General features: G+C 44.3%; 2 protein-coding genes across 2 annotated transcripts; one reads left to right on the plus strand and one right to left on the minus strand.

The window, feature by feature from the left end:
- Positions 1–20,132: 20,132 nt before the first annotated feature.
- Positions 20,133–410,826, minus strand: LOC145349481 (cilium assembly protein DZIP1-like). Its single transcript, XM_080198019.1, has 17 exons — positions 410,400–410,826; positions 367,435–367,648; positions 366,716–367,256; positions 324,310–324,394; positions 322,183–322,304; positions 298,688–298,849; positions 284,460–284,603; positions 222,550–222,612; positions 174,275–174,415; positions 160,765–160,813; positions 156,126–156,167; positions 108,080–108,222; positions 83,556–83,724; positions 45,701–45,827; positions 32,821–32,990; positions 26,526–26,626; positions 20,133–20,306 (listed from the first exon to the last, which is right to left on the minus strand). Coding segments are annotated over exons 2-17 (2,235 nt in total). The 5' UTR covers positions 367,437–367,648; positions 410,400–410,826.
- A 16,261-nt stretch (positions 410,827–427,087) lies between these two features.
- dnajc3a (DnaJ (Hsp40) homolog, subfamily C, member 3a) lies at positions 427,088–508,319 on the plus strand. The gene is made up of 12 exons (XM_080198155.1): positions 427,088–427,364; positions 450,444–450,554; positions 453,997–454,121; positions 454,258–454,332; positions 476,941–477,093; positions 488,703–488,884; positions 490,110–490,229; positions 490,615–490,720; positions 497,584–497,704; positions 499,400–499,532; positions 499,939–500,087; positions 507,165–508,319. The coding sequence occupies exons 1-12, from the start codon at positions 427,283–427,285 to the stop codon at positions 507,320–507,322; spliced, it is 1,515 nt and encodes a 504-aa protein (XP_080054281.1). The 5' UTR covers positions 427,088–427,282; the 3' UTR covers positions 507,323–508,319.
- The last annotated feature ends 21,700 nt before the right edge of the window (positions 508,320–530,019 follow it).

Here is a 530,019-nt window from a genome sequence, read left to right on the forward strand (position 1 = left end):
GGAAACAAATGGAAAAAAGTTATCAGGTCTGAGGAAGACGGTGCAAGAATGTGTTTATTTGAGGAGTATAGTCACAGGATACCTATCACAGTGAGGCTACAACAAATTCAGGTAATAATCCAGCTCTTCTACATGCCATATCACGCCTCAAACACAAGCCTGAATATTGCAATTTTGTTGGCTGTCATTACACTAGACACTTTGGTAACAATGGCCTCTGTATTCAGTGGTGGTGGTAGGAATGTCATTTAATTCTCTGTTCCCCAACTAGCTACCAAACAGATAGACTGGCTGGCCAGTAATAGCAGATATTTTTAAGTTGATTCTTAATTACTTTTAAATTTAATGTCACCAGCAGGGATTTCCTAGGGTTTGAGAAGCTGGCAGCTAAAGTGCATTAAGAAGATTAGCAACAAGCAGGTAAATGCCATTCAGGCATTACTTGTGTGATAGGAGAAACAGGAGTGCTTCCCTTTACACTATCAAGTAAATCTTCTTCTTTTCCTGCAATTGGCTTCCCTCCTCCCTGCATTCTGATTTGCCCCCAAACTCCTTGATCTTCCCTTGACCTTCCATCTGTGATATCACATGGCTTCCATTCCAGACTAGGGAATACCGCTGGAATAAATTGTGTTTTGGGACTCCTACAGGATTTCCTGCACCTAATGCTGATCCCACTCATGAAAATGGGTGGGATTTTCTAGTCCCCCTCATCAGAATGTTTTGTGGTGGTGAAAGCCCGTCACTGGGTTTTGTATTGTCCACTCCCTCAGCTGTTGGGGAGCCTGCAGCCGGGGATTGCTGTCAGCAGAGTCAGAACATTCCAGTGGAAACAGCCAGAAAATGTTGGTCGGTCTTTGAGCATAAATTAGTGGATTGGTGTGTGAATGAGGTCAATGGGTGAGTGGGTAGATAATGATCATATGGTAGTCAGATCAAGTTTGGGAGTATTCTAACTGAGATGGGGAGGGTAGTTGTGTAAATGCCAGATAGTCTGGGTAGGGACAAGTCAGATTATGGGTTAGTTGGGTATGGTTGGGTAGGTAGAGAGGGCTAATACGGGTCTTTTGGTGGGAGGATGAATTCAGCCAGCTGCTCGGGGGGAGAAGTGATTTTGGTGGCTGTTAGTTCTAAAGTTATCCAAGTGTTAGACCAGGCTTTAAACTGTATAACATTTCATGGGTAACTATCCAGTAAACCATGTGGAATCTACCCAAAGTTTTGAATTTAGTTCTGAATCAGAAACATTTGTGGAGAATCCTGGGGAGCAGAGGAATTGCCCATCCAACGTTTAAACTTCCTAGAAAATTCCAATGTAATTCCATGTGACAGGATTTCTGTAGAGTCCTGAAAACATCTTCAACCATGCACTCAGTCTCCGATGATCGGAAGACTGGAAGATCAGATACTTATTAACATTTGGGTGGCAGAGTGGCACAGTGGTTAGCACTGCTGCTTCACAGCTCCAGGGTCCTGGATTCATTTCTCGGCTCAGGTCATTGTCTGTGTGGAGTTTGCACATTCTTCTCGTGTCTGCGTGGGTTTCCTTCAGGCACTCCGGTTTCCTCCCACAGTGCAAAGATGTGTGGGTTAGGTTGATTAGTCATACTAAGAAATTGCCCCTTAGTGTCCAAAGTAGTGGAGGTTAGAGGGATTAGTGGGTATAATATGTAGGAATATGGGGGTAGGGCCTGGGTGGGATTGTGTTCGGTGCAGACTCAATGGGCTGAAGGGCCTCTTTCTGTGCTGTAGGGTTCTATGATCTCAAAATGACAACTTTTTACAGCAAGTGCTCACCCACATACACTAATTAAGATTGCAGCAAATGAAGGGGAGCGGGGGGAGAGCGGTGGGGTGGGGGGGAGAGCGGGGGAGGGGGAGTGATTCTCCCAAAAGTGCTGAATTGGCAAGAAAATTGGTGTAAATCATGACTGTGTTTTCAGTTCAACATCAGACCCGAATCTCTCACATTCTGTGCAATGCAGAAGTCACAATCATGATTCTCATTAAGAGCTCAGGGTGTGGGGCCTATTCACGTCAGAGACTGACATGTATGGGAATGTGCATGCACAATGGTCCCAAGCTGTCAGTCTCACCATTTGCTGGCCAGCTCAATCACTGGCCAGCCTGGGATCCTCGCAATGTTGCCCCCCTCAACATCCCCACGGCCCGATCATGGACACCACAAGCAATCCTGGGTCAGCTCCGACCATGCCCCATCCCCAACAGTGGCAATCCCCCGCCTCCCCTATCCCAGCAGACACCCCCTGCCCTCCACCACGCCCCCCCGCCCCCCCGCCCGGGAGGCAGACCACCTCCCAGCAGACCACTATCCAGGTGGCAGGCTCTTCCTGGCAGACCACACCCCCCAGCCCACCCCAATCGCTGGCCTCCCTCTAGCCCTGACTGATCCCAATGTGGCAGGAACCCCCACCCCCACAAATTGCCCCTTAGGACCTGCCCACAGTAGGTCTCATCCCTTGGTCCCATTCCTCCTCCAGGCTCTTCCCCTAGGATCTGCCCCAGCCCCATCCCTTAGCTCTGCCCTGGGCATGGGCTCTTCACCCTTCGGGCAGTACTGGGGGCACAGGCTGGCACTGCCAGAAAGCTCCTGTCCAACTGAGGGGCCCAGGGTTGGCACCTCCTCCACTCTGGCAGGGTCTCCCGCTAGTTCCCCGCAGTGGGGAGTTGCTCTAAACCCCACCAGAGTGAAATAGTCCTGGCAGGGTGAGAGATGCTATCGGGCCTGAAGAATTCTATGCTGGGCCTGATAATCACATTTAAAATGCACTTTTTAAATATTTAAATTATTTACATTGCTTCCCGCCAGTTTCTAGTGCAATCCCAGCCGTGTCTGTTCTCTGGCTGTGGGAATGCATGTGCAAATCCTGCAAAATGGCCGACATGCAATTCTCCCATCCCGACCTGCCAAAAACATGCGTGTCAGGATGGGAGAATCAGGTCCTAGGTTTTTCGGGCTCCAAATGTGCCTGTATTAAAAATGCAAATGTTGGAGCCAAGTTTTGGTCATAAACTAAAATTAACTTTGGTTACCCACACACGTTCAATTTACCCATTTTTGGGGGTTAAAATTGCTCCCAATTTTACTGCTTTTCCAGATTCCAATATCTGCATGTGTTAACTGGATTTCAGAAAAAGATCATTCATGATAGATAGGCATATCAAGAATTGCCACCAAAATTACCAAGTCCAAAATTGATTCAAGGAAACTTCCCTCCAAATGTAGAACTGGTAGCTTCACAAGAAAAAGAAAATGACAGGTTTGAAAGCTTTTCTTATTGAGTCTCCTCTGACCATTGACTCAAAAGAGTCATGTATGACACAATAGCAACATGGCATAAAATATCAACATAGAAATTGTTTCAGAGATGGCAGTTCAGGCAGTAAACTGCACCTCCTGTGGTATGTATGTGGTGAGGGACACCAGAGTGTTTCTGCTGATTTTACTTGTAGGAAGTGTGTATAATTGCAGCTTCTGGAGGAGTGTGTTAAGGAGCTGGAGTTGGAATTGGAGGAACTCCAGATAATTTGGGAGGCAGAGGCGGACATCGATAGGAGTTACAAGGAGATAGTCACTCCTAGAAATGAGTCTTGGGTAACTGCCAGGAAGAGGGGAAGAAACAATTGGAGGGACAATCCCCTGGGGCTGTTCCCCTCCAAAATAGGTTTTCTGTCCTGGAGGCTACAGTTGAGGAGGAATCAACTGGAGATAGCCAAAGGGAGCAGGTCTCTGGAGGTGAGCCTGTTGTGAAGGCTCAGGTGGTTAGGGGATGTAAAAGATTGGGCCTAGTGATTGGGGACTCCACAGTTAGGGGGACAGATAGGAGAGTCAGAGGTAATGGTAGGGACTCAGGGCTGGTGTGTTGCCTCCCAGGGGCTGGGGTCCGGGATGTTTCAGAGAGGGTGTTCAGGACTCTTAAGGGAGAGGGAGATCAACCCCAAGTCATAGTTCATGTGGGGACGCATGACATAGGGAGGTTAAGGGAAGGGGATATTAAGCAGAACTTTATGGAGTTGGGGTGGAAACTTAAGGCCAAGTCGGACAGAGTGGTTATCTTGGGACTATTGCCTGTGCCACGGGATAGTTTAGAGCGGAACAGAGAGAGGGAAAGTTTGAACTCGTGGATGAGGGGATGGTGCAGGAGGGAGGGGTTCAGGTTCTTGAGCAATTGGGGCTCATTCTGGGGAAGGTGGGATCTCTACAGGAGTGATGGTCTACACCTGAATCAGAGGGGAACCAATATCTTGGGGGGAAAATTTGCAAAGGCTATGCAGGGGGGTTTAAACTGATTCAGAGGGGGGGTGGGATCCTGAGTAGCGGGGGTGAAAGTGAGGGGGGCATAGATGGGGACTGCAATGCATGGCATCGTGGGGGTGGGGCAGAGCAGGGTTTGAAATGCGTATACTTTAATGCGAGGAGTATTCGCAATAAAGTGGATGAACTTGCAGCGTGGATCAGTACCTGGGACTTTGATGTTGTGGCCATTTCAGAGACATGGATAGAGCAGGGTCAGGAATGGTTGTTGCAGGTTACGGGGTTCAACTGCTTCAGTCGGAGTAGAGAAGGAGGTAGAAGGGGGGGAGGGGTAGCATTATTAGTCAAGGATTGTATCACGGTGTCAGAGAGGAAGTTTGATGAGGACTTGTCTGTTGAGGTAGTTTGGGCTGAGATTAGAAATAGGAGAGGGGAGGTCACCCTGTTGGGAGTCTTTTATAGACCTCCTAAAAGTTCTAGAGAGGTTGAGGAAAGGATTGCGGAGACAACCCTGGATAGGAGTGAGAGTAATAGGGTAATTGTTATGGGGGACTTTAACTTTACTAATTTTGATTGGAATTGCTATAGCTTTAGCTCATTGGAGGGGTCAGTTTTTGTACAAAGCATGCAGGAAGGTTTTTTGACTCAGTATGTTGATAGGCTAACTAGAGGTGAGGCTATATTGGATTTGGTGCTAGGAAATGAGCCAGACCAGATGCTAGACTTGGAAGTTGGTGTGCATTTTGGTGATAGTGACCACAATTCGGTTACGTTCACCTTAGTGATGGAAAGGGATAGGCATGAACCTCGGGTCAGTAGTTTTAGCTGGGGGAAGGGTAATTATGAGGCTATTAGGAGAGAATTAGGAAGCATAGGTTGGACTAGGAGACTACAGGGTCTCGGAACGTCCGAAATGTGGAGTTTTTTCAAGGAGCAGCTACTGCGAGTCCGTGATAGGTATGTCCCTGTCAGGCAAGGAGGAATTGGTCGAGCTAGGGAACCGTGGTGCACTAAGAAAGTTGGTTCGCTGGTTAAAGAGAAAAAGGAGGCTTATGTCCGGATGACACTTGAGGGCTCAGGTAGTGCACTAGAAAGCTTTAGATTGGCTAGGAGGGAGTTAAAGAGTGAGTTAAGAAGGGCTAAAAGAGGACATGAGAAGACTTTGGCTGATAGGATTAAGGAGAATCCTAAGGCGTTCTATAGATATGTTAAGAACAGAAGGTTGGTTATGGCAAGATTGGGGCCAGTTAGAGACAGCAGTGGGAATTTGTGTGTGGAGCCGGAAGAGATTGGAGAGGCATTGAACCAATATTTCTCTTCGGTATTCACGCAGGGGGACATAAATGTAGCTGTGGAGAACACTGGGTTACAGGGTTGTAAACTGGACAGTATTGCAGTTGATAAGGAGGATGTGCTAGATATTCTTGAGGGTTTGAAAATAGATAAGTCCCCTGGGCCGGACGGGATTTACCCTAGGATTCTCTGGGAGGCAAGAGAGGCGATTGCAGAGCCTCTGGCTCTGATCTTCAGGTCGTCATTGGTCACACGTGTAGTGCCAGAAGATTGGAGGATAGCGAATGTTGTCCCATTGTTTAAGGGGAACAGAGACTTCCCCGGGAATTATAGACCGGTGAGTCTTACTTCTGTGTGGGTAAGGTTTTAGAAAAAGTTATTAGGGATAGGATTTATAGTTATTTGGAGAGTAATGAATTGATTGGAGATAGTCAGCATGGTTTTGTGGGGGGTAGGTCGTGCCTTACTAACCTTATTGATTTTTTCGAGAAAGTGACCAAAGAGGTGGATGGGGGTAAGGCAGTTGACGTGGTATATATGGACTTTAGTAAGGCGTTTGATGAGGTTCACCATGGAAGGCTTCTGCAGAAAATGCAGATGTATGGGATTGAGGGTGATTTAGGAAATTGGATCAGGAATTGGCTGGCAGATAGGAGACAGAGGGTGGTGGTTGATGGTAAGTATTCGTCATGGAGTTCAGTTACAAGTGGCGTGCCTCAGGGATCTGTTTTGGGGCCACTGCTGTTTGTAATTTCTATAAATGATCTGGATGAGGGTATAGCTGGGTGGATTAGTAAATTTGCTGATGACACCAAAGTCGGAGGTGTGGTAGATAGTGAGGAAGGGTGTCTTAGTTTACAGGGAGACTTGGACAAGTTGCAGAGCTGGGCCAAGAAGTGGCGGATGGAGTTTAATGCGGATAAGTGTGAGGTAATTCACTTTGGCAGGAATAATGGATGTGTAGAGTATAGGGCTAACGGTAGGACTCTGAATAGTGTGGATGAACAGAGGGATCTAGGTGTATGTGTACGTAGATCCCTGAAAGTTGGGAATCAAGTAGATAGGGTTGTTAGGAAGGCATATGGTGTCTTGGCGTTTATTGGTAGGGGGATTGAATTTAGGAGCCGCAGCGTCATGTTGCAACTGTACAAAACTCTGGTGCAGCCGCACTTGGAGTATTGTGTGCAGTTCTGGTCCCCACATTATAGGAAGGATGTGGAGGCTTTGGAGAGGGTGCAGAGGAGGTTTACCAGCATGTTGCCTGGTATGGAGGGGAGGTCCTATGAGGAGAGACTGAGGGATTTGAGGTTGTTTTCGTTAGAAAGAAGGCAGCTAAGAGGGGACCTTATTGAAACATATAAGATGATTAGAGGTTTAGATAGGGTGGACAGTGATAGCCTTTTTCCTCGGATGGAGAAAGCTAGCACGAGGGGGCATGGCTTTAAATTAAGGGGGGGTAGTTATAGGACGGATGTCAGGGGTAGGTTCTTTACCCAGAGGGTGGTGAGGGATTGGAATGCCCTGCCTGCTGCAGTTGTAAATGCGCCTAGTTTGGGGGCGTTTAAGAGATCCGTGGATAGGTTTATGGATGGAAAGGGTTTGGTTTCGGTTAGAGGGTCATTGCTTTTTAACTGGTCGGCGCAACATCGTGGGCCGAAGGGCCTGTTCTATGTTCTATAGCAGCTCTAGTTAAAGGAATTTATTACTGTCACTAATATGTTACATGTCCCTCTTCTACTTCTATCGAGATTTTCAAAAGTCATGATACTATCATCCTGATCAGAACTTTTCCTACTCCTATTGGTTGGAAATGGAAGTAGGATGGCAAACAAAATGGCCACCAAGGTGCATGGCCGGAAATCCCACCTCCATTTCTGTCCTTAACCATATCACCTGCCTACTCCTATTAATTAGGCAATTTAGATTGTTGTGGGTTCATAAGAGCCTGTTGCCAATGAGTTTTCCAATTTTCAATGAAGTGACTGGAGGTTAACAGCTGCCTGGTATTAGACCAGTTGCATGGAGACAAGCTCCATTTAATGGAATTGGGAAGAAATTTCCCATATATGTTAGCTTTGTAAAATACAGCTTTAAAATATACAATTTCAACTGTTGGGTGATATCATATGATGAAAAAAACTATGCAGAGCAGTGGGCTGGGAGACTCAAATGGAGGTTGCGTAGGGGGCTTACCGCTGTGCTCCATAGCTTCCACGTGTCTCCGGGCCGCTGGAAATTTGGCATCCTCAGCTCCACACCAGAAATCGGCGCAGAGCTGAATAAATTATTCTAATATTGATTTCCATTTAATTAATGGGCCCAGGACTGAAGTTTCCTGGTCCGTTAGCATATGTCCACCACCGGCCAGCAGTGCTTCACTCCAGTGGGATTTACAACAGCTCCCCGCCAACAGGGAGCTAACGGTCAGACCCTGCCGGAGTGAAGGCCCCACCAGGAGGTCAGGGTAAGGGGTATCGCCAGATTGTAGGTGCCAGCCTGATCCCCCAGCACTGCCCAAGAGGCAAAGCGGCAATGCTCAGGAGGCACCTTGTCACTGCCCACCAGGCTTCAGGTGGGGGTTGCCAAGGGGGTGGAACCAGAGGGGGCAGGACCTTGGGGGATGGGTGGTTCCCGGTGTCACTCTGCACTTGGACATGTTGACAGAAGGAGGCCAGTAATCGGGGCTGTAGGGGGTGGGGCGGGAGGGTTCAGCATGGGGAGGGGGTCAGCACTATAGGGGAGTGGGGGAGTTCAGAATGATGGGGAGAGCTGGGGGACTCTGCTACCAGTGGGGGTGGGGGGTGCTGGTGGGGGTGGGGAAATCGGGTGGTCTGGGGATGGGGGCAGGGGTCGATGCCAGCCCAGACATGTCTGGGAGGCCAGCAATTGGGCTGTGGCGGGGGGGGGTGAAATCGGTGAGGCAGCAATGTGGGTTGCAGGACTGACCACCAATTGAGCTAGTCAACGATCAGGAAGCTGGCAGTGCGGGGCTACTACACATGTGTTGATCTCAGCACTGACAGATCGGCGGCACACGCACGATGGCCCACTCAGCATGATGCTGCTGGCCTCTCCAGTAGGAATAGGCCCTGCTCCCAGCTTTTTAATGAGATTCACGCTAGGGCACTCTATAGTGCATAGAGTGTAGGAGATTCATTTTGAAAATCTTCCTGAAAAAGAAATTGGAGTTTACTCCAGTTTTTACGCAAATTTGGCACTTAGAATTTTTTTGGGAGAATCCCACCCTATTCCTTTCCGTGGAGACATTATTGGATAATGATATTCTATAAATTTATATTGCCAACAATGAGAAGAGAATCTTTAAGATTAAACACACTCTAACCACTGCCCCTTGACATTCAATGGTGTTACCGCCACTGAATTCTCCACTGTCAACATCCTTGGGGTTACCATTGACCAGAAATTCAACTGGACTCACCACAGAAACACAGCAGATACAACAGCAGGTAAGAGACTAGGAATAGTGTGGTGAATAGCTCACCTCTTGACTCCTCAGAGCCTAGCCACCATTTCCCAGACACAAATCTGTGATGGAATACTCCCCATTTGCCTGGATGGGTGCAGCTCCAACAATACTCAAAAAGCTTGACACCATCCAGGATGAAGCAATCCACTTAATTGGCACCACATCCATAAACATTCACTCCCTCCATCACCAATGCTCAGTCGCAGCAGTAAATACTATCTACAAGATGCACTGCAGCAATTCACCGAAGAACCTTAAACAGCACTTTGTCCATGTAGAAGAACAAGGGCAGCAGATACATGGGAGTACCACCACCTGCAAGTTCCTTTCCAAGCCACTCATCATCCTAACTTGGAAGTATATTCAGTATGTAATCTCAACACTAGGTTAAAGTCCAACAGGTTCACTTGGAAGCACAAGCTTTGAGTGTATTTGCTTCTTTGGGTGAGTGAGGAGTTGTATTCACAAAAAGAGCATATAATTTACAAGATAAAGGTTAGAATGCTAGATCTTACAGGAAATCAAGTCTTTATAGATGCAGACAATGTGAGTGAACAGGGTTAAAGACAGGTTAAAGAGGTGTGTATGGTATCTAGCCAGGACAGTTTGAGGTTTTGCAACTCCAGGCAAGTCATAGGGGTTATAGATAGTGTGACATAAACCCAAGATCCCGATTGAGGCCACCCTCATATATACGGAACTTGGCTATCAGTTTCTGCTCAGCAATTCTGTGCTGTCATGTGTTGTGAAGGCCACCTTGGAGAACGCTTACCCGAAGATCAGAGGCTGAATGCCTGTGACTGCTGGAGTGTTCCCCGATCAACCGGGACCTTGGGTTCATGTCACACTATCTGTAACCCCAGTCTAACACTGGCATCTCCACATCATGTTCATTCACTTGAATTAGGTGAATTAGGAAATATAATTTCAGGTGCCACATAGAGGCATAAATTGATCACAGGAAAACTTGAATATTTCTTTAGCTGTTAGGAGCAGGCGTCTGGTTCTCACAGATCCAGTAAAAAGTCTGACTGTGTTTACGCCAGTCCAACGCCGGCATACACCCATCTCACAGATCCTACATACAGAGGATAGCTGCTAACAGAACATCAACACCTCATCTGAGAATACGTTTTTCAGGTCTTGGTGATTGTAAAGAAATTCACTACCTTCATCTGTGGTGTATGATTGATTGTTAGAATCATATAGTCATAGAATCCGTACAGTGCAGAAGGAGGTCATTTGGCCCAACAAATCTGCATCTACTCTCTGACAAAGCATCTTTCCCAGACCCACCCACCTGCCCTATTCCTGTAACCAATGCATTTACCCTACTAATCCTCCTGACCTACACATTTAAGGGGGAAATAGCATGATGTGGAGATGCTGGCATTGGACTGGGGTAAACACAGTAAGAAGTCTCAGAACACCAGGTTAAAGTCCACCAGGTTTATTTGGTAGCTGCTGGCTTTCAGGGCTTTGCCTCTTCGTCAGGTGAGTAGGGAATTCTGATCACAAACAGGATATATAAAAGCACACACTCAGTTTACAGAATACTGATTGGAATGCGAGTTGTTACAGCTAATCGAGTCATAAAGGTGCAGACAATGTGAATGGAGATAGAATTAAGCATAGGTTAAAGAGATATGTATTGTCTCCAGACAAGGCAGTAAGTGAGATGTTACAAGCCCAGGCAAGTCATGGGGATGACAAATAGTGTGACATGAACCCAAGATCCTGGTTGAGGCCTTCTTCATGTGTGCGGAACTTGGCTATCAGTTTCTGCTCAGCGGCCCTGCGCTGTTGTATGTCATGAAGGCCGCCTTGGAGAACGTTTATCCGAAGATCAAAGGCTGAATGCCCGTGAACACTAAGTGTTTGCCAATAGCAACATCTCACTTACTGTCCTGTCTGCAGACAATACACATCTCTTTAACCAATGCTTAATGCCATCTCCACTCACATTGTCTGCACCTTTAAGACTTGATTAGCTGTAAAGACTCGCATTCTAATCAGTATTCTGTAAACTGAGTGTGTGCCTTTATATGCCCTGTTTGTGATCAGAATTCCCCAGTCACCTGATGAACGGGCAAAGCCAAATAAACCTGTTGGACTTTAACCTGGTGTTGTGAGACTTCTTATGGGAAATAGCATGGCCACCCACATAATCTGCACATCTTTGGAGTGTGGCTGGAAACCCACACAGACACAAGGAAAACATGCAACCTCCACATTGACAGTCACCCAAGGCTGGAATCGAACCCAGGTCTCTGGTGCTGTGAAGTAGCAGTGCTAACCACTGTGCCATCGCGGTTGGTTATATTGTACATGGCAACCCTGGTCACAGGGTTGCCATATACATGCTGGTACGCTCTTAAATGTTGGGACTAACTAAATCCACTGAGAGCTTGAAATCAGCTGCACAGGATTTTTTTACCACTAGGTTAAACAGCTTGGAATCTGAATTGTGGAGTCCCACTTTGCATGTCTTAATGTTAACCAGCAGATTCCTGGCTCTGTTGAAGAATTAGCAACAACAGATTCAAAGCAGGAATAAGTTTTTCACAGTAACTTCATTGCAGTGTTAATGTAAGCCTACGCCTACTTGCGATACTAATAAAGAGAAATGTATCCAAACAGGCTTCCAGATCTTGGAGTGCTGTTTCATCCAGATCACCTAGCTGGTTCCCTCAAATACCAGGATGGAACTAAACAGTTACTTTAATACCACAGTTAGATCCAGAAGTTGCAGGCTACTTCATGAATCAGCACAAAAAAGAAGAGCACTACCTCTATTTCAGCAGATGACAGATGATAAGAGTTTCTTTTTGCCACTCTCAGTGCAATGCTGCTTTGATATCAAGAACAATTCATAGAATCATAGAATCCCTACAGTGCAGAAGGGGGGGGTCATGTGGCCCATTGACCACAACCCCATCCAGGCCCTTACTCTATAATTCCACGTATTTACCCTGCAACCCACTTTACACAGAGGGGTAATTTAGCATGGCTAATCAACCCAATCCTCACATTTTTGGACTGTGGGAGGAAACCAGAGCACCTGAGGAAATCCACACAATCACTAGAAGAACATGCAAACTCCACACAGTCATTGAACTTGGGTCTCTGGCACTGTGAGGCAGCAGTGCTAACCATTTGCCACCATGCTACCCTTAAATTACTTGCATTTCATTCTGATATTCATCTCCTTTATCGACCTTTGGACAGCTATGGGGATAAATAGTCCTGGCAGAATCAAAATTAGGATTGGTGAGCAGGTTTTGGATTAGTAAGTGATATTTAATGCTACTTCAGATGACATCTTTCATCAATTTGTTGAAAATTGAGAGTGGATTGCTGGCGTGGTAATTGACTGGATTGAAATTATCCCATTCTGAGCTATTTTCCACATTGTCAAGTCGATGTCAATGTTGTAGCTATCCTGGAGTAACTTGATTTAGGACACGGTTAATTCTGGAGCAAAAATCTTTAGCACTACTCAAAGGGTGGTGGTGAGTGAGTGGAATCGGCTGCCTTCGGTAGTGGTGGAGCGAATTCGTTAGGGTCTTTTAAGAGACTTCTGGATGAGTACATGGGATTTAATAGGATTGAGGGTTATAGGTAGGCCTAGTAGGTAGGGATATGATCAGCGCAACTTGTGGGCCGAAGGGCCTGTTTGTGCTGTAGTTTTTCTATGTTCTATGTTCACTACAACTGGGATGTTTCCTTGACTCATTGTCTTTGCTTCATCTAACACGGTTAGACTGGCATCTAAACAATGGATGAGACAGAGGTAGATCATCATTTGACACTTCTGGCTGTTTGATATTTGCACTCATGCTGGATTTCACCATCATTATAGTTGGGTATCTTTTGAGAGCTTGCTCCTCTGCTGAGTTGTTTAATTGTCGACCACCATTCACAGTTGGATGTGGAAGAAAATCAGTGCTGCAATTCTCCCATTGCAGCCAGCCACTTTTCTGGTGGGTCCAGCCAGGAGATACATGTGTCGGCATTTCGTGGGTCCCCCGACAGTTTTATCAACCCATGCACATCTCCCAGCTGGAGAAAATAGTGCCATCAGGAACCTGTTGAAAATCAGCAGGCCGCTGTTTAGCATGAGTTTACATACCTTTGCATGCCATTATCAGAATCCATACGGCAATCTCCACCTATGTCTGCCTCTCCCACCTCTTTGGCATGATGTAATTTTGGCACAAATGGGAACAGGTATTTAGAAGTTGCAACCTGTCTTGGGCAGCCTGGAACTGGTGTGAGGAGGTAAGTGCTACTGGTGGAGCGTGGGGGATATTGCAGGCAGGCCTTGGAGATGCCTGGTGGCCTTCCTTCTGCTGCCTTCAGGTTTTGGCCCATTGATGAGTGAAATCTGTGGGTGGGTGGGTGGGTTCAGGGGGGCTTCCACTTCTTCAAAGCTCCTTAAGTAAGGTTTCGTCAGGGAATCTCGCTACCCAACACCCCCTCCACCCTCCACCCCCCATCTCCACCTCCCCCTCTCCACACCCCCACCCCACTCTCCACCACACCCCCCAAACCCACCCCCCAAACCCCCCCCATACCCCACCCCAGCCAACCCCCCCAACCAATCCCCCCACCCCACCCACCCCAACCAAGCCCCCCACCCCACCCCCCACCCCACCCCAACCAAGCCCCCCACCCCACCTCCCCCCCCCCACCACCCCCCCAAGCAGCACTGAAGCTGACTGTTGGAAGCAGCTTCAAGGGCTCCTGGTGCCCCCCCATGCCCCCTCCAAGCAGCACTGAAGCTGATTATGGGGAGCAGCCTCGAGGACACCCTCTCCCCCCAACCCCTCTCCAAGTAGCGCTAAAGCTGACTGTTGGAAGCTGCTTTGAGGGTGCCCCCTCCTCCTCCCCCTTCCACAGCAGTTTGTAGTGTCATTGTCGTGCTGTGGAGTGTGGTCAGGGACTCTAAGTGCTGGTGTTCTAGGGTTGGGGAGGAGTGTACATGTGTTGACTGAGGCCTAACCAGATGAAGCAGCTGCTGCTCCAAGCAGGGTTGCAGAGAGTTTCAGACATGGCCCGTATGGAATCTGCTGTCACTGGGCACACATCTGGTGCTGCTTTGCAGCCTGTCCCTACCCTGTGACACGGACCAGCAACACAAATGCTGCAGTTGCACACATAGCAATGGCTCAAGGGTGTGCATTGCCCATGTCTGCACACTGATCTGCATGACCTGTGCCAGCATTTGTCATGATGGGAATTTCACACAACCCTAATCGGGACAAGCATGGAACCATGGATTGTGTGGAGTTATATGGAAATGCTGGCATTGGACTGGGGTAAGCACAGTAAGAAGTCTCACAACACTAGGTTAAAATCCGACAGGTTACTTGGTAGCAGAAACTTTGAGTCTTGCTCCTTTTTCAGGTGAGTGAGGAGTTGTGTTCACAAACAGGACATATATAGACACAAACTCAATTTACAAGATAATGGTTGAAATGCGAGTCTTTACAGGTAACCAAGCCTTAAAGGTACAGACAATGTGAGTGCAATGAGGGTTAAGCACAGGTTAAAGAGGTGGGCATTGTCTCCAGCCAGGACAGTTAGTGAGATTTTGCAAACCCAGGCAAGTTGTGGGGGTTACAGATAGTGTGACATGAACCCAAGATCCCGGCTGAAGCCGTCCTCACATATGCAGAACTTGGCTACCAGTTTCTACTCAGCGATTCTGCATTGTTGTGTGTCCTGAAGACCATCCTGAATGCCCGTGACTGCTGAAGCGTTCTCCAAGATGGTCTTCACGACGCACAACAATGCAGAAACTGAGAGCTAAGTTCTGCACACATGAGGATGGCCTCAACCAGGATCTCGGGTCCATGTCACACTATCTGTAACCTCCACAACTTACCTGGGCTTGCAAAATCTCACTAACTGTCCTGGCTAGAGACAGTGCACAATTCTTCAACCTCTGTTTAATCCTCTCTCCATTCACATTGTCTGCATCTGTGAAGACTTGATGAGATTACCTGTAAAAATTTGCACTCCAGCCAGCGGGTAACGGTTAGGAAGGGGAAAGCTCACGTGATGGAGAGCACACCGATGGATGTCCCCCTTCAAAATAAGTACTCCTGTCTGAGTACTGCTGGGGGGGACAGCTCACCTGGGGGAGGAAGCGGTGGCCAGGTCTCTGGAGCTGAGCCTGACCCAGTACTTCAAAAAAGTAAGAAAAAGAGCAGCAAGGCAGTGTTAATAGGGGAGTCCACAGTGAGGAGATCAGACAGGCGTTTTTGCAGATGCAGATGGGAGTTGCGGATGGTGGTTTGCCTCCCTGGAGCTGGGATCCGGGATGTCTCTGGACGCGTCCCAGACATCCTGAAAGGGGAAGGTGAGGAGCCGGAGGTTGTGGTTCACATAGGTACCACTGACATAGGCAGGAAGAGGGAAGGGGTCATGAAAAGGGATTATAGGGAATTGGGTAGACAGCTGAGAAAGAGGAATGCAAAGGTAGTAATCTCAGGATTGCTTTCTGCGCCACAGGAGAGAGAGCAGGAATGGAATGAGGTGGAGGGTGAATGCGTGACTGAGGGACTGGAGCAGGGGGCAGGGATTCCGGTTCCTGGATCATTGGGACCTCTTTAGGGGCAGGTGTGACCTGTTCTGTAAAGACGAGTGGCACTTGAATCCCAGGGGGACCAATATCTTGGCGGGAAGATTGGTGAGGGCTACTGGGGGGGCTTTAAACTAGAAAGGTTTGGGGGAGGGAATAGAGATGAGGAGACTCACAGTGAGGAGGTTAGCTCCCAGGTAGAGAAGGACTGTAGACAGTATGAGGGAGGTTAGACGGGTAATGGAGAAGGGAAGTATGCCAGGAGTGTCGTGAACAAAGTAGATGAGCTTAGGGTGTGGATTGCTGCTTGGGAATGTGATGTGGTGGCCATTACAGAGACTTGGATGTCGCAGGGGCAGGACTGGGTACTTCAGGTGCCGGGATTCAGATGCTTCAGGAAGGGGGACAAAAGAGGTGGCTGAGTGGCACTGTTGATCAGGGACAGTGTCATGGCTGCAGAGAAGGTGGATGCTGTGGAGGGACTGTCTACGGAGTCTCTGTGGGTGGAAGTTAGGAACAGCAAAGGCTCGATAATTTTGCTGGGTGTTTTCTATAGGCCGCCCAATAGTGACAGGGAAGTTGAGGTGCAGATAGGGAAACAGATCCTAGAGAGATGTAGTAATAACAGAGTTGTCGTAATGGGAGACTTTAATTTCCCAAACATTGACTGGAATATCCCTAGGGTAAGGGGTTTGGATGGGGAGGAGTTTGTTAGGTGTGTTCAGGAGGGTTTCCTGACACAGCACGTGGATAAGCCTATGAGAGGAGAGGCTGTACTTGACCTGGTGCTGGCTAATGAACCAGGACAGGTGTCGGATCTCTCGGTGGAAGAGCATCTTGGGGATGGAGATCATAATTCTATCTCCTTCACGATAGCATTGGAAAGAGATAGGATCAGGCAGGCTAGGAAGGTATTTGTCTGGAGTAAGGCGAAATATGATGACATCAGGCAGACAATTGGACGAATAAGCTGGAAGGAGGTGTTCTTGGGGAAATTTGCTGATGACACCAAGATTGGTGGAACGGCAAATTGTGCGGAGGGTGTGGAGAGTCTGCAGAAGGATCTAGATAGGCTGGGCGAATGGGCCAGGAACTGGCAAATGGAATTTAATGTTGGCAAATGTGAGGTTGTCCACTTTGATAGGAATAATGGTAGGAAGGACTATTACTTACGTGGCGAAAAACTGCAGCAGGCGACGGTGCAGAGGGACCTCGGGGTCCTTGTGCATGAGTCGCAAAAACCCAGCCTGCAGGTGCAGCAGGCGGTCAGGAAGGCGAATGGGATGCTGGCCTTCATAGCGAGGGGGATTGAATATAAAAGTAGGGAGGTCTTGCTGCAGCTGTATAGGGCACTGGTGAGGCCGCAGCTGGAGTACTGTGTGCAGTTTTGGTCGCCGCACTTACGCAAGGATATTTTGGCCTTGGAGGGAGTGAAGAGGAGGTTTACTAGGCTGATACCGGAGTTGAGGGGGGTGAACTATGAGGATAGGCTGAATAAACTAGGCTTGTACTCGTTGGAGTTTAGAAGAATGAGAGGAGATCTCATTGAGACGTATAAGATGTTGAATGGGATGGATAGGATAGAGGTGGAGAGGCTCTTCCCGCTCAGAAAGGACAGTAGGACTAGGGGGCACAGCCTCAAGATAAAGTGGGGGGCGGTTTAGAACGGAGTTGAGGAGGAACTTCTTCACTCAAAGGGTGGTGAATCTCTGGAATTCTCTGCCCGTTGAATTGGTGGAGGCTGCCTCGCTAAATATTTTTAAGATGTGGGTTGATAGGTTTTTGATAAGCAAGGGGATTAAGGGTTATGGGGAGAGGGCGGGAAAGTGGAACTGAGACACGACAGATCAGCCATGATCTTATTGAATGGTGGGGCAGGCTCGAGGGGCTAGATGGCCTACTCCTGCTCCTATTTCTTATGTTCTTATATTCTTATTTCATGCAGCATACACTTACTTAGAGGAGGACCAAGGTTGAGGGTGTGCTTCTGCTGACTTGCATGCTGTATGCTGACCTGGCTGTTGGTGACCAGTCGAATGGCCCATCACCCACTGCCAGGTCCATGGCATGCTCCTCAATGCTACTCAGCTGCTGCAGGTCAGGCACACCACCACCAGTCTGTATTGTTTCCCGTGCATTGTGGATGTTCTTTTCTTGTGGGATCATAATGTGGATAGTCGGTATTAATTTATTACAGCGCATGGTGTGCTATGCATGCCTCTGTCTCTGGCATTGTGCTGACAGTTTTGGGGAAAACGGTCACCACTGAAGGGTGCTCATTGAGGGATGAGGGGAAAGAATTAGATTCTGTTCCTCGGGGAAGGATCATTTGTTGCATGCCCTTCAGGTATCTAAACAGAGTTGGAGATGCGGGACAAGCATGTGCACAGTTCCAAGAGGGATGCTCACTCACCTTTGCTGCTCGCAGAAGGTCGTTCATTTTTTTGCAGCGTTGCCTGCATGAGTGCAGTGTCAGGCTCCTGGCATTCACTACTTCTACCACCTCCTCCCACAATGCCATGGCAGATGCACTCCTTGGGTTGAGGCCCTGGCCAGGGAATATACGATGCGCCTCTCCTCTATGGCATCTAGCAGGTGCTCCTGGTCTGCCTCCGAAATCCGGGAGTCGGTTTACGAGCAGCCACCTTTGTGGCATGACTGGCTGTGTGTCTATTCCTGCAGCTTATATACAGCTCTGGCTTATTAGGGGAGTACAGGTGCATTGAGTGTGGCCAGTCAAGGGCCCGTTGGCACAAAATACTTGTGAAAGATTTTGAAAGCTGCATTCAGTTAAGTGTCACTCATCCCACAAGATGCTGATTGGTTGTCATTCAATAGGCTGTGGTGCCCGGGGGGGGGGGGGGTATAATATTTAAGGTTCCCATTTAAGAGAGGGAATGATCACAAGGTGGGGATGTGCATGTCAACACTAGTTCTCTGCAGAACAGTAGTGAGGACAGTGTGTTCAAGGGATGGATCGATCCATGGCAACATGGATTGAGCAGGCAGCCATGTCTGTATTGGGGGGAGATGAAAGGGGTCAGCGATGAGGCCAGGGATGTCTCTGTGGGGTGGTTGTGGGGGTCAGCGTTGAAGCCAGCAATATATTGCGGGGTGGGGTGGGGTGGGGGGGGGGGGCGCGGGTTGTGGGAGCCAGTGATGAGGCCAATGATGTGTGGGGAAGGGGTGTGGGAGCCACGATGAAGCCAGTGATGTATGGGGGAGCGGTGGGGGTGTGGGGGTCAGCGAAGAGGACAGAGGTGTGTGAGGGGATGGTTGTAGGGGCCAGCAATCTAGATGCTGGGAGGTCTTTCCTCCAAGCAATGTGCGCTTGCGCAGGTTCCTGCTCATCCCACTGATTTCAGGCTCTTTGGCCCCACCCCCCCGAGCTACTGATGATACTCATGACTGGGACCTCTGCGTTGCACTGAATGCGGAGATTCGGTTGAGAAGTTGAACTGTCAGAGCAGTCATGATCTAGAACAGTTTTCCTGCCAATTCAGCATTTTTGGGAGAATCGCCCCCAAGATATTTGATCTGATCTATCACTTGTGGGATTGGTTAACACAGCCATAGCAGCACCCTAAGCACAGTTTAACAGCCATGTAGTCCTGTGTTCATCAAATTAACACCTGATTTTAACTGTGACTGTTCTTATCCTCTTCATTAAACTAGGGTTGTTCCCTGCTTTGATGGTAATGATACAGTAAGGCATATGCCAGGCCATAAATTTACAAATCTGCTACTTGAAGGTGTCCAGCAGTTTCTGGATACCCTTTCTGAGCTCTTGAATTTCCTATAAAATGGCAGTAGGAAGCCATTTTGGCCCACTGAGTTCTACACTGACTTGCCAGCAGAACTTCTTACCCATGCCCTACCCCATGTAACCCCACATATTTACTCCCTAATTCCCTTAATTTATATATCTTGAAATACTAAGGGATAATTTAGCCCTTAGCGTTATCCCTAGTATTCCAAAATATATAAATTAGGCTAATCCATCTAATCTGCACATTTTTGGACTGTGGGAGGAAACCAGAGCACCTGGAGGAAACACAAGCAGACAAGGGGAGAATGTGCAAAATCCACACAGACAGTTATCCAAAGCTAGAATTGAACCAGGGTACCTGGGTCCCTGGAGTTGTGAGGCAGCAGTGGGCAGGATGTTCTGCCCTCCCGCAGGTGACAGGAGGGGACTCGCCATTGGTTGAGTGCAGCATCTCTAGTCCTGCTGCTGTCAGTGGGATTCCCACTGGTGGTTAGGTGTGCATCAGCTGGACCAGAAGAAGATGCTGCCAATGGGAAGGGCAGGAAAATCCCACCCATTGTCTTAACCAGCTCAATCAGGGACGAAAAGCATTAACAGTGGTTTTATTTGAATTTATAAGGCATTTAATAGGAGAGCTTACTTGCCATTGCTATGTCATTAAAATGCTGCATTACTTGTCCAAAGGGATTGAATAGGTCCGTTTGATATTGCACCAACCTCAGTTTGTGACTTTTTCTGAAGATATACTCAAGGCGTTGATACCAGGTACTGAATTTGATTCACCAGTCTTAGCCACAGTGGAACTACCTCTTCCTTTTTCAGTCTTCCCCAATATACATTGATCGTCCTCTGCTGAAGAAACCTCCCAGATATCGTCTTTCTCTTCAATGAACTATAAACAGATTTCAATTCAACACAGAAGATAGTTGAAAAACTCAAATAATCACTATTCAAATTGGATTTTAATTGTCAGGTAGCTGTCTGGTAGATTGTGATCGCTGACATCGCTGATGGAAGTTGAGCCCCATTAAGCAGATGTGTGCCAGGAACCAAATCTTTAAATTGTATGAACCAAGTTAAAATGTATCCCTAAGTTTATGAGCTACTAATCATTCCATTTTCTTCAGCTGGTTTTGTGAAGTAGTTGGTATAAGATCATTTGCACACTTGCATTTTCCTCTCAGATTTAAAAAAAAATTAAAGTTGATCTCTGATATAAATTTGATAAAATTTACTGTAATATAATTCTACAAAGCAATCTATCATATTGGTATAAATATTATGAGAATCATTTAAATTTTATAGGGGAAATTGTAGTTGACAATTACAGTACAATAAAATAAAAGGTAAATAAGGCAACAGAATCTGTAATGTTATATCTGTGATAACAATAGATATTTAGAGCATTTATTAAGTTCTGATGCATCAAAAAATAATATATTTAAGTTTTGGAATGATAGTACTTTCCCAGAAAATGTAATGAATTTTATTTTGGATTCTTTAGCTTGAGCTTTAATATTAAAGTGGGGAATGAGGGTCAGGATGGGAGATAAATTTGTAACACTACAGTAGAACAAAATACTGCAGATGCTGGAAATCTGAAATAACCACAAAATATTCTGGTTAAACTCAGCAGGTTGGTAGAATTTGTGGAGAGAAAAAAGACAAAATTTCTCCTCTTCAACTCTGAAGTATCATATAGACTTAAAACGTAAACTCCATTTTCACTCTCAACAGATGCTGCCAGGCCTATAGAATCCCTACAGTGCCAACCAACCAACTCAACCTTAGAATCCCTACAGAAGGAGGCCACTCAGCTCTCTGAATCTGCATCAACTTGGCAAAAGAGCATCCTAGGCAGACCCTCCCCTCCGCATTATCCCCGTAATACTGCATATTTACCATGGCTAGACCACTTAACCTACACATCTTTGGGCTGTGTGAGGAAACAAGAACACCCAGAGGAAACCCAAGCAGACATGGGAAAACGTGCAAACTCCGCACAGGCAGTCAACCAAGGTCAGAATTGAACCTGACTCCCTAGCGTTGAAGCCACAGTGCTAACCACTGTGCCACCAGGGTTGCCCACCTGCTGGGTTTTACCAACATTTTCTGCTTATATTGTAACATGAGGGATGGGTAAGCCAGTCCGATTTTAACGGCCAGCCAAATTTTCATATTACTTCAGAATTTTATCAGTGGTAATGGTGAGGACCAGAAAGTGCAATTCGTTGTTACCACGTGATCCATTTCAGATATAAAATAGTGGAGGATGTTTGGGGGTAGGGCCTGGTTGGGATTGTTGTCGGTGCAGATTCGATGGGCCAAATGGCCTCTTTCTGCACTGTAGGGTTTCTATGATTTTATGATTCTATAAGAGTTTCCGTAGTTAAAACAGAAGATAGAGATGGCTGCAAAAGATAGAAGGTTTTCATTAGAACTAAGATCAAAGAACAGTACAGCACAGGAACAAGCCCCACGCCCCTCCAAGCCTGCGCCGATCATGATACCTGCTTAAACTAAAACCATATGCACTTACAAAGTCCGTATCCTTACATTCCCATCCCATTCATGTATTCATCTAGTTGCCCCTTAAATGCTGCATCATACCTGTTCACACCACCTCTCCAGGCAGCACATTCCAGATATTTATCACCTTCTGTGTAAAAAACTTGTCCCGCACATCTCCCCTAAACTTTTCCCCACATGCCTTAAACCTATGTCTCTTAATACTTGACTTTTCTACCCGAGGAAAGAGCATCTGACTATCCACACCCTCAATCTCCATCATTCCAGTGAGAACAAACCAACTTTATCTATTATCTCCTCATAGCTAATACCCTCCAGACCAGGCAACATCCTGGTAAACCTCTCCCATTCCCCCACCAAAGCATCCACATCCTTCTGGTAGTGTGGCAACCAGAATTGCACACCATATTCTAAATGAGATCTAACTAAGATTCTATACAGCTGCAGCATGACCTGCTAATTTTTAAACTCAATGCCCTGGCCGATGAAGGCAAGCATGCCATATGCCTTCTTGACTACCTTTTCCACCTGCATTACTACTTTCAGTGATCGGTGGATATGCACACACAGATTTCTCTGCCTGTCAATACTCCTAGTAAAAAGTCTGACAACACCTGGTTTTAGTCCAACCGATTTATTTGATAGTAAACGCACAAGCTTTCGGGTTAGTCCCTTCGTCAGGTGAATCGTCAGGGACTAACTCGAAAGCTTGTGCGTTTACTATCAAATAAATCGGTTGGACTAAAACCAGGTGTTGTCAGACTTTTTACTGTGTTTACCCCAGTCCAACGCCGGCTCATCCACATCATGTCAATACTCCTAACAGTTCTACCATTTACTGTATAACTCCTACACGTATTGGATCTTCCAAAATGCATTACCTTGCCCTTGGGTAAACTCCATCTGCCATTTCCCTGCCCAAGTCTCCAACCGGTCTATATCTTGCTGTATGCTCTGACAATCCTCTTCACTATCTGCAACTCCACCAATTTTTGTGTTGTCTGCAAATTTACTAATCAGACCAGCTACATTTACCTCCAAATCATTGATATATACTATGAACAACAAAGGCCCCAGAACTGATCCCCATGGAACAGTGGTAGTCACAGCCTCCCATTCAGAAAAGTACCCCCTACTGCTATCTTCTGTCTTCTGTGGCCAAGCCAGTTCTGTATCCATCTTGCCAGCTCTCCTCTGATCCCATTACTTCACCTTTTGTACCAGTCTACCATGAGGTATCTTGCAAAAGGCTTTATTGAAGTCCATGTATACAACATCCACTGCACTTCTCTCATCTATCTTCTTCATCACTTCCTCGAAAATCTCAATCAAGTTAGTGAGGCACAACCTCCCCTTCACAAAATCATGCTGTCTATCACTAATGTCCATTTGTTTCCAAATGTGAGTAAATCCTGATCCTAAGAATCTTTTCCAAAAATTTCCCTAGCACTGATGTAAATCTCACTGGCCTATAATTTCCTGGATTATTCCTGCTGTTCTTTTTAAACAATGGAACAACATTGGCTATCCTCCAGTTCTCTGGAACTTCACCTGTAGCTAATGAGAATACAAAGATTTTTGTCAAGGTCCCAGCAAGTTCCTCCCTTGCCTCCTTCAATATTCTGAGTTCATGACAGGTTCATGAATACTTTCTGCTGAACACAAGAGATGTGCTATTTTCCAGTAATAGAAGAAAAACATCAGCTGTCTTCACAAGGCAAGTATTGGCAAAAAGTTCTGGATAAACTGTAACAAATACTTCACTGACCAGGCCAGGCACTTACGCCTGCAGTAGTTATTCTAATCTTGCCAATTGTTAAAATGGCGGCGCGGGCTTGTTGGGCCGAAGGGCCTGTTTCCCATGCTGGGTTGTTCTTTGTTCTTTATTCTTTGTTATTAAATTAACACACTCTACACATATACCTAAATTTTATCAGTACCTAGTGCTACTTATAACTACTTTCTCTCATCATCACTCATTTCCTCTCACCGCCATTGCCAGTCATCTTATTTATCATGTAGTTTGACACCAACTCATTCAGCTTTTTCAGTTTTCAACACAATATACATTTCAATTCATTCCTTAAGTGCATGACATCCCATATAAGATGTATCTGCCGGATTATCATTTTTATTGCAAGTATACATCTGTCTCAGAGTTACTCTTAGGTGTTGTATGCCACCCCTACAGGAGATGAAACTGCAGAATGCCCAGAGGGGTCAAGGCCACAAAGATAGAAAGACACATTTCTGGCTCAATGTGCTGAAGGGCCTCCTTCTGCACTGCAGGGATTCTATGATTCTCAAGCTTCCCCACCCTATGACAATTTCTTCCCGTGCATCTATGAATTTTCAAATGTAAAACTTTTTAATTAAAGTGAGACATCATAAGGCAATATTTGGTCAAATGACCTAAACTTAGTCGAAAAGGTGGAATGGGTTTTAAAAATTCAGGAAAAATCATGGACTGTCTCCAGTCTCGAGAAGTTCTCTTCCCTCCACCCCAAATGCTTCTCTCTTTCTCTCCCTTCCTCCCTCCACCCCCTTATTTCCCTTCCCCAACAATCCCTTATCCCTTCACTTCCTTTTCCCCTCCCCTCTTTCTCATTGCCCTGTTTTACTCTTTCCTCTCAACCTCTTTTTCCCTGCCTTCTCTTATCCTTGCCCCTATCAATGAGAAAACAGTGTTTACTGGGCTAGTTGGAAACTGGAATTGATGATTTCCAGGGGCAGGTCTGTGCAGGTTTGAGATTGGAGTGGGAGCAGAGCAATCCGTGGCAATCTGTGAGGTAAGCAATGGGCAAGTCAGAGGGAGGAGGCATTGGAGAGAAGCTAGGAAGAAGGGGTTCAGAGAAGATCAGAAGACCCCAAAGCCTGGAAGCTCAAGGATGCTCTGATAATCATTGAGACCCCAAGTTCTGGAGGCTGGAAGAAGGGAGAGAAAGGTTGGAAGGAGAGAGGCAGAGATTGCAAGAAGCAGGTAACATGCTGAGAGGAGGAGAACATTTGGAGTTTGAGAAGCTGGAGAACAGTTGAGATGCTGGATGGAAGGAGGAGAGTTTGGAGGGTGGGGCAGAGTTTGGAGCTGGAGGCAAGGTGGAAAGCTGGGAGGGGGCAGTGTTTGGAAACGGGGAGAGTTTTGAGAGAGGTGAATAGTTGAATGGAGAGTTTTAGAAATTCACGGGGGGAAGAGTTTACACGTTTGAGGGAGAAAAGAGGAAGTGTTTGGAATCTGTAGAGGGAGGAAGGGGAGGAGGGAACTTGGAGACCAGAAGGGGAAGGCCAAGACAGTTTAAAACCTGAGGTTGAAAGCCTGGATGATTGGGGCGGGGGGTGTGAGTTTAGACCCAAATTCTTGGGGTGGGGGGGCAGAGTTTAGACTCTGAGATGCACAGGGTGAGAGCTTATATCCTGGGACTTAGGTGTGGGTGGGTTGAACTTATAGACCCTAAGACTAAAATGAGTTAAGAACCATTGTGGATCGGGTGATGATCCCAGCTGATGTACTATATGTATAGGAAAACAATTCTTTCAGGCTAAATGAAAATTTGAATAATTTTAGGTATTAATTTCCTTATATTTTCTGAGTATATTTTAAAGATTTGAGCACATTGGATAGCTATGATTACACTAAAAATTTTGATGTCAAATTAATTTGTAAGAGAACTTTTCGATGTCAAATTGTAATCAAGAGCATTGAGCACGTTTGAAAGCAAAAATTAGGTTAGAACATTTGATTAGTGATTTCTGCCACATCATCATAAAGCTCAAGTCCCTAATGACCATCAATAATTTCTTCAAGTAACTTTCAAATTCTGTCCTTGATTCTTGTTTAAATAACCATACCCACCACTGGTGTGGAGGGATATGGTCCAAGTGCAGGTCAGTGGGACTAGGCAAAAAATGGTTCAGCACAGACAAAAAGGGCCAAAAGGCCTGTTTCTGAGCTGTAATTTTCTATGGTTCTATGGTGTTAAACTGATTAGTCTGTAGTTATTATAGGAATGTTCTTATACCCTTTCTTGAGTAGGATGGAAAATAAATTGTCATTTTCTAATCTTTTGTCATCTCCCCCATACCTAGTGAAGCCTGGAAGATTTTGAATAACCTTCAGCTACCTCCTATCTCACTTCCCTTTGCAGTCTGGGATGCAGGCCACCTGGACCAAGCAACAAATCCACTCGAAGCACTGCCAATCTCTTCAGTACATACCCAATTTTCATCTGATCTATTACCTCTATCAAATTTTGCCAGCATCCTTTTCCTTAGTAAACTCTCTTACAAAGTACTCATTAAGAATTATAACCTTGCCCTGCACCTCCATACAAGACCTTCTTTATCCCTAATTGAACACACCCTGACTTCTATTACGCGCTTTAAAACCCAAGTAGAAGATTTTAGGGCTTCCATTTATGTTAATTGCCATTCCACTTTCATATTCTATGAGCCTTATTTGTTAGAATAAGCTTCAGCAAGGTGGCTAAAAAATCTCAAGTTGTGCAGAGGCAGATGTATTTACTAACCACTTTCGTCTAATATGTCAAAACAAATTGTGATCTTCTTGTATTTTTCAATGCAATACCTTCAGTCCTCTGGCTTTCTTTATCCTTAACAGTTGAGACTTAGCAGCTCTAGCCATTACACGTCGGCTAAGTTCCTCTTCTATGCTTTCAGTCAAGCCTTCTATAATTAATTCAGAAAATATATAAGACTTATAAATCAAGTTGTTATTGAATTAAAATACAACATACATTTGTAGTATAATTTCATAAATGTTAACATCAACCCATAGAATATTATTTTATTAATAACACAGTCAAGTTCACTGCTTTATTCTGGATTGTGTTGAACTTCTTGAGTATTGTAGCTGTAATCAATACAGCATATGGAGGGTTTCCATCACAGTCCTGTCTTGTAGTTATAGAGAAGCTTTGAGGAACCAGGAAGAGAGCCAAATGCTGGAGTTGGTCTAGTACCCATTGCATTTTGACACTTCTGGTCAAAGATGACACCCAGGCTGTTGGTGGTGATTAGAGGTTTAGATAGGGTGGACAGTGATAGCCTTTTTCCTCGGATGGAGAAAGCTAGCACGAGGGGACATAGCTTTAAATTAAGGGGTGGTAGTTATAGGACGGATGTCAGAGGTAGGTTCTTTACCCAGAGGGTGGTGGGGGAATGGAATGCCCTGCCTGCTGCAGTTGTAGATGCACCTAGTTTGGGGGCATTTAAGAGGTCCGTGGATAGGTTTATGGATGGAAAGGGATTGGCTTAGGTTAGAGGGTCATTGCTTTTTTCTTAATTGGTCGGCGCAACATCTTGGGCCGAAGGGCCTGTTCTGCGTTGTAATGTTCTATGTTCTATGTTCTATGTTCTATGGTGAGGAACATGCCACTGAATATTATAGGGAAATGATTATGCTCTCCCTTCTTGGAGATGGTCAATTTCTGTCAGTCATGTGGCATAAATGCAAGTTGCTAATTAACAATTTCAAGTTCAGATGTTGCCCCTTTATTCCTCTTTTCTTCAACTGCCAAGCTAACTGAGTCTTAAATGTTGACATATATTGAGGCTCATAGGATCAGGAAATCCCTGCAGTGCAGAAGGAGGCCATTTGGCCCATCGAGCCTACACCTACAATCCCACCCAGGCCCTACCCCGTACCCTCATATATTTATCCTGCTAATTCTCCTAACACTAAGGGGCAATTTGCCATGTACAATTAACCTAAGCTACACATCTTTGGAGTGTGGGAGGAAACCGGAGAACCTGGAAGAAACCCATGCAGACATGGGGAAAACGTGCAAACTCCGCACAGTGACCTGAGGCTGGAAGTGAACCCCGATTCCTGGCATTGTGAGGCAACAATGCTCACCACTATGCCACCGTGCCGCCCTAAAAGAATGTCTTTGCAGTTCTTTCTAATCTGCTGCTACTTTACTGGAAGTGTGGCAGAACCGATTTACTGTTGCTGCAGTTCCATAAAGTTACAGTGACAGAGCAAGGTTTGCTCAGAAGAAGATCCCAGTCATAGTTACTAATTTCGAGCAGTACATTGCCTCATAATGTTGTTACAAGGTTTCTTTTGTTCTAGATCTTAAATATCTTACACTCTCGTTTCACTGTGGACCTTCAATAACAGGACAAGGTCTGGTTCCATTTTGTGTTCACAATTTTCAAAACCTGTATCGAATCGGAGGACCTGAAGGAAATCCACACAGGTACAGGTACGAATGTGCATCCTCCACATAATTACCCAAGGCTAGAATTGAACCCAGGTCTCTGGCGCTGTAAGGCAGCAATGATAACTACTGTGCCACTGTGCAACCTTTTGTTACACTATTGGCAGGCTTTCTTGAATCCTTAGATTCAAAGTTGTCAATATCAACTACAGAACAAAAACAGGACATCCAGACTTGAAACATTGGGCCTGATTTTACCATTTTCATTCTCAGCGCCGAATCTGGGCGTAATCCGACTTAGAAATCTGCTTTCAGGCACCCCCATATGCATTCAGCCATCTCCAGTCCCATTCGCGCTGTGGGTAGGACTTGGCGCAGCTGAAACGATTGGAGCTCTGAGCAGCACACGCACAGTTGGAAAGAAATTTGAAAAACACGCCTGTGTCAGATCGCTCCCGGGCCGCAGAAAGTGGCGCGGGAACGAGAAACACACATATCACTGGCCCATTATCCACACCCCATTACCCACACACATCACTGTCCCCCTTATCCACACCCCCACTACCCACACACATCACTGTCTCCCTTATCCACACCCCCACTACCCACACACATCACTGTCTCCCTTATCCACCCCCCACTACCCACACACATCACTGTCCCCCTTGTCCACCCCCACTAATCAACCCACACACATCACTGTCCCCCTTATCCACCCCCCAACTATCCACACACATCACTGTCCCCCTTATCCACCCCCCACTACCCACACACATCACTGTCCCTCTTATCCACCCCCCACTACGCACACACATCGCTGTCTCCCTTGTCTACCCCCCATTACCCACAGACATCACTGTTCCCCTTATCCATCCCCCACTACCCACACACACATCATTGTTCCCTTTATCCACCCCTCACTTCCCACACATATCTGTCGCACTTATCCACCCCCCCACTACCCAAGCATATCACTGTCCCCCTTATCCACCCCTCCACTACCCACACACATCACTGTCCCCCTTATCCACCCCCCACTACCCACACACATCACTGTCCCCCTTATCCACCCCCCACTACCCACACACATCACTGTCCCCCTTATCCACCCCCCACTACCCACACACATCACTGTCCCCCTTATCCACCCCCCACTACCCACACACATCACTGTCCCCCTTGTCCACCCCGACTAATCAACCCACACACATCACTGTCCCCATTATCCACCCCCAACTACCCACACACATCACTGTCCCCCTTATCCACCCCCACTTCCCAAACATATCACTGTCCCCCTTATCCACCTCTGCACTACCGAAACATATCACTGTCCCCCTTATCCACCTCTGCACTACCGAAACATATCACTGTCCCCCTTATCTACCCCTCCACTACCCACACACTTCACTGTCCCCCTTATCCACACCCCTCCCACTATCGCTGTCCCCCACATCCACCCCCCCACTACCCAAACATATCACTGTCCCCCTTATCCACCCCCCCACTACCCACACACATCACTGTCCCCCTTATCCACACCTCCTCCACTACCCACACATATCACTGTCCCCGTTATCCAACCCCCCCGCTACCCAGACTGATCGCCACCCCTGCCCCCTCCCCTCCCACTGATCGTCCGCAGAATGGCAGTGGACACCCCTTGTCCCCCCACCAGAGATCCCTCTGCACCCCCCCATCAGAGATCCATTCCCCCCCCCCTCCACCAATGAGCAATCAGGCCTCCCATTCCCCCTCCCCCTGCCATCCCTAGCCCGAGATACATCTTACCTACCTCCTTCCACCCCCCACCAGACACAATCTGGCCTCACCTTTCCCCCCTCCCCAGAGAATGGTCTGGCCTCACTCCCCCTCCCCTCCAGTGGAACATCTGACCCGCCTCCTCCTCCCCCATCATCAGATAACGATCAGCCCTCCCCCCACCACCAGACAATAGTCTGCCCTCTCGTTCCCCCACCGCCAGAGATACATCTGACCCGCCTCCTCCTCCTCCCCCCAACCAGACAACGATATGACCTCACTTCCCCCCCGCCAACCGGAGAATGATCTGACCTGCCTCCCTCCTCCCCCCTCATCACTGATCTGAGTCAGAGAGCAGTTGGAAACTCTGAATGCGCTCTTCAGCAGCTGGAGTGCCCGATTCAGACTTTTATTCAGCAGGCCCATTGCGACGCGGTTCTGGATTGGCAAATGCGGTGGTAAAGGGGGAAATGCTGATAAAATTGGGCGGGCAGTTCATTAATTCAATTTAAATGCATTCAAATGCATTTAAATCACCATTGTGACTGTTTTGGGTGCAAAGCAGATCGCCGCCATTCCCGGGTTTTGGTAAAGTGGCAATCTGCGCAGACGTGCGTGCAGATCGTGATAATGGCCTCTCACCGGCTTTACTATGTTTTTGCACCCGAAAATGAGCGCAAGGCAATGGTAGAATAGAACCCATTAGCTCTATTCTGTCTCCGCAGATGCTATAAGAAGTCTCACAACATCAGGTTAAAGTCCAACCAGTTTATTTGATAGTAAACCCACAAGCTTTCGGGGTTTGCCCCTTCTTCAGGTGAAAGCTTGTGGGTTTACTATCAAATAAACTGATTGGACTTTAACCTGGTGTTATGAGACTTCTTACTGTGTTTACCCCAGTCCAATGCTGGCATCTCCACATCATGACTTCCACAGATGCTGTCAGACCTGCTGAGATTTTCCAGCATCTTTTGATTTTGGTTTCATAGTATCATAGAATCCCTACAGTGCAGAAGAAGGCCACTCACCCCAGAAAGTCTGCACTGACCACAATGCCACCCAGGCCGCACTCCCATAACTCCACATATTTACCTTGCTAATCCCTGACACTTGGGTCAGTTTAGCACAGCCAATCAACCTAACCTGTACTGTACATCTTTGGACCTTGGGACATGGGGAGAAAGTGCAAACTCCACACAGACTGTGACCCGAGGCCGGAATTGAACCCAGGTCCCTGGCACTATGAGGCAGCAGTGCTAACCGCCATGCCACCCCACAGCACCCAGCATCCACAGTATTTTGCTTTTAACGACAGTCCTGGAACTGTGCTTGATAAACCTGCACAGAAAGATGGATTGTCGTTATTGGCTATTTAAGTTTGTGGGATCACAACATGGCAAAACCGTTAGCTTATAATTTCTGCCAATTATAGAAAGGCTGGTGGCTGCTTGCTTTGGAAGCATTGAAATTGATTGATATGTGGGCACAAAGCAGGTTCAAAGCTCATAGTGTACAGTATGGAAGTTGGACACAGTGGTAGAACATTTTGTGTGGCAAAAATATACCCACGCAAGTGATTGAGAGGAATGTGGCAATTGATCACCTCAGAACTTTGTTGATCTTAATCAGGTTGGATCTCAATATCTAATATTATCATTGCACTGTTTGCATTTTGACATATTTACTTCTTGTATTATACTTTCTTTTATATTTGATAGAACACTTACTATTTGGATTAAAGTTTTAAGTATCAAAGGCTGAATCTAAAAAAAGTGATTTATGCTTTCTCAATGGTACAAGGGAGCTTCAAGGCACATCAAAGTGAAATTTATTTGGATAGTCTCAAATTTTTTATGACAAAGTTCAAGGTATAACTCTCTACATAAGTATAAACTGGGCACCAAATGGGAAGTTGCACTTGAAGCACAGCTTGTCAAAATACAGGGCAGAATTTTATTTTCATCTGCTGGGAGGCTGTAAGTTCTTTGGATGGCCTTCCCACTGGGCGCTTGCCCATTGGGCCTTGCTATAATTTTATGGTGGAACAGATGAGAGAGACCTAGGCTGGTCACTCCCTCAATTGAGCCAGTTAATTTAATGAATACTTATAGGGGCATTTCCCCTAATCACAATTTTTGGGAGGGGGGGACGGTGGTGGTGGTGGTGGGGGGGGGTTGGTGGTGTGTGGAAGGTGGGCTGTAGGTATGTGCCTTTGTCAACAGCCTCTTTTAAAAATCGTACAAAAGGTTTGGCCTATGCAGGTACTTCCTCCTTTTGGTCTCTCCAAACTTCCTCAATCCCCTCTTCTTAACCTCCAGCTCTCACCTCCCCTCCTGTTCTCCATCCCTCATTCTTGCCTGGTCCTAGATTTCTGGGATACTTCCCTGCTTCTCTCTACTGCAGCTTCTAGTACTGCTGGGACTAGGGACTTGCCAGCCAATCAGACTGGCCAGCCAATGCCAGACAATTAATCCTTGATGGAGCATTAAATGCAGGGCAGCCAGTATTGACATCAATGTATTTGCCACCGACTCCTTAGATGGCAGCAAGAAGACCTCCACCATTCAAAAAATCCTGGCCATAGTACTGATGCAACAGGGATGATCTCCTAAAATTGGGGTTACTGTCAAAGCTTTCGCAGTGGTCAGCAATTTTGGAGCTGAATTTCTTACATCCATTACAGTTATTTTTGCCCCTCCCTGACATAGGTTGAAAAACTGCAAAGGACAAAAGATCTCGCCAAGTCTATAACATAATTGTGGGATTTTACACCCTCCTTTCAGCAAGACTGGAAATTCCCACCTGAGGTCAACAGATATTTCCGTTGTCTGCCCCCGGGCAGGGTGGTAGAATTCTGGCAATTTATGTTTCAATTAGTCTACATTCATCCAAATATTTTGTGATTTAAAGCTTATACATTTAAAATGACTGCCATACGCTCAATATTCTTTGGTCCAGCGCTGCTATTTTCAGTTGATTTCTGTTCCTCAAAGGTGCAGACTTCCTCCAGTTCACAGGTTTCAGGCATTTCAGTTTGGCTGCTTTCAGTTGATGTAGTGTCTGAACTTAAACTGCCTATAATTTCATCTGAACCAGACGATGTGCTGCTATATTAAAAGGAAAGTAACATATTTTAACACATAATAAATAAGTTATCATGTGTTTTCTCAATATGACTTTCTTAAGTAGTACATGTTGGACACAAAATTGGTTGCTTTGGCATTGTTTGCTGCTCATAGTGCTACTGAAGCTTTGTGTCAATTACAGAGGGCGAGCTGCACTAGTGGCTCCTCCCACAACATTCGTACAAAATAAGCACAAAATAATTCGTACAAAAATAATTCGTACGTAATTCGTACAAAATAAGCTCCATCTGTTACACTGAAATACCATGAATGAGTAGAATTCCGAAAAACAATGCTGTTTTTTGGAAACAAAAACTGGCTGATGCATTGCCAAGATTGCAAACTTGCACCACATTGGTTCTGTCTACATTATGGGCCAAATCTTCTGAAGAGTTTTAATCGTGGTCTGAATGTCACTCCACTCCTATTTATTGACCTTGCACTGGAGCTCCATATTTCTCACCAGGAATTCTGATCTGAGGCCTTCTCCCTGTTCTGGGGCTCCTTTCTTTGGATGGCAGGAGCATCAGGTGAAGAAACACTATGCCCCATTTTTACAGTACCAGCTATGGTATTTTGGTAAATTTTAAGTTTTTCAAAGCCACTTTGAGAAACTACAAAGAGAAAGTTTGTAAGGTAAGTGGGTGAGGAGGTAAGATGGTTGCATGTGGGTGGGAGGTTAGGGTACCACTTGTGCAGCTAAAGTGGAAAGCAACTATGACAGGAGGTATGGTGGGTTAGGCGGTCTGGAGGATTAACTGAGAGATCAAGGGTAGTTGGGCCATGTGGGTTATCAAGGGTGAGATTGGGAGGGTGGTCAGGTAGTCTTGGGGTAATAGGGTCAAGGGGTGGTTTCTGCAGAGGAGAAGGGGTCGTTGAGCGTGTTAGAAGTACAGTCACCCAAGAGTTAACAAGCTAACAAGAGCAGAAAGGAAAAATGGGTGCTGAACAAGGACTACTTAAAGGCTACTCAATGAGTTGCAAATGAAATGTTTTTCATATACAAAGAACAAAGAACAACAATACAGCACAGGAGACAGGTCCTTCGGCCCTCAAAGCCTGAGCCGCTCATGCTTCCAACTAGACTGTTCGTTTGTATCCCTCCATTCCCAGTCTGTTCATGTGGCTATCCAGATAAGTCTTAAACGATCCCACCGTGTCCGCCTCTACCATCTTGCTTGGCAGTGCATTCCAGGCCCCCACCACCCACTGTGTAAAATACGTCCCTCTGACATCTGTGTTGAACCTTGCCCCCCTCACCGTGAGCCTGTGACCCCTTGTGTTTGTCACCTCCGACCTGGGAAAAAATTTCCCACTGTTCGCCCTAGCTATGTCCTTCATAATTTTATATACCTCTATTAGGTCGCCCCTCATCCTCCATCTTTCCAGGGAGAACAACCCCAGTTTACCCAATCTCTCCTCATAGCTAAGACCCTCCATACCAGGCAACATCCTGGTAAACCTCCTCTGCATTCTCTCCAAAGCCTCCACGTCCTTCTGGTAGTGTGGCGACCAGAACTGGACACAGTATTCCAAATGTGGCCTAACCAATGTTCTATATAGCTGCAACATCACACGCCAACTTTTATAGTCTATGCCCCGTCCTATAAAGGCAAACATGCCATATGCCTTCTTCACCACCTTCTCCACCTGTGTTGCCACCTTTAAGGATGTGAGCCTGCACACCCAGGTCCCTCTGTGTGTCTATACATTGGGCATGTTGGGGGAAACACGAAGGATTGTGGTTAGAAGTGCTTACAGTTTATAAGGACAAAGTAGTTCTGGACCCTGTAATGGGGACAGTTTTTCCAGTACCTCCTGGACTATCAAATGACGCTAGTGGTGTTTACTACCAAATAAACCTGTTGGACTTTAACCTGGTGTTGTGAGACTTCTTACTATCAAATGGCATACCAAGACGTACCAAGATTCTCATCCATACTGACGATTAACTGTATCTGAAAGATATGAACAGATGAATATACAAACGAGAATCAGGAATAGGCCAGTCAGCCCCAAAAGCCTGCTCTGCCATTAAATAAGGTCATGGCTGATCTGATTATAATCTCAAATCTATCCACCTCTGTCTTAAAAATATCCAAAGACTCTGCATCCACCATCTTTTCTCACAAGTCTAGTGTGTGGCAAAGTATCAAATGCCTGAAGATCATGTACAACACATCAACAGCATTACCCTCATTGGCCCTTTTTGTTACCACCTCAAAAAATTTCAGCAAGTTAAATATGATTTCTCCTTTAGAGTTCTATGCTAGCTCTTCTCAGTCAACACACTTTTTTCCGTGTGACTCCTAATTCTATCCAGAATAATTGTTCATCGGAGAAAGCTGAGAGGAGGATCGATTTGTGGCTGGAGTGTGAAGGTAAACAATTGACTTTTTTTAGTTTTTTGTGGTTTTTCTTTTCACAAGTTACTTTAACTGAAAAGCGGAAGTGGGCTGCAGGGTGACCTGGGAAGGTTTTTTTTAGTGCGGGAGGTTTAAATGGCAGGCCGCACTAACCAGCGGGCAGTGTCGGTAGCGGCAGCGGAGTGAGCGGGTAGCAGAGTGAGAGCTGAAGGGCTTTGGCTCAACGGGCTAAGGCAGAAACGGACGATGCAAGGTAGGTTTAATTCTTAATTACCTTTTCTGTGTTCTTTGAAGAAAACAGGAATTATGAGTGTGAGATCAGTTTGTTGTTCTCAGTGTCGGATGTGGGAGGTCCTGGAGGCTTCTGGCCTCCCGGACGTCATATCTGTGCTGGGTGCTTCGAGCTGCAGCTCCTAACGAACTGTGTAAAGGAACTGGAGCTTCAGCTCAAGGACCTTCATCTGGTCAGGGAGAATGAGGAGGTGATAGATAGGAGTTACAGGCAAGTGGTCAGACCAGGGAATGGGAGGCAGGCAAGTGGGTCACAGTCAGGAAGGGGAAAGTTAGGGTGATAGAGAGCACCCTGGTGGATGTGCCCCTTCACAATAAGTACTCCTGTTTGAGTACTGTTGGGGAGGGACAGCCCACCTGGTGGAAGCAGCAGTGGCCGTGTCTCTAGTGCAGAGTCCGACCCTGTAGCTCTGAAGAGCAAGGAAAGGAGGAGGAAGGCAGTATTGATAGGGGACTCTACAGTGAGGGGGTCGGACAGGCGATTTTGTGGAGGCAGATGGGAAATTCGGATAGTAGTTTGCCTCTCTGGTGCCAGGATCCGGGATGTTTTGTCCCAGAAATGATTCGGGATCTGGGATGATTGCGTCCCAGAAATCCTGAAGTGGGACAGTGAGGAGCCAGAGTTCGTGGTACATATTGGTACCACTGACATAGGTAGGAAAAGGTAGGGGGTCATGAAAAGAGAATATAGGGAGTTAGGTAGACTGTTGAGAAGGAGGAACGCAAAGGTAGTAATCTCGGGATTGCTGCCTGTGCCACGAGAAAGTGAGAGCAGGAATAGAATGAGGTGGAGGATAAATGCGTGGCTGAGGGATTGGAGCAGGGGGCAGGGATTCAGGTTCCTGAATCATTGGGACCTCTTTAGGGGCAGCTGTGACCTGTACAAAAAGGACGGGTGGCACTTAAATCCCAGGGGGACCAATATCCTGGCAGGAAGGTTTGCTAAAGCTACTGGGGAGACTTTAGACTAGAATGGTTGGGGGGAAGGAATTGAATTGAAGGGACTGGGAGAGAGGAGGTTAGTTCGCAAATAAAGAGAGATTGTCAACAATATAAGAGGGAGGACAGGCAGGCGATGAAGAAGGGGAGTGCTCAGGCTGAAGGTTTGAGATGTGTCTATTTTAACACCAGGAGTGTTGTGAACAAAGTGGATGAGCTTACAGCGTGGATCACTGCTTGGAAATGTGATGTGGTGGCCATTGCAGAGACTTGGATGACTCAGGGACAGGACTGGATACTTCAAGTGCCGGGTTTCAGATGTTTCAGGAGGGACAGGGAGGGAGGCAAAAGAGGTGGCTGAGTGGCACTGTTGATCAGGGCTAGTGTCACGGCTGTAGAAAAGGTGGACACCATGGTGGGATTGTCTACGGAGTCTCTGTGGGTGGAAGTTCGGAACAGGAAGGAGTCAATAACTTTACTGGGTGTTTTCTATAGGCCGCCCAGTAGTAATAGGGATGTTGAGGAGCAGATGGTGAAACAGATCCTGGAGAGATGTAATAATAACAGAGTTGTCGTGATGGGAGACTTTAATTTCCCAAGTATCAATTGGAATCTCCCTAGGGTAAGGAGTTTGGATGAGTGTCCAAAAATGCAGAGACAATACTATTCCCTGTAGAACAAACAGTGACGGTTTGGTGAAAACACCAAAAATAATCCATAGATGCTGGTGCTGAACAATTCTTCTCTCTCATCTCAGATCCTGCTGCACCCTTATTATTCCTAGCTAGAATGTTTTCCACCATTACTGGTTAACGTCACTCTTCATGCCTTTCAGCTCACAAACCCTTTGGTTAGAACCCTCAATTGTTTGGGCCATCTCTACTGCTTTTTCCAATGAATTTTTGGTTTCAGCAAGCAGCATTTTTGGGTGTTGGGGTTGTTGACCCCACAAATCAAATGGTCCCTCAACATGTCTCCCAACGATGGCCCGAACTGGCACTGAACTCAGTCAGCTGTTGAAGTCTGGCCACAAAGCTGAAGATCATTTCTCCTGGATCCCTAAGAGCAAAGTGGAATTTATACATCTGCATTATGGAAAGTCGGGGATTATAGTGATCCTTGACTAAATTGACTAATTGGTCAAAGGATTCTGGATTCTGGTCAAAGGTGTCTGGATCTTTGGGTGATATCAACCAGGGCTGGATAGACTGGGACTTTTTTCCTTGGAGTGTAGGAGGCTGACAGGCGATCTTATAGAGTTTTATAAAATAATGAGGGGCACAGATAAGATAGATCGTCAACATCTCCCAAAGGTAAGGGCATCTAAAACTAGAGGGCATAGGTTTAAGGTGAGAGGGGAGAAATACGAAAGGGTCCAAAGGGGCAATTTTTTCACACACAGAGTGATGAGTGTCTAGAATGAACAGCCACAGGAGCATTAGAGGGAGGTACAGTTTTGTCTTTTAAAAAGCATTTAGACAGTTACATGAATAAGATTGGTATAGAGAGATAAGGGCCAAATGTGGGAAATTGGGACATAGAGGGATATAGGCCAAACACGAGCAATTGAGACTCACCTAGTTAAAAACTGGGCAGCAGCATGGACAAGCCAGGTTGAAGAACCTGTTTCTATGCTGTAAACCTGTATGACTCTATTACTCAAAGTTCTTCATCCCTGTAGCCACTCCCATAAATCTTTCTGGCACATCCTTCGTTAACTCTAGTGCCAGAATTAGACTCAACTAAACTAGTGCTATGTAATTTCCTATCTTCTATACTTCATGCCTCTATTTATAAAGCCCAGGATCCTTTATGTCTTTTCAAACATGTTTTCACACTGAAATAAAAGCAAGATACTGTGGATGCTGGAAATCTGAAATAAAAACAGAAAATCCTAGATAAACTCAGTAGGTCTGCAATGCATCTGTGGAGGTAGAAACAAAGCTTACATTTTGAGTCCCTATGACTTGTTCAGAACTGAAGAGGGATAGAAATGTAATGGATTATATAATTGGAGAAGGGATGGGGGAGATGGGGTAGAATGGAAGATTAGGGATAAGTTGGAGCTAAGGAGAGATTGACAAAGATATCATGGACACAAGATAAAGGGAGTGTTAATGGTGGCATTAAAGACTACAGAAGGTGCAGATAGTGGCTAAAAGTTAAGATAGCAGAATATGTTAATGGGAGAACAAAAGTCAATGCTCAATGAAAACAAATCTGAAAAGCAAGTGACAGATGGTCCTGTGAGGGAGTGGAAAGTTTGCAGTGGGACAAACCAAGGAAATAGGAAAAGGGGTCAAGATGAAGGGGAAAGCTCACAGTCTAAAGTTATTGAATGCAATGTTGCGTTCAGAAGGCTGCAACATGCCTAATAACTGCCCTGCTACCTTCAATATTTTGCTGTTTGGTTATGAATAGAAATTGGGCCCTGCCAAATATTACTGTGTACTGTACTGAGTACTGTGTGCAGTTCTGATCACCTCAATACAAGAAAGATGTGGAAGCTATTGAAAGGGTGCAGAGAAGATTTACAAAGACGTTGCCTGGATTAGGTGGCATGCCATATGAGGATATGTTGAGGGAGCTCGGTCTTTTCTCCCTGGAGAGACGAAAGATGAGAGGTGACCCGAAAGAGGTTTATAAAATGTTGGGAGGTATAGATCGGGTGGATTCTCAGAGGCTATTTCCCAGGGCTGAAATTATAGACCAGTGAAATTATAGACCAGTGAGTCTTACTTCTGTAGTGGGCAAGGTTTTAGAAAGAATTATTAGGGATAGGATTTATAGTTATTTGGAGAGTAATGAATTGATTAGAGATAGTCAGCATGGTTTTGTAGCGGGAAGGTCGTGCCTTACTAACCTTATTGAGTTCTTTGAGAAGGTGACCAAAGAGGTGGATAGGGGTAAGGCAGTAGATGTGGTATATATGGATTTTAGTAAGGCGTTTGATAAGGTTCACCATGGTATGCTTCTGCAGAAAATGCAGATGTATGGGATTGGTGGTAATTTAGGTACTTGGATCAGGAATTGGTTAGCAGATAGGAGACAGAGGGTGGTGGTTGATGGTAATTATTCATCATGGAGTTCGGTTACGAGTGGTGTGCCTCAGGGATCTGTTTTGGGGCCACTGCTGTTCGTAATCTTTATTAATGATCTGGATGAGGGTATAGTTGGGTGGATTAGTAAGTTTGCTGATGACACCAAAGTCGGAGGTGTGGTAGATTGTGAGGAAGGGTGTCGAAGTTTGCAGGGTGACTTGGACAGGTTGCAGAGCTGGGCCGCGAGGTGGCGGATGGAGTTTAATGCGGAGAAGTGTGAGGTAATCCATTTCGGTAGGAATAACAGATGTGTTGAGTATAGGGCTAACGGGAGGACTTTGAATAGAGTGGAGGAGCAGAGGGATCTAGGTGTATGTGTACATAGATCCCTGAAAGTTGGGAATCAAGTAGATAAGGTTGTTAAGAAGGCATACGGTGTCTTGGCGTTTATTGGTAGGGGGATTGAATTTAGGAGTCGCAGCGTTATGTTGCAACTGTACACAACTCTGGTGCGGCCGCACTTGGAGTACTGTGTGCAGTTCTGGTCCCCACATTACAGGAAGGATGTGGAGGCTTTGGAGAGGGTGCAGAGGAGGTTTACCAGGATGTTGCCTGGTATGCAGGGGAGGTCCTATGAGGAGAGACTGAGGGATTTGGGGTTGTTTTCACTGGAAAGAAGGCGGCTAAGAGGGGATCTTATAGAAACATATAAGATGATTAGAGGTTTAGATAGGGTGGATGGTGATAGCCTGTTTCCTCGGATGGAGAAATCTAGCACGAGGGGGCATGGCTTTAAATTAAGGGGGGGTAGTTATAGGACGGATGTCAGGGGCAGGTTCTTTACCCAGAGGGTGGTGAGGGACTGGAATGCCCTGCCTGCTGCAGTTGTAAATGCGCCTAGTTTGGGGGCGTTTAAGAGATTGGTGGATAGGTTTATGGACGAAAAAGGAGTGGTTTAGATTAGTGGGTCAATGTTTTTTTTTAAAAATAAGACTGGTCGGCGCAACATTGTGGGCCGAAGGGCCTGTTCCGCGCTGTAATGTTCTATGTTCTATGTTCTAGGAAATGGTCACTATGAGAGGATACAGGTTTAAGGTGCTGGGGAGTAGGTACAGGGGGGATTTAGAGTTTAGAATTTAGGAATTTAGATTTAGATTTAGAGTTTAGGATTTAGAGTACAGGGGGGATAGAGTTTAGAAGAATGAGGGGAGATCTCATTGAGACATATAAGATGATGAATGGGATGGATAGGATAGAGGTGGAGAGGCTCTTCCCGCTTAGAAAGGACAGTAGGACTAGAGGGCACAGCCTCAAGATAAAGGGGGGGCGGTTTAGAACGGAGTTGAGGAGGAACTTCTTCACTCAAAGGGTGGTGAATCTCTGGAATTCTCTGCCCGTTGAAGTGGTGGAGGCTGCCTCGCTAAATATATTTAAGACGCGGGTTGATAGGTTTTTGATAGGCAAGGGGATTAAGGGTTATGGGGAGAGGGCGGGAATGTGGAACTGAGCCACGACAGATCGGCCATGATCTTATTGAATGGCGGGGCAGGCTCGAGGGGCTAGATGGCCTACTCCTGCTCCTATTTCTTATGGATGTCAGGGGTAAGTTTTTCACTCAGAGGGTGGTAAGTGAGTGGAATCGGCTGCCGTTGGTGGTGGTGGAGGCAAACTCATTGGGGTCTTTTAAGAGACTTCTGGATGAGTACATGGGATTTAATGGGATTGAGGGTTATAGGTAGGCCTGGTAGGTAGGGATATGATTGGCGCAACTTGTGGCCCAAAGGATGTGTTTGTGCTGTAGTTTTCTATGTTCTACGTTCTAAAACTGAGGGTTGAGAAATACCACCCACTTAAAAAGGGATCATTACAATCAAAACTCCTTTCTGTTTATTGTTGAGTGATGAGATGAGAAATCAGGGCTGTTTTAAATCAATCTCCCTCCTATCTGTAATAATTCCTCTTAATTGCCATCCTTTTCCCAGTTTTTCCTGTAAACTTTATGTCCAGGAATATTTAATATTCAATACTGCATTTTTTCAGCCAGATTTCTATTATCAGGCAACATCATATTTCCAATGGGGCTATTTGCATATGCAACTCAAAAACGTATTTATCAAGCTTTGTGTGTTTACATATATGTAGTACTGTGAATCTAAATTAGACCTTCTTGGATCTGATATCACTGCAATGGAATTTTAGGATACTGATAGATGTTGAGCTAAAGAACATGCAGACTAGATTGGAAAGATGTGTTGAAGGATGGGTCTTAGATACGCACGATGCAATTTTGCTCGCTTGCTGCTACTGAAATACTGGCGGGAGGTGGTCTGAAATGGAAATTACAACTGGCATCCAGCCAGTTGCGACTTTCCCGGGCCATAATCAGGTTCATGTTAGGAAACGGTGAGAGGCTGATTACAATATTGTGATGAATATTTGCATCGATTTAGTGAATCGGGATTCAATCATCTGAGCTCGCTCTATAGCTATAAGCGGGGGAGGCGGGGGTGGCAGCAGGGCTGGCCATGGGAGGTGTCAGGGCCGATGACGGGGGAGCTGTCGGGCCAGTGATCGGACTGCGGGGGGGGGGTAGTGGTTGGGACCAGCGGTTGGGGGAGGTGGAAGGGGCTAGAGGTCGGGGTTTGGGGGGAATTTGGGGAAGCTATTAGGAGGCCGGCGATCAGAAGGCGGGCAATGAAGTGGCCAGTGTACATGCACTGATCTCCCTTAGCACTGTGCAGTAAACCTCTCAGGTAGGGTTAAGATCCGCACCCTCCCCCCCCCCCGGCGTCAGTACTCTAGTGAACTCTGTCTTGCGCAGAGTGCGAGAAATTCAATCAATTAAATTCGCCCAAAAAGCGGGTGGAAAATCTCCCAAAATCCCGCCTGTTGGACACTTAATTTGTTTTTGGGAAAACCGCCCCCTAGTGACATATTACCAGCAATACATGAAATGGTGTCCAGAAGAGTGAGAAAATCTTTTAATCTTTTTGATATATGAGAGTACTTGAATAACAATGATTCTAATATTTGTTTACCTTTCAGTGTGTTAGGATGTTAAATTATATGTGGAACCAATTGAAGAAAAAATGTATGACAGAACAGATTCTGATAAGTACTTGAGGCTGATGAAATTATTTTTAATGATGCCCATTTGGATAATTAAGGGTTGAGGGTTGTACTGTAAAGAAACAGTTAAGTTCCATACCTTAACCTCAGCTTTAAATAAGTTTCTGTTAGAAAACTGAAAGTTATTTTTCTCCAAGACCATGATGAGAGTATGGCGAGTATTTTCCACATTTTCTGTAGTTAATATAGTGAAGGCTTTGAAACATTTGGGTTCTCAAGCAGTCCAAATAAGAACATAAGAAGTAGGAGCAGGAGTAGGCCATCTAGCCCTTTGAGCCTGCCCCGCCATTCAATAAGATCATGGCTGATCTGAAGTGGATCAGTTCCACTTTCCCGCTTTCTCCCCATAACCCTTAATTCCCTTGCCTACCAAAAACCTATCTACCCGTGTCTTAAATATATTTAGCGAGGTAACCTCCACCACTTCAACGGGCAGAGAATTCCAGAGATTCACCACCCTTTGAGTGAAGAAGTTCCTCCTCAACTCCGTTCTAAACTGCCCCCCCCTTATCTTGAGGCTGTGCCCTCTAGATCTGCTATCCTTTCCGAGCGGGAAGAATCTCTACCTCTACCCTATCCATCCCCTTCATTATCTTATATGTCTCTATAAGATCCCCCCTCATCCTTCTAAACTCCAACGAGTACAGACCCAGTCTATTCAGCCTTTCTTCATAGTCCAACCCCCTCATCTCTGGTATCAGCCTAGTGAACCTCCTCTGCACTCCCTCCAAGGCCAAAATATCCTTGCGCAAGTGCGGAGACCAAAACTGCACACAGTACTCCAGCTGCGGCCTCACCAGTGCCCTGTACATTCGCAGCAAGACCTCCCTGCTTTTATATTCTATCCCCCTTGCTATAAAGGCCAGCATGCCATTCGCCTTCTTGATCACCTGCTGCACCTGCAGACTGGGTTTTTGCGACTCATGCACAAGGACCCCCAGGTCCCTCTGCACCGTAGCAGGCTGCGGCTTTTCGCCCTTTAAATAGTAATCCCTCCTACTATTATTCCTGCCAAAGTGGATAACCTCACACTTGCTAACATTGTACTCCATCTGCCAGGTCCTCGCCCACCTGCTCAGCCTATCTAGATCCCTCTGCAGACTTGCCACACCCTCCGTGCAATTTGCTTTTCCGCTTATCTTTGTGTCATCAGCAAATTTCGACACCCTACACTCAGCCCCCTCTTCCAGATCATCTATATAAATGGTAAATAGTTGAGGCCCCAGCACCGATCCCTGCAGCACTCCACTAGTCACCAACTGCCAATCAGAATTGATACCAACTCTCTGCCTCCTATTAGACAACCAATCCTCTATCCACACTAACATCTTACCCCCAACTCCATGCCCCCTAACCTTCTGAAGCAACCTTTTGTGCGGCACCTTATCAAACACCTTCTGAAAATCGAGAAAATGAAAGAAAGAGAAATGATAGAACAGATAGAGGACATTAGCTATGAGGAGAGGCTGGAGAAACTTGGTTTGTCCTCACTGGAACACCGAAGGTTGAGGGGGGACCTGATAGAAGTCTTCAAGATTATGAGGGGCATGGACAAAATGGATAGTCAGAAGCTGTGTGCAGTTTTGGTCTCCGCACTTGCACAAGGATATTTTGGCCTTGGAGGGAGTGCAGAGGAGGTTCACTAGGCTGATACCGGAGATGAGGGGGTTGGACTATGAAGAAAGGCTGAATAGACTGGGTCTGTACTCGTTGGAGTTTAGAAGGATGAGGGGGGATCTTATAGAGACATATAAGATAATGAAGGGGATGGATAGGGTAGAGGTAGAGAGATTCTTCCCGCTCGGAAAGGATAGCAGATCTAGAGGGCACAGCCTCAAGATAAGGGGGGGGCAGTTTAGAACGGAGTTGAGGAGGAACTTCTTCACTCGAAGGGTGGTGAATCTGTGGAATTCTCTGCCCATTGATGTGGTGGAGGCTACCTCGCTAAATATATTTAAGACACGGGTAGATAGGTTTTTGGTAGGCAAGGGAATTAAGGGTTATGGGGAGAAAGCGGGAAAGTGGAACTGAGCCACTTCAGATCAGCCACGATCTTATTGAATGGCGGGGCAGGCTCGAAGGGCTAGATGGCCTACTCCTGCTCCTATTTCTTATGTTCTTATGTTCTCAGGGTGGAAGAGTCAATTACTCGGCGGCATAGATTTAAGATTTAAAGAAGATGTACAAGGCAAGCATTTTACACGGAGGGCGGTGGGTGCCTGGAACTTGCTGCTAGGGGAGGTTGTGGAAGCAGATACGATAGTGACTTTTAAGGGACGCCTTGACAAATACATGAATAGAATAAGAATAGAGGGATACAGTCCCTAGAAGGGTAGGGATTTTAGTTCGGTCAGGCAGCATTTTCAGTACAGGCTTGGAGGGCTGAAGGGCCTGTTCCTGTGCTGTAATTTTCTTTGTTCTTTGGCCTTTGACAAGGTCCTTCATAGCAGACTGATAAAATGTGTAATATATAAATTCTCAGGTAAGGGGAGAAGTTGTGGGGTGACACTGGCTGAATTGTTCCTTTGGCGATTTAGCAGGTGTCATGATCTGAATTACCTCCTCCTATGCTGCAACCATTCTGCAATTTTGTGAGTTAACATCATTCAGAGTAGCATGACTACCTGATGGGATAGGCGCATTTCAAGCATCATCCAGCCAGAATTGCCAGTCCACATAATGAGCAGCATTTTGCAGCTTTGCAAAGACGGGGCAGGGCCGATAAATACACAGTTATTCAAAACTCAGTTGACTTTAATGAGAATAGAACATCCCTCAAAGGGACGGGCTGTAAAATTCCATCCATGTTCGTAACTAATTTTCTTCCCTTGCAATGGAAGTAATTCCTAATTCTTTGTGTAAGTTGATTGAAACTTATGTTTTGATACTGTAATAACATTTCATATAAAAGAACTTCAAAGAATACCTCAATGTTGTTGATGATAGCTTTGGAGAGGGGGCCTTATTTATTTTACAGATCTTGGAACAGGAAGGCTGTGAAATTTTACTCAAGTTCTTGATTGATTTTTCACTTGCAATTCTTATGAATTTATCTGTGAATATAGCAACATAAAAATACACTAGTCTGAATGAGGCAATGTTACTCAAGTCCCTGGAGTGAACCCACCACCTCCAGCTTAGAGGTGAGAGTTATAACACTGATCCACAATTGATATACATATGGTACATTTTGCAAATGGGATCCTGACTTACCTGTAATTCCAAGGAAGACAGAACAAAGAAAAGTACAGCAGAGGAACAGGTCCTTTGGCCTTCCAAGCCTGTGCCAATCATGATGCGTACCTAAACTAAAACTGTATGCACTTACAGAGTCCGAATCCTTCCATTCCCATCCTATTCGTGTATTCGTCTTAAATGCTGCTGTAGTCCCGTCATCTCTGTGGGCAGCGGTTTCCAGACATGAGTTATCAGGAGAGGCTGGGATTTTTTTCTCTGAAGCATAGGAGGCTGAGGGGTGACCTTATAGAGGTCTATAAAATAATGAGGGGCATAGACAAGGTAGATAGTCAATATCTTTTCCCAAAGGTATAAGGGTCTAAAACTAGGTATAAGGTGAGAGGGGAGAGAAACAAACGTGTCCAGAGGGGCAGTTTTTTCACACAGAGGGTGGTGAGTATCTGGAACAAGCTGACAAAGGTAGTAGTAGAGGAGGGTACAACTTTATCTTTTAAAAAGCATTTAGATTGTTACATAGGTATGATGGGTATAGAGGGATATGGGCCAAATGCGGGCAATCGGGATTAGCTTAGGGGTTTTTAAAAAAGAGCAGCATGGACAAGTTGGGCGGAAGGGCCTGTTTCCATGCTGTAAACTTTTATGACTCTATAACATTCACCACCCTCTGTGTAAAAAACTTGCCTTGCATACCTCCTCTAAACTTTTCCCCATGCACATTAAACCTATGTACCTTAGTATTTGACTTTTCTATCCTAGGAAAGAGCATCTGACTATCTACTCTGTCTATGCCATTCATAATATTGTAAACCTCTATCAGGTCACACTTCAACTTCCGCTGTTCCAGCAAGAACAAACCAAATGAAGGGGTAATTTTTACTTGGATCACTGGTGATCTGGGATTGTCCCAGTTAGATTGAGAGTATTGTAAATTACAGATAGTAATTTTTATTATTGCAGTATTTGCAGTTACAAATGTGAAAATACGTAAAGTTAGCTCCTAGTGAACTAAGTTTGGTTATGTGTTTAAAAATAATTCCAGTTCAATATATGTTGGCCAAGGTAAAGTCATATGTATATCTAACCTCTTATTGAATGATCTCCTGAAATTTTCCAACAAGTAATATGATATTGGAAAATACATGGCAATAGCAAGGAGTAAAAGAGTAAAATCACTCAAATTCAAGTAAAGACTCAGGAGAAAGTGGTTTGAGCTTACTTTGAAAATCTTTCAAATTAGTTTGATTCAAAATAATTGGAAGTATGATTGTTTTTTTGTATAGTTAGTGTAATTATTTCAGTGGTAATTGCAAATGTACAGTAATTATAATTGCTGGAAGACAGAATAATGTATGTTACAGGAGGCCAATCTGTCCATGAAGTCTATGCCAGTGCTCTGTGTAGCAATGTCCCGCTCTATCCTTGCAGTCCTGAGGTTGATTTCTTTTGAGTGCCCATCCAATTTCCTTTTGAAAATATTCATTGCTTCAGATTCTGCCAAACTCAAGAATAGTGAGATTCAGATTGTTACTACTTGCTGGAATTTTTGAAAATGTGATCAAGTGTGTGGATGAGGGAAGAACAATTGGTGTAGTTTATATAGATTTTAGCAAAGCCTTTGACAAGGTCTCACTGGGGAGACTGGTGGAGAAGGTTAAAGCACATGGAATTTAGGGACACATGGACAGATGGATCCAGGACTGGCTTAGTAATAGGACACAACAAAGTGGTAGAAGACTATTTGAGTGACTGGAGGCTGGTGTTCAGCCATCTGTGCTCCTATACTCGCATCCTCTTACTATGAAAGGCCAATGTGCCAACATACCACTTGTCTTTTTTACTGCCTGCTGCAACTACATGCTTACTTTCAGTGACTGGTATGCAAGGACACCCAAGTCTCATTGCACATATCCCTCTCCTAATTTATGATCCTTCAGATAGTCATCTGCCTTCCCGTTACCAAAGTGTAACGTCACATTTATCCAAATTATACTACAACCACCAATTATTTCCCCGCTCACTCAACTTGTCCAAGTCACATTGAAGGATTTCTGCATCCTTATAAAATCATAGAATCTCTACATTGCAGAAGGAAATCATTCAGCCCATCAAGTCTGCACTGATCTGTCTGGGGACAGGAATTTAGGCAAACTAAATGAAGGGCACCTGGGAGCTACCAATGGGTTTTTCTAATGGATCTTTTGAAGCAGTTGGTGGAATTTCTTTTCCCTAAAAGTTGTTTATTTTCTTGTCAGGTCTTCTGAACGCATTTTGTTTCAAGTTGACAGTCTCAAATGTTTTTCACTTTAAGAGGGTGGATGACATCTTAGTTTGAGGTTGGGTAGATAGCGAGCCTGCACACAATCCTTTCTTTAAAAAAAATTGCCTTGACCACATCCATTCGTAACGACTTGAAACCCAACAACACTGGAAAGATACAGCAGGTGTGTAGTGTGTGAAATATGGTAATATAACATTTCAAACATTTGGAGAAGAATCTATACCCACAGCACTGACCTTTTTCTCTCCTGTGAATGCTGACATGCCTACAGCATTGTCATTACAGATGTTCAGTATTTAGGAGTTTTCTTTCTTTTTAATCCCATTGGTTATGTAATGCAGCGGCCAGTAAAATCCACAGAACCAAAGATGAAGTTCCAAGTAACTTTTTTAAAAATTAATGTCTTCAGAATGGGGGTGGGCATGGTAGCAAGTGGTTAGCATTGCTGCTTCACAGCTCCAGGGACCTGGGTTCGATTCCCAGGTTGGGTCACTGTCTGTGTGGAGTTTGTACATTCTCCTTGTGTCTGCATGGGTTTCCTCTGGGTGCTCCGGTTTCCTCTCATTGTCCACAGATGAACGGGTTAGGTTGATTGGCCATATTAAATTGCCCCTTAGTGTCCTGAGATGCTTAGGTTAGAGGGATTAGTGGGTAAAATATGTATGGATATGGGTGTAGGGCCTGGGTGGGATTGTGGTCAGTGCAGACTCGATGGGCTGAAGGGCCGCTTTCTGTACTGTAGGGCTCTATGACTCTATGATCCTCTGACAGAGCATTCCACCAGGTCCTATTCCCATAATACCACATATTTACCCTGCTAATCCCCCTCCTCAGAGCTTAACCTCCCACCCAACTTTGTGTCATCTGCTAAATTTGAGATATTACATTCACTTCCCTCATCCAAATCATTAATATATATAGTGAATACTGGGGTCCCAGCACTGATCCCTGTGGTATCCCACTAGTCACTGCCTGCCATTTGAAACATAGAAACATAGAACATTACAGCACAGGTACAGGCCCTTCGGCCCTCAATGTTGTGCCGAGCTATGTCCGAACCCAAGATTAAGCTATCCTACTCCCTATCATTCTGGTGTGCTCCATGTGCCTATCCAATAACACTTGAAAGTTCCTAAAGTGTCCAACTCCATTATCACAGCAGACAGTGTATTCCATATCCCAACCACTCTCTGAGTGAAGAATCTACTTCGGACATCCCTCCTATATCTCCCACCAAGAATCTTATAGTTATGCCCTCTAGTAACAGCTACATCCACCCGAGGAAATAGTCTCTGAAAATCTACTCTATCTATCCCCCTCATCATCTTATAAACCTCTATTAAGTCCCCTCTCATCTCCTCTGCTCTAAAGAGAAAAGCCCCACCTCCCTCAACCTTTCCCCATAAGACCTACCCTCCAAACCAGGCAGCATCCTGGTAAATCTCCTCTGCACTCTCTCCAATGCTTCCACATCCTTTTGATAGGTGACCAGAACTGAACACAATATTCCAAATGTGGTCTCACCAACTTCCGGTATAATTGCAGAATAACCCCATGGCTCTTCAACTCAAACCCCCTGTTAATAAACGCTAGCACACTATAAACCTTCTTCACGGCTCTATCCACTTGAGTGGCAAACTTCAGAGATCTGTGGATATAAACCCAAGATCTCTCTGATCCTCCACATTCCTCAGAGTCCTGTGATGTACCACAGGGAACAGCGCTGGGTCCTGTGCTATTTGTGATTTTTATCAGTGACTTGGAACCCTGCCATTGACCCTGTAATCCACATTCAAGTTTGTCATACCAAAATGAATCACCTCGTACTTATCAGGGTTAAACTCCATCTGCCTCTTTTCGGCTCAGCCCTGCATCCTATCAATGTCTCTTTGCAGCCTGCAAGAGCCCTCCACCTCATCCACTACTCCACCAATCTTGGTGTCATCAGCAAATTTACTAACCCATCCTTCAGCCCCCTCTTCCAAGTCATTGATAAAAATCACAAATAGCCGAGGACCCAGCATTGATCCCTGTGGTACACCACTGGTAACTGGCCTCCAGTCTGAAAATTTTCCTTCCATCACCAACCTCTGTCTTCTATGAGACAGCTGGTTACTTACTTGTTAAAAAGGCCTGTTTATTTCTACTCTGTTTCCAGTCAGCCAAGCATTCTTTCCGTCTCAACATACTACCCACAATGCTGTGCTTTAATTTTACATGCTAATCTCCTGTATGGGACTTTGTCGAAAGCCAAATAAACCATATCAACTGGCCCCTCCTCATCAACTCTACTAGTTACATCCATGAAGCATGATTTTTCTTTCATAAATTCACATTGATTCTGTCCAATCCTACCACTGTTTTTCAAGTGTTTTGCTATAAAATCTTTGAAAATGGATTCTAGAATTTATCCTACTACTGACATTGGGTTTACTGGTCTATAATTCCCTGTTTTTTCTCCACCTACCCTTTTAAATAGTGGGATTACATTAGCTACTCTCCAATCTGTAGGAACTGTTACAGAGTCTACAGAACCTTGGAAGATGACCTCCAGGACATCCGTTATTTGTCAGGCCACTTCCTTAACAAAGAACGAAGAAAATTACAGCATAGGAACAGGCCCTTCGGCCCTCCAAGCCTGCATTGATCACTATTTAAAAAGGGAGGTGGAGAGAAAACAGGGAATTATAGACCAGTAAACCTGATGTCAGTAGTGGGATAAATTCTAGAATCCATTTTCGAAAATTTATAGCAAAACACTTAAAAAACAATGGTAGGATTGGACAGAATCAATGTGAATTTATGAAAGGAAAATCATGCTTGACATATCTACTAGAATTGTTCGTGGATTTAATTAGTAGAGTGATGAGGAGGAGCGAGTTGATATGGTTTAGTTGGCTTTCAACAAAGTCCCATATAGGAGATTAGCATGTAAAATTAAAGCACAGCATTGTGGATAGCATATTGATATGGATAGAATGCTTGGCTGACAGGAAACAGAGTAGGAATAAACAGGCCTTTTTACAAATGGCAGGCAGTGACTAGTGGGGTACCACAAGGATCCATGCTGCAATCTCAGTATTCACTATATATATTAATGATTTGGATGAGGGAATTAAATGTAATATCTCAAATTTAGCCCAACTTAACTAAAACCCCCTGCGCTAGTGGGGACCATATCCCTCTACTCTCTTCCTATTCATGTACTTGTCAAGGCACCCATTAAAAGTCAACTCCGTATCCACTTCCACTACCTCCCCTGGCAACGAGTTCCAGGCACCCATACTCTGTGTAAAAAATCTGCCTCGTACATCTCCTTTAAACCTTGCTTGCCCCTTGCACCTTAAACCTATGCCTCCTAATAATTGACTCTTCCACTCTGGGAAAAAGCTTCTGACTATCCACTCTGTCCATATCTCTCATAATCTAGTAGACTTCTGTTTCCCTCAACCTCCGTCACTCCAGTGAGAACAAACCACGTTTCTCCAACCTCTTCTCATAGCTAATGCTCTTCGGTCCAGTAGCGCAGTGGTTAGCACTGCTGCTTCACAGCTCTAGGGTCCTGGGTTCGATTCCCGGCTCGGGTCACTGTCTGTGTGGAGTTTACACATTCTCCTCATGTCTGCGTGGGTTTCCTCCGGGTACTCTGGTTTCCTCCCACAGTCCAAAGATGTGCTGGTTAGGTTGATTGGCCATGCTAAGAAATTGCCCCTTAGTATCCAGGGATGCATAGGTTAGAGGGATTATTGGGCATAATATGTAGGGATATGGGGGTAGGGCCTGGGTGGGATTGTGTTCGGTGCAGACTCAATGGGCCGAAGGGCTTCTTTCTGCACTGTAGGGCTTTAGGATTCTATAATTCATACCAGGCAATATCCTGGTAAATCTTCTCTATACCCTCTCCTAAGTCTCCACATCCTCCTGGTAGTGTGGTGACCAAAATTGAACACAATATTCCAAGTTCAGCCTAACTAAGGTTCTATAAAGCGTCAAAATTACTTGCCAATATTTAAATTCAGTACCCCCACTGATGAAGGCAAGCATGCTGTATGCCTTCTTGACTAACTTCTCCACCTGTATTGCATTAACTCGTGTACCTGTACACACAGATCTCTTTGCCTATCAATACTCTTAAGGGTTCTGTCGTTTAATGTATATTTCCTATCTATATTAGACCTTCCAAAATGCATTACACCACATTTGTATAGATTAAACTCTATCTGCCATCTCTCTGCCCAAGTCTCCAATTGATCTATATCCTGCTGTATCTTCTGATGATCCTCATCGCGATCTGCAAATCCACCAACCTTTGTGTCATCCGCAAACTTACTAATCAATCCAGTTACATTTTCCTCCAAATCATATATATCTATTACAAACAACAAAGGTCCCAGCACTGATCTTTGAGGAACATCACTTGTCATAGCCCTCCATTCAGAAACACATCTTTGTGCTGCTACCATCTGTCTTCTTTGACCAAGCTAGTTTTCTATCCATCTTGCCAGCTCACCAATAAGTACTCTGGGATGTAAATTACCAGGTCCTGAGGATTAATTGGCTTTCAATCCCATCAGTTTGCCCAACACTATTTATCTACTAATACTGATCTCCTTCAGTTCCTCTTACAAATCCTGTGTTCACCAACATTTCTAGTATCTTATTTATATCCTCCATGTAAAGATGGAACCAAACTATGTATTTATTTAGTTGGTTAGCCTTTTCTTTGGTCCCCATTATAAATTCCCCTGTTTCTGACTGTAAAGGACCTGCATCAATCCTCATCAATCCTTTTCTCCTCACATACCTATATAAACATTGATAGTCAGTTTTTATGTTTTTATATTTTCCCCTTCTTAATCAGACCCTTGGTCCTCCTTTGCTCAATTCAAAACTGCTCCCATTTCTTTGGCCTCTTGTTTCCCTAGGCCAATTTGTATGCTTCCCCTTGGATCAAATACTATCTCTAATTTCCCTTATAAGCCATGGCTTGCCATATTTCCAGTTTTACTTCTGCACCAAACAGGAATAAACAATTGTTGCAGTTCATCCATGCACCCCTTCAATGTTTGCCATTGCCTATCCGCCGTCATCCCTTTAAAGAATGCTTCCCAATCTGTCATTCCTAATTCAAACTTTACATCATTGTAGTTTCCTTTATTAAGATTCAGGACCCTGGTCTCAAAATCAACTATGTCACTCGCCATCTTGATGAAAAATTCTATCATGCTATGGTCGCTCATCCCCAAGGGATCTCACACAACTAAATTGCCAATTTTTCTTTCTCATTGCACAATACCCAGTCTAGAATGGCCTGCTCTCTAGTTGGCTCCTCAATGACTTGGTCCAGAAACCCATCCTGTGCACACTTCAGGAATTTCTTCTCTACGGTCTTGTGACTAATTTGATTTGCCCGATCTATATGCAGATTAAAATCATCTATAATTATAGATGTTTCTTTATCACACACATCTCCTATTAAGTTTCCTATTTAATGTCATTCTCAACATCACCACGACAGTTTAGTGGTCTATATACAACCCTTCCTACTGTTTTTTGCCCCTTGGTATGTTAAATCTGAGACTACCGGGAAGATAGCTCCAAAAAAGTCACACAGAAAGACAAGACATAAGAACAGTAGGATTTATTGATGAACTGTAGTTCTTGCACTCCAACCCTCAGATGACTGCAGGGCAGTTTCCTGGGAAGGTCACCCCACTACCCGGATCACCAAACCCATCCTGTTAAAGGAGCTATGCCCTACATACATAACATGGTTTTTTTAGCTCTACCCGTATAGATTCATATTGTTGAAGCTAATATCCTCCTCCAGTATGTTGTTAATTTCCACTTTAACCAGCAATGCAAGTCCATTGCCTTTACTTTTTTGTCTAACTTTCTGAAATACTGAATACCCCTGGATGTTCAGTTCCCATCCTGCAGCCATGTCTCCATATTCCTGACTGTATAGAAACTAAAAGCTGGAGTTGAGCCTGCTTTGCCATTCATTTTTATCATGGCTGATCATTGAATTCAATATCCTGATCCCTCCTCCCACCCGCCTCCCCTCCCCACCAATATATCCTGGTCCTTTTAGCCCCTAGTTCTATATCTTAATTTCTTCTTGAAATTAGACAATGTTTTGGCCTCAACTACATTCTATAATCATAAATTCCACACATTCACTACTCTCTGGGTGAAGAAATTTCCTCTCACCTCACTTCTAAAATCCTCAAATTATGACCCCTAGTTCTGGACTTCCCCACCTATGGAAACATTCTTTCTGAGTCTACTCTGTCTAACCCTGTTGGAATTTTTTAAGTTTTCATGAGATCCCCTCTCACTTTTCTAAACCCCAGTGAAGATAATCCTATATAATTAGTCTCTACTCATATGACAGACCTGCCATCCCAAACATCAGCCCAGTAAACCTTTGCTGTACTCCTTCTATAGCAACGACATCCTTCCTCAGAAAAGGCCATCAAAACTACATTCTAGGTGTGGCCTCACCAACACCCTATACAATTGCAGCAAAACATCCCTATTCCTATATTCAGAACCTCTTGCTGTGAAGGTCAACCTACCATTTGCCTTCTTTACTCTCTGCTGTACCTGTGCACTTACTTTCAGCGACTGATGCACAAGGACACCAAGGTCTCAATGAGCATCTACCTCTCTCAATTTGCATCCATTCAAGTAATGATCTGTCTTTCTATGATTGCTGCCAAAGTGGATAACTTCACATTTATCCACATTATATTGCATCTGCCATGCATATGCTCACATATTTTGGCTTTGATCTTTATGTCATCATTGGCTATGGGTATAGTGCTGGAAGACTGGAGGAGAGCAAATGTTGTCCCCTTGTTCAAGAAGGGGAGTAGAAACCATCCTGGAAATTATAGACCGATGAGCCTTACTTCTGTTGTGGGCAAAGTTTTGGAAAGGATTATACGAGATAGGATTTATAATCATCTAGAGAGAAATAATTTGATTAGGGATAGTCAACACGGTTTTGTGAAGGATAGGTTGTGCCTCACAAACCTTATTGAGTTCTTTGAGAAGGTGATCAAAGAGGTGGATAAGGGTAAAGCAGTTGATGTGGTGTATGTGGATTTCAGCAAAGCGCTTGATAAGGTTCCCCATGGTAAGCTACTGCAGAAAATACGGATGCATGGGATTGAAGGTGATTTAACAGTTTGGATCAGGAATTGGCTAGCTGATAGAAGACAGAAGGTGGTGGTTGATGGGAAAGATTCAACCCGGAGTTCAGTTACAAGTGGTGTACCGCAGGGATCTGTTTTGGGGCCACTGCTGTTTGTCATTTTTATAAATGACCTAGATGAGGGTGTAGAAGGATGGGTTAGTAAATTTGTGGATGACACTAAAGTTGGAGGAGTTGCAGACAGTGAGGATGGATGTTGCAGTTTGCAGAGGGACATAGATAAGCTGCAGAGCTGGGCTGAGAGGTGGCAAATGGAGTTTAATGTGGAAAAGTGTGAGGTGATTCACTTTGGAAGAAGTAACAGGATTACAGAGTATTGGGATAATGGAAAGACTCTTGGTAGTGTCGACGAGCAAAGAGATCTCGGTGTACATGTGCATAGACCCCTGAAAGTTGGCACCCAGTTTGATAACGTTGTTAAGAAGGCGTACGGTGTGTTAGCTTTTATTGGTAGAGGGATTGAATTTCGGAGCTGTGAGATCATGTTACAGCTGTACAAAACTCTGGTGCGACCATACTTGGAGTATTGCGTACAGTTCTAGTCACTGCATTGTAAGAAAAATGTGGAAGCGTTAGAAAAGGTGCAGAGGAGATTTACCAGGATGTTGCCTGGTATGGTGGGAATGTCTTATAAGGAAAGACTGAGGGACTTGAGATTGTTTTTGTTAGAGAGAAGAAGGTTAAGAGGTGACTTAATTGAGGCATACAAGATGATCAGAGGATTAGATAGGGTGGACAGTGAGAGCCTTTTTCCTCGGATGGTGATGGCTAACACAAGGGGACATAGCTTTAAATTAAGGGGTGGTAAATATAGGACGGATGTCAGAGGTAGGTTCTTTACTCAGAGGGTAGTAAGGGCGTGGAATGCCCTGCCTGCAGCAGTAGTGGACTCATCAACTTTAAGGGCATTCAAATGGTCATTAGATAGGCATATGGATAATATTGGAATAGTTTAGGTTAGAGGGTCACTAGATTGGTTCCACTGGTCGGCGCAACATCAAGGGCCGAAGGGCCTGTACTGCGCTGTAATGTTCTATATTCGATGTTCTATTATCCAAATCACACTGAAGCATTGCTGCATCTGCCTCACAGCTCACCATCCCACCCAATTTTGTATCATCTGCAAATCTGGAGATAATATTTGTAAAGTTTAAAGTTTATTTATTAGTGTCACTACAATGAAATTACTGTGAAAATCCCCCAGTCGCCACGCTGTGGCATCTGTTCGGGTACACCGAGGGAGAATTTAGCATGGCCAATGAACCTAACTAGCATGTCTTTTCAGACTGTAGGAGGAAACCCAAACATTCAGAGGAAACCCACACAGACATGGGAGAATATGCAGACTCGGCACAGACAGTGACCATAGCCAGGAATTGAACCTGAGTTCCTGGCGCTGTGAGGCAGCATTGCTAACCACTGTGCCACCTTGCATTTACCACTATTTGCTTCCCTCTTCCAAATCATTAATATATAATGTGAACAGTTGGAGTCCCAGCACAGATCCCTGTGGATCCCCACTAATCACTGACTGCCAATCAGAAAAAGACCCATTTATGCCAACTCTTTGCTCCCTATCTGCTAACCAGCTTTCTATCCATCTCAAGACATCACCTGCAATCCCAGTGCTTTAACTTTACTTCATAGTCTGTTATGTGAGACCTTGTTGAAAGCCTTCTGAAGGTCTAAATAAACCACATCCATTGGTTCTCCTTGCTCAAGACAACATCCTCAAAGAATTGCAATAGATTTGTGAAGCATGATTTCCCTTTTGTAATTCCATGCCGACTTTGATTATACCACTGCTTTCCAAATACTGAGTTATGAAACCCTTGATAATGGACTCTAGAAACTTCCCCAGTACCAATCTTAGGCTCACTGGTCTATAGTTCCCTGCTTTCTCCCTGCTTCCCTTTTTGAATAGCTGGCTTACGTTAGCTACCTTCCAATCTGTAGGAACCATTTCAGAGTCCAAAGAATTTTAGAAAATAAACACTATTTCCAGGGCCATTTCCATAAGCACTCTGGGATGAAAATTAGCAGGACCTGGAGATTTATCCACCTTCCATCAATTTGCCCAAAATAATTTCTCTACTAATGCTGATTTCCTTCAGCTCCTCACTAAAACTCCTAGTGTATTATTCATGTCTTCCTTTGTGAAGACTAAAGCAAAGAGCAAATTTAATTCCTGGCCATTTCTTTACTGCCCGTTATGAATTCTGTTTCTGATTGTAAGGAGGCAACATTTGTTTTTGTCGATCTTTTTCTGTTTACATACCTGTAGAAGTTTTTACAGTTTTTACATTCTCCGCTAGCTTAAGAACAAGGAAGGACAAAGAAAATTACAGCACAAGAACAGGCTCTTCAGCGCTTCAAACCTGCACCAACCATGCTGCCCAACTGAACTAAAACCCCCTACCCTTCCGGGAACCATATCCCTCTATTCCCATCGTATTCATGTATTTGTCAAGATGCCTTTCAAAAGTCACTATCGTATCTGCTTTCACTACCATCCCCAGCAGCGAATTCCAGCCACCCACTAAGCTCTGTGTAGAAAAAACTTGTTTCGTACATCTTCTTTAAACCTTGCCCCTCTCACCTTAAACCTATGACCCCTAGTAATTGACTCTTCCACCCTGGGAAAAAGCTTCTGACAATCCATACACCTCACAATCTTGTAGATTTCTATCAGAACGCCTCTCAACCTCCATCGTTCCAATGAAAACAAACCAAGTTTCTCCAACCTCTCCTCATAGCTAATGCCCTCCACACCAGGCAACATCCTGGTAAATCTTTTCTGTACCCTCTCCAAAGCCTCCATATCCGTCTGGTAGTGTGGCAACCAGAATTGAATACTCTATTCCAAGTGCGGCTTAATTAAGATTATTTTAAGCTGCAACATGACTTGCCAATTTTTAAACTCAGTGCCCCGGCCAATGAAGGCAAACTTGCCTTCTTGACCACCTCCTCCGCCTGTGTTGCCACTTTCAGTGACCTGTCTACCTGTACACCAAGATCCCTCTGCCTATCAATAATCTTAACTGTTCTGCCATTTACTGTATATTTCCCATCTTTAATAGACCTTCCAAAATACATTACCTCACATTTGTCCAGATTAAACTCCATCTGTCATCTCTCTGCCGAAATCTCCAACCGATCTATATCCTCTGACGGTCTTCATCGTTAGCCATAATTCCATCAACTTTTGCGTCATCCGCAAACTTATTCATCAAACCAGTTACGTTTTCCTCCAAATCATTTATATATATTACAAACAGCAAAGGTACCAGCACTGATCCCTGAGGAATACCACTTGTCACAGCCTTCCATTCAGAAACGCACCCTTCCATTGCTACCCTCTGTCTTCTTTGACCGAGCCAGTTCTGTATCCATCTTGCCAGCTCAAATCTGGTTCCGTGTGACTCCACTTTCTGTACCAGTTTGCCATGAGGGACCTTCTCAAAAGCCTTACTGACGTCCATGTAGACAACTTACACTGCCCTACCCCCATCAATCATCTTCGTCATTTCCTCAAAAAACTCGATCAAGTTAGTGAGACACGACCTCCCGTTCAGAAAATCATGTTAATACATCACTCATTTCCAAGTGGGAGTAAATCCTGTCTCAAAGAATCCTCTCCAATAATTTCCTTACCACTGAGATAAGGCTCACAAGTCTGTAATTACCTGTATCATCCTTGCTATCTTTCTTAAACAAAGGAACAACACTAGCTATTCTCCAGTCTTCTAGGACCTCCCCTGTAGTCATGATATGGAGATGCCAGCGTTGGACTGGGATAAACACAGTAAGTAGTCTCACAGCACCAGATTAAAGTCCAACGGGTTTATTTGGTAGCAAAGTCCACTAGCTTTCAGAGCGCTGCTCCTTCGTCAGATAAGTGGGGGTTCTGTTCACAAACAGGGCATATAAAGACACAAATTCAATGTACAAAATAATGGTTGAAATGCGAGTCTTTACAGGTAATCCAGTCTTAAAGGTACAGACAATGTGAGGGGAGAGAGCATTAAGCACAGACTAAAGAGATGTGTATTGTCTCCAGACAGGACAGTCAGTGAGATTTTGCAAGCCCAGGCAAGTCGTCGGGGTTACAGATAATGTTACATGAATCCAAGGACCCAGTTGAGGCCATCTTCATGTATGCAGAACTGGGCTATCAGTCTCTGCTCAGCGATTCTGCATTGTCATGTGTCGTGAAGTCTGCCTTGGAGAATGCCTACACAAAGATCGGAGGCCGAATGCCCGTGATCATGGCAAGAGTGCTGTCTTCCTGTTGGGGAATACTTCAGCAGTCACGGGCATTCAGCCTCTGATCTTTGGGTAAGCGTTCTCCAAGGCGGCCTTCACAACACACGACAATGCAGAGTTATTGAGCGGAGACTGATAGCCAAGTTCTTCACACGTGAGGATGGCCTCAACCAGGATCTTGGGTTCAATTCACATTATCTGTAACTCCCACAACTTGCCTGGGCTTGCAAAATCTCACTAACTGCCCTGTCTGGAGACAACACACATCTCTTTAACCTGTGCTTAACGCTCTCTCCACTCACATTGTCTGTACCTTTAAGACTTGATTACCTGTAAAGACTCGCATTCCAACCATTATTTTGTAAATTGAGTTTGTTTCTCTATATGCCCTGTTTGTGAACACAACTCCCACTTACCTGACAAAGGAGCAGCGCTCCGAAAGCTAGTGGATTTTGCTAGCGAATAAACCTGTCGGACTTTAACCTGGTGTTGTGAGACTTCTTACTGTGACCTCCCCTGTAGCCAGTGAGGATACAAAGATTTCTTTCAAGACCCATCAATTTCCTCCCTTACCTCTGTCACTAGTCTGGGGTATATTCCATCAGGCCCTGGGGACTTGTCGACCTTAACGTTTCTTAAAAACCCAATACCTCCTTTTTGATCTCAACATGACCCAAGCTATCTACATTCCGTTCTCCAGACTCATCATCCACCACGTCCTTTGGTGAATACTATCACAAAGTACTCATTTGATACCTCGCCCATTTTTGCTGGCTCTACAAATAGATTCCCTCCCCTGAGCTTGAGTGGGCCAACGCTCTCCTTGGCTACCCTATTGCTCTGTCGTAGAATCATAAACCCTACAGTGCAGAAAGAGGCCCTTCGGCCCATCGAGTCTGCACCGAACACAATCCCACCCAGGCTCTACCCCCATATCCCTACATATTATACCCACTAATCCCTCTAACCTACACATTCCTGGACACTAAGGGGCAATTTCTTAGCGTGGCCAAACAACCTAACCCGCACATCTTTGGACTGTGGGAGGAAACTGGAGTACCCGGAGGAAACCCACGTAGACATGAGGAGAATGTGCAAGCTCCACACAAACAGTGACCTGAGCCGGGGATCGAACCCAGAACCCTGGAGCTGTGAAAGCAGCAGTGCTAACCACTGTGCTACTGTGCCGCCCATACCATGCCGCCCTTTATATATGTATAAAAAGCTTGGGATTTTCCTTAATCCTCCTGATTTTTTGTGAACCTTTTAGCTCTCCTTGCTTCTTGCAGGTTTCCAAGAAAGTTTCTTACTTTCATACTGAGGTTTCCATTCTTAATCAATCCATTGGTCCTCCTTTGTTGAATTTTAAACTGTTTCCAATCCTCAGGCCTATTACTTTTTCTTGCAAATTTGTATGCCATGGTTTGGCCACAATTCCCTTATCATTCTTGCACCAAACTGGAGTAAACGACTTTATATTTATATCTATTTGCATAATTAATTCATCCACTTCATTGTGAATGCTCCACTTATGAAGACATAAAGCCTTCAGGCTTGCCTTTTTAACATTACTCTCCCCATCCCACTGAAGCTCTGTTTGAATCTGGCTCTTTATTTCTTATTCCCCTTCCTGCCTTTAGTTTTTGTCCTTGATTCGCCGCCTTCTAACTCTTTGATAGGTTCTCATCCTCCTGCCATTTTAGTTTAAACCCTCCCCAACCATTCAAACAAATACTCTAGCATGTATTCTCCCTAAGACATCAGTCCTGGTCCTGCCCAGATGTAACCCATCCAGTTTGTACTGGCCCACCTCCCCCAGAACTGGTCCCAATGCACAATAAATCTGAAACCCTCCCTCTCAAACCATCACCTCAGCCACATATTCATCTGATCTATCCTGTTATTTCTAGTCTTACTAACACTTGGCACTGGTAGCAATCCTGAGATCATTACCTTTGAGTTCTGACTTCTCACCTTTTTTCCTAATTCCCTATATTCTGCCTTTAGGACATTATTCCCTTTTTTATCTATGTCATTCAATTCCTGTACTGGCTGAGGTTATTCATGAAGGCCCGCCTTCTCAACCTTGCCCCTCATCCGAGGTGTGGTGGTCCTTAGGTTAAATCAATCAGCTAGTCTGCTGTGCCCCTTCAAAGGGAAAGAAATCTGTGGCCTTCTGGGATTAGGGCAACTTTATCCTGGTTAGATCCTTTTTTCTCCCTTTGAAATTAGCCCTTTCCAAATTAGGCAATCTACTTTAGATTGTTCCTTGCTCACCTTCTTTTCAAATCTGAACATTATGATATATGATTACTCTTACCCAAGTGTTTCCCCACAAACACTGGCCAACCTCATTCCCCAGCACCAGATCCAGCAATAGTTTCTTTCCAGTTTGTCAAAAAATATATTGACCAAGCAAATTCAGCCCACTTGACTCCCCTTCATGCTGACATGATACCAATTGGTATTTGGGTAATTCAAGTCCCCTAATATTACCACCTTTTCCATTTCTCTGTGACTTCCCAACAGACTTGCTCCACTATATCTCTCTCACTATTTGGATGCTTATAGAATACCCCTGGCAGTACGACCATACCCTTTTCAGTTTTCAGTGCAGTTACTCCAATCAAGGACATTCCTTCTTTCTAACACTGTGATGTCTTGTTTAATCAATACTTCCAACCCCACCTCCCTTTTCCACTTCCCTACCTTTTCTGAATAACTAATATACTTGAATACCAAGCATTTATTCATCACAATTTTTAAATGATATTGCCGTTATTTCCACTACATCATATTCCCACACAGTTATTTGTGCTTGTAGCTAACCAAGCTTGTTCACCAGACATTGTATATTTATATTTATGAATTGTAATTCTGTCTTTGTATTTCTCACAGTACTACTTAGTCACCTTCTATCAAATATAGAATGGGAAGCTGGGAAGATTTCCAGTAAGAAGTCTCACAACACCAGATTAAAGCCCAACAGGTTTATTTGGTAGTAAATGCCACTAGCTTTCGGAACACTGTTCCTTTGTCAGGTGAGTGGTCTACCAAACAGACCTGTTGGACTTTAACCTGGTATTGTGAGACTTCTTACTTTGTTTACCCCAGTCCAACGCCAGCATCTCCACAAGATTTCCAGTACCAGGGATCAGCTTGTGAGCAGGAAGTGTCTCCAGCTGCAGCTCCTGGAAGGCTGGGTTTCAGAGCTAGCACTGGAAACATTGTGTAGCATCTGCAAGGCTGAGCGTATCATGGATAGTACATACAGAGAGGTCATCGTGCCACAGGCTGAGACTCTACAGGCAGAAAGGAAATGGATGACCACCAGACAGAGTGAGAGGACTAGACAGACAGTGCAGGAACCCTTGTGGCCATTCCCTTGCAAAACAAATATACCACTTTGCAGACTGGTGGGGGGAATGGCCTCTGAGGGGAAACCAGCAATAGGCAAAACCATTGCACCATAGTTGGCACTGCTGCACAGTAGAGAAATTATGGGAGTGTAATAGCTATAGGGGATTCAACTGTAAGGACAATAGATTGGTGTTTCTGTGGCCACAAATGAGACTCCAGGATGGTATGTTGCCATCCTAATGCTAGGGTCAAGGATATTTAAGAGTGGCCACAGGACATTTTGGAGGGAGAGATGAACATTGGTATCATGACATAGGTTAAAAAAAGTAACAAGGCCCTAAACACCGAATATAGAAAATTGGGATGTAAGTTGAAAAGTAGTGGCTCAAAGGGAGTGATTTCAGGATTATTACCTGTGCCATATGCTATCCAGAGTAGAAACAACAGGATATATTAAATGAATATGCGGCTGATGGTGCAAGGGAGAGGGTTTCAGATTCCTGGGATATTGGGACTGGGGAGATGGGACCAGCACAACCGGACAGGTTACATCCGGACAGGACCAGGACTTATGTTCCTGAACTAAAATGGCAGGGTGGTGGGAACCTAAGCAGGAAAACAAGGGAATGAGAAACAAGGACGGTAATAAAAGAAAGAACAGTAAAATGTAAAAACAGTAGACAGGTAACCATAGAATCCCTACAGTACAGAAGGAGGCTATTTGGCTCATTGAGTCTGCACTAACCACAGTCCCAACCAGGTCCTATTCCTGTAACCCCACACATTTACCTTCCTAACCCCCTTGACACTAGGGACAATTTAGCATGGCCAATCAACCTAATACGCACATCTTTGGAATGTGTAGGAGGAAACCAGAGCACCCAGAGAAATCCCACACAGACACGGGGAGAATGGGCACACTCCACACAGACAGTGACCCGAGCCGGGAATTGAACCTGAGTCCTGGCAGTAAGCGGCAGCAGTGCTAATCACTGTGCCACCATACCACTCAAGCGCAAGAGACAATTAGGGCCACAAAGAAAGGTTAGGATGATTAAAAATGACAAAAAGAAAAGCCTAACGGCTTTGTGTTTTAATGCACGAAACATTTGGAATAAGGTAATCAAACTGACATGGAAACTGAGGTAAATGAATATGAACTCATATAGCCATTGCCGAGACATGTTTAAAGGGTCAAAACTGGGAACTTACTATCCAAGGATATTTGACCTTTTAGAAAGACAGGAGAGAAGGAAAAGGTGGTGAGATAGCTCTGTTAATAAGAAATGAAATGCGGAACAATGTGAGAGACAATCTAGGTTTGGATGATGTAGATTCCATTTGGATGGAGGTCCAAAACAGCAAGAGAAAGGAGACATTGGTAGGAGTAGTGTATAGACTCCAAACACTGTAGAAAAGGATATAAATCAACAATAATAGGAGCATGTAAAAACAATAGAGCAATAATTATGGGTAATTTTAATCTTCATTTTGACTGGGTTAATCAAGTTGGAAGGGTTGCTATGACGACAAATTCATAGAGTGCATTAGGGATAGTTTCTGAGAGCAATATGTCATGGGGCCAACAAGGAACAAGCAATCTTAGTAATCAGGCAGGTTTGTAAATGACCTCAGAGTAAAAGGTCTCTGGGTTCGGATGGTGAGGAATTTGTTATGTATGTCCAGGAAGGTTTTTTGGAACTATATGTGGATTTTGGAAGATCTAATTCAAGTGGGGACTGTAGAATAAATGGTAGAACAATCCGGAGCATAGACACACAGAGAGATTTGGGATTTCACAGATCCTTAAAGTGGCAGCACAAGTGGAAAAGGTGGTGAAGAAAACAGATAGCAAGCTTGCCTTCATCTGACAGGGCATCGAGTTTAAAAGTTGGCAAATTATGTTAGCAATGCTGACTCACAGCACCAGGGATCCAGGTTTGATTCCTGTGACTTGGGTCACAGGCGGTGTGGAGTTTGCACATTCTCCCCGTGTCTGCATGGGTTTCCTCCAGGTGCTCCAGTTTCTTCCCACAGTCTGAAAGACGTTCTGGTTAAATGCATTGACCTGAACAGGTGCCGGAGTGTGAATTTCAAGTAGCCGTTGCAGCGTTAACGTAAGCCTTACTTGTGACAAATAAATAAACTTTACTTTTTACTTTAACATTGGTTAGGCCACATTTGGAATACCATGTCCTGTTCTGATCACCACTCTAGCAGAAGGATGTGGAGGCTTTGGAGAGAGTGCAAAAAAGGTTTACCAGGATATCGCTTGTTATGTTGGGTATTAGCTATGAGGAGAGATTGAACAAACTGGGATTGTTCTCCTTGGTGGCTGAGGGGGCGACCTGATAGAAGTTTACAAAATTATGAGGTGGAACCTTCTACCTAGGGCAGAAATGACAATTACAAGGGGGCACAAGTTCAAGATAAGGGGGAGGTGTTCAGTGGAGATGCGTGGGGGTAGTTTTTTACATAGAGGATGGTGGGGGCCTGGAATGCACTCCAAGTGAAGTGATTGAAACAGCTTCGTTAGCCGAATTTAAGACTTATCTTGATTGGCATATGAACAAATGGGGAATAGCGGGGATATGAAGCAGTTCATCAAGATAGGACAACCTGATCGGCGCAGGCTTGGGGGTCCGAAGGGCCTCTTCCTGTATTGTACTGTTCTTTGTTCTATCCCCTTGGAAGTAGTGATCATAATATGATAAAATTTAATATTCACTTTGAGAGTAAGAAATGTGGGTCGGAAATAATTGTGTTTAACTTAAATAAAGAGAATTACAACAAAATGAGGATAGATTTAGTTAAAGTGGACAGATCAGATAGACTGGCAGGAAGGACAGTAAGCAAGCAAGCAGTGGCAGGCATTTCATCGAATCTCTACAGTGCAGAAAAAGACCACTCAGCCCATCAGGTCTACACAGATTTTCCAAGACATCTTACCCAGGCCCTAGACCTGGAACTCCACGTATCTACCCCACAAATTCCCCTAACCTGTACATCTTTGGACACAAAAGGGCAATTTAGCATGGTCAATCCATGTAACCGACACATCTTTGGGTTGTGGGAGGAAACCCATGCAGACATGGGGAGAATGTGCAAACTGCATACAGACAGTTAACCAAGGCCAAAATTAAAGTCAAGTCCCTGGCACTGTGAGGCAGCCATTGTGCCACCATGCTGCCCCAAGGAGGTAATTCATGACTTAGCAAAAATATATCCCAGTAAGGAGGAAAAATTCTAAGAGAGGGAGAAACCAACAATGGTGAACCAAGGAAGTTAAGGAGAATATTAAGTTGAAAGAAAAAGCAAATAAGGAAGTACAAGTCAGTGATAGCCCCAAAGATGAGAATAAATACAGGATCCAGCAAAGGAAGATTAAAAAGATAATAGAGAGAGAAAATAAATTATGCAGGCAAGCTAGAGAGGAATATAAAACCTGACAGGGATGGAGATCATAATTCTATCTCCATCACGATAGCATTGGAAAGAGATAGGATCAGGCAGGCTAGGCAGGTGTTTATCTGGAGTAAGGGGGAATATGAAGACATCAGGCAGAAAATTGGACGAGTAAACTGGAAGGAGGTGTTCTTGGGGAAAAGTACTAAAGGAAGGTGGCGGATTTTCAAGGAATGTTTGTCTGGAGCTCTGCACGACAACGTTCCGATGAGACAAGGAGGTTTTGGTAGGTCGCGGGAGCTGTAGTGCACGAAGGTTGTGATGAACCTAATCAGGAAGAAAAGAAAGGCGTACAAAAGGTTCAGAGAGCTAGGAGATGTTAAGGATCTAGAGGAGTATACGGCTTGTAGAAAGCAGCTTAAAAAGGAAATTAGGAGAGCCAGAAGGGGTCATGAGAAGGCCTTGGCGGGTAAGATTAAGGAGAATCCCAAGGCATTCTACAAATATGTGAAGAGTAAAAGGATGAGAAGAGAAAGGATAGGAACTATAAAAGGTGAAGGGGGAAAAGTCTGTGTGGAACCGGAAGAAATGGCAGAGGTGCTTAATAAGTACTTTGCCTTGGTATTCATGGTGGAAAGTGATCTGGGAGGTTGTACTACAGGTTTGCGGCAGACTGAAAAGATTGAGGTATGTGGATGTTAAGAAAGAGGATGTGTTGGAACTTTTAAATTCTATCAAGATAGATAGTCGCCAGGACCGGATAGGATGTACCCAGGTTATTGTGGGAGGTGAGGGAAGTGATTGCTGAGCCCCTGGGAATGATCTTTGCATTGTCAATGGAGACGGGAGAGGTTCCGGAGGATTGGAGGATTGTGGATGTGGTTCCTATTTTCAAGAAAGGGAACAGAGATAGCCCGGGAAATTACCGACCGGTGAGTCTGACCTCAGTGGTTGGTAAGCTGATGGAGAGGATTCTGAGGGACAGGATTTATGAGCATTTAGAGAAGTTTAGAATGATCAGAAATAGTCACCATGGCTTTGTCAAGGGCGGGTCGTGCCTTATGAGCCTAGTTGAGTTCTTTGAAAATGTGACTGAACACATTGACGAAGGAAGAGCGGTGGATGTGGTTTACATGGACTTCAGCAAGGCGTTTGATAAGGTCCCCCATGCAAGACTCCTTGAGAAGGTGAGAGGGCATGGGATCCAAGGGGCTTTGGCCTTGTGGATCCAGAACTGGCATGCCTGCAGAAGGCAGAGAGTGGTTGTGGATGGGTCTTTTTCTGCATGGAGGTCGGTCACCAGTGGAGTGCCCCAGGGATCTGTTCTAGGACCCTTGCTGTTTGTCATTTTCATAAGTGACCTGGATGAGGAAGTGGAGGGATGGGTTAGGAAGTTTGCTGACGATAAGAAGGTTGGTGGTGTTGTGGATAGTCTGGAGAGATGTCAGAAGTTGAAGCGTGACATAGATAGGATGCAAGACTGGGCGGAGAAGTGGCAGATGGACTTCAATGCGGATAAATGTGTAGTGGTCCATTTTGGCAGGGCCAGTGGGATGAAGGAGTACAATATCAAGGGTAGGAGTCTTCGCAGTGTTGAGGAGCAGAAGGATCTTGGGGTCCGGGTCCATAGGACTCTTAAATCAGCCTCGGAGGTGGAGGATGTGGTCAAGAAGGCGTATGGTATACTGGCCTTCATTAATCGAGGGATTGAGTTTAGGAGTCGGGAGGTAATGCTGCAACTTTATAAGACCCTCGTCAGACCCCACTTGGAGTACTGTGCACAGTTCTGGTTGCCTCACTACAAGAAGGATGTGGAAGCTATTGAGAGGGTGCAGAGGAGATTTACAAGGATGTTGCCTGGATAGGCATGCCTTATGAAGATCGGTTGAGGGAGCTAGGTCTCTTCTCCCTGGAGAGATGAAGGTTGAGAGGCGACCTGATAGAGGTTTATAAAATGTTGAGAGGTATAGATAGGGTGGATTCTCGGAGGCTATTTCCCAGGGCTGAAATTGTCACTACGAGAGGACACAGGTTTAAGGTGCTGGGAAATAAGTACAGAGGAGATGTTAGGGGTAAGTTTTTCACTCAGAAGGTGGTGAGTGAGTGGAATCGGCTGCCGTCGGTGGTGGTAGAGGCGAACTCGCTGGGGTCTTTCAAGAGACTTCTGGATGAGTACATGGGATTTAATGGGATTGGGAGTTCCTGATAGTTCTATGGCCTGGTAGGTGTGGATATGATCGGCGCAACTTGTGGGCCAAAGGGCCTGTTCGAGCTGTAGTTTTCTATGTTCTATGTTCTGACAATAATAGCTTCTCTAAATATATAAAAAGGGAGATGTCAAAGTGAACATAGGCCCCTTAAAAAATGGATCTGGTAAGATAGTTATAGGAAACAAGAAAATGGCAGAGGAGTTAAACAGATATTTTTCATCAGTCTTTATGATAGAAGATACTTCGAACATCCCATTAAGAACAAGAACAAAGAACAGTATAGCACAGAAACAGGCCCTTTGGAACTCCAAGCCTGCATCGATCATGATGCCTGCCTAAACTTAAACTATATGCACTTACGGAGTTCATATTCATCCATTCCTACCCTATTATGTATTCGTCTAGTTGCCCCTTAAATGTTGCTATTGAAGCTTTTTCCTAGGGTGGAAGAGTCAATTACTAGGGAGCATAGGTTTAAGGTGTGAGGGGCAAGGTCTAAAGGAGATGTAGAAGGCAAGTTTTTTACACAGAGGGTAGTGGATACCTGGAACTCGCTGCCAGGGGTGGTATTGGAAGCAGATACGATAGTGACGTTTAAGAGGCGTCTGGACAAATACATGAATAGGATAGGAATAAAGGGGTACGGTTCCCAGAAGGGTAGGGGGTTTTAGTTCAGTTGGGCAGCATGGTTGGTGCAGGCTTGGAAAGCTGAAGGGCCTGTTCCTGTGCTGTAATTTTCTTTGCTCTTTGTACCTGCTCCCACCACTTTCCCATACAGCGTGTTCCAGAAATTCATCACCCACTGTGTAAAAAACATGTCTTGCATATCTCCTATAAACTTTTCCTCATGCACCTTAAACCTATGTCTCCTAATACTTGACTTTTCTACTCTCGGAAAGAGCACCTGATTATCCCATCTGTCCGTGCCATTCATAATCTTGTAAACCTGTATCAGGTCACCCCTTAGTACTAATGCTAAAGAATATGCAGGAGGAATTAAGTATCATATCAAGAGAACATAGAACATAGAACAGTACAGCATAGTACAGGGCCTTCAGCCCTTGATGTTGTGCCAAGCTATATCCGAACCCAAGATCAAGCTATCCCACTCCCTATCATTCTGGTGTACTCCATGTGCCTATCCAATAACCGCTTGAAAGTTCCTAAAGTGTCCGACTCCACTATCACAGCAGGCAGTGCATTTCACACCCAAACCACTCTCTGTGTAAAGAATCTACCTCGGACATCCCTCCTATATCTCCCACTATGAATCTTCTAATTATGCCCCCTATTAACAGCTACATCCACCCGAGGAAATAGTTTCTGAACGTCCACTCTATCTATCCCCCTCATCATCTTATAAACTTCCATTAAGTCACCTCTCATCCTCCTCCACTCTAAAGAGAAAAGCCCCAGCTCCCTTAACCTTTCCTCATAAGACCTACCGTCCAAACCAGGCAGCATCCTGGTAAATCTCCTCTGCACTCGCTCCAATGCTTCCACATCCTTCTTATAGTGAGGTGACCAGAACTGCACACAATATTCCAAATGAGGTCTCACCAAGGTCCCGTATAGTTGCAGCATAACCCTACGACTCTTAAATTCAAATCCCCATTCATAAATGCTGACACACTATAAGCCTTCTTCACAGCTCTATCCACTTGAGTGGCAACCTTCAGAGATCTGTGGATATGAACCCCAAGATCTCTGTTCCTCCATATTCCTCAGAACCCTGCCATTGACCCTGTAATCCATATTCAAATTTGCCCTACCAAAATGAATCACCTCACACTTATCAGGGTTAAACTCCATCTGCCACCTTTCAGCCAAGCTCTGCATCCTATCAATGCCTCTTTGCAGCCTATAAGAGCCCTCCACCTCATCCACTACTCCACCAATCTTGGTGTCATTAACAAATTTACTAACCCACCCTTCAGCCCCAGTCATTGATAAAAATCACAAGTAGCAGAGGACCCAGCACTGATCTCTGTGGTACACCGCTGGTAACTGGCCTCCAGTCTGAAAATTTTCCTTTCACCACCACCCTCTGTCTTCCATGAGATAGCCAGTTACTTATCCAATTAGCCAAATTTCCTTTATCCCACACCTCCTTACTTTCTTCATGAGCTTACCATGGGGAACCTTATCCAACGCCTTACTAAAATCCATGTATACGACATCAATTGCTCTACCTTCATCTATATACTTAGTTACCTCCTCAAAGAATTCAATCAAATTTGTGAGGCAAGACTTACTCCTCACAAAACTGTGCTGACTATCCGAGATTAACTTGCATCTTTCCAAATGGTCATAAATCCTGTCCCTCAGGACTCTTTCCATTAACTTCCCAACCACCGAAGTAAGACTAACTGGCCTATAATTACCAGGGTCATTCCTATTTCCTTTCTTGAAGTGAGGAACAACATTCACTCCTCTCCAGTCCTGTGGCACAATCTCTGTAGACAGTGAGGACCCAAGATCAAAGCTAAAGGCTCCACAATCTCATCCCTTGCCTCTGAAAGCATCCTAGGATGTATCCCATCTGGCCCAGGGGACTTATCATCCATCAGGTTTTTCAAAATTGCTAATACATCTTCCCTCAGAATATCTACCTCCTCCATCCTATCAGCCTGTATCACACTCTCACCCTCAAAAACATGGCCCCTCTCCTTAGTGAACGCTGAAGAAAAGTATTCATTCAATGCCTCTCCTATCTCTTCTGACTCCATGCACAAATTCCCACTACTATCTTGACCAGCCCTAATCTCACCCTGATCATTCTTTTATTTCTCACATGTTCTATGTTCTATGTTCTGACCCACCAAGAACTTCTCATGCCCCTTCCTAGCTCTGCCAAGCCCTTTTTTTAACTCATTCCTTGCTACCTTGTAACCCTCAAGCGACCCAACTGAACCTTGTTTTCTCATCCTTACCTACGCTTCGTTTTTCCTCTTGACAGGACATTCAACCTCCTTTGTGAACTATGGTTCCCTCACTCGGCCATTTCTTCCCTGCCTGACAAGGACATATCTATCAAGGACGTGCAATATTTGTTCCTTGAACAATCTGCACTTTTCATTTGTGCCCATACCTGACAGTTTCTGTTCCCATCTTATGTTCCCTAATCCTTGCCTAATTGCATTATAATTACACCCCTGCTCCAAATATAAACCTTGCCCTGCTGTGTGACCTTATCCCTCTCCATTGCAATAATGAAAGACACTGAATTGTGGTCACTATCTCCAAAGTGCTCTCCCACAAACAAATTTAACACTTGGCCTGGTTCATTGCCCAGTACCAAGTCCAATGTGGCCCCACCTCTTGTCAGTTTATTCACATATTGTGTCGGGAAACCCTCCTGCACACACTGTACAAAAAGTTTCCCAACCAAACTATTCGACCTATAAAGGTTCCAATCAATATTTGGAAAGTCAAAGTCACCCATGATAACTACCCTGTGACCTCCACACCTATCCATAATCTGCTTTGCCATTTCCTCTCCACATCTCTATTACTATTTGGGGGCCTGGAGAAAACTCCTAACAATGTGACCATTCCTTTCCTATTTCTAACTTCAGCCCATATTACCTCAGTAGGCAGATCCCCCTCGAAATGCCTTTCAACAGCCGTTAGACTATCCTTGATTAACAATGCTACTCCTCCACCTCTTTTACCACCTTCCCTACTCTTACTGAAACATCTACACCCTGGAACTGCCAACAACCATTCCTGTCCCTGTTCTAATCAGGGCTCCGTAATGGCCACAACATTGTAGTCCCAAGTACCAATTCACGCTCAAAGTTCACCTACCTTATTCCGGATGCTCCTTGCATTGAAGTAGATACACTTCAACTCACTATCCCGTCTGCCTGTACGCTCCTGCGACCTTGATACCTTCCTCAGTTCCTGACTACCCTCAACCCTGGTTTCTGGACTATAGTTCATTTTCCCATCCCCCTGACAAATTAGTTTAAACCCCACCCCGAAGAGCCGTAGCAAATTTCCCTCCCAGGATATTGGTGCCCCTCTGGTTCAGGTGCAAACCGTCCCATTTGTACAGGTCCCACCTTCCCCAGAATAACATAGAACATAGAACATTACAGCGCAGAACAGGCCCTTCGGCCCACGATGTTGCGCCGACCAGTTTTTTTTTAAAAAACACTGACCCACTAATCTAAACCAATCCCTTTTCGTCCATAAACCTATCCACAGATCTCTTAAACACCCCCAAACTAGGCGCATTTACAACCGCGGCAGGCAGGGCATTCCAATCCCTCACCACCCTCTGGGTAAAGAACCTACCCCTGACATCCGTCCTATAACTACCACCCCTTAATTTAAAGCCATGCCCCCTCGTGCTAGCATTCTCCATCCGAGGAAAAAGGCTATCACTATCCACCCTATCTAAACCTCTAATCATCTTATATGTTTCAATAAGATCCCCTCTTATGTACTCCAATTATCCATGTAAATGAAACCCTCTCTCCTACACCATCCCTGCAGCCACATGTTTATCTGCACTCTCTCCCTGTTCCTCAACTCACTAGCACATGGCACCGGCAACAAACCAGAGATGACAACATGCTTTGTCCTGGCTCTCAACTTCCATCCCAGCTCCCTAAATTCCTGTTTTAAGTCCCCATCCCTTCTCCTACCTATGTCATTTGTACTGATGTGTACCACGACCTGCGCCTGATTCCCCTCCCACTTAAGGATCCTGAAAACACAGTCCGAGACATCACTGACCCTGGCACCCGGGAGACAACACACCATTCGTGAATCTCTTTTACTGCTGCAGAACCTCCTATCTGTCCCTGTAACCTTCGTGTCCCCAATAACTGTTGCTCTCCTGCTGTTCCCACTTCCCTTCTGAGGCACAGGGGTGGAGTCAGTGCTGGAGATCTGGTCACTTTGGCTTACCACGAGTAGGTCGTCTCCCTCAACAGTATCCAATGCAATATACTTGTGACTTATGGGAATGACCACGGGGATTCCCGCACTGGCTGCTTCCTCCCAGCCCGTCTCACCATCACCCATCTATCTTCATCCTTCAGAGTATCTAAATCACTGAAGCTTTTATCTATGATCGCCTCTGCCTCCCGACTGATCCAAAGTTCATCCAGCTCCCTAATGCCGTTTTTGCAGAGCTGGAGATGGGCGCACTTCCCACAGGTGAAATCAGCAGGGACACTAACAGCATCCCTCACCTCAAACATCCTGCAGGAGGAACATTGCACTGCCTTTCCTGCCATTCCCTCTAGATAAAAAGAAGGAAAGATCTTGCGTGATATTCCCTCATCCCCCTTAGGTTAGAGGAAGAAGTGTAAAAAAGAAAGTAAGCTTACCTGGTCTCACTCCATGTCTTTTTTTTAGGTTAGAGGAGGGGGAGGGTGGGAGACTCTACACGAGTAGAGTCTCAGGTTTCCTCCCCGTTCAAATTTATTGGGCAAAAAAAACTTCCCAGGTCTCACTGGGGGCTACTTCCGGTTTTACACTCCCGGCTGCCTTAGAAGAAAAAAAACACCAAAAGAAGAAAAGTAAGTTTAAAATCCCTCTTGCCTACTAGCTCTCCTCACTTGAATCACCACTCTAACTGCTCCTCTGGAACAATGAGCAGAACAGTACTTGCAGGGAAGTAGAATTAGGCAACGAATTGAGCCAAAGGCAAATAAGTCCCTGATGGTTTGCATCCCAGCAACCTAACAGTAACTACAGAGACAGTGATGCATTGGTTGTAGTTTTCCAATAATCCTTGGATTCTAGAGAAGTACTGGGGTATTGGAAAGCTGCCAAGATGACACCCCTTTCAAAAAGTGAGGGAGGCATAAAGCAGGTAACAATAGCCTAATAGCTATTGTTGGAAAAATATTGGAATCAGGAATATTAAGGAAGTGATAGCAGCACATTTGGAAAATCATTATCTAATCAGGCAGAGTCAGTATGGCTTCATGAAAGGGAAATCTGACTAATTTATTAGCATTTTTCAAGGAAGTCTCAATCAGTGTGGATTGAAGGGAACTAGTAGATATGTTACATTCGGAATTCCAGAAGACATTCAACAAAATACCTCACAAAATGAGGATAGATTTCGATAAGAGACCATATTGTTAGAAGTACAATGTTGGCATGGATAGAGAACTGGCTAATAAGCAAGAAACAGCAAGTGGGTATAAGGATTCTTTTTCATGTTGACAATGTGTAGACCTGTGGGTTCCACAGGGATCAGGCCTCATCAAAGTTTTATACAACTCCAACATGACCTCCCTGCTTTTGAAATCTGTGCCATGGACACACATACCAACAAGGTCCCTTTGCTCCACAGAATTTCCTAGTGTCATGCTGTTCATTAAATACTTCTTTGTCAAATTACTCCTTCCAAAGTATATTACCACACACTTTTCAGGGTTAAATTCCATCTCCCACTTATCTGCCCATTTGACCATCCCATCTAAATTCCTGTAGCCCAAGACACTCGACTCACTGTTAACCAGCCAGCCAATTTTTGTGTAATTTGCAAATTTACTAATCCTACACCTCCCCCATCCCTCCACCTCCCCACCACATATGATGAATAATAGGGGTTCCAGCACAAATCCCTGTGGTACACCACTGGAAGTTGGCTTCGTCTCATTAAGCAGCCTTCTTTCATCACCTTATGTCCTACAACTAAGCGAATTTTGAATCCACTTTATCAAGTTACCCTATATCCCATGTGCACTTGCTTCCTTTATAAGTCTTTCATGTGGGACACAGAAAATGCTCTCAAATTTATTTGGCATGACTTCTCTCTGGCAAAGCCATGCTGACTATTCCTGATCAAGCCTTGCTTCTCCAAGTGGAGGTAGATTCTGTCCTTCAGAATTTTCTCCAATAGTTTTTCTATCACTAATCTGAGACCCACTGGTCTATTTCATAGAATCATAGAATCTATGGCACATTGATAGGCCCTTCTGTCCAAACTGGTCCAGGCAACTAAAGAAGTCCATCTAAACTAACCCCACTTGCTTGCATTTGGCCCATATCTCTCAAAACCTTTCCTGTAGTTGTCTGGATTATCCCCAGAAGCCTTCCTAAATGCACAAAACATTGGCTGTTCTCCAATCCTGTGGTCGGAAAGGAATTAAAAATTTGGGTAAGAACCCCTGCAATCTCTGCTCTTGTCCCCCACAGAAACCTGGAACACCATTCATCCGGATCTGGAGATTTTTTTCAAAGTGCTTATCAAGGTTAAATACCATGTGCCATTGCTCTGTTCCGTCTGACCAACCCATCTATATCTTTCCATAACCTACAACTTTTTCTTCTCTATTAACCACTGCACTGATTTTGGTGTCATCTGCAAACTTACTTATCATTACCCCCACGTTATCATCGCTATCATTTATGTTTCTAACAAACAGTAAGCGTCCCAGCACTGTACCTTGTGGTACACCACTGGACAGCAACCTCCAGTCACTCAAACAGCTTTTACCAATGCCTTTTGTGTCCTATCACTAAGTTAGTTTCGGATCAGTTTTGCCAAGCTTCCCTGAATTCCATGTGCTTCACCCTTCTAACATGTCTCCCATGTGGGAACTTGTCCATGTGGGAACTTCGCCAAAATCCACGTAAGTTACAGCAACTACACTTCCCCCATCCATCACATTTTCAAAAAATTCCATTTGACAAAGCCATGCTGACTATCCCTAATTAACCCATGCCTTTCCAAATGGATATTACTTCGTTCCTTCAGAATTTTTTCCAGTAGTTTCCCAACCACTGATGTGAGGTGCACCTGGTTCATCTCTACCATCCTTCTTGAAAAGAAGCCAACCTCCAGTCCTCTGGCATTTCTCCTGTGGCCAGTGAGGAATTAAATATTTGTGTCAGAGCTACTGCAGTTTCCTGCCTTGCCTCCCACAGCAGCCTGGTATGCAATTCATCTGGGCCTGGGGATTGGTCCATTTCTAAACCCATCAAACCTCCTCATTTCCTATGTCAAACTGTGCAAGGTCCTCACAGTCCCTTTTCCTGAATTCCGTACCTACGTTCTCCTTTTCCTGAGTGAAGACCACAAAGATTGCACCCTTTTTCTTTAATGGGCCCTACTCTTTCCCAGTTAACCTGTTTCCTTTAATGTATTTATAAAATGTCTTAGGATTCTCCCTAATCTTGTTTGCAAGTCCTTTCTCATTCTCCCTTTTTGCTCTTCTGAATGTTTTCTACGTTCTCTCTTCCACTTCCTATATCCCTCCTGGGCCTCAGCTGAATTAATCCATTTTGGACTAGCTAAAAGTCTTTCTCTTCTTCTTTATCCAGTCCTGAATTGTCCTAGACATCCAGGGTTCCCTGAATTTATTACTCCTACATTTCCCCTTATACAAAACATGATTGCCCTGTATTCTCCCTCAATCCTTTCTGAATGCCCCAACTGCTCTGATATAGACTTTTCTGCAAGAAGCTTTTCCAGTCAACTTTGGCCAAGTCCTGCCTTACTTAAATAAACTCCGCCTTTCCCCAATCCAAAGCCATCTTTTGCAAGTCATCTTTCTTCTTGTTCATAACAAAATTTGAACTTTTCTGTGTTGACATCATTATTGCTGAAATGTTCCCCCAGTGGCACATTAAATACTTGTCTGGCTTTGTTCCCCAAAACCAGATCCAGCACTGCTCCATCCCTTGTTGGGCTTTCTATAAGAACATAAGAACATAAGAAATAGGAGCAGGAGTAGGCCATCCAGCCCTTCGAGCCTGCCCCGCCATTCAATAAGATCGTGGCTGATCTGTCGCTGCTCAGTTCCACTTTCCCGCCCTCTCCCCATAACCCTTAATCCCCTCTCCTATCAAAAACCCATCAACCCGCGTCTTAAAAATATTTAGCGAGGCAGCCTCCACCACTTCAACGGGCAGAGAATTCCAGAGATTCACCACCCTTTGAGTGAAGAAGTTCCTCCTCAACTCCGTTCTAAACCGCCCCCCTTTTATCTTGAGGCTGTGCCCCCTAGTCCTATTGTCTTTTTTGAGCGGGAAGAGTCTTTCCACCTCTATCCTATCCATCCCATTCATCATCTTATACGTCTCAATGAGATCTCCTCTCATTCTTCTAAACTCTAACGAGTACAAGCCCAGTTTATTCAGCCTCTCCTCATAGCTCAACTATATATCAATACAAAATCTCCCTGAATACATTTCAAGAAATCTGCCCCTCTAAATCCTCTCCCAATTTATGTTAGGGAAGTTGAAGTCCCCTAGTATAATTATCTGGTTTATTATTCTTATGAACCACAATGAATTGTCTCCATATCTGCTCCTTTATTTGGTGCTGACTCTTTGGGGGCGTATAATACATTCCCAGTAATGTGGTTGTCCCTTTTATATTCCTGAGTTTGGACTACAAAGCCGTCTTTGAAGACCCTTCCAAGATATCATTTCTCCTTATTGCAGTAATTAACTGCTTAATTAATAATGCGACGCCACTTACATCCTTCTGTGTCTCATCTAAAGATCCTATACCCCAGCCTTGAGTTGCCAGTTCTGCTCTTGCCTGTCCTGTATGCAAGGAGAAGTCTCACAACACCAGGTTAAAGTCCAACAAGTTTATTAGATAGTAAACCCACAAGGTTTCGGAACGCTGTTCCTTCATCAGGTGAGTGGAAAGTTCTGATCAGAAACAGGGCATATAAAGGCACACACAGTTTACAGAATACTGATTCGAATGCGAGTTTTTACAGCTAATCTGCTATTCAAGTCTTAAAAGTGCAGACAATGTGAGTGGAGGTAGCATTAAGCATAGGTTAAAAAGATGTGTATTGTCTCCAGACAGGACAGCAAGTGAGATGTTGCAAGTTCAGGCAAATCATTGGGTTACAGATAGTGTGACATGAACGGAAGATCCCGGTTGAGGCCGTCCTCGTGTGTGTGGAACTTGGCTATCAGTTTCTGCTCAGCAACTGTGCGCTGTCATATTGTCATGAAGGCCACCTTGGAGAACGTTTACCTGAAGATCAGAGGCCGAATGCGCGTGACCGTGAAGTGTTCGCCAACAGGAAGAGAACAGTCTTGCCTGGTGATTGTCGAGCGGTGTTCATTCATCCGTTGTCGTATCTACCTGATACACTGCAGGAAAGTATGTCCCAAGGCATGGTACATTGGGGAGACCATGCAGATGCTGCGACAACGGATGAATGAATACTGCTCGACAATCACCAGGCAAGACTGTTCCTTTCCTGTTGGCGAACACTTCAGCGGTCACGGGCATTCGGCTCTGATCTTCGAGTAAGCATTCTCCAAGACAGCCTTCACGATACACAACAGTGCAGAGTCGCTGAGCAGAGACTGATAGCCAAGTTCCGCACACATGAGGACGGCCTCAACTGGGCTCTTCGGTTCATGTCACACTATCTGTAACCCAATGACTTGCCTGAACTTGCAACATCTCACTTACTATCCTGTCTGGAGACAATATACATCTCTTTAACCTATGCTTAATGCTACCTCGACTCACATTGTCAGCACCTTTAAGACTTGAATAGCAGATTAGCTGTAAAGACTCACATTCTAATCAGTATTCTGTAAACTGTGTGTGCCTTTATATGCCCTGTTTCTGATCAGAACGTTCCACTCACCTGACGAAGGAACAGCGTTCCAAAAGCTTGTGGGTTTACTATCTAATAAACTTGTTGGACTTTAACCTGGTGTTGTGAGACTTCTTACTGTGTTTACCCCAGTCCAGCGCCAGAATCTCCACATCATGACCTGTACACAAAAAACAGGATAAATCCAACCCATTCAAATAACTGCCATTGATTTATTCCCAATCATGAGTAAAATGATGGAAGGGGGTCATCAATAGTATTTACTCAGCAATAACTTACTCACTAATGCTCACTTTGCACTTTGTCAGGGTCACTGAGGTTCTGCCCACATTGTAGCCTTGAGGTTCAAAAGTCAACAAAGGGGCTGAAGTTTACAGATGGGCTGAGAGCAACTATCCTCATTTTCAAACCTGCATTTGAATTAGTGTGTAATTAAGGAGCCCTAACAAAACTGGACTCAATGGGAATCAGGGGAAAAGCCATCCACTGTTTGGAGTCAAACCTCACTCAAAGGAAGATGGCTGTGGTTGTTGGAGGTCAATCATTTCAGCTCCAGGACGTCACTGCAGGAGTTCCTGAGAGGTGGGGATATTTCCCTCAAGGTCCTCAGTGTAGTGACCTAGGCCCAACAATCTTCATTATTAACCTTCCTTTCATCATAAGGTCAGAAGTGGAGATGTTCGCTGATGATTGCACAATGTTTAGCACCATTTGTGACTCTTCGGATACTGAAGCAATCTATGATCAAATGCAGCAATATCTCAACAATATCCAGGCTTGGGCTGACAAGTGGCAAGTAACATTTGTACCATACAAGTGCTAGACAATGGTCATCTCCAACAAGAGAGAATCTAACCATCACTCTTTGACATTCAATTGTGAAGCCCCACAATTAACCTTCTGGGGGTCACCTTTGATTGAAAACACAGCTGGACGAGCCATATAAATATTGTGACTAAAAGAGCAGGTGAGAGACAATGGCAAGTCACTTACCTCTTAAGAGGCTCCCAGAGCCTGTCCACAATATACAAGGGACAAGGCAGCAACCTTCCATCACACTGCCTGGATGAATACAGTTCCAACAACACTCAAGAAGTTTGTCAGGGGTTTCTCAAGAAGTTTGCGAGGGGGATAGAATATAAAAGCAAGGAGGTCTTGCTGCAACTGTACAGGGCACTGGTGAGGCCGCAACTGGAGTACTGTGTGCAGTTTTGGTCGCTGCATTTGCAAAAGGATATATTGGCCTTGGAGGGAGTGCAGAGAAGGTTCACTAGGCTGATACCGGAGATGAGGGGGCTAGCTTATGAGGAGAGATTGAATAGACTGGGTCTGTACTCGTTGGAGTTTAGAAGGCTGAGGGGGGATCTTATAGAGACATATAAGATAATGAAGGGGCTAGATAGGGCAGAGATAGATTCTTCCCACTTAGAAAAGATAGCAGAACTAGAGGGCACAGCCTCAAGATAAGGGTGGGGCAGTTTAGATCGGAGTTGAGGAGGAACTTCTTCACTCAAAGGGTGGTGAGTCTCTGAAATTCTCTGCCCATTGAAGTGGTGGAGGCTACCTCGCTGAATATATTTAAGTCATGGGTAGATAGGTTTCTGATAGACAAGGGAATTAAGGGTTCTGGAGAGAAAGCTGGAAAGTGGAACTGATCCACTTCAGATCAGCCATGATCTTGTTGAATGGCGGGGCAGGCTCGAAGGGCTAGATGGCCTACTCCTGCTCCTATTTCTTATGTTCTTATGACACCATCCAGGACAAAGTAGCCTTTTTGATTGGCATTCTCTATTTACATATTCACTCCCTTCATGACTGGTGCAGAATAGTAGCATTGTGTACCATCTACAAAATGCACTGCAGGAGCCAAGGCTCCTTAAACAGCATCTTCCAAATCCAGAATCATTACTATTTAGAAGAATAAGGCAATGGATAGATAGGAGCATCACCATCTGCAAGTTCGCCACTTGCCACCCTGACTCAAAAATATGTAATTGTTCCCTTACTGTCACTGGTCAAGATCCTAGATCTCCCTCCCAAACAGCACTGTGGATAAACCTACACCTCATGGACTGCAGCGGTTCAAGAAGAAGGTTCACTACCTTCTCAAGGGCAATTAAGGATGAGCAATGGATTCTGGCCTAACCAATGAAGCCCACATTCTTTGAATGAATAAAAAAAATCTGCTGAATATTACAAGTAGGTGGAAGATTTTTTAGGTTTCTTTTTATATTAACTGCCATTTGTAGGGTGGCATGATGGCACAGTGCTTAGCACTGCTGCCTCACAATGCCAAGGACCTGGGTTCTATTCTGGCCTTGGGTGACCATGTGGAGTTTGTATGTTTTCTCTATTTCTTTGTGAATTTCCTCCAGGTGCTTTGGTTTTCCCCCACAGTCCAGAGATAAGTAGGTTAGGCTGATTGGCCTTGCTAAATTGCCCCTCTATGTAGCAAGATGTGTAGGTTAGGTAGATGTGGGGGTTGGAGGGGTGGGTGCGGTGGTTAAGGGGATATGGAGAGGTGTGAGCTTAGGTGGGGTGCTGTTTCAGAGAGTTGGTGCAGACTCAAATGCCCAACTGGCCTTCTTCATCTATGGGGGCTGAGCCTGAATGGGGCCATGATAAGGGAGCAGTGCGGGGCAGAAGCAGATCTGATGGGGACTATGCAGGGGGTGTCTGATGGGAGGGCTATGTGACAGCAGGGTTGTGCAGGGGGTTTCATGCAGGGGTGGATCATGATGGGGGTCCATGTCGCGGGTCATCATCGAGGGCATGTTGGATGATGTGATGGGGGCATGTCAGGGGACATGATGGGGGCATCAGACGACATGATGGGGGCATGTCGGGGAACATGATGGGGGCATATCGGGGACATGATGGGAGCAGGTCAGGGGACGTAATGGGGGCATGTCAGGGGACATGTTGGGGGCATGTCAGAGGACATGATGGGACCATGTTGGGGGACATAATGGGGTCATAAAGGGAGCATGTCGGGGGTATAATAGGAGCATATCGGGGGACATGATAGGTGTTTGTCGAGAGATATGATGGGGGCATGTCGGGGGACATGATGGGGAACTCATTGTGAGGGCCCTATTTCGGCGACCCATGTCAGGGAGGGGATAGGGGAACATGCTGCTAAGAGTTGGGGAGAGGGATCCTGATGTCCATGGCAGAGGAAGGGGTCTCCCAGTGTACTGAGAGATCTGGGCACACTTGCAAAACAATGCTCAAGCACTCTGAAGCCAGGCTCGGTGGTGTGTTCACCCAGCTTCCCCCCTCAGTACTAACACAAAACTCCACTCTCTAAAAGAGTGACTGACTGTGGGACAATTGTAGTGTGGAGCATACCTGAGAGACCATTTTCTGAGAGACTGTTTTCTCACTGTAATGACACTAATGGGGCAGCAATGTGGTACAATGGTTAGCACTGCTGCCTCACAATGCCAGGGACCTGGGTTCGATTCCTGGCTTGGGTCAATGTGTGAAGTTTGCACGTTCTCCCCGTGTCTGTGGGGATTTCCTCTAGGTTCACTGGTTTCCGCCAACAGTCTGAAAGGCATATTGGTTGGGTGCATTAACCATGCTAAATTCTCCTTCAGTGTACCTGAACAGGTGCCAGAGTGTGGCGAGTTGGGGATTTTCATAGTAACTTCATTGCAGTGTCAATGTAAGCCTACTTGTTATTAATAAATAAACTTTACTTTTACTTCTTACACTCACTTTTGTTCTGGGAAAAGTCCGAACCTGGTGTCCGTTCTGGTTACATGTTACATGTGCTTTCTGGGGGAGGGTAAAATCAGAACAGAGGTGAGGCCTAATCGCTTTCTCATATTCTCACTTTGTTAGTCATATTTTCCTCTTCACTTCCCCACTCAAGTATTTGACTTCTCCCATCTGACATGCATCATACATCTCCTTTCCTTAGAATCTATTTGAATAAACTAACAATTAAAAATTTCAAAAGAATTAAGTGTTTTTGAAGTCGTTGAATCAAAATAGTAATTAAACATTCAGATTCACTGTAACATAATAGAACAGAATCACTACAGTGCAGAAGAAGACCAATCGTTCCATCACGTTTGCACCAATTCTCTGAGATAGCATCTTACCAAGGCCCATCCTCTGCCCTAACTTCATATATTTATCCCACTAATCCTCATAACCTATGCACATAACTTGCATATTCTTTGTACTGCAAAAAATCCAACATTTTTTCATATTCACTGTAGGAAAAAAGTTAAGGTACAGGATACAACAAGTCTTACTTTTTAAATGACAAAGATTGTCTTTTCCTTTAATCGTATCCTCAACCTTGCGTGACAAGCTTTCACGGAAGAGGAAAAAGTCTGGAAATGCTTTTGATTTTTCTTCCCTGTCAGAATCGACGATATCCAGAATTCTTGTAAGCTGGCCTTCAGAGATGCCTTGAACATTCTAGGAATTAAGTGTTCCATAATATTAATGAAAAAAAAAGAACTCTGAATACTTTCTGACTAAAATTATTCACTACTCCACTCATAAATTAAATATTGTACAAGCTGGTAATCTTGTGGCAAATACATTGTCGAGGTGAAATTATTCTTACTGTAAAGGTTGAGTTAAATATATTCAGCTGAAATAGAAGCTAAAGTATTTGTCTTGTTTTGAAATTAAAGGCACAAATGTTGAACTTTAATTTGCCTGCTGGCTGGAAGTGTTAGTGCATGAGGATTGCTTAAAAACAATGCAGATTGAATGCTCAAGCAATATTACCAGAAGTATGCTGTTAATTGGTTACATTTTACTAGATCAAGCAACGAAGTGAACAAATTCTCTCGGAAATGAAAAGACAGCACAAAAGATCTTCTGATCATGATAGAACACAAGAGAGAATATTTTACTGAATCCATGGGCATGCCACCAATGTGGTACTAAAATTCAACCAGTTGTGGAAAACCATCATACTAAAGGGTAATCGGGATTATATTAGAAATGCTGGAAAGATATTCCAAACTTGGTGGAATCAAAGTCTTCTGGATTGAAAAGATTGAGTATGTGGACCTTAAGAAAGAGGATGTGTTGGAACTTTTAAATTCTATCAAGATAGATAAGTCGCCGGGACCGGATGGGATGTACCCCAGGTTACTGTGGGAGGTGAGGGAAGAGATTGCAGAGCCCCTGGCGATGATCTTTGCGTCATCGATGGAGACAGGAGAGGTTCTGGAGGATTGGAGGATTACGGATGTGGTTCCTATTTTCAAGAAAGGGAACAGAGATAGCCCAGGAAATTACCAACCGGTGAGTCTGACCTCAGTGGTTGGTAAGTTGATGGACAGGACACTGAGGAATAGGATTTATGAACATTTAGAGAAGTTTAGTATGATCAGAAATAGTCAGTACGGCTTTGTCAAGGGCAGGATGTGCCTTACGAGCCTAGTTGAGTTCTTTGAAAATGTGTATGAACACATTGACGAAGGAAGAGCGGTGGATGTGGTTTACATGGACTTCAGCAAGGCGTTTGATAAGGTCCCCCGTGCAAGACTTTTTGAAAAGATGAGAGGGCATGGGATCCAAGGGGCTGTTGCCTTGTGGATCCAGAACTGGCTTGCCTGCAGAAGACAGAGAGCGGTTGTGGATGGGTCTTTTTCTGCATGGAGGTTGGTCACCAGTGGAGTGCCCCAGGGATCTGTTCTAGGACCCTTGCTGTTTGTCATTTTCATAAGTGACCTGGATGAGGAGGTGGAGGGATGGGTTAGGAAGTTTGCCGACGACACGCAGGTTGGTGGTGTTGTGGATAGTCTGGAGGGATGTCAGAAGTTGCAGCGAGACATAGATAGGATGCAAGACTGGGTGGAGAAGTGGCAGATGGACTTCAAAGCGGATAAATGTGTAGTGGTCCATTTTGGCAGGTCCAGTGGGATGAAGGAGTACAATATCAAGGGTAGGAGTCTTAGCAGTGTTGAGGAGGAGAAGGACCTTGGGGTCCGGGTCCATTGGACTCTTAAATCGGCCTCGCAGGTGGAAGATGTGGTCAAAAAGGCATATGGTGTGCTAGCCTTAATTAACCGAGGGATTGAGTTTAGGAGTTGGGAGGTAATGCTGAAACTTTATAAGACCCTTGTCAGGCCCCACTTGGAGTACTGTGCGCAGTTCTGGTCGCCTCACTACAAGAAGGATGTGGAAGCTATTGAGAGGGTGCAGAGGAGATTTACAAGGATGTTGCCTGGATTGGGAGGTATGCCTTATGAAGATAGTTTGAGGGAGCTAGGACTGTTCTCCCTGGAGAGATGAAGATTGAGAGGCGACCTGATAGAGGTTTATAAAATGTTGAGAAGTATAGATAGGGTGGATTCTCAGAGGCTATTTCCCAGGGCTGAAATGGTCGCTCTGAGAGGACGCAGGCTTATGGTACTGGGGAGCAGGTACAGAGGAGATGTCAGGGGTAAGTTTTTCATTCAGAGGATGATGAGTGAGTGGAATCGGCTGCCATCAGTGGTGGTAGAGGTGAACTCGCTGGGGTCTTTTAAGAGACTTCTGGATGAGTACATGGGATTTAATGGGATTGAGAGTTATACATAGGCCTGGTAGGTATGGATATGATTGGCGCAACTTGTGGACCGAAGGGCCTGTTTGTGCTGTAGTGTTCTATGTAAAGTGCTAAAGTGAGAAACAAGCATCAATAAGTCGATCCTGCCTTACAGTGAGGCTTGTTTTTATGCCTGACCTAATACGTAGCACCCAAGACTGTACAATACCTCAACTGCAATACAACTGAAGTCAAGTAATAAGTTTACCATTGCTTCCTTGTGTCTTTATTTCAAGTCAGAGAAGCACAAAAGAATGTAGTGGCAGTAGAGCACAGTATAGTGATTGACACTGCTCTCGGTAGCAAGGACTGAGAGTCCAAACAGCTATGTTACCTGCTTGGTACCAAAGTTCAGGACATCTTCTCAGGGTTGGAGAGGAACTAATGGTTTGAGGGGGAGGATCCAGTGGTCACAGCCCAACAACATAGGCAAGGTGAGGAAGGAGGTTCTGCATAATCACCCAATTAAAGCCAAAATGTTCTGGCCCTTCCCAACAGCAGAGCCTTCCAATCCTGCTACTGGCAAACCACATCATGGGTTTTCCAGATCTGGAGGGTGCAAGCCACAGAAAAAGCTATTGACATTCACAGAGCCAGAAGATACAGTCACTCGTCAATGGTGGGCCACTGTTACAAAACTTGCAGCAGGGAGGGGAAAGTTCCATCCAAAGAAGCAGAACCTCAAAGGTAAACATTTATGGATGATTATTACCTGAACCATGTGCAAACTGACATAGTACAAATAATGTTAGAAAATTTGACAATGTGGCTCAAAGGCTGGTTGATCCAAGGTATGGAGGAGTTTTTCTAGAGGTTGAGTAAAATGGCAAAGCAGGCTCAATGGGCTGAATGGCCTACTTCTGCTCTTGTATCTTATGGTCTTAGTGGGGATAAGGGATCAAATTTTGGAAGATGTAATAAAACGAAGAGTGGAGACAAAGCACGGGAGAAAGGTACTAATATGGAAAATGATAAAGAGATAATGACAGGAAGTGACAGAGAGTAGAAAGTTAAGAATAAATCAACAGATAATACAAGAATAATAAAGGACAAAATTAAGAGGTCTGTATCTAAAAGCACAGAGCATTCAAAACAAAAAAGATCAACTGATGGTGCATTTAGAAATTAATAAGTGCGATATGAATTTGATTTGATTTATTATCGTCACATGTATTAACATACAGTGAAAAGCATTGTTTCTTGCGCACTATACAGACAAAACATACCATTCGGGAAGGAAACAAGAAAGTGCAGAATGTAGTGTTACAGTCTAGCTAGGGTGTAGAGAAAGATCAACTTAATGCAAGGTAAGTCATTCAAATGTCTGACAGTAGCAGGGAAGAAGCTATTCTTGAGTCGGTTGGTACATGATCTCAGATTTTTGTATCATTTTCCCAAAGAAAGAAGGTGGAGTTGAGGGGGTTGAACTATGAGGAGAGGCTGAATAAACTAGGCTTGTACTTGTTAGAGTTTAGAAGAATGAGGGGAGATCTCATTGAGACATATGATGAATGGGATGGATAGGATAGAGGTGGAGAGGCTCTTCCCGCTCAGAAAGGACAGTAGGACTAGAGGGCACAGCCTCAAGATAAAGGTGGGGGCAGTTTAGAATGGAGTTGAGGAGAAACTTCTTCACTCAAAGGGTAGTGAATCTCTGGAATTCTCTGCCCGTTGAAGTGGTGGAGGCTGCCTCGCTAAATATATTTAAGACGCGGGTTGATAGGTTTTTGATAGGCAAGGGGATTAAGGGTTATGGGGAGAGGGCGGGAAAGTGGAACTGAGCCACGACAGATCAGCCATGATCTTATTGAATGGCGGGGCAGGCTAGAAGGGCTAGATGGCCTACTCCTGCTCCTATTTCTTATGTTCTTATGTTCTTATGGAAGAGAGAATGTCCGGAGTGTGTGAGCTGCTTTGCTGAGGCAGTGGGAAGTGCAGGCAGAGTCAATAGATGGGAGGCTGATTTGCGTGAAGAATTGGGCTACATTCACAACCTTTCGTTGTTCCTTGCCGTCTTGCACAGAGCAGGAGCTATACCAAGCTGTGACATAATCAGAAAGAATGCATTCTACGTTGCATTTCTAAAAGTTGGTGAGAGTCATAGCTAACATGCTAAATTTCCTTAGTCTTCTGAGAAAGTAGAGGCATTGGTGGGCTTTCTTAACAATAGTGTCAGCATGGGGGGACCAGGACAGGTTGTTGGTGACCTGGACACTAAAAACTTGAAGCTCTCACCCCTTTCTACTTCATTCCTGTTGATGTAGACAGGGACATGCTCTCCTTTATGCTTTTTGAAATCTATGACAATCTCCTTTGTTTTGTTGACATTGAGGGAGAGATTGTTGTTGCCGCACCAGTTCACCAGATTCTCTTTCTCATTCCTGTACTCTGTCTTGTCATTGTTTGAGACCCGACCCACTACGGTGGTATCGTCAGCAAACTTGAAAATTGAATTGGACAAGACTTTGGCCACGCAGTCATAGATGTGTAAGGAGTATAAGAGGGGATTGAAAACACAACCTTGTGGGGCACCCTTGTTAAGGATGATCGTGGAGGGGGTATTGTTTCCTATCCTTACTGATTGTGGTCTGTGAGTTAGGAAATTCAGGACTTGTCGCATAGGAAGACCCAGGTCATAGAGTTTGGAGATGAGTTTCTTGGGAATAATAGTGTTGAAAGCTGAGCTATTGTCAATAAATAGGACTCTGACATAGGTGTTCTTGTTATCGAGGTGTTCCAGGTTGAGTGCAGGGCCAGGGAAATGGCATCTGCTGTGGACCTGTTGCAGCAGTAGGCAAACTGGAGTGGATCCAGTAGTCAAGGAGGCTGGAATTGATTCGTGCCATGACCAGCCTTTCGAAGCACTTCATAATGATAGATGTCATAGCCACCGGCCGATAATCATTAAGGCACGCTGCTCGGTTTATCTTAGATACCGGGATGACGGTCATCTTCTTGAAGCAGATAGGGACCTCAGATTGTTGGAAAGAGAGGTTGAAGATGTCTGTGAATACCCGCGCCAGCTGATCTGCACAGGGTCTGTATGCTCAGCCGGGTACCCTATCCGGGCCAGTCACTTTCTGTGGGTTGACTTTCAAGAAGGTTGCTTTGACATCTGCAATGGTGACTCCCAGGTACCGGTTCAGCCAGGGCTTCCAGGGTGGAGGACATGCTCTCACTAACCTCTTGCTCAAAACGGGCATAGAATGCACTGAGCTCATCGGGGAAGAGTGCATTAGAGCCAGTGATTTTACATGCCTTCATCTTGTAGCCTACTATGTCTTACAGACTTTGCCATCATTGGTGTGGCTAGCCTGGGATTCTAGCTTGGTCCGGTACTGTCTTTTGGCACCTTTGATGGATCTCCTTAGATCGTATCTCGCTTTCTTGTGTTGTCTGACTTGAATGCCTCAGACCTGGACTTCAGCAAGCAGTGAATATCCCTGTTCATCCATGAGTTCCAGTTGGGGGACACACAGATTTGCTTCTTTGGCACACAGTCTTCTACACACTTACTAATGAAGTCAGTTACTGTAGTGGCGTATTCATTCAGGCTGGTCGCAGAGTTTTTAGCTTTGAGTCAAGATGTCACTAGCCAGAGTTGATAGCCACTATAGAGACATGGCTACAGGATGACATAGATTGGGATCTGAACATTGAAGGGCATGTGACATTTAGGAAGATTAGGAAGTTACAGACAAGTGGAGGGTTGGCTGTGTTAATTAATTATGGTATTAGCACATGAGAGAAGTTTAGGAAACCAGGATACAGAAGCAGTTCGGGTTGTGATGAGAAATTACTTGTGGGAGTGATGTACAGGCCTCCTAATAGTAACTAATGTCGGACAGAGTATAAAAAAAGAGAGAATGGGGGTTATCAGAAAAGTATGCAAGAATCATTGGAGATTTTAATCAATCCGTATACATTGGAAAAATCAGAGGGTAAAGGTAATGTAGATGAAGAATTCACAGACAATATTGAGGATGATTTCTTGGAAAAGCATGTTCTGATGAAAACCAGAAAGAACAAATAATAAAGAAAATTACAGCATAGGAACAGGCCTTTGGCCCTCCAAGCTTGCACCGACCATGCTGCATAACTGAACGAAAACTCCCTATTCTTCCGGGGATCACATCCCTCTATTCCCATCCTATTCACGTATTTGTCAAGATGTCACAATCGTATTTGCTTCCACTACCTCCCTCGGCAATGAGTTCCAGGCACCCACCACCCTCTGTGTAAAAAACCTGCTAAAAGTAGGTCACACTTGATAAGGAATTGTGCAATGAGATGAAGACACCCTTAGGTAGCAGCGAACATATGATTGAATTTTACATTCAATTTTACAGAGAGAAAAGTGCATCCAAAACTAGTATTTTAAACATAAATAAGGGTAATTATGAGGGCACTAAAGCAGAGCTAGCTAAAGTGAAATAGTAAATAGAAATATGGAAAGATAGAGTATGGAGTAAGAAAAGGCTATTTGGCCGTTTGAGCCTGCTCTGCCATTCATTATGATCATGGCTTATCAACTCAATAGCCTGATCCTGCCTTACCCCCCATATCCTTTAATCCCCTTTTCCCCAAGAGCTATACCTAACTCCTTGAAAGCATTAAACATTTTGGCCTCAACTGCTTCCTGTGGTAGTGAATTCCATGGGCTTACCACTCTCTAGGTGAAGAAATTTCCCTTCATCTCTGTCCTAAAAGGTTTACCCTGTATCCTTGGACTATGACCTGAGATAATAAACCTGGCCAGGTCATCAAAGTTGAATTGGGGGAACATGTAGCGAACAGTGACCATGGCCGCAATTCTCCCAAAAGTGCTGAATTGGCAGGAAAACTGTTTTGTCAGTTCAACTTCTCACTCAAATCTCCCCACTCTGTGCACTGCAGAGATCACAATTGTCAATATCATTAAAAACCCGGGGGGGGGGGGGGGTGGGGAGGTGGGGTCTATTCACACTGGAGTCTGACCAATGACCCTGATCTGTCAAACTCTCTGTTTGCTGGCCAGATCGCTGGCCAGCCCAGGACCCCTGCAGTGCTGCCCCTCCAGTCCCTTCCCACCCCCCACCCCACATGTCCCAGTCGTGGCTCCCATAACAATTCCCGGGTCAGTCCTGACCTCCCGCCCCACAACACCAGGTTAAAGTCCAACAGGTTTATTTGGTAGCAAACACCACTAGCTTTCGGGGCTCTGCCCTTTCATCAGGTGAGTGGAGAGTTCTGATCACAAACAAGGCATAGAAAGGCACACACTCAGTTTACAGAATACTGATTAGAATGCGAGTCTTTACAGCTAATCAAGTCTTAAAGGTGCAGACAATGTGAGTGGGGACAGCATTAAGCATTAAACATAAAGGCATGTATATTGTCTCCAGACAGGACAGTAAGTGAGATGTTGCAAGCCCAGACAAGTCATGGGGGTTACAAATAATATGACATGAAACCAAGATCCCAGTTGAGGCTGTCCTCACTGTAAAAACTCGCATTCTAATCAATATTCTGTAAACTGAGTGTGTGCCTTTAAATGCCCTGTTTGTGATCAGAACTCCCCACTCACCTGACGAAGGGGCAGAGCCCCGAAAGCTAGTGGTGTCTGCTACCAAATACACCTGTTGGACTTTATCCTGGTGTTGCAAGACTTCTTAGTGTGTTTACCCCAGTCCAACACCAGCATCTCCACATCATGCCCCTGCCCCAGAGCAGCCCACTGTCCAGCCCACCCCCTCCTAGCAATGGTGATTCCGTAAACTTTTGGATACTGATGGAAAAGGGCAAGTGTTGTCCTAGCGTTAAGGTGCTAAATGGGGGAAGACTAAGTACAATCAGATTTGGCAGGATTTAAAGGCTGTTGTTTGGGAGAGGCTGTTTGAGGGCAAATCCACACTTGGTACGTGGGAGTCTTTTAAGGAGCAGTTGATCAGAATGCAGGACAGACATGTGCCTATGAAAAGGAAAGGCAGGATTCAGGAACCATGGATGACCAGGGAAATTGTTAGTCTAGTCAAAAAGAACAAGGATGCATACATGAGGTCTAGGCAACTGAAAACATTTGAAGCATTTGAAGATTACAGGGAAAGTAGAAAAGAGCTCAAACAGGAGCTAAGAGGGCAAGAAGAGGTTACAAAATGTCCTTGGCAGACAAGACTAAGGAGAATTCCAAGGCATTTTATACATATATTAGGAACAAGTGAGTAGCTAGAGAAAGAGTTGGACCCCTTAAGGACAAAGAAGAGAAACTATGTGTAGAATCAAAGGAAGTGGGTGAGATCCTTAATGAGTACTTTGCATCGGTATTCACAAAGGACAGGGATATGTCAATTGATGGTATCTTGGAGGGGTGTGTAAACTCTTTAGAACAAGTCATCATTACAAGGGAAGAAGGTGAATTAAAAAACATTAAAGTAGACGAATCCCCAGGGTCAGATGGCATCTATCCCAGATTATTGAGGAAGACAAGAAATTAAGTTGCTGGGCTTCTAACAGAAATCTTTGTTTCTTCGTTGGCCACTGGTGAGATACCAGAGGATTGGAGGATGGCCAATGTTGTCCCGTCATTTAAGAAGGGTAGCAAGGAATACCAGGGTAATTATAGGCCAATGAGCTTGACGTCAGTGAGAGTGAAAATGTTGGAGAAGATTCTTTAGAATAAGATCTATACATATTTGGAACTGAATGGTCTTGTTAGCAACAGACAGAATGGTTTTGTATATGGGAGGTCATGTCTCACTAAGTTAATTGAGTTTTTTTGAGGAGGTGACAAATATTACTGATGAGGGAAGGCTGTTTACATGGACTTTAGTAAGGCATCTAACAAGGTCCCTCATGGCAGGCTGGTGCAAAAGATTAAATCTCATGGGATCAGGGGTGAACTAGCCAGATGGATTCAGAACTGGCTTGGCCATGGAAGACAGGGGATAGCCATGGAAGTGTGTTTTCTGAATGGATGTCTATAACTAATGGTGTTCTGCACATATCAGTGCTGGGACCTCTGCTGTTTGTAATATATATAAATGACTTGGAAGAAAATGTAGCTGGTCTGATTAGCAAGTTTGTGGATGATACTATGATTGGCAGAGCTGTGGATAGTGATGAAGATTGTCAGAGAATACAGCACGATACAGATAGACTGGAAAATTGGGTGGAGAAATAGTAGATGGAATTTAATCCAGAGAAATGCAGGGTGATGCATTCTGGTAGATCCAATTCAGACAGGAGCTATCAAATAAATGGCTGAATAATCAGGAACATAGACACACAGAGAGATCTGGGAAAACAGGTCCACAGGTCCTTAAAAGTGGCAGCACAGGTGGAAAAAGTGGTGAAGAAAGCATATGGCATGTTTGCCTTCATTGGACAGACACTAAGTATGAAAATTGGCAAATTATGTCATAATTGTATAAATTGTTGGTTAGGCCACATTTGGAATCCTGTGTCCAATTTTTGTCACCACTCTATCAGAAGGACATGGAGGCTTTGGAGAGAGTGCAGAAAAGGTTTACCAGGGTGTTGCTTGTTATGGAGGTATTAACTTTGGGGAGAGATTAAATAAAATGGGATTATTCTCCCAAGAAAGATGGAGGCTGAGGAGTGACATGATAGAACAACATAGAACATAGAACATTACAGCGCAGAACAGGCCCTTCGGCCCACGATGTTGCGCCAACCAGTTAAAAAACAATGACCCACTAACCTAAACCAATCCCTTTTCGTCCATAAACCTATCCACGGATCTCTTAAACGCCCCCAAACTAGGCGCATTTACAACCGCAGCAGGCAGGACATTCCAATCCCTCACCACCCTCTGGGTAAAGAACCTACCCCTGACATCTGTCCTATAACTACCCCCCCTTAATTTAAAGCCATGCCCCCTCGTGCTAGCTTTCTCCATCCGAGGAAAAAGGCTATCACTGTCCACCCTATCTAAACCTCTAATCATCTTATATGTTTCAATAAGATCCCCTCTTAGCCGCCTTCTTTCCAGCGAAAACAACCCCAAATCTCTCAGTCTCTCCTCATAGGACCTCCCCTCCATACCAGGCAACATCCTGGTAAACCTCCTCTGCACCCTCTCCAAAGCCTCCACATCCTTCCTGTAATGTGGGGACCAGAACTGCACTCAGTACTCCAAGTGCGGCCGCACCAGAGTTGTGTACAGTTGCAACATGACGCTGCGACTCCTAAATTCAATCCCCCTACCAATAAACGCCAAGACACCATATGCCTTCTTAACAACCTTATCTACTTGATTCCCAACTTTCAGGGATCTATGTACACATACACCTAGATCCCTCTGTTCATCCACACTATTCAAAGTCCTCCCGTTAGCCCTATACTCAACACATCTGTTATTCCTACCAAAGTGAATTACCTCACACTTCTCCGCATTAAACTCCATCCGCCACCTCTCGGCCCAGCTCTGCAACCTGTCCAAGTCTTCCTGCAAACTATGACACCCTCACAATCTACCACACCTTCGACTTTGGTGTCATCAGCAAATTTACTAATCCACCCAACTATACCCTCATCCAGATCATTAATAAAAATTACAAACAGCAGTGGCCCCAAAACAGATCCCTGAGGCACACCACTCGTAACCGAACTCCATGACGAATATTTACCATCAACCACCACTCTCTGTCTCCTATCTGCTAGCCAATTCCTGATCCAATTTCCTAGATTACCCTCAATCCCATACATCTGCATTTTCTGCAGAAGCCTGCAGAAGTTATGAGAGGTATAGATTGGGTGAACAGTTAGAAGCCTTTTCCCAGGGCAGAAATAACAATGACAAGGGGGCACAAGTTCAAGACAAGGGGAAAACGATTATGTGGAAATGTGCGGAGAAGATGTGGTGGGGCCCAGAATGCACTATCAAGTGAGGTGATTGAGGCAGTTACCTTGGCCATATTTAAGGCTTATCTTGATAGGCATATGAACAAATGGGGAATAGAGGGATATAAGCAGTTGGTTTAGATAGGACAACGTGATTGGCGCAGGCTTGGAGGGCCAAAGGGCCTATTCCTGTGCTGTGCTGTACTGTTCTTTGGTGATCCCTGGTTCTGGACATTCCCACCATTGGGAATATCCTTCCTGCGTCCACCCTGTCTAGTCCTCATTCTTATAAACTGAGTGAATATAATCCAAATCGATTCAATTTCTTCTCGTACGTCTGTCCCTTTATTCCAGGAATCAGTCTGGTAAACCTTTGCTGCACTCCCTCCATAGCAATAACATCCTTCTTCAGATAAAAAACCAAAACTGCACACAATATTTCAGGTGTGGTCTCACCAAAACCTTGCATGACTATAGCAAGACATCCATGCTCCTGTACTCAAATCCTCTCACGATAAATGCCAATGTACCATTTGCTTGCATCACTGTGCCGAGGTTCAGTGGGTGACCTCAGACTATGTCTGCAATCTTTGTCCAGATTTGCCTGGTGAGTGAGGCTGGAGGAGAACCTTCAGTGAAGTATTACTAAACTGTGAGGCCACCTGAGGTCTTCCTATTGCCATTTCTGCTGCAAGCTTCAGTCTAGTTCCTTGGCAGAAGGCAACAGTCAGGCAGAGACTGTTTCAGAGCAGGTTGCAGTGAATGCAGGACTGGCAACACTTTAGGATGCCATGACCAACTATGGCATCATTACATCACTTGACACCATCTTAGAAGCCTCACTTTTCACCTCTGCTGTTCATTTAGCTGGCCCAGGTGCTTTCCTTAAGTTAATTTTTGAAACTTTATTCGTTGAATGTGGGCATCACTGGGTGGGCCAGGATTTGTTGTCCATCCGCTAATTACCCTTGAACTGAATTTCAGAACCACATGTAGGATAGGCCAGGTAACGACACCAGACTTCCTTTCTTAACGGGCATGAGTGAACTAGATGTGATTTTAAAACAATTGGCAATAGTTTCATGGTCATTATTAGACTTTTAGGTTCCAAAGCATTGCACCAGGTCTCTGGATTAATATTTCAGTGACAATACCTCTATGCCACTGCCTCCCTGGCTAGATGTCGTAAGATTGCATGTAATTGGCTGTTGAACAGCGACTGCCAAGACGTGCAGCCTTGCTTGCAAAATCTAACCAATATTTTTGGACTTCTGGGTCAGGCACAAAGCAAATAAAAATTCTGGAATGCAAACACTTGCATTTGTAACCGTAGCTGTAGATTTGAACAACAGGTGAAACTTGGCATCTCATGCTGCTACAATGCAATTGTAACACATTTGGTACATTCCGCTAACTAGAGGATGCTGTAAAACCAAAAAATGTTTTACCTACCATACAAAATAGTAATGTGGCTTATTTGCTAGCGCGCTGCCAAGAACATAGGCCACAGATCCCAATGAATGACAGATTTTTTCAAACAACATGTCCCTTTGGTTGTTTGCAATAGGTAAAGTACTCATTGTGCTCAACAAGCCCATGCTTGCCAAATTCAGAAAATAATATCAAACATCAGGGGTGGGATTTTATGGCCTTGCTTGTCCCGCAACCCCAACAAACGTAAAATCCCACCAAAGGTCAACGGACATTTCCATTGTCCACCCTTTACCCACTCTGATTCTGTGGTGAGTAGAGCAGTAAAATTCCATCCTATATGTGATTCAATGATTGGATAGCTTGCTGAATAATCTCAAATGTGCTAAGAATTATACTAACGACTAATTTATTATACAGTGAAAACAGAAAATGCTGTAAAATCGCAGCATGTCTGACAGCATCTGTGGAAAGAAAACAGAGTTAATGGGGGCGATTCTCCCATCACGAGCCGCAACTTTTCTGGTGGGTTGCCCTTTTCTGGGATTTGCGCATGCGCCAAGAACACATTCACATCTCCCAGAGTTGGAGAACAGTTGGAGTCCAGACCGTGCTAGAAACTGGCAGGAAGACAGATAAGTGATTTGAATCTTTTTTTAATGTAGTTTAAATATGTTTAGCATTTCATTATTGAGAACTTACTGGTCCTGATTGAATCGCCCACCCCGCCAGGAGTACTTCATTCCGGCGGAGTTTAAGAGTAGCTCCCCACGTTCGAGGAACCAACAAGAGACTATGCCAGAATGAAGCGGGAGGGGCAACTGGGGACCCCCAAGGGGGCCAGGAGGCAGGGGTGGTGCCCCTGGGCATGGCTACCCTGGCAGTGCCAGCCTGTGCCCCCTGGCAAAATGCCCATGCCCAGGGGGTACCTTGGCACTGCCCATCCGGCATCAGGCAGTGCCAAGGGGATAGAGCCTATTGTGGGTGGGGTTGTGGGGTTCCTGTTGCCACTCTGCATGGGGATCGGTCTGGGCAGAAAGAAGGCTAGTGAACGGGGTGGGTTGGGGAGGAGTGGTGATTTGTCAGTGAGTGGGGGGGGGGGCGGGGGGGGCCTGCCTCCCGGAGGGGGGGGTCTGACTCTGGGGAATGGCGGGGGGGGGGTGTCAGTGGGTGGGGGAGCTGGGCGGGTCCTCCCGAGGTGAGAGGGCTGGAGGGATCGCCACTGCTGGGTGCAGAGGGCTGGACATCAGGGTGCTCCAGGGTGGGGGGATAGGGCTGGCCCAGGAATTGTTGGGGGGCCGTGATCAGGCTGTAGGGGCTGTAGACAGTGAGGATGGATGTTACAGTTTGCAGAGGGACATAGATAAGCTGCAGGGCTGGGCTGAGAGGTGGCAAATGGAGTTTAATGCGGAAAAGTGTGAGGTGATTCACTTTGGTAAGAGTAACAGGAGTACAGAATATAGGGCTAATGGAAGGACTCTTGGTAGTGTCGACGAGCAGAGAGATCTCAGTGTACATGTGCATAGATCCCTGAAAGTTGGCACCCAGGTTGATAAGGTTGTTAAGAAGGTGTACGGTGTGTTAGCTTTTATTGGTAGAGGGATTGAATTTCGGGGCTGTGAGGTCATGTTGCAACTGTACAAAACTCTGGTGCGGCCGCACTTGGAGTATTGCATACAGTTCTGGTTGCCGCATTATAAGAAGGATGTGGAGGCATTGGAAAGAGTGCAGAGGTTGTTTACCAGGATGTTGCCTGTTATGGTGGGAAGGTCTTATGAGGAAAGGCTGAGGTACTTGAGGTTGTTTTTGTTAGAAAGAAGAAAGTTGAGAGGTGACCTAATTGAGGCATACAAGATAATCAGAGGGTTAGATAGGGTGGATAGTGAGAGACTTTTTCTTCGGATGGTGATGGCTAACACGAGGGGACATAGCTTTAAATTGAGGGGTGGTAATTATAGGACGGATGTCAGAGGTAGGTTCTTTACTCAGAGGGTAGTAAGGGCATGGAATGCCTTCCTGCAGCAGTTGTGGACTTGCCAACTTTAAGGGCATTCAAATGGTCAGTGGATAGGCATATGGTTAACATTGGAATAGTTTAGGTTAGAGGGCCATTAGATTGGTTCCACTGGTCGGTGCGACATCGAGGGCTGAAGGGCTTGTACTGCGCTGTAATGTTCTATGTTCTATGGAGGGGCAGCACTGAGGGGGTCCTGGGCTGGCCAGTGACTGAGCTGGCCAGCAAATGGGGAGCCTGACAGATCGGGACCACTGCGCAAGCACAGAGTTCCAGAACTGTCAGACTCTGGCGTGAATAGGCCCCAACCCCCTGGGGTTTTAACGAGATTCACAATTGTGATCTGCCCACAGAATGGGGGGATTCAAGTGCGAAGTTGAACTGAGAAAACAGTCATGATCTAGGGTGTATAGATAGTTTGAGTCATGTTGAGATCAAAAAGGCGGAAGTTTAGGGGGGTCTTGAGAAACATTAAGGCAGACATGCCCCCAAGGCCTGATGGGATATATCCCAAAATACTGAGAAAGGCAAGGGAAGAAATTGCAGATAGTATAACATGAACATGGGTTCATGTCACAAGGAAGTGATGAAGATGATTAATGAGGATAGGGCAGTGGATGTTGTCTACTTGGACTTCAGTAAGGCCTTTGACAAGGTCCCTGACGGCAGATGGGTGCAGAAGGTGAAGTTGCATGGGATCAGAGTTGAGCTGGCAAGGTGGATACAGAATTGGCTCGGTCACAGAAGACAGAGGGTAGCAGTGGAATGGAGGGCTGTGACAAGTGGCGTTCCTCAGGAATCAGTGCTGAGATCTTTGCTCTTTGTAATATATATAAATGATTTGGAGGAAAATGTAACTGGTTTGATTAGTAAGTTTGTAGACCACACAAAGATTGGTGGATTTGCGAATAGCGATGAGGACCATCAGAGGATACAGCAGGATATAGATTGGATGGAGAATTGGTCGGAAAGATGGAAGATGGAGATAATCTGGACAAATGTGAGGTAATGCAATTTAAAAGGTCTAATACAGAGAGGAAATATACAGTAAATGGCAGAACCCTTAAGAGTATTGATAGGCAGAGGGATCTGGGTGTACAGATACACAAGTCATTGAAAGTGGCAACACAGATGGAGAAGGTAGTCAAGAAAGCTTGCAGCATGTTTGCCGTCATCGGCTGAGGCATTGAGTTTAAGAATTGGCAAATCATGTTGCAGCTTTATAGAATCTTAGTTAGGCTGCACTTGGAAAATAGTGTTCAATTCTGGTCACCACACTACCAGAAGAATGCAGAGGCTTTGGAGAGGGTACAGAAAACATTTACCTGGATATTGCCTGGCATGGAGGGCATTAGCTATGGAGGTTGGAGAAATTTGATTTGTTCTCACTGGAACGACAGAAGCTGAGGGTCGATCTGATAGAAGTCTACAAGAATATGAGGGGCATGGACAGAATGGATATTCAGAAGCTTTTTCCCAGAGTGGAAGAGTCAATGACCAGGAGGCATAGGTTCAAGGTGTGAGGGGCAAGGTTTAAAGGCGATATTTGAGGCAAGTCTTTTGCACAGAGGGTGGTAGGTGCCTGGAACTCACTGCCGGGGAAGGCCGTGGAAGCAGATACGATGGTGACTTTTAATAGATGTGGACAAATACATGATTAGGATGGGAATAGAGAGATATGGTCTCCAGAAGTCAGGCAGCATGGTCAGTGCAGGCTTGGAGGACCGAAAGGCCTGTTCCTGAGGTGTAATTTTCTTTGTTCTTTGTTCTTTAGAACAGTTTTCCCATCAATTCAGCACTTCTTGGAGAATCGCCCCTAACGTTTCAGGTCTGGATGATCCTTTATCAGATCACCAATTTAATATGATCAGTCAGGTTGTCTGGTTAAATTTCAATCAATGCTTGGAAATTAACATTATCAATCATCATGAAATGGTGCATTCTTCGGGGCAACGCCTCCAGCAATAAGAATCCAATTGCACTCCCTTTTCATATGGTAAAAAATGTTGGGGGTGATAGTCCCAAAAAAATTCTAAGTGTCAAATTGGCTTAAAAACAGGAGTAAATCTCACTGGTTTTTTTCAGCAGGTGTTTCAAAGTGAATCTCCTACGTTTTGTGTACTACAGATTGCACTAGTGTAAATCTCATGGAAGGTCAGTGGTTAGGGCCTATTCCCGTTAAAGAGACCAGCAGCATAGCGCTGAGCAGGCCACTACGCATGCGCCAATCTGTTAGCAGCGGGATGGGTACATTTGCACTGGCTCCCCACCGCTGGCCTCCCAATCACTGGTGAGCTCCGCAACTCCCACATTGTTGCACCTCCAACATCCCCATGACCTGGCCCCCCCCTGATGTGACCAGGCCAGCCTTGCACCCCGTAGCTCACCTTGATCTCCCCCCATATACTGTGCAGCCCCGATCCACCTAGCCCCCACCACCCCCCAAACCGGCAATGCCAACACCCACACCCCCAGAGTCCCGACCTTTCCAGCATCCCCACCACACCAAACTGATGCCCAGCCCTGAGCACCAGCCTCCCTCCCTGTCACTCAGCATGAGTGCAGAGTGGCAGCGGACCCACTACCCCAGCAATCACCCTTCAGAGACCCTGCCCCAGTTACGGCCTGCTCCCCTCATTAGGCCCTGTCTTCTTGACACTCCCAATGCCTAGTGGGCTGTGCCATGATGCCACCTGGGCAGTGCGGCTTTGCCCTTTGGGCAGTGCCAAGAGTCCAGGCTGGCAATGTCCAGGGGCAGCCCCTGGCACCCAACGTTCTTGGGGACCTCGATTGCCCTCCGATCCAGTAGAGGCAGATGTGGGACTTCACTGAAGCAATCTGGGAGAAGTTGGCCCAGCAACATCTATGAAGAAGTGGGAAGCAAAAGAACCCCTCCAGTGATAAACAGAAAGAAGAGCATCTGATAGAGGTAACTGAGGAACTTCACTGGAGCAACAGCAACCATAGACACATCTGAGGTACTTCTCTGGAGCATTCTGAAGATCTGGTGTCAAGGAGTGGTAAGCCCGAAATACTACATCAGAGTTTCCCTCCTTCCTCTTCTAACCAAAAAAAAGGGCACCGTGAGGAGGTAGAAGGTAAGAATCATAGAACCCTACAGTGCAGAAAGAGACCCTTCGTCCCATCAAGTCTGCACCGACCACAATCCCACTCAGGCGCTACCCCCATATCCCTACATATTTTACCCGCTAATCCCTCTAATTTAAGCATCCTAGTACACTAAGGGGCAATTTTTATCATGGCCAGTCAACCTAACCCGCACATCTTTGGACTGTGGGAGGAAACCGGAGAACCCAAAGGAAACCCACGCAGACACGAGGAGAATGTGCAAACTCCACACAGACAGTGACCCGAGCCAGGAATCAAACCCAGGTTCCTGGAGCTGTGAAGCAACAGTGCTACCATGCTGCCCTAACAATAGAGCCAGCCATGGTGCCATTGCTCTGACTGCTGCTGCTGTTATCCTCTAATAAACCATCCCCCGCAGCAGTATCCGAAATGGTATACTTGTTAGAGACAAGGAACGACCACAGAGGATTCCTGCACTGACTGCTTTAGAGAATTTAATAAATCTTCTTAAATAATTGAATTGATGATAGAGATGTCGGTGAGTAGAGTTAAGTGCTGCACGTAGATGTGGGAGGTCCATGACGCTTCCAGCGTCTCGGACGACTACATCTGCAGGAAGTACACCTAATTGCAGCTCCTTACAGACCATATAGACAGGTTGGAGCAGCAGTTGGATGCACTTAGGAACATGAAGATGGCAAAAAGCATCATAGATAGGAGGTTTAGAGACTTGGATCACATCCAAGGTGCAGGCAGATACCTGGGTGACTGCTCAAAAGGGGAGGCAGTCAGTGCAGGAATCCCCTATGGTCGTTCCCTTCTCTGACAAGTATACCATTTCAGATACTGCTGGGGGGGGATGGTCAACTAGTGGATAACAGCAGCAGCAGTCAGAGCAGTGGCACCAAGGCTGGCTCTATTGTTAAGCAACGAGGACAAACAGCAGTAGAGCAATAGTTATAGGGGGCTCTGTAGTTAGGGGTGCAGATAGGCACTTCTGTGGAAGTGAAAGAGACTCCAGGTTGCCTCCCTGGTGTCAGAGTCCAGGATGCCTCTGAACAGGCAGAAAGAATTCTGAAGGGGGCGAGTGAACAGTCAGAGATTGTGGTACATAATGGTACTAATGACATAGGTAGGAAGAGTGATGAGATTCTGCAGCTGCAGTTTAGGGAGTTAGGTAGAAAGTTAAAAAGCAGAAACTCCAGGGTTGTAATCTCAGGATTACTCCCTGTGCCATGTGCCAGTGAGGCTACAAATAGGAAGATAATACAGCTCAACACATGGCTAAATAGCTGGTGTAGGAGGGAGAGTTTCAGATATCTGGACCGTTTGGATCTCTTCCGGGGCAGGTGGACTTATACAAAAAAGACAGGTTGCAACTAAACTGAAGAGGCATAAATAATCCACAAAGGCATGGGGAGAACGTGCAAATTCCACACAGATAGTGACCCAAGTGAGGAATCGAATCCGCGTCTCTGGCATTGTGAGGCAGCAGTGATGACCACTGCAGCACCGTGCTGCCTGTGATTTGATTAGTGGGCATGGGACTGAAATCTCCTGGCACACTATTGTCGCTGGGAAGCTCGTGGCCTGATCCCGGTGGAATGAACAAAGAGCAAAGAAAATTACAACACTGGAACAGGCCCTTGAGCCCTCCAAGCCTGCAGCAACCATGCTGCCTGACTGAACTAACGCTACACTGCCAGGGACCATACCCCTTTATTTCCAGCCTATTCACGTATTTGTCAAGACGTCCTTTAAAAGTCATTATCGTATCTGCTTCCACTACCTCCTCCGGCAGCGAGTTGCAGGCACCCACCGCCCTCTTGTTAAAATACCTGCCTCATACATCTCCCTTAAACCTTGTCCCTTACACCTTAAACCTATGCCCTCTGGTAGTTGACTCTTTCACCCTGGGAAAAAGCTTCTGACAATCCACTGTGTCCATGCCCCTCCTAATCTTCTATCAAATCGCCCCTGAACCTCCATTGTTCCAGCGAAAACAAATCAAGTTTCTCCAACCTCTTCTCAAATCTAATGTCCTCTGTACCAGGCAATATCCTGGTAAATCTTTTCTGTACCTCTCCAAAGCATCCACATCCTTCTGGTAGTGTGATGACTAGAATTGAACACTATATTCTAAGTGCAGTCTAACTAAGGTTCTATAAAGCTGCAACATGACTTGCCAATTCTTAAACTCAGTGCCTTGGCTAATGAAGGCAAACGTGTTGTATGCCTTTTTGACTACCTTCTCCACCTGCATTGCCACTTTCAGTGACTGTGTACACCCAGATCCCTCTGCCTATCAGTATTCTTAAGAGTTCTGCCATTTACTGTATACTTCCTCTCTGTATTAGACCTTTCAAAATACATTGCCACACATTTGTCTAGATTATCTCCATCTTCCATCTCTCTGCTCAAGTTTCCAGCTGATCTATATTCTGCTGTATACTTTGATGGTCATTGCTATCTGCAAATCCACTAACCTTTGTGTCATCCACAAACTTACTAATCAAACCAGTTACATTTTCTTCCAAATCATTTATATGTATTACAAACAGCAAAGATCCCTGAGGAATGCCACTTGTCATAGCCCTCCATTCAGAAACGCACCCTTCCACTGCTACCCTCTGTCTTCTATGACTGAGCCAGTTCTGTATCTATCTTGCCTGCTCACGTCTGATCCCATGCAACTTCACCTTCTGTACCAGTCTGCCATGGGGGACCTTGTCAAAGGCCTTACTGAAGTCCATGTAGACAAAATCCACTGCCCTACTTTGGTAGGAAGAATGGTAGGAAGGACTATTACTTACGGGGCGAAAAACTGCAGCAGGCGACGGTGCAGAGGGACCTCGGGGTCCTTGTGCATGAGTCGCAAAAACCCAGCTTGCAGGTGCAGCAGGTGGTCAGGAAGGCGAATGGGATGCTGGCCTTCATAGCGAGGGGGATTGAATATAAAAGTAGGGAGGTCTTGCTGCAGCTGTATAGGGCATTGGTGAGGCCGTAGCTGGAGTACTGTGTGCAGTTTTGGGTGCCGCACCTGCGCAAAGATATTTTGGCCTTGGAGGGAGTGCAGAGGAGGTTTACCAGGCTGATACCGGAGTTGAAGGGGTTGAGCTATGAGGAGAGGCTGAATAAACTGGGCTTGTACTCGTTAGAGTTTAGAAGAATGAGGGGAGATCTCATTGAGACGTATAAGATGATGAATGGGATGGATAGGATAGAGGTGGAAAGACTCTTCCCGCTCAAAAAAGACAGTAGGACTAGGGGGCACAGCCTCAAGATAAAAGGGGGGCGGTTTAGAACGGAGTTGAGGAGGAACTTCTTCACTCAAAGGGTGGTGAATCTCTGGAATTCTCTGCCCGTTGAAGCGGTGGAGGCTGCCTCGCTAAATATTTTTAAGACGCGGGTTGATGGGTTTTTGATAGGAGAGGGGATTAAGGGTTATGGGGAGAGGGCGGGAAAGTGGAACTGAGCAGCGACAGATCAGCCATGATCTTATTGAATGGCGGGGCAGGCTCGAAGGGCTGGATGGCCTACTCCTGCCCCTATTTCTTATGTTCTTATGTTCTACGCTCTTCGTTACTTTCTCAAAAAACTCGATCAAGTTAGTGAATCATGATCTCCCCTTCACAAAACCATGTTGCCCCTCATTAATACATCCACTTATTTCCAAGTGGGAGTAAATCCTATCTCGAAAAGTCTTCTCCAATGATTTCCCTATCACTGGCTCATCGGCCTGTAATTAGCTGGATTATCCTTGTTACCTTTTCAAATAAAGAAACAACATTAGCTATTCTCCAATCTTCTGGGACCTTCCCTGTAGCCAGTAAGGATATAAAGATTTCTCTCAAGGCCCCACCAATTTCTTCCCTTGCCTCTCACAGTATTCTGTAGTATATTCCATCAAGCCCTGGGGACTTGTGTACCTTAATGTTTCTCAAGACCCCCAATACCTCCTTTTTGTTCTCAACATGAATCAAATATCTACACATCCTTTCCCAGGCTCATCATCCATCAAGTCCTTCTCTTTGGTGAATACTGATGCAAAGTACTTATTTAATACCTCATCCATTTCCTCTGGCTCTACGCATTGATTCCCTCCCTTGTCCTTGAGCAGGCCAACCTTCTTCCTGGCTACCCTCTTGCTCTTTCTGTGTATATAAAAAGCCTTGGGATTTTCTTTAATCCTGCTGGCCAATGCTTTATCATGACCCCCTTTAACCCTCCTTACTGCTTGCTTAAGTTTCTTCCTACTTTCCTTGTATTCCCTGGAGCATAGAAGAATGAGGGGAGATTTGATAGAGGTGTATAAAATTATGATGGGTATAGATAGAGTGAATGCAAGCAGGCTTTTTCCATTGAGGCTAGGGGAGAAAAAAAACTAGAGGACATGGGTTAAGGGTGAAGGGGGAAAAGTTTAAAGGGAATATTGGGGGGGGTGGGTTCTTCATACAGAGAGTGGTGGGAGTGTGGAATGAGCTGCCAGATGAAGTGGTAAATGCAGGCTCACTTTTATCATTTAAGAAAAACTTGGACAGGTACCTGGATGAGAGGGGTGTGGAGAGATATGGTCCAGGTGCAGGTCAGTGGGACAAGGCAGAAAAATGGTTCGGCATGGCCAAAAAGGGCCAAAAGGCCTTTTTCTGTGCTGCAATGTTCTATGATTCTATGGTTCTATTCCACACTTGCTTCGTATGTAAAAAAAAACATGCCTTTCAAATCTCCTTTAAATTTCCCGCTTTTACCTTAAACCTATGTTCCCTAGGAATTGAAATTTCTACCATGAGACAAAGACACCATGCCTCTCATTATTTTGTAAACTTCCATCAGGTTGTCCCTCTACTCTGGCATTCCAGTGAGAACAAACACATTGTCCATTCTCTCCTCAAAGCTAATACCCTCCAAATCAAGCAATTAACCTGGTAAACCTGGTACCCTCTCCAGTATCCACATCGTTCTGGTAGTGTGGCGACCAGAACAATACCCAATATTCCAACTAAACCTCTATACAGCTATACAACATGACTTGCCAATTTTAATACTCTATGCCCTGATTGATGAAGGTAAGCATGCATTAACTTCCTTGACCACCTTATCCACTTGTGTTGCCACTTTCAGGCAACTGTGGACCTGTGCATCAAGTCCCTCAGTATGTTAGTGCTTCTAAGGGTTCTGCCATTTACTGTACACTTTCCTCCTTCACTAGACCTTCCAAAATGCATTACCTTGCATTTTTCCAGATTAAATTCCATCTGCCATTTCTTAACCCAAGTCTCCAGCCTATATTTGTCTTGCTGTACCCTTTGGCAATTCTCCTCGCTATCCGCAGCTCCTCCAATCTTTGTGCCACCTGTAGACTTACTAATGAGACCACTGACATTCTCCTCCATATCATTTATATACGTGACAAACAACAGAGATCCCAGCACTGATCCTTGCAGAACACCATTGGTCGCAGATCCCCAGTCAGAAAAGCACCCTTCCACCGCTACTCTCTGTCTTCTGTGACAAAGCCAGTTCAGGATCCATCTTACTAGCTCACCATGGATGCAATGTGACTTCATCTTCTGTATCAGCCTGACATGAGAAACCTAGTCAAAGACCTTGCAGAAGTCCATGTAGACCGCCCTGCCATCATCAACCATCTTTGTTACTTGCTCAAAAACCTCAATCAACTTTGTGGGACATGACCTCCCACGTACAAAACCATGCTCCCAATCACCAATAAGTCCATATTTTTCCAAATCCTGTCCCTAAGAATCTTTTCCAACAATTTCCCTATCACTGATGCAAGGCTCACTAGCCTGTAATTTTCTGGATTATCCCTGTGCTCTTCTAAAACAAAGGAACAACACTGGTTTTTCTCCAGTCCTCTGGACCTTTCTGTGACTAAAGAGGATAGAAAGGTTATGTACAAGACCCCAGCAATTTCCTCCCTTGCCTTCCTCAGTATTCTGGAATAGATCCCATCAGGTCCCAGGGACTTGTTTGCCTTAATACTTTTGAAAACACCCAATATCTCTTCCTCTTTGATATCGCCATTTCCTAGAATATCAACATACTTCTCTAGATTCACTATCCACCACATCCTTCTCTTTTGTAAATGCTAAGGACCTCAACCATATTCTTGATTTTGATTTGATTTGATTTATTATTGTCACATGTTTTAAAATACAATGAAAAGTATTGTTTCTTGCGCACTATACAGACAAAGCATACTATTCACAGAGAAGGAAACAAGAGCATACAGAATGTAGTGTTACAGTCATCACTAGGGTGTAGAGAAAGATCAACTTAATGCAAGGCAAGTCCATTCAAAAGTCTGACAGCAGCAGAGAAGAAATTGTTCTTGAGTCAGTTGGCACGTGACCTCAGACTTTTGTATCTTTTTCCTGAAAGAAGAAGATTGAAGAGAGAATGTCTGGGGTGCATGGGTCCTCAATTATGCTGGCTGCTTTGCCAAGACAGCGGGAGTCAGTGGATGTGAGGCTGGTTTGCAAGATGGATTGGGCTACATTAACGACCTTTTGTAGCTCCTTACTGTCTTGAGCAGAGCAGGAGCCATACCAAGCTGTGGTACAACCAGAAAGAATGCTTTCTATGGTGCATCTGTAAATGTTGGCGAAAGTCGTAGCTGACTTGCCAAATTTCCTTAGTCTTCTGAGAAAGTAGAGGCATTGGTGAGCTTTCTCCGGCTCCACGCATCAATTCCCTCCTTTGCCAATGAGTGGGGGCAAAATACAATATTCAGGCTGAATTTTTAACATGCTGTACTAATAATTCTGCAAAACATTCCAGTTAAGATAGCATTTTCTAATTTAATATATGCACATAAAAATACTTACTGGTTTTATCCCTAGCGTTTCTAATTTTTCTGCCAAATTGTGTTCCACTATTTTGTGTAATTCCTTCACCAGATTTGGATTTTTGTTTAAAACTTTTCTAACGTCTTTATTGCATGTCGATACTTCTGGTAGATTTTTCATATCTGGAAAAAAATTATAATTGTTACTCAAATTGTTCACAGTTTGCCAGACAAACACATTGGGGAGTGCAATTTTAATTGGTAGATTGTGAGGTTTTGGATGCGGTCAAAACCAGCAAAAATAAGAACCTGGCTCCAACCCATTGACTTTGGCATTTAGTGAGCAAGCTAGATTACTCGTGCCACCTTGGGAGTGGTGGGTTTCCTAGTAACGTGTAGGAATTGCTCAATTATGGTAAGATATTTCGGTTGGGTGGTTTACAGCATGGTTTACAGCATACAAAAATATGAATTAGGAGAAAGAACAGGCCATTTAGCTTCTTAAGCCTGCTCCGCCATTCACTCATGGCTGATCTGATTGTAACCTGAATCCTATATTCAGACAATTATGGAATCATAGAATCTATGGCATGGAGAGAGGCCCTTCGGTTCAACCTGGTCCATGCCAACCAAAAAGCTCACCGAAGCTAACTCCATTTGCCTGCATTTGGCCTATGTCCCTCTAAACCTTGCCTATTCATGGTATTATGTATCAGTCCACTTCCCCAGGTGATGAAGATCCTGCTGCAATTTTTGATAACCTTCCTCACTGTCTACAATATCATCTATTTTAGTGTCAGTTTAACGGTTAGTTTAGCGTCTGTGGTAGGTAAAATGTTAGAATCCGTCATTAAGGAGGAAATTGCGAGGCATCTTGAAGGGAATTGCTTGATAGGGCAGACGCAACATGGTTTCATTAAAGGGAAGTCGTGTCTGACAAATTTACTGGAGTTCTATGAGGATGTGTCTAGGGCGGTGGATAGAGGAGAGCCGGTGGATGTGGTCTTTCTGGATTTTCAGAAGGCGTTTGATAAGGTACCTCACAAGAGGTTACTGCAGAAGGTCAGAGGACATGGAGTTGGGGGTAGGGTGTTGGCGTGGATAGAGGATTGGTTGTCAAATAGGAGGCAGAGAGTGGGGGTCAATGGGTGCTATTCGGATTGGCGGTTGGTGACTAGTGGGGTGCCCCAGGGGTCGGTGCTGGGGCCTCAGCTATTTACCATTTATATAGATGATCTGGAGGAGGGAACCGAGTGTAGGGTGTCGAAATTTGCTGATGACACCAAGATTGGGGGAAAGGCAAATTGTGCGGAGGGTGTGGAGAGTCTGCAGAAGGATCTAGATAGGCTGGGTGAATGGGCCAGGAAATGGCAAACGGAATTTAATGTTGGCAAGTGTGAGGTGGTCCACTTTGGTAGGAAGAATGGTAGGAAGGACTATTACTTACGTGGCGAAAAACTGCAGCAGGCGACGGTGCAGAGGGACCTCGGGGTCCTTGTGCATGAGTCGCAAAAACCCAGCCTGCAGGTGCAGCAGGTGGTCAGGAAGGCGAATGGGATGCTGGCCTTCATAGCGAGGGGGATTGAATATAAAAGTAGGGAGGTCTTGCTGCAGCTGTATAGGGCATTGGTGAGGCCGCAGCTGGAGTACTGTGTGCAGTTTTGGGCGCCGCACCTGCGCAAGGATATTTTGGCCTTGGAGGGAGTGCAGAGGAGGTTTACTAGGCTGATACCGGAGTTGAGGGGGTTGAGCTATGAGGAGAGGCTGAATAAACTAGGCTTGTACTCGTTAGAGTTTAGAAGAATGAGGGGAGATCTCATTGAGACGTATAAGATGATGAATGGGATGGATAGGATAGAGGTGGAGAGACTCTTCCCGCTCAAAAAAGACAGTAGGACTAGGGGGCACAGCCTCAAGATAAAGGGGGGGCGGTTTAGAACGGAGTTGAGGAGGAACTTCTTCACTCAAAGGGTGGTGAATATCTGGAATTCTCTGCCCGTTGAAGTGGTGGAGGCTGCCTCGCTAAATATTTTTAAGAAGCGGGTTGATGGGTTTTTGATAAGAGAGGGGATTAAGGGTTATGGGGAGAGGGCGGGAAAGTGGAACTGAGCCACGACAGATCAGCCATGATCTTATTGAATGGCGGGGCAGGCTCGAAGGGCCAGATGGCCTACTCCTGCTCCTATTTCTTATGTTCTTATGTCATCTGCAAACTTACTGATCAAGCCTTGCACATTCTCATCCAAATCGTTGATACAGATAACAAACAGCAAACCTTGGAGGCACACCATTAGTCACACGCCTCCAGTCTGACAAGCATCTTTCCACCATAACTCTCTGCTTTCTACCATCAAGCCAATTGCATATCCAATTCCCAGCTTTTTCTGGATTCCATGTAACTTAACCTTCCAGACCAGCCTACCATGTGGAACTTTATTGAAGGCTTTACTGAGGTTTTACATTGGTTGTACAAGACATTGGTAAGGCCACATTTGGAATACTGTGTGCAGTTCTGGTCACCCTAGTATAGAAAAGATATTATTAAACTAGAAAGAGTGCAGAAAAGATTTACTAGCATGATACCTGGACTTGATGGTTTGAGTTATAAGGAGAGGCTGGAAAGGCTGGGACTTTTTTCTCTGGAGCATAGAGGCTGAGGGGTGATCTTATAGAGGTCTATAAATAATGAGGGGCACAGATCAGCTTGATAGTCAATATCTTTTCCCAGAGATAGGGGAGTCTAAAACTAGAGGGCATAGGTTTAAGGTGAGAGGGGAGAGATACAAAAGGGTCCAGAGGGGCAATTTTTTCACACCAAGTGTGGTGAGTGTCTGGAACAAGCTGCCAGACGTAGTAGTAGAGTTGGGTACAATTTTGTCTTTTAAAAAGCATTTAGACAGTTACATGGGTAAGATAGATATAGAGGGATATGGGCCAAATGCGGGAATTGGGACTAGCTTCGGGGTTTTAAAAAAAGGACGGCATGGACATGTTGGGCCAAATGACCTGTTTCCATACTATAAACCTCTATGACTCTAAGTCCACATAGACTAAGTCTACTGCCCTGCCCTCATCAACTTTCCTAGTCACTTCATTAAAAAGCTTTAACAAATTTGTAAGGCATGATCTCCCATGTACACAGCTATGGCTAACTACTCCTAATCAAATCCTGTCTTTCCAAATGCCTGTATATCTTATCCCTCAAAATCCTCTCTAGTAACTTACCCACCTAGATGTTAGCCTTACTGGTCTATAATTCCCAGGTTTTTCCTTGCAGTCTTTCTTAAATAAAGGCACAATATTTGCTGCCCTCCAGTCTTCTGGTACCACACGTGTGGCTAATGATGATGCAAATATCTCACCCACAACTCCCGCAAATTCTTCTGCAGCCTTATAAAGTGTTCTTGGATATATCTGGTCAGAGCCAGGAGATTTATCCACTTTCATACATTTTAATCATCTCCTCAACTGTAATGCGAAATGTCCCCAAAATATCACCACTAACTTTCCCAGGTTCCCAAACCTTCTTGTCTTCCTCCACAGTAAACACAGAGGAGAAATATTTAGTGAGAACCTCAACCATCTCCTGCTGTTCCACACGTGTCCACTTCGGTCCTTGAGGAGTCGTATTCTACTCTAGTTATTCTTTTTCCTTTAATATTTTTAAAGAATCTCTTTGTATTCACCTTAATCCACTCAGCCAAAACTACCATATGCTCCCTTTTTGCCCTCCTGATTTCCTTCTTGAGTGTACACCTGTATCCCTGTACACCTCCAGGGAATCCTTGATTCTAGCTACTTGTACCTGAGCCATGCCTCCCTTTTCCTTGCCAAAACCTCAATATGTTTTGTCATCTACGATTCCCTGCTTCTGCCAGCCTTGCCCTTCACCCTAACAGGAATATTTTGATCCTGAACTCTAGCTATTTCACTTTTAAAGGCCTCCTACTTGCCAGAGGTTCCTTTGCTCTCAAACAAGCTACTTTAATCAACCCTTGCAAGCTCCTGTCTAATTCCATTAAAGTTCATCTTTCACATCATTGTTAATCAACTATCTATCTAGCTCTGCCTTAAAAATATTCAAAGATTCTGCTTCCACTGCCTTTTGAGGAAGATATTTCAAGAAACTCATGACCCTCTGAGACTAAAATATTCTCCTCATCTCTGTCTTAAATGTGTGACACCTTATTTTTAAACAGTGACCCCTAATTTTAGATTCTCTGATAAGGAGAAACATCCTTTCCACATCCACCCTGTCAATACTCCTCAGAATCTTAAAGGTTTAAATCAAATTGCCTCTTATTCTATTTTTTAAAATTCATTTGTAGGACATAGGTATCACTGGCTGGCAGCATTTATTGCCCATTCCTAGTTGCTCTTGAGAAGGTGGTGATGAGCTGCCTTCTTGAATCACTACAGTCCATGCGCTGTGGGTTGACCCACAATGCATTAGGAAAAGAATTCCAGGATTTTGGCCCAGCAACTGCGAAGGAACAGTGATATATTTCCAAATCAGAATGGTGAGTGGTTTGGAGGGGAACTTGGAGGTCATGATGTTCCCATGTATGTGCTGCCCTTAACCTTCTAGATGAAGGTGGTCGTGGGTTTGGAAGGTGCTGTCTAAGGATCTTTGGTGAATTGCTGCAGTGCATCCTGTATATAGTTCACATTGCAGCTACTGAGTGTCGGTGCTGGAAGGAGTGGAAGTTTGTAGATGTGGTGGCAATCAAGTGGGCTGCTTTGTCCTGAATGGTGTCAAGCTTCTTGAGTGTTGTTGGATCTGCACCCATCCAGGCACATGGGGAGTATTCCATCACACTGGTACCTCGTACATGGTGGTTAGGCTTTGGGGAGTCAGAAGACGAGTTACTTGCTGCAGCATTCCTAACCTCTGATCTGCTCTTGTAGCCATTGTGTTTATGTGGTGAGTCCAGTTGAATTTTTATACGGCAGGTCCAGTTGAATTTTTGGTCAATAGTAACCCCAAAGAAGTTGACAGTGGGGGTTTCTGAGAAGTCACGAGCAGGTTATTTCTAAGCTAGTGCTGTCTGATGACTCTGTTGATGACCTCTTCCATTACTTTACTGATGACCAACAGTCGACTGATGGTGGGGGGGTTTATTGGCCAGGTTGGATTTGTCCTGCTTTTTTGTGTACAGGAGGTACCTGGGCAATTTTCCACTTTGTCGGGTCAATACTAGTGTTGTAACTGCACTGAAAGAGCTTGACGCATGGAGTGGCAAGTCCTGGAGCACAAGTCTTCAGTACTATTGCTGGAATTTTAGCAGGGCCCATTACCTTTGCAGTATCCAGTGCCTTCAACTGTTTCTTGATATCATGTGGAGTGAACCGAATTGGCTGGAGACTGGTATCTGAGATGTTGGAACCACAGAAGGAGGCCATGAGGCAGGGTATCTCCAATCAATAATACCCCCACACTGCCCTTGCAGCTTGGCTTGTCCCCAATCAGGACCCCAAGACCTCACAGTCGCATCCAGAACTGCCCCTTTGTTGTGGCTGCCTCCCACCCAGTTTGCAGCTCCCAACGATGAAGGGCATCTACTCAAGCTACTGTTTGAACGCAACCCAGCAAGAAGGAACCAGGAAGGAATGCCTTCTTAGCACGAGCAGATGCCTTCAGAGTAATGAGCACTCCCACACAGACAAGATAAGGATGTACAAACTCCATACAATCACCCAAGGCTGAAATTGAACCCACGTTCCTGGCGCCTTGAGGCAGCAGTGCTAACCATGCCATTCACTAAAATTAACAAAAGTGATATCATTCAGAACAGTTCCTGAAGATGGCAGTGTTAGCAGGCAAATAACTCACTGCATTGCGTACTATGTATAAGACTTTCTGATTTAGGAAGAAATCATTTAAATAAATCTTCCAGGATCCTCAATACAATAATTCTGGGAACTAGGCAGCAGATTAAAAAGTAGGACCTCAAAGGTTGCAATTTCGAGATTGATTTGAAACAGGCAGACAGTCACTCAACACCGGAATTGAACCCGGGGCTACGGCGCTGTGAAGCACAGTGTTAACCACTGTGCCACCATGATGAGTTAAGAGTGTGGATTGACACATAGAAGTGTGATATTGTTGCTATTATAGAAACATGGTTGAGGGAAAGGTCAGGATTGGCAACTCAAAATTCCGGGTGTAGGATCTTCAGGCAAGACAGGAAAGCAAAACAGGAGGTGATGTCCCCCAACCCCCTCCTTATCCAATGGTGACAGTGACCTTCGCACCCCCCCCACCCCTCCACCACCAACCCCACCCCAGCCCTGAGCTGCACTTGGCATTCTCCCTTTTGCTCCTTCTATCTTGGACTGCCTGGGAAGTATTGGTCACCTGAGCACTGACATCTGATATCCCCTTTGGAGGTGATGTTGCCAGGTTCGTGCTGGTGGAATGCTGTTGTAAACGACATCAGCGCGACATCATGCCAGCGCAAGCTGAATATTTGGTGCAGGTTCAATATCCAGACTGAATTCAAATTAGATTCCTGTCCTTCCCTGGCATGTTCCACATCACTCCGCTGGAAAGCTCAAAATCAAAAAACACGACCTTACTTTTCTGAACTGTCCGCATTTTGAGCCTGCACTGCCTTCCCCATGGATGGCGGCTGCAGGCTCAGGATCCCACCCCTACCTTTTCCTTTTCCATTACAAACTTAAATCATATTGTGTTGTGATTGCTATCACTAAAATGCTCCCCCTCTGCTACATCGAACACCTGTCTGACTTTGTTCTTCAGAAATAGATCCAACAATAGATCCTTATTGGACCTTCTATTTATTAGCATAAATGCTCTGCTGAATACATTTCAAGAAATCCACCCCCTCTAAACACTTTACATTATGACTATACCATTTAATGTTGGGGAATTTAAGATGCTCTATTATTATTATTAGAGGATCTTAATCCTCTATTATTATTGTTACAAAGCTCAGTGAATTGTCCATATATCTGCTCCTCTATTGCCCGCTGATTGTTTAGGTGCCTATGATACATTCTGAACAATGTGACTGCCCCCTTTTTATTCCTCAGCTGTACCCACAAAGCCTCATTTGAAGACCCTTCCAAGATATCGTCCCTCATTACTGCAGCAATTTACTCCTTAATGATGGAACATCACCTCCTGTTTTGCTTCCTGTCTTGCCTGAAGATCCTATACCCGGAATTTTGAGTTGCCAATCCTGACCTTTCCCTCAACCATGTTTCTATAATAGCAACAATATCACACTTCTATGTGTCAATCCACACTCTTAACTCATCATGGTGGCACAGTGGTTAACACTGTGCTTCACAGCGCCGTAGCCCCGGGTTCAATTCCGGTGTTGAGTGACTGTCTGCCTGTTTCAAATCAATCTCGAAATTGCAACCTCTGAGGTCCTACTTTTTAATCTGCTGCCTAGTTCCCAGAATTATTGTATTGAGGATCCTGGAAGATTTATTTAAATGATTTCTTCCTAAATCAGAAAGTCTTATACATAGTACGCAATGCAGTGAGTTATTTGCCTGCTAACACTGCCATCTTCAGGAACTGTTCTGAATGATATCACTTTTGTTAATTTTAGTGAATGGCATGGTTAGCACTGCTGTCTCAAGGCGCCAGGAACGTGGGTTCAATTTCAGCCTTGGGAGATTGTATGGAGTTTGTACATCCTTATCGTGTCTGTGTGGGTTTCCTCTGGGTGCTGTGGTTTCATCCCACAGTACAGGTAAGGTGGATTGGCTATAGTAAATTGCCCCTTAGTATCCAAAAGATGTGTAAGATGTTAGTAAGGTTACGGGGATATATCAGGGAATGGACTTGGGAGAGGCTCTGTCTGACAGTCGATGCAGACCTGAAGAGCGAAATAGTCTCCTTCTGCACTGTAGGGATTCTACGATTCTATGCATAATGTTAAAATAAAGTTACCTCTAAACAAGTAGGAGCTGCAACTGTCCACCCTAAGCCACAGCAGGGAGAACATGTTTCAGGTAGGGTGGTACCCCTACAGCCATTTAATGCCTATAGAATTGACTGAAGGCAAAACTTCTGCCCCTCACTTTGGAGAAAGTCCTGCCTCAGACAGCAGCTGAGCAATCTGATAGGATCTGGAGCATAAATGTATTCCCAGCAGTGGCAACTGGGAACCGTGACACTGCTGGGACTACAGAGCTGTTGGTCAAAGTGCTCATAGCCAAAGACCAGTTAAGCGCGGGAGTTTCATCATGGGGTCTAGAGGTGAAGCCCTGTGGTGTGTGGGGGAGGAGTTGGAAAGGTAGGGAGCATCTGGAAAGACCAGATTTTGGTTGACTGATTGGGAAAGGAGGACTGTGAGTGTGGCACCCCCTTTTTAAGCATACAAAAATGATTAACTCATGGACTATTTCCTGCCACTAACAATTATTCCCAGATCAGAATTTTATATAAATTTGACAGAAACTCCATTTTCTACGAACTGACTCTATGCTACTCAATGTCAATGTCTAAACCAGAGAGTTTTCAATCTTTGTGTCCTATTTAACCCTGAGAGAAGCTTCCAACATCTTATCCTCAGCCATGCATCTCCATCTCCATAAGACCGCCTCACCCCACCACTGGCTTAGTTATCTGATGCTGGAACCGTCGTCAATGTCTTTTTAACTTCTACACTTGACTATTCCAATGCTTCCTTGGCCAGCCTTTATGTTCTTCATAACCTTGAGTTTGTCTAAACTCTACTGATTCTATCTCAATCCCAATCTTGTTCTGCCAGAATTTCTGGGCTATATTGGCTCCCCTCCAGCAGTGCTGAATTTAAAATTATCTTAACCATATTCAAATCTCTCCGAAGTCCTGTCTCTTCCTTTCTCTGTAATCTCCATCAGTCATATAACCCTCTGATATCTCTGAATTCCTTCACCTGTTTCTAGCCTCTTGGGCTAACACAATTTTCATCGCTCCCCTATTGATGATTATGCTTTCAGCTGCCTTGAGCCTAATCTCTAGAATTTCTCCCCAGTACTTCTCTTGGTACCTTTCTCTTTTCCTTTAAGAAATTGCGACACATCTACTTCTTTAACCAAGCTTTTGGTTGCCTGGCCTAATACGTTCTAATCTGGCTCAGTGTCAGATTTTGTTTGGGGATACTCTAGTAGCATGTTTTACAACATTAAAGATGCTATATAAATACAAGTTGTTGTTATATCAAGTAAATAATGAACAGCACATAGTTAGATCATTTAGACATAATCTACTGCATCATAAATATTCTTCTCAGTTGAATGACAATAATATCAATTAAGGTAAGCTTTAGAAGCATGCATATGTATTTTTGTACGGATGTGTTGAGAAGTAACAAATTATGCAGTCACCCTTGTCATGTAACCACAGTGGAGACAAGCAGAAATGAATGCTAATCTGGGAATGCTTTTTATACCAACTATCAGAGGCTGAAGAAGGTGAGTGTTAGGTGAGCAAGCAGGGGTAATAGTTTAAATGGGTACGAGGGACACTTAGGTTTTGCCTTAAATTTAAAGCTTAACTAATTAAACTACTTATAAATAACATGGAACCAAATATGTTAAATAAAGCACAACAATAAGATGGCAGAGCAGATGATGCTTTGCAACCATAACATATGGGTTCTGGCGGACACTTTAAGGTTCATGATAACCACATTTGTAGTAAGTTAGGGCAGCTCGAGGCACATTGTGTCAAAGCTAATGAGGTACTGAGGTTCAGATTGCAATGCATCAGGGAGAAAGTTACCTGAACACTTGGTTCCAAGCAGCTAGATGCTTCTGATTTGGTCCATAGAACGGTGTGACTTTAGGTAAGATAGATATGGGCATCCAGTTCTTGCCCCCTTTGTGAATGAGAGCAGGGAGTATAGAGTGGGTGAGAAAACTGACCACAGCATTGTGGTGTAGGGAACCATTCAAGTGGGGAGAGTAAGAAGGAATGTAGTTGTAGTAGGGGACAGAATAAATAGGGATAACAAAAGTATATATTCCAAAAGCTGAGTTGCCTGTCTGATGCTAGAGTTAAGTACATTTAAGTTTAAGTTTTAAACTTAAGGTTTATTTATTAGTGTCACAAGTAGGCTTACATTAACACTGTAATAAAATAAAGTTTATTTATTTGTCACAAGTAGGCTTACATTCACACTAATTAAGTTACTGTGAAAATCCTCTAGTCATCACACTTCATCGCCTGTTCGGGGTACATTGAGGGAGAATTTAGTATCTTTGGACTGAGGGAGAAAACTGGAACACCCGGAGGAAACCCACGCAGACATGGGAAGAATATGTAAACTATACACAGACAATGACTTTCTTTTCTTCTGTGTTTACCAAGGAGAGGGGCCATGTTTTGAAAATTAGAGTATGATACAGGCTGAAAAGCTGGAGGAGGTAGATGTTGGGGGGAAGATGTATTAGCAATTTTGAAAAACTTGATGGTCGATAAGTCCCCTAGGCCAGATGGGATACATCCTAGGATTCTTTGGAAGGCAGGGGATGAGATTGAAGAGCCTTTAGCTTTGATCTTTGGGTCTTCACTGTCCATGGGGATAGTGCCAGAGGTTTGGAGAGTAGCGAATGTTGTTCCTCTGTTCAAGAAAGGTAATAGGAATGACTCTGGTAATTATAGGCCAGTTAGTCTTATTTCGGTGGTCGGTAAGTTAATAGAAAAGGTCCTGAGGGATAGGATTTATGACCGTTTGGAAAGATGCAGCTTAATCCGGGATACTCAGCACGGATTGGTGAAGGGTAAGTCTTGCCTTACAAATTTGATTGAATTCTTTGAGGAGGTAACTAAGTGTGTAGATGAAGGTAGAGCAGTTGATGTTGTATACATGGATTTTAGTAAGGCGTTTGATAAGGTTCCCCATGGTAGGCTCATGAAGAAAGTAAGGAGGTGTGGGATAGAGGGAAATTTGGCCGATTGGATAAGTAACTGGCTATCTCATAGAAGACAGAGGGTGGCGGTGGATGGAAAATTTTCAGACTGGAGACCAGTTACCAGCGGTGTACCACAGGGATTGGTGCTGGATCCTTTGCTATTTGTGATTTTTTATCAATGACTTGGAGGAGGGGGCTGAAGAGTGGATCAGTAAATTTGCTGATGACATCAAGATTGGTGGAGTAGTGAAAGAGGTGGAGGACTCTTGTAGGCTGCAAAGAGGCATTGATAGGATGCAGACATGGGCCGAAAAGTGGCAGATGGCATTTAAGTGCGAGGTGATTCATTTTGGTAGGACAAATTTGAATGCAGATTACAGGGTCAATGGCAGGGTCCTGAGGTGTGTGGAAGAATAGCTAGATCTTGGGGTTCATATCCACAGATCTCACAAGGTTGCCACTCAAGGGGACAGAGCCATGAAGAAGGCCTGTAGTGTGTTAATGTTTATTAACAGGGGTTTGAGTTTAAGAGCCATGGGGTTATGCTGCAACTGTGCAGGACCTTGGTGAGGCCATATTTGGAATATTGTGTGCAGTTCTGGTCACCTCATATAAGAAGGATGTGGAAGCATTGAAGAGAGTGTAGAGGAGATTTACCAAGATGCTGCCTGGTTTGGAGGGTAGGTCTTATGAGGAAAGGTTGAGGGACCTAGGACTTATATCTTTAGAGAGGAGGAGGATAAGAAGCGACTTAATAGAGGTTTATAAGATGATGACGGGGAGAGATAGAGTGGACGTTCAGAGACTATTTCCTGGAGTGGATGTAGCTGTTATTAGGAGGCATAACTATAAGGTTCATGGTGGGAAATATAGGAGGGATGTCCGAGGTAAGTTCTTTACTCAGAGAGTGGTTGGGGTGTGGAATGGATTGCCTGTTGTGATAGTGGAGTCAGACACATTAGAAACTTTCAAGCGGTTATTGGATAGACACATGGACCACACCAGAATGAGAGGGAGTGGGATAGCTTGATCTTGGTTTCGGACAAAGCTCGGCACAACACCGAGGGCTGAAGAACCTGTACTGTACTGTACTGTTCTATGTTCTTTGACCCAAGCCAGGAATCAAACCTGGGTCCCTAGTGCTGTAAAGCAGCAGTGCTAACCACTGTGCCACCGTGCCACTCTCGTTACTGTGAAAATCCCCTGGTTGCCACATTCCGGTGCCTGTTCTGGTACAATGAGGGAGAATTTAATTTGGCTAATGCACCTAATGAGCACATCTTTCAGATTGTAGGAGGAAACTGGAGCACCCAGAGGAAGCCCAGTCAGACACAGGGAGAACATATACATTGACTCAAGCCGGGAATTGAACCCAGGTCTCTGGCACTGTCAGGTAACAGTGCTAATCACTGTGTCACCATGCCGCCCTGTTGCCGGCGTCACCTGTTGCTGGAGAGGAACTTGGAATGAGTGAGGAAAGATTCAGTTGTTGGGGCGCATATGGATACCAATGACATAGATGATATAGGTAAGAATGGAAAAGAGATTCTGCTGAATAAGTATGAACAGCTAGGGACTAAATTAAAAAGCAGAACTGCAAAGGTAACAATCTCTGGTTTACTACATGGACCACAAACAAATTGGTAGAGAGTAAGTTGGGCAGAATCTTATGAGAATTTGTTCTGATATGAGAATTGAGGTGGAATTCTCCAGCTCCTTGGGCCAGTTTTCTCTCTAGATGCAAAAAAAAAGTTGGCACCGTCATTCTCGCAGGGTAGGGACTCTTAGAGCCCTAAGCTATCAAAATCGCTTTATAGGTTCTGTATATCCCCTTCAGCTTACTTTGCTAACTACCTTTGTGGCATCAGCAATTTTAGTTACCATACATCCCTTCATCCAAGTCATTAATATAGATTTTAAATAATTGAGACCCTTGTACAGATCCCTGTAACACTCCACTCGTCACATCTTGCCAGCCTGAAAATGACCCATTTACTCCTACTCTTATATTCCTATTAGCTAACCAATCCTACATTATGAGCTCTTATCTTGTTTAGTATTCTTCAATGTGACACTTTATGAAATGTCTTTTGGAAATCCAAGTATATCAAATACCGTGTGCAATTTAGGTTTTCATTTTAAGGAAGGATATGTTTGCATTGGAGGTATACAGTTCACTAGATTGATCCCTGGATGAACAAGTTGTCTATGAGAGGCTGAGTAAATCGGGTCAATTTTCTCCAGAGTTTAGAATGAAAGATGATATCATTAGATTTAAGATTATGAAGTGATTTGACAGGAAATATATTAAAACATTGTTTTTTTCAGGCTGGGGGATCTGGAATGAATGGGCACAGTTTCAGAATAATGGGCTGATTATTTACAAATGTGATGAGGAGAAATTTCCTCATGCTAAGGATTGAGAATCTCTGAAATTCTCTACCCCAGAGAATTGTGGATGCGCTATTATTTGAGGCTGAGGGAGACAGATTTTTGGTCTCCGAGACAACCAAGGAATATAGCAGAGGGTGGGAAAATGGATTTGAAGACCAGGTTCAAAAATGATCATACTGAATGATAGACATGCTGACACAAGATTCCTGCAACAAGTGCTCTACTCCAAGCACTGCAATGGCAAGTGATCACGAGAAGGGCAGCAGAAATGCTACAAGTACACTCTGAAAGCCCTCCTAATTAAATGCAACATCCCTATCAACATGTGGGAATCTCTTGCATTGGAACGTACAAACTGAAGAAGAAGCATCCTGAAGGCATCAATCACCTTGAGTGTCAATGGGTGGAGCATACAGAGGCCAAACATAAATAACAGAAACAGAGTGTAGAATCCAGAGCTTCCCATCCACCCATCTCATCAAACACCACCTGCCAAATCTGTGGCAGAGTCTGTGGCTCCATGATTGAACTATTCAGCCAGTCCAGAACCCACTTCCCCAGAGTGGAAGCAAGTAATCTTCAACCCGGAGGGTTACAATCTGCATGATGCATAACAGCAGCGCAGCAAGCTCTTTCAATACCACTTCCCTCCTATGAAACTTTAGCCACTAAAAAGGACAAAAGTAACAATGTTATGGGAATACTATCATTGCCAAGCTCTGCAAATCACATATCATTCTGACTTGAACAAATATCTTTGTTCCTACATCATTCTAGGCCATTGTAGAAGCATCATTGTTGAATTAACCAATGTCTCCTGTAAGCAACAATGGAATATTCAGTCACATTGCATGAATCACTCAATTATTCTCATTCTTCATCCTGAAAATTCTCCTCAGGAAGAAAAACGCTAAAAGCATGTGCATGGTTCAGAAGAAAAATGTTGACCAATCAATTTTTAAAGTTTTGACAGCATGTTTTTTTACCTGCAAATCAAACTGAAGTAAAGTCAATTAGTTTTTAAAAAAGAGGAAAATTTCAAAGTATATCATATTAGTGGAAAGTGCACACACAGAGGAGCTTTTGACTTAACAGCATGTGTGCAGAAGACAGGCATAGCACAGAGCAACAGAGCAGGAACAGAACAAGGTAACTGGGAATGTAGAGAGTCCCTACAGGTGCATCATTAATAGTAACACTGTAGAGCTTGATTATACATGATTATACTTTGCATCCCAGTGTAAATTACAGGGGCAAGCTTCCCTCTGCTTAATTTTCTCCAGGGCAATTCCAGCTGCATGGATCTGCCTGCCAGTTGCAGAACTATCCTGCCATCTGTTAAATTTGTAGATCAATGAATTCCTTAATTGGACATTAATTGCTCACACACAGGTCTCAATTGTGACATGGAATCTTGAACTACCTGCACACCCCCACTACCTGTTCAGATGTGGCAGGGGAGAGCGGAACACTAATGCTTGCGCTGCTGATGGCTTGTACTGAAGGAGCAGCACAAGGATGATAATAATAGAGGCTATCATCTCCATAACAATATACAGGAAATGTCAAACTGCACACACTGACTTTATACTGACGATCAATCATTTCTGGTCTGAAATTATTGCCCATAATTATTGCTCATTGCCCGTTGATGGCATGGTGACACAGTTGTTAGCACTGCTGCCTTACTGTTCCAAGGACTTGGGTTCGATTCCTGGCTTGGGTCACTGACTGTGTGGAGGTTGCACATTCTCCCCGTGTCTGCATGGGTTTCCACCGGGTGCTCCAGTTTCCTCCCACAGTCCAAAGATGTGTGGGTTAGGTTGATTGGCCATGCTAAATTAGTAGCCTGGGATATGTATGTTAAAGGGATTAGCAGGGTAAATATGTGGGGATCCAGGGATAGGGCCTGCATGGGATTGTTGTCAGTACAGACCCAATGGGCCAAATGGCTGCCTTCTGCACTGCAGAGTTTCTATGATAATCTCTCATCTCCAGAGGTTGGTACCCAGGGGATGTACAGTGTGCTGGGGATATGTGTATCTCTGTACCAGAAGGCCCCTCACAAGGCCTACATAGGGATTTCCCAGAAAGATTTCCAAAGATGTGCAGATTAGCTTGATTGGCAATGCTAAATTACCCCTTAATGCCCCAATATAATTATGAGGATTAGCGGGGGCAAATATATGGGGTTATGGGGTAAACCTGGGTGAGAATTGGTGCAGACTTGATGGGCCGAATGGCCTCCTTCTGCACTGTAGCAATTCTATAAACTTTAAATTTCTGATCAGTAATTATCCTTGACTAGAATCATGCAAAATTCTGATTTAATTCAGAGACTTTGGATGACTTTGGACATGTTAATGTCCTTATTCACTCTTCTTCCATTTTGATATTAGGGCAGGCGACCCAGCTGCCTCAAGATCTCACACAGTGACTGGAAGATTATGATGCAAAGATGCGTTACTGGTTATAAACGAGGCTTTTGAAACCAAAACTGCTCTCCTGAAGATTGAGGACATTTACTGCCATGAAGAAACAGAATTTTACCTGGACAAGAGATGAGCTTATTCCTACAAAGTAGAGAACAACAGTGTCACTCTTGACAGCAAACCAATCAAGACTCATGTCATCTGGGGTAAAGTGACCCATGCTCATGGAAACAATGGCATGCTGTTCAGCAGTAACCTGCCCCACTAAGGCTATTGGATATAGGATTTGTGTGATACTGTACATAAATTGACAATAAATAGTAAAATGGGAAAAAAAATACATAAGGAAGTAACTGCACTGGAGAGGGCTTAAAGGAGGTTTACTCAATTGTTACCTGGAATAAGGGGGCTGTTTTATGAGGATTAGACAGACTGGATTTGTTCCATTGGAATTTCAAAGGATGAGAGCCAACAGGATTGAAGTATATAAGGTCCTCAATGGTTTTCACATGGACATGAAAAGGATGTTTCTCTTGTGGTAAGTCCAGAACTAAGCGCACTGGTTTAAAATCAGGGTTCACATTTTTAGGACAGCAAATGAGAAATGTCTTTCTCTTCGAGGGTTGTGCAACTTTGGAACTCTGCCTCGGAAGGCAGTGGAGGCCAGGTCATTGAAAATTTTAAGGAGGAGGTAGATGGATTATTTTTAGGCAATGGGAATCAATGGGAATGTAAAACTTGAATCACAACAGATCAATCATGTTCTTATCAAATGATGGAGCACAGGGGCCAAATTAGTTACTTCTGCTCCTATTTCATACATACGTTTGATAGTTCCAACTGTGTTGCCTGAATAGTTACCGTCAGAATACTACCCAACCTGACTATTTTCCCTATTCTGACTAACACCCCATGTCTGACTACCCTCACTGGCTTCTCAAAGCAACTGGAACATTTACACTTACCTGCTTTATGCCAACTAGTGCTCTGAAAAAAGCACTAGTCTGTTGTCTGAATCATCCACTTTAGGCCTCAGGCACCTGCTGTACTGCACATTTTTCAGCCAGCCTGTGTCAGAAGGTCAGACAGGAAAAATGCAGCTTAAAGTAAAAAGGAGCAGAGTGGCAAACTGTCCATGGCAGCATGGTTCAGGGAGCCATTCAAGTGGGGGAGGGGGGATTGAAAAATAATTACAGTATTAGTTGGGGATAGCATAGCCAGGGGAATAGACACTGTTATCTGTTGCCAGGACTGAGAGTCTCAAAAGCTATGTTGCTTGCTTGATACCAGTCTTAGGGACATCTGCTCTGGGCTGGAGAGGAACTTGCAGTGGGAGGACGAGGATCCCATGATTGAGGTCTATGTACTCACCAACAACATAGGTAGAGTGAGAAAGGAGGTTCTATGTAATCAGTTTCAGGAGTTAAAGAACAGAACATCTAAAGCTATAATCTCTGGACTGTTACCTGAACCACATGCAAATTTGGCAAAGGGTACATAAAATTATAGATGTCTGGAACACGTTGCCGGGGTGGTGGTGGCGACAGATATGACAGCAGTGTTAAAGGGACTTTTAGATAAGAATATGAATATGCAAGGAATAGAGGGATATGGACCAAGGGCAGGCTGAAGGGATTAGTTTAATTTATAGAGGAGAGCCGGTGGATGTGGTCTTTCTTGATTTTCAGAAGGCGTTTGACAAGGTACCTCCCAAGAGGTTATTGCAGAAGGTCAGGGGACATGGAGTTGGGGGTAGGGTGTTAGCGTGGATAGAGGACTGGTTGTCAAATAGGAGGCAGAGAGTGGGGGTCAATGGGTGCTATTCGGATTGGAGGTTGGTGACTAGTGGAGTGCCCCAGAGGTCGGTGCTGGGGCCTCAGCTATTTACCATTTATATAGATGATCTGGAGGAGGGAACCAAGTGTATGGTGTTGAAATTTGCTGATGACGCCAAGATTGGTGGAACAGCAAATTGCACGGAGGGTGTGGAGAGTCTGCAGAAGGATCTAGATAGGCTGAGTGAATGGGCCAGGAACTGGCAAATGGAATTTAATGTTGGCAAGTGCGAGATGGTCCACTTTGGTAGGAATAATGGTAGGAAGGATTATTACTTACGTGGAGAAAAACTGCAGCAGGCAACGGTGCAGAGGGACCTCGGGGTCCTTGTGCATGAGTCGCAAAAACCCAGCTTGCAGGTGCAGCAGGTGGTCAGGAAGGCAAATGGGATGCTGGCCTTCATAGCGAGGGGGATTGAATATAAAAGTAGGGAGGTCTTGCTGCGGCTGTATAGGGCATTGGTGAGACCGCAGCTGGAGTACTGTGTGCAGTTTTGGGCGCCGTACTTACGCAAGGATATTTTGGCCTTGGAGGGAGTGCAGAGGAGGTTTACTAGGCTGATACCGGAGTTGAGGGGGTTGAGCTATGAGGAGAGGCTGAATAAACTAGGCTTGTACTCGTTAGAGTTTAGAAGAATGAGGGGAGATCTCATTGAGACGTATAAGATGATGAATGGGATGGATAGGATAGAGGTGGAGAGGCTCTTCCCGCTCAGAAAGGACAGTAGGACTAGGGGGCACAGCCTCAAGATAAAGGGGGGGCGGTTTAGAACGGAGTTGAGGAGGAACTTCTTCACTCAAAGGGTGGTGAATCTCTGGAATTCTCTGCCCGTTGAGGTGGTGGAGGCTGCCTCGCTAAATATTTTTAAGACGCAGGTTGATGGGTTTTTGATAAGAGAGGGGATTAAGGGTTATGGGGAGAGGGCGGGAATGTGGAACTGAGCCACGACAGATCAGCCATGATCTTATTGAATGGCGGGGCAGGCTCGAAGGGCCAGATGGCCTACTCCTGCTCCTATTTCTTAATTTGATGTCATGTTTGGCACAACATCGTAGGCCAAAGGGCCTATTCCTATGCTGTACTGTTATGTGTTTTATGTTCTATGTTTGCACGTGCTTTTCAGTCATAGAAATATTGTACAAGCCCCAGAAAATTGCCATGATGGGCCTGATTTTACCAAACGGGCGCAAAATCGCAGTAAGTTCAGGTGTCGGGCTTTTAACATGATCTGCATCCAAATCCGAGCAGATCACGCCTTTACCAACACCCGATTTGGGTGCGGATCTGGTCCGCGCCCCAGTCAGGTGGTCCGATGATTTAAATATATTAGCATGCACTTAAATCAATTTAATGAACCGCGCGCCCAACTCCCACTTTACCGTCTTCAGATCTGTTCCGGATCCATGTTGTTATCAACCTGCACAATAAAAATCTGAAGCCAATTCCTATTCTGCAGGGGAAACTCCGAAGCCCATCCTCCTTGAACACCCTTTGCAGACTCACCGCTAACCACCCTGGCAGGCACCCCCCCCCACCCTCCGCCTTCCAGGTCAGACCCTCCCCCCGCCCAACCCCGCAATTAGACCCCCCCCCCGGGGGGTCTGCTTGCGGGAGGGAGGGGCTGCCAGCGGGGGGTGGTCTGACTGGGGTGGAGGGGGGCTGCCTCCCAGCACGGGTCTGATGGGTTGCCTCCCAGGGGGTCTGATCGGGGGGGGGGGGGGGGGTGTTGCCTCCCGGGGAGGGTCGCGGCTCATTCCCCCCCCCCACTCAGCCCGGCTCAAGGAAGAAATAGCGAGACACCTGGATATAAATTGTCCCATTGGTAAGACAGCATGGGTTCATGAAGTGAAGATCATGTTTGACTAATTTGGTGGAATTCTTTGAGAACATTACGTAGTGGATAATGGGGAACCTGTGGATGTGGTGTATCTGGACTTCCAGACGGCATTTGACAAGGTGCCACACCAAAGGCTGCTACGTAAGTTAAAGGTGCATGGTATTACAGGTAATGTATTAGTATGGATAGAGGATTTGTTAACTAACAGAAAGCAAAGAGTGGGGGTAAATGGATGTTTTTCTGGTTGGCAATCAATGACTAGTGGTGTGCCTCAGGGCACAATTGTTTACGATTTAAATAGATGGCTTGGACTTGGAGACCAAATGTAGGGTGTCAAAATTCGCAGATGACACTAAGATGGGTGGCAGAGGAAGTTGAAAGTCTGCAAACGGATATAGATAATCTAAGTGAGTGGGCAAGGGTCTGGCAGATGGAGTACAATGTTGGTAAATGTGAGGTCATTCATTTTGGTAAGAATAACAGCAAAATGGACTATTATTTAAATGGTAAAAAATTGCAACATGCTGCTGTGCAGAGGGACCTGGGTGTCCTTGTGCAGGAATCTCAAGGAGTGGTTTGCAGGTGCAGCAGATAATTAAGAAGGCAAATGGAATTTTGTCCTTTATTGCTAGAGGGATGGAGGTTATGTTGCAGCTGTATTAGGTGCTGGTGTACAGTTTTGGTCTCCTTACTTGAGAAAGGATATACTGGCACTGAAGGGGGTGCAGAGGAGATTTGCTAGGTTGATTCCGGAGTTGAGAGGGTTGGGTTATGAGGAGAGACTGAGTAGACTGGGGCTATACTCATTGGAATTCAGAGGAACGAGGGGAGATATTATAGAAGCATATAAGATTATGAAGGGAATAGATAAGATAGAAGTGGGGAAGTTGTTTCCATTGGCAGGTGAAACTAGAACTAGGGGGCATAGCCTCAAAATAAGGAGAAGCAGATTTAGGACCGAGTTGAGGAGGAACTTCTTCACACAAAGGGCCCAATTTTACTCTTTTGATTCTACATGCCAATTCTGGGTGTAGTCCAGATCCGACAGAGAAATCCGCTTTCAGGTGCCCCCATATGCTCTCAGCCATTTCCAGTCTGATTCGTGCTGTGGGCGGGGCTTAGCGTTGCCAGAATGATTGGAGTTTTGAACCGCGCATGCACAGTTGGGAAAAACATTGCAAAAGTGCACCCATCACATCACTGCCAGGCCAGATAATCCCGCACAAGGCCCCATCCCACTTACACTCCAAAGGCTGTGTGACAATTCCCCCTCTCTCCCCTGTCACTAATCATTGAGGCACTCATCCACCACCACTGATCCCACCGCCCCCATCCCCCGCACCAGCAGCAACCCTGCAAGTGCTCATTTGCCTTCCCCTCAATGCTAACAAGCGAACTGCATAGAACTTGCTAGAATGCTCTGTCAAACTGCCTGAAGCTAATCTCCCCAAACGAAGGGCAGCTCCATAAGAAACTCCAGAATGGACAGGCAGGCAGTTCAGGACAATCTGCGCAAGACCAGCCCCCCAATTTTCTGATGATGACTTGGGAAGACTGCTGGTTACAGCAGAGGCGGGCCACCCTTTTCCTCCCAGGAGGATGCATACCCAATGGGGCTGATGGCCATGTGGCCTGGGAGGCAGTTGCCGCCTCGGTCAGTGCCAGGGCACTGGCCCCCAAAACCACAAGGCAGTGCCGGAAAAAACTCAATAACCTCATTCACGCTGCAAGGGTGAGTACTGAACCCCATTCAGCATGCTCCTCCATATCTCCCCCAGATCCTCCTACTCCCAGCATGCTTCCAGTTCCTGACCCCCAAGCACCTCCGTCCTTTTCCCCCAAAGAGCCTCACTGTGTTTGCCCTCCAAGGGTCACCACTTGATTCTCTGCATGAGTCACCCCACCATTTATTTCATGGTTCCGTCTATCTCCACAGAGGAAGACTGAGCACAAAACTCGTGAGAGGTCGAAGACAGGGGGTAGTGAGCCAGACCTCCAGGTCCTTACCCCGTTTGAGGAGTGGGCGCTGGAGCTCACCAGAGAAGGGGAGATGCGAGCTGTCAGTGACAGCATGGTTGGTCTGCCATCCAGATGTGAGCACCTCAACTCAAGTTGAGGCAACTTCTTGGGGGCACGAGTTTCAGGTGCAAGGGGCAAGGTGTAAAGGAGATGTATGAGGCATTTTATTGGCATTGAGAGGATAGTGGGTGCCTGGAACTCACTGCCAGGGAGGTTGTGGAAGCAGAAACTATAGGGACATTTAAGGGGCATGTCTACAGGTATCTGAATGGGATGGGAACAGAGGCATATGGGGGCAAACAAATCAGATGGGCAGCCTGGTCGCTACAGGGTTGGATGTCTGAAGGGTCTGTCCCTGTGATGTAATTGTCTGGGTTCAGTGTTCTGTGTTCGAGGGAGCCATGTGAATCATGTGTTTGGCATCCCGGATTCCTCTCCCTTCCTTGCACTTAACCTGGTGTCCTGTGTTTCAGGGACAGATCCTGATGCCCCAGGGCCTTCTGGACTGCAGGCCCCGGCTGCAGCTCCCATCCATCATGAGAACAATAGCTCGGACGAGTCCCTGGAGGATATGGATGAAGGGACCTCCAAGGATGGCACTGTTTATCCGTCAGTTGTCACCTCACAACTCACCATCGCAGAAACACACATGTCGGTGGGTCCAGTTAGTGTTGAGGGTTCTGGATCACTCTCTGGTGAGCATGACACATCTGCTGATGTACATCGGATGGAGGAGGAAACATCCCAGCCCTCTGGCATGCGGGGCCTTGTTGGAGACGAGGACTCAGCTGGCCCCAGGCTACATGCTGGGCCTCTGAGATCACTTCTCCCTCAGCTGCTGGAGATAGCAACAGAGCCAGGGAATGCAGGAGGGGCTGACGGACACACTGGACCAACTGTGAGGCTCCTGGGAGGAGTCCCAAAGCTTTCAGGCAGAGCAGCTCTTGCCTGTCACGCGAGCTTCCAATGGCAACACTGCAGGGATGGCATCTGAAGCGAAAAGCCTGGGGCAGGGGATCCTTACCATGGATGGCAAGCTCCAAGCAATGGCCGAATCACAGAAGGCCACAGTGGAGGGACTGAACAAGCTTCTTGAGATTCTGCGGACCGTGGCTGAGAGGCTTGAGAGCTTGCAGGAGACCCAGAGGGACAGCATTGAGACACAGTGGGCAATGGCAGCAACCCTTAAGAAGGTGGCCCAGTCTCAGAGGGCCACGGCCGAAGGCTTGCAGAGCATGGCCCAGTCTCAGAGAGCCACGGCTGAGGGCTTACAGAGCATGGCCTGATCTCAGAGGGCACTTGCTGCAACCATTGAGAGATGGCCCACGACTCAAGTGGCCATTGCAGCGGGGTCGACCACCATGGGTAGGATGCAGGTGGTCCTCCAGGACTGGCAGTGCCAGGTGATGCTGGAGCTTCTGGAGCTCATTGCAGAAGAACCAGTGTCCCATGGAGTGACCCAGGGGCCAAAAAGGACCCCAAGGAAGGAGGGAGGGCGCAAGTCCACGATCAGGCCTTCCAGCCAGGAGACTGTGGCTGTGGCAACACCTTCTGACTCCCCCCTTCATGACACTGGGGCATCTCAGGGGCAGCGGGATGAAGAGGATGTCATGGAAACATCCCAGACACTTGGAAGCCAGCCAGGGCCCTCAAAGTCCAGGGCCCCCAGAGGATGCCCACCATGCACATCACAGGCCACAGGGCGAGGCCAGCAGCTGGCCCCCTCCACCTCTGATATACATTCTGGGGAGTCACTAGTGCAAGGCAGCATAAGGTTAGGAAGTTGTAGTTGCACCGAGATGGCATGGGCGAAGGGCTGCACTAGTTAGAAAGAACTGTAAGCATCTTAATGTTCTCTTGTCACAAGTATTTGAGTTTCACCAGCTTATCTGAACAACTTTATTGTAAATAAATGTGTTTTCTCCACATTCACCTGTGATTGTCTCAAATAGGATCCCTGCCCCATTGACGATCACCCGATGGATGCCTCATGGTGATATCAGTTGGGGTGGCCCCTCAATACTGTGTCACTGAGAAAACAAAGCCATTGGTCTCTCATATCCCACGAGCAATGACCTCCCGTCCCCAACCCACCCGCCGCAGGGCCATGTATGGGGGTTTCGGATCCCTTACCCACTAGACAGGCGTGGGCCCAGGTGCTAGCATGCATGTGGATCTCAGGCAGCAGTCAGGCTGGTTTGCACCAAGGCATCATCAGAATGGTCATCACCCTCCTGCCTGGAAAAAATATCGCGAGCACAGAGTATCCAGGCCCACCACTGTGGTGTGACAATGTGCAGGATAAATGGAAGGCATTTTCTGGATGTGGGGGGCGGCGGGTGGGGGTGGGGGGGGCAGCATGGTGGGGGAGGGAATGGAACCCACAATCACTATCCTCTAGTGACTGAGCCGCCTGGTTATCAGAGCCCCCCTAGCCACCCTTGCATGCCTCAGCCAAGATGCCAGCCCTGCACCACCTGGCAGGGTGCTCTCATCCTCCTTTGCCTCCTCCTCTCTTTCCTCCTCCTGATGCTGATCATCCTCTTCAGTGATGGCCGGCTAGTCATTCTCCACGTCCTCTTCCTCCAAGAGGTCACCTTGCTGCAGAGCCAAATTGTGCAAAGCACAGCACACCACCACTATGTGGGAGGAGATCAGGGAGATGTACTGGAGACCCCTTCTGGATTGGTCCAGGCATCGGGATCACATCTCGAGGAGCCCAAAGCACGTCTCTACTGTCGCACGGGTGGCTACATGGATCTCGTTATAGTGGGTCTCCGCCTCAGTCACAGGCCTCTGCACAGCCATGTCCGAAGCGGGTAACCCATATCATCCAGGAGCCACTCCCGTAGCCTGGGCTCCTCCTCAAATACTTGCAGAATGTGTGACCTCCTTATAATGAAGCTGTCATGCACGCTGCCTGGATGTCTGGCATAGACGGGCATGATGGTCATATTGTGGTCACACATGATTTGTACATTCAGGGAGTGGAATCCCTTCCTATTAACAAATTGTTATGGATTCTGTAGGGGGGCCCTGAGGGCGACGTGGGTGCAGCTGACCGCCCCCTGCACATTCGGCATCCCCGCAATTGCAACAAACCCCACAGCCTGGGCTTCCTGATAGGCTTGGTCCAGGTTGAATTTGATGTACTGCCCAGCCCGGGCATACAGGGTTTCAGTGACCTGCTTGACACACGTGTGGACTACAGACTGGGAGATGCCACAGACATCTCCGGTCGGGCTTTGGAAGGTGCCAGTCACATAGAAGTTCAGAGCAGCCGTCAATCTGACAGCCATTGAGAGTGGGTGCCACCCCCACCCCTGCACGCCAGGTTCTGCAACAGGTTGCACAGGTGTCGCAGGGCAGCTTTTTGGAGTCGGAGATGTTGGTGGTATAGTGTCCGACATCTCAAAGGACACTCGTGCACAGAACTGCCAAGGTCTCTGCTCCCTCCTTCTCTGAAGGCCCCGCTCTGGGTGAGTGGCGGCCATCTCCTGCCTCTGATAGTCACGTCCCTCTGGTACAGCCCGGGTCCCTGGGCCTGCAGTGCTTCCTCCATGTCCTCCTCCTCAGTTCCATTAGCAACCAGAAGAACAGCAAGGTTGATTGGTTGCATTGCAAAAGCCATCTCGTCATTCTGAAAGTGGGGGGTGGTTTGGGATTTGGAGGAGGTGGAGATGAACAAATGTTGGAGTCATGCAATGCTGCTTGCCCCTAGCACACCGATAATCACAGCCCCCCATGCCCCCCAATACCCCCAGCCACATGCTCCACACAGTCACATCCCATGGTAATGTTGAGAGGCTGCAGCAGTGCGATCTGCAAGGGCTTTATGCACATCCTTCAGTCTGAAATGAGCTGCGGTGCTTGGACCCAGCAGCACTGCAGAATCTGAGGTCAGTGCTGTGACCCGGGTCCGTGCTGACGAACAAACATCGGAGATTGTGCACAGCAACAGCCCCCCCTCCCTGCCACATACTCGCAGAGCCGCCACCGACCCGAGCCTGCAAAATGGCCGCAACGACAGGACACCGGAGCGGATAGCTTTCGGATGCCATGCACCTACCTCCTCGCCAACCCTCGCTGAGGAAGTGCCTGATTCAGACTTTTATCCAGCCGGTCCCTAAAAGCCCAGTTCTGGATTGGCGAATGTGGTGGTAAAGGGGGAAATGCTGATTGAGTTGGGCGGGCAGTTCATTAATTCAATTTAAATGCCATTGAATGCACACTCGGGTGCAGATCGCAAAAAGACCTCACACCCGACTTTACGGTTTCGCACCTGAAAACAGGCACAAATTGTTGGTAAAATCAGGCCTAAAGAGTTGTGAATCTGCAGAATTCCCTGCCCAGTGAATCAGTTGAGGCTACCTTATTGAATGTTTTTAAGGCAAGGATAGATAAATTTTTGAACAGTAAAGGAATTAAGGGTTATGGTGAGCAGGTGGGTAAGTGGAGCTGAGTCCATGAAAAGATCAGCCATGGTCTTATTGAATGGCAGAGCAGGTTCAAGGGGTCAGATGGCCTGGTCCTGCTCCTAGTTCTTATGTTCTTATTATGTTAAGTATATAATAAATACATAGAAGTGTACTGGTGGCTGGTTTTAAGTCGGTCCGCCTTGTGTCCAACGAGGGGCATACACGCGATGGGTTGGGCTGCTCTTGGTTGTTCGAGATTGGCCTAGTGCTTCATGTCGTTAGTGTGTGCTTAAACTGGACCAGATACTGGGCAAGACGACAGCTCAGTGACTATCGCTGATTGCTGTGCAGACACATGGATTTGGGCCGGTGTCTGTGGGAGTTTGCGCATTCTCCCCGTGCTTGCGTGGATTTTCTCTGGGTGCTCCGGTTTCCTCCCACACCCCAAAGATGTGCTATTAGGCTGATTGTCAGTAATAAATTGTCCCTAAATTAGTTTCCCTCAATATGGATGGCCATTAAAGGGTCATGGGTGGAGGGGGGGACTGGTGGTGTTAAGATGGCGGCACGGGCTCGTTGGGCCGAAGGGCCTGTTTCCTGGGCTGTTTTTGTTCTTTGTTCTTTGTTCTAAGTGTCCAGGGAGGCAATTTTTTCACACAGTGTGGTGAGTGTCAGGAACAAGCTCCCAGAGGTAGTAGTAGAGGTGGGTACAATTTTGTCTTTCAAAAAGCATTTAGATAGTTACATGGATAAGATGGGTATAGAGGGATATGGATGAAATGCGGGCAATTGAGATAAGCTTAGCGGTTTAAAAGAAAAGGGCAGCTTGGACAAGTTGGGCCAAAGGGCCTGCTTCCATGCTTTAAACCTCTATGACTCTATGACTCTACTTTGCGATCTCTTTAATAGTGGACTCTAAACTTTTGCCAATGACCGAAATCAGGCTAACCAGCCTATAATTTCCCGCCTGCTGCCTTCCTCCCTTCTTAAATAGTGGTGTTACATTAGCAACTTTTCAGTCCTCTGGGATCCTCCCTACCTCCAGTGATTCCTGAAAGATCACCACCAATGCCTCCACAATTTCCTCGATTATCACTTTTAGAATCACTGGTCCAGATGATATCTCCACCTTCAGACCATTCAGTTTCCCCGGAACCTTCTCCTTGTGATGCCACTACACTCACCTGTGCCCCCGATTCTCCTGAAGCTCTGGCATCCCACTGGTGTCTTCCATCATGAAGACTGATTATTATTCAGTAATTATTCAGTTCCTCTGCCATTGCTTTGTTTCCTATTATCACTTCTCCAGTTTCATTTTCCAGTAGTCCAATGTCTATTTTTGCATCTCTCTTACCTTTTATATATTGAAAAAACTCTTCCTATCTTATTTGATATTACTAACTAGCTTGCACTCATATTTCATCTTCACTCCCGTTATTGCTTTTTTAGTTGTCCTCTGCTCGCTTTAAAGGCTTCCTAATCCTTTGGCTTTCTACTAATCCTTGCCACTTTGTATGCTTTTTCTTTTGCTTTTATGCCGTCTTTGACTTTCCTCATCAGCCATGGATACCTTATCCTCCCCTTAGCATGTTTCCTCTCCTTGGGATGAATTTCTGTTGTGCCTCCTCATAACTCTCAAAAACTCCTGCCATTGCTGTTCCACTGTCTTCCCTCCTAGGCTCCCTATCCAATCAAGTCTGGCCAGCCTCTCCTCATGTCTTTGTAGTTACCTTTATTTAATTGTAATACCGTTACATCTGATTCCAGCTTCTCCCTCTCAAACTGCAGGTAAATTTATAATATTGTGGTGACTGCTCCCTAAGGGTTCCTTCATCTTAAGTTATAAGATGATAAGGGGGATAGATAGAGTGGACGTTCAGAGACTATTTCCTCGGGTGGATGTAGCTGTTACTAGGGGGCATAACTACAAGGTTCATGGTGGGACATATAGGAGGGATGTGCGTGGTAGATTCTTTACTCTGAGAGTGGTTGGAATGTGGAATGCACTGCCTGCTGTGATACTGGAGTTGAACACTTTAGGAACTTTCAAGCGGTTATTGGATAGGCACATGGAATACACCAGAATGATAGGGAGTGGGATATCTTGATCTTGGGTTTGGACATAGCTCGGCACAACATCGAGAGCCAAAGGGCCTGTACTGTGCTATACTGTTCTATGTTCTATGTACATTAAGTTCCTTAATCAAGTCTGCCTCATTACACATCACCAAATCCAGAATTGCCTGTTCCCTAGTAGGCTCTGTCACAAGCTGCTCCAAAAAAAATCTTAGACATTCCACAAATTCCTTTACTTGGGATCCACTACCTACCTGATTTTCCCAGTCCTCCTACATATTGAAGTCCCCCATGATTATCGTATTATTGTCTTTTTTATATGCCTTTTCTATCTCCTGATTTATTTTCTGCCCCACATCCTGACTACTGCTAGGGCCGGTACATAACTCCCATCAGGGTCTTTTTACCTTTGCGATTTCTCAACTCTACCCACACAGATTCTAATCCTATATCACTTCTTGCTATCGATTTAACTTTATTCCTTACTAACAATGCAACCCTGCCCCCTTTGCCCATCTGATCTCAGCTCTGATCCCCTTGCAGCCACGTCTCTGTGATGCTTACAACATCGTATCAGCCAACTTCAGTGTGCGCAACAAGCTCATTTACCTTGTTCTGTATACTGCACGCATTTAGATACAACACCCTTAGTCCTGCATTGATCACCTCCCTTCTCATACTTGTCATCTTTTTTGCTCTGCCTGAGGTTAGATTCCTGCAACTTTCTATACTCTCTGTTCTATTACATGATCTGGAAACTTTACTAACCCTCTTCTGAGCCCTCAGCTCCATTAACCTGCACTTCTACTCTCTCCTTTAACTTTAATTGTCTAATTCTTCATACAAGTGAACCCTCTACCCCATTATTTAGTTTGAAGTCCTATCTACAGCTCTAGTTGTATGATTCACTAGGACTCTGGTCACAGCACAATTCAGATGAAGACTGTCCCATCAGAACAGGTCCCCTCTTCCCCAGCACTGGTGCCAATGTCCCATGAATTCAAACCCATTGCTCCCATACCAATCTTTGAGCCATGCATCTACCTCCTCAATCTTATTGACCCTGTGCCAATTAGCTCATGGCTCAGGTAGTAATCCAGAATTATTACCTTTTTGGTTCTGCTTTTTAATTTTGCTCCTGGCTGTTCATATTCCCTTTCAGAACCATTATTCCTGTTCTATCTATGTCATTGATACCTACATGGACCACAACAACTGGATCTTTACACTCCCACTCCAAGTTCCTCTGCAGCCCAAATAAGATATCCCGAACCAAAGCACCAGGCTGTCAATACAACCTTTGGGATTCTCGATCCTGGTCACAGAGAACACTATCAATGCCCCTAACTATACTATCCCCAATTATGACTACATTTCCTTTTTCTCCCCCAACTTGAATGACTTACTGTACTATGGCGTCGTGATCAGTTTGCTCATCCTCCCTGCAGTATCCATTCCTGTCCATACAGGGAGCAAGAATCTCAAATCTGTTGGACAAGTTCAGGGACTGAGGCTCCTACAACCCTACCTCCTGGATCCCTCTACCTGCCTCACTTGAAACTGCATTCTCCTGTCCCTGACTGCTGGCCAAATTCAAGGTATTTAATCTAAGGGGTTTGACTCTTCCCGCTCAAAAAAGACAGTAGGACTAGGGGGCACAGCCTCAAGATAAAAGGGGGGCGGTTTAGAACGGAGTTGAGGAGGAACTTCTTCACTCAAAGGGTGGTGAATCTCTGGAATTCTCTGCCCGTTGAAGTGGTGGAGGCTGCCTCGCTAAATATTTTTAAGACGCGGGTTGATGGGTTTTTGATAGGAGAGGGGATTAAGGGTTATGGGGAGAGGGCGGGAAAGTGGAACTGAGCAGCGACAGATCAGCCATGATCTTATTGAATGGCGGGGCAGGCTCGAAGGGCTGGATGGCCTACTCCTGCTCCTATTTCTTATGTTCTTATGACTGCCTCCTGGAACATAGTGTCTAGGTATCTCTCCCCCTCTCTGATGTGTTGCAGCGTCCGAAGCTCAGAATCCAGTTCATCCACTCTGAGCCGCTGTTCCTCAAGCAACCAACACTTACTACAGACATGCTCACTGAGGACCACAATGAGGACCACAGCCTCCACATCATGTGTAAACAACACATCACCTGACCCACCATCTCTATATTATTTAATTAGTTTCTATTTTAGCTTTTAGTTTTGTTTATTTAAATTTTCTTTTTAATTATATAATTCATTACCTCAGTCTCAATGCAATGTCAGGAACTTAAATATATTTTTCTAATTTAGTACAGCTCCCTGTTAGCTAATCAAATCACAGCCCTCTTGTGATGTTATTTTTAAGCTTTTTTTAAAGCAAACTCACTGTCAGTTTCAGGGAATCAAGAGTAACACTTACCTACCACTAAGCAGTTTCCCTTCTAGCCTCTGCTGTTTGTTTCACTAACTCCAAAAGCACTCCTCACAGTCAGGCAGCAGTCACCATGCACTGTGAGGCTTTTGTTTTTATAGGCACAACTTACAAAGCCCTGGAACTGGTTTTAACTAGTTGTAAAACAACCAGCCAAGTTCAGTTGAGAGCTGATTCATGTTACAGGAAAGCACTAAAGTGCAGCTTTTAACTTCCCAAATAAGAATTAGTTTAGCTCACCCTGAAAGCAAATTTATTGACTACTTACCTCCTTAAAACTTACCAGTTGAACTCCCTATTTTTACTCACCTCCAAAAGCACTCCTCAGAGGCAGGCAGCACTCACCGTGGAGCACCATGGGAGGAAACCGAAGCACCAGAAGGAAACCCATGCAGACATGGGAAGAATGTACAGCTCCGCACAGACAGTCACCAAGGGCTGGAATTGAACCCTGGTCCCTTGCACTTTAAGATAGCGCTGCTAACCACTGTGCCACTGTTCTGTCCCAAATAATAGAATGAAATGCCATATGATCACCAAATGTGTGACTGAACAAGTCATTAGCATGCCAAAGATGTGCTTCATGAATTGCCATGGATTTAGCTATGCCTGCACTAGTGAGCAAGATTATGATTCCCAGCAGAATTTATAATTGAGTACCAGTTGGTTAGTGGCTGTCTGATCCCCATTGTCCTCACTGCTTATCTAGTCCTCATTGTCCTTCTGGTCCATTCCCTTTCTGCTGTAAAGTGACCATCCCATAAAACATACTTTCCACTAAACTTTTAACCCACAGATACACCCTAAGAATACAATCATCATTTATGCTCAAAAAAGAGTTTGAGCTGCTCTAGCTAGCACATGTCATTGTACAAGCCATAAGAGGCTTCAGAAATTCTCATAGGATACAGGATGCACATTAATAATAGAACTGAGGTACCTGTCAGGCATTTACTTTCTAGGCTGATAACTAGAAACAACTACAGCTATTCAGCAATCAGCTTGTTGGCCTATCTACACACTGTGTCAGGAAACCTTCCTGCACACATTGGACAAAAACTGACCCCTCTAACGCACTTGAACTATAGCTTTTCCAATCAATATTTGTAAAGTTAAAGTCCCCCAAAGCAACACTCGAACACTTGATCAGGGACATCACGGACCCTGGCACCTGGGAGGCAACGTACCAACCGCGAGTCTCGCTCGTTCCCACAGACTCTCCTATCTGTCCCCTTAACGATGGAATCCCCAATCACTAATCTTGTATTCTTCTTCCCCCTTCCCACCTGAGCATCAAGGACAGGCTTTACTCCCGAGACCTGTACCCCATGGCTTACCCCCATTGAGACGTCCTCCTCAACAGCATCCAAAACAGAGTACTTGTTTTGCAGAGGAACAGCCACAGGGGATCGCTGCTCTGACTGCTTCTTACCCCTTCTAGCAGTCACCCACGTATCACTTTTAGGAGTAACTATCTCCCTGTAGCTTTTATCAATAGCTGTCTCTGCTTACCGAATGATCCTTAGTTCCTCCAGTTCCAGCTCCAGGTCCCTAACGCGGTCCTCAAGGAGCTGGAATTGGATGCACTTAGTGAAAGGGAATACAAAATAAATGGAGATATACTAGCAGGGGCAGATGAAGTGAGAAATCTTGGCATACAAATACACAGATCCATAAAAGCAGCCATTCAGGAAGACAAACTTGTAAAGAAGGCATATGAGGAATGCTTTACTTCATTGTCAGAGGTATAGAATATAAAAATAAGAGCATAATGTTGGAATTGCATAAAATACTGAAGCAACAACTAGAGTATTGTGTGCATTTCTGGTTACCACATTACAGGAAGAATAGAATTTCTCTGGAGAAAGTGCAGAGGAGATTTACAAGAATGTTGCCAGGGCTAGAAAAGTGTAGCTATGAGAAGAGAACAATAAGGGTTGAGGGGTCGCTTGGTTGAGCTGCACAAAATTATGAGAAGAGATAGAATGGACAGGATAAAATTGTTTCCCTTGGCAGAGAATTCTAGAACTATGGGATATAGAATCATAGAATCCTAAAGTGCTGAAGGAAGCCATTCAGCCTATCGCATCTGCACCAACCACAATCCCACCCAACCCTTGTCCCCATAACCCCATGCATTTACCCTAGCTAGTCCCCCAGACACTAAGGTGCAATTAAGCATGGTCAATCCACCTAATCCACACTGTGGAAGGAAACCGGTGCACCCAGAGGAAACCCACAGATACATGAGGAGACTGTGCAGACTCCACATAGACAGCAACCCAAGTTGGAAATTGAACCTGGGTCTTTGGTGCTGAGGCAGCTGTGCTAACCACTGTACCACCATGCCACCCCTTTAATTCAAGAGTTAAGATAAGTAGCAGAATATGTAAAGGTGACATAAGGAAGAATTGCTCTACCCAAAGAGTAGTGGATGTCTGGAATTTGTTGCCCAAGTTGATGGTAGAGGCAGCAACCCTAAAGAGAGAGGAAATATTCAAAGGGGTGGAATCCTTGAAATTTGAAAAGACACCAGGGTCACATGAATTGTTTCCAAGACTGTTGAAGGAAGCCAGGGGGGAGATAGCAGATGCTCTGAGGATGATTTTGTAATTCTCACTGGATTCAGGGAAGATACCAGAGAATTGGAGAAATGCAAATATTGTTCCATTGTTTAAAAAGGGACTGAAGGAAATACAAAACAATTATAGGCCAGTTAGCATTACATTGGTGATGGGAAAATTAGTAGAATCAATCTAAGTAGAAAGGCATGGACTAGTTAAGGATGGTCAGCATTATTTATTTATTATTTTATTTACAGGGCAATGGGCCAGGAGCAGGAAGGTGAGATTAGAAAAGGCACCTGAATATACCCGAGCAAGATGGGCTGAATGGCCTCCTTCTCTGCTGTAACTTTTTTATGGTTCCATCATTGGTTTGTTGTTGCTAATTTTGCTGGAACCTCTCTCCCTTCTGCTCAGTTTCCATCTACTGCTGCCATTGTTGCTGTCATTGAGTCTTGGCCTCTTTTAAGGTCGTCATTGAGTCTTGGAGCCACCTCTTTCTTCCATTCCAGTATAAGAACTAACTTCCTGAAAAGTGACATCACAGGAAAGCTGTGAACTGATTGGTTGGCACGAAATCTGTGCTTAATTTGAAAAAGAACACTGCAAAATTAATTAATTAATTAATTAGCTAAGTAGAGGTGGCTGGGCAGATGATGTGCTGTAGCTGCATGATGTGGGAGCTGGCAGATCCCACTACGAGCTGCAGTGACTGAATCTGCAGCAAGTGTTGGTTGCTCAAAGAACTTCAGCTCAAAATTGATGAACTGAAGTCAAAGGGGGGCGGGGGGGAGCAGGGGGTGGTGGTCAGGAGTTACCTGGACTATTTGTTTCAGGAGGCAGTCACACCCAGTAAATTAGGTACTTCTAATTCAGCCACTGGTCAGGGACAGCAGGGTTGACTGCAAGTGAGACAGGTAAGGGGATCCTAAGTTCAGGAACAGAGGAGCCTCAGCTCTTGACCTTGTCCAACAGGCATGAGATACTTGCTCCTAGTGTGGATGAGGAAAAGAGCTGTAGGGAGGATGAGCTAGCTGACCATTGCATCATGGTACAAGAGGTCATTCAAGAAGGGGGAGCAAAAGACAAGTGGTCGTTGTTGGGGGCTCTGTAATTATTAGCAAGATTATTAGCAAGTTGGATTGTGACTCCCACATGGTAAGCTGCCTGCCCGGTGCCAGGGTGAGGGATGTCTCTGACCAGCTTGAAAAGATATTGGAGTGAGAGGAGGAGGATCCAGTTGTTGTGGTCCATGTTGGGGCAAACAACATAGGCAAGACTTGGAAAGAGGACCTGTTTGGAGATTATCAGGCATTAGGAGCTAAATTAAAGAACAGGTCCTCTAGGATTATAATCTTTAAGTTGTACAAGACATTGGTAAGGCCACACTTGGAATACTGTGTAATATTATAGAAAGAATACTATTGAACTAGAAAGAGTGGAGAAAAGATGTACTAGGATGCTACCGGGACTTGGTGGATTGAGTTCTAAGGAAAGGCTGGATAAATTGGGACTTTTTTCTCTGGAGCGTAGGAGGCTGAGGAGTTATCTTATAGAGGTGTATAAAATAATGAGGGGCATAATAGTCAATATCTTTTCCCAAATGTAGGGGAATTTAAAACTAAAGTTTAAGGTGAAAAGGGAGAGACATAAAAGTGTCCAGAGGGGCAATTTTTTCAAACAGAGGGTGGTGAGTGTTTGGAACAAGCTGTCAGAGGCAGTAGTAGTGGCGGGTAAAATTTTGCCTTTAAAAAAGCATTTGGACAGTTACATGGATACGACGGATATAGAGGGCCAAATGTGGGCAATTGGGTAGGCTTCAGGATTTAAAACAAAGGGTGGCATGAACAAGTTGGGCTGAAGGGCTTGTTTTCATGCTGTAAACCTCTGTGACTCTATGACTCTATCTCTGGATTACTACCCGAGCCACATGCGAATTGGTACAGGGATGAGAAAATTCTGGAAGTGAACACATGGCTAAAGGAGTAGTGCAGGAAAGAGGGGATCCATTTCATGGGGCATTGGCATCAGTATTGGAACAGGAGGGATCTGTACCATTGGGATGGTCTTCACCTGAACCAATCTGGGATCAGTGTTCTAGTCGAAAGAATAAATAGGGTAGTCACAGGGACTTTGGGAGGAAGGGAAGATAAAGCAACAGGAAGTATAATGGTTAATAGGAGGCAAGGCAGCAGGTTAGCAAATGGGAGAAGGTTTCGACTACATGGAAAATTACTGAAAAAGTTAAAAGGAGAAGGATTCAGGTGATGTTATTAATGGAGGTATTCGAATCCAAAAAGAAGATATAAAAACTAGCAAAAGGGCACTTTACCTAAATGCTTGTAGCATTCGAAACAAGGTAAATGAGTTGAATGAGCACAAATCATCACAAATGAGTATGATTTAGTGGCCATTACAGAGACATTGTCACAACTGCGAGTTAAATATCCATGGCTATCACACTATTCGGAAGAACAGACAGGAAATTAAGGGAGGTGGTGTAGCTTTGATATTTAAGGATGATTTCAGGGCAGTAGTGAGAGATTATATAGGTTCTATGAAGAAATGTGTTGAATCTATTTTGGTGGAAATTAGAAATAGTAAGGAAAAAGTCACTGATAGGCGTAGTCTATAGGCTGCCAAATAATAACATCATGGTTGGTGAGCAATAAACAAGGAAATAACTGATACATGTAAAAATGATATAGTAATTATGATGGGGGACTTAATCTACATGTCGATTGGTCAAGCCAGGTTGGTCAAGGCAACCTTGAGGAGTTTATCCATGATAGTTTCCTCAAACAGTATGTAATGGAACCTACAAGGGAGCAAGCTATCCTAGATTTGGTCTTGTGTAATGAGACAGGAATAATTAATGCTCTCACACTTAGGGATCCTCTCTGAAGGAGTGATCACAGTATGATTGAACCCTAACCCTAACCATGAGAAGGTAAAATCCAATACCCCAGGAGTGCCCCAGGGATCTGTTCTAGGACCCTTGCTGTTTGTCATTTTCATAAATGACCTGGATGAGGAAGTGGAGGGATGGGTAAGTAAGTTCGCTGATGACACGAAGGTCGGTGGTGTTGTGGATGGTCTGGAAGGATGTCAAAAGTTGCAGCAGGACATAAATAGGATGCAGGACTGGGCGGAGAAGTGGCAGATGGACTTCAACGCGGATAAATGTGTAGTCGTCCATTTTGGCAGAACCAACGGGATGAACGAGTACACTATCAAGGGCAGGAGTCTTAGTAGTGTTGAAGTGCAGAAGGATCTTGGGGTCCGGGTCCACAGGACTCTTAAATCGGCCTCGCAGGTGGAGGAGGTGGTCAAGAAGGCGTATGGTGTACTGGCCTTCATTAATCGAGGGATTGAGTTTAGGAGTCGGGAGGTAATGCTGCAACTTTGTAAGACCCTTGTCAGGCCTCATTTGGAGTACTGTGCGCAGTTCTGGTCGCCTCACTATAGGAAAGACGTAGAAGCTATTGAAAGGGTACAGAGGAGATTTACAAGGATGTTGCCTGGACTGGGAGGCATGCCTTATGAAGTTAGGTTGAGGGAGCTGGGTCTCTTTTCCCTGGAGAGATGACGGTTGAGGGGCGACCTGATAGAGGTTTATAAAATGTTGAGAGGAATGGATAGGGTGGATTCTCAGAGGCTATTTCCCCGGGTTGAAATGGTCGCTACGAGAGGACACAGATTTAAGGTGCGGGGAGGAAAGTACAGAAGTGATGTTAGGGGTAAGTTTTTCACTCAGAGGGTGGTGAGTGAATGGAATCGGCTGCCGTCAGTGGTGGTGGAGGCGAACTCGCTGGGGTCTTTTAAAAGACTTCTGGATGAGTATATGGGGTTTAATGGGATTGGGGGTTATAGATAGGTCTATAGATTGGTAGGTGATGATGTGATCGGCGCAACTCGTGGGCCGAAGGGCCTGTTTGTGCTGTAGTGTTCTATGTTCTATGTTCTATGTTCTAGTGTCATGTGCTGAAACGAAGAAAACTATGATGGGATGAGGGAGAGTTGGCTGAGGTAGACTGGGAGCAAAATCTTTATGGTGGGACATTGAGGAACAGTGGAGGACTTTCATAGTGATTTTTCACAGTGCTCAGTAAAAGTATATACGAATGCTAAGGAAGGACGGTGGAAAAAGGAATAATTAGCCATTGATATCTAAGGAAATAAAGGGAGTTATCAAATTGAAAGAAAGTGCATACGAAGTGGCAAAGAAAACTAGAGGATTGGGAAATCTTTAAAAGTCAACAGAAAGCCACAAAAAAGCTATAAAAAAAAAGATTATGAGAGTAAACTAGCTCAGAATATAAAACCAGAGCAAAAGTTTCTACAAATATATGAAAAGAAAAAGAGTGGCTAAAGATTGGTCCTTTTGATAATGAAAAAGGGGATTTAATAATGGGAAATGAGAAAATGGCTGAGACATTGGACAGGTGTTCTGTGTATGTCTTCATATTGGAAGACACAAATAACATGCCAAAAATTGATGACAGTATGGCAGATGAGGACCTAGAAACTATCATTATCACTAAAGAAGCAGTGTTAGGTATGCTAATGAGGCTAAAGGTAGACAAGTCTCCTGGCCCTGATGGAATGCATTCCAGGGTTCTAAAAGAAAGAGATGGGGAAATAAAAAATGCACTCGTAGTAATTTAACAAAATTCGCTGGACTCTGGGGTGTTTCCAGCAGATTGGAAAACTGCAAATGTGATGCAAATGTTTAAAAAAGGAAGTAGATAAAAGGCAGGTAACTATAGGCCAGTTAGCTTAACCTCTGTGTTGGGGAACATGCTTGAATATATCATCCAGGAAGAAATAATGAGACATCTGGATAGAAATTGTCCCATTGGGAAGATAGAACATGGATTCATGAAAGGCAGATCATATTTAACTATCTTAGTGGAATCCTTTGAGGACATTACAAGCACAGTAGACAACAGGGTACTGGTGGATGTGGTATATTTCCAGAAGGCTTTCGACAAAGTGCCACACAAAAGACTGCTGCATAAGATAAAGGTACACAGCATTATGAGTAATGTATTAGCATGGATTGAGGACTAATTAGCTAACAGAAAGCAAAAAGTGGGGGTAATGGGTGTTTTTCTGATTGGCGATCAGTGACTAGTGGTGTGCCTCAGATATCAGTGTTGGGCCCACAATTGTTTACAATTTACTTAGATGATTGGGAGTTGAAGACCAAGTGTAGTGTGTCAAAGTTCGCAGATGACGCTATGATAAGTGGTAGACCAAAGTGTGCAGAGGACACTGAATGCCTGCAAAGAGATATAAGTAGTTTGTGAGTGGGCAAGGGTCTGGCAGGTGGAGTGCAATGTTGGTAAATGTGAGGTTATCCATTTTGGTAGGAATAACAGCAAAATGGGCTATTATTTAAATGGTAAAAAAATTGCAGCATACTGCTGTGCAGAGTCCTGGTACCCTTGTGCAAGAATCACAACAATTTAGTTTGCAGGTACAGCAGGTAATTAAGCAGGCAAATGGAATTTTGTCCTTCATTGCTAGAGGGATGGAGTTTAAAACAGCGAGGTTATGTTGCAGCTGTATAAGGTGCTGGTGAGGCCACACCTGGAGTACTGTGTACAGTTTTGGTCTCTACTTGAAAAAGGATGTACTTGCACTGGAGGGAATGCAGAGGAGATTCACTAGGTTGATTCCAGAGCTGAGAGGATTGGTTTATGAGGAGAAACTGAATAGACTTGGGCTATATTCATTGGAATTCAGAAGAATGAAAGAGGATCTTATAGAAACATATAAAATTATGAAAGGAATAGATAAAATAGAAGCAGGAAGGATGTTTCCACTGGTGGATGAAACTAGACCGAGGGGATATGGCCTTAAAATAAGGGGGAGCAGATTTAGGACTGAGTTGAGGAGGAACTTCTTCACCCAAAGGATTGTGAATCTGTGGAATTCCCTGCCCAGTGATGCAGTTGAGGCCACCTTGTTGAATGTTTTTAAGGTAAAAATAGATAGATAGATTTTTGATCAATAAAGGAATTAAGGTTTATGGTGAGCGGGCAGATAAGTGGAGCTGAGTCCATGAAAAGATCTGTCATGATCTTATTGAAGGGTGGAGCAGGCTCAAGAGGCCAAATGGGCTACTCCTGCTCCTACTTCTTATGCTCCTTTTCCTTAACTCCTCATTTGCTGTGCTCAGCCCCCTCTGAGATCCACTAATGTTGCTGCTTCTAATATGAAGGTTTCAAGTCCAATATTACTTTTCCTTGATCCAAAGAAGAGTGAGGTTCAAAACATTAGCCAGAATTTTCCAGCTGTTCACACTGGCAGGATCTTCAGGTCCTAATAATTGTGTACTCCCGTCACAGGTTTCCTGGCGGTGGGGGTGGAGTCAATGTGAAATCCCAAGATCCTGCTGCCAGAGAATGGTGCCCCACATCCCGCAAAAAGACCAGAAAATGTCCCATTAGCTTTGTTTTTCTCTTCATTGATGCACCAGATCTGCTGGGTTTTTCCAGCACTTTCTGTTTTTAATTCAGATCACCAGCATTCACAGTATTTTGTTTGTATTATATTGCTGTGTTTGGTGTTCTCTGCCCCACACATTAACCCTTTGGTCATTGTGCTTAGCCTCAAACTGGATCCACTGCCACTGCTGCTGGCAGCAAGCCTCTAGACTGACTCTCCCTACTTTCAGACAGGTTCAGACATTGTTCATGAGATAACATTTCAAAAATATAACTAACCTCCAATCAATTTGTCCGGCTCTTAAAATAGCATAATTATGCAATCCCTTTTGCTGTTCTTTTTCAGGGTCATGCACCTCAGTTGGCTAGATAGTTAAGGTCTGGTGCAGAATGATATCAACAGCATGGGTTTAATTCCTGGACTCAGTTCATGAAAGGCTGCTTCCTCATCTTGCCCCGTGCTTGAGAGGATGATGCCCTTCAAGCTATGTAACAATTTTTCACTCTTTGTGGCCCCTCTTGATTTTGACTAATTTTCTGCCAGATAACACAGGCTCAGCTGTGGCATTCCAAATTTGGAATCATATCAGCCAGCAGAGCTACATTACCTCAGGGTAGCACCAACTCGTCATATTTGGTTACACACTATAGAAAGTCGGCAAAGCCTGCCTCAAGACACTCCTATGACTGAATTTAACATTCTATGACTATTCTAAAGGACTGGAATAGTTATTTATTTCCTTATTAATCCCAACTGCTGATTTACTATAGCTTTCTTACTTCTGCTCTGAAAGTTCCACTGAAGCTTTCTGCGAGTATAAACTCAATTCAAAGATTACACTGATACATTGATTTTGACACATCTTGTGGCACAAGCTGCTATGCATTTTCCATATTTATTTCAAGGGCATGATTTAAACATGGAGACCTGGGTTGAAGCGGCAGATGTAAAAATGTGCAGAATGTGTAGGACATAAGTGGATGGACAAATGTGATTACGTGGCAGCTGGCCAATTAAAAAGGGGTTACATGCAATCACGTGAAGGAGTAGGGGTCAGGGTGGAAATCCTAGTAACATTTAAGAAAATAAGAACATAAGAAATAGGAGCAGGAGTAGGCCAACTAGCCCTTCGAGCCTGCCCCGCCATTCAATAAGATCATGGCTGATCTGTCGTGGCTCAGTTCCACATTCCTGCCCTCTCCCCATAACCCTTAATCCCCTCTCTCATCAAAAAATTTAATGGTTGCAGACATGATGGTATAATTATTAAACAGCAGCTAGCCCTACCTGCAGTTTTTTTTTCATGAGATGCGGATATTGGTGGCTCAGTCAGCATTTATTACCCTCGAGAAGTTGGTGGTGAGTTGCCACCTTGAAACACTGCAGTCCATGTGAAGCCAGTTCACCCACAATGTGTTACTGCACATGGGACAGTTTCAGGCCCAATTTGAGAAGGCCTACCAGCAGAAGCAGTAGGTAATTAGGGATCCTGTTGTTGCCAAAAGAAACATGGCTGAGCTTGCAGAACAGTGCAAAGATCTGCAAGTGGAGGTCAAAGTCCTGCATCAAGCAGGTAAAGAAAATTCAGGATGCTGTGCTGATCACTCAAAATACCAGTGTGAGATCAACAGACTTAAATCGTTACTGTTGGTATAGAAGGGCATGATGTGCGACTTTGGCACTGTGGGAACCCTGGGGGTTAGCGCCCACATCATAGACTGGGAGGATATAGAGGAGGAAGCACACAGGTATGCCACCCTGAATAGTGAAGCGCTCTCACCCTCCCTTTTCAGAATAACCGGAACAGGAACCCTATCCACTGCACCTCCATTACCCATTCCTATCCCATTACAGCCTTCCCATCCCAATACAATCTACGGTCCCGATAGAACCTCCCTTTCCAAAGCAACCTGAACCCCCAGTCCATGCAGTACAGCAGCCTCGACTTGCTGCTCTTTGACGGAGATGAAGGAGGCAATCCTGACCACAGTAGGTTTCAGTAGAATTATGGAAGGATTGAATAAATGCAGGCAAAGGAGAATATGAAACTGCCAAGTGCCTGTGGATGCAGTTAATCTGGTTAATCTTTGGCGATATGGACAGAACCACGCAACAGCACTGCAAAGGGTCAACTGGACCCAAACTCTTTCACACATGACCGAGGCGACAAAGACATTTGTAAGAACAGGACATTTGTTTCGCGAGTTTCTGTGATTAGCTTAAGTTTTAGCAGCTTGCAGTTTCACAGAAAAACCCCTACAGGGCACAAATGTAAAATCCACCCTTTGGGTTTGCATCATCTCACACCTCGGTATATTGTTCATTCTATTTGCTCTAATGTTTATACCCGTCCTAGCAGTTAAAGTTTTAAGTGGAGATGGAAATTCACTGAGTTCCTGAATGTAGGAACAATGCTGAGCAGGCGCGAGCAGAGAAACCTGCTCAGCCAATATCATGTAGGTAATTTATCGTATATAAGATCCCAGGCAACTTCAAAATAATTTTATCAACACTACTAAACAAACTCTACCTTAACAGATATGAAGTTATTTGTACAACATTTAAAAATCGACCAATGAGTTTTTTTTTTCATTTTTCTTTCTTATCTATTCTTATTAACAGTATTATCATAAGATAGTGCAGGTTTTGTGATAGGTATTTGGGCCCTTTGCCTGGGAACCTGGTAGTTGTTATTTGTGCAATGGCTTGGATAGTGCTGTGATTCAACTTACTTGACACTCACTGGACAAACAAGAGGGCATGTGGTCAAGTGACCCTTGACTTCCAGGATTGTTACAGAATTTTGATTATATATCATGAGCATGGATAAAAACTTGAAATGTTAAAGCCACGTTTAAACCTGAATATGGCTTTACCTGCAGTTTGCAAACTATCAAGCTGGTACACACTGTTTTCATTCAGCTGGGCCTTGGACAATCAAACTTGGAACTGCTTTGCTAGGTGCTAATGGTCACGTTGTTTCAAAACAAATGCTGTTTACATCTCCAGTGACCTACTTCATTAGAAGAATATTCCACAGATTTGGTGGCAGCTAGCTCAGTGGAAGGCCAGATGCATAATGTGACAAGAATAGTACTTGACAGATAAAGGTTCAAAATCATGTACTGCAACTTCCAGATGTGGAAAGTAGTCATCTCATTGGATCTTCTTGCCCTCGCCTGATGCTAGAGTTGGACACAGGCCACAGTATGTTTGAGAAGGATGAGAGGAGGGAGATAAAAAGGGGCAACCTGGAGTCCCAGCTCTCTTTGATTTTGAATCTTCTTCAACAGTATCTCCAGAGAGCACCTTTGAATGGCAGCTGAACAGCACAGCATCTCCAGCTCTTTGTACCTTGTGTCGAGCATCATCAGACTAACCAGACCCAGACTACTATCCCGGTGAGACAACCCATAGAATCAAGCCATAGAATCATACGGTACAGAAGGAGGCTATTTGGCCCATCAAGTCTGCACTGACGACAATCCCACCCAAGCCCTAACCCCATAATCCCATGCATTTATCCTAGCTACTCCCCCTGACACTAAGGGGTAATTTATCATGGCCAATCCAACTAACCCGCATATCTTTGGACTGGGAGGAAACTGGAGTACCTGGAGAAAACCCATGCAGACATGGGGAGAATGTGCAAACTCCATCCAGACAGTGACCCAAACTGGGAATCGAACCCAGGTTCCTGATGCTGTAAGGCAGCAGTGCTAACCACTGTTCCACCATTCTGCCCCAAAGACAATCAATGACTGCGGATCCTAAAACCATAGCCAACCGTCAAAAACTGAGGAACAGCCTGTCCCAGCCTTATTGAATGGGGGTTACCAGCCCTTTCAGACATACTGTTCAAAGATAGTGATAGGAAACCATCACCATATAGGGTGTAGAATCATAGAAACATGCAGTGCATGGGCTCCTTGGCCCATCGAGCCTGCACCAACACACAAGAAATACCTGATCTCCTACCTAATCCCATTTACCAGCACTTGACCCATACTCTTGAATGTTATGTGGTGCCAAGTGCTTGTCTGTTTTTAAAGGTTGTGAGGCAACCAGCCTCTCCCATCCTCCCAGGCAGCGCATTCCAGACTATAATGCCATTGAACATTAAGTGGAGATGGTTAGATTTTCTTTTGTGGAAATGGTCATTGCCCTGGCACTTGTGTGCACAAATCTTGTCACTTCTCTCATCCCAAGCCTATATGTTGTCCAGATCTTACTGCACACCGGTTCAGGTCACCTGACTTCCAGTTTCATGCTGTTTCACTTTTTTATGTTCTGTGCATGTGCACAGTCAGTTCCCCACCTAAAGACAAACCATGCATCTGCATTCACTTCCTATATGCACATAATAAAAGTCCTCAGGCCCGCTAGAAACTGTGGTACTTGAGCTATGTCCAACAACTAAGTTATTGGAAGGTTTTTTTGAGAGACAGGATCCAGAGGCATTTAGAGATGCAAGGACTGATTAGGGACAGTCAGCATGGCTTTGTGAGTGGAAAATCATGTCTGACAATTTGACTAAGCTTTTTGAAGAGTAACCAAGAAGGTAGATGAGGGCAGTACAGTTGATGTTGATGGATTTTAGCAAGGACTTTGAAAAGGTACCACATGGTAGGTTGTTGCATACGGTTAAATCTCATGGGATCCAGGGTGAGGCAACTATATGGATATAAAATTGCCTTCTTGACAGAAGCCAGAGGATGGTTGTAGAGGATTGTTTGTCAAACTGGAGGCCTGTGATCAGCGGTGTGCCTCAGGTATCAGTGCTGGGTTCACTGTTATTAGTCATTTACATTAATGATTTGGGTGAGAATGTAGGAGGGATGGTTAGTAAGTTTGCAGATGACACCAAGATTGGTGGCATCATGGACAGTGAAGAAAGTTATCTCCAATTGCAACAGGATCTTGATCAATTGGGCTAGCGGGCTAACGAATGGCGGATGGAGTTTAATTTGGACGAATGCAAGGTGATACATTTTGGTATATTGAACCAGGGCAGGACTTAATCAGTTAATGGTAAGGCATTGGGGAGAGTTACAGAACAAAGAGATCTAGGGATACATGTTCATAGCTCCTTGAAAGTGGAGTCACAGTGGACAGAGTGGTGAAGAAGGCATTCGGCATGCTTGGTCAGAATAAAGAACAAAGAACAGGCCCTTCCGCCCTCCAAACCTGCACCGATCATGTGTTCCTAACTAGACCATCCGTTTGCATCCCTCTATTCCCAGTCTGTTCATGTGGCTATCTAGATAAGTCTTAATTGATCCTAGTGCGTCTGCCTCAACCTCCTTGCTTGGTAGTGCATTCCAGGCCCCCACCACCCTCAGTGTAAAATACATCCCTCTCATATCTGTATCGAACCTTGCCCCCTTACCTTGAACTTGTGACTGCTTGTGTTTGTCATTTCCGACCTGGGAAAAAGTTTCCAACTGTTCACCCTATCTATGCCCTTCATAATTTTATAAACTTCTATTAGGTCGCCCCTCACCCTCTGAATTTCCAGGGAGAACAATTCTAGTTTACTCAATCTCACCTCCTGGCTAAGTGTACCAGGCAACATCCTGGTAAACCTTTTCTGCACTCTTTCCAAAGCCTCCATGTCCTTCTGGTAGTGTGGCAAGCAGAACATTGAATATAGGAATTGGGACATCTTGTTGAAGTTGTACAAGACATTGGGAAGGCCACACTTGGAATGCTGTGTACAATTCTAACCACCCTATTATGGAAAGGATATTATTAAACCAGAAAGAGTGCAGAAAAGATTTATAAGGATGCTACCGAGACTTGATGGTTTGAGTTATAAGGAGAGGCTGCATAGACTGGGACTTTTTTCTCTGGAGTGGAGGAGGCTGAGGAGTGATATCATAGAGGTCTATAAAATAATGAGGGGCATAGATCAGCTAGATAGTCAATATCTTTTCCCAAAGGTAGAGGAGTCTAAAACTAGAGGGCATAGGTTTAAGATGAGAGGGGAGACTTACAAAAATGTCCAAAGGGGCAATTTCTTCACACAACGGTGGTGAGTGTCTGGAACAAGCTGCCAGACATAGTGGTAGAGGTGGGTACAATTTTGTCTTTTAAAAAGCATTTAGATAGTCACATGGGTTAGATGGGTATAGAGGGATATGGGCCAAATGTGGGCAATTGGGATTAGCTTAGGGGTTTAAAAGGGCATGGACAAGTTGGGCCGAAGGGCCTGTTTCCATACTGTAAACCTCTATGACTCTATGACTATGATGTTGACTGATTTAGGTGACTATTTTGAGGTTTGTAACAGCAGGTAAGAATCAAAGGGTAAGTAGAAAGCTAATTACAGTGGGGTTTAGTCAGCCAGTATTTCGAGTTTGACGGTTTGACATACACCTGGAATTGTGTAAAAAAATAAACATGCAAGGTTTCCCTATTCATTTAACAGGATGAGAGTGGTGCTGACTGAGCTAACATTTATTGCCCATCCCAAAATGAGAGTCAAGCACATTGCTGTGGATTTGAAGTCACATGGAGGCCAAACCAGGTGAGAGAAGCAGATTTCATTCCCTAAAGGACATTAGTGAACTAGATAGTTTTCATGGTCATCATTACATTTTTAATTCTAGATTTTTATTGATTTTCAAATTACACCATCTGTCATGGTGGGTTTTGAACTTGAGTCCCCAGATATTGCTCTGGATCTTGGGATTGGTATGAGAGAGTCACTGAAGGATCCTACATGGAGAAAGCGGAGTTGGAACAACTGTGACATTGCATATGGTCCTTCCTACATTTGTGCGATGTTAATGCTTAGAACTGTGTGAGGTATACTTTTGTTGTATCAGCTATTTAATGTGAAATTTACTTTATCTATTTGAAACATCCTTCACCTGTTAATTATTTTTTGAATTATGTTGATTTCAATTGTTTGTTTCAGTAAGAGTTTTAAGAAGCAAAATCTTGTTCATCAATTTTTTTTATTGGCTTTCTTTTTATTAAAACATTATTGCTCTCTTTGTAGATCCTAATAAAACACATTAGGATAGCACAAACTTTTAAATAATTGATGGCAGGTATTGTTTCTCAATTGTGGTTATTGATTAAATAGGGTTATGATTATCTCATGTCGTGTTCCCCTGTCCAACTCCAGCTTGCCATGAAGCATTGTATTTTGGTCCTTGGGACATTAATTCAGTAAAAAGTCTGACAATGTCAGGTGAACCTGACAAAGGGACAAACCCCGAAAGCTTGTGAGCTTACTATCAAATAAATTGGTTGGACTTAAACCTGGTGTTATCAGACTTTTTACTGTGTTTACCCCAATCCAACGCCGGCATATCCACATCATGACATTAATTCACCCAGAGCATGCTCTGCTGCCTATTTTGGCAGATCCAATTCGGAAATGGAGTTAGGCCAATTCCAGAGTAAAACCGATGAAAGGCCTGCTTTGGTCCACATCTTGTCAGAAAATTACACTATCGGTCACAATTGGTTATCCTGACTATCGATTTTCTCCTCCGATGGGAAAATCCTGCCTTCTGTGCTTTTCTTTTATACAAACTGTATTGCTATAATTGATCCATTATATGATCTATTTTATGATCCATTGTGATTATTGGAAAATTAAATATTCTTCCTCATTCTTGTTGCTTTCACTTATCATAGGAGTAAACACATGATGTCAAAGGGAACACCAATATGGATGACTATAAGTAATGAGGTAGTCGAGTTACTTGAAAGACATGCTATCACTTAGCATAATCAATATCAAGAATTAGTGGTAGGGGAAGGTGGCAGAGGAAGTTGAGATTGTTGAAAAATATTGGCTGCAGTTCAGAGTGTGAGTACTTGGTGTCCGATATGTGAATGCTCTTCTGAACAATGGAGAGGGCATGGAACAATATTACTGATATCATCAATGCCACAGGGAACAAGCCCACATTTAGCAAATAATTCAATTACTTTTTATAGTGTTGAAAAGGGAGTCCAATCTCGAAGTCACCAGACAGGCTGCAACATGCCAAGCCGCTGAGGGAACATAGTTTGCACACTGCTGCTCATCCTTGGAGGAACATGTGTCCAGGATACTCCCCTAACCTGCGGTGAAATCTGGCAGCATAGTGCTTATAGGGACAAGTGACAACTCCAGATTACCAGAATCTTGTAGCAGGAACAAGTTGATGATGGTGAGACCATCATGTTGCTTGCACAAGAGACTCATGAGCATGTGGTGTGACAATGTGTGGAGTGTGGTGCAAATACACAAAGCCTCATTTAAAAACATGCCAAGCATGGTGTGGAAATTCTCACCACCATGGAGTCCTTAGGGTCTCCAAGGTTAACACTTAACAATTTCTCTTGTTTCTCACACATATGTCAATGCAACACATGACATGTTGAGCAGTGCGAATGGGACCCCAGTGGTGGTCCATATTCTTGCATTACATTCATCAAGCAAACGGGAAACCAAAGGCAGAGGATGTTCTGGAGGAAGATGAGGGTGCTACACAGGTTGTGGCATCCTCTTTTTCGTACACTCTCAAATCCTTTAACAGAGGGTGCAACTGTGTGCCAAATTCCAGTGATGATGGTTATCCCTGCTGTGATGCAAGCAGAGCAGTCCCAGGAAAAGGTCCAACTGCATAATAGTTCTGCGTTGACGTTTGTTTTTGACTATTGTTCATGGAAGATAAATATTACCAAAATGAGCTTAGACTAAACTTATTCATTATAAAACAATCAAAATGTTAATTTAAATAAAGTTGAAAGCAGAATTTACCGAAACGTAATGATCTTTGTCGTGAAGGAGTTGCAGAAACTACTGTAAAGAAGGAATAGAATTAGTGCTTTATTTTTTTACCAGTCATTTTCGGAAGTTCAATAATAATTTGACAATAACAAAAAGTATCATACATTTCAAAAAACTAATTTTTAAGTGACATTTTATTTGTAACTTTACTACTAGAAAATTAATTGAATTCCAAATAAATGCAGATGTTTTTCTTAAGTCCATTGTAATTATTCATATGCCGCAATCTCTAAATATTGACTATAGCCTTCACAGCAGCAACTCAATAGAACAGGTTCAAATCTCAAGTTAAGATCAATAACTCCATAATTGGACCTCAATTTTACACTATTTAATTTTCAGAAAGAGTATTTTTGATGAAATCTTAGGAGGTGTTAATTCTTTCAATATCTGTACTATTAATTGTGTTCTGAGCTGTGGTGTGTTTTCTGGCTGCAGAGGTGCTTCACCATTGGCTGGCAGCAGAATTTTCCAGTTCTGCTGTTGTCAATGATATTTCGTATTGGTCGTAATCGATGAGACCGGAAGATCCCAACAGCAGGAAGGGCCAGAAATTTCAGCTCTAAAACTTCCTGTTACTGACATTATCTATGCTGGATATTAACTAGGAAGGAAAATATTGAATTTTCCCAAGGTCGGTAATCCAAAATTATGGGTTCATTTGCAGTTTAGGGGATTTGATACTTTTCATCTGGGCTTTGTAATTCCTTTGATGCCAGTGGAAAAGATAAAAAAGTACAAGGTATTTCAATATCAGAAGGTGTCACAATGTGTACTAATGTATGGGATCCCTTTTACTGGAGTACAAGCATTTGTCCTTGAAGATCAAAGGAATGTTCATCTTCTAACAATAATGAAGACTTCATAAGGATCCAGTTATGAAATTAAACATATAGCACTCAGAAGATCTGCCACCACCTTTCCATTGAAACTAAGAAAATGGAAAATTTATGTCACCAGATATTTCTCATATAGCATCCTACTTCAAACATATAAAATTTTGGATTTGTCTGTCTCTTTTTTATCAAAATGGCATTTGTGTTAGTTTGTTAAAGGTTTGTTTTTCTGCCAGGTATTCTTGATCTGAAATTCAGAGTGTTGACATTCTGTCCATTGATGTGTGTTCCAACCTGTTTTCAGCCAGTCATATTTAATGTTCAAGCCAATGAGAGAGGCAATTTTACAAGTTCACACCCAGCAGCCTGGCTCACAGCATGAGAAATGATTCATACACAGCTTATCTCTGAGGATCATTTGTGATCCCACAGTTTTGATTTGATTTATTATAGTCACATGTTTGGTGAAAAGTATTATTTCTGGTGCACCATACAAAGCATACCATTCATAGAGAAGGCAACGAAGGAGTGCAGAATGTAGTGTTACAGTCATAGCTAGGGTGTAGAGAAAGATCAACTTAATGTGAGGTAAGTCCATTCAAAAGTCTGACAACAGCAAGGAAGAAGCTGTTCTTGAGTTGGTTGGTACATGATCTCAAACTTTTGTATCCTTTCCCGATGAAAGAAGGTGGAAGAGAGGATGTCTGGGGTGTGTGATCCTTAATTATGCTGGCTGCTTTGCTGAGTAGCAGGAAGTATAGACAGAGTCAATGAATAGGAGGCTGGTTTGCATGATGGATTGGGCTACATTCATAACCTTTTGTAGTTCCTTGTAGTCTTGGGCAGAGCAGGAGCCATACCAAGCTGTAATACAACCAAAAGATGCTTTCTATGGTGCATTTGTAAACGTTGGTGAGTGTTGTGCCAAATTTCTTTAGTATTCTGAGAAATTAGAGATGTTGGTGGACTTTCTTTACTTTAGTGTCAGCGTTTTGGGGGGCGGGGGGGGGGGGGGGGGTGGGGGGGGTACCAGAACAGGTTGTTGGTGATTTGGATACCTAAAAACTTGAAGCTTTCGACACTTTCTACTTCGTCCTCGCTGATGTAGACGGGGACATGTTTTCCTCTATACTTCCTGAAGTCAATGACAATCTCCTTCATTTTGTTGATATTGAGAGAGAGCTTATTGTCACCGCACCAGTTTACCAGATTACCTCATTCTTATACTCTATCTCATTATTGTTTGAGATCCAATCCACTACAATGGTGTCATCAACAAACTTGAAAATCGAGTTGGAGGGGAATTTGGCCACACAGTCATAGGGGGCTGAGAACACAACCTTGCGGGGCACAAGTGTTGAGGATGATCGTGGAGGTGTTGTTGCCTATCCTTACTGATTGCGGTTTGGGTTAAAAGTTCAGGATCCAGTCAAAAAGGGAGGAGTTCAGGCCCAGGCCTGAATTTGGAGATGAGATTTGTAGAAATGATGGTGTTAAAGACTGAGCTATAGTCAATAAATAGGAGTTCTGACATAGATGTCTTTATTATCTAGGTATTCCAGGGTTGAGTGCTGGGCCAGTGAGATGGCGTCTGCTGTGGACCTGTTGTGGTGACAGGCAAACTATAGTGGACCCAGGCATTCTAGGAGGCTGGATTGATTCGTGTCATGTCTAGCATTTCGAAGCACTTCGTCATGATGGATGTCAGAGCCACGGACAATAGTCATTAAGATACCCTGCTTGGTTTTTCTTTGGTACTGGGATGATGATTGTCTTCTTAAAGCAGATAGGGACCTCAGATTGTTGTAAAGAGAGGTTAAAGATGTCTGTGAATGCCCCATCCAGCTGATCTGTGCAGGATCTGAGTGTTTGTCCAGGTACCCATTCGGGCCAGTCGCTTTCCATGGGTTGACTTTTGAGAAAGCTGCTCTGACATCTGCAATGGTGACCTCTGATACAGGTTTATCCAAGGCTTCCAGGGTGGAGGGCACACTCTCACTGACCTCTTGCTCAAAATAGGAGTGGAAAGCATCTAGTTATTCAAAAAGGGGAGCGTTGAAAATGGCGATTTTACATACCTTCATCTTGTAGCCTGTTACGTCTTGCAGACCTTGCCATAGTCAGCAGGGGTCTGTGTGGTAGCCTGGGACTTTAGCTTGGTCCGGCACAGTCTTTTGGCATCTTTGATGGGTCTCCTTAGATTGCATCTCGCTTTCTTGTATAGGTCATGGTTGCCTGACTTGAACGCCTCAGACTCAGGGTGGCACAATGGCACAAGGGTGGCACAGTGGCACAATGGTTAGCACTGCTGCCTCACAACACCAGGGTCCCAGGTTCAATTCCAGCCTGGGTCACTGTCTGTGTGGAGCTTGCACTTTCTCCCTGTGTCTGTTGATGTTTCCTCCAGATTCTCCAGTTTCCCCCCACAGTTCAAAGATGTGCATGTTGGGTTGACTGGCCTTGCTAAATTGACGCTAGTATCAGCGGGATTAGCAGGACAAATGTGTGGGATTGCGGGAAACCCAGGCGGGATTGTGGTTGGTACAGATTTGATGGGTGGAATGGCATCCTTCATACTGTGGGGATTCTATGATTCTATTCTATGATCTATATCCTAGACTTCAGCAAGCAGTGGATATCCTTGTTTATTCATGGTTTCCGGTTGGAAAACATGCAGATTTGCCTATTCTACCTTGAATGAGTGATTCTTCAATTTCTCCATATTCACATTACTTAGCTCATTTTCTGAGCTCAGTTACATATTGATTAATGTCACTGCCTTGCATGTATATAAATAAATTGTATCTTTCATATATGATGTTTTCCTTAAGATTGCAGTAAGGTTTGATTTTTTTCCATTATTTCTTTCAAATCATTTTGTAACTCATCACTTTCAAACATGAATGCATGATAAACATCTAGGGCTTCTTTCCCTGCTACGTAAAAAAACTGTACCTATGAGTCTTTCTCATCACTGACTGTCACTGTGAGGTACAAGCCAAAGCACTGCTGGAATCTACTCTGGGTTTCTGAGAGATTGCCCTCCAAACTGTGGTTTCAGAATCTCCATTGTTACATTTTGTTCACTTTCACCGTCATGTCTTGTTTTTATGTTGCAGGATGATCGATATCATTATTGCAAACTAACTTTATTAAGCTCGGAATATATACACAAAATATATATACCTTGGTCAAGTGACCCCATGGAGTACTGGATGTACCATATTATATCTAATATGGAGTTTACTACTACAGTCACTTGAATATCATGACGATCTGTGCAGCTTTAATGAAAACTGCAAAGTAAATGGTTCAGAGAGGTAATGCACAGTCTGTGTTGAATGTTAGCAGCTTGCTTGTTGTACAGGCAACAATTGCCTTCTCAGAAAGCCTACCAAACTCTTGTTTTTTTCATTCAATTTAAATTTATCTCCAATGGAATTAATTAGGTCATTTATTTCTGGTCATGCTGAAAAAATTTCATGTATTTTACCTGTTGCAAATTTTAACTGGATGGTACATTGCAGGAATATTAGTAAGGGTTAGATTTGTGTGCAACCTGTAAGGTTAACAATCAGTCAAAAAGTGAATCAATTTGACAACCTGTTAGGTATAAAGTTTAAAAAATCTAAAGATGAGGAAAGCTAAGATTTATGGGTCTCTTCATTTCACTTCAGATGCATCATGAAGATATATCATGATGGCACTTCACCCAGGATACAAATTTTGGTACAAAGATTAGTCATTTTAATGTCATGAAAATATAATCTTACATGGAGGCTCCAATATCTTCTTTGGTGCTTTGATAGGACATGCTTTCAGCTGGAAAACAAAAGCACAGTTCTATTTAGCAATTGGACTTATTTGGACTTATTCTGGTACAGACACAATTGTTCAAAAGAACGAAGAAGAACAAAGAAAAGTACAGCACAGGAACAGGTCATTCAGCCCTCTAAGCCAGTGCTGTTCATGATGCCCAAACGAAAAAGACATCTGCCCTTACTCAGTCCATATCCCTACCTATTTATATACCCATCTAGATACCTTTTAAATGTTGCTAATGTGCTTCCACCACCCACTCAGACAGCGCGTTCCAGCCATCCACCACTCTCTACATGAAAAACTTCCCCCTCACATCTCCCTTAAACTTTCTCCCTCTCATCTTGAACCCTGTGCCCCCTTGTAATTGACACTTCCAACCTGGGAAAAAGCCAATGAATATCCACCCTCTCTATGCCTCTCATAATTTTGTAGACCTCTATCAGCGTCTGTCTTTCCAGTAGAAAAAGTTTGACTCGCCACCTTCCATGTTATGACAAACTCAATAGGTGGGATTTTCCAACTCTTCCTTCTGGCAGGATCTTCTGGTCCTGCTGATGGTGCTCCCCCCTCCTCCACCCTCCCAGCTCAGGTTCCTCACCAGTAGAGTGTGCAAACAACAAGAAAGCCTGTTGACAATGGAGAACACAGTAAGAAGTCTCACAACACCAGGTGAAAATCCAACAGGTTTATTTGGTAGCAAAAGCCATTACCTTTCGGAGCGCTGCTCCTTTGTCAGATAGTGGGAGACAGAACTCCCCACTCACCTGATGAAGGAGCAGCACTCCGAAAGGTGATCTTTTCCACCTTCTTCCATCCAGAAAAAGAAACAAAAGATGAAGTCATGTACCAACCGACTCAAGAACAGCTTCTTCCCTGCTGCTATCACACTTTTGAATGAACCTACCTTGCATTAAGACAATCTTTCTCTACATTCCAGCTATGACTGTAACACTACATTCTGTACTCTCTCCTTTGGTTCTCTATGAACAATATGCTTTGTCTGTATAATGCACAAGAAATAATACTTTTCATTGTGCACCAATACATGTGACAATAATAAATCAAATCAAAATCAAAAGCTTCAGTGATATCATTGTTGCTGAACTGACTATAATGAGTCATTTTATTGCTACTTAAGTAGTTTAAATGGAATTTTTGCTTTGGGATTAATTTTATGATCCTGCATTGTTAGGAGGACGGTCATGTATTTTTGGACAGTTTTTTTTCTTTTATTTTCAGATCTAAGCGGCAGTTAGGATTTAGAAGGGGCAGCAAGTTAAAATGAAGTATTTTCCCTATCTACATATTGTTTTGAAAATTCTGTTGGTTAGCTGAAAACAAGATTTTGTTTTCCTGAAGGGTGAAAATCTCCTGTTAGTCGGGGCTTCACGGAGACCAGAGTCTCTCTGGTGTGTTGGGAAGCTGTCTTGTCAATTAAGGGAAAGCTGCCCCTTTCAACCCTGTCCATGCCCCTCATAATCTTGTACACCTCAATCAGTTCGACCCTCAGTCTTCTCTGTTCCAATGAAAACAACACAGGTCTATCCAATCTCTCTTCATAACTTAAATGTTCCATCCTGACAGCATCCTGGTGAAGCTCTTCTGCATCCCCTCCTGTGCAATTACATCCTTCCTATAATATGGTGACCAGAGCTGCACACAGTACTCCACCTGTGGCCTCAGCACATGGGAGTGCAGCGCCATTTGCAACTCCCCAAATACTGAAGCAGTTCATGTCCAATGGATCTTCCAGAGGTCCCCACCTTTACAGATGTCAGTCTTCAGCAAAGACCTGTACATTACCCAGACTTTGGCTGACAAGTGGCAAGTGACATTCATGCCATACAAGTTCCAGGTAACGGCTATTACTAACAAGACAGAATGTAACTATCTTTCCTTGATACTCAAAGGAATTGCCATCACTGAATTCCCCCACTGTCAACATCCTGGGTGTTATATTTGACCAGAAATTTGGAGTGTTGTGACAAGTGGTGTTCCTCAGGGATAGTGCTGGAACCTTTGCTGCTATGTCAAACGATTTGGAGGAAAATGTAATTGGTTTGATTAGTAAGCTTGGTGGAATTGTGGGTAGCGATAAGCACAGTCAGAGGATACAGCAAGATATGGATTGGTGGACTTGGGTGGAGAGATGGCAGATGGAGTTTAATCTGGACAAATATGAGGTAATGCATTTTTGGAGGTCTAATTCAGATGGGAAATATACAGTAAATAGCAGAATTCTTAAAAGTATTGATGGGCAGAGGAATCTGTACGGGTCACTGAAACTAACAACGCAGGTGGAAGAGGTAGTCAAGAACGCTTACAGCATGCTTGTCTTCATCGGCTGGGGCATTGAATTTAAAAATTGGCAAGTCATGTTGCAGCTTTATAGAACCTTGGTTAGGCTGCAATTGGAATATAGTGTTCAATTCTGGTCACTGCACAACCAGAAAGATGTGGAGGCTTTGGAGAGGATACAGAAGAGGTTTACCAGGATGCTGCCTGGTCCAGAGGGTATTAACTATGAGGAAAGATTTAATAAACTTGGCTTGTTCTCACTGGAATGATGGAGATTGAGGGCAACCTGATAGAAGTCTACAAGATTATGAGGGGCATGGCCAGAGTATAGAGTCAGAAGCTTTTTCCTAGGTTGGAAGAGTCAATTACTAGGGGCATAAGTTCAAGTTGCAAATGGAAAGGTTAAAGGAGACGTATGAGGCAAGTTTTTACACAGATGGCGATGGATGCCTGGAACTCCCTGCTGGGGGAAGATGTGGAAGCAGATGCAACAGTGACTTTTAATGGATGTCTGGATGAATATATGAATAGGATAGGAATAGATGGATATGGTCCCCAGAAGGGGGTTTTAGTTCAGATCGGTAGCATGTTTGGTGCAGGTTTGGAGGGCCAAAAGACCTGTTCCTGTGCTGTAATTTTCTTTGTTCACTGCTGGATAAATAGAGGATGAATCCAGAATTCAAGCCATATCGAACAAAAAAACTTGAGTTCAAGGTTAAAAACAGAGCAAGAGCACTCTTATGGGGAATTAGAGTGATCATTCCTCCATGCTTGAAGTCACATACTGGATCAATTCCATGAAGGACATTCAGGAGTCATATGTATTAAAGAACTTGCAAGTAGATATTTCAGGACTAAACTCACAGATTGCAGAAAGAGTAGGCCATTGTCAGCCTTGTCCTAGGATACAAAATATTCTACTTCTTCAACCACTTCACCCATGGAATTAACTGAGACAACCTTGGCAAAGAATTTATGTTGACTTTGTGAGACCAACTGCAGGGTATATGTTCCATGTCCAAGGCTGATGCACATTCCTAATGGCCCAGAATCATGGTGCTGAAATCAATGACTAATGAAAAGACAATCGAACAACTAGATATAGTATTTGCATGGTTTGACAAACTAAAGCAATTAGTTAGTAATAACGGGACTCAGTCCAAAGAGTCATGGAGGTTTACAGCATGGAAACAGGCCCTTCTGCCCAACTTGTCCATGCCACCCCTTTTTTTGACCACTAAGCTAGTCCCAGTTGCCCACATTTGGCCCATATCCCTCTATACCCATCTTATCCATCTTACTGTCTAAATGCTTTTTAAACAACTAAATTGTACCTACCTCTACTACTACGTCTGGCAGTTTGTTCCAGACACTCACCACCCACTGTGTGAAAAAATTGCCCCTCTGGATTCTTTGGTATCCCCTTCCACCTTAAACCTATGCCCTCTAGTTTTAGACTCTCCTACTTTTGGCAAAATATACTGACTATCTTGATGACATACACCCCTCATTATTTTATAGACCTCAATAAGATCACGCGCCAGAAAAAAATGTCCCAGTCTATCCACCCTCTACTTGTAACTCAAACCATCAAGTCCCAGTAAATCTAGTAAATCTTTTCTTCATTCTTTCTAGTTTAATAATATCCTTTCTATAATAGATTATGAGGGGCATGGACAGAGTGGATAGTCAGAAGCTTTTTCCTTGAGTGGAAGATTCAATTATATTCCCAAAAGGAAGGGGGCTGGCAATGAGATAGTGGTGGGGGATGGGAGGGTCAAAGGAATTGATAGGCGGTTCTGTGAGCAAAAGCGTGACTCCAGGATGGTAGTCTGCCTCCCTGGAGCAGGGGTACAGGACGTATCAGAGAGAATAGAGGGAATTTTGAAGGGTGAGGGGACCCAGTCTGAAGTAATTATACACATAGGAGAAAAGGACGTAGGAAGGCAGAGTAGGGGGGATGTATGTAGGCAATTTAGGGAGTTGGGGGCCAAGCTGAAGAGCAGGGCCTCCAGGGTGGCATTCTCTGGACTACTGCCTAGTAACAGCAGGGCTAGGAATAATGAGATCATGCAGCTGAATGCATGGCTGAGGGATTGGTGCAAGGTAGAGGGCTTTATTTTTGTCGATCACTGGGAAGTATTTGTGAGAGAAGGGCACCTGTACAGGAGGGATGGGGAACATTTGAATGGGGAGGGACAAATATCTTAGCTGGGAGGTTAGCTAGAGTGTTTCGGCAGGGTTTAAACTAATATCGGGGGGAGTGGGGATGAGACTGATAGCTCATTAGGCACTGGGATCGGGAGCGAGTTGGGTGACAGAGTAGGTTTGGTTGAAAGGAAAATTATCCGGGGAAATGAGGATCCGAGTGGGCCTGGAGGGGTGGATTGCGTCTGTTTCAATGCGAGGAGTGTAACGGGTAAAACAGATGAGCTTAGGGCCTTGATGTTCGTGAGGAATTTAGATGTGGTGGCAGTGACAGAGACGTGGTTAAAGGAAGGGCAGGAGTGGCAGCTAAATATTCCTGGATATAAGTGTTTTAGGTGTGACGGGAGGATTGAAGAGAGGTGGCGGGGTGGCGTTGTTAGTTAAGGAGCACATCACAGCGGTGCAGAGGGAGGATAATATAGAGGAGTTAGGGATTGAGTCGCTGTGGGTGGAATTGAGGAATAGGAAGGGAGAGATTACTATGCTAGGGGTGTACTATAGGCCACCCAACAGCCCACGGGCAGTGGAGGAAGGCATTTGTAGAGACATTTTAGATAGGTGCAGAAAAAATAGTGTGGTTGTAGTGGGTGACTTTACTCTCCCTGGAGTGGATTGGAAGGTGCCTAGAGCTGGGGGTACGGATGGGGAGGAATTTGTAAAATGTGTACTTTTATACTTTGCGTCAGTATTCACGAAAGAGAGGGGCTTGGGGTCTTGTAATGTCTTGGAGGGAGCTGTAGATCAGTTGAAGGAGATATCCATTACGAGGGAGGAAGCGTTAGGGTTGTTAGGTAGCATAAAAACTGATAAAGCTCCGGGGCCTGATGGCATTTATCCCAGGCTGCTTAGGGAGGTGAAAGATGAAATTGCTGGGCCTCTGACGCAAATCTTTGTCTCTTCTTTGGACACAGCTGAGGTCCCAGGGGACTGGAGGATAGCTAATGTGGTACCGCTGTTTAAAAAGGGCAGTAGGGATAACCCTGATAATTATAGGCCGGTGAGTTTGACATCGGTGGTAGGAAAATTGTTGGAGAAAATTGTTAGGGATAGGATGTATAAGTATTTGGAGCGTTGCGATCTGATCAGGGATACGCAACATGGCTTTGTTCAGGGGAGCTCTTGCCTTACGAATCTGGTAGAATTTTTTGAGGAGGTGACAAAAACGGTTGACAATGGGCAAGCCGTTGATGTCATCGATTTCAGTAAGGCGTTTGACAAAGTCCCTCACAGTAGACTGGTAGAAAAGATTAAGGCTCATGGGATACAGGGACAGGCATCTAGATGGATTGCAAACTAGCTATAGCAATAGGAGACAGAGAGTAGTAGTGGAAGGGTCCTTTTCAAGCTGGAGGTCTGTCACCAGTGGTGTGCCGCAGGGCTCAGCACTAGGACCTCTTCTCTTCGTAATATATATAAACGACTTGGAAGAGGGTGTACGTGGTGTGATCAGCAAATTTGCAGATGACACCAAGATGGCAGGATTGGCGGATAGTGAGGAAGATTGTCAGGTGACACAGCAGGATATAGATAGGCTAGTATGCTGGGCAGATAGATGGCAGATGGCATTTAATCCTGACAAATGCGAGGTGATGCATTTTGGAAGGAATAATGCAGGGAGGAGTTACATGATAAAAGGTAGACCAATTAAGAGTATAGAAGTGCAGAGGGACTTGGGAGTGCAAGTGCACAAGTCTCTGAAGGTGGCAACCCAGGTGGAGAAGGTTGCGAAGAAAGCTTACGGAATGCTAGCCTTTATAGGAAGGGGTATAGAGTATAAGAGCTGTTGTCTAATGCTTCAGTTGTACAGAACATTGGTTAGGCCGCATTTGGAGTACTGCGTCCAGTTCTGGTCACCTTACTACCGGAAGGACGTGGAGACCCTGGAGAGAGTGCAGAGGAGGTTTACCAGGATGCTGCCTGGTATGGAAGGACTGGGATATGAGGAAAGATTGGGTAAACTGGGGCTTTTCTCCTTAGAAAGACGGAGATTAAGGAGGGATCTGACAGAGGTGTACAAAATAATGAAAGGTATAGATAAAGTGGCAGGCTTTTTCCTAGATTGGAGACAAAGATCACAAGGGGTCACGAGCTAAGGGTGAGGGGGGAGAAGTATAATATGGATACTAGAGGGAGGTTTTCACACAGAGGGTCGTTGGGGGTATGGAATGCGCTCCCTAGTAAGGTGGTTGAGGCAGGCACACTGGACTTGTTTAAGGTTTACTTAGATAGGCACATGAGTGACACAGGGATGGAGGGTTATAGGCGACAGTTTTAAAAAGGGTCAGAGCCTTGGGACGATACTGGAAATGTAATACTACATGTTAATGTTTTGTCTCTTTTAATCCGCAGGTGTGTCGGTCCACCTCGTTGTCAAACGAGGGGCATGCACACGGTGGGTCGTGCGTGGGCTGCTCTTGGATGTTTCGAGAGTGGCCTAGTACTTCGTGTCGGTGTGTGTGCTTAAACCTGGACCAGCAGATGGGCACCACAACAGCTCAGTGACTATCACTGCTAGCTGTGCAGATACATGGATTTCGGCCGGTGTCTGTGGGAGTTTGCGCATTCTCCCTGTGGTTGCGTGGGTTTCCTCCGGGTGCTCCGGTTTCCTCCCACACCCCAAAGATGTGCTTTTAGGCTAATTGGTGTACCAAATTGACCCTACACTATTCTCTCCTGAATCTGGCTACAATAGGGGTTCCGATGAGACAAGGGGGTTTTGGTAGGTCGCGGGAACCGTGGTGCACGAAGGCTGTGTTGAACCTAGTCAGGAGGAAAGGGAAGGTGTTCAAAAGGTTCAGAGAACTAGGAGAGGTTAAGGATCTTGAGGAGTATAAGGACTGTAGAAAGGAGCTTAAAAGGGAAATTAGGAGAGCCAGAAGGGGTCATGAGAAGACCTTGGCGGGTAAGATTAAGGAGAATCCCAAGGCCTTCTATAAATATGTGAAAGGTAAAAGGATGAGAAGAGAAGGGATAGGACCTATAAAAGGTGAAGGTGGAAAGGTCTGTGTGGAACCAGAAGAAATGGCAGAGGTGCTTAATGAGTACTTTGCCTCAGTATTCACGGTGGAAGCTGATCTGGGAGATTTTGCTACGGATTTGCAGCAGATGGAAAAGATTGAGTTTGTGGATATTAAGGTGGAGGATGTGTTAGAACTTTTGAATTCTATCAAGATAGATAAGTCGCCGGGACCAGATGGGATATACCCCAGGATACTGTGGGAGGCGAGGGAAGTGATTGCAGAGCCCCTGGCGATGATCTTTGTGTCGTCAATGGAGACGGGAGAGGTTCCGGAAGATTGGAGGATTGCGGATGTAGTCCCTATTTTCAAGAAAGGGAACAGAGATAGCCCGGGAAATTACCGACCGGTGAGTCTGACCTCAGTGGTTGGTAAGCTGATGGAGAGGCTTCTGAGGGACAAGATTTACGAGCATTTGGAGAGGTTTGACATGATCAGGAATAGTCAGCATGGATTTGTCAAGGGCAGGTCATGCCTTACAAGCCTAGTTGAGTTCTTCGATAATGTGACTGAACACATTGACGAAGGAAGTGCCGTGGACGTGGTGTACATGGACTTCAGCAAGGCGTTTGATAAGGTCCCCCATGCAAGACTTCATGAGAAGGTGAGAGGGCATGGGATCCAAGGCCTTTGGCCTTGTGGATCCAGAACTGGCTTGCCTGTAGAAGGCAGAGAGTGGTTGTGGATGGGTCCTTTTCTGAATGGAGGTCAGTCACCAGTGGAGTGCCCCAGGGATCTGTTCTAGGACCCTTGCTGTTTGTCATTTTCATAAGTGACCTGGATGAGGAAGTGGAGGGATGGGTAAGTAAGTTCGCTGATGACACGAAGGTCGGTGGTGTTGTGGATGGTCTGGAAGGATGTCAAAAGTTGCAGCAGGACATAAATAGGATGCAGGACTGGGCGGAGAAGTGGCAGATGGACTTCAACGCGGATAAATGCGTAGTCGTCCATTTTGGCAGAACCAACGGGATGAACGAGTACACTATCAAGGGCAGGAGTCTTAGTAGTGTTGAAGAGCAGAAGGATCTTGGGGTCCGGGTCCACAGGACTCTTAAATCGGCCTCGCAGGTGGAGGAGGTGGTCAAGAAGGCGTATGGTGTACTGGCCTTCATTAATCGAGGGATTGAGTTTAGGAGTCGGGAGGTAATGCTGCAACTTTATAAGACCCTTGTCAGGCCTCATTCAGAGTACTGTGCGCAGTTCTGGTCGCCTCACTATAGGAAAGACGTAGAAGCTATTGAAAGGGTACAGAGGAGATTTACAAGGATGTTGCCTGGACTGGGAGGCATGCCTTATGAAGTTAGGTTGAGGGAGCTGGGTCTCTTTTCCCTGGAGAGACGACGGTTGAGGGGCGACCTGATAGAGGTTTATAAAATGTTGAGAGGAATGGATAGGGTGGATTCTCAGAGGCTATTTCCCCGGGTTGAAATGGTCACTACGAGAGGACACAGATTTAAGATGCGGGGAGGAAAGTACAGAAGTGATGTTAGGGGTAAGTTTTTCACTCAGAGGGTGGTGAATGAGTGGAATCAGCTGCCGTCAGTGGTGGTGGAGGCGAACTCGCTGGGGTCTTTTAAAAGACTTCTGGATGAGTATATGGGGTTTTATGGGATTGGGGGTTATAGATAGGTGTTGATGTGATCGGCGCAACTCGTGGGCCGAAGGGCCTGTTTGTGCTGTAGTGTTCTATGTTCTATGTTCTATTAGCAAACACACGGAGCAAGGTAGGTGTAGGAAAATGCTTTGTTAAGATGGCGGCACGGGCTCGTTGGGCCGAAGGGCCTGTTTCCCGTGCTGGGTTGTTCTTTGTTCTTTGTTCTTTTGTATATAACAATCATGTCAAGAGAACTTGTCGACTATCTCAGAAACCATGGCATACAGCATATCAAATCTGTGCCTTATCAGCTTTCCACCAATCTATTAGTGGAAAGGTTGGTGCAGTTAATGATGAATGCCATTAAAGCATCAACGTATGAAGGACTGTTTGCTAAAAGAGTAAATAATTGTCTCATATTGTACAGAAACACAGTCCATGCAACAACCCCAAAATTGCCAGCAATACTGTTTTTACACAGGAAGTTGAGAACCAAATTTGATTTGCTCTTACCGCCCAGCACTTCTACTAGAGTAGCGCAACAATAACAAAGCTAAGTTACTCGCCATGAACAAACATTAGTGTTGATCCCCTGATCAACACTAATCAGAAAGAGTTATAGTGACAAACTATTCCTCAAGTGAGAAGTCACAAAGACAGGGCCTATTGCTTACACAATGCAAACTGATGACAAGAGAGTTTGGAGGAGATATACAGATCAAATCCTCACTTCAAAAAGAGAATTTGCAGAGTCGATATCTGAAAAGCCAACATCTGATCCTCAAGGTTGGAAATACCTGAACTATCAGAACAATTTCATCAAATTCAGATTCTATACCAGTTGAGCTAATAGCATCTGTAGAAGCTGAAGAAGAACCAACCTTATCAGATGATGTTCCTGAGCAAAGTGTTGAATAGAGAGCATGAAAGCAATGCTCCTGAATGTCAGATTCTGCCTATGTGAACCAACATCTACCTAAAAGACTTTCATCCTGATTGAATATACATAAAACTGTACATAATGATACATGGTAAATTAATTATTATTCATACTGAGTAAGAGTTAAAATTAATCTTAGTTGTCATACTACTCGACTAAAGAGGAGGGATGTTATGTGTTGTGAACCAACTTATCTCTCTGCAGTGTGTTACATGATTACATGGTGACACCATCAAAGGCACTAAGATCCACTAAGAAACCCACCATGTGGCAAGCTTTTCATTCTTTTGTCATTGCAGTATAAGTAAGCTGATCACTTTAAAATCTTATGGAGGTCTTATAGAGATCTATATAATGAGAGACAGATCAGCTAGAAAGTTAATATCATTTCCCAAAGGTAGGGAAATCTAAAACTAGAGGGCATAGATTTATGGTGAGAGGGGAGAGATACAGAAATTTCCAAAGGGGCAATTTTTTCACACAGAGAATGGTGAGTGTTTAGAACAAGCTGCCAGAGATAGTAGTAGAGACAGGTACAATTTTGTCTTTTAAAAAGCATTTAGACGGTTACATGGGTAAGATGGGTATAGAAGGATATGGGCCAAATGCAGGCGGCATGGACAAGTTGGGCCAAAGGGCCTGTTTCGATGCTGTAAACCTCTATGACTCTATGGGCCCGATTTTACCAGTGGGAGCCTCAGGGCCGGATCCAGGCATAATATGGATCCAAGCCCGAAATTCTTGTTCCAGCACGCCGCTATACTTCTTGCCGGCTCTGATCCAATCCGCGCTGTGGGCAGGGCTTAGCGCTGCCGGACCGTTTGGATCTCTGAACTGTGCATGCGCAGTTCAAAAAAAATCAGAGGCAGCACACCTGGGTGCTGGGCTGGAGTGCGCGGCTGTGGCGGTTTGTGCCTTCTGTAAGATTGCTTCCTGCTTTCTGTGTCAGCGTACCCAGGCAGAACAATTCCAATAGAACACCAGTAGCTCGCTTTGGAAGGCAGATCAATGCCAGGCTGTATCCTGTTTTTGTTGGTTCGGCCTGATGGGTCCACTATCAATACCTGATACAAGGAGCCTAAAAAAATTAATATGATGCCAGTCGATGTTTCCCTTCTACCAGAAGCTGAAAGGAAAGCAAGATTGTGCAAACATGTTCCCAAAAGAGCTAGAACGAAAGAGGACCAATTTGAAGATGAATTTAAATTTGACAATTAGAGCAAATTCTGGACGAAGAAGTAGTCTTCAAAATTTTAGATTTTAGAAACAACCATCACTGGAGTGCCTGACATCAGTGGAACTTTGACAAATACACATATTATTGGGATGTCATTAATAAGTTGTATTTTTTATTTATGATTGACTCCATTTAGTTTATTAAAATGTGTTTCTACAGGAAGGATAAAGGGAATGAAAAACAGATTCCTGTTTTTATTTCTAATATTGCATGGCTTAAATGCAAGGAGAAAATGCTTTGAATATTAATTAGACAAACCCAGTCACATTAATTCTGTGCCTTCTGTTCCTGACAACATTTGTGTGGATTTGACTTACGTATATTTAGTTGTTTGTATGATGTATCATTAAAACCAGTTGCAGGAAAAAAAGCAGAAAGCGGAGAGAGCAGCTCTCTGACAAAGATCATCCTCTGGGGGGAGGAGGGGGGGCTCAGATGGATCTCTGGTTAGGGGGCACGAGCAAGCAAGGGTGTCTACTGCCACTCTGCGGGCAATCCCTTCTCCCCACCAGAGGAATGAATCCCTTCTCCAGGAGTGGACATGCGGCCATACCATCCCACCAAACCCTCAGGGATCAAGCGATTCCTCGCTAAGAAGATGAAGCATCACTGGTCGATTCCACAGTGGATCCGCATGAAAACTGGCAACAAGATCAGGGACAACTCCAAGAGGAGACACTGGCGAAGGACTAAGCTGGGCCTGTAAAGGGATACACTATCACTGGTACACTACCAGCCACAACCATCTCTCCCGCTCTCTTGCCCCAGCAGGGAAGAGTAATCTGTGGCTGGTAGTGTACCAGTGATGCTGTATCCCTTTGCAGGCTCAGCTTGGTCCTTCTTCAGTGTCTCCTCTTGGAGTTGTCCCTGATCTTGTTGCCGGTTTTCATGCGGATCCACTGTGGAATCGGCCAGTTCTGCTTCATCTTCTTAGTGAGGAATCACTTAATCTTGAAGGTTTGGTGGGATGGCATGGTTGCACATCCACTCCGGGAGGAGGGATTCATTCCTCCAGTAGGAAGGAGGGATCGCCCACAGAGTGACAGTGGACACTCCTGCCCCCCCACAACCAGAGATCCATGTGAGCCCCCTCCTCCTCCGGTAGACGTCAGCGGAATGGTGTGAAACCCAGTCACTCCAGCCGTGGCTCCGAGTCTGTGGCCAGGAGGATGCTGCAGGCTCTCGAAGGACTGAAGATGATCAAGAAGAATGGTGGAGGGAGTCCAGTGATCGAGGTAGGTTGGGTGTATGCTCCGCTGGGGGGTCCTGCCTCCCGGAGGGGGGTCTGGTCCAGGAGGGGGTCTGCCAGGGGAGGCCTGCCTCCCGGGGTGTTCGATCCAGGGTGGGGGCGGAGAGGGGGGTTCTGCCAGGGTGGTTAGCGGGGGGGTCTGCAAAGGATGGTTGAGGAGGATGGTCAAGGAGGTTCCACTGCAGAATAAAAATCGGCTTCGGATTTTTGTTCTGCAGGGTGCTTACAGCACGGATCCGGAACGGACCCTAAGATGGTAAAGTGGGATTTGGCGGTAGAGTTGGGCATGCGGTTCATTAAATCGATTTAAATGCATACTAATGCAACCAAAAACGGCGCGAATTTTTGGTAAAATCGGGCCCTATGACTTTAAAGTACAATCGTTACTGTGCTAAGTATTATTTGCAATACATGATCTTTTGAAGTCATCAAGTCCAGTTTCCTCAGCCAAAAAAAATCAGCGCACAATATTAGATCACTCAATCCAGGTAACCAACCTCTATATACAGCTAAGATTGTTTGCACCTAACTCAGAAATATGAAGTGCAGGATGGCATAGTGGTTAACACTGTTGCCTCACAGCGCCAGGAACCCGGATTCAATTCCAGTCTCAGATCACTGTCCCCGTGTCTGCACATTTCCTCCAGGTGCTCTAGCTTCAAGATGTGCAGATTAGGTTGACTGGCCATGCTAAATTGCCCCTTTGTGTCAGGGGAAATAGCAGGGTAAATACTTGGGGTTATGGGGACAGGACCTGGGTGGAATTGTTGTCGGTGCAGGCTCGATGGACAAACGGCCTCTTTCTGAACTGAAGGGATTCTATATCTTGGGACCCACTTGAGAGAAATTGGGCAAAATTGCCAGCTAATTATTAAATGATGTAACATTACATATAAGATTTATTTGATTGAATCTAACCTCATCCTTCTGTTGAGTTATCAGTTGTCGCTGATCATGTAGTTTTCTTCTTAGTTCTTTAATTTTTTTCTTATAGTAACAGGAACTTCCCTCCTGATTTTTTGTAATCGATGACATCAGACTTTCTATTTCAAGTTGTAGCTATAAGGCACAAAAGTTGATGATGACTTAATTTAAGAAGTAATTTAACTTACACAAATAATGCTATATACTATAATACCATTATACCATAATATTTATCCATCTGCTTTTGCAACCTCTAGATCATGGGTAACAAAATATTTTCAGGTATTACAAAGGAAATAGGATATAAGGAGTAGAAACAGGCCCCTCAGTCTTAGTACTACAACCATTAATCTTGTTCTTAACACTAAAGGGCTGAATTTAACTATCTCACCCCTGGATGAGAGTTAGAGTCCCTCTGACATAATTTTGAACTCCTTTTTTGATTCAGCAAGATTCACCCACAAGAATTTTACGTGGAACAAAGAACAAAAAAACAAAGAAAATTACAACACAAGAACAGGCCCTTCCGACCCTCCAAGCCTGCACCGACCATGCTGCCCGACTTAACTAAAACCCCCTACCCTTTTGGGGGCCATATCCCTCATTTCCATCCCATTCATGTATTTATCAAGATGCCCATTAAAAGTTGCTACCGTATCCACTTCCACTATCTCTCCCAGCAACAAGTTCCAGGCACCCACTAATCTCTGTGTAAAAAATCTGCCTCACATATCTCCTATAAACTTTGCCCTTTGCACCTTAAACCTGTGCCCCCTAGTAATTGACTCTTCCACCCTGGGAAAAAGCTTCTGACTATCCACTCTGTTCATGCCTCTCATAATCTTGTAGACTTCTATCAGGTCACTCCTCAACCTCTGTCGTTCCAGTTTCTCCAACCTCTCCTCATAGCTAATGCCCTCCATACCAGGCAACATCCTGGTAAATCTTTTCCGTACCCTCTCCAAAGCCTCCACATCCTTCTGGTAGTGTGGCGACCAGAATTGAACACTATATTCCAAGTGCAGTCTAACTAAGATTCTATAAAGCTTCAACATGACTTGCCAATTTTTAAACTCAAGCCCCGGCCAATGAAGGCAAGCATGACATATGCTTTTTTGACTACCTTCTCCACCTGCATTGTCACTTTCAGTGACCTGTGTACCTGTACAGCCAGATCCTTCTGCCTATCAATACTCTTAAGGGTTCTGCCATTTACTGTATATTTCCCATCTGTATTAGACCTTCCAAAATGCATCACCTCACATTTGTCCAGATTGTGGGCCGAAGGGCCTGTTTGTGCTGTAGTGTTCTATGTTCTTTAAACTCCATCTGCCATCTCGCCGCCCAAGTCTCCAACTGATCTATATCTTGCTGTATCCTCTGATAATCCTCATCGCGATCTGCAAATCCACCAACGTTTGTGTCGTCCTCAAACTTACTAATTGACCAGTTACATTTTCCTCCAAATCATTTATATATATTACAAATAGCAAAGGTCCCAGCACTGACCCCTGAGGAATGCCACTTATCACAGCGCTCCATTCAGAAACGCACCCTTCCACTACTACCCTCTGTCTTCTTTGACCGAGCCTGTTTTGTATACACCTTGCCAGCTCACTTCTGATCTCATGCGACTTCATCTTCTGCACCAGTCTGCCATGGGGGACCTTGTCAAAGGCCTTATTGAAGTCCATGTAGACAACATCCACTGCGCTACTCTCATAAATCATCTTCGTCACTTACTCGAAAAACTCGATCAAGCGCAGAGTCGCTGAGCAGAGACTGATAGCTGAGTTCCACACATATGAGGACAGCCTCAAATGGGATCTTGGGTACATGCCACACTATCTGTAACCCCTACAACTTGCCTGGGCTTGCAAAATCTCACTAACTGTCCTGTCTGGAGACAATACACATCTCTTTAACCTGTGCTTAATGCTTTCTCCACTCACATTTAGTGTACCTTTAAGACTTGATTACCTGTGAAGACTCGCATTATTTTGTAAATTGACTTTGTGTCTTTATATGCCCTGTTTGTGAATAGAACTCCCACTCACCTGACGAAAGCGCTCCAAAAGCTTTTGAACACGTTGGAGCAAGCGCTCCAAAAGCTTTTGAACACGTTGGAGCAAGCGCTCCAAAAGCTATTGCTACCAAATAAACCTGTTGGACTTTAACCTGGTGTTGTAATACTTCTTATGGTGGCCTCACTTGTAGCCAGTGAGGATACAAAGATTTCTGACAAGGCCCCAGCAATTTTCTCCCTTGCCTCTTTCAATATTCTGGGGTATATCCCATCAGGGATATTTCTCAAGAACCCCAATACTCCTTTTTGATCTCAACATGACTCAAATATCTACACATCCTTTCCCAGACTCATCATCCACCAAGTCCTTATTTAATACCTTGCCCATTTCCTCTGGCTCCACACATAGATACCCTCCCTTGAGTGGGCCAACCCTCTTCCTGGCTACCCTCTTGCTCTTTATATATGTATAAAAAGCTTTAGGATTTTCTTTAATCCTGCTGACAAATGCTTTTTCATGATCTCTTTTAGCCCTCCTTACTCCTTGCTAAAGTTTCTTCCTACTTTCCTTGTATTCCACACTTGCTTTGTGTGTTCCCAGCCTCCTTTCTTTGAGAAATGCTTCCTTTTCTCTTTGACTAGGCTCACAGTATTTCTCATTATTCAAGGTTCCCAAAACTTGTCATACTTATCCTTTATCCTTATAGGAATGTGCCAGTCCTGAATCCCTATCAACTTACATTTGAAAGCCTCCCACATGCCAGATGTCGATTTGCCCTCAAACATCTGCTCCCAATCAACATTCTTCAGTTCCTGCCTAATATTGCTGTAATTAGCCTTCCCACAATTTAGCACCTTCACTTGAGGACTACACTTATCTTAATCCATCAGTACCTTATAGCTTACTGAATTGTGGTCACTATTCCCGAACTGCTCCCCTACTGAAACATTGACCACCTGACCGGGCTCATTTCCCAATACCAGGTCCAGTATGGCCTCTTCCCTAGTTGGACTATCGACATACTGTTTCAAGAAGCCCTCCTGAATGCTCCTTACAAACTCTTCCCCATCCATTCCCCTAGCACTAAGTGAGTCCCAGTCAATATAGGGGAAGTTAAAATCTCCCACCACAACAACCCTGTTACTTATACACCTTGCCAAAATCTGCCTACATATCTGTTCCTCGATCCACCGCTGGCAGTTGGGTGGCCTATAGTAAACTCCCAACATTGTAAAAGTAGTGGGCGAATAGAAGATTGGGAGAGGTTTAAAAATCAACAAAGAATGACTAAGAAGTTGATAAAGAAAGGAAGGATAGACTATGAAGCTAAACTAGCACTAAATATAGAAAAAGACAGTAAGAGTTTTTACAAATATATAAATCGGAGGAGGCTGGCTAGAGTGAATGTTGGACCTTTAGAGGATGAGAAGGGGGATTTAGTGGTGGGAGATGAGGAAGTGGCTGAGGCCTTTAATAAGTTTTTTGCCTCGGTCTTCACGGAGGAGGACGCGAATAGTTTGCCGGATATTAAAGATAGAAGGATGGTAGGAGTTGAGGGCCTGAATGCGATTACTGTCACTAGAGAGGTAGTGCTTGATCGACTAGCGGGACTGATGGTGGACAAGTCCCCAGGACTGGATGGAATGCATCCCAGGGTTCTGAAGGAAATGGCAGAGGTGATAGTAGATGCCTTAGTGATTATTTACCAAACTTCGCTGGATTCCGGGGAAGTGCCGGAAGATTGGAAAACGGCTAATGTTACACCGCTGTTTAAAAAAGGTAGCAGGCAAAAGGCAGGGAATTATAGGCCGGTTAGTTTAATGTCCGTTGTTGGAAAAATGCTTGAAAGGCACCTGGAAAGGAATGGTTTGACAGAGCAGACACAGCATGGATTCGTTAAGGGGAAGTCATGTTTGACGAATTTATTGGATTTCTATGAGGATGTGACTAGTGCGGTAGACAGAGGGGAACCGGTGGATGTGGTGTTTCTCAATTTTCAAAAGGCGTTTGATAAGGTGCCGCACAAAAGGTTGCTTCAGAAGGTTAGGGGGCATGGAGTTGGGGGTAAGGTGTTAGCGTGGATAGAGGATTGGTTGTCTAATAGGAGACAGAGAGTTGGTATCAATGGGTGCTATTCTGATTGGCAGTTGGTGACTAGTGGAGTGCCACAGGGGTAGGTGCTGGAGCCTCAGCTATTTACCATTTATATAGATGATCTGGAGGAGGGGGCTGAGTGTAGGGTGTCGAAATTTGCTGATGACACAAAGATGAGTGGAAAAGCAAATTGTGCGGAGGGTGTGGAAAGTCTGCAGAGGGATCTGGATAGGCTGAGCAAGTGGACGAGGACCTGGCAGATGGAGTACAATGTTAGCAAGTGTGATGTTATCCACTTTGGCAGGAATAATAGTGGGAGGGATTACTATTTAAAGGGCAAAAAGCTGCAGCATGCTACGGTGCAGAGGGACCTGGGGGTCCTTGGGCATGAGTCGCAAAAACCCAGTCTGCAGGTGCAGCAGGTGATCAAGAAGGCGAATGGCATGCTGGCCTTTATAGCGAGGGGGATAGAATATAAAAGCAGGGAGGTCTTGCTGCAACTGTACAGGGCACTGGTGAGGCTGCAGCTGGGGTACTGTGTGCAGTTTTGGTCGCCGCACTTGCGCAAGGATATTTTGGCCTTGGAGGGAGTGCAGAGGAGGTTCACTAGGCTGATACTGGAGATGAGGGGGTTAGACTTTGAAGAGAGACTAAATAGACTGGGTCTGTACTTGTTGGAGTTTAGAAGGATGAGGGGGGATCTTATAGAGACGTATAAGATAATGAAAGGGATGGATAGGGTAGAGGTAGAGAGATTCTTCCCGCTCAGAAAGGACAGCAGGACTAGAGGGCACAGCCTCAAGATAAAGGGGGACAGTTTAGAACGGAGTTGAGGAGGAACTTCTTCACTCAAAGGGTGGTGAATCTCTGGAATTCTCTGCCCGTTGAAGTGGTGGAGGCTACCTCGCTAAATATATTTAAGACACGGGTAGATAGGTTTTTGACAGAGAAGGGAATTAAGGGTTATGGGGAAAAAGCGGGAAAGTGAAACTGAACCACTTCAGATCAGCCATGATCTTACTGAATGGCGGGGCAGGCTCGAAGGGCTAGATGGCCTACTCCTGCTCCTATTTCTTATGTTCTTATTGTGACTATATCTTCCTTATTCCTGAGTTCTACCCATATTGCCTCGCTGTATGAGCCCTCCAATCTGTCCTCCCAGAGTACAGCTATGATATTCTCCTTAACCAGTCGTGCAACTCCCCCACCCCATTTGTATCCCGCTCTATCCTGCTTGAAACATCTGTATCCTGAAGCTGCCAATCCTGTCCTTCCTTTAACCAAGTCTCTGTAACTGTAACAACATCGTAGTTCCTTGTACTAATCCAAGCTCTAAGTTGATCTGCTAACTTGTTACACTTGCATTGAAACAAATGCACTTCAGTCCACCAGACCTTCTTTGGTTAGCATCTCCACCCTGTCTGCTGTTTCTCTGACTGGTCCTATTCTCTGGTTCCCCTTCAGCTAATTCACCTTTGCTTTGGTTCTCAACCCCCTGCCAAGCTAGTTTAAATTCTCCCCGTGACACTAGCAAACCTTCCGGCCAGAATATTTATGCCCTTCCAATTTATATGCAACCCATCCTTCTTGTACAGATCCCATCTTCTCCGGAAGAGACTCCAATGGTCCAGCTGTCTGAAACCCTCTCTCCTACACCAGCTGTTTAGCTATGTGTTGAGTTGCACTATCTTCCTATTCCTAGCCTCACTAGCACATGGCACAGGGAGTAATCCTGAGATTAAAACCCTAGGAATCCTGCTTTTTAACTTTCTATCTAACTCACTAAACTGCTGCTGCAGGACCTCATCACTTTTCCTACCTATGTCATTAGTACCAATATGTACCACAATCTCTGGCTGTTCACCCTCTCCCTTCAGAATGCTTTCTGATCATTCAGAGACATCCTGGACCCTGGCACAAGGGAGGCAACATACCATCCTGAGTCTCTTTCACATCCACAGAATCATCTACCTGCACCGCTAACTGTAGAGTCCCCTATAACTATTGCTCTAGTCCTCTTTGTCCCTCCCTGCTTAACAACAGAGCCAGCAGTGGTGCCACTGCTTTGGCTGCTGCTGCTGTTATCCCCTGATATCTCATCTCTCCCAACATTATCCAAAATGGTATATTTGTTTGTGCACACCAGACTCCAGTGATGCCATTGAGCCATGACTGCAATTTTAGTCTGAAGGTCACTCAATGAGACTGCTCTGGTCTCCATGACAAGCCAGTGCGGTGACAGAAGTGGAGGTCAGAATGTTTTTACAGTCATTGAGTTTCAAAGCACATAGGCCCATCTGTCTGCACTGGCTATCAAGCACCTATCTATTCTAATCCCATTTTCCAGCTCTTGATCTGTAGCCTTATATGCTATGGTGTTTCAAGGGCTCATCTAAATGCTTCTTAAATGTTGTGATGGTTCCCATCTCAACCACCCTTTTAGGCACTTGGTTCCAGATTCCCACTACCCTCTGGGGGAAAAAGTCTTTTCCTCAAATTCCCTCTTAATTTCCTGCTCCATGTTTGGCCACGTCCCCATTCCCCAGGAGCTATACTCACCATTGTACTCCCAAAGGGACACTCACAACAGGTTCATGTCTGGGTGAAGCTTTTGTAAACCTCACCAATGTCACATCGGCAAGGTATGAATGGAAAGATCTTGAAAGAAGGGATTGGTTAATGCCATTCAGATTTATTTAAAGGAATGTAAATCAGGTTCTCACCCATTATGGGCATGAACCTGATTATGTTGCTGGTGAGGGTTGGCGAAAGTCGGAAATCATGATCTTGCCAGTGAGATTCGCAACTTCTGGGTTTCACCGGATCTTGAGCCCTTGCTGCCGATTCTGCTGACAGACAGCATGGGTTTAAGATCATCCCAATGAAAAGGTTCAGCTGATCAGAGAGATCCAAACTGGTTGAATTTTTTGAAGAGTTAATGGGAGTAGTGAACAAGGGGATGTCTATGGGTCTTATTAATATGGACTGTTAGAAGATAATTGATATAGTCCCTAACAAAGACTATAAGCTAAAGGGATAGTGCATGGTACTGAAGTTGGTTAAGAAGTTGAGTGGCACGAGGTAGCCAGATAGGTATTCTAATGGACAAGGGTCTTGTAGTCCAGTAGTAGTTATCCCTACTTCTGGGCCAGAAGCTCTAGGTTCAAGTACCTCTTCAGGACTAATGAATGCAACCAGCCAGGTTGACTATCAGAAGGATGTGAATCCTTCCAATATGCCAGATGTCAGGCAGTAAGAGCAGGAAAGTTTCCTGATCAGAAATACTACAGAGTACAATGGCAAATCAGTCAAATGGAAGTCCATTGTCATCAATGCTCTCTTAGGGTGTGATACATGAAGGAGGAGATTCCTATTAATGGGCAGGCTATTATTTGTGGTGTCCCAGAAGGATCTGTGTCAGGACCTCAAAAATTCATCACAATTATTACATAGTGGCCATACCCATCGAGAAGGACAAGTGCAGCAAATACATGGAAACATCACCACCTGCAAGTTCCCCTCCAAGCCACTCATCATCCTAACACAGAAACATATTGTTGTTCCTTTGCAGTTGCTGGGTCAAAATCATGGAATCCTCTCCCTAACAGCATTGTGAGTCAACCTATAGCATGTGGACTGCAGCAATTCAAGAAAGCAGCTCCCCACTATCTTCTACGTATCAACTAGGATGTGCAGTAAATGCTGGCCAGCCAGCAATGCCCATGTCCCATGTATGAATAAAACAAAACTTTAGCAGTAGGGAGGTAAGTGATCCCATAATCAATGAATCACATTAAAGCTCTGCAGTGTTGCCACATCCAGTCATGATGGTGATGGACAATTAAACAACTAATCAAAGGAGGAAGTTCCACACACATTCACATATCTAAGTTTAGGGGAGATGTGAGGACAAACATTTTTACCAGAAGGTGGTGACGGTCTGGAATGCACCCCGGAGAAGGTAGTAGAGGTGAGTCGACTCACATCCTTTAAAAATTACCAGGATGAGCAGTTGTATGTCAGAACATTCCAAGGCTATGGACCAAGTATGGTAAATCGGATTAGGTAGAAAGTCAGGTGTTTCTTGCGTATTAGTGCTGGCTCAATGGGTCAAAGGGCCTCTTCTGCGCTGTATGACTCTATGGCTCCTCAATAATGGTGGAAACGAGCATGTCAGTGTAAAAGACAGGAATGAAGGATTTGTAACCATCTTCAGTCAAAAATGCCAAGTCAATTATCCTCTTCAACTTCCTCCTCAGGTCCCTAACACCACAGGTGCCAGTCTTCAAAAAATTTGATTTACCCCAGGTGACACTTGGCATTAGACAAAAAAATTAGATGAAGGCATTAGACACAGCAAATGTTATGGGCCAACATCCTGGCTGCAGTACTAAATGCTCCAGAACTAGCAGTGCCCTAATGAAGGTGTTCCATTACAACTAAAACATTAGCATCTACCGACAAGTCTATCCTGTCCACAAATGGCAGGGCAATTCTAATCTCCCATCAGTCTCCACTCAATCATCAGCAATATGATGGCAGTTATTGTTGAAAGAGCTATCAAATGGACCCTAATCACGTATAACTTGTTTACCAGGTTTCTGCCAGAGCCATTCGGAATCATAGAATCCTAACAATACAGAAAGAGGCCATTCTGCCCATCGGGTCTGCACTGACAATAAACCCACCCATGTCCTATTCCTGTAACCCCAAGGATTTACCCTGTGAGTCCCTCTGAAACTAAGAGGCAATTTACCATGGCCAATCAATCTAAACCACACATCTTTGGAGTATGGGAGGAAACCGGAGCACCCAGAGAAAACCCACGCAGGCACAGGGAGAACATGCAAACTCCACACAGTCACCCCAGGCCGGAATTGAACCTGGTACTGTGAAGTAGCAGTGCTTACCACGATTACTGTGCCACCCAGAAGTCAGAAGTCAATTGTAGGCCTCATTACAGCCTCGGACAAAATATGCACAAAAGAACTGAATGCCAGAGGTGAGGCCACAGTGACTGTCCCGAAAATCTAGTAAGAAGTCTCACAACACCAGGTTAAAGTCCAACAGGTTTATTTGGTATCACAAGCTTTCAGAGCACTGCTCCTTCATCAGGTGAGTCAAAATCAAGGCAGCGTATGTGCCATCAAGAATTCCTAGCAAACTTGAAGTCAGTGGGGATCAGGGGGATAACTCTCCACAGGTTATCATGCTCAGCACAACATTTTCTGGGGCCAACCATGTTTAGCTGCTTCATCAATGACCTGCTCTACTCACATCTAACCCCCTCCCCCCCACCAAAGGTCTGAAGCAGGGATTTTGGTGAGTCGCATGCATAGTGCTCAGTACCATTTGCAACTCTTCAGATACGAATTATTCATGTCCATAAGCAGCAAAACATGGATAATTCTTGCTCTTTTCTCAAGACCGGGATAATTTTCAGGTTTCAGTTGACAGGTGGCAAGTGTTATGACACAGAGGTTAATCCTCTTTTTATACATAACGCCAAGTCCCCCAAAGAGGAATATTTCACCTCGTAGTCTGTTAAAAGTGTGTGGGAAGGTGAACTGTCCTTCAGTAACATTTAGTGGTTAACTAACAGAAATACCTGACACTCACTTTAAAATGAACAGTTAACAATTTCTTTATTTAATTAATAGAGAACCTTAACCAAACAAGTAACATACTGAAAAAAAATTCTAGTGGAATCCTGTTCAAATAAATACAATGCCCATTCATTAACAAAACAAAAACCAGAATGTTGTCACTGTCAAAAAATATACAACCAGATCTTGTGTCTTTTGGAACTTTCTGGAGTTTTTTGGTTGATTTCTCTGTCTGTGAGTTATTTTTGATTTGGTACCTTTTCAATGGTCAGATGATGAGTTTTCTTAAGGGACCTATAAAGCTGGCAGAGTGGAGAGCTGCTCTCTTCCTCTTGAGATTTGGGAGGTGGCATTTGCTAACTACTGTTTTCCCCCTTTCACTCTCTTTTATATCTGTGATGACTACCAATTTTCCTACAATAGGATTGGTCTGCTGTTGTCAACAGCATCAAATTCAAATCCTGTAGGTTCTTGGTAGCCGAGTGCATGCTTTAAATTGGTTGGACAAAATTCAAACAACAACAGGTTGCCTTTGTCAAGACCACTGCTTGATTTTTTGATACAAATGTTTCAGCTTGGATTTTGGATGCACTTTGCATTTTAAACCTCTAAGCACAGAAACAAAACCAGCTTTTAAAGAGACCACACAAAGTTTTTTTCCCATCTAGCATTTTTACAATTTTTTACATTGTTACCAACATCACATTCCAACGTCACAAACTCAAATTCGCAACATATGTAACAACACCAATCAAGTGCTAGTACCTTCTCCAACAAGAGCAAATTTATCGATTACCCCTTGACATTCAATACTATTGATATCATTAAATCCCACATGTGGATGGAGAAAGAACTGTTACAATGAGGCAGGAAGAATTAAGGATCTTCTTGTGACAGATCCTCCTGGGACGAGCGATCATAGTATGGTTGAATTTCTGATGCAGATGGAGGATGAGAAAGTAGGGTCCCGAACCTGTGTGGTCTGTTTGAACAGAGGGGAGTATGATAGGATGAGAGCAGAATTGGCAAATGTAGATTGGGGGTGCAGATTGGTTGGTAGGACGGCTGAGGAACAGTGGAGGATTATTAAAGGGGTCTTTTTCGGTACTCAGCAGATATATATTCCGATGGTAAAGAAGGACTGTAGGAGAAGGGATAACCAGCCGTGGTTATCGAAGGAAATAAAGGAGACTATTAAATTAAAAGCTGATGCGTTTAGAGCGGCTAAAAATAGTGGGCGATTAGAAGATTGGGAAAGATTTAAAAAACAACAAAGAATGACTAAGAAGGTGATAAAGAAAGGAGAGATAGAGTATGAAGCTAAATTAGCTATAAATATAAAAAAGATAGTAAAAGTTTTTACAAATATATAAAGAAAAAGACTCTGGCTAGAGTGAATGTTGGAGCCTTGGAGGACGAGAGGGGGGATTTAGCTGTGGGCGATAAGGAAATGGCTGAGGTTTTAAATAAGTTTTTTGTATCGGTCTTCACGGAGGAGGAAACAAATAGCTTGCCGGTTATTAAAGATAGAAGGATGGTAGGAGATGAGGTCCTTAATGCGAATACTGTCACTAGAGAGGTAGTGCTTGATAGAATAATGGGACTGAAGGTAGACAAGTCCCCAGGACCAGATGGAATGCATCCCAGGATTCTGAAAGAAATGGCAGAGGTGATAGCAGATGCCTTAGTAATTATTTACCAAAATTCACTGGACTCCGGGGAAGTGCAGGAATCAGCCATGATCTTATTGAATGGCGGGGCAGGCTCGAAGGGCTAGATGGCCTACTCCTGCTCCTATTTCTTATGTTCTTATGTTCTTAAAACAGCTAATGTTACGCCACTGTTTAAAAAAGGTAGCAGTCAAAAGGCAGGGAATGTTAGGCCGGTTAGTTTAACGTCTGTAGTTGGAAAAATGCTAGAATCTGTCATCAAAGAAAAAATAGCGAGGCACCTAGAAAAGAACGGTTTGATCAAGCAGACGCAGCACAGATTCATTAAAGAGAAGTCGTGTTTAACGAATTTATTGGATTTCTATGAGGATGTGACTAGTGCGGTGGACAGAGGGGAACCAGTGGATGTGGTGTTTTTAGATTTCCAGAAGGCGTTTGATAAGGTGCTTCACAAAAGGTTGCTGCAAAAGGTTAGGGTGCTCAGAGTTGGGGGTAAGGTATTAGCGTGGATAGAGGATTGGTTGTCTAATGGGAAGCAGAGAGTTGAAATCAATGGGTGCTATTCTGGTTGGCAGTTGGTGACTAGTGGAGTGCCGCAGGGATTGGTGCTGGGGCCTCAACTGTTTACCATTTACATAGGTGATCTGGAGGAGGGGGCTGAGTGTAGGGTAACAAAATTTGCTGATGACACAAAGATGAGTGGAAAAGCAAATTGCGTGGAAGGTGCGGAAAGTCTGCAGAGAGATCTGGATAGGCTGAGTGAGTGGGCGAGGACCTGGCAGAAGGAGTATAATGTGAGCAAATGTGAGGTTATCCACTTTGGTAGAAATAATAGTAGGAGGAATTATTATTTAAAAGGCGAAAAGCTGCAGCATGCTACGGTGCAGAGGGACCTGGGGGTCCTTGTGCATGAATCGCAAAAACCCAGTCTGCAGGTGCAGCAGGTGATCAAGAAGGTGAATGGAACGTTGACCTTTATAGCGAGGGGGATAGAATATAAAAGTAGGGAGGTCTTGCTGCAACTGTACAGGGCACTGGTAAGGCCGCAGCTAGGGTACTGTGTGCAGTTTTGGTCGCCGCACTTGCGCAAGGATATTTTGGCCTTGGAGGGAGTGTAGAGAGGGTTCACTAGGCTGATACCGGAGATGAGGGGTTAGCCTATGAGGAGAGATTGAATAGACTGGGTCTGTACTCGTTGGAGTTTAGGAGGCTGAGGGGGCATCTTATAGAGACATATAAGATAATGAAGGGGATAGATAGGGTAGAGGTAAAGAGATTCTTCCCGCTTAGAAAGGATAGCAGAACTAGAGGGCACAGCCTCAAAATAAGAGGGGGCAGTTTAGATCGGAGTTGAGGAGGAACTTCTTCACTCAAAGGGTGGTGAGTCTCTGGAATTCTCTGCCCGTTGAAGTGGTGGAGGCTACCTCGCTGAATATATTTAAGTCACAGGTAGATAAGCTTCTGATAGACAAGGGAATTAAGGGTTATGGGGAGAAAGCGGGAAAGTGGAACTGATCCATTTCAGATCAGCCATGATCTTGTTGAATGGTGGGGCAGGCTCGAAGGGCTAGATGGCCTACTCCTGCTCCTATTTCTTATGTTCTTATGTAACAATGATTTAACAACAGTAATGGCAATAGTGGCTTTACAATTGCTTTTCTGACTGAGAGTTAAGTATAGAACATGGAACACTACAGCACAAACAGGCCCTTTGGCCCACTAGTTGCGCCGATCACTTCTATACCTACTAATCCATAGACCTATCTATAACCCCCAATCCCATTATATCCCATATACTCATCCAGAAGTCTTTTAAAAGACCCCGGCAAGTCTGCCTCCACCACCACCGACGGCAGCCAATTCCATTCACTCACCACCCTCTGAGTGAAAAACTTACCCCTAACATCTCCTCTGGACTTGCTTCCCTGCACCTTAAATCTGTGTCCTCTCATAGCGACCATTTCAGCCCTGGGAAATAGCCTCTGAGAATCCACCCTATCTATTCCTCTCAACATCTTATAAACTTCTATCAGGTCGCCTCTCAACCTTCGTCTCTCCAGGGAGAAGAGTCCCAGCTCCCTCAACCTATCTTCATAAGGCATGCCTCCCAATCCAGGCAACATCCTTGTAAATCTCCTCTGCACCCTTTCAATAGCGTCCACGTCCTTCCTATAGTGAGGTGACCAGAACTGCGCACAGTACTCCAAGTGGGGTCTGACAAGGGTCTTATAAAATATGCTGAGATTTTTGGTCAATTTATAATTAAAACCAGATGCAGGTCGTAAAACTGCTCTTGAATCAGGTATCTGATCTGGGAGCTTTGATCTGAAGCTTCTTGTGTTGACCAAATAAGTTGTTTACATTGACTCAGACATTGTGGCTTTGATTTATTGCCATTATGTGTTGTACATGTCATGTGAAGTAAGCATAAAGGCATCGTTTGCAAGTAATTTCACTAGATATTCGAACATAAGAACATAAGAAATAGGAGCAGGAGTAGGCCATCTAGCCCTTCGAGCCTGCCCCGCCATTCAATAAGATCATGGCTGATCTGTCGTGGCTCAGTTCCACTTTCCCGCCCTCTCCCCATAACCCTTAATCTCCTCTCTTATCAAGAACCCATCAACCCGCTTCTTAAAAATATTTAGCGAGGCAGCCTCCACCACTTCAACGGACAGAGAATTCCAGAGATTCACCACCCTTTGAGTGAAGAAGTTCCTCCTCAACTCCGTTCTAAACCGCCTCCCCCTTATCTTGAGACTGTGCCCCCTAGTCCTACTGTCTTTTTTGAGCGGGAAGAGTCTCTCCACCTCTATCCTATCCATCCCATTCATCATCTTATACGTCTCAATGAGATCTCCCCTCATTCTTCTAAACTCTAACGAGTACAAGCCTAGTTTATTCAGCCTCTCCTCATAGCTCAATCCCCTCAACTCCGGTATCAGCCTAGTAAACCTCCTCTGCACTCCCTCCAGGGCCAAAATATCCTTGCGCAGGTGCGGCGCCCAAAACTGCACACAGTACTCCAGCTGCGGCCTCACCAATGCCCTATACAGCTGCAGCAAGACCTCCCTACTTTTATATTCAATCCCCCTCGCTATGAAGGCCAGCATCCCATTCGCCTTCCTGACCACCTGCTGCACCTGCAAGCTGGGTTTTTGCGACTCATGCACAAGGACCCCGAGGTCCCTCTGCACCGTCGCCTGCTGCAGTTTTTCGCCACGTAAGTAATAGTCCTTCCTACCATTCTTCCTACCAAAGTGGACCACCTCACACTTGCCAACATTAAATTCCATTTGCCATTTCCTGGCCCATTCGCCCAGCCTATCTAGATCCTTCTGCAGACTCTCCACACCCTCCGCACAATTTGCCTTTCCCCCAATCTTGGTGTCATCAGCAAATTTCGACACCCTGCACTCGGTTCCCTCCTCCAGATCATCTATATAAATGGTAAATAGCTGAGGCCCCAGCACCGACCCCTGGGGCACCCCACTAGTCACCAACCGCCAATCCGAATAGCACCCATTGACCCCCACTCTCTGCCTCCTATTTGACAACCAATCCTCTATCCACGCTAACACCCTACCCCCAACTCCATGTCCCCTGACCTTCTGCAATAACCTCTTGTGAGGTACCTTGTCAAACGCCTTCTGAAAATCCAGAAAGACCACATCCACCGGCTCTCCTCTATCCACTGCCCTAGACACATCCTCATAGAACTCCAGTAAATTTGTCAGACACGACTTCCCTTTAATGAAACCGTGTTGCGTCTGCCCTATCAAGCAATTCCCTTCAAGATGCCTCGCAATTTCCTCCTTAATGACGGATTCTAACATTTTACCTACCACAGACGTTAAACTAACCGGCCTATAATTCCCCGCCTTTTGCCTGGCACCCTTCTTAAACAACGACGTAACATTAGCCGTTTTCCAATCTTCCGGCACTTCCCCGGAATCCAGCGACGTCTGGAAAATAACCACCAAGGCATCCACTATAACCTCCGCCATTTCTTTCAGAACCCTCGGATGCATTCCATCCGGTCCTGGCGACTTGTCCACAATCAGCCCCTCCAGTCTGTTGAGCACCACCTCTCTAGTAACAGTAATGTCATTAAGACCCTCCAGTCCTACCACCTTTCCATCGCTAACACCCGGCAAATTATTCACGTCCTCCTCCGTGAAGACAGAAACAAAAAAGTTATTCAAGACCTTAGCCATTTCCCCATCCCCTACCACTAGGTCCCCTTTCTCATCCTCTAAAGGACCAACGTTCACCCTAGCCAGCCTCTTCCTTTTTATATATTTATAAAAACTCTTGCTATCCTTTTTTATATTAAGTGCTAGCCCAGCTTCATAGCTTCTCCTACCCTCCTTTATCAACTTCTTTGTCAATCTTTGTTGACATTTAAACCTTTCCCAATCCTCTTCTCGCCCACTACTCTTAGCTACTCTAAATTCCTCCGCTTTTAATTTAACACTTTCCTTCACCTCCTTCGTTATCCACGGCTTATTACCTCTCCTCCTACTGTCCTTTTTGACCATCGGAATAAATTTCTGCTGAGCACCAAGAAAGATCTCCTTAAAGATCCTCCACTGCTCCTCAGCAGACCTACCTTCCAACGCGCTCCCCCAGTCCACATTCGCCAATTCTTCTCTCATCCTACCATACTCCCCTCTATTCAAACAAAGGACGCGTGTCCGGGAACCCACTTTCTCCTCCTCCATCTGCAACAGAAACTCCACCATGCAATGATCACTCTCTCCAAGAGGATCCTTCACCGCAAGGTCCCTAATTCTACCCGCCTCATTACATAGCACCAGATCCAAGATAGCTCGCTCCCTTGTCGGCTCCAACACACACTGTTCAAGGAAATTATCCCGGCAGCATTCCAAGAACTCCTCCTCGAGCCCACCTCGTCCAACATGGGTCGACCAACCAATATGCAGATTGAAATCTCCCATAACTACTGCTGTCCCATTCCTGCACGCCGCACTTATTTGCGCGTTAACAGCCCGCCCCACCTCCAGATCATTATTTGGTAGCCTATAGACGACACCCACCAGCGTCTTCCTCCCTTTGCTGTTCCTAATCTCCACCCACAACGATTCCACTTTCTGCTCTTTGGCTCCGATATCATCCCTTGCTACCACCTTGATGCTATCCTTAATCAGCAGAGCTACGCCACCCCCTCTTTCCTCCTGCCTATCCTTCCTAAACACTTGATAGCCCTGTACATTCATCTCCCAGTCCCTGTCACCTTGCAGCCACGTCTCTGTAATGGCCACCAGATCGTATCCATTTGTGTCGATCTGCGCCACCAGCTCATCCACTTTATTCCGAATGCTTCGTGCATTCAGATAAAGCGCTTTCATCCCAGCCTTCACCTGGACCCTATTTGCCGTAACGCCACCAATTGGGACATCCTCGGCCTCTTCCCTTACCTGTACCCTATCCTTAACTTTAGACCTCGTAGCGTCACCTACCCTCGCACCCTCCCCCCCCCAATTAGTTTAAAGCCCTGTCTACAGTCCTCTTTACTCGATTCGCCAACACTCTGGTCCCAGCACGGTTCAGACCAACCCCATCCCGCCCGAACAAGTCCCACCTACCCCAATACTGGTGCCAATGCCCCATAAATTCGAACCCATTCCTCCCACACCAATCCCTGAGCCACCCATTCACTTCCTTTATCCTGTCAACCCTACGCCCGTCTGCACTCAGTTCAGGCAGTAGCCCAGAGACGACCACCTTGTCGGTTCTACTTTTTAATTCCATTCCCAGCTTTTCATACTCCCTCCCCAGATCCTCAGTCCGCACTTTGCCTACGTCGCCGGCACCCACATGTACCACAACGACCGGATTCTCACCCTCCCACTCCAGGTTCCTCTGCAGCCCAGCTGCGACATCCTGTACCCGAGCACCAGGCAGACAACACACCCTTCTGTGCACTTTGTCATTGTGACAAAGGACAGTGTCAATACCCTTCACCCCACTATCCCCAATCACTACTACGTTCCTTTTCCCCTTCTCTTTGCCTATGTCCTGCTGCATCACTGTACCGTGTGCAGTTTGCTCACCAACCTCACCTGCCTCGTCCTCTTCCAGACTGGAAGCAAGAACCTCAAACCTGTTACCACGAGATCAGTTTTTGGTTACACAGTTGGCTGAATGACAATAAAATAACTGAATGACTGAATGAAAGAATCTTCTGGAAGCAAGTGGAGGATTTATGGATAAAAAACATGCGCCAACGACAACTCTATAGGACTAACCATCGTAAAAAGAGTGTAGCCTGAGGAATTTCCGCAGAGAAGATAGATCAGGATACTTTTTGGCCAAAGTTTTTTCTAAACTCGGTAGTATCTATTTTCAGTTAAATTAAAGCTGATGTTCAGTTAAAGTTAATGTGCAGTTAAGACTTAAAGTTCAGTAAAGTTGTTGTTCAGTTAAGAGTTAAAGGGCTCGATTTTACTATTGAGGCATTAACCAAAACTTAGTAAAGTCAGGCGTAAGGTGAGTAACACGATCAGCGACCACCTCCACGCTGGTTTCTTCTTTGTCAAAGCTTGAAAATGGCCACGTTTGGGACTGTGCCCAAAACGGTCACAACAGCCATTTAAATTCATTTGCATGCATTTCAATTGACTTAACTTTGGTAATGTGTTTGCCTATTCAGAATCAGCATGAAACAGACATGCTGCATAAAAGTACAATTTGGGTAATTCGTCAGTGAGGGTTAGTGAGGACATAAGTGTCTAGTGTCCGATAGCTTTCTGCTACTTACGGGGGTCCTTTTGTTGTGGCCATTGTGCTTCTTGGGTCAGTGGGGGTTCTGCGAGTGTGAGTGCAGGTGGGGGATGTTGCTCAGCAGGGTGTCCAATTTGCAACATGCACCTGGGTTTCAGCACTGACCGCAGGTCTTGTGGATGCTGCTGGGTCCCAGTGCACTCAGCACTCTGCCAGCTGAAGGATGAGCACAAAGCCCTTGCAAATTATACGGCTGCAGCCTCTGAACCTTTCAAGGGGCTGTGATTCTGGGGAGCAGCTGGGTGGGGAATGGGGGTCTGTGATTCTGGGGAGCATGTGGGTGGGGAAATGGGCAGTATGGGCAGTGTATGTTGCTGGACTAGGGGCAAGCAGCATTCTTCAACCTCTACATGTGTTTCTCTCCAACCCCACTCCCCACTTCAGAGTGACGAGATGGCTTTTGTGATGAAACAGATTGACCTTGCTGTACTTTTGGTTGCTGCTGTTACTGAGGAGGAGAAGCAGGAGAAAGAATTGCAGGCACAGGAGGCCTTGGCCTTACCACTTGCAGGTGTAGAGGGAGATGACCACGAGAAGCAAGAGATAGCTGCCATTCACCCAGAGGGGGACACAGGAGAAGGAGGGAGTGGAGATCCCTACAGTTCTGTGCACGAGTGTCATTTGAACAGATGTCGGACACCATGTGCTGCCGATAACTCCGCCTCCAAAAGGACACAGTGCAACACCTGTGCCACCTGTTGCAGGGTCTGGCACCTCAGGGTGAGGGTGGGGGGCACCCACTCTTGGTAGCTGTCAAATTGATGGCCGCTCTGAACTTCTGTGCAACTAGCTGCTTCCAAAGCCCTAGCAGGGATGTATGTGGCATTTCTCAGTCAGCTGTGCACACCTTTATCAAGCAGATCATGGAAGCCCTAGTTGCCCCGGCTGGGCAGTATATCAAATTTAACCTGAACCAGGCCCAGCAGGAAGCCTGGGCAAGAAGGTTTCGTGGCCACTGGGGAGTGCCTAATGTACAGGGGGCTATCAATGCACCTGCATCGCCCTCAAGGTTCCGTGTCAACAGAAAGGGGTTCTGTTGGTCCAACAGGTGTGTGACCACAATATGAACATTATGCATGGCTGCACGAAACATCTTGGCATATGCATGACAGCTTCATTCTCAATATATCTAACATACAGGAGGCATTTGAGGAGAAGCCCAGGCTGCGGGGGTGGCTCTTGGATGGTATGGGTTACCCATTTTGGACATGGCTGATGATTCCTTTGCAGAGGCCTGTGAATAAGGCAGAGATGATGTGGAGATGCCAGCGTTGGACCGGGGTAAACACAGTAAGAAGTCTGACAACACCAGGTTTAAGTCCAACCAATTTATTTGATAGTAAACTCACAAGCTTTCGGGGTTTGCCCCTTCGTCAGGTGAATGGAGAATTCTGACCTCAGACAGAGCATATAATAGCTCTCCATTCACCTGATGAAGGGCGAACCCCGAAAACTTGGGAGTTTACTATCAAATAAATTGGTTGGACTTAAACCTGGTGTTGTCAGACTTCTTACTAAGGCAGAGATCCACTACATCGAAGCCCATCTCATAAAATCCCTACACCACAGAAGGAGGCCATTTAGTTTATCAAATCTGCACCGACCACAATCCCACCCAGGTCCTGTTCCCGTAACCCCACATATTTACCCTGTTAATCCCCTGACACTAGGGGCAATTTACCGTGGCCAATCAACCTAAGCTGCACATCTTTGGAGTATGGGAGGAAACCGGGGCATCTGGAGGGAAACCACTCAGCCATGGGGAGAACGTGCAAACTCCACACAGACAGTGAGCCAAGGCCATCCACAAAATATGGAGAGATACATAGGGCTCCTCAAAATGCGATTCCAAAAGCTGGACCACTCTGGTGGGGCCCTACAATACAACCCAATGATCCCTTCTCGCATTGTGGTGGTGTGCTCTGCCCTGCACAACCTGGCACAGTAGAGAGTGACCTGTTGGAGGAGGAGGAGCTGGATGTGGAGGCCGACCAGCCATGTGTCGCTAGGGAGGAGGCCACTCAGCAGGAGTGGAGGAGGAACATGCCGAGCAATACCACCCAAGTGCTGAAAGGCTGGCAGCTCAAATGAGGCATGTGAGGGCGGCTAAGGAGGTCCTGATCACTAGGCGGTTCAGTCACTGGGGGACTGAGTCTGTGGGTTCTGTTCCCCCCACAAAGTCCTTCTATTTCCTGCAACATTGTCACACCAGACTGGTGGGCCTGGGTCCGCTGTGTTACTGAGTTTTTTAGCAGGCAGGAGGTGATGACGACTCACTAAGCACCATTATGATGATACCCTGGTGCAAACTAGTCTGACTCCTACCTGAGCTCAGCATGTACGATGGCACCTGGGCCCACATTTGTGCAGAAACCCCAAACAAGGCCCTGGGGTGGGTGGAGTGGGGGAGGGAAGGGAATTGCACGTGGGTTCTGGGGAACCAATGCCCTCGTTTTCTCAGTGACATAGCATTGGGTGGCCTCCCTAACTTACATTAATATGAAGCATCCCTCCAGCAATCGTCAATGGAAAAGGATTCCTGTTTGAAACAAATCACTAATTGGTGGGTGGTGGGTGGTGAAAAAATATATAATGATGACAATAAATGCATTTAAATAAGTTCTAACACAAAAAAGTATGAAGAAAAAGGTGCTTTAAGAATGTACTCAAGAGGCAGCTGGATATAGCACTTGGGGCGAATGGGATCAAAGGTTATGGGGGAAAAGCAGGCTATTGAGGTGGATGATCAGACATGATCATAATGAATGGTGCAGCAGGCTCAAAGGGCCAAATGGCTCCTTCAGCTCCTATGTTTCTATGTTCTATGTCTAAGATCTAACAAGTGCAACACTTCACAAGCCATCTTTGTGCAACTACAACTTCCTGACCTTATGTGGCCTACCACTACAATGTACATCAGAGGTGGAGGGGCCAACTGCCTACCTTGCCCCATTGCCTGTGATGCGCATGGCAGATGCCTTCTGGTGGCTCTGGACCTTGAGTGCCCTGGCCGGCTTCCAGGTGTCTGGGACGTTTCCATGACACCCTCTTCATCCCTCTGTCCCTAGATGCCTCAGTGTCAGGAAGTGTGGAGTCAGAAGGTGTATCCACAGCTACAGTTTCCTGGCTGGAAGCTCCAGCATGGGCTCAAGAAGGTGATCAAGAAGGCAAATGGGATGCTGGCCTTTATAGCGAGGGGGATAGAATATAAAAGCAGGGAGGTCTTGCTGCAACTGTACAAGGCACTAGTGAGGCCACAGCTGGAGTACTGTGTGCAGTTTTGGTCTCCGCACTTGCGCAAGGATATTTTGGCCTTGGAGGGAGTGCAGAGGAGGTTTACTAGGCTGATACCAGAGATGAGCAGGTTGGACTATGAAGAGAGGCTGAGTAAACTGGGTCTGTACACGTTGGAGTTTCGAAGGATGAGGGGGGATCTTATAGAGACATATAAGATGATGAAGGGGATGGATAGGATAGAGGAAGAGAGATTCTTCCCGCTCAGAAAGGACAGCAGGACTAGAGGGCACAGCCTCAAGATAAGGGGGGAGCAGTTTAGAATGGAGTTGAGGAGGAACTTCTTCACTCAAAGGGTGGTGAATCTCTAGAATTCTCTGCCCGTTGAAGTGGTGGAGGCTACCTCACTAAATATATTTAAGACAGGGGTAGATAGGTTTTTGGTAGGCAAGGGAATTAAGGGTTATGGGGAGAAAGTGGGAAAGTGGAACTGAGCCACTTCAGATCAGCCATGATCTTATTGAATGGCGGGGCAGGCTCGAAGGGCTAGATGGCCTACTCCTGCTCCTATTTCTTATGTTCTTATGTTCTCAAGCCCTTCCTCCTGTCTTGGGATTCCTGTGAGCTCCTGGGTCACTCCATGGGACAGCAGTGCTTCTGCAATGAGCTCCAGAAGCTCAGGCATTACCTGGCCCTGCCAATCCTGGAGGACCCACTGCATCTTACCCATGGTGGTCAAGCCCTCTGCAATGGCCACCTGAGTCAGGGCCACCTGTCAATGGCTGCACAAGTGCCTTCTGAGACTGGGCCACGCTCTGCAGCCCCTCACCATGACCCTGTGCAACTGGGTCACGTTCTGAAGGGCTGCTGTCATATCCTGCTGTGTCTCAGCGCTGTCCTGCTGGATCTCCGCTGTGGCCTGCTGTGACTCAGCCTTCGCTTGGAGCCTGCCATTCATGGTGAGGAGACCCTGATCCAGGTTTTCCACTGCAGATGCCACTCCTGCAGTATTGCCCTGGGAACCCCACAAGACAGGCAAAAGTTGGTCCATCTGAAAGCTTTGGGTCTCCTCCCAACAATCTCACAGTTGGTCCAGCTTCTCCTGCATTCCCTGGCTCTTTTGCTGCATTTCCAGCAGCTGAAAGAAAAGTGATCTCTGAGGCCCAGCATGTCATCTGGGGCCACCTGAGTCATTGCCTCCGGCAGGTCCATGATGTTCCCTCCTCCACCCAATGTATCAGATGTGTCATGCTCACCAGAGAGTGACCCAGAAGCGTCACCACTAACTGCACCCACTGACGTGTCAATATCTGGAATGGTGAGTTGTGAAGTGGAAGCTGATGTCAAAAAGGTGTCACCCTCAGAGGTCCCTTCACCTGCTTCCTCCAAGGACTAATCCGAGCTGTGTAGAGCAGGTTGTGTGGGAGCCACAGTGGGGCCTTGATGACAGATGGCCCCAGGGTTTCTGGATTTGTCCCTGCAACACAGGACACAAGGTTAAGTGCAAGGGAGGGAGAGGAATCCTGGATGCAAAAAAAGTGATTCACATTTCTCTTGAACATAGGACAAAGCACAAAGAAGATTACATCACAGGAACTGGCCATTCGGCCTTTCAAGCCTGCAGCGACCAGGCTGTCCACCTGAATGGTAACCCTCTGCCCTTCCAGGGACCATATGTTTCTATTCCCATTCCATTCATGTAGCTGTAAAAACACCCCTTAAAGATCACTGTCATATCTGCCTACACAACCTCTCCTGGCAGTGAGTTCCAGGCACCCACTGGCCTCTCTGTGCAAATAAACATGCCTCATACATCTTCTTTAAACTTTGTTCCTTGCACCCAAAACCCATGCCCCCAAGAAGCTGCCTCAAATTGAGTGGACAATTGACAGGTAGAATCATAGAATCATAGAATCCCTACAGTGCAGAAGGAGGCCATTCAGCCCACCGAGTCTGCACCGAACACAATCCCACCCAGACCCTATTCCTGTAATCCCTCATATTTATCTTGCTAATCCCCCTGATACTAGGGTTAATTTAGCATGGCCAGTCAACTTAACCCACACGTCTTTGGAGGAAACCAGAGCACCCGAAGGAAGCCCATACAGACATGGGGAGAAAGTGCAAATTCCACACAGTGACCCAAGGCCGGAATTGAACCCAGGTCCCTGGTGCTGTGAGGCAGTAGCGCTAACCACTGTGCTAACGTGCTGCCCCGTGCTCACTTCTTCACTCCTGTCCGACCATGCCATTGCTGATAGTTCACATCTCCCCTTTCCCTGGACAGCTCCAGCGCCCACTCTTCAAAGAGGGCGAGGGTGCGAAAGTTGGGCTCACCACCTCCTGTCTTCACCCTTTCTTGGTATTATGGTCAGTCTTCTCCTGTGAAGACACAAGGACAGTAAAAAGTCTGACAACACCAGGTTTTAGTCCAACCGATTTATTTGATAATACTCACAAGCTTTCGAGGGGACTGCCTCTTTGTCAGGTGAATGGAGAGTTCTGGCCTCATATGCTCTGTCTGAGGCCAGAACTCTCCATTCACCTGACGAAGAGGCAGTCCCCTCGAAAGCTTGTGAGTATTATCAAATAAATCGGTTGGACTAAAACCTGGTGTTGTCAGACTTTTTACTGTGTTTACGCCAGTCCAACGCCGGCATTCCCACATCAAGACACAGGAGCCATGAAAGAAATGATGGGCTAACTCCTTCAGAGGATCAGGTCATGGCCTTTCGAGTTCAAGTGCAGTGCTACTCTTGGGGGGTGGTAGGAAGGAGGGTCAGGGGCTGGAAGCATGCAAGGTGTTGGGCATGAGAGGATCTGGAGTGATTTGGAGAAGATGCTAGATGAGATTAATCATTCACCATTGCTGCCCAAATTAGGTCATTGACCTTCTGGCGGCATTGCTTCCCTGTTCGAGCGGACAGTGCCATGGCACTAATCGAGATGACAACTGCCTCCCAAACCGCAATGCCATCAGCTCCCCCCCTCCTCCTGGGGGGAACAGGACATCATGCCTCATCTCTGCCGCATCCAGCAGTCTCCTGAGCCCACCCTCAGTAAATTGGGGTGCTGGTCATGTGGTCATTGTTTCCTACATTGCCCGTCTGCCTGTCCATCATTGGGGATTTTTATGGAGCTGCTCCTTGTTAAGGTAGATCAGCGGCAGACAGTTTGGAAGGGCATTCCAGCAAGTTACATGCAGTTTGCTTGTTAGCACTGAGAAGAAGACAAGTGAGCACTTGCAGGTATGCTGATGGCAGAGGGGGGGTGAGGGGGGAGGGGCAGGTGTGTGGGGTGGATGATCAGAGCCTCTATGATTGGGGACACGGGAGACAGAGAGGGAGGTGTCATACAGCCATCTGAGTCAGGAGGAGATGGGGGCCTTCTGCAGGAGGATCTGGGGTGAGGGGGAGGGGATCTCTCTGCCTGAGATCAGTGGGGGGAGGGAAGGGGGGATCTACTGCCACTCTGCTTGAGATCAGTGGGGAGGTAGGGGGGCCACTGCCACTTTGTCTGAGATCAGTGGGGTGGAAGGGAAATCTGCTGTCACTCTGCCTGAGACTAGTGGAGGGGAAGGGGATCTGTTGCCATTCTGCCTGAGATCAGTGGGGGGGGTAGGGGGGCTGCTGCCATTCTGCCTGAGATCAGTGGGGGTGAAAGGGGGTCTGCTGTCACTCTGCCTGAGATCAGTGGAGGGGAGCTTGCTGTTTCTACAACCTCATTGGAACAAGTTATCTGGAAGTTCTGACCTTCCCCCTAATATGTTGGAACATCTCTAAATTGCACTCTGATGAACTGAAATATCTCAAGAAATATCTCCAGACCTACTATTCCAAAAACTCCTATTTCTGCAATCCACCAGGGTTAGACTATCTATATCCCTTTGCAGACTTTCAGCATCCTCTGCACACTTTGCTTTGCCATCCATCTTAGTGTCATCTGCAAATTTTGACACCCTATACTTGGTCCCCAACTCCAAATCATCTAAGTAAATCATAAACAATTGTGGTCCCAACACTGATCCCTGAGGCTCAACACTAGTTACTGATCGCCAACCAGAAAAACACCCATTTACCCCCACTCTTTGCTTCCTGTTAGTTAACCAATCCTCTGTCCGTGCTAACACATTACCCATAACACTGTGCACCTTTATCTTATGTAGCAGTCTTTGGTGTGGCACCTTGTCAAATGCCTTCTGAAAATCCAAATACACCACATCCACAGGTTCCCCATTGTCCACTGTGCATGTAATGTTCTCAAAGAATTCCATCAAATTAGTCAAACATGATCTTCCCTTCATGAAGCCATGCAACGTCTTACCAGTTGGATAATTTATATTCAGATGTCTCACTATTTCTTCCTTGATGATAGATTCAAGCATTTTCCCTACTGCAGAAGTTAAGCTAACCGGCCTATAGTTATCCACTTTTTGTCTACCTCCTTTCTAAGTCCTTACCCGGTCTGGTCTACATGTAACTCCAGAGCCACAGCAATCTGGTTGACTCTCAGCTACCCTCTGAAATAGTCTAGCCAAGGGCAACTAGAGATGGACAATAAATGCTGACTGACCAGCAATACTCATGGCCTATGAATGAATGGAAAAAAACCTCTCAGTTCACATGACTGAATGCCTTGGTGAGACTGACAAAGACAATATATGGTAGCCTTCTTTGATCACTGTATTTCTGTTTTACCTGTTGAGCTGAGAAGATCATTTCAGCTCTGGAATTACCAGTTATGAAATGACACTGAGCTTTGGGACAGGCAGGATCTGCAGCCTGAAAAGGGCAACAACAAATTTTTGTCCAATGCTGCCCAAGGAAGATGTATTGACAACTGTAATCACTATGGTCACCCTTGTTCTTGTACAGGGTGACAATCTTTGTATCCTGCTGATCCTAAAGTGCTGCCCTTCCTTCCATCAGAGAATATATGTTCTGTAAGGTTGTTGGTTTCCTGTGCTTGATGAGTTCAGGCATTATTGCTTCAACACCAAGAGCTTTTGGGAAGTGAATCAGTATCTTTGTTAAGCTAGTCCACTGCGGGTTTGATACTGAGCTCTATTCATTAACCAAAGCCCCACATAGGGGCAAATAGTTCCATGCCTCACTACCTTTTGGAAAGCTTAAGAGATCTGAAGGCACCGACCAGTGGAACCAATCTAATGACCCTCTAACCTAAACTATTCCAATGTTATCCATATGCCTATCCACTGACCATTTGAACACCCTTAAAGTTGGCGAGTCCACAACTGCTGCAGGCAGGGCATTCCACGCCCTTACAACCTTCTGAGTAAAGAACCTACCTCTGACATCCATCCTGTAATTATCACCCCTCAATTTAAAGCTATGTCCCTTCGTGTTAGCCATCACCATCCGAGGAAAAGGGCTCTCACTGTCCAACCTATCTAATCCTCTGATCATCTTGTATGCCTCAATTAGGTCACCTCTTAACCTTCTTCTCTGTAACGAAAATAACCTCAAGTCCCTCAGCCTTTCCTCACAAAACCTTCCCACCATACCAGGCAACATCCTGGTAAACCTCCTCTGCACCCTTTCCAGTGCTTCCACATCTTTCTTATAATGCGGCAACCAGAACTGTACGCAATACTCCAAGTGTGGCCGCACCAGAGTTTTGTACAGTTGTAACATGATCTCACGGCTCTGAAATTCAATCCCTCAACCAATAAAAGCTAACACACCGTATGCCTTCTTAACAACCTTATCAACCTGGGTGCCAGCTTTCAGGGATCTATGCACATGTACACCGAGATCTCTCTGCTCTAAAACACTATCAAGAGTCCTTCCATTAGCCCTATATTCTGTAATCCTGTTATTCCTTCCAAAGTGAATCACCTCACACTTTTCCGCATTAAACTCCATTTGCCATCTATCAGTTCAGCTCTGCAGCTTATCTATGTCCCTCTGCAAACTGTAACATCCATCCTCACTGTCTACAACTCCTCCGACTTTAGTGTCATCCACAAATTTACTAGCCCATCCTTCTACACCCTCATCTAGGTGATTTATGAAAATGACAAACAGCAGTGGCCCCAAAACAAATCCCTGCAGTACATCACTAGTAACTGAGCTCCAGGTTGAATATTTCCCATCAACCACCAACCTGTCTTCTATCAGCTAGCCAATTCCTGATCCAAACTGCTAAATCACCCTCAATCCCATGCATCCGTTTGCCAACAACACAAAGGTTGGTGGTGTTGTAGATAGTCTGGAGGGATGTCAGAAGTCGCAGCGAGACATAGATAGGATGCAAGACTGGGCGGAGAAGTGGCAGATGGACTTCAATGCAGATAAATGTGTAGTGGTCCATTTTGGCAGGTCCAATGGGATAAAGGAGTACAATATCTAGGGTAGGACTCTTAGCAGTGTTGAGGAGCAGAAGGACCTTGGGGTCCGGGTCCATAGGACTCTTAAATCGGCCTCGCAGGTGGAGGATGTGGTCAAGAAGGCGTATGATGTGCTAGCCTTCATTAATCGAGGGATTGAGTTTAGGAGTCGGGAGGTAATGCTGCAACTTTATAAGACCCTTGTCAGACCCCATTTGAAGTACTGTGCGCAGTTTTGGTCGCCTCACTACAAGAAGGATGTGGAAGCTATTGAGAGGGTGCAGAGGAGATTTACAAGGATGTTATAGCAAGGATTTTTCCTGGATTGGGAGGCATGCCTTGTGAGGATAGTTTGAGGGAGCTAGGTCTCTTCTCCCTGGAGGGACAAAGATTGAGAGGTTTATAAGATGTTGTGAGGTATAGATAGGGTGGATTCTCGGAGGCTATTTCCCTGGGTTGAAATGGTCGCTTTGAGAGGACACAGGTTTAAGGTGTTGGGGAGCAGGCGCAGAGGAGATGTCAGGGGTAAGTTTTTCACTCAGAGGGTGGTGAGTGAGTGGAATCAGCTGCCGTCGGTGGTGGTAGAGGCAAACACGCTGGGGTCTTTTAAGAGACTTCTGGATGAGTACATGGGATTTAATGGGATTGAGAGTTATAGATAGGCGCGGGAGGTATGGATATGATCGGCGCAACTTCTGGGCCGAAGGGCGTGTTTGTGCTGTAGTGTTCTATGTTCTACGTTCTAAAAGCTTCCGAGTGGGTCATTTGAATGACACCTGAAGTGAAACTCCTTATGCTCACTCTAATGCCAAAATCAAAACAAAAAATTCATAATAGGACATAGAACATAGAACATTACAGTGCAGTACAGGCCTTTCAGCCCTCGATGTTGCGCCAACCCGTGGAACCAATCTAATGACCCTCTAACCGAAACTATTCCTAATATATCTTGGATTTTCTGATCTGGTCCACAACAAATTGAAGGCTCTTTGCAGGATTAAAATAAGAACATAAGAACATAAGAAATAGGAGCAGGAGTAGGCCATCTAGTCCTTCGAGCCTGCTCCGCCATTCAATAAGATCATGGCTGATCTGAAGTGGATCAGTTCCACTTTCCCGCTTTCTCCCCATAACCCTTAATTCCCTTGTCTGTCAAATCTATCATTATTCCTTGTTTGGTTTAGGATTGTTAGGCTCAAAGCCAGTGAGGGATGAGTATTGGTTTCTTTTTCAGTTATTGTATTTAATTTGCTTAAATAGGGAGTACCTTGAGGAATAATGGAATCTTAAGCAGCTAAAAATTTCCTGGGTGTGGAAGAAGTCACCCGGGTGGTCTACAAAAGGTGATTAAAACAAAACCTTTGGAAGTGGGCAAACAAGCTGCAGTTGACATTACCTGAATGGGTGAGGGAGACAGAGATTATTGCAATGATAGCTCAGCATTAAAGTTGCCAGTAACAGAGTTGGAATAATTTGAAAATGGCTAGAATTTGATCACAAATGAAGCAGTTTGAATTAGAGACAATGGCAAGGGAAAAAGAGATAGAATAGCTCTGGAAGAAGAAAAAGAGAGAGTAGCAAAATAAAGGGAAGCAACTGAAGCAGAACAAAGAGCAAAAGAATGGAAACTGCTTAAATTAGAGGCAATGGAAGAAGAAAAATAAAGAATAGCCCTGGCAGAACAAAAAGCAAAAGAGAGAGTTAACACTTCAAGAACTGGAAAGACCATTTGAAACTCAAAATGTTAGAATTGCAAATGCATAAAACTGCGTGAGTAGCAGCAAAAAGGGCAAGTATTTTGCATTGGTTCGGGAATCAGGAGTTGGTTTTTGGCATCAATTTCAGCTTGTGAGGAATATAAACTGGAGAAAAGGGAAATTCCCAGATGGTAAGGACAAAGGAGATCTTATGGGGGATTGTAAAGATATTTTTCCTCAGATGAAAAAGGAAATATAGTAGGGTGGAAGAGAAACAAAAAGCCTCAGATGTTTCCACTACAATAAAATAGGACACAAAATCAGTGTTGGTGGTTTAAGAAAAGCACTGGGAAGACAGACATGGTAAAACAAGATAAGTCAGTGGAGTTTGTTGACGTTGTAAAAGAAACCCCAGACACATGGATTTAGGCCAGTGTCTGTGGGAGTTTGTGCATTCTCCCCGTGCTTGTGTGGGTTTTCTCCAGGTGTTCCGGTTTCCTCCCACACCCCAAAGATGTGCTATTAGGTTGATTGGAGGTAATAAATTGTCCCTAAATTAGTTTTCCCTCAATGTGGAATGCCATAAGCATAGATAAGGGTCATGGGTGGAGGGGGGACTGGTAATGTTAAAATGGCGGCACGGGCTCATTGGGCTGAAGGGCCTATTTCCTGGGCTGTTTTTGTTCTTAATACATGGGATTCAGGGTGAGAATAGTAGTGCTCTGTTATAAAAGGACATGAGTGAACCAGAATCATTTTGCTGACAATTGGCTATGGTTTCATGGTTATCAGTAGAATCTTAATACCAGATTTTTTTATTGAATTCAAATTGTTCATTGCTGTGATGGGATGCTGAAGAAAATTGGCTGCCGACCAAAACTCTTCTTTCAATGATAACATGATTGGTAAGGTCAGGTATGGTGGCCAACATCAGGGTTGTGTTCTGGCATCAACACTCTTCAGTATATTGATACAGACAGGAAGGGGTTCAATTTAACTGCCCTGATTTCCTTACTCACTGTTTGTTCATGAATGGAAAAGGTTTTTTTATTCTGATTTTTCTCATTATAAATGGTGCTGTATTTTCCCCAACCCTTAAATTTAGAGTGTTCCAATCTTCTACAAATACCATAAACAACAAACTCAAGGTAAGGTAAAATAAAAAGGGTTGGTTTATTTTTATGCACACACAAGAATGGGAAGGGTTTTGCGCTATCCACCTCTTTTTGCTCAATCAATGGGGAATAAGAAAAAAGGAAGCTGATTCAGGACACAACCACAATAAAATACAAATTAGGATCTTACAAGTGTGTAGAGTCCAGAATAAGAAGTCCAATTAAAGGTTTCTTCTGAGGGGAGGATGACTGCTGTAGGGTTGTCTGTCTTTCCAGAGTAAGAATTCCACAATGGCTCAAGTTCCAATGTACCAGCAGTGGACAGTTTTGATCTTTCTGCTGCCAACGGCTTGATGATTGACAGTGTAGACTGTTACCTAGAGTTCTGGTCTTGTTGGAGGTCAAACATTAATTGCCCGGTATCAGTGCCACTTGACCTCATTACAGTGCAGCTTGGGAGAGGTTGTTTGATTTGATTTATTATTGTCACATGTATTAACATTGTGAAAAGTATTGTTTCTTGCGTGCTACACAGATATACCGTTCATAGAGATTGAAACAAGAGAATGCAGAATGTCGTGTTACAGTCATAGCTAGGGTGTAGAAAAAGATCAACTTATTGCAAGGTAAGTCCATTCAAAAGTCTAACAGCAGCAGGGAAGAAGCTGTTCTTGAGTCGGTTGGTACATGACTTCAGACTTTTGTATCTTTTTCCCAAAGGAAGAAGATGGAAGACAGAACGTCTGGGTGCATGGGGTCCTTAATTATGCTGACTGCTAGGCCCTTCGGCCCTCCAAGCCTGCATTGACCATGCTGCTGACTGACCTAAAACCCCCTACCCTTCCAGGGACTTCTTGAGAAGATGAGAGGACATGGGATCCAAGGGGCTGTTGCCTTGTGGATCCAGAACTGGCTTGCCTGCAGAAGGCAGAGAGTGGTTGTGGATGGGTCTTTTTCTGCATGGAGGTCAGTCACCAGTGGAGTGCCCCAGGGATCTGTTCTAGGACCCTTGCTGTTTGTCATTTTCATAAATGACCTGGTTGAGGAAGTGGAGGGATGGGTTAGTAAGTTCACCAACGACACGAAGGTTGGTGGTGTTGTGGATAGTCTGGAGGGATGTCCGAAGTTGCACTGAGACATAGATAGGATGCAAGACTGGGCGGAGAAGTGGCAGATGGACATCAATGCAGATAAATGTGTAGTGGTCCATTTTGGCAGGTCCAATGGGATGAAGGAGTACAATATCCAGGGTAGGAGTCTTAGCAGTGTGGAAGAGCAGAAGGACCTTGGGGTCCGGGTCCATAGGACTCTTAAATCTGCCTCGCAGGTGGAGGATGTGGTCAAGAAGGCGTATCGTGTGCTAGCCTAGGAGTCGGGAGGTAATACTGCAACTTTATAAGACCCTTGTAAAATCCCACTTTGAGTACTGTGCGCAGTTATGGTTGCCTCACTACAAGAAGGATGTGAAGCGATTGAGAGGGTGCAGAGGAGATCTACAAGGATGTTGCCTGGATTGGGAGGCATGCCTTATGAAGATAGGATGAGAGAGCTAGGTCTCTTCTCCCTGGAGAGACGATGATTGAAAGGCAACCTGGTAGAGGTTTATAAAATGTTGAAAGGTATAGATAGAATGGATTCTTAGAGGCTATTTCCCAGGGCTGAAATGGTCACTATGAGAGGACATAGGTTTAAGGTGCTGGGGAGCAGGTACAGAGGAGATGTCAGGGTTAAGTTTTTCACTCAGAGGATGGAGAGTGCATGGAATCGGCTGCTGTCAGTGGTGGTAGAGGCGAACCCGCTGGGGTCTTTTCAGAGACTTCTGGATGAGTACATGGGATTTAATGGGATTGAGAGTTATAGCCTGGTAGGTATGGATATGATCGGCGCAACTTGTGGGCCGAAGGGCCTGTTTGTGCTGTAGTGTTCCATGTTCTATATACCATATCTCTCAATTCCCATCCTATTCACGTATTTGTCAAGATGCCCCTTAAAAGTCACTATTGTTTCTGCTTCCACTGCCTCCCCTAGCAGCAAGTTCCAGGCAGCCACCACCCTCTGTGTAAAAAAATGTGCCGCCTGCATCTCCTTTAAACCTTATCCCTCACACCTTAAACCTAGTAATTGACTCTTCCGCCCTGGGAAAAAGCTTCTGACTATCCACTCTGTTCAAGCCCCTCATAATCTTGTAGTCTTCTATTCTATCAGTACACACTCACCATTAAGCCAACAACGTTTCCACTGGCTCGGACACATTCAAAGACCTTCCATCAGTGAAGGGCCATTGGGTTACAACCTCCTAAGGATCCATACCTCCAATACAATGGTCACCTGCAAGTGAATATGAAGATAGTAGACATTGACACTGACAACTGTGAGACAGCTGTGACCTCCAGAGGCTGATTGTTTGGAGGAGCATTCGAAGAGGCAAGCAGAAACAAAAATCTCAACTGTCTGAGAAGAGTGCCCAGAAAAAACAGAAGTCAGCCCCTTGTTGTTTCTCAACATATGTACTCCACGGCAGTAAATGTGGCAGAAGTGTAATGTCAGAATGAGATTCCTCAGCCACATCAGCCAATACTCAATAGAGGAGACCACCAGATGGAAGCCATGTCTGATAAGATGGAAGACTCTGAACTTTGGGTAAGCGTTCTCCAAGGCAGCCTTCACGACACACGACAATGCAGAGTGGCTGAGCAGAGACTGATAACCAAGTTCCGCATACATGAAAACAGCCTCAACCAGGATCTTGGGTTCATGTCACACTATCAGTAACCCCCACGACTTGTCTGGACTTGCAAAATCTCACTAACTGTCCTGTCTGGAGACAATACACATCTCTTTAACTGGTGCTTAATGCTCTCTCCACTCACATTGTCTGTACCTTTAAGACTTGATTAGCTGTAAAGACCTGCATTCCAATCATTATTCTGTAAATTGAGTTAGTGATTTTTCTGCGATGTTTTTGAATAGAACTCCCACTCACCTGACGAAGGAGAGCGCTCTGAAAGTTAGTGGCATTTGATACCAAATAAACCTGTTGGACTTTAACCTAGTGTTGTGAGACTTCTTACTGAGATGGAAGACCGCCACAGAGAGCATAGTTTAAACCACAGCCAACAAGCATTGCTGGTGTTGAAATGGTTATTTTTGGCCTAATTTTTTTCCACCATGCTGCTTGTCCTATGTAACAGTGGATGCTTTTGTGCATGGCTAAGTAATTTTGTACCTCAATCAAATGTTTTAAGGAAGGAGCAGGACAGGAGGAATTCAGTTTGCCAGTGCCAGGTTTTGAGAACTAAGATGCTTCTGAAGAAGGCAATGCTGCAACAACTGTCAGCTTGGAATTAAGTCCGAACCCTCAAGGTCCATGTCCTCCAGGAAATGTCTGACAAAGTCATCTCAGGTAACAGGGTATGGAAGGCAACAGGCTGCCTCAACCTCAGCTGTAGATTCTGGGGATACACATAGAAGTAGTGGGAGGGTGAGGAAGAGTAAGAAACTATCGGAAACTTGATGGCATGGCTGTACCAAGGCTCTAATAGAGATAAATCCATTGTAATATTGCTCTTGTATTAAACAGGTTCACCCTTACAGCTCTGCTAAAGCCTGTGCATACTCGGTGCTTCATCCCTGCAGAACTCCCCCCCTCCAATGCTTAGGTCTCTCATGTCTGCTACATTTTCCCAGTGGTGAGAATGCCAGGAGCTGACAAAGTGTTGAAAGCCTACCCACCACAGATATAAGGTGGCAAAAAACACCAGGACCCTGATCAGAGAGGGCAATAGTAGCTCAGATAAGTGATTCAGCGTCTGAAGCCTATAAGTTCATTCATTGGCAGGACACATTCATCTCTCTGTCAGGTGGGAGTCAGACACAATGCTGGGGATGAGAGCAGCATCACTCTGTCCTAAATACAAGTTATCATCATTTTCCTGTGGTATGCAGCCAATGGCTTTTATGCACTGCCCATGAGTGTAGACTCCATCACAAGGACCACCCAGAGCCACCACAGTAGTCAGTTTTGTCAGACCCCATGGTGGGAGATTCATTCACTCCCAAATCCTGGTTGTCCCCAAACCAAGAAGGCATGAGGGTGTCCCAAATCTTTCATCCCAATTGAGCCCTGGTCATCACCCGAGGTCCTTCCTCCTACTCCGCAAGTTGACCATGCTGTCCTCCTCAACTTCTTCCTTATTTGAGGAGATATGGTTCAGCTGGTCTGTCCTGCTGAAGTGCCAGATTCTGTAGATCACAGCAGACTACAATGATGCAGTACACGTCGGGGGGGCGGTTATTGGATGGCTCACCAACTGCATCTTAAGCAGTCCAACCACTGCTCGACCAGTGTGCTTGTTGACACGAGCCTCGTCATAGCAAGCCTCAGTGGGTGTTTGTGGCCTCAGCACTGATGTCATCAGCCACCTCCTGAAGTGCCATCCCTCCAGTTGTTGCTATGGATGATCCCTAGGAAATTGGCACACCTCTTATGATGTGCATCGCGTGGTCAAAGATGATCTAGATATTGAGGGAATGGCCCCATGTCACCATGGAGACCACATAACCATGTGGATGCAGTAATCATACTCTGCACCTGGGCCAATGAGCATAGCCAATGGTCAAGGTGCCCTGGACCATTGGCAATGTACATTTGGCCCCTTGCGAAAAGTGGCATAAGACCTTATGCATTTGTGTGCAACTAACTGGGATACCACACAGGTCACATGTAGCCCTGCAATAATCTTCTTGCATAGTGGCAGTAACATTAAGGGCCACAAGCAACCTCCTAGAACATGTCCTTATATCACTTAACACAGTTAGTCCACTGTTCCCCTGGGATAGCTGCAGTTTATCCAGCATTGGATATCTGACATCTGGGGCTAGGAAGTTCTACAGCGGTATACCCACGTCCATAACGTTTCTCGGAGGCTCCGCGATCTGTGGCCCTGCTCCCAAAAGAATAGCTGGCTCAGCCTCCCCCTCAGCTGCATTGCACTGGTCCTGGCCGCATGAAGTGGCTGGTCAATCGCAATCAACAGAACAATCAATTTGACTGGCTCCATGATGCTCCAGAATCATAAACGAAAGGGAAGAGAACATCAAATGATGGATGATGATTCCTGATAAAACCCTTAACCCCAATCCTCTCAGCATCTTGGACATCCACTCATGTGCTTCCCCTAAGTGAGTGCCTTTCCTCTAAGCCTCACTCCCTTCCCTCACACAACAGCCACTTCCCCACACTTGTTCTTCTCAACTTCACTTGAATGAAATTCTTGCACCCTTGAGAGTCGCAGCGGTCACTAACCCTGCTCCCCCAAGCATGAGGTATTAGGGTGGTAGAGTGCATTCAGTGGATCCCAGTTCTAACCTCAAGGGAAACCTAGATGATGCTCATTCTCTTGAGCAGGATGAGTGGTGAGAGACTTCACCACTCATCCTCAGACTTCACGTTGTATTTGTCTAATTTCCCACATAAGTATGAATTCAATGCTTAGGTACAGAGCTTTCAAATGGTTAAAAACTGGGCATCAAACAGTGGTATACTCATGTATTGCACTGCTGACTTCACTGGCACAATTGACTGGTACAAGATGGTCAAATAGATGATTAGGCAACTGGCATCCTCTAGTAGATGGCAAAACACACTTGATTCATGTGAAGACTGCAATTAGCATGTCAACTTCATCCTTAGAGGGGACCCTCATTCCCCCAGCTCATAATTATTAGATCAGATGAGCCATCCATCTGGTACAGTCAACCACCCTAGCATTATCCCCTCCAGCTTCACAATATCCACTGAGTGTGGGATAAATTCTCAAAGAAATTACCCTCCCTCTAGTGAGAGTCTTTAGGCCTCATGAGGCAGGCAACCACCCCTTGTCAGAGTCCCCCACTATGCTCATGCAGTCTCACCTCTCATGGGACCCCATCCAAGAATCTCACAATAGTCCCCAGGACTGATCCTCCGGAATCATTCAATCTCACCCATTTTGCAGCTCAAACTCTGGAAGGGCAATCCCTTAGTGGCTATATTGTCACAAGCCCAGCAGTGAGGACACAGGATTCAAGTCTGTCTTACCATTTACAAGTTGAACCCAGTTGCCTAATCAGCTCCTTGACTCTCTTGAGATGACTTAATTGTTCCAGTTAAATCAGCACTGCAATACATGACTGTTTGGTGCCCAGTTTTAAACCCTTTGAAAGCACTGCACCTAAGCACCTGCGAACCAGCTGCCAGACCCCTTTAAACCTAGAGGTGTCCAGACATGAAGGGCAGCTAAGGACCGCAAACAACTGCAGTGAGAATTGTGTTTTCTGATTGTCACCAAATTTTCTGCCTGCATCGGCAGTCTTATTGACCGCTAATGTGGGCTCAAAATCACAGCCATAGTGGGTGATTCTCCCATCGTGACATGCTTATTTTTTTTGACTGGGTGATGCACGTGTCGGACATTTCGCGGGATCCCAGTGGAGCGGGGGGAGCCACTTGCACCAAGGGACTGGTGAATGTTGGGGAAGATAGGGCAGGCACACTGGAGCATGTTGCTGAGTTTTGCAGGGCACAACAGGCAGCATCTCTGTGCATGGGAATGGGAATGACTCAGATCTGTAGGGGGGAGAATCAGAGATACATTAGTTATAGTTGTGAGGTGCAAATAAAGTGTTCTGTGCTCTTAATATTAGTGATGTAGAAACCCTGACTGTTGGTGACCTTCACCCGTGTCCTACAACTTACTAGCATTGTGTGTCTTACTGCTTCTTCTAGGTGCTTCGCCTGGATGCGCATCGGAGGTGGAGGTGTCCAGCTGTGATGCAAGCCTCATTGCCTGTGATGCTTTTGGTGGATGTCCCCTAGATAGCTGGGACCTGGAGACTCCGGCTGACTACTGGAGAACACTGTTTCTGTGCCACTCTGTTCATCTAGCTGGCCCTGAGGTGCCCCAGTGTGAGGAAGGGCAAATCTAAGGTTTTGTGTCATCTGGGATCTACTGGCTGGAAGGCCCCAGCATGGCCTCAAGCCCCTCCTCCTCCCTTGGGATGCCTAGATGCCCCAGGGACACTCCATGGGATGCCAGGGTAGCTGGACTGAGCTTCAGAGGCTCCGATTACACCTGGTTATGCCAGTCCTGGAAATGCAGATACATCTGCCCCATGGTCTGTGATTCTTCAGCACTGGTTCTCTGAGACTGGGCCAGGCCCTGGAGCCCCTCTGCTACAGCATTCTGTGAGCGAGCCTGGCTCTGGAACCCCTGAGCAGTAGCTCCTGAGATTAGGCTAAGTTGTCAAGGTTCACAGCAATAGCCGGCTGTGTCTCCAGGATGCCGGCAAGAGTCCCAGCCATGGTCAGCAGTGTCTCCCACATGCCCCGACACCCATGCCCATGCTCCGCTATGTCTGGCCTGAACACTGTTACCCATGAGGACAGATCTCTGAGCCAGACTTTCCACTGCGATCACTACCCTTGCAGTGTCAGCCTGGTTTGCACGTTGTGTTGGCACCACCTCCTGCAACAGCGTTCTGTTGGACTCGCCTAAACAGCCTTGCAGTCGCAGCATGGTTGCTGACAGCCCTTCCACAACTCCCCGGGTTTGCTGATGCACCTCCACCAACCTTGGGATGAACAAACCATGAAACTTGGCATCTGGCTTGGGGACAGGTGAATCCTCGCCTCCAACAGATCTCCTTGTGGCCGAGCCCTCAGATGTGCCCGCCTTCACCTGCTGTACGTTGGTGTCTGTGATGTGCTCACCACTTAGTGACCCAGAAGCCTCAACACTAAAAGTACCCACTGCGGTGATAGTCTCTACAGTGTTATAGAGTCATAGAGTCATGGAAGTTTACAGCATGGAAACAGACCTTTCAGCCCAACTTGTCCATGTCGCCCTTTGTTTTTAAAGCCCGTAAGCTAATCCCAATTGCTCGCATTTGGCCCATATCTCTCTATACCCATCTTACTCATGTAATTATCTAAATGTTTTTTAAAAGTCAAAACTGTACCCACCTCTACTTCTACCTCTGGCAACTTGATCCAGACACTCACCACCCTCTGTGTGAAAAAATTGCCCCTCTGAAGACTTTTGCATCTCTCCCCTCTCACCTTAAAACTATGCCCTCTAGTTTTAGACTCCCCTACCTTTGGGAAAAGATATTGACTATCTAGCTGATCTGTGCTCCTCATTATTTTATGGATCCCTATAAGATCACCTCTCAGCCTCTTCTCTCCAGAGAAAAAAGTCCCAGTCTATCCAGTCTCTCCTTATAACTAAATCCATTAAGTCCAGTAGTATCCTAGTAAACCTTTTCTACATTCTTTCTAGTTCAAGGTAAGTGGGGGGAGGATGGCATCTGTCCCAGATTACTGAGAGAGACGAGAAATGAAATTGCTGGACGTCTAACAGAAATCTTTGTTTCTTCATTGGACACAGGCAAGGTCCCAGAGGATTGGAGGATAGCAAATGTGGTCCCATTATTTAAGAAGGGTAGCAAGAATAACCCAGGTAATTATAGGCCAGTGAGCTTGACGTCTGTGGTAGGGAAATTGTTGGAGAAGATTCTGAGAGATAGGATCTATACACATTTAGAACTGAACAGTCTCATTAGTGACAGACAACATGGTTTTGTACAAGGGACATCATGCCTCACAAATTTGATTGAGTTTTTTGAGGAGGTGACAAAAATGATTGACAAGAGAAGGGCCATGGAGGTCGTCCCCATGGAAATTAGTAAAGCATTTGACAAGGTCCCTCATGACAGGTTGGTGCAAAAGATTAAATTTCACGGATCAAAGGTGAACTAGCTAGATGGGTACAGAACTGGCTTGGCCATAGAAGACAGAGAGTAGCAGTGGAGGAATGTTTTTCTGGTTGGAGGTCTGTGACTAGTGGTGTTCATGATGTGGAGAAGCCGGTGTTGGACTGGGGTAAACATAGAAGTCTCACAGCACCAGGCTAAAGTCCAACAGGTTTATTTAGTAGCAAAAGCCACTAGCTTTCAGGCCTCTGACCCTTCGTCAGGTGAATGGAGAGTTCTGATCACAAACAGGGGATGTAAAGACACACACATGGTTTAAAGAATACTGATTAGAATGCGAGTTTTTACAGCTAATCAAGCCTTAAAGATGCAGACAATGTGAGTGGACATAGCATTAAGCATAGGTTAAAGAGATGTGTATTATCTCCAAACAGGACAGTAAGTGAGATTTTGCAAGCCCAGGCAAGTCATAGGGGTTACAAATAGTGTGACATGAACCCAAGATCCCGGTTGAGGCTGTCCTCACAGCGGAACTTGGCTGTCAGTTTCTGCTCAGCAACTCTGCGCTGTCGTGTGTCATGAAGGCCCTCTTGGAGAATGCTTACCCGAAGATCAGACACCAAATGCCTGTGACCACTGAAGTGTTCCCCAATAGGAAGAGAACAGTCTTGCTGGTGATTGTGAAGCTGTGTTCATTCATCAGTTGTTGTAGCGTCTGCATGATCTCCCTAATGTACTATGCCTCAGGACATTCTTTCCTGCAGCGTATCAGGTAGATAACGTTGGCCGAGTTGCAAGCTGTGTACTGGGTGGATGGTATTCTCACGTGAGATGATGGCATCTATGTCAATGATCCAGCATGTCTTGCAGAGGTTGCTGTGGCAGGGTTTGTGTGGTGTTGTGGTCACTGTTCTCCTGAAGGCTGGATACTTTGCTGCAGACAATGATCTGTTTGATGTTGTGCGGTTGTTTGAAGGCAAAAAGTGGGGGTGTGGGGATGGCTTTGACGAGATGTTCATCTTCATCGATGTCATGTTGAAGACTCGCATTCTAATCAGTATTCTGTAAACTGAGTGTGTGTCTTTACATTCCCCGTTTGCGATCAGAACTCTCCACTCACCTGACGAAGGATCAGAAGCCCAAAAGCTAGTGGCTTTTGCTACCATATGAACCTGTTGGATTTTAACCTGGTGTTGTAAGACTTCTTACTAGTGGTGTTCTGCAGGGCTCAGTACTGGAACCCTGCTGTTTGTGATATATATAAATGATGTGGAAGAAGATGTAGTTGGTCTGATTCATCAATTTGCGAATGACACAAAGGTTGCTGGAGTGGCAGGTAGTGAGAACATATTCAGTAATTACTGCAAGATATAGATAGGCTGGAAAATTGGACGGAGAAATGGCAGATGGAATTTAATCCAGGTAAATGCGAAGTGATGCATTTTGGTAGATCTAATGCAGGGGGGGAACTATACAATAAATGGCAGAACCATCAGGAGTATAGACACACAGAGGGATCCGGCTGTGCAAGTCCACAGATCCTTAAAGGTGACAGCACAGGTAGAAAAGGTGATGAAGAAGGCATACGGCATGCTTGCCTTTATTTGATGGGACACAGGGTATAAAAGTTGGCATATGATGTTGCAGTTATATAAAACATTGGTTAGGCCACATTTGGAATACTATGTCCAGTTCTGGTTGCCACACTACCAGAAGGACATGGAGGCTTTGGAGAGTGTGCAGAAAAGGTTTACCAGGATGTTGCATGGTATGGAGGGTATTAGCTATGAGGTGAGATTGAGTAAACTAGGGTTGTTCTCCCTGAAAAGACGGAGGTTGAGGGGCGACCTAATAGAACTTGATAAAATTATGAACGGCATAGATAGGGTGAACAGTTGGAAGCTTTTTCCCAGGTCAGAAATGACAAACACAAAAGGACAAGGTTCAATACAGATATGTGGGGCACGTTTTTTTTACACAGAGGGTGGTGACGGCCTGGAATGCACTACCAAGCAAGGTGGTTGAGGCAGACACGCTAGGATCATTTAAGACTTATCTAGATAGCTACATGAATAGACTGGGAACAGAGGGATACAAACGGATGGTCTAGTTAGGAGCACATGATCAGTGCAGACTTGGAGGGCTGAAGGGCCTGTTCCTGTGTTGTATTACTCTTTGTTCTTTGTTTAATAATCTCCTTTCTATAATAGGTTGACCAGAATTGCATGCAGTATTCCAAGGGTGGGCTTACCAATGCCTTGAACAACTTCAACAAGACATTACAACTCCTGTATTCAATGTTCTGACCAATGAAACCAAGCATGCCGAATGCCTTCTTCACCACTCTGTCCACCTGTGACTCCACTTTCAAGGAGCTATGAACATGTACGCCTAGATCTCCTTGTTCTGTAACTCTCCCCAATGCCCTACCATTAACTGATTAAATCCTGCTCTGGTTCAATCTACCAAAACGCATCACCTCACATTTGTCTAAATTAAACTCCGTCTGCCATTCATCAGCCCACTAGCCCAATTGATTAAGATCCCGTTGCAATTGGAGATAACTTTCTTCGCTGTTCACTATGCTACCAACCTTAGTGTCATCTGCAAACTTACTAACCATGCCTCCTACATTCTCATCCAAGTCATTAATATAAATGACAAAAAGCAGTGGACCCAGCACTGATCCCTGAGGCACACCAATGGTCACAGGCCTCCAGTTGGAAAAACAACTCTCTACAATCACCTTCAGGCTTCTGTCAAGAAGCCAAACTTGTATCCAATTAGATACCTCATTCTGAATCCCATGAGATTTAACCTGTTGCAACAACCTACCATGTGATACCTTGTCAAAGTTCTTGCTAAAGTCTATGTAGATAATACCACCTTCATCTACCTTCTTGGTTACTCTTTCAAAAAATTCAATCAAATTTGTGGGACATGATTTTCCGCTCATAAAGCCATCCTGACTGTCCCTAATCATTCCTTGCATCTCTAAATGCCTATTGATCTTGTCTGTCAAAATACCTTTACCCACCACAGATAAGAGGCTCACTGACATGTAGTTCCCAGGCTTTTTCCTGCAGCTCTTTTTAAACAAAGGCACAACATTTGCCACTCTCCAATTTTTAGGCACCTCACCTGTTACTATCGATGATTCAAATATCTCGGCAAGGGAACCTGCAATTTCCTCCCTAGCCTCCCACAATGTCCTGGGATACACCTCACCAGGTCCCGGGGATTTATCTATTTTGGTGCACTTGATCTTTAAGACTTCCAGCACCTCCTTCTCTGTAATGTGCACACTCCTCAAGACATCACTATTTATTTCCCCAAGTTCCCTAACATCCATGCTTTTCTCAATTGTAAATACTGATGAGAAATATTAATTTAGGCTCTCACCCATCTTTTGTGGATCCGCACATAGATGACCTTGTTGGTCCTTAAGAGGCCCTATTCTCTCCCTTGTTACTCTTTTACCCTTTATAAAGCTCTTTGGATTCTCCTTTGCCTTATCTGCCAAAACAATCTCATGTCCCCTTTTTGGCCTCCTGATTTCTCTCTTTATTCCTACACGCCCTACATTCTTCAAGGGATTTGCTTGATCCCAGTTGCCTATGCATGTCGTGTGCCTCTTTCTTCTTCTTGACCAGGGCCTCAATATCCCGAGTCATCCAGGGTTCCCTACTTCTGCCAGCCTTGCCCTTCATTCTAATGTGCTTACCCTGAACCCTGGTTAACACACTTTTGAAAGTGTGCCACTGACCAGACGTCCCGTCCCTTTGCCTTCCCACATACTCCCCCAATTAACTTTTGAAATTTCCTGCCTAATACCATCAAAATTGGCCTTGCCCCAATTTAGAATTATAACTTTTGGGTCGGACTTATCATTCTCCATGGCCATCTTAAAACCAATAGAATTATGGTCACTGGTCCCAAAGTGATCCTTCACTAACACTTCTGTCACCTGCCCTTCCTTATTTTCCAAGAGGAGATCAAGTTTTGCCCTCTCTCTAATTGGGCCATCCACATGAGAAGTGAGGAATGAGATGTATTGAGGAGGAATGAGAAATTTCTCCTGAATACACTCAACAAATTTCTCTCCATCCAACCCTCTACTACTATGGCTGTCCCAGTCAATGTTGGGGAAGTTAAAATCTCTGACAATTACCACCCTATTTTTCTTGGAGCTATCTGTAATCTCCTTACATATTTGCTCCTCAATTTCCCACCACCTATTTGGGGGTCTATAATGCAGCCCTCTCAAAGTGATTTCCCCCTTTTTATTCCTCAGTTCTACCCATATAGACTCAGTGGCCGAACCCTCGGATATATCCCCTCACAGTACGGCCATAGTGCTTTCCCTAATCAAAAGTGCAACTCCCCCTCCTCTCTTACCTCCTGTTCTATCTTTCCTATAGCATCTGCACCGTGGAACATTGAGCTGCCTGTGCTGTCCCTCCCGTAGCCATGTTTCAGTAATTGCTATAATATCCCAGTCCCACGTACCCATCCATGCCCTGAGTTCATCTGCCTTGCCCGTCAGGACTCTTGCATTGAAATAAAAGTAGTTTAATCTGGACTTCCCTTGCTCTCTATCTTGATTTTGCCTGGTTTCTCTGGTACTAGGATTGCTGACACTCCCTTTACTACTTAATATACTCCCTTTAACTTCTCTGCTGTCCTCAAACTTTCTCTTCTCTCTCTCTACTGCTTTGAATCCCATCCGCCCCACCTTCCAAACTAGTTTAAACCCTCCAGAGTGGCTCTAGCAAATCTCCCCACCAGGATGTTAGCCCCCCTCCAGTTCAGATGTAATCCATCCCTCTTGAACAGGTCAGCCCTTCCCCAGGAAAGATCCCAATGATCCAAAAATCTAAATCCCTGCCCCCTGCACCAGCTCTCAAGCCAGGCATTCATCTGCCTAATCTTCCTATTCATATTCTCACAAGCACGTGGCAGCAGTAGTAGTCCTGAAATTACTATCTTCAAGGTCCTGCACTTTAGCCTTCTGCCAACTTTCTATATTCACATTTCAGGACCTTATCCTTTTTCCTACCTATGTCGTTGGTAACAATATGTACAATGACCTCTGGATGCTCACCCTCCCCCTTAAGAATGTCCTGCAATTGCTCAGAGATGGGCCAGATGGCAACAATTCCTTGTGAGAAATTTCAAAGGCTAGTTTCAGTTGAGTGTCATGCATCCCTCGGGGTGCTGATTGGCTGCTATTCAATAAGCTGCTGTGTCCGAGGGGAGTGCAATACTCAGGGTTCCCAATCAGTAAGATGCTGTGTCTGAGGGATGGGGTTGGGGGTGCAATACACAGGGCTCCCATTCAAGAGAGGAATGCTCGCAAGCAGGGGGTGCACAGCATGAGTTCTCTGCGGGGCTGCAGTGAGAGTAATATGTTCAAGGGATGGAGGGATGGGATATCCACATTATCCAGATCAGTGGGGGCATGGGGTGAGCGGGCAGCCATGTCTGTTTGGGGGTTGTGGTGGGGGGGGCAGTGATATGGTCAACGATGTCTGTATAGAAATTGTGGGGGGCCAGCGATGAGGCCAGTGATGTTTGTGCGGGTTGAAGGACAGTGATCTCGATGCTGGGAGGTCTTTTCAACAATCTCCTAGAAATATGCACATGTGTGGGTTCCCAATCATCCCGCAGGTTTCAGCCTCTTTGGCGTGAATAGGCCCTACCCCCAAGCTTTCAATGATCTTCACGGTTGTGACCTCTGTATTGCACAAAGTGAAAAAGATTCGAATGTGAAGTTGCACTGAAAAAACAATCCTGAATTACACCATTTTTTCTACCAATTCAGCACTTAGAATTTTTTGGGAGAATCACCCTCATAGACTGCAAGATGCTGGATCTGTGAGCTGATGATAGCAAATTGAGGGCAATGGAACATCTGGGACTAAAGTCTATCTTCCTAATAAATTGCTTTAAGAATTCATCAAAAAAACATGTAGAAGTGAAAGAGGGTCAAATCAGGTATAGAATAAGAAATAACAATCTGTAGCTTCCAATTGGAAAAATAATCATGCTTTTCAGTACCATACTTAAAATCACTGCAAGAAGTTCATTTCTAATTATATTGCAAATACAGAAATTTCTTGCAAATGTCGTGAAGTAGAGTAATCATACATTGTGAGGTAGGAAGTTTTAATTTGGTGTCCGTAAAAATGATAAAATTGTAAAATGCCAGGGGGTAAAGCATTGCATAATCCCTTTAAAAGATGGAGTTTTTTCTGTGCTTAGAGATTTAAAAAAATGCAATTCATGGAGAGCCCAAACTGAAACATTTGTATCGAGGCCAAATAGCGGTTTTACTAAGACAACAGGCTTTTGAATTTTTTTTGTTAAACCAATCAATTTGAATCAGGCATTTAGATACCAAGAATCTTTTAAATTTATATCTCATGGTTTTGACAACCTTGGACCAATCCTATTGTGGGAAATATTGACATGTCATCACGGGTATAAAAGAAGTGGACAGTGGGCAAAAAGAGAGAGCAATTGCCACCTGCCAGAGATAACGACTCACAGCTCTTCAGAAAGTGTATCATTGGCTCTCATAGCTTCATCTTTCATATATGTCTTAAAGAAAACACAATCCAAAAGTACTGTTGTGAAGTTAGTGTTTATAAAGTTATAAAACGCTTTAGAAATGTTGTAAAATTGTTTGCTTAAAAAGTGGTTTAGTTTTTTTGTGCTGAGGAGCTGCAAGAGCTGAAATAATGTACCAGGCAAAATCAACAGGGTTGCTTTAATAACAGACTTTAGGCATTTGAATCAGAACATGTTTTTGAATTTTAACCAATCAATTTGAAATAGGTATTTGTATAGCAGCGGCCTATCAAATTTGAATTTGGTGTTTTGATAACCTGTAAACCAATCTCATTGTAGGGATTTTGGTATGTCATAAAACCACTCCTAGCTCCAGAAAACTGCCAGAAAGGCAGTCATTGCGAGAAAGGCAGCCTGCCACAGCTCACAGCTAGAGAGAGAGACAGACAGACAGACAGACAGACAATTCTCTTGTCAGTGTAACAGCCATATTTTATGTCTTAAGAGAAAGTCTCATTTCATCTCAAAACAGAAGCAAAGAAGAAAGAAGATTCGAGGAAGACTACAAACTCGATTGACATTTGAAAATATATAAAAATTCTATTCTTTTCTTTGTTAATAAGTGGGAATTGTAATTAGCTAAATAGCATTCCATAAGAATAGTGTTTTATTTGGTTTGTTAATAGTTTAGTTAACCTATCCACATATAAAATAACATGTTACTTGTTTCTTTTTAAGAAAGAGTCTCAGGTAGTTATTTTCATTTAACCACTCAAAATTGTTGAAGCAGATTGTACTTTTTCTCACATACTCTTTTAATAGATTATGAAAGGGAGGTACTTCTCTTTGAATGGTTGAGTGTTAGTTCCCTGCGAGGAGATCACTCTCCCTTTCGTAACAGTACCAAAGAAAGAAGTTCCAGACTGAAGAATCAACAGAGAAGGCCCAGAATATTTCAGAAAATACAAAACTTGGTTGTACTTTAGAGAGTGACTAAATTCTACTTTTGTTAATGAGTGAGAATTTTATTTATTGGAACAGCGTATCATTAGAATCTTGTTTTATTTGGGAATGGAGTCATAGAGTCATAGAGGGTTACAACATGGAAACAGGCCCTTCAGCCTAACTTGTCCATATCACCCCTTTTTATTAACCACTAAGGTAATTCCATTTGCCCACATTTGTCCCATTTCCCTCTACACCCATCTTACCCATATAACTATCTAAATGTTTCTAAAAGACAAAATTGTACCCGCCTCGACTGCTACCTCTGGCAGCTTGTTCCAGACACAACATTGTGTTAAAAAGCTGCCCCTCTGCACTGTTTTGTATTTATCCCCTTACCTTAAACCCATACCCTCTAGTTTTAGATTCCCCTATCTTTGTGAAAAGATGTTGACTATCTTGCTGATCTTTGTCCCTCATTAATTTATAGACCTCTATAAGATCACCCCAAAGTCTCCTATGCTCCAGCAAAAAAAGTGCCAGTCTATTCAGCCTCTCCTTATAATTCAAATCTTCAAGTCCTAGCAACATCCTCGTAAATCTTTTCTGCGCTCTTTCTAGTTTAATAATATCCTTTCTAGAATAGGGTGACCAGAACTGTACACAGTATTCCAAGTGCAGTCTTACCAATATCTCGTACAACTTCACAAGACGTCCTAACACTTGTATTCAATGTTCTGACCAATGAAACCACCCATGCCTAATGCCTTCTTCACCACTCTGTCCACCTATGACTCCACTTTCAAGAAGCTATGAATCTGTACCCCTTGATCTTTTTGTTCTATAACCCTCCCCAACCACCCCCCCCCCACCATTAACAGTTAATAGTTAAAAGGGATTTATTTGGTTTGTTAATAGTTTAGTTAATTGTTTACCATTAGTTAAATAAATGAATTGTTATGTGTTGATTTCAGAGTGAGTGTCAGGGATTTATTTTTGTATTTAACTACGAGGTTTGTTGAAGAGTAGGTCATACCAACGCACACATTGATTACAGATTACAAGGCCAGGCACTCCTATTTGGGTGTTTCGGGGTTAGTTCTCAGAAGGGAATCAACCTCTTCTTTATAACAGAACTAATAGTGAGGTTGAGGACGAGCTATTCTGTTTCATGAGACTAATAGTGGAACAGCACAAATTGTACAGCAACATACGATGATTTGAAACTCACAGGGGTCTCCTCCTTGTCACAAGTTACTGGACAATTTACATATTAACAATGGTGTGCACCAGCAAACCAGTTGTCAGCCCCTTAATATTTGTAAATTTTTAAATATAAAGATTTTCTTTATATGTCTGTATTCAGATGAGTATTCTTTTAAAAATTCCAATAAAAATTACCTTATGTTTCTCATGGTTGTGTCTTTCAGAAAGGGTGTTTATTTCTGAAGTCCACTTCTGTTCCTATAAATGAAAGTACAAATAGATCATAGAACATATAACATAGAACATCACAGCGCAGTACAGGCCCTTCGGCCCTCGATGGTGCGCTGACCAGTAGAAGCAATCTAATGACCCTCTAACCTAAACTATTCCAATATTATCCATATGTCTATCCAATGACGATTTGAATGCCCTTAAAGTTGGCGAGTCCACCACTGTTGCAGGCATTCCACGCCCTTACTATCCTCTGAGTAAAGAACCTACTTCTGACATCCATCCTATAATTATCACCCCTCAATTTAAAGCTATGGCCCCTCGTGTTAGTCATCACCATCCGAGGAAAAAGGCTCTCACTGTCTACCCTATCTAATCCTCTGATCATCTTGTATGCCTCAATTAAGTCACCTCTTAACCTTCTTCTCTCTAACAAAAAAACCTCAAGTCCCTCAGCCTTTCCTCATAAGACCTTCCCATCACACCAGGCAACATCCTGGTAAATCTCCTCTGCACCCTTTCCAATGCTTCCATATCTTTGCACCTTGTGGTGAAGGATCCTCTTGGAAAGAGTGATCATTGTATGGTGGAGTTTCTGATGCAGATGGAGGAGGAGAAAGTGGGTTCCCGGACATGTGTCCTTTGTTTGAACAGAGGGGAGTACGATAGGATGAGAGAGGAATTGGCGAATGTTGATTGGGGGAGCGCATTGGAAGGTAGGTCTGCTGAGGAACAGTGGAGGATCTTTAAGGAGATCTTTCTTGGTGCTCAGCAGAAATTTATTCCAATGGTTAAAAAGGATCGTAGGAGGAGAGATAATCAGCCGTGGATAACGAAGGAGGTAAAGGAAAGTGTTAAATTAAAAGCGGATGCGTTTAGAGTAGCTAAGAGCAGTGGGCGAGAAGAGGATTGGGAGAGGTTTAAATATCAACAAAGAGTGACAAAGAAGTTGATAAAGAAGGGTAGGATAAACTATGAATCTGGGCTAGCACTTAATATAAAAAAGGATAGTAAGAGTTTTTATAAATATATTAAAAGGAAGAGGCTGACTAGGGTGAACGTTGGACCCTTAGAGGATGAGAGAGGGGACTTAGTGGTAGGGGATGGGGAAATGGCTGAGGTCTTGAATAACTTTTTTGTTTCGGTCTTCACGGAGAAGTACGTGAATAATTTGCCGGGTGTTAGCGATGGAAAGATGGTAGGGGTGGAGGGCCTGAATGACATTATTGTTACTAGAGAGGCGGTGCTCGAAAGACTGGAGGGACTGATTGTGGACAAGTCCCCAGGACCAGATGGAATGCATCCAAGGGTTCTGAAAGAAATGGCGGAGGTGATAGTGGATGCCTTGGTGTTTATTTTCCAAACCTCGCTGGATTCCGGGGAAGTGCCGGAAGATTGGAAAACGGCTAATGTTACGCCGTTGTTTAAGAAGGGTGGCAGGCAAAAGGCAGGGAATTATAGGCCGGTTAGTTTAACGTCTGTTGTAGGTAAAATGTTAGAATCCATGATCAAGGAGAAAATAGCGAGGCATCTTAAGGAGAATTGTTTGATAGAGCAGACGCAGCATGGTTTCGTTAAGGGGAAGTCGTGTCTGACGAATTTATTGGAGTTCTATGAGGATGTGTCTAGGGCGGTGGATAGAGGAGAGCCGGTGGATATGGTGTTTCTTGATTTTCAGAAGGCGTTTGATAAGGTGCCGCACAAGAGGTTATTACAGAAGGTCAGGGGGCATGGAGTTGGGGGTAGGGTGTTAGCGTGGATAGGGGATTGGCTGTCAAATAGGAGGCAAAGAGTGGGGGTCAATGGCTGCTATTCGGATTGGCGGTTGGTAACTAGTGGAGTGCCCCAGGGGTCGGAGCTGGGGCCTCAGCTATTTACCATTTATATAGATGATCTGGAGGAGGGAACCGAGTGTATGGTGTCGAAATTTGCTGATGACACCAAGATTGGTGGAACGGCAAATTGTGCGGAGGGTATGGAAAGTCTGCAGAAGGATCTAGATAGGCTGGGCGAATGGGCCAGGAACTGGCGAATGGAATTTAATGTTGGGAAGTGTGAAGTTGTCCACTTTGGTAGGAATAATGGTAGGAAGGACTATTACTTACATGGCGAAAAACTGCAGCATGTGACGGTGCAGAGGGACCTCGGGGTCCTTGTGCATGAGTCGCAAAAACCCAGCTTGCAGGTGCAGCAGGTGGTCAGGAAGGCGAAAGGGATGCTGGCCTTCATAGCGAGGGGGATTGAATATAAAAGTAGGGAGGTCTTGCTGCAACTGTACAGGGCACCGGTGAGGCCACAGCTGGAGTACTGTGTGCAGTTTTGGTTGCCGCACTTACGCAAGGATATTTTGGCCTTGGAGGGAGTGCAGAGGAGGTTTACTGGGCTGATACCGGAGTTGAGGGGGTTGAACTATGAGGAGAGGCTGAATAAACTAGGCTTGTACTCGTTAGAGTTTAGAAGAATGAGGGGAGATCTCATTGAGACATATAAGATGATGAATGGGATGGATAGGATAGAGGTGGAGAGGCTCTTCCCGCTCAGAAAGGACAGTAGGACTAGAGGGCACAGCCTCAAGATAAAGGGGGGGCGGTTTAGAACGGAGTTGAGGAAGAACTTCTTCACTCAAAGGGTGGTGAATCTCTGGAATTCTCTGCCCGTTGAAGTGGCGGAGGCTGCCTCGCTAAATATATTTAAGATGTGGGTTGATAGGTTTTTGATAGGCAAGTGGATTAAGGGTTATGGGGAGAGGGCGGGAATGTGGAACTGAGCCACAACAGATCAGCCATGATCTTATTTAATGGCGGGGTAGGCTCGAAGGGCTAAATGGCCTACTCCTGCTCCTATTTGTTATGTTCTTATGTTCCTATAATGCGGCGACCAGAACTATATGCAATACTCCAAGTGCGGCCACACTAGAGTTTTGTACAGCTGCAATGTGATCTCATGGCTCTGAAATTCAATCCCTCTACCAATAAAAGCTAACACACTGTACGCCTTCTTAACAACCCTATCAACCTGGGTGCTAATTTTCAGGTATCTATGCACATGGACACCGAGATCTCTCTGCTCATCCGCACTACCAAGGGTCTTTCCATTAGCCCAATACTCTGTAATCCTGTTACTCCTTCCAAAGTGAATCACCTCACACTTTTCCGCATTAAACTCCATTTGCCACCGCTTAGCCCAGCTCTGCAGCTTATCTATGTCCCTCTGCAAACTGTAACATCCAACTGCACTGTCCACAATCCTCCGACTTTAGTGTCATCCACAAATTTACTAACCCATCCTTCTACACCCTCATCTAGGTCATTTATAAAAATGACAAACAGCAGTGGCCCCAAAACAGATCCCTGCGGTACACCATTAGTAACTGAACTCCAGGGTGAACATTTCCCATCAACTACCACCGTCTGTCTTCTTTCAGCGGGCCAATTTCTGATCCAAACCACTAAATCACCCTCAATCCCATGCATCCATATTTTCTGCAGTAGCTTACCATGGGGAATCTCATCAAACGCTTTACTGAAATCCATATACACCACATCAACTGGTTTATCCTCATCCACCTCTTTGGTTACCTTCTCAAAGAACTCAATAAGGTTTGTGAGGCACGACCTATCCTTCACAAAACTATGTTGACTATCCCTAATCAAATTATTTCTCTCTAGATGATTATAAATCCTATCTCTTATAATCCTTTCCAAAACTTTGCCCACCACAGAAATAAGGCTCACCTGTCTATAATTTCCAGGATGGTCTCTACTCCCCTTCTTGAACAAGGGGACTACATTTGCTATCCTCCAGTCTTCTGGTACTATACCTGGAGACAATGATGACATAAAGATCAAAGCCAAAGGCTCTGCAATCTCCTCCCTAGCCTCTCAGAGAATCCTAGGATAAATCCCATCCGGCCCAGGGGACTTATCCATTTTCACGCTTTCTAGAATTGCTAACACCTCCTCCTTATGAACCTCAATATCATCTAGTCCAAAAGCCTGTATCGCATTATTCTCCTTGACTACATTGACTTTTTCCTGTGTGAATACTGACGAGAAATATTCATTTAGTGTCTCTCCTATCTCTTCAGACTCCACACACGACTTCCCACTACTGTGCTTGACTGGCCCTAATCTTGCCCTAATCATTCTTTTATTCCTGACATACCTGTAGAAAGCTTTAGGGTTTTCCTTGATCCTACCTGCCAAAGACTTCTCATGTCCTCTTCTGGCTCTTCTTAGCTCTCTTTTTAGGTCCTTCCTGGCTAACTTGTAACTCTGCAGTGCCCTAACTGAGCCTTCACGTCTCATCTTTACATATTTACATATTCAATTCTATATTTATTTAGTGTGGATATATTCTGGCAGTAACGACATTATCACTCAAAAAATATGTAATATTTTTACATATTTTTATGATCCGGATGTTCGACATAGTCAGAAGTATTTTCACCTCTGGATTAGAGGGTATAATTTAACCTGACATTCTTGTGCAGTCCTTGGAGGATATTGCATTATCATCCCAGATGCTAACCCTGTAACCCTGTTGAGGAAAGGATTGCGGAGACGATCCTGGTTAGGAGTGAAAGTAATAGGGTAATTGTTATGGGGGACTTTAACTTTACTAATATTGATTGGAATTGCTATAGCTCTAGCTCGTTAGAGGGGTCAATTTTTGTACAAAGCGTGCAGGAGGGTTTTTTGAGTCAGTATGTAGATAAGCCAACTAGAGGTGAGGCTATATTGGATTTGGTGCTGGGAAATGAGCCAGACCAGGTGCTAGACTTGGAAGTTGGTGTGCATTTTGGTGATAGAGACCACAATTCGGTTACGTTCACCTTAGTGATGGAAAGGGATAGGCATGAACCTCGGGCCAGTAGTCTTAGCTGGGGGAAGGGTAATTATGAGGCCATTAGGAGAGAATTAGGAAGCATAGGTTGGACTAGGAGATTACAGGGACTGGGAACGTCCGAAATGTGGAGTTTTTTCAAGGAGCAGTTACTGCGAGTCTGTGATAGGTATGTCCCTGTCAGGCAAGGAGGAATTGGTAGGGCTAGGGAACCGTGGTGCACTAAAGAAGTTGATTCGTTGGTTAAAAAGAAAAAGGAGGCTTATGTTCGGATGAGACTTGAGGGCTCGGGTAGTGCACCAGAAAACTTTAGATTGGCTAGGAGGGAGTTGAAGAGTGAGTTAAGAAGGGCTAAAAGAGGACATGAGAAGACTTTGGCTGATAGGATTAAGGAGAATCCTAAGGCGTTCTAAAGGTATGTCAAGAACAGAAGGTTGGTTAGGGCAAGATTAGGGCCAGTTATAGACAGCAGAGGGAAGTTATGTGTGGAACCGGAAGAGATTGGAGAGGCATTGAACCAATATTTCTCTTCGGTGTTCACGCAGGGGGACAAGAATTTAGCTGAGGAGGACACTGGGTTGCAGGGGAGTAGAAAAGACAGTATTACAGTTGATAAGGAGGATGTGCTGGATATTCTTGAGGGATTGAAAATAGATAAGTCCCCTGGTCCGGATGGGATTTACCCTAGGATTCTCTGGGAGGCAAGAGAAGTGATTGCAGAGCCTCTGGCTCTGATCTTCAGGTCGTCGTTGGCCTCTGGTATAGTACCGGAAGATTGGAGGTTAGCGAATGTTGTCCCATTGTTTAAGAAGGGGAACAGAGACTTCCCTGGGAATTATAGACCGGTGAGTCTCACTTCTGTTGTGGGCAAGGTTTTAGAAAAAATTATTAGGGATAGGATTTATAGTTATTTGGAGAGTAATGAATTGATTGGAGATAGTCAGCATGGTTTTGTAGCGGGTAGGTCGTGCCTTACTAACCTTATTGAGTTTTTTGAGAAAATGACCAAAGAGGTGGATGGGGGTAAGGCAGTTGACGTGGTATATATGGATTTTAGTAAGGCGTTTGATAAGGTTCACCATGGTAGGCTTCTGCAGAAAATGCAGATGTATGGGATTGAGGGTAATCTAGGAAATTGGATCAGGAATTGGCTAGCAGATAGGAGACAGAGGGTGGTGGTTGATGGTAAATATTCGTCATGGAGTTCGGTTACGAGTGGTGTGCATCAGGGATCTGTTTTGGGGCCACTGCTGTTTGTAATTTTTATTAATGATCTGGATGAGGCTATAGTTGGGTGGATTAGTAAATTTGCTGATGACACCAAAGTCGGAGGTATGGTAGATTGTGAGGAAGGGTGTCATAGTTTGCAGGAAGACTTGGACAGGTTGCAGAGCTGGGCCGAGAGGTGGCGGGTGGAGTTTAATGCGGAGAAGTGTGAGGTAGTTCACTTTGGTAGGAATAACAGATCTGTTGAGTATAGGGCTAACGGGAGGACTTTGAATAGTGTGGATGAACAGAGGGATCTAGGTGTATGCGTACATAGATCCCTGAAAGTTGGGAATCAAGTAGATAGGGTTGTTAAGAAGGCATACTGTGTCTTGGCGTTTATTGGTAGGGGGATTGAATTTAGGAGTCGCAGCATCATGTTGCAACTGTACACAACTCTGGTGCGGCCGCACTTGGAGTACTGTGTGCAGTTCTGGTCCCCACATTACAGGAAGGATGTGGAGGCTTTGGAGAGGGTGCAGAGGAGGTTTACCAGGATGTTGCCTGGTATGGAGGGGAGGTCCTATGAGGAGAGACTGAGGGATTTGGGGTTGTTTTCGCTGGAAAGAAGGCGGCTAAGAGGGGATCTTATTGAAACATATAAGATGATTAGAGGTTTAGATAGGGTGGACAGTGATAGCCTTTTTCCTCGGATGGAGAAAGCTAGCACGAGGGGGCATGGCTTTAAATTAAGGGGGGGTAGTTAGAGGACGGATGTCAGGGGTAGGTTCTTTACCCAGAGGGTGGTGAGGGATTGGAATGCCCTGCCTGCTGCGGTTGTAAATGCGCCTAGTTTGGGGGCATTTAAGAGATCCGTGGATAGGTTTATGGACGAAAAGGGATTGGTTTAGGTTAGTGGGTCATTGTTTTTTAACTGGTCGGCGCAACATCGTGGGCCGAAGGGCCTGTTCTGCGCTGTAATGTTCTATGTTCTAATATATACCTTTTTTAATTATGCAATTCAAAATGTTTCATGTACGTTCCAACAAACCACCGTCAATTAGCAACATAAAAATGCAAGATTGCTGCTTGCATGATGATATGGATGTCGAATAGTTTCTGGAGTTGTTTGTTTAATAGCAATCATCTTGAGGATGAGAAGCACTTGAGGTCCAGTGTATTAAGGATAGCATAAATGTAGCAAACAGATTATGTTGGAAATTTCCACTATGAATATTTGCAAAAGTAAAGTTGATATTATTCAATACTGACTTAAAAAACACCTAAAATCATCAACGAATAGGAAGTTGGACACAGAGTACTCATGTAGGCAAGAATTTTAATACAAATGAATAGAATATTTTTGTAGTTAAAAACCTGAGTATTGCTGAAAAAAGAGACATGCTGTCCAAACTTTCCATCTTGCATTAATCAGGACAGATTGCAAGATAACAGTGAAGGGAGTAATAATTTATACTGCGTGAGAAGAGAGTCCTGAATAGTTGACAACTGAATTCTGATTGGCAGAGGTGTTGTCATGGAGAATGCAGCAGAGGGCAATTAACTGCCAATTTTTTGTTCACATTCCAACCAGGCAAGTCGGTTTTGATTGGACAAGAAATTGCTGGGGAATGAACCAAGAAACAGTTATCTGTCAAGTTTTTGTTTAAATGTATGGACAAAGCCTTCACTCTGATAGGTCAAGATCCTGTGTGTGAATATATCCAGGGACAGCAGCACCGGCTCCATGTCCCACATGGACTAGTCCGTCAATTTTGGGTCTGGTGTCTCCACTGTCCTAAGGATGGTCAAATCTCACATTGAATTTCAGCATTCAAAAGAATTAGAATCAAGTTTTAGAAACTTTGTGTAAATAATTTAGAAGCAATGTGTAAATGAGCCATACTATGAGCCCGTGCAGTCTATGTTCAAATGCAAAAAAGATCTAAGAAATATATAAGCTTGGGCTGATAGGTGGCAAGTAACATATGTGCCACAAAAATGTCAGGCAATGACCATCACCAATAAGAGACACTGTAGCCACTGCCCTTGACATTCAATAGTGTTACCCTCACATAATCTCCCACTGTCAACATCTTTGGGATTACCTTTGACCAGAAACTCAACTGGGCTCACCACATAAACACAGTGGCTACAAGAGCAGGTCAGAGGCTAGGAATACTGTAACAAGTAACTCGCCTTCTGACTCCCCAAAGCCCATCCACCATCTCCAAGCAGAAGTCAGGAGGGTAATGGAATATTTCCCACTTGCCTGGATGGGTGCACCTCCAACAACACTCAAGATGCTTGACACCATTCAGGATGTGATTGACACCACATCTACAAATATCCACCACCGACACTCAGTAGCAGTAATGTGTACTATCTTCAAGATGCATTGCAGCAATTCACCAAAGATCCTTAGACAACACCTTCCAAACCCATCTAGAAAGATAAGGGCAACAGATACATAAGGACACCATCACCCGCAAGTTCCCTTCCAAGCCACTCATCATCCTGACTTGGGAATATATCACCATTCTTTCACAGTCACTGGGTCAAAATCCTGGAATTAGCTTCCTAATGGCATTGTGGGTCAACCCACAGAATATGGATGGCAGCGATTCAAGAAGGGAGCTCACCACCACCTTTTCAAGGACAACCAGGGATGGGCTGCCAGCCAGCAATGCCCAAATCCCAGAAATGAATTAAAAAAATGACAATCTTGAATTGGTTTTAGCATAATTCTTAGCAAAATCAGGATTGATTAGCAAGTTTTGTCTAATCACAGAATCACATCTCACGTTGGTCATTGCTTTCAGTTTTGCATAGATGGGCTGGCTAGATATAGTCAGTAGTTTGTTTGCTGTGAATAACCCAAGGTACATATTGTTTGAAATGATTTGCTGGTCAGTGGCATCACACCGCACAGAAATTCACATAGCACTTGCAGAAGGTTCCCAGACAGTCAGAAATGCCTCATTCTGAAAGCTCAACTACAAAATAGCAACCCAATTCATGGCACCTTCTTCCTGCTCATGGCACAGGTCAGTTCTTTTGCTTTTCAGGTCCCTGAAATGATCCAAGGGCCAGACAAACCCATAGCATAGATGAACACAGCACCTCCAGTGTAGATGACACCAAAATCTGAACAACTTCCAGAAGAACCATTGCCTCCACCAGGGCCAGTCAGTTCAGATGACAGCCTATCCACACCGCTCACAATAAGCAGCCAGTACAATAAAACCACAGAATCCACTGAAACCAGGTAGCAGCCTGACACAAACACTGCCTCCTATCAGCCTCAGAAGACTTCCAGATACTAGAAAAGACAGAAAAAGAATGGATGCGTCTGACAGCTGGACTGATACCATTCCAGTCCACCCACTGTACCAAACCACTGCTGCAGCATTGTGATTTGGTGCAACTCTTGCAAATGACAGGAGCACAGGAAGACATGCCTGCACCTGGTTCTAACCAACAATCCACCCCCAAGTTCAACAGCCCCTAAATCATACCAGTCATGGCAGAAGATCCCAGACCCATGTCATGCTCCTCTTGTGCAATGTGGGAATTCAGGAGCCCTTCTACAACTCCTGTTAGACTAGTTGACAGCTCTGGAACTGCACATGGATTCACTTTGGAGCACCCACGATACTGAGGAAGTTATGGATAGTAGATTCAGTGAATTGGTCACACCGCAGATAAAAATTACTGAGGGAGATAGGGAATGGGTGACCAGCAGACAGAAGAAAAGTAAGAGGCAGTGCAGGTGTCCCCTGCAGTCATTTCCATCCAAAACAGATATACCATTTTGGATATTGTTAGGACAGATGGTTCACCAGGGGAAGGTGCAGCAGCCAGGTTCATGGCATTGTGGCTGGCTCTGTTCCCCAGGAGGGCAGGAAAAAGAGTGGCAGAGCTATTGTAATGAAGGATTAATTGTAAGGGGAACAGACAGGTATTTCTACAGATGCAAATGAGACTCCAGGATGGCATGTTGCCTCCCTAGTGCAAGAGCAAAGGATATCTCAGAGTGCCTGTAGAGCATTCTGGAAGGAGATGGTGAACAGCCAACTGTTATGGTGCATATAGGCACCAACAATATGGGTAAAAAACAGGATGAGATACTACAATCTGAATTTAGGGGGTTAGGAGTTGAACTAAAAAATAGACCTCAAAAGTAATAATCTCAGGATTGCTACCAGTGCCACATGCTGGTCAGAGTAGAATCGTCACGATAGCTAAGACGTGGCTTGAAAGATGGTGCAAGAGAGATGGATTCAAATTCCTGGGACATTGGAACTGGTTCTGGGGGAGAAAGGACCAGTACAAATTGGACGGTCTGCACCTGTGCAGGACTGAAACCAAAATCCTAGGCCGAGTGTTTGCTACTGCTGTTGGAAAGGGTTTAAATTAATGTGGCACGGGTTGGGAACCAATGCAGGAAGTCAAGGGGAAATAAAGTGGGGACAGAAATAAAAACCAGTAAGGGGAAAAGTGGAAGGCAAAGAAACCAAAGACAAAAGTCAAAAAGGGCCATAGGACAGAGTACAGACACTGTAGAGAACTCAGTGAATGGGTCCAGTAAGGCTTAGAAAAATAAAACACAGGGAGTGTACAAAACATGACAGGAAAGATGGTCTGAGGTGTGTTTGCTTTAACACAAAGAGTATGACAGGTAAGTGGATGAATTTAAAGTTTGGATTTCGACATGGACCTATATTGTGGCAATTACGGAGACTTAGATGAAAGAAGGGCACGACTTTCAATTTGGTACTCTATATTCACTGTTTATTATGTGATCTGCTTATACTGGGGCAACTAAGTGCAGACTGAGTGATTGCTTTATGGAACAGCTCTGTTCAGTCCACCAAAATGAGTCTCAGATTCCTGTCTTTTGTCAGTTCAATTCTCCATCTTGCTCCCCCTCTGAGCTTTCTGTTCTGGGGGACACTTTAGCAGTCACAGGCATTCGGCTTCTGATCTTCGGGTCAGCGCTCTCCAAGGCAACCTTCACAACGCAGGACACTGCAGAGTCGCTGAGCAGAAACTGATAGCCAAATTCTGCACACATGAGGATGGCCTCAACCATGACCTTGGAATCATGTCACACTATCTGTAACCCCCACGACTTGCCTGGGTTTGCAAAAGCTCACTAACTGTCCTGGCTTAAGACAATACACATCTCTTTAACCTGTGCTTAACCCTCTCTCCACTCACATTGTCTGTACCTTCAAGACTTGATTACCTGTAAAGACTCGCATTCCAATCATTATTTTGTGAATTGAGTTTGTATCTTTATGTGAAACCCTGTTTGTGAACAGAACTCCCATTCATCTGATGAACGGGCTGCACTCAGAAAGCTTGTGGTTTGTGCTACCAAATAAACCTGATGGACTTTAACCTGGTGTTGTGAGACTTCTTACTGCGCTTACCCCAGTCCAACACCAGCATCTCCACATCTTTCTGTCCTTGGCATTCTACTGTATTCTTATAAAGATTACCACAAGCGTGAGGAATCTTATTACATTTTTCAATTCAGCACTCCATAGTTCTCTGGACTCAACATTATTTTCAACATATTTGTGTCTCCATTTAATTAATTTTTGATTGGGATTTGTTGTGTTTCTTGATTCCTTCATGTTGCATTTGGATGGTTGCTTCATAGCCAATCACACTTCATTTGGACACATCTTTTGCAGCCAGTTCCATCCCTTTGGTTTTTGGACCATGAAACCTTTTATGGTTTAATCTCTCCTCCTCTCCATCCAATCACAAATCATTCATTTTATTCCTCAACAATCTGAAGAGATGCTTCAACATGATTTGGGCAAGTTGAGTGAGAAGGCAAATACACAACATAAGAACATAAGAAATAAGAGCAGGAGTCGGCCATCTAGCCCTTCGAGCCTGCCCCGCCATTCAATAAGATCATGGCTGATCTGAAAGTGGTTCAGTTCCACTTATCCGCCTGCTGCCCATAACCCTTAATTCCCTTATTGATCAGAAATCTATCTACCTGTGACTTAAACATATTCAACGAGGTAACATCCACTGCTTCAATGGGCAGAGAATTCCAGAGATTCACTACCCTCTGAGAGAAGAAGTTCCTCCTCAACTCTGTTCTAAACTGACTCCCCCTTATTTTGAGGCTGTGTTCTTGTTTTCTTTCTAAGTAGAAAGAATCTCTCTGCCTCTCCCCTGTCTAGCCCCTTCATTATCTTATATGTCTCTATAAGATCGCCCCTCAGCCTTCTAAACTCCAGCGAGTACATACCCAATCTACTCAATCTCTCCTCATAAGCTAAACCCCTCATCTCCGGTATCAACCTGGTGAACCATCACTGCACTCCCTCCAAGGCCAATATATCCTTTCACAAACAAGGGGACCAAAATTGCACACAGTGCTCCAGTTGCGGCCTCACCAATACCCTGTACAATTACAGCAAGACCTCCCTGCTTTTCAATTCCATTCCCCTCGCAATAAAGGCCAACATTCCATTTGCCTTCTTGATCACCTGCCATACCTGCAAACTGAGTTTTTGCAATTCATGCAAGGATCTAGAAGGATCTAGATAGGCTGGGCGAATGGGCCAGGAAATGGCAAATGGAATTCAATGTTGGCAAGTGTGAGGTGGTCCACTTTGGTAGGAAGAATGGTAGGAAGGACTATTACTTACGTGGCGAAAAACTGCAGCAGGCGACGGTGCAGAGGGACCTCGGGGTCCTTGTGCATGAGTCGCAAAAACCCAGCTTGCAGGTGCAGCAGGTGGTCAGGAAGGCTAATGGGATGCTGGCCTTCATAGCGAAGGGGATTGAATATAAAAGTAGGGAGGTCTTGCTGCAGCTGTATAGGGCATTGGTGAGGCCGCAGCTGGAGTACTGTGTGCAGTTTTGGGCGCCGCACCTACGCAAAGATATTTTGGCCTTGGAGGGAGTGCAGAGGAGGTTTACTAGGCTGATACCGGAGTTGAGGGGGTTGAGCTATGAGGAGAGGCTGAATGAACTAGGCTTGTACTCGTTGGAGTTTAGAAGAATGAGGGGAGATCTCATTGAGACGTATAAGATGATGAATGGGATGGATAGGATAGAGGTGGAGAGACTCTTCCCGCTCAAAAAAGACAGCAGGACTAGGGGGCACAGCCTCAAGATAAAGGGGGGGCGTTTTAGAACGGAGTTGAGGAGGAACTTCTTCACTCAAAGGGTGGTGAATCTCTGGAATTCTCTGCCCGTTGAAGTGGTGGAGGCTGCCTCGCTAAATATTTTCAAGAAGCGGGTTGATGGGTTTTTGATAAGAGAGGGGATTAAGGGTTATGGGGAGAGGGCCGGAAAGTGGAACTGAGCCACAACAGATCAGCCATGATCTTATTGAATGGTGGGGCAGGCTCGAAGGGCCAGATGGCCTACTCCTGCTCCTATTTCTTATGCACAAGGCCCCCCAGGTCCCTCTACACAGTAGCATGTTGTAATTTTTCACCATTTAAATAATAGTCCATTTTACGATCATTCCTTCCAAAGTGGATAATCTCATACTTGCCAGCATTATACTCCATCTGCCAGATCCTTGCCCACTCACTCAGCCTATCCAAATCTCTCTGCAGATTTTCCGTGTCCTCCATGCAATTTGCTTTCCCACTCATCTTTGTGTCATCAGCAAACTTTGTTACCCTACACTCGGTCCCCTCCTCCAGATTGTCTGTGTACATGGTAAACAGTTGAGGCCCCAGCACCAATCCCTGTGGCACACCACTAGTCACCAACTGCCAACTGGAAAAGCACCCATTTATTCCAACTCTCTGCTTCCTGTTAGATAGCCAATCCTCAATCCACGCTAACACTTTACCCCCAACTCTGTGTACCTTAATCTTCTGCAGCAACCTTTTGTGAGGCACCTTATCAAACACTTTCTGGAAATCTAAAAACATCACATCCACCGGTTCCCCTCCGTCAACGGCACTCATCACATCTTCATAAAAATCCAGTAAATTTGTCAAATACGACTTTCCCTTCATGAATCCATGCTGCGTCTGCTTGACCGAACCATTCTTTTCCAGGTGTCCTGCTATTTCTTCTTTAATGATGGATTCCAGCATTTTCCCAACTACGGACGTTAAGCTAGCCAGCCTGTCGTTACCTGCCTTTTGTCTACTTCCTTTTTCAAACAGCAGCGTCACATTAGCTGTTTTCCAATCAGCTGGCACTTCCCCAGAGTCCAGTGACTTTTGATAAATTGCTACTAACGCATCTGCTATTACTTCTGCCATTTCTTTCAGTACCCTGGGATGCATTCCATCTGGACCCGGGGACCTTTTTACCTTTAGTCCCATTAGTGTACCAAGCACTACCTCTTTAGTAATAGTAATCATTTTAAGGACCTCACCCCCTACAGTCCCACGGCCGTTAATGTTCGTTAAGCTATTTGTGTCCTCTACCGTGAAGACCGACACAAAAAACTTATTTATGGCCTCGGCCAGGTGCAGTATCATGCACCTGAGGTTATCCACTTTGGTAGCAAAAACAGGAAGACAGATATTATCTGAATGGCTATAATTTTTGAGAGAGGAATGTGCAATGTGATCTGGGTGTCCTCATACACCAGTCGATGACGGTAAGCATGCAGATGTAACAGAGGATAAATAAGGTAAATGATGTTGGCTTTCATAGTGAGAGGATTCAAAAGTACAAGAGCAGCGATGTCTTGTTACAATTATACAAGACCTTGGTGAGGCTATAGTTTTGGTATTCTTATCTGAGGAAGATTATCCTTGCTCTGGAGAGAGTGCAGAGAAGGTCTACCAGGCTAATTCCTGGGATGACTGGACTGATGTATGTGGAGAGATTGAGTTAGTTAGGATGGTTAGGATCATATTCTCAATAGTTCAGAAGAATGAAGGGAACTTCAATATACCTATAAAATTCTAACAGGATCAGAAAGGTGTAGAAAGGATGTTCCCAATAGTGTGGGGGGGGGAGGGGGGGGTAGGGGGGGTAGGGGGGGCAATGCTCAAAGAAATGCATTACGCGCATCTGCCCACCACAGTTTAAATTGGCAAGCAAAGGTGTGTTGCGTTCCGCTAATCCTTTTAACTCTCCTTCTGCTGCCTAGAAAGTCTTCAAGGCATTGAAAGTGATCTCTACACTTTTCACCCATAATGCGTTAGGGAGGGAATTGAAATTATTGTAATCATTGCCACGATGTTGCTATCCATAACTTAATATTGGCAAGGTTAAAATTATTTTAATACTTTTTAATAGTATTCAAAGATGTGCAGGTTAAGTTGATTGGCCATGCTGAATTGACCCTGGTGTCAGGAGGATTAGCAGTGTACATATGTGGGGTTACGGGAATAGGGCCTGCGTGGGATTATGGTTGGTGCAGGCTCGATGGGCTGAATGGCCTCCTTTTGCACTGTAGGGGTTCTATTCTATAATTCTATTCTATTTTGTCAGCAGCTATCATTGATAACATGGAAATTGAAATACTTACAACTTTCCTTTCTCTCCCATCCCCCCAAAAAAAAGAATCACAAGAGAATCAAATCAATTGTTTTACAATCTACATCATTCATATGTTCAGTACCACTTCTAGCGATGCAGACTACTTGCAACCCCCGGGTAGTGCATGCAGTAGGCCACAGCACTCTCAAAATTTTCAGAGAGTCATAAAGGTTTACAGCATGGAAACAGGCCCTTTGGCCCAACTTGTCCATGCCACCCTTTTTTTTTAACCCCAAAGCTAATCCCAATTGCCCACATTTGCCCCACATCCCTCTATATCCATCTTACCACGTAACTATCTAAATGCTTTTTAAAAGACAAAATTGTACCCACTTCTGCTACTACCTCTGGCAGCTTGTTCCAGACACTCCCCACCCTCTTTGTGATAAGATTGCCCATCTGGACACTTTGATGTCCCTTCCCTCTCACCTTAAACCTATGCCCCCTAGAATTAGACTCCCCTAACTTCAGGAAAAGGTATTGATGATCCTTTCATTAAAGAAAGCCAGGTGCACCATAAATGTAGTAGCCGAGTAGCTGGAAGTAGAAAAATATGTTCAATATAAATGTAAATTACATTAATTGCAATTGGGAAGCTATAACTTTTAATGTGATATGCACACTCTAAACACAGAATCACACAGTGCAGAAAAGGCCTTATGGTCCATCAAGTCTGCATCAACACATGAAAAACATCTGACCTCATAACTCCATTTACAAGCAATTGGCCCATAGCCTTGAATGTTATGACATACCAAGTGTACAAACAAGTTGTTTTTAAAGGGTGTGAGGCAACTTGCCCCTATCACTCTCCCAGGCAGCACATTCCAGACCATCACCACCCTTTGGGTATAAAAGATTTTCCTCATGTCCCCCCAAACCTCCTGGCCCTCAGTTCTCATTACTGACCCTTCAACCAAGGGGAACACCTGCTCTTATCCACCCTGTACCTATTCACCTATGCTCCTCGTAATCTTGTACGCATTGATCATGTCATCATTCAGTCTTCCCATCTCCAAAGGAAACTATCCAAACGCATCCAACCTCTCCTCATAATATAAATGTTCCATCCCAAGCAACATTCTGGTGAATTTCCACTGCACCCCATCCAGTACAATCACATGCTTCTGATAATGTGGAGACCAGAATTGCAAACAGTACTCTAGCTGTGGCCTCACCAAAGTTCTATACAACTCCAACATGATCTCCCTGCTTTATAATCTATGCCTTAATTGATGTCAAGTGTCCCAAATGCCTGTTTCACCACCCCACTAACATGCCCTTCCACCTTCAGAAATCTGTGGGCAAACATAAAAGTTTATTTATTAGTCACAAGTAGGCTTGCAATAAAGTTACTGTGAAAAACTCTTAGTTGTCCGGGTCCTGTTTGTGTACACTGAGGGAGAATTTAGCATGGCCAGTGATCTAACCAGCACATCTTTGGACTGTGTGAGGAAACCCGGAGCACCCAGACGAAACCCACATGCGGGAAAAATGTGCAAACTCCACACAGACAGTGACTTAAGCCAGGAATCGAACCCAGAGCTGTGAGGCAGCAGTGCTAACCACTGTGCCACTGTGCCGTCACGCCAAGGTCCCTTTGATCCTCAGAACTTCCTAGTGTCATGCTGTTAATTGAATAATTTCTTGTCAAATTACTCCTTCCAAAATGTATCACCTTACACTTTTAGGGTTAAATTTCATAGAAGCAGAAAACCATAGAACATTACAGCACTGAAACAGGCCTTTTGGCCCTTCTTGATGTGCTGAACCATTTTTCTGCCTAGTCCCACTGACCTGCATGTGGACCATATCTTTCCACACCCCTCTCAGCCATTTAGCTGTCCAAGTTATTCTCAAATATTAAAAGTGAGCCTGCATTTAGCACTTCATCTGGCAGCTCATTCCACACTCCCACCACTCTCCGTGTGAAGAACACCCCCCCCAAAATATTCCCTTTAAATTTTTCCCCCTTCGCCCTTAACCCATGTCATCTAGTTTTTTTTTCTCCCCTAGCTTCAGTGGAAAAAGTCTGCTTGCATTCACTCTATCAATACCCACCATAATTTTATACACCTCTAGGACGTGGAGACCCTGGAGAGAGTGCAGAGGAGGTTTACCAGGATGTTGCCTGGTATGGAAGGCCTGAGCTATGAGAAAAGATTGGGCAAATTGGGGCTGTTTTCCTTAGAAAGGCGGAGGATGAGGAGAGATCTAATAGAGGTGTATAAGATTATGAAGGGTATAGATAAAGTGAACAGTGGTAAGCTTTTTCCTAGGTCGGACACAATAATTACAAGGGGCCACGGGCTTAGGGTGAGGGGGGGCGAAGTATAACTCGGATGTTAGAGGGAGGTTTTTCACACAGCGGGTGGTGGGGGCCTGGAATGCACTGCCAAGTAGGGTGGTGGAGGCAGGCACGCTGGGGTTGTTTAAGGCTTACTTAGACAGGCACATGAGCGGGATGGAGAGGAAGGGGTACAGGAGACTTTTCTAAATAAAGATCAAGAGCTTTGGGACGTCCCTGGGAATCAACTGATTCCTATGGATCTTCCAACATATTTCATGGCTCACTTGCTTTATTTCTGCGCTTCTGGGGATTCCGTAAATGCCTGCCTAAGTTTTGCATGTTTACTGATGTCTTTTGTTTTACTTCACAAGCGGTTCAGTCCGCCTTGTTGACCAACAAGGGGCATATGCGCAGTGGGTCGTGCGATGCCTGCTCTTGGATGTTGCTTCGAGAGTTGCCTAGCGCTTCACGTCGCTAGTGTACGCTTAAACTGGACCATCTGACGGGCAACATGACAGCTCAGTGACTATCACTGTTTGCTGTGCAGATACATGGATTTGGGCCGGTGTCTGTGAGCGTTTGCACATTCTCCCCGTGATTGCGTGGGTTTTCTCCGGGCGCTCCGGTTTCCTCCCACATCCCAAAAAACGTGCTCTTAGGCTGATTGGTGTAACAAATTGTCCCTAAATTAGTCTTCCCTCAATCTTCCCCAATAGGTGTAGACAAAGGTCATGGATAGAGGAGGGCACTCATAATGTTAAAATGGCGGCGTGGGCTCGTTGGGCCGAAGGGCCTGTTTCCCATGCTGTGTTGTTCTTTGTTCTTTGTTCTCTATCAAATCTCCCCTCATTCTTCTATGCTCCAGGGAATAAAGTCCTAACCTATTCAACCTTTCTCTGTAACTGTTTCTCAAGTCCTGACAACATCTTTATAAACCTTCTCTGCACTCTTTTTCAACCTTATTAATACCCTTCCTGTAATTAGGTGACCAAAACTGCACACAATACTCTAAATCCAGCCTCACCAATGTCTTATACAACCTCACCATAACAGTCCAACTCTTATACTCAATACTTTGATTTATAAAGGTCAATGTTCCAAAAGCGTTCTTTACGACCCTATCTACCTGTGACGCCACTTTTAGGGAATTATGTATCTGTATTCCCAGATCCCTCTGTTCTACTGAAGTCTTCAGTGTCCTACCATTTACCTTGTATGTTATACCTTGGTTTATCCTTCCAAAGTGCAATACCTGACACTTGTCTGCATTAAGCTCCATCTGCTATTTTTCAGCCCATTTTTCTAGCTGGTCCAAATCCCTCTACAAGCTTTGAAAGCCTTCCTCACTGTCCACTACGCCTCCAATCTTTGTATCATCAGCAAATTTGCTGATCCAATTGACCACATTATCATCCAGATCATTGATATAGATGACAAACAACAATGGATCCAGCACTGATCCCTGTGGCACACCACTAGTCACAGGCCTTCACTCAGAGAAGCAATCCTCCATTACCACTCACTGGCTTCTTCCATTGAGCCAATGTCTAATCCAATTTATTACCTCTCCATGTACACCTAGCAACTGAACCTTCCTAACTAACCTCCCATGCGGGGCCTTATCAAAGGCCTACTGAAGTCCATGTAGACAACATCCACTGTCTTCCCTTCATCCACTTTCCTGGTAACCTCCTTGAAAAACTCTAATAGATTGGTTAAATATGACCTACCACCCACAAAGCCATGTTGACTCTCCCTAATAAGTCCCTGTCCATCCAAGTATTTGTAGCTCCTATCTCTTAGTACTTCTTCACCTGCTACTGATGTCAAACTTGCCAGCCTATAATTTCCCAGATTACTTTTTGAGCCTTTCTTAAACAACAGAACAACATGAGCTAACCTCCAAACATATGGCATCTCATCTGTGGTCACCGACATTTTAAATATAGCTGCCAGGGCCCCTGCAGTTTCAACACTAGTCTCCTTCAAGGTCCGAGGGAAAACCCTAACCGGTCCTGGGGATTTATCTACTCTGATTTGCCTCAAGACAGCAAGCACTTCCTCCCCTTTAATCTGTATAGGTTCCATGACCTCCCAACTTGTTTGCCTTATTTCCGTAGACTCCATGCCAGTTTCCTTAGTAAATACAGATGCAAGAAACCCATTTAATATCTCCCCCATTTCTTTTGGTTCCATACAAAGCCAACCACCCTGATCTTCAAGAGGACCAATTTTATCCCATACTATCCTTTTGCTCTTAATACCTGTAGAAACTCTTCAGATTATCCTTCACCTTGACTCCCAAAGCAACCCCATGTCTTCTTTTAGCCCTCCTGATTTCCTTCTTAAGTAGTTTCTTGCACTTTTCATACTCCTGAAGCATCTTATTTGTTCCCTGTTGCCTATACCTGTCATACATCTCTCTCCTCTTCTTGATCAGAGTTGCAATATTCCTCAAGAACCAAGGTTTCTTAGTCTTATTCACTTTGCCTTTAATGCTGACAGGAATATACAAACTCTGCACTCTCAAAATTTCTGCTTTGAAAGCCTCCCACTTACCAATCACATCCTTGCCAGAGAACAGCCTGTCCCAATCCACACTTTTCAGACCCTTCCTCATTTCTTCAAATTTGGCCTTTTTCCAGTTTAGAACCTCAACCCGAGGACCAGATCTATCTTTATCCATGATCAAGTTGAAACTAATGGCATATGATCACTGGAACCAAAGTGTTCCCCTACACACACTTCCGTCACTTGCCCTAACTCATTTCCTAATAGGAGATCTAATATTGCATCCTCTCTAGTTGGTACCTCTATATATTGATTTAGAAAATTTTCCTGAACGCATTTTACAAACTCCACCCCGTCTGGACCTTTAACACTATGGGAGTCCCAATCTATACGTGGAAAATTAATATCCCCTACTATCACAACTTTATGTTTCCAGCAGTTATCTGCTATCTCTCTGCAGATTTGCTCCTCCAGTTCTCGCTGACTATTGGGTGGTCTATAATACAACCCCAGTAATGTGGTCATACCTTTCCTGTTTCTCAGCTCCACCCATATGGCCTTGGTAGACAAGCCCTCTAACCTGTCCTGCCTGAGCACTGCTGCAACATTTTCCCTGACTAGCAATGCCACCCCCTCCAGCCTTCTGCCTCTATCACGTCTGAAACATTGGAACCTTGGAACATTGAGCTGCCAGTCCTGCCCCTCCTGTAGCCAAGTTTCACTAACAGTTATGATGTCATAATTCCATGTGTTAATCCACACCCTCAATCGTCTGCCTTCCCCACAATACTCTTGGCATTGAAATAGACACACCTCAGAAGATTATTACAACACACACTTCTATTTGAGATTTTGCATGAACTATTAACATCATTTATTTTCACCCTGGCTCCACTATCTGCTCTGGCACTCTGGTTCCCATCCCCCTGCAAATCTAGTTTAAACCATCTCCAATAACACTAGCAATCTGCCCCTTATCTGAATATTTCACCATTCTATCTACGTCTTCCTGTAAGACAGTAAACCTCACTATTAACCACTCGGCCAATCTTTGTATCATCCGCAAACTTACTAATCCTAGCCCCATGTAGTCATCCATGTCGTTTGTATAAATGATGAATGATAAGGGACCCAGCATCCTGTGGTACACCACTGGACATTGGCTTCCAGTCACTAAAGCTGCCTTCTGTCATCACACTCCATCTCTTACAATCAAGTCAATTTTGAATCCACCTTATCAAATTACCCTGTATCTAATGTGCATTAGCTTTCTTTATAAGACTTCCCTGTGGGATCTTGTTAAAGGCTTTGCTGAAATCCATATAAACTACATCAATTGTATTAACCTGATCTACACATCTAGTCACCATCTCAAAGGATTCAATCAAATTTGTCAGGCATGACCTTCCTCTGACAAAGCCATGCTGACTATCCTTGATCATATAGTCAAGGAAAGCATAAAAGCAAATGATAAAGCATACAAAGTGGCGAGGATTATTGGGAAGCCTTTAAAAGTGAGCAGAGGACAACTGAAAAAGCAGTAAGTGGGGAGAAGAGAAATATCAGTGTAAGCTAGCTAGTAATATCGAAGAAGATAGGAAGAGTTTTTTTCAATATATAAAAGGTAAGAGAGATGCAAAAATAGACATTGGACCACTGGAAAATGAGGCTGGAGAAGTATTAATAGAAAACAAAGCAATAGCAGAGGAACTGACTAGTTATTTTGCATCAGTCCTCACGATGGAAAACACCAGTGGGATGCCAGAGCTCCAGAAGAATCAAAGGGCGCAGCTGAGTGTAGTGGCCATCATTAAGGAGAAAGTTCTAGGGAAATTGAAAAATCTGAAGGTGGATAAATCACCCGGACTAGATGGACTACACTCAAGGTTCTAAAAGAGATATCTGAGGAAATTGTGCAGGCATTGTTGGTGATCTTTCAGGAATCACTGGAGGCAGGGAATGTTCCAGAAGACTGGAAAGTAGCTAATGTAACACCACTGTTTAAGAAGGGAGGCAGGCAGCAGCCAAGAAATTATAGGCCAGTTAGCCTGACTTCCGTCATTGGCAAGATTTTAGAGTCCATTATTAATGAAATGATGTAGTACTTGGAAGTGCATGATAAAGTAGGACTGAGTCAGCACGGCTTCATCAGGGGGAGATCATGTCTGACAAATCTGGTAGAGTACTTTGGGGAAGTAACAAGGAAGTTAGATAAAGGAGAACAGTGGACATGATTTATTTAGGTTTCCAAAAGGTCTTTGACAAGGTGCCGCATAGGAGACTGTTAAATAAGTTAAGAGTCCATGGCGTTAAGAGTAAGATCCTAGCATGGATAAAAGATTGACAGAAGGCAGGGAGTGGAGGATAAAGGTCTGTTTTTCAGGATAGCAGCTGGTGACTAGTGATGTGTGTCAGGGGTCAGGTGCTGGGACCATAACTTTTCACAATATACACTAATGATTTGGAAGAAGGAACTAAAGGCACTGTTGCTAAGTTTGCAGATGATACAAAGATATGTAAAGGGTCAGGTAGTATTGAGGAAGTGGGGGCTTCAGAAGGACTTGGACAGGTTAGGAGAGTGGGCGAAGAAGTGGCGGATGGAACACAATGTGGAAAAATGTGAGGTTATGCACTTTCAACCACTACCATTTAGAAGGACAAGCACAGAAAATAAATGGGAACATCACCACCTGGAAGATTCCCTCTAAGTCACTCATTATCCTGACTTAGTCATAGTCATAGAGTTATTGAGTAGTACAGTATAGAAAAGGCCCTTCGACCCATCGGGTCTACATCAATAATAACTACTACCTGTGTTACGCTAATCCCAGTTGTCAGCCTTGTCCCATATCCTTGAATGTTATGATATTTTAGGTGCTCATCCAAATACTTTTTAAAGGTTGTAAAGTTTCCATCCTCCACAGCCTTCCCAGGTAGTGATATCAAATTCCCAACACTTTCAAAGTGAAATATTTTCTTTCTCAAATCCCCTCTAAATCTCCTGCCCCTCACCCTAAAACTATGCCCCTTCGTGATTATCCCCTCAACCAGTGCAAATAGCTGCTTCCTGTTCACTCTGTCCATATGACTCATAATCTTATACACCTCAATCATGCTCCCCCTCAGCCTTCTCTGCTCTAAAAGAAACAATCCAAGCACGTCCAAAATCTCCTTTTAATTCAATTACTCATCCCAGGCAATATCCTGGTGAAGCTCCTCTGTACCCTTTCCTATGAGTGCAACCCCATCTTTCCAATAATGAGGTGACCAGAACTGCATACTGTGGCCTAATAAACATTCTGTACAGCTCCAACATTACCTCCTTGCTCTTATACTCTATGTCTTGACTGATAAAAGCAAGTGTCCCATTTGCCTTCTTAACTATCCTATTCACCGGCTCTGCCACCTTCAAGGATCTGTGAATAAGTATCCCAAGATCCATTCTGCTTCCTAGAATCCTGCCATTCATTAAATACTCCCTTGTCTTGTTACTTCTCCCAAAGTATATCACCTTGCACCTATCAGGGTTAAATACTATCTACCACTGCTCTGTCCATCTGACCAACTCTAACCCTAACCCCCAATCTACGACCTTCTTCTTCACTATTTGTCACCCTACCCAATCTTGGTGTCATCTGCAAACGTGCTTATCATTGAAATACCAGGAAAGGGAACCTGGTACCCGGTCTGGACCAAGGTGAATCCCTTCACCAAATTGCCTTTATTTACGAACTCAATTCCACTCCTAAGAGTGGTTCAGTACATAGTCAAAAATAAACATATGAACATGAATTCAACTGCAATTGTTACAATATGTAACCCAAATATATATTTACAAAGTTACAATTTATTGAATTTCTAATAGCTCTGAATCCCAAAATTCTGGAGGGAAGATTTAAGTGGCTACCTACTTGGTATGATGTTTCCACTAAATGAAAACTACTTCAGGCTCATTGCAACAGTGCTTCAGTGAAAGTTGTTACATTTATAAATTGCTGTCTTTTCTTTGGGATCAAAGGTTATTGTGACCTATTTGATGTTTGTTTAGTCATTATACATGTTTTCAAGTTTTTAGCTTTCCTATTTATAAATATGTATATATGAAATGATCCCCTACATAAAAGTGCATAATATAACAATTGTTGTTTTTAATGGTTCTTACATTTTACTTCATTGCTTCAATCTAGTTCAAAGAAAAAATCCTTTTGGACATTAAGACCACAATTTAGCAGCCCCGTGGACACAAATCCCGTAATGGCTGCCAGATCTCACAAGCAGTCAAAATTGAGATTTGCACCTGCGAGATCTCAGTTTAAGAGCTTCTCAGCTTCCCAAACCCCCAACATCCCCACCACCACTGTCAGTGATGGGACCCTTTGTGAGTGTAAGCCTGATTTCCATACATTTTAATAAATTAACATAAATTGAGCCCCAATCTCAGAATCCCAGTTTTACAATCATGTATAGGCTTCGTCCCTTCAGCTGGCTGTGTGATCCTCACCAGCAATTTGAAATTGCACAGAGTGCTGTTAAATCAGGCAAGTAAAGGCACCTGTGAAGCCACTGAGTTTCACACAGCTTTTCTTGCCTGATCCAACACTGCAATGTTGGGAAAATTGCACCCTAAGTCTTCTAAATAATACAAGAAAAACGGTGAGCTAAGGAATTAATTTCACAATTTTCTATGTTTCTAATTTATGTAAGAAAACTTTCAGATTTAAAACTGGAAAACTGATCAATGGATGTTCAGATTGTGTTCAAATAGGATTCAGCACATTAAAATTTTGCTAGAACAGTGAATGAAATCAGGCATGTTTACAGCCAAGAATTTGCTGCTAAAGAAATGGAGAGTTTAATATTGCTTGGTATTATTAATGTAGATTGTTCAGCAGCTTGTGCAATGGAAGAGAGAAATGCAAAAATCATTTTGCTAGATGACGAGCATTGTGAAAGCAGCGGCAATCTCAGAATTAATTGACACTAAATTTACCATTGAAAGTTAAGGTAGTATTCAACAGGATCAGAGGATACATTTCAGTTAGGAAATTTGTATTCCTGTAATGCTAACCTCTCAGCAAACACTGCAGATTGCTGTTGGAGAACCATATTTAAAATAGGATCATTTGATGTAATGTGGATCACAACTTAATTTAGCTTTGGGATTTAAAAACGTAAAATATTAAGAGACAACATGGTTTTGTGAAGGGGAGGTCATGTCTCATTAGCTTGATCAAGTTTTTCAAAGAAGTGACGAAGATGATTATTGAGGATAGGGCAGTGGATTTACCTGGACTTCAGTAAGGCTTTTGACAAGGTCACTGATGACAGACCAGTGAATGAAGTCGCATGGAATCAGAGGTGAGCTGGCAAGGTGGATACAAAACTGGCTTGGACAAAGAAATCAGAGGGTATCATGGAAGGGTGCATTTCTGAACAGAGGGCTGTGACAAATGGCCAGGACAAATCCTCAGGGATCAGTGCTGGGACCTTTGCTATTTGTAATATATATAAATAATTTGAAGGAAAATGTAACTGGTTTGATTAGTAAGTTTGTGGATGACAGAAAGGTTGGTGCATTTGTGGATAGCGATAAGGACCATCAGAGTATACAGTAGGATATAGACCGTTTGGAGGCTTGGGCGGAGAGATGGCAGATGGAGTTTAATCCGGACAAATGTGGGGTAATGCATTTTGGAAGGTTTAATACAGCAAAGGACAGCATAAAAGCAAAAGAAAAAGCATACAAAGTGGTGAGGATTAGTGGGAAGCCAGAGGATTGGGAAGCCTTTAAAAGCAAGCAGAGGACAACTGAAAAAGCAGTAAGTGGGGAGAAGAGAAATATGAGTGTAAGCTAGCTAGTAATATCAAACAAGACAGGAAGGGTTTTTTCAATATATAAAAGGTAAGAAAGATGCAAAAATAGACATTGGACCACTGGAAATGAGGCTGGAGAAGTAATAATAGAAAACAAAGCAATGGCAGAGGAACTAACTAGTTATTTTGTATCAGTCTTCACGGTGGAAGACACCAGTGGGATGCCAGAGCTCCAGGAGAATCAAAGGGCACAGCTGAGTGTAGTGGCCATCATTAAGGACAAAGTTCTGGGGAAATTGAAAAGTCTGAAGGTGGATAAATCACCTGGACTAGATGGTCTATGCCCAGGGTTCTAAAAGAGATAGCTGAGGAAATTGTGCAGGCATTGTTGGTGATCTTTCAGGAATCACTGGAAGCAGGGAGGGTCCCAGAGAACTGGAAAGTAGCTAATGTAACATTGCTGTTTAAGAAGGGAGGCGGGCAGCAGACAAGAAATTATAGGCCAGTTAGCCTGACTTCGGTCATTGGCAAGATTTTAGAGTCCATTATTAATAAGGTCGCATAATACTTAGAAATGCATGATAAGATAGGACTGAGTCAGCACGGCTTCATCAGGGGGAGATCATGTCTGACAAATCTGTTAGAGTTCTTTGAGGAAGTAACAAGGAGGTTAAATAAAGGAGAACAGTGGACCTGATTTATTTAGATTTCCAAAAAGTTTTTGATAAGGTGCTGCATAGGAGACTGTTAAATAAATTAAGAGTTTATGGTGTTAAGAGTAAGATCCTGGCATGGATAGAAGATTGGCTGATGGACAGGAGGCAGAGAGTGGAGCACAAAGGGTTGTTTTTCAGGATAGCAGCTGGTGACTAGTGATGGACATCAGATCAGGGGTCAGTGCTGGGACCATAACTTTTCACAATATACATTACGATTTGGAAGAAGGAACTAAAGGCACGGTTGCTAAGTTTGCAGATGATACAAAGATATGTAAAGGGTCAAGTAGTATTGAGGGAGCGGGGGCTTCAGAAGGACTTGGACAGGCTAGGAGAGTGGGCGAAGAAGTGGCAGATGGAACACGATGTGGAAAAATGTGAGGTTATGCACTTTCAACCACTACCATTTAGAAGGACAAGCACAGAAAATAAATGGGAACATCACCACCTGGAAGATTCCCTCTAAGTCACTCATTATCCTGACTTAGTCATAGTCATAGAGTTGTCGAGTGGTACAGTACAGAAAAGGTCCTTCAACCCATCTGGTCACATCAATAATAACTACCACCAGTGTTATGCTAATCCCAGTTGTCAGCACTTGTCCCATATCCTTGAATGTTGTGACATTTTAGGTGCTCATCCAAATACTTTTTAAAGGTTGTAAAGTTTCCATCCTCCACAGCCTTCCCAGGCAGTGCATACCAAATTCCCAACACTTTCAAAGTGACATTTTTTTTCTCAAATCCCCTCTGAATCTCCTGCCCCTCACCCTAAAACTATGCCCCTTCGTGATTATCCCCTCAACCAATGCAAATAGCTGCTTCCTGTTCACTCTGTCCATTTGACTCATAATCTTATACACCTCAATCATGCTCCCCCTCAGCCTTCTCTGCTCTAAAAGAAACAATCCAAGTATATCCAAAATCTCCTTTTAGTTCAATTGCTCATCCCAAGCAACATCCTGGTGAAGTTCTTCTGTACCCCTTCCTATGAGTGTAACTCCATCTTTCCAACAGTGAGGTGACCAGAACTGTACTAAATGTTCTGTACAGCTCCAACATTACCTCCTTGCTCTTATACTCTATGTCATGACTAATAAAAGCAAGTGTCCCATATGCCTTCTTAACTATCCTATTCACCTGCTCTGCCACCTTCAAGGATCTGAGAATAAGTGCCCCAAGGTCCATCTGCTTCCTAAAATCCTGCCATTCATTAAATACTCCCCTGTCTTGTTACTTCTCACAAATTGTATCACCTTGCACTTACGAGGGTTAAATACTATTTACCACTGCTCTGCCCATATGACCAACTCATCTTTATCTTTCTATAACCTACAACCTTCTTCTTCACTACTAGTCAACCTACCAATCTTGGTGTCATCTGCAAACGTGCTTATCATTGAAATACCAGGAAAGAGAACCTGGTACTAGTCTGGACAAAGGTGAATCCTTTCACCAGATTCCCTTTATTTATGAACTCAATTCCACTCCTAAGAGTGGTTCAGTACATAGTCAAAATCTGGAATGTCAGTAGTCCTGACACTCCTCAACATAATACAGGTGAAACATGGTTTTGTGAAGGGGAGGTCATGTCTCAGTAATTTGATCGAGTTTTTCGAGGAAGATGATTGACGAGGGTAGGGCAGTGGATGTTGTCTACACGGGCTTCAGTAAGGCCTTTGACAAGGTCCCTCATGGCAGACTGGTGCAGAAAGTGAAGTCACATGGGATCAGAGGTGAGCTGGCAAGGTGAGCTGGCTCGGTCATAGAAGACAAAGGGTAGCAATGAAAGAGTATGTTTCTGAATGGAAGCCTGTGACAAGTGGCGTTCTTCGTGGATCAGTGCTGGAACCTTTGCTGTTTGTAATATATATAAATGATTTGAAGAAAAATGTAACTGGTTTGATTAGTAAGTTTGCGGATGACACAAGGATTGGTGGATTTGCAGATAGTGATGAGGACAATCAGGATATAGATAGGTTGGAGGCTTCAGCAGAGAGATGGCAGGTGGAGTTTAATCCGGACAAATATGAGGTAATGCATTTTGAAGGTTTAATAAAGATAGGAAATTTACAATAAATGGCAGAATCCTTAAGAGCATTCATAGGCAGAGGGATCTGGGTGTACAGGTACAGAGGTCACTGAAAGTGGCAATGCAGGTGGAGAAGGTAGTCAAGAAGGCATAGGGCATGCTTGCCTTCATAGGCCGGGGCACTGAGTTTAAAAATTGGCAAGTCATGTTGCAATTTTATAGAACCTTAGTATGGCCACACTTGGAAAATAATGTTCAGTTCTGGTCACCACATTACCAGAAGGATGTGGAGGCTTTGAAGAGGATACAAGATGTTGCCTGGTATGGAGGGCATTAGCTATCAGGAGAGGTTGGAGAAACATGGTTTGTTCTCACTGGAATGACGGAGGTTGAGGGGTGACCTGATAGAAATCTTTCAGATTATGAAAGGCATGAACAGAGTGGATAGTCAGAAGCTTTTGCCCATGGTGAATGAGTCAATTACTAGGGGGCACAGGTTTAAGGTACGAGGGGCAAGGTTTAAAGGAGATGTAGGAGGCAGATTTTTCACACAGAGAGTAGGGGGGTGCCTCGAAATCATTGCTGGGGGAGGTAGTAGAAGTGGATACAATAGTGACTTTTAAGGGGCATCTTGACAAAACATGAATAGGATGGCAATACAGGGATATGGTCTGCCAAAGGGGTACGGGATTTTAGTTAAGTCGGGCAGCATAGTCGGTGCAGACTTGGAGGGCTGAAGTACCTGTTCCTGTTCTGTAATTTTCTTTATTCTTTGTTCTTTGAGATGTAAGAGGCAGGTTTTTTTATACAGAGGGTGGTGGGTGCCTAGAACTCGCTGCCGGGGAAGGTAATGGAAGCAGATATGATAAAGGGTTTTAAGGGCATATTGACAAATACAGAAATAGGATGGGAGTGGAGAGATATACTCCCTGGAAGGGTAGGGGGTTTTAGTTAAGTCGGGCAGCATGGTCGGTGCAGGCTTGGAGGTATGAAGGGCCTGTTCCTGTGCTGTTTTTTTGTTTTTGTTTTTTGAGTTGTAAAACTGCGTGGTCTGTTAAAGAAGGTAGTTTTTTTCTGTACTTAGAGTTTAAAAAAAGGGAAATTGCAGGTGCATATACAGTACACAGACTGAAACATTGTATCAAGAGGCTAGGCAGTAGTGTTGCCAATACAACAGGCTGTTTTTGAAGTTTGGCCAATCAGTTTAAACTAGGCAGTTGAATAAGAGCAGCTTATCAGATTTGAATTTGATGTTTTGGTAAACAGTAAACCAATCCTATTGTGGGGATGTTGCTATGTCATCAGATGGGGACAGTGGCAAACTGCAGTTGAAGAGCGCCTGTCACCTGCCGAATTACAGCTTAGTTCAGTTCTCAGAGAGAGAGAGACTTGACTAGCTCTCATTGCTGTATTTATGTCTTGAAAGAAAGCCTCATTTTGATATTGAAGATACTAAAAAAAGCCAGAGATTCCGGAAAGAAGACAAAAAATTACAGAAGATGACAATCCTGGTTGTATTTTGAGATTGACAGAAAATTATTTTATTTTGCTAATAAGTGGAAATTGTATTTATCTAAACAGCATTCTGTTAGAATAGTGTTTTATTTGGTTTATTAATAGTTTAGTTAACCTGTTCACTGTTAGTTAGATAAATAAAGTGATACTTGTTGATTTTACAGAGTCTCAGGTACTTATTTTGACTTGATTATGATCGTACTATTTCTCACATTTTTTAACAGATTATAAAGGGAGGGGACAAAGTAGAAAGGGTTGAGAGCTTCAAGTTTTCCGGTTCCCCCGTGCCTAAAAACTTGAACTAAAAACGTGCCTGCAGTTAAGAAAGCCCACCTATGCCTCTGCTTTCTCAGAAGATAAGGAAATTTGGCATGTCAGCTATGACTCTCACCAACTTTTACAGATGCACCATAGAAAGCATTCTGTCTGGTTGTATCACAGCTCGGTATGGCTCCTGCTCTGACCAAGACCGCAAGAAACTACAAAAGATCTTGAATGTAGCCCAATCCATCACGCAAACCTGCCTCCCATCTATTGACTCTGTATACACTTCCCCTGCCTCAACAAAACAGCCAGCATAATTATGGACCCCATGCACCCTGAATATTCTCTCTTCCACCCTCTTCCATCAGGAAAATGATACAAAAGTCTGAGGTCACGTACTAGCTGACTCAAGGACAGTTTTTTCCCTGCTGCCATTGCACTTTTGAATGGACCTATCTTGCATTTCATTGACCTTTCTCTACACCTTAGCTATGACTGTAACACTACATTCTGCACTCTCTCATTTCCTTTTCTATGAATGATATGCTTTATCTGTACGGTGCAAAAGAAATAATACTTTTCACTGTATACTAATACATGTGACAATAATAAATCATAATAAATCAAACCAAATCAAAACAAAATCCTCTTTGAGTGGTTAACTGTTAGTTCTTAGAGAGGGGATTAACCTCCACTTTATAACAGGATCAAAAGTTTCCCATATTCGATGAGGTTACTAGAGGTGGGAAAGGCATTTATTTGGAGTCTTAAATGTGAATTACAATGTGAAAACTTCTGCATTTACAGGTGTTCCTCAATTCTTTATAGATTACTGTTTAGTTATGATACTTGGTTTCAGAAAGAATAGACTTCAGACAGATTGAATAATTGACAAGGGGGAAGACCAATATTGCAGCCTTTGCTGCAATGTTCTAAACTGATGAGAAGTTGGTGAAAGTGAACTGCCAACAGCAAAGTGACCTGAGTAGGGAGCTACATACTGCAGCAGAAAAGACAGCAACATAGGACTACAGGTTAAAAGCTCAATTTCCTTGTCTTCTTAAGAAGATCTGTTTGAGGAAGCTATAATTCCAATCAAAAGTTGGTTTGTATGTCGGTTCACCAGGGCAGCAGGCTTCCCGTCATGCCGGGTGCCACTGACGGCAGACATTTGGCTCTATGGCCTCCCAACATCAATGGAGAATGATACCACAACCATAACAAGCAAAATTATATTCAAACACAATCTGTAAACTCATCATTCAGCACAGCCCTCAATCTACCTACCATTAAGTTTGGTTCAATGAAGAGTGCAGGAGAACATGCCAAAGCAACATAAAAATTCAGTGTCAAATCTAATAAAGTTACAATGCAGGGCTAGTTGCGTGCCAAACAACAGAAGCAACGTGTAATAGATAGACCTAAGTAATCTCACAACCAACAGCTCATATCAAAGCTTTGAAAGGGGTCCTTGTGCATGAGTCGCAAAAACCCAGCTTGCAGGTACAGCAGGTGGTCAGGAAGGCGAATGGGATGCTGGCCTTCATAGCGAAGGGGATTGAATATAAAAGTAGGGAGGTCTTGCTGCAGCTGTATAGGGCATTGGTGAGGCCGCAGCTGGAGTACTGTGTGCAGTTTTGGGCGCCGCACCTGCGCAAAGATATTTTGGCCTTGGAGGGAGTGCAGAGGAGGTTTACTAGGCTGATACCGGAGTTGAGGGGGTTGAACTATGAGGAGAGGCTGAATAAACTAGGCTTGTACTCGTTGGAGTTTAGAAGAATGAGGGGAGATCTCATTGAGATGTATAAGATGATGAATGGGATGGATAGGATAGAGGTGGAGACACTCTTCCCACTGAAAAAAGACAGTAGGACTAGGGGGCACAGCCTCAAGATAAAGGGGGGGCGTTTTAGAACGGAGTTGAGGAGGAACTTCTTCATTCAAAGGGTGGTGAATCTCTGGAATTCTCTACCCGTTGAAGTGGTGGAGGCTGCCTCGCTAAATATTTTCAAGAAGCGGGTTGATGGGTTTTTGATAAGAGAGGGGATTAAGGGTTATGGGGAGAGGGCTGGAAAGTGGAACTGAGCCACGACAGATCAGCCATGATCTTATTGAATGGCGGGGCAGGCTCGAAGGGCCAGATGGCCTACTCCTGCTCCTATTTCTTATGTTCTTATGTTCTTATGTTCTTAAATCCTGCCATATTCACTCAAGAATCACTAGATCTGGCACGAATTTGCCATAATAATTGATCAGTCCCAGAAAGGATCTCAAGTGTGACATATCTCCAGTCTGGGTGCCTTCATAATAGCTCACAGTTTCTTCGGAGCCTTATGCAACCCCTCACCGGCAATGACGTGACCCAGGTACTCCACTGAGTCTTTGAAAAATTTGCATTTGTCTCTCTGAATTTGCAGACTGTGTTCTTGCAGCCTCTTCAGCGTCTCTTCCAGGTTATGTAAATGTTCCTTGTCAGTGACACCTGTGATTAATATGTCATCTAAGTAGCAATACACCCCCTGAAGACCACTTAGAATTTAGTCCATTGCCCTCTGCAAAATGGCTGGAGCTCACGTAATTCCAAACGGAAGTCACTTGCAGCGAAACAATCCATTTTGGTGACAATCGTTAATAGTTATGAATCTTCAGCCACCCCCCACTTGCAGGTATGCTTGGGAAAGATCCATCTATGTGAACTTTTTCCACCAGCCAGGCCACTAAAGAGACCCTCGATGAGCGGTAACAGATACTGTTCCATGTGTTGTGAAGTTAGTGTTTGTAAAATTATTTAAAAATTGTAAAATGCTAAGAGTTGTAAAATTGGTTTGTTTGTTAAAAAAGGTAGTTTCTTCTGTACTTAAAGTTAAAAAAGGGAAATTGCAGGTGCATATAGAGTACACAGACTGAAACATTGCACTGATAGTCTTGGCAGTAGAGTTGCCAATACAATAGCCTGTCTTCAAAGTTTGCCCAATCAGTTTAAACTGGGCATTTGAATAACAGTAGCCTATCAGATTTGAATTTGATGTTTTGGTAATGTGTAAACCAATCCTAATGTGGGGATGTTGCTATGTCATCTGAGGGTATAAGAAATGGGGCAATGGCAAACTGGAGGAGAAGAGTACCTATCACCTGCTGAATGACAGCTCAGTTCAGCTCTCAGAGAGAGAGAGAAACTGGCTGGCTCTCAGCTGTAGTTATGTCTTAAAAGAAAGCCTCATCCCAATATTGAAGATAACAAAAGAAGCCAGAGATTCCAGAAAGAAGGTGGAAGATTTCGCAAGACAACAAACATGGTTGTATTTTGAGAGTGATGAAAAGTTCTATTTTTTTGTTAATAAGTATGAATTGTATTTATCGAAACAACATTCTGTTACAATAGTGTTTTATTCAGTTACTAGGTTAGTTAACCTATTAGTTAGATAAATAAAGCATTACTTGTTGATTTTACAGAGATTCTCAGATAGTTATTTTGATTTAATCAGTAAAAGTTGCTGAAGCACAAGGATTACCCCTTCTCACGCACTATTTAACAGTTTATGAAGGGAGGTACTCCTCCTTGGGGGTTTTGGTGTTAGCTCTCAGAAAGGGGGTCAACCTCCCTTCATAACAGGTTGGGGGCTCATGTCTTGGATTTTAAGAGTCCTAGATCTTTAAATAAACCTTACGTGATAAGTGGAAGATCTGTTAGCCGACAACATGCCAGTTAAATCCAAAGTGGGGAAATGGCTCTTAACATTGCTAAAGAGGTTCTGGGGGTTGAAGACGCTTCCCAAATTTGCCAAGAAAGTTTAGAAAAAGATAACACTTGTAGAATTGGAAAACATGCTAAAATTGGGTTGAACTAGGGACAATAGGAAAACTGAAATTGTAACAGAGATGGCCAAGCTTTTAGATATATCAGAGAAGCAGTCAAGTGAAGTGGAGTTAGAAAAAATAAATTGCAAATGAGATGATTGGAATTAGAAAGTGAACTTAAAAGGCTGGAGTTAGAAAAAGAAAGCGAGAAGGAAAGAGAGGAAGGCCCTACAAGAAGAAAGAGAAAGACAGTTTGAATTAGAAAAGATGAAGTCGGAAGTTAAAGGAAAAGGACTTCAAATGACAGAAGTTAAAGTACAAGATGGAAGTGATGGAGAGCAAGCTCAATGTAGTCAACTGCCTGATAGGAATACATACAACTATGTCCAAACATTACCAAGATTTGATGAAAAAGACATAGAAGCCTTTCTTTCATTTCTGTTAAGAAATTGGCTACACATATGAAATGGCTAAAGGAGGTGTGGGTAATGTTAATTCAGACCTAGTTGGTAGGCAGGGCTACGGAAGTGTTTGCAGCACTATACAATGAACAAAGAACAAAGAAAATTACAGCACAGGAACAGGTCCTTTGGACCACCAAGCCTGCACCAATCATGCTGCCCGTGTTAACTAAAACCTCCTACCTTTCCAGAGACCATATCCCTCTATTCATAATAAGAACATAAGAAATAGGAGCAGGAGTAGGCCATCTAGCCCTTCGAGCCTGCCCCGCCATTCAATAAGATCATGGCTGATCTGTCGTGGCTCAGTTCCACATTCCAGCCCTCCCCCCATAACCCTTAATCCCCTCTCTTATCAAAAACCCATCAACCCGCATCTTAAAAATATTTAGCGAGGTAGCCTCCACCACTTCAACGGACAGAGAATTCCAGAGATTCACCACCCTTTGAGTGAAGAAATTCTTCCTCAACTCCGTTCTAAACCACCCCCCCTTTATCTTGAGGCTGTGCCCCCTAGTCCTACTGTCTTTTCTGAGCGGGAAGAGTCTCTCCACCTCTATCCTATCCATCCCATTCATCATCTTATACGTCTCAATGAGATCTCCCCTCATTCTTCTAAACTCCAACGAGTACAAGCCTAGTTTATTCAGCCTCTCCTCATAGCTCAACCCCCTCAACTCCGGCATCAGCCTAGTAAACCTCCTCTGCACTCCCTCCAAGGCCAAAATATCCTTGTGTAAGTACGGCACCCAAAACTGCACACAGTACTCCAGCTGCGGCCTCACCAATGCCCTATACAGCCGCAGCAAGACCTCCCTACTTTTATATTCAATCCCCCTCACTATGAAGGCCAGCATCCCATTCGCCTTCCTGACCACCTGCTGCACCTGCAAGCTGGGTTTTTGCGACTCATGCACAAGGACCCCGAGGTCCCTCTGCACCGTCGCCTGCTGCAGTTTTTCTCCACGTAAGTAATAATCCTTCCTACCATTATTCCTACCAAAGTGGACCACCTCGCACTTGCCAACATTAAATTCCATTTGCCAGTTCCTGGCCCATTTGCCCAGCCTTTCTAGATCCTTCTGCAGACTCTCCACACCCTCCGCGCAATTTGCCGTTCCACCAATCTTGGTGTCATCAGCAAATTTCGACACCATACACTCGGTTCCCTCCTCCAGATCATCTATATAAATTCTATTCATGCATTTGTCCAGACACCCCTTAAAACTCACTATTGTACATGCTTCCACTACCTTCCCCAGCAGCGGGTTCCAGACACCCACCATCCTCTGTGCAAAAAAACAACCTCGTATGTCTCCTTTAAACTTTGCCCTTTGAACCTTAAACCTATGCCCCCTAGTAACTGATTTTTCCACCCTGGGAAAATGCTTCTGACTATCCACTCTATTCATGCCAATTATAAGCTGGTAGACTTCTATCAGGTCACCTCTCAACCTCCATCGTTCCAGTGACAACAAAGCAAGTTTCTCCAACCTCATAGTTATTGCCCTCCATACCAGGCAATATCCTGGTAAATCTTTTCTGTGCCCTCTCCAAAGCATCCACATTCTTCTGGTAGTATGGCAACCAGAATTGAACACAATAATCCAAGTGCGGCCAAACAAAGATTCTATAAAGCTGCAATATGACCTGCCAATTTTCTAAACTCAATGCCCTGGCCGATGAAGGCAAGCATGCCATATACTTTCTTGACTACTTTTTCCTCCTAAATTGCCACTTTCAGTGATCTGTGTACCTGTTCACCCAGATCCCTCTGCCTATCAAAACTCTTAAGGGCTGTGCCATTTACTGTATATTTCCCACCTGTATTAGACCTTCCAAAATGTATTATCTCTCACATTTGTCCAGGTTAAGCTCCATCTGCCATCTCTCTGTGCAAGTCTCCAACCAATCCATATTCTGCTGCATCCTCCAATGGTCCTCATCGCTGACCACAATTCCACCAAACTTTGTGTCATCGCATCCACAAACTTACTGATCAAACCAGTTACACTTTTCTCCAAATCATTTATAATTATTACAAACAGCAAAGGTCCCAGCACTGATCCATGAGGAATGCCACATGTCACAGCCCTCCATTCAGAAACACATCTTTCCATTGCTCCCCTCTGTCTTCTATGACCGAGCCAGTTCATCTTACCAGCTCACCTCTGATCCCGTGGAACTTCATCTACTGAAGTCCATGTAGATAATATCCACTGCCCGACTCTCATCATCTTAATCACTTCCTTGAAAAACCCAATCAAGTTAGTGAGACACGATCTCCACTTCATGAAACCATGTTGCCTCTCACTACTATGTCGTCTTATTTCCAAGTGGGAGTAAAACCTATCTTGAAGAATGCTCTCCAATAATTTCCCTGCCACTAACGTAAGGTTCACCGGCTTGTAATTACCTGGATTATCCTTGCTACCCATCTTAAACAAAAAAACAATATTGGCAATTCTCCAATTTTCTAGGACCTTCCCTGTAGCCAGTGAGGATACAGAGATTTATCTCAAGGCCCCAGTAATTTCCTCCCCTGCTTCTCTCAGTATTCTAGGGTATATCCCATCAGGTCCTGGGGACTTGTCTACCTTGATGTTTTTCGTGATCTCCAATACTTCCTCCTTTTTGATTTCAACATGACCCAAACTATCTACACATCCTTCCCCAGATTCATCATCCATCAATTCCTTCTTCTTGGTGAATACTGACGCAAAGTACTCATTTAATACCTTGCCTATTTCCTCTTGCTCCATGCATAGATTCCCTCCCCCGTCCTTGAGTGGGCCAACCCTCTCCCTGATTATCCTCTTGCTCTTTATATGTGTATTAAAAGACTTGGAATTCTCCTTCGTTCTGCTGGTCAATGACTTTTCGTGACCCTTTTTACTCTTCTTGACTTCTTGCTTAATTTCTTTCTACTTGTATTCTATATTTGTTTTGTGTGTTCCCAGCCTCCTACCCTTAAAAAATGCTTCCTTTTTCTTTTTAAGTAAGCTCACAATATCTCTCGTTATCCAAGTTTCCCGAAATTTGCCAAACTTATCCTTCAGCCTTACAGGAATGCTCCGCTCCTAAATTCTTATCAACTTACACTTGAAAGCATCCCACATGCCAGATGTTGATTTGTCCTCAAACATCTGCTCCATTCTTCAGTTCCTGCCTAACATTATTGTAATTAGCCATCCCCCAGTTCAGCACCTTCACCTGAGGACTACACTTGTCTTTATCCATCAGTACCTTAAAGCTCACTGAATTGTGGTCACTGTTCACAAACTGCTCCCCTACTGAAATGCCGAGCACCTGGCCAGGCTCATTCCCCAATACCATGTCCAGTATGGCCCTTTCCCTAACTGATGTGTCAGGAAAGTATCAAGGAGTGAAGAAGACTGTCTTGAGTGCTTTCAAATTGGTACCAGAAGCATATAGGCAACAGTTCAGAAATGTAAGGGAGAAACCAGGTCAGACAAATATTGAGTTTGAAGTGGCATGGTAGCACAGTGGTTAACACTACTGCCTCACAGCGCCAGGGACCCAGGTTTGATTCCCGGCTTGGGTCACTGCATGTGCGGAGTCTGCATGTTCTCCCAATGTCTGCATGGGTTTCTCTCGGGTGCTCCAGTTTCCTCCCACAGACATAGAGTCATAGAGATTTACAGAATGGAAACAGGCTTTCGGCCCAACTTGTCCATGCCACCCTTTCTTTTTAAGCTAATCCCAATTGCCCACATTTGGCCCCTATCTCTCTATACTAATTTTACCCATGTAACTGTTTAAATGTTTTTTAAAAGACAAAATTGTACCACCTCTTCTATTACCTCTGGCAGCTTGTTCCAGACATTTACCACCCTCTGTGTGAAAAAATTGCCCCTCTGGACACTTTTGTGTCTCTCCCCTCTCACCTTGAACCTACGCCCTCTAGTTTTATACTCCTCTACCTTTGGGAAAAGATATTGACTATCTACCTTGTCTATGCCCCTCATTTTTTTATAGACCTCTAAAAGATCACCCCTCAGCCTCCTACACTCTAGAGAAAAAAGTCCCAATCTATCCAGCCTCTCCTTATCACTCAAACCATCAAGTTCGGGTAGCATCCGAGTAAATCTTTCCTGCACTCTTTCTAGTTTAATAATATCCTTTCTATAATGGAATGACCAGAATTGCACTCTGTATTCCAAGTGTGGCCTTACCAAAGTCTTGTACAACTTCAACAAGATGACTGTATTCATTGTTCTGACCGATGAGACCAAGCATGCTGAATGCCTTTTTCACCACCCTGTCCACCTCTGACTCCACTTTCAAGGAGCTATGAACATGTATCTCTAGATTTCTTTGTTCTGTAACTCTCCCCAACATCCTACCATTAACTGAGTAAGTCCTGTCCTGGTTCAATCTACCAAAATGCATCACCTTGCATTTATCTGAATTAAATTCCATCTGCCATTCATCAGCAGAGATGGCGCATGAACACACATTAGTAAATAAATTGAAATCTAGCTTTTGACAGCAATTTTATTCCATGAGGTATAGAAATTGGGAAAGAGGGAGATCTTTCAATGAAAAACAAAAAGTAGATCACACTAGGAACAGTTTACCATCTGTGGAAAAATGAAACCCAAGGGCGTGAAAAGATGTGAAAGACCTCAGGTGTTTTCATTGTAAAAATGTGGGACACTCAAAGGCATAGTGCTGGTGGTTTAAGAAAGTCACTGGGAAAAGGGATGTGGTAAAAGATGCTCAACTAGGGGGATTAGTTAAAACAGTGAAGGAAATCTTAAGAGAATTCAAAGAGCTGAAGGAGTATTCACACTAGGCATGGATTAGACAGTAAAATAGTGTCCAATCTTTTCAAAGACTTCACCTGTGTAGGTAAGGTTTACTCGGGGGAGTAGGTAAAGAAGTTAAAATATTGAAAGATATGGGAGCTAGTCTGTCTCTCATATTAAGAGATGAGAATATTTGCGCTCCTTCTGAAAAATTGCCTGAGAGAGTGGTAATCTGTGGAATAAATGGAGATCAGGGTAGTGTTTCCCTGTGAAAAAAAAGGCTGCAAAGTTCAATCAAAAACTGGGGAAGTAATATTGGCAGTGATGGAAAGTTTACTTATCCTGGGAAACAATATATGATAATATATGATAATAACAGATGGGTGTGATGCCTATTGTAGTGGAAAAGCCAGAAGAAAATCAGGGAACTAATGAATTAAAAGAAAAACACCCTGGAATTTGTCCAGATTGTGTGGTGCCAGGTTCACACAGCCACAAGTTAACACAGGAAGGGAGAACAAAAGCAAAAGATGAAGGAGTTGAGGTCCAGTTAGCTGACACTCTGTTTGATGAAATGGTAAAGGAAAACCAAAGCACGTTGCGGATCAGGCAGAAATGTTGAGCTCTGAGAGGTTAAGTGAGCTACCACAAAAAAAAGATGATAAACGATTCAAAGCCTATACGGGAAAGGAATCAGAGTGTATTCCAAAATGCTTTTTAACAAGTATAAGGGGGGTAAATCTGCGAAGGCATGAGTGAAGTACAGAAAGTACAGGAGAGAGCTTAAGACATCAATTAGGGGTACAAAGAGGGGATAGGAGAAAACTTTGGCTGGTAAAAGTAGGGAAAATCCTAAGATAATCCTAACTATATCAGTGGGAAGAGGATAGCATAGGGCCCATTAGAGACCAAGGGGGAAATCTGTGGGCGGAGGCAAAAGGATATTGGTAGGGTGTTAAATGAATATTTGTCATGTGTCTTCACCCATGAGAATGATGAGGTAGTTATCAAACTCAGGGAAAGAGACTGTGAGGCTCGAGAGAAAATTATTGTAGGGAGTGACAAGATATTGGAGGTATTGGTGGGCTTAGAAGTGGACAAATTTCCAGGTCTGGATGAATTGTGTCCCAGGCTGTTGTGGGAGGCAAGGGAGGAAATTGACCCAAATTTTTAATTTCTCCCTGGCCACTGGGGAGGTGCAGAGGACTGGAGAACAGCTAATGTGGTACCACTATTTAAGAATGGTTGTAAAGACAAGCCAGGCATCTACAGACCAGTGAGTCTTATGTCTGTGTAACATAAGCAGGGCCTAGTTTTACGGCTGATAAAATTGGATATAAAATTGAATTTCCTAAATTAAAGAATTGGGCATATTAAAAATCAAACACAGTCAAACCTCAGGCAGGCTAGTTGTACAATACACAAACCTGTCTGGGCCTGACTCATCAACCTCCTACCAAAGGTCGTTGCACCCTACTGATACTTAGCAGGAGATCATTGCACCCCATTGAAATGCACCAGCCTATTGTTAGAAGCCCAGGTCGAGCCAGACTTTCTGTCACCAAGAGTTCCTGCAGCTGGCTTAATCTGATAACAGGTTACATGTAAGCAGCAGCATGGAGATGGACACCTGGGGGCGGACCCTGGTGTCCTATCAGGCAGACATCAAGAAACCCACTTGGTATTGGAACCCCCTCCTGGGACCTCATTGGCCAGAAGCCAGAGAAGTTTCTGGAAAGGCAAGCAGGCAGGGGGATAAAGGAACACACTTTCAGACACCAGAGGGGAAAACTAGAGAAGACTCGATGAAGGAGGCGACCCTTCACCATTCGGAAGGCTGACCAGAGAAGAAGCTGCCATCGAGACTCACCTTCGTGACAACAGACCAGAGGGACTCAGAGAATCGAGCCTGCAGTTTTAGCCAAACCATCTTTGCGGGCAGTATATCTGATTTTGGGGTATCCTCTTGTTTTATGTGAGTAATTTAAGGGTTATAGTAGTGTTATTGTTAATAAACTTGTTGAACTTTTACTTGTGTTTGTCTTTTGTCCTCCTTGCAAATAAGGGCACCAGGGTAAAACATTGCAGTAAGCAAACTGGTCTAAAGAATCAGAGATATTTCAACATTTCAACATCTGTGATTGGGAAACTACTGGAGAAGATTCTGAAGGAATCTATCTCCATTTGGAGAGGCAAGGTTTGATCAGGGATAGTCAGCGTGGTTTTGTCAAAAGGAGGTCATGCCTAACAAATTTGACTGAATGTTTTGAGCATGTAACTGAGTGTGTGGATGAGGGTAGTGCAGTTGATGTAGTTTACATGGATTTCAGCAAAGTCTTTGACAAAGTCCCTGATGGGAGACTTATTAAGAAGGCTAATGCACATGGGATACAGAATGACAAGGTGAATTCATAATTAGCTTAGCAGTAGGAGACAGAGGCTGCTTTAGTGCTTGGAGGCCAATGAGCAGTGGCAGACCACAGGGGCCCCCTATTGTTTGTCATTTATATAAATGGCATTGATTACTAGTGGGGGGTAGGATCAGCAAGTTTGCCGATGACACAAAACTTGGCTGTGTGGTTATAGGAAGATATAGATGAGATAGTCAAATGGGTAGATAAATGGCAGATGGAATTTAACCCTGTAAAGTGTGAGGTGATGCACTTTGGAAGGAGTAATTTGACCAGGAAGTATACTATGAAAAGTCTGATACTGGGAAGTTCCAAAGAGCAAAGGGACCTTGGCGTGTTTGTCCATAGACCTCTGGAGGTGAAAAGGCAGGTAAAAAGTTGGGCCAAAGGGTCTGTTTCCATGCTGTAAACCTCTATGACTCTATAGGGTTGTAAAAAGGCATATGACACATTTGCCTTTATCAATCAGGGTATAGATTAAAAAAGATGAGAGGTCATGATGAACTGTACAGAACTTTGGTGAGGCCACAGCTGAAGTACTGTGTGCAATTCTGGTCGCCACATTATGGGAAGGACATGAACGCATTGTATGGGGTTCACAGGAGGTTCAGCAGGATGCTGCCTGGGATGGAACATTTAAGCTGTGAAGAGTGCTTTTCTCTGGAACAGAAAAGACTGAGGGGTGACCTGATTGAAGTCTCCAAGATATGAGGGGCATGATACTCCCATCATCAAATGCCTTGTATTTAATAATTTATTAATAATTAGTTTATTAGTCAAAGGGTTAGTTACGAAGAACACAAGTTAAAAAGGAGGGGTGGGAGGTCTGGGGGGATTTGAGGAAAAACATTTTTACTCAAAGGGTGGTGATGGTCTGGAATGCACTGCCTAGGAAGATGGTGGAGGCGGGATACCTCACATTCTTTAAAAAGTATCTGGATGAGTACTTGGCACGCCATAACATTCAAGACTATGAGCTAAGTATTTGGCAAGTGGGATTAGGCGGGCCAGTCAGGACATTTCATGTATCAGTGCAGATGTGATGGATTGAAGGGCCTCTTCTGCACTGTAATAATCTATGATTCTGTAATGGCTGAGATAAGTAATAAGGAATGCTGCACCAGGATTTTTGTTCCTACAATATGCTAATAAATATATGGTGACGGTATTAGAAGAGCATGCTAAATTTATTAATAAATTGTTAAATACAAGGCAATTGATGATAGGAACATAGAACATAGAACACTACAGCACAAACAGGCCCTTGGGCCCACAAGTTGCGCCGATCATATCCATACCTACCAAGCCACAGAACTATCTGTAACTCCCAATCCCATTAGATCCCATATACTCATCCAGAAGTCTTTTAAAAGACCCCAGTGAGTTCGCCTCTACCACCACCGATGGCAGCCGATCCCACCCACTCACCACCCTCTGAGTGAAAAACTTACCTCTAACATCTCCTCTGTACTTGCTTGCCAGCACCTTAAACCTGTGTCCTCTCGTAGCGACCATTTCAGCCCTGGGAAATAGCCTCCAAGAATCCACCCAATCTATTCCTCTCAACATTCGTCTCTCCAGGGAGAAGAGACCTAGCTCCCTCAACCTATCTTCATAAGGCATGCCTCCCAATCCAGGCAACATCCTTGTAAATCTCCTCTGCACCCTCTCTGTAGTGAGGCCACACCAGAATAGAACCTTATGTAGTGTTTATGAGAATTGTGTGTTAGAACAACTTAGAGAGAATGTGGAACAGGCTTTTTGGATTAGTAATGTACAGCTGGATTATTTAAGTCGTGGGCAAAGAGATTCTAATGTACCTCAATATCAATTTCGATGGTTGATCAAGGTATGGTTTGAGAATAATTGCGATGGAAAGTTACATAAGACTTTAGGATAATAGTAGGGATTTCAATGATTCATCCTTACTATAGAGAGTGTACAGCAAAGGTTTACCAGGCTGATTCCTGGGATGGCAGGCCTGTCTTATGAGGAGAGACTATGTCAGTTAGGATTATATTCACTGGAGTCTAGAAGAGTAAGAGGTGATCTCATAAAAACTTATTAAATTCCAGCAAGTTTAGGGTAGATTGATAAGAACATAAGAACATAAGAAGTAGGAGCATGAGTAGGCCATCTAGCCCTTCGAGGCTGCTCCGCCATTCAACAAGATCATGGCTGATCTGAAGTAGATCAGTTCCACTTTCCCGCTTTCTCCCCATAACCCTTAATTCCCTTGTCTACCAGAAACTGATCTACCCATGACTTAAATATATTCAGCGAGGTAGCCTCCACCACTTCAATGGGCAGAGAATTCCAGAGACTCACCACCCTTTGAGTGAAGAAGTTCCTCCTCAACTCCGATCTAAACTGCCCCCTCTTATTTTGAGGTTGTGCCCTCTAGTTCTGCTATCCTTTCTAAGCAGGAAGAATCTCTCTACCTCTACCCTATCTATCCCGTTCATTATCTTATATGTCTCTATAAGATCCCCCCTCAGCCTTCTAAACTCCAACGAGTACAGACCCAGTTTATTCAATCTCTCCTCATAGGCTAACCCCCTCATCTCCAGTATCAGCCTAGTGAATCTTCTCTGCACTCCCTCCAAGGCCAATATATCCTTCCACAAATGCGACAACCAAAACTGCACACAGTACTCAAGTTGCGGCCTCACCAGTACCCTGGACAGTTGCAGCAAGACCTCCCTACATTTATATTAACATAAGAACATAAGAAATAGGAGCAGGAGTAGGCCATCTAGCCCTTCGAGCCTGCCCCGCCATTCAATAAGATCATGGCTGATCTGTCGCTGCTCAGTTCCACTTTCCCGCCCTCTCCCCATAACCCTTAATCCCCTCTCTTATCAAAAACCCATCAACCCGCGTCTTAAAAATATTTAGCGAGGCAGCCTCCACCACTTCAACGGGCAGAGAATTCCAGAGATTCACCACCCTTTGAGTGAAGAAGTTCCTCCTCAACTCTGTTCTAAACCGCCCCCCCTTTATCTTGAGGCTATGCCCCCTAGTCCTACTGTCCTTTCTGAGCGGGAAGAGTCTCTCCACCTCTATCCTATCCATCCCATTCATCATCTTATACGTCTCAATGAGATCTCCCCTCATTCTTCTAAACTCTAACGAGTACAAGCCTAGTTTATTCAGCCTCTCCTCATAGCTCAACCCCCTCAACTCCGGTATCAGCCTAGTAAACCTCCTCTGCACTCCCTCCAAGGCCAAAATATCTTTGCGCAGGTGCGGTGCCCAAAACTGCACACAGTACTCCAGCTGCGGCCTCACCAATGCCCTATACAGCTGCAGCAAGACCTCCCTACTTTTATATTCAATCCCCCTCGCTATGAAGGCCAGCATCCCATTCGCCTTCCTGACCACCTGCTGCACCTGCAAGCTGGGTTTTTGCGACTCATGCACAAGGACCCCGAGGTCCCTCTGCACCGTCGCCTGCTGCAGTTTTTCGCCACGTAAGTAATAGTCCTTCCTACCATTCTTCCTACCAAAGTGGACCACCTCACACTTGCCAACATTAAATTCCATTTGCCATTTCCTGGCCCATTCGCCCAGCCTATCTAGATCCTTCTGCAGACTCTCCACACCCTCCGCACAATTTGCCGTTCCCCCAATCTTGGTGTCATCAGCAAATTTCGACTGAGCTGGAGCTCTTCCAGCAACCTGCACTTACTACAGACATGGTCACTGGGAAGGACCCTGGGGTCCACCAGTTCCCATATCATACAGAAACCACACATCACATGCCCCTCCATTATTCACTGTAGTAGTTTTGAAAAAAATTTTTTTGGTTGTTTTTTATTCCTTGTTTTTCAAACGAACTCACCTGGCCTTTTTTCCTTCAAGCCCTTTTTGATATTAAGCCCTAATAGCTCACTCTGCTTCCCTCTCACTCCACTGCCCGCTCAGACGCTGCCCGCTGTCTACTCCAGGCCTCCTTTTAAACCTGGCGCTGATTTAAAGCTGATGGCCCACAACTGCCTTCTAACCACTCCCTCAGAATTCTTAAAGCAGTAAATACAATAAATAAATGCTTTAAACAGTTCTACAAAGAACAAAGTGCTTTAAACTTATTTTAAACAGGTTTTTAACAGGTAAAATCTTAGCTCTCTCTCTGCTCCTTCACTCGTCTGCTCCAGCAAACAATGGAAGGCTGCACCGTGTCTGACAGACACTGAGGCTCATCAGGGGGAGAGAGGGTGCCATTGTCAATGGGGTGCAAGTGACATCCACCCCCCCTAGACTGGCTAACTCTAAGGGTCAGGGACAAGAGGGGGCTGCTGGGAGGAGGAAGAGGGGTGAGGAGCGGAGGCCTCAGCCTCTTAATCTGCATAACAGGTTTGAGGTTCTTGCTTCCAGGCTGGACGAGAACGAGGCAGGTGAGATTGGTGAGCAAACTGCACACGGTACAGTGAGGCAGCAGGACATAGGCAAACAGAGGGGGAAAAGGAACGTAGTAGTGATTGGGGATAGTGGGGTGAAGGGTATTGACGCTGTCCTTTGTCACAATGACAAAGTGCACAGAAGGGTGTGTTGTCTGCCTGGTGCTCGGGTACGGGATGTTGCAGCTGGGCTGCAGAGGAACCTGGAGTGGGAGGGTGAGAATCCGGTCGTTGTGGTACATGTGGGTGCCAGCGACGTAAGCAAAATGCAGACTGAGGATCTGGGGAGGGAGTATGAAAAGCTGGGAACGGAATTAAAAAGTAGAACCGACAAGGTGGTCATCTCTGGGCTACTACCTGAACCGAGTGCAGACAGGTGTAGGGTTGACAGGATTAAGGAAGTGAATGGGTGGCTCAGGGATTGGTGTGGGAGGAATGGGTTTGAATTTATGGGGCATTGGCACCAGTATTGGGGTAGGTGGGACCTGTTCGGGAGGGATGGGGTTGGTCTGAACCGTGCTGGGACCAGAGTGCTGGCGAATCGAGTAAAGAGGACTGTAGACAGGGCTTTAAACTAATTAGCGGGGGGGAGGGTGCGAGGGTAGGTGACGTTACGAGGTCTAAAGTTAAGGAGAGGGTACAGGTAAGGGAAGAGGCCAAGGATGTCCCAATAATAGAGGGAGTAGGGGGCATGAGTATGGTTGGTGGCGTTACGGCAAATAGGGTCCAGGTGAAGGCTGGGATGAAGGCGCTCTATCTGAATGCACGAAGCATTCGAAATAAAGTGGATGAGCTGGTGGCGCAGATCGACACAAATGGATACGATCTGGCGGCCATTACAGAGACGTGGCTGCAGGGTGACAGGGACTGGGAGCTGAATGTACAGGGCTATCAAGTGTTTAGGAAGGATAGGCAGGAGGGAAAAGGGGGGGGCATAGCTCTGCTGATTAAGGATAGCATCATGGTGGTAGCAAGGGATGATATTGGAGCCAAGGAGCAGAGGGTGGAATCGTTGTGGGTGGAGATTAGGAACAGCAAAGGGAGGAAGACGCTGGTGGGTGTCGTCTATAGGCCCCCGAATAATGATCTGGAGGTGGGGCGGGCTGTTAACGCGCAAATAAGTGCGGCGTGCAGGAATGGGACGGCCGTAGTTATGGGGGATTTCAATCTGCATATTGATTGGTTGACCCATGTTGGACTGGGGGGGCTCGAGGAAGAGTTCTTGGAATGCTGCCGGGATAGTTTCCTCGAACAGTGTGTGTTGGAGCCGACGAGGGAGCGAGCTATCTTGGATCTGGTGCTATGTAATGAGGAGGGTAGAATTAGGGACCTTGCGGTGAAGGATCCTCTTGGGGAGAGTGATCATTGTATGGTGGAGTTTCTGGTGCAGATGGAGGAGGAGAAAGTGGGTTCCCGGACACGCGTCCTCTGTTTGAATAGAGGGGAGTACGGTAGGATGAGAGAAGAATTGGCGAATGTGGACTGGGGGAGCGCGTTGGAGGGAGGGTCTGCTGAGGAGCAGTGGAGGATCTTTAAGGAGATCTTTCTTGGTGCTCAGCGGAAATTTATTCCGATGGTCAAAAAGGATAGTAGGAAGAGAGGTAATAAGCCGTGGATAACGAAGGAGGTGAAGGAAAGTGTTAAATTAAAAGCGGAGGAATTTAGAGTAGCTAAGAGTAGTGGGCGAGAAGAGGATTGGGAGAGGTTTAAATGTCAACAAAGATTGACAAAGAAGTTGATAAAGAAGGGTAGGAGAAACTATGAAGCTGGGCTAGCGCTTAATATAAAAAAGGATAGCAAGAGTTTTTATAAATATATAGAAAGGAAGAGGCTGGCTAGAATGTTGGTCCTTTAGAGGATGAGAAAGGGGACCTAGTGGTAGGGGATGGGGGTATGGCTAAGGTATTGAATAACTTTTTTGTTTCTGTCTTCACGGAGGAGGACGTGAATAATTTGCCGGGTGTTAGCGATGGAAAGGTGGTAGGACTGGAGGGTCTTAATGACATTACTGTTACTAGAGAGGCGGTGCTCGACAGACTGGAGGGGCTGATTGTGGACAAGTCCCCAGGACCGGATGGAATGCATCCGAGGGTTCTGAAAGAAATGGCGGAGGTGATAGTGGATGCCTTGGTGGTTATTTTCCAGACGTCGCTGGATTCCGGGGAAGTGCCGGATGATTGGAAAATGGCTAATGTTACGCCGTTGTTTAAGAAGGGTGCCAGGCAAAAGGCGGGGAATTATAGGCCGGTTAGTTTAACGTCTGTGGTGGGTAAAATGTTAGAATCTGTCATTAAGGAGGAAATTGCGAGGCATCTTGAAGGGAATTGCTTGATAGAGCAGACACAGCACGGTTTCATTAAAGGGAAGTCGTGTCTGACAAATTTACTGGAATTGTATGAGGATGTGTCTAGGGCGGTAGATAGAGGAGAGCCGGTGGATGTGGTCTTTCTAGATTTTCAGAAGGCGTTTGACAAAGTACCTCACAAGAGGTTATTGCAGAAGGTCGAGGGACATGGAGTTGGGGGTAGGGTGTTAGCGTGGATAGAGGATTGGTTGTCAAATAGGAGGCAGAGAGTGGGGGTCAACGGGTGCTATTCGGATTGGCAGATGGTGACTAGTGGAGTGCCCCAGGGGTCGGTGCTGGGGCCTCAGCTTTTTACCATTTATATAGATGATCTGGAGGAGGGAACCGAGTGTTCTATCCCCCTCGCTATAAAGGCCAACATTCCATTCACCTTCTTGATCACCTGCTGCACCTACAGACTGGGTTTTTGCGATTCATGCACAAGGACCCCCAGGTCCCTCTGCACCGTAGCATGCTGCAGCTTTTCGCCTTTTAAATAATAATCCCTCCTACTATTATTTCTACCAAAGTGGATAACCTCACATTTGCTAACATTATCCTCCATCTATCAGGTCCTCGCCCATTCATTCAGCCTATCCAGATCTCTCTGCAGATTTTCTGCACCTTCCATGCAATTTGCTTTTCCACTCATCTTCGTGTCATCAGCAAATTTTGTTACCCTGCAGTCAGCCCCCTCCTCCAGATCATCTATGTAAATGGTAAACAGTTGAGGCCCCAGCACTGATCCCTGCGGCACTCCACTAGTCACCAACTGCCAACCAGAATAGTACCCATTGATTCCAACTCTCTGCTTCCTATCAGACAACCAATCCTCTATCCACGCTAACACCTTACCCCCAACTCTGTGCACCCTAACCTTTTGCAGCAACCTTTTGTGAGGTGCCTTATCAAATGCCTTTTGGAAATCTAAAAACACCACATCTACCGGTTCCCCTCTGTCTACCGCACCAGTCACATCCTCATAGAAATCCAATAAATTCGTTAAACATAACTTCCCCTTAACGAATCCGTGCTGTGTCTGTTTCATCAAACTGTTCTCTTCTAGATGCCTCGCTATTTCTTCTTTGATGACGGATTCTAGCATTTTTCCAACTACGGATATAAACTAACCAGCCTATAATTCCCTGCCTTTTGTCTGCTACCTTTTTTAAACAGCGGTGTAACATTGGCCGTTTTCCAATCTTCCGGCACTCCCCCGGAGTCCAGTGAATTTTGATAGATAATTACTAAGGTATCCGCTATCACCTCTGCCATTTCTTTCAGAATCCTGGGATGCATTCCATCCGGTCCTGGGGACTTGTCTACCTTCAGTCCCGTTAGTCTGTCAAGCACTACCTCTCTAGTGACAGTAATCGCATTAAGGACCTCATCTCCTACCATCCTTCTATCTTTAATATCCGGCAAGCTATTTGTGTCCTCCTCCGTGAAGACCAACACAAAAAACTTATTTAAAGCCTCAGCCGTTTCCTCATCACCCACCGCTAAATCCCCCCTCTCGTCCTCCAAGGGTCCAACATTCACTCTACAACATTCAGAAAGAATGTTCTCACGGATAGGGGACTCCAGATCTGGGGGCCACAGTTTGAGGATAAAGGGTAAACCTTTTATAAGTGAGATGAGGAGAAATTCCTTCACCAAGAGGGTGGTGAATATATGGAATTCACTACCACAAAATGTAGTTGAGGCCAAAACACTGTCTGGTTTCAAAAATAAATTAGATATAATGCTAAGGACTAAAAAGATCAAGGGTTATGGGAGAAAGAGGAGAATTAGCATACTGAATTCAGGCATGATCAAAATGAATGGTGGAGCAGGCTCAGAGGGTCGAATGGCCTACTCCTGCTTCTAGTTTCTATGTTTCTATGATTCCAATGGATGCAATGGCATGAAGATATCAAAGGTTCAGAACACTGGTATTATTATGGATGGTATATAGATGGGATATGACAATGTTCTACCATATGTTGTAGAAAGTGAGGGAAATTTTTTGGGTACTACTTTAATGGGCTGCCAATACTCAGAAAGAATAATTGTTTGTTCATATCTCATATACTGGGGGGACTTTAAACTAGAAAGGTTGGGGGGAGGGAATCGAGATGAGGTGACTGAGAGTGAGGAGGTCAGCTCGCAAGTAGAGAAGGACTGTAGACACTGTAACAGGGAGGATAGACCGGTGATGGAGAAGGGGAGCGCCCAGACCGAAGGTCTGAGGTGTGTCTATTTTAACGCCAGGAGTGTGGTGAATAAAGTGGATGAGCTTAGAGCGTGGATCGCTGCTTGGGAATGTGATGTGGTGGCCATTATAGAGACTTGAATGTCTCAGGGACAGGACTCCAGGTGCCAGGATTCAGATCCTTCAGGGAGGGAGGCAAAAGAGGAGGGGGGGTTGGAGAGGCTGATACTGTTGATCAGGGATAGTGTCACGACTGTAGAGAAGGTGGACGCCATGGAAGGATTGTCTACAGAGTCTCTGTGGGTGGAAGTTAGGAACAGCAAGGGGTCGGTAACTTTGCTGGATGTTTTCTATAGGCCGCCCAATAGTGGCAGGGAAGTTGAGGTGCAGATAGGGAAACAGATCCTAGAGAGATGTAGTAATAACAGAGTTATCGTGATGGGAGACTTTAATTTCCCAAACATCAACTGGAATATCTTTAGGGTAAGGGGTTTGGATGAGGAAGAGTTTGTTAGGTGTGTTCAGGAGGATTTCCTGACACATTACATGGATAAGCCTACGAGAGGAGGGGCTGTACTTGATTTGGTGCTGGCTAATGAACCTAGACAGGTGTTGGATCTCTTGGTGGGAGAGCATCTTGGGAATAGTGATCATAATTCTATCTCCTTCACAATAGCATTGGAAAGAGATAGGTTCAGGCAGGCTAGGAAGGTGTTTATCTGGAGTAAGGAGAAATATGAAGCCATCAGGCAGGAAATTAGACAAGTAAATTGGAAGGAGGTGTTCTTGGGGAAAAGTACCAAAGGAAGGTGGCGTATTTTCAAGGAATGTTTGTCTGGAGCTCTGCACGACAACGTTCCGATGAGACAGGGAGGTTTTGGTAGGTCACGGGAACCATAGTGCACGAAGGTTGTGATGAACTTAGCCAGAAAGAAAAGAAAGGCATACAGAAGGTTCAGAGAGATAGGAGATGTTAAGGATCTAGGGGAGTGTACGGGTTGTAGGAAAGAGCTTAAACAGGAAATTAGGAGAGCCAGAAGGGGTCACGAGAAGGCCTTGGCGGGTAAGATTAAGGAAAGCCCCAAGGCGTTCTACAAATACGTGAAGAGGAAAAGGATGAGATATGAAGGGATAGGGGTGAAGGGGGAAAAGTCTGTGCAGAACCGGTAGAAATGGCAGAGGTGCTGAATGAATACTTTGCCTCGGTATTCATGGTGGAAAATGATCTAGGTGGTTGTACCGCAGGTTTGCGGCGGACTGAAAAGATTGAGTATGTGGACATTAAGAAAGATGTGTTGGAGCTTTTGAGCAGCATCAAGATAGATAAGTCACTGGGACCGGATGGAAATGTACCCCACGTTACTGTAGGAGGTGGAGGAAGAAATTGCAGAGCCCCTGGCGATGATCTTTGCGTCGTCGATGGAGACGGGAGAGGTTCCGGAGGATTGGAGGATTGCGGATGTGGTTCCTATTTTCAAGAAAGGGAACAGGGATAGCCTGGGAAATTACCAGCTGGTGAGTCTGACCTCAGTGGTTGGTAAGTTGATGGAGAGGATTCTGAGGGACAGGATTTATGAACATTTAGAGAAGTTTAGTATGATCAGAAGTAGTCAGCACGGCTTTGTCAAGGCAGGTCGTGCCTTATGAGCCTAGTTGAGTTCTTTGAAAATGTGACTAAACACATTGTCAAAGGAAGAGCGGTGGATATCATCTATATGGACTTCAGCAAGGCGTTTGATAAGGTCCCCCATGCAAGATTTCTTGAAAAAGTGAGAGGGCATGGGATCCAAGGGGCTGTTGCCTTGTGGATCCAGAACTGGCTTGCCTGCAGAAGGCAGAGAGTGGTTGTGGATGGGTCTTTTTCTGCATGGAGGTCGGTCACCAGTGGAGTGCCCCAGGGATCTGTCCTAGGACCTTTGCTGTTTGTCATTTTCATAAGTGACCTGGATGAGGAAGTGGAGGGATGGGTTGGTAAGTTTGCCAATGACACAAAGGTTGGTGGTGTTGTGGATAGTCTGGAGGGATATCAGAAGTTGCAGCGAGACATAGGTAGGATGCAAGACTGGGCGGAGAAGTGGCAGATGGACTTCAACTGGGATAAATGTGTAGTGGTCTATTTTGGCAGGTCCAATGGGATGAAGGAGTATAATATCAAGGGTAGGACTCTTAGCAGTGTAGAGGACCGGAAGGACCTTGGGGTCCGGGTCCACAGGACTCTTAAATCGCCCTCACAGGTGGAGAATGTGGTCAAGAAGGCATATGGTGTACTAGCCTTCATTAATCGAGGGATTGAGTTTAGGAGTTGGGAGGTAATGCTGCAACTTTATAAGACCCTTGTCAAACCCCTTTTGGAGTACTGTGTGCAGTTCTGGTCGCCTCACTACAAGAAGGATGTGGAAGCTATTGAAAGGGTACAGAAGAGATTTACAAGAATGTTGCCTGGATTAGGTGGCTTGCCTTATGAAGATAGGTTGAGGGAGCTAGGTCTTTTCTCCCTGGAGAGACGAAGGATGAGAGGCGACCTGATAGAGGCTTATAACATGTTGAGAGGAATAGATAGGGTGGATTCTTGGAGGCTATTTCCCAGGGCTGAAATGGTCGCTACGAGAGGACATAGGTTTAAGGAGCTGGGGAGTAGGTACAGAGGAGGTGTCAGGGGGAAGTTTTTCACTCGGAGGGTGGTGGATGAGTGGAATCGGCTGCCGTCGGTGGCAATGGAGGCGAACTCGTTGGGGTCTTTTAAGAGACTTCTGGATGAGTACATGGGATTTAATGGGATTGAAGGTTATAGATAGGCCTGGTAGGTAGGGGTATGATCGGCGCAACTTGTGGGCCAAAGGGCCTGTTTGTGCTGTAGTGTTCTACGTTCTATGTTCTATATTGAAGTGAACAGGCTTCATGTGGGTTTAAAGTTGATGACAATTTAAATGTACTATGAAAGTAAGTTGTCCAGATACTAACATTACCAAAGTAGCTTATAAAGGAAAGGGTGAACATTACGTTACTATTCCATTATCAGTTTGGAGCTCTAATTTGTAATATTGTTCACACTATAGAATCTTAGAAAAACTACAGCACAAACAGGCCCTTCTGCCCACAAGTTGCGCTGATCTTATCTCTACCTACTAGGCTTACCTCTAACCCTCAATCCTATTAAGTCCCATGGACTCATCCAGAAGTCTCTTAAAAGACCCTAAAGAATTTGCCTCCACCACCACCGACAGCAGCCAATTCCACTCACCCACCACCCTCTGAGTGAAAAATTTACCCTTGTCATCTCCTCTGTACCTACTCCCCAGCACCTTAAACCTGTGTCCTCTTGTGGCAGGCATTTCAGCCCAGGGGAAATGCCTCTGAGAGTCCACCTGATCAATACCTCTCATCATCTTATACACCTCTATCAGGTCCCCTCTCATCCTTCATCTCTCCAAGGAGAAAAGATCGAGCTCTCTCAACCTATCCTCATAAGGAAGGCCACCCAATCCAGATAACATCCCTGTAAATCTCCTCTGCACCCTTTCAATGGTTCCACATCCTTCCTGTAATGAAGCAACCAGAACTGAGCACAGTACTCCAAGTGAGGTCTGACCAGGATCTTATACAGCTGCAGCATTATCACCCGACTCCTAAACTCAATTCCTCGATTGAAGGCCAGTACACCATATGCCTTCTTAACTACATCCTCTACCTGCAAAGACGACTTGAGAGTCCTATAAACCCGGACCCCAAGATCCTTCTGATCTTCCACACTGCTAAGAGTCTCACCCTTAATATCATATTCCTTTATCCCATTTGACCTGCCAAAATGTACCACTACACATTTATCCAGGTAGAAGTCCATCTGCCACTTCTCCACCCAGTCTTGCATCCTATCTATGTCACGCTGCAACTTCTGACATCCCTCCAAACTATCCACAACACCTCCGACCTTCGTGTCAACAGCAAACCTACCAACCAATCCCTCCACTTCCTCATCCAGGTCATTTATCAAAATCACAAACGGCAAGGGTCCCAGAACAGATCCCTGGGGCACTCCACTAGTGACCGATCTCCATGCAGAAAAAGACCCATCTATAACCACTCTCTGCCTCCTGCAGGCAAGCCAGTTCTGGATCCACAAAGAAACATCCCCTTGGATCCCACGCCCCCTCATTTTCTCAATAAGCCTTGCATGGGGGATCTTAACAAACACCTTGCTGAAGTCCATATAAACCACATCCACTGCTCTTCCTTCGTCGATATGTTTAGTCACATTTTCAAAACCTCAACCAGGCTCGTAAGATACGATCTGCCTATAACAAAGCCGTGCTGACTACTTTTGATCATACTATACTTCTCTAAATGTTCATAAATCGTGTCTTTCAGGATCTTTTCCATCAACTTACCAACCACTGTGGTTAGACACACTGGTCGATAATTTCCGGGGCTACCTCTATTCCCTTTCTTGAATATACGAACCACATCCGCCATCCTCCAATCCTCCGGAACCTCTCCCGTCTCCATCGATCATGCAAAGTTCATTGCCATGGGCTCTGCAATCTCTTCCCTTGCCTCCCACAGTAACCTGAGGTACATCCCATCTGGTCCCAACGACTTGTCTATCTTGATGCTATTCAAAAGCTCCAACTCATCCTCTTAATGTCCACACACTCAAGCTTTTCAGTCCGCCGCAAGTCTGCACTACAACCACCAAGATCTTTTTCCACCGTGAATACCGAAGTAAAGTATTCATTGAGCACCTCTGCTATTTCTACCGGTGCTATACAAACTTTCCCACCGTCACATTTTGTAGGTCCTTTTGTGTTACTTCACAAATACCAGCAAGAATAGGCTACATTGAATTGGTTGAAATACATCAAAGACAAGAGTCGATACTAAATTAATGGATGAACTAAAGGACACTTTAGGTGAATATTTTGAGCAATATAGTATTACTACCAACCCACTTACTGAACACTTGGAGTATATTAGAGCATGGTTAGCAACTGCTCATCAAATTTTCATTCAAGTGAAACAAACTGCTAAGTCTATTGGTCAGGATATTAAGAAGAGAAAGGAGACTAGTTGATGGGATGATTTTTGGAATTGGGTTTCCAATATACAAATTCATCCTTGGGTCCGATGAATATCTCATGCTTTACTGTGTAATATATATATATGATTTGGAGGAAAATGTGACTGGTTTGATTAGTAAGTTTGCAGACAACATAAAGGTTGGTGGATTTGTGGATAGTGGTGAGGACCATCCGAGGATACAACAGAGTATAGATCAGTTGGAGACTTGGGCAGCGACATGGCAGATGGAGTTTAACCTGGACAAATGTGAGGTAATGCATTTTGGAAGGTCTAATACAGATAGGAAATATACAGTAAATGGCAGAATCCTTAAGAGCATTGATAGACAAAGGGATCTGGCTGTACAGGTACACAGGTCACTGAAAGTGGCAATGCAGGTGGAGAAGGTAGTCAAGAAGGCATACGGCATGTTTGCCTTCATCAGCCAGGGCATTGAATTTAAAAACTGGCAAGTCATGTTGCAGCTTTATAGAACATTAGTTAGCATTTGGAATATAGTGTTCATTTCTGGTCATCACACTGCCAGAAGCATGTGGAGGCTTTAGAGAAGATTTACCAAGATGTTGCCTATTATGGAGGGCATTAGCTATGAGAAGTTGGAGAAACTTGGTTTGTTCTCACTGGAACGACAGAGGATGAGGTGCGACCAGATACAAGATTATGAGAGGCATGGACAGAGTGGATAGTCAGAAGCTTTTTCGCAGGGTGGAAGAATCAATTACTAGCAGGCACAGCTTTAAGGTGCAAGGGGAAAGGCTTAAAAGAGGTGTACGAGGCAGATTTTTTACACAGAGGGTGGTGGGTGCCTGAAGCTTATTGCTGGGGGAGGTTGTGGAAGCAGATACAGTAGTGATTTTTAACGGGCATCTTAACAAATACATGAATAGGATGGCAACAGAGGAATATGGTCCCCGGAACAGTAGCAGGTTTTAGTTAAGTCGGGCAACATGGTCAATGCACGCTTGGTGGGCTGAAGGGCAGTTCCTGTGCTGTAATTTTCTTTGTTCTTTGTTGCAGTATTATTTATCATTTGTATTTTGTTATATTTAATTGTGTTAACAATAAGGTTTATTAAATGGAAGAAAGACTTTGCTAAATGGTTGAATGAAAATATGAAAAAGAATGTCATATATATTAAGTGATGTGGGTAATATAACATTGACACTGTGTAATCTGAATGAAGTTAGTTGATTGGTTTGAGGTTTGAGTTTCAGTTGCATATAGATTTGGTCATAAAAAGTGATTTATTCTTCAAGGCTCAAGGGGAGGGGCTGTGGTCAAATGGTCTGCAGAGATTTAATTTTTAATGCGCTGAAAGATCTTCAATCAAGCAAACTTGATTTTTGGTCAAAGTTGACTTTTAAATATGCTGGGACTTCCTGTGGCCAAACAGCCCTGAAACTTATCAACGAACACAAGATGTTGGATGTAACTGATTATTCTGAGCTGAAGAAGTTGGTTACAGAACTTTTGGAGCCAGTGTTTCATTTTATGGGCTTTGGAATGTGAGCTATATGCACTTAAAACCTAATCATGATGGGATCTGGAGTGTCCCATGCCTCTGTGTGGCTCTATTGGAATGGCCAAATTGAACCAGGTTTTTGATTCAATTCATTGGCTAGTCAGCGAGGGGCTTTTATGGTGTAAGAATGAAGACCGTTGAAGAACCCAGTGATCAAAATTCACGAGAAGAGACAACATTGGGAACAACAGAAAGGTTGACAACTATGTGGCAAAATCCCAGCCAGGTTTCATATGCAAGTGGAAGTTAAGTGAAGTAACAGGTAGTGAGCATTTGGTTCATACATGGTAAATGTTTACTATTGTAACCTCGCAGGTGGAGGAGGTGGTCAAGAAGGCGTATGGTGTACTGGCCTTCATTAATCGAGGGATTGAGTTTAGGAGTCGGGAGGTAATGCTGGAACTTTATAAGACCCTTGTCAGGCCTCATTTGGAGTATTGTGCGCAGTTCTGGTCGCCTCACTATAGGAAAGATGTAGAAGCTATTGAAAGGGTGCAGAGGAGATTTACAAGGATGTTGCCTGGACTGGGAGGCATGCCTTATGAAGTTAGGTTGAGGGAGCTGGGACTCTTTTCCCTGGAGAGACGAAGGTTGAGAGGCGACCTGATAGAAGTTTACAAAATGTTGAGAGGAATAGATAGGGTGGACTCTCAGAGGCTATTTCCCCGGTTTGAAATGGTCGCTACGAGAGGACACAGATTTAAGGTGCGGGGAGGGAGGTTCAGAAGTGATGTTAGGGGTAAGTTTTTCACTCAGAGGGTGGTGAGTGAATGGAATCGGCTGCCGTCAGTGGTGGTGGAGGCGAACTCGCTGGGGTCTTTTAAAAGACTTCTGGATGAGTATATGGGGTTTAATGAGATTGAGGGTTATAGATAGGTCTGTAGGTTGGTAGGTGATGTGGTCAGCGCAACTTGTGGGCCGAAGGGCCTGTTTGTGCTGTAGTGTTCTATGTTCTATGTTCTATGTTCTATTGTCTAAGTGGTTACAAGATAAAGGAAGTAGTGTTTTAAGTATCTAAAGTTGACTTTGTGTCTTTAATTGCAGGTATAACAGAGGCCTTGTCTCTTGGGTCAAGACTTGTTGAAACAAATACAATTAGATTGGATAGAGATATTAAGTGTTCAGGATGGAGGTTTTCAAAAGCTCCTGCGCAGATATTCAGAAGTTTTCTGGAAGGAACTGGCCTGAATAAAGGAAGCCAAAGCCAAAATTTATTTGAACCCCGACACTACACCAAATTCCTTTCAAGCCCACCCAGTCACAAATGCACTTCTTCATTAAATGGAAGAGGTGTTAAAAATATTAGAAGACCAGTTTAGTTTTCTGAATGGAATGTGCCGACATTGAAGCTTGATTGTACTATGAGAATCCATAGAGACTGTAAGTTAATTGTAAACTCAGGAGCTCAGATAGGTCAATCCCCCATTTTGAGGATTGAGGACCTCTATGAAAAATTAGCAGGGTGCCTTAAGTACACCAGGTTAGATCTCAGCCATGTTTAGTAGCAGCAAGAGTTAGATGAAGACTTCCAAAGGCTGGTCAACATTAACACCCACGAAGGGTGCAGTATATTTCTCTGCCATTTGGGGTGTCATCGGGCCATCACATTATTCTCCAGCATACTGTGGAAGCTTTGTTGCAAGGAATATCTTGAGCGCTGCTATACCTAGATGATGTCCTACCTGAAAGATCCCCCCCACCCCACAGATGATGTCCTAATTGTTGGAGCATCTCCTGATGAACACAGGCAAACCTTGAAGAAGTCCTCAAAAGATTTAAAGAAGTGGACATCTGTTTAAAACAAGAGAAACGTACCTTCCAGGGGGATGAGGTTATGTACCTCTGTTTCAAGGTAAATATCAAGGGTCCGCATTCTAGTGCAACCTAGCTGAACATTGATGAATAGGATATTGTTGTGTGTGTACTGCTTGATAGCACTGGCAATCATACCTTCCATTACAGTGCTGATAATCAAAGGTAGACAAGTGTGGTGATTGTTGAATTGGATTTGTCCAATCTGGAATAATGGGTATCATATAATTTCCAAGGGAGAGGTTCATACTTTCATTTTCAGGGTGCCACAACACCAGCATTCTGATACATTAACATAGCAGCTACTTGAGATGGCAGGATTGTTGTATGAAGAGAGAAATGGGAGGGAATCTAACTGAAACAGGACAAGGATGATGTGAGAATGCTGGTTCCTCTGACCAGGCGTCTGGACCAAGGGGCCACAGTCTCACACAATGGTAAGCCATTTAGAACTGAGATGAAACATAGAATCCCTTCAGTGCAGAAGATTACTATTGGCCTGCACCAACTCTCTGACAGAGCATCTTACCCAGGCTCTCTCCCCAGCCCTGTCCCCGTAAGCCTATATATTTCCCATGGGTAATCTACCTAATCTACAAATCTTGGGACACTTGGGCAATTTTGCATGGCCAATCATCTAACCAGGAGGAGAAACTAAATCTGAGATGAGGGCAGCCAATGGAATTCTCTGCCAGAGACGGCGGTAATGGCCAACTCATTGAATATATTTAAGAAGGAAATAGCTGATTTTCTATGCTCAAAAGATGTCAAGAGTTCAGGGAGAGTATTGGGGCATGGTGCTGAAATAGAGGATTAACTGTGATTATACAGAATAACAGAACAGCTTGACGGGCTGGATATCCCACACTTGCTCCCATTTTCTATGTTTCTATGTTTACCCTGACTGATAGTGAGACACAGCAATCTGGAACTAAGTCTTCAACGGCCTCAGTTACTCAACACTGCTCACTGAAGCAATCTAAACAATTGTTCTGGGAGACTCCCAATCTGCAATTCACGTGTGGCTTTCCTTTCTTCGACCTTGACTGTAAACTTCTGCAGTTTGTGTTGCCTTGCTTATTGCTGCAGATATTCCCCTTGTTCAGTGCTCTCATATTTTTTCCAAATACTACTGCAGCAAAGTTGTAAAGCAATGCAGCTGCACTCAAAGATCAGCTTTCCAACGTTTCTACTCTCCAGAAAAATGTCAGAACTTAATCAAATCCACTAATAGAAATGCACAGCAGCCACAGACTACAATTTGGCAACTTGCCAATATGGCAGGTGTTGCAATTCCAGCTTTTTGCTTAGAATCTTGCAATCTCAGACACTCAGATAAATCCCTAAAAACAGACACAGTGTCACCAAATTCACCATTCTCTCAAAAAATGACTAAGTGAGGGAAAAGTATGATCTGATTTGTGCCAGACATACCAATGCAAATCTCACCCAGTTGTTCCTCTTAGTTGCCGGGGCAGTCACAAGGGGACACAAGTTCAAGATGAGGAGCAGGAGGAAAAACTTTTGAAAAATGACGTGAGGACAAATGTTTTTATCCAGAGCGTGGTGACAGTCTGGAATGTGCTGTTCAAGAGGGTGGTAGAGGTGGTTGCCTTGCATCCTTTAAGAAGTGCCTGGATGGGCACTTGGCACATCATAACATTCAAGTCTACGGACCAGATGGTGGTAAATGAGATTAAATGGGAAATCAGATGTGTCTCGTGTTTCGGTGCAGACTCGATGGGCCAAACACCCTCTTTTGCACTGTATGATTCTATGATTCTAAATGCAGATTGGGTGACCGTATCTAGCTCTCATGCATACATTTTTGTCCTTGGCCTATGTCAATGCTCCAGCGAAGTGCAACACAAACAAGAGGAACAAAATACCACTTTCTGATCAGACATGTTCTAGCCTTCCGGACTCAACAAGGTATTCAACAACTTTACACTGTGAACATTCCCCTCCATCTTGACTCACTTTTTGTTTTTGTTTCTTTGGTTTATCTCAATGCCAATACTTCCCCCTCACATCCTTCCCCACAGGGTTATCTGTCTAGTTTTACTTTCACTGAGCACTGACCTTTATTCTTCCATGAAGACATTTTGCCATCTTACCTTTATGCCTTATCAGCACTTCCTTCATCCTTAATGTCACCATTAATGCCTCCTCCTTTGTCTTGTGTCAATTGTTGTCAATCCCTTCTTACCCCTGACCTCTCCCTAATTGCCTATACTGCCCCACGTCCTGCACCAAACTATATTATATTTCTGCCCCTCTGAAATTCTGAAGAAGAGTCATACGGACTCAAAATGTTAGCATTGTTTTCCTCTCCACAGATGCAGCCAGACACGAGTTTATCAGCATTTTCTGTTTTTAAAGTAACCATACCTGTTTTTCTAAAATATTCTTAAGGTCTTTCACTTCCTGTTGATATCGTTGGTTTTCCTCCTGAATGCCAAGTTCATGTTCAATTTTCAAAGCTCCAAGGCTAGATTTAAGCTGCAAACTTGTACTCTTTATCTGCAGAAGTTCCTTAACAGGATACACAATGAATAAAAAATAAATATAGTTAACATCCTGGATGTTAAGAGCTCAGACTTCCATTGAACCTTTGCTTTGTTAAAACTGATGCAGATAAGGAAAAATATTGCTTGACTGATAACTTTACAAACTGTCTTCTGTGATCTAGTTTGTCAGTGGTTCAGTGTTTTCAGAAGATAAAGAACAGTGTTTATAGTTTTTACTGTTCATGCTTTAAAGATGCAGGAAGTCTTAAAGCACATCAAGGTAGATAAATCCCCAGGACCTGATGAAATGTATTCAAGGACATTGTGGGATGCAAAGGACGAAATTGCGGGTCCCTTAGCAGGGATATTTTAATCATCGACAGCCACAGGTGAGGTGCCTGAAGATTGAAGGTTGCAAATGTTGTGCCTTTGTTTAAGAAGGGCTGCACGGAAAAGCCTGGGAACTACAGACTGGTGAGCCGAACGTCTGTGGTGGTTAGAAGGTATTTTGAGAGACATTTAGGCCTTTAGAGAGGCAAGGACTGATTTAGGGAAAGTCAGCATTGCTTCGTGAGTGGAAAACCATGTCCCACGAATTAGAGTTTTTTGAAGGGGTGACGAAGAATGTAGATCAGGACAGTGCAGGCAGCATTATCTACATGGACTTTACCAACTTCACCTCATAGCTAATGCCCTCCATACCAGGCAACATCCTGGTAAGTCTTTTTTGTACCCTCTCCAAAGCCTCCACATTCTTCTGGTTGTGTGGCGACCGGAATTGAACACTATATTCCAAGTGCAGCCTAACTAAGGTTCTATAAGGCTGAAACTTGACAATTGTTAAACTCAATACCCTGGCCAATGAGGGCAAGTATGCTCTATGCCTTCTTGACTACCTTCTCCACCTGCATTGCCACTGTCAGTGACCTGTATACCTGTACACCCAGATCCTTTTGCTTATGAATACTCTTAAGGGTCCTGCCATTTACTGCACATTTCCTCTCTGTATTAGGCCTTCCAAAATGCATTACCTCACATTTGCCCAGAGTAAACTCCATCTGCCATCGCTCCGCCGAAGTCTTCAACCGATCTATATCCTGCTGTATCCTCTGATGGTCCTCATCGCTATTTGCAAATCCACCAACCTTTGCATCATCCACAAACTTACTAATCAAACCAGTAATATTTTCCTCCAAAGCATTTATATATATTACAAACAGCAAAAGTCCCAGCACTGATCCCTGAGGAATGCCACTTATCGTAGCTCTGTATTCAAAAATGCACCCTTCCACTGCTACCCTCTGTGTTCCATGAACAAGTCAGTTTTGTATCCACCTTGCCAGCTCACCTCTTATCCCATGCGACTTCACCTTCCGCACCAGTCTGCCATGAGGGACCTTGTCAATGGCCTTGCGGAAATCCATATAGACAACATCCACTGCCCTACCCTCATCAATTATCTTCGTTACTGCTCTGAAAAATTTCATCAAGTTAGTGAGACACAACCTCCTCTTCACGAAACGATGTTGCCTCTCACTAATACGCCCATTTATTTCCAAGTGGGGATAAATCCTGTCTCGAAGAATCCTCTCCAATAATTTCCCTACCAGTGATGTAAGGCTCACCAGCCTGTAATTACCTGGATTATTCTTGCTTCCCTTCTTAAACAAAGGAACAACAATGGCTATTCTCCAATCCTCTGGGACCTCTCCTGTAGCCATTGAGGATACAAAGGTTTCTCTCAAAGCAATTTACTCCCTTGTCTCTCTCAGTATTTTGGGGTATATCCCATCAGGCCCTGGGAACTTGTCTACCTTAATGTTTCTCAAGAACCCCAATACCTCCTCCTTTTTGATCTCAACATGACTCAAACTATTTACACACTCTTTCCCAGACTCATTATCCTGCAAGTCCTTCTCTCTGGTGAATACTGATGCATATAATAGTGTGCCCATTTCCTCTGGCTCCACACACACATTCCCTCCTTCAGAGTCATAGAGTAATATAGGTTTACAGCATGGAAACAGTCCCATTGGACCAACTTGTCCATACTCCCTTTTTTTTCAAACTCCGAAGCTAATCCCAACTGCCCACATGTGGCCATATCCCTCTATACCCATCTTACCCATGTAACTGTATATATGCTTTTTAAAAGACAGAATTGTATCCGCCTCAACTACTACCTGTGGCAGCTTGTTCCAGACACTCGCCACCCTCTGTATGAAAAAATTGCCCCTCTGGACACTTTTGTATCTCTCCCCTCTCACCTTAAACCTATGCCCTCTAGTTTTAGACTCCCCTACCTTTGGGAAAAGATAGAACATAGAACATAGAACATAGAACACTACAGCACAAACAGGCCCTTCGGCCCACAAGTTGCGCCGACCACATCACCTACCAACCTACAGACCTATCTATAACCCTCAATCTCATTAAACCCCATATACTCATCCAGAAGTCTTTTAAAAGACCCCAGCGAGTTCGCCTCCACCACCACTGACGGCAGCCGATTCCATTCACTCACCACCCTCTGAGTGAAAAACTTACCCCTAACATCACTTCTGAACCTCCCTCCCCGCACCTTAAATCTGTGTCCTCTCGTAGCGACCATTTCAAACCGGGGAAATAGCCTCTGAGAGTCCACCCTATCTATTCCTCTCAACATTTTGTAAACTCCTATCAGGTCGCCTCTCAACCTTCGTCTCTCCAGGGAAAAGAGTCCCAGCTCCCTCAACCTAACTTCATAAGGCATGCCTCCCAGTCCAGGCAACATCCTTGTAAATCTCCTCTGCACCCTTTCAATAGCTTCTACATCTTTCCTATAGTGAGGCGACCAGAACTGCGCACAATACTCCAAATGAGGCCTGACAAGGGTCTTATAAAGTTCCAGCATTACCTCCCGACTCCTAAACTCAATCCCTCGATTAATGAAGGCCAGTACACCATACGCCTTCTTGACCACCTCCTCCACCTGCGAGGCCGATTTAAGAGTCCTGTGGACCCAGACCCCAAGATCCTTCTGCTCCTCAACACTACTCAGACTTCTGCCCTTAATAGTGTACTCGTTCATCCCGTTGGTTCTGCCAAAATGGACGACAACACATTTATCCGCGTTGAAGTCCGTCTGCCACTTCTCCGCCCAGTCCTGCATCCTATCTATGTCCTGCTGCAACTTTTGCCATCCTTCCAGATCATCCACAACACCACCGACCTTTGTGTCATCAGCGAACTTACTTACCCATCCCTCCACTTCCTCATCCAGGTCATTTATGAAAATGACAAACAACAAGGGTCCCAGAACAGATCCTTGAGGCACTCCGCTGGTGACTGACCTCCATTCAGAAAAAGCCCCATCCACAACCACTCTCTGCCTTCTGCAGGCAAGCCAGTTCTGGATCCACAAGGCCAAAGGCCCTTGGATCCCATGCCCTCTCACCTTCTCAAGAAGTCTTGCATGGGGGACCTTATCAAACGCCTTGCTGAAGTCCATGTACACTACGTCCACGGCACTTCCTTCGTCAATGTGTTCAGTCACATTATCGAAGAACTCAACTAGGCTTGTAAGGCACGACCTGCCCTTGACAAATCCATGCTGACTATTCCTGATCATGTCAAACCTCTCCAAATGTTCGTAAATCTTGTCCCTCAGAAGCCTCTCCATCAGCTTACCAACCACTGAGGTCAGACTCACCGGTCGGTAATTTCCCGGGCTATCTCTGTTCCCTTTCTTAAAAATAGGAACTACATCCGCAATCCTCCAATCCTCTGGAACCTCTCCCGTCTCCATTGACGACGCAAAGATCATCGCCAGGGGCTCTGCAATCTCTTCCCTCGCCTCCCACAGTATCCTGGGGTACATCCCATCTGGTCCCGGCGACTTATCTACCTTGATAGAATTCAAAAGTTCCAACACATCCTCCTCCTTAATATTCACGTACTCAATCCTTTCCATCTGCTGCAAATCCATAACAAAATCTCCCAGATCGGCTTCCACCGTGAATACTGAGGCGAAGTACTCGTTAAGCACCTCCGCCATTTCTTCTGGTTCCACACAAACCTTTCCCCCCTCACCTTTTATCGGTCCTATCCCTTCTCTTCTTATCCTTTTACCTTTCACATATTTATAGAAGGCCTTGGGATTCTCCTTAATCTTACTCGCCAAGGTCTTCTCATGACCCCTTCTGGCTCTCCTAATTTCCCTTTTAAGTTCCCTCCTACAGTCCTTATACTCCTCAAGATCTTTAACATCTCCTAATTCCCTGAACCTCTTGTACACCTTCCTTTTCTTCCTGACTAGGTTCAACACATCCTTTGTGCACCACGGTTCCCTCGACCCACCAAAACCCCCTCGTCTCATCGGAACGTTGTCATTCAGAGCTCCAGACACACATTCCTTGAATATCTGCCACCTTCCTTCGGTACTTTTCCCTAAGAACGCCTCCTTCCAGTTTATTTGTCCAAGTAACTTCCTGACTTCTTCGTATCTCCCCTTACCCCAGACAAACACCTTCCTAGCCTGCCTGATCCTATCTCGTTCCAATGCAATTGTGAAGGTATTGTGAAGATATTGACTATCCAGCTGATCTTTGCCCTTCATTATTTTATAGACCTCTACATGATCACCCTTCAGCCTCCTATGCTCCAGAGAAAAAAGTCCCAGTCTATCAAGCCCCTCCTTATAACTCAAACCATCATGCCCCAGTAGAACATAAGAACATAAGAAATAGGAGCAGGAGTAGGCCATCCAGCCCTTAGTAAATCTTTTCTGCACCCTTTCTAGTTTAATAATATCCTTTCAATAATAGGGTGACCAGAACTGTACACAATATTTTAAGTATAACCTTACCAATGTCTTGTACAACTTCAACAAGACGTCCAAACTTCTGTATTCAATATTCTGACCGATGAATTCAAGCATGCTGAATGCCTTCTTCACCATTCTGTCCACCTGTGACTCCACTTTCAAGAAGCTATGAACCTGTACCCCTGGATCTCTTTGTTCTGTAACACTCCCCAATGCCCTACCATTAACTGAGTAAGACCTGTCCTGGTTCAATCTACCAGAATGCATCACCTCGCATTTGTCTAAATTAAACTCCATCTGCCATTCATCAGCCCACTGACCCAATTGATCAAGATCCTGTTGCAATCGGCGATAACTTTCTTCATTGTCCACTGTGCCACCAATTTTTGCATCATCTGCAAACTTACTAACCATGCCTCCTATATTCTCATCCAAATCATTAATATAAATAACAGTGGACCCAACACTGATCCCTACAGCACACCGCTGGTCACAAGCCTCCAGTTGAAAAACAACCCCCTACAACCACTTCTGTCAAGAAGCCAATTTTTATCCCTTTAGATACCTCATCCTAGATCCTGTGAGATTTAACCTTATGCAATAACTTACCATGCGGTACCTTGTCAAAGGCCTTGCTGAAGTCCATGTAACAACATCAACTACACTGCTCTCATCTACCTTCTTGGTTACCCCTTCAAAAAACTCAATCAAATTTGGGAGACATGATTTTCTACTCACAAAGCCATGACGACTCGCACTAATCAGTACCTGAGTCTCCAAATGCCTGTAGATCCTGTCTTTCAAAATACCTTTCAACAACTTACCCACCACAGATGTGAGGCTCACTGGTCTGAAATTCCCAGGCTTTTCCCTGCAACCCTTTTTAAACAAAGGCACCCTCCAATCATCAGGCATCTCGCCGTGACTATTGATGATTCAAATATGGATGTGAGTGTGAGGGAACAATTTGGATCCAGTGATCATAATGCCATTAGTTTCAACCTGATCAAGGATAAGGATAGATTTGGTCCTCGGGTTGAATTTCTGAACTGGAAAAAGGCCAAATTTGATGAAATGAGAAGGGGTCTGGGAAGTGTGGATTGGCACAGGCTGTTCTCTGGTAAGGATGTAAATAGAAAGTGGGAGGCCTTCAAACGAGAAATTTTGAGAGTGCAGAGTTTGTATGTTCCTGTCAGGATTAAAGGCAAAATAAATAGGAATAAGGAACCTTGGTTCTCGATGGAGACTGTAACGCTGGTTAAGAGGAAGTCGAGTTGTATGAAATGTACAAGCAGCAAGGAACAGATCAGATGCTCGAGGAGTATAAAAAGTGCAAGAAGCTACTTAAGAGGGAAATCAGGAGGGCTAAAAGAAGACATGAGGTTGTTTTGGCAGACAGAGTGAAGGAAAATCCAAAGAGCTTCTATAGGTGTGTTAGGAGCAAAAGGATAGTGAGGGATAAAATTGGTCCTCTTGAAGACCAGAATGGTAGACTGTGTATGGAACCAAAAGAGATGGGGGAGATACTAAATGGGTTTTTTGCATCCATATTTACCAAGGAAATGGGCATGGAGTCTACGGAAATAGGGCAAACAGGTAGGGAGGTCATGGAACCTTTACAGATTAAAGAGGAGGAGGTGCTGGCTGTCTTGAGGCAAATCAGAGTGGATAAATCCCCAGGTCCGAACAGGGTATTCCCACGGACCTTGAGGGAAGCTAGTAGTGAACTTGGAGGGGCCCTGGCAGACATATTTAAAATGTCAGTATGCACGGGGGAGGTGTCAGATGATTGGAGGGTGGCTCATATTGTTCCGTTGCTTAAAAAAAGTTTCCAAAAGAAATCTAGGAAATCATAGGTCAGTAAGTTTGATGTCGGTGGTGGGCAAGTTATTGGAAGGTATCATAAGGGATAGGATCTACAAATATTTGGATAGAAAGGGAATTATTAGGGAGAGTCAACGTGGCTTTGTGCATGGTAGGTCATGTTTGACCAATCTATTAGAGTTTTTCATAGGTCATAGAACCCTACAGTGCAGAAAGAGGCCCTTCGGCCCATTGAGTCTGCACCAGCCACAGTCCCACCCAGGCCCTACCCCCATATCCCTACATATTATACTCACTAATCCCTCTAACCTATGCACCCCTGGACACTAAGGGGCAATTTCTTAGCATGGCCAATCAACCTAACCCGCACACCTTTGGACTGTGGGAGGAAACAAGGGCACCCGGAGGAAACCCTGCAGACACGAGGAGAACGTGCAAACTCCACACAGACAGTGACCCGAGCCAGGAATCGAACCCAGGACCCTGGAGCTGTGAAGCAGCAGTGCTAACCACTGTGCTCCCATAAGAACATAAGAACATAAGAAATAGGAGCAGGAGTAGGCCATCTGGCCCTTCGAGCCTGCCCCGCCATTCAATAAGATCATGGCTGATCTGTCGTGGCTCAGTTCCACCTTCCGGCCCTCTCCCCATAACCCTTAATCCCCTCTCTTATCAAAAACCTATCAACCCGCTTCTTGAAAATATTTAGCGAGGCAGCCTCCACCACTTCAACGGGTAGAGAATTCCAGAGATTCACCACCCTTTGAGTGAAGAAGTTCCTCCTCAACTCCATTCTAAAATGCCCCCCCTTTATCTTGAGGCTGTGCCCCCTAGTCCTAGTGTCTTTTTTGAGCGGGAAGAGTCTCTCCACCTCTATCCTATCCATCCCATTCATCATCTTATACGTCTCAATGAGATCTCCCCTCATTCTTCTAAACTCCAACGAGTACAAGCCTAGTTTATTCAGCCTCTCCTCATAGCTCAACCCCCTCAACTCCGGTATCAGCCTAGTAAACCTCCTCTGCACTCCCTCCAAGGCCAAAATATCTTTGTGCAGGTGCGGCGCCCAAAACTGCACACAGTACTCCAGCTGCGGCCTCACCAATGCCCTATACAGCTGCAGCAAGACCTCCCTACTTTTATATTCAATCCCCTTCGCTATGAAGGCCAGCATCCCATTTGCCTTCCTGACCACCTGCTGCACCTGCAAGCTGGGTTTTTGCGACTCATGCACAAGGACCCCGAGGTCCCTCTGCACCGTCGCCTGCTGCAGTTTTTCGCCACGTAAGTAATAGTCCTTCCTACCATTCTTCCTACCAAAGTGGACCACCTCACACTTGCCAACATTAAATTCCATTTGCCATTTCCTGGCCCATTCGCCCAGCCTATCTAGATCCTTCTGCAGACTCTCCACACCCTCCACACAATTTGCCGTTCCCCCAATCTTGGTGTCATCAGCAAATTTCGACACCCTACACTCGGTTCCCTCCTCCAGATCATCTATATAAATGGTAAAAAGCTGAGGCCCCAGCACCGACCCCTGGGGCACTCCACTAGTCACCATCCGCCAATCCGAATAGCACCCGTTGACCCCCACTCTCTGCCTCCTATTTGACAACCAATCCTCTATCCACGCTAACACCCTACCCCCAACTCCAAGTCCCCTGACCTTCTGCAATAACCTCTTGTGAGGTACTTTGTCAAACGCCTTCTGAAAATCCAGAAAGACCACATCCACCGGCTCTCCTCTATCGACCGCCCTAGACACATCCTCATAGAACTCCAGTAAATTTGTCAGACACGACTTCCCTTTAATGAAACCGTGCTGCGTCTGCTCTATCAAGCAATTCCCTTCAAGATGCCTCGCAATTTCCTCCTTAATGACGGGGATCCCGTGCTGCCCAAAGAGGTTACCAGGAAAGTGGATGAAGGAACGGCGGTGGATGTTGTCTACCTGGATGTTAGCAAGGTCTTTGATAAGGTCCCTCATGAGAGGTCAGTTAGGAAGGTTCAGTCGCTAGGTATACATGGGGAGGTAGTAAATTGGATTAGACACTGGCTCAATGGAGGAAGCCAGAGAGTGGTGGTGGAGGATTGCTTCTCTGAGCGAAGGCCTGTGACTAGTGGAGTGCCGCGGGGATCTGTGTTGAGTCCATTGTTGTTTGTAATCTATATCAATGATCTGGATGATAATGTGATAAATTGGATCAGCAAATTTGCTGATGATACAAAGATTGGAGGTGTAGTGGACAGTGAGGAAGGTTTTCAAAGTTTGCAGAGGGATTTGGACCAACTAGAAAAATGGGCTGAAAAATGCCAAATGGAATTTAATGCAGACAAGTGTGACATATTGCACTTTGGAAGGACAAACCAAAGTAGAATGTACAGGGTAAATGGTAGGACTCTGAAGAGTGTAGTTGAACAGAAGAATCTGGGAATACAGGTACAGAATTCCCTAAAAGTGACGTCACAGGTGGATAGGGTCATAAAGAGTGCTTTTGGTACACTGGCCTTTATAAATCGGAGTATCGAGTATAAAAGTTGGAGTATTATGGTAAGGTTATATAAGGCATTGGTGAGGCTGAATTTAGAGTATTGTGTACAGTTTTGGTCACCTAGTTACAGGAAGGATATAAATAAGATTGAAAGAGTGCAGAGAAGGTTCACAAGGATATTGCCGGGACTTGAGAAGCTCAGTTACAGAGAGAGATTGAATAGGTTAAGACTTTATTCCCTGGAGCGTAGAAGAATGAGGGGAGATTTGATAGAGGTGTATAAGATTTTGATGGGTATAGATAAAGTGAATGCAAGCAGGCTTTTTCCACTGAGGCTAGGGGAGAAAAAAACCAGAGGGCACTGGTTGAGGGTGAAAGGAGAAAAGTTTAAAGGGAATATTAGGGGGGCTTCTTCACGCAGAGAGAGGTGGGAGTGTGGAATGAGCTGCCGGATAAAGTGGTAAATGCAGGGTCACTTTTAACATTTAAGAAAAACTTGGACAGGTTCACGGATGAGAGGGGTGTGGAGGGATATGGTCCAAGTGCAGGTCAGTGGGACTAGGCAAAAAATGGTTTAGCACAGACAAGAAGGGCCAACAGGCCTGTTTCTGAGATGTAAATTTTCTATGGTTCTATGGTTTCTATGGCTAGGGGACCTGCAATTTCCTCCCTAGCCTCTCACAATGTCCTGGGATACACCTCATCAGGTCCCGGGGATTTATCTTCCTTGATGCGCTTTAAGACTTCCAGCACTTCTTTTTCTGAAATATGTACACTCCTCAAGACATCACGATTTATTTCCCCAAGTTCCCTAACATCCATGCTTTTCTCAACAGTAAATACTGATGAGAAATATTTATTTAGGATCTCACCCATCCCTTGTGGATCCGCACATAAGTAATCTTATTGATCCTTGAGAAGCCCTACTCTCTTCCTTGTTACTCTTTTCCCCTTGATGTTTTTATAGCAGCTCTTTGGATTCTCCTTTGCTTTATCTGCCAAAACAATCTCATGTCCCCTTTTTGCCCTCCCAATTTCTTTCTTAACTCTATTCCTATACCCCCCATATGCTTCAAGGGACTCACTTGCTCCCAGCTGCCTATGCATGTTATGTGCCTCTTACTTGTTGTTGACCTGGGCCTCAATATCCCGAGTCATCCAGGATTCCCTACTTCTGCCAGTCTTGCCTTCATTCTAAGAGGAATGTGCTGTAGCCAAACGGGCCAGCTAAAATGGTGTTTTGTAAAGCACTCTGCAACAATTGGGCAAGAAACTAAACCGACAGGCTGCAGTTTAAAGACAGAGACAAACAGGCTGCGACCCTGATGAGTGAACAAACAGGATATGGATCATCTCCAGGATGAAAGGGACTTTACAATCACACCGGCTTGTTTCATCTCCAGGATGAACGAGACTTTCTGGTCACACTGGGTTGTGTACCAGACATGGGGCACCGTGAATCCTTATTTAGGAGGGAGGTATGTGACCTATGTGCCTCCAACACCTACAGACATGGCCGCTGGGGATACACCCAGAGATCAGTGTGGTAGCACCTGAATGGGGTCTTATCGATCAGGGTGATCAAGTCCTGATCAATTGATTGGTAATGGCCAAAAACAGGCATGAAACCAAATGGGGTATAAAGGGTGCTGCACAACCAGGAATCTCTCTTTCTCTCCGACCCCATGAATGAGCTACAACAATGGTGAACATCGCCAGCAAGAGGAGTGTAACCACGCCCGAGAAGGAAGAAAGACCAGAGCCAGAGTGCCACACCAGACCAAAGGAGCAGACTATGAAGACGACTACCGAGACCGACACACAGATAAAGGCCAATATCTGCTTGGGTACTTGCCAGTCACGCAAAGTTAAGTCAAGGTCTTCTATTGGACTTGAGTTATAATATTTTCTGTAAGATAACTTATTGTTGGTCGGGTGGGTGATTATTGTGTGGGTTTAAATAAATATTGTTCGTACTAATAAGACGTCTACTTGTAGTTATTTGTCTACCATATAAGGGTTAAAACAGACTGTGCGGCAGGCAACAGTGCTTATCCTGAACCCCGGTTAACATACTTTTGAAAGTGTCCCACTTACCAGGTGTCCCTTTGCCTTCCCACAGACTCCCCCAACTCCTCCAATCCCTTGTCCTTGAGTGGGCCAACCCTCTCCCTGGCTACCCTCTTGCTTGGGATTTTCCTTAATCTTGCTGGCCAATGCTTTTTTGTGACCCCTTTAAGCCCTCCTTACTCTTTGCTTAAGTTTCTTCCTACTTTCCTTGTATTCCACACTTGCTTCATGTGTTCCCAGCCTCCTAACTTTGAGAAATGCTTAATTTTTCTTTTCAACTAGGCTTATAATTTCTGTCGTTATCCAAGGTTCCCAAAACTTGCCAAACTTATCCTTCATCCTTACAGGAATGTGCCGGTCCTGAATCCCTATCAACTTACATTTGAAAGCCTCCCACATTCCAGATGTTGATTTGCCATCAAACATCTGCCCTAGTTTACATTCTTCAGTTCCTGCCTAATCTTGTTGTAATTCGCCATCCCCCAAATCGGTACCTCAGCTTGAGGACTATACTTATCTTTATCCATCAGTACCTTAAAGCTTACTGAATTGTGGTCACCGTTCCTGAACTGCTCCCCTACTGAAACATCAACCACCTGGCTGGGTCCACCAGGTCTACAATGGCCCCTTCCTTAGTTGGACTATCTACATACTGTTTCAAGAAGCTCTCCCAGATGCTCCTTACAAACTTTGCCCCATCCATGCCCCTAGCACTAAGTAAGTCCCAGTCAATATAGAGGAAGTTAGAACCTCCCACCTCAACAATCCTGTTACTTTTACACCTTGCCAAAATCTACCTACATGTCTGTTCCTCTATCTCCTGTTGGCAGTTGGGTGGCCTATAGTAAACCCAACATTGTGACTATACCCTTCCTATTCCTGAGCTCTATCCATATTGCCTCGCTGTATGGCCCGCTAAGGTGTTCTCCTGCAGCATAGCTGTGATATTCTCCTTAACCAGTAGTGCAACTCTACCACCCCTTTTACATCCCCCTCTATCCCACCTGAAACAACTATATCCTGGAATGTTAAGCTGCCAATCCTGTCCTCCCCTTAACCAAGTCTCTGTAATGGCAACAACATCATAGTTCCTAGTACTATTCCAAGCTCTAAGTTCATCTGTCTTACCTGTTACACTTCTCACATTGAAACAAATGCATTTCAGTCCACCAGACCCTCTTTGATTAGCAACTTACCTTGCCTGCTTTTTCTCTGAGACTTACTGGCCCTACACTCTTCAGCTAATTCACCTTTGCTTTGGTTCCCACCCCCTTGCCAAACTATTTAACTCCTCCCATGTGACACTAGCAAACTGCCCAGCCCTTCCATTTTAGACGCAACTTGTCCTTCTTGTGCAGGTCCCACCTGCCCCGGAAGAGACCCTAATGGTCCTGCACGGTTATCAGGAGCAGTAGATTCGAGGGCAGGGCCTGTGTGGGTGAAGCCATCATGAAAAAATATCTAGACCAGATGAAGGCCTCAAAATCACAACTCATCCAGAAGCCAACCATGCCCAGCAGGACAAGAACCGAGGAGAGTCCTCCCAGATCGGCCAGCCCCACCACTCCATCGTCCATAGTTAGAACCTCCTAGTCCAAAATGAACACTGCAAACAAAGTTGCGGCTACTCCCCTTCCACCTGAGGAACGAAGCGAACCAGAACCCCGGTGCTTGCATCATAAGAGATAGACACCTGATTGATACGGCACGGTAGCACAATGGTTAGCACTGCTGCTTCACAGCTCCAGGGTCCTGAGTTCGATTCCTGGCTTGGGTCACTGGCTGTGTGGAGTTTGCACATACTCCTCGTGTCTGCGTGGGTTTCCTCCGGGTGCTCCAGTTTCCTCCCACAGTCCAAAAATGTGCGGGTTAGGTTGATTGGCCATGCTAAAATTGCCTTAGTGTCCTGAGATATATAGGTTAGAGGGATTAGCAGGTAAAATACGTAGGGATATGGGGGTAGGGCCTGGGTAGGATTGTGGTCGGTGCAGACTCGATGGGCCGAATGGCCTCTTTCTGTACTGTATGGGTTCTAAGTATTCTAACTTCTAAGATACATTCCTCCCATATCAAACGCCAAGTTGGAAAATCTTCACCCAACACTGAAAGGTCGCAACAGACCCATGAGGTGCACAAACCCCCGAGGTTCCTTGGACTTAGGGGCGAGGGAATGTAATGACTTCAACAAGATGTTGGCCTCTTGGAGTATGAGGTTCCGGATTGAGGTCATGATTTCCCGCCCAATCAGGTAGCCTTGCTTGTTTATAAATATGGGAGTGTCAGGTCCACTGACGCTCCTGATTCTGACTTTGTACCTGAAGCACTCCAGGAGTGGAATAAAGTTTGTAAATAAAGGGAATCTGGTGAAGGAACAAAGGCACCTGAGGAGTTATTTTGAGTTGTTTATATTCAAATATACAAATTAGGACCAGAAGTAGGTCACTTGGTCCTTTCAGCCGTCTCTATTATTCAATATGATCGTCACTGAATTGATTATAACCTCAAATCCACATTCCCATTACCTTTAATAACCTTTCACCCCCTTGTTAATTGAGAATTTCTCTCGGTCTGCCTTAAAAATATTCAAAGACTCTGCTTCCACTGACTTTTGAGGAAGAAAGTTCCAAAAGATGTGCAGGTTAGGTTGATTGGCCATGCTAAATTGACTCTAGTATCAGAAGGATTAGTAGGGTAATTAGGGTCTAGGTGGGATTGTGATTGGTGCAGTCTCAATGGGCCAGATGGCCTTCTTCTGCATTGTGGAGATTCTAAGAAAACACACAACACTTTCAGAGAAAAATGTTCTCCTCATCTGTGTCTTATTTTTGAACAGTGACTCCTAGTTCTAGATTTTCCAACATCCTCTCCACATCCACTTTGTTACTATCACTCACGATCTTAAAAGTTTTACTTAACTGCTTCTAATGCAGCATTCTTTTGAGTCATTTCTTTAAACTCTTTAGCGAACATTTCTTTCATTTGCTCCATTTCATAATTCAGCTTCTTTTTTTCTTCATCCCTCCATCTTTCAAAGTTTTTGGTTGTTTCCTCTTCTTTCATTATTCTACTTTCAAGTTCCTAAAGTAAACCGGCAAGGTTAAGTCCATAAAGTGCAAAACAAATGTATCAACGTATTTTATCAACTTTAAAGATAGCTGAAAGATAGCCCATAGAAATAGGACAATTCTCAGGACAAATGCATTACTGAATCACTGCACTTGCAGAACCTCTGCATGTACATTCTTCTCTTCTAGCTATATTCAAATAGACGTTAATGCAAAATCAGATCTCAGAAGTGGAATAACAAAGAAGCATCTGAGTATCTGTAACGTTTCAAACTCATCCTTCCAGAACCCTTGTTACCAATATACTATGTAACATTTTGATGAAGATAAAGGAACATATTTTTCTGGTTAATAAGTAGATACGAATTAATGGCACAAAAATCTGATGGGAAGCTTAACAATTTTTGTGCATGATTTCCTCTTTACTGAGTCTTGATCATGGCCTAAATTTGTATCAGAAAATATTAAAACATTGGCTGAAATTGGCATTAAAAAATAGGCCTTCCTTAAGTAGGGAATAATTCAGGTCAGCCATCCCTAAGAGAATCAATAATTCATACTGGCTGTGGGCAGTGCTGGGCTGTTCCATGCGCTGACTTGAACTGACAGCAAGATTCTGTCTAACTGGAGTGAAATAAAAAAGCACGTCAGCTATGGTACAACAGTAGTACCAATACACCCAATTGGTTTAGTTACTGTTTTGAATGCTGTGGTATAAATATAAAAATAATCAGCATTTCAGAGGTTGTGTCCAATTGTCAACAATTGTGTTTTTTTAAATTAGCATGTGTAAAATCAATTATTTTGAATTAACAGTTCATTTAAGTTAGTTATTTTGTTGATGTTGCTGATGAGCTTACGCTGATTTTTTTAGCTTTGCACGCATGTTCATTTAAATTAAAAATTTTAACAATATTAACCATTGTGATGTAACCACCAATGAGACAAATGAATATTTAACTGAACCCGACTATATGGACTTGTGGGGCAGTCCCGGCCTCTGATCCAGAAGCCCTGGGTTTGAGTCCCACCTCAGTATTTAATGGTCAAGGAAAATGCATTCATAATGCGGCCAACAGCTTGAATGTCAACCTGCAAAATCCTTCGAACATGCACCAATGGTGGGCGGAAAGAACAGGAGACACTATAAGATAAAGGAGCAAAAGTAGGCAATTTGGCCCATCAGGTCATTCAATCAGCATGACAGATCTGATACGATAATCGTCAACTTCACTTTCCCACCTTATCTCCATGACCCTTGATTCCATTACTGATTGAATAGCTGTCTATCTCAGCCTTGAACATACCAGGTCTGGGACTAATGTACCCGCAGGGGTATTTGCTTGTTCTGTTGGGGAGACTTTAAACCGGTATGGCAGGGAGATGGGTACCTGAGCAAGGAGTTAGAAAAAATGAAAACTGAGTTCGAAACAAAAGGCAGAAAAGATGAAAACAAAAAAAGGAAGACATGGGAATAAAAGGAAAAGAGCAAATAGTGACTGTGTTATCTCTAGGGATGGGTATAGTGGAAGGAAAAGTGGTCACAGTTATAGAGTCACAGCCATAGAGTTGTACAGCACATGAAAAGACCCTTCATCCTATCGAGTCTGCACCAACAATAACTACCACTAAAGTCACACTAATCCCATTTCCAGCACTTGTCATATATTCTTGAATATTATAATTGAAGAGCTGATCCACATACTTCTTCAAGGTTGCAATGTTTCTGGACAACACTACCATCCCAGGCAGTGCATTCCAGATTCCCATCAATCTCAGTGATTTTTTTCCCAAATGCCCTCTAAATCTCTTGTCTCTCTCCCTAAATCCATGCCTTCTCATGATTCAGAACACCCACTCATCTGATGAAGGGGCAGCGCTCCAAAAGCTAGTGGCTTGTGCTATCAAATAAACCTGTTGGGCTTTAACCTGGTGTTGTGAGACTTCTTACAGTGTGAACAACACCAGCCTTTGAAATTGAAGAGTGTCATTAGATCTGACAAGAAGAGTTGGCTGTGAAACATGTGATCCAGCACTCTGCCAATTATTGGGAAGATAGCACCCTTTGGGTGGGTGGTGGGGTGGGGTGGGGGGGGGGGTACATTTTGCCTTCGCCACGGTGTGTTTTTCAAAGCAGGAGGCAGCGCTCCACTTGCTGGTGACAGGATCTTCAGGTCCCACTGGGGGTTTCCTATTGACCGTACCCCACATCACCAGGAAACCCATAGTGGAAATGCGCTATCGGCAGGACCAGAAAATTCCAGCAATAAGTGCAAGCTAGAGAGAAGCATAAAAATAGACAATAAGAGTTTTTTAAACTACATTAAATGGAAAGAAGAAGTAAAAGAAAGTATTGGGCCCTTAGAGAATGAAACTGGGGATGTAATTATGGGAAGAAAGAAATGACTGAGGAGTTAAATAGATATTTTGCATCAGTCTCTAATGTAAAGGAATCTACAAACATCCTAGAAATAGGAAAAAATACAGGGGAGGAATTAAATACTGTCACCATCATCAGAAAGTTAGTTTTAGGCAAACTAATGGGGTTAAAGCCTCCTTGGGGATCCAATGGCTTGGTGGTATAATCATTAGACGATTAATCCAGAAAATCAGTTAATATTCTGGGAACCCTGGTTTGAAACCACCACAGCAGAGGGTGGAATTTGAATTCAATAAAAAAAGTCTGGAGTTAATAATATACGGATGATCATGAAACCATTGTCGATGGTCTGAAAAACCCTTCTGGTTCACTTATGTCCGTTAGGGAAGGAAATCTGCTGTCCTTACCTGGTCTTGGCCTGCATGTAACGCCAGAACCACAGCAATGTGGTTGACTCTCAACTGCCCTCAGGCAACTAGGGATGGGCAATAAATGCTGGCCAGCTAGTGACACCCGTGTCTCACAAATGAAAAAAGAAAGTCCCTTGGACCTGATGATTTACACCCCAGAATCTTAAAGGAGGTGGTTACAGAAATCTTGGAAGCATTAGTAGGTTTTTTCCAAAAATCCTGGGACTGTGCCAAAGAATTGGAAAATGGCCAATGTTGTATCCTTATTTAAAAAAGGAATGAGGCAAGCTTTAGAAAATGACAAGCCAGTTAATCCATCCTCAGTAATCGGAAAAATATTAGAATTAATTATTATGGAAAGAATAGAAGTGCATTTGGAAAGTCATAATCTGATCAAGCAGAGTCAACATAGTTTCAAGAAGGAGAATTAATGTCTGACATTCACTCAAATTCTTTGAGGAGGTATCAGCCAGAGTAGATAGAGGAGAACCAGTTGATGTTGTATATTTGGATTTTCACAAGGCATCTGATAAGGCTCCTACGGAGGATAGGAACTCATGGTATTGGGGGTAGCATTCTGACACGGATAGAAGATTGGCTAACAACAGGAAACAGGAAGTCACATTAAGGAGGTCTTTCTCATGCTGAAGGGCTCTTACCACTGCATTATAGCCTTCATCTGCCTCCTCCAGGGCTTTGCTATTGTCGGCCACCTCAACATCATCCTCATCAGAGGAAATGTGCTGCTCATCCATTTGCTCCTCAGCCACCTCCTCATCCCATTGAAGTGTCATGTTTTGGATGGTGCAGCACAAAACCACAATGCACAAAATCCTTTAGGGACTGTACTGCAGCACTCCACCTGCGTAGTCCAGGCACTGGGATCACATCTTCAAACCCCAATAGATTGTTCGACCAAAGTGTGAGTTCCTCAATTATATTGAGTCTCCTCTGCATTTGGAGGCTTCTGCTTAGGCATCCTCAGGGCCTGTTTCCCAGACTGTTTTTGTTCTTTGTTCTTTGTACTCCTTGTCCCTGAGGAATAATCTTTTTAGCTGCTGCCCTCCCTCAAATATTTTGCCTATCTGTGAGTGGCCAAGGATGGAGATATCATGGATGCTCCTTGGGAACCTAACACAATACTGGATGATGCACTTTATGTCGTCACAGACTAGCATTACATCCAGGGAATGGAAACCTTTGCAGTTAATAATCAGGCCTCCTTGATGCATTGAAGAATGGGGAACGAAGTGTATAGTCAATGGCTCCCTGCACTTCTGGGAAGCCAACAATCTGGAAATGGGAATATATTTTCAAGACAGGATCTTTATGGGGAGGTGAGTTACTCACCACAGGATTCCTAACTTTTGACCTATTTTTGTAGCTACATTATTTATATGGCTTGTCCAGTTTAGTTTCTGGTTAATGGTAAATCTAGGGATATGATAGTGGGGGATTCAGTGATGATATTACTATTGAATGTCAAGGGGTAATGGTTAGATCCTCTCTTGCCCTGAGATAATTGCCTCAGAGCAAAAAACCTGAGTCTAGACGGCAGTGTTGACTGTCCATTGCCAGGGTTTGAGACATCTGCTCTGGGCTGGAGAGGAATTTGCGATGGGAAGGGGAAGATCCAGTTGTCATGGTCCATACGAACAACATAGGTAGTATAACAAAGGTTCTGCATAGAGAGTTTGAGGAACTAGGCACCAAATTAAACATCAGAACCTTCAAGGTTATATTTCTCTGGATTATTACTTGAGCGATAGGCAAATTGGCATAGGGTACATAAAATAAGAAAGATGAATATGTGGCTCAAAGACTGGTGTGGGAGATGTGGGCTTCGGTTTGCGAGGCACTGGCATTAATTTTGAGAAAGTGAGGGCTGTCCCATTAGAATGGCCAACATCTACCCATGCTAGAACCAGTGTTCTTGCAAACCACAGAATCAGAGAAGTAGAGAGGGCTTTAAATTTAAAGAAAGAAGGATGGTTCTGTAAAGGGGATTTATAGTCTTACAGAGCAAAAGGATATAAATTCAGAAGAGATAGGAGCAGAATTAGGCCATTCAGCCCACTGAGTCTGCTCCGCCATTCAATCATAGCTGACATGCTCCTCATCCCCATTTTCTGCCTTCTCCCCATAACCTTTTAACCCATTACCAATTAAAAATCTGTAACTCCTTCTTAAATTTACTCACTGTATCAACATCCACTGCATCTTGGATAGTGAAATCCACAGATTCACAACCCTTTGGGAAAAGTAGTTTGCCCTCAATTCTGTTTTGATATGGCAACATTGTAAATCAGATGTTTAGTTAATGATATTCAAAGTGTGACAGGAAGGGACAGAGTGTACAATGTAAAAAAACAAATCGGGTCAAAATGGGAAAAAATGGTCACAAGACAACATTAATGGCTCTGCTTAAATGCATAGTATTCAAAACATAGTAAATGAATTTACGGCACAAATTGAAATTAATGGGCATGATCGTATAGTCATTACAGTGACATTGTTACAAGGACATGAAAGCTGGGAACTAAATATTCAGGACAATGTGACTTTTCATAAGGACAGGCAGGAAGGAAATTGGTGAAGTAGCCTTGTAAGTATGAGATAGAATTAATATAATAGAAGAAATGATCTTGGACTGGAATATGTGGATTTGTGAATTTGTGGATATTAAGGTGGAGGATGTGTTAGAACTTTTGAATTCTTTCAAGATAGATAAGTCGCCGGGACCAGATGGGATGTACCCCAGGATACTGTGGGAGGCGAGGGAAGTGATTGCAGAGCCCCTGGCGATGATCTTTGCGTCGTCAATGGAGACGGGAGAGGTTCCGGAAGATTGGAGGATTGCGGATGTAGTACCTATTTTCAAGAAAGGGAACAGAGATAGCCCGGGAAATTACCGACCGGTGAGTCTGACCTCAGTGGTTGGTAAGCTGATGGAGAGGCTTCTGAGGGACAAGATTTACGAGCATTTGGAGAGGTTTGACATGATCAGGAATAGTCAGCATGGATATGTCAAGGGCAGGTCGTGCCTTACGAGCCTAGTTGAGTTCTTCGATAATGTGACTGAACACATTGACGAAGGAAGTGCCGTGGACGTGGTGTACATGGACTTCAGCAAGGCGTTTGATAAGGTCCCCCATGCAAGACTTCTTGAGAAGGTGAGAGGGCATGGGATCCAAGGGCCTTTGGCGTTGTGGATCCTGAACTGGCTTGCCTGCAGAAGGCAGAGGTTGTGGATGGGTCTTTTTCTGAATGGAGGTCAGTCACCAGTGGAGTGCCCCAGGGATCTGTTCTAGGACCCTTGCTGTTTGTCATTTTCATAAATGACCTGGATGAGGAAGTGGAGGGATGGGTAAGTAAGTTCGCTGATGACACGAAGGTCGGTGGTGTTGTGGATGGTCTGGAAGGATGTCAAAAGTTGCAGCAGGACATAAATAGGATGCAGGACTGGGCGGAGAAGTGGCAGATGGACTTCAACGCGGATAAATGTGTTGTCGTCCATTTTGGCAGAACCAACGGGATGAACGAGTACACTATCAAGGGCAGGAGTCTTAGTAGTGTTGAAGAGCAGAAGGATCTTGGGGTCCGGGTCCACAGGACTCTTAAATCGGCCTCGCAGGTGGAGGAGGTGGTCAAGAAGGCGTATGGTGTACTGGCCTTCATTAATCGAGGGATTGAGTTTAGGAGTCGGGAGGTAATGCTGCAACTTTATAAGACCCTTGTCAGGCCTCATTTGGAGTACTGTGCACAGTTCTGGTCGCCTCACTATAGGAAAGACGTAGAAGCTATTGAAATGGTACAGAGGAGATTTACAAGGATGTTGCCTGGACTGGGAGGCATGCCTTATGAAGTTAGGTTGAGGGAGCTGGGTCTCTTTTCCCTGGAGAGACGAAGGTTGAGAGGCGACCTGATAGAAGTTTATAAAATGTTGAGAGGAATAGATAGGGTGGATTCTCAGAGGCTATTTCCCCGGGTTGAAATGGTCGCTATGAGAGGACACAGATTTAAGGTGTGGGGAGGAACGTACAGAAGTGATGTTAGGGGTAAGTTTTTCACTCAGAGGGTGGTGAGTGAATGGAATCGGCTGCCGTCAGTGGTGGTGGAGGCGAACTCGCTGGGGTCTTTTAAAAGACTTCTGGATGAGTATATGGGGTTTTATGGGATTGGGGGTTATAGATAGGTCTATAGATTGGTAGGTGTTGATGTGATCGGCGCAACTCGTGGGCCGAAGGGCCTGTTTGTGCTGTAGTGTTCTATGTTCTACGTTCTATGTGGAATCCATTTGGATTCCATTTCCCTCCACATTGGAGGTAAGAAATAAGGAGAAGAAGACACTGGTTGGGGTCATTTATAGGATTCCTAACAGTAGTGGTACGGTAGAGTCATAGAGTCTTGGAGGTTTACAGCTTGGAAACAGAGCCTTTAGCCCAATTTGTCCATGCCGTCCTTTTTTTAACAACTAAGATTATCCCAATTGCCTGCATTCTGTCCATATCCCTCTATACCCATCTTACCCATGTAACTATCTAAATGCTTTTTAAAAGACAACATTGCACCTGCCTCTACTACTACCTCTGGCAGTTTGTTCCAGACATTCCCCACCCTCTGAATGAAAAAATTGCCCCCCTGGACCTTTTTGTATCTCTCCCCTCTCACCGTAAACCTATGCCCGCTAGTTTTAGACTCCCCTACCTTTGGGAAAAGGTATTGACTATCTAGCTGATCCTTGCCCCTCATTGTTTTATTGACTGCTTTTAAGATCACCCCTCAGCCTCCTACACTCCAGAGAAAAAGTCCGAGTCTATCCAGCCTCACCTTATAATTCAAACCATCAAGACCTGATAGCATCCTAGTAAATCTTTTCTGCACTCTTTCTAGTTTAATAATACCCTTTCTATAATAGGGTGACCAGAACTGTATACAGTATTCAAGTATGGCCTTGTACAACTTCAACAAAACTTCCCGACTCTTGTATTCAATGTTCTGAGCAATGAAACCAAGCATGCCAAATGCCTTCTTCACCACTCTGTCCACCTGTTACTCCATTTTCAAGAAACTTTGAACATGTACCCCTAGATCTCTTCGTTCTATAACTCTCCCCTCTGCCCTACCATTAACTGATTAAGTTCTGCCCTGGTTTGATCTACCAAAATGCATCATCTTGCATTTATCTAAATTAAACTCCAATTGCCATTCGTCAGCCCACTGGCCCAATTGATCAAGATCCCATTGTAATTCTAGATAATCTGCTTCACTATCCACTATGCCACCAATCTTGGCGTCACCTGCAAACTTACTAACCATGCCTCCTAAATTCTGACTATAGAATCATAGAACTCTACAGTGCAGAAAGAGGCCCTTCAGCCCATCGAGTCTGCACTGACCACAATCCCACCAAGGCCCTACCCCATGTCCCTGCACATTTACCCACTAATCCCTGTAGCCTACGCATCCCAGGACACTAAGGGGCAATTTTAGCATGGCCAATCAACCTAACCCATACATCTTTGGACTGTGGGAGGAAACTGGAGCACCCAGTGGAAACCCATGCAGACACGAGGAGAATGTGCAAACTCCACACAGTCAGTGACCTCAGCTGGGAATCAAACCCAGGTCCCTGGAGCTGTGAAGCAGCAGTGCTAACCACTGTGCTACCATGACACCCAATGATTCAGAATGATTTCTGATCCAAATAATTAATATAAATGACAAATAACAGTGGACCCAACATCGATCCCTGAGGCACATCGCTGATCATAGGCCTCCCGTTTGAAAAACAATCCTCTACAACCACCCTCTTCTGTCACCAAACCAATTTGGCTACTTCACCCTGGATCCCGTGAGATTTAACCTTATGCAACAACCTACCATGGGGTATCTTGTCAAAGGCCTTGTAAAAGTCCATGTAGACAACATCAACTACACGAAGAACTAAGTAGGGCAAAGAATAAATCAAGAGATAATGAGCTGATGTGGTTAAAGGAGTGGTGTGGAAAAAAGGGATTCCATTTCATGGGGCACTGGCATTGGAACAGGAGGAATCGGTTTCCACTTGAACCGATTTGGGACCAGCATTCTAACAGAAAGGATAAATGGGGTGGGTCGCAAGGACTTTAAACTAGCAAGTAGGAGAAAAGAAAGTGTAAAACTACCAGTAGTATAATAGTTAATGGAAAACATAGCAGGTTAGCATAGGGGCGGTGGGTTCAACTGCATAGAAAATAATGAAAAAAGTTTTAAAGTTTTGGTTTTGTTAAGGGGGGGGTCGTGTCTCACTAACTTGATCAAGTTTTTTGAGGAAGTGACAAAGATGATTGATGAGATTAGGGCAGTGGATGTTGTCTAGATGGACGGCACGGTAGCACAGTGGTTAGCACTGCTGCGTCACAGCTCCAGGGGCCTAGGTTCAATTTCCGGCTCGGGTCACTGTCTGTGTGGAGTTTGCACATTCCCCTCATGTCACGGACATTCGGCCTCTGATCTTCGGGTAAGCATTCTCCAAGTTGGCCTTCACGACACATGACAGCGCAAAGTTGCTGAACAGAGACTGATAGTCAAGTTCCACACACATGAGAATGGCCTCAACCGGGATCTTGGGTTCATGTCCCACTATCTGTAACCCCCACGACCTGCCTGGACTTGCAAAATCTCACTAACTGTCCTGTCTGGAGACAATACGCATCTCTTTAACCTGTGCTTAATGCTCTCTCCACTCATATTGTCTGAATCTTTAAGACTTGATTGGGTGTAAAGAATCGCATTCTAATCATCATTGGCTTCGTTACAGGGAGGTCGTGCCTTACGAATCTAGTGGAATTTTTTGAAGAGGTGACAAAAACGGTTGACGAAGGACAAGCCGTTGATGTCGTCTATATGGATTTCAGTAAGGCGTTTGACAAGGTCCCTCATGGTAGGCTGATAGAAAAGGTGAAGGCTCATGGGATACAAGGCCAGGTATGTAGATGGGTGGAGAATTGGCTTGGGAGGAGGAGACAGCGGGTAGTAGTGGAAGGCTCCTTTTCCAATTGGAGGTCTGTCACCAGTGATGTGCCGCAGGGCTCGGTACTAGGACCTCTTCTATTTGTGGTATATATTAATGACTTGGAAGAGGGGTGTGATCAGCAAATTTGCCGATGACACTAAGATGGTTGGATTGGCGGGTACTGAGGAGCAGTGCCTGGCAATGCAACAGGACATAGACAGGCTGGTAGATTGGGCAGATAGATGGCAAATGGAATTTAATCCGGAGAAATGCGAGGTGATGCACTTTGGCCGGAATAATGTGGAGGGGAGTTATACGATAAAAGGTAGAACTATCCGGAGTATAGATACGCAGAGAGACCTGGGGGTGCAAGTGCACAAGTCCCTGAAGGTGTCGGTGCAGGTGCAGAATGTGATGAGGAAAGCGTATGGTATGTTAGCCTTCATAGGAAGAGGTATAGAATATAAGAGTAGAAGTCTGATGTTGCAGTTGTATAGAACGTTGGTTAGGCCTCACTTGGAGTACTGCGTCCAGTTCTGGTCGCCGTACTACCGGAAGGATGTAGAGATCCTGGAGAGAGTGCAGAGGAGATTTACCAGGATGCTGCCTGGTATGGAAGGGCTGTCTTACGAGGAAAGATTGAACGAACTTGGGCTGTTTTCCCTTGAGAGACGTCGGCTGAGGGGGGATCTAATAGAGGTTTATAAGATTATGAAGGGGATAGATAGAGTAAATGGTGGTAAGCTTTTTCCGCTATTAGAAATGGATAGAACGAGGGGTCACGGGCTTAGGGTGAGGGGGGCTAGGTATAAGACAAATATTAGAGGGCAGTTTTTCACGCAAAGGGTAGTGGGGGTGTGGAATGCACTGCCGAGTAAGGTGGTGGAAGCGGGCACGCTAGGGTTGTTTAAGAGTCACTTAGACAGCCACATGAGCGGTCTACATATAGGGGGATATAGCAGGCCTTACTAAACATTGTAGGCTTGGGATTCCGTTTTTGCCTCAGGGATGTTACAGTCTTTGCCTGTTTAATAATGAATTTTTTGTCTCCACAGGCATTTAAGTCCACCTTGTTGACCAGCAAGGGGCATGCATGCGGCAGGTTGTAGTGGGCTGCTCTTGGACGTTGTTTCGGGAGTTGCCTATTGCTTCATGTCGTTAGTGTGCTTAAACTGGACCATCTCGAGGGCAACATGACAGCTCAGAGACTATCTCTGTTGCTGTGCGGACACATGGATTTGGGCCTGTGTCTGTGGGAGTTTGCACGTTCTCCCCGTGGTTGCGTGGGTTTCCTCCGGGTGCTCCAGTTTACTCCCACATCCCAAAGATGTGCTTTTAGGCTGATTGATTGGGTAACAAATTGTCCCTATATTGGACCTCCCTGATCCTCGCACATTAGGCGTAGACTAAAATCATGAATAGGTCACTGAGACAATGGGACGGCGGCGCGGGCTCGTTGGGCCGAAGGGCCTGTTTCCCGTGCTGTGTTGTTCTTTGTATTATTCTATAAATTGAGTTTGTATTTTTATATGCCCTGTTTGTGATTAGAACTCACACTCACCTGACAAAGGGGCAGCCAGCGCTCCGAAAGCTAATGGCTTTTGCTACCAAATAAACCTGTTGGACAATAATAAATCAAATCAAATCAATGGGGTTGAGAAACTTATCAGCCACGATTGAACAGCAGAGCAGACTCGATGGGCAGAATGGCCTAATTCTGCTCCTATATTTTCTGGTCTTATGACTCGCGCTGGGCTCATCGACACACTCTACAAAGCAATGCACTGATACTTAAGGCACTAAAAGATGTTCCATATGAAACATGCCATTATGGAATCTCCAGGCATGTGCTTCACTTGAAGTGGTCGCAACTGTGTGGCGTTAACAAGGGGGAGCTACATTTAAACGCTCTCAACGCACTCACAGCCAGTCACACCAAGAAGATGGCAGTAGGTAGACCAGATGCATGGTGTGTGGCAGGAGAGTTCAGACTGCTGAACATCGTGGAAAAGAGGCAGGCCATCCTGTACCCCCAGACAGGAAGACAACACAGCAGCAAGGACTCCAATGCGGCCTGGGATGCAGTGGTCACAGCAGTCAGTACCTTTGGTTTGACACGCAGGTTTGGCATCCCCACATCATTGACATGCAGGACCAGAGGCCAATGCCAGAAGATGACCAACTTAATTCGAGCTGCAAAGGTGTCTCACCCTGGCATCACTCCCATTCATCACACCTAGAATGTTCACCTTGATCCATCCCCTGACACCCTGTGCTCACATTCAAGTTTCAATCATCCCCTCATGTCACCGCAGGAGAAGATGATACATAATCACAGAAAGCAGGAGAAGACACGCAGTGGAATCCCTGATTGCATCTCCTAACTTCTTGAAAAACAGGGAAACACCTGAGGGGATTGTGAGTGACTGTGATGTCAACGTGTCCCACCACAGAAGTAAGAATCCTACAATACCTTCATCCATGTAGACCTTTGTCAGGTAAGTTCCAAGTTACACTTTCGTCCCTCCCTGGTACTTATCCATGCCTCTTCACTTGCAGGAGCAACATTGGATGAGGCCAGGCCCTCAGGAGTCCATCTTTCCCGGGACCCTCACAAATACCTCAAAGGAAAGCCCGAAGGAAACCATCATCCAGGCATCAGAGGCATCGCCCACAGTATCCACCAGCAGAGAGACTCATGCTTTGGTGGCTGCGATTAGAGACAGAAGGGTCACTTTCTGGTGAGCATCACATAGCTGCTGATGCACATCAGGTGGAGGCAGGAGCATCGAAGGGATTGGGTAAGTGGAGGTCTGCCAGATCCAAGGAAACAACTAGTCCCAGCAAGATGCTGGGCCGCTGTAAAAGGTTCTCACAGAACTGCTTTTGATGGAGAAGCAGAGCCAGGGATCGCAGGAGGGAATGTCAGAGACATTCCAGCAGCTGTCAGCTATTTAGAAGGGTCTAAAAGCTTCCAGTTGAAGGAGATGGTGTCAACTTGCGTGGTACCCAGGCGAACACTGCAAGTTGAAAGCCTTTGACAGGAAATGGTAGCTATGGGTGGCACGGTCCAAAACATGGTTGAGGACAATTGCTTTGGGACTGGGGTAATGGTCGCAGTGGCCAATTGCAAGAGGCATCCAGAGCGTGGCGCAGACAGAGACAGCAATTGTTGATGGGCTCCAGAGCTTAGTCCAGACTCAAGGGGCTATCACTGAGGGCTTGCACAATGGTGCACTCACAGCTGCGCCTCCTGGACTCGCAACATCAGATGACAAAGAGGCTTCTGGAGCTCAGTCCAGCTGCCCTGCCATTTCATGGGAGTATCCCAGAAGCACAGCTGATCCATGGCATCCAAAAGTCAGCCTGGTCCCCCACATAGGTCCAGCCCTTCAGGGGATGTGCATCAAGGGCATCAAAAGCCACCCGGAATGGAACCCAGGTGACTGACTCCACCTCTGATGTGCATCCTCGGGAGTCACTTAAACATAGCAGCAGACACTGTAGAATGAAGAAGTTGTAGGGTCACCAAGGTGGTAAAGGTAAAGGCAGACACTGTAGTTAGGGAAAGAATGCACTATAAATCATATCAGTTAAAGATTATTGCACTCTGCAGCCACAGCTCCTCAGCCTGTGACCCGTCTGCCACGGGAGTCTCAGCCGCACCTGCAGAGTCATGCAGCATTGTGAAGCACAGACAAGGCCTTTCAGCCCACCAAGCCTGTTCTGATGATAACTGCCACTGAAGTTGCATGAATCCCATCTCTCAGCACCTGTGCCATATCCCTGGATGCTGTCGTTCTCCCAGTGTTCAGCTGAGTATGTGGACTGGTCACAAGGTTATTGTCCCCCACTGCATTCGTCCCCCACCAGCAGTGCATTCCTGACCCCCACCAGCGCTGGATGTAGACTGACCCCACAGATCACGCTGAGACCCTATCCTGTGCCTTGCAACTGTGCCTTCTCATCATCGTCTCCCCAAGCAAGGGAACAGCTGTTCCTGATGCACAGCTCCCACGAACCCATGCATCCCAACCATGTCCCCCACTCAGCCTCTGCTGCACCACAGGAAACAGTCCAACCACTCTTCTACACCACTGCTTGAAGCATTGCAACATATGGTTGTGACCCTGATTCTCACTCGGTCATAGGCCTGGGCATCTGCGTGCATTCTGAAGACAAACAGGAATCAGACTTTGGCAGCACCAGGGTAGCATCACAGCTTGCCTCACAGCAGGTCATCAAAACCCTCTTGCCTGGACAAGTCACTTGCTAACATGGCAAACACAGGCACATCGCCCTGCTGTGATGTCAATGCCACCCTCCGGCTGGGGGCAGGGTTTGTGTCCTGCCAGGAGTTTGGACAAGGGTTATGGAGGGGAATTTGAAAGGGTCCTGGTCAATGTTGGAGGAGAGGGAAGGGAGGGAAATGGCGAGGTGTTGCAGCTGCCAGACATCACGCCCTTAATGTTGGCGAATCCACTGCTGTTGCAGGCAGGGCATTCCACACTCTTACTACTCTCTGAGTAAATAATCTACCTCTGACATCTGTCCTATATCTATCATCCCTCAATTTAAAGTTACGTTCCGTCATGCTAGCCATCTACATCTAAGGAAAAATGTTCACACTGTCCACCCTATCTAATCCTTTGATTATCTTATATGCCTCTATTAAGTCACCTCTTAACCTTCTTCTCTTTAATGAAAACAGCCTCAAGTCCCTCAGCCTTTCCTCATAAAACCTTCCCACTATATCAGGGAACATCCTGGTAAATCTCTTCTGCACCCTTTCTATTGCTTCCACATCCTTCCTATAATGCAGCAGGAGAATGGTGAGGTGGTTGCAGCTGCCAGACACCACACCTTCTAATGTACAAACCAAGTGGCAATGAGGGCCTCACCGGTCCTCCGGGCCTGACAGATCATTATCATTATCGCCATTCCAAAATTCTCCAGGTCATCCTCAACCTTGTCCTTCACATTCTCCTGGTCTGCCTCTTCTGCTAGAGTATCTGCCTGGCCCTCCTCCGTCTCATCCAGGCTATCACTACGCTGCTCTGCCAGGTTGTGGAGTACATAGCAGATGACCACAATGTGGGAGATCCTCTACGGGCTGTACTGCAGGGCCCAACCAGAGCAGTTCAGGCAGCGGAACCGCATCTTCAGTAGGCTGATGCATTGCTTGATGATGGATGTGGGCCTTATTATGTTAGGTCTCTGTCTCCCCGTTGGCATCATTAAACTTGTATCCTTTATCCCTTATCAGCCCTTATCACCCCCAGCCATCCCGGCAGCCCAGAGTGGTCCTCAAAGAGCTGGGCATTGTCCAAGGACCTCAGGATATCGCTGTCATATACAGTCTCCAAGAAGCATGCAGACATCTCCAGGATGTTGGCTGCATGTTCAGAGAGTGGAACTCCTTCCCATTGAAAAAGGGCACTCCCTTCTTCCTCCCTGTTTCCAGACAAAGCTCAACATTTGTGACATCTATAGCCTTCTGTGGCATGCCAGCAATGGCGGAGCCTTCAGCCCAGGCATCTTGTTGGGTCTGGCTCCAGTCAAAATGGATGTACTGGCCTCCCGGACAGACAGAGCATTCATTACCTCCCAGATGCACATTTGGTCAACAACTGCAAAATGTCACACAAGTCCCCATTCAAGCCCTGGAATGACCCAGAGGCATTCAAAGTAAGGGCTGCCATCACTTTCAATGCCACCAGAAGCAGGTTGTTTTCCTCCCCCACAAAGTGCCAGATCTGCAAGGACATGCCACAGATGTTGCATAATGTCCTTACTGAAGCGGAACCTTGTAGCACATGGAAGGACGTGTGCCTTTAAAGCTGGAGGCACTGTCATGCCATAAGCGGCAGTGCTTATCAACCACTACAACAGCAACAGCGATTGCTGTTAGCTCCTCTGGCTCAATTCCGAGATTCATTTTTGCTCTGGGGAGATGGGAAGAGGGGGAGGGGAGAAGGAGAGAGGGAGAGACAGTTTATAAGGCTATCCATTCCAGAACTTTCAACCTTCTCAGTACCCAATGTCTCCATGCATCTGAACCACGGCAACCCTAACCATCCCCAGTGCCGTAAGCCACCTCAGTTGAATGCCGATCTATTAGCACATCAATACCTCAGTGGCCACTAGTACTACATGATAATCAATGGCCTCCCACACGCCTGCACCTTCCCTTTACACACACCACCAGCGCCCCCCCCCCCCCCCCCCCCCGCCCCCCCGTCACCCACCCCCCTCCTAATACCACAAGCCATTCGTGGCAGTGTATGGCAGACCGGGCTCAGCACTCTGGCGCTCAGATAGAGCATAAGGGTGGCTATGGGACAGGTCTCTTAAAGGAACACATGCAGTATAAACTTACATGTACCCACTTGGACATTTGGTGCAAACCAGCTTCCAGACCTAGCATCCAGATCAAGCAGTTTGTGTGGAAGTGACCTCCTAACTTGCATTCAATGGATGCCCATTGTAGGAAGCACTGCAGAGTTCATGAAATGCAAAGAGCAGTGTTAACATCTGCCGAGCTCCCTTGATTGGATGCTTGTGACTGTTAGTGGGACCTGGGATTGGATGTCCACAGTAAACTTCATGGCTCCATGGTCTTTCCAGCTGAAAAGTGACAGGGTGGAATGTGTAACATTAGCCTTGACCTCTGGAAACCTCTTGTGGGGTGGGAATGGTTGGGGGGATCTTTCAGCAGGCAAGAAGAATGATGGCCACACGACCCCAACCCAATGGTGAATCCAGCGAAGCTAGAGCAACCCCCCTATCCCCAAAGCACATGGGAGCCCCCACCCCACGATACCATGGCAGCGCTCACCCACCCTCTTGCACCCTGAAGGTGCACAGCAATACTCACCTCCTCACTCGCCCTTGCAACTGCTGCACCAGAACCATACGTTTTAAGAACAATAGTGATTTTTTTTTAAAAATCTCATGCTGATCAACTTCAAGCCCATTCTGGGCATGAATCAGTTTATGCCATTTGAAAGAGGCTGGGAGACTTGCAAACTATTTGGCACTGGATGCGAAATGGATTTTCAGGATCACATACTATTCTCCACGCCAGTGCAATCTAATAATGTAGTGAGGTTGGAGAATCCCTCCAGTTATAGAGGGATATAGACAGGTTAAGTGGACAAAATCTTGGCAGATGGAATGTCATTCATGTTAGAAAATGTGAACATAAGAACATAAGAAATAGGAGCAGGAGTAGGCCATCTAGCCCTTCGAGCCTGCCCCGCCATTCAATAAGATCATGGCTAATCTGTCGTGGCTCAGTTCCACATTCCCGTCCTCTCCCCATAACCCTTAATCCCCTCTCTTATCAAAAACCCATCAACCCGCGTCTTAAAAATATTTAGCGAGGTAGCCTCCACCACTTCAACGGGCAGAGAATTCCAGAGATTCACCACCCTTTGAGTGAAGAAGTTCCTCCTCAACTCCGTTCTAAACCGCCCCCCCTTTATCTTGAGGCTGTGCCCCCTAGTCCTACTATCCTTTCTGAGCGGGAAGAGTCTCTCCACCTCTATCCTATCCATCCCATTCATCATCTTATACGTCTCAATGAGATCTCCCCTCATTCTTCTAAACTCTAACGAGTACAAGCCTAATTTATTCAGCCTCTCCTCATAGCTCAACCCCCTCAACTTCGGCATCAGCCTAGTAAACCTCCTTTGCACTCCCTCCAAGGCCAAAATATCCTTGTGTAAGTACGGCGCCCAAAACTGCACACAGCACTCCAGCTGCGGCCTCACCAGTGCCCTATACAGCCGCAGCAAGACCTCCCTACTTTTATATTCAATCCCCCTCGCTATGAAGGCCAGCATCCCATTTGCCTTCCTGACCACCTGCTGCACCTGCAAGCTGGGTTTTTGCGACTCATGCACAAGGACCCCGAGGTCCCTCTGCACCGTCGCCTGCTGCAGTTTTTCGCCACGCAAGTAATAACCCTTCCTACCATTATTCCTACCAAAGTGGGCCACCTCGCACTTGCCAACATTAAATTCCATTTGCCATTTCCTGGCCCATTCGCCCAGCCTATCTAGATCCTTCTGCAGACTCTCCACACCCTCCGCACAATTTGCCGTTCCACCAATCTTGGTGTCATCAGCAAATTTCGACACTCTACACTCGGTTCCCTCCTCCAGATCATCTATATAAATGGTAAATAGCTGAGGCCCCAGCACCGACCCCTGGGACACTCCACTAGTCACCATCCGCCAATCCTAATAGCACCCATTGACCCCCACTCTCTGCCTCCTATTTGACAACCAATCCTCTATCCACGCTAACACCCTACCCCCAACTCCATGTCCCCTGACCTTCTGCAATAACGTCTTGTGAGGTACCTTGTCAAACGCCTTCTGAAAATCAAGAAACACCATATCCACCGGCTCTCCTCTATCCACCACCCTAGACACATCCTCATAGAACTCCAGTAAATTTGTCAGACACGACTTCCCTTTAACGAAACCGTGCTGCGTCTGCTCTATCAAGCAATTCCTCTCAAGATGCCTCGCTATTTCCTCCTTGATGACGGATTCTAACATTTTACCTACAACAGACGTTAAACTAACCGGCCGATAATTCCCTGCCTTTTGCCTGGCACCCTTCTTAAACAACGGTGTAACATTAGCCGTTTTCCAATCTTCCGGCACTTCCCCGGAATCCAGCGACGTCTGGAAAATAACCACCAAGGCATCCACTATCACCTCCGCCATTTCTTTCAGAACCCTCGGATGCATTCCATCCAGTCCTGGGGACTTGTCCACAATCAGCCCCTCCAGTCTGTTGAGCACTGCCTCTCTAGTAACAGTAATGTCATTAAGACCCTCCAGTCCTACCACCTTTCCATCTCTAACACCCGGCAAATTATTCACGTCCTCCTCCGTGAAGACCGAAACAAAAAAGTTATTCAAGACCTCAGCCATATCCCCATCCCCTACCACTAAGTCCCCCTTCTCATCCTCTAAGGGACCAACGTTCACCCTAGCCAGCCTCTTCCTTTTTATATATTTATAAAAACTCTTGCTATCCTTTTTTATATTAAGCGCTAGCCCAGTTTCATAGTTTCTCCTACCCTTCTTTATCAACTTCTTTGTCAATCTTTGTTGATATTTAAACCTCTCCCAATCCTCTTCTCGCCCACTACTCTTAGCTACTCTAAACGCCTCCGCTTTTAATTTAACACTTTCCTTCACCTCCTTCATTATCCACGGCTTATTACCTCTCCTCCTACGGTCCTTTTTGACCATCGGAATAAATTTCTGCTGAGCACCAAGAAAGATCTCCTTAAAGATCCTCCACTGCTCCTCAGCAGACCTACCTTCCAACGCGCTCCCCCAGTCAACATTCGCCAACTCTTCTCTCATCCTACCGTACTCCCCTCTGTTCAAACAAAGGACGCGCATCCGGGAACCCACTTTCTCCTCCTCCATCAGCACCAGAAACTCTGCCATACAATGATCGCTCTCCCCAAGAGGATTCTTCATCGCAAGGTCCCTAATTCTACCCGCCTCATTACATAACACCAGATCCAAGATAGCTCGCTCCCTCGTCGGCTCCAACACACACTGTTCCAGGAAACTATCCCGGCAGCATTCCAAGAACTCCTCCTCGAGCCCACCGCGTCCAACATGGGTCGACCAATCTATATGTAGATTGAAATCCCCCATAACTACGGCCGTCCCATTCCTGCACGCCGCACTTATTTGCGCGTTAACAGCCCGCCCCACCTCCAGATCATTATTTGGGGGCCTATAGACGACACCCACCAGCGTCTTCCTCCCTTTGCTGTTCCTAATCCCTACCCACAACGATTCCACTTTCTGCTCCTTGGTTCCAATATCATCCCTTGCTACCACCCTGAAGCTATCCTTAATCAGCAGAGCTACGTCCCCCCTTTTTCCCTCCCGCCTATCCTTCCTAAACACTTGATACCCCTGGACATTCAGCTCCCAGTCCCTGTCACCTTGCAGCCACGTCTCTGTAATGGCCACCAGATCATATCCATTTGTGCTGATCTGCGCCACCAGCTCATCCACTTTATTCCGAATGCTTCGTGCATTCAGATAAAGTGCCTTCATCCCAGCCTTCACCTGGACCCTATTTGTGCACTTTGGTGGAAAGAATAAAGGAGGTGAATATTATTTACACAGAAAAAGACTGCAGAAAGCTGCAGCACAGTGCAATTTGGGTGTCCTTGTGCATAAATCAGAAAAAGCTAGCTTGCAAATTCAGCAGCTAATAGGGAAGGCAAATGAAATGTTGACCTTTTTACTCTAAATGGGAATGGAGTATAAAAATAGGAGAGGCTTGCTAAAACTGTACAAGATAGTGGTTAGACAGCAGTTGGAATACTGTGAAGAGTTTTAGTCCCCTTATCCATGCAATGATATAGGGCATTGGAGGCAGTCCAGAAAATAAATCACGAGGTTGATCCCAAGTACAGAGGGATTTTCTTATGAGGAGAAGTTGACTAAATTGGCCCTGTACTCTACTGCAAAGTTAAGTAGAATGTTAGAGTTTGGTGTGTGTAAAATGATTTAAAAATTGTAAAATACTAAGAGGAGAAAGCATGTCATGGTTCTGTTAAAAAAATTATTTCTTTTCTTTTGAGGAAATGCAAGTTTATGCAGTACACAGACTGAAACATTGTATCAAAGGGCCAAATAACAGGGTTGCTTTGATAACAGGCTTCAGGCATTTGAATCAGAATATGTTTTTGAATTTTAACCAAACAATCTAAACTAGGCATTTGAATAACAGCAGCCTATCAGATTCGAATTTGATATTTGGTAATGTGTAAATCAATCCTATTGTGGAGATGTTGCTATGTCATCAGGGGGTATAAGAAACAACTCCTAGCTCCAGAGAGCCAGCCAGCAATTGCCTCTGCCACAGCTCATAGCTTCACAGAGACAGCTAGTAACTGCCAGCATAACAGCCACATTCATGTCTTAAAAGAAAGCCTTATCTAGTAGTGAAGACAGAAGATTCCAGAAGATAAACATGGTTGTATTTTGAGAGTGACTAAAAGTTCTATTTTTTTGTTACTAAGTGGGAATTGTATTTATCTAAATAGCATTCTATTAGAACTTTATTAGTGTTTTATTCGGTTTGTTAATGGTTTAGTTAACCTGTTTATTGTTAGTTAGATAAATAAAGTGCTACTTGTTGCTTTTACAGAGACAGTGTCAGGTAGTTATTTTGATTTAACTACTAAAAGTTGCTGAAGCACACATATTACCCTTCTCACACACTTTAATAGATTGAGGCGATGTACTTCTCTTTTATGGTTGAGTGGCACAGTGGCACAGTGGTTGGCACTCTTGCCTCACAGAGCCAGGGACCCAGGTTTGATTCCCGGCTTGGTGACTGTCTGTGTGGAGTTTGTGTGTTCTCCTTGTGTCTGTGTGGGTTTCCTCCAGGCGCTCAGGTTTCCTCGCAAAGTCCAAATATATGCCGGTTAAGCTGATTGGCCATGGTAAATTGCCCCTTCGTGTCAGGGGGCCTAGCAGGGTAAATACATGGGGCTATGGAGATAGGGATGGGTGGGATTCTGGTTGGTGCAGGCTCGATGAACCAAATGGCCTCTTTCTGCACTGTCGGGCTTTTATGATTCTAGGAATGTTAGTTCTCAGAGAAGAGATCAACCTCCCCCTTCATAACAACTCACAGAAGTTTAGAACAATGAGAGGTGACATTATTGAGACATTGTCAGGGAGCTTGACAGGATAGAGGATGTGAGGTTGTTTCCCCTCGTAGGAAAGTCTAAGACCAGAGGGCATAATCTCAGGGTTGGGGGTCACCCATTTAAGACAGATGAGGAGAAATCTCTTCCCTCAGAGGGTAGTGAATTGTGGAATTCTTTACTGCATAGGGCTGCAGAGACCAGGTTGTTGAGTTTGTTAAAGGCAGTAGGAGACAGATTTCTCATCAGTAAATGAATCAAAGGTTATTACGATAAGGTGGGTAAGTGGAGTTGAGGATTATCATATCAGACCAGTCATTATCTCATTGAATGGCAGAGCAGACTTGATGGCAGAATGGCCTTCCTCTGTTCCTACTTCTTATGGTCTTATGGCCTGGCACTTGTGTGGCCCAGATGTTACTTGCCACGTGGGTATTGCCCAGTTCTTGCAGCATTTGGACATGATCTGCTTCAGTATCTGAGGAATTACGAATGATGCTGAGTATTATACAATCATTAGCCAACATCCCTATTCCTAGCCTCATAATGGAAGCAAGGTCATTGATAAATCTGCTGGATGGTCCTGGAACACTACCCTGAGAAACACTTGCAGTGATGTCTTATAACTGAGATCATAGAGTCATAGAATCCTTTGGTGCAGAAGAAGGCTTTTTGGCCCATCGAGTCTGCATCAACCACAATCCCAGCCAGGTCCTATCTCCACAGCCCAATGCATTTATCCTAGCTAGTTCCCCTGACACCAAGGGGCAATTCAGAATGGCCATTCCACCTAACCTAATTGCAGATGATTGACTTCCAAACACCAGAACCATTTTCATTTGTGCCAGGTATAATCCGAATATTATGGACCAGTGAGTTTCATATCAATGGTTGGGAAGCTATTGGTGAGGATTCTTAGGGATAGGATTTACAAGCATTTGGGAAAGCATGGCCTAATTAGGGAAAGCCAGCATGGTTTTTTGCAGGCACCACACAAATGCAAGGCAATGACCATCACCAATGAGAGACACTCTAACCACTGGCTTTTTCTGATTTATGCACCATTGACATTCAATGGTATTACCATCACTGAATCCCCCACTGTCGACATCCTGGGTGTTACCATTCACCCAAAACTCAACCTGACTCACCACATTAACATAGTGACTACAACAGCAGATCAGAGGCTAGGAATATCGAGGCGAGTAATTCACCTCTTGACTCCCCAAAGCCTATCCACCATCTAGAAGGCTCAAGACAGCACTGCGATGGAATACTCCCCACGTGCCTGATAGGTGCAGCTCCAACAACACTCAAGAAGCTTGACACCATCCAGGACACAGCAGCCTGCTTGATTGGTATCACATCTACAAACGTCCACTACTTTCACTATCAACGCTTAGTAGTAGCAGTGTGTACGATATACAAGGTGCACTGCAGCAATTCACCAAAGATCTTAGATATCACCTTCCAAATCAACGACCACTTCCATTTAGAAGGACAAGGGCAGCAAATACAAGGGAACACTACCACCTGCAAATTCCCCTCCAAGCCACTCACCGTACTGACTTGGAATATATCACCATTCCTTCATCGTCTACACGGCCTACATGTTCTACATGGCCCCGGAGCAAAAAAGTTAAACAATCCTGATCTACTTATTTAAGAAAGGATGTAAATGTATAAGAACCACTTCAGAGGAGGTTTACAGATGAATGCCAGGAATGAGTGGGATGGCTTATGAAGAAAAGTTGGACAGGTTAGGCGTTTATTCACTGGAGCATAGAAGATAAAGTAAAAATTTGCTTAAGTCGGTTTATCACAATTTGCACTTGAGTTACCATACCTGAGAATGTTTTCTAAAATATAGCTGCTTCTCAGCTTCCAACTGGGATTGAGTATTTTGCAATTGCTTTCTCAATTGATCAATTTCATCCTTGATTTTGTCCGATTGATTCTTCTGCTTTTCTATTAACATAACAATTACATAAAATGATTTTTGAATATATACTGAATCTTAATATTCGAAACAAGTCTTAAGGCCTATGTTTGAAATCCAGAGGTTCCAGATGATCAGAATTGAGAACAAAGCGTAAGAACAGAAAGAAATTTAAAAGCATCAGAAAACAACTAGACAGATAGTTCATCTTTAAAACTAGATAGACAAAAAGAATCTACTTGGTACAAAAGAACAAGGTTCAATTAGGTTGGCTATAAGACGTTACTATCAAATATGAAAGTTAAAAGGTATCTTCATTGCAATCTCACAAATGTATCTTTGAAAATCTACTTAAAAGTTTTGGGCTAAAAGAATATGGGAGTGATTCTCTCAGCCCATTGCACTGCCAGTAAACCGTGTGACACCAGTGGAGGTCGTTTAGTGCCATAGTGTCCACAAGCCTCCGGACCCAGGATTTCTGCATTGTCAGCTCCTCGCCAGAAATCAAAGTGGAGCTGATTAAAATATTAAAATTTAAATCTGCATCCTATTAGAAGACTCAGTTTTCCAGGCCCACGAGCCTCCCCACTCCCTGCCATGGGCCAGGAATGATTTACTCCAGCAAAATTTACAACAGCTCTCCACCAATGGGGAACTAGAAGCCCAAACCGGCTGGAGAGAAGTGAGGCCACCGAGGGTTCCCCAACAGATTGGGTGTGGGGGGAGGACGGGCAATTTGCCCCGGCACTGCCTGAGGGGCAAACTGGCAATGCCCAAGGACACCTTGGCACTGCCCATCAAGCAGAGGGAAGAAAAGGGTTGATCAGGGATGGCCATCAGGGTGGGCGGGGGGCTGGGGGGAGGCAGTCGGGGAGATCGGGGCCAGCCCAGAGACATTGGGGAGGCCAGCAATTGGGAGGGTGAGGGGCTCTGCAAGCTAGGGATGGGGGGGGGTTGCGGGGCTGGCCAGTGATTGAGCAAATTTGGCACTAAGAATGTTTTTGGGAGAATCCCAGCCTATGTTCTTATACCAAACAAAGCATGTTTAAGAATATGAGAATAAAACAAATAGAAGCAGAATCAGTCAAATAACCATCTGAACTAATTCCCCATTCAACAAGATCGTGGTTGATCTTTATCTGAACCCTACTTTTCCACCTGATTATCACATCCATTGATTCTCCTAGAATTCAGAACTTTTTCTCATTGAATGTATTTAACAATTGAGCATCTACAGTCATCTGGGGCAGAGAATTCCAAAGTTCCACAACTCTTAGAGTGAACAAATTCCTCCTAATTTCAGTCTTAAATGATCAATGCCTTTATTTGAGATTAGAGTTAGACCACCAAATCAGGAGTAATAACTCTCAACATCTACTCTTTCAAGGTCCCTCAGAATCCCATATATTTGGGCACCGTGGTAGTCCAGTGGTTGGCATTGCTACCTCACAGCTTCAGGGATTCCGATTCAATGGGCCTCAGGTCACTGTGTGGAGTTTGTACATTCTCCTCGCGTCAGCATGGGTTTCCTCCAGGCACTCCAGTTTCCTCCCACACTCCAAAGATGTGCGGGTTAGGTTGATTGGCTATGCTGAATTGACCTAATGTCAGGGGATCAGCAGGGTAAATATGTGGGGTTACAGGAATAGGCCTGGGTGGGATTGTGGTTGGTGCAGACTCAATGGGCTGAACGGTCTTCTTCTGCACTGTATGAATCTATGATTCTACTCTATGGGATCACGTCTCATTCTTCAAAAGTCCAATGAGCTTAGTGTATGAATTATGAAGCATATAAGATTGTTATGTTTTACCACTGTGGCAGGAATTCTCTAGTCTGCTCACGGCCGGGATTCTCCAATCCCGCTGCAGTGAATTAAGTTTTGGTTGACCACCAAATTCCTCATTCTTGCCAGCGGTGGTGGCAGGGTGAATGAGATCAGATAATCCAGGCATCTGTCTTTACAGCAGGATGGAGGAACAAAAGGTGTCATGGGAAATTAGATAAACTGGATTATATTATTGAAGATCACTTACCAACATCAGTATGATTCGGGTGCCGACGTTGAATGTGACCTTGCATAAAAAAGCTGTTCATAAAAGCTTTTTCACAATATTGGCACTGAAAATAAAAAAGAAAATTTATAAATATGCATTGAACAGCAGTGATCAAAATGCAGTGAATTTCTTTCCTGATGAGGAGCAGCAATCTTTATTCAAATAAATTTCTATTAGTTATTTAGCTGTACAGAATTTGAGTATTGCTGAAAAAATTTTTCTCTTGCAGTCATCAGGACACTTTGCAAGAATACCAGTATAAGAGGAAAACAACAATTTACAGTGTATGAGAAAAAAGTGCTGGTGGAAAGCAAGCGGACCCTGATTGACAGAGCTGTTGCCATGGAGAATGTACCAGTTGATTGTGATAAACTGTTCTTGAAAAGTATTCTGATAATTACAAGACAAAAAGCTTTGACAGGTTTTTTTTTGGCAATAAATTTCAATTTATAGTTTGATTTGATTTGACTTGCTATTGTCACATGTATTAACATAGTGAAAAATATTGTTTCTTGCGTGCTATACAGACAAAATATACTGTTCATAGAGAAGGGAACGAGAGATTGCAGAATGTAGTGTTATAATCATAGCTAGATTGTAGAGAAAGATTAACTTAATGCAAGGTAAGTCCATTCAAAAGTCTGACAGCAGCAGGGAAGAAGCTGTTCTTGTGTTGGTTAGTATGTGACCTCAGACTTTTGTAAGGTAGAAGAGAGAATGTCCAGGGTGCATGGGTTCCTTAATTATGTTGGCTGTTTTGTCGAGGTAGCAGGAAGTGCAGACAGAGCCAATGGATGGGAGGCTGGTTTGTGTGATGGCTTGAGCTACATTCATGACCTTTTGTAGTTCCTTGCGATCTTGGGCCGAGCAGGAGCCATACCGAGCTGTGATACAACCAGAAAGAATATTTTCTATGGTGCATCTGTAGAAGTTGGTGAGAGTTGTAGCTGACATACCATATTTCCTTAGTCTTCTGAGAAAGTAGGTGGATTGGCCATGCTAAATTGCCCCTTATTGTCATTGTTACTAGCTAGGGTAAATGCATAGAGTTATAGGAATCGGGAATAATGCCTGGTGGGCTTTCTTAACTACAGTGTCGCCATGGGGGACCAGGACAGGTTGTTAGTGATCTGGACACCTAAAAACTTGAAGCTCATGACCCTTTCTACTTTGTCCCCATTGATACAGACAGGCTCATGTTGTCCTTTACGCTTCTTGAAGTCAATGACAATCCCCTTTGCGTTGTTGACATTAAGGGAGATATTATTGTTGCTGCACCAGTTCACCAGATTCTCTATCTCATTCCTGCACTCTGTCTCTCATTATTTGAGATCCGACCCACGATGATGGTGATGTTAGCAAACTTGAAAATCGAATTGGAGGAGAATTTGGCCACACAGTCATAGGGCTATTAGGAATTATAGTAGGGGGCTCAGAACAGCCTTGTGGGGTGCTGGTGTTGACGATGATCATAGAGGAGATGTTGTTACCTATCCTTACTGATTGTGGTCTGTGAATTAGGAAGTTCAGCATCCAGTCATAGAGGGAGGTGCCGAGGCCCAGGCCACAGAGTTTGGAAATGAATTTCGGGGGAATAATAGTGTTGAAGCAATAGTCAATAAATAGGAATCTGACATAGGTGTTCTTTTTATCTTTAGTTTTTTAAAAATAACAAAAAGTATATTTAAGTATACAAGAAGTATACAACCAGAATGATAGGGAGGGGATGGCTTGATCTTGTGATTGGACATAGCTTGGCACAACATTGAGGGCTGAGGGGCCTGTGCTGTAATGTTCTATGTTCCATGTTCTATATGTTACTGGAACAGCAAAAAGAAAACAATTAATGAAAACATTATAGGAACTTCATATTCAAAGCTAATTAGTTGGCAAACTCTACCTTCTTGTGGCTTCTAGGTTTTTTAAGATTATTAAATAAGGTAAAATAATTCTCCTGCATTCAGACTGCAGAATATCAGCAATAGAATTTGCAAAGAAGTTTGTGGGTCTGTCCTCAGACTTAGTGCGGTAAGCAGTTTACTTATTGTTTATTGGGATAGAATTTTTTTTCAATCATATGATGCTGGCTTCGCTAGCTAGGCCAGCTTTTATTGCCCATCCCCAATTGTCTTGGTGGTGATGAGCTGCCTTCTTGAACCCACTGCAGTCTATATGATGTAATTTGGGATGGAATTCTAGCATTTTGACCCAGCAACAGTGAAGAAATTGTGATATATTTCTAACTCAGTGGTTTGGAGCTGAACTTCCAGGTGGTGGTGTTTCATGTTGCTGCCTTTTTCCTTCTAGATAGTAGTGGTCATGGGTTTGAAAGGTGCTGTCTAACAAGCCTTGGTAAGTTCGTGGAGTGCAACTCATACATTTGTACATACTGTTACAAATGTAGAGAGGGTGATTGTTTGTGGATGGGGTACCAATCAAGCTTTATCCTGGATGGGCATCAACCTTCTTGAGCGCAGTTAAAGCTTCACTCATCCAGGCAAAAGGAGACTATTCTATCACACTCTCTGACTTATGCCTTGTAGATTGTGGACAGGTTTTGGGGAGTCAGGAGGTGAAGTGGCAGAATTCCGAGCATTCAGCCTGCTCTTGTAGCCATATATATGGCTAGTCCAATTTAGTTTCTTCATCAAGAAAGGATATTAAAAGTGAGGGATTAATGCCATTGAATGCCAAGCGGCAATGGTTAGAGTCTCTCTTGTTGGAATAGTCATTGCATGGCACCTGTATGTTGCAAATGTCAGTTGCCAATTGCCAACCCAAACCTCCATATTGTCTAGCCCTTGCTACATTTGAAAATTAATTGCTTCAGTATCTGAGGACTCACCAACGGTGCCAAACGTCATCCAACCATTAGCAAATATTTCCATTTCTGACCTTATGTTGGAAGGTATGTCATTGATGAAACAGCTGAAGATGGTTGGGCCTGGAACTCTCCTCTGAAATATTGTGGAGCTGAGATTATTTTTTTTGATTTGATCATGGGATGTGGGCATTGCTGGCTGGGCCAACATTTATCTCTCATCCCTGAGGACAATTAAAAATCAACCACATTGTTGTAGATCTGAAATCACACATAGGCTTGACCAGTAAAGATGACAGATTTCCGCACAGCATTAACCAGAGTCTCTGGATTACTCATCCAGTGACATTACCACTATTTCATATTGCTGGGTAGATGCCAGTGTTGTAGCTTTACTGGAGGATCTTGGCAATGGGTGCAGCAAGTTCTGGAGCACAAGTTTTTGGGACTATTGCTATTATCGGGGCCCATAGCCTTTGCAGTATCTTGTGCCTTCATCTATTTCTTGATCTCATATGGAATGAATCAAATTGATTGAAGATTGTGATACTGGGGTCCTCCGGAGGAGGGCAAGATGGAGTATCAACTTGGCACTTCTGCACCTTATCGTTTGCATTGATGTGCTGGGTTCCATCATCACTGGGGATAGTTGGGAGCTTCTTTCTCAAGTGTTTTTTAAAATTGTCCCCTACCATGTATTTGGCAGCAGTGTAGAGTTTAGATTTGATTTGTTAGCTGTGGAATTGCAGAGCTCTGTCTATCATTGCTGCTTTTTTGATTTGATTTGATTTATTATTGTTACATAGTATACAGTGCAAAATGTTGTTTCGTGCATGCTATCTAGACAAAGCATACCATACATTGAGAAGGAAAGGAGAGGGTGCAGAATATTGTGTTGCAGTCATAGCTAGGGTGTAGAGAAAGATCATGCTAATATGAGGTCGGTTTGTTCAAAAGTCTGACAGCAGCAGGAAAGAAGCTGTTCTTGAGTCAGTTGGCATGTGACCTCAGACGTTTTTACCTTTATCCAGTTAAAGATGTTTTAACTGGATAAACCTGGAGGTTTAAAATCTCTTTAACTGAATAAAGGTTGAAGAGAGTACAACTGGGGTGTGTGGGGTCCTTGATTACATTGGCTGCTTTTCTGAGGCAGCGGGAAATATAGACAGAATCAATGGATGGGAGACTGGTTTGAGTGATATACTGGGCTTCGTTCATGACCCTTTGGAGTTTCTTGCGGTCTTGGACGGAGCAGGAGCCATACCAAGCTATGAGACAACCAGACAGAGTGCTTTCTATGGTGAATTTGTGAAAGTTGGTGAGAGTCGTATCGGACATGCCAAATTTCCTTAGTCTCCTGCGAAAGTAGAGGCTTTGGTGGGCTTTCTTAACTATAGCGTCGGTATGAACAGACTAGGACAGGTTGTTGATCTGGACACCTAGAAATTTGAAGCTCAGGACCATTTCATCCTCGTCGATGTTGACAGGGGCATGTCCTCCATTACACTTCCTGAGAGTCAATAACTATCTCCTTTATTTTGCTGACATTGAGAGATTATTGTCGTTGCACCAGTTCATCAGGTTCTTTATCTCATTCCTGAATTCTCTCTCATCATTGAGAACCGACTCACTATGGTGGTACCATCAACAAACTTGAAAATAGAGTTGGAAGGGAATTTGGGTATACAGTCACAGGTGTACAGGGAGTATAGTAAGGGCCTGAGAACACAGCTATATGGGGCACCAGTGTTCTGGATGATCATGGAGGAGCTGTTGCTGTCTATCCTTACTGATTGCGGTGTGTGGGTTTAGAAGTCTAGGATCCAGATGTAGAGGGAGAAGCTGAGCTTCAGGCCATAGAATTTGGAGATGGGTTTTGTAGGAACAATGGTTGAAGTCTGAGCTGTAGTCAATAAATAGGAGTCTGACATAGGTGCCTTTATTATCCAGGTGTTTCAGAGTAGAGTACAGGACCAGGGAGATGGTAGATGCTGTGGGCCTGTTGTGGCAATAGATGAAATGCAGTGGATCCAGGCAACTTGAGTGGCCAAAATTGATTCCTGCCATGATTAGCCTTTAGAAGCAGTTCATAATGATGGATATTAGAGCCAACAGGCAATAGACGTAAAGACATGCTGCCTGGCTCTCCTTTGGTACAGGGATGACAGTCGTCTTCTTGAAGCAGACGGGGACCTCAGATTGTTGTAAAGAGAGGCTAAAGATGTCTGCGAATACCTCCGACAACTCGTCTGCCCAGGATCTGAGTGCTCGTCCAGGTATCCCATCCGGGTCTGTCGCTTTCCATGAGCTGATGTTCGAGAAGGCATGCCTTCCACCCCAGAAGCCTCAGCCAAACTGATATCCAAGGTCACCATCGCAGACATCAGATCAGCCTTCTCGAATATCAGCCCACGGAAAGCGACAGGCCCGGATGGGATGCCTGGACGAGCAGTCAGATCCTGATCTCTTGATCAAATCGGACATAGAACGCATTGAGCTCATCAGGAAGGGGTGCATTGGTGCCGGCAATTTTACATGCCTTCATTTTGTGGCCTGTTGTGTCTTGCATACTTTGCCATAGTCGGTAGGAGTCCATGTGGCTAGCCTGGGACTCTAGCTTGATCCAGTACTGTCTTTTGGAGCATTTGATGGATCTCCATAGATCGTATTTGGATTTCTTATATAGGTCTGGGTTGCCTGACTTGAACGCCTCAGACCTGGACTTTAGCAAACAGTGGATAAATATCCCTATTCATTCAAAGTTTCCAGTTGGGAAATACACACATTTGCTTCTTTGGCACACAGTCTTCCACATACTTGCTAATGAACAAAGAACAAAGAAAATTACAGCACAGGTACAGGCCCTTCAGCCTTCCAAACCTGCACTGACCATGTTGCCTGACTGAACTAAGCCCGTTACCCTTCTGGGGACCATATCCCTCTATTCCCATCCTATTCATGTATTTGTCAAGACACCCCTTAAAACTCACTACCGTATCCGCTTCCACATCTTTCCACTACCTCCCCCAGTTGCTGAAATGGTGTACTCATTCAGGTACGTTCTTGTGTTTTTAAATATTGACCAGTCCACTAACTTGAAGTAGCCCCATAGGAGATAATCAGATTTCTCAGACCAACATTGCACGACTTTCTTTATCGGATTCTCTCAAGAACAGGGCAGGGAATCTATTCGTGGAGCCAGAGGAAATGGGCAAAGTATTAAATGAGGACTTTGTGCCAGAATTCATCAAAGAGAAAGACTTGGTGGATGATAAGTTTGGGAAAGGGTGTGTGGATAGTTTGAGTTATGTTGAGATCAAAAAGGAGGAGGTATTGGGGTTCTTGACAAACATTAAGGTAGACAAGTCCCCAGGGTGTGATGGGATATATTCCAGAATAATGAGAGAGGCAAGGGAGGAAATTGCTTGGGTCTTGAGAGAAACTTTGTATCCTCACTGGCTACAGGGGAGTTCCCAGAGGATTGGAGAATAGCCAATGTGGTTCCTTTGTTTAAGAAGGGTAGCAAGAATAATCCAGGCAATTACAGGCAGGTGAGCCTTACATCTGTGATAGAGAAATTATTGGAGAGCATTTTTTGAGGCTTATTTCCCACTTGGAAATAAGTGATTATATTAGCAAGAGGCAACATAGTTTTGTAAAGGGCAATTTGTGACTCACTAACTTGATTGAGTTTTCCGAGGAGGTGATGAAGATGATTGATGAGGGTAAGGCGGTGGATGTTGTCTACATGGACTTCAGTAAAGCCTTTGACAAGGTCCCTCATGGCAGACTGGGCGTGTATGGGGTGTCAGGAGGGTAATACCTTTGGCGGGGGAACATGTCGCGTCCTTTCAGGGCGGTTTGTCCATCCTTTGTTCCCATCTGGCACTCAGCTCTCACATGTGGCTCCCCATAGCTGTTTGCATGCGACAGTGGCCACACCCCGGGCAACAGCCTCGACAAGCCGGCTAAACCAGGTGAGGGTAGCCAACGGGTCTCAACCCTCGGTGAGACAGGGAGATGTCTATCCCAGCATGTGAAGACAGAGTCCGGCGGATTGAGCGGAAGAGACCAATGGAAGGTCCAACCGTCAGGAAGGCGGTCTCTGCAAGCGTCGTGGAACACGAAGAGCAGGACAAGAAGACACAGGAGATGTTCTGGTGATCCACTGCGCCTAGTCCCACCTCCAGCCATCTTGACTCTTGTATTGCCACTGGATCTAGATGGGAATTGGGAAGAGAGAGTGAGGCTGATGCTGCGCAACTCTCCCTCACTTTTATCCAAATCAAGCGCTAGTTTCGACACCATCATCATCATCATCAGTGTCCTGTTCAACCCTTGAAGTCCTGTGGCAATGGGCGAGTGATGAAGCAGCAGGTGTGGATACATTGGGAGCTGTAGTCACGGACTTGCACGCAGGCGGCTCAGGTCTAATGGTCGTTTTCCGCTGACCGAAGCAGCAGTGGAACTCGGCATCTACCTGGGCGGCTGAACAGTCCTCTTCAGAAACGCACTGCTCACCTCCGTAGAATGAGGAAGGGGCTAGTAAAGGTGCCCTAAACATTGCTTGCTTCACTACACCCTGGCCAGTTTACCGTGGCTGGCAGGGATTCCATCTTGCGGTTGAACACATAAAATAAAACACAAGGTGACACCGCTCACCATTGGCACTTGGAACGTGCGCACGCTTTTGGACAACCCTATAGCAGACAGACCAGAGAGAAGAACAGCCTTAGTTGCCAGAGAGCTTGCAAGATACAACATTGACATTGCAGCCCTGAGCTAAACTCGTCTTGCCAACATAGGTCAGTTGACTTAAACTAGAGGTGGATACACTTTTCTCCGGAGCGGTCGCGGCAGCGGTGAGCATCGTGATGCTGGAGTTGGATTTGCCGTCAGGAGTCACCTTGTTCAGAAACTTGATAGTCTACCCAAGGATGTGAACAACCAGCTTATGACATTACAGCTTCCACTACAGAACAGAAGTCAAGCCACCCTGATCAGCACCTATGCCCCCACAATGAACAACGCAGACGAGATGAAAGACAAATTCTATGAAGAACTAGGCGCCCTACTATCAGCAGTGAGCAGTACCGACAAACTGATCTTGCTTGGCGATTTCAATGCAAGAGTAGGGTGTGACTCTGCAATCTGGCAGGTAGTCACTGGGAGGCATGGAGTGGGCAAGTGTAACAGTAATGGGCTACTCTTACTGAAGACCTGTGCAGCACACGACCTCCTCATCACCAACACAACCTTCTGTCTGCCTACCCATAAGACCTCCTGATGCACCCCCACTCTAAGCATTGGCATCTTATCGACTATGTCATTGTCAGGAGAAAAGACAGACAGGATGTCAGAGTAACCAAGGCCATTTGTGGTGCTGACTGCTGGACAGCTCACAGGCTCATTGTCTCCAAAATGAGGCTCCGCATCAGACCCAAGAGGTGGCCACAAGGAAGCAAGGTTATGAAAAGAATCAATGCAGCCAAGCTAAAGAACCCCAGCATAGCTTCAGCACTGGCTGAAGACTTAGAAATCAAGCTTGCTGACCTACACCTCACAGGCAGCACTGAGGATGACTGGGAATGCTTCAGGGATGCTATCCATACATCTGTGCTGAAGACGCTTGGGCCCTCCACCCACAAGTAGCATGATTGGTTTGATGAGAATGATGAGGAGATACAGGCTCTACTTGTTGAAAAGCACCATCTTCATCGGGCCTGTCAGAACGACCCATCATCGGCTGCCAAGAAAAATGCTTTCACCAGTGCTCACAGGACAGTCCAGAATAAACTGCATAAAATGCAGGATGCCTGGCTGAGCGCCAAGGCAGATGAAATACAGAGAAAAGCTGACAGAAACGACTTGAAACAGTTCTATGAAGCCCTCAACACTCTCTATTGACCTCAATCTCTCAGGAGCTCCCCCCTCCTGAGTACAGATGGTACCACTCTCATTACAGAGAGGGCTGAGATCCTGCAGAGATGGGCTGAACACTTTGAAGCCATCCTCAACCGACCATCATCTATTAACAATGAGGCAATAGACAGGATTCCCCAGGTTGTTATCAACAGTGCCATGGATGATCCACCAGTAGTAGCTGAAGTCACGAAAGCTGTCAGCAGCTATCCAGTGGCAAAGCGCCAGGGGCAGATGCCATACCAACAGAGATCCATAAAGCTGCTGGTCCTGCACTTATTGAGAAGCTCACCGAGTTGTTCCAGTCTTTTTGGAAGCAAGGATCCATTCCTCAGGAACTTAAAGATGCTTCCATCGTACACCTCTACAAGAGGAAGGGCAATCGGCGAGTATGCGACAACCACCAAGGAAACTCGCTGCTCTCCATCACAGGAAAAACCCTCGCAAGAGTCCTGCTAAATCATCTGGTCACTCATCTGGAGCTGGGCCTGCTTCCAGAGTCACGGTGTGTCTTCCGCAAAGGTCGTGGGACTACTGACATGATTTTTGCTGCGCGCCAACTTCAGGAGAAGTGTCAGGAACAAAATCGCGAGCTCTACACAACCTTTGTTGACCTCGCAAAAGCCTTCAACACTGTCAGCCGACAAGGCCTGTGAAGGATCATGTCAAAGTTCGGCTGCCCCCCCAAATTCTTTCAGATGGTATGCCAGTTCCATGATGGCATGATGGCCAGAGTACTGGATGGCGGAGAATCCTCTGAAGCATTCCGAGTCACCAATGGCATCAAACAAGGCTGTGTGCTCGCACCCACACTGTTCAGCATGATGTTTACTGCCATGCTGAATGAAACCTTCCAGGACAGTGTTGCTGGAATCAGCCTCAAGTACAGAGTGGATGGGAAGCTTTTCAACCTGAGGAGACTTCAAGCTATTACCAAAGTGAAGGAGACTGTTCTGAGAGATTTCCTCTTTGCCGATGACTGCACCCTGTATGCTGGCTCAGAGCCAGAGATGCAAGTCAGTATGAACAAATTTTCCACAGCTTGTGACAACTTTGGATTCACCATCAACATTAAAAAGACCAAAGTCATGCACCAACCTGCTCCTCATGCACTATACACTATACACTATACCCATAATCACAATCAAAGGGCAGAAACTACAGGCAGTGGACCAGATCACTTATCTTGGCAGCACCCTCTCCCAAGCAGTGACTATTGATACAGTAGTTAACTGCAGAATAGCAAAGGCAAGTTCTGCTTTTGGTAGACTGCACTCCACTGTATGGAAACATCGAGGAATCAGCCCAGCAACAAAACTGAAGGTCTACAGTGCCATGGTACTCACTACCCTCCTGTATGCCTGTGAAACGTGGACTGTGTATCGAAGGCATGCAAGACAGCTCCATCATTTCCACATGACTTGTCTTCGCAGAATATTACGCATCCTATGGCAAGACAAAATACCAGACACTGAAATTCTCTCTAGACCAAATCTACCATCAGTCCACACACTGCTGATGAGAGCGCAGACCCGGTGGGCAGGTCATGTCATCCGTATGTCAGATGAGTGCACACCCAAGCAGCTCCTTATAGGGGGACTCTGCTGGAAAACGCTCGCATGGAGGGCAGAAGAAACTTTTCAAAGACACTCTCAAAGCCTCCCTGAAGTCGCTTGACATTGACATGATCACCTGGGAAACGCTGGCACAAAACTGCCCTACCTGGCGCTGCCTCATCCACAAAGGCTGTCAAGGTGTATCGCTGAAGCACAACTTAAGCGCGAGCTGCGCAAGTCCAGAGCTACCAGCGCAACAACTACAGTGACTACACAAGTCTGTCCAATATATTCCAGGACATTCCATGCCCGAATTGGCCTGATCAGTCATCTTTGGTCACACTGCAACCAGCCTCAAAATGACTAATGGTGTTAAGGTCCTCACCAATGACGATGGACAAACAACATGGCAGACCGGTGCAGAAGATGAAGTTGCACAAGACCAGAGATGAGCTGGCGAGGTGGATACAGAACTGGCTCAGTGATAGAAGAGGGGAGCAGTGGAAGGGTGCATTTTTGAATGGAAGGCTGTGAAAAGTGGCATTCCTCAGAGATCAGTGCTGGGATCTTAGCCGTTTGTAATATATATATGTATAAATGATTAGAATGAAAATGTAACTGGTTTGATTATTAAGTTTGCAGATGACACAAAGGTTGATGGAATTGCAGATAACCTCCTCTCGGTTGGAGACTTGGGTGGACAGATGGCAGATGGAGTTTACTCCAGACAAATGTGAGGTAATGCACTTTGGAAGGTCTAATACAGATAGGAAATATACAGTAAATGGCAGAGCCCTGAAGAGTATTGATAGGCAGAGCGATCTGGGTGCACAGGTACATGAGTCACTTAAAGTGACAATGCAGTTGGAGAAGGTAATGAAGAAGACAAATGGCATGCTTGCCTTTATCGGCCAGGGCATTGAGTTTAAAAATTGGTAAGTCACATTGCAGCTTTATAAAACCTTAGTTAGGCCGCACTTGGAATATAGTGTTCAATTCTGATCACCACACTACCAGAAGGATGTGGTGGCTTTGGAGAGGGTACAGAAAAGATTTACCAGGATGTTGCCTGGTATGGAGGGCATTAGCTATGAGGAGAGGTTGAAGAAACTTGGTTTGTTCTCACTGGAATGACAGAGGTTGAGGGGCAACCTGATAGATTATGGGGGGCATGGATAGAGTGAATAGTTAGAAGCTTTTTCCCAGGATGGAAGAATCAATTACTAGGGGGCATAGGTTTAAGGTGCGAAGGACAAGGTTTAAAGGAGATGCATGAGGCAAGTTTTTTTTTACAGAGGGTGGGGGTTGCCTGGAACTTGCTGCTGGGGGAGGTAGTGGAAGCAGGTACGATGTGACTTTTAAGGGGCGTTTTGACAAGTACATTAATAGATTGGGAATACAGGGATATGGTCCTCTCAAGAGTAGGGGATTTTAGTTCAGTCGGGCAGCACGGTCAGTGCAGGCTTGGAGGGCCAAAGGGCCTATTCCGGTGCTGTAATTTTCTTTGTTCTTTTCTTTGGTCTTACTTCAGTTTTTGCTTGTAAGCCAGGGGCCTTGTGATCTGATTTGCCAAAGAATGGGCAGGCAATAGAGTGGTAGGCATGTTTGATGTTTGTGTTGCAGTGGTCTAGGGTGTTTAGGCCTCTGGAGGAGCAGGAGACATGTTGGTGGCAGGACGGTCCTGAGCTTGGCCTGATTGAAGTCTCTAGCCATAATGAACAAGGCCTCAGGATGTTTTGTCTCAAAGCCATTTGTGGCGATATATTTTTCATCCAGCGCAGTCTTCATGTCCACATGGGGTGGGATGTAAACTGTTGTTGGGATAACAGAGGTGAAATCCTGCAAAGGTAGTAGGGGCGACATTTCAGTGTCAGGTATTCCAGATCCTGGAAACAGAAACTCACCAGTGTTGCTATGTTTCGGCACCAAGAGGTGGTGATTAGAAGGCAGACCACAACTCTCCTAGCCTTGCCAGAGGCCATTGTATTGTCCATTCAGTAGACTGAGAAGCCCTCTGGTTGTAGAGCACAGTCAGGTGAAGTAGGAAAGACCCATATTTCTGTGAAAGAGGATACAGCAGTCTCTCAGTTCCTTTTGAAAAGTGAGTCTGCCTTTAAGTTTGTCTAGCTTGTTTTCAAGAAATTGGACATTTGCTTGGAGCAAGCTGGGGAGGAGGGCTTGGGACCACATCATTTCATTCTCACCTGCAGGCCTACATGTTTCCTGCACTTCCTGAAGTGACAGCTTCTTTTCGTGCCTGGGAGATGGTGAGAGTAGTTTGCAGTATTAAGGGTATAGGTGTGTTCAGTGAGGTTCTTCACCTTGGTCTATGTGCAGATGGAAGATTTGTTTATGGCTTGTTTATTTGTTTATGCCTTGTTTATGGTTCCTGCGCAGTAGATGGGTCTGCGCAGTCGATGATCAGGGTCGCTGTCGGGCTGTAGTTTGATTTCGGAGGTTGGATGATTTCCAGACCTTGCTCCAGCGCTCTCTCCAGTTTAATAACATCCTCCCTATAGCAAGGTGACCAAAACTGAACATAATACTCCATGTGTGGTCTCACCAGAATCCTGTACAACTGTAACATAACCACCCAACTTCTATACTCAATGTCCTGGCTGAAGGCCTCTGATTTCTCAGAAGACTAACAAAATTTAGCATGTCAGCTACGACTCTCATCAACTTCTACAGATGCGCAACAGAAAGCATTCTATCTGGTTGTATCACAGCTTGGTATGGCTCCTGCTCTGCCTTAAACCACAATGAATTACAAAAGGTCGTGAATGTAGCCCAATCCATCATGCAAACTAGCTTCATATCCATTGACTCTGCCTACACTCCCCATTGCCTCAGCAAAGCAGCCAGCATAATTAAGGACCCCATGCACCCTGGACATTCTCTCTTCCACCTTCAGGTCAGGAAAAAAGATATAAATGTCTAAGGTCACGTACCAAAAAACACAAGAAAAGCTTCTTCCATGCCATCAGATTTTTGAATGGACCTACCATGCATTAAGCTGATCTTTCTCTTCACCGTAGCTATAACTCGCATTGCACTCTCTCATTTCCTTCTCTATGAGTGGTATGTTTTGTATGTATAGCATGCGAGAAACAACACTTTTCACTGTATGCTAATACATGTGACAATAATAAATCAAAGGCCAATGTGCCAAAAGCCTTCTTCACTGCCCTGTCACTCAGTGACTCCATTTTCAGAGACCATGCACCTAATGATCTACCACACTCCTTAAGGCCTTACTATTCACCATGAAACTCCTATCTTGATTTGGCTTTCAAATGCAACACTTCACACTTATTTATATTAAACTCCATTTGCCATTTCTCAGCCCACTTCCCCAGCTGATCAAGGTCCTGCTGCAATTTCTGATAACCTCTCTCACTGTCCACAATACTGTCTACTTCAGTGTCACCTGCAAACTTATTAATCATACTTTGTACATTCTCATCCAAATCATTGATATAGATAACAAACAGCAATGAGCCCAGCATTGACCCCTGAGGCACACAACTAGTCACAGGCCTCCAGTCCAACAAGCATCCTTCCACTATTACCTTCTGCTTCCTTGTGTATCCAATTTGCCAGCTCTCCCTGGATTCCATGCGATCTAACCTTCCAGAGGAGCATACCATGTGGAACGTTATCAAAGACCTTACTGAAATCTAAATAGACTACCGTCACTTCATCAAAGATCTTCAACAAATTTGTTAGGTGTGATCTTCCAAGAAAGATCAGCATTACCTTTATAGTCAATCTACTTATAGTGTAAATTCTTTATGGTGAGGAAAGAGAAAAATAAAGAGATGGAAACTCACAACCAAATATCTGTAGAATATTATGTACTGTTTTATTACTATAAGATTCTGCCTAAATAAATCTATTTAAATTCAGTACTTTTATTCTGAAACTCCTTACAAACTTGATTAATGGCACAGCATGTCTAGAATTTCTGCTGCTTATGCTATGTTTTCTTGATTGGCTTGCTTGGTGACTGTCTCAATGATAACCATAGAAAAACTGCATCCAATATGAGAATACATTTCAAAATATAAAGATTAAATAAAGGAAATCTATAAATTGTAAGTTTTATTTGTGTAATATCCTAACTATGCTAGGGGTAGTGCGTTTTAAACGAAAGGAAAATACATGGTTTGCACAGATAGATTCAAACAACAATAAGGTTTATTTGAGGAGCTTTTGCTTGTACAGAGTACAAACTGAAATAAAAAACAGCAGCTTTTGCAATGGCTACATCATCAAATCTTGTGATCAGATCTTAAAGCTATTTGCAACCATTTAAATAGATAACAATCTTCCTTCCCCTGTGGTCATAACAACAAATTACAACAAGGTTATACATAGGACCAATAATGTTCTAGACAAAGTACAATGCACAATCAATCGGGAAGATGTCTATTCCTCTTTGGTTAGATACAAAGTTCTGGGATTTGGCTGTCCTTGATTCCAGCAGCATGATTCAGGAATGAAATAGAGAATCTGGTGAACTGGTGCGACAGCAATAATCTCTCCCTCAATGTCAACAAAATGATGGAGATTGTCATCAACTTCAGGAAGTGTAGAGGGGAAGATACCCCATATACATCAACACAGAAAAGTAGAAAGGGTCGAGAGCTTCAAGTTTTTAGGTGTCCGGATCACCAACAACCTGTCCTGGTCCCCCATGCTGACACTGTAGTTAAGAAAGCCCAGCAATGCCTCTACTTTCTCAGAAGACTAAGGAAATTTAGCATGTCAGCCATGACTCTCACCAATGTTTACAGATGCACCATAGAAAGCATTCAATCTGGTTGTATCACAGCTTGGTATGGCTCCTGCTCTGCCCAAGACCACAATAAACTACCAAAGGTCATGAATGTAGCCCAATCCATCATGCAAACCAGCCTACCGTCTATTGACTCTGTCGACATCTACCAATGCCTCAGTTAAGTAGCCAGCATAATTAAGGGCGCACGCCTGGACATTCTCTCTTCCACCCTCTACTATCCATGAGAAAAAGATACAGAAGTCTGAGGTTATGTACCAACCAACTCAAGAACAGCTTCTTCCCTGCTGCCATCAGACTTTTGAATGAACCTACTTTGCATTAAGTTGATCTTTCTCTACACCCTAACTATGATTGTAACATTACATTCTGCATTTTCTCATTTCCTTCTCTATGAACAGTATGCTCTGTCTGTATAGCGCACAAGAAACAATACTTCCCAATGGTAAGGTAATACATTTGACAATAATAAATCAAATCAAATCAGAATTTCAGTAAACACCTCCTCTCTGGAATATAAATTATTCCCATGTGGTATAATAGATGACATAATCATCAAACAATTCAGATTCAACTCAGTAGCTGATGATGCTCTGCGGAGGCCCCAGACCAAGGTGGAGACTCACTGCAATAAGGCCTTGGTCCACAGAGTCCCCAGTAGAGTGGTGCATCGGCCTGCTTAAAATGCAATTCTACTGCTTGGACTGCTCTGGAGGGGTCTACCAGTATGACCCTGTATGTGCTTCACACATAATCATAAATTTCAGCGCTCTGCACAACATCACCCAGCAGCAGAGAGACCAGCTGGGGCAGGAGGAGAGGCGAGGAGACGAGGTGGGCATGTCGCAATATGAGGAGCCAGAGGAAGGAGGGCAGGTGGCGATGGCAGGTGTCTGGCAGGAAAGGGCAACAAGGGATGCCTTAATAGCAGCCCGCTTCACTTAGCTGGTGCAGTGCAGTGAGGGAGAAGCAATCAACACACAACCACCAAAACTCCATCAGCAAGTGCAGATACCATTCCCCCGCCAAACCGACCTGGGCCCCCCAACCAGATCACCCTTCCTCAGACTCTCTCATCCCACCACCTTGCCCCACAGAAACTCTCTAACTCTTAATGCTAATGCTCTCTCTAACATGCGCACCCACGCACTCTCACACACTCACATGCTCTCTCTCACATACATACCCACGCTCTCTAACATGCATACCCTCGCTGTCTCTCACAAACACCAACGCTCTCTCTCACTTCCCCCCCATGCTCGCTTACACACCCGTGCTCTCACAAACACACCTAGGCTCTCAGATACACACTAACGCTTTCCCTAACATGCACACCCATGCTCCCTCCAACATGTGCACCTACGTTCCCTCCAACACGCACACCCACGTTCTCTTTAACATACAAACACACTCACTGAAACATGCACAGCCACACTCTCTCTAACATGCACATGTATGCTCTCCCTCACATATACACCCACGCTCTCTCAAATACAAACCCACACTCTCTAACATGCACAACTATGCTCTCGCTCTCTCTCTCATTCACACACACACACATACACGTGCGCGCTCTCTCTCTCACATACACAACCATGCTTTGCCTCACATGCACAACCAGGTGCTCTCCCGAACACACATGCCCTCTCGCACCAAAGCGCACACTCACATACACACTCAAGCTCTCTCTCACAGGCACACCAGCACACATTCTTGCATACACACCCACACTCTCTTTCACATGCACACCCACACACTCTCTCTCGCATACACACCCACGCTCTCGCTAACATGCACACCCACACCCTCTCTCATAAACACACCAAAGCTCTCTCTCACATACATATCCACGATCTCGCTCACAAACACACCCACATCTTGCTCACATACACAGCCACGCTCTCTCTCTCACACACACACACACACACACCCACTCTCTCTCTCACATACACACACATATTCACTCATAAACACCCACACTATCTCATACACACCCACGCGCTCTCATATACATCCACACTCTCACTAACATGCACACCCAAGCTTTCACTCACATACACACCCAAGCTCCATCTCATACACATCCACGCTCTCTCATACACACCCACACTCTTGCTAACATGCACAACCACGCTTTCTCTCACATACGCACCCAAGCTCGCTCTCACATACATAACCATGCTCTCTCACATGCACACCGAGACACTCTCTCATGCATACCCACACTCTCTCTCATAAACACAGACAAACTCTGCCTCACATATATACCAAGGATCTCGCTCACATACGCAGCCACACTCTCTCTCACATGCACAGCCAGTCTCTCATACACACCTACACTCTCTCATACACACCCACACTCTCTCATACACACCCACACTCTCTCATACACACCCACACTCATACACACCCACGCTCTCTCTCACATGTACACCCACGCTCTCTCTCACATGCACACCCACACTCTCTCACATGCACACCCACTCTCTCATACACACCCACACTCTCTCATACACACCCACACTCTCTCATACATACCCACACTCATACACACCCACGCTCTCTCTCACATGCACACCCACGCTCTCTCTCACATGCACACCCACACTCTCTCTCACATGCACACCCAAACTCTCTCATACACACCCACACTCTCGCTAACATGCACACCTACGCTTTCACTCCCATACACACCCAAGCTCGCTCTCACATACACACCCACACTCTCACATACACACCCACACACTCTCTCACATACACACCCACACACTCTCTCACATACACACTCACACACTCTCTCACATACACACCCACGCTCGCTCTCACATACACACCCACGCTCGCTCTCACATACACACCCATGCTCTAGCGTACACACCCACGCTCTCGCATACACACTCATGCTCTCGCTAAAATGCACACAAATGCTTTCACTCAGATACACACCCAATCTCTCACATACATACCCATGCTCTCACTCACATGACGACCACACACTCTCTCTCACATGCGCACCCATGCTCTCATATACATACCCACGCTCACTCTCACATACACATCCACGCTCGGTCTCATCCACACCCACGCCCTCTCATCCACACCCACGCTCTCTCATCCACACCCACGCCTGCTCTCACATACACACCCATGCTCTCACATACACACCCGCGCTCTCTCTCACATACACACCCACGCTCTCTCTCACATACAAATCCATGCTCTCTCACGTACACAGCCATACTCTCTCACATACACACCCACACTGTCACATACACACCCATGCTCTCGCATATAACCCACGCTCTCGCATACATAGCCACACTTGCTAAAATGCACACACATGCTTTCACTCAGATACACACTCAATCTCTCTCTCACATATATACCCACACTCTTGCTCACATGCACACCCACATACTCTCTCTCATACACACTCATGCTCTCATTAACATGCACACCCACACTCTCTCTCATAAACACACCAAAGCTGTCCCTCACAAACACACCTACGCTCTCATACACACACATACTCTCTCACACATACAGATCCATGCTCTCTCTCACATTCACATCCATGCTCTCCCTCACATACACATCCACACTCTCTCACATACACACCCACACTCTCTCATACACAGCCATGCTCTCTCTCACATACACAGCCATGCTCTCTCTCACATACACACTCACGCTCTCTCTCACATACACACTCACACACTCTCTCACGTACACACCCATGCTCTCTCTCACGTACACACCTGCACTCTCTCTCACAGACACACCCACGCTCTCTCTCACATACACACCCACGCTCTTTCTCACGTACACACCCACACTCTCTCACGTACACACCCACACTCTCTCACGTACACACCCATGCTCTCTCTCACGTACACACCTGCACTCTCTCTCACAGACACACCCACGCTCTCTCTCACATACACACCCACGCTCTTTCTCACGTACACACCCACACTCTCTCACGTACACACCCACACTCTCTCACGTACACACCCATGCTCTCTCTCACATACACACCCACGCTCTCTCTCACAGGCACACCCACGCTCTCTCTCACAGGCACACCCACACTCTCTCTCACAGGCACACCCACGCTCTGTCTCACATACACACCCATGATCTCACTATAAGGTACATTCACGCTTTCACTCACATACACACACAAGCTCTTTCTCACATACATACCCATGCTCCCTCTCAAATACATACACACGCACTCTCATACACTCCCATGTTCTCTAATACACACCCACACTCTCTCTCAAATGCACGCCCATGCTCTCTCTCGTATACAGGCCCACGCTCTCTCTCGCATACACACACACGCTCTCTCTCACATACACACCCATGCTGTCTCATACACACCCACGACGTCTCATACACATTCACGCCATTTCATACACACCCACACTCTCTCTCAAATACACACCCACAATCTCTCTCACAAACACAACAACGCTCTCTCTCACAAACGAAACAACGTGCTCTGTATCAAACACACCCACGCTCACTCTCGCATGCACATCCACGCTTTCTCTGACATGCACACCCACACTCTCCATCTCACATACACACACCCAAGCTCTCGCTCACATACACACCAAACTCTCTCTCACATACACAACAGTCTCTCTCATAGACACACTCATGCTCTCTCTGACATACACACCCATGCTCTCTCTCACATTCACACCCACACTCTCTCTCACATACACACCCACGCTCTCTCTCGCATACACACCCACGCTCTCTCACACACACACACACCCACGCTCTCTCACACATACACAGCCACGCTCTCTCACACACATACCCACGGACTGTCATACACACCCACATTTTTGCATTCACACCCACGCTCTCACTTACATGCACACTCACGTTCTCACTCATATACATACCAAGGTCTCTCTCATATACACACCCAAGCTCTCCCTCACATCCACACCCACGCTCTCGCTCACATACACACCCATGTTCACATACACACCCACGCTCTCACGAACATGCACACAAACACTGTCTCTCACATACACACCTACGCTCTCTCTCATACACACCCCTGCTCTTTCTCACATAATGTGGGTATGCCGGCGTTGGACTGGCGTAAACACAGTAAAAAGTCTGACAACACCAGGTTTTAGTCCAACCTATTTATTTGATAATATTCTCACAAGCTTTCGAGGGGACAGCCTCTTCGTCAGGTGAATGGAGAGATATAAAGCACTGTCTGTGCTTTATATGCTCTGTCTGAGGCCAGAACTCTCCATTCACCTGACGAAGAGGCTGTCCCCTCGAAAGCTTGTGAGAATATTATCAAATAAATAGGTTGGACTAAAACCTGGTGTTGTCAGACTTTTTACTGTGCTTTCTCACATACACACACATACTTTCATATACACACTCATGCTCTCTCTCACATACACACCCACGCTGTCTCTAACAGGCACAAGCATGTTCTCTCTCTCAGATACACACCCACACTTTCTCTGACATACACACTCACTCTCTCATATGCACATCTATTCTCTCCCTCTCATCCACATCCATGTTTTATCTAACATGGACCGCAGGCAGTATGGGAGGGAGGTTAGACAGGCAGTGGAGATGGGAAATGCCCAGACTGAGGGGCTGAAGTGTATATATTTTAATGCAAGGAGTATAGTGAATAAGGTAGATGAGCTTAGGGCGTGGATAGCTGTTTGGGATTGTGATGTGGTGGCCATTACGGAGACTTGGATGTCTCAGGGACAGGACTGGGTACTTCAGGTGCCAGGCTTCAGGTGCTTCAGGAAGGACGGGGAGGGTGGCAGAAGGGGTGGTGGCGTGGCACTGTTGATCAGGGATAGTGTCATGGCTACAGAGAAAGAGGATGTCGTGGAGGGATTGTCTACAGAATCTCTGTGGGTGGAAGTTAGGAACAGCAAAGGGTCAAAAACTTTGCTGGGTGTAATCTATAGGCCGCCCAATAGTGACAGGGAAGTTGAAGTGCAAATAGGGAAACAGATTCTGGAGAGATGTTTTAATAACAGAGTTGTCGTGATGGGAGACTTCAATTTCCCAAACATCGACTGGAATATCCCTAGGGTAAGGGGTATAGATGGGGAGGAGTTTGTTAGGTGTGTTCAGGAAGGTTTCCTGACGCAGTATGTGGACAAGCCTACGAGGGGAGAGGCTGTACTTGACCTGGTACTGGCGAATGAACCAGGGCAGGTGATGGATCTTTCGGTAGGAGAGCATCTTGGATATGGTGACCATAATTCTATCTCCTTCACAATTGCGTTGGAACGAGATAGGATCAGGCAGGCTAGGAAGGTGTTTGTCTGGGGTAAGGGGAGACACGAAGAAGTCAGGAAGTTACTTGGACAAATAAACTGGAAGGAGGCGTTCTTAGGGAAAAGTACCGAAGGAAGGTGGCAGATATTCAAGGAATGTGTGTCTGGAGCTCTGAATGACAACGTTCCGATGAGACGAGGGGGTTTTGGTGGGTCGAGGGAACCGTGGTGCACAAAGGATGTGTTGAACCTAGTCAGGAAGAAAAGGAAGGTGTACAAGAGGTTCAGGGAATTAGGAGATGTTAAAGATCTTGAGGAGTATAAGGACTGTAGGAGGGAACTTAAAAGGGAAATTAGGAGAGCCAGAAGGGGTCATGAGAAGACCTTGGCGGGTAAGATTAAGGAGAATCCCAAGGCCTTCTATAAATATGTGAAAGGTAAAAGGATAAGAAGAGAAGGGATAGGACCTATAAAAGGTGAGGGGGGAAAGGTTTGTGTGGAACCAGAAGAAATGGCGGAGGTGCTTAACGAGTACTTCGCCTCAGTATTCACAGTGGAAGCCGATCTGGGAGATTTTGTTATGGATTTGCAGCAGATGGAAAAGATTGAGTACGTGAATATTAAGGAGGAGGATGTGTTGGAACTTTTGAATTCTATCAAGGTAGATAAGTCGCCGGGACCAGATGGGATGTACCCCAGGATACTGTGGGAGGCGAGGGAAGAGATTGCAGAGCCCCTGGCGATGATCTTTGCGTCGTCAATGGAGACGGGAGAAGTTCCAGAGGATTGGAGGATTGCGGATGTAGTTCCTATTTTCAAGAAAGGGAACAGAGATAGCCCGGGAAATTACCGACCGGTGAGTCTGACCTCAGTGGTTGGTAAGCTGATGGAGAGGCTTCTGAGGGACAAGATTTACGAACATTTGGAGAGGTTTGACATGATCAGGAATAGTCAGCATGGATTTGTCAAGGGCAGGTCGTGCCTTACAAGCCTAGTTGAGTTCTTCGATAATGTGACTGAACACATTGACGAAGGAAGTGCCGTGGACGTAGTGTACATGGACTTCAGCAAGGCGTTTGATAAGGTCCCCCATGCAAGACTTCTTGAGAAGGTGAGAGGGCATGGGATCCAAGGGCCTTTGGCCTTGTGGATCCAGAACTGGCTTGCCTGCAGAAGGCAGAGAGTGGTTGTGGATGGGGCTTTTTCTGAATGGAGGTCAGTCACCAGCGGAGTGCCTCAAGGATCTGTTCTGGGACCCTTGTTGTTTGTCATTTTCATAAATGACCTGGATGAGGAAGTGGAGGGATGGGTAAGTAAGTTCGCTGATGACACAAAGGTCGGTGGTGTTGTGGATGATCTGGAAGGATGGCAAAAGTTGCAGCAGGACATAGATAGGATGCAGGACTGGGCGGAGAAGTGGCAGATGGACTTCAACGCGGATAAATGTGTAGTCGTCCATTTTGGCAGAACCAACGGGATGAACGAGTACACTATCAAGGGCAGAAGTCTGAGTAGTGTTGAGGAGCAGAAGGATCTTGGGGTCCGGGTCCACAGGACTCTTAAATCGGCCTCGCAGGTGGAGGAGGTGGTCAAGAAGGCGTATGGTGTACTGGCCTTCATTAATCGAGGGATTGAGTTTAGGAGTCGGGAGGTAATGCTGGAACTTTATAAGACCCTTGTCAGGCCTCATTTAGAGTATTGTGCGCAGTTCTGGTCGCCTCACTATAGGAAAGATGTAGAAGCTATTGAAAGGGTACAGAGGAGATTTACAAGGATGTTGCCTGGACTGGGAGGCATGCCTTATGAAGTTAGGTTGAGGGAGCTGGGACTCTTTTCCCTGGAGAGACGAAGGTTGAGAGGCGACCTGATAGAAGTTTACAAAATGTTGAGAGGAATAGATAGGGTGGACTCTCAGAGGCTATTTCCCCGGTTTGAAATGGTCGCTACGAGAGGACACAGATTTAAGGTGCGGGGAGGGAGGTTCAGAAGTGATGTTAGGGGTAAGTTTTTCACTCAGAGGGTGGTGAGTGAATGGAATCGGCTGCCGTCAGTGGTGGTGGAGGCGAACTCGCTGGGGTCTTTTAAAAGACTTCTGGATGAGTATATGGGGTTTAATGAGATTGAGGGTTATAGATAGGTCTGTAGGTTGGTAGGTGATGATGTGATCGGCGCAACTTGTGGGCCGAAGGGCCTGTTTGTGCTGTAGTGTTCTATGTTCTATGTTCTAACATGCACATCCACGCTCTCTCTCTCACACACATATACTTTCTCTGATATACACACCTATGCTCTCCCTCACATACATATCCATGCTCTCTCTCTCACATGCACAGCCATTCTCTCTTATAACCACGTGCTCTCCACACCCACACGCGAACTCACAGCAACACACTCACTCAGATACACACCAACACGCTCTCTAACACGCACATGTGTGCTCTCTTTCAGATCCACACCCACGCTTTCTCTGACATGCACACCCGCTCTCTCTCCCACATGCACATTCATGCTCTCTCTCTCAGACACACCCACGTGTATCTAACATGCACACCCACGCTCTCTCTGTCTCTGTCTCTCTCTCTCACGCACACACACATACACACACTCATGCTTTCTCTGACAAACAACAAAGAATAAAGAAAATTACAGCACAGGAACAGGCCCTTCGGCCCTCCAAGCCTGCACCGACTAACTAAAACCCCCTCCCTTCTGGGGACCATATCCCTCTATTCCGATATTATTCATGTACTTGTCAAGACACCCCTTAAAAGTGACTACCGAGTCCGCTTCCTCCACCTCCCCCGGCAAAGTGTTCCAGGCACCCACCCATCCACTGTGTAAAAAATCTGCCTCATACATCTCCTTTAAATCTTGCCGCTTGCACCTTAAACCTGTGCCCCCTAGTAATTGACTCTTCCATCCTGGGAAAAAGCTTCTGACTATCCACTCTGTCCATGCCCCTCATAATCTTGTAGACTTCTATCAGGCCCTCAATTTCTGTCGTTCCAGTGAGAACAAACCAAATTTCTCCAAATTTTCCTCCTAGCTAATGCTCTCCATATCAAGCAACATTCTGGTAGATCTTTTCTGTACCCTCTCCAAAGCCTCCACATTCTTCTGGTAGTGTGGTGACCAGAATTGAACACTATATTCCAAGTGTGGCCTAACTAAATTTCTATAAAGCTGCAACATGACTTGCCAATGTTTAAACTCAAAGCCCAGGCTGATGAAGGCAAGCATGCCACTGATCCCTGAGGAACACCACTTGTAAAAAGTCTGACAACACCAGGTTTTAGTCCAACCTATTTATTTGATAATATTCTCACAAGCTTTCGAGCATACCCACATCATGAACACCACTTGTCACAGTCCTCCATTCAAAAATATATCCTTCCGCTGCTACCTTCTATCTTCTTGACTACCTTCTCCATCTACATTGCTACTTTCAGTGACCTGTGTATCTGTACACCCAGGTCCCTTTGCCTATCAATATTCTTAAGGGTTCTGCCATTTATTGAATATTTCCCATCTGTATGGGAAATTCCAAAATGCATTTCTTCACATTGCCATCTCTCCACCCAAGTCTCTAACAAATCTATATCCTGCTATATCCTCTGATCGTTATCCGCAAATCTACCAACCTTTGTGTCGTTTGCAAATTTAGTAATCAAACCAGATACATTTTCCTCCAAATCGTTTATATATATTACAAACAGCAAAGGTCCCAGCACTGATCCCTGAGGAATGCCACTCATCACAGTCCTCCATTCAGAAACGTACCCTTCCATTGCTACCCTCTACCTTCTTTGACCAAGCCAGTTTTGTATCCATCTTGCCAGCTCACTTCTGATCCCATGCGACTTCACATTCTGCACCAACCTGCCATGACGGACCTTGTCAAAGGCCTTACTAAAGTCCATGTAAACAACATCCACTGCCCTACCCTCATCAATCATCTTTGTCACTTCCTCAAAAGACTTGATCAAGTTTGTGAGACATAACCTCCCATTCACAAAACCATGTTGCCTCTCATTAATGTGTCCACTTATTTCCAAGTGGGAATAAACCCTGTCTCAAAGAATCCTCTCTAATAATTTCCCTATCACTGATGTAAGGCTCACCAGCCTGTAATTACCTGGATTATTCTTGCTATCCTTCTTAAATAAAGGAACAACAAACATTGACTATTCTCCAATCCGCTGGGACCTCTCCTGTAGCCAGTGAGAATACAAAGATTTCTCTCAAGGCCCCAGCAATTTCCTCCCTTGCCTCTCTCAGTATTCTGGGGTATATCCCATCAGGCCCTGGGGACTTGTCTACCTTAATGTTTCTCAAGAACTCCAATACCTCCTCCTTTTTGATCTCAACATGATTCAAACTGTCTACACACACTTTCCCAGACTCATCATCCACCAAGTCCTTCTCTTTGGTGAATACTGACGCAAAGTATTCATTTAATACCTCACCCATTTCCTCTAGCTCCATGCATAGATTCCCTTCCCTGTCCTTGAGTGGGCCAACCCTCTTCCTGGCTACCTTCTTGCTCTTTATATGTATAGAAAGCTTTGTGATTTTCCTTAATCCTGCTGGCCAATGACTTTTTGTGACCCCTTTTAGCCCTCCTTACTCCTTCCTTAAATTCCTTTCTACGTTCCTTGTATTCCACACATGCTTCAAAGAACAAGGAACAAAAACAGCCCAGGAAACAGGCCCTTCTACCCAATGAGCCCGCGCCACCATTTTAACATTACCAGTCCCCCCCTCCACCCATGACCCTTATCTATGCTTATGGCATTCCACATTGAGGGAAAACTAATTCAGGGACAATTTGTTACCTCCAATCAGCCTAAGAGCACATCTTTGGGGTGTGGGAGGAAACCGGAGCACCCGGAGAAAACCCACGCAAGCATGGGGAGAATGCACAAACTCCCACAGACACTGGCCCAAATCCATGTGTCTGCACAGCAAACAGTGATAGTCACTGAGCTGTCGTGTTGCCCAGCATCTGGTCCAGTTTAAGCATACACTAGCAACATGAAGCACTAGGCTATTCTCGAACATCCAAGAGCAGCCCTTGTACGACCCATGGCGTGTATGCCCCTCGTTGGACAACAAGGCGGACCGACTTAAAACCTGTGAATTTGTGTGGTCCAAGCCTCCTCACCTTAACAAATGCTTCCTTTTTCTCTTTGACTAGGCTCACAATATCTCTCGTTATCCAAAGTTCTCAAAACTTGTCATACTTATCCTTCACACTTACAGGGTGCCGGTCCTGAATCCCTATCAATTTACACTTGAAAGCCTCCTATATGTCAGATGTTGATTTGTCTTCAAACATCTACATTCTTCAATTCCTGCCTAATATTCTTGTAATTAGCCTTCCCCGAGTTTAGCATCTTAACATGAGGACTAGACTTTTCTTTATCCATCAGTTCCTTAAAACTTATTGAATTATGGTCACTGTTCCCAAACTGCTCCCCTATCGAAATGTCGACCATCCAGCCGGACTCATTCCCCAATACCAGGTCCAGTATGGCCCCTTCCCTAGTTGGACTCACCTCGCTTGTTCTGCCCAAGTATATCACCTTATACTTATCCAGATTGAATTCCATTTGCCATTAATCAGCTCATCTGACCAGCCCATGTCTATCATCCTGTAATCTGGGCTAACCTCCTCACTATCTCCCACCCCACCCATTTTTGTATCATCCACAAACTTAACGGTCAGCCCTCCTACATTCAAATCTAAATCATTTATATGAAACACAAACAGCAAGGGTCCCAAAACTGATCCCTGGGGGACCCCACTAGACAAATACCCCTTGACCGTCAGCTTCTGCTTCCTGCCACTCAGCCAATTCTGGATCCAATTTGCCAAATTTCTTTAGATCCCATAGGCTCTGGATATCAGTCACCAATGAAGGACCTTATCAAAAGTTTTGCTGAAGTCCAACTAGACTATGTCAAATGCATTGCCTTCATCTACACACCTGGTCACCTCTTTGAAAGATTCAATCAAGTTGGACAGACATATCCTCCCCTTATCAAAACTATACTGACTGTCCTGGATTAATCCCTGCCTCTCCAAATGCAATTAATTGCTTCTCTGAATTGCTTCCAATAGCTGCTGAGGTTAGATTGATTGGCCTGTGGTTTGCTGGTTAATCCCTTCCTCCCTGCTTGAATAATAGTACCATATTGTTTGTCCTCCAGACTTCTAACACCTCTCCTGTGGTCATTGAGGAATTGAAAATTATTGCCAGGAGGAAAATTATTTCCTCCTTCGCCTCACTCAACAGCCCAAGATATATTTCATCTGATCCTGGAAATTTATCTACTTCTAAGCCTGCCAGACCACTCAGATTTCCTCTGTGTTTTTTTTTAAATTGTATCGCAGCCCTCCCTGAGTCCTATGCTTCTCTCTCACTCATGAACCCTACCTATGTCCTCCAGCTCCACACACAAATTACCATTGTGGTCTTTAATGGGCCCTACTCTTTCCTGAATGATCATAGAATCATTGAATTCAGAAAGAGGCCATTTGTCCTGTCAAGTCTGCACCAACTCATGCCCAGGTTTACCCCATAATCCTATGTATTTACCCCTAACCTACACATCTTTGAATACTAAGGGACAATTTACCACGACCAATCCATTTAACCTGCATATCTTTGGACTGAGAGAGGAAATCAGAGCATCCAGAGAAAATCCACGTAGACACAGGGAGAATGTGCAAATTCCACAGACAGTCACCCAAGTCTCAACCTGGACCCGAGTCTTCACTTTACCCCTTTACCTTTCGTGTACTTGCAAAACAAGAATGGATTTTCCTTTATTTTACCTGCCAGTATTCTTTCATATCCCTTTTTTGCTCTTCTAATTACATTTTTAATTTCCTTCTTGCATATTCTATGCTCCTCTACAGCTTCTGCTATTTTGAGCCCTCAATGAATGCTATAATCCTCCCCTTTTCTCTTTATCCAATGTTGTAGATGCCTTGATATTCAGGGTCCACAGGATTTGTTGCTCCCACCCTTTTTCTTTATTGGAATATGTTGGCCCTGTACTCTCCCTATTTCCTTTTTGAATGCACCCCACGTTTCTGTCACAAATTTACCTAAAAATGTCTGCTTCCAGTCTACTCTGGCCAAATCATATCTGATTTTATTAAACTCAGCATTTCCCCAATGTAGAATTTGGGTGGGGGGAACCAATTCTCCCAAAAATGCTGAACTGTGGCAAAACTGTTCTAAATCCCGAGTGTTTTGTCAGTTCGGCTTCTCACCTGAATCTCGGCACTCTGTGCATTGCAGGGATCCCAGTCGTGAATCTCATTAAAAACCAAGGGGGGTGTGGCCTATTTGCACCAGAATTTGACAGTTATGCGCAGTGGTCCCGATCTGTCAGACTCACCATTTGCTGGCCAGCCAATCGCTGGCCAACTTGGGACCCTCACAGTGCTGCCTTCCAGCCGAACACAGCCCGATCGTGGCCCCCCCACAATTCCCAGGCCAGCCCTGACCCCCCATCCCAGAGCACCTAATGCGCAGCCCACCCTTCCACCCCCTAACAGTGGCAATCCCTCCACCATCTGGCAACCCCCCCCCCACCCACTGACCCCTCCCTAGAGGCAGCCCCCACCCCTAGGCAGACCTCCCTGCTCCCTGCCAAAGCCCACCCCAATCGCTGCCCTCCCTCCATCCCAGGCCAATCCTGTCTGCAGAGTGACAGCAGGACCCCTCTCACCCCCACCGCTCACCCTTAGGCCCTCTCCATGTTTTCCAGCTCCCTTCAGCCTCTCTGGGCCTGAGAAAATAAAGTTGAACTGGAGTCCTGTGAACAGATTACTTTGATTCTAAAACAGATCTACAGTAACAAAAGTTACAGGGAGGTAGTTACTCCTAAAAGTGATACGTGGGTGACTGCTAGAAGGGGTAAGAAGCAGTCAGAGCAGCGATCCCCTGAGGCTGTTCCATTCCAAAGTAAGTACTCTGTTTTGGATGGTGTTGGGGAGGAAGACTCAACTGGGGTAAGCCATGGGGTACAGGTCTCGGGAGTACAACCTGTCCTTGATGCTCAGGCGTGAAGGGGGAAGAAAAGAACAGGATTAGGGATTGGGGATTCCATAGTTAAGGGGACAAATAGGAGAGTCTGTGGGAACGAGCGAGACTCGCAGTTGGTATGTTGCCTTCCAAGTGCCAGGGTCCGTGATGTCTCTGATCGAGTGTTCAAGATCCTTAAGGGGGAGGGGAACCAGCCCCAAGTCGTGGTTCATGTAGGTACCCATGTCATAGGTAGGAATAGGGATGGGGATGTAAGGCAGAAATTCAGGGAGTTAGGGTGGAAGCTTAGGGCTAAAACAAACAGAGTTGTTATCTCTGGTTTGTTACCTGTGCCGCGGGATAGCATGGAGAAGAATAGAGAGAGAGAACATTTGAGCTCGTGGCTAAAGGGATGGTGCAGGAGGGAGGGTTTCAGATACTTGGACAATTGGGGCTCGTTCTGGGGAAGGTGGGACCTCTACAAAAGGGATGGTCTGCACCTGAACCAGAGAGGTACTAATATCTTGGGGGGAAAATTTGCCAATGCTATTCAGGGGGGTTTAAACTGATTCAGAGGGGAGATGGGAACCTGAACTGTAGCTCCAATGTACAGGAGGATGAGAATAGGGAAGTCATGGATAAGGTTTCTAGGTCGCAGCAGTGTATTGGCAGGTGGGAGGGTGGGTTGAAGTGTGTATACTTTAATGCGAGGAGCATACGCAATAAGGTGAATGAACTTACTGCCTGGATTGGTGCCTGGGACTTCGATGTTGTGGCCATTTCAGAGACATGGATAGAGCAGGTTGTTGTTGCAGGTTCCGGAGTTCAGATGTTTCAGTCAGAGCAGAGAAGGTGGTAGAAGAGGGGGAGGCATGGCATTGTTAGTCAAGGACTGTACACGGTGGCAGAAAGGACATTTGATGTGGACCTGTCTATTGAGGTAGTATGGGCTGAGATTAGAAACACGAAAGGAGGTCACCCTGCTGGCAGTTTTTTAAAAGCCTCCAAAAAGTTTCAGAGATGTAGAGGAAAGGATTGTAAAGATGATCCTGGATAGGTGCGAGAATAACAGGGTGGTTGTTTTACAAATATCGATTGGAAAAGCTACAGCTCAAGCATGTTAGAGGGGTCAGTTTTTGTCCAATGTGTGCAGGAAGGTTTCCTGACACAGTTTGTAGATAAGCCAACAAGAGTTGAAGCTACATTGGATTTGGTACTGGGTAATGAACCAGACCAGGTGTAGACTTGGAGGTAGGTGAGCACTTTGGTGATAAATATGTATTTCATACCTCCCTGGTGGGTCGCTGAGAGGTGGGGGAGTGGCGTTGTTAGTTAAGGATTGCATCATAGCAGTGCAGAGGGAGGGAGGTATAGAGGATATAGGAATCGAGTCGCTTTGGGTGGAGTTGAGGAATAGGAAGGGAGATGTTACTATGTTGGGTGTGTACTACAGACCGCCCAATAGCCCGAGGGCTGTGGAAGAAGGGATAAGCAGGGACATTCTAGATAAGTGCAGGAAGTATAGGGTGGTGGTAGTGGGAGATTTTAATCTCCCCGTGGTAGATTGGAAGGTGCCGAGATCAGAGGGTGCTGACGGGGAGGAATTTGTACAGTGTGTAATGGAAGGATCCCCGGAGCAGTATGTGGATAGCCCGACCAGAGAGGGGGCTATACTGGACTTGGTTCTGGGGAATGAGCCTGGGCAGGTGGTTGACGTTGAAGTAGGAGAGCATGTGGCTAACAGTGACCACAACTCTGTCTGGTTTAAGATATTAATGGATAAAGATGAAGCCTGTCCTAAGGGGAGGGTGTTAAACTGGGGGAGGGCTAGATACAACCGGATTAGGAAGGATCTTAAAGATACGGACTGGGGTAAGCTGTTTGATGGCAGGTCGACGCTGGGTATGTGGGAGTCTCTCAAGGGAAAACTAAAATCTTTGCAGGAAAGACATGTGCCGGTCAAGAGGAAGGATGGGAAGGGTAGGATTAGAGAGCCGTGGGTAACTAGGGATATTGAGGACCTGGTCAGGAGGAAGAGGGAGGCGTACATTAGATCTAGGCATTTGAGGACAGAGATAGCGTTAGAAGAATACAGAGAATGTAGGAGAGAACTTAAAAGGGGCATCAGAAAGGCAAAAAGGGGCCACGAAATGGCTTTGGCGGGTAGGATTAAAGAAAATCCTAAGGCATTTTACTCCTATGTTAGAAACAAAAGGATGGTTAGAGGGAAGATTGGTCCTCTCAGGGACAGAGGAGGGGAACTATGCTTGGAGCCTGGGGGAATGGGGGAGATCTTGAATGAATACTTTGCGTCGGTATTCACGCAGGAGAGGGGCCTGATGTCTGGTGCTGTGCTTGAGGAGTTTGAGGATCCGTTGAGGGAAATAGTCATCACGAGGGAAGAGGTGTTGGGACTTTTAGACAGTATAAAGACGGATAAATCTCCAGGGCCTGATGGCATCTATCCCAGGCTGCTAAGGGAGGTGAGGGATGAAATTGCTGGGCCTCTGACGCAAATCTTTGTCTCTTCTTTGGACACAGGTGAGGTCCCAGAGGATTGGCGGATTGCAAATGTAGTACCGTTGTTTAAAAAGGGTCAGAGGGATAACCCAGGGAATTATAGGCCGGTGAGCTTGACTTCAGTTATAGGCAAGCTAATGGAGAGGATCCTCAAGGATAGGATGTATGAACATCTGGAGCGCTGCAATCTGATCAGGGATACGCAGCATGGCTTCGTTACAGGGAGGTCGTGCCTTACGAATCTAGTGGAATTTTTTGAAGAGGTGACAAAAACGGTTGACGAAGGACAAGCCGTTGATGTCGTCTATATGGATTTCAGTAAGGCGTTTGACAAGGTCCCTCATGGTAGGCTGATAGAAAAGGTGAAGGCTCATGGGATACAAGGCCAGGTATGTAGATGGGTGGAGAATTGGCTTGGGAGGAGGAGACAGCGGGTAGTAGTGGAAGGCTCCTTTTCCAATTGGAGGTCTGTCACCAGTGGTGTGCCGCAGGGCTCGGTACTAGGACCTCTTCTATTTGTAGTATATATTAATGACTTCAAAGAGGGGGTAGGTGGTGTGATCAGCAAATTTGCTGATGACACTAAGATGGTTGGATTGGCGGGTACTGAGGAGCAGTGCCTGGCAATGCAACAGGACATAGACAGGCTGGTAGATTGGGCAGATAGATGGCAAATGGAATTTAATCCGGAGAAATGCGAGGTGATGCACTTTGGCCGGAATAATGTGGAGGGGAGTTATACGATAAAAGGTAGAACTATCCGGAGTATAGATACGCAGAGAGACCTGGGGGTGCAAGTGCACAAGTCCCTGAAGGTGTCGGTGCAGGTGCAGAATGTGATGAGGAAAGCGTATGGTATGTTAGACTTCATAGGAAGAGGTATAGAATATAAGAGTAGGAGTCTGATGTTGCAGTTGTATAGAACGTTGGTTAGGCCTCACTTGGAGTACTGCGTCCAGTTCTGGTCGCCATACTACCGGAAGGATGTAGAGATCCTGGAGAGAGTGCAGAGGAGATTTACCAGGATGCTGCCTGGTATGGAAGGGCTGTCTTACGAGGAAAGATTGAACGAACTTGGGCTGTTTTCCCTTGAGAGACGTCGGCTGAGGGGGGATCTAATAGAGGTTTATAAGATTATGAAGGGGATAGATAGAGTAAATGGTGGTAAGCTTTTTCCGCTATTAGAAATGGATAGAATGAGGGGTCACGGGCTTAGGGTGAGGGGGGCTAGGTATAAGACAAATATTAGAGGGCAGTTTTTCACGCAAAGGGTAGTGGGGGTGTGGAATGCACTGCCGAGTAAGGTGGTGGAAGCAGGCACGCTAGGGTTGTTTAAGAGTCACTTAGACAGCCACATGAGCGGGCTACATATAGGGGGATATAGCAGGCCTTACTAAACATTGTAGGCTTGGGATTACGTTTTTGCCTCAGGGATGTTACAGTCTTTGCCTGTTTAATAATGAATTTTTTGTCTCCACAGGCATTTAAGTCCAGCAAGGGGCATGCATGCGGCAGGTTGTGGTGGGCTGCTCTTGGACGTTGTTTCGGGAGTTGCCTATTGCTTCATGTCGTTAGTGTGCTTAAACTGGACCATCTCGAGGGCAACATGACAGCTCAGAGACTATCTCTGTTGCTGTGCGGACACATGGATTTGGGCCTGTGTCTGTGGGAGTTTGCACGTTCTCCCCGTGGTTGCGTGGGTTTCCTCCGGGTACTCCGGTTTCCTCCCACATCCCAAAGATGTGCTTTTAGGCTGATTGATTGGGTACTAAATTGTCCCTATATTGGACCTCCCTGATCCTCGCACATTAGGCGTAGACTAAAATCATGAATAGGTCACTGAGACAGTGGGACGGCGGCGCGGGCTCGTTGGGCCGAAGGGCCTGTTTCCCGTGCTGTGTTGTTCTTTGTTCTTTGTTCTGTTAGACAGGGAGGAAGTGATCGAGCGAGTGTGGTGTACTAAAGATGTTGAATCTCTAGTGAAGAGGAAGAAGGAGGCTTATGTAAAAATGAGACATGAAGGCTCAGTTAGGGCACTGGAAAAAAGTGGGCGGCACGGTAGCACAGTGGTTAGCACTGCTGCTTCACAGCTCCAGGGTCCTGGGTTTGATTCCCAGCTTGGGTCACTGTCTGTGTGGAGTTTGCACATTCTCCCCGTCTCTGCATGGGTTTCCTCCGGGTACTCTGGTTTCCTCCCACAGTCCAAAGATGTGTGGGTTAGGTTGATTGGCCATGCTAAGAAATTGCCCCTTAGTGTCCAGGGATGTGTGGATTAGTAGGCATAATATGTGGGGGTATGGAGGTAGGGCCTGGGTGGGATTGTGTTCGGTGCAGACTCGATGGACCGAAGGGCCTCTTTCTGCACTGTAGGGTTCTATGATTCTATAACATTTTGGAGAAATACAGTATAGTATTTGAGGACATTTGGCACCTAAGATCAAACAAAACAGCCAGCCTAAGAATCTTGAGGAAAGAACAGTGCCCTATGCCATATATCCAAAGGTGGAATCTGAATTAATGAGACTTGTAGATACAGGACTCTGAGAACCTGTTGGTACTAATTACCAATTGTGACTGTAATGAAATAGGATAGGACTATATGCACTTGCAGAGATTTCAAAACAACAACCAATCCAGTCCTATGTGCAAAATAATACTCACTACCTTTGACTGAGGATTTGCTAACAAGCTTAGAGGGACGGAAGTTCAGCAAAACTGACCTATGAAAGGCCTGCCCTGCAAATGAACGTTGCAGCTAAATCTCAATGCCTGCTTACCATTTTAACATATAAAGGCCTATTCCACTATAAGGGATGACCTTTTGGGTTAGCATCAGCACCCGCTTTATTTCAACAGTCCATGTTAAGATCTCAAGACGGAGGAACAATGTTAACCTGACAACTGGTACCAACAAACAGGAATACTTATATAACCTAGAATCCACAGTGAAATGCCTTCAGAGGCATGGTCTTCGCATTGGGAAAGATAATTGTGACTTCTTTCAAATGCCAATACAATATTTAATGTGACACTACTGTGCCTTTAAGAAATGTATTTTAAGCATGTTCTCTGCAATTTGAAGGCAGGCCTGTTATTTTTTGTTATTGCACCAAGCTATCTGAGCCAATGTCCTTTTATTGTTGCTAAAGTCAATAATAGGCCATTTGTTTATTTTTAATTTGGGCCTAATTGAGTGTAATTATCTTTTTTGAATTGTTTGGGGAAGAATGATTGATAGGTCAGGTGGAACAGTTTTTTTCACAGGGAAAATCTAAGAGTCACTTTCAGTTTCACAGAAGCTGTTTGGATTCCAGCCTGAAAAGTGTTTGTGTATTCCTGATATTGGAAATACTGCTGGCTGCTGGGTAGTTAGAAGCTGTTTGGACCACAGACTGGAAACAGTCTTTCTAGCCTCTCTGGAGTGGAAATTTTGTGGTTTGCTAGCTCAAAGCAGTGGCTCTATCTCTTTCTTAAAATGTGCTGGGAACTCCAGGATAGAGAAGTTTGCGTTTCAATTCCCTATCCAAGGGCTAATTCTCAGTAGGTGTTACTAAGCTGCAAGATCCAGCATCACATGAGCATACTTACTTTCTGTGCCTAAAACCGGAATGTATTTTTGTAGGGGTATTTGTGTTGAACCGGTATTTTTAGTTAAGAAACATACAATATCATTTTTTTGTCCTCATTTGTAATTGGTAGATGTTGGTGCTAGTTGTTTTATTATATGGGGTAAGTAAACTTTGCTTTATAAAAGCTCCATAGTGGGTCATTTGAATCATACCTGGAGAGAAACATCTTACACTTATCCTTACCAAATAAAAGTGCAAAAGTTGACTTGGTTGACTTCATAAAATATCTTGGAGTTTCTGACCTGGATTATAAAGGACAGCATGGTCACACAGTGCTAAGCACTGCTGGCTAATAGCGCCAACCACCCAAGTTCAATTCTGGCCTTGGGTGACTGCATGGAGTTTGCGCGTTCTCCCTGTGTCTGCGTGGGTTTTCTCTCGGTGCTCCAGTTTCCTCCCACAGTCCAAAGGTATGCAGGTCAGGTTTATTGGCCATGCTAAATTGCCCTGTAGTGTCCCAAGATGTGTAGGTTAAGGACTAAATACATGGGATAACGGGGCTAGGGCCTGGGTAAAATGCTTTATCAGGGAGTCAGTGCAGAACTAATACACCGAATGGTCTCCTTCTGCACGGTAGGAATTCTATGATTCTATGATATCAATTGGGGGCTCTTTTACAGGTTTAAAATCCATATTCTTTGTTTGCTTTGGGATTATTGGATTCAAAGTGGGGAGCATATTTGTGTTTTCTTTTCAGGTGTTGCATTCAAGTTTAAATACGAAATGCCTAGTGGAATAACAACTCTCTCAGAAGCTAAAAGGTTCCTGGGGTTGAAGAAGGTGGTTTGCAAAAGGTGACTAAAACAAAGCTTTTGGGTAAAAATGTTGCAGTTGACATTACCTGATTGCGTAAAGAAGGTGGAGATAATTGTGGTGAAACCACAATTATCTCCACATCCCCCCCCAAACTCCAACCCCTCACCTTGAACCTATGTCACCTCATGACTGACCCTTCAACTAAGGGGAACAGCTGTTCCATATCCACATTGTCCATGTCCCTCATAATCTTGTACACCTCAATCAGGTCGCCCGTCAGTCTTCCCTGCTTCAATGAAAATTACCTAGGTCTATCCAACTTCTCTTCATAACTTACATTTTCCATCACAGGCAGCATCCTGGTGTATATCCTCTGCACCCACTCCAGTGCAATCACATTCTTCCTATGTGGCTCCCAGAAGTGCACACAGTAATTTGGCAGTGGCCTCACCAAAGTTCTGTACAACCTCAACATGAGTTCTCTGCTTTTGTAATCTATGCCTCAATTGATAAAGGCAAGTGTCCCATATGCCTTTTTCACCACCCTACTAAAGTAACTAGAAAGAATGCTGAAAAGATTTACTTGGATACTACCAGAACTTGATGACTTGAGTTATAAGGAGAGGTTGGATAGACTGGGACCTTTTTTCCCCTAGAGCACAGAAGGCCTAGGAGTGATCTTTTAGAAGTCTACAAAACTTATGAGGGGCAGAAATAAGGTAGCTAGTCAACATCTTTTCCCAAAGGTAGGGGAATCTAAAACGAGAGGGTATAGGTTTAAGATGAGAGGGGAAGGATACAAAAGGGTCCAGAGGGGCAATCTTTTTCATTCAGATGGTGGTGAATGTCTGGAACAAGCTGCCAGAGGCAGCAGTAGTAGAGATGGGTACAATTTTGTCTTTTAAAAATCGTTTAGACAGTTACAGGACAAGATGGATATATAAGGATATAAGCCAAATGCGGTAATTGGGACAAGCTCATTGGGATAAAAATTGGCTGGCATGGACAAATTGGGGCGAAGAGCGTGCTTCCATGCTGTAAACCTCTATAACTCAGGCAGCAACACAGTGGAAAGTGCTGCGGCCTCACAGTGCCAAGGACCCTTGTTCAATTCCGGTCTCCGGTCACTGTCTGTGTGGTGTTGGCACATTCTCCTTGTGTCTGCATGGGTTTCCTCTGGGTGCTCAGGTTTTCTTCCACAGTCCAAAGATGAGCGGTTATGTTGATTGGTCATGGTAAATTGACGAAAGTGTCAGGGGGATTAGTAGGGTAAAAATGAGTGATTAGGGGAATAGACTCTGGGTAGGATTGTGCTCGATGCAGACTCGATGGGACGAATGGTCTCCTTCTTAGGGATTCTATGATTCTGTGACTCTATGCCCTCTGCCTTCAGAGATCTGTGGACAAACACACCAAGGTTCCTTTTTCCACGGAACTTCCTAATGTCCTGCCATTCATTGAGTCCTTCCTTGTCAAATTATTCCTTCCAAACTGTATCACCTCACACATTTCAGGATTAAATTCCATCTGTCATTTATCTGCACATTTGACCATTCTGCCTCTATCTTCTTGTAACCCAAGACACTCAGCCTCACTGTTAACTACCTGACCAATCTTCCGGAATCTTCCAATGATCCACAAACTTACAAATCCTACACTCTGCATAGTCATCAATGTCATTTATATAAATGATGAATAATAGGGGCACCAACACAGCTGCCTGTGGTACATCACTAGACACTGGTTTCCAGTCACTAAAGCAGCCTTGTGTCATCACCCTCTGTCTCCTAAAACTGAGCCAATTTTGAATCCACTTTATCAAATAACCCTGTATCCCATGTCCCTTTACCTTCTTTAAAGACCCCATGTGGGGGACTTTTGCTGAAATCCACATAAACTATATCAACTGCATTACCCTCATCTACACATCTGTTCACCTCCTCAAAAAATTCGATCAAATTTGTGAATGACCTCCCTCTAAAAGCTATGCTAACTATCTCTGATCGAGGCTTGCCTCTCGAAGTGGTTTCTATAATCGGTTCCCTACCACTGATGTGACACTCACTGATCTGTAGTTCCCTGGCTTATCTCTGCCACCCTTTTTAAATAGCGGAACAACATTAGCTGTTTCCACATTGTTTGACACCTCCCCCGTGGCCAGAGAGGAACTGAAAATTTGTGTCAAAGCCCCTTGCCTTCCATAGCAGTCTACGCCACAATTCATCTGCACGTGGAGATTTATCCAATTTTAAGGCTGCCAACACCTCCAATATCTTGACCTTCCCTATGTCAATTTGTTCAGGAATCCCTCAGTTTCTCTCCCTGAATTCCACACCTTTAACTTCTTTCTCTTGAGTGAAGACAGATGTGAAGTATTCATTCAACACTCTACCGATATCCTCTGGCTCCACCCACAGATTGCCCTATTGGTCCCGAATGTGCCCCAATGTTTTCCCTTGTAATCCTCTTCCCATTGCTATATTTATGGAATATCTTGGGATTGTCTATACTTTTACCAACCAGAGCTTTTTCATAGCCCGCTTTGTTTTCCTAATTACTTTCTAAGCTCCATCCTGCACTTTCTAGATTTCACAAATTCCTCTGCTGATTTGTTTCCCTTGTACTTGTTAAAAGCTTTTCTTTTCTTCATCATCATATCCTGAATATCTCTAGTCATCCATCGTTCTCTGGGTTTGTTACTCCTTCCTATTTCCCAGGAGGGCTCACACCCTCTCCATTTCTTTTATGAATGCCCATCCACTGTTTTTCTGTAGATTTTCCCATTAGTAGCTGTTCCCAGTCTACCTTAGCCAGACCCTGCCTTATTTTACTAAAATCTACTCTCCTCCAATCCAAAACTTGTTTTTGTGACTGTCCTTCCATTTCCTTGTCCACAACAAGCTTAAATTGTAACAGGTTGTGATTGCTGTCACTAAAATGTTCTCTCGCCATCACCTCAACTACTTGTCCTGCTTCATTTGGTCTAGCACAGCTTCTTCCCTTGTTAGACCCTCTATACATTGATCTAAAAAGTTCTCCTGTATACATTTCAAGAAATCTACTCCTTACAAGCCCTTAACACTATGACTATCCCAGTTGATGCTGGGAAAGTTGACATCATCTAACATAATAACCCTATTGTTATTGTTTTTACACACCTCCACAAATTGTGCACATATTTGCCCCTCAATATCCTGCTATCTGGGAGCCTATAATAAACATCTAAGAATGTGGTTCTGTATTCCTTAGTTTTACCCACAAAGCTTAGTTTGATGCCCACTCCAAGATATCATCTCTCCTTGGTGCAGAAATTGACTCCTTAATTGATAATGCTATGCCTCCTTCTCTTTTACTCCCTCCTCTGTCTCACCTGAATGTCCCAGAATGTTGAGTTGCCAATTGTGCCCTTCAACCTGGTCTACTATATCACACTTCCATGTATCAATCATCATTCTTAACTCATCTGTTTTACCAGAAATACTCCTGGCATTAAAATACAGGCCATCCAGTCTGGCCTTACTCCCTTGAATTTTACAGATGCACTCCGTGACTTGTTTAACTGTAGGACTCTGTGCCCTTGTTCTGCTAATAGTCTATGTATCCTCCCCTGCTAAGGTAGTTTAAACTCCTCCCAAAGCACTAACAAAATATCCCGCAAGGATGTTAGTCCCACACTAGTTCAGTTAAAATTTATTTATTAGTCACAAGTAAGGCTTACATTAACACTGCAATGAAGTTACCATGAAATTCCCCTAGACGTAGACTTGTACAGGTCCCATCTTCCCCAGAAATGATTCCAGTGATCCATGAATCCAAAACCCTCCCTCCTGCCACAATTCTAAATCCATTCATTCATCTGCACTATTCTCCTATTTAAAGCATGTGGCACTGAGAATAATCCAGAGATTACAACCTGAGAGGTTTTGCTTTTCATTCTACTGCCTAACTCCTTGAACTCTTGATGCAAAATCTCTTTCTATCTATGTCATTAATACCAACATGTACCATGACCTCCACCTTATCACCCTCCCCTTTCAGGATGCCCTACATCCTTTCAGTGACATCCCAGACCCTAGCTCAGCTGAAGATAGAATTTTGTTGTCAGTTGCTTGCTAACTAGAAGCTAGAGGTGAGCAGTGGCTTTACCTCTACCCTGAGGTGTGCTGGGAGCTTCAGGATGGGAAGTCAGAGTTTCAATTCTCAATCCAAAGGACTAATTCACAGCAAGTGTTTCAAAGCTGCAAGATCCAGCATCATGTCCACATGCTTACTTTCTGCAGTTAGCCTAGAACAGGGGTGTATGATTGTAGGGGTGTTTGTGTTGTAATAGTATTTTTAGCTGTTACAGTATATACAATATCATGATTGTTTCTTTCTCGTTTGTAATTGGTAAAAGTTAGTGCTAATTGTCTTATTATATGTTAAGTGTATTCTTAAATAAAATTTGATAAAGGCTCCTTAGTGGATCACTTGAATCATACCTGGGGTGAAACTTTTTTTTATGCATGCCAAATTCAAAGTGCAAAACTTATGGTCTAGGCTGACTTCATAAAATACCTTGGTGTTTCTGACCTGGATTATGGCATTAGGCCATGTGATTGATCAAGCGTTTACACAAGACTCCCAAGAAGATGGAGGCTATCGTGGGGACCCTATGACCAATGAATACAACACAGTTAAAATCAATAATTATTGTGGGAAATTTGTTTCGAATGTAGCATCCCTACTTAAATCATTGCAGAATTAGTTGTGCACAAAACAAGCTTGGCAGTGGACACCAGAGTGCAAAAACAATATCAACCAATTAAGGACGCCCTGAAGAAGTCAGAAGTGTTGGTACATTTCAAAGTTACCACTACAACTTACCTGTGATGCCTCACCATATGGAGTTGGAGCAGTGGTGTCACATATACTACCATCAGAGGAAGAAAGATCAATAGCTTTTGCATCATGCACCTTGATGAGTGCATAATCAAATTATGCCTAGTTGCAAAAAGAAACACTAAGTATTATCCTTAGAGTGTGAAAATTGGAGACTGGAGAGCAAATAGTGAATAGGATCATAGCATCATAGGATCATGGAATCATACAGTGCAGACAGGGCCCTTTGGCCCATCAACTCATGAGAAACACTTTGACCTCCTACCTAATCTCATCTACCGGCACTAGACCTTGAATGTTATAAGAACATAAAAAAGTACAGCACAGGAACAGGCCTTTTGGTCCTCCAAGCTCAAACCAGTCACAATGCGCTAACTGAAAAAAAACTTCTCCCTTCCACCACTACTCTCTGCCTTCTATGACCAAGCTAGTTCTGTATCCATTTAGCCAGCCCACCCCTAATCCCATGTGATTTTTAACTTTTGTCTTTGTCTGCCATGTGGGACCTTGTCAAACGCATTATTAAAGTGTATAAAAACTACATTTACAGTCCTTCCCTCATCAATGATATATCTCTTCAAAAAACTCAATCAAGTTGATCAGACATGACCTTCCTCGTATAAAACCATGCTGCCTGTCACAAGCTAGTCTATTTTCTTCCACATGTGCATATAACCTGACCCTCTGAGTCTTCTCCAAAAGCTTTTTGTTTATGATGAAGCAAAATGATCTTTTATGCAATATGTGTCTGTATACACAATGTAATGCATTTCAGTGATCAAACACATTTGTACCAATATAAAAATATCAAAATCTACATATCTACAAGAAAGAACAAGATTGTATAATTATTAGTGTACATAAAGAAAAGAGACAGAAAGGATTAAATATAGGCCTAAATGCTGGTCAATATTTTTATCATTTCATTCTGGACTATAAAGTGGAAAGGAAATATCCAGACACCATTAGGTTAACCTACCCTCACACATATATGTTAATAAACTAATACTGAGATATATTAAAAAAAAATTCTGTTTCAATTTTATGATTTAACTTTTTATATATTATGTAACCTCCTTATTAATGTTGTTCCTCACTTGTAACATTGAAAATTTTTATGATTTTGAATTGACTGAATTCAGTTTCTTATATATTTTATACCTTATAATAATTAGTAGCACCAGACTGGAGCATCAGCTGTTGAGTAGAAATTATTTGCTTCCTGCGTTTACATTCCTCTTTCTGAGACTTCATCTCATCAGCCAATTGGCAAAGTTCCTTTTTCATTTGCTCTTTTCCAAATTCTGATGTTTGCAATTTTTCTTCATACATCTGCAAATTAGATGCAAGATATTCCTGAGAATGAAGTAGATACTCTATTGTGAGTTGTGCCAATTTGAAGATTTTCAGTAAGGTGGGATCAAGTGAGTTTTGACAATAAGGACATTTTTCAGGATCAAGGTTGCAAAAGGTGATATTCATTATATTTTCTTGCAAAGTGACAAAATCCAGTTCATTGGCCACTTTGTCCACATCAATGGCACTGATGCGCCTCCAGTTGACAGTTTCATGACGATTTTTGAATTTAAACAGAGGAACTTGATCTCCGCGCACACCTGCTGTTAATGCTGGTGGCAACGGCGTGCTGTCAAAAAGCAGATTGTGAGAAAAAGGTGCTGCCGATATGCCAGTCGACCACATCCTAGAATGACATGACGAAAAGGTCAGATAAACTGAGTAGCTATATTATTGATAGACTACACATTTTAAAACGCATTGGACAATACATTTTGATCTTGCAATAAATATAAATTTATTCAAATATTGCTCAAACCTAAAAACTAGACATAATACGTAACTGAAATATGCTGATCACTCACATACATGCATCCTAGTTAACGGCACACTTCCCGGTGTTTTACATATCTGAATTTCCTTTTCACGTCGTTATAAAAATCCTCTTTCACAGCGATTATTGATGAAACTGCCAAGGTTACAAAGATCTACCACTGCAACAGCCATCTCCACCTGACATGACACCTCTTTCTTCCTCTTCTTTGTGCTATTCGTCAATCTGACAGGATGTCCCTCCTGCTGTCATGGTAACCAGGAAAAATACCATCAGCTACAAATCACTGCAACAATTAAATAGAGTAAAACTAAAGTCCAACACAGAACAGAGCAACAGAAAAATAAACAACTAAGTGCTGCAAAGCAGAAAGTAGGCATTCAATATTAATTATTCCTATGAAGAAGGAAATCAAGATTCATTAGAATTTAAGTGTGCTATAATCCTAACAGAATTAAAATGTGTTCAACGCAGACCCACTGAATAGCACAAAATGAAATCGGCATGCTACTAAATATTCCTGTATTAATCGTAAAATACCTGCAAGGAAAAGCATAGTCTGCAATATTATGATTTTTCTTGGTATTTACAATATAGGAGTGGGGTCCAATAACTAAAGGTCAACAATATAAGGTAGGCACCTAGAAATCCAATACAAAATTCAGCAGGAACATCTTTAGTAAACACTGATGAGAATGTGAAACTCGCTACTACTATTATGGCGGCACAGTAGCACAGTGGTGCTTCAGAGCTCCAGGGTCCTGGGTTCGATTCCCGGCTCAGGTAACTGTCTGTGTGGAGTTTGCACATTCTCCTCGTGTCCATGTGGATTTCCTCCGGGTGCTCCGGTTTCCTCCCACAGTCCAAAGGTGTGCGGGTTAGGTTGATTGGTCATGCTAAGAAATTGCCCCTTTGTGTCCAGGTTAGTGGGATTAGCAGGTATAATACGTAAGGATATGGGGGTAGGGCCTGGGTGGGATTGTGTTTGGTGCAGACTTGATGGGCCGAAGGGCCTCTTTCTGCACTGTAGGGTTCTATGATCTACTGCATGTCATGGAAACTAGACAAGTAAAAGAGGGAGAGGGAGTGGAGGGTTATGATGATAGATTTAGATGAGGAAAGGTGGAGGAAGATTGGGTGGAGCATAAATGCCAACCAGTACTGATGTTTTGGGCCTAATGGTTTGTATCTGTGCTGTAAATTCAGTGCAAAGATGGAAACAGTCTTCGAGATGAATAAATATACATGATGTTAAAATCAATTTAGCACTGAGCAGGGTCTCAGGCAAAGCCTCAGCATCAACTTCACAGAAGCCTTACATCTGGGAACAGGGACATGAAATTGAACAGGATGGGAAGCAATAATCTCAATAAGGTGTGCCTGCGCCTTTTACAAAATTGGCCCAACTGCATATACAAGCCCAGGTCCAACTCAATCCCCTGGGAAAGCCACAGAACCCTGTAGGCAACAAGATTCCACTAACAATTATTTTGTTTAAATTCTTACGATCTTAAATATTTGAATAAAACAGTGACTGAAATTTCTCTATGGTGTAAGGGACTCCAGATTCTGCATTCTCTCTTCATTAATCAGGTACCTTACCACAGCTAAATTTTATTGTCTACTCCTGCACCTTCCCCAGTTCCTGGATGTCTTTTGCATAACATAGAGGACCATAACTACCTGCTGCTCATCCCATTCCCTGAAGTTTACATGTTTATTTAAGTCAGTAGGGAAAGACAGAGTAAGCGCAATTTGGTCTGCAGTGCCCAACTGAATAGAGCACAAATCGTGATTTTGTACATCAGGCTTGTCTGATCCCAGTTGAAATACTGTGTTGTAGACACTAAGCTCAAAGGGTTGCCTTAAAACTTTTCAAAGTGAAATCAATGGTCGGATTCATAGTTTATAAATGTAGATGCATATAAGAAAATTTACATTGGGTTTAGTCATAGAAGACAGAGAGTAGAGATTGAAGGGTGTTTTCTGACAGGAGATCTGTGACCAGTGATGTTCTGCAGGGACCAGTGCTGGGACCCCTTTTGTTTGTAATATACAAAATAATTTAGAGGAGAATGCAGGTGGTCTGATTAATAAGTTTGCAGATGACACAAAGATTGGGGAAGCTATGAATAGTGAGGATTGCCAGGGCTACAAAAGGATATATATACATATATTATATATATATTATATGTATAATACATATATAGGCTGGATACTTGGTGAAGAAATGGCAGATGAAATTTAATCTGGACAAATGCGAGATGATGCATTTTGGAAGGTCTAATGCAAAAGGGTGGTATATAGTAAATGGCAGAATCCTTAGAAGCATTTATAGAAGGATCTAAGAGTCAACACAGTTTCCTGAAAGTGGGAACACAAGTGGATAAGGTGGTCAAGAAGGCATATGGCATGCTTACTTTCATCAGTCGGGGCAGAGAGTATAAAAATTGGCAAGTCATGAAACAACTGTATAGAACTTTAGTCAGGCCACATTTGGAATACTGCATACAGTTCTAGTTGCGACACTGCCAGAAGGATGTGGAAGCTTTGGAAAGGGTACAGAAAATGTTATTCAGAATGTTGCTTTGTTTGGAGGGTATTAGCTAGGAGGAGAGATTGGACAAACTTTGTTTGTTTTCACTTGAATATCGGAGACTGAAGGGCAACCTGATAGATCAAAATAAAACAAAGAACAAAGAAAGTACAGCTCAGGAACAGCCCTCCAAGCCTGCACTGATCTTGATGCCTGCCGTATACCATAGAAGTTTACAAAGTTAGAATGTATGCTCAGAGTATTTTTCTGATATAAATCTCAACTACTAGGGGGTATAGTTAAGATAAAAGGGGGAAAGTTTAAAGGAGATGTATGAGGCAAGTCTTTTACACAGAGTGCGGTAAGTACCCAGAACACGCTGCCAGTGGAGGTGATAAAAGTAGATACAATATGGACCATGTACAGGAGAAAAGTCTTTAGTTTAGAAAGGTGTCATATGGCAGCATAGTCTTCGTGGGCCAAAAGACCTGTTCCTGTAAATTGTTCTTTATTCCCTTTTAAATCCTTTTCAAATGAAGTCGATGAAAGTGCAACATTACATCTGACAAAGAGAAGAAAATTATCATAACACTGCCTCTGGCCTGACACCTGAGAATTTCCTGTTTTAATTAAAGTGCAAAAAATAAAGTACTCTCCCAAATGCCTCCCTTTGGGTGAATAGGTCCATTTGAGAAAGTACCAGACTCTGATAGAATCATAGAACCATACAATACAGAAAGAGGCCCTTCGGCTCATCGAGTCTGCACTGACCATAATCCCACCCAGGCCCTACCCCCATATCCCTACACATTTACCCGCTAATCCCTCTAACCTACGCATCCCAGGACACTAAGGGGCAATTTTAGCATGGACAATCAAAGTAACCCGCACATCTTTGGACTGATGGATCCTGGTATCAAGTTTTTTTTTGCTACACTTCTAACATATGTCTTGTTTTTATAATGTAGCATGATCAATATTGTTATTGTAAATCCTTGCTCAAGCAATATGCACGGAGAAACAATCCCATTACTAACTATTTTTGGCTTTCACTGTCAACTATTTTGTCAATTAATCTCTCCTACCTTCCGTCCCATTAGATTTCCCATTTGCTCCTCTCCCCTCCCGTTTCCTTGTCTAATTTTAAAACTTTAACATCACTACACCATGCTGTTCCAAAAGATCACCAACCTGAAATCACCAATCCTCTCGCCACAGATGCTGCGATGCTGCCAGATCTGCTAAGCATTTCCACCGTTTGTTTTTATATGCAGAGAATTTCTTGCATTGTACAAGATAATTGTCATATTCACCCATATAATAGCAAACTTCAGGACACACGACAAAGAACAAAGAACAAAATCAGCCCGGGAAACAGGCCCTTCAGCCCAACGAGCCCGCGCCACCATCTCAACACCACCAAACCACCTCTCTACTCATGACCCCTATCTAATGTTTTATGGCCATCCAGATTGAGGGAAACTGATTTAGGGACAATTTATTCCTGCCAATCAGCCTAACAGCACATCTTTGGGGTGTGGGAGGAAACCGGAGCACCCGGAGAAAACCCACACAAGCACGGGGAGAATGCGCAAACTCCCACAGACACCGGCCCAAATCCATGTGTCTGCACAGTAATCAATGATAGTCGCTGAGCTGTCGTCTTGCCCAGTATCTTGTCCAGTTTAGGCACACACTAACGACATGAAGCACTAGGCCAATCTCGAACAACCAAGAGCAGCCCCAGTACGACCCATCGCGTGTATGCCCCTCGTTGGGCACGAGGTGGACCGACTTAAAACCTGTGAATGAAAGAGAAAAAAACATTATTATCATACTATACCCATATACATTACCAGGGACGCCCCAATGCTAATGACCCTTATTTAAAAGGTTCTCCTATATCCACCCATCTCCAACTCAGTCATGTGCCTGTCTAAGTTACTCTTAAAGGACTCTAGCGTGTTTGCCACCACCACCTTACTTGGCAGAGCATTCCATACCCCCACTACCCTCTGTGTGAAAAACCTCCTTCTAATATCTGTGTTGTACCGCTCCCCCCTCACCTTAAGTCCATGGCCCCTTGTCCTACATGTCTCTATTATAGGAAATAGCTTACCTCTGTTTACTCTATCTATACCCTTCATAATCTCATATACCTCTATTAGATCCCCCCTCAGTCGGCATCTTTCAAGGGAAAAGAGCCCCAATTTCGTCAATCTTTCCTCATACCCCAGTCTGCACACATGAGGACGGCCTCAACCGGGATCTTGGGTTCATTTCACACTATCTGTAACCCCCACAACTTGCCTGGACTTGCAAAATCTCACTAACTTTCCTGTCTGGAAACAATACACATCTCCTTAACCTGTGCTTAAAGCTCTTTACACTCACATTGTCTGTACCTTTAAGAATTGATTAGCTGTAAAGATTCACATTCCAATCATTATGCATGTAAATTGAGTTTGTGTCTTTGTGTCCTTTTTACGATCAGAACTCCCAGCCACCTGACGAAGGGACAGGCTGTCCCAAAAGCTTGCAGCTTTTGCTACAAATAAACCTGTTTGGACTTTAAACTGGTGTTGTGGGATTTCTTTCTGTTTTACCCCAGTCCAATACCTGCATCTCCACATCTGTCCAGCAGTCAGCACCACACATGGCTTGGTTACTCTGACATCCTGCCTGACTTTTCTCCCAACAATGACATAGTCGATAAGATGCCAATGCTTAAAGCAGGGGTGCATCCAGGAGGTCTTGTTACGGGTAGGCAGACAGAAGGTTGTGTTTGTGATGAGGAGATCATGTGCTGCACAGATCTTCATTAAGAGTAGGCCGTTACTGTTACACCTGCCCGCTCCATGCCTCCCAATGACTCCCTGCCAGATTGCAGAGTTACACCCTACACTTGCATTGAAATCGCCAAGCAAGATCAGTTTGTCGGTACTGCTCACTGCTGATAGTAGGGTGTCTAGTTCTTCGTAGAACTTGTCTTTCATCTCATCCAGGTTGTTCATTGTGGGGGCATAGGTGCTGATCAGGGTGGCTTGTCTTCTGTTCTGTAGCGGAAGCTGTAATGTCATAAGCTGGTCGTTCACACCCTTGGGTAGACGAACAAGTTTCCGAACAAGGTGACTCGTGACGGCAAATCCAACTCCAGCATCACAATGTTCATCGCTGCCATGACCACTCCAGAAAAAAGTGTATCCACCTCTAGTTTCAGTCAACTGACCTATGTTGGCAAGACGAGTTTAACTCAGGGCTGCAATGTCAATGTTATATCTTGCAAGCTCTCTGGCAACAAAGGCTGTTCTTCTCTCTGGTCTATCTGCTGTAGGGTTGTTCAAAAGCACGTACATGTTCTAAGTGCCAATGGTGAGCAGTGTCATCTTGTGTTTTATCTTGCACGATGGGACCCCTGCCAGCCATGGTTTAGTGAAGCAGGCATTGTTTAGGGCACCTTTTCCAGTCCCTTCCTCATTCTATGGAGATGAACAGTGCGTTTCTGAAGAGGACTGCTCAGCCACCCAGGTACACACCGTGTTTCACTGCTGCTTCAGTCAGCAGAAAACGACCATTAGACCTGAGCCGCCTATGTGCAGGTCCGTGACTACAGCTCCCAGTGTATCCGCACCTGCTGCTTCATCGCTCGCCCATCGCCACAGGACTTCAAAGGTTGAACAAGATGACTATGATGATGATGATGGTGTTGAGGGTGTATGGGGTGTCAGGGAGGGGTAATACCTCTGGTGGGGGAACATGTCGCATTCTTTTCAGGGCGGTTTGTCCACCCTTTATCCCCACCTGGCACTCAGCTCTCACTTGTGGCTCCTTGTAGCTGTTTGCAAGAGGCAGCGGCCACACCCCAGGCAACAGCTTCAACAAGCCAGCTAAACCAGATGAGGGTAGCCAATGGGTCTCAACCCTCAGTGAAATAGGGAGATGTCTATCCCAGCATACGAAGACAGACTCCAGCGGATTGAGCAGACGAGACCAACGGAAGGTCCAATATTCAAGAAGGCAGTCTCTGTAAGCATTGTGGAATGCGAAGAGCAGGACAAGATACAGAAGACGTCCTGATCATCCACTGCGCCTAGTCCCATCTCAGCCGTCTTGACTCTTGTCTTGCCAATGGATCCAGATGGGAGTTGGAAAGAGAGGGTGAGGCTGACACTGCGCATCTCTCCCTCACTTTAATCCAAATCAAGCGCTAGTCTCGACACCATCAGCAGGTTGATAAGGTAGTCAAGAATGCAGATGGCATGCTTGCCTTCATCAGTCGGGGTATTGAGTATAAAAATTGGCAGGTCATGCTGCAACTGTACTGAACCTTAGTTAGCCCTCAAAGAACAAACGAAGAACAAAGAAAAGTACAGCACAGGAACAGGCCTTCGACCATCCAAGCTGATCATGCCTGAACTAAAACTGTATGCACCATTCCCATCCTATTCATGTATTTGTCAAATTGCCACTTAAGTGACGGTATCATACCTGTTCCCACTACCAGCGTGTTCCAGACATTCACCACCCTCTGTGTAAAAAACTTGCCGCGCACATGTCCTTTAAACTTTTCCCCACATACCTTAAACCTATGTGCCCTAGCTCTTCACTTTTCTACCCTAGGAAAGAGCATCTGACTATCCACTCCGTCTGTGCCACTCATAATCTTGTAGACTTCTATCAGGTCACCTCTCAACCTCTGTTGTTCCAGTGAGAACAAACAGACTTTATCCAACCTTTTTTCATAGCTAATACGCTCCAGACCAGGCAACATCCTGGTAAACCTCTTCTGTACTCTCTCCAAAGCATCCACATCCTTCTGGTAGTGTGATGACCAGAATTGTACACACTTAATAGTGAACGTCTGGTGATTTCATCTTTACACTAATGTCAGTGATGTTTGGTTTAACTGGCATTGACAACCTCAACCATGTCTGGTGGTTTAGGGGTCACAGCAAAGTCCTGACTTAGTAAAGCTGAATCTAAATTCTAAAGAGACTGCAATTTTCATAGAATCATAGAATCCCTACAGTGCAGAAGGTGGCCATTCAGCCCATCTGCACTGACCACAATTCCACCCAGGCCCTATCCCCATAACCCCATTCATTTACTCTAGCTAGTCTCCATAAAACTAAGGGGCAATTTAGCATGGCCAATCCACCTAACCCCGCACATCTTTGGATTATGGAGGAAACTGGAGCGTCTAAAGGAAAGCCACGCAGACATGGAGAGAATGTGCAAACACCACGCAGACAATCACCCAAGCCAGGAATCTAACCCGGGTCCCTGGTGCTGTGAGGCAGCAATGCGAACCATTGTGCCACCCGTTGGCAAATCTGTTTTTCCAGCCAGTAACTCATCCAGCATGTCTCCTCCAGATAATGTATTTGAGGTCTGGATTGTGCAAGAGACAAATCCAGTTATCATAAGAACTGTAGCAGGAACCCATTCTTCCCCTGAGGAGTAATTCCAAGCAAAGATTCCTTGTTCCTGTTAGAACAAAGAACAAAGAAAACTACAGCACAGGAATAGGTCCTTCGGCTCTCCAAGCCTGCACCGACCATGCTGCCTGACTTAACTAAAACCCCTACATTTCTGGGGACCATAGCCCTCTATTCCCATCTCATTCACGTACTTGTCAAGATGCCCCTTAAAAGTCACTACCATATCCGCTTCCATTATTTCGCCCAGGCACCCACCACTCTCTGTGTAAAAAATCTTCCTCATACATCTCTTTTAAGACTTGCCCCTTGCACCTTAAACCTATGCCCCCTAGAAATTGATTTGTCCACCCTGGGAAAAAGCTTCTGACTATCCACTCTGTCCTTGCCCCTCATAATCTTAAAGACTTCTATCAGGTCTCCCCTCAACTTCCATCACTCCAGTGAGAATAAACCAAGTTTCTTCTATCTCTCCTCATAGCTAATGCTCTCCATACCTGGTAAATCTTTTTGTACCCTCTCCAAAGACTCTACATCCTTCTGGCAATGTGGCAACCAGAATTGAACACTATATTCCAAGTGCAGCCTCACTAAGGTTCTAAAAATTTTTGTGCTTTGTCTTGCTTTCATGCCATTCCACTTGTGCTTCTTGTTGTCGCACTCTTCTTACTTTTGGAGATTTTAGAAGAATGAATGAAGAAGGGGCTGTCTTTTCATCAGGAGAGGCTTTGGTTGTGGAACGTGCAGTATTCCGATAGACCAGTAAGACTTTATTGACATGTTGAATAAGTGTACCTTGTTCTTTGGTTGTTTTCAAAGCATGCTTCATGGTTTGGACAGAACATTCTGCTAATCTGTGAATGGCAGGTTGACATGGTGCAGATGTAACATTTTGAATGCTGTTTCTAGTAGCAAGCTCTCAAATGCTTGCAAGACAAATTGAGGTCTGTTGTCACACATCAGCTGTTCTACAAATCCAAAGTGACTAAACACTTCTCCCAGCTTCACAATAGTCTTCTCAGATGAGGTAAATGTTATACTGGTCTTTGGCCATTTGTTGTGAGCATCAACAGTTAGTAAAACATGAATCCTTTCAAAGGTCCTGCAAAATCCATACGCGCATGTTGCCAAGCCTCTTCAGGCCATTCCCATTGATGCTGGCATCCTAAGGATGGCAGGTTACTTACCTTTGCACAGGAAGAATACGTCCCAGTTTTCTCTTCAATCTCAGCATCATGTCCATAGCATCATAGAATCCTTACAATGCAGAAACAGGCCATTCAGACCATCAAATCTGTGCCAATCACAATCCCATCAAGGCCTTATTCCCATAAACCCTACATATTTATCCTGCTAACTCCCTGACTCTTGGGTCAATTTAGCCTGACCAGTCAACCTAACCAGCAAATCTTTGGACTGTGGGAGAGAACCGGACCACCCAGAGGAAACCTAAAAATGAATGCAAGAATGTGCAGACTCCACACAGACAGTGACCCAAGGCTGAAAATGAACACGGGTCTCTGGTGCTGAGGGGTAGCAGTGCTAATCAATGAGTCACCATGCCATCCAGGCCTCCAGAAATAACTTCTTCTTATTTCCTTCATGTGTATGACTCTGCAGTAGCTTTAAAGTAGCTCCTCTAATGCTCTTTTCCTCAATTATAGTGAAATAAATACTCTGAGCCTCCATAGGAGACACCCTGTCTGAACTGGCAGATCCGTTCTCCTGGAGTGGTCGGGTTTCAACTAGATGTTAATCATAGAATCATAAAATCATAGAATCTATGGCACAGAGATAGGCCTTTGATTGCAAACTGGTCCATGCCGAATAAATTGCCCATCTAGTTAACCCCATTTGCCTGCATTTGGCCCATATGCCTCTAAACGTTTCCTATCCATGTATCTGTCCAAATGTCTTTTAAATATTGTCAATGTCCCTGCCTCAACCACTCCTTCTGGCAACTTATTTCACATACGTACCACCCTCTGTGTAAAAATGTTGCTCCTCAGGTTCCCATTAATTCTTTCCCCTCTTAACTTAAATCTATGCCCTCTAGTGCTCGATTCCCCAACCCTGGCAAAAAAAATTGAGTACATTCACCCTATCCATGCCTCTCATGATTTTATACAACTCAATAAGATTACCACTCAGTCTCATATGCTCCAAATAAGAAGTCCTAGCCTGTCTAATCTCTCCCTATAAACTCAGTCCCTTGGGTCCTGGCAACATCCTTGTAAAGCTCTTTTGTACTCTCTCCAGTTTAATAACATATTTTCTTTAGTAAGATGACCATCACTGAACACAATCTCCAAGTGCAACCTCACCAACTGCAACATAACTTTCCAACTTCTATACTCAATGCCCTGACTGATGAAGGCCAGCATGCCAAAAACCTTCTTCACTGCCCTTTCTACCTGTGACTCCACCTCGAACTCCAAGGCCCCTTTGTTCCACGATACTCCCTTAGGTCCTACCATTCGCTGTGAAAGTCCTAGCTTGATTTGACTTTCCAAAATGCAACACCCCACACTTATCAGTATTGAACTCCATTTGCCATTTCTCAGCCTACTTCTCCAGCTGATCAAGATCTTGCTGAAATTTTTGATAACCTTCTTCATTGTTTACCACCTAAGTCCTGAAGTCTTTCCTTGTAAAACCGTCTCCAATACATCTAAGAGAGAACAGGGTCATTGTATAGAGGTGACCAGTGTGCTGTCTACTTGGTTAAGTATTAAATATTGACGTCCGAGCAGTCTGAAGAACTTAAGGTAATGCCAATTTCAGTACTATTGACAGGTGGAATGCCCATCTTTGCATCCTACATAGGGGAGGCAATGGTGTAGTGGCATTATTGCTAGACTATTAATTCAGAAATTCAGCTAATGTTCTGGGGACCCAGGTTCGAATCCTGCCACAGCAACTGGTGGAACTTGAATTCAATTAAAAATATCTGGAACTAAGAATCTACTGATGACCATGAAACCACAGCCGATTGTCAGAAAAACCCATCTGGTTCACTAATATCATTTAGGGAAGGAAATCTGTCATCCTTATCTAGTCTGGCCTACATGTGAGTCCAGAGCCACAGCAATGTTGTTGATTCTTAACTGCCCTCAGGCAACTAGGGATGGGCAATAAATGCTGGCCAGCCAGCAATGCCTATGTCCCCACAAAATGAATTTAAAAAACTGTAGTGATTGACAGAATTTTTGTGTGTGGTCCAAAAATAGTGAGTGAAACAGTAAACAGCAATGTAAACTCTCTCTCATACAGCAGCTGATGGAATTTCTTGATGTTGAAGACGATCCCTCGTGCTTCCTTTTCAATCTGGTCAGAGTTGCCCTCAGCTTTGCTTACGGTTCAAGAAATAAAAACAATGGGTCTTTCTTCATCTGATGGTAAGATGTGATGTTCCTACATCATAAGAGAATGCATTACAAGCTAACTGTAAGGGTATAAAGTATAACTATAAATAATCATTTTTATATAACTAAAAACTACAATAAAAATGCATGAGAGTTTCAGACTTAAATAACGCTTCTTTGGCCTGCAGGAAGGCACCATTACACTGATCTAACCATTGTTCCAGCACACGAGGTTATATAATAGTTTCAGAATTGTTGCCAAGTTTGGGACAAATCTTCCATAATAATTCCACAATCCCAGGAATAAACATGAACAGAAAATGCTGGAAAATGTCAGCAGGTCTAACAGCATCTGTTCAGGCAGCTCTGTGATCATCTTAACCTCAAAAAGAAATTTGGGAAGGCTGGTGGCATCAATCATATATCTCACGTACTCAGCGGAGGATTGGAAGAACTCACACTTGTCCTTAAGGACTCTCTTCCAATCTGTGAAGAGTGGTATCCAACTTTTGAAGGTGCTCCTCTTCCTCTCTTCCAGACTAGGATATCATCCAGATAGCACTGGATTCCACTCAGTCCACTCAGGATCTCGTCCATTGCTCTTTGAAACAATGCAGGATACTAAACACAATCTTCCGTACCAAAACAAGCCATTATATGTCACTATTGTCAGAAATTCCTGTGACTTCTTGTCCAAATTCATCTGCAAGGAGACGTAGTTTAGGTCTATTTTGCTAAAAGTGTTGGCCTCCTACCAATCTCACAAACAAAACCTCAATGTGAGGTAATGGGTACTACTCAGCACATAACATTGGATTTAAAGTCCCCATCAATCCTTATGGAGCCACCTTACTTGATGACTAGGATATTAGGCATGGCCCATTCACTGATGCTGACAGGTTCCAAAACTCTTGTCTTCACAAGTTGCCCCAAGCCAGCTTCCATCTTCAACCTAATAGCGTATGGTATCGGCAGTGCCTTCAAACATTTTGGTTGACTTCCGTCTTTTATTTTATGTTTGACTATAATGTCGTTAATCCTCCTTAATTTTCCCTGGAAAACAAATGTGTTTTCTTAAAGTTTTCATGAGGCCTGATTCTCAATTGGCCATCATGTGGGCTTCAGCTCATTTCAGTCAAAGCTTCTCCAGCCACACATGACCCATCACCAGGGATTAGCAAGGGTAAATACATGAGGTTACAGGGATAGGGCCTGGTGGGATTGTGGTCGGTGCAGATTCCATGGGCCAAATGGCTCCTTCTGCACTGTAAGAATTCTATGATTCTATGAACACTGTGTAGATTCCCTTCACTATATGAAGAGGCATTTTTGTCATTTGCCCATTGAGCTGCACAGCTAGTTCTATATGGCTCTTCAGGAGAACCATTTCTCCTGTGTATATCTTCGGCACTATCCTTGATGGCCTAAGAGATTGTGTTGGAATTTCACATTGTAGATAGTCTCTGGCACTAGTCAGACTGCTTCCCTGTGTCAACTTCCATCCCAAATGGCTGTCCTTCCAGCAGCGGAGTTACCAAGTATCTGTTTATGTTACCAGCAATGGTGAGCATATGTAGTGATAGCTCCTCTTCAGAGTGTCACTTAACTCTTCTCAGACCAATTGTACAGTATGGCAATTTCTCCTTTAATTTTGTTTAAATGTTGTATTGAGTCTATTCTTGCTTTTTTTCCCACAGCTTTGTCACTCAGTGTTTTTACACCAGTATTCAGCAGCAGAATGCTCTGGCTTTTTTCATGCGAGTTTACCTTTAAGAAAGTTTTTTTTAAATCCTGCAGTTTATAGCTTCAATGATGTCACAAGGGGGTGGAGCTAAGCTGTGGCAGTCAGGTGATAGGGCTTTCAATTTTGTTTGTGGTAGTCAGGTGATTTTTTTTTTCATTTGGGCTTTCAGTTTCAAAGAACAAAGAACAGTATAGCACAGGAAACAGCCCCTTCAACCCTCCAAGCCTGTGCCGCTCGTTAGTCCAGCTAGACCATTCATTTGTATCCCTCCATTCCCAGTCTGCTCATGTGACTATCCAGGTAAGTCTTAAACAATCCCAGTGTGTCTGCCTCCACCACTCTACTTGGCAGTGCATTCTAGGCCCCCACCGCCCTGTGTAAAAAATGTCCCTCTGATATCAGAGTTATACCTCGCCCCTCTCACCTGTGACCCCTCGTGATCATCACCTCCGACCTAGGAAAAAGCTTTCCACTGTTCACCCTATCTATACCCTTCATAATTTTGTACGCCTCTATTAGGTCTCCCCTCATTCTCTGTCTTTCCAGGGAGAACAACCCCAGTTTACCCAATCTCTCCTCATAGCTAAGCCCCTCCATACCAAGCAACATCCTATTAAACCTCCTCTGCACTCTCTCCAAAGCCTCCACGTCCTTCTGGTAGTGTGGCAACCAGAACTGGATGCAGTACTCCAAATGTGGCCTAACCAATGTTCTGTACAGCTGCAACATCAGACTCCAGCTTTTATACTCTATACCCTGTCCTATAAAGGCAAGCGTGCCATATGCCGCCTTCACCTCCTTCTCCACCTGTGCTGCCACCTTCAAGGATTTGTGGACTCATGGATTCATTGAGGGCAACATGTTGGAAGCAATTTGGCAGCAAGCTAAGAAGCAGTCTCTCCCTTTCTTCTCTTTAAGAAATTGTGTTTTGGGAAACAGAGCTGACTAACTCAGGAGGCTGGATACTGTAATAAATAGGCATCAGCCTGTGCTGATATGTGTTTATTTGGAGGATTTTGGATGCTGGTTTTGGTTGGAACACGTTAGAGATATTTCCTTAAGAGTTATACGTTATTGTGGTTATTGTGTTTCTTGTTTGTAATTGTTAAAAGTTCTTGCTAATTGTCTTACCATACATAAGAACATAAGAAATAGGAGCAGGAGTAGGCCATCTAGCCCTTCAAGTCTGCTCCGCTATTCAATAAGATTATGGCTGGTCTGAAGTGGATCAGTTCCACTTTCCTGCTCTCTCCCCATAACCCTTAATTCCCTTGTCTGTCAAAAACCTATCTACCCGTGACTTAAATATATTTAGCGAGGTAGCCTCCACCACCTCAACGGGCAGAGAATTCCAGAGATTCACCACCCTTTGAGTGAAGAAGTTCCTCCTCAACCCCGATCTAAACTGTCCCCCCCCACTTATCTTGGGGCTGTGCCCTCTACTCCTGCTATCCTTTCTAAGCGGGAAGAATCTCTCTGCCTCTACCTTATCCATCCCTTTCATTATCTTATACGTCTCTGTAAGATCCCCCCTCATCTTTCTAAACTCCAACGAGTACAGACCCAGTCTATTTAGTCTCTCTCCATAGTCCAACCCCCTCATCTCCGGTATCAACCTAGTGAACCTCCTCTGCACTCCCTCCAAGGCCAATATATCCTTCCGCAAGTGCGGCGACCAAAACTGCACACAGTACTCCAGCTGCGGCCTCACCAGTGCCCTGGACGGTTGTAGCAAGACCTCCCTGCTTTTGTATTCTATCCCCCTCGCTATAAAGGCCAACATTCCATTCGCCTTCTTGATCACCTGCTGCACCTGCAGACTGGGTTTTTGCGACTCATGCACAAGGACCCCCAGGTCCCTCTGCACCGTAGCATGCTGCAGCTTTTTGCCCTTTAAATAGTAATCCCTCCTACTATTATTTCTGCCAAAGTGGATAACCTCGCACTTGCTAACATTATACTCCATCTGCCAGGTCCTCGCCCACTTGCTCAGCCTATCCAGATCCCTCTGCAGACTTTTCAAACCCTCTGCACAATTTGCTTTTCCACTCATCTTTGTGTCACCAGCAAATTCGTTACCCTCCACTCAGCCCCCTCCTCCAGATCATCTATATAAATGGTAAATAGCTGAGGCCCCAGCACCGATCCCTACGGCACTCCACTAGTCACCAATCATCAATCGGAATAGCACCCAGTGGTACCAACTCTCTGCCTCCCATTAGACAACCAATCCTCTATCCATGCTAATACCTTACCCCCAATTCCATGCCCCCTAACCTTCTGAAGCAACCTTTTGTGAGGCACCTTATCAAACGCCTTTTGAAAATCTAAAAACACCACATCCACCAGTTCCCCTCTGTCTACCGCACTAGTCACATCCTCATAGAAATCCCACAAATTCGTCAAACACGACTTCCCCTAAACGAATCCGTGCTGCGTCTGCTCTATACATGTCAACAATATTCTGAATTAAACTTTGTTTTTGATTAAAAAGTCCTCGCGGGTCAGTTGAATCACACATGAAGTGAAACCTTTCATGCTCATCCTAGCCAAATTCAACGTAAAATGTTACAGGTCAGGTGAGCTTCATTGAAGTATCCAACCTGACTTGTAACAACAGGGGCTCATTCGAGATTGAAATCTGTATTTCTTGATTAATTTGAGAGGTGTGAACTCCAAGACATTGAGTGGTGAGCATACTTGTTTTCTTTTCAGGTGTTGTATTCAACTTTAAATAGGGAGTGTGGTGTGGACTAATGGTTCTTTCAGAGGCTCAGAAGCTTGAGAGTGGAGAAAGTCACACAAGGTATCTTACAAAAGATGACTAAAATAAAGCTTTTGGAATTGGCAAATACATTGCCTGACAGTGTGTGGAAAGGAGAGATAATTTGACGACAGTACAGCATTTGAAATTGCCAGAAGCAGTCAGAATTGTTGGAAATGGCAAGAATTCAGTTACAAATGAAACAGCTTGAATATAAAAAATTAAAAGGGTGGCACGGTAGCACAGCAGTTAGCAGTGCTGCTTCAAAGTTCCAGGGACCTGGGTTCAATTCCTGGCTTGGGTCACTATCTGTGTGGAGTTTACATGTTCTCCTCATGTCTGCGTGGGTTTTCCACCAAGTTCTTCGGTTTCCTCCCACAGTCCAAAGATGTGTGGGTTAGGTTGATTGGCCATGCTAAAAAATTGCCTTTAGTGTCCTGAGATGTGTCGGTCAGATGGATTAGTGGGTAAATATGTAGGGATATGGGGGTAGGGCCTGGGTGGGATTGTGGTTGGTGCATGTTTGATGGTCTGAATGGCCTCTTCCTGTACTGGAGGGTTTCTATGATTTCTATGATAAAATTATTTGAATTGCAGGCAAAAGGAAAAGGAGACTCTGAACTTTGGCCTTGAAAAGTGAACGTTATGTATGGTTGTACTTTGCTTTTACCTCTGCCAATCTCAGGGTAATGATGAGGAGCAAGAGCATCATAATCAAAGGTTTGATGGGGATCTATTTAAATACGTCCAAGCATTGCCAGAGTTTGAGAAGGATGGAGAAGTCTTTTTCATTTCATTTCAGGAAGTGGCTAAATAAATGAAATGGCCACAGGATATGTGGGTTTTACTGATTCAGACAAAGTTGGTAGGTAGAGCTAGTGAAGTGTTTGCATAGCTATCAGATGAGGCATCTGGTACGTATGAAATGGTGAAGAAATCCATCTTGGGTGCGTCTGAACTATAGTGACGGAATCTTACAGACGAAAATTTAGAAATCTAAGGAAAGAACCAGGTCAAAGGTACATAGAATTTGAAAGGATCAAACAGAGTAATTTTGATACGTGAATAAGGGCTTTGAAATTGACCAGACATATGAAGCTAGAGAAATTATTATTTTGAAGAGTTTAAAACTTCACTTCCTGATGTAGTGAGAACTCATGGAAGAGCAGAGGGTTAAAACTGTGAAATTAGCAGCAGAAATGGCAGACGATTATGAATTAGTTTATAAATTAAAGTTTGGTTTCTAACAGTTTCAGCCAGTGAAAGATAAAAAGCAGGCAAAAGAAAAATACTCAGGTGTTTAAGGAGATTTTGTGGAGATAGTGCACCTCAGGTTAAAAAAGAAATCCAGGAGGGTGGAAGGGAAATGAAAAGCTTTAGATGTTTTTATCATAATAAATTAGGCCATGTAAAGTCACAGTGTTGGAGGTTTAAGAAAAGCACTGGGAAGACTGACATGGTAAAATTGCATAAGCCAATGAGGTTTGTTAAAGTGGTAAAGGAAAGTCCAATCAAAGCACAGGAGTTGCAAAAGAAGGGATAGCCTGATCAGGAGTTGATTGATAAGAAGTTATCAGATCCCTTTAAAGAATTTACTTGTGTGGATAAAGTTTACTCATGTACCAGGAGGAGTAGGTAAAGAGGTTAAAATTTTGCAATAAGGGAGTAAGTCAATTTTTGATGGTACGAGAGAAGGAGTTCTGTAGTTTAAGAGAAGTATTGCCAGAAAAAGTGTTAATATGTGGAATTCAGGGTGAGAAGAGTAGTGTTCCATTATATAAGGTGAGGTTGGACAGTCTGTCTGTCGTGTTCTTTAGCCTGCTGTAGAATCTGTTTTTCAAAGTATCTTTTGTTGATATCCACGATACCAATTGATTCTCCCCACACAGAGCAAAATTGCACTTTTTCTGACCTTTCTTTGCTTTAGCATCATCTTCCCAAGTGGTTTAGCAAAAGGAAATCCATTATCCTCTTCATCAGTTCTGTTGTACATTTGGAGAATGACACTCGGGGATACTTGATAGATAAATGTAACTTTAGTGTGGTGTTTCTGTCACACTTCCTGCTTCCTGCTCTACCTCACATTGCATCACTTGCATATGTTATTACAGCAAGGGTCTACGATGAGCCAAAAAGGACAACTATATAACAGGCTGAGTCAAATCTTTAAAAAAGGAAACAGAGTAAAAAGAACAAGATGGTCATGCAGCAAAAAGGTACGTGGCTTTAAATTTAAAAATAAGAAGCTTGGATAAGCGACAAAGAATTGCTGCAGGTAAACAACTTCAACAGCTAAGAAAAATGGCTGGCATTAGGGAACACCGCTGCAGCTTTGATTTATACCACTCGACAGAAGGTAGACATAGGGAGAATTTTCAAACTCCAAGCAGACCGTGACCCAAGCTGGAATTGAACCCGGGTCCTTGCGCTGTGAGGCAGCAGTGCTAACCAATGTGCCACCCTGCTGCCTCATATATACTACACACAATATTATAGTGTATACTACACTACAATAGTATATATTTAGTTAGAAATTTGGGATTGAATAGTTTAGTTATTGAAGATTGTATCAAAGAATTAAAGGGGAAGGAATGTGGTGATGCCCCTTTCAGGGCAACACAGTAAGATAAGGGTCACCTGGCTTGAGACCAATTGGAACTCAAAGGAAATAATCACTCCAGGGCTGTAGTCATCTTAGGTCAGAGACACCTAGGAGCAGCCATATGCTGCTGCACAATTCTTCTTACTAATAAATCCTTTTTGTATTTCCATTAAATCTGTTAAAGTGCTTCATTACACAGTGCATTTCATTTTTGTTGATGTAATCATTCTGGTGGTGATGTAAACATTCTGTAAATTTGAGGATACATTCTGGTACAATCTTCTCAAGATCAACTGTGTTGCTGATCCTGTTCCCATCTACTTTAGAGTAGATTCCTTCTTCCATTCTCGCACCAGCTTTTCACCAACATTAAGTAATTATGCTGCAGCAAAGGAATGTGATGAGTTAGCAAATAGCTTGAAAGCAACTTCGTATCTTATTCATTTGAAGGACAACTTATATTTGTGCTTCACTCATCATGCCATATGATGTCTGCTCAATGTGGGTGTATCTTAAATTCCCTCAAATCTTCCACACAACATAGCATATCGCCTGCTTGATCGCATGCACCAACATTCAGTATGAAGTAAGATAACCGTACATTTTTGGGTGAACAATTGAGACCAAATTCAAAATCCAATACAGTATCTTGTAGCTGCAAAAGGAAGTGAACTTATATGCTGAGTATGATTTTTGGTGCTTGAAAAGAATTGAGTCATCTTGTAGGCCGCAACCTTATTGGCTTGCAACACTGGATTGACCGGTACGATGAACCAGTAAAATTGCATGCAAGGCCAGAAAATGGGTTCATGTGGTTTAGTGCCGCACGTTGTTCCCGGTGCTGTTCTGCCAACGGAATCGGCTTCACACCCAGAAAGGGTGTGAAGACAGTTTGCATATTAATGTTGTGATACTAGTGTGCCTTTAAGAATTTTCTTTCAAATCATGTTCTCTGCAGTTTGTAAGCAGTTTTTTTCATTGTTGCCGAGCTGTCAGCATCTCAGTCCTTTTATTGCTGCTTCAAAGGTTTAAAGGGGGTTTGTTTATTTTTATTCTGGGCCTCAGGTACTTTCTAGGGTTTCTTTTAATCCTGAATTGTTAAAGAAAAAAAGACCGATAGGTCAGGTCACAGGAGTTCTTTCATTATCCTTTTTAGGCTGTTGTCCTAGTTTAGAAGGTGTTTGGACTTCAGACTAAAAAAAACGGTGTTTCTCTTTTTATCTCTCCATTATTGTAAATTCTACTGACTAGCTGGTAGCAGGTCTTCTTGTCCTCCTGGAGTGAGAATTTTTTTGCCTCTTGCTACTGCAAGAAGCAGAAAAGTGTTTAGACAGTTACATGGGTAAGATGGGTATAGAGAGAAATGGGCCAATTGCAGGTAATTGGGACTAGCTTAGGGGTTTAAAAAGGTGGCATGGACAAGTTGGGCCAAGAGGCCTGTTTCCATGCTGTAAACCTCTGATTCTGACTCGCTGGCTGAAGCAAGAGATGGCGATGCTGGTGTTGGACTGGGATAAACACAGTAAGAAGTCTCACAACATCAGGTTAAAGTCCAACAGGTTTATTTGGTAGCAAAATCCACTAGCTTTCGGAGCGCTGCTCCTTCGTCAGGTAAGTGGGAGTTCTAGTCACAAACAGGACATATGAAGACACAACCTCAATTTACAAAATAATGGTTGGAATGCGAGTCTTTACAGGTAATCAAGTCTTAAAGGTACAGACAATGTGAATGGGGAGAGCATTAAGCACAGTTTAGAGAGATGTGTATTGTCTCCAGACAGGACAGTTAGTGAGATTTGCAAGCCCAGGCAAGTCATGGGGGTTACAAATATATGACATGAACCCAAGGTCCCGGTTGAGGCCGTCCTCATGTGTGGAACTTGACTATCAGTCTCTGCTCAGTGACTCTGCATTGTCGTGTGTCATAGAACATAGAACACTACAGCACAAACAGGCCCTTCGGCCCACAAGTTGCGCCGATCACATCAACACCTACCAACCTACAGACCTATCTATAACCCTCAATCTCATTAAACCCCATATACTCATCCAGAAGTCTTTTAAAAGACCCCAGCGAGTTCGCCTCCACCACCACTGACGGCAGCCGATTCCATTCACTCACCACCCTCTGAGTCAAAAACTTACCCCTAACATCACTTCTGAACTTCCCTCCCTGCACCTTAAATCTGTGTCCTCTCGTAGCAACCATTTCAACCCGGGGAAATAGCCTCTGAGAGTCCACCCTATCTATTCCTCTCAACATTTTGTAAACTTCTATCAGGTCACCTCTCAACCTTCGTCTCTCCAGGGAAAAGAGTCCCAGCTCCCTCAACCTAACTTCATAAGGCATGCCTCCCAGTCCAGGCAACATCCTTGTAAATCTCCTCTGTACCCTCTCAATAGCTTCTACATCTTTCCTATAGTGAGGCGACCAGAACTGCGCACAATACTCTAAATGAGGCCTGACAAGGGTCTTATAAAGTTGCAGCATTACCTCCCGACTCCTAAACTCAATCCCTCGATTAATGAAGGCCAGTACACCATACGCCTTCTTGACCACCTCCTCCACCTGCGAGGCCGATTTAAGAGTCCTGTGGACCCGGACCCCAAGATCCTTCTGCTCTTCAACACTACTAAGACTCCTGCCCTTGATAGTGTACTCGTTCATCCCGTTGGTTCTGCCAAAATGGACGACTACACATTTATCCGCGTTGAAGTCCATCTGCCACTTCTCCGCCCAGTCCTGCATCCTATCTATGTCCTGCTGCAACTTTTGCCATCCTTCCAGACCATCCACAACACCACCGACCTTCGTGTCATCAGCGAACTTACTTACCCATCCCTCCACTTCCTCATCCAGGTCATTTATGAAAATGACAAACAACAAGGGTCCCAGAACAGATCCTTGAGGCACTCCGCTGGTGACTGACCTCCATTCAGAAAAAGCCCCATCCACAACCACTCTCTGCCTTCTGCAGGCAAGCCAGTTCTGAATCCACAAGGCCAAAGGCCCTTGGATCCCATGCCCTCTCACCTTCTCAAGAAGTCTTGCATGGGGGACCTTATCAAACGCCTTGCTGAAGTCCATGTACACTACGTCCATGGCACTTCCTTCGTCAATGTGCTCAGTCACATTATCGAAGAACTCAACTAGGCTTGTAAGGCACCACCTGCCCTTGACAAATCCATGCTGACTATTCCTGATCATGTCAAACCTCTCCAAATGTTCGTAAATCTTGTCCCTCAGAAGCCTCTCCATCAGCTTACCAACCACTGAGGTCAGACTCACCGGTCGGTAATTTCCCGGGCTATCTCTGTTCCCTTTCTTGAAAATAGGAACTACATCCGCAATCCTCTGGAACCTCTCCCGTCTCCATTGACGATGCAAAGATCATCGCCAGGGGCTCTGCAATCTCTTCCCTCACCTCCCACAGTATCCTGGGGTACATCCCATCTGGTCCAGGCAACTTATCTACCTTGATAGAATTCAAAAGTTCCAACACATCCTCCTCCTTAATATTCACGTACTCAATCTTTTCCATCTGCTGCAAATCCATAACAAAATCTCCCAGATCAGCTTCCACTGTGAATACTGAGGCGAAGTACTCGTTAAGCACCTCTGCCATTTCTTCTGGTTCCACACAAACCTTTCCCCCCCTCACCTTTTATAGGTCCTATCCCTTCTCTTCTTATCCTTTTACCTTTCACATATTTATGTCGTGTAGGCTGCCTTGGAGAACGTTTACCCGAAGATTAGAGGCCGAATGCCCATGACCACAGAAGTGTTCCAACAGGAATAGAACACTCTTGCCTGATTGTCGAGCGGTGTTCATTCATCCTTTGTCATGGCGTCTGCATGATCTCCCCAATGAACCATGTCTCGGGACATCCTTTCCTGCGGCACATCAGGTAGACAACATTGGCCGAGTTGCAGGAGTGTGTACCGTGTACCTGGTGAATGGTGTTCTCACGAGATGATGACATCTGTGTCAATGATCCAGCATGTCTTGCAGAGGCTGCTGTGGCAGGGTTGTGTGGTGTCATGGTCACTATTCTCCTGAAGACTGAGTAGTTTGCTGCGAACAATGGTCTGTTTGAGATTGTGTGTTTGTTTGAAGGTAAGAAGTGGGGTGCGGGGATGGCTTTGGCAAGATGTTCATCTTCATCAATGACATGTTGAAGGCTCCGGAGAAGATGTAGTAGCTTTTCCACTCTGGGGGAGTACTGGATGACGAAGGGCACTCTGTCCGCTGTGTCCCATGTTTGTCTTCTGAGGAGGTTGGTGAGGGTTTTTGTGTGGCATGTCGGAACTGTCAATTGATGAGTCGAGCACCATATTCTGTTCTTATGAGAGCATCTTTCAGCGTCTGCGTTATGTTCATCTGTTGCGATCCTCCTCATCTGAGCAGGCCCTGTGTATACACAGGTCTTGTCCGTAGGGGATGGATTCTTTTGTTCAGGGTGGAAGCTGGAGAAGTGGAGCATCGTGAGATTATCCGTAGGCTTCCGGTACAGTGAAATGCTGAGGTGACCGTCCTTAATGGAGATGCAAATGTCCAAGAATGCACCTGATTCCAGAGAGTAGTCCATGGTGAGTCTGATAGTGGGATATAACTTGATGATGTTGTCATGTAGTTGTTTCAGTGATTGTTCACCATGAGTCCAAAGGAAGAAAATATCATCGATGTATCTAGTGTATAGCATCAGTTGAAGGTCCCTTGCGGTGAAGAGGAGTTGTTTGAACCTGTTCATGAAGATGTTGGCATATTAAGGTGCGAATTTGGTCCCCGTGGCTGTTCCGTGTGTCTGGAAAAAGAACTGGTTGTTGAAGATGAAGACACTGTGGTCCAGGATGAAGCGGATGAGTTGTAGAATTGTGTCTGGAGACTGGCAGTTGTTGGCGTTGAGTACTGAGGCAGTTGCAGCTATGCCATTGTAGTGGGGGATGCTGGTGTAGAATGCCAAGACATCCATTGTGATGAGGGGTGCTCCTGGTTCAACTGCTCCATGTGTGCAGTTTCTGCTTAGAAAGTCTGAAGTTTCATAAACTCAGCACACATGGAGCAGTTGAACCAGGAGCACTCCTCGTCACAATGGATGTCTTGGCATTCTACACCAGCATCCCCACGACAATGGCACTGCTGCAACTGCCTCAGTACTCAATTCCGACAATTGCCTGTCTCCAGACGCAAATTTACAACTCATCCGTTTCATCCTGGACCACAATGTCTTCAGCTTCAATAACCAGTTCTTCATCTAGACACACGGAACAGCCACGGGGAGAAAATTTGTATCTCAATATGCCAACATCTTCATGCACAAGTTTGAACAAGACCTCTTCATCGCACGGGACCTTCAACCAATGCTATACACTAGATACATTAATGACATTTTCTTCCTTTTGGACTCATGGTGAATCATCGCTGAAACAACAACATGATAACTTCAAGTCCATCCCACCATCAGACTCACCATGGACTACTCTCCGGAGTCAGTTGCATTCTTGGACACATGCATCTCCATTAAGGACTATCACCTCAACGCTTCACTGTACCGCAAGCCCATGGATAACCCCACAAAGCTCCACTTCTCCAGCTTCCACCCTAAACGCTATAAAGAAGCCATCCCCGTACGGACAAGCCCTCCGTATACACAAGATCTGTTCAAGTGAGAGGGATCGCAACAGACGAACATCATGACAAGATGTTCGAGAGATACGATATAGGCTGGAGGAGGTAGATAATCTGAGGGAAGATGTGTTAGCAATTTTGAAAAACCTGAGGGTCAATAGGTCCCCAGGGCCAGATGGGATATATCCTAGGATTCTTTTGGGAGGCAAGGGATGAGATTGCACAGCCTTCGGCTTCAATCTTTAGGTCCTCACTGGCCACGGGGATGGTGCCAGAGGACTGGAGAATGGCAAATGTTGTTCCTCTGTTCAAGAAAGGAAAGGACCATTTGGAAAGATGCAGCTTAATCCAGGATAGTCAGTATGGATTTGTGAGGGGTAAGTCTTGCCTCACAAATTTGATTAAATTCTTTGAGGAGATAACTGTGTAGATGAAGGTAGAGCAGTTGATTTCACATACATGGATTTTAGTAAGGCATTTGATAAGGTTCCCCACAGTAGGCTCAAGGAGGTGTGGGATAGAGGGAAATTTGGCCGACTGGACAGGTAATTGGCTATCTCATAGAAACTTCCACACACCTAACAAAGGAACAGTGTTTCCGAAAGCTCGTGGGTTTACTATCAAATAAACTGGTTGGACTTTAACCTGGTGTTGTGCAACTTCTTACTGTATCTTATAGAAGATAGAGGGCGATGGTGGAAAATTTTCAGACTGGAGACCAATTACCAGTAGTGTACCACAGGGATCAGTGCTGGGTCCTCTGCTATTTACGATTTTTATCAATGACTTGGAGGAGGGGGCCGAAGGGTGGGTCAGTATGACACCAAGATTGGTGGAGTAGTCGATGAGGTGGAGAGCTAATATAGGCTGCAAAGACACATTGATAGGATGCAGAGCTGGGCAGAAAAGTGGCAGATGGAGTTTAACTCTAAGTGCGAGGTGATTCATTTTGGTAGGACAAATTTGAATGCTGACTACAGGGTCAATGGCAGGGCTCTGAGGAATGTGGAGAAACAGAGATCTTGGGGTTCATATTCACAGATCTCTGAAGGTTGCCACTCAAGTGGCTAGAAACATAAAGAAGGCCTATAGTGTGTTGGTGTTTATTAACAGGGGGTTTGAGTTTGAGCTGTGGGGTTATGATGCAACTGTACAGGACCTTGGTGAGACCACATTTGGAGTATTGTGTGCAGTTCTGGTCACCTCACGATAATAAGGATGTGGAAGCATTGGAGAGAGTGCGGAGGAGATTTACCAGGATGCTGCCTGGTTTGGAGGGTCAGTCTTATGAGGAAAGGTTGAGGGAGCTAGGGCTTTTAGAACATAGAACATTACAGCGCAGGACAGGCCCTTCGGCCCACGATGTTGCGCCGACCAATTAAAAAAGCAATGACCCTCTAACCTAAACCAATCCCTTTCCATCCATAAACCTATCCACGGATCTCTTAAACGCCCCCAAACTAGGTGCATCTACAACTGCAGCAGGCAGGGCATTCCAATCCCTCACCACCCTCTGGGTAAAGAACCTACCTCTGACATCCGTCCTATATCTACCACCCCTTAATTTAAAGCTATGTACCCTCGTGCTAGCTTTCTCCATCCGAGGAAAAAGGCTATCACTGTCCACCCTATCTAAACCTCCAATCATCTTATATGTTTCAATAAGGTCCCCTCTTAGCCACCTTCTTTCTAACAAAAACAACCCCCAATCCCTCAGTCTCTCCTCATAGGACCTTCCCTCCATACCAGGCAACATCCTGGTAAACCTCCTCTGCACCCTCTCCAATGCCTCCACATCCTTCCTATAATGTGGGGACCAGAACTGCACACAATACTCCAAGTGCGGATGCACCAGAGTTTTGTACAGTTGCAACATGACGTTGCGGCTCCTAAATTCAATCCCCCTACCAATAAACACCAAGACACCGTATGCCTTCCTAACTACCTTATCTACTTGATTCCCAACTTTCAGGGATCTATGTACACATACACCTAGATCCCTCTGTTCATCGACACTATTCAGAGTCCTACCGTTAGCCCTATACTCTATACATCTGTTATTCCTGCCAAAGTGAATTACCTCACACTTTTCCGCATTAAACTCCATCTGCCACCTCTCGGCCCAGCTCTGCAACTTGTCCAAGTCTCTCTTTAGAGCGGATGAGAGGTGACTTAGAGGATTATAGGATGATGAGGGGGATTGATAGAATGGATGTTCAGAGACTATTTTCTCAGGTGGATGTAGCTGTGAGGGAGCATAACTATAAAGGTTCATGGTGGGAGAAATGAGGAATGTTCGAGGTAGGTTCTCTACTCAGTGGTTGAGGTGTGGAATGGACTCCCTGCTGTGATAGAGGAGTCGGACATTTTAGAAACTTTCAAGCGGTTATTGGATAGGCATATGGACCACACTACAATGATAGAGAGTGGGATAGCTTGATCTTGGTTTTGGACAAAGCTCGGCATAACATTGGGCCTGTATTGAGCTGTACTGTTCTTTCAGCCCTCGATGTTCTACAATGCAGACGCTGAAAGATGCCCTTGTAAGAACAGGATATGGCGTTTGACTTATTGATCGACCCGTTCCGACATGCCACAGCGAAAAACCGCACCAACCTCTTCAGAAGACAAACACGGGACACAGTGGACAGACCCTTTTGTCATCCAGTACTTCCTCAGAGCAAAGAAGCTACAACATCTTCTCCAGAGCCTTCAACATGTCATTGATGAAGATGAACATCTCGTCAAGGCCATCCCTACACCCCCACTTCTTGCTTTCAAACAACCACGCAATCTCAAACAGACCATTGTCTGCAGCAAACTACCCAGCCTTCAGGAGAACAGTGACCACGACACCACACAACCCTGCCACAGCAACCTCTGCAAGACGTGCGGGATCATCGACACGATTGCCATCATCTCACTTGAGAACACCATCCATCAGATACACGGTACATACTCTTGCAACTCGGCCAACGTTGTCTACCTGATACTCTGCAGAAAAGGATATCCCGTGGCATGGTACATTGGGGAGACCATACAGATGCTATAACAAAGGATGAATGAATACTGCTCGACAATCATCAGGCAAAAGTGTTCTCTTCCTGTTGGGGAACACTTCAGCAGTCACAGGCATTCGGCCTCTGATCTTCGGGTAAGTGTTCTCCAAGGAGGCCTTCACAACAGAGTTCCTGAGCAGAGACTGATAGCGAAGTTCCGCACACATGAGGACGGCCTCAGCCAGGATCTTGCGTTCATGTCATATTGCCTGGGCTTGCAAAATCTCACTAACTGTCCTGGTTGGAGACAATACACATCTCTGTAACCTGTGCTTAATGCTCTCTCCACTCACATTGTCTGTATCTTTTAAGACTTAATTACCTATAAAAACGTGCATTCCAACCAATATTTTGTAAATTGAGTTTGTGTCTTTATATGCCCTGTTTGTGAATACGACTCCCACTTACCTGACAAAGGAGCAGCGCTCCGAAAGCTAGTGGCTTTTGGTACCAAATAAACCTGTTGGACTTTCACCAGTGTTGTGAGACTTCTTACTGTGAAAGCTAGAGGCCAGCAATGGCATTTTCTCCACTTTGAGTTGCTAGAAGTTACAAGGTTAGGAAGTCAGCTTCAGTTCTTCAACTGAAGGACCAACTTCCAGCACAACATGAGGATTCATATTTTCTGTGCTTAACCTGTAGCAAGTGTTTTTTTTAAACTGAGGTTTGTTTGAACAAAAACCAAAGAAAATTACAGCATAGGAACAGGCCCTTCAGCCCTCCAAGCCTGCACTGACTATGCTGCCCAACTTAACCATAACCTCCTGCCCTTCTAGGGACCATATCCGTCTATTCCCATCCTATTCATGTACTTGTCAAGACGTCCCTCAAAAGTGACTATCACATCCGCTTCCACTACCTCTCTCGGCAACAAGTTCCAGGCAGCCACCACTGTGTTTAAAAAAAAAATCTGTTTTGTACATCTTTTTAAATGTTGCCCCTCGCACCTTAAACCTATGCCCCCTAGTAGAAGAAGAACAACAACAACAACACAGCACGGGAAACAGGCCCTTCGGCCCAACGAGCCCGCGCCGCCGTCCCATTGTCTCAGTGACCTATTCATGATTTTAGTCTGCGCCTAATGTGCGAGGATCAGGGAGGTCCAATATAGGGACAATTTGTTACCCAATCAATCAGCCTAAAAGTGCATCTTTGGGATGTGGGAGGAAACCGGAGCACCCGGAGGAAACCCACGCAACCACGGGGAGAACGCGCAAACTCCCACAGACACAGGCCCAAATCCATGTGTCCGCACAGCAACAGAGATAGTCTCTGAGCTGTCATGTTGCCCTCGAGATGGTCCAGTTTAAGCACACTAACGACATGAAGCAATAGGCAACTCCCGAAGCAACATCCAAGAGCAGCCCACTACAACCTGCTGCCTGCATGCCCCTTGCTGGTCAACAAGGTGGACTTAAATGCCTGTGGAGACAAAAAATTCATTATTAAACAGGCAAAGACTGTAACATCCCTGAGGCAAAAACGGAATTCCCAAGCCTACAATGTTTAGTAAGGCCTGCTATATCCCCCTATATGTAGACCGCTCATGTGGCTGTCTAAGTGACTCTTAAACAACCCTGGCGTGCCTGCTTCCACCACCTTACTCGGCAGTGCATTCCACACCCCCACTACCCTTTGCGTGAAAAACTGCCCTCTAATATTTGTCTTATACCTAGCCCCCCTCACCCTAAGCCCGTGACCCCTCGTTCTATCCATTTCTAATAGCGGAAAAAGCTTACCACCATTTACTCTATCTATCCCCTTCATAATCTTATAAACCTCTATTAGATCCCCCCTCAGCCGACGTCTCTCAAGGGAAAACAGCCCAAGTTCGTTCAATCTTTCCTCGTAAGACAGCCCTTCCATACCAGGCAGCATCCTGGTAAATCTCCTCTGCACTCTCTCCAGGATCTCTACATCCTTCCGGTAGTATGGCGACCAGAACTGGACGCAGTACTCCAAGTGAGGCCTAACCAACGTTCTATACAACTGCAACATCAGACTCCTACTCTTATATTCTATACCCCTTCCTATGAAGGCTAACATACCATACGCTTTCCTCATCACATTCTGCACCTGCACCGACACCTTCAGGGACTTGTGCACTTGCACCCCCAGGTCTCTCTGCGTATCTATACTCCGGATAGTTCTACCTTTTATCGTATAACTCCCCTCCACATTATTCCGGCCAAAGTGCATCACCTCGCATTTCTCCGGATTAAATTCCATTTGCCATCTATCTGCCCAATCTACCAGCCTGTCTATGTCCTGTTGCATTGCCAGGCACTGCTCCTCAGTACCCGCCAATCCAACCATCTTAGTGTCATCAGCAAATTTGCTGATCACACCACCTACCCCCTCTTCCAAGTCATTAATATATACTACAAATAGAAGAGGTCCTAGTACCGAGCCCTGCGGCACACCACTGGTGACAGACCTCCAATTGGAAAAGGAGCCTTCCACTACTACCCGCTGTCTCCTCCTCCCAAGCCAGTTCTCCACCCATCTACATACCTGGCCTTGTATCCCATGAGCCTTCACCTTTTCTATCAGCCTACCATGAGGGACCTTGTCAAACGCCTTACTGAAATCCATATAGACGACATCAACGGCTTGTCCTTCGTCAACCGTTTTTGTCACCTCTTCAAAAAATTCCACTAGATTCGTAAGGCACGACCTCCCTGTAACGAAGCCATGCTGCGTATCCCTGATCAGATTGCAGCGCTCCAGATGTTCATACATCCTATCCTTGAGGATCCTCTCCATTAGCTTGCCTATAACTGAAGTCAAGCTCACCGGCCTATAATTCCCTGGGTTATCCCTCTGACCCTTTTTAAACAACAGTACTACATTTGCAATCCACCAATCCTCTGGGACCTCACCTGTGTCCAAAGAAGAGACAAAGATTTGCGTCAGAGGCCCAGCAATTTCATCCCTCACCTCCCTTAGCAGCCTGGGATAGATGCCATCAGGCCCCGGAGATTTATCCATCTTTATACTGTCTAAAAGTCCCAACACCTCTTCCCTCGTGATGACTATTTCCCTCAACGGATCCTCAAACTCCTCAAGCACAGCACCAGACATCAGAGGGAGGCGTACATTAGATCTAGGCATTTGAGGACAGAGATAGCGTTAGAAGAATACAGAGAATGTAGGAGAGAACTTAAAAGGGGCATCAGAAAGGCAAAAAGGGGCCACGAAATGGCTTTGGCGGGTAGGATTAAGGAAAATCCTAAGGCATTTTACTCCTATGTTAGAAACAAAAGGATGGTTAGAGGGAAGATTGGTCCTCTCAGGGATAGAGGAGGGGAACTATGCTTGGAGCCTGGGGGAATGGGGGAGATCTTGAATGAATACTTTGCATCGGTATTCACGCAGGAGAGGGGCAGAAGAGTAATTGACTCTTCTACCCTGGGGAAAAAGCTTCTGACTATCCACTCTGTCTATGCCTCTCAATCTTGTAGGCTTCTATTGGGTCTCCCCTCAACATCTGTTGCTCCAGTGAGAACATATCAAGTTACTCCAACCTCTCTTCATTGCTGATGCCCTCCATACCAGGTAACATCCTGGTAAATCTTTTCTGTACTCTCTCAAGCCTCCACATCTTTCTGGTAGTGTGGCAACCAGAATTGGACACCATACTCCAAATGTGGCCTAACTAAGATTCTATAACCCGCGACGTGACTTGCTGATTTTCAAACTCAATACCCCAGCCAATGAAGGCAAAATGCCGTATGCCTTCTTGACTACCTTCGCCACCTGCATTGCCACTTTGTGACCTGTGTACCTGTACACCCAGATCCCTCTGCCTATCAATATTCAAGGGTTCTGCCATTTACTGTATATTTCCTATCTGTATTAGACCTTCCAAAATGCATGAACTCACGTTTGTCCAGACTAAACTCCATCTGCCATCTCTCCGCCCAAGTCTCCAACTGATCTATATCCTGCTGTGTCCTCTGATGGTCCTCAACAGTATCTGCAAATCCACCAACCTTTGTATCATCCGCAAACTTACTAATCAATCCAGTTACATTTTCCTCAATCATTTATATATATATTACAAATAGCAAAGGTCCTAGCACTGATCCTTGAGTGGTTGGAATATTTCATATTTGTCAAGGGTTATACAATATCATGATTCATGTTTTTTTTTCTTGTTTGGTGAAAGTTATTGCTACATGTTAACTGTATTTGTCAATAAACTTTGTTAAAAGCTCCCTAGTGGGTTATTTGAATCATACCTGAAGTGAACATCTCATACTTACCCTAGCTAAATTCAAATGATCCAGGCAGACTTCAAAGAACACTTTAGAGTTTCTGACTTGAATTATAACAATGTCATAATTTGCATGACATTTTCTGGGCTCACGAATACTTCCCACCAGCAAAAACCAGACATGTCAATGCCAGAGGGATCGGGGCCATTAAAATCCCCGATTGGTCAGGGGCATGGCTAGACAGTGTCCATTGAGCACTGCCAGCTAGGCAGTGCCCACCTGGCACCAGTGACCTGTTAAGCACCATAAGTGTGCTAGGGGATGTGACCTAAGTGAGAATGGGGTCCAATTAGGGCTGGGGTTATGACCAGAATGGTATGCAGGGGGCAGGTTATGCAAGGAGTGCATGCAGGGGAGGACTCTGGAAGGGGGGGGTGGGCAGTGCAAGGGGGGGCTATGTGGGGAGATATCTAGGGGGTCCACATGATAGTCATTAGGAGGGTCCTGGCGCCCCAATGCTGGCGACCCATGCTGGTGTGGGGGAGAACATGTCACCGATATTGGGGCTGAGGGTGGGGAAAGAGTGGACCAATGCCCATGAGGGGGGTGGTGGGAGGAGGTCTCCCAGTTAATTGCGCAGGAAACCCCAGTCTCCCAAGTGCTCTGGAGCCAGTTTCCCCAGCAAGCCTATGCTCCCCAACTGATGTGAATCTCCAAACAGTCTGACAGAGCGTGGTAGGATTGCAGAGCCAAACTTGCCAAAAAACCAGTGCGAAACACAACCGTTTTCAGACTTTTTTGCACTATCTACAGTATCTCTAGACTTCAGTGTTCCAAAACACTGTTGGCTAAACTCCCATAGAGATAGTCCAGGAAATTATCGACCGGTGAGTCTAACCTCAATGGTTGGTAAGTTGATGGAGAAGATCCTGAGAGACAGGATTTATGAACATTTAGAGAAGTATAGTATGATCAAAAATAGTCAGCACGGCTTTGTCAAAGGCAGAGTGTGCCTTCCAAGCCTGATTGAGTTTTTTTTTGAAGATGTGAATAAACACATTGACAAAGGAAGAGCGTTAGATGTGGTTTATATGGACTTCAGCAAGGCATTCAATAAGGTCCCCCATGCAAGGCTTACTGAGAAAGTGAAGGGGCATGGGATCCAAGGGGACATTGCTTTGTGGATCCAGAATTGGCTTGCCCACAGAAGGCAAAGAGTGGTTGTAGATGGATCTTTTTCTGCATGGAGGTCGGTCACCAGTGGACTGCCCCAGGCATCTGTTCTGGGAACCTTTCTGTTTGTGATTTTTATAAATGACCTGGATAAGGAAGTGGAGGGATGGGTTGGTAAGTTTGCCGACGACACCAAGGTTGGAGGTGTTGTGGATAGTTTTGAGGGATGTCACAGCGTGACATAGATAGGATGCAAGACTGGGTGGAGAAGTGGCAGATGGACTTCAACCTGGATAAGTGTGTGGTGGTTCATTTTGGCAGATCAAATGGGATGAAGGAATATAATATTAAGGGTAAGACTCTTAGCAATGTGGAAGATCAGAAGGATCTTGGGGTCCGGGTTCATAGGACTCTCAAATCGGCTTCACAGGTAGAGGATGTGATTAAGGAGGCGTATTGTGTACTGGCCTTCATCAATCAAGGAATTGAGTTTCGGAGTCAGGAGATAATGCTGCAGCTGTATAAGACCCTGGTCAGACCCCACTTGGAGTACTGTGCTCAGTTCTGGTCGCCTCGTTACAGGAAGGATGTGGAAGCCATTGAAAGGGTGCAGAGGAGATTTACAAGAACGTTGCCTGGATTAGGTAGCATGCCTTATGAGGATAGGTTGAGAAAGCTCGGTCTTTTCTCCTTGGAAAGACGAAGGATGAGAGGTGACCTGATAGAGGAATAAGATGTTAAGAGTATTGATCGGGTGGATTCTCAGATGCTTTTTCCCAGGGCTGAAATGGCTGCCACAAGAGGACACAGGTTTAAGGTGCTGAGGAGTAGGTACAGAGGAGATGTCAGGGGTAAGTTTTTCACTGAGGGTGGTGGCTGCGTAGAATCGGCTGCCGGCAGTGGTGGTGGAGGCGGATTTGTCTCTTTTAAGAGACTTCTGGATGAGTACGTGGGACTTAGTGAGATTGAGGGTGATAGGTAAGCCTAGTAGGTAGAGATATGTTTGGCGCAACTTGTGGACCAAAGGGCCTGTTTGTGCTGTAGTTTTTCTATGTTCTATATTACCTTTCATAAATTTATTATCCATAACATTGGTGCCTGCATACTAAATCACGTTCACCAATCGTACGTTTAGATTTACTTGTCAAGCAAGGCATCAGTTTTAAAATTCTTAATCCTAATTTTCAAATCACTCCATAGCCTCACCTGCCTTACTTTTACAAGCTCTTTCAGTCCTATAACTACGAGGTAGGCGCATTTCTCCAATTCTGCCCTCTTGCATATCCCCAGTTTAGAACAAAAAAGAAGTACAGCACAGGAACAGGCCCTTTGGCCTTCCAAGCCCAGTGATCATGATGCCCTAATGAAAAAAAGACCAGCCTTTACTCTGTCCATATCCCTCTCTTTCCTCCCTATTCTTGTACCTATCCAGATGCCTCTTAAATGTTGCTAATGTGCCTGCTTCTACCACATCCTCTGGTAGCAGGTTCCAGTCACTCACCACTCTGCATGAAAAGCATCCCCCATGCATCTCCCTTAAACTTTCCTCCTCTCGGTTTGAACCTGTGCTCCCTTGTAATTAGCACTTCTACACTTGGAAAAAGCCTCCTGACTATCCACCTCATCTATGCCTCTCAATTTTGTAGACCTCTATCAGGTTACCCCTCATTCTGAAGGTTAGCTGCAACCCCTGTACTCAATGCCCTAGCTGATGAAGGTCACATGTCTTTTTAATCACCATAGCCACCTTGTTGCCACTTTTAGGGAACTGTGGACCTGCATGCCCAGATCCCAGTATGTTAATATCCCTAAGGACATTATTATTTATAGTATAATTCATACCTAAATTTGATCCTCAAATGCATCACCTCGCATTTGTCTGGAATAAGCTCCATCTGCCATTTCTGTACCCAAGTCTCCAATCTATATCCTGTTGTATCCTCAGCGCTATCAGAAATTCCACCAATCTTTGTCATTCGCAAACTTACTAATCAGGCCACCCACTTTTTCCTTTACATCATTTACATACATTACAAACAACAGATCCACTAATTGCTCTATTACTGGTACTCGTACTGTGATATTGTGCATATTAAGAAATGTGTTTATCGTTCTTTTGCTGAGGGATGTGTTTAAAATTCTACTCTGGTTTAAATGGTGCTGATTTGCCTCCACCAGGTAGCTCTAATGCTGGGAATGTAGGAAAATAATTGGTTTTAGATAATGAAGTATTTGTTTTTAATGTATTTTTGTTTAAGTTTTTCCCCGGGTTGATTATGTTGATTAACAAGAGAGTCATGTGCTAATGCAAGGAGCTAGGTTTACTGGGAAAAGCAAGCAGTTGTTAATGTGGTCCTGAAAGAAGTAAGAGGTCTCTCTCTTCCTCTGAAAGCTGCTATTGAATGGTAGAAGACAAGTCTGTCTGTATCCCTTACCACAGCTGTTCAAAGGCTCAAGGACAACTAACAAATAAAAACACATGAGTTTGTGTTGCTTGCTAACTGTTCTAAAGAGGATTTAAGTCTTCAAGAGGAATTTTACTTAAATTGGAACTGATGGATTAGGAATTGTAGCTTGTCGTGTTTAAGCATTTCAATTGGTAAAGTTAAGCTAATTCATTTGTTATAGTTAAACTGTATGTTAAATTTTGTTTAATAAAAGCTTCCTAGTGTGTCATTGAATCACACCTGGAGTGAAATACCTTATCTTCACACAAAATAAAATGTTGGGGTCTAGTTGGGCTTCATAACATACTTGGGGTTTATGCTCTGGTACCCTAAAAGTACCTATCACTGCCAAGATCCCATTAGGCCCAAATCTCAACTCTGTGCCCCTTACCCATAATTAAATATATCCTTCAAAAGAATTGATGTTGACCTGCTGCAGCCTTTGAAAAATTGATAGATTTCAGTCTTCAACCAATTTATTCTTGCCACGTAACATGCAAAGGCCTTAAAGCCCCAACGATTTCTTAGCTACAATGCTAAAACCCGTATTCTAGAGATAGCCATTTCTCTAGTCAAACTGTTCCAATATAATTACAACACTGGCATCTAGCAAATACAGTAAGAAGTCTCACAACACCAGGTTAAAGTCCAACAAGTTTATTTGATAGTAAACCCACAAGCTTTAGGAAAGGCTGTTCCTTCGTCAAGTGTGTGGAAAGTTCTAGCAAATGCACCAGCCTTGGTACACTCTGCCCAATTATGATAATTCCAATCCAGCCATTTACCAAACTACCCTCAATCATCAGGAAAGTGATGAAAGTTGTCAATGACCATGCTAACAAAAAGGCTTTACACGCCAGCAACTTGCGCAATGATGCTTAGTGTGCTCCACTCTGCTCCAGTCCTCAAGTCCTCATTTGTTCCTGTTTGGATTTAAAGATGAGTTATGAATGAGGTGAAAATAATTAACCATCAAACAACATTTGACTGAGTTTGCCACAAGGTCAATGAAAATCAAAGAAAACTCCCAGCACAAACGATGATGATTCTGGTTGTTGCAAATCAATTATCTCAGCTCAGGGGATCATTGCAGGGGTTCCTAGAGGATCAAACCATCATCAATGACCTTTCCTCCATTGTTGTCAAACTTTGGATGTTCATGGATGATTGTGCAGTTTTCAATTCCTCAGGAAATCGTGCAGTCCATAATCACGTAGAGCAAGATCTAGACAACATTTAGATTTGGGATGATAATTGTCAAGTAACATGTATTACAAAAGTGCTAGAAAATGACCATCTCCAAAAATAGAAAATCTTACCACTCACCTTGACATTCTATGGCATTATAATCTCAGAATCATCACAACATAGTTTCATCAGCGGTAAAGTGCTTAGAGATGTCAAGTGTCCAAAGATGTGCGGGTTAGGTCGATTGGCCATGCTAAAAATTGCCCCTTAGAGTCCTAAGATGCATAGGTTAGAGAGATTAGTGAGTAAAATACATAGGGATATGTGGGTAGGGCCTGGTGGGATTGTGTTCGGTGCAGATTCGGGCCAAAAACGACCTCTTTCTGCCTTGTAGGGATTCTATGAGTCTAAGTGGTCATAAAAAGTATCATACTTTTTGAATTATGTTTTGACAAGAAAACCAATGAACCTTTCTTGGAAAATAAATTTAAATGAAGTACATGAACAAAAGGGAGCATAAATATCCATTGATTACCCATCACCATCTGGACGAATACACGCAGCAGGTACATTTGGAACCCTCCTTTAATGCTTTGGTTACTTCAAAATTCAATTATTCCCACAATCTCCTGGCCAGCCTCCTATCTTCACCTGATAACTCAAGTTTAACCAAATGTCTGCTGTTTGTACGCCAATTCAGTACCCCTATATCTGGTGCTTGCTAACTTACATTGGTTTATATCTTAATTTTAACATCTCGTCTACAAAACTTTTCATTGCCCCCATTCCTCCACATCTATAACCTCCTACATCATCCCACAACTTTCCAATGCTAGACGCTTATGAATCATTACTCCCTTAGTCTCAGCACAGATGTGGATTCTACCATCTAGAAATTTTACTCAACTCCATCTTTCAGCCCCTCCTCCCAAGACTTACTTAAAATTTTCCTTGAAGTTTTATGTTACAGGTCCTAATGACTAGTTTATTTAGTTCAGTGTCATAATTTGGATGGCTGAGTTCATGTTAAAAGACTTTTGTTAGATTAAAAAAATTTAGATTTTTGTGCATTTACATTCAAGTTATAAAGTATGGTATGTCATTTTTCCATTACAGATATTTATGGTAGTAACCATTTACAGACATTTATAGCAGTAAAACAAATGGTGTAAAATTGTATAATGCTTCACCACTAACCTTCAAGTGATATATATGAAAGCCTTTCTTCGAAATGATAGAATATAAATCATACTTTTACCATTCAAACAATGGCAAGACCTAAAGGATAAGAGGTCCCATGAGCAAATAACTGCAAAAAACATTTAAATTGACCTATCAAGTTCATCTCAATTGTAACATCTAGAGTCAAACATGGCTGTATAATCAAACTAACTTTCTGCCTCGTTGCAATATTGCACATCACCTCCAAAAAATTACTCACAAACATAGAGAGATAATTTACAGAACAGATGGGAAACTATTCAACCAATACCTCGTTCAAAAATATAAATTACTCCACTTTGGTCACTGGGATCCAAAATGCAGATGTGTCGTGTGCACTCACTTACAAACCTAGCTCCAGCTGCTTGACAACTCGGTATCTAAAGCATATCAGAAAATGGGCCTTTCACTAAATACCCAGAAAACCAGCTCCTACAACAGAATACTTCCCTATAACGATTCAAATCAACAACGAGGTCCTGGAAAATGTGGACCATTTTACATATCTTGGAAGCCACCTTTCAACATAGTTGGAGATGACAAAATTCATTTTTGCCCCCAGCTCAACCTTCAGTCAATTGAGGAAATAAATCTCTAGGATCAAGATTTCAAACCCCAGACCAAGGTCATGGTTTACATGGAAGCAGTGATCTCTATGCTGCTATATGCTTTTGAGATTTGGACAACATAATAACAGGCATTTCAAAGCACTGGAGAAGTAAAGATAAAGTTACCATAGTTCCAGATGATCATAGGCTGCTCTCCCCTTTGAGTGGGAGAGCTGATTGATGGTGATTTAACCTGAGGATCACCGCACCTATGAGAAGGCAGGCCTTCTTGAATGACCTCAGCTGGTACAACATTGTTGGCATTACTCTGCAACATGAACAGAACTTCATAAGATCCTCCAAATCTGGTGACAAGTAAGATGGTCCAACAGCAGAAAGCTCTTCTAATACATCCAGCATCAAGGTACTAATCACTCAAAACAAGCTCCACTGGACAGAACACGTCATTCAAATGCTTCATACCAGACTCCCGGAAACAACTGTTGTATTCAGAATTCGAGGACAGCAGGAACAAATTTATGATGTCTTCAGAGATAAAGTCAAATATCCTTGCTGACACATGGGAGTCTCTGGTTTGTGACTGACCAAAATGGCAAAAAGTGTTGGGGGAGGGATAGATAATAAAGCTTGAGATTTAAATATGATTATGTAGTGAGGTTTAAGAATTAATAAGAAATAATAGGATAGGATGAGCGATCTCTGCTGCAAAAATTAGCAGTGAGCATTTTCTAACAACAACTGACCTTTATAAAACTTAAAAGGCACATCATATGAACCTCCAGCTGTGCTTAGTTACCTTGCAAAGACTGCTTAGCGATGGCAAGTCCTGGAGTTAGACAACAAGAATATTGTCTTAATACCAGTTTGAGACAGGGGCAATAGTCATACCAAGACAAAAAACAGAAGCCTCTGCAGAGGAAGTATGTGTGGTATTACAGGATATGCCTCTTATTGGTGTGGGTGGATGGCCAACAACTGCAATATTAGCTGAAAGCAATTGTGATGAGAGTCAAGTATACTGGGAACTCTGTTCAAATTATAACTTGCATTTGTGTTTAATTATAAGGCTGCTGGAAGTCAAGACCTGTCCTGTGAGCTGTAACCTGACAGTGTTGACCAAATGAGGGCAGTTATTTGGGTTATGCTAGACTTTTCAGCACCAAGGTTTCCTGCCATGTCTACATATGGTGAGGCGAGGTGGTCTATGTGCAGTTGGGACAAACATTAAGGAGTTGTTTACAAGGAACTCCATTGGCCATCATCTATTGTGATCAGTTTAAGTGCCACAGAACTTTCTGAAATACTAGGAAAGTTCAGGGGTAAAATTATGTGTTTGAGCCTTCATCTCCACTGACAAGATGAAACCAACCATCGCAAGTGTTCCCTGGGGAACATCTTCAGAGAAGACAAAGAACCACTAGCAAGATCTACATCGGAGGGCAGATTTGGCCAGCTTGCTCAAACCAGGTAGTTAATGTTAAAGTCAGAGGGTTAAACTGAAATGAGTTAAAGTATTGCAATGTTGTGAATTTGAGTTTTGGTACCTAACGTATTAAATAAAGCAAAAGTTTTGTTTAAGTGAATTTGAATCAACTCCTGTCCTTTGGTTGTTATATTAAAATAAGCACCTGGGAAAAGGTTTAAGTTTACAATCTGATGTCTGTGTATGTGCTTATAAAGATAAAAGGTTTTATTTATTTGTATCAAAGTAGATTTACATTAATGCTGCAATGAAGTTACTGTGAAAATCCCTTAGCAGTTGTTGAGCTAACTCTCTCTTCATATGCCTTAATAAATGATTGTAACCTGCTCTGAGTCTCCTGTGATTAGCTTGTAAGAAGTCAGTGATAACATAAAGGTTTGTTTGGGAAGGCACTGAGCACATCAAGAAACCCTATCGCAAACACACAGCATGTTTTCTGGTGGCAGCAGTCACTCCAAAATCTATAGTATTTTGCATGACTTGTCCACCCCATTGCCAGGGAACCTGCCACAAGAATTGTCTCTGGCAGGGCCGGACAATCTAGCCAGTGAGAAGTATTGAAAAATCCTACCTGCAAAGGCAAAGTCAAGGCATCAGGGAGAGCACACGCTCAACTTTAAACTACTCCTCATCTGTCTGACCCTACAAGAACTACCTTCCCAGTATGTGACAGAATCTGCAGATTATGCACTGGATTTATCAGCCATCCAAGAATCCATGGAACCAAATGGAAGCAAGTCATCTTCGATCAATAGGGACCGCCTAAGATAATTTGATAGGATTTCTCCCTCTGGATTTTAATGCTCCTCGTACAATTCTGTCAACTTTTCTTTGAAAGCACAACTTATAATTTTCATTATTCAGCAAGGATGGTATTCATTATTGGCTGTCAAGTACATACATAACCACTGATTGCAAGTAAAACAGACACACCACATATTACAACTTAAATTCAGCCAAAATTGAAATTATATCTTTAAGGTAATTCCATGCAAATAGAAAAATGCATTGAAAAATTCCTCAAATTTGGAGGATATTCTGATTTAATACCTTTTACAGAGCTTACATAAAAATATGCTGGAAGATTTGATTGTTAAAGTTTACTTTTACACAGGAGTCCAGCAAAAGACAGGTAATTAACAACTCAGACGATGATAATCTGCTAACAGAAACTAACTGTTTATTGTACCATCTTTACTATCTGCCTCATTTTACATCCTCTTGCAACAATCAATCTGCCACATTCAGCAGATTTTAATCACTAAAATCATTTTTAAAAATGTAATCCTGGAACCAACTACCACAATGCAATAAAAGCAGAAAAATGTTGGAAATATTCTACAGTTCTGACAGCATCTGAGGAAAGAGAGATAGGGTTAACATTTCTGTTTGTGCCCATTCATCATAGAATCCCTACAATACAGAAGGAGGCCATTCAGCCCATTGAGCCTACACCAACTCTCTGACAGTGTACTTTTCATAGAATCAAACAGTGCAGAAGGAAGCCATTCAGCTGATTGAGTCTGTACCAACCACAATAACACTCAGGTCCTATCCTCATAACCCCATGCATTTACCCTAACTAGTCCCCCTGACACTAAGGGGCAATTTAACATGGCCAACCCACCTAACCCACTCATCTTTGTACAGTGGGAAGAAACCAGAGCACCTGGAGGAAACCCACACAGACACAGGGAGAATGTGTAACATCCACACACTCAGTGACCCAAGCCGGGAATTGAACCCAGGTTCTTGGCAGCAATGCAAACCACTGTGCCACACCTTACGCAGGCTCTTTCTCCCATTCTATCCCCCTAACCCCACACATTTACCATGGCTAAACCTTCAACCTACACAATTTGGGACACTAAACTGCAATTTAGCATAGCTAATCCACCTATCCTTGCACATCTTTGGATTGTGGGAGGAACACAGTAAGAAGTCTGACAACAGGAATAGTCAGCATGGATTTGTCAAGGGCAGGTCGTGCCTTACGAGCCTAGTTGAGTTCTTCGATAATGTGACTGAACACATTGACGAAGGAAGTGCCGTGGACGTGGTGTACATGGACTTCAGCAAGGCGTTTGATAAGGTCCCCCATGCAAGACTTCTTGAGAAGGTGAGAGGGCATGGGATCCGAGGGCCTTTGGCCTTGTGGATCAAGAACTGGCTTGCCTGCAGAAGGCAGAAAGTGGTTGTGGATGGGTCTTTTTCTGAATGGAGGTCAGTCACCAGTGGAGTGCCCCAGGGATCTGTTCTAGGACCCTTGCTGTTTGTCATTTTCATAAATGACCTGGATGAGGAAGTGGAAGGATGGGTAAGTTCGCTGATGACACGAAGGTCGGTGGTGTTGTGGATGGTCTGGAAGAATGGCAAAAGTTGCAGCAGGACATAAATAGGATGCAGGACTGGGCGGAGAAGTGGCAGATGGACTTCAACGCGGATAAATGCGTAGTCGTCCATTTTGGCAGAACCAACGGGATGAATGAGTACACTATCAAGGGCAGGAGTCTTGGTAGTGTCGAGGAGCAGAAGGATCTTGGGGTCCGGGTCCACAGGACTCTTAAATCGGCCTCGCAGGTGGAAGAGGTGGTCAAGAAGGCGTATGGTGTACTGGCCTTCATAAATCGAGGGATTGAGTTTAGGAGTCGGGAGGTAATGCTGCAACTTTATAAGACCCTTGTCAGGCCTCATTTGGAGTACTGTGCGCAGTTCTGGTCGCCTCACTATAGGAAAGACGTAGAAGCTATTGAAAGGGTACAGAGGAGATTCTGGATGTTGCCTGGACTGGGAGGCATGCCTTATGAAGTTAGGTTGAGGGAGCTGGGTCTCTTTTCCCTGGAGAGACGTAGGTTGAGAGGCGACCTGATAGAGGTTTATAAAATGTTGAGAGGAATAGATAGGGTGGATTCTCAGAGGCTATTTCCCCGGGTTGAAATGGTCGCTACGAGAGGACACAGGTTTAAGGTGCGGGGAGGAAAGTACAGAAGTGATGTTAGGGGTAAGTTTTTCACTCAGAGGGTGGTGAGTGAATGGAATCGGCTGCCGTCAGTGGTGGTGGAGGCGAACTCGCTGGGGTCTTTTAAAAGACTTCTGGATGAGTATATGGGGTTTTATGGGATTGGGGGTTATAGATAGGTGTTGATGTGATCGGTGCAACTCGTGGGCCGAAGGGCCTGTTTGTGCTGTAGTGTTCTATGTTCTAACACCAGATTAAAGTCCAACAGGTTTATTTGGTAGCAAAAGCCACTAGCTTTCCGAGCGCAGGCTGCCCCTTAGTCAGGTGTGTTCATCCCAGTCCAACGCCGGCATCTCCACATTGTGGGAGGAAACCAGAGTATCGGAAGATACGAGGGAAACGTGCAAAATTCACACTCATCTAAGACTGTGGATAAATCAAATCCCAGGTGCTGTGAGACAGCAGTGCTAACCACTATGCCACCCGATCGTGCTGGATATTCCCAGCAGTTTCTGTGTTTATTTCAGATTTCCAGCATCCGCTCCTTCAATATTTACTGTATATGGTAAATAATAAACACTGCCATAATGGAACTTACTGTATGGGTAAAATGGTTCCACAACTTCACCTTGTGGCTAATATTCAGCTTCTTCCCCCTCTCTAACCGGTTAACTGTCAAACTAATTAAGCCTGTTCATCTGTCACCACCGCTCTCACCAGTCAACTCCGTCGAACCTGTTAATTTCCTTCTTCCTTTCCCGCTTTAACGGGATAACTCCATCAAAGTGTTTTTTTTCTTCAACTCTAACCTGTAAACTCGCTCAAATTGATTTACCTGTCTCTCCCCTTCCCTGGTCAAACAGGTTAGTCTGGGGTTTTCCGCCCTCCCCACGCATTCTAACTCGATCAAACGGGTTAATCTTCCGCTGTCCCTCTCCCAGGCCAGCTGGTTATCTTTGTCGAGCCGACTTTATCGGTTAACCCGCTCAAATCTCGCTCCCCGCTCGAACCGGTTAACCCTCCCTGTTCACCAACCGCCCTCTGGTCACGGTCACCTGCGCGTGTATTCCATTGCTTAGCAACGGAGCTGAACCTCCGATTATGACGCCCTCGCTTTCACCAATCGCCGCTAACGTTTTAGCGGTCCCTTTTTAAACCACAACATCCAACTGTCCGCTTTCAAGGGAAGCGAGCAGCCAGATTTCCGGGGCTAGTTATAGTCTCCGTCCCTTCTGCTGCTGCTTCGCTTTTCGAGTATATTTCGCAAGTTGATAAAAAACAGATATTCCGCCTATATGTGTATTGATGTTTTATTTGTACAATTTAAATATTTTCTTCACAACCATAAACAATCTTAGAATTGAACTGATTGGATTTGTTTTTACTTTGGCAGGTGGACAAAATAAACGATGAGGTATTCCGTCTTCAACGGATGCCTTATAAATCATCTGCGCCAGCTAAACAGACTAGGATCAGAATTTGCAAACAGTTTGGGAGGTGTGGCACATTAGAAGCAGTGTTATCAGGGCCAGAGATAAAGCTTGGCAAATGTGTAGAAAGTGAAGAGGAGTTAGAGAATGATGTTTTAGAGGTTATGGTAACGGAAGAAAGCACATCATAAATGAGCGAATTTATGGTGCTGATACACAGCAATAAATTTAGCAGATAATGCCATAATCCTTGAACGTTTAGACTGAATTTTAGAACGCGAAGGATAATGTTGAATTCATACAAAACTTTAGTTAGGCTGCTGTTGAACTATTATTGTCAACAGGAAGGACATAACACAATGAAAAAAGTGACACTGGAATGTTATTAGACTTAGGAGGTTTATAGTTATGAGGGAGACTTGAGACTTAATTAGTTTTCCCTTGGAGTGGAGACAGTCAAATGTCGTCATAAACATGAAGGAATATAGCAAAATTAGTCGTGACATGTTGGCTTCTACAGTCAGATTATTGTAAGGCAGCATAACAAAATAATAAAAATTAAGGTAGAGGTGAGAATAAAATTCTTTCCGCAGAGACTAGTCAGATTGTGCAGTTTTCTGTCTCCAGTTTCTTCCTACTTACAGTGTTACCTCTGATGCCTCCAATGATTTTCTAGTTTCAGAGTGAGCAAGGCATGAAAATTCTGCCCAGCAAATCACCTTCACCCCTTTGCTTGCTGATGTACTTTATGTTCTAGTCAAGCAATGCCTTAATTTTAAAATTATCATCATGATTTTCAGGTCCCCCATAGTCTCGCTTTTCCCTATCTCCAGAACCTCCTCCAACCCAAATATCTTTTGTGATGACTGTTCTGACCTCTTAAAAATCCTTGATTTTAATTGTCCCATCATTGGCATCAATTCACTCCATCTGCTTCTGTTTTTAACTTCACTTCCCTTCTTTAAGGCATTCCACAAAAACCCGACTCTTTTGTCTAAGCTTTTGGTTTCCTACCCAAAAATGTAGGTATGTTCCCCAGTCAATTTTTTTATAACACTTTTGTGAAACACCTTAGAATGTTTTACTACATTAAAGGTGCCATGCAAATACAGTTTGTTGTGATTGATGTTCACAACTTATTTTTAAAATAAATATTAAAGCATGATACTAACATCTTACTAGTATTAAAAAAATTCACACATCTGATCAGAAATTTAAATCATTAATATGTTAACCCCAAGTTAGCACTATAAAATGGCAGCTTGACAGAAAAGCTCACAATTGTGATTCTTTAGGAAATGTATTCTAATTGTCTTGCAGTTTGTAAGCCACCTTTTTTTTGTTGTGGAGGGCTGCCTGCTTGGATGTCCTTTAATTGCTGCTTAAATGGGGTTTTGTTTATTTTTACTCTGGGCTTAATGCATTTTCTGGGCATTTACAAACTTTTGAATTGTTGGGGAAGGAATGATTAACAGGTCGGGTGACAAGAGTTCTTTCATTTTCAGTTTGAGCTGCTGGCTGCTGTTTTACTTAAAGTTGGATGCAGCATTCTGTCTGTATGTCTCTCTCTCTCCCTTTTTTTTGGGAGACAATTCTGACTTCAAGCTTGTATGTGTCAAGAAAGCTGCAGAACTGATGGCATCACTTAAGCATTCTTATTTGCTGTGCTAAAGTACTGAATGGAGATATACCCAAGAGTTCACCACTGAGTCTACATGGATTGAACTGAGAAATGAGAACAGGGAAATCACTTTGATAGGATTGTACTATAGGCCCCCAAATAGTCAGCGGGAAATAAGTAACGAGATTACAGATAGCTCCAAGAAAAATAGGGTGATAATAGTCGGAGATTTTAACCTTAACTCTGGGACAGTCATAATGTTGAAGGCTTGGATAGAGAGAAATTTGTTCAGTGGATTTAGGAGGAATTTCTCATTCACTTTGTGGATGGCCTGACCAGAGAGGGGGCAAAACTTGACCTCCTCTTGGGAAATAAGGAAGAGCAGGTGACAGAAGTGTTAGTGAGGGATCACTTTGGGACCAGTGACCATAATTCCATTAGCTTTAAGATAGCTATGGAGAATGATAGGTCTGGCCCAAAAGTTAAAATTCTAAACTGGGGCAAGGGCCAATTTTGATGGTATCAGGCAGGAACTTTCAGCAGTTAATTGGGGGAGTCTGTGGGAAGGCAAAGGGACGTCTGGTAAGTGGGACGCTTTCAAAAGTGTGTTAACCAGAGTTCAGGGTAAGCACATTCTCTTAGGGTGAAGGGTAAGGCTGGTAGAAGTAGTGAACCCTGGGTGACTTGGGATATTGAGGCCCTGGTCAAAACGAAAAAGGAGGCACATGACATGCACAGGCAGCTGGGATCAAGTGAAACCCTTGAAGAGTATAGAGGGTACAGGACTAGAGTTAAGAGAGAAATCAGGAGTGCAAAGAGAGGACACAAGATTGCTTTGGCAGATAAGGCAAAGGAGAATCCAAAGAACTTCTACAAATACAAAAAGAGCAAAAGAGTAACTAGGGAGAGAGTAGGACTTAAGGATCAACAAGGTAATCTATATGTGGATCTACAAGAGATGGGTGAGATCCTAGATGAATATTTCTCATCAGTATTCATTTAAGAAAAACATGGCTGTTAGGGAACTTGAGGAAATAAATAGTGGTCTCTTGCGGAGTGAACATATAACAGAGAAGGTGGTGCTGGAAGTCTTAAAGTGCATCAAGGTAGATAAATCCCTGGGACCTAATGAAGTGTATCCCAGGACACTGTGGGGGGCTAGGGCTAGGATATTTCAATTATCGATAGTCACAAGTGAGGTGCTTGAAGATTGAAAGATGGCAAATGTTGTGTTTTTGTTTAAGAAGGGCTGCAGGAAAAAGCCTGGGAACCACAGGCCGGTGAGCTTCACATCTTTATTGGGTAAGTTGTTGGAAGGTTTTTTGAGAGACAGGATCTACAGGCATTTAGAGGCGCAAAGACTGATAAGGAACAGTCAGCATGGCTTTGTGAGTGAAAAATCATGTCTCACAAATTTGATTGAATTTTTTGAAGGGGTAACGAAGAAAATAGATGAGGGCAATGCAGTTCATGTTGTCTACATTGACTTTAGCAAGATATCACTTGGTAAATAAGTGCGGCGTGCAGGAATGGGACGGCCGTAGTTATGGGGGATTTCAATCTGCACATTGATTGGTCGACCCATGTTGGACGCGGGGGGCTCGAGGAAGAGTTCTTGGAATGCTGCCGGGATAGTTTCCTCGAACAGTGTGTGTTGGAGCCGACGAGGGAGCGAGCTATCTTGGATCTGGTGTTATGTAATGAGGCGGGTAGAATTAGGGACCTTGTGGTGAAGGATCCTCTTGGGGAGAGTGATCATTGTATGGTGGAGTTTCTGGTGCAGATGGAGGAGGAGAAAGTGGGTTCCCGGACACGCGTCCTTTGTTTGAATAGAGGGGAGTACGGTAGGATGAGGGAAGAATTGGCGAATGTGGACTGGGGGAGTGCGTTGGAGGGAGGGTCTGTTGAGGAGCAGTGGAGGATCTTTAAGGAGATCTTTCTTGGTGCTCAGCAGAAATTTATTCCGATGGTCAAAAAGGATAGTAGGAGGAGAGGTAATAAGCCATGGATAACGAAGGAGGTGAAGGAAAGTGTTAAATTAAAAGCGGAGGAATTTAGAGTAGCTAAGAGCAGTGGGCGAGAAGAGGATTGGGAGAGGTTTAAATGTCAACAAAGATTGACAAAGAAGTTGATAAAGAAGGGTAGGAGAAACTATGAAGCTGGGCTAGCGCTTAATATAAAAAAGGATAGCAAGAGTTTTTATAAATATATAAAAAGGAAGAGGCTGGCTAGGGTGAATGTTGGTCCTTTAGAGGATGAGAAAGGGGACCTAGTGGTAGGGGATGGGGATATGGCTAAGGTATTGAATAACTTTTTTGTTTCTGTCTTCACGGAGGAGGACGTGAATAATTTGCCGGGTGTTAGCGATGGAAAGGTGGTAGGACTGGAGGGTCTTAATGACATTACTGTTATTAGAGAGGCGGTGCTCGACAGACTGGAGGGGCTGATTGTGGACAAGTCCCCAGGACCGGATGGAATGCATCCGAGGGTTCTGAAAGAAATGGCGGAGGTGATAGTGGATGCCTTGGTGGTTATTTTCCAGACGTCGCTGGATTCCGGGGAAGTGCCGGATGATTGGAAAACGGCTAATGTTACGCCGTTGTTTAAGAAGGGTGCCAGGCAAAAGGCGGGGAATTATAGGCCGGTTAGTTTAACGTCTGTGGTAGGTAAAATGTTAGAATCTGTCATTAAGGAGGAAATTGCGAGGCATCTTGAAGGGAATTGCTTGATAGAGCAGACACAGCACGGTTTCATTAAAGGGAAGTCGTGTCTGACAAATTTACTGGAGTTCTATGAGGATGTGTCTAGGGCGGTGGATAGAGGAGAGCCGGTGGATGTGGTCTTTCTAGATTTTCAGAAGGCGTTTGACAAAGTACCTCACAAGAGGATATTGCAGAAGGTCGAGGGACATGGAGTTGGGGGTAGGGTGTTAGCGTGGATAGAGGATTGGTTGTCAAATAGGAGACAGAGAGTGGGGGTCAACGGGTGCTATTCGGATTGGCGGATGGTGACTAGTGGAGTGCCCCAGGGGTCGGTGCTGGGGCCTCAGCTTTTTACCATTTATATAGATGCCTTCATGGCGAGGGGGATTGAATATAAAAGTAGGGAGGTCTTGCTGCAGCTGTATAGGGCATTGGTGAGGCCGCAGCTGGAGTACTGTGTGCAATTTTGGGTGCCGCACCTGCGCAAAGATATTTTGGCCTTGGAGGGAGTGCAGAGGAGGTTTACTAGGCTGATACCGGAGTTGAGGGGGTTGAACTATGAGGAGAGGCTGAATAAACTGGGCTTGTACTTGTTAGAGTTTAGAAGAATGAGGGGAGATCTCATTGAGACGTACAAGATGATGAATGGGATGGATAGGATAGAGGTGGAGAGACTCTTCCCGCTCAAAAAAGACAGTAGGACTAGGGGGCACAGCCTCAAGATAAAGGGGGGGCGGTTTAGAACGGAGTTGAGGAGGAACTTCTTCACTCAAAGGGTGGTGAATCTCTGGAATTCTCTGCCCGTTGAAGTGGTGGAGGCTGCCTCGCTAAATATTTTTAAGACGCGGGTTGATGGGTTTTTGATAAGAGAGGGGATTAAGGGTTATGGGGAGAGGGCGGGAAAGTGGAACTGAGCAGCAACAGATCAGCCATGATCTTATTGAATGGCGGGGCAGGCTCGAAGGGCTGGATGGCCTACTCCTGCTCCTATTTCTTATGTTCTTATGTTCTTAAATTGTTGCATAAGGTTAAATCTCATGGGATCTAGGGTGGTAGCCAAATGGATACAAAATTAGCTTGATGACAGAAGACAAGGGGTGGTTGTTAAGGGTTGTTTTTCAAATTCAAGGCCTATGGCCAGCAGTGTGCCTCAGGGATCAGTGCTGGATCTGCTGTTAGTTATCATTTATCATTTATTATGATATGGATGAGAATATAAATTTGCAGATGACACCAAGATTGGTGGCATAGTGGACAGTGAAGAACGTTATCTAGGACTGCAACGGGATCTTGATCAATTGGGCCAGTGGGCTGATGAATGGCAGATGGAGTTTAATTGAGATAAATGCGAAGTTGTGCAATTTGGTAGACTGAACCAGGGACGACTTACTCAGTTAATGGTAGGGCATTGGGGAGAGTTATAGAACAAAGAGATCTAGGGGTACAGGTTCATAGTTCCTTGAAAGTGGAGTCTCAGGTGGGCAGAGTGGTGAAGAAGGCATTCGGCATGCTTGGTTTCGTTGGTTAGAACATTGAACACAGAAATTGGGGCATCTCGTTGAAGTTGTACAAGACATTGATAAGGCCATACTTGGAATACTGTGTATAGTTATCACCCTATTATAGAAAGGATAGTATTAAACCAGAAAGAGTGCAGAAAAGATTTGCTAGGGTGCTACCAGGACTTGATGGTTTGAGTTACAAGGAGAGGCTGGATAGACTGGGACTTTTTTCTCTGGAGATTAGAAGGCTGAGGGGTGATGTTATAGAGGTCTATAAAATAATGAGAGGCATAGATCAGCTAGATAGTCAATATCTTTTCCCAAAGAGAGGGGGTCTAAAACCAGAAGGCATAGGTTTAAGAGGGGAGAAATACAAAAGGGCCCAGAGGAGCAATTTTTTCACACAGAGCGTGGCGAGTGTCTGGAACAAACTGCCAGAGGTAGTAGTAGAGACAGGTACAATTTTGTCTTTCAAAAAGCGTTTAAAGTTATATGGGTAAGATGCATATAGAGGGATATGGGCCAAATGCAGGCAATTGAGACTCGCTTAAGAGTTTAAAAAAGGGCGGCAAGTTGGGCCGAAGGACCTGTTCCCATGCTGTAAACCTCTATGACTCTATCTCTAGACAGAAACAATTATACTCAAGGTTAGGGAATGCCAAATATTTATTTTGTTTCAAATTATATTTTCAATCTGACTCACAACTCCCATTTGATATTAAACTCTATCAAAACTACTGTTGTAAAATCACAAATTGGGGGAAACTTTAAAGGATTAATGCAAACAACACAACCAAGAAAATCCACACAAATTCTTTATTCGGCATATACACGTTCAGTTTGGAAGCTTCCCAACATACAAAATCTCCACATATTTTGTTTTCATTAAATCTTAACAATTTAAACTTGAATGAAAATAAAACACGCATATAGTAAAAGAAATAGATCAGTCTTCATTCTTTTTTCAAAACTGTAGTCAAAACTGAAGGGAAAGGTAACTTCTCAAGAATGAAACAATTCACAACTCTTCCCCAGACTGTTAATTAGAACATAGAACATAGAACACTACAGCGCAGAACAGGCCCTTCGGCCCACGATGTTGCACCGACCAGTTAAAAAACAATGACCTACTAACCTAAACTAAATTAAATTAAACTAAACTAAACTAAATTAGTTTGTTCCAAACATGTGTTGTCGGTTTTGTGACTGAACTGAGTTTCCTTCCATGCTTACTGCACAGAGGCAGATCTATAAGAGGTTTTTGCATCTTGCCAATTAATTTACAGTATTTTCTGGGTGGTGACAGGACTTGGTCCTTTCGCTCTCCAGTCTGTAACACCACATTGCTCACTACCCCACACTCTTTGTTTTGATGCAAGGGTCCTTTGTGGTATAATTGAGGGTTTGAGCTCCTGTTCCTTGCCCCAAATGGCCTGTTTTAATGGGGTTCATGGCCATAGCATTTTCTAATAATGCAAGAATATCCATTGGTGGGGGCTGGTTAAGTATGCATTTAGAACTACACATGGAAGTGAGGTTCTTCAAGGCATTCATCATTCCCAATCAACATAATCTCCTGGTAATTCCTTGCCTTCTTTGTGATTGATAGTCACAGGATTCATCGGAACAGGGACAGGTTCTAAGAGTGCCGAAGTGGGGAATTTTTGAATGACGGCCTGATTTCTTAGAAAAAATTAAGTGTTCTTTTATTAAATATCACAAAGGCGAAGTCTCAGCTTAAGGCATACTAAATGTTATTAAACACATCTAAAACATACAATTAAACAGACAAGAATATTAACCAATGGCCGAAGGGAGCCCTTCAGATTGCCAAGCAGCACAGAGTGCCATAAAGCTTTTCCAAAGAACTTCAAGCCAAAATTCAATACAATTAAACCTTTTTTCTTATCTAAGTCTTCCCTACTAATTTGCTTAATTCAATTCTATTTCATCATTGATGTGTCAATCTTATTATGATGTGGAGACGCTCAAATCTTATTATGACAGATTACCTTGGCTAATGGTGATATGCCACCTGATATAGTGACATTCTATTGATTTATTCCAATACCGATTTCCACTGGATAAAAGCAAATTACTGGGAATGCTGGAATCCGAAACTAAAAGAGAAAATGATAGAAAATCTCAACAGTTCTGACAGCATCTGTAAGGAGAGAAAAGAGCTGATGTTTCGAGTCCAAATGACCCTTTGTCAAAGCTAAAAGGCATAGAATGTGGGAGATATTTATACTGCAGAGTTAGGGAATGAAAGATGAGTCACAGCCACAGAAACCAGGGGAAAAGACTGCTAATGACAGTCACAGAGAGAATAAAGGGAGTGAATGGCCAAATGGTAAAGAAGCTAAAATGAGAGGGTAATGTGACAGATGAGGATGTTGGGGGTGGGGAGGGGGAATGGATGGGACAGAGATAAAATTTAGGAAAGGGGGACCAAAAGGGGAGAAAAGGTAAGGGAAGGGGGATAATGTTGGGGGAAAGAGTGGGGTGGGGGGTAAGAAAAATGAAGAAAGACAATAAAGAAATAAAAGGTAGAGAGCAGTAAAAAAAAATAGAATGAAAACAAAGGGTTGAGGTGCAGGAGAGCTAATCATCTGAAGTTGTTGAATTCGATGTTGAGACTAGAAGGTTGTTCTTAATTTGATGAGTTTCTTTAACTGTCCCTAACTTGAAACATTCTATTCCTTTACTAACTAAGTTATGAGTTTCTGAATTTGTATCGTGTTTTCTACAGTTTTTTAACCCATGTCATAGTTTTCTGCATAATTTGCATTTTTTGACTGAAAGCTTAATATATAGGAAAATACTTTTCAGTCCATTAAAATACATGAAATACTTTTCGATTGAAATCCACACTCAAAATCATAATGCTTAATTTCACTTCACTTGTTCATCCACACATGAACAAACTGTTAGAATCCTCAGATTGGGTGTAAATCATCTTAACTCTTTCTCTACTGATTGTTACTATTCCAGCTAGCTTCAAATCCCCTTCCACAGGTGCTGAGGGATTAGGCACCTCCAGAAAGGGAGATGGGGGACCCATGTGTGGCATACCACCAGGAATTCTCTTCTAGCCACCCAATCCAGTCCGCAATCACCAATTCCTTCAGAGCCAATTAACCTCACATTCAACTGGCCAAAAACTGTTCAAAGGGCATGCGTTTCCTGAACTATTGGGGTCTCCGTATCCTCATTTGACTTGCTTCCCCCTCAGGCCAATTGGAGGTCAGCTCCTGCCTCCGGGGGGCACCTCCCTCTCCTCCTGCTTCACCCTGTGGTCTGAGCTGCCCTTGCAGTGCCTGCAGTTTCTCCTGTTTCGCAGTAGTAGCAGCAGCCACAAAAATGACCGCTTCATCAGTTGGCTGCATAACAAAGTCCATTGTCCATTTCCACTCTGGAAGCAAGGGTGGTGGGGTGGGGATGGGTTTGATTGGGATAAGTGGGGGAGACATTAGATCACACAGGGACGCCAACCAACCAGCTACTCCTTCAATCTCCCCTTCCTCCCCCTACACAAAACCCCAGAACTAATGGCCCCAGGCAGCGCTAAGTCCCAGGCCCCAAGGGAAACAGCACTGCCACTATGGTGCTACTTCATCCCCTGAGCCTCGATACTAGTGCACCTGCAGCAGACTTTTACAGAGCAGGTGTTTTATTGCTGGTATGAGGTGTCCCCAATAAAATCACTAAGGTAAGTGAGGTAGGACGATTGGGAGAATACCATGTTAATTAGATTGAGATGCATGCAAGTACATGCAAATTGACATCTCAACGATTTTGGGTGAGATTCACATATAGTCATAGAGGTTTACAGCATGGAAACAGGCCCTTCGGCTCAACTTGTCAATGCCGCCCTTTTTTTTAACACCCCTAAGCTAATCCCAATTGCCCACATTTGCCCATATCCCTCTATACCCATCGTAACCATGTAACTATCTAAATGCTTTTTAAAAGACATGATTGTACCCGCCTCTACTACTACTTCTGGCAGCTTGTTCCAGACACTCACCACCCTCTGTGTGAAAAAATTGTCCCCCTGGACACTTATGTATCTCTCCCCGCTCACCATAAACCCTCTAGTTTTAGTCTCCACTACCTTTGGGAAAAGATAGTGACTATCTATCTGATCTATGCCTTCATTATTTTATACACCTCCAGTAGATCACCTCTCAGCCTCCTACGCTGCAGAGAAAAAAGTCCCAGTCTATCCAGCTTCTCTTTATAACTCAATCCATCAAGTCCTGGTAGCATCCTAGTAAATCTTTTCTGCACTCTTTCTAGTTTAATACTATCCTTTGTATAGTAGGGTGACCAGAATTGCACACAGTATTCCAAGTGTGGCCTTATCTTGCCCTGTACAACTTCGACAAGACATTCCAACTCCTGTATTCAATGTTCTGACCGATGAAACCAAGCATGCCAAATGCCTTCTTCACCACTCTGTCCACCTGTGACTCCAGTTTCAAGCAGCTATGAGCATGTATCCCTAGATCTCTTTGTTCTGTAACTCTCCCCAGTGCCCTACCATTAACTGATTAACTCCTGCCCTGGTTCAATCTACCAAAATGAATCAGCTTGCATTTGTCGAAATTAAACTCCATCTGCCATTTGTCAGCCCGCTGGCCCAATTGATCAAGATCCCGTTGCAATTTCTTCACTGTCCACAATGCCACCAATCTTAGTGTCATCTGCAAACTTACTAACCATGCCTCCTATATTCTCATCCAAATCATTAATATAAATGACAAATGACAGTGGACCCAGCACTGATCCCTGAGGCACACCGCTGATCACAGGCCTCCAGTCTGAAAAACAATTCTCTACAACCACCCTCTGGCTTCTGTCAAGAAGCCAATTTTGTATCCATTTAGATACCTCACACTGGATCCCGTGAGATTTAACCTTATGCAACAGCCTACCATGCTATACTTTGTCAAAGGCCTTACTAAAGTCCATGTAGACAACATCAACTGCACTGCCCTCATCTACCTTCTTGGTTAGTCCTTCAAAAATCTCAATCAAATTTGTGAGACATGATTTTCCACTCACAAAGCCATGCTGACTGTCCCTAATCAGTAATTGCGTCTCTAAATGCCTGTAGATCCTGTCTCTCAAACTACCTTCCAACAATTTACCAACCACAGATGTGAGGTTCACTGTTCCCACGCTTTCCCTACAGCCCTTTTTTAAACAAAGGCACAACATTTGCCACTCTCCAACCTTCAGGTGTCTCACCCGTGACTATCAATGATTCAAATATCGTGGCTAGACCCGCAATTTCCTCCCTAGCCTCCCACAATGTCCTGGGATACACTTCATCAGGTCCCGGGGATTTATCTATCTTGATGCGCTTTAAGACTTCCAGCACATCCTTTTCTGTAGTATGTACACTCCTCAAGACATCACTATTTATTTCCCCAAGCTCCCTAATATCCATGCTTTTCTCAACAGTAAATACTGATGAGAAATATTCATTTAGGATCTTATCCATCTTTTGTGGATCTGCGCATAGATGACCTTTTTGATCCTCAACAGGCCCTATTCTCTCCCTTGTTATTCTTTTGCCCTTTATGTATTTGTAGAAGTTCTTTGGACTCTCCTTTGTCTTATCAGCCAAAATAATCTTGTGTCCCCTTTTTGCCTTCCTGATTTCTCTCTTAACTCTAGTTCTATAGCCCCTATATTCTTCAAGGGATTCATTTGATCCCAGCTACCTATGCATTCATGTGCCTCTTTCTTCTTCTTGACCAGGGCCTCAGTATCCAGGTTTCCCTACTTCTGCCAGCATTGCCCTTCACTCTAAGAGGAATGCGTTTACCCTGAACATTGGATAACACGATTTTGAAAGTGTGCCACTTACCAGATGTCTCTTTGCCTTCCCACAGACTCCCCCAATTAACTTCTGAAAGTTCCTGACCGATACCATCAAAATTGGCCTTGCCCCAATTTAGAATTTTAACCTTTGGGCCAGACAGATCATTCTCCATAGCTATCTTAAAACCAATAAAATTATGGTCACTGGTCCCAAAGTGATCCCTCACTAACATTTCTGTCACCTGCCCTTCCTTATTTCGAATGGAGTTCAGGTTTTGTCCCCTCTCTAGTCGGGCCATCCACTTACTGAATGAGAAATTCCTCCTGAATACACTCAACAAATTTCTCTTCATCCAACCCTCTGATACTATGGCTGTTCCAGTCATGATGGGAAAATTAAGATCTCTGACAATTACCACGCTATTTTTCTTGGAGCTATCTGTAATCTCCTTAAATATTTGCTCCTCAATTTCCCGCCGACTATTTGGGGGCCTATAGTACAAGCCTATCAAAGTGATTTCGGCCTTCTTATTTCTCAGTTCTACCCATATCGACTCAGTGACTGAACCCTCGGATATATCTCCTCTCAGTACGGACGTGATGCTCTACCTGATCCAAAGTGCAACTCCCTCTCTTCTCTTACCTCTTGTTCTATCTTTCCTACAGCATCTGTACCCTGGAACATTGAGCTGCCGGTCCTGTCCCTCCCTTAGCCATCTTTCAGTAATTGCTATAATATCCCAGTCCTACGTACCCATCCATGTCCTGAGTTCATCTGCCTCGCCCAACAGGCCTCTTGCATTGAAATTCATGCAGTTTAATCTGGACTTCCCTTGCTCTCTGTCCTGCTTTTACCTGTTCTGTTTGGTACTAGGATTATGGACACTGCCTTTTCTATTTAATGTGCTCTCCTTAACTTCTGTGCTGTCCTCAAACTTCTCTTCTGTCTCCCTACTGCTTTGGATCCCATCCCACTGCCAAACTAGTTTAAACCCTCTGAGTGGCTCTAGCAAATCTCCCCTCCAATTCAGATGTAACCCATCCCTCTTGAACAGGTCAGCCCTTCCCCAGAAAAGATCCCAATGATCCAAAAATCTAAATCCCTGCCTCTTCTCCGCTCAAATCTCCAGCTGATCTATATCCTGCTGTATCCTCTAATGATGAACAATCCTCATCACCCTCCGCAAATCTATTTCTCTCTTCTTAATCAGGCCCTTGGTTCTTCTTTGCTGAATTTTAAACTGCTCTCAATCCTCAGGCCTATTGCTTTTTCTTGCTAATTTGTATGCGTCTTTGTTAAATCTGATACTATAGCTAATCATAGGTTAGAGGGATTAGTGGGTAAAATATGTAGGGATATGGGGGTAGGGCCTGGGTGGGATTGTGTTTGGTGCAGACTCGATGGGCCAAAGGGCCTCTTTCTGCACTGTAGGGTTCTAAGATGATGATGATGATGATGATTTCTATTGTAAATCATAAACACCCTACAGTACAGAGAGGCCATTCAGCCCATCGAGTCTGCACTGACCACAATCCCACCCAGGCCCTGCCCCCATATCTCTACATATTTACACACTAATCCCTCTAACCTATACCTCTCAAAACACTAAAGGGCAATTTTTTTAGCAAGGCCAATCGACCTAACCTGCACATCTTTGGACTGTAGGAGGAAACCGGATCACACGGAGGAAACCCACGCAGATACGAGGAGAATGTGGAAACTCCACACAGACAGTGATCCAAGCTGGGAATCGAACCCAGGACCCTGGAGCTGTGAAGCAGCAGTGCTAACCACTGTGCTACCGTGCCGCCCCAAACTATGGTTTGGCTTCAGTTCCCTTACCACTCTTATGCAAAACAGGAGTAAACAACTTATGGAGTTCACCTATTCATTCCTTAAATGCCTGCTATTGCCTGTCCACTGTCTTTCCTTTCAGTAATGTTTTCCAGTGCATCATGGTCAATCCATGCTTCATACCATTATAGTTATCTTTATTGAGATTCGGGACTCTGATCTCTCAACTACATCACTATCCATGTTGACAAAGAATTCTACGATATTATGGTCACTTGTCTCCAAGGGTTCTGTCACAACTAGATTGCCAACTAATCTTTTCTCACTGCACAATACCAAGATGGCCTGTTCGCTTGTTGGTTCCTCAACATATTGCTCCAGAATTTCCTCCTCTGTTTTATTGTGAGTAATTTGACTCTCCCAATCTAAATGCAGATTAAAGTCTCCTTTAATCACAGATTTTAGAAAATTTTTAGAAACTTTTTGGTGCAGAAGAAGGCCATTCAGCACATCGGGTCTGCATCAACAACAATCGTACAAGGCCTTATCCCATTCATCTCACATATCTACCCCACTAATCCTTCTAACCTATGCATCCCAGAATACTAAGAGACATTTTAGCATGGCCGATCAACCTACCCACACAGCTGTAAATTGTGAGCGGAAACTGAAGCACTTAGAAGAAACCCACGCAGATATGGGAGAATGTGCAAACTCCGCACAGTGACCCAAGCTGGGAGTGGAACTCAGGTGCCCGGAACTGTGAGGCATCAGTGCTAACCACTGTGCCACCCTAAGATGCTCCTTTAACATATACATCTCTAATTTCCTCTCTAATATTTTTCCCAAACATTATCCCTACAGTTTGGCGGTCTGTATAACACCCTCACAATTGTTTTTTGCTCCTTGTTATTAATTAACTCGACCCATACAGATTCCACATCATCTATGCTAATATCTTTTCTCAATAATGTATAAATATCTTGACAAATGAGTCCACTTTTATAGACAAAGAAACTTCAAAGGAAGAGGTGCAATGCAAAAACTGAACTGTAATCTCTGGAAATATTAGAGGCTGATTACCATCTGAACAGAAATAATCTCCTGCACGTTATATCCCAGACTGTGGGCATGATGTGAGTTGAAAAAAAGTTGTAAAGACCTGTTCAGACTCTAATTACCTGTTCAGACTCACATTCCAACCATTAGCTTGTAACTGAGCTTGTGTCTATATATGCCCTGTTTGTGAAACAAATCCTGCACTCACCTGATGAAGGAGCAGTGCTCCAAAAGTTTGTGCTACCAAATAAACCTGTTGGACTTTAACTTGGTGTTGTGAGACTACTTATTGTGCCTACCCCAGTCCAACGTGAGCAACACCACATTGTGGTAATATTACTGGACTAGTTAATCTCGAGACCCAAGGTAAAGCTCTGCGGGCACGGGTTCAAAGCCATCATCAAATTTGTAAATCTAGAACTGAAAGCTAGTTTCAGTATCACGGATTGCTGTAAAAGCCAACCTGGTTCAGTAATGCTAATTAACAACAGAAATCTACCAAACCGACCCCGTTCAGACTGCATGAGATTCCAGACCACAGTAATGTGGTTGACTTTTAACTATCCTCTGAAATGGTCTAGCAAGTGCCAGAAGAAATAGTGATGGACAGCAAATGTTGACTTTGCCAGTGATATCCATATTTCATAAAAGATAAAAATTAAATATAAAAATGAAATTAAAAAATGACTGTGATTTTAAGAAGAGATTACATATAGCTATTGGGGCTAAAGGGATCAAGGGATATAGGTGGAAGGAGGATATTGAATTTGATGATGAGCCATGATCATAATGAATGATGGAGCAAGTTGGAAGAGCTGAATGGCCTACCCCGCTTCTAGTTTCTTCGTAACATGACAGATATTCATGTTCTAAAGCAAAGTACATTCCACTGCTGTCATTTCCAAAGCGATGTTGTGGAAATGCTAACATTGGACTGGGATAAACACAGTAAGAGGTCTCACAACACCAGGTTAAAGTCCTATTTGGTAGCAAACACCACTAGCTTTTGGAGCACTGCTCCTTCATCAGGACTTACCTGACGAAGGAGCAGCGCTCCAAATGACCGTGACAGGACTTACCTGATGAAGGAGCAGTGCTCCAAAAGCTAGTGGCTTGTGCTACCAAATATAGCTGTGAGACTTCTTACTGTATTTCCAAAGAGAGCCAGTTTCGTTTCTATGCCTTTAAGACAGTGAGCAACCCTATATAAGCCTGTCTGCATGAACTTGTGCCTGAACTCCACGTAATGCAGCTTAGAAATTGTGGGCGGGACTTTGAACGGTCACTATCCAATCAGAGCAGCGGTAAGTGGGTGTGACCTGTTCGTTGCTATCCAATCGGAGCAGACCACGATTGAACGCTGTTGCTTTAAGTGCGGCCTTGAGCTGGCTGCTCGTGGGTAAAGAAGTGGAAGTATACAGAGGGTGGACAACTCTGGGCAGAACCGTTGAGAGTGTGTGCGCGCGCGGAGCTGAGCAGGGATCCTGTCACGCGCTCCGGCGATTTGAAAGGGCTCCGGCCCGTTACCGTGTCCGGGATGGTGGCGCCACGAGCCTGTCTGACTAAAGTGTTGTCATATTTCCCTTTCCTATTGGTTCTTATTGATCTTCAGTGTGAAGGTAAGGGGGAGGTGGGAACGGTTGAATGAAGGGTCAGGGTGCGGGGTGGGAATTGTACCAGTGATCGGGAAAATTCATTCCATTTACTCAAACGTTTAATTCCGTTTACAACTTCCGCTTCCCCACTCCAGCTGGGAGTGACTTCGCCATGTGTATGCTCCTTCCTAATGATCCAGAGCCAGGGGAACGTCAGGGATGTTACCGTGACAGGACCTAACGTGACTTGATAGGAAGGCCGTACTCGATATTTTTGGTGCAGTAAATTAACTTTGATAGTTTATTATTCTTCGAACTCGTAGGGTTGATATATAGGCGGGAGCGGGGGGTGGTGGGCAGGTAAAATAAAATTGCCCTGTGACTTCCAGGATCTTTATTTGGAAATCGTAGATAACTGGAAATGAAGGAGACCCAGAATATTTTGTTGTGAAATGTTAGCAACTAGCAGTCCCTGATTCAACGGCATTCCCTGATTCTAAGTGACGTCTTAATTCGATCCACCAGTTGACTGTTTCCTTGTTGGCATGTCACCTTTGTCGTCTGTGTACCTAAAGATTGAATTACTTATGGGTGTAACTTAAATTGGACATTGGAGGTCAAATGTCAGTATTGTCTGCTGGGTTTGTGCAACACTTTCAAAAAAATTATTTCCCTAAAATTTAAGCTGACATTATAGCATATCAAGACAGTTAGTTTATAAAGATATCTATATCCCATTTGTTAAATGGTTGCGGGGGTAACAATTTACAGACCAAAAGTACAGCAGGATAATTGAGTGAATTCAAAAAAGAGCATTTTTTTGCATTTTTCAATGCAGTGAAATGTCCCAAGGTACTTTCACAGGAGCATTATAAAGTACAGTTAAGTACCCAGCCACATTTGATGCAAGGATGTTGACTAAAGAGAGGTTTAAAGAGTATTGTGAAGGAGGAAAGAGCAGTTGTGTTTGGCTGAGATGAAGGTACATAAATCAGTAATAAGTAGTTCAGTAGACCAGCTGTGACAGGGTTGGAATGGGATAATGCCTAACACAAGGGGGCATGCACTTGAGATGAGGAGGAAAGTTTGAAGAGGATGAGAGGATTTTGTAGTGGTAGGTGTCTGCAATCTGCTGCTGGGGGTGGGGGGTGGTGGAGGAGGCGAGGAGGTGGTACAGGCAGATGAGATGGGGGTATTTTAAGGGGTTTTTAGATGAGCATATGAATATCCAAGGAGTAAAGGAATATAGACCAAGACAGGCTGAAGGATTAGCTAATTTGGTGTGGTTTGGCACAACATGGTGGGTGGAAGGGTCTGTTCCTGTTCTGTTCTAACTATGTGGGAATAAGTGGTTTTAGTGTTCCATCTCTGGATTAAATAACACCATGATGCCAAATATTTAGGTTAGACTCTGGAAATTTGGCAGGAGAGTGGTGGACTCACTGGCTAGGAAGCTAAGGTGTGGTGGAGTCTAGATTATGGTTTGGGTTGTCTTACTATTTATTTGGAGGAAATTTCTGTTTCTGCCCATTGTGTTGTATGTTGGCCAAGCAGCATGACCAATTCAGTGGAAATGGTTGAGAGCTTCAGGTTTCTCGGTGTCCAGTTCACCAACAATCTATCCTGGCCCCTCCATGCTGACGCTATAGATAATCCATCAATGCCTCTACTTCCTCAGGAGGAAGGAAATTATGAGCATATGCACCTTTAAAAAGCAATGTTTGCATCACATAGTATGGCTTCTACTCTGTCTGAGACCACAATAAAACTATAAAAGGTTGTGAACAAAGTCCAGTCTGTCAATCAAACCAGCCTACTGTCCATTGACACTGACTACACTTCCTGCTGCCTCAAAAGCAGGCAGCATAATTGAGGACCCCACAGCCTGGACATACACTTCTATCTTCTTCTGTCGGGATAGAGAAGGTACAAAAATCTGAACATGTACCAACCTACTCAAAAAAGCTTCTTCCCTGTTGCCATCAGAATTTTGAATGGACCTACCTTGTATTAAATTAATCTTTCTCCACACCCTAGCTATGACTGTGACACTACATTCTGCACCCTCTTTTCCTTCTCTCTGTACGGTATGCTTTGTGTAGTGCACAAGAAATAATACTCTTTACTGTATACAGAAAATGTGACAATAGTAAATCAAAGTGTGCCTGAAGGGTGCACTATCAACAGATTGTGGAGTCCGTGGACCACGTCTACGTTTTGTGTTATAGATTGCACTCCCTTTTTGATTTTCTGAAGAACCTTTTATTGATGTTCTGTTTGCATTTCAGTCCCACGCTCCTGATCTACGGACACCCGGTGCGGAGAGGGGAGGGTCGGGACGCCGACCTCCTCGTGAACCTGCTCCTGGGCCTGGCAAAACGCGCCATCGGTGGGTCCAGGCAGCGGGCGATCGACGGGGCCGTCCGTCCCGACTGCCTGCCCCTCTACCGCGGCTACGTTCGCGGCCGGGTGTCCCTGGAGAGGGAGCACGCGGTGTCCACGGGCACTGTCGAGGCCTTCCGTGCCCGTTGGGCACCGCAGGGGCTGAGGTGCCTTATAGACCCCGATAATCACATTTTGATTTGACGTGTTTTAAGTTTCCTTTGTACCTTTTGTTTCTGTTCAGGCCGTTCCCCCTCCTTTTGGGGAGCTGCCCCCTTTTTCTTTCTCCGAACGTAATTTAAGTTTGTTTACTTGTTTGACCCGAAAAAGGTGAACTAATGTGGGAACTAGATGGTCAGCAGTTGGATGGAAATAGATTTGAGTGTGGAGGATGTGGATTTCAAGGACAAAATGATCTGAGGCTTCAGGGGTTGGGAAGGTAACTAGAGAGATATGAATTCGAGCAAGGGAGTTGCTATTAGAAATTGGGCTGAGAAGGGAGGGAAGCAGCATGTGCTTGAGTCTGTTTTGCCGACGAAAGAATCTGCTCCTCGTTTCCTCAACTAAGGATGAGATAAAATTTAAGATTCTTAGCAATGCGGGGGAAAAAGTTTTGCATTCAAGGATAACCCTTAAATTTGAACAATTTTGGCAAACAACAGCAGAACATTGAATGGAGAAGCAGACTGTGCCATATTTATTCAGGTCTGTCCCTTGAACTTGTGGGTTACTAACAAAGGCATCTCAAAGGTGAGAAGGAGGCAGTGGTTTTAAGGGGAGATTTGTGCATCAGTGTTGGAGGTGAAGGTGTGATTGACAACTTTGAATCACCAATCTGCTCATTGTGTGGAATGCCAAAAGAGAGACAGTTGACATTAAAGGAGTGTATTTACCAAGAGGTGGCAAGGTGAGAGAATAAAAGTTTATGTGGAGAAGGTGACCAATGGGAAGATACAACATCATATCTTGAGATGGGAGGTTGAAATCCTCTTGAATGAGGGGTTGCTTTATTACAAAGATTGCAGAAAGTGAAGATGTTTTTGCAATATCATATGCTGCTGGGTGGGTGTAGGAAATTAGGACTGAGGGTTGTACCAGCTGAGATGGTCTGAGCAGGGGACAGTACCTAAGGTGAGGATGAGCATAACTGGGGGTGGTTTTGGTGGTCAAAGCCACTATTGCTGGCTGTTGGGATGAGTAGCGAAAGGTGGAAAAACACAGGAAGGCTTAGTTTCAGCAAGGTGCCAATGTCATCCAGCCAGACTTCCATCAAAGGCATGGTTTTGTGCATGATGACTTTAGTGATATTGTTAGTAGACTACTGTATTATTCTTGGGACTCTAGTTCAAATCCTACCAGGGCGGTTGGGGAAATTTGAATTCAAACTTTTGAAGTCCAATCTTGTTTTTTAAAAACTCACCTGATTTACTAATGTCCTGGGGGGAAGGAAATCTGATCTGGTTTTCATCTGACTCCAGACCCTCAGTATTATGCTTGATTCTTCAATATTCTCTGAAATAACTTTGCAAGCTGCTCAATTCAAGGGTAATTTGGTACAGCCAGTGAATCAATATCCCATGAACTTGTAGGGAATTCCACAGGCTTGCCACTCTGAAGAAATTTCTCTCTTGCCCTAAAATGTTTCCCCACATACTTGGACTTTGTCCTGACTCTGGACATGCCTACCATTGGCAACATTCTTCCGACTTCTGAGATCCCACCTCCCCACTCTTAACTCCTGCAAATATAATCATAACTGACTCAATCTCCTCATATGTCAGTCTGCTATCCCAGGAATCAGTCTAGTAAACCTTCATTGTGAAATCCTCTATCAAGAGCATGCTTCCTCAAATGAGGAAACCAAAACTACACAATCCCTGCTCCTGTACTCATTTGCTCTCTGACAGCCAACAATCATTTGCCTCCTTCACTGCCTACTGTACTTGTGTGCTTACCTTTTGGTTACTGGTGTGGAAGGACACCCAGGTCTCATTGTGCATTCCCCTCCATTTGTATAGCCAAATCTGACTTTCTGCTTTTGCTACCAAAGTGGATAACTGATATTTATCCATGTTATACTGCATTTGCCCACCTGCTCAGCTTGTCCAAACCATACTGAAACATCCTGTGTCATCCTCACAGTTCACCCTCCCACCCAGCTTTGGCATCTGCAAATTTGGGGATATTGCATTTGGTTCCCTCATCTGAATCACAAATATATTTTGTAAATAGCTGGGGTCCCGGCACTGTTTGCTGTGGTACCCCACTAGTCATTGCCTGCCATTTCGTGGGAAAACACTTTAACCAGAAGTTTACCACCTTGTCTGCCATGGAATTGAAACAGGCAAGGGTCCAACAATGGAAATCTCATTGACCTTGGGTGGGAATTTTGGTTTCACTTGAGTGAGGCTGTAAAATCCTGGCTGTTTCCTGTCCCCAATCATCTGACCCATCTCATTACTCAAACTCCAATCTGGCATGTGGGAATGTTTTAAGGAGCAGTTGATAGGAGTGCAGGACAGGCATGTGCCTATATATATAAATAAAAAGTAGGATTCGAGAGCTGTGGATAACAGCTCTCGTCGTCAGAGACGAAGGATGAGAGGTGACCTGATAAAGGTTCATAAGATGTTGAGAGGTGAAGATAGGGTGGATTCTCGGAGGTGATTTCCCAGGGCTGAAATGGTTGCTACAAGAGGACACCAGTTTAAGGTGCTGGGAGTAGGTACAGAGGAGATGTCGGATAAGTTTTTCACTCGGGTGATAAGTGAGTGGAATCGGCTGCTGTTGGTGGTAGTGGAGGTGAACTCATTAGGCTTTTCTCAGAGACTTCTGGATGAGTACATGGGATTTAATGGGATTGAGGGTTATAGATAGGCCTGGTAGGCAGGGATATGATTGACGCAACTTGTGGGCTGAAGGGCCTGTTTGTGCTGTAGCGTTCTATGTTCTATAACCAGGGAAACTATGGGTCTCCTCAAAGGAAAAAGAGGCATACATAGGGTCCAGGCAGCCAAAAACAGATGAAGCTATGGAGGCTTACAGAACACAAACAAGGTGTTAGAAGGGCAAAAAGGGTCATGAAATGTCCTTGGCAGACAGGATTAAAGAGAATCCTAAGGCATTTTATACATACATTAGGAACAAGAGGGTTGTCAGAGAAAGAGTCGGATCTCTCAAGAACAAAGGAGGGGAATTGTGCTTGGAACTCAAGGAAGTAGGTGAGATCCTAAATGAATACTTTATATCAGTATTCTGAAAGAAGAGGGACACACTGGTAGTGTCTGAGGGATGTGTAGACCTATTAGAACAAATTGCAATTACAAGGGAGGAAGTGTTAAGATAGACAGATCCCCAGGGCTAGATGATATCTGTCCTAGATTACTGAGACAAGAGATAAAATTGCTAGGCCTCTAACAGAAATCTTTGTTTCTTCTTTGAACACAGGTGAGGTCCCGGAGGATCAGAGGAAAGCAAATGTGGTCCCGTTAGATAAGAAAGGTAGCAAAGATAACCTGCATAGTTATAGGCCAATGAGCTTGATGTCTGTGGTAGGGAAGTTGTTGAAAATTCTTAGAGATAGGATCTATACACATTTAGAACTGAATAGTCTCATTAGCGATACACAACATGGTTTTGTACGAGGGAGGTCATAGAACATTACAGCGCAGAACAGGCCCTTCGGCCCACGATGTTGCGCCAACCAGCTTTTTAAAAAAAACACTAACCCACTAATCTAAACCAATCCCATTTCGTCCATAAACCTATCCACAGATCTCTTAAACGCCCCCAAACTAGGTGCATTTACAACTGCAGCTGGCAGGGCATTCCAGTCCCTCACCACCCTCTGGGTAAAGAACCTACCCCTGACATCAGTCCTGTAACTACCCCCCCCTTAATTTAAAGTCGTGCCCCCTCGTGCTAGCTTTCTTCATCCTAGGAAAAAGGCTATCACTATCTACCCTGTCTAAACCTCTAATCATCTTATATGTTTCAATAAGGTCCCCTCTTAGCCGCCTTCTTTCCAGCGAAAACAACCCCAAATCTCTGTCTCTCCTCATAGGATCTCCCCTCCATACCAGGCAACATCCTGGTAAACCTCCTCTGCACCCTCTCCAAAGCCTCTACATCCTTCCTGTAATGTGGGGACCAGAACTGCACACAATACTCCAAGTGCGGCCGCACCAGAGTTGTGTACAGTTGCATCATGATGCTGCGACTCCTAAATTCAATCCCCCTACCAATAAACGCCAAGACATCGTATGCCTTCTTAACAACCTTATCTACTTGATTCCCAACTTTCAGGGATCTATGTACACATACACCTAGATCCCTCTGCTCCTCCACACTATTCAAAGTCCTCCCGTTAGCCCTATACTCAACACATCTGTTATTCCTACTGAAATGAATTACCTCACACTTCTCCACATTAAACTCCATCCACCACCTCGTGGCCCAGCTCTGCAACCTTTCTAAGTCACGTCTAAGTCATGTCTCTCAAATTTGGTTGAGTTTTTTGAAGTGACAAAAATGATTGAGGGAAGGGCTGTGGATGTTGTCTATGTGGATTTTAGTAAAGTATTTGGCAAGGTCCATCATGGCAGACTGGTGCAAAAGGTTAAATATCACAGGATCAAAGGTCTACTAGTTAAATGGGTACAGAATTGGCTTGGCCACTAGCTTTTGAAAAACTGTTCCTTTGTCAGGAATTGTACTGGGACCTCTGCTGTTTGTGATGTAAATGACTTGGCGTTCTGATCACAAACAGGGCATATAAAGGCACACAGTTTAAAGAATACTGATTAGAATGTGAGTCTTTACAGCTAATCAGTCTAAGGTGCAGACAATGTGAATGATGATAGTATTAAGCAGAGTTTAAAGAGATGTGTATTGTCTCCAGACAGGACAGTAAGTGAGATGTTGCAAGTTCAGGCAAGTCATGGGGGTTACAGATAGTGTGGCATGAACTTAGATTCCAGTTGAGGCTGTCCTCGTGTGTGGAACTTGGCTATCAGTTTCTGCTCAGCGACTCTGCACTGTCGTATGTTGTGAAGGCTGCCTTGAAGAACGTTTACCCAACAATCAGAGGCCAAATGCTTGTGACCGCTGAAGTGTTTGCCAACAGGAAGGGAACAGTCTTGCCTGGTGATTGTCGAGCAGTGTTTATTCATCTGTTGTCATGGTGTCTGCATGGTCTCCCCAATGTACCATGCCTCAGGACATCCTTTCCTGCAGCATATCAGGTAGATAATGTTGGCTGAATTGCAAGAGTATGTGCTGTATACCTGGTGGATGGTGCTGATTAGCTGTAAAGACTGGCGTTTTAATCAGTATTCTGTAAACTGTGTGCCTTTATATGCCCTGTTTGTGATCAGAACTCCCCACTCTCCTGATGAAGGTACGGTGTCCTGAAAGCTAGTGGTGTTTACTACCAAATAAACCTGTTGGACTTTAACCTGGTGTTCTTACTGAGACTTGCTGTGCTTACCCCAGTCCAACACCAGCATCTCCACATTGATTGGCCATAGAAGATCGAGGATAGCAGTGGAAGGATTTATTTCTGATTGAAGGTATGTGACTAGTGGTGTTCCACAGGGCTCTGTGCTGGGACGTCTGCTGTTTGTGATACACATAAATGACTTGGAAGAAGATGTAGCTGGTCTGATTAAGTTTGCAGGCAACACAGATTGCTGGAGTTGCAGATAGTGATGAACATTGGCAGAGAATACAGCAGGATATAGGCTGGAAAATTGGGCAGAGAAATGGCAGATGGGATTTAATCCAGATAAATGTGAAGTGATGCATTTTGGTAGATCTAATGCAGGGGGAGCTATACAGCAAAGGGCAGAACCATCAGGAGTATAGACAGAAGGATCTGGCTGTGCAAGTCCACAGATCCTTAAAGGTGGCAGCACAGGTGGAAAAGGTGGTGAAGAAAGTATATGGCAGGCTTGCCTTTATTTGACGGGGCATAGAGCATAAAATTTGGCATGTGATGTTGCAGTTATATAGAGTATTGGTTAGGCCACATCTGGAATACTGCATCTGGTTCCGGTTGCCACCCTACCAGAGAGATGTGGAGGCTTGGAGTGCAGAAAAGGTTTACCAGGAAGTTGCCTGGTATGGAGGGTATTAGCTATGACATGAGATTTGAGTAAACTAGGGTTGTTCTCCCTGGAAAGACAGGTTGAGGGGTGACCATAATAGAAGTTTGTAAAATTATGAAGGGCATAGATAGGGTGAACAGTTGGAAGCTTTTCCCAGGTCAGAAATGACAAACACAAGGGCTCACAAGTTCAAGGTAAGGGGGCAAGGTTCAATATGGATGAGGGGGGATGTATTTTACACAAGGTGGTAGGGGCCTGGAATGCACTACCAAGCAAGGTAGTTGAGGCAGACACACTATCATTTAGACTTAACTAGATAGCCACATGGACAGACTGGGAATAGAGGGATACAAACAGATTGTCTAGATGGGACCACATGGTTGGTGCAGGCTTGGAGGGTCAAAGGGCCTGTTCCTATGCTGTATTCTTTGTTCAGTGTAGTTCCAGACAGAGGCCCAGAATATTCCCAAAGAGAACCTGGTTGTAATTCAGTGACAAAATTCTATTTTTGTTAATGAGTGGGAATTGTAACAGCAAATCATTTAGAATCTTGTCTTATTCAGGAACAGTTAAGGGATGTATTTGGTTTGTTAATTTAGTTTGTTCACTATTAGATAAATTGTTACAAGTTGATTTTAGAATGTATCAAGGATTTAGTTAGTATTTAACAGGTCACACCACTTCACACTTTCTCTTACAGATTAAGGTGAGGTACTCTTTGGGTGTTTTACTGTTTGTTCTGGAAGAGGGGAATCAACCTACACTTTACAACACATGATTTCCCTTTTGTAAATCCATGATGATTCTGTTTAGTCTATCAGTTTTTCTTTCTCCTCTTAAGACAGAACCAAAGTATGTATTTGGTAGATCACTTGTTTCTTTGGTCCCATTATAACTTCCCTTTTTATGACAGTAGCCTACATTTGCCTTCACCAATCTTTATGTTCCTTGCAAGCTTGCAAGGTCCCTCATGGGTTAGTGCAAAAGATTAAATCTCCCAGGATCAGGGTGAACTAGCTAGATGGAATCAGAACTGGCTTGGCTGTAGACAGAACATAGTAGTGAAAAGATGTTTTTCTGAATGGAGGTTTGTAATTAGTGGTATGACACAGGGATCACTGCTGGGACCTTTTATTTGTAGTAATATATACAAATGACTTGGAAGAAAATGTAGCTGGTCTGATTAGCAAATTTGTGGATGATACTTAGATTGGTGGAGTTGAGGATAGTGATGAAGATTCAGAATACAGCAGGATATAGATGGGCTGTAAAATTGAGTGGAGAAATGGCAGATGAATTTAACCCTGACAAATGCAAGGTGATGCATTTTGGTACATCTAAATTGGGTGGGAGTGATAAAATGGCAGAATCAACAGGACTATAGACACAGATTTGGGAGTATAGGTCCACAGATCCTTAAGTAGCAGCATACATGGAAAAGGTGGTGAAGAAAGCATATGGCATGCTTGCCTTCAACAGATGGGACATAAAAGCTGGCAAATTGTCAGTTGTATAGAACATTGGTTAGGCCACATTTGGAATACTGTTTTCAATTCTGGTCACCACACTACCAGGAGGGCATGGAGGCTTTGGAGAGTTCAAAAAAAGGTTTACCAGAGTGTTGTCTGATATGGAGGGTATTCTTTGAGGAGAGATTGAATAAACTGGGATTTCTCTGCTTGGTGGTTAGTGGTGTTGGGGGGGAAGGAACCTGATAGAAGCTTATAAAATTAAAGGGAATGGGGTGAGTAGTTGGAAGCTTTCCCCAAGGTAGGAATGACAATTATAGGGGGGGTGGGGAGTGGAGAAGTGCAGGGGAAGTTTTCTAGACAAGGTGGTGGGGGGGCCTGGAATGCACTGTTAGGTGAAGTGGTTGAGGCAGTTACATTAGCCACATTTAAGACTTATCTTGATAAACATCTGAACAAACAGAATAGAGGGATATGTGGTTGGTCTAGATAAATGTGATTGGTGTAAGCTTGGAGGGCCAAAGGGCCTGTCCCTGTGCTGTACTGTTCTTTGGTCACCTTGCCCTCCTTCATTGCATTATAAACTGCTCCCAATCCTCACGTCTGTTTTTCTGGCTAATTTGTATGACTCATCCTTATTCTAATACTGCCAGTTCCCTTAAGTCCATAGTTTGGCCACCTTTCCCAACTTATTCGTGCACCAGACAAAAATATGCAATTACTCCAGTTTGCTCTCGCACCCATCTGCTGTCATCCTCTAATTCCATTTCATCATAGCCATCATCACCTGATACCTTGTAGTTTCCTTTATTAAGATTCAGGATTCTGATTGCAATCGTCTGTTAGGCTCCATCTTGATGAAGAATTCTGTAATTATGATAGCTCATCCTCAAGGGGTTACACACAACTAGATTGCTGATTATTCCTTTTGCATTACACAATGCCCTGTCAAGGATGGCCTGCTTGGTTCCTCAACATATTTGTCAGGAAAAAAAATTCTGCACACACTCCAGGAATTCCTCCTCTACAGTGTTACTCATTTGATTTGCCCAATCTATATGGAGGTTGGTCACTAAAATTACAGATGTTCCTTTACTGCATCTGTCTCTAATTTCCTGTCTAATACCATTCCCAAAATCATTGGAGTTTGGTCTATATATAACCCCCACAAATGTTGTTTTTCGCCCCTTATGTTTCTCAACTCTACCTATCATTTGGTGCTAACCTTTTTACCTTTTTGTCTGCTTTATAGATATTGATTCTCTGGGTTTTCATTGACCATCCTTGGTCACCCTGCAGCCATGTCAGTAATCCTGACTGCATCATACCTGTTTTTATTTGCACAATTAGTTCGTTCACTTCATGTGTTAAGGCACAAAGCATGTCCTGTTCCCACTTTTTCCACTTTGGCCCTCACAGATATACCACTTTGAATATTGTTAAGGGGAATGGTAGTAAGAAGTCTTAATACCAGGTTAAAGTCCAACAGGTTCAGCAGGAGATTCCTGCACTGCCTCTGCTCTCGTGGTCAAATGCCTTGATGAGATTGATTTTGAAGGCAATTTTATAGTGGTCTCCTTTGTTCATTAAGACATCTCAAACACCAGGTTAAAGTCTAATAGGTTTATTTGGTATCACAAGCGTTTGGAGTGCTACTCCTTCATTAGGTGAGTGGAGCCCATTCACCTGATGAGGAGCAGCACTCCAAGTTTGTTCATAACCAATAACCTGGTGTGAGACTACTTACTGTGCCCATCTGAGTCCAACACTGATCTCCACCCTTTGGTCATGACATGGCTGCTTGGGAATGTGATGTGGTGGCCATTATAGAGACTTGGATGTCTCAGGGACAGGACTGGGTACTCCAGGTGCCAGGATTCAGATCCTTGAGAGTGGGGCTGGAGAGACTTACTGTTGATCAGGGATAGTGTCACGGCTGTAGAGATGGTGGACGCCATGGAGGGATTGTCTATGGAGTCTCTGGGTGGAAGTTAGCAACAACAAGGGGTCAGTAACTTTGGGTGTTTTCTATAGGCTGCCCAATAGTAAGAGATGTTGAGGTGTAGACAGGGAAACAGATCCTGGAGCAATGTAGTAATAAGAGTTGTCGTGATGGGAGACTTTAATTTCCCAGACATCAGTTAGAATCTCCCTCGGGTAAGGGGTTTAGATGGGGAGGAGTTTGTTACGTGTGTTCGAGTGTTTCCTGACATGGTATGTGGATAAGCCTACAAGAGGAGAGGCTGTACTTAATCTGGTACTGGCTAATGAACCTGAACAGGTGTTGGATCTGTGGGAGAGCATCTTGGGGATAGTGATCATAATTCTATCTCCTTCGTAGCTTTGGAAAGAGATAGGATCAGGCAGGCTAGGAAAGTGTTTATCTGGAGTAAGGGGAAATATGTAGCCATTAGGCAGGAAATTAGACAAGTAAATTGGAAGAAGGTATTCTTGGTGGTGGTGGTGGGAGTACCAAAGGAAGGTGGTGGATTTTCAAGGAATGTTTGTCTGGAGCTCTGCACGTCAACGTTCTAATGAGACGGAGATTTTGGTAGGTTGTGGGAACTGTGGTGCACAAAGGTTGTAATGAACCTAGTCAAAAAGAAAAAGGCATGCAGAAGGTTCAGAGTTAGGTGATGTTAAGGATCTAAAGGAGTATACAGGTTGTAGGAACGAGCTTAAAAAGGAAATTGGGAGAGCCAGATGGGGTCACGAGAAGGTCTTGGTGGGTAAGATTTGTAGAACGCCTTGGGGTTCTCCTTTTAATATGTGAAGGAATAGGACCTATAAAAGGTGAAGGGGTAAAAGTTTGTGCAGAACCAGTAGAAATGGCAGAGGTGCTTAATGAATACTTTACCTCGGTGGAAAATGATCTGGGTGGTTGTACTGCAGGTTTGCAGCAGACTGAAAAGATTGAGTATGTGAACGTTAAGGAGGATGTGTTGGAACTTTTGAATAGCATTAAGGTAAGTCACCAGGATTGGATGGGATGTACCCCAGGTTACTGTGGGAGGCAAGGGAAGAGATTGCAGAGCCTCTGGGGATGATCTTTGTGTCACCAATGGAGCCAGGAGAGGTTCCGGAGGATTGTGGATGTGTGGGTCCTGTATTCAAAGGGAACAAGGATAGCCCAGGAAATTACCGACTGGTGAGTCTAACCTCAGTGATTGGTGAGTTGATGAAGAGGATCCTGAGGGACAGGATGTATGAACACTTAAAGAAGTTTAGTCTGATCAAAAGTAGTCAGCATAGCTTTGTCAAGGGCAGGTTGTGCCTTACAAGTCTGGTTGAGTTCTTTGAAAATGTGACTAAACAAATTGACGAAGGAAGAGTGGTGGATGTGGTTTGTGGACTTCAGGAAGGCATTCGATAAGGTCCTCCGTGCAAGACTTCTTAAGAAAGTGAGGAGGCATGGGATCCAAGGGGCTGTTGCCTTGTGGATCCAGAACTGGCTTGCCTGCAGAAGGCAAAGTGGTTGTGGATGGGTCTTTTTCTGCATGGAGGTCGGCCACGAGTGGCGTGCTCCAGGAATCTGTTCTCTTACTGTTTGTAATTTTCATAAATGACCTGGATGAGGAAGTGGAGGGATGAGTTGGTAGGTTTGCTGACAACATGAAGATTGGTGTTGTGGATAGTCTGGAGGGATGTCAGTTGCAGTGTGACAGGATGCAAGACTGAGCAGAGAAGTGGCAGATGGACTTCAACCTGGATAAATGTGTAGTGGTCCATTTTGGCAGGTCCAATGGGATGAAGGAGTACAATATCAAGGGTAAGACTCTTAGCAGCTTAGAGGATCAGAAGGACCTTGGGGTCTGGGTCCATAGCACTCTCTCAAATTGATGGAGTATGTGGTCAAGAAGGCGTCTGGTGTACTAGCCTTCATTAATTGAGGGATTGAGTTTAGGAGTCAGGAGATAATGCTGCAGCTTTATAAGACCCTAGTCAGACCCCAACTTGGAGTACTGTGTACAGTTCTGGTCACTTCATTACAAGAAAGATGTGGAAGCTATTGAAAGGGTGCAGAGGAGATTTACAAGGATGTTGCCTGGATTGGGTGGCATGCCTTGAGGATAGGTTGAGGGAGCTAGGCCTCTTCTCCCTGAAGAGATGATGGATGAGGGGTGACCTGATAGGTTTATAAGATGTTGAGGTATGGATAGGGTGGATTCTCCGAGGCTATTTCCCAGGGCTGAAATGGTCACTACTAGAGGACACAGGTTTAAGGTGCTGGGGAGTAGGTACAGAAGAGATGCCGGGGTAAGTTTTCCACCGGTGGTGAGTGAGTGGAATCGGCTGCTGCTGGTGGTGGAGGCAAACTCGTTGGGGCCTTTTAAGAGACTTCTGGATGAGTACATGGAATTTAATGGGATTGAGGGTTATAGATAGGCCTAGTAGGTAGGGATATGATGAGTGCAACTTGTGGGCTGAAGGGCCTGTTTGTGCTATAGTTTTCTATGTTCTATGACCATTTATTTTGAAGCTGAGAAGATGCCAGTTATGGATCTTCTAGTTTCAAAACTATTCTGGGATTCAGAATAGATCCATTCAGCCAGGATCCGCAGCTTCACTAGAGCTACATGTATTTTTGCCATGATGCTCATCAAGGAGTCAGAATCTTTGGATTCTGAAGGACAATTGGAATGAGTACAAATGCTGTTGATGATGCATCCTGTGTGATGGAATGTGTTGTAAAATGGCATTTCTGGTCTGGACATTTTGGGCGCAAATTTTAACAATGTACAACTGAGAATGTTTCTCGGCTTTTATGGATATAATGTATTTTTATGGCAGGGTGGGTCACAAACTTTAAGAACTGTGTTGCAATGGGAGACCACAGCACAATTAGATGCTCCAATCCAAGAGCTGAGATGTATCTTTCAAATTTTGAATTTGATAGATGGAAGCAAACGCTGAGGCGGCTTGGGTGTACTTTATCCAGAATTCTATACACTTGTTTGTGACCAGATAAAGCATGTATCCCATGCAGCAACACAAAGGAAACCCATTTGAAACAAACTCTCAACTGACCTTAGAATAGTGTATCTTCAGGTACAGATTTAGATGTGTAGGGGCACAGGATTTGGTTGTTAAATTTTGAAGCTGGGAATTCTGATTTTAAATGGCTTTTATTGTCAAATGACAGCTTATGAAAGGCAACAATAATTCAGCATTGTGAATCATTGTCAGATGATACAAAATGTTGTAACTGTAGTTGAGACAGTATTTTAGACAACTATTTCACTGAAATCCATACTAAATATCCCACTAACTTTTAAAGTTCAAACCTGAAATGCTTGCCTAGCCTTTTTGGCCACCTTTGCCAAGGCTGAAAGGAGTGAAATGTGTTTGCAGCCCAATGACAGCAGCTCACCTATTAAGTTGGACAGAGATTGCATGATGTGCTTGCAAGGAAAGTTCCCAATTTGCACTCTTAATAGGACAGCATTAGATACTGTCCTAAAGGTAGGCAGAGCCAAACTTCAGACCACAACTGATTTGCCATTAGATATTGCAGTTCTATTCATGGCATTTGCAGGTGCCTTTTGGTTCTTCTAGCTCCCTGTTTACTTGGACCATGTGAAGACATCTTCTGTAGTTTAAGGAAAGACTTGCTTTTATTAGTGCCTTTCACAACCTTTGTCCAAGTGCTTTGAGAAATAATGATCATAAGTAGAGATTCATACTGATGTTGCTAAAGAACACCTTGCAGTGTGACATAGATAGGATGCAATACTGGGCGGAGAAGTGGCAGATGGACTTCAACGTGGATAAATGTGCAGTGGTCCATTTTGGCAGGTCTAATGGGATGAAGGAGTACAATATCAAGTGTAGGAGTCTTAGCAGTGTTGAGGAGCAGAAGGACCTTTGGGTCTGGGTCCATAGGACTCTTAAATTGGCCTCACAGGTGGAGGATGTGGTCAAGAAGGCATATGGTGTACTGACGTTCATTAATCAGGGATTGAGTTTAGGAGTTGGGAGATAATGCTGCAATATCCACTTCGCACCTTAAACCTGTGCCAACCCCCCCACCCACCTCCATCACTCCAGTGAGAACAAATCAAGCTTCTCCAACCTCTCCTCATAGCTAATGCCCTCCATACCAGGGCAACATCCTGGTAAATCTTTTCAGTACCCTCTCCAAAGCCTCCACATCCTTCTGGTAGTGTGGTAACCAGAATTGAACACTATTCCAAGTGCAGCCTCACTCAGCTTCTATGAAGCTGCAACATGACTTGCCAGTGTTTAAACTCAATGCCTTGGCTGATGAAGGCAAGCATGCTGTATGCCTTCTTGACTACCTTCTCCACCTGCATTGCTACTTTCAGTGACTTGTGTACCTGTACACCCAGATCCCTCTGCCTATCAATATTAAGGGTTCTGCTATTTACTGTATATTTCCTGTCTAGTAGACCTTCCAAAATGCATTGCCCTTGTCAGACCCCACTTGGAGTATGTGTGCAGTTCTGATTGCCTCACTACAGGAAGGATGCGGAAGCTATTGAGAGGGTGCAGAGGAGGTTGACAATGATGTTGCCTGGATTGGGAGGCATGCCTTAGGTTGAGGGAGCTAGGTCTCCTCTCCCTGGAGAGATGAAGATTGAGGCACGACCTGAGAGGTTTATAAAGTGTTGAGGTATAGATGGGGTGGATTCTCGGAGGCTATTTCCCAGGGCTGAAATGCTCACTACGAGAGGACACAGGTTTAAGGTGCTGGGGAGCAAGTACAGAGGAGATGTCGGGGTAAGTTTTTCTGAGGGTGGTGAGTGAGTGGAATCGGCTGCTGTCGGTGGTGGTCGAGGCAAACTCGCTGGGGTCTTTTAAAAGACTTCTGGATGAGTACATGGGATTGGGAGTTACAGATAGTTCTATGGCCTGGTAGGGATGGATATGATTGATGCAACTTGTGGGCTGAAGGGCCTGTTTGTGCTGTAGTGTTCTATGTTCTAATTAGCTTAAGTGCTGAAACAGAAGCAAACTCTGTGGATACCAGAAGTCTGAGTTAAAAATAGAATATTGTTCAGACCAGAATTCTGGAATGTTCTCTATTGGATGCTGCCTGACCAACATAGTTTCACCTTAATCATTGAAAAATACATTTTGTTGAAGGTTTTTTGCACTCGAGATAATCAAGTATACATCAATATCAGCTGAAACAACCACCATACTGAAGTGCTGATTGGTTGGCAAGTGGACCCTAGAAAAAGGTGTTGCCATAGAGAATTTGCTAAGCAAATAGTGACTGACAGTTATGTTCCCAGAAACAGACACCTGTGTATCCAAATGAGTACAAAGAAAATTACAGTACTGGGAAAGGTCCTTCAATCCTCCAAGTATGCACTGACCATGCTGCCTGTGTGAACTGAAACCCTGTATACTTCTGGGGACTATATTCCTCTATTCCCATGCTATTCATGTATTTGTTCAGGCACCCCTTAAGTCATTACCATATCTGCTTTCACTACTTCACCTGGCAGTAAGTTCCAGGGTCCCCACCATCCTCTGTATTTAAACCTGCCTCATACGTCCTTTAAACCTTGCCCTTCGCACCTAAAATCTATGCCCCCACGTAATTGACTCTTCCACCCTGGGGAAAAAGCTTCTGACTGTCCATGCCCCTCAATCTTTGTAGACTTCTATCAGGTTACCCCTTAATCTCTGTTCCAGTGAGAACAAACCAAGTTTCTCCAGCCTCTCCTTGAGTCTAATGTCCTTCATACCAGGCAACATCTTGATAAATCCTTTCTGTACCCTCTCCAAAGCTGCCTCCATCCTTCTGGTAGTATGGTGACCAGAATTGAACACTAGAGAACCAAAAGAGTGCTGGTAAATTTCAGCAGGTCTGGCAGCAAGGAAAGGAGTTGATGTTTGAGTCCAGATGACCTTTTGTCAAAGCTTTTAACACTATAGAACCTTAATTAGGCCACACTTGCAATATAAAGCTGCAATAGGACTTGCCAATTTTAACTCCATGCCCACCTGATGAAGGCAGTATGCCTTCTTGACCACCTTCTCCACCTGCATTGCTACTTTGTGACCTGTGCACCCAGATCCCTCTGCCTATCAATACTCTTGAGCATTATGCCATTTACTATATATTCCCCATCTGTATTAGACATTCCAAAAACGCATTACCTTGCATTTGTCCAAATTAAACTCCATTTGCTGTCTCCAACCTTTTCTACAATCCCTTGTCATCTGCACATTTGTTAATCAAACTATCTTCCTCCAATCATTCAGCAAGGGTCCCAGCACTGATCCCTGAATGCCACTCATCACAACCCTTCATTCAGAAACACACCCATTGCTACCCTCTCTCTTCTATGACTGAGCCAGTTCTGTATCCATGTTGCCAGCTCACCTCTGATCCTGTGCAAGTTCATCTTCTGTACCAGTCTACCATGAGGAACCTTGTCAAAGGTCTTGAAGTCTCTGTAGACAACATCCACTGCCCTACCCTCAATCATCTTTGTCACTTCCTCAAAACTCAATCAAGTTAGTGAGACACAACAAAACCTTAACAAAACCATGTTGACTCTCTCATTTCCAAGTGAGTAGATCCTGTCTCTCTGGATCCTCCATTCCCCTACCACTGACATAAGGCTCAGCTGCCCGTAACTGCCTAGATTATCCTGGTTGCCCACTGTAAGCAAAGGAACAACATTGGCTATTCTTCAATCTCCCAGGTCCTCTCCTGTAGCCAGCGAGGATTCAAATATTTGTCAAGGCCCCAGCAATTTCCTCCCTTGCTGCTTTTAGTATTCTGGGGTATATTCCATCAGGCCGTGGGGATTTGACTACCTTAATGTTTCTCAAGAACCCCAGTACCACCTTTTTTGATTTCAACATGACCAAAACTATCTGCACGTCCCTCCCCAGACTCATCATCCACCAAGTCCTTGTCTTTGGATACTGATGCAAAGTACTAATTTAGTAACTTTGTCCATTTCCTCTGGCCCCACACAGATACCCTCACCTGTCCTTGAATGGGCCAACCCTCTTGCTCTTTATATGTGTATAAAAAGCCTTGGGATTTTCTTTTAATGCTGCTGGCCAGACTTTTCACGACTTTTTTTAGCCCTCCTGACTCCTTGCTGAAGTTTCTTTTAATTTGTATTCCACACTTGCTTCGTGAGTGCACAAACCATCCCCCGTCCCAAATGACCACTGAGTGCCTGCCCTTCTGACCCCCTTCTATCCTTGGGTGTCACCAAATCACTAAAGCTCCTGTCTGTGACGCTTCCTGCCACCTTCATGCTCCCAAGTGCATCCAGCTGCTGCTGCTCCAACCTATCCGTGCAATCTTAGGAGTTGCAATTGGGTACACTTCCTGCAGATATTAGCATCCAAGACGTTGGAAACGTCATGGATTTCGCACAGCACTTAACCCCACTGACTGACGTTTCTATCAGCAATTAAATTATTTAAGAACATTTATTAAACTGTTATCTTCACCTTATTGCTACAGGTACCTAAGGTGGGTGATTATATCACTTACCTTCCCAGGATGATCTCCCTAGATTAAGTTACCAAGCAAGAAGTAAAACAAGAAGGGGAAAAGCATCTCCCATTTTGCAGCAAATTACCACATTAGTCCCAATTTCCATCCTACTTTGCCTCACTCGGGCTGTGTCCCACTTGCATGCACAAAGCTTGCTGAGTGCACTCATGTAGAGCTCAGCTAGGCTGAGATGACTGTCCAATAAGGCTTCAAACAGAAGAATGCAATTTACATCTTTTTGCCTCTAATCAGGTTTCAGTTATTGACAGATAACTGCCACTCAACTGTTTGGGTGGGGCATCTCCTTTAACCAACTAACTAGATCACCAAGCTTGTATCTGAAACAAAACAGGGAAATTAGACTCACCATTTTAATTACCCCACTGTTCCAAATTTCAATCCCAATCTGACTCCCTCACTCACATGTGGTATATGAATTTCAGTGCCAGGTATGTCTGATATTAAGTATGCAAGCCATATACTGCAATGAGTCAAATCAAACAGCATGTCCCTCTGTCCACAATGGGCAAGGCAGTGGGGGAGCCTTTTGGGAACAGCAACTGTAATTCTAAGTTTTGCCTTGTGTGTAAGTAAGGTAGTCCTCGGGTGAAAATAATACATTGTGGGAAGGCTCAGACCAGCATTTTCCTCTTCCGATGAAGAATATGGATGACTAGGTTCAGGAACCTTGGATGATAGGAAATTAAGCTTGGTCAAAAAAAAACACGTAATGTTGGAAAAGGAAAGACTGGCAAAACCCTTGAATATAAAAAGCAGGAAAGCAAGGGAGATAAGAGGGCTAAAAAGGACCTTTTGAAATATCTTTGTCAGACAGGATTAAGAAAGATCCCAAGACATTTGAGTAATGAGCAAGAGCATAGCTAGGGAAAGGGTAGATGTACTCTGGGACAAAGGATGGAATTTGTGTGGAGCTGGAGAAAGTGGATAAAGTCCTTAACAAACACCTGCATTGGATGGTGAGTCTAGATAGGAGCATGTTGAATTCTAGAGCATGTCAATATAAGGTATTTGGTGACTTGTAAGTAAGGTAGACAAGTCCCCAGGTGGGACCTGTCTCAAAATACTGAAAGGCAAGGGAGGAAATTGTTGGAACCTTGGTCTCCTTTAGTCACAGGAGAGGTCCCAGAGGACTGGCAGATAGCCAATGTTGTTCCTTTAAGGGCAGCAGGGATAATCTGGAAATGGCAGGCTCAGCCTGTCAACAGTGTAGGGAGAAGATTCTTAAAGACAGGATTTACTTGCATTTGGGGATAAAATATGGACTTTAGCAATAGCCTGGCTTTGTCTGGGGGAGTTTGTGTCTCAAACATGAGTTTAAGATTGCTGGAATTCATGTAGACAACCACTACTAACCTGTCCACAAACAAAAGCCTTTTGACAAGGTCCATCATGGCAGGTTGATACAGAAGGTGAAGTCAATAGGGATCTGCAGTGAGCTGGTAAAATGGATACAGAACTGGCTTGGTTATGGAAGGGTGCTTTTCTGACTGGGGATATCTGACCAGGAATGTTCTGCAACCCATGTTTGTAATGTAGTGGTTTGGTTAGCAAGTTTGTAGATGACCCAAGGATTGGGGGAGCTGCAGATAGGAGGATTGCCAGAGGACACTGCAGGATATAGATAGGCTGAAGACTTGGGCAATGAAATGCGGATGGAATTTATTCTGGACAAATGTGAGGTGATGCAGTTTGGGAAGTCTAATGCAGGAAGAACATGTACAGCAAATGGCAGACCCCTTAGAAGCACTAAGAGATTTTGTGCAGTGAAAGTGGCAACACAATGTGTTCAAAAAGCCATATGACATGCTTGCATTTGGTCAGGGCATAGAATACAAAAATTGCCATGTCATTTTACAACTATAAAGTTGGGCCACATTGCTGTGTTCAGTTTGAAGTTTTGGAGAGAATACAGAAAATGTTTACCAGGTTTGAGAAGAGATTGGACGTGCTTAGTTTGTTTTCACTTTTTAATGTTGGCATCTGAAGGGCAACCTATTAGAGGCTCACAAAATGAGGCATGGATGGTCGGAGTCTTTTTCCTAGAGTGGAAATGTCAATTACTTGGACATAAGGTTTAAGGTAAAAGGAGTGTTCAAAGGAGATAAAGTAAGTCTTTAGAGGGAGGTAGGTGCTTGGAATGTGCTGCCTGAGGAGGTGGTGCAACAAATTTGAGAAGCATCCTGACAGATAATAGGCAGGGAATAGTGGGCTATGGACCATGTAGAGGCAAAAGGTGTTGTATGGGCTGGTGGGTCAATGGGCCTGTTCCTGTACTGTTCTTTGTTCTACGCAGCCAGCCCATGTTTGCAAAGCTCAAAACTGTCTGACAGTAGATTCTGTGATTGGACAACATTTGCTTAACATGTGACAAACGAAACATTAACATAATGAAAAGTATTTGCATGCTATCAGACAAAACATCTTCGTAGAGAAGGAAATGAGAGTAGTGTTACAGTCATAGCTAGGGTGTAGAGAAAGATCAACTTAATGCAAGGTAAGTCCATTCAAAAATCTGACTGCAACAGGGAAGAAGCTGTTCTTGAGTCAGTTGGTGCTCAGAATTTTGGATCTTTATCCTGATGGGAGAATGTGTCTCTGTCGTGCGTGGGGCCCTTAATTATCTTGGCTGCTTTGCCAAGACAGCAGGAAGTGTAGACAGTCAGTGAATGGGAGGCAGGTTTGTGTGATGGATTGGGCTACGTTCATGATCTCTTGTAGTTCCTTGCGGTCTTGGACAGAGCAAGTTATACCAAGCTGTGATACAACCACAGCTTTCTATGGTGTACCTGTAGAAGTTGGTAAGAGTTGTAGCTGACATGTCAAATTTTCCTTAGTCTTCTGAGAAAATAGAGGTGTTGATGAGCTTTCTGGACTATAGTTTTGGCATGGGCGGCGGGGGTACGAGGGAGAGAAAGGGGAACCAGGACAGGTTGTTAGCAATCTGAACACCTAAACGTCAAGCTTTTGGCATACTCTCCTTTAGTGTGCTTAACAACATAAGCTAACCACCAATTTAAGGTGGTCAGTGTGGCATATGCATGCACTGGAAGCTACATACTCTAATATACTGTTTTATTATACAAAAAGAATATGTATGCTGCACATGTATACAAAAAAATAACATTTACTCATTCGTTCCCCTGGTGGATGCCTTTGCCAGAATGGAACAGCTTGGTTTTTAATACTTGGCAGTTAACTGGTGACCATTTCTGGTTCGTTCTCCGTGATGACAATTCTACTAATCAAAGGCCACTTGCCTACAAATCAGCACTCCTACAATATAAAGTTGTTCCATGATAGATATTCTTGTGATTGCCTTGATTAGTAAGACAGCTTCCATTAAAAAAAAATTTTGGTAATGAATTTCTGCACTTTTCAGGTGAGCATGATAGCCAAATTGAGTGCTTGAATGTCAGGATTATGGGCACTAGAACTTTTATTTAAGGATTAATTAAATCATTTTAAAAATGCTCTTATTGACAGCTGTCTGTTCTTTTCTCTTTCGCTAAGTTCATTTTGATCTCAGTGCTTTCTAGACAAAGTCAAACTGATGGCAAACTTAGCTTTATTGACGACCTCCAATTTTGCCCTCCAATTTTAAAAATTTATTTCTCCTGTTCTTCAGGAATAGAAGGTGGTATAAATGCTGAAGTTGAAAAGCACCTTGAAATGGGGAAGAAACTGCTGGCTGCAGGACAGTTAGCAGATGCATTGTCTCATTTTCATGCTGCTGTAGGTACGTAAATGTTACAGATGTACTGTTAGCAATGCAATTTTCATTCAACATTTTTAGCACCAAATCAATATTTCAAGAAAACAGCACTTGCAAAAAAAAATTCACCAGTAGTTGGTATAAGTATTACTTGGTGAATAGGTTCTCCAAGATGTATCCATTTCTTTTCAAGTAAGAAAGAAATTGATAAATATCAATGCAAAATACTTAAGATGCTGGAAATCCTCATCAAATCAGGGTAGTAAGGGTGTGGAATGCCCTGTCTGCAGCAGTTGTGGACTCGCCAACTTTAAGGGTGTTCAAATGGTCAGTGGATAGGCATATGGATAACATTGGAATAGTTTAGGTTAGAGGGCCATTAGATTGGTTCCACTGGTCAGCGCAACATCGAGGGCCGAAGGCTCTGTACTGTGCTGTAATAGTCTAAATAATTCACATCAAATTTGTTCTTTTCCACCCCTCAACCTCAACACCTAGAATTAGATACTCCTGAGGATTTGGAGGAGGGGACTTGAAGGAGACAAGTGACTAAAATTTCCCTTTTGGGTGTTTACAGCAACAAAATTCAAGTACCTTATTGATGTTGCTCTGTACTTTCTCCAACAAGCATAAACAAACCTACTTGGCTTACAAAGTGCCCTTCTGACTCAAGACATTGACTCTATCTTCCTCCAAAGATACTGTTAGACCTGTTGAGATTTTCCAGCAAACGTTTTTATGGTTTATAATAGGTAGAAAATTGTTCTGTGTTTTTATTTGGAACTTGCTCAACTGGTTTGGTTGTTTCCTCAATCACACAGATTTGAGGTTTGTACTAACATTTTAATTGTACTTTGCAGGGTGAACAAAACCATTTGAACAGACACATTCTTAATAGCATAGCTGAAATAGATTTGTTTCCAATGATAACTGTTATGGTCTCCTTTTTTAAAAAAAAATCCCTCTTGTTAGGGGGTGGTATAGCGTTGCACCTATAGTGGAACTATGCTATTTGCATGAAATGCATATTGTCCTTGGCATAAAAGAATATGCATTGTTATTTGTAATAGATGACTAATGGGGCAGCTGCTTTTAAGTTTGGGATGATCCCAGTGAGATTTCCAATTTTTTTTGGTGTGAAATAGGACATGAGGCATGATTTAATGATTAACAGAGCAACTAGGTGAGCTTTATGCCATAGAATCCTGCGTTGCAGAAGGAGGCCATTTGGCCCATCGAGTCTGCACCAGCCACAACCCCACCCAGCCCGTATCTGCATAAACCCATGCATCAACTGAGCTAGTTCCCCAATTTAGCACAGCCAATCCACCTAACCCATGTCTTTTGTAGTGTGGGAGGAAACCAGAGCACCTGGAGGAAACCCACACAGACACCAGGAGATTGTGCAAATTCCACACACTAACCCAAACCAGGTCCTTGGTGCCATAAGGCAGCAGTGCTAACTACTGCCACCATACTGCCCTTAACTGTAGCACCAGTGGATAGTATCAGTGCGTAACCGAGGAAGTTTTTTTTGTCTTAGTGTCAAACTTGATTGTGTTCGGATTCATTTGTCTCCTCAGACTTGGATAGAGGATTTGTAATCCCAGCAGTGTCAGAGGAATCATCTTTTTTGAAATGTGAAACCAAGGTTCTTTTGGCTTTTATTTGGTTGATGTGAGCGCTGAAGACCTTCAGGCGTTGTAATTGTGAAGACACTGTTGCAGTCATGTGCAGGAGGCCTGAGATGAGTTTGAAACTGCAACAAAAGGCACTCAAGACTGCAAGTACCTGCTGGGTGTATAACTTGAGTGTCAGGAGTGTCCTGGAGCTGGGAGAAGTGAGGTGTATTGGGTTATAGCACCAAGGCAAGTAGGAAGTGCAGATCAGTTGTAATCAAATTTGAGTTTATCCAACATTGATTTTAATTTCAGATTTCCAACATTTGCAATTTTTGCATGATTTAAACTGGCTCCTACATTTCTTTTTAAGCCCCAATTTAGTGACATTTTTTAAGTCTCCATGCTGTGAAGTCTGAGGTGATTACAGCTGCAACTTTGAAGGGATTAATCAGTTTTTATGTGGAGATACTGATCTTGGACTAAGTGGACACAGTCAGAAGTCTCAACACTGGGTTAAAGTCCAACAGGTTTATTTGATATCATGAGCCTTTTGCACTGCTCCTTCATCAGGTGAGTGGCGTCCACTCCTGTTGGATTTAACTTGTTGTGAGACTTCTTACTATTAGTTTTTGGGTATCCTTATGAGTGGAACTATAACTGATCTATGGCTTTTCATAACTGTTGTCCTGCCCTGGCTTACCCATGTTTGTGTGCCAGTTAATGCTAGCTAAACTGCTTTTGACCAAAAGCAATAGATTTGTTTGGTATGCTGCTTGGAAAAACTAGCATGCCAGGCAGCATGAATGAAGTGAGAAATAGTTCATAGAATCCCTACAGTGCAGAAGGAGGTAATTTGGCCCATCAAACTGGCACTGACAACAATCCACCCCCTCAGCACTATCACTACAACCCTACAGATTTACCCTGCTAATCCCCTGGTACTAAGGGGCAAAACCCATGTTGACACACTGGGAGAATGTACAAACTCCACACAATTGTTTCAGGTTGAGAATCCTCAGTTTAAAATTTGAGTTAATTGGTCACCATGCTGTATTAAAATGAGCACAGCTTCACCTATACAAATTCTATACTTTGTGATTGTAGACATCTTGACTAATCTTCTCAATCTCTATAAGAAGACTAATTTATTGTGTTCCATTCCAGTAAATATCTTTGGCAAATCTTGACATTAAGCATAGGCTCAGAATTGAACACCATTGACTGGATTGTTTGCCACCACTTGTCATGCTTTCAGTGAGTTAGCAAATTGGAGCAGATGCCCACCCACCTATCCTTGAGCGCCTCAAGCCAATTGATCTTGATAATACACTGCCCATGCCATAATATGGCTGCACCTTTAAAATTTGTATAATTTAGTTCATGCCTGTTGGCATCCTTGCCACCAACCTTAGATTTGATTTCAAGAAGACTTAGACTATGTACCCCCAGTACATACCAATAATATATCAAAATTGTTTGCCACTACTCTGCTGTTAGACAATTTTTTGTATCCCATGAGTTTTTTTGCTAATACAAATATAATGTGAAAAGTTGTCACAATACTTTTGAAAATCAACATGCACAATGCTAACTAGACTACCCTCATACTCCCCCTCCATTCAGTTTGTTCAGTTTCACACCATGTAGTGCATTCAGCTGTTTAGCTAGACTCCTGAAGTTTTGGTACTAACCCAAATTATTTGCATTATTCCGATTTAGAAACGTATGCAACAGCAATGCTCAACCGTTCAATAGACATGGCTTGTCTTTTTTATTAAACAACAAGATTCTGAAGCTTTAAAGCAAGACCATCTTAATTCCATCATGATGACTTGTGTTTGCAGATGGGGATCCAGATAACTATATTGCATATTATAGACGAGCCACAGTCTATCTGGCTATGGGTAAATCAAAGTCTGCTCTTCCAGATCTAAGTAAGGTCATTGAGCTGAAACCAGACTTCACATCTGTAAGTAATGCTCTCTTAGTTTCTTCTACTGTTTTGAGTTGAAAAAGTCTTGCATAGAATTTTGCTCATGGTTATATTGCTTGAAAAAATATGCAGCCAAATCTTTTGGTATAATTTATTATTTTGACTATTTTAGGCTCGATTACAGAGGGGAAACTTGCTGCTCAAACAGGGAAGATTGGATGAAGCAGAAGAAGACTTTAAGAAAGTGGTAAGTTTGTACCTGTATCGAAGTTCTGATTTCTGCTTTGGATGCAAATGATCAGACAGTAGTTGATCAATTCTCCTAAGTGCCAGCTAAGTATTGGACCATTCTTAGAGCTGTATGTTTTTAACTTGCTGGTAGGTTCTTTGTTATTGACTCTAAATCAAATACAAAAACAGAGGTTTACAGCATGGAAACAGGCTCTTTGATCCAAATTGTCCATGCTGCTTTTTTTCAAACCCTTAAGCTACTCCCAATTGCTCACATTTGGCCCAAATCCCTCTGTACCCATCTTACCCATAGAATTGTCAATGCTTTTTAAAAGACAATTGTACCCACTTCTACATCTGGCAGCTTCTTACAGACATGTGGTGTGTGTGTTGCTCTTCTGGACCCTTCTGTATCTCCTCTCACCTTAAAGCTATGTCATCTAGTTTTACACTCTCCAGCCTTTGAGAGAAGATATTGACTATCTAGATGATCTATGCCCCTCATTTATTTCATAGACCTCTAAGATCACCCCCTCAGCCTCTTGTGCTCTAGAGAAAAAAATTCCAGTTTCTTCTTATAACTCAAACCATCAGGTCCCAGTAGCATCCTAGTAAATCTTTTCTGCACTGTTCCTAGTTTAATAATATTTCTACAATAGGGTGACTAAACTGAACACAATATTCCAAGTGTGACCGTACTAATATCTTGCACAACTTCAAGGTGTCATAACTCCTGTATTCAATGTTCTGACCAATGAAACCAATGCCTCCTTCACAACAGTCCACCTGTGACTCCATTTTCAAGGAGCTATGAACCTGTACGCCGACATCTTTGATCTATAACTCTTTAATATTTTTAAGAGGATTCTTCGAGACAGGATTTACTCCCACGTGGAAATAAGTGGACATATTAGTGAGTGGCAACATGGTTTTGGGAAGGGAAGGTCATTCTCACTAACATGATCAAGTTTTTTTTTGAAGTGACGAAGATGATTGAAGGTAGGGCAGTGGATGTTGCCTATGTGAACTTCAATAAGGCTTTGACAAGGTCCCTCATGGCAGACTGGTGCAGAAGCTGAAGTTGCAAATGATCAGAGGTGAACTGCAAGATGGATACAGAACTGGCTCTGTCATAGACAGAGGGTAACAACAGTGGCAGGGTGTGCTTCTGAATGAAAGGCTGTGGTTTGATTTAAGTTTGTAGTTGACAAAGGTGGGTGGATTTGCGGATAGCAATGACAACCATCAGGATATAGATTGGGTAGAGAGATGGCAGATGGAGTTTAATCTGGATAATGTGGGGTAATGCATTTTGGAAGGCCTAATACAGAGGAAACATGCAGTAAGTGGCAGGACCCTTAAGAGTATTGATAGGCAGAGGCATTGGTGTGTACAGGTACCCAGGTCATTGAAAGTGGCAATGGAGATGGTAGTCAAGAAGGCAATATGGCATGCTCACCTTCATTAGTAGGGGCATTGAGTTTAAACATTGGCAAGTCATGTTGCAGCTTTACAGAGTATTAGGCTGCACTTGGAATATAGTGTTCAATTCTGGTCGCTACTCTACCAGAAGGGTGTGGAGACTTTGGAGAGAGTACAGAAGATTTACCAGGATGTTGCCTGTTATGGAGGGTATTAGCTATAAAGAGAGGTTGGAGAAACTTGGCTTGTTCTCACTAGAACAAATGGAGGTTGAGGGGTGACCTGATAGAAGCCTACAACAGAGGGGCATGGACTGAGTAGCTCGTCAAAAGCTGTTTCCCAGAGTGGAAGAGTCAATTATTAGGGGGCATAGGTTTCAGGAGCAAGGGGCAAAGTTTAAAGATGTATAAGTCAAGGTTTTTTGAGGGTGGTGAGTGCCTGGAACATGCTGCTGTGAAGCAGATACAATAATGAGTTTTAAGGAGCGTCTGGACACGTGAATAGGATGGGAGTAGAGGGTTATGGTACTGATGAAGGGTGGTGTTTTAGTTCAGTCAGACGCCATGATCAGTGCAAGCTTAAACGGTTAAAGGGCCTGTTCCTATACTGTAATGTTCTTTGTTCTCCCCAATGCCCTATTGTTAACTGAGCAAGTCCTGGCCTTGTTCAGTCTACCAAAATGCATCACCTCGCATTTCTAAATTTAAATTCCATCTGCCATGTCAGCCCACTGGCCCAATTGATCAAGATACTGTTGCAATCCTAGATAACCTTGTTCACTGTCCACTGCCACCAATCTTGGTGTCATCTGCAAACTTACTAACCATGCCTCCTATATTCTCATCCAAGTCATTAATATGAATGACTAATAACAATGGACCCAGCATGTTTCCCAATACATGTGACAATACACTGTCACATGTATTGAGGAGCAGTATTGTTTGCATACAAAATATACATATGGAAAAAGGAAAGGATAGGGTAAAGATCGGTTTAATTGGTCCATTCAAAAGTCTGATGGTAGCAGGGGGCTGTTCTTCAGTTGGTACATGTTCTCCGACTTGTCTTTTTCCCAATGGAAGAAGGTGGAATGTTCAGGATGTATGGGCTCCTTGATTAAGTTTGCTGCTTTTCTGAAGTGGCAAGTGTAAAGTCAGTTGATGGGAGGCTGGTTTGCATGATGGACTGGGTGGGCTACATTCACAACTCTTTAGTTGCAGTTTTGGTCAGAGCAGGAGCCATACCAAGCTGTCGTACATCAGGAAAGGACACTTTCTACGGTGCATCTGTAAAATTTGAATCATAGTGGATATGCTGAATTTTCTTAGACTGCTGAGGAAAAGAGGTGTTGGGTTTTATTAACTATAATGTCAGTGTGGAGGTGCCTGGATAGATTGACCTAAAGACTTCAAAATCTGAAGCTCTCAATCATATCCACTTCAGTGATGTAGAAAAGGGCACCTGCTCCACTATATTTCCTGAAGTTGATGACTGTCTCCTTCATTTGTTGACACTGAGGGAGAAATTGTCATCTCAATTTCACCAAATTCTCTCTTGTACTGTCTTCTCATTGTTTCAAATCCAACTCACTACAGTTGTCATCAGCAACTTGAAAATAGAGTTGGAGCAGACTTTGGCTTTAACATATAAGGAGTAAGAGGCTGAGGACAGCTTTGCAGGACACCAATGTTGAGGATAATTGTGTCATTACCTTTCCTTACTGATTCTGGTCTGTGGGTTAGGAAGTCTAGGATCCAGGTGGAGGTAGGAACCAAGCTCTAGGTTTTGTAATTGTTAGAGTAATGATTTGAAGACTGAGCTGTGCTCAATACTTAAGAGTCTGGCAGGTCCTTGTTACCCAAGTGTTCTAGTGAGTGTAGGGCCAAGGAGATGGTGTCAGCTGTAGACCCATTGTGGAAATAGACAAACTGGAGTGGATTCATCTGTTTGGGAGATGGCAGTTAATGCATGCCATGACTAACTTCTCAAAGCACTTCATGGTGGATGTCAGTGCCACCACATGATGGTCATTAAGTCATGCTGCCTCACTTTTCTTTGGTACAGGAATGATGGTCATCATCTTGAAACAGGTAGGGATCTCAGATTGGAGTAAAAAGCTCCATCTGGTCTGCACAAGATCTGACTGCTTGTCCAGATACCCCATTCGGGCCAGTCACTTTGGCTTTCTTGACCAAGTTACTCTCAACCTGACATCTAGTCTCATGGTGACCTCTAGGATACCAGTTCAATCAAGGCTTCTGGGATAGATGTCCTCTCCCTGACTTGGGTGCACAAAATGGGCATTGAATGTACTGAGCTCATTGGGGAGAGGTGCATGGTTGCCAGTGATTCTACACCTTATCCATGTAGCCTGTTGTGCAATGTAGACCATGCCATAATTGGTGGGTTTTCATGCAGTCTGGGACTCTAGCTCAGTGTGGTACTGTGTTGGCATCTTTGGTTCTCCAGAGATTGTATCTGTAGTTTTTGCATTGGTCAGGGCCACGCAAGTTGACTGATTCAGACCTGGTCTTCAGTAAGCACTGGATGGCGCTCTTTATGATGTGAAGATGCTGGCATTGGACTGGGGTAAACAGTAAGAAGTCTCAACACCAGGTTAAAGTCCAAGTTTATTTGGTAGCAAAAGCCACTAGCTTTATAAGCACTGGCCCTTTGCCAAGTGAGTGGGAGTTCAATTCACAAGCAGGGCAAATAAAAACACAAACTCAATTTACAAGGTAATGGTTGGAATGCGAGTCTTTACACATAATCAAGTCTTAAAGGTACAGACAGTGTGAGTGGAGAGAGCGTTAAGCACAGGTTAAAGAGATGTGTATTGTCTCCAGACAGGACAGTTCGTGAAATTTTGCAAGTTGTCAAGTCATGGGGGGTTACAGATAGTGTGACATGAACCCAAGATCCTGGTTGAGGCAGTCCTCGTGTGCGGAACTTGGCTATCGGTCTCTGCTCAGCAACTCTGCGTTGTCATGTCATGAAGGCTGCCTTGGAGAACGCTTCCTGAAGATCAGAAGCTGAATGTCATGACTGCTGAAGTGTTCCCCAACAGGAAAAGAACAGTCTTGCCTGGTGATTGTCGAGCAGTGTTCATTCATCTGTTGTAGTGTCTGCATGGTTGCCCCAATGTACCACGCCTCAGGACATCTTTTCTTGCAGAGTAGACAACATTAGCCAAGTTGCAAGAGTATGTACTGTGTACCTGGTGGATGGTATTCTCACATGAGATAATGGCATCACAATGATGTCACAATGCTCCAATTCTCCAGCTTCCACCCTAAACATGTTAAAGAAGCCATCCCCTATGGACAAGTCCTCCATATACACAGAATCTGCTCAGATGAGGATCTGACATTGAAAGATGCTCTCATAAGAACAAGATATGGCATTTGACTCAATCGACAGTTCTGACGTGCCACAGCAAAAAAACCGCACTGACCTCCTCAGAAGACAAACACACAGGGTAAGGTGGATAGAGTACCCTTTGTCGTCCAGCACTTCCCCAGAGTGGAGAAGCTACAACATCATCTCCAGAGCCTTCATGTCAGTGATGAAGATGAACATCTCGCCAAGGCTGTCCCCACACCCACTTCTTGCCTTTTTAAACGACTGTGCAACCTCAAAGACCATTGTCTGCAGCAAACTACCCAGCTTTGAGGAGAACAGTGACCACAACCCTGCCACAGCAACCACTGCAAGACATGCCAGATCATCAACCACAGGTGCCATCATCTCACTTAAGAACACCATCCACTAGGTACATGGTACATACTTTTGCAACTCGGTTATTGTTGTCTACCTGATACGCTGCAGGAAAGGATGTTCTGAGGCATGGTACATTGGGGAAACTGTGCAGGTGCTGTGACATCAGATGAATGAACACTGCTGAACAATCACCAGGCAAGAGTGTTCTCTTCCTATTGGGGTCATGGTCATGGGCATTCAGCCTCTGATCTTTAAGATGAGCATTTTTCAAGGCAGCCTTCACAACACGTGACAATGCAGAGTTGCTGACCAGAGACTGGATAGCCAAGTTCCCCACACATGACAGCCTCAACTGGGATCTTGGGTTCATGTCATGTTATCTGTAACCCTTGTAATTTGCCTGGACTTGCAAAATCTCACTAACTGCCCTGTCTGGAGACAATTAGTCATCCCTCAATCTGGTTAGGGTTCCTTTATTGTGGAATCCAATAGGTGTAGACAAACTTCATAAGTAGAAGAGGGTGCTCACAATGTCAAAACGGTGGCGCAGGCTTGTTGGGCTGAAGGGCCTGTTTCCTGTGTTGTGGTGTTCTGTGTAATACATATCTTTTTAAGCTGTGCTTAACCATCTCTCCACTGACATTGTCTGTACCTTTTTAAGACTTGATTACCTGTAAAGACTTGCATTCCAACCATTATTTTGTAAATTGAGTTTGTCTTTATATGCCCTGTTTATGAATAGATCTCCCACACTCCTGACAAAGGGGCCATGCTCAAAAAGCTAGTGGCTTTAGGTACCAAATAAACCTGTTGGCCTTTAACCTGGTGTTGTGTGACTTCTTAGTGTGGCCCTATTTATCCATGGTTGCCAGCTTGAAACACTTGCATGTGCTAAAGAAGCAAATCCACAGACTGTGATATCTAATGTGAGTAAAGAATGGAAAAAAAAATTGCATTTAGAGTGCCTTTCACAACTAGATACTTCCAAGTTGTCCTTCTCAGATGCTGAAGAGAGACATACTAATAATCCAGAGATCCAGGGTAATGCTCTGGAAACCTAGGATTGAATCCTACCACAGTATATGGTGACCACACCTCAGAGTGCAGCACTCAAGTGCTTAGATAGTATGCTTGAGTCTCTTCTCTCTGACCCAAGTGCTACTACTGAGCCTGTGGCCAAGTTGGAAGTAATATCTTTAAGCTTCCAGTATGCTGTGCATAGTTTTTGGAACACTTTTTTTAGGAAATAATTCCCATTTTGAACAACTGATTTTGGTTGCACTAACTGAAGATGCATGTAACCAGTTAAGTTCCACAGGGATCAATGCTGGGACTATCTGTTTTAAAACTGACTTGAAGGAAGGAAGTGAATGTATTGTAGCCAATTTACAGACAACATTAATAGATGGAAAGGCATGTTGAGAGGGGTGCAAACAGTTTACATCAAAATATTGATGGGTTAAGTATACTTCATTTGCCAACTTAATGTGGGAGAATATGAAGTTCATTTGACAGAGAACAAAAGAACAGTAGTATTTAAATAGAGAAAAGGCAGCACAAATGACTTAGGGGTATTTGTGCTTGAAATAGAGCTAGCACATCAGGTAATCAAATGGAGGTGAGGAGAATTTGAGAATCGTGCGTCTTTGGAGTTTTCATCCTGCAAAAGCGGTAGAAGCATAGTCTGAATATTTTTAAGGTGGGTATATTGTTAAACAAGGCAGTGATAGATTGTCAGAGTTAGGTGAGATGCAGATTTTAAGATCAGCCATGGCCTTATTAAATGGCAGAGGGATTGACCAGTCTTCTCCCTTGTTCATGTTTTGAACTGTCTCCAATGCTTTACATCTTCAACGAGGAGACCAAAATGTGCACAGTATGAGGTGTGGTCCCACCAGTGCCATCTAATCAAAGCATAACACCCTTACCGTTAGGGCTAACAGTAGGACTCTGAATAGTGTGGATGAACAGAGGGATCTAGGGGTATGTGTACATAGATCCCTGAAAGTTGGGAATCAAGTAGATAGGGTTGTTAGGAAGGCATACGGCGTCTTGGCGTTTATTGGTAGGGGGATTGAATTTAGGAGCCGCAGCGTCATGTTGCAACTGTACGAAACTCTGGTGCGGCCGCACTTGGAGTATTGTGTGCAGTTCTGGTCCCCACGTTATAGGAAGGATACATAGAACATAGAACACTACAGCACAAACAGGCCCTTCGGCCCACAAGTTGCGCCGATCACATCAACACCTACCAACCTACAGACCTATCTATAACCCTCAATCTCATTAAACCCCATATACTCATCCAGGAGTCTTTTAAAAGACCCCAGCGAGTTCGCCTCCACCACCACTGACGGCAGCCGATTCCATTCACTCACCACCCTCAGTGAAAAACTTACCCCTAACATCACTTCTGAACCTCCCTCCCCGCACCTTAAATCTGTGTCCTCTCGTAGCGACCATTTCAACCCGGGGAAATAGCCTCTGAGAGTCCACCCTATCTATTCCTCTCAACATTTTGTAAACTTCTATCAGGTCGCCTCTCAACCTTCGTCTCTCCAGGGAAAAGAGTCCCAGCTCCCTCAACCTAACTTCATAAGGCATGCCTCCCAGTCCAGGCAACATCCTTGTAAATCTCCTCTGTACCCTTTCAATAGCTTCTACATCTTTCCTACAGTGAGGCGACCAGAACTGCGCACAATACTCTAAATGAGGCCTGACAAGGGCCTTATAAGGTTCCAGCATTACCTCCCGACTCCTAAACTCAATCCCTCGATTAATGAAGGCCAGTACACCATACGCCTTCTTGACCACCTCCTCCACCTGCGAGGCCGCTTTAAGAGTCCTGTGGACCCGGACCCCAAGATCCTTCTGCTCCTCAACACTACTCAGACTTCTGCCCTTGATAGTGTACTCGTTCATCCCGTTGGTTCTGCCAAAATGGACGACTACACATTTATCCGCGTTGAAGTCCATCTGCCACTTCTCCGCCCAGTCCTGCATCCTATCTATGTCCTGCCGCAACTTTTGCCATCCTTCCAGATCATCCACAACACCACCGACCTTCGTGTCATCAGCGAACTTACTTACCCATCCCTCCACTTCCTCATCCAGGTCATTTATGAAAATGACAAACAACAAGGGTCCCAGGACAGATCCTTGAGGCACTCCGCTGGTGACTGACCTCCATTCAGAAAAAGCCCCATCCACAACCACTCTCTGCCTTCTGCAGGCAAGCCACTTCTGGATCCACAAGGCCAAAGGCCCTTGGATCCCATGCCCTCTCACCTTCTCAAGAAGTCTTGCATGGGGGACCTTATCAAACGCCTTGCTGAAGTCCATGTACACTACGTCCACGGCACTTCCTTCGTCAATGTGTTCAGTCACATTATCGAAGAACTCAACTAGGCTTGTAAGGCACGACCTGCCCTTGACAAATCCATGCTGACTATTCCTGATCATGTCAAACCTCTCCAAATGTTCGTAAATCTTGTCCCTCAGAAGCCTCTCCATCAGCTTACCAACCACTGAGGTCAGACTCACCGGTCGGTAATTTCCCGGGCTATCTCTGTTCCCTTTCTTGAAAATAGGAACTACATCCGCAATCCTCCAATCCTCTGGAACCTCTCCCGTCTCCATTGACGACACAAAGATCATCGCCAGGGGCTCTGCAATCTCTTCCCTCGCCTCCCACAGTATCCTGGGGTACATCCCATCTGGTCCCGGCGACTTACCTACCTTGATAGAATTCAAAAGTTCCAACACATCCTCCTCCTTAATATTCACGTACTCAATCCTTTCCATCTGCTGCAAATCCATAACAAAATCTCCCAGATCGGCTTCCACTGTGAATACTGAGGCGAAGTACTCGTTAAGCACCTCCGCCATTTCTTCTGGTTCCACACAAACCTTTCCCCCCTCACCTTTTTATAGGTCCTATCCCTTCTCTTCTTATCCTTTTACCTTTCACATATTTATAGAAGGCCTTGGGATTCTCCTTAATCTTACCCGCCAAGGTCTTCTCATGACCCCTTCTGGCTCTCCTAATTTCCCTTTTAAGTTCCCTCCTACAGTCCTTATACTCCTCAAGATCTTTAACATCTCCTAATTCCCTGAACCTCTTGTACACCTTCCTTTTCTTCCTGACTAGGTTCAACACATCCTTTGTGCACCACGGTTCCCTCGACCCACCAAAACCCCCTCGTCTCATCGGAACGTTGTCATTCAGAGCTCCAGACACACATTCTTTGAATATCTGCCACCTTCCTTCGGTACTTTTCCCTAAGAACGCCTCCTTCCAGTTTATTTGTCCAAGTAACTTCCTGACTTCTTCGTATCTCCCCTTACCCCAGACAAACACCTTCCTAGCCTGCCTGATCCTATCTCGTTCCAACGCAATTGTGAAGGAGATAGAATTATGGTCACCATTTCCAAGATGCTCACCTACCGAAAGATCCATCACCTGCCCTGGTTCATTCGCCAGTACCAGGTCAAGTACAGCCTCTCCCCTCGTAGGCTTGTCCACATACTGCGTCAGGAAACCTTCCTGAACACACCTAACAAACTCTTCCCCATCTATACCCCTTACCCTAGGGATATTCCAGTCGATGTTTGGGAAATTGAAGTCTCCCATCACGACAACTCTGTTATTAAAACATCTCTCCAGAATCTGTTTCCCTATTTGCACTTCAACTTCCCTGTCACTATTGGGCGGCCTATAGAATACACCCAGCAAAGTTTTTGACCCTTTGCTGTTCCTAACTTCCACCCACAGAGATTCTGTAGACAATCCCTCCACGACATCCTCTTTCTCTGTAGCCATGACACTATCCCTGATCAGCAGTGCCACTCCACCACCCCTTCTGCCACCCTCCCTGTCCTTCCTGAAGCACCTGAAGCCTGGCACCTGAAGTACCCAGTCCTGTCCCTGAGACATCCAAGTCTCCGTAATGGCCACCACATCACAATCCCAAACAGCTATCCACGCCCTAAGCTCATCTACCTTATTCACTATACTCCTTGCATTAAAATATATACACTTCAGCCCCTCAGTCTGGGCATTTCCCATCTCCACCACCTGTCTAACCTCCCTCCCATACTGCCTGCGGTCCTCCCCTACCTGGGAGCGAACCTCCTCCGTCCCAGTTTCCCCATCACAGTTCCCTCCCCCCATCCTTTCTAGTTTAAAGTCCCTCCGGTAGCCTTAGCCAGTCTTCCCGCCAAGATACTAGTCCCCCTGGTATTTAAGTGCCACCCGTCCTTACTATAGAGGTCCCACCTACCCCTAAAGAGGTCCCAGTGATCTAGGAACTGAAATCCCTGCCCTCTACACCAGTCCCTCAGCCACGCATTCACCCTCCACCTCATTTCATTTCTTCCCTCATTCTCCCTTGGCACAGGCAGCAATCCTGAGATTACTACCTTTTGCTTTTCTCTTCCTCAGCTGCCTACCCAGTTCCCTGTAGTCCCTTTTCACGAGTGCCTCCCTCTTCTTACCTACATCAGTAGTACCTATATGTACTACTACCTCTGGTTCCTCACCCTCCCCTTTCAGGATGTCTGGGACACGCCCAGAGACATCCCGGATCCCAGCCCCAGGGAGACAAACCACCATCCGCGACTCCCTTCTACGTCCACAAAAACGCCTGTCCGCGCCCCTCACTGTGGAGTCCCCTATTAACACTACCTTTCTGCTTCCCTTTTTGATTTTTTGGCTCACTGGCTCAGCTCCAGAGAGCTGGCCATCGCTTCCTCCCTCAGATGAGCTGTCCCCCCCAGTAGTACTCAGGCCGGAGTACTTATTTTGAAGGGGGACATCCACCGGAGTGCTCTCCATCACCCGTGTTTTCCCCTTCCTAATAGTAACCCAAGTGCCCTCATCCCATTGCCCTGGTGTGACTACCTGCTGGTAGCTCCTTTCTATAACCTCCTCACTCTCCCTAACGAGCGATGTGGAGGCTTTGGAGAGGGTGCAGAGGAGGTTTACCAGGATGTTGCCTGGTATGGAGGGGAGGTCCTATGAGGAGAGACTGAGGGATTTGAGGTTGTTTTCGTTAGAAAGAAGGCGGCTACGAGGGGACCTTATTGAAACATGTAAGATGATTAGAGGTTTAGATAGGGTGGACAGTGATGGCCTTTTTCCTCGGATGGAGAAAGCTAGCACGAGGGGGCATAGCTTTAAATTAAGGGGTGGTAGTTATAGGACGGATGTCAGGGGTAGGTTCTTTACCCAGAGGGTGGTGAGGGATTGGAATGCCCTGGCTGCTGCAGTTGTAAATGAGCCTAGTTTGGGGGCGTTTAAGAGATCCGTGGATAGGTTTATGGACGGAAAGGGTTTAGTTTGGGTTAGAGGGTTATTGCTTTTTAACTGGTCGGCGCAACATCGTGGGCCGAAGGGCCTGTTCTGCGCTGTAATGTTCTATGTTATGTTCAATTTCTCTTCTAATAAGAAATCCATATGTGCTGAAGCTACCTCCACAGCTTTTTGTGACTCTTGCATCAGAATACCTAGATCCTTCTGAACCTCTATTCTGCAGTTGTTCTAAGTAATATTCTAAAATTTTCCTACCAAACTAGCAGCTTCACATTTATACTTCCTATCTCACTAGTTATCTGTATCATTACCCTGCGTAGTAATCTTGATCCTTCTCAAGCCTTCCCTACAGTCCTTGTTATATGAACTGATAGGACTCTAGTCCCAGCATTTCAGGTGAAGCCCTGAATTATCACCTGACAATTACCTTTTCCTTTTTTACCAATTTTTGAATCACAAGTTAGCTCTGACTTTCCTTACCCATTGCCAATTAGTAATCCAGAATCCCTTAGCAGAACTTAATTCCTATGTCATTGATACCCACTTGAAGCAAGGCAACTGGCTCATTCTCCAGCTCTGAAAATGTCCTCAATCCTGGCATTCAAGCAGAGCCTTTATAATCTTTTGCTAAAGAGCAGTATTTATCACCCTCCCTGTACTGCCCACCACCCATAATGTCACTATCACCACTACGTATTGCTCCACTTGATGGCTCCTTGTACCACTCTTTGGTTCCATTTTCTCATCTTGCAATCCCTGCTCCTGGCCACAGTTAGCAACACCTAGTACCTGTTTTCTGGTCCTCATATCTGCCTCACTCTCTGCAGTCATTTTATATTTACTATTGTCACATGTATTAGTATGCAGTGAAAAGTATTGTTCCTTGCATGCTATACAGACAAAGCAAAATTCTCATAGAGAAAACAAGAGTGCAGAGTGTAGTGTTACATTCATAGTTAGGGTGTAGAGAAAGATCAACTTAATGCAAGGTAACTCCAGTCAAAAGTATGACAGCAGCAACAAAGAAGCTGCTGAGTCAGTTGGTACGTTAGACATTATCGTTTGATAAGGTCCCCTGTGCAAAATTCTTGAGAAGGTGAGAGGGCCTTGTGGATCCAGAACTGGTTTGCCTGCAGAAGGCAGAGTGTGGTTGTGGATGGGCCTTTTTCTGCATGGAGGTCAGTCACCAGTGGAGTGCCCCAGGGATCTGTTCTAGGACCCTTGCTGTTTGTCATTTTCATAAATGACCTGGATGAGGAAGTGGAGGGATGGGGTAGAACATAGAACATCACAGCGCAGAACAGGCCCTTCGGCCCACGATGTTGCGCCGACCAATTTAAAAAGCAATGACCCTCTAACCTAAACCAATCCCTTTCTGTCCATAAACCTATCCACGGATCTCTTAAACGCCCCCAAACTAGGCTCATTTACAACTGCAGCAGGCTGGGCATTCCAATCCCTCACCACCCTCTGGGTAAAGAACCTACCTCTGATATCTGTCCTATAACTACCACCCCTTAATTTAAAGCTATGCCCCCTCATGCTAGCTTTCTCCATCTGAGGAAAAAGGCTATCACTGTCCACCCTATCTAAACCTCTAATCATCTTATATGTTTCAATAAGGTCCCCTCGTAGCCGCCTTCTTTCTAACGAAAGCAACCTCAAATCCCTCGGTCTCTCCTCATAGGACCTCCCCTCCATACCAGGCAACATCCTGGTAAACCTCCTCTGCACCCTCTCCAAAGCCTCCACATCCTTCATATAATGTGGGGACCAGAACTGCACACAATACTCCAAGTGCGGCCGCACCAGAGTTTTGTACAGTTGCAACATGACGCTGCGGCTCCTAAATTCAATCCCCCTACCAATAAATGCCAAGACACCGTATGCCTTCCTAACAACCCTATCTACTTGATTCCCAACTTTCAGGGATCTATGTACACATACCCCTAGATCCCTCTGTTCATCAACACTATTCGGAGTCCTACCGTTAGCCCTATACTCTACACATCTGTTATTCCTGCCAAAGTGAATTACCTCACACTTTTCCGCATTAAACTCCATCCGCCACCTCTCGGCCCAGATCTGCAACTTGTCCAAGTCTCTCTGTAAACTATGACACCCCTCCTCACTATCTACCACACCTCTGACTTTGTCATCAGCAAATTTACTAATCCACCCAACTATACCCTCATCCAGATCACTTATAAAAATTACAAACAGCAGTGGCCCCAAAACAGATCCCTGAGGCACACCACTTGTAACCGAACTCCATGACGAATACTTACCATCAACCACCACCCTGTCTCCTATCTGCTAGCCAATTCCTGATCCAATTAACTAAATCACCCTCAATCCCATACACCTGCATTTTCTGCAGAAGCCTTCCATGGTGAACCTTACCAAATGCCTTACTAAAGTCCACATATACCACGTCAACTGCCTTACCCCCATCCACCTCTTTGGTCACTTTCTCAAAAAAACTCAATGTTAGTAAGGCCTGACCTACCCTCCACAAAACCATGCTGACTATCTCCAATCAATTCATTACTCTCTAAATAACTATAAATCCTATCCCTAACAATTTTTTCTAAAACCTTGCCCACAACAGAAGTAAGACTCACTGGTCTATAATTTCCGGGGAAGTCTCTGTTCCCCTTCTTAAACAATGGGACAACATTCGCTATCCTCCAATCTTCTGGCACTATACCTGTGACCAACGACGACCTGAAGATCAGAGCCAGAGGCTCTGCAATCGCCACTCTTGCCTCCCAGAGAATCCTAGGGTAAATCCTGTCCGGCCCAGGGGACTTATCTATTTTCAAACCCTCAAGAATATCTAGCACATCCTCTTTATCAACTGCAATACTATCCAGTTTACAACCCTGTAACCCAGTGTTCTCCACAGCTACATTTGTCTCCCTGCATGAATACCAAAGAGGAATATTGGTTCAATGCCTCTCCAATCTCTTCTGGTTCCACACATAACTTCCCACTGCTGTCTCTAACTGGCCCTAATCTTGCCCTAACCAATCTTCTGTTCTTAACATATCTATAGAAAGAACATAAGAACATAAGAAATAGGAGCAGGAGTAGGCCATCTAGCCCTTCGAGCCTGCCCCGCCATTCAATAAGATCATGGCTGATCTGTTGTGGCTCAGTTCCACTTGGCAATCAGCCAAAGTCTTCTCATGTCCTCTTTTAGCCCTTCTTAACTCACTCTAACTCCCTCCTAGCCAATCTAAAGCTTTCCAGTGCACTACCTGAGCCCTCAAGTCTCATCCTGACATAAGCCTCCTTTTTTGTTTTTAACCAGCGAATCAACTTTTTTAGTGCACCTTTTTTAGTAAGGTCACTGACGATACGAAGGTTGGTAGTGTTGTGGATAGTCTGGAAGGATGTCAAGTTGCAGCATGACGTAGATAGGATGCAAGACTGGGCAGAGAAGTAGCAGATGGATGTCAACGTGGATAAGTGTGTAGTGGTCCATTTTGGCAGGATCAACAGGATGCAGGAGTACAATATCAAGGGTAGGAGTCTTAGCTGTGTTGAAGAGCAGAAGGACCTTGGGGTCTGGGTCCATAGGACTCTCAAATCAGCCTCGCAGGTGGAGGATGTGGTCAAGAACGTGTATGGTGTACTGGCCTTCATTAATAGAGGGATTGAGTTTAGGAGTCAGGAGGTAATGCTGCAACTTTATAGGATCCTTGTCAGACCCCACTTGGAGTACTGTGCGCAGTTCTGGTTGCCTCTCCACAGGAAGGATGTGGAAGCTATTGAGAGGGTGCGGAGGAGATTTACAAGGATGTTACCTGGATCAGGAGGCATGCCTTAGGTTGAGGGAGCTAGGTCTCTTCTCCCTGGAGAGACGAAGGTTGAGAGGCAATCTGATGGAGGTTTATAAGATGTTGAGAGGAATAGATAGGGTGGATTCTCAGAGGCTACTTCCCAGGGCTGAAATGGTCGCTACGAGAGGACACAGGTTTAAGGTGCTGGGAAGCAAGTCCAGAGGAGATGCTAGGAGAGAGTTTTTCACTCTGGGTGGTGAGTGAAAATTGGCTGCTGTCGGTGGTGGTAGAGGCGAACTCACTGGGGTCTTTTAAAAGACTTGATGAGTATATGGGATCTAATGGCATTGGAAGTTACATAGTTCTGTGGCTTGGTAGGTATAGATGTGATCGGTGCAACTTGTGGGCTGAAGGGCCTGTTTGTGCTGTAGTATTCTATGTTCTACGTAACCTCAGACTTTTGTACCTTTTTCCAACAGAAGGTGGAAGAGAATGTCCGGGGTGCGTGGGTCCTTAATTATTCTGGCTGCTTTTCCAAGGCAGTAGGAAGTGTAGACAGAGTCAATGGATGTCTGGCTAGAATGACATGAGAATGATGGAATGAGAGAATTTGGTGAATTGGTGTGGTGACAAACTCCTTCACTGTCAACAAACTAACGAGATTGAGATTGACTTCAGGAAGTGTAGAAGAGAACATGCCCTTGTGTACATCAACAGGGACAAAATAAAAGGGTCAAGAGTTTTGTGTTTTTAGGTGTGCAGATCACTAACATACTGTGCTGCTCACCCCATGCTGACACTATAGTTAAAGCTCACCAAGACCTCTACATTCTCAGACTAAGGAAACTTGGCATGATGGCTATGACTCTCCAGCCTCAGGTACAAGTATAAAGAATGCTTTCTATGGTGCATCACAGCTTGGTATGGCTGCTGCTCTGACCAAGACCACAAGAAACTATAAAAAGATCATGAATCCTTGACGCAAACCAGCCTCCCATCCATTGACTTTGTCTATCTTTCCTGCTGCCTCGGCAAAGCAGCCAGCATAATTAAGGATCCTATGCACCTCAGACGTTTTCCCTCCCATCGAGGAGGCGGGGGGGAGAGATACAAAGGTCTGAGGGACAAAATAAGGCATACATTTAATCAAAGAAAATTTAAGTGACTAATCACTGACCCACCTTTTATCTCATTCACTTGATGTGGACTGTATGAATTTTGGGTAGATCCTGCATGCAGATTGGTTACTGAAACAAAATGGCAAGTTGCTGCTTGCCCCAACCAATCTTGGATGCAAAAGGTTCCTGTTGGACTGGACACAGTGCTGTAGAAACTCTTCCTGAAGACAATCAGGAACCTTTGCCTCATCGACCCTTTTTACATCAGTATCCCTATCTACGTTTAGCTAATTAAAATCCCTCATTATTATTTACTCTATAATGTTTGCATATCTTGGTATTTGCCCTGCAGATTGATTCTACATCCTCCTTACTAGTTGACTGCATACAAAGCAATGTAATTGCCTTTTGTTCTTCGAGCCAGATTTGATCCTGTCCTTGAACCCTCTGCAGCATCCTCATTCTCCAGCACCTCCAATGCTCTCCTTCACAAATATCATCACCCCTCCTTTCCTATATTTTCTGAACATCTTGTGCCCACAAATATTTAGTGTCACATGTAGGTGTACATTAACACTAATGAAGTTGCTGAGAAAATCTCTTGGTTGCCATTCTGGCACCTATTTGGGTGCAGAATTTGGCATGGCCAATGTACCTAACCAGCACATCTTTTGGATGGGAGGAACCCCAAGCAGATGAATGTGTAGAGTCCAGACAGTGACCTTAGCTGGGCATTGAACTCGGGTCCCTGGTGTCGTGAGGCAGTAATGCTAGCCATTCTGCCACCATGCCACCCATGAACACCCAGTTCTACCTTTCCTTGAGCAAGATCTCATCACCACAACACAATCTGCACCTGCCACACTCCAATCTCATTTGGTATACTCTGTAAATCAGGATATCTGAATAGACAATGATTACAGTCTCCCTTCATCCAACTTCACCTATTGACTAGGAGGCAATGGCCTAGTGGTATTATCACTTGACTAATAATCTAGAAACCCAGATAATGTTCTGGGGATTAGGGTTGGAATCCCACCACAGCAGCTGGTGGAATTTGAGTTCAGTTCCTGATGGTGTATTCCAGGGCACTGTGGAAGGCTAGGGAGGAAATTGCAGGTCCCCTAGCAGAGGTATTTGGATCAACAGCCACAGGTGAGGTGCCCAAAAGATTGGAATGTGGTAAATGTTGTTGTGCCTCCTTTTTTAAAAAGGCTGCAGGGAAAAGCCTGAGAACCGCAAGCCAGTGAGTCTCATCTGTGGTGGGTAAGTTGTTGGAAGGTATTTTGCGAGACAGGATCATTTAGAGAGGCAGAGTGATTAGGGACAGTCAACGTGGCTTTGAATGGAAAATCATGTGTCTCAAATTGGAGTTTTTTTGAAGATCAAGAAGGTCACTGAAGGCAGTGCAGTTGATGTTTACATGGACTTTAGCAAGGCCTTTGACAAGGTACCATCTGGTAGGTTGTTGCATGTTAAATCTCATGGGATCCAGGGTGTGGTAGCCAATTGGATACAAAATTGGCTTGGTGACAGGACAGAGGATTGTTTTTCAAACTGGATGCCTGTGACCAGTGGTATGCCTTGGGATCAGTGCTGGGTCCACTGTTTGTTTGTCTTTTGTATTAATGATTTGGATGAGAATATAAGAGGCATGGTTAGTAAGTTTGCAGATGACACCAAGATTGGTGACATAGTGGACAGTGAAGAAGGTTATCTAGGATTGCAATGGGATCTTGATCAATTGGGCCAGTGGACTGACATGGCAGATGGAATTTAATTTGGATAAATGCAAGGTGATGCATTTTGGTAGATATAACCAGGGCAGGACTTGCCATTGTTAATGGTAGGGCAGTGGGGAGAGTTATAGAGCAAACCCATCTAGGGGTATGGTTCATAGCTCCTTGAAAGTGGAGTCACAGATGGACAGAGTAGTGAAGAAGGCATTTGGTATGCTTGGTTTATTTGTTCCAAGTGTGGCCTTACCAGTGTCTTTAAGACTTCCCAATTTCTGACCAGTGTGTACAGTTCGTTCTTTTTTTAAGTGCAGAAGAGATTTACTGAGATGCTACAGGGACTTGATGGCTTGAGTTATAGGGAGAGGATGGATAAACTGAACTTTTTCTTTGGAGCATAAGAGTGTGGGGTGATCTTAGAGGTCCATAAAATGAGGACCATAGATCAGCTAGTCATACCTTTTCCCAAAGGTGGGAAAGCCTAAGATTAGAGGGCATAGGTTTAAGGGGGAGAGATACAAGAGTTCAGAGGGTGGTGAGTGTCTCGAACAAGCTGCGAGAGGTAATAGAGGCAGGTACAGTTGTCTTTAAGATTTTAATTGTCTTTTAACAGTTACAGTTACGTGGGTAAGATGGGTATAGAAGGATTTGGGACTAGTTTGGTGCCTAAAGGAGCAACATGGATAAGTTGAGTCAAAGGGCCTCTCTTTCCATGCTGTAAACCTGACTAATTCAAATGGGATCTACTGATGACCATGAAACCATTCAGGAAAAACCCATCTAGTTCACCGTCATTTTTTTAGGGAAGGAAATCTGCTGCTTACTGGTCTGGTCTACATGTGACTTGAGCCACAGCAATATGGTTGACTCGCACCTGCCCTCTAATGGCCTAGTAAGCAATGCAATTGTATCAGTTGCTACAAAGCAGTGAAACTGGATGGACCACGTGGCATTGACCAAAAAAGACAAGGCAAACAAGTAGTCCCGTCAACCCTGAAAGTCGTCCTTACTAACATCTGGGGGCTAGTGCCAAAATTGGGAGAGCTTTCTCACAGATTAGTCGAGCAACAGCCTGACAGTCATTCTTATGTGATGTTACCTTACAGATAACACTACTATTACCATCCCTGGATATGTCCTGTCTAATCTGCAGGACAGACCCACCAGAGATGATGGCACTATGGCATACAGGCAGGAGAGTTGCCCTGGGCGTCCTTAACATCAACTCCAGACCCCATGGAGTCTCATGGCTTCATGTTAAATATGGGCATAGAAACCTCTTGCTGGTTACCACATACTGTCCTTCAGCTGATGAATCAAATGCTTCTCCATGTTGAGCAATACTTGGAGGAAGCACTGAGGGTGGCAAGGGTGCAAAATGTACTCCATATGGGGAATTTCAAGTCCACCAGAGTGGCTTGGCCTCACCATAACTGATCGAGCTGGTTGAGTCCTAGAGGATATGATGACGAGTGGGTCTGCAGCAGGTGGTGAAGGAACCAACAAGAGGGAGTAACATGTTTGACCTCATCCTTGCTAGTCTGTCTGCTGCAGATGCATCTGTCCATGACAGTATCAGAAAGAGTGACCAATGCACAGTCCTTGTGGAGAAGTTACCCTTCACATTGAGAATAACCTCCATGGCACGTGACACAATTGTCATGCTAAATGGGACAGACTTCAAACCAATCTGTCTACTCAGTTGGGCATCTATGAGGTGCTGTGAGTCATCAACAGTGGTGGATCTGTACCCTAGTGCAGTCTGCAACCTTATGACCTGATATATTCCGCCCCCCCGCCCCCTTCAACCATTACCATCAAGCCAGGAAATCAACATTGACTCAGTGGAGTGTTTGGGGGGGTATGCCAAGAGCAGCACCAGGCATATCTAAAAAATGAGGTGTCAACCTGGTGATGTTACTAAACAAGACTACTTGCATGCCAAGTTGGGGGGGGGGGGGGGGGGGGGGGTGCGATGGGGCGAGCGAAAGCAAGTGATTCCCACAACCAACAGATTACATCCTAAGCTCTACAGTCCTTCCACATGCAGTCGTAAATGGTGGTGGACAATTAAACAACTCCCTGGAGGAGGTAGCTCCACAAATATCCCCATCCTCAATGGTAGAGGAGCCCAGCACGTCAGTGCAAAAAATGAGGCTGAAGCATTCACAGCAATCTTCAGCCAGAAGCGCCAAGTGGATGATCCATCTCGGTCCCTAGCATCCAAGCTCTTCCAGTGCAGTTACCCAACAATGTGGAAAATGTGACAGATTCGACCCAGCCAATTACTGCCGCATCAGTAGAGTGATGGAAGGGGTTATTAACGGTTCTATCAGGCAGCACCTGCTCACTGATGTCCAGTTTGGATTTCACCACGATCACTCAGCTCCTGACCTCATTATAGCCTTAGTTTAAACATGGGCAAAATAACTGAATTTGAGGTATGTGACAGACCTTAACATCAAGAGTGTGGCATCAAGGAACCTTAGCAAAACTGGAATCAATGGGTATCAAGGGGCAAACAATCCTCTGGTTGAAGTTATACCTGGTACATTGGAAGATGGTTGTGGAGGGTCAATCATCTCGGGATATCACTGCAGGAGTCCCTCAGGGTAGTGTACTAGGCCAAACAATCTTCAGCTGCTTCATCAACGACCTTTCCTCCGTCATAAGGTCAGAAGTGGGGATGTTTGCTGATTTGCGTAATGTTCAGCACCCTTCACTACTCATACTGAAACAGTCCATGTCCAAATGCAACAAGACCTAGGCAACATCCAGGCTTGGGCTGATGAGTGGCAAGTAACTTTTGCATACACAAATGCCAGGCATTGACCTCACCAGTAAGAGACACGCTAACCACTGCCCCTTGACATGCAATGGTGTTGCCATTACTGAATTCCCTCCACTGCCAACATCCTTGGAGTTATCATTGACCAGAAACTCAACTGGACTCACCACATAAACACTGGCTATAGGAGCAAGTTAGGAATACTGTGCTGAGTGACTCACCACCTGACTCCCAAGACTATCCACCATCTAAAGACACAAGTCAGGTGTCTGATGGAATACTGCCCACTTGCCTGGATGGGTGCAGCTCCAACAACAGTCAAGAAGCTTCACACCATCCAGGGCAAAGCAGCCCACTTGATTGGCACCACATTCGCATTCGCATTCACATTCACACCCCCACCCCCATCACCAACATCCGGAAGCAGCAGTGTATACTATTTACAAGGTGCACTGCAACAATTCACCAAAGATTGAGACAGCACCTTCGAAACCCACAACCACTTCCACCTAGAAGGGCCAGGGCAGCAGATTTAAGGGTGTTCAAATGGTCAGTGGATAGGCATATGGATAACATTGGAATAGTTTAGGTTAGAGGGCACTAGATTGGTTCCACTGATCGGTGCAACATCGAGGGCCGAAGGGCCTGTACTGCGCTGTAATGTTCTATGTAGATACGTGGGAACACCACCAACTGCAAGTTCTCCCTCCAAGCCAATCATCATCCTGACTTGGAAGTATATTGTCATTCCTTCAGTTGCTGGGTCAAAATACTGAAATTCCCTCCCTAATGGCATTGAGTCAACCCACAGAACAAGGACTGCAGTGATTCAAGAACGCTCTCACCATGACCACTTAAGGGCAGTTGGGGATGGGCAGTAAATACTGGCCAGCCAGTGACGCCCATATCCCATGAACAAATAAAATAACTTGCTATTCTCTGCTTGCTGGCTGTCCCTCCCAGCATCCTACTGTTCTAATATTTCTTCTTTCTACACCCATGCTGCATTCCCCCCAACAGCACTAGCAGAACTTGTTCTCAGATCTGTCTTCTCTTTCACACACACTTGCACGTAGCAGTGGAAGTTGTACAGCAATTTTACTGCATTTGAGACCCTGCTCGCTAATTTCCGACCTTGCTCCCAAAATCCTGATTGCAGGACTCCATTTCCTTCCCAAATCATTGGTACCAATGTGGACCATTACCTCTTGAGTCTTCACCTACCCCCGAAGAATGTCCTGAGGAACAGTGCTGCCAACCAAACCCCATCAATATTGCTAATTGCTTCTTCCTCCCCTCACCTACAGCTGAGATGTTTGTGATGCCACAAACCTGGCTCTGATTGCATTCTGAAGAGCCAGCTTCCAAATGGGGAAACAAATTTTTTAGCGGGACCCCAGGGTACTCGTGCACTAATCAAAGAAAAGATGCCCTGAGATGCTAAAGTATAGGAGGCACCCGGGTTTGATTCCTGGCTTTGGTCACTGTCTGTGTGGAATTTTCACGTTCTCCTCGTGTTCTGTGTGGGTTTCCTCCCACGTTGTGAAAGACTTGCTGGTTAGGTGCATTGGCCGGGACTATGGCAACTAGGGGGATTTCACAGTAACTTCATTGCAGTGTTAATGTAAGTCTTGTGACTTAAAACTTTTACCAATATTTACTGTTTAAAGTGAAGTAAATGAGACATAAAGGCAACAGAAGTATGTTCATTTAACCTCATCTGTCCTTTTGTTTTTCAGCTAAAATCTAACCCCAGTGAGAAAGAAGAAAATGAAGCAAAGTCCCAATTAAGTAAAGCGGATGAATTGCAACGTACCATTACAAAGGCACGAACTGCATATGAACACCAGGATTACACAGTAGCAATTGCACTCCTGGACACCCTTATTGAGGCAAGCTTTAGCTAAACTTGCAATAGATTGTGTTTGGGTGATGCAGCTGAAGGGAAGTACTTTTATTCCAATTCTACCCACCTGCCCCCATGTGCATCGCATTCCTCCAGGTACTCCGGTTTCCTCCCACAGTCCGAATGTGTGGGTTATCCATGGTAAATGCGCTGAGTTGTGGGGAGTGATGCTGGAGAGGGCCTAGGCAAGATGTTGCCAATGGGCTGAATGGCCTTTCTCTGCACTGTTGGGATTCTCTACCTGGACAGACTTTTAAATAATGTACAAGTGCAACCCCAGCTGTTCACATTATGATTTGGATGCAGGGACCAAATGTGATATTTACATGTTTGCGGTTGACATAAAGCTGGTTGTGACTGTCTATGGGTAAGATGCAAAGCATCTTTTTAAAAGTATATTTTTATAGTTTTACAAATTTCTTCAATGAAACAATCTCAAGGATTGGTACAGTACAATATACATATATGGAGAAATTATTATATCGAAAAAGACAGGAGGGTACCAATGCTTTGAGAAAGTGACCAAAGAGGTGGATAGGGGTAAGGCAGTTGACGTGGTGTATATGGATTTTAGTAAGGCGTTTGATAAGGTTCACCATGGTAGGCTTCTGCAGAAAATGCAGATGTATGGGATTGGGGGTGATCTAGGTAATTGGATCAGGAATTGGCTAGCAGATAGGAGACAGAGGGTGGTGGTTGATGGTAAATATTCGTCATGGAGTGCGGTTACGAGTGGTGTGCCTCGGATCTGTTTTGGGGCCACTGCTGTTTGTAATTTTTATTAATGATCTGGATGAGGGTATAGTTGGGTGGATTAGTAAGTTTGCTGATGACACCAAAGTCGGAGGTGTGGTAGATTGTGAGGAAGGGTGTCATAGTTTGCAGGGTGACTTAGAAAGGTTGCAGAGCTGGGCCGCGAGGTGGCGGATGGAGTTTAATGTGGAGAAGTGTGAGGTAATTCATTTCGGTAGGAATAACAGATGTGTTGAGTATAGGGCTAACGGGAGGACTTTGAATAGTGTGGAGGAGCAGAGGGATCTAGGTGTATGTGTACATAGATCCCTGAAAGTTGGGAATCAAGTAGATAAGGTTGTTAAGAAGGCATACGGTGTCTTGGCGTTTATTGGTAGGGGGATTGAATTTAGGAGTCGCAGCATCATGATGCAACTGTACACAACTCTGGTGTGGCCGCACTTGGAGCATTGTGTGCAGTTCTGGTCCCCACATTACAGGAAGGATGTAGAGGCTTTGGAGAGGGTGCAGAGGAGGTTTACCTGGATGTTGCCTGGTATGGAGGGGAGATCCTATGAGGAGAGACTGAGAGATTTGGGGTTGTTTTCGCTGGAAAGAAGGCGGCTAAGAGGGGACCTTATTGAAACATATAAGATGATTAGAGGTTTAGACAGGGTAGATAGTGATAGCCTTTTTCCTAGGATGGAGAAAGCTAGCACGAGGGGGCACGACTTTAAATTAAGGGGGGGGTAGTTATAGGACTGATGTCAGGGGTAGGTTCTTTACCCAGAGGGTGGTGAGGGACTGGAATGCCCTGCCAGCTGCAGTTGTAAATGCGCCTAGTTTGGGGGCGTTTGAGATCTGTGGATAGGTTTATGGACGAAATGGGATTGGTTTAGATTAGTGGGTTAGTGTTGTTTTTTTTTAAAAGCTGGTCGGCACAACATCGTGGGCCGAAGGGCCTGTTCTGCGCTTCTATGTTCTATGTTCTAATGCAGTTGGTTTGGATTATTCATTACAAACAATGAAAGTATACTTTGGAGATTAGGGGAAAACAGGATAACAAGTTGGATATGTGGTGCATGTCGTTGCTTATGATACTAGAGAGACAAAGTTATAACTAACTACCTAAAATTTTCAAAGTAGCTATTGCCATTGTGTATTCAGCCAAGGAGAAGTGGAGACTGCGTTTCACTAACTTGATCGAGTTTTTCAAGGCATTAACGAAGGTGATTGAGGGTAGGGCAGTGGATGTTGTCTACATGGACTTCAGCATGGCTTTTGACAAGGTCCCTTACAGCAGATTGATACAGAAGGTGAAGTTGCACAGGAATTGCAAATCATATTGCAGTTTTATAGAATCTTAGGCCACACTTGGAATAGTGTGTTCAATTCTGGTTGCTGCACTGCCAGAAGAATGTGGAGAGGATACAGAAAAGACTTACCAGGATGTTGCCTGTTAAGGAGGGCGTTAACTATGGGGAGAGGTTGGAGAAATTTTTTGTTCTCATCGGAATGAGAGGCTGAGCGGCAACCTGATAGAAGCCTACAAGATTGAGGGGCATGGACAGAGTGAGTAGTCAAAAGCTCTTAGAGGGGAAGAATCAATTACTAGGGGGCATAGTTTAAAGGAGATGTAGGAGGCAAGTTTTGTTTTGAGGTTGGGTGCCTGAAACTTGGTGCTGGGGGAGGTTATGGAAGCAGATACAATAGTGGCTTTTAAGGGGCATCTTGACAAATGTGGGACTGGAGGGATATGGTCCCCTGAAAGAAAGCAGATTTTAATTTAGTTGGTGTAGACTTGGAGGGCCAAAGGGCCTATTCCTATTGTTGTGCTGTAGCTTTCTTCTTTGACAATATAGGATATTGATTAAAGCTTTAGAAAAGGCTCCTCAGCTAAAGATTCTAGTACCACTTATTTACTTGTTCCCCTATCCTGCACCATTGGTATGACACTGAAAAAAGACAGTTTATGTTCAGTCTGCACAAATACAGGACTCGGTCAGATTCTTTGACCCCCCCCCCCAAAAAAAAAACAGATACACCAGACATGGGATACCAATAGTCTAAAGGGAGTTTGCTCACCGGTTGAGGACTTGTAGAACCATACCCAAAAGCTCTATGCCAAACAACCCATCCACTTCCTGCACTGACAATAATTGTATTACTCGTGACCGGAATAAAGGATGCCATATAGCACTGTCATAAATGTAAGAATTATGAGAAACTGAAATATTGTACAGCCCTCGTACCGTAGTGGTAATTTACCAAAATTTGTGGACTCCTGCAGATTGGGAAAACAGCAAATGTGACGTCACTGTTTAAAAAAGGAGGTAGACAAAAGGCAGCTTAACTCCCCTAGTAGGGGAAAATGCTTGAATCAAAGAAGAAATATTGAGACATCTGGATATAAATTGTCCCATTGGCAAGATCTAGCATGGGTTCATACAGGGCAGGTCATGTTTGACTAATTTAGTGGAAATCTTTTGAGAACATTACATGTGCAGTGAATAATGGGGAACCTGTGGATGTGGTGTATCTGGATTTCCAGGAGGCATTTGACAAGGAACTGCACCAAAGACTCTTACATAAGATAAAAGTGCACAGTGTTATGGGTAATTTATTAGCATGGATAGAGGATTGGTTAACTAACAGAAAGCAAAGGGCGGGAGTAAATGGGTCAGGGATCAGTGTTGGGACAGCAATTGTTTACAATTTACATAGATTTGGAGTTGGGGACCAAGTGTATTGTGTCACATTTGCAGATGACACTAAGATGGATGGAAGAGCAAAGTTTGCAAAGGGATATAGTCTGAGTGGACAAGGGTCTGGCAGATGGAGTACAATGTCGGTGAATGTGAGGTCATCCATTTTGGTAGGAATAACAGCAAAATGGACTGTTGCTTAAATAGTAAAAAAAAATTGCAGCATGCTGCTGTGCAGAGGGACCTGGGTGTCCTTGTGCAGGAATCTCAAGAAGTTGGTTTGCAGGTGGAGCAGGTAATTAAGAAGGCAAATGGAATTTTGTCCTTCATTGCTAGAGGGATGGAGTTTAAAAACAGCGAGCTTATGCTGCAGCTATGTAAGGTGCTGGTGAGGCCACACCTGGAGTACTGTGTACAGTATTAGTCTCACTTGAGAACAGATATACTGGCATTGGAGGCAGCTCAGAGGAGATTCACTTGGAGCTGAGTTGACAGGGTTGGCTTATGAGGAGAAACTGAGCAGACGGGTGCTACTCATTGGAATTCAGATGATTGAGAGGAAATTTTATAGGAACGTATTATGATGGGAATAGATAAGATAGAAACAGTGAAGTTGTTTCCATTGGTTTAGGGGGCATAGCCTTAAAATAAGGGGAAGTAGATTTAGGACTGACTTGAGGAGGAACTTCTTCACGCAAGAGTTGTGAATCTGTGGAATTCCCTGCCCAGAGAAGCAGTTGAGGCTATCTCATTGAATATTTTTTGAGGTAGGAATAGATAAATTTTTGAACAGTAAAGGAATTAAGGATTACGGTGAGCAGGCAGGTAAGTGGGGCTGAGTCCAGAAAAAGATCAACTGTGATCTTATGGCAGAGCAGGTTCAAGGGTCCAGATGGCCTACTCCTGTTCCTAGTTCTTGAGTTCTTTTATACAACCTATCGCACATGCTCCTCACCATTTAAGCCCCTGAGGATATTAAACCATTTGGATTCAATTTTGACATTGGGTCAAAAGCAATGCCACATTGCATCCCTGGTATAATGAGCGTATTGTCAGGTCTTAATCTTGAAGAAACATGCTGAGGGTTGCATTCCATTTATATCCAATGGACATCCCTAGTTCTCAAAAGATAAGTGACATTCACCTCAGTATCTAGATCACCCCTATCAATAAGGTAAATAGTGCCACAAAATCAAAGTGTGTGTAATGACGGGGATGGGGGGGTGTGAAGTCCAGGATTAGTAATGAACTGCAGATTATGACTCGCATATATTGCAGCCAAAGAGGTCAAAATCTTGTCAGACAACCTTAAGATCTGTTAGATGTAGATCCATCAGGGTAGCGAGATAAAGCAGGGCAAACTGCACTCAGGTAGCTTTCAAATGCTTTCTAGCTTCTTTGAAATGTCTGACAGAAGGTACGACAAAGCACGATTGCTGGTTGGGTGGTGTGACAGGATACAACATTCCCCTTCAAGATTAATATGCTGAGCTTTTGTATCATGGATTCAGAAAAAATGGTAGCCAGTTCTCAAATGTAGCGAGGCACTCCCCTTTGCTCCTTCTGGAGAACGGGTCACTCGAACACTCCTCCAACTGAGGAAGCTGTATTCTTGATAATAAAGATTCTTTTCTCTGCTTCACCCATCTTATCAGTGCTCTGCAATTCAGCAATATAAGCACTGAAATTCTACGCCTCAAAGCTGAGTTTGTTGTCTCTATCCTTAGTCGTATTAGCAATCATTCATTGGGTCAAGAACCCACTCGCTGCATTTTCCTGATCTTGTTTTTCTTGCTCCAATTTTTTGAGTTCTTTCTCTCTCGCTTCCCTCTCTTGCTTTTTTTGCTAAACCATTTTTTTTGTAGTGGGAGGTAAAATGACTCTTACTATTTCGGATTTGTTTTGTCTGGTTTTTTTTTCCACCAATTTGTCTGTTATCTCATCTAAGGCTTCAGAGCCTTTTGCTATCATTTTCTTGATTTTAACTTGCTATTTTCATCAACAATTCCTCATTCCTGATGATTTTCTTCCTGCCATCTTGTTCTGTTTTATGAATCTCCTAGTTTAAATCTGAGATTCCTAAGCTAATTTTACAAACTTAATGAAAATATCACTCCCTTTCTCATTTTCTTTTTGGTAAAGTTAACTACAGTCTTCTCTATCTCCCACAGTTAACTCTCGACGTTTAAGTAAACTGCAGTCTCTCCCACAGCTAGCTGATATGCAGACGCGCAACCTAATTCCTTTTAGATACTGCTAAAGGACCAGATCTTCTCCACCTTAATCCCCTGCAGATTCACCCGTTCACCCTTTTGGATCATGCACCGGTGGTACTTGTTCCCAAACCTCCACTTTAAGCACAGAACGATTGCTATCTGTTTTACCTGTGACCCCACAAGAGTTTGAATATATCTTGGATTTTGGTGCTCTAGCATGCACCTCACGCGTTCACCCGATCATCGGTGTTCCAAGGATATCCCATACCATTGCCAAATTGAAGTGGGGAATTCTGTACTCAGTGGCTGGAATGTTTTTAGAAAATCCTACTTTTTTCCAAAGGTAAAAAAACTCAGATTTAAAGCATAATAAATTTATTTTTCAAAACTAGTTGTGTTATAAAACATACAATCAGTGCTAAGAACGAAAGACAATGCTTCAGACAAAGAGGGATCTAGTAATACAATAGCACCTTGTGTTTCCTCCACAGATCTGACTTTCACACCAAAATTTGAGATCATACAATTTTGATTATTTTAGATCCAGCCCAGCAAGTTAACTTAACATGATTTGATTTAATAATTGTCAATCTAAGTTTATTTATTAGTCACAAGTAAGGCTTTACATAAACGCCAAATGACATTACTCTGAAATTCCTAGTCGTCACACTCCGGCACCTGTTTGGGTCAGTACACCTACCAGAATGTTTTTCAGACTGGGAGGAAACTGGAGCACCCACGCAGACATGAGGAAAATGTGCAAAGTCCACACAGTGACCCACGCTGGGTTCCTGACGCTGTGAGGCATGAGTGCTAACCACTGTGCCATCGTGCTGCTATTCATGACATTCTCATAAATTATAGTCTGACACCTTAAATAATGATTTGAGAGTTTAACTATTGCATATGCTCCTAAATCAACATGGTTCCTTGTTGCGTAGCAATACAAAATTATACATTTGACTTATTCAGCATTTTATAAAGAGGTTAGAACCAGTTCTGGATGCAAGCCCATGCATGTGGCATAAGTCCCAAACTAAACTCTCTACATATACTTCATAATTTGTCTTTTCAAAGGATAATTTCATAATGTACCATGTCTAAGTTGCATTGTAATTAGGTTTTTCATGCATTTTGGATCATTCTCTGCAGAGAAACCTTGAGCTAATAATCAGTTATTGGTAGATTTAATAAATAACATTAATGACTTTTAATGCCCTCATTTGTTTTTCATTTAAAATTCTTGTACTAAAATGTTAGCTGCTAGTTCCCTATGTTCAGTGTTGTGATGAGGCTGATTAAATTTCCCTCATCAGTTGGAAACAGCAATTGACAGATTTCTAAATACCAATGACACAAGCAATTGTGGGGTAGTGAGGGGGAAAAGAGTATTAAAGTGGATGATTGGCCAAGGTCATGCTGAATGACAGGCTGATCTAATTCCCCCTACATTCCTAATTCCTTTCAGTTGACCCATTTCATTGCTGTAACACTACTGTTGAAAGTCCTTTCTTTTACTTTCCAAGAATCCTCATTTTAGATAATATGAAAACACGTTGCCAATATTGCATTATGATTTTACTCAGTGCATCTAGGGAAGAGGAGTAAATGCTGGCCAGCCAGTGACTCCTGTGTTTGCTTACCTTCTAAGTATGTTTTTATGAAAGTACTGGTGTCACAAACATGTGAACTAAAACTTGGTAATTTAAATTTTATAGAAGACTAAAGAAATCAAGAACATGTGGCCCATATTAGATGGTGAGGTGGAAATCTTTGGGGATGTTGCTTCTTGTTGACTGACAAATCTGGACTTGTCTAGACATTCTGTTCACCATACAGCTTAAATTGTTATGTTAAATCTTAAAATTGTTATATTATCCAATAAGTGCAAAATTGAGCAGTAGTTTGGCAGAGTCGGGGGAGACTGAAGTATTGTACCAATTTTTATGGAACCAATATAATTTTGTTACTGTGACTGTCTCATCCCCTTGATGCAGCTGGTGATAGTTTGAAAGAAATTATTGGGGTGTTTTGAAGTGTTTCTGTTGTGGACTGTTGAATCGCTTCAGTTTGCATACAAGGGGATTCAAAATCCCTGATGGTCATTTTAGGTTAGAAATGATGGGCCACGGGCAATGGAGGAAAACAAATCAAACAAACTAATATTTCCATGGAGTCAGGAGGAACAGGAATGTTCCTAGACTCCACAAAAATCTGGCCTCCTGATCCTTGTCTGCCTACCTTTTTCTGCAAGCCAGAAAGACCTAATATTGTTTGGCTTCTAAGCAAGCTGTATAAGTGACATCTAGTGGCAGTACTTCATAGTTTGTCAGATTGATGCACAAAATCAACAAGAATAATTTGTATCTATATATTACATTTTAATGGAGGAACATAAGCACTAGGAGTAGGCCATCTGGCCCCTTGAGCCTGCTCCGCCATTCAACAAGACTATTTCGTGGACTTAGCTCCACTCGCCTGCCTGTTCATCGTAATCCTTAATTCCTTTCCTGTTCAAAAAATTATCTATCCTTGCCTTAAAAACATTCATTGTGGTAGCCCCAACTGCTTCACTGGGCAGGGAATTCCAGATTCCCAACCCTTTGTGTGAAGAAGTTCCTCCTCAACTCAGTCCTAAATCTGCTCTCCCTTATTTTGAGGCCATGCCCCCTAGTTCTAGTTTCACCCATCAGTGGAAACAATTTCCCTGCTATCTTATCTATTCCCTTCATAATCTTATGTTTCTATAAGATCTCCCCTCATTCATCTGAATTCCAATGAGTGGAGCCCAGTCGACAGTCTTTCTTTATAAGCCAACCCTCCACTCCAGAATCAACCTATTGAATCTCTTCTGCACTTCCTCCAATGCCAGTATATCCTTTAAGTAAGGAAACCAAAACTGTTTCCAGCACTCCAGGTGTGGCCTCACCAGCACCTTATACAGCTGCAACGTAACATCGTTGTTTTTAAATTTTATCCTTCCAGCAAATTCCATTTGCTTCTTAATTACCTACTGTACCTGCAAACCAACTTGTGATTCATATACAAGGACTCTGCAGAGCAGCATGCTGTAAATGTTTACCATTTCAATAATATCCATTTTGCTGTTATTCCTACCAAAATGGATGAACTCACATTGTACTCTCAGACCCTTGCCCACTCACTACACTGTCTAATCCCTTTGCAGATTTTCAGCATCCTCTGCCTCTTATTTGTGAATTTTGACACACTAGGTCCCTAACTCAATCATCTATGTAAATCATAAACAATTGCAGTCACAACACTGATCCCTGAGGCACACCACTAGTTACTGATAGCCAACCAGAAAAACACCCATTTACCCCCACTCTTTGCTCTGTTAGTTAATCAATCCTTTATCCATGCTAATACATTACCTGTAACACTATGCATCTTTATTTTATGCAGCAGTCTTTGTGCCACCTGGTCAAATGCCTTCTGAAAATCCAGATACAGCACATCCACAGGTTCCCCATTGTCCACTGCACGCGTAATGTTTTCAAAGAATTCCGCCGAATTAGGCAAACGTGACCTGTCTTTCATGAACTCATGCTGTGTCTTACCAATGGGACAGTTTATATCCAGATGTCTCACTACTACTTCCTTGATACATTCAAGCATTTTCCCTACTACAGAAGTTGAGCTAACCAGCCTGCCTTTTGTCTACCTCCTTTTTTTTTTAAACAGTGGTGTCACATTTGCTGTTTTCCAATCTGCGGGAACCATCCCAGAGTCCAGTGAATTTTGGGAAATTACCACTAGTGCATTTGCTATTTCCCCACCATCCTTTTTAGTACCCTGGGATGCACTGACCTGAAGAGTTTAGCCTGAGAATTAGCAAACAAAACACCCACAAGTATCAAGGGATGTTCTAAAGCTGGAGACAAGACTAGAGCGATGAAGCAGTACCATGAGAAATGGAACAAATGGCTGTGACAAAAATGGATATTGTAGTTTTGGATAGGCTGAGAGTTGAAAACTGCTTCTCCTTGCAGTATGTGTGCAGGTACTCCAAGGAGAAGCAAGAGTTGAATAGAGCTCAAAGGAGCAGAGTCAAATCCTCCTTCTCTTGCATGCTTATGCAATTCCTTTTTTTTTCTCTACAGTCCCTTTTCCATTTTGGTGGTTTTCTTTGTGGTTGTGTTCCAGTGAGGGAACAATCTTCCTTGCCCTGTGCATCAGCACAATGGTTCTTTTGGACTTTTCCCCTCAAGCACACTCATTCTATTCTCCTCAAAGCCTTTGAGAATGCAGTTGATCCAAAACTCTGCTGCACATGTCCTGTTCTTGTCCTCTAACAGGCCAGCCCAAATTTAAAATCATTCCTGTATCTAATTTTTCTTGGTCTATCCCATCCTATCTCTTTGGCTTCCACCAACTTTCGTGTCTGCATTCAAATCTCAGTTCTTGTGGTAGGGAAGCAATTGAAGATACTGAGGCAGGATTTATTCACGTTTTGAAGTGAATGGACATGAATGGTAGGCACCATGGGAAGGTCATGTCTCCAAGTTGATTGAGTTTTTTGAAGAGGTGACGACTGAAGGAAAAACAGTGGATGTTGCCTGCGTGAACTTTAGTGAGATACCTTGTCAAATGCTTTGAGATCTAAGGTGTGCTGGCTAGATGGATACAAAACTGGCTTGATCGTAGAAGACAGAGTAGCAGTAGAAGGGTGCTTTTTCAGAATGGAGATCAATAACTAGTGTTCTGTTGGGATCTTTGTTATCTCTGGAGGAAAATGTAGGTAGGCTGATTAGTAATTTTGTGGGTGACACACAGATTGGTGGAGTTGCAGAGTGCTGAGGACTGTAAAGGGTACAGCAGAATACAGGCTGCAAGCTTGGGCAGAGAATTGGCAGATGGAGTTTAATCTGGACAAATGCAAGTTGATAAATTTTGAAAGATCAAATTATACAATAAATAGCAGAACCCTTAGAAGCATTGACATACAGAGGGATCTGGGTCCACAGACCTCAAGTGGCAACACAGGTGGATAAGGTGGTCAAGAAGCATGCAGCATTGCCTTCATGGGCTGGGGCATTGAGTATTAAAGTTGGCAAGTTATGTTGTAGCTGTAAAATACTTTAGGACGTATGGTACATAGTTCTGGTTATCACACTACCAGAAGGACATGGATGCTTTGAAGCTGCAAAGAATGTTGCCTAGTCTGGTTTTCATTACAAGTTAGATAAACTTGTGTTTTTCATTGGAAAGACAGAGGCTGAGGGGTGACCTGAGGGATCTACAAAATTTGAGATGCGTAGATAGGGTAGATAGTTGATGGCATTTCCACTCTGGGGGGGGAAAAAGCCTGCTATACAAGAGGGCACAGGCTCAAGGTGAGGGGAAAGTTTGTGTGACAGTGTTCAAGGTTAACCTTGATAAACATAGGAACGGTAGGCAAATAGAGGGATAGAAACCACATAAGGTAGTGGTCCTAAAAAAGGATTGGGAATCAGCACAGTCTCAGTGGGCTGATTGCCTTGGGGCATTTTCTATTTTAAAGCTTCTGTACATCATGGCATGTAAATGCATTCAGTGTATATGTTGAACCTATCACTTCAGCCAGTTTTTGTTTGCACATGTTTTGGCTCTTGCCCACAACACGCTATACTTGCATAATAATCAGTGTCAATCTTGCATTCTACAAATACTTAACACATTTACCATCTTGTGACTGGTTGGTTGTAAAGGATCAAGCAGAAAGTACAAATTACTTGTAAAGATGTGTGGGTGTTCAAGGCAAACCCGCACCAGCAGTTCACTTTTTTATACTTTGTTGGTTGACCCCTGTTTTTGAAAGTATTTTGAGGTTTCAACGGTCAATTTAAATGCCAATATCTATGGTAAATGCAAGTTGCATTAAATTTTAAAAAGCATAATGTACAATTTAGTACTAAAGCTTTGTCTGTCTTCTGCTTCAGACATGTGTTTGGGATGCTGAGTTGCGAGAGCTCCGGGCAGAATGCTACATACAGATTGATGAAAGTGGAAAAGCAATAAGTGACTTAAAAGCGGCATCCAAACTTAAACATGACAACACTGAAGCATTCTACAAAATCAGTATAATCTATTACCAGCTTGGAGACCATGAAATGTCTCTTAGGCAAGTATATCTTCCAGTAATCTCCATTATTGAACTACAAATTATATATCCTTTTGTGGTCTCTTTGGTCATCAATTTTCATTAAATATTCAATAGTGGGTGGATCTTTCAGTGTAAAAACAAAAAATACTTTGTAGGATAAATTCTTATGCAAGAAAAATCTAATTTAAAGTTGCTACTTAAGTAACATTTGTAGCAGTTATTGACATCTGTTGCTTAAATTGATGTACACATTGGGCTCACAGATCAGAGATTGTTCTCCATCTATGCATTAGGGTCATGGCTTTGCACTGCAAGTGTGATGTGAATGCTCAGGCAATCTTTCTAGTAGTATCTGCAACATAAATAGCAGCAGGAGATCATGTAGCTTATTCAAGCTTTCTCTGCATTCTGCACTATTCGGTGTGCTCATGGCATTCAACTTGTCTCCCTTCCCGATTCCCATATTCCTGGAGAGCTCTAGGGTAGAGAATTCCTGAGTGAAGAAATTTATCCTCATCTCGGTTCTAAATGATTGGGTCCCTCTCCTAATCTGATTCCCTCCAGTCAGGAGGCAACATCTCTGTATCCAACCTGTCTCTTCATAATCTTGAATGTCTCAATGAGAGATCCCCACATTCTTAACCCAATTCATCACAGGACAATATTCATTCAGGACACCAATTGAGTGAACCTTCATTGTGTTTCTCCTGGGGTTTTGGGGATGGGGGGGTGGGAGGAAAGGAGTCACCACTGAAAAAGGTGGTGAAACAGTAACTTCCAAAAATAGGATTGGAACATATCTTAGTCGGGTCACCATTCCCAAATGCTAGTTTTTTTTTTAAAATATCAACTTGCTTTTCCACCTGGGACAAACATGCCAAGGTAGGTCCCTTTGTTCATCTTGTATGACATTAATGGTTCCTATATTTTGTTACTCGATCTTGACTTGTGAACGACAAAGTCATCACTCATCAAGGATATGAAACATTAGCTTGGTTTGATCTGAGCCAATCCAATATTTTTTCCTTCGGGTTCAATGCTTTCATTTTTGTTTTGGTGGGGAAAGAGAGAAGTTGGGATAAAACAAACCATAGCCATTATTTTGGATTTGTGCCCAACTCTACCTCCTTTCCCACTTGTCCCTAACATTTTTGTTTTTTACTTCATGGAACTGGAGTTTGGTTGAGTGAGCTTTTGCCATCATTGCATTAAATGCTAATGTAACTTGTTATGATTTATTTAGTGAAATTCGAGAATGCCTGAAATTGGACCCAGATCACAAACTCTGTTTTGCCCACTATAAGCAAGTGAAAAAGCTCAACAAGCAGTTGGCAACTGGAGAAGACTTCATAAAACAAGAAAGGTAAATTACTCTTTTGATCATTCAACTTGGAATGCATTCTGTGCATACTAGAATAATGGGCATTAATTGGCATGGTTTATAGTGAAATGATGATCACAGTAAATAGGGTCCATATTTTACAAAATATTGTTTCTAGTTCTTTACAATATATATTTTAAATAAAAACATAAAATGCTGGATAAGAGTTAGTGTTTTATATCTGTATGACTCTTCAGACTGAAGAGGGATAGAAATGTGAAAGATTTCTGCCCCTCCAACTCTGAAGAAGAGCCATACAGACTTGATAACTCTAATTCTCCACAATCCTATGTTTATCCAGCATTTTCTGGTTTTATTTGATTTTCCAGCATCTACAGTATTGTAAATGTTTTCTTTCCTGACATAGATACTCTGACGCAGTCAGTAAATATGAGTCTGCTATGAAAACTGAACCAAATGTTCTTCAGTATACTTTATATGCAAAGGAAAGAATTTGTCATTGTTTATCAAAGGTAAGAAGTTTTGTAATTGGACTATTTGAGGCTTTGGTTATGAATTATGGTGGTAGCATGTATTAAGAGAGATAATTCAAGCAGTCATCTCAAGTTATGCTTGCAGGGTGATTTTAATGGCTGTGGTGTCAAGCAGAAAATTATTTTTAATCCTGATGGTGCAGTGTTGAATTACCAGGTTATGGATTCAAGCCCCCTCTAGATATTCATAGAACATAGAACATTACAGCGCGGAACAGGCCCTTCGGCCCACAATGTTGCGCCGACCAGTCTTATTTCTAAACAAAAAACATTGACCCTCTAATCTAAACCAATCCCTTTTCATCCATAAACCTATCCACCAATCTCTTTAAACGCCCCCAAACTAGGCGCATTTACAACTGCAGCAGGCAGGGCATTCCAGTCCCTCACCACCCTCTGGGTAAAGAACCTGCCCCTGACATCCGTCCTATAACTACCCCCCCTTAATTTAAAGCCATGCCCCCTCGTGCTAGATTTCTCCATCCGAGGAAACAGGCTATCACCATCCACCCTATCTAAACCTCTAATCATCTTATATGTTTCTATAAGATCCCCTCTTAGCCGCCTTCTTTCCAGTGAAAACAACCCCAAATCCCTCAGTCTCTCCTCATAGGACCTCCCCTGCATACCAGGCAACATCCTGGTAAACCTCCTCTGCACCCTCTCCAAATCTCCAAATTCTGAAGTTGACAGTGCATTATAGTACTGAAGGAGAGCTGTATTTTCCAAAGTGCCATCCCAAAGCCTTGTCTCACTGATCCAGTGAATTTAAGAATGGCGAAGGCTATTATGGTGTTCTAAGCACAATGTTTTGGTTGGTGCATCAGCTAATGTTGAAGTTTGCCAACACCACCAGTATTAACTGAATATTTGTCCCTTGCTAGAAAGCATCTGCCATATAACATTTGCAATATGAAGTGCATTATTTATTGCTAGTACTCGTGTTTAAGTGCACTTCAGAGTTGAATTAATCACTGCTTTCCACACCAAATTCCAGTGTGGGATATGGCTCAATAGGTAACTGGTGGAGAGAATAGAGCCATTTGTGAATTTTTTTTCTTTATATAGTTTCTATACCTTGTGATTCTGGTTGAAACTGGTTATGGCCCTAAGATGATTTAAATTATTGCAGAAGACATGATATTTAAAGGCGGGAAAGAAATACTGGGAGAAAATGGGGTTTGTGTTCTTAAATGAAAAGTTTGGCATGGCAAGTGTACAAGAACAGAATTTTATAGTCTCCAGTTGGAGATTGGTAACATGTCCCAAGTGGCCTTGCTGTGCTCCTGCCTGCTCACAACAATTTTAACATGGGAAAGGTGAGATTTAGGGCAACCCGTATGCTTAATCCAGTTGAGGTCCTTTTTTAAATGGCTAGCTGGTACTTCCCACCTAGCCTTGGTTTTTGAGGGAGGAGATTAGGAGCACACAAGTGTGGTAGGTCCACATTAGGATGTGCACATCCCTACCCTATTTCAGACCTGCTGAATTCTGCATTCAGACCTGCTGATTGGACACCCTGGCTAAACAGATTCTTCCGGGCATTAAACTATAGAGGCACAATTGTTAGCACAATCTCACAGCATCAGGGACCTGATGCAGTTCCCAGCTTGTCTGTGTGGAATCTGCATGGGTTTTCTCTAGTTCCCATTTTCTCCCACAGTCTGCATCACGTGCTGGTTAGGTGCATTGGCTGTGTTAAATCCTTCCTCCATGTACCCAAATAAGCACTTGTGTGGTGACATGGGGATTTTCACAGCAACTTAATTGCAGTGTTAATGTAAGCCTACTTGTGACAAACTTTATGGTGCTAATTTGTTTTTGGTGGGTATTTGTTTACCCTGACTCTTCAGGTGGAGGGGGTGGGTGGAGGAGGTGGGAATCCAGAAGCACCATCCCAAAAATCCTGCCCAACTCCCTGATGTGAATTTGAACCCAGACCCCAGAAAGATGATGGGGTGGGATTTTATGGCCTCTCTCGAACCAAAGCAGTAAAATCCCACCCAGGGTCTGCAGACCTCCTGCTCTGCCCCTCCACACATTCCAGTTCCTGTGGCAGGCAGGCTGGTAAAATTCTGGTCTATATTTTATGAACTGTTACCTTAGACTATTAATACAGAAACTCAGTTAATGTTCTGGGGACCCAAGTTCAAATCCTGCCATAGTGGATGGTGGAACTGGAATTCAATAAAATCTGGAATTAAGAATCTACTGATGACCAGTTGTCAGGAAAAACCCATCCAGTTCACTTATGTCCTTTTTTTAGGAAAAAAAATCTGCTGTCCTTAAATGGCCTGGCTTACATATGACTCCAAGCCACAGCAATGTGGTTGACTCTCAATTGTCCTCAAAAATGGACTAGCAAGCCACTCTTGCTCAAGAAGGCAGCTCACCAGTACCTTCTTGAGGACAGCTAGGGACAGGCAATAAATACTGGCCAAAAGAAAATATCCTTGTCCCACGAATGAATAAAAACCCATGTAATCTCTCTTTACTATTGTATTCCTCAAATTGTTGTCTTAAATCCACCATAATTATAATGCTCAAGGTTAGTTATCTAAAATTTATTGGAAACCACATGGCTGAAAGTGACTATCCTTGACTCGAGGCATTTGTGGCATTAAGGAGCTCCAGCAGAACTGGAATCAGTTTTTAAAAAAAATTCTCCACTGCGTAGATGATACCTAGCACAAAGGAAGATATTGAATTTTGAAGGTCAGTCATCTGTCCCAAGATCTGTTGCAGGAACTCCTCATGGTAAGGTTCTAGGCCCAACCATCATTGATTGTTGCTTCATCTATGACCTTCCCTCTATCATTAAGGTCAGAAGTAGGATTGCCACTAATTTCACTGACTGAAGTAGTCTGAGTCAATTTGTAGCAAGACCTGGACAACATTCAGGCTTGGGCTGATAAGTGGCAAGTAATGTTTGTGCTGCAAGTGCATCTCCAAATGACAAAGCAGGAAGAGATGGCAGTAGAGTCTAACCATCTCCTCGTGATGTTGAGTTTATTATTACTGAAACCCCCACAATTAACAGCCTCGTTGTCATTGACCAGAAACTGAACTGGATCAGCTGTTACAAGAGCAGGTCAGAGGCTGAGTTCTGGAGTGAGTAGCTCTCCACTGCATTCGCCAAAGCTTGTTCACATCTACTGAGCAGAAGTCAAATATGATGGAATACTCTCGTCTTGTCTGGAAAGTGCAGCTGCAACAACACTAGAAGCTTGACAGTATTCAGGACAAAGCAACCTGCTTGATGGGGACCGATTCACCATCTTAACCTTCAATTCCTCATGCACACTGCTTCAGTGGTACAGCTATAAAGTATGCTGCAGCAACTCGACAAAGCTCCTTCTAGAACAAAGAACAACATAGCATGGGAAACAGGCCCTTCGGCCCAACGAGTCCACACTGCCATTTCAACATTGAGTCCCCTCTCCACCCATGACCCTTGTCTATGCTTATGGCATTCCACATTGGAAACCAGATTGAGGGGAGACTAATTTAGGGACAACTTGTTACACCAATCAGCCTAAGAGCACATCTTTGGGGTGTGGGAGGAAACCAGAGCACCTGGAGAAAACCCACACAAGCATGGGAGAATGTGCAAACTCCCACAGACGCTGGCCCAAATTCATGTATCTGCACAGCAAACAGTGATAGTCACTGAGCTGTCGTGTTGCCCAACATCTGGTCCAGTTTAAGCGTACACTAATGACGTGAAGCACTAGGTTACACTGAGACATCCAAGAGCAGCCCTTGTTCGACCCATCGCATGTATGCCCCTTGGACAACAAGGCAGACTGAAGCACCTGTGGATTAAAAGAGAAAAACATCAATAACATGCACATCCTTATACAAACATTCAAGGGAATCCCAGAAGCTCAGAAGTAAAACAAGTGAGCCAGAAAATATGATGGAAGGTGCATAGGAATGAATTGATTCCCAGGGACGTCCCAAGGCTCCTGAACCTATTTAAAACAGTCTCCTACATTCCTTCATCTCCATCCTGCTCATGTGCCTATCTAAGTGTCTCTTAAACAACTCCAGCATGCGTGCCTGCCTCCACCACCTTGCTTGGCAGAGCATTCCATACCCCCACAACCCTCTGTGAAAAAACCTCCCTCTAACATCCAAATTATACCTCGCCCCCGTCATCCTAAGCCTGTGACCCCCTTCCAATCTAGGAAAAAGCTTACCACTGTTTACTCTATCTATACCCTTCATAATCTTATATACCTCTATTAGATCTCCCCTCAGTCTCCGTCTTTCTAGGGAAAACAGCCCCAATTTGCCCAATCTTTCCTCATAACCCAGTCTTTCCATTACCAGGCAGCCTCCTGGTAAACCTCCTCTGCACTGTCTCTCCAGGGTCGCCATGTCTTTCTGGTAGTAAGGTGACCAGAACTGGACGCAGTGCTTCAAATGCGGCCTAACCAACATTCTATACAACTGCAACATTAGACTCCAGCTCTTGTGCTCTATACCCCTTCCTATAAAGGCTAACATACCATAAGCTTTCTTCGACCTTCTCCACCTGTACTGCCACCTTCAAAGACTTGTGCACTTGCACCCCCAGGTCCCTCTGCGTTTCTATACTCTTTTTATAGGTCTACCCTTTATCATATAAACCCCCCCCCCCCCAACCCTACATTATTTCTGCCAAAATGCATCACCTCAAATTTATCAGGATTAAATTCCATCTGCCATATATCTGCCCAATATACCAGTCTATCTATATCCTGTTGTATTGCCTGACACTGCTGCTCAGTGTCTGCCAGTCCAGCTATCTTAGTGTCATCTGCAGACTTGCTGATCTCACCACGTACTCCCACTTCAAGTCATTTATCTATGTCACAAATAGAAGATGTCCCAGTACTGAGCCTTAAGGCACACCACTAGTGACAGACCTCCAGCTAGAAAAAGACCCTTCCACTACTACTGTCTCCTATTACCAAGCCAGTTATCAATCCATCTAGATACCTGTCCCTGTATTCCACGAGCCCTAACTTTTTCAACCAACCTACCATGAGGGACTTTGTCAAACGCCTTACTGAAATCCATATAGATGACACCAACGGCTCGTCCTTTGTTGACTGTTTTTGTCACCACCTCAAAAATTCTACCAGATTCGTAAGGCAAGACTTCCCCTTAACAAAGCCATGCTGTGTATCCCTAATTGGATCGCAACGCTCTAAATGCACATACATCCTATCCCTAAGAATCCTCTCCAACAACTTCCCTACCACTGACATCAAACTCACCAGCCTATAATTACCAGGGTTATCCCTACTACCTTTTTTAAACAACAGTACCATGTTCACTATCCTCCAGTCCTCTGGGACCTCACCTGTGTCCAAAGAAGAGACAAAGATTTGTGTCAGAAGCCCAGCAATTTCATCTCCCACCTCCCTAAGCAGCCTAGGATAAATGTCATCGGGCCCCAGAGATTTATCGTTTTAATGCTACCTAAAAGCCCTAACACTTCCTCCCTCAACAGATAGTTCCTTCAACTGGTCTACAGCTCCCTCCAAGACAGTACCAGACATCAAGCCCCCCTCCTCCATGAATACCGACGCAAAGTATTCATTCAGGATCTCCCCCGTTCCCTCGGATTCTAAGCACGGTTCCCCTCCTCTGTCCCCGAGAGGACCGATTTTTTTTTTTTCTCTAACCACCCTTTTGTTCCTGACGTAGGAGTAAAATGCCTTTTGTATTTACCTTAATCCTGTTTGCCAAAGCCATTTCATGCCCCTTTTTGCCCTTCTAACTCCCCTTTTGAGATCCCTCCTACTCTCTCTGTATTCCTCCAACGCTCTCTCTGTTCCCAGTTGCTTAGACCTAACGTACACTTCTTGTTTCTTCCTGACCAAGTCCTCTATCCCTAGTAATCCACAGCTCTCGAATCCTACCTTTCCCACCCTTCCTCTTAACAGGCACATGTCTTTCCTGCAACCGTTTCAGTTTTCCCTTGAAAGACTCCCACATGCCGAACGTGGACTTGCCCTCAAACAGCCTCTCCCAGTCTGTATCCCTCAGTCCCTGTCTAATCCGGCTGTAGCTAGCCTTCCCCCAATTTAGCACCCTCACCTTGGGACAGCACTCATCTTTTTCCATTAATATCCTAAAGTAGACAAAGTTGTGGTCACTGTTATAGTCTTTTCCAAATCCATGATCTCCATCTAGATAGACAAGTGTGGCTGATTCTTGGGAACACCACCTGCAAATCAACCTTATTAAAGAATATAGACTTCACTTTCTCAGCTAGCATTTTTCGCCATCCCTAAACACCCTTGAGATGTGAACTTCTGCAGTCCATGTTGTGTAGGGACACCCTGTGCTGTTGGGAATGAATTTTAGGTTGATGCCAGTGGTCCATTTTGGTTTTATTCCTTTTTTAACTTTGCTAGTCGATACAACTGAGTGGCTTGCTAGAGTGCATGCAAGAGTCAGCTACATTGCTGTGTCTGTATGGGTCACATGTAGAGCAGATAAGGATGACAGATTTCCTTCCCTAAAGAGCATTGGTGAACCAAGTGGGTTTTTACAACAATTGACATGGTCATCATTGGATTTTTTAATACCACTGCCGTTATCACTTGCTAACAGTACAGTTGGCATACCAACACTGCACTAATTCAAGAAGGTGGCTGAGCACCCGCCACCTCGAGAGCAATTAGTGATGGGCAATAAATGCTGCCCTAGTCACTGCCCATGCCCTGTGTAAGAATAACTGTCAAAAAATCATAATTTAGAATTCTAAAATTATGCATAACTTTCTTCCAAGCAAGACTGAGTAATTCATGAAGGTAGTACTATTATTGTAATTTCTAATTTAGAACCAACAAGCAAAAGAAGCCATCACCACCTGCACTGAAATATTGGAGCAGGATGCCAGCAATGTAAACGCGTTGAAAGACCGAGCAGAAGCTTATATTTTAGAGGAACGATATGAAGAAGGTATGGGTTTGCTGTTTTTTAATATATGCTTATGTTTATATCCTATTGCAAATTGAGATCCAAAATCTCATTCATCCTGTTTGAACTACAACTAATTTGACAAACCTGTTAGAATTCTTTCTGAAGATGTAACTAGTAGAGTTAACAACGGGGAGCCATTTGATGTGTATTTTGATTTTCCGAAAGCATTTGACAAAGTCCTGCGCGAGATTAAAGCGCATGGGATTAGGGGAAGTGTATTGAGATGGATAGAAAACTGGTTGGCGGAGAGGAAACAATAGGAATTAAGGATCCTTTTCAAATCGGCTAGCAGTAACTAGTGGGATACCAGAGGGATCGATGCTGGGACCCCAGCTATTCACTACGTATTAACGATTTGGATGAGGAAACACAATGTAACACATCAATTTGCAGATGCTACCAAGTTGGGTGGGAGGGTGACCTGTGACGTGCATGCAGAGATTCTTCATAACCTGGACAGGTTGGGTAAGTGGGCAAATCCAATGGCAGATGCAGTATAATTTAGATAAATGTGAGGTTATTCACTTTGGAAGCAAAGACGAGAAGGCAGATTACTATCTGGCTGTAAATTGGGAGAGGGGAAGTGTACAGCAAGACCTGGGTATCCTTGTGCACTAGCCACTGAAGGTAAGCATACAGGTGCAACAGAAGGTCAAGAACACAAATGGTATGCTTATTGCAAGAGGTTTTGAATACAGGAGAAGGGATGTGTTGCAATTATTCAGGGCCTTGGTGAAGCAACAGCTGGAATATTGTGTGCTGTTTTGGTCTCCCTCCTTTCCTGAGGAAGGATGTTGTTGGTCTCCAGGAGTGCAGCAAATGTTTAGCAGGCTGATTCTGGGGATGGCAGGACTGACATAAAGAGGGAGAGACTGGGTTAGGATTTTTGCTGGAGTTCATATGAATGAGGGGGTATTTCAGTGACATAGTAAAATTCTAACAGGACTAGACAGGATAGATGCAGAAAGGATGTTCTTGATGGAGGTGCCCAGAACCAGGGGTCAGAGTCTGAGGATTTGGGGTAGACCATTTAGAATGAAGATAAGGAGACATTTTGTCCCCCAAAGAGTGGTGAGCCTGTGAAATTCATTACCACAGGAGGTATGATGCCAAAACGTTGAATGTATTCAAGAGGCAGCTAGACATTCACTTGGGGCGAACGGGATCAAAGGCTATGGGGAGAAAGCAGGATTAGGTTATTGAATTGAATGATCAGCCATGATTGTGATGAATGGCCTGCTCCTATCTTCTATGTTTGTTTAAAACTTGCTCATGAACATTATCAATAATAGCTTCCAATCGTTGAATTAAATCAGATCAGCAAAACCTTAAAAACTTGAAGTTGGAAGAGATAGGCCAGAATTCAAAGGTCCAACCAGTTTATTTGATAGTAATCCCCCACAAACATGTGGGATTACTATCAAATAACTGGTTGGACTTTTAACCTGGTGTTGAGTCGTCTTGCTGTGTTTATCCCAGTCCAACGCCGGCATCTCTCCGTCATAAATTCGAAGGTAGAGGATAATTGAGAAGACTTCAAGTTACTCATTTTTGCCCACTATAAAACAGTAGTTCATTATTTTATGTTGGAAGAAATGCACTGCATGCTGTCTACTTGAGTGAGAAACTTAATATGCAGAGTTTAGAGTAAATTCAAAATTATTTGTTGTACAGCAATCAAAGACTATGAAGTTGCAAGAGATCACAGTGACAATGATCAAGGAATAAAGGAAGGGCTGGAAAGAGCACACAAACTTCTAAAACAATCACAGAAGAAAGATTACTACAAAATATTAGGAGTGAAAAGGTATTTACTGAATCTCTGACAAACTTTACTGCTGTCTATGGGTCCTGAGTCTGGACTGAGAATTGACTTTAAGTTTATAGTAGGCCTTGTAACATGTAAAACACTGCATAGACAGTATATTTTATTGACTAAGGCAATACATTTTTAATTTAGGTGCTGCAGTAAGAGAATTCATGTTTTGTTTTTGCAGTTGTAAGCATAATAAATTCTAATATACAACATGCATTTTGAATAAATTTAGTTATTCTAGTCTGTTTTTAAATTGGGCTAAATTGTGGAGCAACAGAGGCTCAAAACACTAAGACGACTTATTCGATCTTTATGTTTACATTAGACCTTGTGCAATTTAAACTGCACAAACCTCAGCAGGCTGGAGATGTGAAGCTTCTTACTTTTGACATTTCAGAAGTGCCAAAAAGCGGGATATTATAAAAGCATACAGAAAACTAGCAATGCAGTGGCATCCTGATAACTTTCAGGAAGAAACTGAAAAGAAGCAAGCAGAAAAAAAGTTCATAGACATAGCAGCTGCTAAAGAAGTACTCACCGATCCAGGTATGAAGTGGTCTTTTTTTTTCCCATTAAGCTAATTGCTGAATAATTGACATCTTATTTCAATTGCATTACAAGTTTACTGGTATATTCCATGTTAACATTGGAAATATTTACCTGAAAGTCATTTCAGGCGCTCTCTGGGGATTGGCTAGATGTGGGGCAGAATAGTTTTTCGTTTTTCTTTCTTTTCTGTTTTTTCTTCTTTTTCTTTTCTGTTTGTTTTTTTTTCTCTCTCGCACAATTACTGAAAAGTGAAACTTAAGAACTAGACTTCTCTGAATCTGTCCATGGCCACATGACAATCTGTCAATCAAGCTTCACTGTGCAATCCTAAGAGACCATTAAAACAACAGAACCCTGCATTAGTCAAGATTAAAAATGAATATAATGTCAGTTGTACTGTCTCAGCAGCAATAAAGGATACCAGTTACAGACAACACTCCACCAATAAAATGTAGGGCTTGCTTGAAGCATCTTGCAGAGAAACATAATTAAAGTACATTTCAGGTGCAGTATTGTCACTTCAAGGAAACAAAGTTGCAGGAAGTCAACAAAACAGCAATTTAAAGCCGTGCAAGTTAGTACTTCCAACTGAAGATTATAGCCAGAGCTTTACACACACAATTTTAAAGCATGGATGTGCGTGCAAGTTTGAGGTGCACGTGCTAACCAACCAATTGGTTTGAGATTTTGACACATCTACTTTACTGTTGGCAACTTGATAGAATGAAGGTAGAATGAAATTCAGTGCCCAAATGTGTTAGGGGACTATGATCTGTCTGATTTTGACACTTGTGGCAATTTTGCCACTTTTTTAAACGGGTCTGCAGCTCCCTCAGACAGCTGCACAGAACCGTGCCCCACCACCACCACCACCCCCCACCCAAAAACTGAGGGACCACATTACAAATGTAAGCCTGCATGTTCAGAGTATGCTTCTCACTGGATGGTCACTGATTGGCATAGTGGTATTGTTGCTGGACTAGTACTCTAAAGACCTGGGGAAATGCTCTGTAGGGCTTGAATGCCACCATGGCAAATGGTGAAATTTGAACCCATCTGCATTAAAAATGCCATTTGGGGAAGGAAATCTATTATGCTCACCTGGTTTACATACTGATTCATAGCAATGTAGGTGACTCTTCTTTTCAGAGATTGTTTGTTTAATTTAAAAAAAAATTGGCCCAGCCAATGATGTCCACATTCCATGAATGAATTTTTTTTAAAAAATGAATCCTGTCAGAAACATGGTCCTAGGCAGGAGTGAGTTTTGCACCACATCCATCCAAATGTAAAATTGAGTCTTTGTCAATTGTAGATCCTCCTATCTGAATTTCCTATTGGAATTTGGGGTGTTATAACCAGTCAAATGCCAACAGCACAGGTAATGAATTAGTTTAACATTTGAACAATACTAACATTTCTAAGTTCCAGTTCAAGCAGTATTCCTCTTAGACTTGAAGTCTTTCAAAATCAAACAATGCAGTCTTGTGTGTGTACTTTTTGAACACATCTGAAGAGGTATTTTCAGTAACAGAACCACCTCTTTCAAACAGTCAACAACTGCTCTTGATTTTTAAAAAATGAAACTAAAGCACTCTTTCCTGCATGCTTAGCTTGGATAGTCAGAAGCTTTTTCCCCAGGGTGGAAGAGTCAATTACTACAGGACATAAGTTTAAGATGAGGAGCAAGATTTATAGGAGATGTACCAGGCAGATTTTTTACGAAGTAATGGGTGCCTGAAACTCATTGCTGGGGAGATAGTGGAAGCACATATGGTAGTGACTTTTAAGGGGTGTCATGACAAATACATGAATAGGATGGGAATAGAGGGATATGGTCCCTGGAAGGATAAGGGGTTTTAGTTCAGTCAGGCAGCATGGTCAGCGCAGGATTGGAGGGCTGAAGGACCTATTCCTGTGCTGCAGTGTTCTTTGTTCTGCCCTCAAATGGCTTCCTTCTGCTCTGTAAGGATTCTATGATGACTCTTTTCAATCAACCTAATCAAAAGTCTATTGTGACCCCAACCAAAAACGCAAGTAAACAAAAATGCATTCTGTTGAAGCGCACACATCCTAGCTAAAATCAGCCATTATCCTGCATTCTCAACATTTAAGCTGTCTGCTGCCAACACGAAAACGCAGCTGATTTTGAACCATATTCCTTACAATGATAAAGGCACAGTATCATCACACACCCTTTTTAAAAAAAAATGAACTGACAGTATAAAAAGATGGCTTTGTTTTTCAAGTAAACTAAGATGTGCATTATTTTACTGCATGTAAATAACAATGGTGTAAGAAGGAATTTTCAGTGTTTGGAAGAACTGAACAATATCAAGATTGTGCATAAAGCTTCAGCAACCATGTTCTCTTCCTCCTTTCCTCAACACGCTGCTTCTTCTTTCTTTCCAGAGATGACCTTCTGTTTTTGATCTTTGATTCCAAATCTGAGTTTGATTCTGTTGTCATGATTATAAATAACTCTTGAGGACATTGCCAGATTATGCCAACTGGCACAAACCACTTTTTGGATTTTCTTTTTAATTTCCTTCAGAGTCCAAACAGTTCTTCAGATTTTTGGAGTCCTGAAATGTCAAAATGAAGTAATCTTATTTGCAAGGTTGAGCTGGTCACTTTGTCAAAAATAACCTGTCCCTTTGCCTGTTTTCCCAACTCATGAGTTTGGGCCATCTGGAAGGGTCACTTATCTGTCCTTTTTTTTGTACTAACTGGCCTGCCTTCTGTCAGGTAGCCCAACTCTACCTTCTGTTGTGAAATGGTACATTCAGCATTCTTTCCAGAGTCTCCAATGGTGTATCTTTCTGTTCCAAGGTAGTTCATCAATTCTTTTGGTTCTGGATTTTCATCATTTTCAGCATATTCCTTGGCAAAGATGTGTAGCAGATTGGCTGCTTTGATCATTGTGGCAGTTATCCTGTTGCAAAAACTATTTGTAACATTGTAACCCATTGTAACCCATTGTAAACCATTGTAACCCTTGACATCAGCTATGAATAATACCATTTTGCTGGGTATCCATATCTGTACCAGCTGTATAGATTCGTAATTCCAGCAGTTCATTTTGAGTGATGGAACAATTTATTATTTCAGATCGTTGTCCTTACCTGAAGTAGTAAAGTACTTCTGCTGTTCAATCACCATCTTGCAACCTCCCTGTGGTTGTGTGGGTTTCCTCCGGGCGCTCCTGTTTCCTCCCACACCCCAAAGATGTGCTCTTAGGCTGATTGGTTTTACCAAATTGACACTATTCTCCCCTGAATTTGGCTAAGTTAGGGGTTCCATTCGTAGACATGCAGGGTAGAATAGGTGTAGGGTGATGCGGCGGCGCGGGCTCATTGGGCCGAAGGGCCTGTTTCCTGTGCTGGGTTGTTCTTTGTTCTTTATATATGACTGTTGAACAAAAACGTATCCACCATTCTCTGTTTTTTTTTAAACTTCCCCCCCCTCACTTTGAACCTGTGTCCCCTTGTAATTGACACTTCCATCCTGAGCAAAAAGCCTCTAACTATCCACTCTATCTACACCACCCCATAATTTTGTAGATCTCTTAGGTCTCCCCGAGCCTGTCTTTTTCCACTGAAAATCCTAGTTTATTCAACCTCTCCTTATTGCAAACGCCTTCAAGACCAAGCACCATCATAATGAATCATTGCGTACTCTCCAAAGCTTCCACATCCTTCTGGTAGTGGTGACCAGATCTGTACGCAATATTCCAAATGCTGCCAAACCAAGATTTTATATAGTTGCAGAATGATCTGCCAACTCTTGGCCTCAGTGTCCCAGCTGATGAAGGCAAGCATGCCATGTGCTTTCTTTTTCATCATGGCCACTTAGGTTGCTACTTTTTAGGGAACCATGGACCTGCATGCCCGGATCTCTGTTAATGTTCCTAAGGGTTCTGCCATTTGCAATATAATTCACACCTAAATTTGATCCTTCAAAATGCATTACCTCAGATTTGTCCAGATTAAACTCCATCTGCCATTTCTGTGCCCAGGTCTCCAATCTATCTACATAGGACTGTACAGGCCCTTTGGTCCTTGATGTTGTGCCAAGTTCTGTCCAAACCCAAGATCAAGCTATCCCACTCCTTATTCTTCAGGTGTGCTCCATGTGCCTATCCAGTAACCTCTTGAAAGTTCCTAAAGTGTCCAACTCCACTATCTCAGCAGGCAGCGCATTCCACACCCCACCCACTCAGTGAAGTATCTACCTCGGACATCCCTCCTATATCTCCTACCATAATCCTGTTGTATCCTCTGACAATCTCCTACAAACAGAGGTCTTAGCACTGATCGCTGTAGAACACTACTAACTACAGATCTCCATTCTGGTAAAACACCCTTCCACCCCTATTGTCTTCTATGACCAAACCAGCTCCCCCTGAATCCCATGTGATTTTAGTTTTTGTATCTAGTCTGCCATGTAGCATCTTGTCAAACACCTTACTAAAGTCCACAAACAACATCCACAGCCCTTCCCTCATCAATTGTCATTTGTCGCCTCTTCAATCAAGTTAGTGAAACATGATGTTCCCTAGGAAAACCATGTTGCCTTTTGCTAATCCATTTTCTTCCAAATGTGCATTTGGGCAGCACAGTAGCTAGCACTGCTGCTTCAGTGCCAGGGACCAGGATTTGATTCCTGGCTTGGGTCACTGTCTGTGCAGTCTGCACGTTCTGTGTGGGTTTCCTCCAGGTGCTCCAATTTCCTCCTCCAGTCCAAAAGACATGCTGGTTAGGTGCATTGGTCATGCTAAATTCTCCCTCGGTGTACCCAAACAGGTGTCCGGATGTGGTGACTAGTGGATCTTCACAATAACTTCATTGTAGTGAAAATGTAAGCCTACTTGGCACTACATGACACTAATAAATTTTTTAATATCCTGTCCCTCAGTATCTTCTCAAAGCTTCCCACCACTGACATCAGGTTCACAGGCCTATAATTTCCTGGGTTATCCCCACTTCCTTTAAACAAGGGAACAACATTGGCTATTCTCCAGTCCTCTGGAACCTCGCCCATGGTCAAGGAGGATGTGAAGATATATTAAGGCCCCCGCTGTTTCTACCCTTGTCCCCCAGGATTGATCCCATTCAGCTCCGAGGACTTGCCTACCTGAACGCAATTTAGGATACCCAATATTCCTCTTTCGACTGTACTGACATTTTCTACAGCATTCAAGCACCTATCCCTAACCTCCAACATCTATCATGCCCTTCCCTTTTGGTGAATACTGATGCAAAGTAGTCATTAAGGATCTCAGCTACTACTTGGGGCTCCACACATGCCTGCTCTTTCTCTTGCTCCTAATATTTGCATTAAAAGCCTTGGGATTCTTCTTGACCCTGTTTGCTAAAGGTTCACTCCCCAGTACCAAGTCTAGTATGGTATCCTGCCTGGTTGGATTGTCAACATACTATCAAAAGCCCACCTATGTTTTTTTGTCAGTGGATGACTAGATGTTGTTGACGATCCTGTAGTTGATGTTCAATTAATTTCAACAACTCAGAACAGGCTTCAAATCAATTAACTTTTTCTCACAATTGTCTCCAGTCCTTAGTGTCACTGTCCTTATTCATATTTGTATTCCTTGAAGACAGAGCTAAAGTATTGTTTAATTGCTATACCATGGAAATGGCAATATTATTTCCCTCATTTCAGATTGTAAGGGTCCTTCATTTGTCTTGAGTAATTTTTAAGCGTTGAAGCTTTTACATTCCACTTATGTTGCTTTCAAGTTTAACACTTTTTTTTTCTCCATCCCCTGCCTTAATCAATTGTTGTCCCCCTGTGCTGAGTACAACTTCAGCTGTGCTACATTTTCTTGCAACTTTATATGACTCTTCTTTGGATCTAATACTATCCTATATTTCTTTTGTAAGCCATGGTTGGGCAGCTTTCCTTATCTTTTGCACTAGGAAGGAATGGATAACTGTCACAAAGCATACATTTTGTTTCTTATCTAATTTTAATCATTTGAAGGAAAGTAATGTTGATGAAGGGAACACAGTGAATGTTATCAATGGGTTTTTTAAGCCTGGATAAAAAGATTGAAGACAACACAATAAATTGTAGTGTATTATTTTTCAGATTGGAGGAATATTTGACAAAAGGTCAGGATTAGAACTGTGGTTTGTTGACTTGGATATTGGAATAGTGTCATTTCAAAATTATCAAAGCGGCAAATGTTGAGTTCCTATCAGCTACCGAATCTGATCTGCTTGTCTATCTGCCTATACCCTTTGGCAGAGACATGAGGTGAAGCATTTTGGAAGAAGGGAGTGACGATGTATTCTTAATAGTACAAGTCTAAAATTGCGGAGAGGACCTTGCAATGCATTCATTAGATTTTTGAAGATGATAGGAAATTTTGAGTAGATAGCAAAGCATATGATCTTAAGCTTCATAAATAAGGTATTTGAGTACAAAAGCAATAGTTATGCTTTAATCTTTTTATGAAGCTCTGAATAGGTTACAACTAGAGTATTGGATTCAGTTCTGGTCACCACACCTCAGGAAGAATATAGAAATCCTGGAAGTGATGCAGGAGAGATTTACCAGAATGGTTCCTGCTCTGAAGTAATTCGACTACAGGATTTGACTGGAGAAATTGGATGTTCTTCATCAACCAAAGGAAGATTGAACCGAAGGAAATTAATGGAAGATTTAATAAAAAGGTGATCACCATTATGGTGAGGTTAGATAAAGTAGAAAAAGAGAAAAACTGTTCCTGTTGGCTTATTGCATAAGGACTAGGGAACACAGATTTAAGGTTTTGGGCAAGAAATGTAGGGAGAATGCAAGGAAGAATCTATTCATCCAGCAGTTGGTAATTACCTGGACTATGCTGCTGACAAGGGTAGTAGGAGCAGAGAACATCAATCCTTTCAAAAGGAAACTGGATATGTGCTTGAGGGAAATAAACTTGCTGGGCTCTTGGGATATTGGAGTACTGGGGATCTAATTGAATTCTGTGGAAAGCTGGTATGGACATGCTATGGGCTGAATAGCTAACTGTGCTGGAAAGACTAATGTTTTTGTTTTTCATTACAGAAATGAGGAAGAAATTTGATTCAGGTGAGGATCCCCTGGATCCAGAAAATCAACAGGGTGGAGGTGGTCATCACTTTCACAGATCCTGGAACCAATGGCAAGGGTTCAATCCTTTTGGCTCAGGAGGACCTTTCAATTTTAAATTCCACTTTAACTAAGTTTTGAGTATTAGCTTACTCATTTCTATAAAGACTTCAAAGAACAGAAACTTTGAATGTGATGCCAGAAACCTAAGTCTAAGGTTTAAACAGCGTAACGTTCTTGTTCAGCCAAAAATGTTCAGAAGTAGTATTTTTCTCGAGGACAATTTTGAAATATTTTCCTTTAAAAATATAATGAAATGCAGTGTACACTTGTAATAAAGCAAATTGCCTTTATAAATGTGATCCCATTGAAAATTTATTTCCCCAAAATATTGTCCTAATTGTACAAGTAATTTGAAAGTCCTTGACTTTTAAGATGAAACAGCAAATTATCCAGAAAATGGCAATTTTATTATGCAAATTGGCCCAATTACTCTTTTCAGTAGCATGAGAGCAATTTACTGGCATATAATGGCACCTGTTTTCCATGTTACTTTTTTGTACTGTGGGATTATTTCCAATTCACAGAAGAAGAACTTGTACTACTTCAAAACATCTTTACATGGACTGTGTTTAAATGCATTGACGAAGTCCCATTCACTACTTGATCTAATTTAATCTACCTGTTAATATACAAGGACTCTAAATTGTTAGAATTGTTTAACGCTAATCATACAGTGCAGAAAAGGCCTTTTAGTCCATTGAGACTGCAGTGGCACATAAGCACTTGACCTCCCACCTTATCCCATTTACCAGCCCTTGGCCCATAGCCTTGACTGTTACATTGCGCCAATTGCTCATTCAGGTACTGTTTAAAGATTGTGAAGCAACTCATCTGCAGTGCAAGATATTAGGACTATTCCCTTTATAGCAAATTATTTGGATATCCTCTTAGAACCTTTTGGTAGCGATCTGGAAACTTTAATATTTGAAATCCCTATGCTGTAATACTATAATAGTGTTTAATCCCTACATCCACATAGAATTTACCTGCAAATATAATCTTCGGATTTCTCAATTGTGCATATTACTTTCAAAAGTGAGTTTTGCTGATTAAAGACACATTGAAGCATTTTGTCTTGCACTCGTCAGGCCCCTTTGTATGCAAGGGGAAAATAACAATCTATGTTATGAGACAAGAGTGCTCATTAGTTGGCAAGTTGAAGTGCAGCCATAGAAAATCCACCTGTTGATGGTGACTTACTGTTAACTGCCAAGCATTTAAAATTTAGAACAGGCAACTTGACCTGCTGGATAAGATAGAAGCAGAGAAGTTGTTTCTGCTGGCGGGTGAAACTAGAACTAGGGGGCATAGCCTCAAAATAAGGGGAAGCAGATTTAGGACTGAGTTAAGGAGGAATTTCTTCACACAAAGGGTTGTGAATCTGTGGCATTCCCTGCCCAGTGAAGCAGTTGAGGCTTGAAAAACATTGAATGTTTTTAAGGCAAGGAAAGGAATTAAGGATTATGGTGAGTAAGTGGAGCTGTGTCCACAAAGATCAGCCACGATCTTTCTGAATGGTGGAGCAGGCTCGAGGGGCCAGATGGCCTACTCAAAGAATAAAAACAGCCCGGGAAACAGGCCCTTCAGCCCAATGAGCCCGTGCCGCCATTTTAACATTACAAGTCCCCTCTCCACCCATGACCCTTGTCCATGCTTATGGCATTCCACATTGAGGGAAAACTAATTTAGAGACAATTTATTACCACCAGTCAGCCTAAGAGCACATCTTTGGGGTGTGGGAGGAGACTGGAGCACCCGGAGAAAACCCACGTAAGCACGGGGAGAATGCGCAAACTCCCACAGACACTGGCCCAGATCCATGTGTCTGCACAGCAAACAGTGATAGTCATCTGAGCTGTCGTGTTGCTCAGCATCTGGTCCCATTTAAGCACATGCTTACGACTTGAAGTACTAGGCTATTCTCGAACATCCAAGAGCAGCACTTGTACGACCCGTCGTTGGACAACAAGGTGGACCGACTTAAAACCTGTGAATTAAGAGGAAAACATTTAGTATCATTCCACATCCTTGTACATTACCAGGGACGTCCCAAGGCTACTGAAGCTTATTTAAAACAATCTCCTATATCCCTCCATCTCCAACCCACTCATGCGCCTGTCTAAGTAACTCTTAACTCCAGCGTACCTGCCTCCACCACCTTGCTTGGCAGAGCATTCCATATCCCCACTACCCTCTGTGAAAAACCTCCCTCTAACATCCATGTTATACCTCGCCACCCACCCACCCCCCCCCCCCCCAATCACCCTAAGCCCGTGGCCCCTCGTACTGTGCATTTCTAACATAGGAAAAAGCTTACCACTGTTTATCTATACCCTTCATAATCTTGTACACCTCTATTAGACCTCCCCTCAGTCGTTGTCTTTCAAGGGAAAACAGCCTCAATTTGCTCAGTTTCCTCATAACCCAGTCCTTCCATACCAGGCAGCATCCTGGTAAACCTCCTTTGCACTCTCTCCAGGGTCTCCACGTCTTTCTGGTAGTAAGGCGACCAGAACGGATGCAGTACTCCAAATGAGGCCTAACCAATGTTCTATACAACTGCAACATTGGACTCTAGCTCTTATACTCTATACCCCTTCCTATAAAGGCTAACATACCATAAGCTTTCTTCACAACCTTCTCCACTTGTACTACCACCTTCAAAGACTTGTGCACTTGCACCCCCAGGTCCTGCTGCCTTTCAAAACTCTTTATAGGTCTAACCTTTATCATATAACCACCACCACCACCCCCCCCCCCCCCCCCCCCCCCACATTATTTCGGTCAAAATGCTTCACCTCGCATTTGTCAGGATTAAACTCTATCTGCCCAATATACCAGCCTATCAATATCCTGTTGTATTGCCAGACGCTGCTCCTCACTGCCTGCCAATCCAGCCATCTTAGAGTCATCTGCAAATTTGCTGATCACACCACTTACTCCCTCTTCCAAGTCATTTATGTATATTACAAAAAGAGGTCCCAGTACTGAGCCCTGCGGCACATCACGAGTGACAGACCTCCAGCTAGAAAAGGACCCTTCCACTTCTACTCTGTCTCCTCTTACCAAGCCAGTTCTCAACCCATCTAGATACCTGGCCTTATATTCCATGAGCCTTAATCCTAGTCCTTATGTTCTTATTGTTCTTGGGGAATGACTCAGCAAATTTTATTTAGCTGAAATATGCATACAAATTGATGTTTTATATTGGTATTATTGTAGTGTGTCCTGCTGAATGCAAGACACAAAACTTTGAAATGTCTGTTCTCAGCAATGCTTAATACCTGCAATCTCAAATGAAAATGAATTTAACTACTTTTAAAGGTTAAAGCCCTGACTTGGCTCACATTAGAATCTGCCTATCCTCAGTTATGAAAAATGCATTCTTTACATTAAACTAGACATTCTTCACCATGATGAAGGTACCCAATCATGTTCTTGTAGCTGTGGTTTGTTTGCTGCCACAGCTCTGGTTACGTAAACTAACCCTTCTAATTTTCAAACTTTTTTAATGTACACCAGCCATTTTAAATTTGCCTAGTTAATGCAAAATAACATGCAGGTTTTTACAATCAGTGTACAAGAAAACTTGTATTTGTGGACCATACAAGATTCAATATGACAAATTGAGCAGGAAGACATCTCATTTTCATTCCTTTCAGGACAGAGTCTATGCTGATAGAATCATGTATCTGCTGTATCTAATCGGATAAAAGACCTGAGAAAACTGCATTGTGCATTTCTTCCTCCTAAAAATAATTTGCCTATTTTTGCTGTGCTGAGGTGGGACATTTTTTGTCTTGTTTCATAACCAACAGTTAATAGAAGCAGGGATGGCTATTTTAAAAACACAATATACTTTTATGTTCAGGTAAATATCAGATTAACAGTTTGACATCTGGCATTAAAATTGTCTGCCTTTTTGTGAAAGGTGAGCTTAAAATTAATTCGAGACCTTAAATTGGCAATGCATCACATCCATTCTATTTACATAAAGTTTATGCTTATTCTCAAAGTTATTTGTTGAACAAGGATGATTTTTTTTCCCCCAAGCGCAAACTGACATTAATTCTGGGAATACTTGATTCTGGAGAATAATTCTGGGAATCTGGAGAGAAGCAGCATTAACTGTTTTTTCAGGTTGATACTACTTAGCAGATGCTGCCTGGCCTGCAGAGTGTTTTCAGCATTCTATGTCTAGCATCGTGTATTTTGCTTTTGAGATTTGGTAACTTCTCCCTCTGCCAGCACATAATGAAAATTGTGGGCAAGTCAACTGTGTTTTCTCATTGGCATTTCATACTTGGAATGTGAAAAGCCTAGTTTGATTTAAAAGATTTTTTTTGCATTGTGCCCTAATGCTTTTTTCCACTTAGAAATAGCGTATTCCACTGCTAAAACACTATCTGATTACATGTTGTGCATTTTAAATCCAGTAGCCTAGATGGGAGGTATGAGTTAAGATTGATCTTTACTCAATAATTCATTGGAGAATCAGGTATCGTTCATTTTTAAACTATTAAATTGATTATAGGATTGGGAGGGTGGGGGTGGTGGTGATGAAAAGAGGAATATAAAATTTTGCTCTAGTTTGCCATTTGCAAATCAAATTTGTCTAGATTTTATCTGGGTACACCTTGCTAAGAATGGGGACTTTTTGATCTGTTTCAACCAGTTTTATGTACATAAAATTGAAGGGTGAATGGATAGCTTTACAATGTGTACGACTTTTGAATGTCTGCAATAAAACAATTTTCTGCATAAAATGGCATGTAGATGAATATGAAGTAGACTTGCAGTACAAACATGCCTTATGCATAACTTAATTTTACAGTGCTTGCACTCAAGTCAAACTTTTTTATTTCCATGAAGATCAAAATTGTAAACAAAATATCAGTTACGAAGAATTTTTAAAGTTTAGTTTTCACCAGGATCAACCTGACTGAACAAGGACAATTAAGTATTCTAATGAGTAGTCAGTGCACAGTTACTTTGCCTGCCAGCAATGAATATGGTGAACTTGTACTGGAAACAAAGCTTCATTATCCAAAAAACAGACAACCCCTTTTTAAATAGCCAGGGCTCAATCATACTGCAACAGAATTTAATTTTGAAATAGTAACAGTCTAACACTGGCTAGCTGTGGAGTAAAACTTCCTAGTAACATCTAATTGCAGAACATTTTGGTCTCCTGCAATAATGAGGATCTTATTTCACTTGTCTTATTTGCACTAGAGCCAACTGATTTATGTTTGGATTAGGATTGGGAAATGAACATGTTGAATTTTTAATTCATAGAATCTGTACAGTGCAGAAGAAAGCCATTCAGCCCATCAAATCTGCACCAACCACAATCTCTTTGCATGGTCTGCCCCACCCCTGGCACTCCACCCCACTTGCTACAATTTCTGTGGTGGGTGAGACAGGAAAATCCCCTCCCAATGCATAAGTCTAGAATAAATCTAAATGCTGGGACTCAGGAAGATCTGCACTGATTTAATTCCCTGTTGTATGTATCAAAGATGTGGATGGCAATTTTCCCCCAAAAAATTATCAAATTTACATTTTAAACAAACTAATGTGATTTTCTCTTTTTTCAGTGGGAGTTTCAAAATGAATCTCCCACACTGCACTGCAGAGTGCCCTGACATGAATCATGCTGAAAATCAGTGGGTGGAACCTATTCTTGCTGGAGAGGCAGGCAGCATAGCACTGAGCAGCCCATTGCACATGCACCAATCTGATAGTGTTGGGATCAACGTATGCACAGTAGACTCACTGCCAGCCTCTTGACTGCTTCCTCCCCACCCCTATGCAGTAGGCTGGCCTCCTTCCCTCTGTCACTCAGCCCAAATGCAGAGTAGCAGCAGGACCTAAAACTCTCTGGAGGCCCTGTCCTTTAGGAACTGTCTAGTGGCAGTGCCAGTGTGTCTCAGGCATTGGCATTTTAACCCTTGCACTGCCATGGGATGAGAGAATATTCCCCACTCATGAACTCCTTCACTGCATGACTTTGTGTTCACTCTTCCATCACTGACCTAATTTTAATAGTTTGGGATTCTGCATGAAACATTTCAAATAATTTGTGATTGTTGGGGCTCAGTATAACTTGAGTTAGTGATGACTTCACGATAAGTTCCACTCCAGAGACATGAACACAAACATTTCAATGCAGTCTGGAAGAAGTGCTGCACTGTTGAGATGCTTTTTTTAAAAAGTTCAGTAATGGAGTGTGCTTCATTACTAATAGAGCATTTATTGCCATTCCCTAGTTAACTTTTGAAAGTACTAGTGATGTAGTAGCACAACAGAGCATTATAGAATGTTTACAGCACAGGAGGCCATTCAGCCTCGTCGTGTAGTGCCAACTCTTCTCCCTATAGCCCTGCAATTTTTTTCCGATCATCTGATTCTTTTCAAAGCCATCATTCAATCTGTCCCCACCATTCTCACACAATTCATCACATTTCTTATAGGATGTTTATAGGTGTATGATAGTGACAGGTCACTGTTTGGAACCTTGCAAAGATTGAGAAAGAGCATATGAAAGCTGAATGTTAGAAATTAAAACAAGCAGTTGTAATGTTGTATAATGCTCCCAAAAAAAGTCTGAGTAAGTCTCGGAAAGCAAAATACTATAGATGTTGGAATCTGAAGCAAAATGCTGGAGAAACGCAACAGGTCCTGACAGCAACTGTGGAGGAGAGAATAGAGCCAATGTTTCAAGTGAGGTTGAAAGTATAAACCCTGTCTGATTTTCTATGAAGCAGCGAGTGGGGGTGGAATTGGACAAAGGGAATGTAAAATGGTGATCAAGGCTGAGAGGTGCTAAAAGCATCCATTAAGTAATTGGAATGTGTGAATAGTAGAACAAAGTTTCTTGGGGGACGACCTGAGGAATGTGGCAGCTGGTCTGGGGGGGAGGGGTAGAGTTAGGGACATAGAATCATAGGACCTCTTTCTGTATTATAGAGTTCTTCGCCCATCAAGTCTGCACTGACCATAATCCCACCCAGGCCCTCCCCCCATATCTCTGTATTTTATCTGCTAATCCCTCTAACCGAAGCATCTCAGCATATTAAGGGGCAATTTTTAGTATGGCCCATCAACCTAACCTGCACAGCTTTGGACTGTGGGAGGAAACTGGAGCTCCCAGAGGAAACCCATGCAGATATGAGGATGTGCAAACTCCACACAGACAGTGACCTGAGCTGGGACTTGAACCCAGGTCCCTGGAGCTGTGAAGCTGCAGTGCTGCTCCTGACATGACAGATTTCAAAAGTAGAAAAATGAGAATTAAAGTGTGAGAAAAATGGATGAACAAGATAAGAAAAAATACAGGGAAATGGGGGTGAAGGCGCAAGGGAGAGTTCATGCTCTGAAGTTGTTGAATTCAAATGGTTAGTCCAGAAAGCTATATAGTGCTCAATCAGGAGGTGCTGTTCCTCCAGTTTTTGTTGGGCTTCATTTGAACATTGTAAAAGGTCAAGAACGAACATGTTGACAGGAGTGCAGGGCGGTGTGTTGAAATGGCAACTGATGGGAATGTCTGGGTCCTGCTTGTGGACAGACCAAAAGTGTTACGCACAGTGGTCACCCAGTCTACGTTTGGTGTCTCTGACGTCGTTATTGGGAGCAGCGAATGCAATAGACCAGATTTGAAGGAAGTCGGTGTGACGTGCTGCTTCACCTGAATGATTGAGACCTGGGATAATAAGCAGGGAGGAGGTAAAGGGGCAGATGTTGCACCTTCTGTGATTGTAAGGCAAGATGCCATGGGTGTGATGGAGTGGACCAGAATGGTCCCTGTGGAATGCTGAGGGGAAGATGTGTTTAGTGGCATTGTGCTAGAGTTGGCAGAAATGGCAGAGGATGATCTTTTGAATACAGAAGCTGGTGGAGTGAAAAGTGAGGACAAGGGGGACCCTATCCTGGTCCTGGGGAGGGGATGAGAGCAGTGGCCTGGGGAATGGGTCAGACATGTAGAGAGCCCTCTTAACCATAGTGGGTGGAAAACCATAATTTAGGAGGAAGATATATCGACAGCAATATTTTGGAAAGTGGCACCATTAGAACAGGTGCAGTGGAGGTGAAGGAACTGAGAGAATGGGACGGAATTCTTATAGGATGTGGGGTGTAGTGGGAGTTGGTGGACTTGTAATGAATACTAGTGGACAGGCTATCACTCAAAATAGAGATAGGAGTTCAGGAAAGGCGAGTGTCAGAAATGGACTATGTGAAGGTGATAGAGGGATAGAAATTGGAAGCAAAATTGTTAACTTTTTTCCAAGTCCAGATGAGAACGTGAAGCAGCAGTGAAATAGTTGATTGTACTGATGAAAGTTGTGGGAGGGGCTGGAATATCCTGGGATAGAGAATGCTCCACCATACCTCATAAACAAGACTAACTGGAACCCATGTGGGTAACCATAGCCACACCTTTTATTTGAAGGAAGTGAGATGAGTTGAAAGAGAAATTACTGAGTGAGAGAACAAGTTCAGCCAGACAAGGAGAGTGGTGGTGGATGGGGACTCTGTTCAAGGAAGAAGTGAAGAGCTTTGAGGCCTGGTGGGGAATGGAGGTGCAGAGGGATTCGACATCCATGATGAGGATCTAGTTTGGGTCAGGGAACTCGAAGTTGTTTGATATGATGTAGGGCATTGGAGGAATTTTGAATGTGAATAGGAAGATACCTCACAGAGGCTGAGTGCCAACTCTAGGACGCTTCCTCGTACTTCCCACTTGACCATGACCCCACCACTGAACACCAAGCTAATATTTTCAGAACTGTCACAGGCCTAATCTCCACAGATCTTCCAACTCTGGACAACCAGCTTCTAACTCCTTCCCAAAATCCATAAACAAGTCTGCCTGTTCCATTCTTCCCTATCAAAATTCCATTTGAGCATATTCGTGACAAACTTTTTGTTTTATCTAGCATTCTTATCAAATAATTCAACTCACTTAATTTCCTTTCAATTTGTTAAGGCTTATTATACCTTACTTTTAAAGATTATCTACCACTGGTAGTAATACTTTATTCCCGCTAGCAAAACTACGAATTTTTGATTTATCGGCTTCCAGTTTCATCACATGCTGTGCCACCTTCAAATGTTGTCTACCCAATGCTCTATTCAATCTTTCCCTAAAATTTGATATATAGTCTCAACACTGACTCAGCAATTTCTTTTTAATCAATTGATATAGTCCTCTTATTTCATAACCAAAAATCAATTGAAATGTACTGAATTTAGTTGATTCATTAGGTACATTCATAATTACATGAAGTACAAATGTAATTTCTTTATCCCAATCCTCCAGATAATCTTGATAAGCCCTGAACATGTTTTTTAAAGTTTGATGCCACTGCTGTAATGCTGCCTGCAATTCTGGGTGATACACAGTTGATTTGAATTGTTTTAGTCCTTAGCCACGCATAACCTCTTTGAATAATTTGGATGTAAAATTTGATTATTAATCTGATCGCATTTCTGTGGATGGTCCATATCTATTGTGGTTGAATGGCGTTTTAACTTTTAATAGGCTGAAAGAGTTTCAATTAAGCCAGCCCAGTTTTTTGGTTATAAGTTGTTTATTCACTGCTGAATTTTCCTTGTGGCCAGAGGCCTGTGAGAGAAGGTGTCAGATTCAACAGCTTGTCATTGGCAGGGATAAGTCTGACAACACCAGGTTTTAGTCCAACCGATTTATTTGATAGTAAACTCACAAGCTTTCGAGGGGACTCCCTCTTCGTCAGGCGAATGGAGAGTTCTGGCCTCAGACAGAGCATATAAAGCACAGACAGTTTAGAGACTACTGATTAGAATGCGAATCTTTACACCTAACCTGCTGTTCAAGTCCTAAAGTGGCTGACAATGTGTGTGGAAGGAGCACTGATCACAGGTTAAAGAGATGTGTATTGTCTCTGTTGATTGTCGAGCGATGTTCATTCACCAGGCAAGACTGTTCCCTTCCTGTTGGCGAACACTTCAGTGGTCACGGGCATTCAGCCTCTGACCTTCGGGTAAGCGTTCTCCAAGGCGGCCTTCGCGACACACGACAGCGCAGAGTCGCTGAGCAGAGACTGATAGCCAAGTTCCGCACACATGAGGACGGTCTCAACAGGGATCTTGGGTTCATGTCGCACTATCTGTAACCCCCGTGACTTGCCTGGGTTTGCAAAACCTCACTCACTGTGTTGTCTGGAGACAATACACATCTCTTTAACCTGTGATCAGTGCTCCTTCCACACACATTGTCAGCCACTTTAGGACTTGAACAGCAGGTTAGGTGTAAAGATTCGCATTCTAATCATTAATCTCTAAACTGTCTGTGCTTTATATGCTCTGTCCGAGGCCAGAACTCTCCATTCACCTGACGAAGAGGGAGTCCCCTCAAAAGCTTGTGAGTTTACTATCAAATAAATCGGTTGGACTAAAACCTGGTGTTGTCAGACTTTTTACTGTGTTTACCCCAGTCCAACGCCGGCACATCCACATCATTGGCAGGGATGACAGCACAAACAGGCCCTTCGGCCCACAAGTTGCGCCAAACATATCTCTACCTACTAGGCTTACCTATAACCCTCTATAATTGAACAATGTGATTGGGGTCCTGATCAAAGAATTTTTTTGGAGTTTTAACTCTGCTAACGCAAAGAGCTTGTTCAGAAAGGCAGTGCGAAGAACCCAGGAACCAAGCTCACAAGAAGAGACAACATCTGGAAGAGAACAAAGAACTGATTCTATGTGACAAAATCCTGGCCAGGTTTTAATTGCAAGTGGAAATCAACCTTAAGTAAGTTAGTGAGTATTTGGTTTATTCATTGCAAGTACTTAACTATTATTTAAGTAGTTACAGAATAAAAGAAATTGTTTTAAGCATTTAAAGTCAACTTTGTGTCTTTATTTGCTGCACACATTGAAACACACAGGTTTGGGCAACACTAGTGAAACATTTAATTAACTCCTCTACAAATGTTTTAGTTATCATATGGTTCTAATTGAACTTCAACTTCTTTATCTTTACTCTGATTTTTCTGCTTGTCTTAACCTGTGGCTTTGTGACCTTGTACCATACAATCAGAAAAAAAATCCCAGCATATGTATCTTTTAACAACTCTTCACAGGAGGCATGACTCCCACCCGTGATCCAGCTATATCATTACCCCAAGATAAACTATACCCCTAAACAAGATAATTTCTCTCTGACCATTTACCTTCTTTACAAGTCTCCCATGTGAGACCTTGTCAGGGGCTTTGCTACAATCCATATAAATTACATCAACTGCACTACTGTCATCTCCATACCTGGTCACCTCAAAAAAATTCAATCAAATTTGTTAGCCATATTTGACAAAGAAGAATGGCTCTGACAAAGCTGTGCTGACTATCTCTGATCATGCCTTGCCTCTCCAAGTGGAAATAGATGATCTCCTTCAGAAGTTTCTCCAATAATTTCCCTACCACTGACATGAGACTCACTGTTCTATAGTTCCATGGTTTATCTCTACAACTTTTCTTAAATAGCAAAACCACGTTAGCTGTTCTCCCGTCATCTGGCACCTTCCCTGTGGCTATAGAGGAATTGAAAATTTCGGTCAGGCCCCCTACAATTTCCACCCTTGCCTCCCACAGCAGCTTAGGGCATAATTTATCCAGACCTAAAGCATTATCCACTTTTAAGACTACCAAATCCTCCAATGCCTTGTCCTTCCCTTTGTCATATTACCACCTTTACTAGCAATACTCCTTCCAAACTACATATCACCTCATTTCTCACCTTCAAAAATTGACTTGTTCCTATATACCTTAAAATTTTAACTTCTTTACCTTCGCCTCACGATACACATGAGTAAACATTACCCACGCAAGCAAATTCTTTAAAGAGATCTGGGACTTCATCAAGCAAACCCTGACCAGGTTGTACATTCTTTTGTATCTCTTCAGCTTCAACTGGGCTTTTCTTTACCACGTTAAGAAACCCTACTGGCTTATCTTTTTCTGAGAAGTCTCACAACACCAGGTTAAAGTCCAACAGGTTTATTAGGTAGGGATTTAATCTGGTGTTGAGACTTACTGTGTTTACCCCAGTCCAATGCTGGCATCTCCACATCATGACTACTTATCTTTTTCTACCAGATCAGTCTCCCCAGTGCTTTTCTTAAACCACCAACACTGCGACTTTGTGTCTAGAATCCCTATAGTACAGAAAGCGGCCAGTTGACTCATTGTGTCTGCACTGACTACAATCCCACCCAGGGCCTACCCCTATATCCCTACATATTTACCCTCATCCCTCTAACCTACGCATCTCAGGACACTAAGAACAATTTTAGCATAGCTAATCAACCTAACTCGCATATCTTTGGCCTGTGGGAGGAAACCAGAGCATGCAGAGGAAACCCATGCAGACATGAGGAGAATGTGCAAACTCTACACAGACAGTGACCCAAGATGAGAATCAAACCCAGGTTCCTGGAGCTGTGAAGCAGCAGTGCTAACCACTGTGCTACTGTGCAGCCCTGTGTCTCTATTAGAATGAAAACATACGAGGCTTTTTATTTCTTTTCCTTTTTAACCTGAGGTATACTGTTTTTCTTATCACCCATGAGATCCCCTTTACTTTTACCCCCTAAAGATTTCTTGCTTCTGCAGTTTCTATTTCTTAAAGGCTGAAACTAATGTCAGAAACCCATCTTTGATTTATGAATTAATTCATAATCATCTGCCATTTCTGCTGCTAACCTTGCAGTTTTAACCCTCTGGTCTGCCACATGAGCTCTCACTAGCTCAGGAAATCAATTTTTAAACTCCAAAATAACTATTTCTCTTAAAGTGTTATACATCTGGTCTATTTTCATAGCCTTTACCTACTTATCAAAATGATTTTGTTGATCCTTTCAAATTCTGTGTACATTTTACCAAGTTTTTTTCTTAATTTTCTAAACTGTTGTCTATAGGCTTCTGGCACTAATTCATATGCACTTACGATGGCTTTTTTCACCTCATCATAACTACCTCTTCTGACAGTGATGCAAACACCTCATTAGCTACCAACTTTGTTTGAAATAACAAGACCCATATTGTGGCCATTTTGTTTGTTTAGCATCTTTTTTGAATTAAACGAAAAAGGCTTCTACATCGTTCTCATCAAGCCTTGGCAATGCTGGGACAGATTAAACCAGACCCCAGTCAGGCCTTTGAGTACAACACTTTCACTCTTCCTCACTGTCCACATCGCCACTCTCAACTGTTCCCTTTACCTCTGCCATTTTAAGTTAATCATTTTTCAATGTCAGTTTCTGATATTCAAATTATTTTCCTTTTTCCTCTTCTAGGGCTACTTTTTTCCTTTTTCTCTTGCCTGTAATTCAAGCAGTTTCAATTCTTCTGCTTGTTGTTCTGTTGCAGTTGCCTCCCTCTCTTGCTTTTGCAACTCTTTCTTTTTCCGCTGTTTTAATTGCAATTTAAACTGTTTCATTTTCTTTTCATGTTCAAGCTGTTTCATTTGTAATTGAATTCTAGCCATTTCTGACTGTGTTTCTGGCAATTATAAATACTGAGCTTGTTGCTGCAATTATCTCCATCTTCCATGCCCCTTCAGGTAATGTCAACTGCAGTGCTTATGTCAATTCCAAATGCTTTGTTTTAGTCATCTTCTGTAAACCACTCTGAATGATTTCTTCCACACTTTTAGCCATTGAGACAGCCATTATTCCATTATTTCCTATTTAAAACCTTAAAGATCAGATATGGCCATCACGTGGACAGCAGGCGATGGGTCAGATTTTTAATGACTATTTCTCCTCAATATTTACTGAATAGAAAATCATGGGTGCTGAAGAAATGCATATTAGTATGGAGAGGGTATTTCTACCTTAAAGTGCATTAAGGGGAATAAATTATTTGGGCCTGATCAAATGCAGCCTCAAATATTAAGGGAGGCTTGGGAAGAAGCTGCAGAGGCCCTTGCAGAGATATTTGCTTCATCTCTTTCAACTGGTAAAATTCTGGAAGACTGGAGGGTGGTGAATGTTGTTCCATTGCCTAAAAAGGATAGTAAAGATAAGCCAGGGAATTACAGGCTGGTGAGCCCGACATCAGTGGAGGTTAAGTTACTAGAAGGATTCTGAGGGGACAGGATATAGAACATAGATCATAGAACATTACAGTGCAGAACAGGCCCTTCGGCCCACGATGTTGCACCGACCAGTTAAAAAAACAATGACCCGCTAACCTAAACCAAACCCTTTCCGTCCATAAACCTATCCACGGATCTCTTAAACGCCCCCAAACTAGGCGCATCCACAACTGCAGCAGGCAGGGCATTCCAATCCCTCACCACCCTCTGGGTAAAGAACCTACCCCTGACATCCGTCCTATAACTACCACCCCTTAATTTAAAGCTATGCCCTCTCGTTCAGATACCAACGTTTAGATAGCCAAGCTCTAATGAGGGATCGTTAGCAAGGCTTCATGTGTGGCAGTCATGTCTGACTAATCTTTTAAAGTTTTTGAAAGTGGTAGATGGATGAGGATACAATAGTGGATGCTGTTTATATGGACTTTAGGAAGGCCCCACATAAAACATTACAGCGCAGTACAGGCCCCTCGGCCCTCAATGTTGTGCCGACTAGTGGAACCAATTTAATGACCCTCTAACATAAACTATTCCAATGTTATCCATATGCCTATCCACTAACCATTTGAACGCCCTTAAAGTTGGCGAGTCCACAACTGCTGCAGGGAGGCATTCCACACCCTTACTACCCTCTGAGTAAAGAACCTACCTCTGACATCCATCCTATAACTACCACCCCTTAATTTAAAGCTATGTCTCCTCATGTTAGCCATCACCACCTGAGGAAAAAGGCTCTCACTGTCCACCCTATCCAATCCTCTGATCATCTTGTATGCCTCAGTTAGGTCACCTCGTAACCTTCTTCTCTCTAAGGAAAATAACCTCAAGTCCCTCAGCTTTTCCTCATAAGACCCTCCCACCATGCCAGGCAACATCGTGGTAAACCTCCTCTGCACCCTTTCCAATGCCTCCACATCCTTATAATGTGGTGACCAGAACTATACGCAATACTCCAAGTGCGGCTGCACCAGAGTTTTGTACAATTGTAACATAACCTCACAGCTCCAAAATTCAATCCCTCTACCAATAAAAGCGAACACATCATACGCCTTAACAACCTTATCAACCTGGGTGCCAACTTTCAGGGAGCTATGCACATACACCCCTAGATCTCTCTGCTCGTCAACACTACCAAGAGTCCTTCCATTAGCCCTATATTCTGGACGCCTGTTAGTCTTACCAAAGTGAATCACCTCATACTTCTCCGCATTAAACTCCATTTGCCACCTCTCAGCCCAGCTCTGCAGCTGTATGTCTATGTCTATGTCCCTCTGCAAATTGTAACATCCATCCTCACTGTCTACAACTCCTCCGACTTTGGTGTCGTCAGCAAATTTACTAATCCATCCTTCTACACCCTCATCTAGGTCATTTATAAAAATGACAAACAGCAGTGGCCCCAAAACAGATCCTTGAGGTACACCACTTGTAACTGAACTCCAGGTTGAATATTTCCCATCAACCACCACCCTCTGTCTTCTATCAGCTAGCCAATTCCTGATCCAAACTGCTAAATCACCCTCAATCCCATGCATTTGCATTTTCTGCAGTAGCCCACCATGGGGAACCTTATCAAACGCTTTGCTAAAAGCCATATACACCACATCAACTGCCTTACCCTTATCTACCTCTTTGGTCACCTTTTCAAAAAATTCGATAAGGTTTGTGAGGCACGACCTACCCTTTACAAAACCGTGTTGACTATCCCTAATCAATTTATTTCCCTCTAGATGATTATAAATCCTATCCCTTATAATTCTTTCCAAAACTTTTGCCCACAACAGAAGTAAGGCTCACCGGTCTATAATTCCCAGGATGGCCTCCACTCCCCTTCTTGAACAAATGGACAATATTTGCTATCCTCCAGTCTTCTGGCACTATACCTGTAGCCAATGATGACATGAAGATCAAAGCCAAAGGCTCTGCAATCTCCTCTCTAGCCGCCCAGAAAATCCTAGGGTAAATCCCATCCGGCCCAGGGGATTTATCTATTTTCATACTCTCAAGAATTGCTAACACCTTCTCCTTATGTACCTCAATCCCATCTAGTCTACTACCTGGTATTGCAGTATTCTCCTCGACTACACTGACTTTTCTCTGCGTGAATACTGAAGAAAAATACTCATTAAGTGCCTCTCCTATCTCTTCAGGCTCCACGCACAACTTCCCACTGCTGTCTCTGACTGGCCCTAATCTTGCCCTAATCAATCTTTTATTTTTGACATACCTGGAAAAAGCTTTACGGTTCTCCTTGATCCTATCCGCCAAAGCCTTCTCATGTCCTCTTCTAGCTCTTCTTAACTCTCTCTTTAGCTCCTTCCTGGCTAATTTATAACTCTCCAGTGCCCTAACTGAGCCTTCCCGTCTCATCTTTACATAAGCCTCCTTCTTCCTCTTCACCAGAGATTCAACTTCCTTAGTACACCACGGTTCCCTCGCTCGACCACTTCCTCCCTGCCTGACAGGTACATATTTATCAAGGACTCACAGTAGCTGCTCCTTGAATAAGCTCCACATTTCAGACGTTCCCATCCCCTGCAATTTCCTACTCCACCCTATGTATCCTAAATCTCGCCTAATAGCCTCATAATTACCTTTCCCCCAGCTATAACTTCTGCCCTTCGGTATACGCCTATCCCTTTCCATCACTAAGGTAAACATAACCGAATTGTGGTCACTATAACCGAATTGTGGTCACTATCACCTACCTCCAAGTCTAACACCTGGTCTGGTTCATTACCCAGTACCAAATCCAATGTGGCCTCACCTCTTGTTGGCCTATCTATATACTGTGTCATGAAACCTTCCTGCACACATTGGACAAAAACTGACCCCTCTAACGTGCTTGAACTATAGCTTTTCCAATCGATACTTATAAAGTCCCCCATAACAACTACCTTTTTACTTTCGCACCTATCCAGAATCATCTTTGCAATGCTTTCCTCTACATCTCTGGAACTTTTTGGAGGCCAATAAAAAACTCCCAACAGTGTGATCTCTCCTTTCCTGTTTCTAATCTCAGCCCGTACTACCTCAATAGACAGGTCCACATCAAACGTCCTTTCTGCCACCGTAATACTGTCCTTGACTAACAATGCCAAGCCTCCCCCTCTTCTACCACCTTCTCTGCTCTGACTGAAACATCTGAACCCCGGAACCTGCAACAACCATTCCTGTCCCTGCTCTATCCCTGTCTCTGAAATGGCCACAACATCAAAGTCCCAGGCACCAATCCAGGCTGCAAGTTCGTCCACCTTATTGCGTATGCTCCTCACATTATACACACTTCAAACCACCCTCCCACCTGCCAATACACTGCTGTGACCTGAAAACCTTATCCAAGACCTCCCTATTCTCATCCTCCTGTACACTGGAGCTACAGTTCAGGTTCCCATCCCCCCTCTGAATCAGTTTAAACCCCCCTGAATAGCACTGGCAAATTTCCTCCCCAAGATATTAGTTCCCCTCTGGTTCAGGTGCAGACCATCCCTCTTGTAGAGATCCCACCTTCTCCAGAGTGAGCCCCAATTGTCCAAGTATCTGAAACCCTCCCTCCTGCACCATCCCTTTAGCCACGAGCTCAAATGTTCTCTCTCCATTCTTCTCCATGCTATCCCGCGGCACAGGTAACAAACCAGAGATAACAACTCTGTTTTAGCCCTAAGCTTCCACCCTAACTCCCTGAATTTCTGTTTTATATCCCTGTACCTTTTCCTACCTATGTCAAGGGGCCACATGAACCACGACTTGGGGCTGGTTCCCCTCCCCCTTAAGGATCTTGAACACTCGATCAGAGATATCACGGACCCTGGCACCTGGGCAGCAACAAACCAACCGCGAGTCTCGCTCGTTCCCACAGACTCTCCTATTTGTCCCCTTAACTATGGAATCCCCAATCACTAATCCTGTTCTTTTCTTCCCCCTTCCCACCTGAGCATCAAGGACAGGCTGTACTCCCAAGACCTGTACCCCATGGCTTACCCCAGTTGAGTCTTCCTCCCCAACACCATCCAAAACAGAGTACTTACTTTGGAAAGGAACAGCCTCAGGGGATCGCTGCTCTGACTGCTTCTTACCCCTTCTAGCAGTCACCCACGTATCACGTTTAGGAGTAACTATCTCCCTGTAGCTTTTATCAATAGCTGCCTCTGCTTCCCGAATGATTCTTAGTTCCTCCAGTTCCAGCTCCAGATCCCTAACACAGTCCTCAAAGAGCTGGAAATGGATGCACTTCCTGCAGTAGTAATCAGCCAGGACACTACCAGTGTCCCTCACCGCAACCATCCCACAGGAGGAACATCGCCCGCACTGCCATCCCTATTACATCATGGAAAGCTTATTCCATGTATAGATATCCTTCCATACATGGATGGATATTCTCTTTAACCTATGCATCCGGGGCACTCAGGAGCATGGGATCTAGGGAGAGCTAGCTAATTGGATTCAAAATTGGTTCAATGGTGGGAAGCAGTGGGTGACAGCGGGATAGCATGGGGACTAGAGGCCTGTGATTAGTAGTGTGTCACAAGGGTCAGTGCTGGGACCCTTGTTTTTCGCTATATATAAATAATTTGAATGTGAATATAGAAGACATGGTTAGTAAGTTTTTGGATGATACTAAATTGGAAGGTATCATTGATAGTGAATAACGATTTCACAAGTTACAGGGGGATCTTGATCAGTTAGGGAAGTGGGCCGAGGATTGGCAGATGGATTTCAATACAAATAAGTACGAGGTGTGGCATTTTAGAAAGTCAAACCAGGGCAGGACTTATACAGTGAATGGTAGGGCTCTGGGGAGAGTTGAGGAACAAGGGGATCTAGTAGTACGAGTACATGGTTCATTGACAGCAGCATCACAGGTCGACAGGGCTGTGAAGAAGGCATTCATCAGTCAGGGCATTGAGCATAGGATTGGAACATTCCATTACAATTGTATAAGTTGGTGACGCCGCACTTGCACCAGAATTCTATCACCCTGCCTTCTGTGAGAATCAAGATGAGCAATGGTATTCATAGAATCATAGAAACCCTACAGTGCAGAAATTCAGCCCATCGAGTCTGCGTTAACAACAATCCCACCAGCCTCCAGCCCCGTATATTTACCCTGCTAATTTCTCTAACCTATGCATCCCAGGACACTAAGAGCATAGCCAATGCACCTAACCCGCACATCTTTAAATGGACAGAAGGACGGACAATGGGAAGGTCCATTAACCTCGGGCGGGATTTTACAGCTTTTAGATGAACAAAGCCGTAAAATTCTGTCCTTGGTGTTTTGTATACAGTTTTGGCCACCCTGTTATAGGAAAGACATTGATAAACTAAAATGGGTATGAAGAAGATTTACAAGGATGTTGAGAGGAGTAATGATCCTGAGTTATAGGAAGAGGTTAGCCAGGCTAGGACTTTATTTCTTGGAACCTAGAAGAATGAAGGGTGAATTATTGAGCTGTATAAAATCATGAAGGGCATATACTGGATGAAAGTACATAGTCTTTTTCCAAGGGAAGGGGATGGTGGTGCATATATGGAATGAGCTGCCAGAGGGTGACTATCTGGGAGGCACCATCCTCAGCATGCACCAATTGGGCTGAAGGGCCTGTTTCCATGCTGCATTGCTCTGCATTGCTCTTTGGATATCGAAGGAGGTGAAGGAAACTGTTAAATTAAAAGCGGAGGCGTTTAGAGTAGCTAAGAGTAGTGGGCGAGAAGAGGATTGGGAGAGGTTTAAATGTCAACAAAGATTGACAAAGAAGTTGATAAAGAAGGGTAGGAGAAACTATGAAGCTGGGCTAGCGCTTAATATAAAAAAGGGGAAGAGACTGGCTAGGGTGAACGTTGGACCCTTAGAGGATGAGGAGGGGGACTTAGTGGTAGGGGATGGGGATATGGCTGAGGTCTTGAATAATTTTTTTTGTTTCTGTCGTCACGGAGGAGGACGTGAATAATTTGCTGGGTGTTAGAGATGGAAAGATGGTAGGACTGGAGGGTCTTAATGACATTACTGTTATTAGAGAGGCAGTGCTCGACAGACTGGAGGGCGGGGGGGGGGGGGGGTGGCGCTGATTGTGGACAAGTCACCAGGACTGGATGGAATGCATCAGAGGGTTCTGAAAGAAATGGCGGAGGTGATAGTGGATGCCTTGGTTGTTATTTTCCAGACGTCGCTGGATTCCAGGGCAGTGCCGGAAGATTGGAAAACGGCTAATGTTACGCCGTTGTTTAAGAAGGGTGCCAGGCAAAAGGCAGGGAATTATAGGCCAGTTAGTTTAACGTCTGTTGTAGGTAAAATGTTAGAATCCGTCATCAAGGAGGAAATAGCGAGGCATCTTGAGGGGAATTGCTTGATAGAGCAGATGCAGCACGGTTTCGTTAAAGGGAAGTTGTGTCTGACAAATTTACTGGAGTTCTATGAGGATGTGTCTAGGGCGGTGGATAGAGGAGAGCCGGTGGATGTGGTCTTTCTTGATTTTTGGAAGGCATTTGACAAGGTACCTCAGAAGAGGTTATTGCAGAAGGTCAGGGGACATGGAGTTGGGGGTAGGGTGTTAGCGTGGATAGAAGATTGGTTGTCAAATAGGAGGCAGAGAGTGGGGGTCAATGGGTGCTATTCGGATTGGCGGATGGTGACTAGTGGAGTGCCCCAGGGGTCGGTGCTGGGGCCTCAGCTTTTTACCATTTATATAGATGATCTGGAGGAGGGAACCGAGTGTAGGGTGTCGAAATTTGCTGATGACACCAAGATTGGTGGAACAGCAAATTGTGCGGAGGGTGTGGAGAGTCTACAGAAGGATCTAGAAAGGCTGGGCGAATGGGCCAGGAAATGGCAAATGGAATTTAATGTTGGCAAGTGTGAGGTGGTCCACTTTGGTAGGAATAATGGTAGGAAGGATTATTACTTACGTGGCGAAAAACTGCAGCAGGCGACAGTGCAGAGGGACCTCGGGGTCCTTGTGCATGAGTCGCAAAAACCCAGCTTGCAGGTGCAGCAGGTGGTCAGGAAGGCGAACGGGATGCTGGCCTTCATAGCGAGGGGGATTGAATATAAAAGTAGGGAGGTCTTGCTGCAGCTGTATAGGGCATTGGTGAGGCCGCAGCTGGAGTACTGTGTGCAGTTTTGGGTGCCGTACTTACGCAAGGATATTTTGGCCTTGGAGGGAGTGCAGAGGAGGTTTACTAGGCTGATGCCGGAGTTGAGGGGGTTGAGCTATGAGGAGAGGCTGAATAAATTAGGCTTGTACTCGTTAGAGTTTAGAAGAGTGAGGGGAGATCTCATTGAGACGTATAAGATGATGAATGGGATGGATAGGATAGAGGTGGAGAGACTCTTCCCACTCAGAAAGGACAGTAGGACTAGGGGGCACAGCCTCAAGATAAAGGTTTAGAACGGAGTTGAGGAGGAACTTCTTCACTCAAAGGGTGGTGAATCTCTGGAATTTAGCTACCTCGCTAAATATTTTTAAGACACGGGTTGATGGGTTTTTGATAAGAGAGGGGATTAAGGGTTATGGGGAGAGGGCGGGAATGTGGAACTGAGCCACGACAGATCAGCCATGATCTTATTGAATGGCGGGGCAGGCTCGAAGGGCTAGATGGCCTACTCCTGCTCCTATTTCTTATGTTCTTATGTTCTTATGACTCTAAAGGCAATACCTGAAAAGAAAATTCAAATATACTCACCACTCACTGTATTTGAGTCCAATAATCCCAAACCAAACAAGGAAAACAAGAGTGCTGATAGTCAGAGGGATCTGGGTGTACAGGTACACAGGTCACTGAAAGTGGCAATGCAGGTGGAGAAGGTAGTCAAGAAGGCCTAGAGCATGCTTGCTGTCATTGGCTGAGGTACTGAGTTTAAAAACTGGCAAGTCATGTTGCAGCTTAGTTAGGCCACACTTGGAATATAGTGTTCAATTCTGGTCGCCACACTACCAGAAGGATGTAGAGGCTTTGGAGATGGTACGGAAAAGATTTACCAGGAGTTTTTCTGGTATAGAGGGCATTAGCTATGAGGAGAGGTTGGAGAAACTTGGTTTGTTCTCACTGGAGCGACGGAGGTTGAGGGGAGACCTGATAGAAGTCTACAAGATTATGAGAGGCAGGGACAGAGTGGATAATCAGAAAGAAGCTTTTTCCCAGGTGAAAGAGTCAATTACTGGGGGCATAAGTTTAAGGTGTGAGGTGCAAGGTTTAAAGGAGTTGTACAAGGCAGATTTTTTACATAGAGAGTAGTGTGGGTGCCTAGAACTCGTTGCCGGGGAGGTAGTGGAAGCGGATACGGTAGTGACTTTTAAGGGGCATCTTGACAAATACATGAATAGGATGGCAATACAGGGATATGGTCCCTGGAAGGGTAGGGGGTTTTAGTTAAGTTGGGCAGCATGGTTGGTGCAGGCTTGGAGTGCCAAAGGGCCTGTTCCTGTGATGTAATTTTTTTTGTTCTTTGTTCTTTAAATATGGCATGGCCAATCTGACGCACTAACCTTAGGAGCATGGGATCAAACCAGAGCACCTGCAGGAAAACCATGCAGACACAGGGAAAATGTGCAAACTTCACACAGTCATCTGAGATCAGAATTGAACCCGGGTGCCTGGCGCAGCAGTGCTAACACTAATACTTGG

The sequence above is a fragment of the Carcharhinus amblyrhynchos genome, chromosome 10 (genome assembly GCF_965287045.1).
Source record: "Carcharhinus amblyrhynchos chromosome 10, sCarAmb.v2.hapA, whole genome shotgun sequence".
In the NCBI taxonomy this organism is placed as follows: domain Eukaryota; kingdom Metazoa; phylum Chordata; class Chondrichthyes; order Carcharhiniformes; family Carcharhinidae; genus Carcharhinus; species Carcharhinus amblyrhynchos.

Bases quoted from the DNA above. Each gene is read 5' to 3' on its own strand.
- LOC145349481 (XM_080198019.1), bottom strand. The intron at 298,850-322,182 runs GTATGGTAACTC...GGTTTACTTTAG, and splicing joins ATTTTAGAAAACATTCTCAG to GAACTTGAAAGTAGAATAAT. The intron at 45,828-83,555 runs GTAAGACTTGTT...CTATATTCACAG, and splicing joins CAATCTTTGTCATTTAAAAA to ATAAATTCATAAGAATTGCA.
- dnajc3a (XM_080198155.1), top strand. From the start codon at position 427,283: ATGGTGGCGCCACGAGCCTGTCTGACTAAAGTGTTGTCATATTTCCCT. The intron at 454,122-454,257 runs GTAAGTAATGCT...TGACTATTTTAG, and splicing joins TGAAACCAGACTTCACATCT to GCTCGATTACAGAGGGGAAA. The intron at 497,705-499,399 runs GTATGGGTTTGC...TTTGTTGTACAG, and splicing joins AGAGGAACGATATGAAGAAG to CAATCAAAGACTATGAAGTT.